This window comes from Gavia stellata, chromosome 4 (genome assembly GCF_030936135.1).
Source record: "Gavia stellata isolate bGavSte3 chromosome 4, bGavSte3.hap2, whole genome shotgun sequence".
In the NCBI taxonomy this organism is placed as follows: domain Eukaryota; kingdom Metazoa; phylum Chordata; class Aves; order Gaviiformes; family Gaviidae; genus Gavia; species Gavia stellata.
Window position 1 is genome coordinate 74,043,599 of NC_082597.1, and position 576,716 is coordinate 74,620,314.

Genomic DNA, 576,716 nt, shown 5'->3' on the forward strand with positions numbered 1-576,716 from the left:
TGCTGGTAGGATTTTCTTTGCAGCTTTAACAGGACGTAGTTGCTTGCTCTTTTCCCACTGCTGTGTGTTGTGAGCTGGAGCGGGGAGAAGGAAGGGAGGTAATGCTTTAATGGGGAGTGATATGCTAATGCTAGGCATGGTATTTTTACTTCTGTAAGGTTCTCTGCCACTTATGAAGTGTAACATAAAAACGATTCAGTAATGATATCTGAATGCTCAAAAATGGGGATGTTAACTTTAGTGTGTCACTGGAATAAAACAAATAAGGAACCTGGGTTTACAGCTTCTTTTAGGAAAAGAATAATCCAAATTTCCAGCCGAAGCTATAGGTAGGTCAGAGAAATTTGTATCTAGAATAGGATTTTTGATTCTTAGAGCTTGAGAGCATCTAGATCTGCACTTACTTAGGCCCATTTTTAGCTAAAACCTGAATTTAACTCAGACCCCACTCATTTGGTATTGAGTTAGCTTGTGGCTGACTAGTCTGTAAATTTGTGTGCTACAGTAGGGCTTGAGGATGAAATTATCACACCATGTAACCTTATCTAAATTAGGTATCTAAATTAAGCGCCAAAGCCACCTGTATAGTCAATAGAGACAGGCAGGCCCAGCCAAATGGGGCTTCCAGAGCAGCCATGCTAGAAACCTCCGTTGACTCTATGAACAGTTAGATGCCTGAAGTTAGGTGGTATGAAGGCCCTCTTGGATGCCCGGTGAGTGAGTTCTGTCTTTAGACTTCTGTTTTCAAAGGACCAAAACAGCATGAGAAACTCTAGGCTTGCACTGGAACCAGGAATTGAAGAATCTGAAGCACAAGGCTTCCTCTGATTTAGAGAAGAAGAAAGATCTTGGATAATGATTTTGAATTTCAGTGTTCCCTATAGCAGAGTTCAACATGCCTTCCTGATCAATTTCAGGATTAAATTCTCATTTTGAGTGAGCATATCTATTAAAATAGTAACTCATTATATATCAGAATTTTCCAGGTTTCCTGGCAAGTCATGCTCAGGATGAAGTCTTTCCAATTGTGTGTATTCAAGGATGTGTTTATATATACGTGGGTATATACAAATACATACGTTTTACACAGTGTGTAGGTGAGAATGTTGTTACAAAGAAAGATTCTTCCAAATTGTTTATTGTAAGCGACAGTAGCAGTCCCTGCATTTAGATTGCCTCAGTGAATTTCAAAAGATCCTGTTGGACCAAAAAGCGTTAATGTTTGCTCTGTCTTTGGCATTCTTTAAAATTTATTAGTGAAAAAAATTCCAGGTTTCAAAAGTACAATTCTGTCATGACATGAGTCTCTGTTCAAACCTGGTGGTGATACAAGCCTATGAAAGTCACTGTGTCATTGTCATTGTCTAGGAAGCCTGTCACAGTGTCACAACATCAGCCAAACAGGGGTGTTACAAGGAGCTGAGCTCTGCTGGTACCAAACCACCTCCGCTCCTGCAGCGCATACCGAACTGGGCACCCTTGGACCTGCCAGAGCAGCTGTAGTAGGATGGGGAATGGGGAGCACGTGCTCTCCCAATCTCCTCCCTGGACATCCAGTTTCCCCTTCCTCACCCTCCCTAGGCTGGCATTGGCTGGAGTTTCCCCAGCAACGTAGCTGGAAAATGGGAAAAAGTGGTGAGGTCTCCTGGCTACAGACCGGACTGTACCTGATTTTATGCAGACTCCAGCTCGTACCCTGAAGCTCAAATGGTGGACTTCTCTGCAGAGGGGCAGAGGCTAAACCTTGCCAGGGAGGTGTGATTTGAAAAGTTTCAGCGGTTGTATGTAATATACTTAGTTTTTATCTTTTTTTTTCTCCCTTTAGAAAAGGAGGAAAGTTCATGCAAAAACAATGTTTAAAGCAAATTGCAAAGCCAAACATTGACAATTACAGCCAAATTCAAGTTGTCCCTCCAATCACGCTTCTGCCCTCTTGTGCGAATGCCCTGTGATACACTTTTGAACTGCAAGAACCTGGGCTAGTTTTCCCTCTTCAGTGCAGAGGATGGACACACAACAGGACAGAATTAATGGGCAAGTTTAATACCAATATTTCCTAACTTTGAAATGCTTGACTTTAACCTTTTTTTTCCAATGTTTTTTGAATGTACCCTCTGTTGTTATTGATTTCAGAATAAACACTTCACTAGATCTGAATAGAAATACTTTTGTCTTGTACAGCTTCTCTGAAGTTACTGGTTTCACTAGGGCTGCATTTGGCCCATTATATCTAATGAATTGTATATTCCAAAATCAATATTAATAATGCTGGGTACTCTTTTTAAATAGACTGTAGACATTCATATAGTCTGTGTAAAGTTCATATGAAATGATACTTGCCTATTCTTTATTCATCCTTTTGGTTAATAAATAATCCTTTAGCTTTTCAGTAGCTGGTTTCTGGGATGCTGTTGGACATCTGTATTTATCATTTAGGAAGCCATCACCAGTAAATCTTTCTGTCTTCAGATTTTTGACAGAAAGCCCAGGGTTTTCAGAATTATTGGCTACTTCTCATTTTGTTTGGGTTTTGTTTTTTTTTTTGTTTTGGGGTTTTTAAATAGATATATATAATATATTCTATTGGTGAGTTGCAGTTTATCAGTTGAGAAGTTGTTTAGCAAAATGTACAGCATCGGTGAGGCACTGAGAAAGAAAATCAGCCATCCACTTGCTGAATCTCTGTATTTGCTGTGAGGCACCATTTCATCTGGGAATATGAGTGACTCACAGAGGTTGGAGGGACTCATAATTTCCATACTACAGCACCATTCGCTAGGATTTTCTGACTTTTGTATTTATCATTAGAGGCAACATTACACAATGTCAAAGAAAAAAAAATCTATCCTTCATAATGTGCTTTCCTGATTGTGAATGGGGCTGGATATCCTCTACTGAAATGTCAGGTTAGATCCTTTGTAAACTCTGAAGCCTGCTCTCAGAATAGAACACTTCTGGAGTGTATTAAATTGGTGTTAATTGAGAAACACATATGCCAATGACATTTTAAGCTACGCTAAATAAAACCAAACCTTTAGCAGGTCCCTATCACAGAGAGATCCTGAGATTTCACTGAACCTGCTGCTGCCGTCATCTTTTTTCCATCTATGCATATGTTGCTTGCAATGATATATGGTAACTCCTGATGCAAATACCACTCATGCTGTTACAGCTTAAAAGGCCCAGAAATAGAATGCAAATACAATGTCTGTTTTTTTCTGCTTCACGTTATAAAAACCTATGACCAACAGCCTAAAGTTTGATTCCTTTTCCCTGCAGTTTTCACACCAGCTGACTTCAAAACATACGTTTAGCACTGCAAGTCATAAAAAATTCATCGTCTCTCTATTTTTTTAGGGGGACCTTAAGACATGCAAGTGTCTTAAGGTTTTCTGGCTCCTGTTGCAGCTGAGCCACAGGTCAGCACCTTGGGAGGGGCCCCATCCTCAGGCTACGCGACGCCCAGTATATTCACTGACTCCACATCCCCGCCATGGCTGGCCCCTGGATCAGGCCCTAAGCGTGTTGGTAAAGTACATGCGCTTTATCTTAAGATAAATAAAGCCATTTGAAAAACGCAAAGCAAAATTGGGGTTGAAGTCCCAATTGCGTCAATATACTCATGGGATGTGGCAATATTTTGTTGCATGTTTGATTTGTTACAGAAAAGAAAGGGCAGCCTGGAAGTTACCTAGGGCTGGGTCTCGGCAGTGCTGGCCACATGGCAGCTCAGCGGAGCGGTGATAAAATCCTGCTTTAATGCAACCACACAAACTCTCCCAAGCTGGCTTTGCAGGACTGCTCTTGTTAGAGCAGCTGTCTTCTGCTCCGCGTTAGGGCAAGAGGTCAAGAGCCATTTATGAAGGGTCTGGTACCATTAAGCTGGCATGATATAGCTATGAGTGAAACTCTCACTGGCAGCTCATTGATTTCCAAGTGACAAAGCCCACTACTGCTTTGCCACTCAGCAACTTTTTGCCTTTGAACTAAAAAAAAACACAGATTTTTTTTCCTCAAATAGCTTTTTTTTTTTTTTTTTGACAAGCAGAAGTACTTTTGAAGGTGCATAGTATTGTCGCTCTGCAGTGCGCTTGAGGACCTCTCCTGGTGGGAAGATGATTTGTGACTATCTCCTGACTGTGTCCTGAAGGTCCTTAGGTTTATTGCTGACTCACTGCCTTTACAAGCATAACTAAATAGTCTATAAAACCCAGACCTGTAGGTGCCTGGCTCCTAAGTTGAGGGGAACAGGGTCTCTTCCCTGGTTGCTGCCCCCAGGTGTAGTTACATGGAGTACCCAGTGCCTGCCTGATGCACAGCTGATGGAGCAGTGAGGGGGATGCGCCTCTCCCGGTGGGTGCATGAATGGCTCAGCTCTTGCAAGGTCCGCCTTATCCGTCTGTGGCCCCCAATAAATCTTGATTTCTTTAGAAGTTCATTGTGCATTCTGGCAATCTTCTTCCCAACTTATGCTTATTTCTGGTGTTTCCGATAAGGCTGCAGGTTGTGGGAAATCTGGAACTGCATCGGTGGGAAAGTGTCATCACCTGGGATACAGTCAACCTGTAGCTGTGCTCCAGGTCCCAGTAACCTGGATATTGGCCTGTGGTGTCTGTCAGGAACAAGGGCTGGGGTTTGTACCTCCAGTTATCTGATAAATGGAAATTAATAAAACCATTTATTTTTTGAAGAAATATCTCCCTTCCAAGCCTTGTCTTGTGGGAGAAGTATTAGACTGAGTATATGGTAGTTTCTAATTCAGAATATGTATTTTTTAGGTCAGTCAGGTTTTCCTCTTCTTGTTTGTTACATACAGTACAACACGTGGGTTTAAAGTGAGTATGTGCCTTCGATGTCCTACAAAGATGGAAGCAACTTTTTTTGCATTTAGCAGATGAGAAAACGCGATTGAGTGCTTTGCTAAGGCCAGACAGGAAGACCGTGGCAGGAGGAGGGACAATGCTCTGACTGCCCACTGAGGACAGAAACAGTGTGGCCAGCAGGAGTAGGGAGGTGATGGTGCCCCTGTACTTGGCACTGGTGAGGCCGCACCTCGAATACTGTGTTCAGTTTTGGGCCACAAGAAAGACATTGAGGTGCTGGAGCGTGTCCAGAGAAGGGCAATGAAGCTGGTGAGGGGTCTCGAGCACGAGTCTTATGAGAAGCAGCTGAGGGAACCGCGATTGAGGGAGTGGTGAAGCACTGGAACAGGCTGCCCAGGGAGGTGGTGGAGTCACCCTCACTGGAGGTGTTCATAAAATGTGTGAACATGGCATTGTGGGACATGGTTTAGTGGGCATGGTGGTGTTGGGTTGATGGTTGGACTTGGTGATCTTACAGGTCTTTTCCAACCTTACTGATTCTGTGATTCTGTGGTTGTCTGTCCCGCCTGTCTTGTCTGTCCTTCCTCCTCATGGCATGGCGTCCCCCCACCATCCATTGGAGCAGCTATGGAATGCCGGAGACTTGCATGCTGTAGTGACTAGCTGGCTGTTTGCTACACAATCTTTCACAGAGTAGCCGCGTGCAGAATTTGATTATAACTCACTTAATTGTCCATTTCCTTGTAATTGTTCTTGCTGCCTCCGCTCCCATTAATGGCGTGCTCAGGTTGGGAGGACCAGGAGGGCTATGCTGTGCTATCCCAGAGGATCCCTCTTTTCTCCTTTTGCGTGTCTCTCAAACACGATAGCTGCCTCACAGCCAGTGTGCAAGAATGGCCTAACACGCTCTTATTAACCCCGGACTGGGGACTCCCTTGGCAATAATGCTGTAGATGCAGTAGATGCTGGTGCAGATTTTAACACAAAATATTACGATCTGTCTGTCTGCTTGCCCATCTATCTGTCTGTCTACCTAATGGACCTACGTGCATGCTGGAGTAGCTTGGGGAAGGTCAGGGGGAGTTCAGGATGACAGAAAAAAAGGTCAATTTTTGTGTGCGTGCATGTGTTGCTCCAGCTAACTGATGAGGCGTCTTGGCAGGGCGTTTTGACTTAAAGAGACGGCCCTGTCCATTCAGAGGACATGAGCACCCTTCTTGTGAAACATGGCCGAGAGTTATTTGCCAGAGGTGACTTTTTTACAGCTTTCCCAATGATAATGTTGCCTTGCAAATATCTCCAGCAATTCTGCTGGGCTCATTGGAGATAAGCGTGGTATGTGCGGCGGGGCCCGAGATTTAGTTTGTGTTTAATTGGGACATCTACATGTTCACAGACATTGTAAAATAGAGACGGAGGGAAGCCTTTTACCAGGGGTGAGAGGGGGTTGAGCGGGCTTGAGCGTCTTGGGGTGGGTACGTGCATGTGGTGGGGTCAGTTAGACGTGCAGCATAACAAAACAGCTTGGAGAGGTGTCATTCAGTGACTTTTTTAGTGCCAGGTACTCTTGTTGGATTTCAAGCAATTTTTTGTAAGTGAGCTGGAGATTAATTCCCCGCCCCAGCCACGAAGTTAAGGATTTGATGGCTGGCGTGGCGCTGGGGTCCTGTGCTTGGGAGCCGCCGGTGGGAAGGGAGCAGCCTGGTTTCCAGCAGCAGCCCCGGCTCACAGAGCGACCATTAGGCAGGCGGAAGCCCCCGGCAGGGTTACGGACCAGACAGTCTATACCAAGGCAGGTCAAAGGGTGAGCTTACTGTTTACTGAATCGGTAAATAGCTAATTATTCAGCCTGGCAACAGGGTAAAACCCCACATGAGATGTAAATCCTTGGCAATTCAACGTTATCTAGCAGGGAACGGATTTGAGATCTGAGGATCCCTTGCAGTAGCAGAGGGGAGCTCTCTGCACTTTAAAACCTTTTAGGGTCATTGTACAATACCGCGGAGCCATTAAGGAGCCCTCACGTGCCAGAAGCAGTTTAACAGGCCCAGTGTTGGGCACTTAATTGTGTCAATAATTATTCACGCATTAGCACCAGCTCCTCCTTAAAGCGTGTACTGTGGTGACTCATTAAGTTATTACTGGTATTCATTATCAGTAAAATTAGCCTTTTTTTCAAAGTATAAAATTTATGTTTTATAGAAAAATATTGCTAGGAGTGTAACAGCTTTGCTCTACTCCCTGCTTGGTGCAGAGGAAAAAAGGGCTATGTGGAGATGAAGCAATATTTTTTTGTCCAAAAAGAAGCCCTCAAAAATAAAAGGCAGACAAATTGGAAAGAGTCTTGTGCTTTTTTTTTTCCCCTCTTTCCTTTTTTTTCCCTCCTTTTTTTTTTTTTTGGTGAGGTTTATGTACTTAAAATTGGGGTAGGGGAGAAGCTACATTCCTGCCCGGCTTTGGCTGTTGGTCATATGTGTGTACGTGCCGTTTTTCTGGTATCGTGAGTGAGAAAGATGCCCAGTGTCTCTTGATTAATAAAGTGTTACTGTATAGGCAGCTGTCTTTATGTTAAAGGCTTTGTGGTGCACTTTCTTTCTTTAAATGCTGATCGTTTACAGTGAGCATGTACAGTATATATGCCTGGAGGGAGAGCAATTGTTATACAACTCTTTAATCCGAACCATGATTAAAACCCCTTTTGTTCCTCCCTCCCTGCATTACTCCAGCCTATCATCTTCTCTGAGAAATCATTTGGCAAGTAGATATGTGTGTATTTTAAGAGAATAACTCCTTTTAAAGAATCAGGTTTGCTTTTGTTCTGCTTTTAGAACTTAGTTTTTTGCATTTCAATATACAGCGCTGTTCAAAAGGCGTAGGAGGGTCATAGCCATTTTTTGCATGAATAAGGTATAATTGAAATATGATGTATGCAGATATCATCACTTCTACAGCAATTATCCAGATTGTTTGTTTAGTGGGAACATACTTTCAAGTAGGGGTTGGTCAGTGGCAATCATGTTGCGTGACACAGCTGAGGGAAATGACAAAGAATATGTAAAGTCTCACACTGTGAAATTTTACGTTGCACCGAGAGCGTCTACTAGGGGGAATCATTAGGAATTTTGAAGGTGAGGGCCACGGTGGTTTCAGAGAGAAATGTAAAGGAGGATGGGGAGGCTGGTGCTTAGATCTTGGGGAGAGGCTGGGGTTTGGCATTCTATTTCATGTGGAGACCAGCAGTTAATGTGATCCTTGTTGAAACTTGAAACAGCTCTATTAGTAGCTTGATTGGGGAGAGGAGAAGAGACCAAGAGTAAACAAAAATGTGCGGTCTGGAGATGGGCTTAATTGTGCACAATACATCTTGCCTCTGTGCGGCTTATTCTAATCACTCCAAATGCCAACACACACGCTCACACGCACACACACGCACACAAATTTGATCTGCTCAAGCAGATAAAACTGCTATGTGTATAATATTGCCAGGCTAGAAGGAAAAAAAAAAAATGGACATCTGTTTAACAATTCTCTATTGTAGACAGGATCATAGAAACACTGTTGCCTGCCTGTCGTGTTCAATCAAAATGAATAAAATGCTGATTTTAAAAAAAAAAAGAAAAAAAAATCAGGCGGAAGAGAGCCTTAAAGTATTTGCTTACACTTTTTTTTGTTTTAATTTTAGCAGCATGATGAGGAGGGGGCATCCCAGGGGCATGAGGGGGTTTCAGGAACAGTGAAGGGAAGATTTTGGTTTGTTTTGTGTTGGTTTTTATCCTCCGTACAGCCGAGAGAGGCGAACAGCAGTCGGAACTAATTGTAGCTCACTCAGGAAAGTCTTCATTAGCACTTGCCACACATGGTTACCAGATGTGCTGAAGAAGGGGTGGGAGGAGGGGGGAAGGGGTATGTGGAGAATGGGCTACATACTTAAACCTAATAATCTGTCTTTTGTTTTCAGGTCTATTGTGTTGGGGGGGGGAAGAATGGGGAGAGGGAGAAACCCTGGCTGCTTTTTGATGCAGCCAGTCCCTATTAGCTGAATGGAATTCCTTGTCTTGCAGCCTTCTCCAAGGAAGGAACAAACTCTCAATCATGGCCAAGTAAAGAGGGAGTTATTTAGCTTTTATTTTTTTTTTTTTTTTTTAAGGCTATCAGTGAACTATTATTCCACTGAACCCAGCTGAAAGTATTTGGATAATCAAACTGGTAAACCACTGTCTTTCTGGCCAGCTCATGAATTTGAGCTGGGGTTTTTTTGTGAGCTTGTGGGCTCCCAGAGTATCGGTGGGGCTGTTGGACTGGCAGTTCAATAGTAACAGCATCTCTTTAGTTCACGTGTACTTTGGCAGTAAGTGTGAGATGCAATCAGTGAAGCCAAGTCCAGCAGGAAGGTAAGAAGAGCTCTGTGGTCCTGTCAGTCACCCCTGAGGTTGTCAGCTTGGTCAGATGTTTAGCCTTCTGCCTGTTCCTAGTAAAAAAAAAATATTAAATACATCTTCCATATCTAGTGGCTGTCACTGCTGCAGACCAAATTGTGGTCCTGCTGCCCACATAGATGATTTTCACAGGAACCAGTGTTAATTTTACTGCAGACGTTACCACAAATGTTGCTAGTGGCTCCTTAGGAAAAAAGAGTCCCCCCCTTCCTCTTCCTTTGAATTGGTCATCTCCAGGGGGATCCTGCAAGGCCGTCCCCCCCATCTCCCCGTGCTTCAGCAGCACTGCAGCTTCTTTCCCCTCTCGGTCCCTGAAATCTTTCCACAAGGTGGACGTTTTTTATACCGGCGTCATCTGTGCTTGGACATCCTCTTTCTGCCCAGACTCCCCTCTTCATTCCAGTGGTAAGAGAACATCATTGTGTCCGGATGACAAGGCTTAGATGACTCTCCAAGCTCTGAATAATCAGGGATGAAGGTTTAATTATGGCACTACACATGATATCCGCAAGATTTGGCACTCTGGTCATGTGAGAGAACAGCACTAGATGAACTTTTACTAATTAAGCACTCTGTTTCCCTTCCTTCTGGAAACTGCAAGGAGGTATAAACGTGGGAAATCACTTATGTTAAAGCGAAATAGAGACATTTTTGGAATCTTAAATAATCTGAGTTAAACCTCAACCTTGTGGCTCCAGCCTTGTTTTATCCAGCTCAGTTTACCAGTCTGTAATCTCATCCTGCTTTGGAGGCTGGAAATGTTCTTGCTCACAATCTCAAAGCGGAGCAGATGTTGCATAAATAGAAAATAGGTTGTGTGCACAGCCTAATCTAAGCACAGAAGTGCACAGAAGAAGGTTTGGATGAATGTAAGCTAATCAGGGCACAGATCTGCTGTACTTTGGGACTTAGGACCAAATTTTTTTCCAGATATATTCTGCCTACCAGATCCCAAATACGCCGTTCACTTTTTCACACTGTGTGGCAACTCCCACTCGTAGCTTTTTTAATTTTTTCACAACAGGGTAATGCCTGTCAGCTCAAGCTGACCAAAGCAAATGGCTGTTAAGAATTAATCTATTCCATTCTTTCTTCTATGTTTGACTGACTTTCTGTCCAATGATCTTGTTATTCCAGATACAAATTAATCGAAGTCCAGGAATTCTTCTTTCAGATTCCCTCAAAGGAAATAATAAAGCCAAATCCCTTAGCTGACTTAGTCGTAGCCACCTTTTCTACGGTAGGATTGAAGAGTCTCTTTTGACTCTGTTGAAATTGGTTGGATCAACTTAACTAGCACAGGCAGAGTCACTGAGTGTATGGCTTCTGTAAAGTGTCTGTATTAGCTGTCAGAAAGACCCAAGGAAAAGTTTAATAAAAAATAACCTATTTACCATCCCAATTTTGCTGTAGCTGCTATTGCATCAATTATTTTCTTTAATAAAATTAAGTGCCATAGTTGTAATTTGTATAATGCTAGCCCACATTATTTACACAAGAATGAACTGTGGGTGTCCCAACATGCAGTATGTAGAGACAATATCTCCACTTACAATAATTCATGATTAGAAAAACTAATACTGCAAACCTGATGTTTTTGTAAAGTTTTTTTTCTTCTGGAGGTGCACATACATTCTGGTTTTTTCTCCCCATGTGTTATCCACAGAATGGGTTTCATATGTAAGTGCTAATGCCTTCATGGTGAAATCACAGCCATACACAGCAGATATCATCTTAGCTGGTTTTTATTGTCACGTATTCCACAGAGATATTAAGTCAAATTTGAAATGGCTGTTGATGGCTCAGGTGCCCGTGCTCTCCACTCAACAGGTTTTCAGTTACTTGGGGCTTCAGCAGAAGTGCTTTCAGAAATGTGACACACTGTAACTTTAAGACATTCTTCATATTATTAACTTCATCTTTAATTATTATAAGTTAATTGTTTAAACACTGTATTAACTTGGAGATGGAAAGCATAAAGATCAGATTTATTTCCTGCTTTTTGTGCATTTCCGCACTGGAGTCAAGGTTTCAGGCACAAGGCAAATATTTTTATGCAGATGCAAAACTAATCAGCCAAACATGAAAATACTCCTATGGGGTTTCCTGGAGGCCTTGCTGGGGATACTGCAATGCAAATAATATATAATGCAAATAATAAATAATATGGCATAAGTATTATAAGATAGTAGGATTCAGTTAGGGACCGAACGTAATGGGTGATACACGTTAGCTGGTACTATCATCCTTTTTATGATGCTCAAAATTGCATGGTTTTGCTGCTTGGATCTCCTATCATGCTTTTTTTATTTCTGTAATGTGCTCCATCAAAATGTACGTTTCCTCACAGATGATGTCATTTAAGCGGAAAAGAATTGTAAATCCTTCTTTGGCCTCCTGTAGTTTTTCCTGGGTAGCCGGCTGAGCTCAAACTACTTCTCTTTCCAGTATGATATATAAGTCATTGATATGATTCTTTCTTTGATATACATATCAACAGTACTCTATGTAATTAGAGAGTATCCAGCACTATTCTAATGCTACACGGTAATTACATATGGCAGTGTTTTTGCTCCCCGTGATTTGCATTTTTTCCAATACAAAACACATGACCGAAACGACAGGCAGGAAAGGTTCGTTGTAATGTTAGGAAAATCGAGAAGAGCAAGTTTACTGGGGAGAGTACAAATAGCTTTTCTCTTTTCCAGGGTAATGACTTGAAGATAGGTATGTAGTGCAGCAACATGAGGTCCGTCTTTTTGTCACCTCAAAATGAGGTTCCAGGGGTGTGCTGTCCGGGAGGAACCCGCGGGCTGCTCAGGGACAGACGCTGGCGCAGGAGATTGCAGCCTGGTTTGTTTGCAGGATCACACCGATGGGAGCAGAGCAGCCTGTTGCTCCCAGCCTGCGCTGACTTCCAATAAGTTTCTGATGCTTACAGTGGATTTGCAGGTGTTGGCTCTAACCTGTACAGTTTCCAGGAAGGTTGGGGACCCAGTTACCTTCTCGTGTCGGGAATGTTGCTACAGCTGAGACCAGAGCAAGGCTAGGCTGAAACTTAGGTGCAAGGGAAGGTGCTGGTAAGGTATAAAGCATCTTGGCATAAATACTGCCCCCCCCCCCCTTTTTTTTCTTTCTCTATCCCTAAATCTGCCGAGAAAGATAGGGGGTCAGATTTATATATTTAGGAGTGTTCCTTACCCTTTTTAATGATTGGGCATTTACAGTTTCACCATCCACGCTGGCAGAAACGTAACTGTGAAATGAGAAGCATTCCTGACTGAATAAGTTTGTTTTTATTTTGTTTTACTTGATTCTGTTTCACTGACGAAACAGATTAGTTTCCCAACACCATGCCTGCTATTTTATCATAAAGCTTACACTTCGTAATGTGTCTTGTAAAGCCCCATTCTGAGATGACATGAATGTGTGAGAGTATCTACCTCCACTTACGTAAAAGTAAATTTTTCCTCCAATGAATTGCAGTGAAAAACTTGAAAATGAGACACGGGGCCACCCTAAAGGAGTAAGAGAAAGATAAAAACAAAAGGATCTCAAATGCATTGGAAGGGATTTGTGTGTGGTTTAGGGTCTTTTTTGTTTGTAAGGATCACTATTTATGGCAAATCTTATGACTTTAAGTACTGGTCTGATGACTTCTGTGTGGTTGGGAGGTGTAGTACCTAAAACATCCTTCAGACTATCAGTCCTCTCCTTGAGTCATTTAGTCTGTCCTGTCCCACAGATGTGTGCCACGTCCTGCATGGTCTTTCCCTTTTCCCATGCTCTTAGGTCCTGGGTCCTGGAAGTGTTGCCTTACTGTGGCTGCGGAGGTCTTGGCTTCCCTATGGTCCCAGTGAAGCCAAGGTGGCTGGGAGAGCAGAGCAATTCTAGTCCTGCCTTCCCCTCTCCCACAGGCTCAGCCTCTGTCGTTTCCCTGTCTGTCGAGCATCTTCATTGAGATTTGGCCCCGGGAACAGTGAGTTGTGCTGAAAAGCCAGCCGTCTTTTGCTTTAAATTATAAGGAGAACAGAAAGCAAATGACATCGAGTATAAAAATAAGTACTTAAGTAAACGTTTTAATCTCACTTGGGGCAGTTTGACAAAATAATGAAAACATACCACATGCATATGTGTCTGCACATAATCATTGCCGTCGTCATTTGCTTTTGTTGTCAGCAAAATTAAGCAGCGGAGCATTTTAGGGAAGGTTGTGCTTGCGATTCAGCGGCAAGCCTCAGCTTGCGGCAGGGGCACCCGGCCTTTGCTAAGGCAGCCTGCGGGGTATGAGCTGAGCCGTGTTGCTCTGCAGAGCCCATTAGTTTTAAGAACAGCCTCTGTGTGTGAGCAAGTACCTGCTTTTACACAACATGAGGATCAAGGTCTCAAATGCTAATTCTTCGGTTTCATCTGAAGGTATGGCTTGCCAAATTTCAGCCTTTTTCTGATCCATGACTGAGCAATGAAGGCAACAGTGCTTTCTAGAGGTAAGGTCATACTGTAATCCAGACCAGAAAAAGAAATTGTGTCCCAACTTCCCAATTTGGCTTTGTATTCATTTCAAAGTCTGTGCAAAAGTTTGAGTCGATTTTTTTTTCAACAGACAGTGCAACTATGGTCTTTTTTCATCAAAAGGAAAGAATCATCAGCAACAATAATTCACATCAGTTATCAATTCTTTGTACCATTAGTGAATTTGAAACAAAATTAAAAATGCTAAAAAAAATAACTATTTGACTATAGAGACAGCAATTTCTAGGTAATTTCTTGACTTCTGTAAGCAAATTTCTTCCAGTTTAGGAAATTCAGGATTATTTTTATTTTGATAAGAATGGAACATCCATTCAACAGACAATAAAAGCTGTTTAAACCTGTTAAATACTATGAAATAGATGTGTACAGCTAATTAAGGTATGTGTTGAATAGTAATTATGTCATCCTGAGGGATTTACAAATAAAGTCTAGTTAAAATTTGATTCAATCTTCTATCATTCACAGAAGGTGCAAATTATTATTCATTTAGCATGCTCTGATTTCAGTTCTAAAGGTAATCCAGAAAAAAGAGAGAGGGATTTCTGTTTTATCAGCATTGTTTAAGAACCAAGATCCTTTAATTATCGCACTGTACCAATAGTCTGCTACCCAACTTACTGAAGCAGTTATTCAGCTTTGAAACTAACAATTTACCCTCCAAGCAAAGAAAGATATAAGAAAAAGTGTTTAGTCAGCAAGCAAATATACCAAATTGTATGTTTTGGCTTTTGTTGGTGCTCATGTTTCTGAGCTGTGCAAACGTGACTCACGCAATACCTTTCAATCAAAGGCGTCAAAGCAAAGGAGCCAGATTTCAGGGAAAAAAAAAAAAAAGTTGGCCAGATTTCAGAAAAAAAAAAGGCAAAGGTGAAATAAGGCTCCATGGGATCCAGTTCTGTCAAGCTTCTGGAACCTCTTTCCAGGCTCTGTCTTTTTAGGTAACATTGGTAGACTCTCAGCCTTACTCCTTTATGTAATTTCTCATCGTAGTAACACAGAATTAGGAAAGATTCTTGATCACCTTGGGAAAGTATTATAGATTCTTTTACAAGGAAGTTATTTTTAATGACCTTAAAAGAAAAGCTTTACTGTGTTTCTGGGTTTATAACAGTAATTGGCAATCCCCATAGTTACCATTAAAGCTGGCCTAAAATGAAAAAAAAAATTGTTTCATGAAATATTTTTATGTCTTGGAATGAAAGCTGTACCTTTCAAGGAAATTGTGAAATTCCTAAGAAGCCAGAAGACTCCAGGAGCTACAGTGGTAGTCGTGGTGTGGTAGAAACAGGTTGTTTCTGTTCTGCCTGATTTGGAGGTCCAGCCTCTCTAGCTGCTGGGACTTCTCTTCTGCATATCTGAACTGTCATGGAAATTTTGTCAAAACCAATATATTTTCTTGATAATTTTTTTTTGTTGCATTTTAATTTTTTTAAGTAGGAAGAGCTTTTCCCACAAAATTTTCTCACTAAACCTATTTCTTCCATTAAAAAAAAAAAAAAAATCAGACAACAGGCATGTTACCAAAGATACAAGACATTACTCCATTTTTTCTATAAACTAAGAACACGTAATCCGTGCGGTTATGTTGGCAGTTATTGTTCGGGCTTCTTGGAAAGTAACTTCTAGTGTGCTTAGACTGGATATATTAGTCGTGTGGTTTTATTGCAGAAGGGTAAATGTTCTCCTGCACTACTTTTTTTACAGTACATGTTTTCCTGTTGATATCGGTGGGACTAATGATGTAAATTAAACTGTTTTATGGGAATAAGGATTGTGTATCCTGCCCTGCTTAATGCCAGCCAGTACTAAGGAGCAGCCACCTCTGAGAGGGAGTGTGGCAGCTGCCCAGCAGCTCTCAGAAATGCTGTGCAATTCTTTAAGTTGAGCTTAAGCAAAGGTGCTAGACTTCTTTGGAAAAATTATCCAGAAGTAAAACCTAATTTCCCATGTTCTGATTTTATCTTTCTAACCAAAGTGGCATTTTGGTAAGGTGAATAGAAGAACCCACATTATCTTTGCTTGGTTGGGTTGGGTGTTTTGGAGAGAGACAAATGGGCTTGACATAACTGGTTTTCTCTGCACATCCCATCATATTTAATCTTTTGACACAGCTGCTTGCTTACAGTACGGTTTGGAGTACTACCCACTGAAAAACTGTAGGCCTAGTTGTTTCTTGGAATTTAGCAGAAAACTACCATATTTATGCATATTTTTTTTTCAGGCAGACTCTTCGACTGCTTTATAGGGGTGGGTAATACTGTAATAGAAGGGGAAAGTGTTCCCAGTTCTTAGCAAGTTAAGAAAATGTTGTTTCTTATCTGTGATTTGAAAAGAGATGAAGGGTCAGTGAGGTAGAGATACATGAAAGCTATTGCGCACTTGGTAAGGAGCTGCAGAGGAGGAATATCTCTCACCAGCAGCTTGTTTGAGTGGAAGGGAAGAGAAAGAGGCAGCTTCTAAGTGAAGGGAGAAGATTGGAAAAAAATGTCAAGTGAAATCAGAGAAATGTGTTGGTTTATTTGCTTAAAGAAACAGGTACAGAGCTTTGAGATGGTTAGTGAAAAGAAGAGAGCAAGTCAAGTTGAGGGCAGCTTTAAATGCTTGTCTGCTGTTGATGCTTTGGGATTTATAAAATTTCATAGGCCCTTTCGGTCTTTGGAGATAGCTGAGAGAAGCAAGGAGAATGGGACAGGCTCTAAGCCACCTTCGATTTTGAGGGATTGCACGGAAATACAGGGCAGTCTGCTGGTCCCCAGGTGCAGCTTAGCTGGGGCTTGCCTTGCCTTCCCACCTGCCTCAGCACAGCTGCATCAGCGGGAGGCACTTCTGCTGGAAGTGGTATGGGGAAGGTTTTAGGTTACGCCTGTCCCCAGCCAAGAGTTAGCTGCTTGGAAGTTGTTTTTCTCAGCAGTATATGCAGGAGCTATGAAGATGGGCAAAGTTTGATTTCAAGATGCAGAACATAATGTGCCAAACTTGGTGGTAGGGGCTGGTTGGGTCTGCAGCCACTTAAGTAAGTTGTTCTCCTCACCATCCTCAGCAGATCTGTAGCTGATTTTTATCTGATATAAGCTACAGGATCTGCTGGCTACCTGGCCTGTGCTGGTGTTGGGGTTGGGAGTGGAGCAGATGCCCTAATACCTACCTGTCTCTGCCCTCTTCTGTAGAAAGCAGAAGAGAGCTGTCTTAGCTGCCTTTGTTGTATTGCAATAGCAGTGCATGTACTGAGCTATTTTTTCTTGACACATCAGTTTTTGTCTTGGGTTTATTTGCACACCATTCTCCGATCAGCGAGAGGTGCATGTCCTGTCTTGAGAGGAGTAATGATGTCTCATGGGCCTGGGGGACCAGGGCACACACATGAAGGTGTGCTAACTATTGGAGAAAATCTCGTATTTGCTCTTGAGTCATGAGAATGCATTGGAAATGTGTGGCCAGTCTTTCCCCTGTTAGACTGAAGGCTACGAACTTAACTAGCTTTAAACATGAAAGTTTAAATTCTTCTATATTCAGCTGATGCAAGAAGTTGAAGTTCCATGTAAAACAGTATTGCAGGATGCTGGTGTGCAGCCTGAGGGGAGTCCATTTGGATTTTATGGAAGTGAGCCCTTTGCCTTAAAGGAATAACATGAATGAATACAAACACTGGACAGTCATTTTTCCAAAAAGGTGCTGCAGAGTGTTTCCCAGTGAAGATTTTTACAATGGAGTCAAGGACTGTAAAGTTGTTGACTGTACTCAAAGGCTGCTCTCATTTATCTATATGCAATGAATTTTTGTTTCATATCATGGAATAATAACTTCAGGTTCAGAATTTATTATAAAGCAGGAGGATTTTTCCAAGAGGGTGGTGTCTCTTTGGGACAAGGAGATGAAGAACTGCTCCACAGCACTTGTAGTAGGAATAATGGAAAAGGACAAGTTTGTCCTCCCACTTTTTCTTTCTGGGATGTGCACACAGGTTGCCGCCTTTTACAGACCCGTAAGTGGGCTAAAGTTTTAAATGTGCAGCTCCAAAAGCTTAGATCTTACTTTTTCACTGAATAGTGGAAGTAGCTACAATAACTGGTAATGCACATAAAATAATTTGTTGCTGAGCTTCTAATAGTAACAGATTTCAAAAATTATGCTTACATTTTGGAGCTGGTGGAATGTTTGAAAGATTTACTTCTGAAAGAATTTGCATTCCATGTAATTTGGATTTAATGACTTGGTGTAGCACAAGCAAAAGGGTTTCTGAGTGTGTGACTCTCCCTTTCCATGGCACAGTAGGTATTTCATCTTAATCTTTGGTTGCATGCTAAGAAATCAATATGTAAAGCAAAAGTGAACAGATACTTAAAAGGAAAGCATCAGAGAAGTTGAATAGTCATTTACTAGGTTAGTATTTAAAGCTGACATATATTTCTGAGTGGGAAAGGCCTTCAGAACGGGGCAATTCATGAACCACTTCTTCCCCTTCAACAGCTAATTCAGAGACAGCAGGTGTGTAAGCAGCCCCTTGGAAAGAGGACCAAGTGTAGTTTGTGACAGAATTGAGTGGAGATGATCCCAAGCTGAAAGTCAAAACAGGATCTTCTTTTAAGTTCACCAAGTGACCTGCAATTTTATTCCAGCGCCTAACACAGGTAAGAGGCTTCTACAGAATCTGCATCTGCATTTACCGAGGTGTTTTAGTATGTGAATCCTAACCCTTATTCATCGGTGCCTTCAGGTTTTGAAACTACTGATGCAGTGCCAGGTACCAGTAACAGGTTTTTGGTAGTTTTATTGGGCTTTAAGGTATCTCTTTTGACAAAAGCAAGTCAGAGGGCCATGGTGCATTTGTCAGCAATCCTACAGTAATGAATGCATACGCAGAATATGTCTGGGACCAGAATTTGAGAGTAAAAGAGGACTGTTTCTTAAATCTTTGTATCTCATTTCCATGTAAATCAGGAGAAATTTGTTTGAGTTAAGCAAGAGGTCTTACATCAAGGTGGGAAGTGTTGTTGGCTCTTGACCCCTTGCTGGAGCTGATTCCTGGAGAAAGTAAATTTGGTCCTGAACTGTGTTGCTGTTACAGGATATATATATATTTATATATATATTAAAAAAAAAAAAAACCTGAAAAATTCCAGCATGCCTTTTGAAATGTTGTTTATAAACACTAGGGATCTGGCCGAGAGAGGGACTACCTGCACCATCCAGGCTGGGCCAGCTGCAGACAGCTGTGTGGCAAACTGACGTTGCTGGGCTGATGGGCAGAGCCCTTCAGGAGGGCAATGAGGGCGGGAATGAACTCCATGTTGCAGATCCCCACCCTGAAGCTTTTTCTTTGCTCCATTTCCGTTTCTATAGGCTTTTATACTTGCTCTTGGGCATGAGGTGCCGGGTCCCTAGGCAGACCTGGGCTTTCCTTCTTTCTTTATATAGGATGAACTGTGCAGTCCATATAAAACACCCTGCCATGTGAGTCATGTTCGGTGGGAGGGAGGGCAAGCTCTGTGTCTGCTCACTGGAGGGACAATGTATTTTAAATCACGAAAACTGAGGGCTGCTTTGCTCCATCATCATTTCATTGGGGGTAAACAGCAAGAAAATATGTGATTCTATTCTCTGTGGCTTAATTTCAGTCAGAGATAGGTTTCAGGGCAGCAATATCCTTCTTCCTCAGCGAACATACGGGCAGGACCTCTGTATTAAGATGTAAGCAGTGCATTGAACGTGTGCAACGCAACCTATTCTGCCCCCCACACACACCCCCGCCCCACCAAGTGCTGTTTGTTGTAAGTGACTGTATGATGCCGAGGCACAGCAGTACGTGGCTTCTGCTGTCAGAGAAGACCCCCCTCAAAATGAGGAGCTGCCTCTGCAGATGCATGCGGCAGCAAGAGCCAGCGTGCTTCCATGGGGCAGCAGCCACAAAAGCTGCTTTCTGACAGATAATGTCCTTATTCCTTAATCATTAGCCCTAATGAAGGGGGTTTGTCATATTTAAAAAAAAAAAAAGGGGGGGGGAAGAAACTAAGAAAGAAAAGAAAAAGAGAAAAGAAACAACCAAGAAAGAGAAAAGATGGGGAATAGTTGGGATTATCTCTGTGCCGTCTCTCAGGTCCAGTGACAACACGACTACAATGGGTAGCTTTCAGGACTGCATATGGTCTTCCTTCCGAGGGAGTTGATTAAGCGACTCCGGATGAAATTGAAATCCTGTGATTTGACCTTTGTCTGGCCTGGGAGGGCTGCAATTCGCATAACAATTTCCTTTTGTTCTTTGTTTGGAGTTATTAATCCAACATGAGCCTCGAATTAATCAGGGGTAGTGCGTTGTTACATTTCTAATTCACAGCTCCACTGCTTGTGTCTTTTTTAATTAAGGCCGAATGATAGCAGGCCTTAGCCCCTGATTGCAACACTTACTAACCACACATTGAGGGATGAAGAGGCTAAATAGGCAGAATGAGATTACTTCAAGGTTTCACTTAATTGTTTTCTTCCTTTAAGTAAAGAGCACTGAATGAACATTGTTAATGCCAGGCTGGGAGTATTTCTCTTATATGTGTGTTATGTGCATGCGTGTACGTGTGTGTGCTGGGGTGGGGGAGGTTATGACGGCTGCACTGAGGACTCAGAGCTCTCATGGCTCAAGGGTTTGTAAAATTGAAGCCTTTGGTTATTGATTTAAACCATTCCTCCCACCTCCCCTGGGGGGCAGGGGCAAGGGTAGAGGAAGGAGGAAAAGAGTTGAAGAACATTAAACTTAAGTTAGCTGCATGGATTTTCTTGTAACCTGCGTGAACCCATTTGTTTATGTAGTTTTTCTTGCTGTTTGCTAGTGGTTCAAAGGTAGAAAATGCAGGAAGATTGAAGGCTATCGGAGATGCTACAGAAATGGGTTGAGAGACACAGCTCTCCGAAGCCTGGAAGTGGTAATAATGATAATAAAATAATGGTGAGCCGGTTGTGTCACACACACCAGATTTTGCTCATACTGAAGGATGTTTGAGTCATGTTTCAAAAGCTGTTTGTAAATTTGTATTGTCGGAGCAGTTCAGGGCCACAAAGGCGCAGGTGCTATTCCAGGAGAACGGTGTAGATGATCTCAGTTAGATTCATGCTGGATGACTCAGCCTGTGCCAGCCACTTGGGACGCTGGAAAAGAAAATGCATTGAGTGTGTTAGCCTTGCAACATTTATTTGCACAAATCGTTCCGTTATCATAAAAAAAAAAAAAAGGATGACAGGATTCATACTGCAGGATCAGGCCCAGTGTTTTGGCCTCCTATGGTGCAGTACATTGGATATGATTGTTATGGAGAAAGGTTAATATTTAAGGTCCCAAACCTTCAGTTGCTGAATATACAGAAATCCCATTGAATTCAATTTGTGTTGTATGCCTGCAATATTAGATAGAGCTGTGTAATTGTGGGAAACTAACTCTTCCTGAGTTATTTCATCCACCCAAGGAGCTGGATGGATCGGGGAAGCGCTTGCTTGGAAGAGTTAATGTTTCTGTGTAAAATGGCAAGCTGGTGTTAATCGTACCAGGCTGCACAGATACAGAGCTGCCGTTCTGACTCTGGCACGGGACATACAGGGCAGCAATGCTGTTCCTGCTTTTCTGAATTCTCCATGCGTGGTGGCTGTTCCACGCAGGATTATCTAAGAATGCAATGATAAAATCTCTAGATAGATTAAGCAAAAGTAGGGTGTAAGCTCCAAAGGAGAAAAATGCTCCAGGTAAAAGCTTATTTCTGTGTTTAGATATCTAAATTGTGAACTGAGTCTGCTTTTTAGATGAGCCTGAAAAGAACAGGCTATATATTCAGCCTTCCACAGAAATGTATATAGTATCTGGAAGCAAAAACAAACTAACACACAAATCTTTAGGTCTGGCCTTCAGTTGCTGCAAAGAAGCACCAGTGACTCCATTTCTTTCCATGCTCAGTCATGTCCACACAGGATTTACACTGAATTGGGTTCACAGGTTCAAAGCCCTTTTTTTTGACTTTCCTGCTGTTTTCTTAGGTGCTGCCTGATCCTGTGTGTCAGGATACTTCTGGTAGATTGCCAGCTCCCGTGCAGGGAGAACTCAATGGAATAAGAAGATGCTCAGCATTTGTTGAACTGCCTTACTGGCAGTTCAAGTACCTTACACATACTTTTGTTTTTCGGAACTGGTTTTTGTGCTCTTGCACTGAGTAACACCTTATTCTGCAAGTACTCCTATTGAATCAAACTTTGCATGGAGAGAATAGTATTAAGTATGAGTCAGCACATCAGAATCTGACCATCGTTCACTTATTGTTGTTTATTTCCATTTAAAGACTGAATGATTCACATTTGTCCACCTTGTTCTCTTTTTCCTAGAAAACTCTGCAGACCAGGGTATGTTTGTTTACAGCAGACGCAATTCCAGAATCGAAGCCTACTTTCAATGCCATTCTGCGTCTTAGATTTGCGTGCTTCTTTTTTTAATTATTGTTTGAAGGTTCACTGTCGTTGATTTAAGGGTGTCACATTACACTTCCAAAGGGCCTCGGGATGAATGGGTACCCCATGTGTTTCTTGCGTGAGTGTTCTGAAAAACATCTTAAAACCCAAAGTCTAGTCAGTTCTGTCTCCTGTTTAAAATCTCATGGTAGTGGTCATTAGAATGGGTATATTTGGGGTACTTCTAAAATCTGCTTCTTTTCCTTATTCTTGTATAGCATAATGTTCATCATTAATGTATTCAGCAGATCTCCTCAGCAAACTTAGAATACCGTTTAAGTGCTTTGAGATCCTCAAATATGAAAGAAGTTGTATAAACAGATGGCAGCAGTATTATAGCGTTTCTTTGGATGGTTAACCCTCATTGTAAACTGTCTTGCAGGACCTTGCTATACGGCTAGAACCAGGTACCCCGTCGGTGGCTTTCAGCAGTTGGTTTGCTCTCTCTATAACACGACATTTCTGATTCCTTTCAATTACTCTGTGAAGGAAGTTAGGCTTCTTGCCATACTCAGGAACAAAAAGACCAGGTCGGGATGCATGATAATGCTTTCCTGTCCTTGCCCAAAGAGGCTGTAGTTGCATTTATTTAAGGGACAATCCATTGATCGGTAGTTCTTGAATATTTGCAGCTGTATTAGTCAACGGTGATGAGTCCACGAATAAATAAGGAATTACTTCTGTTGTTGCTGCTACTGTTATTCCTGACAGTTTTAGACAATCTGTTGCTATTTATGAAACATTTCTGTTGAGATCAAAACTGCCCTGAACTCAAATCTCCTCTCCTCTCCATCCAGCGGGCACGGGGATGTGCACCTCACGTCTGCAATGACAAGTCACCCTTGTGCAGCAAAATGCCAAATTTCAGTGGCAGCGCGTTGGCCGTGCCGCTCCTCCACTGCGTGTGGAGGTGCTGAGACTCCTTCTCCTTGAAATCGGTTGGCAGGTCAGCCCCAGCCCGTTATATTTCTCTGCTCTCCCATTTCGGACATAAGGTAGAGATTACGATTAATGGTCCTTTGAGTCGCTCGGCGCTCCTCCCTCTGTGCTGTCTCCCCGCGATCCCCCTTCCCGTGCCCTCCCTCTCCCCCCGTCAATGGGAGCCTTTGATGTCGCACAAGAGAAGACTGTTGGCTAACAGTCTGGAGGCTGCTTCGTTTGAGCTAACCACCACATGAAAACAAATGCGATCCATCATATTTCATTAACTAGCTGCCCCCTGTTCGGGTGCCCTTTTTTGATGTCAGAGCGCATCCTGACAGAAATCAGAAAGATATGTGTGATTAAGACCAGTAATAATAGTTAGTGCATTGTATTGTAAATTACCTTTCTGGGCCCCGGTACTTTATCAGCCCCACTGGCCTTGGCTTGGGTACATTTTTGACTACTCTGTATATACAGTGTATTAGCGCAATGGAGATCATTATGTGGCCTGTATTTGAGTCATTTTTATTTAAGATGCCAAACAATAAGCTGTTGATTGGGGGAACAAGAGGCGAACAATAATGTTCTGTGTCACATAATACACCACCATTTTCCAGCTTTGCTTTAGAAGGGCCCTCTTTATTGTTTTTGTATAAAAATGGTTCTTAGGAGGAGGAATATTTTGCTGAGGTATGTCATTATTTTGCAAATTTCTATTATCTCATCATGTTGTCTTCATTGTAAATTGCAGCTAATTAGGAACCTAGTTAGAGCCCCAGCTTTGAGGCTGGCTTTTTTGTGAAAAGAGCCCACCGATTACCGCACTACAAGAGAGGAAGGGAGAGAAAAAGGAGATTAATCTGGTTACCTAGGCGACACTCGCTTCCATCTGCGAGGAACAATACATTTTTGTTTCCTTGGCTCAGTTCAGATCTGTTTTGTTTAGGGGAAAAAAAGAGGGAGAGGGAGAGAGAGAGAGAGAGAAGGGGAGAGAGGGAGATGGAGAGGAGGCAACCCCACAACAATGCTGGACTCTGTCTGGCCCCAGCTTACCCGCTTCCATCCCTCTGCAAGTTCGGGGTCTCGGGGGAGTGGGAAGATGAAAGAGATAAGCTCCAAAGTTGTCAAAGGTCATAACCTTGCCACACAAAGCCAGCAGTTTTACTTCTAAATCCCCTTCTCCCGAAAAGCACTTAATGAAATAATATACTGTGCTTCTCAACACCCCGTAGTCTTTATTAAGCAGCAAGGCCCCCGAGATGGTGAATTTAAGGAGTCGGTTAAAACTTCTGACTAAACAGTCGCTGACTGGGAGCGTCTACAGTAGATGTGATGGGGTTTTTCTGAGTGAGAGAGACAACTTTTCTGCCACTGTCTCTTGTTAGCAGTATTGTGGCTTCCCTGACACATGTTTTATAGCTGCCTTCATGCAAAAGGCAGAGGTCTGTGAAGGCAGGGCAGTCAGTTTTGTTTTGGAGTTGGTTGTTTTTTTTAATTTGTTTTCAGTTGCCTTCACAAGGTCATGGTTTAACAGACGACAGCGACCTGTATCTTCCCGGTTATGCATCAAGCTATTAAACCCTTGCATGGCTTTTGCATAGGGTAGACAATGCAGCCACGTTATTTGCTTCTTATTTTGGAGCAGCTTGCCAGAAAAAGGACAGAGGTAATAACCAGAGCTGATAGAGCCTGGCTAAAAGCTCAGAAATGCTTATGAGCTCTTGAACTGAATTGGCTAAACCCACAGCCTTTTGATAAGCATAATGCTTTCTCCAGGTGTTATGTCATCATGTATAATGTTTTGCTATCTGGTAGTGTTATGGATGATGACATAAAGTCACAAAAATATCAAAGTTACCAATTTTAGCTTATCTGAGCTTTCCAAACCTGGACTGTGCTGATAAAATCAGAACAAGTATCAGGTTAACAACCCTAAACCTCCTATTCTGCATTGCTCTGAAGTACTGTTCTTATATTTTCTTCCTCTAAAGAAGCTTCTAAGAGCTGCTTCAGTGACGGCGTGTTGCTCCCTCCGACTGGAAATGACAGTCATCATGGTAAAAAAATCACAAATATTCAGGGGCAAAGAGTGAATGAAGGTACGACAGCTTTTTCGTGTGGGGAGTGTGAGGTGTCTTGGAATTGAAGTAATTTGAATTTCCAGTTCTGCCATGTGCTTTCTGTGGGATCTTGGCCAATTCATTTGGCATTTTTCTGCCTCAGACTTTGACCTATAAAGTAGGCAAAGCTATATTTCTCTACTATGGAGGATAACTTGAGTCTTACTTAATTGAGGACTTAAGAGTTTGAGATGCTTGGATGCAGGGCTCTGTGTAAATGCAGAACATTTAATCCTTACCTATTCTGTTTCAATAAATGCCTGGTTGGGTACACCTGAACCAGTTCTTCTGAGAAGAACTCTCAAGTGAAAATTAAATCAATCATACTTGACTTTGTTAATTGAAGAGACTTGCTGAGTTGTTTTGCAGACATTTGGATGGAGCAGTTGTCACCTCACAGACAATTAGCCCAGTGTTAGCTGTCATTTTGCAAGCTCTGCGGAGAATGTCCTCAGTAATTCTGCAACACGTTAAGATGAGGCGGGGGAGGAAAGATGGTTATATATTATCTATGCAAAAAAGAGAAGGGACAGCACTCTTCAGTACGCAATTGATACTGTTTGAGGGAAAGATTTGGGGAGTAAAGTAACGAGTAGAGACTGTTAGCAGTATAAAGAAAGGAAGAGGAATACCTTACAACTTTGTTTAAATAGCATTTTTGTATTTTAGTAGCAATGTTCATTCTGAAGGAATCATTAAGAATGCTCCAAAATTGTGGGGGGTGGGGTGGGGGTGGAAATCTTCACCCATTATTAAGAGAGAACCAGCATGACTCCACATAACAAGTTAGAGAAAGATGTTACTTTGAACTACATTATAATTTGGAGAGACTCTAGGGTTAGCCTTCCTACTCTTAGAGATGGGTGCGGAGGGGGCATTTAATAACTTTTGTTGGCCTACACTGTTCTTACATCTTGTGGAAAAGGTTGACAGTGACGGAGTGTGGACAGAGGCTGTCACTTGTTAAACAGACATCATAACATGAAAAAAGTCATATTACTCCTACTGAGACATGTTGTGTATGCATTTAGTCACCAAAGAGCATTGTCTCCAGCTAGGAATTATCAAGGAAAGAGAAAAAAAGTAAAGAAAATGCACTGTCAATATAAGTGGCTGCTAAGGAGAAACAAGAGTACGTTTCAGTTTGATACGGTTTCACTTGGGCTCAGAAGATTGGGAACCAAGAATCAAAAAAGAAGCTTTTTAGAAAAAATTTCCAGGGTGGCCAGGCATGAAGAGCTTTGCTGAGTCCTGAAACTACAGAGATGGAAGGATTCTCCTGGAGAATCGTTAAAGTTTCCAAAAAGATCAATGTTTGCTTCAGCCCCAATATAAAAGCTGGAGCATTTATTGGCAATTCTGTGCCACTCTCATCATAACCAGGAATTCTGTTTCTATGTGTGCCCTTCTAATAGGCCCTTAGATCCAGTTTATATTTTTGGAATGGAGGAGATCTGTTATTCCAAGGAAAGGAATTGCAACAGACCCCATCTCCTCTCATGTCCTGGTAGGGTTACTAAGATCTGCAATGCTATATACTTGTCTAGATAGACCTGGTTTGCAGTTGAGACTTCTTAATGCCCCAACCAGCTGATGTTTTGAGATCATGAAGGTGAGATACTCTGCAGTGCAGCCTGCAGTCTCATAAGCTGTGGCACCAGTGGACTGCTGCCCACCTAACACCAGCCTGCAGCATGGGATGGGGACAGATTTCCAGAGAGAAGTGCCAGGACCTTACTCCTGGAGACTCTGATGCTTCTCTGGAAGGTCTTTCTGTCTTTATTGCTAATTGGTGTAAAGTCTGCTTGTGTTTGTCAAATCTGACAAAATAAAACCCAGAGGGGAATATTCCTGCAGCCTCACATCACAACTTCCGCGTTGCATTTTGGAGCAACACAGTATGTCATCTTGAGCTGTTAGTCTGAAAGTTTCTCAAAGGGTTTCTGTTCAGGCCAGTCCCTTATCAGAAACAGTTTAAGAAATTTAGCTCTTAAATTCCACTTCTTTCGAAATCCTTTTTGCTGTGTTGTGTAATGGTTCCCCTGCGTTTCCAGTTCATTACTGTCAGTTCTTTTTGGGAATGTCAGACTGCATAAAAGTTGATATAAACATTCAGCAGAGCTTGAAGCAGCCCCTGAATGAATTCTGTCTTGGCAAACCTATTCCTTTACCAAAACAATTTCTGAATAATCATTGCAAGGACCAAGATCTGTGTTATTTCTGTGTTATTCTGTAGTAAAGAATTGGTAATTATTTTTCATATAGGAGTTTGAGGAGATATGACGAACTCGGAGAGATAAGATACAATAGTTCATGTTTCTTAGTCTAGCATTTCTTTAGAAAATTTTACCTTTTTCAGCTTAATGAGAAACTTCCCTGAGAAAATAGGATGTGTTGCAAATGTGCGACCAGTCTGCCACATAAGCGACCCCACAACTAGCCAGTAGCAGTGGACAGTTTGGCTGTTTAAACCATAGTTAGAGTCAGAATTTAGGTTGGAAAGAACCTCTGAAAGGCATCTGGTCCAACCCTTTACTCAAAGGAGGGTCAACTCAGAAATTAGTTCAGGTTGTTCAGGGTCTTATTCAGTTTCTGGGCACCTGGTCCAATGCTGTACCACCCTCACTGTCAATTTTTTTCTATATATCTAATTGTTATTTCCCTTGTTATTATTGTTCTACTTAACAATATTGGCTGGATCTAAAAACATTTTAGTCGTGTTTCAGGACAATGTTAAATCTCGTATCTGTTTGGTAGAAGGAATTTCCATGGTACAGGATTGAACATTAGTCCGATTATTGGCAAACATGGAGGATGCACGCTGTGGCTGGAGCCCCGGAGATGACAAAATTATTGGTGCATATTGGCTATCAGAGAACGTGGTGCTAATGAGTAACCACCTCTCTGCCTCTCTCTGTCTCTCTCTCACTAATAAAGCTGTCTCATTTCTGTCAAAAGCGAAGAAAGGAGAGGAGGAAAAGAGAGCAAGAAAATCCTTCTTCTGTTACTTAGGTAGCAAATACAGTATAAGAGACCAGTGTGCTACATACACGAGCAGTAGATATTCATTTGGTTTATCCCTTTTCTAGGCCACACCACATCAGTGGCTTGACTGGGTGCAATTGAAAAGGAGTTAAAGGAAACAGTTGCTGATCACTTTTACTTCTTCCTTTATTTTTATCCATGGTTGCCCAGTGCCAAAATGAGAGGGCTTCTTCTTTTTTGTGTCATTTTTATTTTCTCTGTGAACACGGAGCTATGTTTAGATTCTCGTGACTGAATAAATTTCCTACAGATAAGAGCTTTCTTTAAGACAGGCCCTATCATGTGGGCACTCTGTGGGACTGTTTCTCCATTCTACTTCAACCCCTTTCTGCTCTTTCAAAAGTGCAAAAGACCAGTAGAAACAGATTTTGAGGAAATATCCTTGGTTTAAAGGGTTTCTTAGGTTAATACGGAACCAGCAGAATAACTGTGCCTTCCTCTGCAAATGAAATTGTTCTCTATTAGCTCTTGAGAGAAGCTGACAGATACACCCTCTATTTCTTCATGAAACATATGTTAGAGATCTTTGAAGAGGACTTCAATACAGTGCACAGAGATTTTACTGGCTGCTTCGTTAATATGCTTTGGTTCAACAGTCCGTAGAATGAAATAGAAGTGTTGCCAGCAAAGACTGTTCAAAAATCATAAACTAAGTCCCAAAATGCAAACTTGGCGTAATAGTCCTGGTATTATAAACTAATATATCCTGCATCCCATTTTCTTTGCCTTTTTGTTTCTGAACTTCTTCAGTGCATTCAGCTAATGCATTCTGGGCATAAACACTAAATCTCAAATTTTAAAAACTGAAGCCCAACGTTATCTAATGTGATCACTTGATTCGAGGAGTTGCAGCTTTGAGAGAAGCACAGACACTGGAAGATTTGTGAATAATGAAGGGTGAATCTCGGAACACTCAGAAAGTCAGTTCAGTTTGGATCACCTCCTGAAATCTTGAGTGGCTGGCTGTACAGTTCAGGCAGTTAAATGGGTTTTCCTATGAGCTTGCTAGGATTTTGTCTCCTGCTTATTGTTTATACCAACATGCATATACTTCCTGTGATAGATGATGACAGGAGAAAGGGTTCGGCTTCATGGAAGTACTATGAACTTAAAAAAAAAAAAAATTTGTAACAGAAAAATAGCAGTCAATTGAAATTTTTTGCAGTAGATATTTCATGGTACTCTGTTAAGTCGCCTCCCACAGTGATTCTCCTTGAGGAGGTTTACAGAGCCATCTTCTAGTTGCAAATAATTTTCTTCTTCTGTCTTACAATGTTGCACCTGCTGTAATTCATGTACAATGAATAACTGAGTTAGCAGGGGAAAAAAATAGTTTTTCTGTTCATTGCTATCTGTTTGTTTGTTGCATACATACACTTTTGAGAGACTTTATTCTCCTCCTGATCTTGCTAATATTTAGTTGTGAGCTTGGCTGTGTGTAGGTCAATAGTTTGCAGGTCTGGGGTACCAGTTAATGTCATTCTTGCTGAAAACACCCTTCTAAACAACAAAAGGAGAGTGCAAAAGTAACAAAAAAGAATGTAAAACATAGGCATTTAAAGTATATACAACATCTACCAGGCACTCAATTTGAAACATTTTATATATGTATTTATTTTTACTTGAGCCGTTTAAAAATGTCAAGTTGATTGGCTTCCTTCCAGAAGATTGTTTGGTGGTATTTTCTTTACTAGTGCCCCCTGTGGACCTGCATACATTGATTACTCTTTCTTTAAGCTTTCAGTCTGAAACTTTTCGTCACAGTGATGATCAGTAATTAAAAAAAAACAAATGAAGGGAAATGGGGGGATTGATGGTCTTCCACACTTTGAAAAGTGACATTGTAAGTCAGATATAAACAGAAAAAGACAAAGAAATTAAGATTTCTCAAGACTTTTTCTTTCTCATCCGTGCTTGTATATGGTGTTATAAAATTCCCCAAACTAGGCTGATTGCATACACTGGATTGACTGAAGGCTTTGATAATTTAGCATAAAGATCCAGTACACTATGCACAATTCTCCATACTTTCTCAATTCTTTCTGCTATCTCATGTATATTCTGGCCTTTAAGGACAGTCTTTCTATAGATAGTGCTTTGTAGTATGTAAATGTTTCAGCAGCTAGATGAAGTCTTTGGCCAGCAAGTCAATAAAACTTGCTGTGAATCTGCACATTTTCTATTGCATTCAACTTTTATGCTTCCAGAGTGAAGATGATTAAGTTTTAAAAAGTTTGGAGAACTTGACTTTAAACATTGTTGACAGTTTCAGGAATCATTGGGCAGCCTGACATAATGTTATTCATGATGAGAGAGCTGTCAGCACAGATCAGGTACCAGAGAGAAATGTAAGGCGATATTTTTGCTATAGTATGTGGGGATTTAGCTGCGCGACTTCTATTAATAATGGGAGTTTTGCAGTTAAATCCCCAAGCATCATCCCCCCAAAAAATACTGAAAACATGCCCTGTAGTGTAGCTTGAATTAAATTTTATGTTGGCTGTTGTTTGGACATTGAAGATCATCGTGTCTGAGCAGTGGCTCTGGTTCCAGTTTCCTTCAGGTGCTGCTGAAGAGTAGGGAACTGCAATAGTGTATGGGTAGAGACAAACCGCATGACCAATTTGTGATCTCTGTCTCTTTTTGTGTATTTAAGCATCAGCAGATACATCTGTCTTCCAACAAATGTGCCATCTTTGGGCAGATCTAATCTATCAGTATTTATATACATTATGACTGGTCCATCAGGATTCTGTTCTGCGCATCGTAGTTGCATGGCAATGCCTATAGTCACGTTTGTCAGAATTTCTGAGTGAGTTTCTGTTTGGACCTTTCTTTTCCTGGGTTATATTTTTGCTGAGTTTCAAGCATACTGAATAGTACCTTGCTCCAGCTGATGCAAACGACATTAGTAACTGGCCTGGAAAAGTCAACATGAGCAAAGGGATGAGTTCTTCTCTGCTATCATCTTCCCTCTCTTTCCCCCTCAAACTGACCAAGATTATGCAAGGCTTGGGACATGAGGCAAAGGAGAGGGCAGCCTGTATGAGGAGCACCTCAGCTTGTGAAGGCAGCTTGTTCTGTCATTTATGGTTCTGCCCTTGCTTTCAGGGAGGGAGTGGAAGGCTGCTGGGAATGACCAGCAAGCCTCAGTAATGAGGGCAATCCATAGACTAAAATGTCTGAATTTGCTTTTAAATTAGTTTATTTTTACTCCAATGTAGGGTCTATAGAAATGCAGGGACTTTGGGAGCTTTCCTTTCTTGCAACACCATGGAAGAAACAAGGAAAACAAACCAGTTCAAAAATATTTTGGAACTGGCATTGCATATCTGAGTTAATATATTTCTGTGACAGAAACAACCATGCCATAAAACTGTGACTGCGTACCATTAGAAAGCTCACTTGTTTGGCTGCACAACTGACCAGTGAAAAAGCCATAGGTGTTGACTAGAAACCCAACCCAACAAGTTATGTCTTGCAAGGAGGTACAGGTCCTCATTCTCATTGTCTTTAGAAAGTAATTTTTTTTTAGGACAGAGATGATATCTCTGTGTTTGTAAAGTGTGCATTATATTTTGAGTGCTAATGTAATATAAATAGTAATAATGACAACTTCAGGATTTTTTATGGCCACTAAATCTTTGTTGTCTAAATGATTCCATAGCTATTTTTCCTTTTCCTTACATTTTCTTGCTCATTAAATTTTGATGCAACTCTACAGGGGGAAAAAAAAAAGAAGAGGAAACATAATGTATTAATCCATCAAAAGCTATGCTGAAAATGTTTGCGTGCTTTTACTGAAAGGTCTCCCACCTCCATCTTAGTCCACAGCCTCAATCCACTCTTGTTTCTGTTTACCTTTAAAGTATTTTCAGTCATTGTATACTTATAAAATAATTAGCATACTTCAAAAAACACTGGTTTTGTAAAGCCAAGGTTTCTATGGTATGAATTCTTCCCAGCTGTGACAAAACACTCTTGAAATTAACAGTAGCTTGATGAGATCTATATGGGACTTGGTAAACAGGAGCAACCCTTGTGCCGCTGTAGCTGAAGTTACCTTAGCACTTCCCACTGCAACCTGAGTTTTCGTATGATTCTTTCAGCTGTTCGCGCATCCTCTGCAATGATGTTTATTGTACAAAATTTCAGGTTTTGAGCACATGTTGCCTATCAGATTTAACTATAAAACATTTGACTGTTTCTTTTCTAATTGTTCCCCCTTAGAAGCTGATTTTTCTCTTTATATCGTTATGAAGATTTTCCTTTCTTTTAAAGTAATTTGTTAGACTCCCTGTTTATTCCAGATGTCAGTTACCTTTGGTTTTGTATGCATGTCTCTTAAATATTTCATTGAGGCTTGATCTTGCAAGGTCCAGAGTACTTAGATGATTAAATATGAGTAAGTGCTTTGCAGGATCTTCAGCGAGAGTGCTGGGGCAGAAGTGAGCCCTATAGCAGAGCCACAGTGAGCTTTTGACTGAGGACTGGCACTTAGTACTCCTGACAGTCTGGGATCCAGGGATTCACTCACTGTTGGGGTTTTACCTCACTTTACTCCACTATAGAGTGGATATGGGAATGTTTGTGTCCATTTCCACAATTTTCTTTGGTTAATCAACCAATGCTTGAAAAAGTCTTTGAGTTCTTACAGAGAAGGAGACAGTGTGCATATTTGTACTTTGTGTATGTGTGTTTATAAGCATGCAAAATATGTATTTATTCCAATTTGATGTAGTGATAGTCCTAGATTGAAAGTAGTCTCCTGCAGATGTACTGTAAAATGACTAATAAAAACCTTTTTAATGTGTCAAACACTGTAATGTGCAATCCATGTCCCATCCTCTTAGTTGTTACGATGCTAAAACTTGGAATGGCTGCAGAATGCCAGGTAAACATCATCTTTGTCCGTCTACAAGGGTTTAAGGCAGTTATACATGTTTATGCTGATTATGAGCAATTCTAGTCTCTATGGTAAGTGTTTTAATTTAAAAAACCTCTTGTGACAGACTTAAAGTGTTTTAAAAATGGAAATACAAAGGAACTTGGTGCCCTCCAAATGCTTCTCCACAGAATAAGGCTGGGTAACCACTGATTCTTGAAAAATTGAAGTGTGGCTTCCAAGCCTGAACTGTGTCATGAGATCAGCCACAAGTGCATGCTATCACAAGGTCTGAAAGCAATCTAAATCTGGCATTACCAGGTGTCTTCGGGATTATAACACATGCTCAACCCTGTACTGACATGGGGTAGAGCGCTGGGATTCCTGGGGGAACTTTGCCATCTCCTGTCTGTGAGCTTCTCCTCTTTGGCTCGCAAGCGATGTGATATGCGCGCTGAGGATCCTGGCCAGAGAAAGATTTTGTTCCATGGTTCTTGGGGGTGAGGTACCAGCTGCCCCAGCAATAATGCGTGTCACAAGCAGAGTAAATCACTTTGAACTTCCATTTTATTTTCAAGGAGAGCTGGGATTCTGATTCTTTAAAGACTGGAGCAGCACATGTATTTCTTTTGAGTACTTTGTTGTGGACTGTTTAGCTGATCTCAGTTTTCCTGGGTGTATGAGAAAACAACAGGATGATAGAGATATTCTGATTGCATGGAGGCCCTGGGCTACGGTGTTCAGCTTGTTACATTGCTTCTCCTGAACAAACGTGGTTTCACTCCTGTGTGATGAAGAGACTGCCAAGGCAGCCTTAAGTGTTGGAAGACATTCTCAAATTTCATGTACCTGGTTTTAATCCTATTAGTCAGAAGTGTACTAAAATTCCTGACTCTATTTTGGTTAGTGTCCAGGGGAACAAGGAGGGTGATTCTTCCATCTACATCACGCTGGGCTACATGACAAGGTTTGTGTTCTGTAGGTTTTTCTTCCCTCCAGCAGAACTCTGCTTTTGTACATGAATTAATTCTTTGGCTTGGATGGGTTATTTGGGTCTGGGTGATGATGTGATCTTTGAAGGCAATTCTGTGTGGTTAGTCCACTTGTAATTATTGCACTCAGACTGGATGTATAACTTCCTTTGTCGAAGGAGATACAATACTCTCTTCTATTTTCCCCAGTGACCAAATGACCGTCTGAAAAAAACTGATTATATTAATTCCAGATGAACACGAGGGTCTTTCTAATAATTAGAAGTTACAATGCATTAGGCAACAAGGCTTTTCTGCTGTTGATTATCCCCTGTTCAGCTTTTGATTCCTTTCTGCTGCCATCCTGATTACCAAATTTATTCAGATGTTGACTGGAGTTTGTCCAGGTAGACCAAGCACTGAGGTGAGAAGGCTTATATTGTGAAGTGACTTGCTTAGTGTCTCAGTCACTGAGGACTTGGTGATACAGATTCTTTGTACCATATGTATTAATTTCCTTCATGCCCTGCTTTTAGCCCAACTTGTATCCAGCTAATAATTCAATAGACATTAATTGTTATAATCTGGCTAAGAAAAGCGCACACACAAGGCAAGTTTTTAGTATTCAGTTCATATTGGTGTGCATGAAAGATAACCCCCACAGGGGCTCTGTCTACAAGCACTAGGGACTTCTCAGAGGAAAATGTACTGACAGATCTCAGGTCAATACCATAATCATCCCTCACAGAGATTGATTCTGGACATACCGTAGGTAATGGATATATTTTTGTTCTGTTGGGATTTATGTCACTTTGTGGTCCAATTGTTTTAGACATTTTGTCCATCAAAGTAGGAGCATCTACACAGAGCAATAAAATAACAGCTTGTCTCCTTGGATCTAACAAACAAAAAAACAAAAGATGCTTTCTGATCATTCAGGTATTTCCATATCTGTAGCACTTAAAAAAATTAATTGCAGTAGCTTTTATTGGCAAGAGTTGGCTGCTAGGGGCTTTCTTGACTGGGAATGAATGCAGTTACCTGGCGTTGTATGTCTAAATGTGCATCTGGAAAAAGGTAGCAGTTTTACTTGACTCCTTTCTGGCATATCTCCCTCTTCCCTCCGTACCACGTATGGCCTGCAGTGCCTGGCACGTTACTACAGAATGGCTGTAGGAATCTACTAGTGTGACAAAAAAGGCAAACCCTGCCAGGCCCGGTATGAAAGGAAAGGGCTCAGAGAGGTTAGGCCTGCAGCAAAAGATCATCTGGGGTGGCCTCAGTGCCTCTGGAAGTAGTGTAGGGGATCTCTTTGGGAAGAGTCAGTCCTGCCAGGCAGCAGAATGGCAGAGCAAGCGACATGTATTTAGGAGTCTGAGTAAAAGAGGAGGCTGACTGAAAATTTGAGGGCTTTGGATATAAACTCAGTCACTCGCCGCTCAAATTCTTGTCCCATCCTCCGTTGCTATCCACACATCCTGTAGTTTTCTTTAACGTCTTTCTTTCTGCATTTCCATTTTGCCTCCTTCCAGCATCCCCCTCTGCATGTCCATTCTTCCTCTTGCACTGGTTCTTTCAGTCTTCCTTATTTTCTCTAAGGAACATCTTTTTTGTTGTTATTCTTATCTAGCCAGCAGGAAGAGCCGCTTCTAGCGCTGAAAGTTACTCTGGCTCTGGGGTCATTGAATCTGGCCCATCGAGGTATCTAGGAGAAACACTTGGTATGTTGACATACTAAGATGAAGTTGTCATGATGGCTGTTTGGAACACTGTCTGATTTGACAGTATTTACTTTCTCTGCAGTTTCGGTTGAAAAGAAAAACAGTGCATCTAGGGAGTGAAGCTGCAACTTGTAGCCTGGACCTGGTGCTCTTAAGAAAAGCGTTATTTTGTAAACGGATAGTGAAATGGTTAGCCATCATAGAAGACAACATGTTATTGATCTGTGATAATTTTCCGAGGCTATTAAACTTCCAGGCATTATGAAAACAGTCTTCAGTCGTTAAGCCAGAACTTTTTAGGTGAGGGTAATGTATTTTTAATCCTAAATGTTCCCTGTTAATAGCCAGATATCTCCAACTAAAATATATGAATGTAGTATGTTCTATTATATTGTACATGTATATGGAGCCAATAATACTTGTGAAATAGTCCCATTCTTCCTCTGTTTCAAAGAAATAATGTTAATGCTTGTGCAGGCTAATGAATTGAGCTCTAGGGACTGAAATTCTCTGTTCATTCACAGAGCTGCTATACCACAATCAGTAGCAAAGTTCAGCCACAGTGTATTACAGAAATGCGCTGTTTTTATGATGGATTTCTGCTATAGTCAAATAGGTAGTTCTCCATATGATTCAGTCCTTGGCCCATTTAGTTCCTTGGACAAAATCAGGGTTATCAGTCCCAATCCTGAATTTGCTGTATGTTACAAACAAGCAACAGTCCTACTGAAGTCACTACTCAGAATTAGTAACCAATGACTGATATATTGCTTTGGTACATTTCTCTAGTCCAGGAGTATTCTTAGCTGTGCTTTCTCCCAATCCTGTCATTTGTGCTAGGTAGTGTCAAGAAAAGAGCAAAAGCTGTAGCTGAAGGCTGGCTCACTTCTTAATTTCCAGTACAAGTTGTGTTTCTTTTCTCTGTCCTGAAAAAGGATTTGAATCATTTGAACAGGAGGAATATCTGATTAATGTAATATCAATAGAGAATACTAATCCTTAAATGGTGCCAACTGCAAATTCCTACCTCTTTTGATGTGTTTCTTAGGCATAGTTTCATTGCAGCTGGAAAAAAAAAAGGAAAGGGTCAAATTGTGCCCTTACAGGTAAATCCAAAGGCAACATTTACATCTGAATATACAATTAGGTCATAACAGATCGCTTTATCAGGCGATCAGATCTTTTCTGCCTGGCAATCAAAGGGCCGATTCTGACACACTTTTGGTAAGTAGCCAGATTGGTTCCATCTACATGAACAGATTCACAAGAACTTTAATTTGAAGAAACTTCCTCACTCACATTTCATACATGCATGAAAGCCTGTAGCTCCCTTATGAGTACTCAGATCTGAGTATTGAAACAGTGCTCGAGTTCTGGCAGCCCACAGAGTTTCATGTGGATATAAAAAGTAGCCGGGACTGTAGCCCTGAGCAGTAACACCTTACATCATAAAAAAAAAGATGTAAAAAAATTTATCCCCCAAATTCCCACAGTTAGCTTGAACAGCTCTATGAGTGATCCTGATTCCAGCTGCACTTCCAGAGGTTTTCCAGAGCTCTGCTGATTCTTCTGTCAGTCGCTAACTCTCCAGCTGTTGACAGCGTCTTTCTCCTCTAGTACCTATTCAAAGCAGAGCCTAATAATACATTTTAAAAACTTTGTAATTGCTCTTTCGCGCTACTTTGACATCGAAATCCACAGAGGGTGATCAGAAAAATGGGGACTTCTTGTCCTCGTAAACTTCCAGGAGTGCCTGCTACTAGTCTGCTATATGTTGTTCTAAACTTTACTATGTTTTACAATCTGTTCAGCTGTATGGTCTCTTGTGATCTGCAAATATGAAATATTTACATAAAAAAATCTAATGCATATCACAGGAATAGGAAAGGAGAGGCATTTTGAAACTTCTCGGAACTAATTACGTGAAGTGGTTAGGAAACCTCAGAGAGTGTAATAACCACGGAGACTTTCTTCCTGCCTTTTCATTGAGACCAAGTGGATCGGCCAGATTAGTGGAGTGCTGTGCATGTCAAGTAGGTACAAAATATTAGCTATGTAAAAAGTGACCTGCTGTGTAGATGGACTTACACTGTGCTATTAGGATGTACATGAATTTAGCTTGAAAGCTGGGTGGCTTGCCTGTACTCTTTGAGGCCATTGGGACTGCTTTTCATGAGCAACACTGTCATTTTTTTTAATTGAAACGGTCAACTTCTGGAGCATAATATTTATTCAAAATAAGCAAATATTGCTTCAAAGCGAGTGCTCTAAAGAGTAGCAAAAATATACCCCATCCTCAATTTCCTACCTTTTCTTTCCCAGTGCAATCCATTATATAATATTGCACACTTCAGCTGGGTGAGCACATTGGCTAGTATTTCCACCTTTTAATAGTATTAACCATCCCTCTGGTTGAGATCAGCTTCATAAAATGCTTTTGGAATGTGATGCTCTTAATTTGCTACGTTTTATATCTAAACTATTGTGCATTGGCCACTGACCTGCCATCAATCAACTCAAATGCCTCAGTGCCCTTTCCATCCATTTGTGTTTTCTCTGTGTGTGCTGAGAATTAGATTTAAAGCAATGTGCCAGTGATTAAACAATTACTCTGTCCTCTCTCTTACATATCAATAATTTGAAAGAGAAAAAAGCCAGCTATTCTTTTGTGTGTTTGACTGTGGCCTCTAGCTTTGAATCTAGTATATGATGACAAAGTGGTGTCTGCTTAAAAAAAATAATAATTGTAACACATGTGGCCTTTTCAATTCCATTTGGGGACCTCTAACCATCATAAAACAAAGACAGCAATTTAATGTAGGCTTTGATAATGTCATTTTCGGTCACCTTTTAATTAATAAACATGAAAAGCCTGAAATTGGATAGATCTGAACTAACAATGGCAGCAATGTGAACTAATTTTCAAAGACAATTTTAAGGGTATTTGAAGGTGAGCATTACTATTTAGGAAAAGGGCTGGGATGACAAGCTACCAATTAACAGCCACTAAGATGTATTTGGGCTGAGACTGCAGGACACTGATATTATACTGCTCTTCATGTAAGCAACTATTTTATGCTGTGTAAGAACTAAATGGTAGGAGAAGTTTATTACTGTGAACTGAAGGAAAGCACAGGGTAGCTGACTTCCCTACCAAGTTGGAAGAAGGATTGGCTGTGAGCCTGAGACGTGTCTAATGCACGGCTTCTCTTTGTCTCCACAGACCTTACCGAAGGGTACCGCTTCTCCATATGCTCACTGTGGAGGCAAAGGCATAATCCCTGCTACTGTAGCCTGTATCAGTATATACACTAGCCTTTTGGATGCTGTTAAAATAATCATTCTAAGTGGATAAAAGTCCACAGAGACTGCATGTTGTTTATCAGACCCCAGGGCTTCTGTTTTGTTTCCTGGTATTTCTGGACTCTATAGCAGCACTGCTTCTTGAGGAGGCCTGTTCCCAGACTTCCCTTTTCCAGGAGCTCATAAAACAGGGGAGGGAAGACACAAAGAGAGGCAGAATGGCTGTGATACTGGAAATGGCTCTGCTTCCCGACTTCCCATTGCTTTTTCATTTCTCTCGCGCACACATGTGTGATTACACGTGCGATGTGTAACCTGCAGCCAAAGCTTAACTCCTGGTATTTTGACAAATATAAGTTTAGTCCAAATTCCTGCTTTAAGCTAGAATACACAAGTGAGCAGCAATGCGATTAGGAAAAGTAGTAGTACTGTTTCAGTTTACATACTCCTGAAAAAAATGATGTTCAGTAGTGTTAATTGGAACGTCAAGTGCTGATTATGATTATCAGGGGAACTTGCCTCTCAACAATGGCAGTATTGTAACAAGAAGACTTGTTCTTTTCCTGAAGGATCAATCTATTACTGGCAATCAGTGTTTTACCATGTAGCAAAACGATGGCATTTTAAGTTGTGCGCATCTTGCAAAAATGGGCAAAACAGTATTTTTAGGTTATTTTCAAATGCTTCAAAATTCTATACGTTCATAAAATTGAATTCCTCAAATTAGACAACAGAAAATCCATCATAGTCCATCTAATTGGACAGATAGTAACCTAAAGGGTGATCTCTGTATCACAGTGATCCTTTTGATCTGAAATGGGAAGAACTGGTGCCCTTTGTTATTGTGACCTGAAGGGGAACAGTTCCATGCACTGATGTAAGCTATTAGGGAAGCAGATGAAGAGGTCCTGAATACACATCCAGGAAAATACCTGTTGTCAGTCTTCCACATTTCCGAGCCAGATACGTTGAATTTGAATCCATCTGTTGACCACAACTGTGAGGTTTGTACACGGGGAAGGTGTCTGCCTGCCATGTGTCAAGCTGTTCACTGTAAGCGTTATATGCCATCAGTGATTCACCAACCCTAGGTAAAATGTAGAATATGCAAGGGCTTGTTTGTAAAGTAAGCAGCAATATTCTCTGTTGACTGCATTTGCAAGTTGGTTTCAAAGTATAATACCTTTAGAATTCATTATATTAGACTAAATCCCCAATCCTTAAAGAGATTTAAATTCCTAAATTCCATTGATTTTGGTGGAAGTTAACACCTAACAGTATAAGCATAGGTTTCTAAGTGACTACAGTGTTGATATTTATAGTACAGGTTTCATTTGAAACAAAAGGTTGTACTCTGCCTGGGAAGAATGAAAAATAAATACCATTGAGGAAACTCAAAAGGACATGCTCCTGAAAGAGCATCATCAGTTCCCACTAAAATAAGGATGTTCTGTATCCCACAGCCTTGAGCTGAAAATGCATCACAGATATTCAGGAATGGGATTTGGCTCAGCCACTAATGAAATACAGAAGTGAAGACATCATTGAACTGAATGGAAAGGCCATTGAAGTGAAGGAAAGGCATAATGAAGTGAAGGGAAAGGCCGTATCAGTTTGAAGTAGCAGGCACAATTTAAAACCTACAGCTATCTAGATTTTTCCCAGCAGTGTTCCCTCCTGATAGTACCTGCTCTCACACCGGTAAATTTGCAAGACCACATCCCAGAGTAATCCATTTGCAAGCATCTTTTCTGAACTAAAAAAAAGAGCAGTTAATACATATGCAGAAAGGAAAATATTCTTATCTCATTAACAGACTTTCTTTAAGCTTGCTAAGATTAGAATACTTAGTTATTTCAAATTGGTAAAACATGCATTCATTATAAACATGATTATAATGATAACTTTGTAGATAATAATCAATTATTTAAATATGAATTATTTCCCTACATTAGAGTCATGTTTTCAGCTATAATCACCTCGGGTGCTCAATTCCTCCCTCCTTTACAGCACCTCTGGCTGTGCGTGGAGCATTAACCATTTGCTTCCAGACACAGGCTGGGAGAGTGCCAAGGCCAGAAACAAAATTTACTGTGTTGTCCTGGCTAACAACTTAAACATGTCTCTCCTTTAGACTTTCTTAGGTGGGAAAAAGGGAAAAAAATAATCCATGCAAATGGCCACCTTAACCCTCAATTTCTTCCCCTTTCGTTTTTATAAAAAGCTTGCAAAAATGCACTGGGGGCAATGCTCGTGGGCTTAGTAAATCAAATACTGATGCCCTGGCTGTTTGGAAGTACATGCAATCATCCATTTTTAATAAGAATTCTGAGAAGATTAGCACCCTGCAACAAGAGCTTCATTTACACTCTTGCAAGGCTTAGCGGCACAATAAACTCTCCTAGCTTGCATACGCGCCGTAACTCTAGATGACAATTTAACCAAGTTCTTTGCGTCTCCTCATGGTGTGGAGAAAATCCACCTTGAAATATTAGATCTCTTGAGCATGTGCAACATGCTAAACATTTGTAAGATAGACTATTCACAACATTTATGTGCAGTGAGTAGAATTTAATCTCTTTTATTCCTTGCTCCAGGTCTTGTCAGTTGTTTTTCTCATTCTTTAGTAGTCTCTTTAATATGGTTTGCACATATTTAATATATTCCCTCTGAGGTTCTCAACAGACTTTCAAGAGCTAGTTTTGCCTTGCTATGACTCTGCAGCATATCTAGAATGTAATAGCACTATAATATACCTTTTTTTTATAGATACATAAACTGAAACATTGAGAAGTTAAATGATTTGCTGGTGGTTATGTTTGGAGTCAATGACAGAAAGGAAGGAATTCATAAAACTGGACTGTCAACATCCTGTTTTAACCTCCAGACACAGTGGTGCAATCCATCTCACCTAACTTCAGGTGTCTTCAAAGCAGATATTATGCTGAATTTAGTTATCTGTTCTTCCTTTCTGGTCAAAGCAGAGAGATACAGGCACTTCTGAGATGCAACTCACCAAATCCGTTAGTAGTTATTTAGAACGGGTCAAATGAATTCTGTCCCGTGAGACCCTACTTCTCTCTGCTGACTGCGAATGGAGCCTAGCTCAGATATTAATGGCTATGCTGAAGATGTGTAATGCTAGGTGAAACAAATCCCATCTGAGCTTTCTTTCCCATAAAGTTTAATTCTGAGTGCTAAGTGGCTCTTTATCAAGGTTTCAAGAAGAATACTTTGGCAATAAGATTCATTAAATACTTAAAGGGAAAACTTCGCTGCTACCAGATTTAACCCAGGAAGAAAGGGTTTATTATTGTCACAGAGCACTGAGCTGTGTATGGGAAGAGGAGGAAGCTTTGAGCAAATTTTTTTAGCATTATGGGTCAGTGCCTAAGACATTTAGGCACTGGCAGGTTCATCAAAGTGTCATCTGGGATTTTAAAAGGTGGTTAAGCAGTACTTCTCTAAGCAGTTTTGAATACTACTGAGTGATCGTCTAGTTACATTATAAGGCATTTTTGAGAATCTGGCCCTAGGTACTTAAGAAAAAAAATCTATGGATATCATAAGGGACGTTGAGCAAGAGAAATTCATATTTCAGAGGGGGAGTAAAATATACTAGAGAAACTGTACAGCATTTGGGCATGGTGATTTATATGCTTGTAGGGATTAATAACTGCTTTACTTCATAACTGCTTCATAGCACAGCTGTGTCTTTCAATCTGTACCCTCAGCTTTCAAAGTAGCAGTGACAGCCCTGGATGCAACTCCATTACTGCAGAAGGTGAAATGGTACAGTTGAGCCATTCCTAAGCAATAAAACACAAAACAATGGTAGTCTGCAAAGTCTGACAATAGGGTGTATGAAGTTGTTGAAACTGTGGCTGGACTGATAGTTTGTCTTGATATCTAAAAATCTCGATAGGTCTCTGTGAGACCACTGCATAATAATCTTGACCAAATGTATTTCATTGCTGCAATACCGCTCCAGTCTAACTGTTGCCTCTTGTTTCATAACTTGCAAAATGCCTGGGGCAGGAACTATGATTTTTCTTTGTGTTTATGTAGTGACTACCATTCACTGGTGGCTGAGGTTCCTAGGCACTACCATTATAATAGTTCTGTTCTGATAATTGCATAGGCATAGAGACAGATGCTCAAAATTTCATATATTCCTAGATGGCTCACTGACTTGGAGGAATATAGAAGCAAAGAAAAGAGGACAAAAAAAGCAAAGAAGTGAAGAGTGGTTTTGTATAATGTGTCATTTTTTGAACAATGTCAATCCCTAAAAATATGCACTCATGTTTAGAAGGTTTTACACTTGTGCAGAGTATGGAAAGATCCTATGCTGATGTCTGAAAGTGTTTCTAATGGAATTTGGCTTACTTCAACAGAATACAATGATAGGTGTGTTTTATGTTGGGCTGGGAAAAGAAGGTAAGAATTTCATTATGAATATCTTTGTAAATAGACCATTAATCATCATGATGGATATACAGTCAAAAACATGGCATAGCTGGCAAGCACATTCCTTAAGTGAATCTAACCTGAACTTAATAAAGAAATGCCAAACTAACTGCAAAACACTATTCTGCCAAGATTCAGACTCTAGTCAATCATCCTGCCAGGTGACAGTGTGTTTAATGCTAGGACAATATATCACTAACAATCTCAGCTGCTACCAACTCAGCAGAATTAGACTATTTACTGAACAAAAGCCAATGAAGTAGTGCCAGTGGCACACAAGTTAGAGCCATTGCTATTCTTAGAGGAAGATTGTGAACTACAGCCCGCACAGAAAAGGAAGTAGGAAGATGGGAAGTAGCCAGCACTATTCTTAAATGCCCCGAAGAGGACACGGTGGCAGCTCTATCAATTGCATCACGACTCAGTTTGGCTGGAAAGTGTAGAATTGAGGGGAGCATGGTTCCACGCTTGTATCCCTTCACTGTGGCTGACAGCAGTGCTGCTGGTTACGCACACAATTTGTATGCCTTCAAAACGTGACAGCTGATCACTCAAAAGCTGAAAGAGGTGGGAAGACTCTTGTCCCCTTTTACAGTTTTTGAAAGAAAAAGTAGAGATGGTAGTCTTTGTGTCTCAGTTAAGCTCAGATGACTGTCTTTCCAAAAAACATAGAAAATTACTGGTTTTTTTCTCAAGTATTTTTCATTTTAAAATGTGCAGAGTTGCTTGCAGTCATCTATTCTACCCTAACCAGTGTGTTGCATTTATGTGTATTTACTCGCTGACCGAAAATGTTTGTCGAGTCCTGAAAGTGAAAGAGGTATATAAATTTGAAGCAAGTGTAAGGGCGTCTGTAATTATTTTAGGTGAAATTTTCTCTAAAGTATGTGTTTGGGCACTGGAATTGCCCACGTGCCCCTGGAGAGAAACTCAGAGTTACAAATAAACTTACATGACTGAGGAAGTTTGCATTATTTCCCATGACTTTGCAAGCTTCAGGGAGTGTTAAATGCTACTTTCTTTTGGTCCTTTGCCTCTGTGCTAGAATCGGTGCCCAAGTTGGGATATGGCTTTGAATTCTGGACAGATTTTTAGGGTAGAAGTTAGGAGCTGGCCACTCGTGGCATCAGTACCATAGGGCAGATTTATAATGGCACATAGGAAGGCCAGTGCAGGAGGTATCTCGGAGAGGCACTGGTTCCTACCGAGATCCTAATTCCCTGGGAGCCCAGAGCCCCTGCCTCACACAGAGGCAAGATACTGCCAATCAGCTGATTGGCAGCATGTTGCCTCTTTGAGAGGCAGCGTCTGTTGGCTCCTGCAAAGTTCCTGCCAGCATTCTTAAACTCTAATTTGGGAAAGAAAATTACAATCTGGCACATCACCGTTGGAAGGTTGCCGACCCCTGCTCCACTCTGTATGAGCGGCAGCTTCAGAGAACAGTGGTATGAAACTTCCTTTGTTTTGTGCATCAGGAGCAGGCGTCTGAATGTGGCTCCTCCGCAAGGCTGCCTAAACTGTACAGCCCCACTGAAGGCAGTGAAGGCAATGGAGTTGTCCATGTGTTGATAGTGAACAAATTGTCTATTCCTATTGTTGCTGGATGAGCCACTAGGTAACCAGATTGATTTTATGATCCCTTACTGAGTGTTCAGGACTGGTGCTTGAAAAAGACATCTTTTATCTGTCAGCCAGTAAATCTCACATTGAGTTGCAAACATACTGGTGGAGAGCTAGAATTCAGCAAGACCGTTTTTATGAATAGAAACATTTTCAGAATAGACACTCTCCTGAACACACAGTTGTTTTACAGGAATTAAAGAAGTCCTTATGGTGGATGGATAAGCCAACTCAGGATAAAATAAGAACCAGACTATACTTTGAACTGCTGTTTGAACAGAACCTTTTTGAAGAACTTAAAAAGTTCTGAGTTTTGTTGGTCTTTTTGCCTTCTTCCCTGCTTTTTTCTTTTCAAGCTTAATTGGAAGCAAATAGTATATAATATGAGATAAGAGGCTTTTTTGCAGCATTATTGACATGAAATATATCAGATCTGCCACAAAGGTCTTTCTGGTTTATCAACATTACTCAAGATCTTGGACATTTGACCAAAATCCCAATACCACACCAAACAGCATATCAGCTACAATGGCCACCACTGTTAGCCTCATCTCTTCAGAATAGCCATAAATCCAAAAGAACGCAAACTAAGTATGAGAAAACATTGAGTTTTCCTCAAATGAATGTTCATGACACTTCCAGGTTATCCAGTAAGTAGTATTCCATCCCTTGCACCATCTCCGCCTTTTTAGTAACAGATAATTAATGAGAGGACTCCAAAGGAAGCTGCAGAATATAGCCCCACTGAGATCCACCTCTATTGTGAACTTTTGTCTTGGTTTCCACAAATCCTTGCCATCTATTAGAGAAGTTAATAACATACGAGCAGTGAGTCAGAGAAAATAGTCTCTCAATGAGAGAAATCGTGGCTGTTGAGACAACCGTTTCACCAAAGGAAAATTCCAGATCCACTGTCAGTTCTTTTAGCAATTCTGTGCACTTATGCAGTACTCTGTATTTTGAAAGTGCTGTAAAAAAACATTAACTAGCTGATTCTCTTGGAAGCCCCACAAAATAGATACTAACTTTTTTTAGAGTTGGGATACTAGTGCTAGAGTTGACAAGACCTAAAAGAAGCTGGACCAGCACTGGTATTAGAAATTGGGGAATTCCTACCCTACGGTCACCTGTTCAAACTATTAGGCAGCTCATCTTTACCTCAGTTACGTTTTCTGTATCTAGAGATTACATGATATGTATTTTTTGGTGATGCATGTTGAAATCAAAAAAGGGTTAATTTTATAGTTGAAATTGCTCAGAAATTACTAAGTAAGTGTCTTTAGAGTGTTCGTTTGAGAGAGTGTCCTGATGATATAATAGTACTTAGCTCATACCATAGTGCTGCTATCTTATGTTGTCTTGGCTGAGTGTGTTGTTTAACTGTACTGAAAGAACCATGTGATGAGTTCCACATATATCCTAGTTTGGTTTGACAGTAATACTTAACAGAAATTAACCGTTTCCACTCCTTGAACATTTGAACGGCTTTAGGCAGATATTAAAGTTGTAGCAAACGTATTTTTAGGAAACAAAGATACTAATTCTACGGGATTGCTAAATACGAGGTTCAAACTCTTGAGTTTACATGTATTTCCAGCCTGTTTCCTGTCTGGGAGTTTTACTCCAACCACATCCATTTTCTTTACATAGGGAATATCTTGTTCTCTTTAATTGGTGCTCCACTTAGGCTCAGATCTGCAAGTGTTTAAAGTGAACAGTGACGGAGCATAAGTGCCTAAATGAAATCTTCTGATCCCAAGAACGTCTTCTTAGCTTCTGCCTACCCTGGTTGTGCTGAACCTTCCCAGTTGCATGAGATCCTTAACTTAAAATAAAGTGGACTCAGGAGTGCTGCTGTCTGGGTAGAAATGAACAGTGTAGCACCTGTCTTCCTCAGAGATCTCTCCGGATCTACAAATTAAACGTTGCTTTGTGGGGGTTAGTCTCTCCTCTCACCGAAGCAGGGTCAGATGTGCGTTTCCCATGTTTGAGGAGAGTGGCCCAACCACCAAAATTGGAGAATCTGGGATTGGCCGAGATCTGCAATGTTCTTAATGGAATTGTTCAAACCGGCCAGAAAGAATAAAAGACTAATTTGGCTGCAGAAAGAGATTTCTCTCCTAGCTTAATGAATTAGGTAATGAAACAATTTTAATACTTCATCTATGGCCATTTAATGTAAAATGAAGGAAGAGGCCACAGAAGAGAGTCTGGAAGCTGGAGGTCCATCTTCTTGGTTGCGTACCTTACCTGCTGTGCTAGCGGGTTGTCAGCGTGCTACTTAACTTTCCCATAAAAGCAAGTTTTCTGCATCTTGTAGTAGCTTCTAGAGAGACTTACTGCATTTGACTGGTCAGTAGTTGCAGCTTTAATGCTTGGCGGTTGGAGCAAGTCTTTAGGAACGGCAGGGCCCGAGTTTGTAGCCTTCAGGCAGAGGCGTGCTGGCCTCAGCTTCTCCATTTCCCAGGTGAAGTCAGTCATTCTTATTCATTGAGGTGTGCGGGGCACCGAGAGCTGTAGGCACTGCCCTCCCTTCCTTCTCTGTCGGGGTTCAGAAGAACTAGGTGGTTTCTTCTCTCCTCCTGAAAGCAATGGCCTGGGGAGATCCAAAGGTAGAAGATACCGTTGAATTGTGGGTCCCAAGGGGAAGGAGCGGTTCCTCGGTAGCAGTGAATTCAAACACCAGTGGGGATATTGTTTAAATACTGTCCGCACTACTTCCTCATTGACTGCCACAGATCAGTCTTTGTCTAGTGTTTAAGGCACCGAATTGTATATACTACATAGACAGCTTATGCGTGTAACCGGGAGAAGTGTGTTCACGTACGAACAGCGCGCTCCCACTCTCATCTCCGTAGGGAAGATGCTTGTGATGTTGATTTTTATTTGGTTTAGGTGTCGGAGGTTATCAGGTAGGTTTTGTTACTGGCATTCGGTTGTTGGTTGTGTTATGGGTGGGTCACGTAGTAGGGCTTATCGTCAGGGTGCCAACAGGGGCCAGCAGCTCCCTGGGGGCTGGCAGCTATGGGGGCCCCCCCCAAGCTGGCAGCTATGGGGGCTCCCCCCAGGCTGGCCGGGCAGGGCCTGGCAGCCGGGGCGCATCCCACCACCCCAGCCGGGAGCAGGGCACCGGGGCAGCTCCAGCCCCAGGCATGGGGCACCTCCACGGGGCCGGGCTGAGGCCAGGCCCGGATGTGGGCCCGTGCCTGGGCCTGGCTCAGCAGGGCTGTGGGGTGCTGGAGACCGGCCCTGCTGTGGCACCGCTGGGGCAGGGGCTGGTGGTCCCAGGGGGCTGAAGCGGGTCCCCGGGCGTGGGCAGGGTGGGGGGAGTCCCAGGGGGTGGGCAGGGGCAGTCAGGGCTGGCGGTGCCCCCCAGGCCCTGGCACCTATTGCTGGTCAGTAAGTTAGACCTGCTGTGTAGCGGCTCCACCAGATGAAAACGGTTCATTTCTTCCTGCTTTACGTTTTCTGACTAGTCTAACGATAGGTTTGCTTTCACATCCTTTGAGATTAGTCTTTATTTCAGACAATGCTTTCAACACTAAAAGGGTCATAAAAATAGACAGTTCCTGAGAGCTTAGAAAGAAAAACTGCTAGTCTCCCATCCTTCTCCCTCCCCCAAATTATTTGATAATGGAATGGGAAGCTTTCCCATAATCTTTTGCTTGATTTTTGCTAATATGAACCTGTCAAAGATCATGGCATTTCCTTACTGTGTGATGTGGAGCCAGCTGGAACCAAATAATCCACCCACGTTTTCCATCATCTTTGTATTCTGATAGGAGCTTCTGCTTAGCAGAAATGAGAAAATACCTGTTGTTCCTTCCTTGCTGTCATGGTGGCTATGCTGAGGCAGTTTCCTACTTGGCTAAGGTCTGGCTAGGTCTGAATAAATGTGACCAGACCAAAAATAATGGGTTTTCTGCCTGGAACCCACACCCCACTCTTATGGCAGTTCAAGAGGAAAGTAATTTAAGAAATGACACTTTCCTTTCCATTCACTGCCCCAAAGAAATACTTTCAAGGATGAATTAGGAACATTCCTCCTTTGGCCTGCGGATGCAGAGATTTGGGTCTGTAAAAATACCTTCCTTCATCCTCAACCTTACTCCTACAGAAAGGAGAAATACCACTTTTATTTGAGCATGTGGACCTGCTTACCAGAGAACGTGAGTAACTTCTGTTACAATTTGAATTGCACTCTTCCTAACAGAAGTATCTACAAGGGTGGGCAGCCAGTGCAAAATACAGCCCCTCAGTCCTTTGGTTTCGAGGCCTGATGGCTCTGCAGCTGGAGGAAAGACTCTCTCCCACTTTGCTTTCCCGTTTCCAGGCTCTCTTTTGGTCTGTATTGCATCTGTTTTAAGCGCTAATGTTTTGCATGTAACATCTCTCAAAGTCTAATCCATTGCTGTGGACCCACCTAGTGACGGCTTTATAGATTCTTTATATTCATAAAGGCACTTCATGCTTATCTTTTCATGATTTGTGTTAGGTTTGTTTTTTCTGATGTTTGAAATAGATCACAGTACCCAAACTGAATGCTTTCTGTGAATACTTCATTCAGCTCTGTGTATTTAAACACTGAGAAAACAATCGCACTTACATGGTTACCTGTGAATAAAGGCATAAGTACAAGGAGTATGGTCACACTGTTAAGCAGATGACCTCAAATATTATAGGTGTATCTTTAGATCACCAGAAGTAAGAATTGTCCACAGTCTAAATGTGAGGAAACTTTTACTCACTGGTATGGGAATGGAAATAGTGTCAGTTTAGAATGATGCCACAAGACCTGCACGTGCTGCTTACAGGAATCCTCTTCTGTATCGTAACTGACTCGGTGGATGTGGGAAGTCTGAAAGCTTCTCTAGACACACAAACTGTAAAGAATTGAGCAATGTGCTATGGCTTTCAGTGATAATCTGCTGCCTCGTTGCTTTGTGCAGTGATTTATGAGATTTTTGGACAGCCAGAAACAGCTCAGCAACATCTGACTCTTCAGCAACAGATGCTGAATATCTGAAAATCCTAGACAGGTGCTCCTGGTTTATGCGGAGAGTGACTATGTGCAGTCAGGCTAATGCAACAAAGATGCATGGGATTCACTGCCCGCATGATGTGAGATCCAGTTAAGCACATGTAATGGGTCTGTTGCCTTTGTACTGCCCACGTAGGTGGGGGTGAGCCTCTTTTCTGTTATTCTTGGTGTTTGTCAATCTGCGAATCTGAATAGTCCAACGGATTGTTTCTAAGAGGTTTGCTCACTGTACTCCTTCCTATGTAGTATACTCGCTGTGTTACATTACTAATTGAATATTCGCATATGAATAACCATTGTGGTACACAGATGTTGTGTGTGACAACCTTTAAAAATACAGTACTAAGAATTTTTCATTGAATGTCCTGTATTTTAGGGATAGGTCACATTACAGGTCCTGTATGGATATCAGAGAGAGTGGCAGGGAGACTGTGTACATTTACCAATAATGAAAGCAGTCTTTGCAGCTAAAATTCTAATGCAAGGAAATATTTTCTAAGTTTTGTAAGAAATATGTGGTTTTTAAAAGAAAAAAATAGCCTATCAGGTATTGGTTAATGTTGAAACTTTTCCATCCTCATTTCACATCATTTCTTTCCCACCTATGAAAATGGTGCAAGCTTTGCAGAGTAGTCACACAAAACTCTGCAGTCAGATTTGTAAATGCAGGTGATTGGATCATTACTAAAAAATACGGTATTTCTCCTTATAGGGACTAGTCCAACCATGTGCAGAGACTGTAAAAACTCTTACATGTTGGCTGAATCTCGCAAAATCCCTGGCCCGATTGCCTGATGCAGGAAGCTATAGTTCCCTCAGCTTTAGAGAGCTGATGCCTTTTCATACCTCCTTGACAAAGACAGACTCTGATTTTATAGGCTCCCTCAGTAAATCAATGTATGGTGAAAGTTTATCACCCCCTGAGGGCTTATTGAGTCTAGGGGATGGACTTAGTTCCAAGTTGTTTGAAGACTTGGTTTTCACCACCCAGTACACAGTATTAGGAAAGGAAGTGTACTATTAGAATAGGTGTGGCTTAAAACTGGAGGATGTCATGATTATTGCTAGCTAGAAATGCAAGAGAACCCCATCCAAAACAAGCATAGTGCCTTAAGGATGGGTTGGTCTGCTAAAATTACAAAGAGTAAATTCCGATATTTTCTAAAAAGCTGTCCACATCAAGTTTGTAAATAATTTTTCTCTCAGTACTGTAACACAGAATAATAGTTAAGGATTTTTTCCTTAGTATTGTAACACAGAATAATAGGTAAGGAGGATAACAGGTTTGCTGAGAAACCAAATTATTTCCTTGACATATTCTATCAGAGAAAACTGAAAAGGGAAATCTAACCTGTAGCCATTCTTTTCCAATATTAAGGATTAACTACTGTCAAAGAAAAAAGTAGGTGCTAAACTCATCAAATGAAGAGCAACAGAGTACCAAGTAAAGTTAGACATATCAAAATGTGCTACTGGAAATTGATGGTGAGCTCAGATAGGGCTGCTAACTTAATATGTAGTCTTTCCTTTAATATTGGCTTCTAACCTGTAAGGTTGGAGAAAGCAATTTTTCTGCTTCTCTTTAATTGTATAGTAGAATTGATGCTGAGAATTAGTCTAATGAATTTTCTCTCCTTACTTGATAAATTGGTTGAAATAGTAATAAAAAATAAAATTAGGAGACACATAGATGAGTATTGTGATACTATAGCTATCCATCAGCATAGCTTTTGTAAAGATAAATGATGTCTAATGATAATTCCTTGAGCTTGTCAACAAATAATAAAAGACAATAATTAGGGGGTTTTTTTCCCTTTTAAAGAAAGTTTTTGAAAAAGACCTTCACCAAGGGACTATTAGAAAAGTGGTTGTGGGATAGGAGTACTTTCAAAAATTAGATAGTCCTCTGAGGGACAGAAGACAAAACTAAAACTATATTATCGATGTTTGGTGTAGGAAAATGACAACAGGGGTATCCAAAGTCTGAGTGCTGTAGGTGGTGTATCACATACATATATTAATGAATTGAAAATGACTGTGACCAATGGTACAGAAACATTTGTGTCTGAGTTAGAATCATTCAAGTCAAGGCTGGAGAAGACAGTAGAGGACGCCATGCAGGAAGATGGGCAGGTTGGCTACACAAGTGTGGTGTTCACAAATGCAGAGTATTGCAAGTTATGCAGAAAAATGGATGTGACGACGCTCACTGCTCTGTTCTAGCGTAACTCTGACCACTTGGGAGTGGAAGGGAAGACAACCTATGTTTCCTTATAGAATACTTAATCAAAGTAGGTGGAATGATCCAAAGACAAGATCCAGCTGTTGAAAATGGAGTAAGAAATAATGCTGAAAATACTAGAGTGGCATATGTCAGTAGCAAGCCCTTTCCTGTAATACTGAATTCCATGTGAGCTAGGCTACCTGAAGAATGTATATAGCAGAAACAGAAGAAATTCAAAGAGAACCAGTGAAGCAGTGCAAATTTTAACCTTGAATAGACTGAATTCTATATGAGGCTAAGAGACTGTTTAGAGAAAACATAAATAATAAACCCAGAAGTTTATGAAATAAAAGAAAGGATGATTGGTTACTCCTTTTTACTTTTTCAGTTATTACAAGAACAGCAAGTCATTCGGTTAAATGCAAACATGCAAATACAAAATAGGAAACAGTCTTTTATGCAACTTGTAATTCACTTTTGGTCCAGATTCCCAGAGTACTTCCATATGAGAGAAATAAAATAAGAGACTCACATGTTTATCTCTGCGTTATGTGTCCAAATACAAGATTTTGGAGTTAGCCATGAGAAAAGTTGCTCTCACCCTGTCTTTGCAGACCACATCTCTAACAGGTGAGGTTCTGTAACACACCATCAGTCTCTGTCTATCGAACTTGGCCTGTGTAGCCATGAGCTCCAACCAGGGGTGCCTGGACCTGCACTGGTCAGCTACAGTCCTCAGAGGGATGTTGTGCAGTCATGGTGCCTCTTGGTTGGTACTTCGTGCTATCAAACTCAGTAGTGCGCTTGCCTGTTTTTTCTGTCTTATAAAAATCAGTTTATTTTGTATTTTAAGCTGCTTAGGCCAACATTTTATCAAATAATGTATGCCATAGTTAAAGTAGCCAGCGGGAGATGAGGGACAGGAATAAACTTCCCTCTCATTATAAAACACTTGTCCGGTCTGAGCCCCCTTGCTTTGAAACATCTAGGACATAATATAGGGGAGAACTGACTCTTGTTTTGAAGCCGACTGTAGTTTCTGTGTTTGAGGCAGAGTTCTCACTTAAATTCTGTGGTGATTTTTCGAACTTTCATAAGAAAAGTTGCTTTTATTAAATGATGTACAACTTTTTCATCCAATTAAACACAAATCCCTGGTAACGTCATGGACATTTTTTTAGTGGCCTAATGTGTCATGGCCCACAAATCACTCTAAAAACTGTGATCTTTTTAGAGATTGTAGTCATGTCCTGACTGCATACAGCAGATTTTAACTTTGACTACAGTATTGGGACCCCTCTGAGAAATTTATGGCAAGGTGCAAAAAAAAAAAAAAAAAAGCCAGTTTTTAAAAAAAAAGTAGGTGTCTCTGTCTCCTTTTATTTTCCACTCAATTTGCACTTCGGGAGACACCTGCTGCCATTCTATTGCTAGCTCAAAATTCATTAGAAAACAAGTTTCACCTGTGACATTCTCACATGTGAAATCTTTGCCCAGATTTTGAACCACATTGCTCTGAAGAAAGGGCAGTGGCTACATGCAAATACCAGGAGAGATGGTTGACAGGACTGATCATGTGGGGTCAAATGCTAAAAAGGTATGTATGAATGTGATTTCGTTTCTTGAAAAAGTGTCAGAAGACTATCTCTGATATCTGATGTGGTGACATTCACTGTTTCCGCATTTTGACATTTTTCTCCGTATGCCTCAGGCTGTTAACATGCAGAAGTTATCTAATTTATTTTATTTTATTTATTGGACAGTGGTCAGGCACTTTGTAAATTATGGACTGCATTCTCAGTGAATCATAATATTTAGGTTGCTTGTGAGGTTCAGTCCTTGGCATCATGTCACTAATTACTTTTACACAACTCTGAAATAATGACAAAAGGAAAATGCATCAACAAAGAAAGAGAAATTAAACTTTGTAAAACAAAACAAAAGTCACATCAGAAATAGAAAGTGTTATTTAAGGGGAAAAGCGGGTGACCAAATGTGCAGTCTGGATACAGCACAACATTATATGGCAAGAGAAGAGACACTCAGCTTTGGATCTTCTCCAGGCAGAGGAAAATTTATGACATAAATTTTCTTTGATAAACATTCCTGAGAAACTTCTTTGTGTTTCAATCTTAATGAATGTTTGTCTCAATCCAGTGGTTTCTCTTTTTTTTTTTTTTTGTTGACTGTGTTTTTTTATATCTCCTTTCTGATTCTTTTATATTCTGAATATACCTCAATGGCAACTGTTGAAGATCTGTCTTGCTTACAAGCTAATTGGTAGTAGACGGTAGTCAACCCTGCACCTGGATTGCATTAGGGCTTTTGAAGTGTCCCCAGATATTCTGATTTTCCCATACTTATGCTTCAGAATACTGTAGCAGTATTTTCTCAGTTTTTCCCCATACAAGGTGCAGAAGCATTCCCAGGGGCTTTCAGCATTCTACCCTGCCAACGTTTCTAGCCTCTAGCTGTCCCATGTAATGAGAGATGAGAAGCAAGAGTTAAGCCTCTATAGAAATAGCAATAACAACAAGCCATTGGTCTGTTTTATACCATACTTACGTATTTATTTCTCTATAATAGTGGCTGAATTGGAGTCTGTGTGTTGGAAGTAGGAGTTCAGCTTTTTGCTTTGACAGAACCAAACGGCATTAGTTTTGCTTTTGCTCAAAAGTGGAAAATCACTTATAAAACTGCATCAGAGCACCGTTAAAATAAATGAATGGGTATGGTATGCTTTTGTAACTTTATAAATGAAACATAACTCTTCATACTCATTGATTGCTCTTTCAGTGTGCAAGGTGTAAGATAGCGATGTTTTCTACATCCTTACAGAGATGCACTTAACGTCATTAGAATCATTGCTTAATTTACAGTTTGATCTTCCCAGTGACATGTATAACAAGTTAAATATCAGTAAAGTGCATTTAATAAACGCTAATTTGTATTAATCTTATTGTAGACTGTATATGTAATGTAGGGACCTTGTGTGTGGTACAGTAGAAAGGGAACATATTTACAAATCTGTTCTGAATTTAAAAACCGTACATTTCAGCATCTATATCTTTGAAACATTTACTAGATAGCAGTTACATGAATTCTTATGCTTATACAGACTAAAAAGGAATAAAATAGATAAGCAAGTTACAAAATGTAAGAATGTTACCTTTTTTGTGTTCTTTGTCTAATTACAGTTACAGTTGAAACCGTAAACTGGTTCAGATACAGGATATTTCTTACAAAAGATCTAATTCTTCACTGCTCTTCCAGTACAAAGTGAATAGAAAATGGCAATATTATTTGAAAGTATTTTATATTCCCACTTCTTCTCTAATCCAACAGAGTATATAAAATGGAGGGCAACCATGAATTGAGGTATATGTGTTTGTATCATGCCCACAGCAAAAGAGCTCAATCTGGTTAGTTGAGGGTGGCTGTAATCCTATGCTAAAAGTGTAATAAACGATCGTAATGGCACTAAAAGACAACTGCTTCTAGTGAAGAGAAGCAGACAGTAGATGTACTCGTGGGCGTGGAGAATTTTGATTGCAACCACCAGAGCAAACCTCATGACCACAAGAGGAAGGCTGGAATGCCTTCACAAAACACATAGGACTACGTGCTGGGGATTATTCCAAAACACCCTTGCACTTTTAATTGCATGCTTGTTTTACATCAGACAATCAATGGAAGCAAATCTGTTTGTTTTAAACCCAGCGTCCTTGGTGCATAGGTTAGTAAGAGCAGGCTATAGTGGAAAAAGCAGTCAGATCAGAAAAAGAGAGACAAAATGTGGTGACTGTAACCCTGCTCAGTGGATGAGTTAAAAAAAGAGACAGAATTGTTATTGAGGAAGTGACGAGAATGTGGTGATAAAACCTGCAAGAATTATATTGAGAGCCACACAGAAAGTCCCACTGGGTTAAGCAGAAAGATCTCAATTTCAGTGCGCTTGGAATCACACTCAACAATTATTATCTACTTTTACAAATAGATCAAAGCTGTGTTTTTAGGATACTTAGGCTCAGAAGCTGATGTCTGGCTATAAAACTTAGGTTGCCTGTTCAGAAGAGACTCGATTTCTACCAGCCACTCCTCCGCACGCGCACTGGGGGAAAAGGGAGTAATTTCCTTTTGATGGGAGTTGGTTATCTATATGAAATGAATTAGGTTCATTGTCTGGTATATTGTGGCAGGCTTTTACATGTTCCTAACAGTCATTGGAAATGACACCGAGGAGGAACGTTCCTGCTGGCATTGTCATCTGAGAGGCTGAAGATCAGATGGGCACTGACAGTAAACAGGCCTGTCACTCAGAAAGTAATCATCCCGATCAGGATGGAGGCAGAGTAGTGAGACTGCGCGTAAGGTGAGGCTGTGGGCTTTGGTCGGGATGGTACGTTCCATGCAAAATAACTGTGCTGAAAAAAGAACATAGACAAAAAAAGACTTATAGCAACAGGTTCCTATTTTAGTAACATTTTATGTTCAGAACCTTAACGAGAAACTGTAAATTTGAAATCCAGTTAGCTTCTTAAATCATTTCAAGCACGGTTCCTATCCATGGATATGCTCTCTATTTTTGTGACTATTTTTTTAAACTGTCCTGTTTTTATTTAGGTTTTTTTTCAAGCTGCTTCTGTGCAGACCAAAGCTACTAAGACAAACAGTAAAGAGACCCTGTAGCTAACTGACAGTATAGAGAAATAATAAAACAAGCTGTACCCAAAATAAAGGAAATGGGGATGGGGGGGACACAACGCAAAATCAGGAATGTGTCCGCTCTCTAATTTTTCCTGTTTTCACAAGTAGAAGTTACTTTTTGCCAAAATATAGATGTAATTTAATTTTAAATTTGTTTACATATACTATTTTTATTTCTTAAAAAAACATATTATAGTTTACATCTGTATTAATTTTGAGGTTCCTTTACCCTGGCTGATGTGGAGTGGACAGGATCAAAGAGTGCCGACCCCCTTTTAAAAAATTATTAGGAACTTTATTGTAATATTTAGTGACCCTGAGGGATGTTTGAATTCAAATCTTAGATGAAGGTTCAGATTTCTTCTTCAGGGTAGTGTCAGTTCTCTTTTACAGGGAGGGTTGCAGATGGTAGGCCCCTGCTGAAATTGCAAGTAAATAGCTGATAAATGAGGGCTTCCCACTTGCAAATGAGATGGTTTTACTTTTTCTTGAAGAAATTCAGTAAATTGAAAAACTCTAAATAGCACAGAAATTTCAGTCCTCCAGACCGCCTTCTCCTTCTCAGATTTTGCTATACTATATTCAGCACTCAGTTTTGCCAATACTGAACATGCCTGATGTGGCATTTACATTCTTTAAAAAAAACATAGATTAGTGATATTTCTAAGAGTTAACTTCTCCTCTTGACACATGTACTTAATTCCCATTAATGGAAATGGCAGCTAGGCATGCACGCTGAAAGGAAAAATCTGTTCCTAAGCATATGATCCAAACTGCATTGTAGCTAAACATTTCCATACTCTGAAGTAAGCATTCATTATTTGTGAGATATTCTTCATAGTAAATGCATCAGCCCCCCTCTATTCTCCCTCCGCTCTCTCGTAACCTGTTCCAAAACACCCTTTCTTAGAAATGTTACAGATTCGTTCTTAATGCTGCAGTTGTTTTGGATGTGTGCCTGAAAAAGAAAATCCATTTAGGATCTTCAGAGTTTTGCATATTTTCTGTGAGAATTTTCCAGTAAATCATTCTGTGGAACATCTTACGTTTCCTTGGACTTTGTAGGTCTCTATTATTAAAACCTACAGTGGAAACAACAAAACCCGAAAAGCTCTTTTTTTTTTGCCCAGCACTTCCTTTACTTACTGTATTGCAGTATCTGCCAAAGGCACTAGCCTGAAGTCCTATCATTTGATGAGTTTAAAAAAAAAAAAAAATTAATGTTTTGTTTAAGGTTTTCCTTCTGCCGATATGCTTGTATAAAGACCTGTGGATTCTGTCTATGCAATATTCTAGAGTTATGGTATTTCTAACTTGAGCTGGGTGGATAATTGATTTTTTGGTTCACCTCTTGAACTGGAGAACCACAATAGTGACAAAAAAATCAGTTAAGCACAAAAATTCAGATAGGAGTCTGTGATTTGAGTTGTTTCCCCTCACCCAAATGAAAATCAGAGCTTGTTTCTTTAGTTCAACCCAAATTGTCCTCTTTTACCTGGAGTTGTTTGTTTTGGGCACCCCTTAAATGAAGCAAAGCAAGAGAAATGCAGATTCACTGAACTGCTGTGGGAGGGCTGCGGGGAGGTTTCATTTTTCTCATCAGTTGAAGATATTTGAACTTATATCCTGAATTCTCAGTTTAAGAAGAGAATTGAGAGAACTGAACGTGGATATCCCAGGTTGCAAGTGGGTTTTGTAACCGCGACCTGCTCAGTAACAAGGGGCATCAGGGCTTGCTATTACTAGCCAAAACTTTCAGGACAAGATAAAACTCAATATGTTAAAAACTGGACAGTTGCATATTACATTCATTTTCTTCTTTCTCAGTCAGTGGTTATTTAACCCAATTCCTCAGTTTTTCCACTCTCTGATGTGATAGCAGCCTTTGTGATATGTCCTGGCAATTTCTGAAAAGCAAGCCTTAAAGTTAATATGAAATGATTTGTAGAAAGGTTTCAGAGATTCCCTCAAACCATTTAACTTGCTTTTTCTCCCTCTTGCAATTGCGGTTGAACTTACTATGACAACATAATTTTATCAGTAAGTCTATACAATAGACTGTTAATAATCCAACAATAACAATACAATGATACAGTAATACAATACAATATTAATACAATAGTAACTTTTTTCCTCCTTTTTGGACCCAACTCTTGTTCCCCCCCACTCAGCTGGGAGAGGGAGTTCAGTAGTTGCAGAAAACATAAGATGAAGGAAACCAGGAAGAAGGGGTAGGTACCTGAGCACAAAATGTGTTGGGGTAAGAGTCAATGTAAAGTAGGGCAAGGGAAAAGAAGGGTTCATGTCAGAAGCATTCAGGAGAATGATCTCTACTTCCTTCCCTTCCTCCATTTCCTCTCCACTTCTCAGCTCTCCCTTTTGCTCAGTTATCTTTGTTTTCTCCCCTGCACATATTTTTGCTTGTTTTCCCCCTTTTTTATGTTTCTTTGTACTTCTTCCTAGTCTAGCCAATGTCCTCTTCCATAATTCCTGATGTTGATGATGACTGCTCTGGTTTATAATCATACCAGCTGAACGTGAGCAACCAAGGACCCCCATTGTGCTAGGCATAACACCAGCTTGGAGAAGTATGTGATCATTGCCCCGAAAAAGCTCAAACAGGAAATGATACAGGAAGGGGTAAATACATTTGTACAGATGAGGGAAGGACGTGGTAGAAGACGGGCAGCTGTGGAGCTGAGCTGAGTTGAAAAAAGGATATGAGGTTAGACAGCTAAGTGGAGCTAACCTGCGGTCAAAATATGGTAGTCCTGTTCTGCCAAAACCGTTGAAAATTTTTTAAATAAAAGGTGGTTTTAATTTTCCTCCAGCGGGGGCTTCTGAGTGGCCTCTCTCTGCAAACTTCTCCCAAGGCCATGTGTGAGGAAATAGGGGAAGCAAAGCAAGAAGTGGCAGAGAAGGAACAGCATTTACTGATGGGCAATGGTGCATCAAGGGGAAAATGAAAGACCAAGAAAAGGGGCCCTACAAATGTGAATACAGCGATGAAGTATGTTTTAACCAAACAGTAAATGTAAAAATCATGACTTTGTGGGAAAACCAGCTAAAATATACATGTTTCAGCAGCATTAAGGACTGTTGTCGACTGTGAGGCATGTGCAATCTTTGTTTCTCATCCTTTTGCTGGAGTTGGCTAACTGTGTCAACTTGGGCAAGCAACTAAGCCTGCCTGCATCTCAGTTTCCTTATTTGAGGCCAAATTCTTCTACTAAGTAGCCTCCTACTCCACACAGAGATTTGCTGATTTGAATGGAGCCCCTGCAGAGTGAGATACTTTTCAATACAAATAAAGTTTTAGAATCGGCCCTAATTATATTTATTACCTGCAGAGGAGTAATGTGAGACTTAACATGGTTTGAGACCCTCAGATGAAAGAGAAAGTATTTGGAATTGTTCTTTTTAATCATCTGCTGCCTTTTCAATGTCTACTTCACAGCTGTCCTGAAAGGGGTAGCTACTAAATAACAAATGAAAAATCCTTGTACATATTAACTAGGTTTGTCAGACTCCTATGAATGGACCTCTGTGGAAAATATTATTTGCTAGGGGCTACTGAAGGAAGTCAGTTTACCCTGCCCCATAGTGAGGAGCCATTAGATCTACCTCATGCCAGAAGTTGACAGATTGTATGCGACTCCGCTCCGAGCGCGTGGTGGTGTAAGGCAGACTGGAGGCAGCATTCGCAGCTCCTCTTTTATGAACTGCAACGAAGGCGCCTTTGCAAACTTAGCTTCGGCGTTTTGTTTCGTGAATGGTCTGATGCTCTTTGGGGATGATGCGCCTAAGTTGCAAATGGGTTTGTTACTCGTGATTTGAAGGATCATCCCAGACTTCTAGCTGATGATGTCTTTATGCCAACGCTGGACTGACTGGCCCCTGTGTGAGCCTGCGGGTTTATAACATATGCATTTGAGAGGGAAAAGGAGCGAATTAAACAGTGTAGCTGTTGGATATTAATAAAAATAATAAGCTTTTCTATTTAGAATTTTTTTAAGCCACTGGGCATGAAAATGTTGAACATTTTATGGCCGCTCTGTGCGAATATGTGTATATATTTCAAAAAGTAAACTTGCTTTTCTCAGTGTCACTGGGAGGTAGGGATAAGAGGGGAAGAGAGGGGGCAGTGGACGTAATCAAACTGTTGTGGGGTCAAAACCTTGTGGTTTTTAAAGGCCCTTAATGTTGTCCAGCTGCAAATTAAAGGAGGAAAAAAAAAAAAGAAGAGCAAAAGGAATTAGGGCTGGGGAACTGGAAAGAATGGAGTATAGATATGTGGTTGTGTGTGGGTGTGTGTGCATGTGTGTGCTAAAGACCAGGGAGATCAGTTTTTTTTTCTTCTTCCCCCCCCCCGCCCTTACTGCGAGCTCAGTGCCAGGCTGGACTCGGGCCGTGCAGACTATTGAGGCATTGTGCGCTCCGCTTCCAGAGTAGCCCCCGGCTAATCCCCGGGGCTTGGACGGGAATTTCCCCGCGGCGTTCTCTCGGCCGCTGCCCCCCTCTCGCCGCCGGGGCGGGCTGGGGCGGTGCAGCCCTCCCCGCCGGAGCGGGGCGGGTGGCGGGCGGCGGGTGTCCCCGGGCCGGCGGGGCGGGATGCGGGGCTGGCCCGGCGGCGGGGCTGGCCCGGCGGCGGCTGCCCGCGCCTCCGTCCCCGCGTGTCAAAGGTCCGTTACCTGGCTGCCTTCCTCGCCTGCCAGATTTCTATCTAGATAATTGGAAGTGCCGCGGAGGCTGCGCTCCGCCAGCCAGCCCAGGGGCTCTGCAGCCGCCTTTCGTCCACCTTGTTATCAGGGGCTGTCTGGGCGGGGGACATCAGAGAGCTCCACAGCGGAGGGACTCCTCTCGCTCGCCCAGAGCGGGGGGGGGGGGGGGGGAAGGGGGGTGTAAAAACAAGGGAAGCCCCAGCAGACGAACGGAAGGTTTATTTTTGCTGTTGCTGTTGTGCGTGCGTGTGCGCGTCCGCTGTTTTGGCATGTGGCTACCTTTTCCCTTGCACACAACAGGGCTGTTTGATGGAGTTTGGAGCTGAGGAAACTTTGGGTTTGTTGCCAGGACGGTTCGCAGCACTTTGTGGAAAGCAAGAGCTAACAGTGAGACCGACAGAGTGAGTGACAAGTTGTTTACAGGTTTCCTTGAAGGGGCCTCTGCTATATTTCAATCTGTCAAAGTTGCTTTTCTTCCCTCAGAACAATGCCTGATTGTTGTGCGGGGTGGTGTGGTGGGTTTTTTTTTTTTTTCCCCTCCCCAAAGAGAGAGAAAGAGGGAGAGCGGAGAGGGAGGGGGGAGAGAAAGGAATGAAAATTCTTCGGAGTACAAATGCCTTTGGTAACGTTTTTATGTGTCTAATCTTTTCTCCCCTATTTCAACTCCGAGAGAGTTGATAACTGTTTCAATTTAATCAGTCTGCTCTTGTTTTATCTTCTTTCTCCGCTGATCTTCCTCAGCGCAGGGGATTTGCTCCTGGTTTGCCGGTTTAGGTGGATTGTCGGGCGCTTGTTTTTTCTCCCCCCCCCCCCCCCCCCCCGCCCCCCCGGTTTTTAGGACATTGAACGAGGTGACTTTTCCCGTTTCGCGGCGGCGGGCGAGCAGAGTTGAAAGGAAAGGACAGGCACCCTGAGGTTGCCCAGCGCCTCGCAGCCGCGGCGCACCGCGCCGCTGTGGGGGGAGCTGCGCGAGCAGCCTGCTGCGAGGCGCGCTGCCCCTTTAAGAGACTGGTCAAGGAGTCCTAGCTCAGAGCGAGCGAGCCGGGAGGGAGGGAGGGAGAGGGAGGGAGGGAGGGAGGGAGAGGGAGAGAGAGAGAAAATCAATCGGTTTAGAAGGTTTGGACTCACTTGACAGGTTCAGTTGGAGGCGACCATAGGTGGCTGCTGTGACAAAGGGAAATTGTGCTTTTCCAGCATGCTAACTGACCCTGATTTACCTCAGGAGTTTGAAAGGTGAGTCGAGTTGTTGGGGCGGGGGGGGCGCTGCCTTTTGCCTTGGGGGGTGGTCGTCTTCCCCCCCCCCCCTTTTTTTTTTTGTTCTGCTGTGTGGTTTGTTTGTTGTCGTGTTTATTTTTTTTTATTTATATGAGCACGCGTGTTTGCGCGCGTGTGCGCGGATCGGCTGCCCGCGGTGCGGGCTCGCATACAGACACACGGGGACGGGCGCGCAACTCCGGCGCTTGGCGGCAGGCCGGGGCGATGCTCCCCCCGGTTCCCCGCCCCCCCCGAGCGTTACCTTGGCTATTCAAACGGCGTGTCAGTTAGCCGGGCGGGGGGGGGGGGCGGGGCGGGGCCGGGGAGCCCCGTGCCCGCGGCGGGCGCCGCCGAGCCCCGCGCCCCTCGCCCGGCCGCCCCGGCGGTGCGCCCGCGGCGCGCAGCTTTGTTCCGCTGCCTGGGAGGCTGCCGTGCCCTCCTCCTCCAGCCCACCCTCCCCTGCCCGCACCGGCCCGCCGAGGCGCACCGGGCGAGGTGCCTTCCTCGGCGGCACCTCCCCACCCCTGCCCGGGGACTCCCCGGGCGACAGAGGATGCCCGGTGGCGGGCGAGGCGGGGGGTTCCGCTCCCAGCCTCGCCCTCCCGTCAAACTTGGGAAGGCGCTCCGCCGAGCACATGACCTTTTGTTGATCTAGTAGGAGCGATTATTTTTAGGCGAGTTAACATCCCGGCCCTCCGTCAGGAGGAGAACATCCTTCTGCCTGAGGAGAGGAGGGGGAAACAAAAAAAAAAAAAAAAAAAAGAAAAAAAAAAAAAGTGAAACTCCTGCCTCCAAGTTCTGGCCGTCGCCGCTCTCGCGGAGTGTCAAGAGCGGGGTTTGGGTATGACGTAGACGTGCCCGTCTCCCCCTGCCCGGAGCAGGAGCCTTCCCTGCCCGGAATTAAGTTTGTGCTGTCACTGGCGACAGCTTGTGACCTCTGAGAGTTTAGTCCTTATTTCATATGATCTGGCGCTGCTAAGGGGTTTTGAAGCGTTTTCTCAGGCGCCTGTACACACGTCTATTGATGATCCGGCATCCCTTCCCTCCGGCTTCATTTTTAAAGGTTATTAATAGTCCCTTGTGCGGCTGCAGTAAACAAGCCAAACTTTCATTTCTAAGCGGTAAATAAAAGAACGCCAGGATGCGCGTTACTTAGGTTTTTCTCATCTTCGTGAAAGCTACCTCCTGTATAAACATTTGGTTGTATCTGACTATGCAATACAAGCTAGGTGCTAGACCAGCTGGTTAAAAATATGCTAAGTCAAGCTGTTCATCGTTCAAACCTACTGAATTTGATAGTAAAGGCATAGAAAAGAAGGCAAGATAAAAACATTTTAAGTGGGCTGAGGAACACGCATGCAGAGAAAGGACAGGAAAGAACGCTTGAATTAAAAGATCGGAGAAAAATAAAATCGGGAAACGCAGGAAAGAACTATTTTAACGCTTTCAATCCTCGTTCTGCAACTAGAACGCTTCCTTACTAGAAAGTGGAATTGGCATGGTTGTGCTGCTCCAAGGTCGTCTTTAATACAATTAATTTTCCAGACTTTCTTGGAATACTTGGCATTTTTCTTTGGTTTGTTATCATTACAATCATTGAACAAAATCGGTTTTGTTAACGTGCATTGTATTAACTTAGTTCAACTACCTGAGGAAACTGTTACTGTTTCTGGTGTCGAATCTGATCTAGCATCACGATCGTGGATTTGTCCTGTTCATACAATTAATAGATTTAAGTACTTCACGTGCTTCACTGAGATGATACATACAAATTTATAAGCAAGTGATTTAGATTATTCTTTGAACTTTATGATGGACAGAATACTTGTAAACTCTGTGAAGCATAATGAAGTCCTTCTATTCTCCTGTTGGGGTACTTCTTTTTTTAATCTAAAGTCTCTCTGCATTATAAATAGATGTTTATATAAATTTTACATGTAAACAAATAATTTTGGACAAAACATCTTCCTTAGAGATAGAATGAGCTTCTCTACTCTTTTTTATTTTTTCCTTCCCCCTAGGCATACATTTCATTTTCAGAGATCCCAGCTTTGCTCTTGTAAACATTCTAGTTAAATAATCAATACGCTGCTATCCTTTTGCTATGCAGATAATAGCAAGCTGTAGAAATGGGAAGCAATAAAAATGAACCTCGGGACATATAATTTTTTTTTTTTAACAATTTTCCCTCTGCTGTTGAAATTGGTAATACAAGCCAATATCTCTGTTAATCATTACCATTTGTTTACATTGTGTGTGTTTGACTATAGTTACACACACATACACAGAGTAGGTACTGTCCATGTAATATATGTGTTTATCGAAAATGGCCATGAGGACATACTTTCTTTTACACAGAGATGCACAGACCCTCAGACACACACATGCTCACAGAGTTCACGTGTGTATCTATGCACGATGCACAGATGATTGTTTTTTAGACATTTATGGCAGGTTGTTTCCTCAGATTCTCAGTAAACAACAGTTCTTGGAGAACATTTCTGTAGTCGCTGGGGTCCAGCATGTCATATCTGCATGACCCACTTCAGACTTACTATTCTCCATCTCCCGCTATTCCCTTTTAAACTCGAATAGCAAATTACAAGGAGGTAAAGATTTATCAAGCGAAGTTGTTTGCAGTTCAGATCTCGGAGTGTCTGTATGTATCTCAGGAGGTTGTTCTTCTCTTCCTTTCTTTCCCGTGATGTTTCACTGTATCCCGATAAACTGCAAACAGTTCAGAAACTTTCAGTCACCCCAACTGAAGGGATCTGAATCAAGGGGACTTCTCTTGTGTGTCTGTGGCCATTATCAGGGGCATCTGCGATACACACTTGGAATGAAAATGATCCTCAGTGTCAGACGAATAAACAGTCATTAATTCATTCAGCATCACTAGTAAATGGCAGTAGGTTTTGTGAATTAGCATGTATAATTAATTACCATACCAAAAATGTGAGGGTTTTCGTCCTTTCCCGAGAAGTTACTTGCATGTCTTTATTTCAGCGGTTCAGCTGCTTGATTGAGAGGAGCATCAGAATGCATACGCTGAGGGGGATGATGTTTGCAGAAATGTTGTAGGAAGAAAATATAACTGGAATCTGCCCTGTTTGTTACATGGGGAAAGCATAACTTCTGGGATGTACTTTGTGATGTACCTGTGGCACTCTGAATTGGCTTTAAAGGTCTCAAAAAAAGTAACTCTTTCGATGTTTGGGTTTTCTTTTTTCTTTTTTTAAACACAGGTCATTATACTTAAATATAACAAGTATGGCCACAATAGAAAGAAAGTTTACTTCATTTGGGGAAAAGGTAGAGATAATGCGGCCAGAATCATCGCAGACAGCTGTGAAATTTACAGAATGATAAAATCTCAGAAATGCCCAACATAAAGTTTTAATGTCTTAATAAAATCTGATAAATGAAAAATAGATAAAGTGACTGCTTAACAATGTCCCTAGTGTATGGAATGTTCTTAAAGCCAAATTAATTACTGCATATTTACATTTCTCTGTAGACTGAGAAAGAAGCTACGCTAGGCATCCAGACAGAGTGACATCCTTTCTCTCTTTCATTCTTTTCGTTTTTATTTCATTTTTAACATGCCAATTCAAGGTAGAGAGGTATGCAGCATTTGTGGAAGAGAGAAGGATGGGTTAGTGCTTCCATAGGAGAAAAGGAAGAGCTAGAAAAGACAAAAGGTGTGGATGGGAGCATAGGGATGGGGACAGTAGAACAAATTTAACATTTGCAGTCACCAGTTCTGTGCACTTGAAACGTTCTCTGTGCTAGTGACTCGCATGCAGAAAGGAAAGGCTCAAGGATGTAAAGCAAGCCTCTGCTGGGAGGAAAAAAATATACTTAGCTGCTTCGCTGCTGCACTGCACGAGTCATTTCAGACTCCCACTGAATTTATTTTGGGGTTGTACCAACACTGTCAAATGGAGAAATCATTTTCCTAAAAGGAAACTTTGCGTATTCCTAAGTGCTTTTCTTAGCTAAAGTTACCCTAACAGCTTTCTTCTTCTGCTTCATTTGCTGAGAATTTTGGAGAAAGAGTAATACCTTGCTATTAACCGGCTTGCTCAGAATGACGCCCCACTCTCCTAAAATCTACCTGTAGAAGTAAGAGTGATTATTCCTTCATTTAAAAGAAAACAATGAGATGTCTTTAATATTGGGCTCAATAGCTTTTACCTTCCACCGAGAGATGTTTTGAGAAAAGGACTTTATTGCTTATGTTTGTGGGTCTAGGGGTCTGGGGTCTGAAGAATAAATACAGTGCCAATTAAAAGTTTCCGATAGTGGTTTTTCGCAGTGACGAAAATTAACGTGATTTTATTTCTCTGAGATAAGGCTGAAGGAATTAATGCGTTTGCAGACTACTCATTAATGTCCTGCATGCACTAATTTCATTTGTTGTGCTTATGCTTAGCGAGGAAGAAGTTGACTGTTACAGATTATGGATTTTAATGAACATCTCAATAATTTACCAGTTGCTGAAATTGTGAGCTAGACTTGGAAGGCAAAAGCCCAAATGAGAGAGCTGATGAGTGACACACCAGCCCGCACGATTCCACTGTTGTATTCATTGCATTTGAATCAAATCGGGAGTTTGGCATTACTAATTCTGGCTGGCTGGCTCATCATATGCATTCAAGGAGTTAATTAAAACACACACAAACACATACACTCTCCCACCAAGCGTCTTGCGATGTTTATGTGCATAGTGTGTTTGATTGGTACCTTTAGATAGGAGAGGAATTGTTTTTCCTTCTCTTGCTGTCCAGAGACCTTAAATATATAACTAGTTTACGAAATATTTACTACTTCTCGGGGAGCTTTTAACGAGTATTTATGGCTTCATCGTTTAGGAGGCATATAGTATCTGGTTGAGTTACTTAAATGTGAAGCTCCCTGATGGGATAGGCATACGTGTCTGTGTAATGTGATCTATCTGTAGCTGTATAAAATACACTTTTACAATACTTATCCAGGAAAAAGAGTACCTTCTCCCAAGGTAGATTTATAGTTTCTTTGCATGCTTTTCATACTATACGTAAAAAAAAGAAAAAAACAAAAAACCAAAAAGAAAATCTCTTAATGTTGAATAGGATACCTGTGTGTTTGCTTGTTAGATACCTCTGCCTTTGCAACTCTTGTAGACGTCATTTTGACATCCTCTTGGCTTTCTGTATTTTTTTTTTTTATTAATTTTTTGCTCAGGCCTGGTTATAGCATAATTAACTTGTAAGTGGAGGAGGAAAACCACGTTGTCATGTTGTACCTATACACACTGGAAATATTCAATGCCCGTGAATTCTGCTACTGTAGTCAAGAGAAAAGAAGCGCTCACAGCAATTAATCAATAGCTGTAGTACATCTCTGCTGATGGCAAGGAGTTTGTTTAACAAGTAGCATCCTTAGAAGCAAAGCGCTTTTCCCTTTTAAAGGATCTGTGGGTTTATTGGAATATGTGTGAAGTCTCCTGCACTTCCTACAAAAGGTAAAATTATGTTGTAGTTGAGTATGTTAAAAACTGTGCTGCAGACTAGGCAAATCCTCGTCACATCGTTGTATTACCTAAACCAGAACTTACTTCTCGAACTTTGGAAACGTGTTGTGTTTTCCTCTCGAGCTTTCGGCTTCGCGCAGCAGGCGAGGGCGAGCAATTGCGCGCGCTGTACCTGGGGGGGATTTGCCGCGTTTGTACCTTTCCCGTCTCCTCCCGCAGACCCCCTGGCGAAAGCCCGCTGCCGTCAGCGGCCGTAAAGTTTTCACCCACGCCTTTGCTGAGGGTTATGATGCTAGCCTGCGGTCTGCCACGCGTCCCGCCGCTCCCGCGCCCCACCGAGGGGCTGACTTGGTCCCAGTGGCTTGCGCCTGGCCTGGGGCCGGGGCCGGGGCCGGGCTCAGCCTGCGGCCGGCGGCCGCCAGGGGGGCGGCGGGGAGCCCTGCGCGCCGCAGCCTCCGCTCGAGAGACGCCGCTCGTCACCTCCCCGCCGAGCCCAGCCTTTGCCAGCCTGGGAAGCCGGGCGTCTCTAAAAGTTGTTCCTGAGCCCACATGTCCTGGTGACAGTGTGAAGTTCTGCGCGCGGTAGTTGTTGGGAGAGAGCAGATTTAGACAAGGTTTTGGAAGAATTTTGGTGAGCGCTGCTTGCAGGGGCCTTGGTATTTGAAAAGAATGTGCGGAGTGAATGGAAATCGTGAGATGTGCAGTGGTACCTCAGAGAAGCTGTCTGTCTTTTTTTAGGATAGGTGCAAAATTTAGTTACTTCTTTTTTAAACAGAAAAAGAAGGAAAAGAGAAAGACACGGGTTGAGTTCTGGTTGCTAGAATCATCAGATGCTAATACGAAGTTTAGGAGTGTTGGAGGTGCTGCCCATGGTATTGGGGGGGTTGTTTGTTTTGAAAGAAATTTGCAAACGTTTTCCTACCCGTTATTTTTGATCTGGCATGGCACTGCTCTTCAGCTTGTCCTTTTGCCACCTTGTTTAAGAAAATACAAAATTCCAACATGATGATACTATTTTTGACTTGTAGAACTCTGAGAGTTGAAGTGAAAATTAGAAAAAGCTTGGGGCTCATTTTGAAAGTTTGAAATGGCTTTGACCTTGTTTCCCTTAAAAGCATTGTGTGACTAATCAGATAACAATTTTCAATTCTCAAATTATAATTATATTGGCTATTTTTAAAGTTTATTTTTGATATTCCAGATTTCCTTTTTATACTTTTTTTCCGAAAGATCAAGTATGGAAATTCATCTCGGCAACTGCTCTTTGAGATCTATAATAATTTTATTTTATTTTGTTTTACCATGCACTTCTGCTTTTGTGTTTTCTCAAGTTCATATAGACTGTCTTCATTGTGTTTTGTTTTCTTCCTAGGATGTGGGTGTCTGCATGCTATTTGATATAAATGTATCGTAAAATTTTACCTCTGCTAATTTTTCTGTGTGATTGTATTAGAGTCTTATTGCTATGTATTTGTTTCTGTCTTACTAACCTTAACACAATTCTATTACTTCTGTGGGCAAAAATATAAACAGACTGAATAGGAATTTCATTTTCTTGTCTGAATAATCAGGTTTTTTTAGTGCCGAGGAACTCTCTATGTGTGGGTATGTGCTATTTTTGCGTAGTTAAGACCATTGTCTACATCTGATGTTCTTCATGAACCTTTGTAGCTCTAGAGAAAAAAGGCCTAGGAATGTAGTTTATTTAAAGAGAAACCCATGTAGTTTGTCATCCTCTTGGTTTCTTTGGTGCTGAGCTTACCATTTTCTTGATTTTTTTTTTTTTTTTTTTTTTTTTTTTAAAGAATGTGGGAGTGAAAAAATGGCCCATGTTTTATTCATTCATCTCACAGGTTGGGCATGGGCAAAGATAACGTATCTGACAGTGGGCTGGAGTTATTTGCCATTGCCAACTCAATAGATAGCATAAGACTAAGAGTAAGGAAAATGGTTAGTGGTTCTGAACAATTTTTAATTCTGTTATTCCTTTTTTACCATAGTTACATGAAAAGTTTTCACCCAACTTTTTTGGCTAATTAAAACAGTGAGCCTAAAAAAAAAATCTCAAGAGTACGTGTACCTATACGTACAGACGCATTCATGTTTGTTTTCTATATGGTATGTCTGGTTACTGGGTTGCGTTAAGTTGTGCTATCTTCAGTTTGTTGGGGAATCCTAAAGAGGCTGCGCTTTAACATTACGGTCGGAAAGACCAGAGTGCATCTCTGCATACAATTTTTATAATTTTGAGGTATTTTCTGTTTCAAGAGAGAGAATGTTTAATGAAGGGCTTGAAGCATGCAGTGTCCTCTCACCTTTTGGGGCGGCCTGCCTGAGTTAGGGTTGAGGCACGTTGGCAGAGCTTTGTGCCGGGAGGGAGTATGGGCTTGCTGTAGTGCTGCCCAGCTTGTATTTGACTGTAGAGAAGTCTTCTGTTTTCAGAGAAATTCCTTTAGCGGCCTCATTACATTCACTTTGTAAAACGAGTCGGAAGACATTTTCTCCAAAGGTTTAGTCAAGTTTCTATTCATAGGGTTTTCTCCCTAAATTTTGATGCTGTGGCCTCATTGGGGCAGAGGCTTTTTTGGATAGAAATGAGATGTGTGGGAAGGTGATGGTTGGTAAGGGCGGAGGAAAGGATGTTCTTACCCGTTTGGCATGTCTATTAACAAACTGGGTCATTTTGTTGTGTTGTATTTACATGACTTGTTCCTGTGCTGGTGTGAAATGTGAATCACCAAAATATGATGTTTATTTAAAAAAAAAATAGGCTAAATGAAACAAAACTGAAATAGAACTGAAAAGCTAAATGAAATCAAATGAAAACAGAACATCCAACATTATTCTTTTGGTACAGTTTCCTTCTGCAGTTGCTGAGTAAAGCCAAATAGGTTTCTTTTCCATGCCTGCTATAAAAATACCCAGGGTTTTGATTTTGAACATCACAGGGACATAGAAAATACATCTCTCTCTTCAGGTTCAGCCTTTGGTTTGTCTTTTGCTCATGGGTTTTAGTGATTTAAATAGATATTTATTGTCAGTGTGTTGTAAAGAAGGCTATTGATTGTCATCTTTGTTGAAACTGTATGAACATCAAGTTGATTCTGGTTTTGCAACTGAGAGTAGAATTGGCAGAATTTCTCAGTGGAAGGCTCTCATCCTTTGCTTGTGTTTTGTAAGTTCTGCTCGCTTTTGCTGTTCTTGCCTAAACTCTGAAATTAATTGTGTGTAACTCAGGAAACCATATTAGGCCATGGTGTTTGCCTGAAATACCATGCAAAGTATGGGAAAAACACTGTGCCACTCAAGTCTGCCATGCATCTCTCTTATAGATAATCTGCATGTCTATTAGTGTCATTGATTCAGTGTGTTTTTGTAGAGTGCGAGCATCCTGAATCAGGACCCCATTATGCTCGTCACTGTACAAACATAAAAAAGAAGGTTTCTTTCCATTCCACAGAGCAACCTTTGTGCTTAGAGCTTAGAGTAATATCAATGTGTCTTTGTATGGGGAAAATTCAGAAACGGAGAGTAGGTAAGAGATCCCTAGCATGGTTCATGAATGAGATTTCAGTCCTGAAGCCGTGCTTCAGAATTTATGAATTGAGAAATATATGTGCATGTGTATTCTCTCTCTCTGTATATTTTGTACACATATGTATGTAGAAGTTGCTTTACTGTTAGAAGTACTGATAATATTAATAATAGATTCGTACTTCCTATAAAGTCTTTTGATTAGGAATTCAGCACATTTGGAAAGCATTCATATACGTATCATGAAGATTTCTGCGCTCTTTAGATGGAGAAGCAAGATTAGCCTCAACCTATAGATGAGCACACTGAGGGACGGTGTCACAAAATCGTTTGCACGGGTGGGTGTAAAAAGTAGAGGTACTGACTGCTAGTCCTGTTTTTTAACCTCAAGACCCTCCTTTTCCTTCTTGAGATCCTAAGAACTGCAAATTACAGACTTTCTGTCTGTCCAATTATAATTTTTGAAGGTCTCATTCTAGCAAGAGAAACTATAATATTCAAATTATTTAAATATGTAAAATAGGGACTTTGGAGTATAACTAATACTGCAAAGTACAGAAATATTTACAGCCTCAGCTGCATTGGTTAGGGCTGGGAAGGAATACTGTCTGTATTCCTCCAATTATCTGACCGTGCTTCTAAACTAACTCCCTACCTGGAGGCAAGTTAGGAGAACTGGAGTTACGTAGCAGCACCCGCAGTGTTCAAGCAGTAAATTGAGAGACAGTGTGTGCTATTAACAGTCAGGTAAAGGTTTCATCCTGGAGAACAATTAACATCTTCAGCCATATATACAAGAGCTGTCATGTGTTTTATAACCTAAGGACCAGGCACTAGGGGAGTCCAGGAAAAAATTCTTCACATGGAGAGTATTAATGTGAGGAACAGACTCTACCGAAAGCAGCAATGTAGGCAGCCACAGTGAGCGAACCAACTAGCTTAAAAGCAAAAACCACGTTGCAGGACGCAAAATACAGTGTGATTCTTACCCGCATATTTGACATCTGTTTTTTAAATGTGTGACAGAGATCCAAAACAAAGGAAATTATACAGGCTTATTAAAAGGGAGGAATTATTTTCTTGTTCATATTAAAAGTTCTTCTAATCTGTTACAATATTTTTTTCTTGTTTCCAACCGTATGCTCAGTAAGAGTAGAGCTGAATCGCTGGGGTCTGCAGGTAGATTTAGATCTAGTCTCTGTGTTGCATCTCTTACCCATTTCCTCAACAGTGTGTAGTGTAAGTCCTGGATGGATTCGATCTCTGTAGCCTATGAATATTATGACTGAGCTGTTAAGATATTTTCTTTGATAAGCTTTTTAAAAGGGAGACTACTTTCAAGATAATGCATTATAATCAGGCACGTTCCATAGTATTTCAGTAGTAGTTATTCAGCAGTGTGTACACAAAGACCTATTTTGCGATAGGGCTTGTCAAGGCATCATTTAAAAAAGTGCCCATTCATTCTGAGTGTTTAGACTCAGGGGCATCGAAGTTCAGTGTCAGGTCCTAAAAATGTAAGCCTAATTCTGTTCAACTCTATGAAAAAGGCTGACATTTTTCACCTCGGTAAACCAGTACGGCATGAAATGGTGACTCATGAGGATATCACTGAGCAGAAGCCTGATTTTCCTTAATCTGCAGCAAACTTCCATCAGTTGCAATACTGCCAGAATTTCTAAAGAATCGGGAGAGATTTCTGCAGGCTTCTGTAGATCTGTAGATTTCAGAAGTTCTGTGTCGGTGTTAAGACACATTAACTATCTGTTCCTCCTAAACAACTTGTGTCCCTGGCAGATTAGAATGATCAGAATGGTGGTGATAGAAATGTACCTGAATTCTGCCAGGGCTAACATCTGGGCCTCAGTGGACTTGGCACTGTACACAAAATCAATCTTTGTTTTGAAACTGTGTGTTTCCTAAGGTAGTAATTCCTAGTTGTGGCCACCAAGGTCTTAAGCGAGACCGCTGCACAAAAATGCATTCTTCCAAATGTACATTTGTTTGGTAACCTCAGTTGTCAAAAGTGTGACCTCTGTTAATTTGTCACCAGGCAAATTATTGTCACCAGTTTCCAGATTCCATGAGAACCCCAGGCAGACAGCAGAGCCCCATGCTGGTAAGCATTTCTGGTTTTGCTGTTTGTGGTAATAAACAACCTATTTACAAATGAGTTGACTGAGGTGACGTGCCATGGGTTGTCCGGTGTAACGGCAGCAGATTCAACAGTGGACTTGGAGGTTTCATTGCCCTCATCCGGAGCTGATTCCTCCAGACCAGCATAGCCTGTCTTATATTTTCATATTAAATAAACTAAATGCTTATCAAATAAGAAGGGCAGAGCCTTATTACTAAGATGATTTATAGAATTTCCTTCTGGATATTTATTAGAAAGATGAAAACAAGATGAATGAAGTTGCTGCTGTTATAGTTGAGTAGAAGGTGATATGGAAGCCTGTGTTTTTAAAAGCAGCTATAAAAAATTAGAGCGTAATAGAAGTTAGAACATTATTTAAAAAAGAAGATAAATAAAATAGCTTTTTACATACATGTGCAGTCTATTGAAAGGCCATCCAAAGCACTGATACCAATTTAAGAAGATGATCTTTTGCCTTAATTATACATCTGGGAGATATTAGCTGAGCGTTTTGTGGAGAACTGCGAATACCTTAGTTGCCAGTGGTCTAAAATGCTGCTAATGATTGCTTCATTGCCAGTGTTTTGATGGCTAGAACCTAGGCCTGAATATGAATACAAAGAACTCAATCTAAAAAACCCGCGTGTGCACACACACTTTTTATACAAAACAGATTTCAACCATCTGGTTGGCACTTAGCTTTGCAACTAGAGGCTCTGATATGAAAGGGAGCACTGTCCAGGTTATGAATGGTATCACTTTTATTGGTACCTTAGAAAAATCATAGTGTTTTTAGAAAGCTTATGTATCCAATGGTTTTCTTCAGTGGAATAATGAAAACGACTGCCTTAGCCAAGATTTTGTGCCTTTCGTCATTCCTCCGACGGCAGCATCTCCTTGCCCTTGCAAAAGGGATTTTGTAGTGAAGAAAAGTTTCTGTTCTGCACCTCAGCATTTCGAAGTCTATCAGAGGAGTTTAGATGAGTGGCCCTTGGAACTGACACCCCAGATGGTTTATGACACAAAGCGCTGTTTACTTAGGAATACGTTGTATAGCAGAGTCTGTTGCCCAAGCGCTGCAGAGCGTGTCAAATCAGCATGGAAGTTAATGGACCAAAAGTCCTTCTGAATTTAACACTTTCCCATTTGATCTGAATTTACAGCTTTAAATCAGGACCGCAGTTTTCCTTTAGTGGTGCAGTGGTAGAAAGTAAAGTTGGTAGCATAAATTACAAGCATATAATACAATCATTTTGACCCAATTCATCTGTTTAAAGGTTTAGAATGAATGAGGCTGACTAAAATCTTTGGTAAAAGCCTGTTCATGAAATATATAAAAAAATTTGAAAGTTAGGAGAAGATTTGAGTATGTATTAATTTGATACTCTGACCAGTCCATGTTCTACTCATAATAGGTTAAGCAGAAGAAAATGCACTGTAGAAAAAAATCAAAAATCTTGGAGCTTTCTCTCTTTTATTAGCAATTTAGGTATTATTTCTTTGCCTTTGCTAGATTTATCCTAAAAATGTGTAGGACAAAATATCTTTCTTCTTTGCTTTTCTTTTTTGAAAGGGTTTGATAGTATTTTCCCTTAGGTGCACATTTGGAAAAAGATGAAGATGACGAAAATGCAACCTCCTGCATGTAACAAAGCCTCTGTGTTTGGCCATCCATTTAGTGCTATGTCACATTAGTACTGCATTGTTAACACCTTTGGACAGGGCTGAAAGTTCCTTGCTGCTGTGTCTAGAGAGCTGCTTGTGTCAGATCATAATGTTGCTGGATGCTTTTCTCAATAAATGTACTTTTCATTTAAAAGTAGGGATGGATTGTTTGCTTCTGAGATGTCAGGAGGGTGAATAAAAGAACTAATTGTTATTTATGCTCTCATTTTATAAAGACTTCCTTTTCTCTCTGTTATGTGGTCTTGAGAAAGTGCTGCTTTTAACTATTATGTTTTATTAGCCTGAGTCTGTCTTTTGTGGAGAACATCTGAGATGACGAAAGAAAGATGAAGTTTGATCTCTATGGATAAAATGATGATAATACTGGAAACTTAAAAGCTTCTGCATAGTTTTAGATGAATCGTAATGTACGGACAGCAAAAATCTGACTTCTTTAAAAAAATGTGTGTGAAATAAGCCTTAACAGTATTAAGGTTATAGCCCTAACAAGCTAACAGACTTGCAGCCCTCTATTATTCCTGTCCTGTCTCTTCCTTCCGGAGCTCTTCTCCTTTCACCCACAAGCAGTTGGGCATGCTTTTTACATTTTTATGGGGACCACTGTTATTCTCACAGGTAGAGATTAAAACAATCAACTTAAACTTCAGAAAATTCTGAGGCCCTTTAAGTGTTGGTCCTAATGGAAAGCCAGTTCTCCAGCCGCTGTGTCACCATGCCTTCAACCCAACTTCAGTAGCAACCCTACTGAAGTTACTTAACCATCTTATTAGTGAAACGGTTCTTCATGTTGCATACCATAAAATGGGTTTCTTTAGGAGTGGGAAATAGCAGCCTATCTGCTGTTCAGCATTAATGATTGCACAAGAATAAGCTCCAGTATTCAGGGATGGGTGAGAAGAAGTTCTGTAAGAAACAGTATGAGTGGATTCATAATGAAACCTTTGCTATTCAGCCCTCGTGTTCTTGGAAATTTTAGAGGGGAAAGTCTCCTTGACCAATGTCAACAATTTGGTCAGTTTCTTTGCTTCTCCTCCTCTTCCCTTTAGGTAATATAGTCCTATTTATTGTCAGTTTATTTTCTGTAGATTCCTCCAATCTGCTGCGGTTGGAAGGGAGTTCCGGCACGAGTGCATGGCAAGGTAAATTTGAGATGGCAGTTGGTGGTGTGGGAGGGAGGGCTGGGAGAAGGAAGAGGGCAGAGGGTACGATAGTGCAGCTACAGTTTTAAACAACCTGCCAATTGCCCCCCTTTATATTAAAATGGCAGCTTTTAAGCCAGGTCCCTGAACTGTTTAATTTGATTTACACTGTTAAGGCTAAGTTCCCTCATTCTTTTAATAAGGACTGAAGAAATACCTTGCTCTCTCCCCTCTTTTTTTTTTCTTCTTTTTCTATTTTTACTTTTCTTCTTTCTTTTCTTTCCACCACTAAAATTCTAGTTGTGTCTCTTTCTGTTGGTTTTGTCACTCTTTCTATTAAGATTAGACATCCGACTTACTTGAGATGGAGAGAGGATGGTTTGCAGAGGAGGATGCCCTTGGTGGATCTATTGTGGCTCCTCCTGATTCTCAGCCCGTTCAATGTTACCATCAGGTTACAGTTGCATTTGCATTAAAGCTGGGTGTGAATGACCAGTTTCAAAGGTTGGACTTCAACTTTCTTTTTTTGGCCTGTCATTGTCATCATCCAAAATAAAATGGGGTTCACAATGTGCAGGTGCCAAATGGCTATGGAATATCAGCCTGCCAGTTTCTTTGACTGTCTAGCTCCAGTCTATGAGGCAGAGTGAGGTCAGACACATGTCAGGACAGGACTTTGGAAATCCCTTGAAGCATTATGTGCTGCTTGTGCCTTCCAGGAAGCCCTAGGTACAGATTGGAAAGTCTCCAGAATGAAGTTGGCTCCTACATTTCAAAGGCTATATAACATCTGTATTTTCGAAGATTCTGATGTTATATTTAACACTGAAAGCAGGAGGAAAGGATGAACACGTGTGTAGGAAGAGTGCGTGATTTTCGTAAAGAAATAAAAAAATTACGTGTGAAAGAATTGCATGTGAGTCAGCTAGTACAGAAAACTTGTGTGTCCTTTTAGAATTTTGGGGCAATTAAATGTTTTTAATAGTTTGGCTCATGCATCTAATCTATTTGGAAATATACCACTTCCCAGGGGTGTTTGGGGAGAAATTCAGAGCTTGTTTTTCTCTCTCCTTATTTTTATCTGTATGTAACATCAAAGTGAGTGCCTGAAATAAATTGATCTACATTTTTAGACCCATTTATCAGGTAGGGTTCAATAAAGCAATACATGTGCATTATAATTGGGAACTATTGTGCAGGTGACTTGTTTTTAATTTGAGAGGAAAATAACCCTGTTGAATAGGAGGATATATGTAGCACCAAGGGTGGGTCTTGTATTTTGTTTTTACATTTTTAAAAACATTTCAGGAGAGTAATAGCTAAAAGTTGCTTTCCACCAGACACCAAGTGCCTTGTCTCAGTCTGGTTTTCAGCAAATGAGCTTGATGCCCTTATTGGTAGTCTTAGAAAAGAGGACAAGGACCAAGTAAGTCCAGAGAACAGTGTTTGCCCTCACCTTCAAAGCTTTTATTACTGGCTTCTCTGCAGCTCCGGGTAGTAGGAATATCATGGGGAAGTTTGTTCTTCCTCTGTCTCTGCAGTGTCGTTGTGTGAAAAAACAGAGGCTGTGCTTGTCCTTTGGCCTCCTTGCACAAGCCCCACATTCATGTATGATCATAAGGCTCTGTCCAGCTCCTAGTGAAAACAATTCTAAGACTCTCATTGTCTTAACTTGGGTGTTCGATTGGGCCCATTAAATGGGAAGAAAATAAAGTGAAAGCATTGTTAATGATTCCTCTTGGTGCTTTTCCTGGCACAAAGTACTGCAGATAATTGTGTTTAGATGAAATACAGTTGCATCTAAGTATTACATTTATTAGCTTTTTAAAGGAGGAATAACCAAACTGGACATATGGGGTGTTTGAAGTGTGATTGTGTGAGACTAAGATAATTTCAGGAGAATAGCTTAAGTCACAGGATATGTGTGATGCCCTTTGTATACAAGATGTGGGATTGTGGAATTTATTTTGCATGCACTGGTTTTCACTGAGAAAGAGTCCAGAATGCAAATACATAGTCATATTTAGAATATATAAGGAGTGCAGCCTCACTGCTGTAGACTTCAAGACCCATTAATCAGGCCTGATAGTGATGTGATCTCTGGAAATACTTCAGTTAAGTAGGTTTAATCCTTATTAACAGTAAGTTGCTTGAAACCATCTTGAGTAAAGTCTGTGAAGGAATATGGTAGATTGAACACACAAATAAAGGCCAGCCCTGTTAAGCTCTGAATGGCTTTGACTCCTTTGAAGTTCTGTAGGTTTTGGACTTGCTACAAGATCAGGACACTAACAAAAGAATTTTCACCTTATCTTCATATTTTTCTGCTGTAATTGACAGTGTCATTTCCACATTAAAATGGGGTACTAATCATGTTTTTGATGTAATTTAGGTGTTGCCCCAGCCCTCCCCATGACTTGGTTAGAACATGTGTTCTAGGCAGATACTAAACAGCCAGTTTTTCCTAAGCCTTATTCTGGAGTGTTCAGGTTAAATGACGTATGTAATTTCTCCACGTTTTGGAATGTTTCCTCTTGACTTCAGCGTGATTTAGCTGTGGATGACTGTGATCCAGAGCCTTTTAAGAAGAAGGAGATAGGAGAGGACACTGCTTGTTTCACTGCTTTCTTCTCATTCATCAAGAGGGTGGAGGGAAGGAATGAAGTGGCAGAGCTTTTGTTGCTACTGTTTTTTGGGAAATGTGTTCAAAGAACTATTTTGGAAGATGATGGTGAAGTTGTTTCTACTATTTGCACTGCATTGCCAAAACATTGTGCTCTTGTATGAGGTAATAGCTGCGGTTTGTGGCGACATTATGAAAACATTGGTTTGTTATGATGATTGCAGAAAAAATCCCAGATACATGGTAATGTATTTGTAATATTTTATTGAAGTGAAACATGGAAAATACAGCATAGCTTGGAGTCCCCTTGGACTGATTTCATGTTTCAGGAATGAAGAAGCAATTGTGCAAAACTTAAACGGGTGTACATGACATCAATTAAATAATAGATTTGGGCCCATCTTAGTATAGTTTAGTCTTTTTTTTTTTGTTGTTTTTAGTATCACTATTATGTGATACATTTGGTTGGTAGTAGGATGTATTTTACATTGCTAATAATCCAAATAAGAATTTACATTTTCTTTTTGTCCTGTGAAATAGAAGTGATATTAACTAAAAGATAACAAAAGTTAACATTGCTTCTGGAGGCTGATGTAGGCTGAGGAGTGGGAGATACGCAATACCTTACAGTTTATATAGTGTAGTCGGTGGAGGCTGTATAAGTATATGGACAGGTGAGAAGACCACAAACTTTCTTCTCAATATCTCATCTTGAGGGAAGGCACTCAGCATAATAAACAGGGGGAGATTCATACTGTCCCTTTACACACTTCAGCTGGACAGGCTAAGCTCTTGGGTTTTCCAGCTGTGCTGATTGAGAGATTGGAAATTAATTTTTGAACTTTTGATTGCCTCTTTGTTTACACAACCCTTTTTTGTTTCTTCTTTAATTCCATTTTAGTTAATGGGCATTACTAAGTCTGAAAGCTTGGATCACGGCTTTTGTATTTTTTTGAGTTTATTAAGGGAATAGAATTAAAGCAACACATTATGGCCATGACGCTCCAAAGCTCTAGGTGTATAAAACTGCTTGTTTTCCTATTTTGACAATTTTGTATGCCTGCTAGGTATGTGGCTTCTTCAGTTCAAAAACTCTGCTTCATCTGCATTTGGTGTCTTCCATCATATTCAGATAATGAAGCCAGAACCTCTAAATGTTTAGTAGGAGACAGTTCCAAGAGAGCACTGGTGATAAATGTTATCAGATTGTATGAGAAACAGGTTCCCAAAGAGGTGTATTAGAACAGTATGTCACTATACCAGCAAACCAGCACTGTTGTTTGCTTCATCCTCTTTTTTCCTTTGACTGTTTTCATCTCCTTTGTATCACACACTGCAAAAGACTACTGTAATGTATTTATCTTTTAGAGAGTTGAAGCTTCTGCAGTATTTTTGTAATGCCTGTTGTTATGACATGTCTCCTGTAAAGCAGCGCAGGATCTACAGCACAAATGTAATAAATGACCACAGTCAATTACTGTGATGAACAATTGATTTTTGTTTTTTGAAAGTATACCCTTAATAATTATTCATTTGGCTAAACTATGCTATTCTTCTTTCTGAGTTGTGTACAAAAAGATAGAGGCATGATACATGTCATTACTCATATAGCTGTGTCAATAATGATATAAGCTATATAGATGTGACAAATGGACTAGAATAAATAATGGCAAAGAACTGAACTAAAATATTTTGCTGTAGGTAAACACTGGCTCTTTTTGGTGTGTTAAAAAAGCTAGACTGTAAGAAAAATACAATCTCAGAACAATTATATCAAAACCATCTCTAAAGATGTTTTAGTCGAGTCAGTGGGGTACTTTTTCTGGGTGTCTCTTTTTCTGCTTTATGTGATGATTCATCCAAATATGCAGCATTACATTTATTCTGTGCAAGAAAGAGGTATTTAGGGTCATATTCTGTTTGTACAGGAATGTCCTTTTGTAATTCAATAGGTAGTGCCAGGCTAACAAAGCATAACAGTTAGACTCACAAGGTATGGGTTTACAGAAAATCACCACAAATGAATTAAAAAAGATAATAATAGTAACTTATTATCCTGATACTGTAAAGCTCAAAATGGAGTGCCCAGAGTTTCTGTTGGAATTGGTGGCAGCTGGAAATGCTGAGAACTTTGCAGGGTTAGGCATCCTCCTCACACGCTTCAGAAGGTGCTAAAGTCAAAAGGAACTTTTAACTCTTTGCGGTGATACGGCCTCACTATGAAACACTTATCTGCAGAACATCCGCGGCCTTGTGGAAGGGTGAAAAAGGGAATGAAAGAAGGAATGGCAAGGGAGGGAAGGGGGAGAAAACTACTTACATAAGTAAATTTGTATGACAGATATACCTAGCTGCCTTCTGCCCTACTTTTTGCATTGTAAACGGATGGTGGCATGATATTGGGCACTCCGTTCTTGTTCTTGGATTTATTTTTTTTTTAAATTTTCTTAAGTAGTGGTGGTGGGTCATTTGGAATTGCTTCATTTTGTTCTATAACCAGGGTGAACAGGAGGGGTTTATAGGTTGGGGAGGGGGCAGCTGGAAATGTCTAGGAGTGACAAAAAGGAAGAAAAAAAGGGAAACAAAGGTTGTTTTAGTCTTTTCTAAGGTGCATGGCTATACGGGTTTTGGGATTCATCATCCAGTGGAAAAAAGCGAGAGGCGGACCAAGGGAAGTTACCCTGTTTATTTGACTAGGCCTTCCCTGGACTTAGTATGCTATAATCATCTTTATGCTGGTTGTCTTTCAAAGTATAATTAGCCTGGAAGTGAATGTGGGTGGTGGGTGGTATGGAGAAGTATTTCTTCAGAAAAAAATAAATAAGAAAGAAATGGTCTGCTGAAGAAAAAAATCTTGTGTAGCTTTCCAGTTTTTTGGTTTGGACAGTGTATATGTAACTCCAGAAGCCAAAGACGTCCTGAGTCGAAGTCCAGAGAGAGTTCACTAGAAACAGTCTTAATTGGAACATGCCCCAATTTATTACAGTGATGATAACACTTTGTACTTCTATTGTGCCCTCTGTGCTAAGATCTCAAGGTGCTTTACAAATATTAAGGGATTAACTTGCACAATGCCACTGACAAATAGGTATTATTACTGTCCCCTTCTACACGCCTGGGGAATTGAAGTACTGAGGAGTACAACAGCTCAGTTGTGCAGCGCTTTTGCCTGGAGAGATCTTAGGTTAAGTCACCCCACTGCAGCTGGAGGTTTGAATACAGCAAGAGGAAGACTTAGTACCAGCATCCTCCTGAGTGTTTGCCACTCTCCACTTAGCTACATTCAGATTTGTTTTGGTAGGCAAACTTGCAACCTTAGAGGGACAGGAGGCAAAGTTGTAATTAATTCCTCCTCAATTGGCATAGCAATAAGTAATTCTGCTTAATCCATTCCTTGCTGTGAGGATGAAGTAAGGCTAAACATGTGAATTGTGGAGAGGGAGAGGGGGAGTAGGTAGTGAAAGATGGACAGAGACAGACATTTCTTATGCTGTTGTAGGCACATGTTAAGTAATACCTACATAAATAAGCCACCTTTCTTATTTTTCCCTCAATTTGCCTCTTGACTTAAATTAGGTGAAATGCAAAGAAATGGATGATTCCGTTTGGAAAAATTCACTAAATTTTCCCTACCCCTTCTTTTCTTTCATTCAGTCCGTAAGAGTCTCTGGAGTGTGAAATGTGAAGACACCAAATTGGAATTAATTTTGCTTTTTCATTTAACAGATTGTGTTACATTAACACCACACTACTGCCAAGCAGCAAACCTTTCCTTTCCTCAGATGTTAGCCACTAATACAGGCTAAAGACTGCTGAAAGAATGGTTATACTGAAATGCTTTATTTAAGTTTATCCTCCCTTGTGGCTCGAGTGGGCCCTGATTCTGCTACGATGTATTCATATGAGCAGTCTCACTGAGTTCGCTTTTATTGCTTCCTGGCAAGTAAGCTGGATTCTATTTCATATAACATCACCCAAGTTAGAATTTCAAAGCTCACTCAATCCTCAGAGAGACCTTTGCAAGTCTCTCTTCTCCTGTATCTACACAGGCACTAAACACACTGAGGACACAATTGAATTAATCAGGACTACTCACGTACAGAAAATCAACCAAGATTCTATTTAACAGATGACAACTTTGATATCATATTGTTCATTACTAGCCAAGGAATTGTTACTGCTTATGTAACTGGATTATTAAATTGTTTACTGATAAGTCTTGCTTCCAATTTTAAGCATGCATTGAGAGTCTTAGTGTAGTTCTGCTGAAAAGAACTAGCTATAAATGAGATCACAGGATTTATTTTCTTTCCCTAAATTGTGTTTTGTTTGTACTTTTGAGTGCGTTTTTTAGTTTTCAGCCTTACAAGTTTAGCCCAGGATCTGACAGTCAGGCTGAGTTCTCTTATGCTCCTGGATGGTGACCAACATTCTGCAGGTTAAATGCTTCTCCAGAAGATACCTGCCTTTCTGCAAAATGTTTATTTTGTGCCTCTCATGATCAGGATAGATCCTGAAAGTAAGTTACGCAGATCCCAGGGTGGTTAAATCTGATGCTGCAATTAGTACATTATTCTGAGGTATGTGACTAGAATAAAATGCTGTTCAATGGCTTGTGGAGTAGTTGGTTCTGCAGGACTTGGGAAAGTAGAAGTAGTAGTAAAGAGGGCTCAAATTAGGAAATAAAACAAAAAAAAATTACGTACATGACTCAGTGCATCCAGCGCTCAGGACTGTTTAGTGAGGAGGTGTCATTTGACATTACCCCTGTCTTAGAACAGAATTGCACCTTAATAGCTTGGATCCCTTTGTTTTCTTTGCTGAAAAAGGCAGTATTTAAAGCACAAGCTTCCCTCAAAAGCAGTGGCCCATTCATTGGCACCATCTCATTGAAGAAAATACAAGTCTATTCCCTTTGTTTTTAGGAGAATTGTGTTTCATCTCTCTGTAAGAGACTATTCCATTTCAGGCTTCCTGCCCTTTGAACTAGAATTTTCATATATATTATTTAAAAGATCCTGTGCTACAACTGTAAGCCTAAATTATATGAATTTGAGAGAACCTGAGCAAAACTGTCTTTGAGGGATGGTTCTTCTTTCAGCTGTGTTACCGTTGCCTTTTTCCATCTTTACGACTGTAATCCTGTTGCATTTGGAATCATCAAGACTCGGTGTGGAATCGCTGCCGATGGACCTGGGTCATGAACCCCATGAGCAGTCAGTCCTCTTTAATGTGAACAAAACTCTTCTACTCTGTGTGTGTGTATGTTAAAGATGACATGGTTGCACATATGTAGAATTATCCTGCATTTCATCTATTACAAAAATAGAGAAATATATTACAGTGCTGCTGGGACTGCCATTCTCGAATGTAAAAGGCTTCAGCTGCTGCTGTGCTATACCTAAAACCCATGGTGGTGGGCACTTCACCTATTTATTTTTTTTTACCCGTAGACCATTTTTAAAGAAAAATACAATCACGTGCTTTATAATCATACAGCCTTTTCCAAGGATACTACATTTCTGAAAATGTTCATTACCTGCCTGTATCGTCCCTCTAATGTTAATTCTTTATTAAACTATGGTGTGCGTGACAATACACAATTAAATAGTCGTCAGGCTTGCAGTTTATTGCTGTCATGGTTGGGTTTCCTGGTTGGTGAAATAGGTTTTTAGAATAAGATTTGTCAGGTGTATTTGATCCCACTGAAGATGCAAGGCACCTGACATTGAGGGCTGCTCCAGTAAAGTTAACCGGTGACTATCCACTAAGTTCAATGGAGATAAAGTAGGAACTGTGAGAATGTCAGATGTCATACATTGGTCATAGTATTGCCCAAAATTCTGAAAGTGGTGCGTAGTGTATCATGCCCAGCAGTTCTGGAAAATATTGGTCAAAATTTTTATATCAAGGCTCAACTGCATTTTGACAGGCAGTCAAAAAAAAGTCTTGCACAAAAAGGTCCCCCTCTGTTTCTGTGCGACGTGGACCTGAGGGTAGCTAACACTAATCTGCTTTACTTGCAGCTATCTCTTCCTGAGTTCTTTTTCACAAATGATGCATGGAAAGATCTTTTTAGATTTTTACTGTTGGATTGTAAGCATTCACTTCTAGTAGAAGAAAATAAGAGAACTGCAAAAGGGAAAATGAAGTTTCTATACATCAGCTAGAGTTTGGCAGTACAAAACAATGTGTGCTTTATTAAGTGCAGTTGAATGGCTCTAAATTAATTGTCACTGCTACTATATGTGGGAAGGTATAGAATGTAAAATATAACATTAATAATGAATGCTTTCCTGTTGGTGGATAACTAATTTTTAAACTGCCTGCAAAATGGAGTTGCTGGACAGGATTCACTTAGCAAGGCTGCTCCCTGCCATGTAACTTTGCTGGTTTTAATAATGGCTGATTACACAGGTGGCAGTAACAACAATGGTAGATTTTCTGAGAAATGCATTATTTTCACAGTGCCGCTGATGGAAGAAACGCTTACTAGCAGCTGATAATTAATGATCAATTTGGAGATTATCACAAACAATTTACAAAGGTTGACTTTTCCTTTAGAAGTCCCTTTGGATAAACTGGATGGTAAATTACCTGCCTAAGGCTTTTACTTTACTTGTGCTAATAAGATGAAAATGAATGTGTTTGAAGAGCTCTGAACTGAACTTTTCAGACTGTCTGATAATCCATACAACTCTTCTTTAAACATCTTAAGTGAGTGAGCAAATAGAGACTATAATAAAATTGAAAACCATCATATGGGCACATGTTACCACCCGGTCTAAGTAATGGGGCATGACAAATAACAGGCACTGCTGTAGAGTTCATATTTTCATTTTATGGCATACATTAAATATTTGATCATCAGCCAGCAGGTAGAAACAATTGGGCTAAGAGTATCATTTGCAAATAGAAGGGTAAGATTTAGACTGTCATAGTGTGAGCACAGAATGGAGAACTTCTGTATTTTAATCCGTGCTTCAATATTGTCTCTTTATGTTGTGGTGTGCAGACCACTTAAAATCCTCATCTGTATTTCCTCAGTCTGTAAAAAGGAGTTAGTAATCCGTATTTACTTCAGAGGGGATAATAATCCTTCACAGAAGGGATATTTGAAGAGTAATTAGTATTTGTAAGTGCTTTTAAGGATGAAAAGAGTAGTGCAAGCATAGAAAGCGCTCTAGTAAATTGTATAAAGGAAGGAAGAGGAGAGAAGTAGGATGAGGTTTGTAGAGGTATGTAGGTGTTTAGAGACATAGATGGGCTCCCAGTCAGATTTTCAGGAGTGTATAGGTATCTTAATATTGGAAGCATATTTGAAGATCTCTTACAGTAAGACAAACTCCATGGTTTTGGCACTTTAATATCTTTATAAATCTGTCTTGTGCTTTGTATCCATGGGGTCAAAAATTTTTATATCAAGGCTTAACTGCATTTTGACAAGCAGTCTCTTGTACATATGGGTGGGGGGGAGTAGAAGGAAAGGGGGATAGGGGTTCAAAGGCCTGGTATGAGCTGCATTTTCTGATCTTCCCCCTCTCAAGCGAGAATGGAGAATGGGGGTGAGAAGAAACTAGGAGAGAAAGGAAGAAACCTTTGTACACCTGATGAGCTCTTCTACAAGGAAGGTTTTGCAGACTCAAAAATGCCAGCTGAGAATCCCAGTGTACAGTTGTATGCTTGGTCCATGTTGCAAGTAGATTAGTGGAACCAGAAGTATGCTGTTGGTTAAAAATGCTCCCCTAGCATTAGTTCTGTATTTTGAGACTTTATTTTGTGGCTGATGTTTTTAAAGCTTAAAATCTGATACACCTGTGTGAGCCCTTTGAAAGAGAGAAGAACTAAACAGAAGGATCTTTGCTATGTTTGTGAGTGAAGGGACGAATGGCTAGATACCAGTTAATAGTAATACAGAAAGTACCCTTTCTAGGGAGTTGTCTTTTAAGTATGCCTTTGTAATTAGTTATCCAGGGCAGAGGTTGGAAAGGGGGCTGGTTTTAGTTTTCCATCATTATCTTGATAGTGAGTTTGATGAATGCAGTATGCCTCATTTTCATTGTACTGAGGAATTGTCATCAGAGCTGCTGAATCATAGAGGAAACCTGGAAATCGGGGCATGTGGCTCACTGTCCAAATTTGGCCCTGATGTGCTGTGAGAGGGTGGGTTAGAGCTCTGACTTTCACTTGCATGTCAGTACTGGGTAGTTCTGTGGGTAAACAAGAACCAAACTGGCATCTGTAACGGTTCATCTGTGAAATGGGGGTTGCCATTACTATTTCATGATGTAGGTATGTGAGATTCCTTAAAAATAGTTTTTCTGAGTAAAAAGCACTCAGTAATTATAAATTACCATGGCATTACCTGGCAAGGGGTGAGTTTTCTTCTTGTGTGAAGGACAGAGAAAGGGATCCACTGAAACTGGACAGTGTAGTGGAAAGGATTCAGTGACATTCCCCTGCTAAATGCTGTTTTTTGATTTAGGGTTTTTTGGTTGGGTTTTGGTTTGGGTTGTTTGTTTTGTTTTTTTTTTTGCATTATTACTGACCAGAAAAGAAAGATGAATAGGTGTTTACACAAATATAGTCAATAGGTTTAAAAAAAATGATTTTTAGGGTCTATTAGCAGGACGGTATAAAGAAACTTAGTTTTGCAGTTTCAAAATACAGTAGCTGAATAGAGTACACTTGCTTATGTGTCAGTATGCACAAAACCATCAGGTAAATTAACGATGCGCACAAGTAATACAAACAGCAATCACCAATAAAATGTTTTCTTTAAAAAAAGATCATCAGAGCTTACAGAACTTTTTATAAAGGCAGTTAAACATTCTTATCTCTTATGTGGAAATAGCAAAACTGGGAGCCAGAAAGATTCAGTAAATTATGTGGGGACACACGGGAAGTTGCGGTCTTCTGAATTCTTAACGTTGTGTCCTGGTTTCGTAGCGCATACTGAGGCAGAGAGGGTATTCAGCAGCAAACTACCTGGTCATAGTTTCAATGTTTGTGCTTCTTCGGCAGTGATCAATGCCAAAGGATGTTGCTATACTGCAGAATTAAATTTCTGTGATGTATTTCCATCAGTCAACCAATCCTCTCTCCTAGGTGTCATTCAAACAACTGTAGAGCTTGCCAGATGACTACTTACCCAAATCAAAAGCTATTTATTACCTTTTTGAAATTAAAAATGGGACAGTGGGCCTTTCTTGTTGCGTTTTGTATCCAGTTCAGGCTGGTAGCCTTGAAAACATAGCTGATCATCAGCCTGTGATATGGTGGTGTTTTTTAATGTCTGGTACAAATGAATCCATAGTTTTTCTCAATGACCTAGTTTAATGTGACTGTAATGATTCCTAATCAGTTACTTTGGTTGCAGTAGGTAGCCCGTGGTGTGACTGGGCATCCTCTTCCAATAGAGAAGTGTTCTTTCCAGTATCATCTTCAGATACATCAAAAGGCTTTCTGGGAGATCTACTTTCTGTTGCCCGTGCACTATCTTTTTATAGGGATTCATGCTTGAATTGTTCTCAGTGCCAAATCCGTGTAGTTAGAAAAACTAAACAGCAGAGTATGTGCGGGGAGTGCAGATCAAAAAAAGAAATGGGAAGTAAGGAAGTTTGGTTGTTCATTTTTGTTTAACAGGTAAGTTCATTTTCTAAGATGGTCAGCACCTACACCTCTTGCGCCTGAAGGAATCAAAGGTCCTCCCTCTGTTCAGGGCCAGTGGTGCCCTTTGAATGCCTTGTTCTCCATGCAGTGGTTATTTTACTCATGACATACATTTTAGATCTGAACATCTGGATTCAGATTCACTTATAATATAATTAGGTGTATCCCCAGCGGGGAGAAGGTTTTTGATGGAAGAAGTCTTTTCAAGAAAGCTATTATACCACTTGTTATGGCAATAGCAGCTAGGTTTACTTTACTGTAATGTATATTTATTTTTTTCAGAAGACTATAGCTCTCATCTGAAGTTGGACCTCCATGGCAATATGTGCCTTAGACTGCTAAATTGTTTTAATACATCTCAGTAAAAACAGTTCTAGGCAAGAGCATTTTAATGGTGATTTTGTTTAAGTGCATTTGAAGGCAGTGTGTGGACAGTGTGATGTAGGGGAAGAGCCAAATGTTTATTTTAAGATGTGTTTGAATGAATCTGCCTACATAAACTTGCCAGTGTTAAGAAAGAGGGGCTCTGCCCCTTTTAGATCACAAAGGCCTCTCAGTGGGGGATGGTTTTGGTAATGGAAAAAACAAAAAAGGTTCCAGTATGTGGTGGAGGAGGTAAAATAAACAAACAGCAATGGATGATTACTTCTCTCCATCAAGGCTTCTTTATCCTTGCAAGCTCAGTCAGTGGTCAGCATGTTAGACACCCCTCCCTGTTTTATCCGTCCCTTAACTGTGTTCTTTGACAGCATTGGTTTATACAGCTGGGTCTTTGTGGAGCTGGATGGGAATAGCTGTTGAACAACAGACATGAAGGTACACAAAGTACCTATGGAAGGGTGAATGGAAGACGTCCTGTGAGTTTCCTTGGAGGGAAAGATACTGGTTTCAGGGGTTTTCTCCTCCTTTCCACCCCACCTCCCAAAGATTTTTAAAGTGGACGTTTTTTTGTGACGGTGTTTCAGTGCCTGCCACTGCAGCCTTTCTAAAGTGAAATTTGAGACTCCTTATGGTTCTAAAGGTATGTTATCTGTTTAGAATGGTCTCTCATTTTCGTATTTGTGGATTTGTTTTTACTTCGCATACCAATATGCATTTGTTTGTGGAAGGGTATATGTGTGTTATACGACTAATAGCTATATTTTTCTTAGCAAGCAGCTCCAGTGGTATCTAGGGTTAATGTTTGTTAAGCTGGGTAATTATCAGCTGTTTATGATTGTTCTTTCTCCTGAAATTTGACAGGCATTTCTTGAATCAGATAAAGCAAAAAATCGGCTTTTAAACAGTGGTGAGCTGAAGTCAATCCACTTACTTACACGCGCCGTTACAGTGGTGAGGAAGCATGTTAGTATGTGCAAGCAACAGTTTGGAGAAGTGTTCACTAGCCCTTTAAAGTGAACAAAGATGTTCAGAAATAAGAAAATTACAGAAGTGAAAGTGGCTTGTACAATACTACTGCAAGTGAATGGACATGTGCTATGATGGGTGATCACACCACACATTTGTTAACGTAGATTTTTAATTCTTACAATTTTACGAATAAAAACTGGGAAAACAATACAACTGTCAACCTTTCACAAGACAGCTGAAGAAGACTTCACCGTACAATATGCACAGTGAGCGAAGCAGGAGCACTCACATCATGCCATAAACTTTTTCTGTTTTATCCCTCATGCGCATATCTGTTGGAACAGAGATGACATGACTGCGGATAATCTGAAATAGGAGATGGGAGTGCAGAACTGCCTCAACGCTTGGAAAAAAGTTCGTCTTCTCTTTTGGAGTATCTGAATGACTGAGTAAAATTATTTTTATTTAAACAATTTTTCGTTTACTGTATTTGTATTTCAGAGTAATTTTCAGAGGCAGTGATTTTCACTGGTTTCTGAAAGGCAACATCTGGGCTTTGGAACAATCTCTTTTCAGCTTTGAAAATTCTATCTCAAATTGCTTAGACATTATAAATGTTCAAAATTTTTTGTGGTTTTGGGTTGGGTTTTTTTTTTAACATAATAGAAAGGCAATAATGTATTTATTCCCTGTCATTTTATCTTCAAGTTTAGTTTGATTTTTCTTTCTCAGGCTCTCCAGGATTATTTGTTCCTGGGCCAAGAATGCACCTGTCATTTATAAACCCTCCAAAAAGGGGGGAGCACACACATGCATGTGAACAAAAAAAAATAAAAAAATATTCTAGGCAGCTGGAATTAACCTGTTGGAAAGAAAATGTTTACATCCATTAGAGACATTGTGCTGCCTAAGTATATTTTTTCATACACATGCACACACAGAGACACAAAAAATGTTTCACTGTGCCTGTGATTCTTAAAGGTAAACATGGGTTCTCTGAGGTCCCAATTCTGCTCCCGCTAAAGTTATTTTAGAGGCCTAATATTTCAGCGATGCAAGTTCGATCTATGAATGGATATGCATGCCTACTTTACTAGCATGATCAGTTTTACGAGGAAACATATATTATACGTATGGATGTGTGTGCTTATTTGCATTTTTTTATAAAGTGATAGACATGATGCAGGTGTGTATGTGAGTGATGGTTGGAGCAAGAGTTTATATAATAATGGTAGAACGATACTGTATGTTCAGATGTGTAAACATCAGTGGATATATTACATATAATTGCACTTATGAAATAATTTTTATGTTTGTTAGAAGCAAATGTACATGCAATATAAACATATTATTCTGAACTTACCAGTAGGGAAATTCAGAGGGCAGTGGGAAAAAAGATACTTCTTTTTTTTTTTTTTAATTTCCTTGTTTCTGGTTTGTTTGTGATTATACACAAACTCTGATGAGGGAATGTTGTTTATAAAAAAAGATTTAAAAATTCCATTTGTTGAGTCTGAAATTAAAGTAAGGAAAGAGAGGGTAAAGGAGAGGCCACTTGAAGCTCCATAGCTGTTTCTTGGGCACTCCCGTTACTGATTAATGGCGTGATGGAAGTGTGGGAAAAGCTGTGTCATATTTTACCGAGATCTCAGTCAAAAGAATGGCTTCTCGTACTGAAATTTGGGCGTCTTTTGGGAGAGAATTCTTATTATTAATGTTGATTCTACTGAAAGTAATTCATCATTTAATAATGCTTGAAGAAAATTTTATGTCAGCTTGATTAGACAAAGACTACGAATGACCAGGAATAAGCTCCCTAAATTGAAAAAGTTTTAATATTAGCTAACTTTTCAGAATGAGCACATGCTTCCTCAGATTTCTCTGTAATAAGTAAGTCATTCATAATTGTCATAATTTTAAAGCTTTTTCAACTCCTTGCCTTCATTTCACTCAATGTCAATGGAAATTAGGTATGCACGTCTGTGTGTGATGTATGGATTCCTTGTAGCGTGCAGCACAGCTCTCCCACTCAGCGTCTGGAGACTGACTGACTTCTTTTCTGTCATTTTCAAGTATTAGTTTATACAGTGAAATTTCAAGGCCTGAAATCTCTGATTATTTGACTAGATTTCTCTCTGTAGTTCAGCAGGCAGAAAAGAGATGATTACCTAATGTCATAGTGATTGTGATAGTACTTTCAGCAGTGAGCAGTTCCTAAAAGTTTACAGGAAAATAAAACCAAAACTCTGCTATTTCTGCTGTGACACGAGGGCAAATGTAAAATAATAATAAAAAGTGAAAAAGCAAGATGTATGAGGAGCTGAAGAGTGGGGGGAGGTACATTTCTGAAAGGTTGGGGGGTTGGGGGGAAGGAAGCCAGAGTTAATTTGAGGATGTACTGGAAAATAAATGAGCTTGTGGATTTAATTCAAAATCATCCAAGCAGAGTCTTTTGCATGAAAGAAGCTGGTGATCAGGCTCAGTTTACTTGAAACATCAACAGTGACTGCATCCTGCTGTTTCAGAGTTTGTGCTGATAGATGCTCATCATCTTTGACATCGCACCATTATGGTTGTATGTTGCCTGTACCATAACCACATTTTCACTACATGCCTCTTCTGGTTTTGAGAAAAAAAAATCCAGGTTTTGAAATTTGATCTTTTAGAAACATAACTCTTCACTAGAAGTAAAATCTGATCCTCTGGTTTCTGGTTTATAAACATACTATTAGATTTTTGGCTCTTTCAGTTGACATACAGACTAGTGAAAAACAGAAGTTGACAGGTACCAAACAAAAATAGGATATAGGTTCTCATGCTAAAGCTGATTTTGAATGTGTGTCTCTGGGTAAATCACTAAAAGTCCCTGCTTAACGCCTACGAGTTACTGTACAAAACAGAGACAACAATGCAAAGTCCTGTATGAGATCTACAAAAGAACTATTAATATTCTTTGCAGTAATAGAATATAGTATCTTGATAGGATTTCCTTCATCACCTTACAAATTCTGTTTTGATTGAAGATTGGTTTGTTTCAGGCTAAAGTATTTCACTAAACAACTTAGTCATGCACAAAGAATCTTTCCCAGTTACCTGCTTCAAAAGGTCAATGAAAATCTTTGCATAACGCATATTGGGAACATTCAACATGACCTTTTTTTCCCAATGTATTTTTCCTAGACTTGATTTTTACAGTGGTTTTTCATGCATAAATTCCTTGCAAATGCAAGAAAATGGAGATGATAAATTTTTAGTTGAGAGCATAGAGTTTATAGAAAGTTGGTTGGTTTTTTTTTTCATTTTTTCTAATGAAAAGAAAAATATTTTACAAGGTTTTTGTTAACATTTTATTGAAAGACACTTGTAACAGCTTTCTTATTTTGAGGGTTTCAAAACTTGTCAAAATGAAGCCATTTACCACTGGAATTTTGAACAGTACCTTTTCACAAAAAACAGTTTTCACACTATGTGGAATATCAGGTTTATCAGCCAAGCTGCTGATACTTTACTAAACTATACTTTAAAATACAAACTTTAAACTAGATAGAGGATAGCATATTCCCTGCTCATTTTATATTCAGAATCTTCTAAACTGGTGTTAAAGTTACCCCATACAGGGGGGAAATCTGGAAAGCAAAAGGGAGAAAGTGAGTTGGGTGAAATGGAAATTACTGGGTAGCCTTAACCATAGGATTACTTGTGGCAGCTATAATAGTAGACAACTGCACAGAAATATTACACAGGTTATCCCATGTTGATACTGGTTTGTATTAACAAAAGTGACTTGTTCACCAAAACTCTCTTTGAATAACACAACTTATTTGTAGCATATGTGCATTTTAAAAGATGGCTGATTGATATGACCTTAGAAAGTAATAATTAACAGATTATTTCATCTCTGAGTGACAGATGAGAGCACGTTTCATGCACATTTTTTATTGATTAGCAGATTAGAGGTGTTTGCTTCTTTTTTCTTTTCCTTTTTTTTTTAATTGTAAAATTACTTCAGTAAAGTATTCCAAACCAGGCTGTAAATGACTCAAAGATATTGCCAAGTGAAGTCTGTTTTTAGTGGTATGTGTAGAAACAAGTCGGGCTTGCAGTTCCCAGTGGGACAGAGTGTGGGAGTCTGCCACCCTTACTCATATTGAGTAATACCTTATTACACAAGTAATCCTGTCAAAATGAACACAGTTGTTTTGGTTTTTTTCAAGGTACTAGTTATTCAGTGTATATAAATAATGAATGAATTTTGGGCCAAAGTGGAATGGAGACAGTTATTAGTATTAACTAGCACCTTTTGCTTGGACTGTCTGTAGAGAGATAATAGCTTCAAAAAACCTGGGAATATGAACCATTTTATTAGTGCTAAATGTGATCAGAGATGAGGCAGATGTATTGCTGACATTTTGGATAAGCTTGTGTTTGTGCATCTATGCGTGTATGTGTATATGCTTACACATTAGAGATATGTAATATTGCTGCTGTCTGTAATCATAAGGATTTCCTGTGGAAAAGCAGAGTCTGCAGATTTCCAACATGTACTTTAATTAGAGGGAAATATCCCTGCAAATCAGGAAGAGAGTCAGATTGAATCCCGTTGAAGTTACTGGGACTAGTTTAGCGTATAGCATTTGGTTTGAAATCAGGCTGTGTTAGCGAGTAAATTCCTGATGCTGTTGGTAGCTGGAATGACCCTCCACACTGCTGCTGGAGGATCAGATCTGCTCATCTTGTCCTTGTGCATCTCTTCAGAATGCAGCTCTGTGCCTGTCTCCAGCATACGGGGCCAAGCGATTTAAACTCTACCCATGAGAAAGACTTAGTTTATAGCTGCCAGAGAAACTCAAGAGGTGAATATTTTCATGCCGATTCAGAAACTGGCTATGCGACTCCAGTCAGGCGCTGTCACGCCTAGTTATGGTGAGAAAACAACAATGCCTCTCTTGATAAGGGAAAAAAAGAAAGTCTTGCACAGTCAAAATTTTGACATACAATTTAAATCATCTCTCTGCATCCTGTGGACTTGGAGCTGTCAAAAAGGCAAAGCCTGTGTTTGAATGGAAAAGCTTTTTATTTCTTTAAAAAGTGTACCAACTATAATTATCCATAACTATGCAGGCCTGTTTTAATGCTGTTTTATAATTACAGGTCTTAACGCTAGATTATACAAAGTCATTTATAAATAGTCAGAACAGAGGGACTTTGGGAGTTTTTAACCTGTAGATAGCTGTAGGTTGTGGCAGCTGACGGGATTTTGCCTGTGTATGGATGGGGTGAGCTGTGTAATGATTGATGAATCCCTTAATTAACTCCCAACAAGTTAAGATTTATGGCCTCATATCTTTTTCTCCTGACACATCTCTGTTTGTCACTTTTGAAGACATGGATAAGCCATTTCTCCAAAAGCTTTGGTGGGTATCTGAAATGTTTCTGAGGTATTTCACTTACTGTAACAAGATTAGAGTTTTATGACATAAAATTTGTGAAATTTTATGGCATAAGCAATCAAATTGGGATGGATGCTGGTTGTGTGCTAGAGGGCACTATCTCCTTGAATGCTGGATACCATTTCAGATTTATTTTGGGTATACAGTGTATGAAATGAACCAAAACCAATGAACAAATGGAAACATAGTGGGGACATTTAAATGAGGTTCTGTTAAAAATAATAAAAAAATAGAGCTGTGGAAAAATGACTTTTGTGAGGCACTGAACTCAAGGGGAAAAAAAACCCAAACAAAATAATGTTGTTTGGTAGCCTGAAATTATTTGGGTGGAACGAATACTTGTTGATGGCATGAGGAAACAATTCATGTGGATGCAGTGTAGCTCTTACTCTCTCCAGTGGGAAAATCCAGCCATGCTGAAGTCAGTCCAAAACCACTGAGATCAATAGACACAGGGTATCAGTTTAAGCCTACAAAGAATCTGTTGTAAATTGAAGGGGAGTAAAGAAATACGTGGGGAAGCTATTGTAAGATGAATCGCATCAAATATTTGTGGGATAAGAGAGTGAGATTTTACGTCCCAGAAAAAAACATTCTTGCTACCAGGAAAAGCATTTATTTAATGAAAATTTAACAAAAGGCATGTTTTTTACTGAAATTTCTGCATATTAAGAAGCCTTACCAAAAACAGAAAAACGAGTCCCTTTACAAGAAACAGGGTTGTATTTGAATTCATTACCAGAACTAAATCTTCAATTCCAACCTAGCCAGTGATAAAAATCAAGTATGGGATACGTTTCCTAACTCCAGTGTGTCTCTACAGTGGGCTGAGTACTGCCTGTGTCCCGCTGTGTGTGAACTTTGCAGATTTACGTTGTCTATTAGCTGTTTATATTCAGTAGAAATGATTATTGACAGTTCAAAATGCAAGTCTTCTTGCAAGTCTTAAGTTGCAACAGATTTCATCTGCAGAGACACACTTTTAGATTCAGAATCTGCTCCACCGTATTGCGACTTTGCTGAGAGTTATAGCTTGGGGTTTTGTTGGGTTTTTTTAATCCTATCCATAAGTTGATGTTTCAGGAAACTGATGTTTCCTCTCTCATTGTAAACCTTCTTTCAAAGGGGTGTAATTGAAAACCCTTCTGAGTGTAAACTAGTATGAGGAAAAGATCTTGAAGTCATGCAAGTTGTAAACTGTCATGTTATCATTGAGGGTAGATCTAGGATGTTTGCAGTCCTTTGTTAAGATGGGATCATTCCAGTCCTTCATTAGACCTAGATCTGTTTAAAAGAGCTCAGTTTCAGATAACGTTGTTACTCAGAATTGAGCTGTTTCCCTTTCCTTATTGTTTATAATAGGAGCTCTACTTGCATCTCAGATACAGAATCTATTAAGACCTAGTATTAGCTCAGCATGAAAATGAAGATGTATGAAAAGAAGAGAATTCAGGGATACATGGTGCGGGAACATTTCAAATTCAGAAGAGGGACCAATAAACCTGTAGAAATAATGGAAGACCATCTGTGAATGAATTTACTTTGTATCATGTTGTTTTCTGCTCGTGAATGTATCAGAGGTTTGATCCTTTTATGCTATGGGCTTTGATAGTTACTGTCGTTTTGGAAGACATTTCCAAAAGTAGATATTTATTTATTTATTTATTTGAATCTTCCATTTTCTTGTGGAAATTTCCCGTATGTTCATAAGGAGTAAGTAGTTGCTGCAAAACTCTGATGTTTGTGTTTGATGTTAAAGGGGTTGATGAAATTTCTGAAAGGCCAGATTATACCTAACTCATGTTGGCTATGGACAGAGCTACATGACATCAAATTGCAGTCATCTGAGCTGTGTGACCCTTATTTAGGGTTGTGCATCCATGTCTTTGAGTGTTCTAGTCACTTGGAAGACTAACGCAGATTAGATCCTTAACTTCGCTGCCTTAGCCGTTTTAGCAATTTGTTAGCCTTCTAGCATTGTGATGGGCACATGGCTTGTATTTTAAACTGGATCTTTTAAGAGCTTCCTGAGGAAGGAAAAAGTTTCTTCTTCCCTCTCTAGTATCACTGTAGGTTGGCCTACAGTCCAACCCATAGGTTTTCATTTTAGATCAAAAACATAATAATCTATTATTGCTGGTGCACGGAGGTGGTTACCTCTATCGCCTTCCTTGCCTGTTTTTATAAATTCCCCGCAGAAAATGATATCATCCCTGTTGGGAACAGTGACAAGCAGAAGGCGATGATGATCTGCAGCGTGCTAGCTGAACACAGTAGAGGAAACCGTATATTCACTTACAAAGTTAGCAGAAGAGCTTTATTTCAACATGATAGTCAAACTCTTGTTGTGAAGCAATGTGACAGAATCTGGGTTATTCTGGGTTAACAGCAGTAGGAGTTTTTAATGAAATTTGGGTATATAGTATATAATACGAATCATCAGTACAAAGCAAGGCATCCTCTCGCTATATTTTATTGTCCAAGTGAATTGTAGTGGAGACTTTTGTAGATGGTTTACAATATTTTCAGTCGTCTTATCGAATATGAATGTTCTAGAGTATAGAACATTACTGTGGAATAATTGACTAATGATTTTGTGTCCCTCCCTTTTTGTTTACCAAAATTGAGACAACTTAGTCCTGATTTTTCAGAAAGAGAGAGCTTGTAAAAACCTAAGCTTCTATTAGGGCAGCGTTGAAATGAGTAACCAAAATGTTACACTCAGAATCAATAGCAAATGTGTATCTTGGTGTGGTGCAATACAGAATATGAATAATTCACATTAACTTCAGGAGGGAGTTGCATGGTTTCTGCAGAAGAAAAGCTTGGGATCTGTCACGTCAAACATAGCTGTAAAATGCTGAATTCAGTGGGCTAGTAGAAAACTGCCAGTAAGAGTCTATCTAGTGATCTCTGTCTTTATACATATGCTTCACTGCAGACACGTAGGTGGGAAAGCCTAGAAGACAGAATTCAGGTAGGATGTATGAAGTGTTAGTCTGTTGGACTAAGTCAAACATTAATAGAAAATACAGATTGCTTCTCTATGTACAGGCAATAGGTGGTGTTCAGAACAGGCGATGTGCAGCTGAGTATAGGTTCTGGTAGGAATTTTTTTGTCTGAGGGTTTTTTTTGTTCGTTTTTTTTTTTTAAATATAATCAAACTTGGCTCAGGAGGCAAAGCTCAAAATGAGATCATTAGAAACAAAATAAGTCCTAACAAAGGGCTGTTTAAAGTCACTGTTTGTTTTCAGACCCAGTTGACTGCTGCTAAGAACCATTTCGTGCTCAATATGCCAAATCGTATGGACATGCTCCACCTCACAGCAGCCCCACACATGGTTCAAGAGGCTGCTGGGCTTTTGAAATGCAGTCCTTTAACTGTGAAGTGGAAAATCAAAATGGGGTAATTAGAATCATAAATACTAGATTTCTGAGGAGGAACAGTATTACTTCAGCCTGTCTTTTCAACTTCTACATACAATAGTCTTCAGTTTCCTTGTTCATAACTTCCTATTTTCAGTGACATATTTATCTTTTTTTCTTTCTTTTCTTCTTTTGACTGTGCCTATAGGATTTCTTATTTCTCATTCCACTTCTTATTACAGATGCCCCTGCTTAGCACACTGGCCCATTATGCCATCCACGCACATACCCTGATTTTCATGAACAGTGTTGCTGTAATTAATCGCAGAAGTCATCTGCATTTTAATACTTCACTGGACCCCTCTATTTTGAAGACCAAGCTGGAAGTGCTCTGGGTTCAGATTGTCCTGTAAGATTTTCAGTAGTGCCTGGTTTGGACGAAAACTGGATTCTCCAATGACATAAAGATTCTTTCAGCCTTTCTAAAAGTTGAGGATACACATGCGCTATCAAACAATGTTATCAGACAGTCTCAAAAATTTCGGGATGTGGGCCTGAATTTTAAGTCAAGATTTGTGTGGGATATTTTAAAGTGTGTGCTCTATGTATTTTCCTTGTGTATCCTTTTTTATATAGATGTAAATTACATTTACATGTATTTTTTCTTGATCTGGCTATAGGTAGGAAGTATAGGGTATCTTGATAGAAAATCTTCATTCACTTAGCACAACCCTGAATTTGTGTTGTCAAAAAGCTTACGTTATTAATGTCCAAATCTTTAGTTGCTTAACTATCCCAGATCTGTGAACCTGAAAAGATTCTTGCAACATGACTATAACACTCTGTTGTTCACATGGATGAAGTTTTAGAAACGCAGACATTTTGGCTTGCTAGCAAGTTAATTTATTTTACTTTATTTTTTTTATCAGTTATGGTCAAATACATGCAGATGATTATTCCTTAAAAGCTAAGTTGACAATAGCGTGTATTGGGAGACATTCTATCTTCTTACAGTCTCTTGCAAATGCAAAACCAGATGGGTATTTTTTTTAAAGGAATTGCATTTCATTATACAGTCGTCTTAGGTGAATTTTCATGTTTAAGAAGCCAGAATACAAGAGAGTGCTATATTAGTGTATTATTCTCACAACAAACAAGCCACTGTTCTGTTGCTACCTGCTTGGCCATTGTTCCCAATTGTGTATGCTTTGCAGTGGTATTTGGATGGTTTCCTGCTCTCTGCCAGCACAAAAAAGGCATTTCTGTTACAATGGCCCCTAACCACACAATGACGGCATTAAGGATTTATTTGGAGGTTTCATTATTTTCTCCTCTTTTGTTCCTTCCAGGATGTCTTCCAAGCGACCAGCCTCTCCGTATGGGGAAGCAGATGGAGAGGTAGCCATGGTGACAAGCAGACAGAAAGTGGGAGAAGAGGAGAGTGACGGGCTCCCAGCCTTTCACCTTCCCTTGCATGTGAGTTTTCCCAACAAGCCTCACTCTGAGGAATTTCAGCCAGTTTCTCTGCTGACGCAAGAGAACTGTGGCCATAGGACTCCCACTTCTCAGCACAACACAATGGTAGGTTTGCTAATGGTCTATTGTGCTTACATCCATTCTTTGAATTCTGCCTCTACAGTAGTTTGGCATCCAGATCTGTACTTCATGGAGTATACAATGCACAGTTACACGTACAGAACATGCTACAATAATGTGAAAGCTTTGACCTAGCTGGACTCCCTTTACCCTTTGCTACAAATGCTAAATCACTTGCAGTGCAAACTCTGCTTTTCCTCACCTTTGCCTGCTGGCATTTAGGGTGCTAAAATTTTTTAGCTACAGTGATGTGAATTTGAAGTGTATGTGTTCAGCAAACAGTAAATGGTTTTGGAACACTGTAAGTGAGAGTCATGTTTGGCGTGGTGTCTGAAATATCACCCCAATGCCAAGTTTATGCAATAGTAAGGCATGAAAGTCTGTATAAAGGGTAAAAAAAGCAACTTTGGATTTTGCTGGTTTTAAAAACTCATGTGTGATGTGTATTTCGTATGCCACAGATACCTACAAGAAAGTTTGCTCTGCTTATGGAATTAAATCAGCCTACCACATTTTCACTTGTGAATTCCCACCTTTTTGTGCACTTTACAAATGACACAGCGCACTTAATTCATTATGTTTAGCAGCCCACTGGAAGTCCAGAACTGGCTTTATCTAAAAGCAGACAAACAAAAAGAACAAAAAGCAATGCCGTGTTCCCCACTAGTAACCCAGTGTCATTACTGTAACGTGACGTGTTTGGCCCCTCCATGCAGAGCACTGTGATACATTTTTAGAAAGGTTGAAAGGTACAGGGAAAGGCCTTGAAACCCCAGGACTTAGGCACCTCGACAAAGCTGTCTATTGTGAACACACTTACACAACTCTTGCCTGTTTGCAAATTGACTGTAACTTTTCTGTTAGTCCCTCATTTTGACAAGGGCACCAACAATTTCACTTTAAGTGAAGATAATGAATGGACCTGCATATTTGAAGGCTCTTAAGAAGGCATTGCAAAGTAGGTGATAGTGTATTCTCATAAAAGCCTGCAAGAGTTCCACAGTGGTATTTAAGCCCTTACAGCTCATTACACATATGTAACAAGCCCTAAGTAAAAAGCCTTAGGGATTATTATTTCTCATAGGACCAAGTCACTGGATATTCACTGAAGCTGCTCTCCTAGACAAAATAACTCCTTGATCCCAATCCATTTTTCTTCCTTTTTGGTCTAATGCTTAAATTCAAACAGTGGTTTGGAATATTTAATTTTACTTTGTGTTATTGCAACTTTAAATGAAGAAAGAACGTCGTTATCTTTTTCTAGCTTGTTTACTCTGCATCCTTTATCATATGTTTTATGAAGGTATAATTCATTAATACACAGTTCCAGCCAATGAGATGTTACATACCTGGTGTATGAGCTTTGCTGTATTTTGGCCTGTTTTAAGAGAATGTATTGAAGATAAGGGGTTGTTCCTGACAACATTTAAGTCAGTAGGTAAACTTGTGATGACACCAGTAGTATAGAATGAGACCCTAATGAAATAAAAACTCATTGTCTTCCAAGGAGCCCAGCAGGACTATTTTAACTACACCTCACTGAAACACTTAACTGCTCTTTAACTGATCTTAACTAACTTCTTTATTAATTTACAGTTTTTAAGACCAAGAAGTTTAGCTGATCATCTAGTGTGACTTCCTGCTGTGAAGGCTATATTTAATGTGAGGTCAAAACAGTGTGTTCTGTCTCTTTATAATACAAGATACTGAATTATTGCATGTTTTAGACAGTTTTGCTGTAGTAGTGAGGTGCTGTAGGTTTATCTGAAGTATGTTTGGAGGATTGTAGGGACTGGTTTTGTCTTCATACATATTTAAGAAAATTGCCAGTTTGTATGAATGTGACATTTTTGTAATATCTCTGTTTTAGTGAGGAGTGTCTTGTAAAAATCATCATCCAGGTAGATCAGAAAGGATGTAGCCTATGTGTCTTCAGAAACAAGGAAGTGATCAGTGTCAATGAGTAAAATATACATAATCACTCCCTCTGCTGTTGTGTTATGTAGGTATAAGAAGGAAGTAACTGAACCTAGTGCTTGGATAACTTTTAGATGACTTCAGTTTGGGTGATTAGCAGTTAGGAAAGTAATTCCCAAAGGGTATTCACTTTGGTAGCATTACAGAGGTCATTTTTATACTGTTTGAATTGACATTTTGTGCTATTTTATAGTCTCCGGGAAGCAAATCCAGGTGTATGCGCATGTGCACACACCACCACGCCGTGCCGTCCAATACAGTTTTGTTGATAAAGCTCCAGCAGTGTGCTTTGCACTTCTTAATAGCTTGTCAGCTGTACTACTACACCTACTAACGGAGTCTGCAAGTGACTACGGAGTTCTCGTTTTGCAGCCACATGCTGTCCTTAGCAGGCTACACCTTTACACACCTCTGCAATGTAAAATAAGACAGGATCAGACATACAACCAGTCTGAAATCATGTAGTGCATCACTCTGCTACACCCCTCTAAATCATACTGCTTTGTGCATGATTGTTGGCTAAGACTCTTCTCTGAAGGGATTCTTAGATAGATATGGTATAGATCCAGAGAGATCTTTCTGTGTTAGCTTACACGTACAATACCCATTTGGCTTAGGGAACAATCTCAGCAGAAGAAAGCCACAGCCAAGGGATGTGGAAAAGGTATGGAATTACACAGCTTTGTCTCATTAGTAGGCTGCATAGCTAAATTCCTCTTGTCACCACAGTCAGCCGTCCCTGTCTCCTCATATTCTGCCTCTCAGCACTGGGTCATGAAGGGGCAGTTAGGAAACAATTTCAACCTTGAGAATCAATTCCTTGGCCTCATTTTTCTAGCTGCTAATTGACCCTCTGTTTCATAGGCTACTTCCAGCTGTGCTTGCTTTTACAAGTCCTGCCAGCTGGGACGTGCTAGGATCCTTAAGGTAAAGGGCTGATTGCAATAGAGTGATAACTCAACAGTTTCCCAACTTAGACTTTTGAAAATTTACCCTGTCGCACTTTATCAAGTTGCAACAACTGCCAACTTAGAGACACAGCTTGGAATGCTGGGTAATTTCTTATAAAAGGAGGGCAAAATCCCTAGAAAGAAATCTTGAGAACTAACCAAAATTGGCAAAAACCTGCAAAACCCATCTTGCCATCAAAATGAACAGGGTATTTCTGAGGATGCTGGAACTGCAGCCAGAGAAATGTTAGTGCAGCGGGCACAAACTGAAACACAGGAGGCTCCATCTGAACATCAGGAAACACTTTTTACTGTGAGGGTGACTGAGCACAGGAACAGGTTGCCCAGGGAGGTTGTGGAGTGGCTATCCCTGGCGATATTCAAAAGCTGTCCAGACACAGTCCTGGGCAACTGTCTGTAGGTGGCCCTGTTGAGCAGGGGGTTGGACCAGATGACTTCCAGAGGTCCCTCCCAACCTCAGTCATTCTGTTGTTCTGTGAAAGTCAGGGGCAACTCTATCCCAGATTCTCTTCCTCTTGATAGAAGAAACTAGATACTTATTGTAAGTAGGAAAGCTCTTCCACTGATAAGAAAAGAAACAATAATTTATCAGACTTAAACCAAAAGCTCAGAAGAAAACACAAGACAAATCATTTGACCTAGAATATCTCTGAGGGTCCCCTTAGGACATCCATAGCAAGCCATAAGCTTAGCAGGGAAACACTTGAGGATTACTGTATCAGTCAGTACTTCTTTGGAAGAAACCTATTAAGGCTACAGTATTTGGATAGCACAAATAGTTGTTAGCTCATCTAAGTTACAAGGGTTTATTTTATTTGTTTCTATTTGTCTGCCTTACCATGTTGCTTTTGCCACCTCTCAAGACTACTGATCTCACCAGCGGTGTCTGTGTGCTAATTTCTGAACATAAGAGATGTCAAGGCTAAAAACACTGCTTGAAGTATACCACAGGCATGGTATACTGTGGTCAAATTTGACCATTCTTCTTAACAGTAGAATATCAGTCAAATGCTAGACGAGATTAAAAAAAAAAAGTTCTGACCAAAAGATCAAATTGGTAAGGTGTAATTTTGCCACTGTCCAGTTGTTCCAAACTGCGTGACTGGCCTGCTAGCCCACATTTGTCCTGCACTTTCACTGAGATTTAGAATTCATTGTCAGCAGAGCTTTAAATTGATAGGTAATCTTACAGTGCACTGTTAAATAGCTTTATTGCTTCACACTAAAAAATAATGCATTTCTGTGGTAAATGAAGTTACTCCTCTGTAACTTGGGAATAACATTAAGAAATTTTGGTCATATTAAGAATAACAGTACTGCTGGTCAAAGCACTTACTGACACATTGCTTCATGCTTTTTCTCCACTTGTCCAAAAATAAAAGGTGGTTTAATGCTGCATTTGAATGCTCTTATCACATATGTCCTGGCCTGCACTTCACCTGTTGGTCTGGGGTCATCAGCATGTGAATAGTATTGGATCAGAACAACAAGCGGCTCAAGCACTTAGCTACTATTCAGAAGTTGTGAAGAGAATGGAAATCTGAATGCATATAGCTTTTTAAAAAAGTCAAATAGGACTCTAATTACACTGAGCTAAAGAATGCCTATTAAAAAAAAAAAAACACCACAGTGGTTTTAGAGAAATTTTAATTTCCAGTGTACCTTTGTGCATCAAGCTTAGGATAAGTTATTGTGATGGTACAATGCACAGTGTTGTGAACACCAGTGCCGTTATTGTGCCAGCTCGAATAATGAGAATTTCATTGTTTGGGGAGAGCAGTCTCCTACACTCTAGACAAAAGTGTAATTACTTTTGAACGATGTGGAATGTGCTCAGTTTAATAGCACGGAGAATAGATTCACAAAGATTCAGATAAAGCTAGCTTGGAAGCCATATGTGCAGTGTGGCAGTATGAAATTGTTAGCGGGCACCATAATTACAACACACACACACACACACACACAAAATTTCACAGTTTAAACTATAAACTGTTGTTTTTGTAAGAGATAGACAGGCTTATCTGAACAAGACTAGTTCAATTAAAACAAAGCAGAAACGGTGGTAAGTTTGCATTTGTCTTTTTTTGATGTTCTTTCCTTCCTCTCTTAATGGTAAATTGATATTTATAAGATGATGAAATTGCATTGTTACAAACATTGCATTGTAAATGTCATCACAAAAGTATCACATGAAAGCCCTTTCCACAGATATAATTTCAGGCTTGTATCAGAGTGTGATCTTTTCAATCTTTACACTTGCACCATTTCAGAGAATGACTCTGCGGGCTATTAGGGAAGGGAACAAATAAAGAAGAATCAGCCAGGACCCATCAAAAGCTGTAGAAGTTGCCTACTGCATCATTTAGTCCAGACCCTAGAAAACTCTACGCAGTTATTGAGAACCAGTCATGATGTAGCCAGAAAAAACTTTGATGCTTCTGGTATCTGCCTGACAAAATGTCTTCCATTTAAGCTCTTACAACCTGCCTGTCCTCCTTGTCATGATCTGTATTCTCCCAGCTCTCCAGTCCTGTCCCATCTATGTATGTAAGTATTACAGTATTACAATATTTAGCAATTACTTGCAAACTACTTGTTGTGCAGGTTCTATGTAGGGCAGGTAAAAAAAAAAGCTTTCATTCTTCAGGTGAGGCAGGGATCAAAGCCATAGTGCAATTCAGGAGAAGCATGCTAGTTTATGGAAGTTCCCTTGGTTTGTCCTACCACTTTCTTAATACAGTGTGTTTTGCTTACTTGTGGCCATGGAGGACCAGAGTGGATATATCATTCCAGCTGAAGTCAATGGGTGGAAAGACTGGCTGAAGTTTGAGATGACCTGTTGGTGTTTTGATCAGACTCTGAAAGGTCCAAAGGTTGGTTAGGGGGCAATAAGTAAGTAATGAAGTAGGAAAACTTTTTTTTTTTTTCCCCAAGCAGGAATGTTAGAACTACATTTAAAACAATATATTAACAAATCAAGACCAGACTTATCACCTATAAATTGCCTGAAATACAGGGTGCAGATGACTGTAGTTTTTAAAGGCCATGAAGAGAAGTGGAAACAGCAGTTGTTTGTTTTTGCTGAAGATCATCTTACTGTGAAGCAGTCACGTTTTTAATGGATTCATTTGAATGCAGTTAAGCAGAAAATAATCAACAGAAAAGTAAACACCTTTGTTTTATAGAAGTGCTGGGAACTGTATGTAGCCATTGTTTGCAAGTGATTATATGCCTAGGAATCAATTCATTGACTTCATACTGGAAAATATCTTCATTTAAGCTTCTTGCATAAATACTAGTAAAATCTAATTCAAGTGAATAGCTGAAAAATTCCACAGGAAAAAAGATAGGTAAAACCATAAACCCCACGGTCAGTAGGAATATTTGAACCAGATGGTCCCTCTTACAATGAAGAGAAAAGAACTATTAAGTGCACTATGAAAAAAAAAAAAAATACATAAGCCTAAAAGAAAAAAAAATGGTTATCTTTCTAAGCAAAGTAATCTGCCCTAGGACATCCATAGTGGACACAGTTGTTTCATTCTAAATTAATATCTCAATCCAGACTGCCTTCAGTAAGTAGCTCAGTTTAGGATTACAAACATTTACTGAGATCTGCTAGGTAATTTCACTGAGGTTTGTACATTTTTACTGGAAATAGTGCACTGGAGTCAGCTCTGCCAGGTCAACCTAGTGGTACGTGCAGGTTTCATGGCTTTAAAGTGTAGCAGCGTGCCCACAGCAGTACATACACTGCAGCCAGTACCCAGAAGACTGGGACAATGATGCCTTCCAGAGGGAGGTAGGAGATACCACAGATTTGGAACAAAATTTTGAAGTTACGGAATTGAGGAGCACTGATGAAGATGAAGACTAGGGTACGGAGAAAGCCCCAGCAAGACTGCAAGATTAGTTTATAGCAACAATGTAAAGAGACTACATTTAAGCATTCTGACTTCTTGATAGAGCTTTTGCTTTCAGCAGTCAGTTCCTAGCTGTGACATAACCTAGGTAGAATCTATGGTATTTCCATCCTACTGGAACTGAAACAGTAGCTGTGGACTTCATATAGTTTCTCTAGTCCAAGTCTATCACCTGCAGCACTCTGCGAAATTTATTCTGAAACGCTGCCTTTTCGTTGTTGATTGTGAATCTTTATGGTATTGTAGTGAGGCAGAAACTCTGCTACACACCCATTTCTCCATGGTTCTGGAAAGAGAAGGCAGCAGAAATTTAGTTAAGTTTTCATGCTTTCCCTTTCAACCAGTGGGGTTATCTCCTTTGGTGAAGCTTCTGCACTGTTAAGAAGTTTGGGGCCTTGGGCTGGCAGTGTAACTACCATCAGAACAGAGAGCAGCATACCAGACTTCTGTACTCTTATCTGACACGACTCAAGGCAAGGCACGTTGGAATTGAAGTTGATTATGTTTTGCACCCTACGCAGTGCAAACCCCTACTTTTGCACACCACCTTGACTCATTTTTGCTTCAGTAGTTGCCCATTCATTTTAGAATTTCCAGAACATTTTCCCTGTGTGCTTTCTGTCTGCTGCATGCACTTTTCATATCCACCTTACTTCCTCTGAGCAGCTGGTGTGGCTTTCTCCCTTTCTTTTCACTGCAGGTGAGAAAGCCTTTTTCTCTATTTCCAGCTTTATAAAAACAATATTACTCCATCACCTTCTGTCTTCTTGCAGTTGTCCTCTGAAAACCTTTTTCTGCCTTGCCCATTTTCTTCTTCTGCTTGTAGTCATATTTAACTTAGTCATTTTTATTATTTAATCGATTCTAAAGCCTTTTAGTAAATAGCTCATATGAAGACATTGCACAGTAAAAGAAAGTATTGTGCTATTTGCTTGGACAGAATGTCAATAAACTAGAGGATGGTTGTTTTTTGATATGCAGCTCTACTTTCGGTAGCGATATACCAAAACTGAAAGGCATTGTGAAGTATTGGTCATGGTTTCTTGAATTTCAGGGTTGCAAGGAATCTCTGTGATTATCAGCTCTGGCTCCTAGAAGTGTTAGAACCTTCTGCTATACTCAGTACTCACAGTCATGTTTTACAGTCTCTTCTCTCTCTATCAAATGTTTGTGTCCATAGTTAGGATGTTACCTATTCCAGCAACAATTGGAAGTGTTTGTTTCTTTTCTGTCCTTTTAATGGCTGAGTTAAATGCTCCGTCATGTTTTTTGCTTCGTCTCTTTAAGTACGTTTTCTCAGGTTATACAAATTTAAGTTGGATTAGGCTGTGCCAAGGCCAGCTTGCTTTCTCTAATTTTTCTTGCCACTGCTAATGCTTGGTTGGAGTGGTAATGAAAATGTGGCTTCGGGCAGTTGCTAGCATTTCAAGTGTCATGTCATCCAGTCATGGGATTTTTTTTTGTTTCATGGAGCTAACTACTTCCTCTTGTCTGGAGTATATCAGTGAAATATCACCACCTTCTCCACTGTAATAAAGGGGTTTATTAATTTTCTCTGGAGATTCATGACTGGAGGAGGACCTATGGTAAAACAGACTACAGATTTCAATATGTGTTTGCTTAAGTATGGGCATTAACATAGGTGGGTTAACTCCTAAGACATGTGCAGAAACCTCCCTAAGGGGGAAGATTGACATGCTGCAATGTTTCTGAAGCAACCAATGTTCCAAAGTGTTTAAAGAAAATTAAACGGAGGAAACAAACTTTCTTAAGTAAAAAGAGTCCTTTATGTCTGGGCTAGCAAGCTTGCCTGAATAGTTTGGCCAGCCTCATTTCCAAATTGTCTTTAATACTGTTAAGTTCTTTGTTTCTTTTTCCAGTTTAGGTGCAGTTATGTGACCAGATAAGGTGTTTTTGCTCTTTGCAAAGGAGAAGTAGACTCAGTGAATCCTGTAAATTTAGCATCACTAGATAAAACAATGGATGTAACTGAGGGGAGTTTGTGCCCAGTTTAACTAAGGATAATTTCTGCCAGAGCAGTGTAAACAAGACTGTCATTATGCATGGAAATAGTCTGCTTCAGCATCCTTTTCTTATGCTTTTAAAACTAAATCCACCCCAAGGAAAAAAAGGGCTATAAAGATTAACTTTTTGTAGTTTGTACAGGCAATAGGCAAGTTATATAGATTGTCTGAAACATAGACCAATAAAATCTAACATCAGACTGTTATTATCTTTATTTATATTGTACTCGGAGCATGATTTATTTTTATAGAGACAGAAAAAAGAAACATTCCTGCCCCAGAATGCTTAGCTTATGACCCTGTTCCTGCAAAATAATCTGGTTGATTGGAACCTAATGCTGATGGTAGCAAGAGGACGGGAAGGAGAGGTCACTGACTATAACTCCTTCTGCACATAGCTTTTTGTAGGATTGGGGTTTGATGACACAAAATAAGAAACGTTATAGCAAAAGGTAAAATCCTTCTGACATCTCAAGTCTGAATTACTGCGGTAGATTGTATGTGTATCTATACACAAAGTGGTGTCAGAAGTGGAAGCTTGCATTGCTTATTAATATTGCTAGCCAGAAATAATACAAAATATCTGTGCTTCAGACCCTCCTCTATGTTGATTTTCAAATTGAATTTAAAGTGTGTGTTTCATCTCTGAAACTGTAAGTGAAACTTCCCTCTTTCTCATTCTTTTCATTTTAAACTGCTGCAGTTGTAATCAGAAGAGTTCCTCAGGTTTGGATCCATCTGTGTTCCAAGGTAATAGCATTCGCTGAGGTTAGCATCTAGCTGCCTAGATCTGTGGGTCTCCAGAAAACAACCATATACAAATGCAGAGCTTAGTGGATTTAGGAGTCTGTAGGAGAGAGTTAGTTTCTTGTGTAATTTTCAGTTAAATCTATGGGGTTTTTTATGATATATGACAGCAGTCTGAATAGTACATTTCTGTTGATTATAGGTCTGTTGGAACAGACCATTTTGGCTTTCTCTTATATAGGAGGGAAGTTAGCATAAACGTGGTCACTAGCACATAATGCGATGTCATGTCAATCACAGTGTCACTTTTGGGGTGGGGATTCAAGGTTGAGGACCGGTCAGAAGAAATGTTTACAAAGTGCATGTCCGGGAGTAAGCTAGTAACTTTAGGTTTAACTTCATGGTTAATGGAAGTAAATAAGGAGTAGCAGAGTGGGATTCACTTTGTCCTAACATAGCTTCTAAGTAGGTCAGAGAAATTACACCCTAGAAGTGCCTATTTTTCTTCATAGGTTACAACTGGAGCTTAGGGTGATAAGGTCAGCTGTTGATCCCTATAGTTAGAAATCTGTAGTTAGATAACTTCAACTAAAAAAGCTTTGTGTGAGAGGTACTTGCCTGGCCAGAGAATCTGCTTTTTTGTAAGTAAGTATTTGCTATATAGGGCTTAGCTCTGTTGGGAATATAAAGCATTCTGCATTTCAGAGCTCAAAACACTCAACTCACTTGAGTTTGTGTCCTGTATCTGGCTGATGTTGGTGTGAGTCCATGGTATATTCTTCACTTTTATAAATGTAAAATCTGCAAATACCCTTTTTTATTTTATTATTATTCTTAAATTTTTACTGTCTTGACACAGACAGTAATGCACACAGAGTGTAAGGGAGAGCAGACTGATCATTCATGATAGTTACATGTATAAGGCTTATTAAAATTCTTTTTAAATCAATTTGAGAAATTCTATTGGAAAACAGGTTTCAGGATTTTATATCTCTACAAGCAGAATTGAAAATAGAGTGATTCAGTTCTGCAAAGAATACAACTGTGGTAGATGATGTACTTTTCCTGTTTGCTTGTAGCCAGTGTAAACTTAGCTTTTGGGCAGATACCATAGCTTCAGTTTTGAAGCTGTCAACATGAGTATTGGGTAATATATTGACACAGGGCCACAGTGAATTCCCTAGTTTTCCACGTGAATAAACTAATTTGACTGAAATCTTACATTTATACTTAGGACTTGTATCTTTATTTTGCGCTGTAAAATATCACAAACAGTTGTTGGACTCCATACTTGTAATTTCATAAATATTAACAAATATGGCAAGTTTTCAGTTTACTGGATTAAATTAGACTGTATTCCCAGCTTCGCAGTTGTTGATTTATCATTGGCGATTCATTTCTCTTGTCTATGCCTTAATTTATTTGCTAGTACAATGGAAATGATATTTGTTCTTAATCCATGACGGTCTATGGTCTATTAGTGTTTCCAAACTCATGGGGATTGTCGAATACCATACAGTGAGATTGGGGTTCAGTTCACGAAAGTTTAGGCACATAAAACTTAGGTGTCTGGGCTCTCTTCACAGTTTATGGAAAAAGATAACCACCCTCCTAGAACAACCTTTCTAATCTTAACATAAGCATCGAAGACAAGAAAGATGAATTATCTTTGGAAAGTGCTTGTCTATTGACTATGAGGGAGCCTCGATGGCTAGTTTAGACTAGGTGTCTAATTTGAGGCTAAAATTAGGTGAGAGCAATCCCATCCACAGTACACGGTGGAGTTAAAGAAATAACGTGCATTCCTGTATAAATATTCTGTCGTATTTTTGTGGAAGTAACCATGTTCAAGCTCTTTTTTTTTTTTTTTTTTTGGTGTGTGTGTGAATATTCTAGCAGACTTCTTTTTTAACCAGCACTGATGGTATTTAGTGGGGTTTTAAGAATTGGGTATTCCCTAAAAGCAGACCTTTTGTTGTATATCCAGCTAGCAATGTTAAGTTCAAATAATAAATTTTACACTTATATGTACAGTTTGAATTGTGTTGGTTAGCAACATGAATCGGAGAACAGAAGCAATCCAACATGCCTTTAAAAGGCTACTTTGAGAAGAATCTTTCAATATTGAAAAATGCCATTGGTTCCAGTGGTTTTCCCCATTTTAAATTTAGGGAATTACTTCTCGATTACTATTAGAAACTTACATGCTAAATAAAGCATTTTTCATTCTTACTATCAGCTGCAATGAATGTCAAATTTTATTATTAAATTTAATTCATTGAAGAGAACACAGTGTATGTAACCTGTTGTGTCTGAAAGATTTGATTTAGCCTTGCTCGCTCATTTGTATAGCAGTACTGGCAAGTCCAAATGGCAGGCGTAGGCTTAGTAGATAGACCTAGCAATATATTAGTTAAGAAACTGTAGTTAAGTTCCAGTCTTATGCTGTAGAAACCTGTCTGCTGTGTTTGTTTTAATTCTATTTATGTCCTCATCTATGTTCAATCCAGAAAGTGGGTATATATACATGTGCGCAGTTTCACATTTTGGCACTGTATTTGGTATATTGTGTGCTGTGACTTGTATCATGCCTGCAGGCCATAGGCAAACGACACAAATTAAATGTGAAATAGAGAGGAGACATAATTTAAAACTTGCGTGTTCTAAAGATGCAGTATGGCATATGAGAGTTGCAACATATTGCAGAAGAATTCACCCTATTTCCCCAACAAGAAGACCATGTTTTCAGCTGTGCAGGCTGCTGCAGACATAGGCAGCTTGCTTAGCTGTTCGCTTGAGGTAGCTGTCACTGCATTTTATTTGGGGCAGTATCATGACCACTGCTCTGTCTTCTTTTTGTTCCTGTCTGACTACACAGGTCAGTGTTCTCCTCTGCCCTCTTCTGTGATTCTGTAATTATATTTATTTTACATAGACATGCGAGTTCCCTTTTCCCTTTTACATATGTTGTTTTGCTTCATGCTGAGAAAACTCTACAGCCTGACAGGGCGCTTTTTTCCTTTTTTTTTTTTTAAGCACTCCAAATTCTATCCAGCTTTAAACTCTTATGTTTATAACCCTGAATATCTCTAAAATGTCTTTACCTAAAACACTTTATGGTTTTATTACCAGGTTTATGCCAGTAATAATATTCACATCAGCTTTCTTAGGGATAATCTTTAAGCAGAACCTAGCAAGAAAGGCTTTGAAAACTATCATTCCCAGGAACGCAAATCTCGGAACATGAAACATCGGTTTAATCGCCCTCTCTGACAACTTAACACGACAGATTGAAAAATACAAGCCGATATGGAAGTGGGATCAATGGATTATCAAAGTCCTAAACATCTTCTCTTGAGGGGGTGCGGGGGGTGGGGGGGGCGGCTTTGGGGTCCATTGGCATGCATAAGACATGAAGTTTGCATAGCTTACCACAGATCCGATGCTGTCTGACTGGCAGGGAAGTTGAGAGGGAGAGAGAGAGATTTACATGAGGGAACTCAGGGGGCTTTGTCACGGCAATTGTATAAAGTGATATACAGTGCAAATCGACTCGAGCATGTCCCTGGATAGCAGGCGGTTTACAGCCTCTTCGAGCAGAGATTACTGCTTTATCTTGTCATACTAAATTAACGTGGCAGCACACTGTTAAACAGTGGTGACCTCTTCATCTGTGGAAATTGCTGCCTAGAGGAGAGATGGTATTTAAGACACTCTTTCTCTCTCTCTCTTTCTCCCCTCCCCACTTTCTCTCCCTCTCCCTCCCTCCCTCTCTCTCTCTATCTTTTATTTTTTTTCCTGTAGGGCCCTGAGGCATTTTTGGGTTAGGTTGTAACATTAAAGACAGAAAGAAAGAAAGAAGGGGGGAAGGGAGAGGCTTTTAACATCAAGGTGACAACAGCTATGTGTTAATTGGGCCTTTGTTGTTTGATTAATAGCCACTTTGGTGTAGAATATTAAGACAGTTGTTTGGACAACTTTCTAAAAATGACATGTCCTTTCAGTAAAATGGGATTAAGCAATGTTCTCTGGTCTGCACATTTTAACTCCTTATTGTTACCACGTTTAGTCGTAAGCTTACTGTTATTTAGGAGCGAGTGTGCCATCCGGCTCTTCTGGCACCGTCCTCAGCTGGCATGCATTGACATAGCTCTCTCCAGTGGCACTCCAGTGAGCTGCTGTCATGCTGGTATTACTGAGGGTCAAGGTGATGAAGGTAACCACTGAAATGTAGTTGGGCTCTAGTGTTAGACTGTATCAGAGGATTTTTAGAATTAAACAATGATCCTAGAAATACAGCTAAGCAGGAAGAGGACCATAGCCCTTTCATTGGGCTGGCAGTGTGATACAGAAGAACGGGAAAAATAAATCTCAGGTTCCCGTCTTTTTCAGTAAACTGAGGCAATGAAGGAGAGAATGACATCTTTTCCTTAGACCAGGCTTTCTGTTCCTGATTTTTCTGTTTACTGTGCAGTGATTCATTGTGGGTCCAATCCAAAGCTCTTTGAAGTCAATATAAAGACTGCTTTGTCTTCAGTAGGCTTTGGATCAAGGCCCACATGACCTTAGGCAAATTATTGCAAATCAGTGTTATGAAGTGCTTTGAAATTTGCAAGCATACATGTCTAAAGGCCTAATTTTTGCTATAATTTTTTATAAGCAATCGGGAGGCCAGGTGAAGTCAGGTTGGCTAGCCTAGCATTGGAGATAGCCTTACATGCTGAAAATGGTAAGATTATGGCTGCATGTTTGGGTGAAGGAGTCCTTCCCTACCTCTTCCTTTGCTGAATCTTTTAGCCTTTTTTAGCAGGTTCTGTTCCTATGTTGTTGAGGCTATCAGTTGACAAGACAGAACACTTCTACATCAAAAACTCAGCACTGACTCTGGGATGCCATAGGACTTTTGCTAGTTCAGGCATATCAAGAAGGTTATGGAAATTTAGTGATCTGAGATGGAAAAGGACTTCAAGATCATCTAGCTTGGATTTTTCCTTGCTGTAGATAATTGTTCCTTACTGTGAATTTCTTGAGCTGCCACCTACACAGATTCATGCAAAATTCTGTGCATTTTGTATTGTACATTTTGTATGTAACATTTTCAGAGGCAAGCTTTTATTCACTTCTCTGAGATGCCAGCAAAGCTTATTTTTGCAGTAGAATATTTGCCATTTGAGATGCAGTGTATCTGTGAACACCGATGTTATCATTGTTTTCTTTGGATGAATTTTGAAGGCCATTGAGCTAAGCACTTACACCAGAGATACGGAAAGGACTGACTTCCTGATTTATTATTTTTAGAAATCAATGCATTTGATAATTTATGTACAGCTTACAGAGGCCACGTAAGTGGCTCATGAATCGATCAGCAGCCAGCAAAACTGAAAGCTAATGAGCTCATTTCAGTAGCAAGTTGCTCATTAGCAGGTAGGCTCACTGATCTTTCAGGTTTTCCAGTTCAAAGTCACATGGTCTTTCCATGTTCTTGGAAGAAGTAGTTTCCTTGAAAAGAACAAAACAGAAGAAGAAAGCATGGCAAGGTTTTGAACATTTTCTCATTGCTTTGACATATACATTTACAGTAAATGCTTGATATTGCACTAGAGGGGCAGCCACCTAATGGTCTGTAGGGCTCAGTCTGTGCCGTCACTATAGTACCAAAAACTTTCAGCAGCTGAAACTGAATTTACTAGTGAATTTACAAGATGTACGGGAAGAAGGGTATGGAAGCCTCTTCTCTGCTTCTGCATAGAAATCAATACATTCCCAGCACAGCACTTTTCCCAACACAGCATTTTCAGCCCAGGCTTTCTCAGCTCAACAGTCAGATGTGGGATGCTAGAAACTGCATTACTGTGCAGAGCTAGACAGTATGTGCTTCCCCCATTCACAGTCAACACTGTGGCACATCCCGGTTAGATAACACCACACATATGTCCTCCTCTCTCCTAGTAATAATTATTTGATGCCTTGTTTGAAATACTTTGGTGATTTCAGTAGGATTTCTGTAGGGTGTACACAAAAACTAACTCGTTTGGCTCAGGTGTTACCCTTCTTGGTAGAGATACCAAGAGCTGAAGAAACACAGGAATTAACCTCCCCCTAGGAAGTACTCTGAAGGGCAGTACTAAGAAGTATGGTGGATTTTATGTGCTAGGGCTCATAAACCTGCCTGAGAACAGGTTTTTAGCTTTGTGCATTAATAGAGTACATTGGTGTCCAGTGCTACCATTGATTATTTTTTTGCGTTTTAGTAAAGAAGCAAATACATTATTAATCTTTTTTTCAAAGCAAACCCACTGCTTTAATTACCAAACCTTTAATAGAAAATTCTTGAATCCTTATGTTATTTATATATGTAAGTATATATGTAAAAATATGTAGGTATGTATATATACAAACACGCATACTTTAGCTATCTCTTATAGACATGAGAAATATACTGCTCCTAATCAGACTGGAAAAAAAACAGATTCTTGACAGAGTTGCCTGAGGCCCCTGCAAAAGAGGGACTCTTGAAACATATTTTTAAAATAATTTAAAAAAAGACAGATTTTCCAAATCTCAGGAATAGATTTTCAACTGCCTGATTTGGCTTGAAACGAGTTGGCTGAATCAGTTTCTTTTTCTTTTAAGCAAGTCTATAAAGCTTTGATGAATTTGGCTCATTGTTTAGCACTTATCTCATGAGTAAAGCTTGAGAGGTTTGGCTTGAAACTTACCAAATCACATCTTTGGAAAATGGCCCAAGCCTATTGATTTATTTGGGAAAAAAAAAAAAAAAAAAAAAATCCAAAGCGAAACACAACCAAAAAGCCCTGATCCAGCTTAGTGAGTAAGTCCCTTACAGATCTATAGAGCCCCTACTGAATGAGCCCATCTATTTCTCAATGTATGTAAGCCCTGCACTTTATGGAATTGTAGGGCTGAGAGGGATTGCGAGAGGTCATCCAGTCCCAGCTTCAATCCAGGGATCAGCTGTACCAATGTCATTTCTATCAGATAACTGTCTAACTTCCTAAAGTTACTCAGTGCAGGACTTACAACCTACCAGTCTGTCTGTCCCGGGGTATTGCTGTCTTTACCATTAGAAAGTTTTTCCTAATGTGTAACTCAAATCTTTTCTGCTTCAGTTTTAGCTCATTAATTCTTGTCCTAGCCACTGCAGCAAGAGAAATGTAGTTCCTCTTTTCAGCAAATGTTTTTTTATTTGAAGACTGATATCACATCCCCTCTTCTCAAACTTGCCTCTCGGTATGTGGAGTTCTTGTCTCCACCATATTTTTCTAAAAATTTTTTACTGTATTTTGGTTCCCAGAAACTAGTAGTAGTGGAAAGATTTACATTTTAACAGCTATGTCTCCTGCTTAACAACAGATGATTTTCCATTAATGACAATAATGTCTGCAGCAGGTGCATCTGAGATGCTACTGAAAAACTAATTCCAAGTAAAAACAGACTCAGTGTAGCTCAGTCAGGGTTTCATAAATGGCGCTGAGTGGTTTTGTTCAATTAACTTGCAGTTAAATCCTCTCTGTTACTAGTCTGTCTAGTTAGCTGTGGTTAAATTTTCTAATGGAAGGAAGGCTTTGTGTGCCACTGTCTTTTGCTTAGTTCAGTGGCAGAAGACAAGTTTTGGGACTGCTTAGCTTTGCAGAGCTCTGACTGCATAGCTGTGGAATAGCAAAATGGATTATAGTGCCTCTTGCATATCAAAAGAATTGCCAGTGAAGTCTGACTACAGGATCTTTTTTCAGAGGGAGGAGGAGGAAGAAGAAATGTTGAGTCTCAGGTCCTCGAGTGAGTTTCCAAGACAAGGACTTGGCAGGGAGGAAATCTTTTGAATTTAAGACATTTGATCTGGAAGTCAATGGGAAAAAAATAGACATCAGACCTCATGATATCAATTATCTGGCTCACATTTAAAAAGTACTCAGTCCTCTGAACATAATTATTTTCCTAAGTACAAGATAAGTGTGCAACAGATTTAAAATCAAAATCCATTTCCTTTTATGATCTTGAAGGAATCCACTGTTTGTACAAGCTGAAATAAGGTGACTGATATAATGAGGGTTGTGCTTTTCTGTATTTTATAGATTTAATAAATCCGCTGTTAAAAGGAGTTGCCAAGTCAATCTTCCCACTTATTAGAAGCCACTTAGCAGAAATTGACCCTGGTATCAGTCAACAGTTCTCTTTTTACTGTGTTTTGGGCTACTTGATAAGAGAGAAGCCATATTCTTTCTCCCTTGTCTCTCTATTTTTACATTTTGAGATTTTTGTCTTGTGACCACCAGAAAGAAGGTATACGTATGAGCCATCTGGAAATCATAGCTGTTTGTGCTCATGGAACTTGATGCATTTTTACAAAGCAGTGAAATAAGTACTGATCTTAAAGGGAGAGCGAAGACGAGGAAGATAGTTTATTTGCTGTCCCCCACTGCTTTTTTTGGAGCTCTGCTCTGGTAACTACAACTCCAGTGGTGAATACTTAGTGACTTCTTCCCGTCTGTGCATCTGAGAGAGGCTGGAGATCAGTCTAGGGTACAATGGAATAAAGGGGTGTGCTTTACTGCCAAAGGGAAACCAGTATGCGAGACAAGGTGGCAATGATGGGTGAAACTTCCATTTGATCATGAGTGAATCTTCATGTGGTGTGAAGCCCTTTTCTTTCCAGTCTCCCTCCTGACACTTTTTGGTGGAAGTTTTTGAGCAAACTTCCCTCTTCTTCGGAAGTGCAGAGTGCTACCGCAGTTAAAAAGTCAGTAATTGATGGCAGATGACAACTGTTGATGAACAGCTCAACCTCATGCTTCAGTGAGGAATTTGGGTAGAATTTCACAACATAAGGATATTAGAGAAATCTTACAGAATTAGCAAAATTTGAAGACCGCATGGTTATAAACCACCATAGGTCCTGTAATAAAGCAAATAAAGTTTATATGGTGGTAGGAAGATGACAGTCAGCTCACCAAATAGGAATATTTTGAACAGGCGTGGTCCTTGTGCTGAAACTAAAAGTACAACATAGTAGATATGACCAAACGTGTCAGAACTCTTCTGAATTTTCTGCATGTGTTTCTGAAGAAAGTGTTTGAGGATGCCTATAAATGCAGGATATTAGCATATATTATTTCAAAGAAAGAAGATGGAAATTAAAAAGAACAAAAAAGCTCTGAGATTTTGTCAAAACCACTGTGAATTAAGGGACAGTCCTTTAAGATGGATGGCTGTGTTAGAAAACTGACTGGAGGACTTGCCCCAGGAATTGTGGTAGGAAATAACTCTTCATCACTGGCAAAGGATCAGTTTGTTCTGTTACAGTTTCGTTTTTCGCTTCCAGATTTATCAGTTCTCTGTCGGGTACTCTTTTGAACTGTTTTGATAAATAATTGTACTTGTGAAGGTTAATGGAGTGTCAGTCCCTTATTTACTCTCAAGTCAAATGTGGTGCATGCTAGTCAGAAGTGTAGCTCATGCTTCATGACCAACTGACCTTAACGCTTTAAAGTGTGGTTATAGTCAGATAAATGACTGTAAAAATGACATTAAAGGGTCCCATGTTTTCTGTCTTGCTGTGGCTTTAGAGGTCAAATATAGTTGCATAAAAATATTATATTTTTATTAATTGCCTATAATGCTAACTTAACCTGGGGTTTGAAAATAAAGCTGTGTCCTTTATGTCTCGCATCATCCCTAGTAATAAACATTTTGCAAATGGTACTTAGCTGACTATTTTGTTGATGATATGTCTGCAAAGCAGAGTCCGGTTCCTTCTTTTGTAGCTGTATTGACTCTTTAGTGCTAATGGCTGTTAAAAAAATTTAGTCAATAAAGCAAGCAGAGAGACTTGACTCAGAAAATACATGGGGAGCAAATATGTTGAATAAAGATGGCATTTTAAAGCCACTGTTCTGCTTACACAGATACTTTGTTGGAGAGTCACCTGTTGCAGAAGCAGAACACAAATGCTTCCATGCAAACTTCTACTCATCTGTGCCAATCTAAAATGTATGCAGTCCTTGCAGTCAACAGGAACAGCTAGCAATTTCCAGAGATGTTTGTTGCTGTCTATTTTGCAGTTTATTTTCGTGAGTATCTTCACTGGATATTGTAAGAGAGTGTTTCTTTTCATCAGTGCTTAAGCGAAAGAGTAAAACCTAAGTCAAACTACTAGTTCTTTTGAGAATTTTTCACAGCTAATTCTGGTCATATTTTATTAAGTGTACACTGTGCACAAGCTGACCTCTCTGGTACTAAGAGTCATTCTGTTACTTCCAAGGAAGAAAGTTCTACTTTTTGTTTAAGTGAGTAATGGCTGCAATGAAATTTAATGAAATTGCACACAAAGGCTTAAAATAAAATGTGTTCTGGAAGTGAGATTTCCAGAACAGTTTAGTCTTCGGAATAAGTGATCCCATTTTCACTGGAAATAACTTGGGGAAGTAAATGCAATTAGCTGATGGAGGTCTTCTAAAACTCTTGCTAATCATTCAATATTCTGGCCAGCTTCTTTAGAGAATAAATATGTGCTGAAATCAGGAGAATCAGGTTTATAATTAATATCTTAATGGAAAAAGGTTTCCAAAAGGATGATGTTTAGACAATCCTCAGAAATTCTCCACTTAGTCACTGAAAATATAACTGTGCATCCCTGTTTTGTTTTATGGGCCTTCCTAATTCCAGGTTTTCTCCTTTGAAGATGATATTTTGGCTGATTTGGGTAACTGTGATTTATACATCATCTAATCTTTTCACATTACCAACTCTGTGTGTGATAACAGTATCTTGATTTGTGTAGGCTTGAGGTGAATTTGAACCTACAATGTAAAGACTTCCTTATTTTATGAATCTGATTCCTAAATAATCAAGGAAAACTGATGTCATGATGTCACGATAAAGTTGTGTAAAACTGGGCAGCTAGCAGAGTATGTATGTGCGCCTTCCAAATTTTTCTATTTTTCTTTAAGATAAGGCATGGATGGAAGGAAGGAAGTACCTTACATAGAATATGAATGACACAAACATGCTTCCCAATTAATACGTGATACTGTTGAAAGAAATAAAATGGTCATATTATAATTATTGCTAATATTAATAGCCATGAATGTGACTCTGATGTCACTAACTACTCAAGAAAGCAGTCAGCGGTCAGTCTATCGGACATTGCAGCACAGTGTCATTGTAACATCTTCTTTCAGCCCTCTATTTTTAAAAGTTTCTTTGAACCTTAAGTTATGAGACACGGTAATGTTTGAATAACAGAAATGTAATACCAAAATGTGTTGAGAAGAGCTTTATATAAATGTGTAAGTGCAACTTCCAGTACTGTCAAAGATACTGTAAGGAAGATTGGATGCTGTTCTGATGGTCCGGTCTTACCTGTCAGAAACTAGCTTTTGCCTGCTTGTACCTTGTACAGTACAAAGAAGCTCTCAGATTAGTTCCTGTTTATAATACCATTTGCGTGTGATTTTTCACTCTTACTTCACATAATTGAATTTATTCAGGCAATTTATTTTTCAAATATGTGGTTTCCACACACATGTACATCTGAAGATTAAAAAACTTAAGAAATTTTGTGTAACTCTTTTGAGTATGTTTAAATATGTATACTGTAAGTGTAGACACTCATAGAATAGAAGGAAGAAAATAAGAAAACCCTCCAAGATGTACTATAATTCTTTTTAATGTGTGTGGGAAAAAAAAAAATTATATATAAAGACAAAGTGTGACTCTTACAACCAAATACCCTGTCTTTGTGTTCACCCCTGTCTGTGCTCAAGGTCTCTAGGTGCTCAATAGGAGCTTTTTAATTATTTTTTCCTGTTTGATGTTGCTAAGTATAATGAATGTTTTGCAGAGAACTTTTTGTTAGAAGCCTTCTGTACATCAGCTCAGTGCTCATCATAGGCACAGTGATACATGGCTGGATCGCATCCTGAGACTCACTCTTGATAAATTTAAGGTCAGAAAAAGGCAGATTTTGTAAAACCATGCTCTATTAGTCAACCAATACTTCCTCGTCACAAAGTAGGCTTACATTCTTTCCAGCCAAAGTGGAGAAAATTGTGTCTTTCTTATTTGGGTTGGGCAATTCTGTGGGTTTTTCAGCATCACTTCATGATGACTGAAAACTACAGGGAATTCTCAGAAATTCAGTGATTCAAAGAGGAGCCTGGAGAAGAAAGGTTAATTCCAGCAAAAGTTATTCTCTGCTGATGGTGGGTATTTGCCTATGACTGTAGAAGAATAGATGTTCTTTGGGGTTTTTTGTTTGTTTGTGAGCATGACATACAACAGTGCACAAAATTAATTGTTAAGGAAAATATATAGTGGACTTAATCAGCTACAGGAATATGATTTCTTTAAAAAAAGGTATAAGAGAATGAGAATGAACTGCCTTAAAGCTAATAAAGATCATTTGTATTACTGAGAATAATTTAGGTAAGTGATGAGAAAGGGTAGGAAAATTAGCATTTCAGTACAGTTTGCTTACTGTGTAATTCTTAATCAGGACTGTCACAACATCCCTTGATATCATCTTATCACAAAGGTCTCTTCGTAGTAGGTAATGTACGCTACTGACTGCAGTTTAAAGGAACAGAAGAAAGGATAACTAATCTGCAGAGTGAGAACAACTGTGAATCTGTCACAAATTAGAATTTATTGGGTTTTTTGCATCACTCAACCACAGTCTAAACTGGCTCCTGTGTGAGGGGGACTATGTGCATTTTAAATCTTGTTTAAGCTCTGCTTGAATAAGCTTTAAAATGGGACTTAAATGGTAAAATGACATCATGCTGCTCCCCTGAGCAGACCATAATGTTACCATTTGAGGGGTACTAAGACCCAGAAGAATGAACAGAATATTGGTTCTCGGGAACCCTTGGATGCTGGATGTGCTCTGCCATTACCTTGCTTTGGAACCTCAGTTCGTGCTTTTTCCTTGCTTTGGAAAATCAGTTCGTGTCATTTCCTAATTTGCCCTATATGCAATATCACAAAGGGGTTTTGTGGGGATTAATTAATAAATTTTTGAGTAGCTCTAACACATATTACATTTATGTATCAGTGTTACGTGGATTGACTTTTGTCATATTAATTTTTATTAATTATTCTTATATATTTGGCATTCTCTGATCAAACACCATCCTCTGTTTGAAGTGCGTAAGATCCAAATAAGATTAATTCCTACACTGTAAACATCTTCTGTGGAAGTGACTTTCTGTGAATGAATTTATTCTGTGTTGATAAACACAGACTATATATATTTCCTTTTCTTTTATTTCCTGTGCAGTCTTTCCTCCAAAGTTGAGAAAACTACTTTGGTTTATACCAGAATTCCAAATTCTGTTTCACTAAAATTGTGGAACAGTCATTGATAGAAGGAAAATCAAATTATAAAAGACATAAGGAGAAGAGCAGGTAAAATAAATTTTGGAGGGAAAATAAGTCTTGTAATAACTGTTAAACAGAATGAAAACAGTTACTGCTTGGAAAAATCCTATAAAATTTGTTTGTGTAGCCATTACTTAAGAAGTGTAAGAGAGTAAGTAGTAGACAGGAAGTAATTGGTGAAGTCTATAAAAAGCAGGTAAAAGAATATAGAACTTAGATAAAAGCAGATCCCTGAGTCCCACATGCTAGATGAAACGCATTTCAAAAATAAATGAATGAGACAAACATATTTCTGAACCAAAAGAATTAATTTTGAAAAATTCATATTCTAAATGTGGTATCTTATGCTACAGTTAACTCCAGTGGAGGCAATTGGGCTATTTCTCAAGTAGCTATTCCGTTTTAATAAAGTAATGTTTTTTGGCCTTTCTAGAAAATGAGAACTTCCAGAAGATTGCTTTCAGAAAAAGAAATAAAGTGATACTAATCTCTATGGAGGTAAAGATGATTTTGACAGTTATCATCCTGTAAGTCTAGTTGTAATCTTTTGAAAAGCAAGAGAACAAATACCCAGTAAAAGTAAATAAATAGATGTGAAATGAGAAGGCTCATGAACAACATACAACATGTATAAAGCAGGGCATGATTGTTTTAGAAGTGTGGTGGATTTAGCCCCACACCTACCCTTCATGTAGGATATGTGCAAGATTCATGATATTAAATATGTGGGCTAAGATCTTAAAAAGTATAAAGAACAAGTAATTCCAAAAGACTTGATTATTAGAAGTTGCATGGAGTTCAGTCTGTAAGTATGCATGCATTCCGAGGTGCTTCCTTCATAGAGTGTTCCATGCATCTCATTTGAATGTTGCAGGTACAGTAGCCATAAAAAAAGAAAAATATTAATGCATCAAGTTGTTGAGGAGAGGGTAGAATGATGTTGTACAATATGATTTTATTTAACTAGTAGAAGGAGGCAGATATACGGAATCTCAGAAAAAGATGGGTACCTTCTTTGAAAAGCCACAATGGCAGAGGTCGGCAGAGGAATTCCTTCAGTAGAAATGAGGAAAAATTTCCTAGGGCAATATACTCTGCACAGGCGTCTTTCATTATAGTACCTTTTTGTTTACCCTGGCCTGTCAGAGCCTCCTAGTTATGTAGCAACATCTATCTCTTGTGTTACTATGAGGTGGCTGGAAAAAAATGGGGACTGAAAGGAATATGGTTATGATAGTCCTTTGCCTGCTGTAAGCTGTCTAGTTCTTGGTACGGGATTCATAGGACAGTGAGCGCCTGTAGCAACATTTCAGAAATATGGAGAAATAAATACATTGTTATAGAAGTTTGAACAAGTGAATTACAATACACTCATTAAAGTTGCCAGTGGTGCACAAGGGAGAATAGAACCGTAATATCAAAGGAATCAAGGGGAGACTGCATGGCAGGAAATAATCAAATGTAAAATTACAAACTGATACAGCTGGATAAAGTAATCCAAAACACAGATAATCAGTGGGAGTAAGGCACTTGGAAAACAGTAATGCTGAAAAAGATTTAGGTTTGTTAAAACAAATTAGGTATGAGCTTGTCATGCAGCAAGGCACCAAAAAAGGCGGTAACAAGGAGGTAATTGTCCCTCTCCTCATAACTCTGCTAAGATTACATGTGAAATAACGTGTTTAATTCTGGCCACGTTAGAGAAGTCAGCAAATTGGAGGGATTTCAGACACAAGCAACAAATGATTAAAAGAGTTGTAGGCGCTGATCTGTGAGGGAAGACTGAAAGAGGAAAGGCTAAATATGGGCCAGTAATAACAAAGTAAATATATGCTAACTGTCCAAGAAGATGTGGATGGTACAAGCTCTAACATGGAAAAGGAATAGTCCAGAGCGCTGGAAGAAGCAGCTATGTAAGAAGAGTTTTGGTCTGAAAGGAAGCAAATACTAGGCAATGTTTCAGAGCAATGAGGATTTTTTTTTTACTGTGAAGAATATTTGTAGGGGAAATGGGAAACCTCACTGTCTGTTTGAGACATTTTACTAGCCTAAATGAAACAACAAGGGACCACACCGGAGGGCTGAGTGTTCTGTTCTGTTACATACCTGCTTTAGGTACTTGGCAGAATCAGACTGTCTTAGTATGAACGTGAGCACGGGCCCTTATGGGTGCAGGGTATTTTCTTTTCTTTTGTTCCCCAGTTTGGAGGGTTGTTCTCTCCAGACAAGGTATCCTGCAAATTGTCCTCAACACAGAGGACACAGTTTTGACCAAATCGTACATGGCTTGTCTTTACTCTCCTCTCAGCCACGCGGACAAAGGAATGAGGTGAAGTATGTCTGTCTGGTATGATTTTTTGTAGGCTACCAGAGAACAGATGAGGTGATGTTACATCCCCTTCCCATCTGAAAACTGGTGAATCGTAATATGAAAGCTAGGTAGCTGGGAACAGCCTTGGAGCCATTGCTAGCCTATGGCATTCCTTTTTATTGTATCACCAAATTCTCTTCAGACAGTCCTCTGCCATTCTTTCAAGGAGTTAACACAGGCAATGGATTTGTTTCATATTAAGAAAGCTGGTGATGAAACTGGTTTTGACACTCAACATAGGTTTTATTACAGTTATAAAACCAGAGTTGTTGTATGTGGTTAGCAAGCTTTTATTTTTACAAAGATAATCGTTTTATACCGCATGATTTCCAAACTATTGGAAGGATTTAATGTATGCTGAAGACTCTACCAAGCTGTTTTGATAAGTAGTCTTATTTTTTGTTTAGCAAGGTCTTAAGGGTGATCTTTAGTCCCCCAGGGAAGAGATCATAAAAGTCTTAAAAGTGCTTTTGCAGAGTTTTATTTATTATTTTTAAGCATGAAGATTACTAGCATGAAGATAACAAGGCTGTTATAGTACAACATGTTCTTTGTTTTTGCAGGTTATAGCTAACATATTAGGAGTTCTCAGAATGCCAGTTTTGTTTGTTAAGTATTTTGAGAGCAAATAGATGTAATCCTATATTACATTCTTAAAATGAGTTTTGCTGGAAAAAAAAAGCAGTAGGAGAGATCTGGTCTGAGGATGGGTGTCAGGAGTTATGTCACTACCCACATTTACCCAATGGAAAGTATTAGTTACTATTTTACTACATTTAATATCTGTATTCTGCAGAAAGATTTGCAATTTACTTTTATATATGGGAGAACACTTTTTTGCAAGAAATGGGACAAAGAGGTGGGCTAAAAATAAAACCAAAATCTATACCACAAAAGAAAATAATTAAAAAAACCCAAACCCTGTAAGACAGCCAATATAAAAAGGTTCTAAACTTTCCTTTACAACATTTTCTCATATATTTTTACTACAAACAGATCCACAGTTTGCATATAATTCTTTGATGTGTAATAAATCAAGTAGAAATGGTGGGATGAGCAGTGAGAAACACTAAACTTGTGCTGTATGTTTGGGGATGGGCTGGAATGCAGAACAGCCAGAGAAGACATGTTTGTCTTAAAGCAGCAGTTATCAGATTGTGCTCTGTACTGTAGATAGTCTGATAATGATTTGTTGAAGAAGCCCAGAGAGCCAGCCAGTTGCACTCTGCTGGTTCCAACTGTTTATTTTCAGGGACCGATAATGAAATCAGTGGGAATTAAATGAATATATATTACAGTGCATTTTCAAAAATCTCACAAGGCACCTCCTTATATCTTTAGATACTTTAAATTCTTGAAAAACCTGCTCCTATATTCTGTAAATCACAGAGGATAAAGTTAGAAATCAATGCAAAATGGATTATAAGTTATTCCTTTCATGTGAACGCAACTGAACGGTTTCTTACAACTCATCTCCAAACCTTGGAAGTGCTTGAAATTTTCTCTTGCTTGTGCAGTTATGGCAGCAGTCTGAATATCATAGTATTTGGAAAAAAATGAAAGTACATTTCAGTGTTGCTGTCAGATATTGTGGGGTGGCACTTGATATATGAGAGAGTTCCCAATTTCCGTTTTCAGATGATTGGGCTGTAGCGCATCACAGAGTAATGTAAGAGCTGAGTATTTATTGCATCAATAAAAATGAAAATACAACCACTATGAGGCTTTTGTCCAATAATCTCTAGGCTTTTTACATCAATTATATAAAATGCCCTAAGATGCAGGAAATACTTATTATTGTCTCAGTTTTACATAGGGAGGAAAAAGGTAGCAGAAAGCAATGTCTGATGTAGCAGAGTTCATAGAGCAGATGGTCATCTTTTTGAGCTTCAAATCATTTTCAGCCAGGTTCATAAAAGTCAAACACTGGAAATACCTGTTAGTCTTCTCACTGAAACCTCTGGCAGTATATCTTCTGCTTCATCAAAAAGAGGTCACTAATTAGATATAGCACTTGACGTCAAATAATCACAACCTGAAAGACAAGACATAGTAATGATTGCCAAAAAAATAATAATAATAAAAAAATTCCAGTACCAAGCAAAGTACTAACATTTTAGAGGGAGAGCTAGATGCGATCAGGATTCTGCAAGTCTGATAATTGGTAATACTTCCAAAATATGGATCATGGAGTCCCAAATACATCATCTCAGAACAGCCAAAACAGTATTTGACTTGAATGTATTTTGCTTGATTGTAGCGTGATCATAGTAAAAAGAAAAAAATGCGCGTTTCTATTTACTGTGTTTAGTTCACCTAATTCAGGTAAAATTCTTACTTCTCTGTCATGATGACCTCTTCAGCTGACTCTTCAGATCCATTCATCAACTTCTTCACTCTCCATTACATTTCAGTTCCTTGTCATCATTAAAACCACAGTCCTAGGAAAAAAAAAAATCTGTATAAGAATAGATGTCTGTTTGCATGGATCTAGTTGCAGAATCATAGCCTGTGGATGTACATCTTTCTAGGTTTGTTTACGTGACAACCTTTGATGTCGCTTTTATCCCTCCTTGCATTATGTGTTCTTGTCAGTTCTTACTTCCTAACGGTGTATTTATCGTCTTCCACTTTTTTTTTCCTCTCTATGGCCTTTTACAGAGTTTCCCTTTTTCTCATTGTATCCTCCACTGTTTCTTTTAAATCTCCTTGGGATCATTCCTTTCCACCACTGATGAACAACTTTGCTCCATGGAGGAAACCTATAGACAAAAGACCTATTTAAATGTAAGATGGAAGCAAAGAAATTCTAACGTGTAAAAAGAACAGTGTCCACTGGGAAGCCTTATGGAATATGTATTTCATCTTCCTGAAGGTGCCAGGTTGACAGCCACCATAAACCATACAGGTTTATGGTAATATCTGCCCGACAGCCCCTATGACATCGAATGTAGAAGGAGAGAATTTTCCAAATCGCTTAAGTGATTTGAAGATATGATTCCCATTGAAAGCTGATGGCACTTATGCTCCTAAAATAAATTAATTACATTAATTAAGGCAAAGATTGTAAATGGAAGGTTAAGAAAGAATAAAAGATCATTCTTGCTTTGTGAATATTGTATGTCTGTGTTTTGTTTCTTTTAAACCTTAAAAAATATTGGAAATGTCAAGTTTGGTTTTTCTGATAATTGCTGGTGGACCTCCTGTGGGCATTGGGAGTGTTTTTATAGCTTTCAGATTTTCACTTGAAGTAGCTGTGCTGTTGAATCTTAAACATAGATATTAATTTCCTAAAAGTTTATTAGGTAAAATAAATAAAAATAAATAGCAAACAGTACTAAGCTGCTTAAGAATAGTTTGTCTTCAGAAGTGTGAAATACTCTTTTTTCTGATTGTCTCTTATGTCATACTCTTACCAGCCTCCTGGTCACTATGGAGACTATAAAATAGATAGGCCTACATGTCTAATGTAGAAAGCAGAGCAAAAATTTGCTTTCGTGTCTTCTTTACACGTTCTAAAAAAGCAATGTATGGGCCAAATTCCAGCTTTGAAAAAAGAACCTGTTAGGTTGCTTTTAGGATCACAGGCTTCTTAAAATCAGACAATATCAGTGCTTGTTTTAAAGACACAAGTATTTATTCCAGGTGTTTTTGGTTGCAAAGCCAGAAGCTTGGTTCTCATAATATTTTTTTTTTTTTTGCTGCAGATGCAGCCTCCTTGCATACCATATGGTGGTATTTAACAGTTTCAGACTTAATCCTGAGTTTTCTTCTGCTTCGATTATTGGTTGGTTTGGGACAAAATTTTAATGTCAAGGAAACAGAGTTTTCTGTCTGAGTTTAATTGCAGACAGGAATAATGTGCATCTCTAGATGAGGAAGGAAAAGATGAGATCTATTTAGAGCACTAAGAGATACTTTGGAAATCTCACCAAGTACAACCTGTTTCTTTTCATTAAGTGTTTCACTGTCCCTCTGTAGAACTGAAATAGGTCTCGGTTGGACCCTGGAAATGGAGAGAGACAATTTGAAAGATACAGTTGGAATGAATAGGTTCTTTTAAGAGCAAAATGTTTGCACTTTTTATGAGAGCAAGGGTAACATTGTGTAATCTTTAAAAAAGATATTGCTCAGTGAGGATAAGTCCATTGTGCAGTGACATGACTTTTCCTGTCAATCACAAAGGTGACAAGGGGGCTAGATTAAGTAAAGCTTGCCCAAGATTAACAAAGGAAGATTATTGACCTCATCCTGACAGGGCAGAAGCCTGTTTTATCATTAAACCTTGGAAGAGGTATTTCCTCCATAGGTGGAAAGCTGTTTGGCAATACAGAGGCAACTTTCTTGTAAACGAACAAGTCTTCCTGTGGATTCTAGCTTGGAACAGAAGCAGAAGACGTGAAACGTGGGCCAGTCCTTTTTTTTTGTTGCTGTCGGGGGGGCAGGGGAAGAAGGGCCTAGGGTGTTTGATTTAGCGGGATCTGTGTAGGTCCTTGCCTGCCTTTCCGAAGTGGGAAAAGCAAGAAGCAGCAGCATCATCAGGTGTTGGTGAGTACAGTCCCAGCCCAGAGTTGGATGAAATGTTGTGCCAGCACACATTAGCAGAGCAATTCGCAATGCAAATGAACAATAGAGCCCCATCCACGAAGCAGCTGCTAACTGCATAAAACTGTTACCAGGATTAACAGTGCCAGAGGCTGGAATGTAATCAAACTTGAACAGGTGAAATGGGTATGCAGCTGAGAGAGGCTGTTCTCCGGTAAAAGAGTGTCTGTTTTTCCATTGTTTTGGTGACTGAGAGATAGGTCGCGTGTGTAGCTTGATGGACTTCATTTTAAAATGTCAGTAGTAGATACTAGGTTCTTTAATACTACCCTTTACAGTGTTGTTGCTTTTCTCTCAGTTAACTGAAAAAAGTCATGTGAATTTGTCCTTTCAAAAAAGGAACCTGCTAAATCTCACTTGTTGGGAGGAAACTTCCTTCTCAGGGGATTAATTTTAAACTATTGCTGACATACCTTTCTTGCTGTTAAGGATGTCTCTGAGTGTTTTCAGGGGGATAGTTAAACTCTCATATGTAATATCAGAGGATTTTCCTTGCTAGAAGTTTTTTAGCTTTATACAGCCATTGACATGAGTAGGTTTTGTGTGGAAGTATCCTTTCTTTTTCCGTGGTAAAAGTAAAAATCCAGAAAAACTGAAAGTTCTTTTTCACTTTCCCTAGTAATGAAAAGCAAAATAAAACAGAGGGACATAAAGTCAGAGCTAGGGTAACAGTTGAGCATTTTGGGTGGTTGTTCTGAATGGCAGAATAAAAAGATCTCGGACAAGTTGGGAAGACAGATTGTTGAGCTGGTGTGATAGAGGATACATGTAGAACTCTTACCAACAGCAGTAGCTGATGTGTGTGCCCATACTCTGGTATGGAAAGGAGAGGATTCCTCTTAGATTGCGAATCACGCAATGAATGTGTGATTGCTACAGATCTTTTTGAATGAATAATTCACTGGTGTACTGTAATTTAGCCCACTGAGATGTGATTGCAGCTGTTCCCCTACTGTATATGTGTTTTGATTAAGTGGAGTGTATCTTAAACCCCACAAGTGTATAAATAGCCCCTGTATGTGATATGCAAACACTGCATACATGCACACCTAACAAGAGCAGTCTAAGGAAACATTTTGTTTTGGGGATGATTACTGAGATGTGTATTTTAATATATAATTTATCTTTTTAAAAAAATCTGTGTAGAACACTTCCCTTTTCCTTTTTGTCCAGCTATGAAGTCTTCTTAACTGTGGTACTATATAAATGCTTTTAGCCAACATTGTAGTAGCAGGGCATCTCTGTGTTATTAATGAGTTTATCATTCCAAGACCTTTACAATGTAAGAAATTACTTCTTTTGTGCCTATTTTACAGGTAGGAAACTGAAATGCAGAAACAAAAGTGACTTTTTCCATGGTTACACAAAACATTTGAAAGAACTAGGAATTGAGTATCCAGAGTCCTTTCGTGATGCTTTACCCACAAACTACTTTCTTGTCCTCTCCCCCTCACAATTCCTTTTCCCCAGAAAGAAAGGCAGGAAAATTTTAGTAGTTTTGAAAATACTTGTGGGTTCCATGTGAATGCCAAGCAATTTGTGATTTTGACAATCACCTTATATTACTTTACATATCATTCAATCCTTGTGTTCTTACGCTTCTTCTTTTATAACAAACTTCCTTTACACTCAGAATATATTTGTACATATAAAAACACTTGCATGTACCCAAAATGTACATGGAAACAACAATGATGATTCCTGAGGTTTAGGCAGCTGTTGCAAGTATGTCGTGTCTGTGACCAATGTGTGACATACACAGAAACACAACTGAGTGTCTTTGAGGCCCACTTTGGAATAAAACCAAGAAAGCAGTTCTTGGTAAAGTTAGGAACGATACTGTTCCTGTACATAATTGATGGTATAGGTAGATTTAAGAACTGTAACTAAGGATGGTATTTGGCTTATCTCTCTTCAAAGTGTGAATAAGAAAGCAGCTTTCAAGATATTTTCTCTTTTGGCCTTGTCTGTAGGAAAAAAATTGCCACTTGGTAATAATGGGTTTGAATGTTAGAGAAAATCTGAACTGATGCTGAAGTTAATTATTTTGCTCATCTAGATCAGTGTTAAAAAAGAGTTTATTCAGGTCTATATACATGAAAAAAATTACATTTGGCTCCAGCTGATTTTTTAAGTCCACGGTTAGCAACTAGTAGTTTTCCAAGTGCAAAACAAAAACGGAGAGAGTTGCAAGAAAAGAAAAAGCATTTCTGTTGACTAGAGTTGGAAAATTTGTTAGGGCTTGGTCAAAAGCTCATTGACGTCAGTAGAAAGTCTCTCATTAACATCACTGGGTTTGGCTTTTGGGCCATATGATGGCCCAGATTATAATCTCAGTTAAATCCTATTCTGTTAGGGAGTTTATTCCCTAGTGTAACACATCCAAGCTGCTCAAAACTGTTTGCACTAGAAGTTTTCTTAACCTAAGGTAATCTTTTTGCCAAAACGAAGTAGTCGGTGAAAACAAATACATTCTTTACTTCATAACTTCCGTGTTGCTTTATTCAAATTTTATTGAGATAATTTTTAGCAATTCATGTTCTATTTATGAAAAGACACTTTTTTTCCTGAAATATTGGGGTTTATTAAACGAGAGACACCAAAAATTACTCAGGAAAAAAATGATAAAATTGTAGCACAAATCACTGAAAACAGTGTATGTGTCACTTTCATACCCTATAAAATGAAAACAATTTAAAAATTATTACGACTTTTTCAACCAAGTCTGTAACTCAGATCACAAGATGGTCCAGTGACTTTTTAAGAAATAATATTCATTAAACATCTGGAATACAAAAATGTAAGGAAATAGGATAATGAAAAAGAAAAAAAAACTCTGGAGAATCTGATCAAAATAAAAACTGTTCATGTCTGCAGCATTGTATTATGCAGTGTATGTACTCTGCAGCAAGCTTTGTTCGGAGACATTGACCTAAGTTTTGCAAGGTATAGCTGGCATATGTTAGCAGAAAGAAAAAAGGGTTTCAGAGATGTGTACAGAAGGGTAAGGTATAAAAGAGACATAAAAGAGGAAAGGAATATATGCAGAGAACATTGCTTTATGTTGGAGGAGGTGTGGAGGAGAAGGCTCTCACATTAATGAAGGCAAGTTTGAAGATGCTGGAACCAGTTTTGGTTTCCATTAAAATTAATGAGTAGACCTCTGTGGTCTCTCGCATGAGGAGGGTTGTGTGTATGTTCCAGGAAGTCACAGAGTTTTGGCATTGTGCTGCCAGTGAACGTCATTAGGACCACCTTTGTGAAAAATATTGTCTCTACAAGAAATGAACGTATGAGATGGAAGAGGAGAATAGAAGGAGAATTAGAAAACAGTTGTTTCATCCTTTATAGCTGGGAGAACTACTTTAACTGTGAGTTAAAATAAGTCATATGGTGAAGGGCATTTAACATTTGGCTACTATATCATTTCTTACAACAACTAGCCATCAAGGCATTAAGTACTGTATAAAATCAGGAAATTAATGGTCCTTGTAAAAGTTGAAGATTTTTTCGAAAGAAAGCTGTAAAAGAACAAACAATTAAAGGTAATCAATACTATTGTTATTAGGAAACCTATGAGTACAACACTTCTCAATTAGGGAAAAACTCTATTTTATGTTTCTGTCTTGCAAGCTGATCTTTGTTCACTTCAGCCTGCAATCTTGGTTTATGCTTTATGGATAGGCTTTGTTCTGGGTGTTTTTGAAGCATTGCATGCCTTTTTAAAGGTTTCAACAGAAGAACAAACAGCAGTGAACTCAAAGAACAAAGGATTGTTCTTTCTTTCCATCTTTATTTTTTTCAAGAAAAGAAAGAAATGTTTCATCTCGTTTTTCTCCCCTTTCAGGAAGTTGATGGCAATAAAGTGATGTCTTCATTTGCCCCGCACAACTCATCTACCTCACCCTTGAAGGCAGAAGAAGGTGGGCGTCAGAGTGGAGAATCATTGTCCAGCACAGCCCTGGGAACCCCTGAAAGGCGCAAAGGGAGCCTAGCGGATGTTGTAGACACCCTTAAGCAAAGAAAAATGGAAGAGCTCATAAAAAATGAGCCAGAAGGTAAGGCCTGGAAAACTGGCCAAAATTTTCTGTTTCGTTTTCTTTTCTCCAGATTCTTTGGATACATATACTTTTTAACCTTCCCATTTTCTGCTCCGTTTGCTTTTTCTTGCTAGCAAAATCGAAGTAAAGAACTCATAGTCTTTGTCTACATTAGAGATAAATTTCAGCAATATCCCATTATAGCTAACGTTTTTAGCTTTTCCCAAATGAGAGCCTTTGTCTGACATAACGGTCTTTTTGTTACAATTGCAATAGACACAACAACCTCCTCAACATGGGTACAACAAACACTGTAATTTTAACAGCCTGGGGGTCATTTACACCACTGCTCCCCCCCTCCCCCATTTCTAGAGCAAAAAGCAGTGTTATCAGCAATGTCAATTTTTTTGTGAAATTATCTAGTAGACATGTCATTATTTGAGAGGTAGGAAGTTACATTTGGAATTCATGAAAGCTTTTGTCTGGAGGATGTCCTATCATGTCATTCTCTATTTATCGGCAGTACAGGTACTATACAAACAGATACAGTACAGGCTTTCTCTGCATTATGTCTGGCCAGCAAGTTTCAACCTTGGCCTATAGGTATTGTCTCTGGAGAATCAGTTTCTTTCTGAGACTGTATGTCCAGCCAGTGACTATGCCACTTGTGCTCTGTTGGCTGAGACTAACACCGAACATCTCACTTCTGAGAAGCCACAGAACAGCTTTCCTTTAAGTAAGATTTTCAATTCCTGACTCTTTGGAGCAGAGTCAAACCCCTGGCTGGAAGGTGAAGTTCTCACTATGTTCTCCGTAGATAGCCAGCATGCGTATTTACAGCTAGATTTCCAGGGGACTGTGAGCCAGTTGATACTGTGTGAACATACTGAGCCCTATTCCCTAATGCACAACAATAAGACTTCATTTTCATTTACACCCGCCTATCCTGTTGTAGAAATCTGTTTCAAATGTTTAAAAGCATGGCCCTCAGAGCCCACCTCAGTGTCAAAGCATGAATTGACAGCACCTACAAGAAAATTTTAGGGCAGCCTGCATGCTGGAATGAAAACACGGATACAAACACAGCCCCACTGTCATGTATGTGAGCATGACAGGATTGTAAATTAGTCTTCTCTTCTTGACTGCAGCACACAGTAAGGGTCTGCTGGGAAACAAATTCTTTGTCTAAGCATTTTTTGGAATATTATGTATAATCATAGCATTTCGTTTTTCATTTACGTTGTCTTAATGGTCAGTGCCATGACCTACCTTGTGCCTTTGAATGGAAAAGATCTTTCCTGTGTATGGTATGGGGTGGCGGGAAAGGAGACCAGACTTTTATGTAAGAGAGAAGAAAGAACAGGGGGTTCTGGGCAGTGTATAACTACTCTATTGAGTATAAGGTTGTACAAGCTGCACAGATTCCAGTAAAGAAAGGCCACAGATAGACATGAGAATGGTTACAGAGCCTATGCATTATCTTGGCTCTACTAAAATGAAAATATACAGTACAAACAAAAGATCTACAGCTTTCTGAAGAGATTGGGAGAGAGAGGAGGGGAAGCAACTGAATATTGGGCTTTGCAAATGCATGCAACAGAAAATCTTTTCTTCTCTCTAGCCATTGTTCTATTGTCTTTCAAAGGCCATTAAAATGAACAGCAGGTTCTGATGAAAATTTCATTAAGCCCTAGTTAAATCATTATGAGGGTGCCATATTCATGTCTCTGCTTACTCCCCATCCAGGAAAAAATGAATAGGAAAGGGTGGTTTTTTTTCCCTTTCTCCTTAAAAGCAAACTAACAAAAGTTCAGAAGTTAGAAAAGAATGGGAAATGGGACATGAAACAAAAGGAGGCCAGAGAGGTGAGCTGGCTAGGAAGAAAATTAGACTTGCATAAGAGCATTGAAAGGTGGTGAGGGACAAATATATCATTTTGACAAGTCTCTCTCCCCCTTCCCTTCAGCCAACATGATTGTTTTTAGAGTGGCTAATTAAAAAATACGTATTTCTGGGTGCAGATGGCAAGACTGTTGTTAGAGATCCTCTACAAATACGAATTTCTTTCCCTAAAAGAAGTATGTGCTACTGCAAGCACAATGTCTTCTCTGTTTGAACTCCAGCAGAAAATCTACTTACTGTCGTGTCATCTTCATGCAGTGCTAAAGTAAAGTTGTCAGTCATCAGTGGTTGCTAATCAGCTGATTAGCATATTAATCATAGAATAGTACATTGGAAGGGACCTCAAGGATCGTCTCGTCCAACCTTTCTTGCCAAAAGCACGGTCTAGACAAGATGGCCCAGCACCCTGTTCAGCTGAATCTTAAAAGTGTCCAATGTTGGGGATCCCACCGCTTCCCTGGGGAGGTTATTCCAATGGCTGATTGTTCTCATTGTGAAAAATTTTCCTCATGTCCAATCGGAATCTCCCCAGGAGTCACTTGTACCCATTACCCCTCATCTTTTTTATGTGTCTCGTTGTAAAATGGGAGTCTCCATCTTCTTTGTAGCCACCCTTTAAATACTGGAACATGGTGGTAAGGTCTTCCCCAAGCCTTCTTTTCTCAAGGCTGAACAAACCCAGTTTTCTCAGCCTTTCCTCATATGGCAGGCTTCCCAGTCCTTGGATCCAGTCCTTGGATCATCTTTGTGGACCTTCTCTGGACCCTCTCCAGCCTGTCCACATCTTTTTTGCATAGTGGGGACCAAAACTGAACACAGTATCCAGGTGTACAAAAACTGAGTAGAGTGGGATAATGACTTCTTTATCTCTGCTGGTGATGCTGTTGTTGATGAAACACAGCATCCTCTTGGCTTTCTTCGCCACAGCAGCACACTGTTCACTCATATTGAGTTTGTTGTCCACCAGGACCCTGAGGTCCCTTTCCACAGAGCTGCTCCCCAGACAGGGAGATCCCAGCCTGTGCTGCACTCCTGGATTATCTTTTCCCAGGTGCAAGACCTGACACTTGCTCTTGTTGAACTTCCTAAGGTTCTTGTTAGCCCACTCTTCCAGCCTATTCAGGTCAAATGAATTTCCACATGAATAAGAAAAGTTACAAGTGGGAATCTTTGGTAGTACATGTAGGTAACAGTTCAACAATGCATGATCATTGTGTATTTCAGTAATAATTTTTAGTCTTGCTAGTTCATGGAGCTTTGTAGGAAGACCAAGAATCTTGGCTAAGCTTTGCTGCATTATGTCAGCAACAATAATATAATACTTTATTTCTCTTTGGGAAGAAAGGGAAACATTTGCACCAGTAGCTGAGGTTTAATTAAATCAATTTCCTGTGAATCTTTCAAAGACCAGACATGAGCCAGATTCCCATTTCTCTAGGTACTCAAAAGTTTATGTATTATTTAACTTGTACAATGGACTGTGTTTGCTCTGGTTTTATTGTTTGAAATTGTCTTCTGAATTACAGTGGGAAATGTGCTTTTGAAGCATTCTTTCAAATGGTCTGTTTCTTCAAAACTGGAAAAAAGAGAAGGGCTGGGTAGGCAACTTTAGGTCTCGATCCAAACCTCGTATCAGTCAGGGAAAGGACTTCTCTTTTCTTAAATGGGTTTTGAGGACAAATGAGATATTCCAAAATATTGATAACAGGTCTGACTGTTTTTAAGAAACTTTACTGATATTAGGTAAATAGTTTACTTAAATTATGTTTGTTTGAAAGTAAGAGTTATAATTTGTAAATTTTGTCAGTAAAGGACAAGGATTTTTACAGTGTTGTGAAACATACTGCTCAGAGTGCATGAATGCACACGTGTATGTATGCATATATGTAAGCACATACATGTACCCACACATGCGCTGACAAGGGAAGCATCACTGTTCGTATAAATGGTTTCCATGTTGATGTGTTGTATGTATGCCCTTGGTTAATGTCCCCTGTAGGAAGCCATGCTACCTACTCATTCCTAAGAACTTTCCAAAAGCTTGTCACTTGCTTTTCCTCCTTGCATATGTGTATGGTTTTAGTTTTCACAGGGATTTATACTTAGCTTTAAAGCTCCATGCTCTTTTTTTCCCCTAAACTTGCCATTTTACTCTTGCTGTATGAAAGTATGTGATTGACAATGAGTCATGCTGACATAGAGACATAGAGTGTTTCAGTGAATCTAAAACTTGTGGAATTTTACTCATTGCTAATACAGTGCTCATTTTTCTTCTCTTCAATTCTACAGAAAAACCTTATATGCAGCTTTAGCATTAGGCCCCCAAAGGCATAAACCTATTAGTGAAGTCACACAATGTTATTTTACATGAAACATTCTGTCCTTTCTAACTTGAACTTCAGAAGAGGAGTCAGTCCCCTTTTATTCCTGGTATACAATAATGAAGATAATGGAGTGGGTTTGGAGAAGCCTTATATACTGTGACAGACCTCAAGCCCCTGCCCTGAGGGTCGTCTGAAGACCACAGGATTCCTTTTGCAGCTAAAATCATTAGGCGAATGAGATACAGGCATGTTTTTCTTCTGTTTTCTTAAGGCATCAGAGGATGGCAGACACTCTCTGTCTTTCTGTTCTCTTCATTTGTAGAAATGAAATGGAAATCTCTTTGAAGTCACTGAGCTTGACACAAGTTCATGAAAGCAAAGACCAAAGCAGCCACTTAGCTTTTTCTTGCACTATTAATGGGATTGGATTGCTGTATTTTAATTTATGGTCTGTGCTTGTGTAAAATTAAATCTCTGAAATCTGTGTAGCCTTTCCTCTAAACTTATGGCTTGGCTTCTTGGGAAGAAAATAGGCAAACAAGTAAATTCTCTCCTGTTTTTAGAATAGGCCAGAGTACTCACTGGCTCTTTACATCCCCTAATTTTTGGTTAAGAATCAATCTTCTTTATCCATTTTGGCAGTATATGTTTGTAACAGGTTATGTATCTGTCTGTTTATCTTTAAAACTTACGTACTGTATCTTCTGAGGCCAGATTGATGTTATTGTACAGAATTTGTAGGAATTCAGGATAAAAGGGATCATATGGGCATCTACCTGACCACAGAGACTGTGCATATGAGCGTGTGCACCTGTGGGTACACTCATTCATCTGCATGGCTCATTCTTCTATGATAAGGACCTCTGAAACTCAATTTGGTTTGGCCGTTTACATGAATACTTTGAATTTTATATAAATACATGTACCCAGATATACATATATATAAAGTGCATGTAATATATATATTTAGACACAAGAATTATGTATATATAGTGTTTAATATTGTTCCTACTCCAAAATTTCGATCTACTAGTCCTTAGGTCTTCTGAGCAGGAACAATTAATCTCAAGTGTTTAGTAAGCAGGTAATATGTATGTTTGTGGGGTTTTAACAGTCAATGTGAGTACTAGAGCCTTATGTATTATAATATGCTGCAATACTATAAGTAATTACTTTGTCAGAAAGAAAGGGATGAAAAAGGTCTCTCGGGCATGATTTTTGTCTTCTGAACATCCCCCAAAGGCTATTTGTGTTTGATGTTTAAGTTTACATTATAAATCACAACACCTGTTCTTGTGGTAATTTAAATGGCTGTTGTTAAAGCAGTTCTGTAGTCTGTAAAAGTGAACCATATTGAATTTAGGCTCTCCAGTTGAAATAAGATCCCAGAATATCTCCTAATATTATCAAACTTTTAATCAGCATATCTTGTCAAGAAAACAAGAGGTCTCCCTCTTCTTAAGCCATAAATTCCAAAGCAGGCCATTAATGGGCACAAGAAGGGAGTCCTTTGAAATGCCGACTCTTGTTTTTAATTCGCATCTGATGAGATGGGAAGAAATAAAGTGAACAGATTTGGGAAAAGCTTAAGGATACTCTAACTGGTTGAGGTTTGAATTTCTTTTATTTGGTTCTTCACTGTCCCTTTGACAAAGTATGTGTTGAAGAGGCTTTGTAATGCTGTCCTGCTGAAGGACAAACAAGGATACTTTGCAGCTGAGTACTTCTAAGTTTTGTTCATACACTCCTGCTGCTGTGGAAGGATGCTTCAAGTGCATTGTGGTTCCATGTTCATCTATGCAGTCTGTCACCAGAAAATGTGTCTTTTCTTGTAGAGCAAGCCAGTATCAGACTTCCATGTACTTCTTTCAAAGGCCCTGCCATGTGGAATTGTGCATTCATATACTGCTGATAAAAATAAAAAATAATTTTAAAAAAAATTCAAACAATGAAGTTTATGAAATAGGCCTATGTGAAGAGAAGGCACTGTTAAATGCTGTGGTGGCGTAAACCTTTATTAACAAGTGCTTTAACTCTAGAACAGAGGTAGCCTAGTTTGAAGCCCTGCCAGCTCTTACTTGCTCAAAGTGAAATTTATTCGTCACCTTCAGTTTTTAAGTGTTTTCCTTCCTAATAGTTTAGCCTGACAGTCACGGTTTATTTCAGTGGATGTTTTCAAAATTTGCTTAGATTCCCTTCCAAGTCTCTCTTGCTTACATCCTCAAAGGTTTGTAGCTTTTGGATTTTTCTTTTCTCTTTTGATAAAGGCTTCTGAGGTGCTGATACAGCATCTTAAATATAGAAGAAAGCATTATGGTCAAGTGAGATTCAGAAAATGTGTGCTTTTGGAGAGAAGATGCAGCCCCTCTCCCCCTCCCTGTTTTAGAATGAAAGTCTTCTCTGATGGGTGGATCTCCACAACTAAAGTTTCCTTCCAGGGTACATTCACTCCATAATATTGGACAAGCAGCAGGCAAAGCAAAATGCTTGATCTCTCACTTCCCATCTTTTACAGTGCAGTGTATCAGTGGTTCACCAAGACCAAAATAATTATTTGGGCTCCTGACTGCCCCTAATTGCCCGAGTAACCAGAGTCTGCAACAGCCATGAATAATTTCAATAGGTGTTTTCAAAACTTGCTGCCACTCTTACCCCCGGATCATTTTGATGTGCCTGTTGCCCCCAATGTATTCCAGCTAGATGAGTTTGCAGTCTGCCTTCATTTTTTGCTTGCTCTGTCTTTTCTTTTTTTTAAATTTCCCCCTCCCCCAGAAAAACCATTAACTTTCTGAGCGTCATTTCAGTCCTTGGATCATTGCTGGAGAAACCGTCTGACCCAGACTGGTAATATACAAATATACATGAGGGAGTGTGCCAGCTCTTTCTGTATGCTTATGTGCCACAGCTTTTGGGGATGTCATTTATTCAAGAGTGAAGAGCGAGCCACCTGTTTCTCAGGCCTCTTGTCCCTCATATTAGAGGTTCAAGCCCTTGCTGAATAGTAACATCTTAATCTGGGCAACATGCACAACATTTAGCTGAAACCTATTTGTCGAGCTAGTGGGGTTTGTGGGATTTTTTTTTCCCTCTCTCTTACCCCCGAGGCGCTTGTCACGACCGTGCATATTAAAATTAATCAGACCTCCCAGGCTTGTGTGACTGTATGGTTTAACATGAAGAAGTGGATATCAAGCATTTGCCCTAATTAAATAGGCCTGCTTGGTTTTGTTCTAGTGGATACTTGTTTTTTTTTTTAATAAGAGCTGCTTATGGAGGAGGCACGGCCAGCTCTAGAGTTAGTGGAGAGCTCACTTCAAAGTTTTCCCCACCACCTGCGCCCAGGATGCTGAGACCTGAAGGGCTCCCCGTGTTCTTTCTTAACAGCACAATTTGTGGGAAGTAAGTGGGGGGGGGGGGAAGGGGGAAATACGGCCAAATGAGCGTGAGAGCGATCAGGGAAGGAGAGGCGAGGAGCTGGGACGAGCATGTGGATTGGCTTTTTGAAGTTGATTAAGATGACCTATCATCCTGTCTGATTAGCTTTAAATCTCAGTCTGTGCCATGAGCTATTCACAAGGCTGTCTTGTGTCTTCTGTTTACCAGAAGCAAGGGAAAGCCTCTAGTACGGCAAGGAGCAACATTTGCAACAACTCCCACTTGCTTGTTTAGCTAATGAAGTAGCCTTGTAAAAACACTCTTAAGTTTGAAGCTGTTGCTTACTTTTATTAGTTAGGTATCTGTTTAACGTTGATATTTTTAAGGTGGTTTGAATGTTGCCAGTTTTACACAAATGTATACATCTCATGCATTGTAAATAAGCTGTACTGGGAAGATAGAACTCCTTTAATCATCTTTTCTTCCCATACAGTTTCATTGTATTGTGGTTTCTGCATTGCATCAGGAGAAAACATGCTATATGCATGTGATTTCTATACTGTAATGTATAAATTCAAAAAGCACTCAAAAAGAGTAAAGGAGAGTTGGGGGGAACCCTAAAACCTGTTAGATAGTAATTAAGGACTGATACCATTTAGCAATTCAACAAGTTAATTTTAGCCAAAAAATAGTAGAAAATTTGGAACGGTCAACATTTTTCGGCAAAATGTTTCATTGGAAATGATATTTTTTGTTTTTAGATGTTTAAGATGATTAATCTGAAAGAGAAATGAAAACATTTCAATTAGGGTTAAATAAAACATTTTGGGTCAGGTGGAAACAGCTTTTCCCCTGACTTGGTTTGGCAGCTGAAATGAAAAAATTCAAACTAGTCAAATGAAAATGAGTTTCAAAGCCTGGAAAGGTTGCGGGGGTGTTTTTGTATCTAATGACCTGAGGAGGACAAATGAGCAGTTGTTATAAAGACACTTAAATGTATCTGAATGTTATGTGCTGTGGTTTTGAGGGTAAACTGTAATATTTTAGTCAGAAAAGCTTTCAAAATTTGATTTCCTCCAAATGTGAAAATGTCTATGTCTTCTGAAGCCTCAGTCAGAAAAGTTTTGCAGCACCTAGGGCATTTCATTTTGAAACAGATTTTGGGAGTTTATCATACTTCATATGTTAGACATACTTGTCATGTCTTTGCAGCAGAAACCTGTGAGTCTATTCTTAGAGGGCCTAAAAATCTGCAGTCATTACACCCCCAGAATTTGATTTTGCTTTCTATTAAAATTCTTGCAATCCAGTACGCAGTAAAAAAGCAAAGCTTTATTTATCTGTTTCCATAACAGTTCAAATCGTTGAAGTAAAACCCAGCAGGTAGGATGATACTCCATTGATTTAAAAATTTATTGCATGTCTGTGCACTAACTTGTTGCCATCTTTCTCTCTCGAAGTATTATTATTCTTCCTATTTTATTTTTCATTTCAAACCTTGGCACAACCCAAATGTAAAGAACCATATTGACACTGCCAAGCATCTGCCTGGTGCTTGACAGCATCATAGAAACCCTTCCACTGTTTCATCTGGGTTGCTATTAGTTATTTAACAACACAATGCAAACGGTGCGGTGTGGGTGTGTATGAAATGGAAAGAAAGGTTGAGGTGGGGGGAAGGAGCCCTGTACAAGTAAATACGTCTTTCATCATACCTTTTGTTTGGTCTGTTTGCTGGGTGCTATTCAGTAGTGAATAGAAGTTGTTTGATGGTTCTGCAAAAGGGTAAGAAACCTTTATTCTGCTGCGTTTGTCTCAGTCCAGAAAGTTTTCTGCTTTTGTTTTTCTTGCCTCACTTTGTTGTCACCTGTCTGTTGTTGAAGGGTTTTTGTCGTTCCTGTTTAGCTGCTGTGTCGTAAGCTGAGACTTATGAAACGCTCCTTATTGAGCAAGTGATCTTGTACAGGTGAAGTGGACATTTCGAGAGCTTTGAAAGGTTTGCCGTGGCAGTCTTGGGGGCAATAGAGTTCTTTCAACTTGTGTTTTAATTTATTTATTTAGCCAGGGGATGAAAGTAAAAAGTGAACGAAGAGAAAAATCAGTCTCTGCTTTCTGCTGAAGAATGCCCTGTTAGCACTGTTGCGACTTGGTAAGGCTTTCTGAGATGTTTAGCCTTGATTTAATTCGTATTTAAGATCTCTCCTCCCAGCACATTAATATATTGTCAATGTAGAATGCATTGCATGGTGTAATTACTGAAGAGAGCAGTAGTTGGGAAAACAGACGGTAATTGAACACATGGCTGTTTATTACAACAGGACAGTGCTCCTACGCTGGTATTTAGGCCATTAATAGGGAAGAATTGATTTGTTGTTTTAAGATGAATTCAATCACTGTTGCTTAGGCCTTTGTTTGTTCAGGCCGAGTTATGCTTTGTTTGTGTTATGTGCCCAAGAGGTTTACACACCACAGCGTGGCATTAGTCATGCAGAGGGCTTGGGAGCAGAGAGCCATTTAAACGAACAAAGGACATTTTTCTTTTTGGCTCTGTTTATCTTCCTCTCTAGTTTTGTTACCCTCCAATCTATCTCCATCTCTCTCTCCCTCTTTCTCCCCCCTCCTTTCCGCCCAAAACATTTTTGATCAATGCAGAGGTCCTCCTGCTTTCTTCTTTCCCCCTCCTCTTTATTCACCCTCCTGAAGACAAATGGAGCTCTGACTGACAGGTGGCAACATGGGGTTGCGTCGCGGTGTAAATAGGAGTGGTTGCTCCCAAGTTTGTGCAAGGAAGAATTGGGGTAGGGGTCTGGGGGGGGAGGAGCGTTCAACTTGGGGGAAAATGATTAATTTAAAAGCGAACAGAGCAGGAATGAGATGTACCACTGCGTGTCTCAACTCTGGTGTTTTTGAAAGAGGGAACGCGCGCACCTTCTGTGGCTCCTGCTGGCTGGCACTCTGGTGGGGCCCTGTGCAGGCCACATCCCGGGATTTAATGAGCCTTCTGCCCGCTTCTCCTTTTTCCTGATGTGAGTCGGAGGGAGGAAGAGAGAACCAATATGTCTGAAGTTGAATTCCTGGTCTCCCCATTGTGAGCAGTATGGTTTATATTTTAGGCTCATTGTGCTTGAGAGGAATCTCGTCTTGATTTATTTCTGAGTGTGGGAGAGTTAATAGACACTTCAGAATGATGTGGGCCAAATTCTGCTCTCAGGTGTAAGTTCACAACTCCCACAGAATACGCAAGAGCTTTAAGAAGGCAACATTTGACCCAATACAGGATTTGTAAAGAACCCAAGATGAATTGGTTTTTTACCCCTATACAGACAGGCATTATGCCTGTTCCTAGAAAGAGTGTTATTAAGAGGACTGAAAGGTAACAGCAACAACAAAGTCTGTGCAGTCATCAATTGCTAGAAACTTGCATTTCCTAGATGGTGAGATACTTGTATCTAAGTAATGTAGCACATGATGCATTAGCACCCAAACTTGCCTTTTGGAGGTATAGAAGGTACTAGCTTATACAGCACAAGGAAGCAGAGCCACAGATGTGTGACATGGAGAGCCAGATTCTTCCTGTCAGGAAGAAATAGCAATTTAGCATACACGTTCATATGCTGCAACATGCAGGGAAGGATGTGAACCTCAGTTGTTCATCTGAGCCTTTTAGCCATAATTAATTAAATTATTGAATCTCTGAATAAATAATAGAAGCACAGGAGATGACAGCTAGAAGAGGATCTGAAGTCACACAGTGTTTTTATCCATGCCTACAAGCATAGGCAATTGGTTGTGTGGGGGACATGCTACTTGGCAATTACTCACAAATATTTTCTAAATATCTAGGAAGTGTAGTTGCAAAGGCCCAGCCCATATGCCCAAGGGGAAACTTCCTTCCCACCTCAAAACAAAACCTCAGAACAAGTATTGTATTGCTCAGCCAATAAGCAAGAATGATACATACAACCCCGAAGTTAGAACTTGTGTCCAAGTACTTTATCAGAAAGGAAAAGTGTCTCTCCTGACTTGGAAGTGGTTATCCAAGTGTCCTGTTTTTCCAGTACAGTGTGGAATGTTGCATTAGTTTTGTACTGTAGATTAGTCCACACAATCTCAAGGTAAATAGTCTAGAGACAAAGATCACATGGAAGAAGAAAAAAACTCTCAGTTTTGTATGCATCCTTGATCTTTTTTTGCTAAACCTTTTTTTTTTTCTTTTCTGTTTTGCCCACAACACATATCCCATTTCAGTAACTGACCGTCTTATCCCCCCCAGAGTCAGGCACTGGGGGGGGGGGGGAAATGCAAAAAACTCAACAACTAAGCAGAAAAATGGTTTCAACTGTAGTCATTACTGTGTATTCACTCAAATCCTGTAAGATCACTGTCTTGTTGTAAAGTGTAAAGCACATTAATGTATTTTTGCTGGGTTGTCTATACACTAGATTTAAATAAAGCAACGTATTTCCAAATAGTTCCTTTTCCTTGTATGTGAAATTAATATATGAAGATGAAACTAGAGGACAGCAGGCTTTCGCTAATGATTTTCAGCTGCAGCAATTCTGGATTCCACACTGAGCTCATGTACAGCCTTAATCAGCAATGCTGTTTAACTAAATATGGAGACATTTCACTGAAGATTATTTTATTTTAGGTCTTTTTTTATGCATTTCCTCTTGCTGTGTCATCTAATTGATTCACAGCTCCTGTGAAGCTTTGGGGTATGGGACGCACATCCAGGCAAAATGCATTCTTCCTTTATAAGTTTGGCCAAGCCAATCCTATCTGAGTTCAGAGGAATTAAGAAGCTGTCATTGGGAATCATTCTGTAACTAACCATAAAATTATTAGATGAATAATACACATGATGTAGGTGTTTAGGCTATAACCTGTTCTTTCTACTGAAAAAAAAATGCAGTCCTTTTGAGGTGATCATGTTATTACATTACCATTTTTACCCATACTTTGTTGCTAGACTGGTTACTGTAAGGGGGAACACAGTACTCAGTGGGTGTTACACGGTATGCACGACCCAATATTTTAAAGTAACGAGGCCCACAGAAGACAAAAAGACAACAAAATTAGAAGTGCTTTCTTGCATTGTGCCAAACTGCAAAATTTTCCCAATTTTTCTAGGGTAAACTCTTTTTGTTGGTTGTTGGTTTTGTCCTGGCCTTATGCCTTAAATATAGCATGGAACAAACTGCCATTAAAGTGCTAGAGAGAGAGCATTCAGCTGCCACTTCAGGTTCATCCTTGGTTTCTCACATGTCTTTGCTAATGATTGATCTGCTTATATTGGACATTACAAATGTTCACCAGAAGTCAGACTAAATCTACCAACCACCACACTTCTAACTATTTTCAGGAGCAAACAAGATGCAGTGTATGGCCATTTTTTAACTCATCTGCTTCAGCTCTTTTAGTAGACAGGTCCCTGTAGACATAGAGACAGGTGAAAAAGTATCAAGAGGAGAAGAATGAAGATGCCTTCTGCATTTGCATAAACAAGCACCGTTGTGGGAAAATGAAATGGGAAGACAATTTTTGTAGGCTTTTCAGTATAGCTTTTTAAGGGGAGGTTACAAGACGCGCTGTACTATTCTTCAGACCTTCTCTTCTTCCTTAGGATGCACCCTTGCGACCTGATTAATCTTGGGATAGGGAAAATACTAGTGGGGATTTGTTTGTTTGATTGATTTTTTTTTTTTTTTGTGCATAATCTGGTTCCTACTAGAAAAGGACATTGGGATTGTTTAGGCAATCCCAGGTAGCTTTACTCCTAGGCTGAATGTGTTTCATAAAGCTGTCAGTTCTTTAGCTTAATACTGGGTCTTAGTGTATTAATTCAAGGCTTTCAGTGATCTAGGACACAACATGTGCCAGGAGTAGGAACTAAAATTAGAGGCAGACTTTTGGCTGTGAGAGCTGCTTGAGGCTACTTGGGGTGAAAGAGGAGGGAAGAGGCCTGACGTCAGTCACAGCCCAAGGACTGCAAGATGTCCAGAGCATCCCCTCAGATACACATTTTTCTGCAACACACACTGTAGTAAATGACCCTTCCTTTTTTGTCTCATCCCACTTACTGATACAGCACTCGGTGCTTCGTTTCATACACCAGCTCCTTCTTGAAAGCTCTCGTAGTTCACTTGTTACAGCAAAGTCCAGTTCTTGGTATACTGGGTGAGATAGTGATTTTTTTTTTTTCCCCTGCTCTAAAAGAGGAATGAAAACTTGAATAGTAGCTAATCTTTGATAACATGCACCCAAAATAAGTGAAAACATTGTGAAACAAAGTGAAATCATTATGAAGGATTCTAAGTTTCCATTCATAGAAAACAGCTCTTGATGATGTTACCTAATGGTAAAAAAAAGAGTAGGTGAAACAGGGCTGAGCGACAGGAAAATTGCTTCTCCTCCTTCACTTCATTGAATATATTTTATTATGTAAAATTTTATGCTCTTGGCTGTATGCAAGAATCATTTCCCTGTAATTTTTTTTATATATCATAATTCTGTTAAAGACTATGAATGAGGAATAATTAGGCATTATTGTTTGGTTATGTAGATTCTCTTGTGATCCGTTCTTGTTTACTTAATTTAAACTGTCGATACTGTTCTTGCCATGTAGAAATAATGACTGTATTACTTCATGAATATGAGATTACAGGGACCTTGTTTTAAATTGCTGTAACACTTGTTCCTCCTCTGTGATCATTTCAGGCCATCTGAAACATATTCCTTCTTTGCGAAAAGATAAATACTCAGAAACACAAAATTCAGAGACATTTAGTCTTTACTAAAAGATCTTCAGTCTTTACCTTATCCTGGCTTGTCTCTTTCTAATAAAGTCATAAGGCTGTACTTTGGCACTAGTGTGGGATTTGCATAAACATAAGAGGGGGGCCCTGATCTAAATAAGATATGTAGAGGCCATTCTGCAGTATGAGAATTTTGCCTTATATTCAAACGTAGAAAGATTTGTAAGTTTTTATTGTTAGGGAAAAAACCTTCTCCTCTGAAATCTGTACTGTGAATCTAAACTCTGATATTTTGCTCCTATTCATGTACAGCGCTTTCTTTGATGACTGTTGGAGTTCTGATCTCACAGGGAGAGCAGAATATTGGAGTTGAGATTTCTTGAACAGAGCTTGGGGATAATATTGTGTTTAGTTTGTTTCACTAGATGCAAGCTAATCAGAGAATAATTAACAGTCAAAATGCCAAGGTCCTTATTCATGTAAAGGATCTGGTATTGAAGTCCTCAATAAAGTAACACATTGAATTCAATGAGACTTTAAACTGAACAAGTGCTTCAGGATTTGTCCCCAGCTATTTTCTCCCTGTCAGTTTTTAATGAGCATCCCATAAAAGTGTTTAACAATTGTACTGACTTTGATTTTTCAAGGTTTTGGAGAAAATTGCTTTCTCAGGTTGTGAAAAAAATGTTGGAACAAAAAAAAAGCACATTTTTCCCTCGTGATGTCTAAAACATACTGTAAGCAAATTCAAAGACTGTCTCACCTCATGCTTGCAGACAGGCAGTATGTTAAGGATGTTATAAAGAGTATTGTGTAGAAATTGTGAGGAGGAAGAATTACAGCTGATAGAGAAAGGTATTTTAGAGCTCATCTTAAGTTCCTGGGATTGAGATAAAATTTAGATAGAGAGGTAGCTACAGATGCCAGTACTTTGTTTGTTTGTTTTATAAATGAAAGGAAAAAAAATGCCACTGCTAAGATCACCATACAGAGCCTGGTGTTTAAATGCCATGATTTTATGTCAGAAGCAGCAGCTAGGGTATCTGGATTCATCCTTTGCCTTGCTTTCCTTGGTTGTCACTGAGAGCTCCCAGGCTGAGACAGATGGCTGCTGGTTTAGTTGTGTGCGTGGGAGACAGGAACTTCCACATGTGATTTTTTACCATTTGGTAGTAATTAGTTTGTTGTATAAATTAACATTAACTGAACCATTCTTCAGGCATTGTTTGTAATTATCTTCTTTGAGCCTCTGAGTTGTGTAAAGAAATAAAAAGCGGGAAGAAACTGCTTCTTATTTTTTACAGGGAAAGGACTCTATCATTAAGCAGAACAGAGCAGCAATTATCATCGCATGCCCAGTAGACTGAAAACGTCGAAAAAAACCTTAAAAAAGCAAGAACTTTTTTTTCTGTAAATATTAATGGAAATTAAAGATTTAGAAGCGCAGATAGATTTTATAAAAATTGTAATAATGAAGTAAGAATAAAAGCAATGTTGATCATGCCTTCCTGACATCATCATCATTACTGCTACTACCAATACCACTGCTACGACTTCATTTGGTGTGTGTTTGTGAGGAGTAGAGGGTTTCTTTATTTTTTAAAATATATGTTCTCTCAATTTTATTCCTCCCCGCTCCCCCCCCCCCCCCCATCTTTGAGATACTTCCTTATTTTTTTGTGGTAGACAGAAAGGATCTTGTGTCTGCATATCGGGCAGTGAACTATCGTTAGTGCTGGTTTTCTCTGGGGATTTCTGTCAATTCCAGCGACCAGCCAAATTGGAATTCTCAGGAGAACAGCCTCTCGCATGTTCCTTGGCAATTCTGTTTCCAGACTTGGCCAGAGTCCAGACATGCAGAGGTTCGTGGATGTGAAAAATAACAGGGAAAATACCCTCTGGTATGAGTCCAGAATTTTAGTAACGTATTGGGAATCTTTAGGTTCATTTGCTGGAAGAGTTCAGTGTTTCAGTGGGTAAGAAAGTTCTATATTTCATTAGACTGAAGTTTTTCCCTTTCCTACCCAGGAGTAGGTGAGAACTGGTGTTGGTGTCCATCTTCTAGTATAGCTCTCCTACCCTGGATGCAAAGCTGGCAAGTTGGGCAACATGGTGCTGTGCAGTGAATCCTCTCGTGTATGGGCTATATTGCAGTAGTAAAACTCAGGTACAGTCCATCACAAGGCACTCCACAGCTTCATTAAAATTAATTTAGTATCTGAAGTGTACCCTCTAGAGAAGAGTTCAGGTGGCTTGAGTTTTAAAGTGCCTTGGCATTTTCTTGTGACACAAAATGAAGACAATTTTAGACCCAAACTTGAACTTGTCTAGCTAAATGGGTGCTGATTGTGGCTTTACCTAAGTTCGTTCCATACAGGGCCCACACCTGAGAGGTGCATTTGGGTCGTCTTTCTCCTGTCAGAATTGCCATTAATGTTTACATTTGTCCAGATAAATAGCTTTACCTGCACAATAAATGCTAAAAGAGGACTTGAAATTCGAAATGAATAAATATAGTTGCGGTTTAGTTAAGAATTGTTCTGTTTTTCTTGGCACAGTGAATTAGCCTATATGAAGATCCGTGCTGTTTGGGGAAAAGGAAGGTGGGAGGGAGCGTGTGGGAGCTTTAGTGGCTGGAAATGCACAGAGAATACGAGCTGAGTACGCTGAAACCTGCGGAGAAAAGAAAGCCACCGTGGATGGTTTTCTTTCTCTTTTTCTTTCTGGCGAGGGTTAATGCTGTAACTGAGAATATCTGTGATTCTCCGGCTTCTGATATCAATGAATCAAACGTTTTCTGAACCATTCTGTGGAACACTTTTTTCAACTATGAAAACTGAAGGTGCCAACCACTCTTTGATATTGATGTGACAGTGCAGTGGATAGACTTGCAGTTAGCTGAAGTGAGCACGTGAGCTTCTCAGTTCACCTTCGTCCTGCTGAAGGGTTGTGGAACAAGAAGAGATGAACACAGGCTTTTGTTGTATGAAGTATACAGCTGCAGCATCGTCGTACCAACTGTGGGGCTATTTTTTTCATCTCTGGAGGAATACAGGGAGGAAAGATTGGTCCTGTGGCTAAAAGCACAGAGCAGAGAATCAGAAGATAAAATTTCTTCTAGTTTTTGTTTTGTGGGTTTTTTTTCCACACATCTTCCACATGAACTTCATTCTCTGTGTCCAAGTTCTGTGTTTTTAAAGCATGCTTGATAATAGTAACTGTGTACTACTTCACAGTGGTGATACTTAATTATTGCTTGGGAGATGCAGTGGTCCTACTTACAAGAAAGGACTAGACATAGGTCTGAGGAAACAAGCTGGCTGGAAATACGTGGCTGTTACAAGTCAGCCCCATTTGTCTGCCTAACCAGAAATGAGATTGCAGGTTGAGTTTGGAAGCCTTTGGCCTGAATTCAGTAGCTTCAGTAGCCTGAATTCAAGCTTGTAGGCAGAGCTTGCTTTTGCCTTAATGGAAGCTGCAAGTGGAGCAGCTGCAGAGTTGGCCCTGTAGGGTTGTTGTGCAAGGCGAAGTTGGCACTGTAGCTTTGTGCGGTAGTTATACTGCGAGGAAAAGATTTGGTTTCCATGCCTCTTCCTAGATTCTCCTTTCCTGGACCAGACAATTCTCCTTGTTGAATCTCCTGGTGTTCTTACTCGGCGCGAGGGCTGTGCCGGGACATCAGTCTGTGGTCCTCCTGGCTTGCAGTCCTCATGGCACAGGACACAGTGCACACGCGCCAGAGCAGAGGATCATAACCGTAGAGGCAAACATAGAATCATCCCTCTTTGCCTGCCACTTAAAAAATTTCTTGCTGTTGCATGTACTTTCCCTCGCATGCCTTCTAGGATTTATTTATTTATTATATGGACATGTGAGTTACAAGCTTTGGCATGGCAAGAAGGTGAGGAATTTTTTGTTTTGTTTTTAGTTTGGGAAAGAGGCGGGTGGGAGGGAGCATGTGGGAGCTTTAGTGACTTGGAGCTCAAGAGAGTGCATTAATTAACCCAGGAGGATCGCTGGGATATAGGAGTGAGAAACTGCAGCTTTAAAATCTGGTCATCTTTATCCATTGTTGGGTTTGGGTCAGAGACCTTGGATAAGAGAAGGTGGAAGAAGGGTGAGCAGGAGGGTGGGCACAATGGGAACCAGATGTTTCAAGCTGACGGGGGTTGGCCTCTCTGTTATTGTGTGACAAGCCGCCGATCTCCCCCGCACACCCAGCCTTCAAAAGTATGTCATTCTCTTCTGAAGTCCTTCTGTCCTCCGCAGAGGGAGGGGAGAAGAAAGGAAGGGGAGGCACACACGTGCATGCACATACATACATGCATACACACATGCACGCACACATGCTCACACAGACAACCCTGGCTCTGCTTTTTTCCTTTGGCCTACCTTGTCGAATGGCCCTGGAAGACTAAACAGGTGTTATCTACTTTTGATTTCAGTGCATTTAAATTAATCCTGTCAGCTCAGCTGTTAAAACAACTGTCATCTCCAGCTGTTAGTAATTTTCGACTGGGCACTTTTACAGGTTGCCAAGTTCTGAGCCTGCATTGTGAATCTCTCGCTCCCTTTCTCTCAAAGCGCTATAGTAACAATTTCTATTTTTTTTAAAGGGCACTTGCATTGCACTGTTTTTATATCAAACCCTGTTTATTATATATTGAAATAATAATATCACAAAACCCAACATCATCATGCCAGACTTTGGAATAAAGAGCTAAACCATGTGTGGAGTGCAGTGCATATCAATCTTCTGTGGGTTTGTTGCAGCCTCTCTGTGCATTTTAAATTTGAATGAGAGATGAATCAACCTGAGGGTTTGGGAGGGAGGAAGAGGGGGGGCTCTAAATTTTTATTGCCAAAAATAAAGCCTCCTTTTTAGAAGCACTGGTCTCTTTTTTCCCTTTTGCCTCAATGTACGTTTAATTTTCATAACTGGTATTAACAGGAGGGACCTCGTAATGAAAATATTTAAAATACCTTTCAGTTGTTAGAGTAATAACGTACATGTGGTAGCCTTAAGAATTGTAGGGGAAAAAAATCATAAATTGGATTCATGTTATTGATTTCAGTAGACACTCTCTAATGTGACTTACTCCTCTGTGGTCAGGATCTATAGTCCATTACCAGTGCTTCAGAGTCAGATAGCACTTGTGGATTACACAGATCTGAATCCTGACAAGGAAGGCTTTCTGTGCCTTTAAGGTTTCCACTCATTACAGTTGTCTGCCCAGATTTTCAACTGGTATAGAACTGATGCTGCTCCCTTGGCTTATGTTGCAAGCCGTTCTTAAAACACTGGAAAGGATTATTCAGGCATTCTCTTGCACGTTCCCAGGAAAAGGATGTACTTAAAAAGTGGCTGTAGGTAATCTTTTTCTCAGCAGACCACAGATGATTTCAAGTGTCAGGTAGTCAAATAAAAGGGATCCTTTAAAAAAAATCATGCTTTGTATTGTCTGTATCCTACATAAATAAGGGCACTGTTTCTATATCTTGTAGTAAAATAAAGACTTCAAATTTGAAACCTCATTTCTTAAGATTTTCATTATCTTTTAGTTTTTAATTTCTTCAAAATGGGATGTTAAATAGGAGTGTAAATATTCCTATTCAATGTTAAAATAGGAAATACTCCCCAAATAATACCAGTATATTTCTTTTTCTTTCACTGTTTATTCTTATGCTTGGATGAAGAATTTTATTATTTAGGAAAAGAAAAGAAGCCAAAAACTTTAGTAATTATATGAAAGATAAAAAGGAAATGTCACATGCTGAAGTACTATCTAATTCAGCAGGGCAGGTGCTGATCCCATTTCCACCTTTAAAATGTATCTATGCTTTTTGGCGTGTTCAGCCTGTAATACAGAATTGCAGCTATCTGAGCAGCATCCTAAATTCCAGTACAGTTGTGGCTGTTTTTGAAGACCCCTACATTAACGTCTTCCTAGAGAAGTTTTGAATTCTTTATGAAATAACTGTATTCATATGCATCAGTCTTTGAGTGAGCCATCATTATTATCTTTCTTCTCAAACAGTGCTACCATTTAAGTAGGAGATGAAGCAACTTCCTCAGATTTCCCATTCCTTACTAAACAATTGTAGTATTTTTCAGTTAAATGTGAAATGATTACTGAAGGTCCCATTTAGTATTAAAATGTGGAATACTAGTTATGAAGTATGCATCTGTGCACAGGAGGCTGTGGATATGTAGGACCAAACTATATACATACATACACATGACTACTGTTGCTACTAGCTTTAGCTGGAGCTGAGGTTGCTTGTCTTGAATTCTGTTCTGTCTCTGCATGGATGAATACCGGAACTACAGTGGTATACCAGGCACGTTTTAGTGGAGAGTTTAACATAATTTACTTAATGTAAGAATTTAAGCAAAATATATTAATCTAAGATTCTGATTTCACAGAAACTGCTACCGGGCAGGAATTCTGTTAGATCAAAGCAAGTACTTCCTATAAAATACCGCTTTTTTAAAAAACCAATTGAAGTGATTGAAAATTCAAATAAAGAAAAGATACACTATTATGGAAACCTTTTTCTACCCAAAATCCAACCATTTTGTTTTAGGGAGATTAAAGAGTTCAGACTCTGATGCAGTTTCATTTTGTGATTTATAGTGTATGTGATAAGTCATTGTTTAAACCTGCATCAAGCCCTGCTGGAAGATGCATTGTCAAATGTTCCTGCTTACAAGGATTTATCAATATAGGTTTAGTTTCTGTTTTGCAAGATGTTTGAAAAACAACTGAACTTCGAAGCCAGATTTGCTTGTGGTTCCTGAGGATGGACTGACGCTTCTTTACTCCTTCCATCTCCACATCTTGTCCCCACCACCTTTTGCACCAGAACTGATGTTTGACTTATGGCTTCTGCAACAAGCTGTTACCATCTCCGTGGTGCCAAATACTGTTAAAGGTACGGCATTTCTTAAAATCAGACAGTGGTTAACTTAATGCTGCAAAGGCTAATTTACACATATTGTTCTTGTCTTTCCTCTTTTGCAAGTTCCTTTCCTTGCAAACACATAGCTTGAATCTCATTTGTCATGGCACCATTTTAAAAGACAGGTAGTTCCAGTGACATCAGTGAAATTATCTATGTGTAAAATTGAAGTAAGCGAGACTGAATCAGAGCCCAGTGCCATCAACATAAAAATCTGTGTCTACTTTGAGGGTTTTGTGCAACTTGAAAGGTTCCATTAATCTTATCTATATGTAGTAAAACCTTGTCAATTCACACTAATGATTCTGGGAGTTAACAGGTAAGCACATTTTTCAGCTGGCTTCCACTTGGGTGAGGGACTGAACCTAAACTTTTGACCCTACACATCTAAATTTAGGGGTATTCAAAATCTGAATTTTGCAACTCGAGTCAATATTTAAATTTATTTGACTTTGCATTTAGCAGTTTTGGCCAACTGATTTATGTTTGACAATCCAAAGGTGTAAGAGATATCTGCATACGCTATTATCTCTCAGAAGATAGACAGAGCACACATACGAAGGGTGGGGACTGTGGAATGCTCTAGCCTGACTGAGGAGGAGACTGCAGGCACACAGATATTCATGCTGCTGAACTCGTAAAACTTGTCCTCATCCTCGGGGACCAAGGAAGCCCTTTAGTGGCCCAGAACTCAAGGGACTGGTGATACTTATAAGAGCATTCGTCCATCCGTCTGTTTCTTTCTTGTGTGGCTGGAGTAAGTAGAGGAAGATTTACCTGAAGTCTGGTTTTTGAGAGGAGAGGAAAGATTGCTCCATTGGCTTTTTTACCATTGACTGAAAAAAACGTATAACATGAGGAACAACAGGCTCTGATTATTTATTACTCTTTTCTTTCAGTTCTCATCTTTCAGTTCAGTATCTTATTTTCCCTTTCTTCTTACCTTCTTTTCCGATCTTTCTACTTGTATTCTTGAAAGAGCTCATTAACATCCATTAACTAGGTTTGACGAGCATGAACAAGTATCTCCAAGGCAAGCAAGAAGAGCGACAGTAGTAGCAAAAATAATAGTGAAAATTTGATATCAACAGGACATGACTATGTAAAGTGCACTGCAATGTCAATATAGCATAGAATATTGCTAGGCTCTTAATTAAGCAGCGGTTTCTTTTAGATGAGATATTAAATGCAATTCTTGACTGTTCTTTCAGATCTCTAACCCCAATAAATAGTAAGCTATGCTTCTGAAGTTCCTATATTCATAAAATGAAAAGTGCAAATTTAAAATTATCAGTATATTGCCATGACCCGCTGTGTGGTTGTTCTTATTTTGGTGGAAGAAGGACATTCTCAGTTTAGTTCGTTGTCGAGGAAGGACTATAAGCTAAGCTGAAAAAATACTCATTTGCATTCAAAGCTATGATGGTAAATGTGTGGCTTAAATAGATAAAACTTACCCAAGTAAACAAGCAAAACATTCTGTGTCCTGCTAACTATTGCCAACTATCTTTGATAGATATACCTCAAAGTAAGCACATTCAAATAGCTACAGCTGTTTTCAGTGGTACCAACGTGATTTGCTTCCCATAATAAAGTGCTTGTTTTGGTACCTTTGAACAAAATTTTCTTCATCCACTGTTGATGGATGTCCTGGATGATGTTCAGTATTTCCCTCCTCTCCAGGTGGACTGCTGGTCGGTGGTCATGTGTGTAGGTTTTTCTGATTCCGTGTAGGTCATGGAAGATGACATTTTTCAGTGCTTTCAGAAAAACACAGGAGATAAGCACATTTATGTGGCATTGGTAGGCTGTCATGAACAAAGTCAACAGAACTAAAATTAGGACTGTGTATTTCTCTGTGTGTGTGTACAGGTATGCATGTGTTTATGTTCCTGTAAGAAGCTAATGTAAACTGATGCCTGTTTCTGCTTTTCTGTGGAGGACAGGAAAGACAAAGTCCCACATCTACACTATGTTTTTGAAACTTGATACGTTATAAACTCATTGAGGCAGAGACTATGCTTACTTTGTGTTTTCTTTACCAGTGGCTATAATGTTAGTATTATTAAAAAAAAAAAAGTCACCTCACATAATGTGCTCTAGTAAAGGTAATATTTCTTTGTGATTTCCTTCAAAATTTTGCTTTAGAATTTCCAAAATCTTAATGTTTTCAGACCAGTTGATGTGACAAATTAAAAACGGATTTCTACCTTGGATAGTGCCTTTTTAAGTGGATTTTATTTTCAAGTGAAGAAGCCACAAAACATATAATTGTAAGTAACTTTTCTCCAACCCCATTTCTGTCCACCTTTTTCCCCAGTCAAAAACTCTGGACTTACCCTTAGAATATTTTTCAGTAAGCGAAATGCCTGTAAGTACTTCACCTCAAGTTAAAATGATTAGGGCAGACACTTTTGTGCTAAGCTAGAAGAGTAAGTGCAGCTTTTTCCCTGTTGAGCAAAACTACTTTAAAACAAGTTTAATGTATAATTACTGCATTTTTCTGCAGTTTCAGAGTATGGTCATGAGCAAGTTACCATGACGTAAACTAAAGATAAGAATTTGCAACTTGTCAACTACTTCTAGTTATTCCTTGCATGATTTGTCTTTACCTATTGTAAACCGATGTAGCGTTGTCATCTTTCATTGATCATAAGTTAGCATGTATACTGTGGAGTAAGAGTGGGTGTACAAGCAATTACCAATGACTGGCCAGTGTTCTGCAAGGTCGTATTGAAGCCTGTCATACAAGAAGATGTTCAGATGTTTTTAATTTGGACAAGGTCCATGGCTGCTTTAGGGGTATTTCCTTTTGAGGTTGCTGTGTCATACTAATACAAGCTGTTATCCTAGCAAGTCAACCATATGAACCTTTTAGAATTAATGCACTCTTCTTCAATGCACAGTATTCAGTTCATGTTTTTCTTGTTAGAGAACCAGTTGATTAGTTTAGTTCTCTTGTATAAATTATTTCCTTCCATTAGTACTTTTTACAGTTGTCACATCTTTGTTTTTAAATGAGTACGTTGAACATTCTGAGAACATTTTGATGTTCTTAAAACTATAGGGACTGTGGCTAGAACATAATTTTAGGAAGCTTAGTTAATTGCCCAGGTTAGAGATCTCCGCCAGTGCTCTTGAGGAGTGTCAGTGGAAGGAAAACTCATGTGAACAAGAAGGCTCATGTGCAACTGTGGAATACAGGAAATATCAACAGTAAAATGTAGGAATTTGACTTTGATTGTGTTCCCAGAACTGTATAACAGTTTGCAAACTATCTAGCCAAAACCCCCTCACCACTTTTTTGGACTTAGCTAAAAGAAATTTAATGGTAAATAAAAAAAGTTAATTGCAAGCATTTTCTAGACCTAAGTTCCTTCCTGTAGAACTGCCCCTATCCTGTACCTTCTCTCTTTTCCCCACTTCCATTATATTGAATCAAAGTATTGGTAACAGCTTCTGTGGTTCAGGAGAAGCCATTTAACCCCTTCCCTGAAGCATAAAAATCATTACAAGCTGAAGATACTTCATGGAAGATTTCTGACTTACTATTTTTCTTCCATATTTTAAGAAGGATATTTATACTGCTAGGTATCTAACTTAGGTGGGCTAATTCCAGCTCTGTCAACACCTGCCTCACTTCATCAACTCCATAGGAAGCTTAACCCTTAACCACCCAGCTTGAAATACCTTGAAACCAGCTTAGATGCACAAAGGAGTGTAAAGTAAATAGCATAAACACTTCTCCCCATCCAGCCAACCATTATGTATCATAACTGTAATTCTAAACTTTAAATTTGCCCTACGTATGCATGGCAAATACAGATTGTATCAGGCAGACTAGATAATCTTGGCCAAGAGAAAATGAAAGGTCTTGAAGCATTTTCAGAGTCAGTGGAATGCCTTGTGCCATGACATTTCATTGTGATATGATGAGACAATATTATGACGCAGGCAGTTTGACTTTTAAGTTTTGCCTGCAGGGCAAACTCAACGTGGTACAACTTCCCTTCCCACATATCTAACAGTAGTTGCAGGACACAGTCTCCCAAACTCCTTAAAGCCAAAGGCTATGCTGGCAGTGCTCCAGAAACCAGAGCACTGCAGCTAATGCTCATATCTCCAGGCTGCACTGTGAGTGCTAGAGCATCTGACTTCTGGCTTGGATTCCTAGGCTTTCTTCTTTCCTAACCCTACCTTTCCATGGAGATGCGAAGTTAGTATTTGAGGGACATGTTGAGACTGCTTGATAGAACATAATAGTTGAGAATCAAAAAATTTTCTTTCTTTTCAGTATGTGTGTGAACATGAACAATACTGTCTTTTATCTTCTGTGATGGATGATTTCAGCTAATTTGTTGACTATTCATAGGGTTAAAGGAACCACAAAAGATTAAATAGACCTGCCCTTGAGTTACCAGAGGGCATAGGAAGTTGGTTGCATTGACTTTTTGTGGATCCTTTCTTTTTTTAGGAGAACAGTGGGTACTTTAGGAGGGTTTTTTTTGTTTTGGTTTGAGGTTTTTTTGTATTTTTTGTGGAGTCATTGGTGACAAAGAAACGGATGAGCCATAGACTGACTGTATCACATTGAATGACGGCATCATGCTGGCTCATGGCACTAAAAGAAGTAACCATATTAAGTAAAACCTTAACAATCCAGCCTAGTTGGCACACTTGTTGGCAAACGCAGCAGAGAAGGGGAAGGAGAAAATGAGCTAGGGATACTGTGTTGTGTTCTCCCCTTAGTTGCTCTCCTTCAAAGATGCTCACTGCCTGAAATTACATTGGTCTTAGGCTGGTTCTTCTGGGTGAATAAAATGGAGAATTTAATTCTTTAACACTTTCAAGAGTGCAGCAAAACCAGATTTGTTAACTGCGATCTTACTTAGTGATTGTCTAAGCCTACTGAAGTCAATGGAAGTCAGTGAACTTTGGATCAGAAGTGCAGAATATCTCCTGCTGAAATTCCTTTGTGTTGCATTAAGGGCTCCAGTATCATTTAAACCGTTTAAGCTTTTCCCCTTCTTTGGAGGTGTGCTTTTTCCCCTCTTTGGAAGTGTCTTCTCTGTGTCAGGGGTAGAGCCTTCAGCCAGTGCATAGCTCATGGAGTAATTGTATTATACCTGTGTAAAACCTGCTGTGGGGAAGCTCTTGATTGGTGAGGTGGACAGACTTGAGGGGTGATGCTAAGACATAATACTCAATAGTAAAAATAATGCTGTGCATAAATTTTCAAACCTGACCAGTTCCAGCCAGTAGAGTTCTGAGACAATTTCTGGACAACTGCACTTTGGAAAAATACATAAATGCAAATAAAGTGCTAGGCAAGACCTTGAGCAAGAAAGCTTTGAATGGAACGGTAGTGTGTAATTTTAGTTGTAAACAACATGGGCTAATTTTGCTTTGATGGAATTCAGCCAAAATGAGTTGTAGTTAGTGTGCCGTTTGGTACAGATAGCTAGCAGTTTGTTGGTTTGCAAGGTTTCCTTGAATGTGGTTATGCTCAGACTGTATATCGGACAGCTTCAGACTATTAAATTATACTCTTCTTGCTAGCACTCGCTTCTCAGCTTCTAGAATATTTTCCTTTCTGCTTGTGTATTAGTTAAACACCGTCTCAGCAATTCAGATGCCAGAGAACCTTTCTCCAGAATGATTTCAGGAGAAGGAAACTTCAATCCAGTGGTATATCACAAGTAGTTCAATGTTTCATTTTGATTTTCCTTGAGAATTTTTGTTCTGTTTGGTCTCTGTCTGTTTGTGCAGTGCAGAAAGTCCCAATGGTGTATATGTTGAGGCTCATACATTCTTTGCTCAGTATCTGCCAGTAGCGAAACTTCCAGCTCTGGTCCACTTTATCCTGCCTATACTGCAAGCAACGGAGCCCACAGGTTGAATGTCCACCTTCTCCTTTCAAGCAGTTCTGGGAAGGAAAATTGGACAGTGGTGGTTTCCGGTAAGACTGCTCCCTTGTTTGAACACTAAATAATCAGGACAGCTTATAAAGCCCTACGTTCTCCCGGCACTGTTGTGCAGATGCATGCATGTTGTGGGACTGTGTTGACACAGTGCTGCTGCATACAGGCATAGAAAGACTCATGATCAGTTTGCAGCAGAGTAACATTTCCACCTGAAAGCACAAAGAATATAATGTAAATAGCTTGTTTTCACCCTCAGAGAAAAGAAAAAGAAAGAAAGAAAAACCGCCTACAAAAACCACCTAGAACCTCACAGATAAGAAAAAACCCGAAGGTGATGTTGATGAAGTTTTTTGAAAGGGGTTAATGATTTAAAAGGCTATGTCCGGGTTTCAGGCGAGGCTGATGGGCAAAATGAAGCCATTTCAACTTTCAGTGCAACTCAAAACCAGGAGTATCTACTTTACCTTAAAATTGTACTTGGTTTCCCCTGTGATGTAAATGTTTGAATGTTACATTCTAATAGTTCCTTAGTGTTTATTTCAAGCAAAGTGCAACCCTGTGTGCCTTTCACTTACATTAGAAAAATAAACAAAAGTCATGTTGTTGAATGTCTATTTTAAAAAACTTTTTAAAATCAGCACTATTCTAGAAAAGTGGTTCTGTCACTTTACTGATTAGCCAGTAATAGCATATATTCTGGACTACTGCAGTGTTTCAGGTCTACAGTATTCCTTCTCGTGGAAGAGACAACCGTCACCTAAGCCCAGTATTGTCAGTATTTTTATTTAATGCCAGGTGCAGTAACCCTGTGAGGTGCAAACTCAGACGGGGATCCTGCGTGCTAGGTTTTGTATCGGCAAACTGTAAAAGCATTTCTTGCCTCAGAGACCGTAGACTAAAAGTAGTCTGACAGTGAATGTGAGCTGGGGGACAGAACAGAGTGGGGACCTGAATTTGGATCACCTCAGCCTCGCTCCCATATTCTAGCCAACACAGTGCATTTCCAGATACAGATTTAAACCTCGCAGCTTGGGCCCACACCTAATTAAGTTTGAATGCAGCACAGTGAATTAGTGTGTGGGTGTATATTGTCACGTGTGTACCAGGGGCATCGCTCTGTGCTATGCTAATTAACCAAGTTTTTGTGAGAGGTGACAAAAAACAACTCTGGTATTTCTGTCTTTGGTGTAGTTGGAATCTAAGTGAGCAGAGTAAGACAGTAATGCACATTGAATAATTTAATACCAGACTTACTTTTAGTTGTGGATCACATTTTTCTTACAAAATCCCTTTGTCTGTGGTATTTGGTTAATGAAACAAGAGTTGAACTGTGACATTATGGGTGTAAATAGCACATACCAAATCTTAGCTCGTTTACTCCAGTAGTCCTATTTGGAGTCAACAGAAGGGAGTATTCAACAGAAAAAGGAGAATTTGCCCCACTTCCTAATATGATGGACTGGAAAACCTCTTCATATAATTTCTCTGTCTTTTTCATTTTATTTTTTATTTCTGTAAATTAAGATTTAGCTTTTTGAAGAGAGTTTATTTAAATTCCCCAAATCCTTCTTCACAAATATACAACACTTTTAGAAGAGGCACTTCTTAAAATACTAGAATGGTGCTTTTCACACCACTTTTGTAATAACCAGATTTGATCAATGTTTTTGTTTTAAAAACCCCGCTTTTTATGACAGTATTAGCTTAGCATAAAATTCACTTAAACTGGAGGCACTCAGGCCGTGCTTTATAAAGGTGAATTTCGGCAAATATTTTAAATTAAGCACATACTAAATGACTTTCTGAATTAGGGCTACATATATTCAGCAATAAGAAGAGTGGTGGTGGCTATTTCCATATGGTGTAGATAATGCTGAAGAATTAAAACCTGAGCTGTTTAACTTTGAAATAGGCAATATCCCTATTTCAGCTCCTACATTAAATGAAGGACTTCGTTGGATTTATTTTAATTTAATTTTATTTTAATTGAAAACAATAGATTTGCCATGTTCAAATTGGTTATCTCTTACATGTTATCTTTTGCCTCTGGTAATATCTAATAACCGGAGATGAGAAGGAGGTCTTCCAAAGAAGAAAAATGGAGAGGAAAAGAAGATAATGAAATAAATGCTTAATGCACCTACATAGACATATATGCACTGTATTGTGTTAGTGGGAGGAAATCCAACCTGTTCTTCGAGAGGAATCACTTTATGTCTAAGACATATGACCTGATCGCTTTTAGCTTAGCAGACATACCCCCAAATACTATTCTTGGCCATAAAAGTTCCGACATCCTTTGGGTAGCCTCACACCTGCAATGTTTTACTTTGTAATACCTTGTCAGTAGAAATAAGGTTGTAGTGCCCAACAGCCTAGACAATGAAGTGAAAAACTGAAGTTGAAATCCATACGCAAAATTAAAAGCTGCACCCAAGATGCATGCACTCTGTACAAGTTTTGTCATTTGTGTTTATAAAACAGATTAAGGCCTATGTGTCAACTTTAAATTTGCAAACTTCTGGTGGTTTGCGTGTAAACACCAAAGTAACATTAGCATTGTTTTAAACATGATTTTGTTTGCTTTAATATCCTATAAATTTTACTCTGACATTAAATGTGTCTTTGAGTGTGATGAAGCTGGAGGGTAATATCTCACTCAAGTGCGATTTTTGTCATCGTTCAAAACTGTGATAATGCATTTGATGATTCTTATCTGTTCTTCAATGTATGTGGTTATCTTTCTTATTTTCATTCTCATACATATCTATAGCACTGTCTAGATCTGGAAGATTTGATTTGCTGTATATGTTGAAAGAATAGAAAAACTGATCCTCTGTTTTTATTATATTTTTCTGCAATCTTGTAGACCTTGAAATTGAAGCTGGCACATTTGTAAATATGATTTTCGTTCTTGGATCTTTGAAAGTTGATTTCCTCCATAGGTAAATTAAGCTGTGATTCTAACAGTGACTTTGGCAAAATCAACACAGGGGGGTATGGATACAAGGATTCTTCAGAGTTCTGTGTTAATAATGCCACTCTGCTCCTGTACACAAATCTATCATTCAGCTAATCGTATTTAATGGAACTGACAAAGAGCAAGCTTTGCTTGCTAGGAGAAATTCTGACAGAGGATTCAATGTTTGGGTGGTAACTGAATGAATACTCAACCCATTCCTGATATGTGAGTTTAATTGATCACCTGCCCATCTATCTCAAGTTTTTTAGTCCGTTACAAAGTCAGGTAGAATAATTCCACAAAGCCACAAAATAATATTTGCAGTCATAATTTTTCTAAAACACTTCATTGTTCAAAGCAATATGCTCTATTTGCCCTGTTTGAATTTTGAAGTCATGTAAGAGTAGAAAGTTTTTTCCATATACATACACATATACATAGTTAGTGATGCCCTTTAAAGTGTCAGTCTATGAAAAAAACTATAAAATGTTTCTTTTGCAAAAAAACCCCACATTTTTCCTTTTTGTGCACATGGGATAATTATTACTGCAGTGCAACGGTTGGGTGCGTCATATTTATTAAACTCTTCATGTTGGGGTAGAAGTACAGGTTAGCATTATTTATCATGCTTTCCTTAATCTTGGTAGTAAATATTAATAATCTGTTGGAAGTGTGTATGCAAATTTTGGACAGAAGAACAGCATGAACCCTTTTGAAAATGAATAAACTTAGGAGTGAATGGTTAAAAGCTTCTGCATTAGACCATGCATTGATTTTGTTGCTGCTTGTATCCTAACAGCATAGCCACATCTTAGAGTAAAGCCAGAGGTAGTAACATTTTCTATGTGAAAATTTATTTTTGTCCCTCAGGTATTTTCACATGCATGTTGTTAGAGTTGAGCCACGCTATGCAATTGCAGGATGGTCATCAGGCATTTGGTCTCATTAAATTCAAAATTTGAGGTATGTATATCCTGTCAGGTTAGTTCGAGGCTTAAGATAACATTTGAGCCAAGCTCCCTAGTTCTCTGTATTAATCAATTGCTGTTTCTCCCTTTCACTCTACTATGGAGCAAGCCGACTTCCTCTCCAAACATGTCAAGGATAGGACAGGCTCACTCTGACATACTGTTTCTGTTGACAGTTCACATACAGCTGTGTCTAAGTCTGTAAGACCTGAGCCCAGATTTGAGCACTAAAGAAAAGAAAGAAGCAGCCTCAGATACCGTACTATTTACTGGGCATATTTCTGCTTCATTGCAGTGGAATTATGTAAAAACGCTACAGAAAATAGGCACTTTTCATAAAAAGCCAGTGACCACCTTTCTGCCTTCCTCAGTTCACTGCACCTTAATTTTGCTTGTCCTTCATCCTTGTATGCAGAACATTTTACTAGTTGTCCCACCTCCCCCCAACAAATTCCTAGTACCCATTTGTTCCCCCAGTAATGGCTTTGGCCTGACAGCCCTGTATGTTTCTTTTGTAGCTTATACCTTGTGTTTTAGGATTTGGAATGCATCTTCATTTGTTTTGGGAAAGCATCTAACCTTTGCTTTGTGTTACCACAGTTAAGAATACTAGGTAAAAACAAATGCTCAACACTGCTGCCCATACCTTGTTAGACAGCTATGCACTGGATCCAAAGTTCTCCAAACAGGACAGAGACTGGAAACTAACCTTTTACTGGGATAACACGGATAGTAGTAACTGGTAGTGATTTCTATTTTGTATTGGATTTAACTGGAATATTCAGTTCATGAAAGTACATTTTATAGTTTAGTAGACAAATGGCAGTGGAGCGTTTTTTCTGAAATATATTATTACCTAGCTGAGTTTTCTCTTTATTAATAACTTTTGATTGCTACGTTAGCTTTTTTCCAAATGTTCCCTGTGTAAGGGATAATAACGTGTCTGGTGAGCTTAGTTTCAGGAAGTGGTGTTTGTCGGCTAAGGGATGTGTGCACTGAAGCAAATATAGGACAAATTCTGCCTGTGGACTCAACTGTTGGTCGTCTAGGAAGTCAAATTCATCCTTGGAGTAACTTACAAGTTAAGAAATGCTATCCCAAATTCTGCCTGTTTTCAGGAGACGTAGGCAAACATCAGTTTTTATTGGACATGGCAGTGGCCCTAAAACAAGAAAGACTGGCCTTGAATAAAAGCGATCTGGAAATTAGAAGGGTTTTAATCATTAGAACAGTGGGATTCTGAAGCAGCGTGTTGGAGCAAAAAAGCCCCAAAGTATTTTTACAGAAGAGCTCTATAAGCTAATGAAAAGTCTCACATGACATGCTGACTGCAGTATCAGAGGGACAAACCTGATGACGTAGAAGGCCCCTTGCAGTCCTATGCAGTGCTATGTAATATTTGTATGCAGTTATGAAGAGAAAAAAATCAGCAAGCCATAAGGTTTACTGTGTGTTCCTCCAAAGCGCTGTTACAAGTCCCAGGTATTGATAAGAATATCGAATATTAAAATATGTATTACAAATATTACAGTGTGTCACAGCTGTCTGCATTCTTCTAACTTTCTCTGAAGACAATACTGAAAGAGGCCTGTACTTATTTACTGTTCGTTTGACAAAATTTTGCATTCTCATGCAGTATAGCTGTCATTTACAAAACAGCTGAAGGAAGTTAGACCCCAAAATCCAGTGCAAATTTTGCTTAGAAACGTCAGCTTAAACTGTCAGATAGCAAGAAAGTAATACTGCCCTTGTTACTCCTCTGTTTTCATTTTTTCCCTAGCTCGGAGGCTAAGCATTTTAGTGTGGACAGTTGAAGTTTGCAAAGTTAAAAGCAATTGAAAACAGAAGGACCAAAGGGGAATTTTAGGCAGTCCAATCACTATAAATTATTTTCAGCATCTTGTGTAGCATAAATTATGTTTTTCTTTCGTTGGCACTTGCGAAAAAATAACAGCTATTGATTAGGCCTGTCAAGCCCTTGTGGCCTGACAAGATATCTTTACTGTAGTCATGTGGGCACAAGCTAGAAATGATGCTGAGAGAGTGAGATCCTCTACAATCATCTCCTCTGATTGTTATTTTTAGTGGGCTTTTTTTTTAGATGTACTGTATACAGTAGAACCTTATTAAATCCTCACTTAAGATCCTCAGATAATCACCCTCACCAGGCTGCTTCTGAGAGGTTTTCAGCAAACCATTTTTAAACACAGCAATATATTGATTTCTGAGGGGGGCAAGTGGGAGGTTGCTAATCTGGGCACTTGGGTCAAAGCTAGCGTTCGTGTCCCCGATTCCTTATTTTAGTGGGAGTGGGCAGCAAGTGTAGGCGCATCTCTGTCACTGATTAGAACTTGATTGTTAGTTTTTGGTGCTGGCAGTCTGAAAAACTGTGAATGTTGTCTCTTAAATGTAGAACAGATGTAGATTTTTAGTCTGATGAAATGAAATGGGGGGCCAACACTGACAGTGGTATGAAGAATTTCAAAGGTGGCAGTGAGAGGATATAGTGATTTGTTTTCATTTTCAGATCTGAGCCAAGGAATAAATACTGTAATGCTTGCAAAGATCCTGTATTTTGGGGCTAAGTATAAGCACATTAGGTGAGATGGACAAATGTTCAGACTCCATGTTGTCAGGTGATAAAGGTAGGAGGGACAGGGTTTTGAACAATTTGGTTTCCTGAGATTTTTCTTGTCCCTCTTAGTTTAGTATCAAGATGTGGAATGAGAGGGAGCGCTCTTTGCCTTGCTTTTTGACGATCTTTTTACCAGTGTAGTCCATGTTTAGATCTAGCAGCAGCCGCCTTTGATACTTGAGCAGCAAACATTGTTAAATCATCTGTGATCCCTTCCCAAGGTGGACGGTATCGATCTTGGGCGCTCCTCTATTTTCTTTTCTAAATAATCCCAGACAGTTGTGGTCATTTGTTCATTTGGCAAGAGAGGCCATGAATTTCCTCATTGGTACCTATCTAAAATTCCTGGGAAACCATTTGGAGATAGGTAGTGTGTGATTAAAACCACAATATACAGGCAGAGGTCACCAACATATTGGTGGATGGGAGAATTCATTACATTTTTCCTGCTTTTCTTCATTGGAGTTCAAAATATTGTCAGAAACGGTGACTTGCGTCAGAGGGAGTTCGAATTCCAGTGAAAGGACAGCTAGCTCTGGCTGCTGGGACATCTTTGTCTTTGGTCAAGTAGCGTATGGAGTTAAGAGCAAACCCCCCAAAAACAGTTCAGATGAAAGAGTAGTGTCAGACATTACAAAAGGATTTGGGTGTGATGAAGGGTGATTCCAGTTCCCCGCCCTCATTCATGATGGTCTTTTTCTCTCCTTTGCCAAGAAGTTTATGCTTGGGACTGTCTCTGATCCGTCATCTATTCCTTGAGTTTTAGGTGGCTTTAGTAGCTAAAATTTCCTTTGCATGTCTGTGCTTGGCTGGAAGATTGCAGCTTTGCCTTTCTTTATCTGGACCCTACCTCTGTAATCCTTGTCACTGTGATTTGTAGCTGAGATTATTACAACATATTGTGCAGAGGGCTGATATTTAGACACCACAAAGAATATAATGACTCCTGCAGAATGACTTTCTGATTTCTTATGGGTGACATTAGCCAGAGGGGACACACTGGACCTGCTTTTTGACACCTTCATTGGCTTCTCATTCATTTCTGGGTGCAGCCTAACCAGGTGCTAGAGAGTGACAGAAAGCCCTGATTGTTTTGGCACCTAGAATAGAAGACCTTGGCTCTGCCACTGGGCCTTCTTGGGTGACCTTGGGCAAGCCATTTCTTTTTCTGCCTTATTTTCCCCACTTGGGAATAATGATGTCTTTCCAAGTAAAGCTGGAAAATTACACAACTGTTAGGACATAGAAAGTCATCATCAGATTTGACACGGGCAAGCAAACATTGTCAATGTCAGCTGGCCTAATGAAGTTCTCTGCTTTTCCCTACAAATCTTACTTCAGCCATATACCCATAGACTAGGTGCTACAACACTACTGCTATAATGATAATGACCTCTTTTGTAAAGCACTGAGATCTAATGATGAAAAGCACGATACTAAACTGCCTGATCAGTTCTAATTGGGACCCGCAGAGTAACAGCCCTCAAAGTAATTGTCTTGGAACTGCCAGGAGGAAATTTTGTCATGTGCTGGTTTACATCTCCCAGCTTCCCTAAGTCTGAGTTGGCTGATTATTCAAGGTACGGTGCAAGGCCTAATTCTTAAGTTTTCATATCAGGAGAGTGATTGAGTGTATCAGTTTTCTTTATAGGTTTTTAGAGGTGTAGTAAGATACTGAGCTCAAATCCTAGGAGTTAGATAGTGCAACAGTTAAAATACATTTATCACTAACACTCTTGGTTTAATTGCTGTTGGTGTTCCATTTAAGACTTGTATCCTTTCTGTCCTCACAACCACTTCCCTAAAATACTATATCCATAGCTCTCCTGCTGAGATTTTTTGGTATGCCTCCTTTATTCCTCTCCCCTGTTGATTTTCAAACTCTTTCAAGGACTAGATTTAAATCAAAGGGCCTGTCTTTGATTTTAATAAGCTTTTAATAAAATCTGAAAAAAAAAATGTCACCAAGACCCCTACAAGAGCAGTTTTTATGAGGGTTTGCCTCCCTGCTCTAACCCCACAAGACCCCATGTTCTGTGAGTGCTGCTTCCCTACACACCTGGCCATAATTAAGTAGTCTTTGTTTTTCTTTCAGTCTTAGCCTTGTTTTACCAAACACGGTGTAATGTAGTAGTGAAGGGAGCTTATAAAAGAATTAACTTCAGGTAAAGTAAAGCCTGACTGCCTGGTAAACATGCCACCCAGTAAGAGACTTATTTATTTCAAGGCAAGTTTTAAAATATTGACCGTTTTGAAGCCTTAGGTATCTACCTTTACAGTAGGACCATTAATTTTCTTTTCCTTTTTTATTTTCTGTCGTGTTCCCCATCCTGATCTTTTTGTTTGTTTAATGGAAAGTTACAAGTAGATGAGGATTTTCTCAGAGTCCTAGAAATCTGGCCATGTCAAGTTGAACAGCAGATAAATTGGTTAATAAGAACAGATCCCCCAAATTAAAGCACTTCAATGGGGTTTGGATTTAAAAGGAAAACATGAAAGAGAAAATGAAGGGAATGCAATATGGACATCATGTGTGATCTTGCTCTCCTTCCAGGTAGTAGCTAGCACAGCAGTTTTTAACAATCAGCCCTTACGTGTTTGTGTGTTTTCCTTCCCTCCATGTTGTTTCACAGTTATCTGTTAGTAACAGCAGTATTATTACACACAGATTAAAAGACAGGCAGCTTTTAGGCTCCCTGACAGTTGGCCAGAGCAGAGATTAGAGATAAAAGTTAATCCCGTGAGGTAATAGCAAAAAAAGAGTACAAAGACATGAGATGAGCCGATAATGGTTTGTTTAGGTAAGAAGGCTTCCCTTGCCTTGGTGATTGGCTCTTGCTCAGTGGTGCTCTGAGTGATAGCTTCCCAAATCCTTTCTAAGGTTTATAACAGCTAGCAGTGGGCTGGGGAGAGAGCTAGGGGAAAAATATGGCAGCCAGCAGTGGTAAAACATAATGAAATCATTCTAACCATAAATGGAAGGTGCCAGACCATGGGGGAGATGAGAGATGTTTTCTTCCACAGCTGCAGAGCTATTAGTCAGTTAACACTTGGACCGAGGGAGGTTAAAACAGTTTCTAAGTAGGGGTTTAAAATATCAAAGAAACTTATGTTTATGTTTCTTGTAAAGGGAAAATAACTTGAAAATGTAACAACGCAACTATGATTGAGGGTGGTTAAAATGTTAATAGTCTGATAGATTTTAAGTTACATTTCTCTTAAGTTTCACTGTTAAGCCACTGTTCCTGGCTGTTTCATTATAATACCTATTGCATGTTCAGAGAGAAAAGTTTTCAAAGATTTTCTTGTATTTCATATGCTTAGGAATGCTCTTAAATCTGTGTGACATCACAAATGAAATTCAAATAAAACCATCCCTTTATAGTCAAGTTATGAAGGGATATTCAGCAGAAGATTAGGAACATGAAACAAGTGAATCTTTACTTGTGTACAGCCCTATCATTTTGCAGCTAACACAGATAAATATGTGTTTGAAATCGAAGCTATCTACCAACCACTGGCAATTCAGCGCTTTGCTGCAGTCTCAAAATTGAAGAGGTGGAAATTCATGTCTTTGTTTTTTTAAACAAAGATTGATGAAAGCAGTCGCATTCTGATTCTCGAGTATAATAATAATATGATTCTGAAATAACCAATTAGCAAGCTAGAATTACTGGACCTGCCTTAAAACTGGCTATTGCTAACACCAGGCTGAGAAGTGAACTGTAACAGAAATAAAAGCATGCTGTATTAGGGCATCTAACCATCAGAACTGATGGAAGAAAAAATTTGCCCTCACATTTGCTTCTTTGTACTTCTCTTTTGATGAGGGCAGGGAAATAGCACGAATACCAAAAGGCACAATTATAAATAGAACTCCAGAGTGACCATAAGAATGAGTTCCATAAGATACAATTTGTTCTCATCTCTGAATTTCTTTAGTTGCCCTAAGAATCCATTTCAAGGAGTCAGTAAATCAAACTCTGATTCCTTTCTGTCAAGGATTGAATAGCTAGATATTAATTAATATCTCACTTGGAATATTAATGAAAACTATTTGTGTGATCACAATAAGGAGATCTTGGAAGGAAAAGTGAATGAGAAGGTTGGAAACGAACCAGTCAAAATGTCTCCCTAAACTTAGAAGGACGTAAAACTTATTTTTAAGTGTTTCTTTTTTTTTAATATCATAAGAAAGTACTTCAGTCACTCACTAGAGTGTTTGCCACTCTTTTAGGGTCTGTGGACTGTGGGACAGACTGGGCTAGTAACGTTGTAGATGAGTGTTCAGATTCATGAAAACTGAATCGTTCATATTCATCGTTCGAGAGAGCTCCTTTGAGGTTTGAGACAAAAATATTAGTTAGCAATCAGTAAGTATTATACTGTGTCCTCTTTCTGCAGTTATCCATAACTGAAGTGTTTGCAAGAAGCCATCTAACAGTGGAATGAAAACACCGCTCCACAAATCAGTAATATGGTGGTTTTACTTGAAAGGCCCACTATCTTTCAGGAAATACCAGTTTTCTCCAAATACAGAAGCAAAGACTGCTGTAGGTACATTACAGAGCTGTAGACTATCATCTTCTGATGTGTGAGATCCTAACATTGCTAAAGTAACACTGAGATGTCACAGAGGTAGTATATCCTCCTACAGAACAGTGTGTCTGGGAGTGTCTTGTGTGGTGACCAGAGCTCCAGATATTTGCAGGATGGTAATTAGTGAATAAAAATGGGTGATAGGTGGGAATTTTCACTTTCAAGATTTCCTGACAGAGAAAAGAACGTTTTTTATAACAGTATTTTCGAGTTAGGCCTTTCTTTGTTGCAAGCATTTGTCCAAATATGATGCAGTATTGCATCCTTCTCTGTCTGAAAGCCTGTAAACTTGCCAAGGTGTGTCATGTCCTGTTTTGTTGTTTTGGTTTTGGCCATAGAAATTCCAGCCCCATTTTCTCCTTTTTGTGCTTGAATGAGCAGGAAAAAGAAGTCAAGGTTCAGAGAATGTCCTTTTCCAAAGGGGAACAGCTGAGTTGCTCTTCCTAAATAATTCTGAAGCTTCTTGCTTCAGGCTTAGTTAGATTAGTACAAAGTCAGGTTATTAAGTTGTAAGAAGTTGTAAGAAACTGTGGTAACAATATTTAGCCTCAATTTTTTTTCTTTAGAGCAATTAGACAAGCGAAGGAAACAGAAGGAAAAATACCAGCCTCTCCACTTGCCAAAAGAATTGTCCCATTCCTCTCTTCTGTTCAGAGGTAATTCACATTTTTGGATAACAACTTGCCATAGCTTTCATAAACAGTGCTAATATAATTTATTTCTGTTAGAATTTCATGGTGCACATAGCTTGCAGGTAATTGGTTTAGGAGTAAATTGAGGGGAGGGTTTTTCTCCAGTCTCTCTTTTTATCATATGCTGCTACTATGTGTCATTCAGAGTCCAACTCAATCAAGAGTCTATTACCGATAGCTGAACAATGTGGTGCCTACAGATCTTTTATGATGCAAAAGTGGGCAGTTGCATTGTGCGTGTTTCAAAAGGCATGGCATAAAAAAAAAGAACGAAAGAAAGAACTTTACTTACAGGCTTTTAGATAGGAAAGTGATTCATTGGAAATAGGTTTTGGCTATAATTTTCTTGTTTAGAATCCTAAATTGAGTAACAGAGCTTCTTGAAGATTTTCATTTTTTATTGAGAGTCAAAGAAATGATGTGAAGTTGGGGTGTCTCTCCATTTCGTATGTCAGGGCTGCTGTGCTCCTCTAACAGTGCATCTCAATGCTTCACGTATCCCTAACTTTTCCCAAACTAAGCAATGAGGAAATAAGATCATTTAAGCTCTCTGCAGCACAGTTTGGTACCGTGACATGCAACGGTCTGTGTAAGTATCAGGTGTTGGTGTTAGAAGCCTTAGCACTCATCAGAAGGGAAATACAGGTTATCCAAAACCTGTGCGAAGGTTTTTTTAAAAAGCAAACCAAAATGTTTTTTGAAAGTCTTACCCCGATGAATGACTTTCTGTTGACTGAAGGGGTTTATTCCCTTTAGGACTAGTGTACAATTTACATGAATAGTGTATTTCATGTTCTTCTGAAGTGGGGCATATTGGGAAAAATCTTCCATTTTCCATTGTTGCAGTCAGACTTCATATAATGATGATGAGTTGATATAACCCTCAATTTAGATGATATTCAAGTATTTGTGCACTTTTTCTTGACTGTGATAATCTAGAAATACACAAGTAGTTTCCACAAAAATAGTCTTTTTAAAAACATTTTGTCTTGCATGGTCAGACATGCCAGAGAAATAGGTGTGTCTTTGTTATGCTTTAGGAAATTGGTCTGGACCAAAAAGATGAAGTCTCAAGCCCCAGGAAAGTGAGGGAGAATAAAAAATATCCTCAAGTTTTTTACTTGTCAGGATCAAAGTCTTTTATCTGAACTGCCCTATTCCTAACTGTAAAAACCTACAAAGTTAAATGAAAATCAGCTTTTGTGATCAGGAATCAAATTGTAATTTGTAAAATAAATGTATCTTCACTGTGGTACCATGGGGAGATCCTCTGCTGTACTGCTCAGTACTGCTCAACTCAAAAGTTGTACCTTTCTCCCAGTGATACTGTATAGGCAAACAGCAGTGATTCATGTTGCCATTGTACAGCCCTTCACAAAAGTGTGTGCCTGGAGGTGCAGTCTGACCACTGATAAAATACCTTCACTCTGAACCAAACAGCTTTCATATGCTATATAGTATGAAATCAAAAGGTAAATTTTTGTCTTTGGTTTCTTATACCATTTTGTGTTAATAGGGCAGTAGGAAACAAAGATTAAAAAAGTAACAGGAATCCCTTTATCTCAAAAAGTGAACCTGTAGAAGATTTTGAGTAATTTTCTTTTCTTGCTGTTTTCAGAAACAAATTTCTATACAGAGATGATCAATTTGATCCCAGAAGATAGTCTTTTACAAAAAAAACCCAACCCACAACTTTAAGCAAGATCTCCATCAGGCATTCACAGGAAGATGTAGGGGATTTTAGTTCTATTTTTTTCCAGACTTTTCCAGCCTCCTACGCGTCTGGGTTATAGGTGGGGTCAAGTTGGGAAGCGTTAAAAATCAGAGAAGAACAATTTTTGGTATGTTTAACATTTATCCGAAAGTAAGAAAAGCCATTCAAAGAACTTTTTTAGCGAGTGAACTTTCCTGATAGTTTAAGAGACCCAGGTGATTCAGGGAGTCTCAACAATGTCTACTATTTTAAGTAATTATCTGAACTTTCAGAGTTTTAAAGGTTATTCCTGTCACTAGCGGTACAATACGTTCACCGTGACTGGCAACTTTAGGGAGCGTGCAGTTTTTACTCTATTGACTCTTGGCTACCGTTTCGTTCATGCGCTGCTCTGTATTCTTGACAGCAAATTGATTTAACTTGCAGCAGGAAAGAGAGTGTGTGTGCGTGCGTGCGCGTGTGTAAACGCGCAAGCGAGCGTGCAGGAGGGGGAGAGAAAGAAATGCGCCTATATGAAATGTACCGGGGGGAGCAAGGCGAGGATACTGAATGGCAACATTTAGGCATTGACTGTGACATTGTATTAACCTCTTTAATGGATGTATGTAATAAAGTGACATGTAAATGGAGCACAAGGGGAGATATGACACTATATCTGGAAAAGGATAAAACAGTCAGTGAATACTGGGCTATTATAGCAGTTTGCAAACCTTGGATAAACTCAGTCAGCGGTTGTATAATTGGTTATTCAATCCCGACCCTTGTTCACAGCTCAAAGCCAGGAACACTGAGACCTGTTGCCAATTTGAGTGAATGCAGTGACTGTGCTCGGCCGGGGCCTAACACTGGAGCCAGGCCTTTTCCTGTGGGCTGGTTTCCACCATGTCTGGGACTGGCGCGGTGACAGTAGCCCTTTTGTTGTGAAAGGCTGGCTGGTACTCCCCTCCTTTGCAAAATGTCTAACAGCTACACAAATATAAGAAAATAGGAAAAGGGACTTACTGTAGCTTTTCTCTTACTGAGTTAAACGTAGGGGCTTTGAAAAGGAGGCAAAATCCAAGCAATAAGGAAAACTGAAGCATGTTGTGAAAAGTTAGGGCCAGATAAGGAAAGCCCCATGTTCTTCCAATGTATGAGACAAACCGTGGGGAAAACTGGATTCTCTTAAATCGTGTGAGACGCAAACTGTACATCCAGAGCGATGTCCTCCAGCTCCCTTTCAAAATACTCGCCCCTGCATGTGCAGTCGTCTCCCACCCTGTGCCAAGCAGCCTGGGAAGCGTGCTCTGGAGAAATTATTCCGGCGGGCTCGCTGCGGTGGCTGCTTGCGCGAACACAGGAGCTCCTGCGTGGACCCGCTCCGTAAGAAGTTCAAAAATGTTGACGTTGTCGTCATGGGTTTGTTTGAGAACCACTGGTATGGAGGTTGTCTCTCACATTATGGAGGCAGCATTGTATAAGCCAGCTGGAGATGAACAGAGAGAGTGTTACGAGTACCCCGGTTCCCTCCACCCTCATCCCTACACACACAACTTTCCAGTAAAAGCAGGGAGCTATTTATGGAATGTCCTGACTCAGAGGCCAGCTGTTTCTTTTCTAGTAAAATGGTAGTTAGTAATAAATCAGAAGAAGGTTTGATTTTGGTTGATGAAATAATGAATATTCAGTAATATATATAGAAGATGAGCCTAGATGAGCTAATGGTCCCTTCTGGTTTCCAACTTTTTGTGAATGAAACTGCAGTGCTATGAATCCTGAGTTTCTCTTTTCCCTTTTCGCTCCCTTTTCTCCCCACTTTTCTCTAGCTTTCAGTAGTGGCATCTTGCTCCTTTACAAGCGTTATAATTTCTACATGTACCTAGGTTACACAGCATTATTTTTGTCATGTCATCAAACTATGCCACTTCAGAGAGCAGGGAAGTATTGACACAGTAGATGATGCACAATCTTTTTAAGTTACAAAACAAAATCGAGGTAATGGTTAAAAATTACATTCCTCTACATCACAAAGAGATGGGCTTGGGGGCTAATCTCTTTGCCATTCTGATTTACTCTAGTTCAGAGAAAATAATGCAGAGTGCCCTATTTAATGAAAGGCTGCAATTCAATCAAGAGGTTCTGCTGAGGTCATATAATATAAATGGTTACAGCACCTCTTGACTGAGTTACAGCCTTGATAATTCAGTACTTTGTTGTTATTTATGAGGGTAACTTTTCAAAGCAATCTGCATATCTCCCGCTAAAACCTGCTTTGAAAATTTTATACCATGATGTCATTGAAAAAGAATTTTTTTTCTTTTAGTAAGAAAAGAAAAAAAAACACACCAGCAAAATGAGAGGGGAAAGGAATGCATTGTTTTAGAATAGAAAATTAATCACTTGGAAATGGACTGGTTATTGTGAAGCAAATGCAGAAAGAGTATTAAACTTGCGATATATGAGAAAAACTACAGAAACGCCTGCTGAGGCTTTTAATGGAAAATACACCACACCATCTCATTATAAACACAGCTTTGGGAGTGAAGAGTTATAGCAGTGGAGAAAAAGTGGCATTATGGAAATATTTTTTTTTTTTTATAATGATAGTTAATGTAGCTCAGCCTTAATTGAAGTACTGTATGGAGTAGCAGGAACACATTGTAGTAGGGACTCTTGTAATTTGGGTGTTCGGGGTGTTTATACGAAGAAGGACATAGTATTGCATGCTGGTGAAAGTTGAATGGTTTGGTGGTCAGGAGAACTACACTGAGTCCATTGAAGCCTATCCCTGTTGACATTGAAAAATCCACTCAATGTACACCTCATCTTCTTAATCCTCCAAATATTATCTGTGTTTTACATTACAATGCAATGTTGTCTGCAAGGATAATGCCCTGATGTCTCCCTTAGGTCAATGTTTCCAATTTAGTGAATTGTAGGTGTCCGACTGGAGAGTCTACACTCTTCTGTAGAAGAGTGAATGCTTGAGATGCCTCATTAATTTAATGTAGCTAAGAAACTAGTGGGCTTAAAGGATTTTGTAGCAGCCCCACAGAGAACTACCCAAATGTAACTTAAATAGGATGGAGAAAACTTTTTATTCCTTTATTTTCTCTGAGTTAGAAACGTTCAAAGTGGCAATAGCTGCTTTTATATGTTTTAAACTTACAAAAAGTATCTGAAATATATATGGAAACAAGCGTTTCAGCTAAACTCAGATCAAGGCTTTGCAGAAGCCTAGCTTTTGTGCAGAGTGCTCTAGCAATGCACACCTATGGTGCTCCTTTTTTTTCTCTAGCAAGAGGTAAATGGGAGAGGGAAGAGGATAACAAGTACAACACTGCCTATGAAGTAAACTACAAATCACAGCTGAGCTACATTTCTTCAATTCTGAATTCTTGGAAAGCAAAATAATTTTCCTCGATCAATTGTTTTAGAATTGAATATAATTCACAAGATTCTCTGAGAATTGAAGAATTTCTGTTGCCAAATTTAAAACCCACTAATAGGTTCCATCTAGATATAGTAGGAATTTGCAAATTTAGAGGCCAAGTTTCATAAAGATCTGATTTTGGGATGGCTGCATTACATTTCTCCATTTCAATTCTCTGCCTGAGTTACAATGAGAGAAAGATTTTTTTTTTTTTCCCCCAAATAAGAATCTGTTATTTTGGTGAAGAAATATTGTAGTTGATTGAGAAATGTGTATTTCTTCCTTTTCTATGAAAACCAGTCATTTTATATTTTCCTTAATCCCCTAACCATGTAATAAAAAATATCCTGGCTTTTCTATTATATATAAAACAAAAGCTGATGGTGACATTTTTAGCATTGTTCCATTTTCCACTACCTACCCTGCCATCTTTGCAAGGATAGGCATAACGTATTCTATATTATGCCCTAGAGTGTGACCTTTACTTTCTTAATTAGGCTGCCTTTTCTGTATTCCTGGTTCAGCTTGTGTTGAAATAACTGGAAAGATGCTCTCTTTGATGTACCAGAAATTAGATGGGACCCTCCGGCTCCATCGTCTGCTATAATAGGGCTCAAGAAATACATGAGCAAATGGGAGAGTCTCCCAAAGACCTATGATGCTCTGCGAGACACTGGGAAGCTTAGCCTCCATTTTACACCAAGTGTCTATTAAGGGCACTTCCATTTCTTTAGCAAGGGAGTGGGAAGCTGTGTAAATTGGTGGTGTAGTGCTTAATGGCTGTGTTCATACAACCAGAAGGCTCCAAGTTTAGTTCAGTGGTTAGAACATAGGAGAGAAGGGAAGCCAGCACAGAATAATTATTTCTTTCTCTTCTGTTCTTCCCTGTAACCATTGTATTTTACGTGGCATTTGACCATGTCTATTTGTCATTCATGTGGCTTATTTCCCCCTCTGCCCCCCAAGTACATTGGAAAATGCTGTTGAAGAGGGAAAGGGGGACATGGGAGGGCATGATCGTGTGGGTTTTGCCGATTGCAGCTCTTAAGACTTTGCTGAAAGCTGCTGTCGTCAGTGTGGTTATGTGATACAGAAATTTATTCCATTGGCTTTCAAGGTATAGACTGCTTTCATTTACGCCATAGCATCCCCCCAGGATTAAGTCATTTGTTCCTCTGGCATTCTCTTAAAGCCTGGTCACAAAAGAGAACTTTCTGAACAATGGGCCTGTTATCCCATTCAGCTTTTCTGATCTATTAAATTCCCTGTTACACCATTCTGCAATTACTCCACACCCCACCTTCCCAGACCCCCTGTTCTCAAGCAATCTGGGAATTTGCCTTTGTCATTTACCTCACTCCACAGGAGCCCCACATCCCTCTGTTCCCCCACCCCACTTTTGATATTGACTCTGGGTTCTTTTCTGTGCTTGGCGTACTCTCACATATTTGGTATGGCTCTCCTTCGTACCTGCATACTAGAGAAATATTTAATATATGTTTATTCTAAGACTTCTCTATCTTATTCAGAGAGAGGTAGGTTTAAAAGAAAATATTTCAGTCCCAGTTTTATCTCAAGGTTGAAAAAGAAAAGCTTGTGGTTCTTTTTCCAAACATGTCTTACTAGATAGAAAATAAATCTGTGTGTAAACTGCATACTGTTGAGTACTGTGTCTGCAAAGAGAGCTAGGTACCATACATGAGAGGTCAATGTTAGTCACAAAATGAAATCACAAAAGATATAATTCCATATAACAGTTTGATAATGTTATTATTCAGTAACATATTTTAGATTTGTCAATGTTAAAATTGAGGTACAGTTGATAATGGACTTGATTGATTTCTTTTTTCACAGCAGCACCAACAGTTCTCTGACTGAAGTGATTTCAGTGTAAACATTAAAATTTAGCTGAATTTCTTAGGGACTTGGAGATAGCTTGAATCAAAGTTCAGAGTTACCCCACAAAGATAATGACACAAGAAGACAGAGCCAGGAATCCCAGCAAGGATCTGTGCACAGATCTGTTCTTTGGTCCAATGTGCTTTTCATTTAGAGATTTGGTCTTTATTTGCAGGAGCTATCACTCCCAAAAAGCACCCACTTTTACTGTCAGGAGGATCATTTTTAGGTCTTGCAAGATTGCATTCCTGGGTATAGGTCCAGCTCCTCATAAGTATTTGTCTCGCTAATTCTCAGATCATGCGTTGTGATCCCTGTGTCCTGTTCCTTTACTCAGTTATAACCCAGGCAGTGTTTGAGATCATAGTCATAGAGGGAAGTTTGGGTTTGGTTTTTCTTTCAGTAGGTAGATGTGGTCCCATTGAGGGTTTTGAATATGAGGCCAGAGTCTTAGGAGAGATAGGGCAGTGATTAAAACTTCAGATTCATAAAGGCCCATGTTGTTGACCTAGGTGATTTGCTGCTTTCTGTACCAGTCAGAGCTTTTCAGCAGATGCCTTGTTCCTTTTGTAACCATGGAAGGTAGAAATAATCAAGATGAGAACACAGATATGGTACCAGATTTCTGTGTGATAAAAACAAAGTGCAGCTTCTGCTCATTTACGGCATAAGCCAGATGTCTCTTACCACCACACCTAAGAAGCGAAGAATGAATAGGATCCTGAACTGCAGATCTTGCAGAGAAGGTGATCCTTTCCATGTGGTTCTTTCTTCATCTGAACTTCCTCGTCATGCTTCAGTTCACTGAGCTTGTGGGACTATGCAAGCAAATGCTTTGCAGTTGCAAAAAAGAATTGGTTTTGTTTATGAGAAAGACCTCATTTCAGTCATCTCCAAGCACTAGAGGCAGGCCTCCTCAAAGAGGTAGTTTGAGAAATCTGGGAGGATGAGTACGCCTACTCCTCCCTTGTTTTTCGATGGAACAAATTAGCTCCCAGAGCAACAAAGACAAGTTTGTTGGCTGAACCGGGAGAAGACTAACTCTAGGTGGCAGTTGATGAGATTGGTAGCACAGAGGTGAGGGGACTGTTTCTTGTTTTAAAGTAACTTCCCTTCATCAGAGGAAATGTTGACGTTCACCATATTTCTGGGGTCTGTGTTCTCTTTACCAGGGAGAATGTAGTGCCTCTTGATTGTCATCATTGTGTAAAGAACTGTTCGGTGAACGACCTTAATTTTTGGGAAGGTATTCTGTTCCTGCCCTGCATTCACCTTACTGGTCCTTGGTGATTCACGAAGCCATCCTGAATGCAGATGAGCTTTCTTGTGGAACTGGGCAACTATTTGCAGAGGAAGTTGTATCATCCTGAGGTGAATGGAGGAAGTCTAAGTTTTCTAAAGTACTCTGAAAAAGCTCTGCTGCAGGGTATGAGTAAGATTCCTCTCTGCTAAAAAAGAAATAAGATTTTGCCCCTTTAGAGTGCTGGCAATGACTTGAAGGCATAGTTTATGCCTGAAGCTAATTCCTATTGTCTTTTTTGACAGCAGAAGTTCATGTTAGAGCTCTTTACTTCCTCTCTCTCATGTTTGCCCAGGCTGCTGCAGTTACCTGTTGGATGGTTGGGGAATGGGGCAGCTCGGTGTTTGTGACCATTTTCAATAGTCAGGTAGTGGCTGCAGAGTTGTCCTGACTCTCCTACTCCTTCAGTGCATTGTGTAATATAAGTACGCTTTGGATTTTGACAAATGAGTCCCCTTTCTTAGTCTTGTTCTTTCCTTGTTCTCAGTATTGTTTTCTTTGTCTCTCTTTTCTTTTCCCCTCTTTGACTTTTCTGCTTTTACTTTCTGACTTTCCTTTCCCCTTGTCTAGAACTATTATGTTAAAGAGCTATGCATAATAGACTTTCTCTGCTTTCTCTTTGCTTATTTGGGGATTACCTGTCACAACTGTTACATGGTTGAACCACCCCTGTATCTTGATGTTATTCCCTAACTCAGGAAGAAAAATGCTCGATCAAAAGGAAACCCAATGTATTTCCTCTCCCTATTTACGCTGAAAATAACAGAGTCCAAAAAATCCATGAATGGAGACAAGTGAGAACAAACAGAACAAGTTGTCAAGGCAGATGGAATGCTGTACTTCGGTGGAGAAGTCTGTGTGCAAATCTTGGAAGATTATTCTAAGCAAGTCCAAAGATGACATTAGCTTTAATAATTTGTACTTAATTTGACATAATGATTCCATGCAAATATCATTTACATCACAACTAGTAGTCTGATTTACTGTGAAACTACCTGCACTTCAGAAGCTTTGATTTATAGTGTACATCTTTTTTTTAATTATTATTATTGTTCATATCTTTCTGGCATCTGGCAATCGATGATTGAGATTTTGTTTTCACATATGTTGTGCAAGAGGAGTTCAGGATGTGTAGTTGTTTAGCATCAGGCGTATGTGCTTTAATTCTCACTTCCAGTGGTAAAACAGTCTGTCATATTTTTGAAGAGAATAGAAATCTGAGCCTACTATGTGTTTTCTTGGTTGTTTCAGGGGGATATCCTTTTCACTTTTCTATTTTCAGTTTTTAAAATCCTTTTAATGGTTTTATTAACATCCCAAATGAGTATTTTATGGTTCTTTCAATGTTATCATTAGGTTCAAATTATAATAGTACACATTTACTCTAGGAAGTACACAGACAATGTGATGACTGTAGCCCTTTCACTACACAATTATGTCAACTTATAATTTAAATAAATAGGTCCAGATGATCAAAAGATATACATGCTCTTACCTCAATTTGATTGATAACATACGACTCTAAACCAACCAGTTCCATGATATGTCAATATTTTGATGGTTTTTAGCATTATATTTTCAACTTTCAAGTGTATTTGCGCTTCCAGGTGACTGACTTGCTGGTTTACTGATTTTGTTTGGATATGGAATTGCCTGATTTGCCTTCGTATTTACGTGGTTTGCCAGGACAGTGGCAATACAGGGTTTGCATTTGATGGAGCTTGTCTGTTATATACACTTTATTAATTGAGTAACCTCAGCTAGTAAATATATGTGTACAAATGCGTGTATTCATTATTAGGATCAGAAAGCATTTTGGCGTATTTTTCTCTCCGAGTGGTAACACAGGTCTGAGTGCATCGTTTAAATGGGTGCAGTCACTTTCATTTAAGGGAAAATTAACTTTTCTTCCGTCTGCCGTTGTCCTCTGAAGAGGATTATAATACGGTCAGTGAAATGCTAAAAAGGGTAAAGAAAAATTACGTTAACCTCCAAAGAGGGAATGTCTTATTTATTGCCTAACCTTGTAATTATCCTGCAAAAACAAATACTGGGTGGGGGAAAAACCTCTTCTTTCTGTCCAACTTCCACCTCCCCTTACTCTCGCTGTCACTCCTGGCAGTGTAACTAATGGTCATATCTGGATCCAGCCCTCCCCACCTCCGCTCCGCTGACATCATAAATTATCCAGATCTAAATGGACAACATTCATTAGCAGTGCACTTTACAGAAAGAGCCAGCTCAGGAGCTAAGCGCTCGCCCATTTTTATTAAAAGTTAAAAAGCTCCTTGCTGTCACGGAAAGGGGAGGCTGGAGGAGGTACAATGGAGGACAGTGCCGCAGAGCTAATAAATAAAAATAATAACTATTACCATTGGTTGAGTGACCCAGGGAGAAGAGCACTACCAAGCCATTTGTTGTTCCCTTTCACTTGTCAACAGCAGTGGCTTAAAAGCCTTCGCCATTGTTCAGGGCCTAATAGCACCTGTTGGGAAGATAGGAAGACAGCTGTCAAAAAAAAAAAAAGAAAAAAAAAAGAAAAAAAGAGGGTGGGGGAGGAGGGTGGAAACCGATGATTAGTTCAGTAACATGCACTTCGGTGCAGCTGCAGCAGGACATTTCGTGGCTTCCCTTCGGAAGTGAGGCTCTTCCCTCCCCAGCCCGCCAGCTCTGCTCCCCGGCGCTCAGCGGGACGGGCGCCGGCGGAGCTCAGAGCAGGCAGGGGTGCCGGGCGAGGGGAACGGAGCCGTGCGTGCCTGTTTCCGAGATGGTTAACCAAAAAAACCACCCAAACCCCAAACCAGGCCTCAACAGCAGAAGTTGCGGCTTTGTGACAAGAGTGCTTGTTTCACTTTCTTTTTTTTTTTTTTTATTGCTCTCTTGTGTTGGCAAATAGGGCTCCTCTTCACTCTTTGTCAAGGTAAAGGTGACATGTAAGGAAGGCGGAGAGGTAAGGAGCCCCAGGAAGCCACAGCTCCCTTTGCAGCTGATCATCTGGAGGCCAGAGCTGCATACTTTTTGGTGGTGGGAAATAATGCCTGTGGCAAGGGCTGAAAGATAGGCTATGTAGAAAATGTTCTGCTCGGCTTTGTCGCATACAGTCCTTGCTTTTGTCACTTTGAGGAAAGTTATGAGCACTTCAGGACTCTTTTTTTTTTCCGTTTTTAAAAAGTTGCTTTGAGATTTTTCAGGTAAAAATGCTATAGTAACCCTGTGTGAAAGGTTACATTGTTGCTGTTGAATTCAGGATTTGAAAAGCAGAGTGGTTGAGCTTCAGAAGGATTTCCTTGAAATTCTAGCCAAACGCTGTAGTTCTCAATTTATGTTTTACGGTTATTTAGATTATATACTTCTTGGCTTTCTTGGGGTTTTGTTTTAGTTTTTTTTTCGAGAAAGGGTTTAATTACTTAAAAAGAGTAGGGTCAGCACACAAGATCTTTTCTGTCAAAGGATAAACTTTGGGATCTCCCTAGAACATCTTTAATGATGTGTCAATACCCATAAAAAAGTGTATAGTCATCTCGTTGAATGCCTTTTTTTAAGCCCTCTTGCTTATTAAGGATGTGCTGAAGATGTAAAATATTAGCAGACCAAAAACATTGCCCTCTGTTAATACTAACAAGATATTATGGCCCTTTAATTAGAAACTGGCTGTGTTGGTAGCACTAATACAGAAATGTATTTTGGGGGAATATGTATTTCAGTGGAGTATCTCTGTCCAACTGAGACAGAAAAATAAAACTGAAGTGAAGTTTAATGGTATTTAATTCCAGATGTCTCTGTTTTTATGTTGTTACTCTTGAAATAGTCTCTGGAAATATTAAAACATCTTTGTGGTTTCAGAATTTCAGTGAAGCTCAGGCTTGGTATAGTGCCTCCTTCTGTCAACTGACACAGGTTTTTTTGCTGGGTGGACCACTCCTGAGAAAATCAATTCCTTCTTTCATTTAGAGATGCCTGGAATTAAAGAGGCATTAGAAAGTTGAAGAACACAGATTAAGACAAAATTATCTTTTTCATGCATAGGAGATTTTTTTAAATTTTACTGTTATCCTTCTTTTCATAAGGATTCCTACTGGTGTAATTGTAACATCAATGAAAAAGTAAAAGGTTGCTGCTCAGGTGTTTGAAAGTGAGTTACTCTGTTTCATTTATTAATTTATTTTTTGTATGTCAGGAAAGTATGGGGAACATTTTTAAAGTTTAACTTAGTCTTTTAAGTTTGGCAAGGTTAAGTAACTTGCTTCCTTCTTGTCTGTTAATTTAATGAAGGGTGAAAAAGATGGTGGTAGCGGGGACTTGGGATCATTCTAAAGATTGTGTATGCTGAAAAACATGTTCCAGCAACACTTGTGCCAGTGAAGTGCCGCATTTGGCAGAATGTGTCCACGATCGGCTCCTTCGGCCAACTAACTGGCCTGGATCTCCAAAGGCAGTCGGGAGCCTAATTCCTTTCCAGAATGAGATTTATACTCCTGAATGCCTTTGGGAATCCAAAGCACTGAGTCCCAACAAATTTCAGTGACAAAAGATATATTGTCCTGAGCATGGCATCCAGCGCCATTCACAGTGCCTCTGTGTGCCCTTCTCTGGGGGAACACAGTTGCTCTGCTGCGGAAATGGGAAAGGCAGAGATTGAATCAATTCTTGGACTGGCCTACTGTGTATTTGCAAGGAAAAGGGCTTAGATGGAGGGTAACTGAACAGTGACTACAAACTACGCTGTTCCAGTGTTTCTTCAGAATAGTTAAGCTGTAGTGGTTTTAGGGGTATCCTGCAAGTAATGCAGCTCCATCTCCATGCAAATCTGAGGCAACCAGCAGCAGCTCCAGGCTTGATGTGGAAGGCCAGATTCATGGAGGTGTGAGTGGAGCATGCCACTGTCCAGCTGCCCTGGCACACAAATAACGAATGCCACCCCCGTAACAGTGGAACAGGTGGCAATTATCATATACTAGCTTGCAACCCTAGATTATTATTGTTTAGAGGGTAATCAACGTCCTCTTAGTAGCCGTGATAGAGTCTGTTGTCACTAAGGTATGTAAGGCGATGAAGTATGTACTCTACAAGTTAGCGTGCTGGAAATAACAGAGATTGAGCTGGAATGCCCTGTTGTTCTGTGGTGAGAGCGGGGATGCAGGCTTGTTCCCTGACTCAACGCTGTGTTCACGAAAGAAGTTGCTTTGTCAGGTATGCAGGCCTCAAAAGGACTTCATGGACGTTTTACTGACACAGACATTGTCAGTCCAGAAGAGTGTATGGCAGACAGACTTTTAGAAATACCTGATTTTTTCACGTTCTGAAAGCAGACTCTGCCCTGAAGCTGCATACCAATAAAGGAGATGGAAGCTGAGAAAATCTTGACTGTTGCCTGTGTAACCCCAAAGCGAACATAGACTCTGCTGCTGGGAGATTGAAGGACTGGCAGAAGGTATTACATGACAGGCTTGATTTCTTTGCATTGTACGTGTCGTATCTGGAGTGTGACACTGCTCCTGGAGTAGGCGACCATTTGTTGAAACAAGACAGCCTGAAAAGCACACCGTTAACAGTGCAACTGCCAGTGCATTCAGGTGATGGAAACTATAAAAATTTCAGACAATAGCCTGACTGTTCCTGAGGGCGTAGTTGAATGAGATGCTGGTTTTGGCCTCAAACCTAGCTTACGAAGTCCCCGTGCCCTCCCCCTGTCCTGCTTAACCATGTGTTCCTGCCGTGTGCTGTGGTTTGCTGGCTCCTTGCTTATATCCTAAGGGATAATTAGTTCAACAACTGGTACTATAGTGTATCTGAAGACTACTCCAACCTTTTCTTCCTAATAAACATCCTTGTGTTTTTACGTAACTTTCTTGTAACACTGGCAGTACGCATTGGTGAGCAGTTGTAAAAATAACTGCTTGTGTATTTGTAGATAAGAGTAAAATCATTTTTTTAGTGGCATTCATAGGTTACTGATTTAGATTTTAAAATCTTGAATAACTTATTTATTGTGCTATGGAACCTTTTCTGGCTATGTGAATTATTTTTTTAGCACAAGAAGCAGTACTCCTGTGCCAGAAATCACAATGAAAATGTCTTATCATTCATATAGGGTATACTTCATTAATGCAGCATGATGGGTATTGCAGAAGAGATCCAGCAACTTGAAAACAACTGTTGTATTATTAAGCATACACAAAATTATGCAAGTATGTCCAACAAGAATACTATGGTAACCTGATGTCATTGTGCACCACAGGTAACTATGGTCACCTGTGGATACAGAAGTTGATTTTGTCCTCTGAAATAAAATGCTATGGGAGCTAACATGTGGCTGGGGTGGGACTGGAGATCTCAAGAGCAGGAAGGCTGGTTATCCCTGCCAGAGAAGGGAGTTTTTTAGTACGTTTGGAAGCCACCCATAGACATATGTAGCCCAGCTGTTTTCTGCACAGTGGTTGTGATGGAGTGGTGTAGTAAGAGTCATACTATGATGTGCTGGCCAGAGAACCATAGCTTCCTAATATCTCATTGAAACTTGAATATTTCGTTCAGCTCTGTGAGTTTGTGCCCACAGACCAAAAAACATTTTGTGTATAGAAAAAAAATACCAAAGAACCCAACAGCAAGCTACTTTCTGTCCAGTCAGAGAAGCCCCAGGTTGTACTGTACTTAGCACCACATTTTTGCTTATCATACCTAAGCAACTATGTCCTACATTTGAACAATATTTACATTTATAGAGGTGTTTCCCAATGTCTTCTCCAAAAGTTTAAAATGCTTTTAGACTGGTGAAAAATTGCAGTACTTCCTGGAAGGCAAGAGAAAAATGTATGTTGTGTGGTCTTTGATTTCCAAATTTAAATACATTCTGTGTTGTGCCTGCTCATGATTCATAGTGTCTTGCCTAGCTGCAAGTAGTTCCCTAAAAGCATGATTCTGTTGATGGAGAACCATATGTGTATGCAGATGCTGTATGTCTATGTAACCTGCTGATACCAATCATTTCTTCATAATAGTTGCTTTATTTTCTTTGCTATGAAAATTGTTTCTGATTTTGTATAGGTAAGACCTTCGTAATAAAAAACGGGTGCATAAAAAGAGAAATTTCTTGTGTCTGTATATGTGCTTGTCTGCTCTTTTAAAGGAAGAGTGGAAATCTGCCCTTAATCTTGTTCCTGATTTAAACCAGAAAGGGTTTGTTGTGGAGCATGAACGCAGAACAGAGTGCCAGCGGGGTGGCACGACGATAGGTGAGAGTTGTAGAAACAGCAAGTGGAACTGTGGCCAACAGGTGTAACGTATTTATGACCATAGCAGAAGAAAAGGGTGAATAATGGATGGAGGGTATTTGCCAGGTCTTTCATAATATAAAGGAAGGTGCTTGCCAGAAATGGAAGGTATATCAGCCAATGCTAAAGTTTATTCAAGATCACTTGTGCCGACCGAATACTCCTTCCTCTAGGAATGACACGTGTTGGCAGGAAATGTCTGGTGGTCTGGCTGGGTATTGAGCGACTCCTGGCTTCTCTCCACTCTGCTACACTTCATGTCATCATCCTCGCTGAGGCCAAACGTCTTTCTTTTACTTTGTTCTAAGGAGCCTTCCTCTTTCATCCCAGGACAAGAGCTGTTCGCAGTAGTTACGGAGGAGGGAGCACTTTGGGCATCTCCTTGAGAGAGCACCCATGCTCGGACACCCAGACACCATGCAAGTGGGAGGCTCCAGGATTCATACTGTTCCTCTGAGTTGTGGTCAACTTATGTCAGCGTCCTTCCCTTTTGTCGTAGTTGTCTCTTCTTTATAACGTCAGAGCTTTGCTCTCCCCTTTCCTCTTCAAATATGGCTCTCCTGGAAGTGCCTTATGTGGAGAGCCCCCGTCCTGCACCTTGTTACAGCATGATGGAATTACATTCCTTTCTCTGGAAGCAGGCAGCTGCATGAGACCAAAGTTTGCTTTTAGTAAATAATCAGCAGGAGCAGATAGAGGTAATAGGAAGAGATTTGGCAGTGAAGACCATTCTAAGCTTTTGTAAGTGGATTTCCAGGACTGTGACCCTGGAGCGTGGATTGGAAAGAGCTACCGGAGAGGCTAGGCCTGAAGGGAACGCCGTGCTGTGGGACTGCCTTTTTGGAAGGCTGCTGAGGCACGTTCGGGTACACCTGCATCTGTGCTGCCACTGAACTGAGAGTAGGTCACTCCCAAAGGGGAGTTACAATGCCTGAAAAAATACCAACGCAACTTCTGGAAGTAGACTAAATTAAATAGAAGTCTACCAGACTTCTGTGTGTGAAAAGTGGTGCCTCTTACTACGACTTTGTAGCCTCGGCCACTTCCTGGAAACAAAACTTGAAGTCTTTTAAGCAAATAAATTAATGAAGCTATATTTAAACATCAAATACAGAAGTAGAGGGAGAGTGGCATGCTTGTTAACATATAAGAAGTTAGATTCAAAAGCGATTTTATGTTAATTTGCTTAGATGCTTTGCTTTCCGGTACTGTCAGAGCAATTCAGCATATGTATAGGCATGCCTAACACGTATGGATGCACACGGGCATCCGTACATGGAAATCAGAGCAGTTAACGTGGGACTATTACACCACCGAGAAAGTGGTTCAATTCTGTATGCTGAAGGCCCGTGTGAGAACTACTGGCTGCTGGCATCAGTCTCCAGGTCTCATTGTTGCAGATGAGGGACTCAGTCTCGATGGTGCTTGGCACAGGAGTGAGGGAGGGGAGGAGGGAGAGCGGCGGGGCCGGGGGCCACCGAGGAGCCAGTGTGCTGCTGCCACAATGGCTGGCACAGTCGGAGGGCCGTTCACCAGTGGGTATTGCCATACGCAGTGATGCGAAGGAGCATATGCAAGCAACAGAGGCAAGGGTGAAACAAGAAAAACAAAACGTGCTGTAAATATCTCTAGAAAGAGCTCATGACTGATAAATGTGCTGAATAGAGACAGCAGAAATAATTTTTGTGGATTAATTTGTATCTCTGTTAATTAAGTCAGTCTCTTCTTGGCCAACATTTACTTAATGATTCCTGTTATTCTTTCCATTGCTGCGGTCTTTCTCTTTGGTGCCCTACCCGTAATCCTGTTCTGTAACAACACTTTTTTCATAGTGTTTCTGAAACAAAAATGTTTCCTAAACATTAATGAATTACTGTTCACAAACAACCCATGAACAACTTTTTTGTAGTTGTATTCATACTGTGCTGTGGATAGACTTGGAATTGTTTTACTGCGTGCCGTAGGACCTACGCTGCAAATAGGTAATAGGGGGTATTCTTAGCTCAAGTGGGGTGCAGAAGAAGAAATGGGGCTAATCCTGTGTTCCTCTCAAAGGTGGAGTTAGGAGACGTTCTGAATACTCGTGATACTTAGAACGGCAGAGCGCATCGTGTATAGCTTTTTGGAAACGCTAATATAGATTATCATAATACATAGCTGTCCCAATGCATGTCCAAAATCTGTCACAATATAGCTCAGCTTTTGGATGTAGGAACGTTGTTCTGGTGAATCCAAGAGGAGAGTAAGTGTTGGAGTAGGGATCAGGAATAGCAGTTCCTGTGTGCAGGCCACCTTTCCTAATTTCAAGCTGCACATTATATGTGCAAGCATTAAAAGTTTTACTGACTTTCTAATGAATCCAGAGAACGAGTGCTTGGCAAACAAGATGCAATGTTTATTTCTTTTCTTAATTTGAGAGCATCATCTTCCCAATGAAGTCTAAAAAAACCTGAGCAAATGATGACTTTGTTCCTGTATAATTCATGAAAGCTCTACAGTTGTAACCTTTTAAACAGTTATTTTTATTTAAGATGTGTAAATTTCAAATCTTTTTTTAATGGGGTGCATAAATGACATAATAAATGTTTGTTTCCAAGATATGGCGCATAATGTATTTCACAAGCAGTTACTGAAATGTGATAGGTTGAGTATATGAATAGCATATTTTATGTAAGTACAATATGTTAACACGGTACATAATAGAATTAAACGAGCTGTAATTTAATATAGCTCTTTAGCTCTATAAAGCTATAGGGGTGGGGAAGCTATTGTCTTTCAGAATTAAAGTGCTTTTTAAGTATTAGCAGAAGGACAATTACTTGCTGACTCTACATCAAAATTCTGTTGAAGTGCCTTATGTAAAAATTGCAGTTCAAGTCTGGGGAGGTTTGAAACGAAGTTAGTGTGTCAATTAAATACGATTACATGGGTTTTTTCAAAGGAAAAAAATCTATATAATGTTATTTTAAATAGTTAACATACAGTATTTCAACAGGGGAAGCGCTGATTAGATCACCACAATCTATTTTATGCCATCAGGATTGCTGAGGGGCTTATAATTGTGTTAAATTTTCATATTACTCATATTCACACATTAATGAACAGATGCATTGTTACTATTGGGATTTTGCCATTTGGCCTTTCACATCTCTAATCATGATTTCCTACTGCGATCTTTACCATTCTCGCAGAAATTCAGTCATTGATACATGGCCATCCATCGCATTCATTACTCTCCGCTTGTTTGCCGCCGCTCTCCCGGCATCACCGGCGGAGTCAGGTTGCAGGGACGCTCATGGGTAACACGAGTCCTTCGGGTGGGGACTCTGCCGCAAAGTCCATACGGGTTTTAGTGACAAAGCCGACTCCCCCCGTCGAGTAACACCGGGCCCCGTCCCGGCGCCGCTCCCCGAGCGGCTGCCGCGCTGCGGCGGCGCGCTCCCCGCGGCTGAGCAGCCCCGTCCGCGGCGCGGCGCGGCGGGGCGGGGGGGGCAGGCCGGGAGGCAGCCCGACGGGCGGCGGCGGCGGCTCTGCCGCGGCCCGGGCAGCGGGGCCCGCCGCCAGCCGCGGCCGGCGGCTACTGTTGCTTTAACGCGGCAAGTTAGACAGAAGACTTCTGTTTCTTTACGAGCGCACCACGGCGAATATTTTGTCTAGCTGCAGGGGAAAAGCTGTGTGGTGGACTTTGCTGACAATAGACTTAAAAGTAAGAGGGGCTGCTTCTGGTGCCTGGAGGCTCTGGAGCCTATTGTCAGCTCACAATGGATTCCTATTGCCGCATTCCTGCTTTGCAAAGGTTTGTTAGCTTTTAATGACTGACAGCCCTCTACTGCAAATACCGCATTTGCTCTGGCCTGTTTACACGCCACTCGAGAATTTTTTGAAAAGCGCAGGGGAAAAAAAGCAAGCGGCGGCGTTTATTTTGACCTATTCCGATACGTTTGGAAGAACGGTTTCCTTCGCGGGTGCTGACAGGGGACGTACAAACTTGAGCAGTAGCCGTGCCAGTGCCCAGAGCCTGGCGGCATCTCCCTGTGCTCAGCCCCGTCACGGAAACGCTCATTGCCGCGCAGCCTCTCCCGTCTCTTTCCTTCGGATTTGGTCGCAGTTCTAGGGCTGCTGGCACAAAACTTGCGTCCGGGCGATCCTGGGCGGCCGGGGCCGTGCTTAGCGCAAGGAGCGACCCTTCCTGCGACAGCCTGCTGCTCGGAGAGCAGGGAGCAGACCCTTGTACAGGAGAAAACCGGAGTGTTGCAACGGGTGTAAAAACGCTACGGGGGAAAAAAAAAAACCAACCAAACCCTCTCTCTTCTGCCGTAACTGGGATCCGGCCCGTTGCTACGCTGGCAGCGCCCAGCCAGACCGAGGCGTGGGGATGCGCCTGAGCACGGGCGTCTGCCTGCGCCGACCCTGTGCGAGGCAGCGGCGGGGCGGTAAAGCAGGAGGGCATCCGTGCGCCCGGGTCAGTGTCGTTATTCATACGTTACTGTTGTACTGCGCCCGGTTGCTTCAGCGGGAGTTTGGGGCTCCTTCCGTTCCCCGGGCGTGACAGATGCCGCGTGGAGAGAGAAAGGCCGCGCGGACCGCGCCCGCAGCCCGCCCGGGTGCGCGGGGAGAGCCCCCCCGGGAGAGCCGCCCCGGGGCGGTGCGGTGCGGCGCGGCGCGGCTCCCTCCGAGCTGGGAGTTGGGGCTTCAAGCAAGGAGGCAGAATTAGCCAAACAAGATAATGAAGGTTGCTCGTAATGGTTTTTACTGTGGGGAAAATTAACCAGTTGCTAATAATTGTATGGTCTCTAGGCCAGACGGTCCCTTTGATAAGTTAACATGTACTCCCTTTATGCTCCTGGTAGGGGGTAAACAAATGCCTGAACAAATACAAATACACATAAACACAAATGTGGAGAATAGCAGTATATGTCTTAGATCCAGATAATAAGTGTGGGTATTGTTATTTAGATGGCGCATACTGGGACACTTATCTTTTAGTACACTCCATTTTCTAACTGAATGCAGTGCTAATCGTGGGATTGAAAGCTATTGTAATTGTGTACCCATCTAAATGCTGACAGGAATATACAATTACATTGTTTGGAATTGAGTTTAATGTTCTCTGAATTTTATTAGCATTTATATTTACTTATGCATTAAAATTCTACACAAAAAGAGGTCAGAGTACAAGAGTTAGAGACATAAATATCAGACCCATCCACACCCTCACTGCATTTTTCCTGAAAATACTGAAGAAGTATATTTTATTTTATTTTTAAAGGAAGTGATAGAATCAGAAATGAGCAAATAATGGGTTTCCATTCTAAGCAATGCCTTTTCTCTCTCTGGATTTTGCAATCTTTTAAAGCTTTTTTCATACCCAACTTTTTATTATTATTTATAATGTGCGTGTTACTGGAAAATCTTTCCACAGTATGCTTACCACCACACGATGTTTAAACACACATTATAAAGTGGATGTAATTGTAAACACTCAGAGGGATATAATTACATGTAGCAGATTTAGGAGCTAATTCTTTGCTTCTCTCTCTCGCTTTCTCTCTCTCTCTCTTTACTCTGCATTTTATCAACATAATTATTTTTTGACTGCAGACCAACACCCAGAAATTGACAGGCATCCATTATAAGCAGCAACTTGTTCACCAAATTGAAAAACAATGAACTGCAGGTTTATATGTGCCCATTGTCATACAGAATTACCGGGGCTTTGTTCCACAAGAGGAAAAAGCTAATGGTTTTGAAACAGCAGGTGACAAAGCACAGTCTTTTTTTTTTTTTTCGCCCCCTTTTTTTTCCCCTCCCCTCTTATCAGTTTGTTGATGAAGTCATTACGAACTGGGGCCCAGAATAGGGTTGGCCTTATTTTTAGCAGATAGACTTTTAATGAGTTCTATTGTGGAGACAGTCATGTTGATTTGCTTACATTTTTTTTCCCCCCTTCACTCAGAAACTCCCAGTATTGAAAAGCTACTATCAAAGGACTGGAAAGACAAGCTTCTTGCCATGGGATCAGGGAACTTTGGAGAAATAAAAGGTAACGCTCTTTCTGTGCTAAAGCAAATTGAGAATGAATGTACAGATACCACTGGCTTTGTGGAACTTTGTTTGTTTGCTCCTCTCCCCCCCCGGCCCCCCTTGAAACGTCGTAATTTGGGGCTTAAATGAAGTGTATGCTCTCCATCTGTGATAATATAAATAAATGAAATGGTATATTGCCCTAAGTGAATGAACTTAGGTAAAGCTTTTGTTGCATATATCGTTCTGTGTTATAAGAGAATAGAGCCTATTGCTGGATTGGAAAAAAACGTCAATTCACATATTGAACACAGGCTTATGTGGTATGAGAGTATAGCAGAGCTTCTGAAATCTGAGGGTGATCAGAAGTCCTTGTTAATTTTTGGACAGATTTTGATGATGTAGATTTTTTTACACTTTTCTGCGTGTAGGAAAAAAAAATGAGCAAAGTTTGTGTAATGATACCTCTAGGTACTGAAATTAGCCAGTGCAGATTTTAAAAGACAGCGTACAACATCTGTGCACTAAAGCATGTTCTTTTAAAGCTGTACTCCAGAAGGAAAATGACAAAATTTGACCACTCTCCAGCAGCAGTAGCTTCTGCTTTGCCAAGATATTTCCCCATTTTATATATGTGAGGTCATTTTAGGGAACCTGTAGTTGTTTGTTTTCATGTAATTTAATATTTTTATAATTCTTCCTCAGCGATTGTGATGAGGAGCCAACTCAAAATACATGTGTCTCAAAAATTTTAGTTTCCAGAGCAGCCATTATCACTCTGAAAAGAAACAGTGACTCCGCTTCTTCTCCCATTTATATCAGTGTACATCTGGAGTAGCAGAATCAAAGCCAATGTTGTTTTGGAAATATGAAAGTAGAATGAGATTAAAATTAAACCTTTCTTTGATGTTTAGAAACTAGATTTCAATTCTCTCCATTATTTTTTGTTTGTTTGCTTACTAATGTTGTCCCTGATACCAAGATCCTCATTCAGGCAGGCTTGCAAACCTCGTGCCTGGCAGGTTTAAGGACCTTCTGCACAAGAGGTGGGCAGTGTTCAGTAAAGAATATAACATGACGACGTGCTCTGAGAGATTAATGTATTGGTGCATGTGCAAAGATAGTGTTATTTTAATTAGATGCGCCGTCCAGCTTGTCACCGATAAGCCACCGGCACTAGTTTACGCTAGTCCACTGACTTACACAAGTAGGAAAGTATGCCCCTTGCTTCTCCAAGCTTCTCCCTAAGAGACTGTAATTCAAAAATATATATTCATTACATATGTAGAAAAACTTTAGAACAGAATATAGTGCTTCGGCCCCAAATAGGCTGAGATATTATTATTATTATTATTATTATTATTATTATTATTATTATTATTATTATAACAGAGGGCCAAACCCTGGGTTCTTTATTCCCACTGAGCACGTTTTCTCCATGTGCGTAAAGCAACAGGTCATAAAGAGGTAGAGTAGCCACTGGGCTTATCTGTGAGTTCTAGTTTTTAAAAGCGTATTGTTTTAAAATAACATCATCGTCTGCCGTGAACTGATGAATCTTAAAGATGCTTCAGGCCCAAAGTACCCAGGCGGCTTTCATATCTGCTTTTGGGTGTATAGTTCAGCAGTTCGTGAGTGTTGTCTGGAGCCTCTTTAACTCTTGATGTGCTGGAGCCTTTAGAAGGACTCCCAGCGATTCTCCTCTGCCTTTGGACTCGGTAAAGCTGCTCTGAAAAGTGCTGCGCACTGAGACTGCGGTCTCTTCCCAGTCCTTATGATCTTGTTCTGTTGGAGGGCAATCTTTTTTCTCCCTTCTTCTCTTTCCCTTTCACAAGTTAAACTTGAAAGCGGCAGCAGCAGCTATATGCTAGCACGAAAGAAATTCAACAGTCCTTTCAGTCTTGCCCGGGGGGAGGATGGGGAGCAACAGCACAGCCTCAAAGAAGAGTTTTCTTTGCTTTAATTTTTGGGTTTTAGCTTCATATTTTGAACACAAGTTGAGTTATTGTTCTGTAGGTCTGTTCAAAAGCCTCACATCTGAGGCTTTTTAGTGCAACTGTGGTTCTATGGTTAGGGGCATGGTTATTAGGTGTTTGGATCAGGTTTGGCAGTAAGCTGTGAAAACAGGCACTGGTTTATTTTTCCTACTGACTGCCGTGACAGTTGCAATTATTGTCCATTGTTCCTAGGTGGCTAGAAAGGAGGGAGGATACAATAGAGCATTGCCCTCTGGGGGTAAATGAATTTGACTTACAGGTTCTTGGGGGGTCAGGCAGGCTGATTATTTAGTGCCCAGGAATGTGGTTTTCATGGCACCGCCAGCCGTGAGCGGCCAACAAACAATGGCTCAGCTGTACTGCAGCTGTATTTAGTGAGGCAACATGAAAGGTGGGCAAGTGGAGCTGTTTTATACTCACATATGTGTGTACAAACACACGTATATTCCGCTAGAAAATGTTTTTGTCCGTCTATCGGAACGTAGAGTTATTAAGTTTTCCAGTTGTGATTTTTTAATTAACTTCTCTTTATATTCAGCTTGGCAGCTGCATTTTTTTTCCCCTCATTTCTCTATTAGTGATATTTGGAAACCCCACACAAGTAGTGCCTTATTATTAATACACCCTGGAATGTGGACAGCACTAGAAGCTGTACTGCCCAACTGTCTTATGCACTGAATAGTTTTTTCCATTTAACTGTTCAAAATTTCATTGTGTTTTTCATTAGATCTGGGGGAGTTTTAGTACGTCATGTGCTAAAGTCTCAGCACTAGGCTACATATTGTTAATGCCCAAGTCTGCATTACTACTATTGAGTTTTATTTTCTGGGAGGGATTAAAAGAAAGGGAGATGAAGCAGAAGACTTTATTTTCTATTAGTGTTACTTCTTTTAAGTTAGAAAGCAGTAATATTTTATTAAAGATAGAGGAGTTGGTGAATGGCTGGAAGTCACCAGACTCCTTTGTTTTGTATTCAGTTGTTCCTCTTACTCCCTTTGTTACTTTTGGCAGCTACTTTAAGCCTCCCTTTCTTCATCTGCACGCCTGTAAAATGGGGGAACCATCACGGAGTATCTGCACAGGTCTAGCTGCCAACTTCAAGATCACAGTTAGAAGGATCTATATATGTCCAGCTACTAATGGAAAAGGAAATGTAATACTTCATTCCAGGGCTTGACTGAAAGGTACTGCAAGGTGTACTCTTAAAATGGGGCAAAATCTAGAACCTGTCATATCTGTAGGAATTATAACTCAAATGCCTCTGTTTAGAGAGGTAGTGTAGAGCTAAATAAATAATGCAAGTTTGGCACTGGAGATTTCTTAAGAAATTTTGTTTTGAAATCCATGGATTTTTTACTCTGTTCAAAACAAGTCAGTCTATAGTAAAACCCACAAAACATGCCATTAAATTGGAGTATTTTAAAATAAAGCTGTAAAAGTATATATTGAATTGGTTAAAGCCTGTTCAAACTTACTTATATCCTTCATATTCAAGAACAGGGCTCAAAAGGCCTCTGGATTATTCATGGATAATGCAGTTTATTGGATTCAGTGGAGCAGAGAGAACTTCAGGTCTCAAACCGATCATCTACAGGAAGGAGAATAATACCCCCTTCTGCTTTCAGCGTAGCTGCCTGATACCTGTGCATTGCAAGGTGAAAGTGGTTGCTTTCCTCCAAAGCAACGTTACCGACTACAGCAGATGCAGCATGTAGGGTGGACTGTTGATAGGAAAAGGTGTAAGAAGTTCATTTCCGCACTCTTCAATGTCAGTGGCCATTCCTATACTGAGAAAGCTAACATGAAGCTTCTGTTTGAGTGGCGGTGGGCCTCCTCTGAGCAGACTTCAGGGAAGGGTGCTGGCCCCCCAGCTGGCCAGGTGCATCAGGAGGTGCGCAGTCTCGCTAAGGCTGATGTGAGTGAGGCAGCTTTAACCATGATGAGAACTCTTTTTAAAACCTCCCGGGTGTACACAAAGCCTTTCTGCTAATCTTGTCCATCTCTCGCTTATCAAGAGTTGTCAAGAAGTAATAACACATATTTTATATGTTCCCCACTTAATTAATTTTGAATAGGTGTGTGGAACAAAAGGCTGAACTGACGTTCGTTTCTAATCATTTTGAGTTGGTTTTCTGTTGAAGTGAAGGCATTGTTAACAGGGATTGCGCCTGAATCTCTCAAGAAAGACGGGGCAAGCCTGAACCTGGTATTTTTTTGTTGTTTGAAAATCTTTCTCTCTTGTACAGGTTAGTTCCTAAACAGCTCAGGTGAAGTTTTTTCTGCTCTCCCTGTGAGAGGGATCATCATTAGGGTAAAATCAGCTCTTCGTTGTAGCCACTTAAATCTAGGTGACTCCAAAGACTGTACTGGAGTAACCACAGATTTGTGAGTGTAATTGAAAGCAAGATTAGCCTACCAATCCTAATCTTTGATGCATAATAACATAGACGTTTGTTCTGTGCGAGAAACTGGGTTCCAAGTTACGTGAAGTATCAGTGCAGGTATTATATCAAGCTGTGTTTGATGTGTGATAGAGCTGTGTTTGCTGAAGACTCTAATCTTGCTTCTATGTTCAGAAGATGGGGCATGAGAGAGCATGCAGTGAACGGTCTTACGACTGCCAATAATGGATAAAGAGAAATAATCCATTCAGTGATACTATAGCTCATCAGAGCCCATGAATTAAAGACATATGTTATGTAGATTCAATGTATGGATTAAAACGGATAATCTGGTAGGTGACACACAGAATCTTGAGATAAGTGGGCTATGCAGATTCGGTATATGGATTGTGACGGATAATTCCATTTAAGTAATGCTGGACAAGTTGAAGACAAGTAAGCTTCGGGTAGTGCTCAGGTTATGTGCAGTAATCCAGTGAGTGACACTTTGGATCGCATAATCTGTGAACTGAAGACAAGGAAGCTGCGGATTCTGCGTTTAGATGTGGACAAGAGGAAGGAGGGGGAAAGGGAGAGAGATTATTCATGGGGAGTACGCTGGGTTTAAACCTTTGACTAATAAAGCACAGATCCCAAGGAGATGTATGAAAGCTGCACACTTTCTGTGTGAGCTATGTGAATTTTGCATTTGCAAATTAATGGTTGAAAAATGTTTGCAAACTTGTGTCAGATGTGGACATTTTGCATTATTTTTTGTGGATAGTGTTGTATTTGGAGTGGGGAGAGAAGGAGGGTGAGAGAGTCGTAAGTGAAGGAGGTAAGATATACCTGGTTGTTGGCTTTTAACTGTGATAAATTCAATATTTATTGCAGCCTACTTAGTATCTTCTTCTCTCTGTTTATTTTTTGGGGGTGTTTAATAGTGGCAAATTGCTGAAAGTGAGCTTTAGTCCTTTGTTAATATTTCAAAAGTGCTGGGGGGCAGGGGGGGACCTGCCAGTGGCACACAGGGGAACGAACCTAAGTTTTGAGAGGAAATTTGGCAGCTGCTGACATAGTGGAGGTTGATCACAATGCAATATGATACTCTCAGGCTGCAGAGAAGTAGACAGTGCCAATTGAGCCACACCAACGCAGAACTTCTTTCAGGCCAAATGAAAGCCTGAAATGGAGATTGTGACTGGATGGAGCTGCTCTTATTTGACCCTAGAGCAGGAGGTTAGTTGAGGGTAGTATCTGTGGAAGGAGGGTTGGAGGAATATTTTTTAAAACATCTAAAATGCAAAAAATGTGAATTTGTGACAAAGCAGCAAATTAGGGCTGTTCCGGGTTTATATTTTTTTTATGTAAAGATACTTAATTTGATCAGAAAAAATCAGGTTCTATTCAAATCAAATACAACTTTCATTTTTAAGAAGTGGTTATTAATAGAGAACATAGAATAGAATTGAACTAATTAAAGTAGCAAATGCCAATGGCTTTCTTTTGTTTGAACATACGGAGGCCAAACCACTATATTTAAAAGTCATCCGGAGGGTTGGATGACAAAAGGGACCTAAACCAGTTCTTTACCTGAAACATGTGCTTGTAGAAATGAATGTTTCTGAGCTACAATTACCAGTTTGTCAAAACAAAGCAAATATACATACACATACATATTTTTACTGTTCCTCCTGCTGCTGCATAAAATTCCAGCAGCAAATGCTATTTCTCTAGCCTAGTTCTAGCTTGTTGTCTAGACAGTAAAACAATGAATAACCTCCGAGAAACAGTCTCAGTACAAATGTTGTCTATTCCTTTTGTAACCTTGACAATAAGTTACTAACCTGGTTGAATACCAAGCTTTGTTTGCAGTCTACTGTACCAAAACTTTTTCTGACAGCAAATAAAGAATACTCACTGACAACTTCTTTCCAGCGTTGCGAAACAGTAATGTGCTAGTCTGTTATAGAGCAGACGGCTAAGTTTTTGTCCCCACAGAATATTAATTCTTGAGGGTAGTAATGGCAAAAGATGGTAATTGCTCATCATTTGTTTTTATTCATTCTGCAAAGTCTTCCACTGAAACCTAAAACATTAAGACTGTCTGTATGCTGAAATACATAACTTCCTTGTAGCTTGCTGTTCTGAAAAGGACTTTTATTTGTCAAACAGAGAAGATTCATTATATCAATCTGTAGGTACAGACAAATCAGTTTGAATTCTGGGCTTTTTCTTTCCCTGTTTCTTTTTCCGGTGGCTGTGGTTTGCTGAGTAAAAAGCAGTCAGAAAGTTTTCTTTTATTATGCTGACTTCCCATATCAATCAGATGAAGTCATTTAATTTAGCAAGGTAGGTAGTTGTAAGTGATGGCAATCATTGTGTAGCAAAGTTGGCTTAAATGCTTAATGAAAAATGCCAGGTTTTAGATGTTTATGTCCTGGCAGCTCCAAGATTTACTGGCCTGAAAAGCTATGTGCGAGTCCATAATAAAACACTCTCTGAAGTATTGATTAGGGAAGCATCAAGGGAGTTTTCACACGTGCACAAGCACATACCCACATCCACCCACAAATACATACCGGCAAGTACATCATTTAAAGTATATACTCATTGCTTAGTCATAAACATTTGACATTTCTGTTCAAAGACAGAGGAAAGAAGAGTTTAAATTCTGAACTTACCTCAGCCAGTTAGGTCTGTTTATCAGACTACACTTCCTGAAGGCACGTAACATCAGCTCCCCATTGCCTCACATATACAGCTTTGGGTGACGTCAGCAGCACGGCCGTCTGTGCAGCAAGGGGAGAATACTCCTCTTTAAAATTATTATCAGGTTTTAAATAGATACTTTTTTTAAGGGGAGCATGGCAAAGATTAGTTTGCTTTTAAGTAGACGATGACTAGGTGGCCTCTCTATTTTACTTCCCTAATTTCCTTACTGAGCAGAGTAATACTGGGTTTGGATTACTAATGTGACAGAGCGAAGTTAAAACTGGGGTAGGGGAAGAAAAACAGTTGACAATGGGATGAGAATGAAACTCTCCAGAAAAGATACTGGAATAAAACTCTCAAGAAAACATGCTTATTTTATGGACTGCTGATATTTTTATTTATTCTTTGGATATAATAATGTTATTGCTAGTAGGAGTTTAGTTCTTCTGAGAACAGCTTAGTTAAGAGGCTGTTTGAAAAACCTCATTCTTGGCTCTTTTTCATTTTTATATCGAAACTGTTACGTCCCTAGCTTAAAAATCACATTGAAAAAACAAGTCACTGCAGGAAATGCTTGGACATGACACAGTTTTTAGCTGGTGTATGGTTTGTAGTTATGTCCTCATCACGCTGTTTTACATCAGAGCAAAATTACACAGGAGCTGTGTTGTAGCATGGTTCTGTCGCTTCCTTTGTTGGATGGGGTCGATAGTTGCTTCATTTGTAGGGTCCCTTTAGCTAGAACCCTACCTGGTATCAAACCAGGTCAAGAAAAGATTTAATTATTGATAAAACATGTGTCCTTGTTAAAGGCAGTGGGGAAATTCTTGGCCTTACTGACACAGTTCTGCTGGTGACTTTAGCGAGGCCCGCAATAAAAGGGCTTACAGCGCGTAAAGTTAAGCATTGCTTTAGGCAAGTTTCAAAAAACTTCATGCCTCAGTTTTCTCATATATAAATAAGTAATGCATACCACTACTTTTCTACCTGCTCACAATCTTTAAGAAGATCAATTAGCTAATGCTTTGAAATTAAAAAATGCTCTATACTGCATGCTCTGATTATTATTATACGTCTTAACATTATTTGAATACAGAGTACTTAAAAATATTCTTATTTCCATTCATTTTTTTTTTCTCCCTACAAAGCTTTGTAGATACAGGAGGATTTTTTTTTTTTTCTTTTGTAACCATAATTAATGATATGAATGTAATACAATATTATTGTGTCTTCCAGGCTTTGTACTCGCAGGTTGTTTTCTTTGTTTTTTCTTTGAAAGACAGATGCTGACAGTTCAAAAGCTATTTACGTAGTTACTTTGATAGTAAACTAGCTCAGGGGATAAATTTCACTGTCTGTATGGGTGTGCGTGAGTGCGCACGTGAGCACCCCTGAGTGATAACATTCCTAGCAGTTTAATTGAGACATGTCAGAGGGATTGAGGAGAGCCTTGCCACGTCTCTGCCCCTTGCAGAATACGCTGGGTGCTGCGTGGCTGTGAGCAGATCTGTAGGCTGGCTGCAAGCAAACATTCTCATCGCTTGAGCATTTGCAGCAAAAGCTTAGAATGCCTGTTAAAGAAAATATTGGCTTTCCTAATTTCTCATTTACATTCTCGTTCTGTCTAATAAATTATAATAAAGTATTTACTGTTTTGATCGCAAAAGCGGTTTCTCTGCCTTTTTTTTGCTTTGGTTCTGTTTTGGGTGGATATGCCAAGGTTTCTCCTGTTCGTTTTCTCACTTTAAGTGTGTCATTTGGTCATATTGGTGTCTTCATTCTAATGTTTATTAAAATGTTACTGTCACTGCCAGTCTGAGACTGTGAATCAGAACTAAGAATGTGTAATAGTTTATTTCACATTTGAGTAAATTTCTTTTACTACTTAAACACTATTATGGATAGTGTTGATCTGAGATGAAGTTTAGGTTTGGCGATACAGAATGCCACTAATTTGAGTCTTCTTTTATTGCCATCTGCTGTGGGTGTTGCATCCACAACATCTTTTTTTTTTCTTTCCAAATCTCTCTTTGTGGTGATAGAGAATAAGCTGACGCATCTGGAAAGCATCTTTTCCTGGGCCATTCACTGTATCAACCCGTCATGTGTACTTTGGTGCTCTCTTACCTGAGTTGTTTTGATAAGTTGTGAAAAATCCACGTTTTGCTGTTGCAATGATAAGAGTACAGAGCGAACAGTATGAGCACCTACAGCAATCTCCTGAAAGGCAGGTGGTCTGGTGGTTAAAAGCTTTGTTAAACATAAAATGTGCAATATCTATTTTTTGTGGATCTGACGGTAATTAAGAGTAATTTTTGAGGCAGTCATTGATGTAAGCCACTCTCCTTTTACTCCTCACTCAATACCTGTGTGAAGTGGGTCTACCTTGCTGTCAAGTTGTACACTGCAATAATGGGCACTCATTTTTTCTCCCAGCCACGCTGCATGGCTAGAGTAAAAGCACTGCAACCGTAGGGATACTGTGTGTAGAGCGCAGGCCAGCTCCAGAACCATTCCCAACTCTGTACTACTTGGAGCAGCCCTAAGTGAGTTTACTAACGAAGCGACTGAAGGTAGCTGCTGGGGCTGGTGACTTATCTTCCCTGAGGTTTGCACCACCTCCCAAGTTTTAGCAGTGTTAGCAGCCGTGGGGATAGTTCATTAAGTCCCAAGTAGTATGATTTAAGCAACTGCCTTTATGCAGTTGATGTTGCAGTTACTTAAAATACTAACATGTTTTGCCCTGTAAGCTGCAGAATTCTTAAAATGGAAATCCCTTAGCTGCCAAGACACTTCACACGATGATAAAGGTTTAGATCTCATATGGGTTAACAGAGAAAAAATAGCGGCGATAGGACAGAAGTCCGCCGTCCTTGCCTACCCACAATCTACAGCTTCGAGAAAGGGATACAAAAATGGCAACTGGTGCTCTAACTCTGCAGTGCATTTTAATACTCCAGAAAAAATTCCTATCACTGAATGCACTTACGTAGTGACCAAGCTGTTGCCCTCAGCTCACCATTTCATAAATAACGTCAAGTATCATTTGGCCTTCATTTGTTATGCAAACTAAGTAATTTATGAATGGCAACTGTGAAATGGCAGTTTTGTTGGCCATTTCTGTGAAATAAATCATAGAAAAGGTGTGCTAGGTAACAAGGGTGACATAAAAAATACCAAACAAACTAAATGCAAACACTTTACATTCTGATCAAGACAGTCTGATTCAAGTGCTTTTCTTTTTTTTAATTTTCACACTTCTGTAAGGTATCAGTTGTCTGCAAGAACTATCTGTGATTCATCATTAATGGGGCTTACATGGGTATGTGGGTAAGACAAGGGGAAATCTACCCCAAAACTCACCGTCTCCCAGTAGACCCACACATCTGATCTCTCTTGCCTCTGGTTTTGTGCAGGTCACTTGAGAGTATGGCTCTCCGAGTACTTATTTTGCAAGGAATGATACCTTAAAGAATTGAAATTATAATTAAGTATTATTGAAGTTATTGGAAGGACAGGCTAATCACATGAAAATAAAGTGCCTACTAAGCCACGTTTTCCAGAAACTATTTGCCAACAAGAGGGGTTTTTTAAAAGTTGACAATGATAAATTCTCCCTTTCAGTTTATTAGCAAACTGAAATTGCTCAAGAAATATAATGCAAGAAGGCTGCCTTTTGTCAGACTACTTCCACTCCAGTTTATAAACCAAAGGAATTACGCATTGTACTTACTAAGTTAGTACATAAAGCACCCTCTTTGGGCATCTCAAAGTTTCTTTAAAAACTGAGTAATAATGAAGAGACCAAGTTTGGTGGATTTGTCCGCAGCTGCATGGCCGCGATGTGCCTGCAACTGCGGCGTCTGCACTGGCCCTTCATTGCCCTGATCACTTGCTCTGAAGTTCATCCAGGCTTTCCTCTCGTTCCTGCCATTCAAATAAAGCTGTTGTTTTCCCTGTTTTGCTCCTCTCTAGGTAAATCAGATTAAAGAAGAAACTGCGGTAGGTGGATGGCCCCACGGTTGTGCAGTTGTTCCGTGTCGCGGTCAGGGCGGCAGCACGTGGAGCGTTCTGCGCTCTCTCGGGAAGCGCAGCCTGAGCTTTGCAGCACAGGGCTGGGTAGCAACATTTCCTTTTCTGCCGCTGTTGGTAACTAACTCTGTGACCCCTCTGTCTGCCAGTTTACACATGTGGAAACATTTTTCCACCTTTCAAAGGTGTGGTGGGGATTAATTTAACTTTACAAAGTGCTTTTTGATTCCCAACTGAAAACTACTGTAGGAGCTCAAAATACACTGATGAACCAGTATTGGCTGAAGATCTTTGATGTGCGTCAGTGTATTTGTCAAACAGTTTATTTGACAGTGATTTCTTTTTGCTTACCCTAACTTTAGGACTAAGCCAATCCTGTGTATTCTTTCTCTCTCTAGGCCTTTCTCCCTCTCTCTCTTGTGCAGACTGACCAAGTTTGGAATAAAATATCTGCTGAATAAATAATTAAAATACTTAGTTTTCAGATGTGTCAGTGTGCCCAGTGTGTTACACTGCCACTATCAGTACACTGACAGTCTTCATTAGATGAGCATTACAGTAAACGGACGTGCTAGCCACGGACAGGACAAGGAAGGGGCTGCCTTCTAGAATAATTCTTCTATGCCGCTTGGAAAGACTGCACCCTTTTTCCTAGGGAAAAACAAATGGAGGATGGAAGAGTAGCAATAGACGTTTCTGATTAATTGTATGGCCAGGTGGCAAATGCATTACTTGTAGCAGTTCTCTGTCTCCAATGTTTGCAATAAAAATCGTAAGTTAGTTAAAAATGTTTTCTTCAACAGTGTTAGTATTTTAGCACTGGCTTCCATTCTTTCTCACAGCTTTTAACAGAACAGGTTTAAAGTCCTAGGGTTTCTGTTTCAGTGTGTTTCTCAAGTTTCCAGCTTGTGCCACAGGTTTTTTGGAGACTGTATCTGAGAATATTCTGCTGTAGTTCTCTTGTTACATCATGAGAATATTTTCACATAAATCTCTAGCACCTTAATAGAAAGTTAATCGAGTTACATTTCCTTTACATATGTTGATTCTTTGTGTTTTCCCACTTGTATATGGCTGTCTACAAATGTATTTAAGGGCTTGGACTTGGCTAACATAGCAAATGGGATGTTGCTTCGGTGCACAAGGTTGAAATTAAGTGAGTGTAGATTAAACTATCAAGCAAAGAGCCCTAACAGTGACACCTCTAAGGCTGTGATACAACCTTCCAAAGAAAGCAGTAGATGATTCACCATTTCAGGCATTTCAATCCAATCTAGAAAGCTGTAGTAAGTATATTGTAGGGAACATTCCTGCACTGGCAGGGGGCTAGACTAAATGAGCTATTACCAGTAGCTCTTTTCCATGTCTGACTGATAGTTGGCTAGGAACACGTTTAGTATAGTCGCCAGTTTTTCTTCTTTTTTTTTCACTTGGAGAGCACTGGTGACATTGGCAGAAGAATGCTTCCTGTGTTTCAGAAAGGTTTGTGTGGCAGGGGTGTCCCAAAAGCAGGCTGTTCTCAGAGGAGGCATAGACACCGATAGCCTTAATCCTTTCCTAAAGCTTTTTTGAGAAAGGGGTTCATAGGTTCTGACTCATGTGAGAGGGTGTGGTGGTATTGGAGATATCTGTGGATTAGCTGCTACACTTACTTTCTGGTCTTTTAAATTCAAAGTCAAATGATACTGGATATACTAATAGTGCCATTTTTTGATTTAGTCTATGGTTCATAGCTTTTGATTTTTCCTGGAATTTTTTTGTTCCTTCCCTTATAACCACTGTCCTTCTGGGTAGAAGGAGAATTTTTACAGAATGATTATGAGAGCGAGGTAGTCAGTTCCTCTGTCTGTGTCTGCTGAACTCCCCTATAAAAAACATCTAATGACAATACAAATGAGAGAGATGGTGAGTTGTGTTTAACTCAGCTTTTCTGATACGTTTATGCAAGACTTTCTCCTTTAAAAATACTCATCAGTGGCAGCAACAGCGATAGTAGTTATTGTCAGTTTAAAGACTATATAATTTCATGCTACTCAGGGCAGCTGTAGATGATACAGCAGGTAGCGTCCTGACAGCTGTTGTGTTCTGTGCTAGTAACAGTGAGAAAGCTGAGCGTGGGGAGCTAGAGAGGTACCCAGCACCCAGGAGACTTCTCTGCTTCCCCTTGATTATAGAGGGATGTTAATACAAACCTTACAGTTTCTGTAAGCGTCAAAGCATTGATGTGTCTTTGTCATAAGTTTCTGACAAAAATGTAATTGTCTTTCAAAACTGGAAGTGTCGATTTTGATCCCCACGAAATGGAAACAATGTTTAAAATTTGAAACTCTTTCAAAACAGGCAGTATTTTTTCCCCTATTAATCTGATAAAAAGGCAACAGAAAATAGATGAAAGGGCAAGGGAATGTTGAAGGGGACACCAGATCAAAGCCTGTGTATAGAATTATCTTCTATGGCTTATTTTCCTGTAGAGGAACAGGTCTTAATGTGCAGTATATTGCAATATGCTGCTGCTCTTTGGTTCTACTAAAACTTTGCTTACAGTGAAACTGCAGAATAAAAACCTGGCTAGCTCTAAGTTTCCTCTCTTCTCTTTACCTTTTTTTTTTTTTCACCATATGATGCCCAGGGACTCCAGAAAGCCTCGCTGAGAAAGAAAGGCAGCTCATGGGTATGATCAATCAGCTGACCAGTTTGCGAGAACAGCTGCTAGCAGCTCACGATGAACAGAAGAAACTGGCTGCATCACAGATCGAGAAGCAACGCCAACAAATGGAGCTGGCTAAGCAGCAGCAAGAACAGGTGAGTGATTATTATAGTGGCTTTCAGCTTAAATAATTTTCTAGGAGGACTTTCCAGTAGCTTATCTTTTAGGGTTGAGACTTCTCAAGTTTGCTCGCCACCCAGAATTTTTTTCCATTTATTTTCTTAAGTGAAGAAGTTTAAACACAAACATACTGGAAGAATGATTTAATTTGCAATATATAAAATAGTGCTCTTTGTCTTTTAAAGATACACCTTCCAGTTTGGAGGTATTCCCTTCCAATAGTGTTTTTTCTAAAAACAAGTGTAAATAAACATACAGATTCAGCCCTCCTGAATAATCTTCCAATGCTGCTTGAATTGAGTGATGCTGAATAGGTATAAAAGGAACAAAATGCGGCATTTGAATTGTAGTATGACAAATGAAAGGGTTGGTTTTGCCAACTGTGCAAAGAAGTGGGGGAGAAGAATATAAAGTCAGTGAACAAGTGTGACTGTTTTTTTCTTCTGCACTTGAGAGGCTTGATTTTCAGCTCTTGCAAATATGCCCTCCACTGAAAACGCAAACATGCTTTCACACATGAACAGTTCCAACGTGCACACATGGACACATGACATTTTATGCAAGAACACAACTTTTTTTAACACATTTGCACTGGGCAAGTTTTAACATAAAGGAATGTCCATTTTTGTACCTGAACATGAGGAGAGAATACTTAGACATCTGGTTTAAAATTTTGTCAGGAGTCCATCCTGATACCTCTTCTGTGAAAGCGTTTTGGTCTGCCTGACCATTTATTTCAGCTTGTAATGAAATTTGAGTTTATATCATAGAATTGCAGCTATGTGAATTTTATGAAACTCGCAAAATTCTTTGAAATCTGTCATAGTTGTCATACTTCAGTGTTTGTATTGTACCAAGCAAGTCTTAAGATTCTAAACCACTGCTCGCATCTTCAAACACTGTAGCCGTGGTTTTCCCTATTTTTGATTATTTAAAAACCTAATTTTAAATACTGTGTATTTTGGTCTCACACCTGAAATCCCACATAGGGAGAACAGGAGAAGTGACTTTATCTATTAAACTAGAGAATTTGTATCAAACTGTTGTTTACATGGAGAAGGTATATGAAGGTGTGAAGGTGGTATTGGCAGGATTCTTCCACGAGGAGACATTCTGCAGGAGCTATTTCCTTTGCCCTGCTTTTTAAAGTCACTGCTGCTACAGGATGTCTGAATGATCTGAAAGTGGAAAAGAAAATTGAGAGAATGGAAAAAAGCAGTAATAAATCCTGCAGGATTATTATTAGGATAACAAGGATTTCTTTTAATTTAAGAAATTGTGTATAATTCTTTGTTATATAGAAATTAAAATAACCAAACTTTCAAAAAAAATCTATTGATAAAAATTATTTCGGTTGCTTAAAGAGGGGCTCTAGAAAGAAAGCATTTAATCTTTTAGATGTGGAGTTAACTACGAGTGCGTTTCTTATGCTAATAGTTTAATAATAGAAATGAAAGAAAATACCTAAGGGGAAGAATGCACAAAATTTCTCCCAGTAAGTATATATAAGTTCCCATCTGACCCTGAGATCTGTACACATACTGCAGGGGAAGAGCAATACTCCTTGTAATGTCTGTACTGCTGTGTTAACTGTTCATGAGAGCAGAGCTTTTGTGATGACTCAAATGAAAGTTTTTCAAGTTTGCTTTTTAAGTTTGAGGTATATAACGGTTTATCTCCATCTGTCCTCTGAGAGCTCTAATTCAGTTCCATTACTGTCTGGTTTTTCCTTCACTTGTGTAGAAAATGGGTCTACAGTAAGGTTCCCAGTCATTTAGTCAATGGAGACACAGGATGGATGTCCTTATGGAAAACACAGATGACTTTGAGAGGAGACTACAACTACTCCATCAAGTTCTATAAATCAGTTTCCATGTTGAGCTGTGTAGCCTTGCACTGCCCCCTTAGTTCCTTTCAGCCGATATACACATTGAAGAGTCAGTGATTTTCCCAAACCCAGTTCCAGTCTCTTTGTGTCTGCTTCTGCATCAAGGAAATACGCATGCTAATACCTTCCTCCTGGGTGTCAGATTTCCTTTTTTTGGAATTTTTGAATAGGTGGTGCCAAACATAAAAAGAATATTACTGTCCATCCTACTTTTTTGCCTTTCCTGCCTTCTCCTACTATTTTCCAGCTTCTCTGCCAGTATTGTTCTTCCTCCAGCAAACTGGAGCAAATGAGTGCTCACTTTTTGGGGATTTTAGCAGTGCCATTTCAGATAATGAGAGAGGAGAGATTTTTGCATCAGTCCTTCTCTTAATATCCAGCGCAGCATTTTCCCTAAGACTCCCTTTCACACTAGTGTTAGCTATGAATTGCTCCTGAACGTGAGTCCCTTGCTTCAGCGGCAGTCCAGGCTGCCACCCCCCCCCACCTGAAGGTTTCTTAGCTGAATAGAGCAGTTTAAAGAACCAGGCGGGGTGGAAGGTTCCTATGTACCGACTCCAGGAATGGTGATACATATCTCACGTTTCTTCTGTGCAATTTCTCCACAGATTGCAAGACAACAGCAGCAGCTCCTGCAGCAGCAACACAAAATTAACCTTCTTCAGCAACAGATCCAGGTCAGAGACTGCATCTCCACCCGTGCCCCTGTTACCTCTCTTCTCTCCTTTCTGTTTCCCCATGCTTTCCCTCAGCCATTATTGTCATAGTTTCTTTAAGAATCTCTCCAGATGGCTTACATCTTATTTATAGAAACACCTGAAGATGTTACCTGTCATTAAGCAAAAAAGATCAGTTTCTGGAAGGCTTTGTAAGATTAACACTGCTCCTATAGGGATCGGGAAGCAGATGTGAGAGGAGCTGGTCATGTCAGCAAGGGTTTGCAGGACCAAATCCTCTTTCAGCTGTAGATCAGGAGTGGCAAAAACGTTGCCAGAAAGAGTTGCATTGCAAGGGGTCTCCTACAACTCTATTTTTGAGGTTTTGCGGAAGCAGTTCTCTTCAGTGGTTGGTAATCCAGTGTTTCTCCTTCCCTCTGCCCCAGGTGCTGAAAGTCTGTAAATTTTCAATACTTTGAGTGAAGTATTGTCTGAATGAGAAACTGGTCAAAAGGTTGCTTAGATTCAGGAGAAAAACCGTGTAGGTCCTAGGTATCTATCAGTTTACTCCTAGTAGTAGAAGAACGTTGGTAACTCAGTGTAACCAGTAAACTTTATTTAACCTCTTTTTTTCCTTAAAGTATTCCCAGGTTTCTTTTCATGCCATTGACTGTATTTCATTACTTTTCTTCTGTGTGTGTCTATATATGCATGCCCCTGTTTTGGGAGTAACGCATACCAGTTTGCCCATGAAGGTTTTCACAGAATAACAAAGGAGGGCTTTGACATTTTACAGATATCTAGAATCATGGTAAAATCTCTGTCTGTTTAAGTATGCAGTTATGTATAGAGCATCGCAAGTCATTGTGGAAGTGGATGCTATGTGCTGTTTGTTCAGTAAAAGTAGGATTTTCCTTCCAAAGCTTCTCCTTAATGTTTCATAATTAGTTGTCTAAAATTATGGGCCATATCTGTAACTGGTCTAAGAAAACAATTCCAGCAAAATGAGGAGGAGTTGTATGGCTGCACACTAGAAGGAAAACTGGCTGTATCACTTCAGAGGATATTCTGTCAGTATCAGGACTTGTGTAACTATGAAAAACTTCTGGGGATGGTCCACCCCTCTGTTATAAGGCAACTTATATATAACATGTGCTTTGCTGAAAATAATTTTGAGATTGGTAAGGCCTGGCTTGGCCTTGACCTCTGTATTTTTTTTTTTTCTTCTTTAAATTTGTGTGTGGGAGAGATTTTTCTTTATTGCTGTATCTTTAATAAGACTTTAAAAGAAAAACAATAGTAGAACCTCTACAATAGCAAGGAAAGTATTTACATTTTTGGCATTTAGCTATGGCAGTGAGAGAGGAAGTTGTTTTATAAGCAGTGAATAAAAATAAATTGAAGTAACATAATTTGACCTCAACCCTTTTAAGTTTTAAAGCCTTGTAGATAAGAATGAAGTATGTCGTTTTTAGGGTAGTGGAGAACACTGATTATTGATAATGAGATACAGAGCCTTTCATCTCTTGATCCCTGGTCCAAGTTTGACCTAAGTCAGTAGTAAATGGAAGTCAGCTAGCTACCATCTGATACAAGCTGCAAGCCTAAGAAATGATTCGGAGGCCTGTCTCAAGGGATTTCGGATGAAATATTGACCCTGCCAAGGTCAGAATTTCACCTCCAGGGTCTGCTTCACACAAAACCCATCAGATTTGGGGCACCCTCCTTTTGGATGGTCACACGATAAAGGTCAAGAATTGAACAGACAGAGAGACAACACTGTCCTCTCATTCCCACAGAGATGATCTATTTGTAGTGAAATCTTGATTATACTGCCTGCCTCTGGACAGTTCTGCGGTCTGTATGGTCTTGTAGTCTCATGAACCCTAGTTGCAGTCCAATTACTGTGAAGTCACTGATAGGGAAAAACATTTAAAAATAAAAAAACACATTCCTGCTCAGTTGCGTGCTTAGTTGAGTGTTGTCAGAGAGAAGAACCAATTCCTGAAGAAATCTGCCTTTGTATATAAATGGAGACAATGAAGTCACCCTAACATGCCCGTGTTTAAAATGGTCTGTGCGTTTACAGTCAGGTTATGGTAGGTGGAACAGAACTCTGTGACATGAATGTAGCTGTGAGTTCAGCTTTTCTGACCTTGCCCTAATTAATCTAACAGGCTTCTGTCACATTGGCCCAGAGTTTTTAAATAGCATTAGATTTATTGACAGGGAAATATTCCTACAAAGTCTGGATAACTATTTGACTTATGTGCAATTGAATGATTAGGCTGCCGTTATGAACACAATCTATTTATGACAAAGGATTCATTTTACTTGAGCCAATTTTTTTTAAGCTTGTAAGAGTTGCCATAATTCTAGATAAATTATTACACAGAAAAAAGCTATTGAAATATTGTATTGAAAACATAATACCCTAAGGTTAAAAAAAAGCCCAACCTGACTGACCCCATGATTTATGACTCCTTTCTCTAAGTGCGCTAACTTGGAAACAGTTCCCTCTCTCCTTACCCCAGCATACAATCACTGATACACACACAGTACATAAGCAGGGAGAGATTGCAACGTGTCTCTCCTCCTTAGAGGGCTGCAAATGCTGAGTATAACTACAGCTCAATTAAACTAGCCACTTCTGTGATGCTGAAGAAAGATGTGTTAGCTACTTGAGCTTAGAAAAATGTACCTGGCACGTGAGTCTCTAATTGACATTATGTCTTTTTCAAGTCCCTCTCTTCTGAATTAACTGGAAGGAGGTGTCACTAATGCAGAAGGCAAACAGCTTGTCTTTATATGAAGAGTTAAGTAAAAAGATAATGCTAAACTGGAGGAAAGTTGCAGATTAGATTAAATTTAAGAATCTGTATGACCTCAAAATGCTAAAATGTGGTCTAGACAGGATTTTGTGTTTTGGGAAATGTTTATAATTTATTTTTCTGCTTTTCAGGATGTTCTAGACCTAATTTGTGAAGAGGTTTGAGTTTTTCTGAATAATTAACTAAACCTCCCCCCACCTTATTTTATGCCACTTTGGAATGCATCCTCCCATGCACACTGCTTTCAGTTCTGTTTAATCTTCGTGTGCATGTGTATTGAAAAGGTTTTCGCGTTAACAGTTTCTGCCTGCTGAGTATTTGGGGTCTTCTCCCCTGCACACCTCAGTTCTGCTGTTTTACCGGAAATGAAACTGGAATGCATGTCCTGTCAACGCTTGTGCATCAACAGCCCCGAAGATCTCGGATTGTGTTTCAGAACAGCTCTGTAGCTATCTGCAGCTGTAGAACAGGCTGAGGAAAGAGCATGCAGACACCAAGTACGGCTCAGTGAGTTCTTGGACCAAATCTAGTTTTGCCCTTCAGGGTCTCACGGGAACTCTGATGCTGACCTCCTCATCTTCTCTTGTGAGACCACAATCTACTTCTGGAGTCCTTGCTCTAGAACATGCAAAGTTTGGGGCTCTGTAGCTGTCACATCAGGTGGGCAGAGAGTGAAAGAAACTTGAAGGCTAGATGCTCCTTTTTCATGATGCTGAGCTAGTCCCCAGGACAGACCATGAGCGTGCGTGGGGTCTGCCTTGAGGGGTGTCTCTGAGATGCAAAGTTTCGTAGGGTGGTGCAGTTTACACTTGCTCAGAGAAAAAGTCTAGCCCAGGTTGGCGACTGAATAGTTTGCTTTGAAGCTCAGTGATGAATCTCACTTTAATTGAACTATATTTAAAATGAAATACGATTGTTAACATTCATAAAGTAATTCGTATTCAGTAGGGCATTGTTGATAAAATAGGTCAGCTTTGCAGCCTAAATTGTGATAAAGCTGATGCTGCTAATCTCACAGTTTTGTAGAAAGCCTGACAATGTTTTATGTTTTTCCCTCAAGCCCCAGCTCTTGGAGTCATGTGATGACAAAAATGCCAGCTTTCATTTCTTCAAAATGTAAACTTCCAGTTCTCCTATTTCCAGGCAAAATCTGAAACCACGAGCACTACAAGTTCCAAAATTAGAAGGCAAACACAACGGAGGCCAAATGTTGTTTTTTAAACTGTTCTGATTTTTTGTCAAAATTTTTTTTGGAGAGCCCCGCTCAAGATCTTGGAACACTTCAGGTTGCCAATAATGTAAAACTAAGATCTCAAAGCAGCAAGAAGCAACAGCGCTGCTTTATGATGTCTCTAACATTTGGACCACATTTTTGTTTGACTTTTTAGTTTAATACTGCCAGTACTTGGTTACTAATTTGTATTCCTTTCTGGGTGACGTACTTAGCCCAAGAACTGAGTGCTATCTGAAACTCGAGAGTAATTCCTGCCAGACAGCAACCATTTGATGACTCTTTGTTTTTTAATAGAAGGTTTTCTTTTTCCTTCAGAGCTAGAGACTTGTCAGCAGATGTTCTAACAGGATTTCTGTTAGAAAGTTTGGACCTCTGAAGAACAAGAGGATCCTGACTAAATTCTGATGCAAAGCTAGAAAGGTGTGCCTCTAGCCCGCTCCGCCTGCCCGGCGGGATGTGGCTTCTCCCTGGTGCCTGGCCGGACGGCGCAGGCAGCTCCAGAGCCTGGTGGCACCTGGCAGGCATGCCAGGAGGCCCTGCGGCCAGCCGAAAAGCTTAGCGTGGCCTTGATGGCCTCAAGCTTTGCAGACCCTTAACAGCTTGTCTGGCAGGGAGTGTGGGCACCATGGCCCTCCAGACTCCATGCCCCTTTGGGTTGCAGCCTTCCTGGCCTTCCTGAATCCCTCAGCTGCCCTGGGTGTCCTCCCGGCTGCAAATAAGGCTTTCCCTTGTGAGTCTGGATCCAGATTTCTGTCCTCCCCACTCGCTGTCAGCTGGCTGTGTCCCGTTCTCCATGAGTTGTGTTGGTAGATGGAGAGGCCTGGCTGCACTAGTATGTTCCCAAATCAGAATGTTCCCATTCTCATTAAATTCTGAGGTTTAAGGTGTTGTTCCAATTTGGAATGTAATAAAATCTTGAACACTTGGAATTTCCTGCAGGATGGTTAGTCCCTTCTGTAGCCAGATCTATTTTTCAAAATCTAGCTATATTTTTGGGGAGGAAAGAAGGATTTGGTTTCTGAGTTACACAGAAGTTCAGAAAAATATTTCTTAAGCTTAACATGCAAAGTTTTGAAATGACACAGTTGTTATTGTCAAAACTGTCCAAGCACCAAGAGGCTCTGGGTTGATTCCAGCCTTCCAAAACACTGGTAAAGAGACCTGCTTCCAGAGTGCTTTAGATATCATGATTTACCCACACAGTTATCTGTAGTGATAATTGTTGTTGTTGTTGAGATTTGTCGTTGCTTTTGAACTCCTCAGGTGAGCAATAATCTGTTATCCAGAACTGGCTGAATGATGTTCAGGCCTGTTTGTGTTCTTTGTTTGAGAAAACATTGAGATTTTGATTGACGTATTTCAGAGGAAGTTTAGTTGTAAAAAGTACCAGTTTCTCTTTCTTGTTGCGAGAAGACACTGATTGTTTGACTGCACATAAAGAAATGCGAAGATTTGTTCCCTGCCCCAACAAGTTTGCACTCTAAATTGTACTTCCAACACAGCTCATCCTTTCATTTTGTGTCTCCTGCTGGAAAGCAAACTCCAGCAAGCCACTATGTGAGCTAAATACTTGGAGTATTTTGTGCCTGTAATAAGGAGGGTAGAGATCCTTACCCTTAATCCTCGCCCTGTTTGTATCTCCTCAGTGCAACCGTAAGGACTCGCGGAATTTCTTTCCTGATCCCCAGCTTCTTGCATGCCTGTAACCCAGAGTTCTCTAGGAGGCTTTAAAGGGCTGTAGATGATGAATCCTTCACTCGAGATAACGAAAATGAACAACCACTACACAAGTGCTTGGTTACAGATTTAGTAATGTCTGTTGCTTCTGTATTACCATTTTCCCTGGGAATTCTGGTTTTCTAAGAAGTCAGTGACAGCAGAGCGGTGCTTCGTGGTGCTACAACCCCTTTGCAAGCCGCTGCACAGCGGAACAGTATTTGTTCTTCAGTAATTAGAGTCCTCTTTGCATATCAGAGAGAGGTGAGGACAAAAGGTTTCCTTGGTAGACAATAAAGCTGTTGAAGTGAGGGCCTGATCCAACTCCCACTGAACATAGTGAAAAGGCTCTTATTCATATTAGTGGGAGTTTAATGAGACCTTTCTTCAGTAGGAAACTGTGAGAAAGTATCTTCCTTCTCAGTCTGCAAAATGTTTTCAGAACAGGCTCTGTCCACTGAGACGGTTTGTTTTTTGTTTTGTTTTTTGCCAGTGTGGATATGACAAGCTGTGACTGCACAGTCAAACCGAACAGACTCGTAGACTGGGGACATTTTGTCCAAATTCATCATGTGTCAGGAGCAGCTGTTTTCCTGCAAGTTATAAACACGGGCATACTGGATTCAGTGAGCCAGGCCCAAGAAGGAGTCACACTGCAGCCTTTCCCATGACTTTGCAACCTCTTCCTAAACAACTGAGGTTGCCGGCAAAGAGGCTAAACAATTGTTTCTCACAAAAGCTCTGCAGCTGATGTCCTATCAGTTATCAGAATAACTTGCCTGTCCCTTGAGCAGGAAAAAACCCCTGGGAAATCAATTATTCAAAAAAACCACACACAAAAAAAAGAAAAAATACAAGGTTGGGGGAGGAAATAGGGAAAAGGAAGAGTGGAAAGAAAAGTCTAGGCTAGCAGTCAGAATGAGCTAATTGCTTGCTGGCCTCTCAAGTTCAGCAAAGTACGTGTGTGTTTGGCTGAAGGTTATGATGCATGTACTTTAAAGTAACCTATGGGCCTTCACTTCTTTCCATTACAGTGAAAGTTAAGTTACGTAAAAGATTGCAGAGGCATTTATCTATACTTAATCCTGTGCAGAGCAACATTTTGCACCAATGTACCACATTTTTACTTCCAAACATCACCTGTAGAGCAAGCATCTACCGATAATTCGGTCTCAGGCCTTTCCTGCACTCTCATACAATCCAAATTTGCTGACTGGTGTAGTTGCACCAATGCAGACAAGGAGAATCTGCTTGGGATTTGTATAACTTGAATTTATTGAGATTGCAAGGACATGTTTTCATCAGATAAATCAGCTTTTTTCCTGTGCTGAGCTACATGATTGCAACAGCAGTTGCTGATAATGAAGCTTTCTCCAGTGTTACTAGTCCAAATGTTCTAAAATTATGAGATTGTTTTGAACTTCGTGACTTTTTTCTTGCAATTTTAGCATCTTCTCTTAATTTCCTTTTTGTTACTGAGCTTTCAGTGTTCCCATTTTCCAGTTCTCTCACACAATCACAAGGGAGGGCCAGAAACTTATTTTTATTAAAAAAAACAGAACAGAACACTGAAACACCCAAAATAATCCATCAGCTAGGATTGTAAGAAAAATGCTAACAGTCAAATACAGTCATTGCAGCTGCCAACTTTGTAGTCCATGGCCTCATCTTGGTCTCTCTCCCCTCAGCAAGCATTCTCTCGGAGACCTCTCTTCCCAGGGCCCTGTCTTTTTTTTTGTTTTCAGATCCCCTCTCCAATTTCAGCATTTCTCTGAGGCACCCCACAACTTTCACCGCTTCCTTCCACTTCCAGCTCCCGGACGTTGTGGTACTGACCAATCTTCCTTACACAGCTGCCCACCCTTTCCCGCATCAACTCCTCCTTTCTGCCAGCCCTCCCTTTTCTTTTCCCTCCTGGTCATTATTTCCACGGTCGTCTTAATGGTTTTGGTCGGCGTTTTATTGGCTATAGAGCGCGCATATGTCGTTTTGTGAATGTTTGTGTTCAAAATGCGTGGGGTGGTGTCCCTGTGTGCCTGTGAGCTGTGTTCACATTTGTGTACCCGTGCAGGTATTTACACAGCAGGCAGCAGAGGTACAGGCGCGGAAAGTACCACGGTAGTTTGTGTAAGTGGCTTGGGAAGATGAACATGAACTCTTTATGGCTGTGATCCTGTCCGTATGGAGTGTGTGTAGTCATGAGCACTTTTGTTGTGCAGCCAAAAAAGGCTGCTACTGCTGCCTCTGCACTAAGGTAAAGCAGGAGATAACAATAAATTTTTTACTGCTGGCTGGCGGAGGTGTTTAGGATGTGTTTTCTTTATATCTTCATCCGCCCCTAATTGAAGATGCTTTAAAATTGAATGACTAGCAGTCAAAACGTGTTTGCTTCAAGCTGAGAAGAAAAATGCTGGTGTCTCTGCTTCCAAACTGATTGCGCTTTGTACACAACTGACAGCCACAGTCACTTTGAGTGACTGATAAGTGGGAAGCTTTGCCACTTATCAAGGAATGCACGCTGAAAAGAAAGGACTGGAGCCGTTCAGATGCTTTGGCATGTTCAAAATAACATCTCACATCAGTCAGACTCAGAGGCACTAGGAGACATTTCAAAATAAACTTTATATCTATCTATCTATCTAGAGGCAAAGATTCAATTTAACAGACAAATCACTGTGTGGCATCACATTGGCTCTGAAAACGAGAACATCATTATAAGGGTCACCAGTTGCAAAATTACTCAGATAGCTGCATAATTTGAGAGCATTTATTGTAGGGTCTCACTCCCCAGAACAAACCTAAATTTGAAAATTCACAACTGCATGATTTCTCTAAATTGGGGGGTTTCACCCCTCTTGGCCAAGCAATATTTAGTTTATATAGCACGTGACATCCTGAAACATCCCAAAGAGAATGAAACTCTAAGCCAAATTATGATCTCATTTATTTCCTCTTTGGAATTACGGAGTATGTTTGGGATTGTCTGGTGTTAACTAAAATCACAAATCAGTTATTAGGGTTATTTAGGAGTTGCTGTGCTTTTCAGTGATACACAGCATGAATAGAAGAGGGAACTGTTTTTGGTACATGTTTGTTAGTGATACTATTTGGTGATACTTATATTACGAGATTTTGACCTGCAGGAGCTGAGGTGTGAGGGTACGTTTTCTTCTACTGACTCTGTAACGACAGCACTAACAGCCAGTCTGGGGTTTTGCTGGTCCACTGGAGGTGGTAATCTTTGAACCTGCCGTAGCAAGCATCATAGGACTTAACCTCTTAGAGCCATCCCTGCAAACACTGAGTAGAAATACAAGCACACATCATACTCAGAGCTGAGATGGGATGTGGGTCTTCACGTAAAATGGGAGAACAAGGACAGACAAGCAAGTAGTGTGTCATTTCCTAAACTGGAATTTGGACAAGAGATACGTAGTGTTGACCTGTGTCCACTAGTAGTAGTACTTAAACAAAAAATGTTCTCATGACTGCTGCCAGGTTTGCACCTTGTCCTAGTAACATTGGGAGTGTTGATGTATAAGGGCCATTATCTTTTGTTATGATTCTAAGCACTGCATCTGGACATCTAATTCTGCCCAGATTGTTCTGTCTAAAATGGTTGCTTTTCTAACCAAAGCGGCTATATTTGAGAGACAGGTAAAGTTTGGTATTCCAAAGTTGCTACCAGCCCCCATACCTGTGTTATCAAGAGGGAGAAATTTGAGGATCATTTAGTTTCTACTGGCAGTGACTCGCTTGTCTGATTCATCTCTTGCCATGTTAAGTGGTCACGACTTCATTTTGATGGCTCATTCAAAATAGAGTACTTCAAACTCTCTGCTAGAATAATGGCGTAAAATGACTCAGAGGGAAAAGTATGGTTCCACCTACTGAATCAACACCACTGTCTTCACCACCTTGGATTTTCCTCAGACATCTGCCATCCCAAAGCTGATGATGCCTTACCCTGCATAGTTCAGGAGACAAGGTGAGCTCAACATTTGGTGGTAATAGCACGCAAGAGGCCAGAGGAAACGGGTTTTTTTGGTTGCCCACGTTCTATCAGTTATCAGCTACTGAATTGTATTGTATAAATTAAAGTGGAGGGCAATTACTTGTGCTTGGTATTTGTAAGAAGAGTAAATGAAACAGTTTAATCACTTGAAGGATAATGGTTGAAGGAGCAATGTGAGTGAAGCCTGACTCAGAGGTTTGGAGAAAGAGAGGGAAAGGTACAGTTGTCTCATGGAAGTCTCTGCTGAGCAAAGATGAACTAGAGACTTACAGATCTCATGCCAGCTGTTGGTATTTTGCGTATTGTATTTAATACCTATTTAAGTTCAACTTCCACATACGAAAGTTGAACAAAATGTGTATTAGGCAAATAACTGTAAGGAAACATTTCAGATTTTCTTTCAAATTGGTTTCAAATATGCTTTGGAGAGGCTAAGTATATGTCAGAGTTTCTTATATTTAGAAGTTAAATAAAAGAATTGAAGTTCCAAGATAAATGTAATAAAGCTATAAAAACTAAAATGAAGACTTATATGAAAGGTAATAATAATGGGACAAATGTAATTCACAGTACTTGGAGTTTATAAGTATTTGACACAGCGAGGAAACTAATTTAAAATCGTATGTATTACAAAATAGTTTTTATCAGGTTTGACTTCTTTGAAAGACGATAGTGATAGTGTTCAGCAAATTATTCTAAAGTTGAAACTTGGATAGTTTCAACAAAATTGTTCATAGATAGCCATTTAAAATGGATTTGGACAGAAATTATAAACAGATTTTCTATACTTCTGTATGCTGTGAAAATTGTATACAAAGAAAAACATTAGTTAGGTAATGAGGTAAGGCATTTTAAAGTTACAAGTGCCAGAATTAGGTTAAACATGTATCTTTATTTTATTCCCATGTATCTCTGTCATACATATTGAATAAAAAATGGTATCCTGCGGGAGAAGAATTACGTGATAATATAATTGTAGACTGTAGTCACAAGAGGGAAAATTAAAATTATGTTGACAACCTTATTTCTGGCATTGCCTAATGTTTGAGTCCTTGACTTTTCATACAAAGTAGCATTATTTTAACTGTGTTTCTGTGTGATTTTGATGGCCGTAAAAGCACATAATACTGATACACCAACCACCTCTAATGTATTGTCAGCACAGCTTGAACCCTGAAATGTCAGCATGGGAGAAGTGCCAAATGTCACTGGAGTTACAGGAGAAATGCTGTGTTCTCCTGGACTAGCAGGAGAAAACAGTTCTTTGGCTGTGGTGGGTAGGAGCCCATACTATGAAGCCCCTCTCTGTCTGTGTCTTGTTTCCTTACTTCCTGCTTTTTTTTTGTTTTGGTCTCCATCAAAATAGAGAAGACTTTTTTTTCTATTGCTGTCCTCCTTGGAAAGGGAGATAGATTACTTGAGTGCCTTTGTTGAATTTGGGCCGGCTATGTTGAAAATGGAGTTTGACTCTTTCTTTTTGAGACCCTCTATTTGCTCCCCCTTTTCTCCCTCAGTGAGGTTGGGACCAGATCAGCTGTAATCACAAGTTGCCACTGATCAATTCTTTCCCCCTAATTTGCCACGCTCTTTATACTTTAGGAAGAAAACCAAGGCTGAATGTACAAAATTCAAAGCCACAGATCTTTTAGTTAAGGAGTCTCTAGCTTTGAGTATTTGATGGAAGCCTGTTTAAGCGTTTGTCACTTTAAAGCTCTGTGTGGTGAGAATATGTTTTCTTATCTTTCACAGTGCCTGTAGAATCTTGTCTGCCGTTTAAGTAGTACTGAGCTGCAGTGTGTCAGCGAGAGTGGCTTTTTTAAATACTGTGTGTAATGAGTTTTAAGTTCTTGACATCCTTAAGAATCATGTACGTCTAAATTAAGCATCATTTCCAGTTTCTTTACCCTGGAGTCTGAATTTGTAGTCTGGGAACAAGTAAGCATATATTAAACAGCTGACTGATTACATTCTCACCTTATACACAGAAGTAAGGTGCCTTATACACGCATAGGCGCACATTTTCATGCATGCATTTGGAATGCCCAAATTCAGCTATCAGTTACAAACATGATTACTTTTCTGGGCATCGATTTTTAATGTCTCTAAAGGATTTAAGGAGGAAGGAAGAGGGATGTTTTCCATGTGGGGACCACAGGTTATTAATACTTTCCAAACTATAGCTGATCTTAGATGTGAGTTGTTCAAGGCTTTATGAATTCTTCTGCCCTGCTGACAGTTCCTCTTCAGCTGAAATCATGGCAAACAGAGAGAACCCTTAGTTTAGATCAAGATGCTGATGATCACAGTATTTCCCAGTGATGCAGACAGAGTGATGCATGCACCGGGAGATACAAAGTAAGCAGAAATGGACTCACATTATTTGAAATTAGAAAGCTTTAAGGAAGTAAAACTTTCAAGTTTCCTTCTTTTCCCCTTCTGTGATTCTTTGGATGGCTCTATAGCTATAGATACCTCTATAAAGGTTCTTCCACAGAACCCAGTTGTCACAGCAGGAGGTTTCCCTGGGTGGGATAGCTCCCCAGATAAATGATAGATCCAGGAGTTTCTTTGCCATTGTGTAAGGAAGTAAAGTTGTGGAGAGCTGATATATTCTAGTGACTGGAATTAGAATTATGCTCTATTTTTTTGTATTTCTTCTTTACTTGAGAGAAAAGGCAGATGTAAAATGTTATTTTTCAAGAATTTTAGCTTTTTGTGTCATGAGTTTCAGGGTGTTATTTAAGTCTACTTCCCTTGTGTTATTTCTTATTGCACAGTTAAGAATTGTGTCTTTTTGGTACAATTAGAATAAAGAAATTCAAATTGTAATCAATTTACTGACATAGAATTCTGTATTCTATGTTAATAATATTCACACTTCTTATTTAAAAAGAAACGCATCTGGTTTAGGTGTTCTTCACATCCTCTCTGTGTATTGAGGTGGATTTGTTGAAATCACAAGTTTGCTTTCTGCGTCTTTTGTGAGGGTTGTTTGAGCTCAGTATCCTCTTAGCAGAAACTCTTGCAAAGGCCCCGTGGGAGGAAAATTGTCCATTGTGTTCTTTTGAAAGCCGGCTATCTTTTTTCCTGGAGCTGGGCTCAAGCAAGTTTATTCTTCCACTCAGGGATATCTTAGGAGGTTCCTGTCCTTTCTGGTGCCTAGGAAGCAGAGCTCAGATACGTATATTGTGTTTGTTGCCATCATATAATCTGTGCAACTTCCCTGCAAATATAAAGAATTATGCTTTCCCCAGCTGTTCATTTGATAGGATTCTAGCCCTTCATTTAGAGAAAACCGTGCTTCTCGGATTCACATTGTTTGAACCATGGCCTCCCTTCTATACCTATTGTTTGTTTTGTCTTTTTTTGTTGTGCGTAACAGGTGTTTCTTTCAGACAGCCAAGGCAGCAAGGCAAGGGCTTCCTTTATGGCCGATCTCTTGAGACTTTGATTAAACTCTTCTTTGTGATAAAAATGCCACTGCCTTCAAATGAATTGCGCATGTAATCTGTATTTGCACAAATGCCCTCCATCCCTCTGCCCTCATTGCTGAAGTCTGTCTCTCTTTTGGTACGTGTGTTTGCCTTTTCTCATGTCTTTCACCACAGAACTGATTCCTTTTTACCTTCCTGATAGTGCACTCCCCTCAGAGCCTGGGTGCAGCCATGGGCATGGTTTAAGAAGAGCAGACTGTTCCTGCAAAAAGAGCTCCCTTTTGTCCAGTGTTCCCTGTTGCTGCCTCCACAAATACCATCATCAGATGGCTGGGAGAACCTTCCTCAGAGTTTCTCAAGGGGGAATCAAGGGTTAGAAACTAGGCACTTTTTCTGCATCTGCTGGATCAGGTCTCAGTCCAGTGGGTTATAGGTAGCACAGATATATTCCTGCCCATCTTACTTTTTTCTCTCACCCAGTCTCACCTGCTGGTGAGGAGGGCCCACTGCTAATGAGTTGGGTTTCCTGGCTTAGGCATGGGAATACTTCAGGGCGATCTGGTCAGTTGTGGCAAGAGTTTAAGTGTGTCGTAGGCAGAAGGTATGTGTAAATCAGTACCCCATGCTACCAACTTGCGTAACTTACATTTAATATTCTTCCTAGCTTTTGTTTAGAATAGGACTTCCACACTCTCCAATCTGATCCTCTTGACTCTCTAGATGTTAAGACAGCCAGAGAAGCAATGCAAACCAAAGAGAGGCAAGAAAGAGGCTGGTACCATGGTTTTTAGTAGCTCAGTGGGCCCACGCTGTTCAGTTATCCTGATGGAGTATTGCTCACCTATAATGCATTATTTTCATGCCCTTCTCTTTATGCCAGGACATTTATTGGTTAGAAGCCCCGGGGGTGAACAGGTACAAATATGCGTTAGTCAGGAGACAGGTAATGGATGTCCTGGGAGCTGTGCCAAACAATTAAGAATATAGGCGTAATGATTTACAGGGTAAGCAAAACCTCCAGAGAACGCTACATCTGTACAGGCTGCCCTCTGAATCTGCAAAAGTCAAAGAACTTGCCTTATTTCAATCTACCAGAGATAATGCGTATCTAGGGAACGAATATGGATGGACTCTTGCTTTCAGTCAGAGGCGTACCTTCTGCTGATGACTTTCTGTTGCTTTGATCAGTTGATAGAACTTCCCAACTGTCATCTACAGTGCCTCTGAGATCCTCTCTATATAAAGTGTGTTTTTCCTCCTGGTGCAGACCAACCGGCAGTTACAGTGGCAGGGGTATCAGCACAGCCTAGATGTGACACTAGCATTGTATCTATTTTAGTGCCTAACCTTGTGGCAGTGGCAGCATCTGTGGAAAATATGAAGATAACTGTCAGAAAGAGTGTTTGAAGGGCGTTTAATTTAGAAACATTAACCCCCTCCCCATGCTGACATTTGCTTTAGCATGCACTAGTTAACAGTGGAAGATGGGACTTTAATATTGCTATATAATATGGTTTCCTAAATTGGTTCTTCCTCTTAAAATGTGTTGTCTGGTTTTGTTAGTGTTTAGCTACCTAGTGCAATAAACATAGTTCATTACATTATTTGACTCAAAACCCATGAAGTTTTATTTTATTTTTTCTTAACACATAGATGAGAGGGGCCTGAAATTCCCTCTTCCTGTACTAGTGTAAAACATCATAAAATCAGAACATGAGCATTTAGAGACACTTTGTGCTGAAATAAATGACCAAGATGCGGAAGAGTCTAACATGATGTAACAATTTTATCAAGTTCCACACAACTCCTTCTCTGTATTAATTTTCTTTATGTTCAAGGAACCTGAGCCACTGTTTTAATACATAAATATAAAAAAAAAATACACTGTTTTAAAAAAAACGAACTGTTCTGAAAGCAACCATTTCTTACGTTCAGGCATGCAAACTGCACTCACAGGCAGCTCCTGTTAGAGTATGGGGGCATTTTCTAAGAGCGTCACACCCATTTTTCTTTCAGACATCATCTCCCCGTTCCTTCAGGAGGTGCCCTTTTGTAGGAGGTTAAGCCTTCTTTCCACCAAGAGGGGACTTGAGGAGGCTCTCTTGGAAGCCTGTCATTGCTGTTCTTGGATTTTGCAAGACAGCAATGCTTCCTGAGACATGTGTGAAGCTCACCTGCCCAGAAAGACTGCTACTCAACAGTCTGCTTTAAGACGGCTTTGCATGCGAAAGACTGATTTTCTTCGTTTTGGGACTGTCGCTCAATGGAAATGTCAGAAATATGGAAGGATAAATACCGAGTTACATTAAAAAGAGAAAAAAAAGAGCTGTGAAATTATCTCCTGGCTCCATGTTTTCCGAGGTTTTGCATTAGTGGGGACGAAGTCACGGTGTGTTGACACAGTCTAATGTGCAATGACATAATACCTGGAATATGGAGACAGCGAGATGCGCAAAATCAAACTTATCTGAGTTTTCACAGGAAAAGAAGGGATTAAACTTTGCTAGTTAAAATACGGATTTTTTATTTTTTTTAAAATAAAAACTTCTAGTTCGATTGAGATAAACCTACTCAGATCTAATTCTATCCAGTCCCTGGGAAAAGTGGGCCTTAAGATGTTGAGCCTATTTGCCCAATCCCTTTTTTTAGAAATAAAGATTAGGGTAGGAAGTTTGGTCCTTATCTCTAAGGTTCTTACTGCTTCAGAAGGAAACTGAAATACTTACATGAAGGACACTTTCTTGAACTCGTGATTTGTCTTCACTCAGATTATTTCAGAAAGCTTTGGCAATGTAGATTTCCCACAATGCTTGGCTATTTTTGTTTTACATATCTTAGAGGAACTATGATAAATTGTTGTTACTGCCTATTAAACAGTAGAAAGAGATGTCAAAATACTCCGGTGACTTAAAATTCAAATGTTACTGTATGTGCATAGAAACTTTGATCTGGAAGCATCATCCCCCATTTCATAACTGCCAGGTGTGATTCTTCTCTGCCTTTTCATCCCTTGTGGTTGCTTATAGGTCTACAAAATAACATTCAATCACTAAGTTTTACTTGCGTTTCACAGGCTATTTGCACGGATATTAGTATTAGTGTATGATCCAGGTCTTACATAGCACTGTCATCACTGGATCTTGGAATTTTTTTTGCTTTCTTTTTCTTGCTTGCTTTTTTTTTTTTAAAGCATCCTGTTTTTCAGACCAGGGGAATTGAGGACAGAGGGGAAGCAGCTTGCACATTGTTAGGCTGTAGCTCATTGCCAGAACCAGGAACAGAACCCAGATTGTCAGTCGTCTCCCATTGGGCCACAATACAAAATGTGAACTGAACTGCAGAGATATCAGAGATTCAGGCCTTCTACATTTTTATCTTCTGTCTCCATTTTTACTGTTTTTCTATAGCATTTCCCATTTCAGTGATAGAAATCGAATACAGACTGTGATAGTTGTGGGGTGAGAATGAGGCAGGGAAGCATGCAACAAACAATCCCTTTTAGTTTCAGAGTCAGATTTGTGTTGCTGCCATTCCACTAAATCACATCAGTAGAGTTTAATGCAAAAAACCTGATCTGATCCATCAGTAAAATGTGAGTGAATAAATGGTAAAAAGTTTCTGAGGGTCAATTTCTGTGAGAAAACAATTTTCCTTGCATTTTTAACATTTTTAACATTAAATTTTTCTCGATTCATTCGTTGTAACAAAGCCAAGACTTTGTCAGCACATACTTTTCTTTTTCAAGCATCCCTTGATTCCATGAAAACTGCCTAAACAAACCAGAGTGTAAGACACTTACCAGTCATTATGCATGAACCCTCTCCTCACCTTCACCACTGTTAGGTTTTTATTCCATTCTGGCTGTGCTGAGCTGTGCTAAATGTCAGTGGGATGCCTGCCCATGTTTTTTTGTGCTGGACTGATCTGCTCCAACTCGGAGTGGTTCATTCACTGATTTGCTTTCTTTTCAGTTTCTGGATGCTTAACCTGCTTTCATGCCAGTCTCAGGGCTCTGGTTACCTAAGGCCAGCTTGTTGTATTTAACAGGCACAAATGACTGTGCCTCAGGCCTGCTTTTCCCTTCTCTTCTCCTTCTTCTTCTGTTTTTCATTTAATGGCTTGCTAATAATGAAACCACAAAGGCAACAGTAGGGGCGGCGTAAACACATGCTCACCTACGGGACAGTTGCTGATGTTTCAGAATTAAAAAACAAAAGAGGATTATTATGATAATAAAAGCCAAGACAGGTGCTGGGCACTTTGTTTATTCGCTGATTAAAACAGTCACAGTGTGACATCTTTTCATGTAATAAACTAAAGAGGGAGGTGGATTATTGTATTGCCAAGGCTTTGAGTATACCTTAACAGAAAATACTTGAGGACCATCTGATTTTAAGGTCACCGTGTATCACTGCATGGCTGGGAATATACCTGTTTTGCAGGGTGGTGGGCAGGAAGGCAAATATTCAAAATAATTAGTCAGCTGCCAGAGCATTCATTTCCTTCTAATCTGGCGTAGTCCCTTGTTAAGTCCCCAGGAAACAAGAGGGGGGACTGTCAAAATCTGTGCCTCTGCCATTGAATAGGATGTCAAGTAGTGGAGGCAAGACATATGTTGCCCTCCTTGTTTCTCTCATCTTCATACTAAGATGTCCAGCTTCTGTTAGGCTATTGTGAGCTTTCTTAAACCAATATTAAGGTGGTTTAGATTGAGTTTTAAAAATCCGTAATCCTGTTCATCCTCCTCTGAACATGTTGTACTTGTGTTTTTATAAAAATGCTTTCCTAGATTTGGCCTTTCTGTATTTTTAATAAAAGCAATCAGTTACTTCATATCCGGTAGGATTTTGTTTTGTGGAAACAGGTTTTAGCCATAAGTGCCCTCATTTTCTGTCCTTTAGGCTCTTTTACACTTGCATAGAGTTCTTGGCATAGCAGAAACTTTGCTGTGTCGGGAGTTCCGTCTTTGCACTTTTATGTGTGTGTGTCATATGAATTCCCTGCACTGTGCAATTAACAGTTTCTTCTCATGCCTGATGATGCTCTAAATCTGCAAATGCAGTACATAGATACTTTTTTGTCAGGCTGCTTCAGGCTAAACGTTTAGACTGCCACTCTGAGTTAATTAAACACCTATTTGAAGTTAAGCTGTTGAATGGCAAATAAAATAAAATAGTTGTCCAGCCCTGTAGAATGGTTATTGAGGTTGACACAATACTTTCTGCTCTGTCCCTTTCTACTTTTCAGTCTCTCTACCTGTTCCATATGCTGCTTTTCTAGATAGGGACACAATATTTGACAGACAAGAAACTACCTTTAGCAAAGGGCACTAGCTGATGTTTCAGAAAGTCTGTATGCAGAAATAATGCCAATAGTCCTTGTGAAAGTTCAAAATTTTGCAAGTGAAAGAAACATATCCTTCTTTATGAGAACTGCGTAATTTCATCTCTACCGACTACAGCTAAAAATATTAATCAGAAAAGGCAGCCATAGATCCAGGTAAAACTGTTAACTCTGGAATGAAAGAATATAGTGGGCTCTGCCTTTTTTCCCCATTTGTTTCCAGCTTCCACAGTTTTTCTAATCTCCTGCTGCCATGGGAAATAGGTGTTCATAGGGTAGGCAGCTGTCTTTTCACAAGACGGTTATCCCTGTCTTGCTACTTGTGGAAGTATCAGGTTTTCTTAGGTAAAAATACGTTTCAATGAATTTGTGCAGGAAAGTGAGGGATTCGATTTTTTTTTTTTTTAAATGGGGTGATAAACAGGCTAAGGGATAAAAACTTGTTGTATGGATAAAATTTTTCATTTAAACTTTTTTTTTTTAGTGAAAGACTAAGTTTTTACCCATAAGCATCTTAATCATGAAGTCTTAGAAAGCAGGGAATTGTTACAGCACCCATTAAAAGCAGTAATAAAACCCTTTGTTTTTAGGAGGCGTTGTTTTAGGAGAACAAATTTCTGTGGGACAAGTGGTCAAGACAGAAGCCTCTGGGTGTTTGTTAAAGGTTATTGCTTTCTTTAACCTCCTTTGCATGCTCTTTGCCGCCTTCTCAATATGCACATACACACAAACATACTTCTGTGCATTTCTGGAGTTCACTTATGTTACTTTACAACATATGCTGATTTTACTTAGCAGCCTCATATACTATGAGAGGGATGAAAGTGCTCTTGGGCTTCAGAGGAAAAACAGGATGAGAATTAATTTCTTGTTCAGTTGGTGTCAGAAGCAGCTAGACATATGAAAGAAATTGGGATCTTCTTAGACTCCCTGTTTGATTTTAGAGGAGGCTTAGATGTTTACTGAAATTTCCAGCCTTTCGAGATTCACTCGTGAGTGCTTTATTCATAGCTGCCATTAAAAAAATGTCTATGTCACTAACATAATACAGGTTTTTTTCAGCTGGGCTAACGTCTCTATACTAAAGATTTTGTGTGTGTGCATGTGTAAGTCAGCATTGACAATTCAGCAAAACCACTAGGACAGAAGTGGTTTTAATTGTAATAATTTTCAGAGTGTATCAAGTGTGGTTTGCTTAGTTTTTCCTTAGATTGTAGCGTAATAAAACTATAGTTGGTTTTGTTCACATCTTTCTTGGATATGATAGTGCTGCTGAATGCCTTCTTGCAGTGTTTATTTCCGTTGCAGAGGACTGGAAGAGGTGTGAATGGTGTGAAGAAGGCAAAATCAGTGGAGGGATGGAGGGACCAGTGTTTGCAACTTCTTTATCCACTGAATCCTGCAGGGAAAGAGTCTTCTTTTGGTACTACTGCTACTGGTACTATATGATCCAGTTTGGCTGATTATTTGTACTTCTGCAGACAAGATTTCAGCCAGCTCTCCTGAGCAGTTCTCCTTAGAAATGCAGGGGAGCAGGCTTTAAGTTAACGAGTACAAACTTGGATGTGAGTTTTGGATAAGTGTTTGCAGGTACACCTCCAAAGCCAGTAAACCTCAGGAAAATGAATTTCATAGGGTACTGGACAAGAGAACCCTGTTGTCTTGTGTGCCCCCACATGCATACAACTCTGCAAAGGCAAAACTGTTTTTAACTTCCCAGGACATCATTGAGCATAAGCATTATTCTCATTGTACATATGGGAAGGTGAAGTTTGGAGGAGTTAGTCATCTTGTTGAAGTTAAAATACAGAAACCTGATTCTTACAGCTGAGCAAGACAAGACTATGTCTTTCCTCAGACATGACCAACTGGAAAATCTAAATGATCTTTGAAGGAGCTATTTTACTTAAGGAAAGACCGTCATTCTTTTTTGTCAAGCAAGATGATCATACCATGATGAGATGGGATAAGGATTAGAAAGCATAAGGCAGCAAAATATAAGAGAAACCCTTCTCTTCTATTAGTTACATCATTGCTTTTTAATGACATTGTAAAGAATTAATATATCTTCCCTTTCTTCCTTGAAATATGCAGGATGGTTCAAATGTTATTTAATATTATTATAATCCTATCCATGCCCAAAATACTGTTTACAACACATTATATCCTCTATAGAATCTCAGACCTTCTGAACTCTTACTTACTCAGTGAGATTTAAACCACTAGGATTGTGTACTGGATGAGATACCAGTTTAGTCCTGTCCTCACTCTATAATCAAAGTTTATAAGGTACAGAGTTTATCTGGCTGTTGACCTGTGTCCTTTATCAAATTTAGGTGGACTCTATAGGCAGTTAGCTGTCAAGATTCAAAACAGGGCACCAGTCTGGAATACCAGGTGTTTCTCCATGGCCAGTAAGTAAGAAAGGTGATAAATTAGTTGTGATTCAAGTGCCTTAATCTCTAGCTAGAGGGAACATCAATCTTGGACAGAGACAGTAGCCTCAAATGCACTCATTAGCTGTCTTCCCAAAGCTTCTCTGCTTTCTCTATTCTTTATTATTGGTAGCAACATCATCTTCCTCCCTATCAAGCAGATTCAACCATTTTGACTCCTTCTTTCGCTCTCTCCTGTCCCAAATGTTCTTGATTATTTTGGTATGGCATTTCTAAAATCCAGCTTTTTCTTTTTTTCAACCTAAAACTTTCAACCACATCTTTGTCAATCTTACGACTTGATTGCCAAGTCTTCTGTTGTCATTATACTTCCATTGTCTCCCTGCTTCCCTGGCAGGCCATTACCCAAACACTGACCATCATCCCTTCACTTCTGTCAATATTTTTGGACCCAACTCCTTCCCTCAGCCTAGGCATTAGCTCCTGGTTTTCCCTAACATGGAATTAAAGTTCAGTGTTGTTTCTCTAAGGTTCTCCACAGATCTGTCGCTCATATTTTTTCTCGTATAGTTCGTTCTGATCCTGATCTGTTCTGCCAGTGATGCTCACCTCATTGTTTTGTTTCTTTATTTTTCCTATCCTGTCTTACGCTTTATTCCAAAGTGCCCCAAATGTGTAGGGTAACCTTTCCAGAATGGTCCAAGCCTCTGTATTGCCCAAATTATTCCTCAAATTTTAATGCTGCTGTTACCTGCAGGCAATTAGCAAATCCATGAAATCTAGACTGGAGCCAAGCACAGAACCCTAAATAATCTTGGTAGACATTTACTCCTTTCTACCTTATCATGTTTCACACTTGTGGTATCTTGTCTTAAAAAAAGATACAAGAATGTGCAGGACTCTCTTTGTCATGCACAGTCAGATGTTGGACCTCTGGAGTCCTTTGAACTTTCTCACAATATAACTAACAAATGATGATAGTAATAGAAAGATTCACTTAACTTCACTTACTTCCCTCTCTAAATACACCTGTATTCTGAGACTTAGTGTTTTTGTGTGACACAGCCTTGTGTTAAAGAGCCTTGGCTGATATGGGGCATCAGTGTCATCATGATAGTCACCTCCCACCAATTACTTGCTACTTTATTGCACGAATCCCTAAAGTTCTTTCTTCTGGTTAGAGATTATCCAAATGAACTCTGTCTACCTACTGATAGATCAATCTGTCCATGTATCTTCAAGGCTTTTGACATTATTTAGGTTGAGGATTGCTATGAAATATGTACCCAAATTTGGTTTCGCAGCATCAGTTTCTCTCTGCTTCCTACTGTCTGCTCACTAGACTTCAAGTTGCTGTTAATGCCTGGACTCAGGCTGAGAAGCGAAGGAAGCTTCCTTTATCAGAAAAGATGTGAGTAAATTTAAACTTATTTGTCCCATTCCCATTCATTATGGGCCTCATCGAAAGTGCACTTTGAATTGTAGTCTGTATCACGCACAGCATTCATTCCCCTTATGCCACAGAAAGCAAATAGTGGCAAAAGGCAAGCTGTAATAAAACCAAAAGGCACCTGATGTTATCTGTTCCCTCTTGGGAACTCCTGCAGCTTTCAGTATGTTTGTGTGCAGCTGAGTAAAAGAAAGGTAGCGGTGGGATTATTAGTGAAGAGAGCAGCTTAGGAGAGACATGAAAAGGGGACCAGTTCTTATTCTGATTCCCTTTTTTCCCATGCAGTTAAAAAGAGAGAATCGTTTCAACATGCTTCTGTCAAACTTCTTTCACTGGTCTCTTTTTCTCAGCAAAGTTACGAGTGGTTTCATTCATAAGATGATCTTGAAGGTTGTTTCACTGTCACTGGGATACAGTTAAAGTATTTTGTAAAGGGTACCACTCAAGTGTAAAGATGCCTGGTAGGAAAAATAAGGCCCTTGCAGAAAAAGAGCAGCAGCCCATCAGATCTTGGTTTTTCAAACCAGGCAGGTTCCCCCATGGAAAGATTAATTACAGTCAGGTTTGGAAGACAGCCTTGCTGTGTTTTTTTTCTCCTAACATTAGAAAAGATAAAGGGGGTGATTAGTGTGCACAAAGCCTCTGATCAAACCAGCACTGAGGTTTGTGACAGGAGGTTCAAACACTTTATGGATCACTGGTGCTGACAGGTAGATCACACAAGCCTTAAACAGATGTTTAGTGAGAAGATGAATGTGTGAGATCTCAAAGATGCAGGGCTCCTTTGCCTGGCCATAATAGCCTGTGAAGCATTAAAAACCTTCCGGTTTGTTTTTTAAGCTGCCCCACTAAAAAGGGGAAAAGGAAAGTACTAACAAGCTTGCATTAAATTTTGGATTTTTTTTTTTTAAATTGAAATTAAATATGGCCAGGTTCTTAAAGTTGTTAAACTTTTTCTTTAGGAAATGAAGGCTATTCTTTTGGGATGTATGACCACAATTTGCCCTCTCTGTAAAACTGTTGCTGTCAGCCAATGAATGTGCATGCTCTAACGAGGTGCGTATGAGATGCTCAATTGGAATAGAGATATGTTCAAATTAAATTACAAAGGTCTTTGTACCAGAGAGCTTCAGAGACAGGGTGCTTTTTATGGACTATGCGTACTCTGTAGGATACACTACATCAGCACGATGACTTGAAAATACAGTAATTATGTAAGGCTTGTTGAGCAAACTGTATTTACTAGACCTCTTTGAAACATTTTGAGTTGTTGATATGAAGGGAGGAAAATATTGCATCAGTGCCATTTATTATGAAAATTCAGGAGTTCTGGGCATGATTTTTAGTACCTTCTCAAGAGAAATTATCTTTAGCCTTGCACTTTGTAGTCACAGAATCCTCTCATTCGGAGGTGAAAATGTCCTGTGTGGGGAACAAGTGGAGACCCTCCCTATCTAGCAATATATTAAGACCTTGGCAGAATGTCTGATGAATGTCAGACACCTGGAGGGATCTATTCAATTTAGAAATGGGCTCAAGCCAAAAAATTCAGAACCCAGTCTCAGATTTTAACACTCCGGAGTTCAAGGATTTTTTGGATAAAGGGTTTAAGACACTCCATATAAATAATCAAATTACAGAATTTGGTCTGGGCGTGGATTACAAGCACCCCTAAAATCCAAGAGTATTATTTAAGGTTCGATTTAGTTGGTCTGGAAAGTCCTGATCCAGGGTTTGAAGTCTTTGCCATCAACCTTGAAAGCAGTTGGTTCATAAGTGTTTTTTTTTCTTCCCCCCCCCCCCATTTTCTGGTTTTTAGTTCTTTTTAAAGAAATGCAGAAGAAAAGGTGTTTGTAAGCAACTTCCCAAATTATTTTTTGCCATCCACGAGTGTAGGGCTGCCTGTTTGAATGTTTCCAAGAAAGTATTGTTCTTATGTGACAACAGGTCAGAAAGACTCTGCATTAATTACACTAACATATGGTTATTAACAGATTCTAGCTCAGGGAGCAATACTTTACAATGTTATCTTCCACATAGTCAGATGTTAGCCATATTGTCAGTGCTGGCAGCTATTGTTTCACTCATTTACTTCACAGAGCTAATTACTCCCTAATAATAACTTTACCTTGGAGTTTTTCACTTGCTTGTGCCAGCAAACCTGTTCACACTACATATGCTAATTATTGGCACTTATTCATTATGTTAAGATAGCTTTAAGTTCAAGCTGTGCAGCCTGGCTTTCGGTATGGAGCCAGCTGGCTGCAAAGTTCCACCTTTTTTTTTCCCTTTTTTTTTTTTTAACTAAAGTCATTAAAAGTTTTAATATGGGCCTATCTTGTTCTCTTTACAAGACTCAGTCTTTCAGGAATTCAGACGCATAGTTGGTTACTCATAGACAATTGCAAGTTTATAAGGAGTTCCTGGTTTTCTTAAAATATTTCTCAGAGCTTGCAGTGATGTCTTTTCTGTTAAGTGGATTGTAATTTCATTTGTAATTTCAACTACAAGATCATTTACCAAAATGGATATTAATTTTCTCCTTCCCACACCCAGTTCTATTCCTTGCCTATTTCATCACTCCTTATACTTTTCCACTGGGAATCCCAAGGCCTTTTCAGTGCCTGGTGAGGATGCTCGCTGTTGACTTTGTTTCTCTGCGCTTTCAATGTCCAAGGGCCTAAACCTTCAATGAGCTTTGTATGGATGGATTCACTGATTTGTCCTGGGCTCAGCATAAGTACAGCAAATCAGATCATTCAGGTTTGCAGCCTAAACCAGACAAATTTCATGGGATTTGGTCTATTACATCTTTCCAGAATTCTCAGTGATCCTTTTTCACACTCTAGAATAGCACATATTCTCATAAAACCCAGAGAAAGCACATATTCTCATAAAGCCCAGAGAAGTGTGGTGTCTTCTAAAGATAAAATACTGTCCTTGATTTGCATGAAGAATTTTATGAATACCAACTGAACATCTACATGGGAATCAAAGACAATTGATGGCTGATCCTGGTTAACGTTGTATATACAGTATGGGATGTTACAGAACTGGCTGTTTCAGCTGTGACTCTTAAGAGTCCTGTGTCAGATCATCATCTAGTGTAAATCAGCGTAAGTGCTGTTCCACTGTCTGGTGAGCTGGTCTGACATTTTGTGAAGTTCTTAAAGAAATTATTTTTATCTAAGATAAGGTGAACCTGTGTGAAATCCCATTCATTTTTATCAGTAGAAAGAGGAGACCGAAATCTTCCATATGTAAGAATTCAGTCCATATTGAAAAAAAAATCTGTTTCTGCCTCCCCGTGAGCTAAAAGCTTTGAATTCTATAAACTTTTGAGCTACTCTGACATTATAAATAAAAGGTCTATTTTAAGTTGTGGTCTAGCTAACTTCATTAGAAAAAATGCATGCAGAAAACTACCATTTGGGCATCTTATCTTCTTGGTGTGCACATAACATGCATTAGGATTTCTCTCCACGTTAGTTGTAGTATCAAAGAAAACATGGATGAATTAAGTAAGATTATTTCATAATCAGGAAAGACTAAATCTCTCCTCTCCTGTACACATGTGTACTTCCTCCCAGTGTCAGCAGAACTGGTTTTGTATACCTCAGTGCAGAATTTGGCCATAAAATAGGGGAGAAAAACCAGGTCACCTGAAACTGAAAGAAAAGATTTACTTGAAATAAAAATACTGTTTCCTGCAACATCCCGTTTTACAGCCTCAGAGCATTAGATTGGATTCCTTCCTGTGTGTTACTGCAGTTCTGCTTCAGTACGATTCCAGGGATATCAATAAACAGTTTTAATACAATTCTTAATAAAACTGAAGTAAACAGACTTTTAGTTGAGCCATAATAGATGATTGTTACAGACTTTTTTACTTCTGGTATTTCTTGGGCTAAAATACCAGAGTATTGTTTAGTAAAAATACTGTGATTGTGACTGTGTTTTATAATGTCTAGTCCACATTATGCAAAGGTCAGGGCTTGGGAGGGGGGAAGTTTATCCTATCCTGAAGTGATTTGGAGCTATGGAGACAAGTGATACACAAAAGGTGGGAGAGGAAAAACTCCAAATTCTGCTCCTGGCACACAGCTTATGCAGTCAGTGGCTGTATTATACGAGTAAAGCATGTAGAGTAAATCCAGCAGTGGTTCACTGGGTCAGAGGTTGGTTTTCAATTGGAAAGAAACTACAGATGATTTCTAAAAGCTCGTTCTCAGCAGCAACCCTGGCGCTGACTGTTTGGTGTACCGTCTGGTGAAATTCCAGCTCACTTGAAATGAGGGGAGTATGGGGTGTTGCATCTACTAAACAGGTCATACTGAAGTGAAAGAAACTGTTATTAAGTTTAGAGAAGGTTGAACCAAAACCTTCAAACTGTGGTGCAACTTTCCTGGGAGTTGGCCTTTGCTGGTTTTTATGAAAGGTTGAGCCTAAATGCCAGATCTGAATTCATTGTGGAGATTTGGACTGAGACTTGAACTTTGTGGTTTAGCCCTGTATTAAGAGGGCCTGGGATCACTGCTCAGACACCACTCAGTTTCTGCCTCGGTGGCCTTCTGCTTTCTTGATAGACTTGAAACGTTACTAAAATAGCCATACCACCTGGCAGCAAGGAGCTGAACTGGGGCATGGCTGAAGAACCTGTACGGGGAAGCTCTTGTAGCATTACAGGGCTGCGGCTGGGAACCCTGGTTTTAAGATCAATGGAAAGGGTGAGCCTGGAGAGCCTGTGTGGGCAGTTAGATTGATCTTCAAGTTAGTTTTCCAGGATTAGGCATAGTATTTCAGGCCAGGTAAATGAAGATAGAGGAAAGCCAATTATTCCGGCTTTTCCTTCCTAACTGCCTCTTCTGTGAATTAAATTGAAATTTGTATTTCCACACCCTTCCCATAACTAGAAGTTTGACAACTAGTTATTGAATCCACTGGAGGTGAGAGTAAATGGGAATTTCTGGAGGTAATGTTAGTAATCGGTGTTCATCTGACCAGGGAGTGTGAGAAAAAAGAGGAAGGTTCCAGGTTATTTTGTCAGGTGCTTTTATGTCTGATGAAATGGGGACTATCTGCCAGAGGTGATTGGGACAGACCAGAAAAAAAACAACAGCAAGTAAGAAAAGACATCCAGCAAAAATGCTGTGACAAAACTCTTAGGAACTTGTTTATATTTTTAAGGCTGTTTCCTCAAGGAAAACCATGAGAGAACACTTTTTTTTTTTTTTTTTAAATAAAAGCTTAGTTCCCCCTCAGATAATTGGCACTCCTTAAAATCTGCTGGAGCCTGACGGACTATTTTGACTTTCTTAATGCACCTGAGAGTTACTTCCCAAACATGCCTTTCCTTTATGCTAGATCTTGCCAAGATTTTTTGGATAAACCTCATTTGAAGTTTCTAGGACACTGATGTGGCATGAAGGAGCCCTAGCAGAATTTTCAAAATACAATTAGGACCTATTTCTAAATCCCGTATCACAAAAAGATCTTGGCCAAATCACCTGTAATTCAGCTGAAAGTATGTTCTTTGACAGCCGACCACCTGTAAAGACTTTGGAGGATAAATGACCTCTCATGAGATGGGAGAAACTAGTCAAAAAGTATCTAATCTAGGTATTTATCTGTGCTTTGAACCATGTACTTGGAATTCTTGGGTTTACAACAAAAAGCCAATCTTGGTCTTAACTATGGACAGCCTATCTGTATTCTCGTACATAATGCGTGTGGGAGAGCAGTAAATACACCTTGGACTGATGCAGTAGGGAGGGTTTATTGACTTGTTTAGGAGAGGCATGCTGTTTGCCACTTGTGCGTTATGCTTGATATCTTCAACTAAGAGTAATAATACCTTTATGCTACCTTATACTGTAACATATTGTCTGAAAGCAGCATAGTTAAAAAAATCTGTTCAAATACGGTATGGACCATTTTAGAAGAATTATTGGTATACATTTTTGAGTCCCTCTGCCTGTAAAACTGCTTCATACCATAGGTCAAATAAACTTACAAAACTCACCTGAAATAGCTTTTCCATAACTAATGTTATGATTGGAGTCTAATGTCTTGAGTTGTTCCAAGGCTACACGCAGGTGGTGTGGGGCACATTAGGAAACTGTGAATCCTCCACTTCTGTTAATAAAAAACCCTTTCATTTTAGCCCTCATGGGTTACAAAACAGAGAAGCTCAGAAGTCCCTCTGGCCTGGGACTGAGTATGGGTAATATGTCAGCTCAGTAATATTATGTGAAAAGTTGGGAAGGAAAAGGCACGTGTCTGTTGATTGGCTGCAGCAGCAGAGGAAATACACTTCGGAGAGATTTGGGGTTATACGATTCTGTCCCTGTTCAGACAGGAGAGTGTATGCTGTGCAAGTGAAACTGTCAGAGGTGTGTGATAAATACTGTTTGCGTTCTGTTTTAAATTTTCCCTTGGGTATCACCATCTCTTGTATGATGCCTGCCTATATGCTTGCATATGTGTGTGGACTCCTGTGTGTGGGGCATCTGTTTCGTGGGTACTGTGTGTATATATATATATGTGTAAATATCAGTACATGTGCACATACACACACATTTACATTTTAAAATAAATACCAGAAATGAGATTTATAGATAGCTTTCCTCATTTGCTTGTGTGGTGTGTGAGACGTGTGCACACACATCTACTGGAACAATGTGTGTGTTTATAGTTCTGCATGGGTACAGATGATGCGTGTGCGTATACAGACGTAGACAAACATACACTCACATTGTGATGCATTAGATGCACTTAGATCTGTAGGACGTACTATTGATTTTGATTAGAATATCAGCATAGACTTCCTGTAAAAATCATTAACTTAGAGTTATTCTTGCATTTTTCTGAATACATATTTAACGTATTTCTTGTCTGAAGTGAGATGTAATGGAGGCTTATTCCACTGGTTGAGTCTGAGGAAAGTTAAGTCCCTGGAAAAATCAAGGTTTGCAGCTAGACCAGCCCGTGGGTGTGCTCTGCTGGTCCTTCCCTAACACTCAGTCGTTTCAAGCCATGACATTGTCAGATCATTCTCTTGAATATATGCTCTTCCGGGAGAGAGCCAAACCACTGCAGGCCTTGAAAGAGGCTTCTAAGCCAAATGTAGGCTTTGCAGCGCTTCGGACATTGAAATAAAGGTATCGAAACCGTTTGATTAACTGAAGATGCTTCTTCATGATTACTTAATGACATGGTGGGAGTTTGAACCTTGTCATTAATATTATCATTTGTCTAAAAAATAGCTTCTAAGTGCTGCTTGGCACTGAGGTGACTAAGCACCACATTATCGCCTGAGCCGGGGTCTGTCTCGACGCATTGTTAAATTTGTTGCATCAGGACATTCTGTCGTGCAGCCCTAGGGGACCCCGCGAAAGGCATTTGCAGGCAGGAACTTGAAATAAGCACAGCCTCAGCGTAATTGTAGCCAAACGGTTCCACAGAAGGAGTGTCTGTGTGTGGAGTCTGAGCGTCCAGCTGTTCGGAGGAGGATTATGAGGGCTTTAATGGAGAGCACAGATGGAATCAGTACTATTGTCCGGAGTATTCTGGGGCAGAGGCTAAAGTGTGAAGGATGATCAGTGGAGAGCTGATTGGAAAGGGGTAAAAAAAAAGTAAGAAAGAAAGAAGGGGAAAAAAAATCCCCTTGTTCTCTAAAAAGCAAAGGGATTGATGCTGTCCAATGGTGAGGGTGCAGAGGAAATAGTTCCCAAAGCTTGCTTTCATGGTTAGCAGTGATTGTAAAGATGGCACAGGTCATGTGTTGTGTGCAGCTGTTTAGAGGTTCTTACAGAACTGTCAGAGACTTAGCAAGGCCCATTATTCAAGGCACTAAGGCAGTTTTACTGGATATGGACTACTGCAATTGTATAAGCTCTCCATTGTGTAAGTACTAATTTAGAGTGCTACCATAAGCCAGCCATACAATCCATGCTTCCCATGAATGAATGAGTCATCCTGATGAAAAGACTCGGAGCACACAGCTCTGACTTTTAGTCTTAAAGGGACCTGATGTGTTCAGAATGGATCACATTTTAATGAACAGACTTGCTGGCAAAATATTTTGGGTTTGAACTGCTAAAATAATCCTTTTCTTTTTGGAGAAAGGTATCATACCCAAAGACCTGAGGTAGGTTTTCATTTGCCTGACCACATGTTAGACTTGTTAGATTTGTAGTTACTGATTTGTTACGGGATATTAAAGTGTTACTAATATGCTTGTATAAACGTAACAGGTTTCAAGGCTACTCGGTAAGCCAGCAATTTATGTCCTAAATCATCCCTTTAGGTGCCAAGGAGCCCCATGATTGTTTTATTCAAAACCGTTTGGCTGTAGGAATGCAGCTGTTTTTCATTAATGATGTCCATACACAAGCAACGTGTTGTTGTATAGTACTGCTGTCTTTTTATTTCCTTGCCCACGAAGAATATTGGAACAGTATTAGGACCTGTAATGTGGGTGCATTTGGTAAAGTAATTTTCTGTAGAATCCTTACCTGGATGGCTTAAGGTCACATCAAAAAAGACGATTTACTCTCTGGTAACAGGACTTAGATAGCATTTGGGAACATCTAAATTGAGGGACCCAAGAGTGCTTCCCAAGTTCATATGCACATCCTGTCCAGCCATCGTTTAGACAGACCCTCTAAGAGCCTTAGTTTAAATATGAGATCTGAAGCTTTGAGGGCATCTAAGAATACATCGCACCTGCTGATGTGATCTGAGAGTTTTCTGGTTTTCTCCTTCTGTGCGTGCCCTGAAACTGCTCCGGTCTAAACACCTAAACGCTTAGCTCCGTCCTAAGTGTCATCGCAATCCAGAAAGAAGGCAGAGCAGCACTGGCATCACCTGAGAGCCTCAACCACAGGCATGGTGCCTGAAGCACAGTGACGGGATTGTAAAATGTAGCTGCTTCCTTTCTAACATACAGCATAGTATGTTGTATGTCCTTCCCTTATTTTTTTGTGCAGTAGCCTGGTGAAAGCTTAGTGGTTGCCCAACACATGGAAAGAACTAGCCTGTGGCTTCTGTTTCCTTAATGCAATTCACATTGTGTCACCCGCATCTCAGGAGAGACAAGGCCTTTCTCCACATTTGCTGACACTGGGCTTCAAGCAAAGAGAGTCATACTGTTCATGTCATAAATGGAGCAAAAAAAGAAATGTCATAGCTCAGTATCCAGCTGATGATGACATTTGAGCCTGTGTTCTGCTCCATAGATGCCTTGTGGGTTTTTTTTTTTAATTAAAATTATTTTTTTAATTTAGGTTATTTCTGCTGAGTACCATTGGGGTCAATTTGTATTGACTTCAGCAGAGCAAGGACTCAACACAAAGTTCCTACAGGTCAAATTTTGCCCGTAAGAATATAATGATTATTACAAAGTCCCTTTTCTGAGCTGAATACTACTTAAAAGCTAAAGGCATTTAAAAAATCGAATATTACTTTATGTTTTCATCATGTTTACTGCTGGTTTCCTTTTTGGTCTCTCTGACTATCAGACTAAGTTTATTGAGTCAGCTTTGTTTAATTTGTTTAATTTTACTTGTTCAGCAGCATTGCCAGAGTTGTACTTTTCAGATTCACAGCTCTGAATGAAAATATTCCCTGTGACTGGCAAGACAAAACAAAAACAAAAGTGGAAAAGGATTTATTAAAACGTTTATATTTGCTTAGGTAAAATGCTTTCAGAACGGAAGTTAGCTAACTTAAATGTATTCTTACTGAAGTGTCTGAACTTTCGTTCACTTTATTGTGAATCAGGTCTACCACAGAAAGCGTGTTAAGTGTTAGTGCCTAAATTTTAAAAAAAAAAAAAAAAGTTCCCACTCCCAGTAAACATTTGCAAAATAGTTTATCTGGTAAAAATATTGCGGGTTTCAAATAAATCTACACATTTTCAGTCATGCCGGTGAGTGAATGAAGACTACTCAAGGGCTTTTCCCGCTCTCCCTTCAACCAAAACTCAGCGGCATCAAGTGCTGTCATGTCGTGTGCCATGATGAGAGCTATGAGGTTCTTCAGTTCCCACCGTTACACTGGGGCTGAGGCTGTCCCATACTAGCATAAAATAGAATTGCTGATTTGCATTAGTGAACCTTAGTAAACCCCTGATTTTCAGTTGCACCATCCATCCGGTCCCAGAGACTGTGTTCTGGATTACAACTTTGTTCTCCGTCTCAAATGGTGCTTACAGAGATCTCAGGAGTACTTTATGGCCAGCAGTGTTTCAGTGTAATCTGTACTAGGAATAAACCAATTGATCAGAAAATTCCTTCTGTTGCTAAAGAGAAACGGATGGTTGAAGCGCAGAACTTAAAAATGAATCCTGAATGGCCATGGTCTATGCTTAGAATAGAGTAGATGAATAACATCACTGTAGTATTTTCAGAGCTTTCTACGGTGCTCCGTTATAACCCTCTCTCCCAGACACATCGCATCTACCTTTCTCTTTAGTATGCAAATGCACAATTAAAAGCATTCAACAGATAGAGATGAATAAGCTAATACAGTGTGCTGCTAGTAATTTATTTTCATTAACTGGGAGTATGTGGAGGTACCCCAAAGAGCAAAGAGATGCTGGAAAGTTGTAATAGATAAGAATCTACTGAGTGCCTTTATGTAAGACAATAGATCTTGTGAATATTCTGCTTCCTCTCCAGGCAGTGAGCTAGTATGGTTAACCAAAATTGTTGAGTAATTGTTCTGTGGTTGAGAACAAAATGCTGAATTAAACTGTTCCCAGCACAATAATTGTGTGATTACAGCATTTATGTTGCTGGCCAAAAGAACAGTCATTAGGTTTGGAAGACTTACCAAAACCACAGGCACAGAAAAAAAATGCAAATCACATGTAAATTGTCCTCTAATACCTATAGTGGCTTAAAAATTGAACTAGGAGTATGGTATGTGTATATTTAAAGGCAGTCACGCCAGAAAAAATGATTGTACATTCAAGAACTACTTCAGACTAGGAAGAAAATACGCAAAGATTATTCATTTTCATTATGTTGTACTTTTCCCCCTCTTGTGAGATCCTGCACTTCATATATTATGCGTGTATTCTGCTTTGTGAATGCTATTACATTTCTCCCCACTGCATACCAATCAGATATTGTCTGGGAGTTGGAAGGTAGGTAGGACTCCCACACCTAAGTAAATCTTGGGCCAAGCTGATTCAAAGAGCAATATACAGGGGAGGCAGGCAGCAAATGTTTATCTGATTGCTGTAATCCACCAGTAGAATTAAAAACTGATTTATGGTGATAGGTGCTCTTGTGAGGTAGACAATTTTCTTCTCCCTTGCATGGTCCATATCTAGAAGTGCCAAAGAAACAATCACATTTAGTCTTTCCTTTCTTCTTTTTTTTCCTTTTGTTGTTTTTTCTCATACTTCTAGTAATAAAGGAGTAGGAGGAAGACAAGGAAGAACTGAAGGAGACAGCAAAGAAAAAAAAGACAAGATGTTTAGGGCACTCAGAATTTTCGTGCCTGCAATTCAGTGCAGTAACAAGCTGCAGGACTTGGATAGCTGGCTACCTGGCTGTACACAGAAATCAGATGATGAGATGTCTAAACTTTATCATTGTATCTACTGTTAATTGTGCTTTAACTGTATTGCTGTCACCAAATTGTAGGCAGAAAATGAGAGACTGTCTTCAGTCCTATTCAAAAAATGTTCCCAAACAAAACTTGTGAAAAACATTTTTGTATGAGGGTTTTAGTAACAAGGGAGAAAAAGCATCAGGACATGAATGGAAGAGTGGTTAGATACCTATTTAAGTAGTTTTTCTCCTGCAACTTGAATCCATTTCACTTTTAAAATCAAACTTTCAATGGTAAAACTGAACTCTATTGAGGAACAATTCCACTGTCAAAAGGGACAGTCAGAAACAAGTCTGAACAGCTGAAAGATTGAAAAGAGGTCTTTATTGTGCATTTCTCTGGGCAGTACTTAGAGGCCATCCAATACTAGAAATGCATTTTCCACAGAGGTTTCTACTAACATTTGGTCTTAGTTTTCCTGGCCATTTGTCCATCACGTTTAAGTGCAGGGTGTTTTAAGATCATGTAGAAAGCAATAAAACTCAATATAAATTATTATTTAGAATAGAATAGACTAGAATATTGTCTTCAGGAAAGGATTACATTGAGTTGTTGTAGCAACTAGTGCTCTGAAATTTATGTCACTGGAGACCAGACATATACTGAAACATGTATCTGATTTAATAATAATAAAATTGGGAAAAAGAGGGGGCTTTCAAAGGGTTTAATGAGTGGATTTAAGTCTAAGATTTTCTGAGCACACCCAATTCTGCCAAAGTCTACACTGATCGTGCCATGAAGAAGGTTTCTTTCCCTGTACTGTATTAGATTGTATATGGTTTTATTAACTACGTCCCTCAACCTTTCAATTTAAAGAAAGCAAGAGAAGATACAGACTTTTAGTCCGGAATTTGTTTTCTGAGTCCTTTACGTCTATTTTTTCTCTCTCTTTTGTATGATTTTAAGTGGATGACTTTGATAAGACTTTCATGTTTGTTTATACCATTGCACTATTCAGCAGCCAAATGGGTTTTGAATTTCTGCCCACTACATGATATTAAATAACCCCTGTTTCTTGCCCACCGCCTACACATTAAAATTGTTGTGTTTGTTTTAATTAATGATATTCCACTTGTCAAAGAAATACTGAGTGAAAAACACATCTTGAATCCTTAGGGTTTTGTTTGAAAGAATACCCTTTCCTCTCTATATAGTAATATTACCTTAAATCATATTAAGGAAATGGGCACAAAAAAACCCAAACCAAAACAAGCAATAGTTATTATAGGGCAGAATTCTGATGAATCTCCTTGTCTTCTGTGTCAACTAATTTGACTAAGCAAGATTTCTGTGTTAAGGGTTATGAAAGTAAAGTTGTTTCATATTGGTTGATGAGACTTAAATATTTTACTGTAATTATGTATAGAATTGTTACAAACAACATGTTATGGGTGACTCATAATGAGTGGCAGTGGAAGAGTTGAAATAGAAGGCCAGATTGTAGCAATACTGCAGTGCAAGAGCGTTAGAGGGGGAGGTATCACTTCAGGAGCAGATGAAAGCTTTAGGGTGCTATCGCTTCCCATTACTGGTACCTACCATGCCTACCATGGTGGGGATGAAGGAAGACCAGGATGAGAGGTGGGCTTGCCTTGCAAACCTTTTACTTTCCACTGAAGTACCACAGCATACCCACTTCCTTCATATTTCATCCTCTCTTACTTTATGGTCTCTCATTTCATCAAGCAATGTTTGAACAACAGACTGAGTACTACTCTTGATTCACAGCTTTTCTCCAGGAGTGCCTCAGGGTCATTAATAAAATAACGAGTCTCTTAAAGAAGGCAGTCCACTATTAGTGGTTTAGGCCTTAGATATTGATCTGTTCATGAGTTTGGACTTGACCATTGTGTCAAAAATGAGGTCATGGCACTTGCCTTCATCTGTACACCATCTTAGGTACAGTGGTTTCCATATTGGAACTGTTCTCCCTGTTTCAGAGGTTAAAAAATTATTTTTTTGGAACAGTGGACAGGAAAAATATTACTGCAATTTATACATGAAAATGATTAGTTACTGTTATTTGAATACGTTATGGAAAAATCAACAATGGGTAAAGGGGGAGCTGGAGCAGCTGGCCTTAACACAGATGCCTCTGAATAACTTTATATGACAAAAAAATACCAGTCAGCCTTGCTTAAGTATAGTGGCATCAGCCTTGCTCTTGCCACCCATTTCTTGATCTTTTGGGGAAAATGCACTAAATAAATCTTCACTGAGTAGGTTCACACCCCGAAAGCTGCACGCTTCAGTCTACCTGGGAGTAAGAACCACAATTCGAATAAATATGTTTCTTTACCTAAGCTGCATTCTCAACCTGAAAACCATCTTGGGCAGGCTTATAGCCAAGCGTTTTATGGTCCTATTTGCATCCTTTGCAAGAAAACATTCACAACGATACTTTGGTGTCAGGATGAGACCAAAGGCACCTCAAAAGGGCTAAAGAGTTGGGAAGGTGGGGCATTTCTCCTAGGTCACAGAATTTATCTGTCAAAAAGGAGCCAGACTTGCTGCCTGTGATGGTGTGTAATACTACAATTTATTTCCATACCTGAATCTGTTGACTTCCAACATTCACAGAAGTTCTTGAAAAGTCAGTTTTGGATGATTCCTCTTTCTCTTCTCTGCCCGCCCCCCCCCCCCCCCCGCTCTATATGCCACACTAGTGCTGAGCATTGCTTCCCGTTCCTACTTGTTCTTATAGTCTACCCACTCATTAATAACGTTAAGGTTTTCACAGTCAACCGTGCATATGTTTAAAAAAAACCTGTGCTCTTACAGGAAAAGTGCTCTAGATTCTACACACCTCTTTTGACTATTACACCTGTCACTCTGTTTCTAACAGCCCCAAATAGAAACAGCCCCCATATAACACAGAGCCGACACAAACTGTCCTATTTGCTCTTCCCTGCTTTCTCTGCAGCAGTAGTTAATACAGGACCTTCTTTCCAGAGGTCTTTTGACAGCAGTCCATGATACTGTTGCACAAAGACTTTTGATCTGGTGAAATGTGAGCATTGGATATACCAAAGAAGTGACTTTGTAAAGAAAGAGAGCTAGGTTAGCACACACACTAAACCCAGCCACTTCAGTCTCTTTAAACAGGACGTGGAAAACCAGAAGGAAAAAGTATACAGGTGACTTCTGGAAGGGTGATACGAACAATGACAAGGGAAGTATACTTATTTTTGTCTCTGATTCTTTATGGCATGTACAAAAAACCCCCACGGTTCCTTACAATTTGAAAAACGGAACCAATATATAACAGATCAGCTAACTGTAGAAAACAGTACACATGTGCAGCTCAAGGAATTATCCTACATGCTGTCTTTTAAAACGCATCAGGAAATCTCACACCTGTTTTCTTTTCACTGGCAAACGTTTCCCTGAATAGCTTACTGCTAGAGCGATCAGCACTGGTCCAGACCTCATTGGGAAAAGCATTAACCAAGCGTCTGGGAACTGTGCACTCCATCATACGCTGTGAGGTAGCATCAGTCATTAATGTAAGTTCATAGATTTTCCAGTTTGAAGGGAGTGACTTTGCAGATTAATTCTTGCTACATGACAGTTATATTTAGGAGCAAGTTGCCTCTAGCCAGCAAAAACGCAAATCGAGGACTATATACCATATAAATCAGCAGTTTTGAGAGCCTCAGGTTTGTGGCAGGTTTCCATTATAGTCCTGGCTTATTCTTCTAGGAAAGGTACTAACATTTAAACAAGGTGCCTAGGTGCTTGGAAGCTATGGCATGACAAACATAGTATTTGTGTAAATATTAAGTCAGGAGAAATAAGTCAGTTTGGCCCAAACACTGGTCATCATACCTCAAAAGCCAATTTTGTGTCCTCTGCTGACTTCAACCTCTTCATGAAACAAATGGCTCAATCACCCACACAATCTTTTTCTTCTATAAAAAGGAAAGAGCGAATTATTTTGAGTTTTGCTCTTGAGCTTGGATTAGAAAGGGCTCTTTTGAGAGTGTGCTTCAGTCTTCCAGTGTAGCTGTTACCTGAATTACAGTAGCTTGCTCTGAAAGTCCTGGTTTTGCCAGAGAACCCCACACACTGGGGCATTGTATAGTCTGGAGCAGCCATTCCTGCATGCACTGTTAGGCTTTTTACTTCAAACAGCTGCATATTGGAATGAATTCCAGTTTATGTTCTTTTTATTTCAGGTAGCCTCTTCCTTTTCAGCTAGGCTATTTTTTCAAAGGCCTTTGTGGTAGAATTGCCATGTAAGTATATAACTTACATGCTAAGTGGCACAAGCATGAATACTTCTTGTTACACATCATCCCAAATAGGAAAAAGTCATCTTACTGCTTTTCCCTCCTCTGTATGTTTTTTCTATACCAAATCAAATGTAAAAGAAGTGTTCTAAAGTTCTTTATTTTAGTGACATAAATGAATAAGTAATACTGCTTTTTCCTTTGGAAGTATCCAAGAGATGTTCCTTAATGCAAAAGGTCCTTTTGGCTTATGCCCTTCAAAGTGCTGCTGGAGGTGTTTGCCTCTCACCAGCGCATTTTGTTCTGTAGTATGAAGTGGAGGAGGGAAGCCTTTGGAAGCAAGTTATCAACATGGAAACAGCTACTGTCTGTATTATTTGGCAGTTTAAGGCACTTCACTACACTTCAGTTAAAAAGGCTAAGCATGTGTTCATTTAGTAGTTTTTACAGACTTTATGATGAGATGAATTTGAGACGGATGCTGGTAGTGACACCTGGATTCTCTTGCAGGACTGAGCAAAGACAGAATGTTTCAAGCCTGAAAAGCCTTGCTTTTTTAAAATTAAATATGTTTGTGTAATTCTCTGAGATGTGTTTCAGTTTTCTTGAAAGTTTGTTCCTTGTGTTTTCTGTGAGCCAAGTTGCATACATACCAGCTATTACCTGTTAAGGATTGTCTCCATATTCCATCAAACTAATAGTTTTTCCCACACTGTCACTCCAAATAGAGTTCTCCTATGCTAGTGGAGTTGTAATGGGGGGTGGGGGTGTCTCCCTAAATAGACTTTTTTATTCTTCTTAAAAGATTGCCACTATGAGCGGATTCTTTTCTACAGTCAGTATCACTGTTTGCAAACAATTGTGAACAGTGAGGTGCTACTATGGAGTGAACTGAGGTGTTCAGACAGGATGAATTTTGGTAAGTACTGGTATGAATTGTGTAAGCCTCTTATGCAGCAAAGGGAAGAATATAGGGCCTCAATCAGCCACTGCAGAAAAATTTTCAGGTAGAGATTAGGAAGAAAAAACCTTCACAAAATCCTTTGTCGGGATCCCCTATACCAGTGTGTCTGGCAGAGGAGTCAGCTGCTCCTCAGTAATAAAAGCAAAGCGTTAGGTCAGAGCATGGGGCAGAATGGGTATGCTTTCTGTCTCGTCAGTGTCTTCCTCTCTGCGTCTCTGCTTCTTGGCATCCACCTTCTGTTTTGCGTCTTAAGCGCTCACTAAGCACCCCATAAAAAGCCACCTCAAACTCAGTAGGAGTGATCATTGCATTACCCGGATAGGCAAGGTTCCCTGCCGTATAGATTTAGGACACACTTATGTCAATTTAGGGAACTGATGTAGGGAAGAGAATGGGGAGAACAACATTTTCTTTTCTTATTTTAAACGTCACTGTAAGGGGAAATAGCAGATTGTAGTTATATGAGGACATATATTTTTATTTCCTTTAAGATAGACGTGGGGGGGTGTGAGGGAGAGAGAAAGAGATGGCCAACACATATGCTAATTAAAGAATCCGGTCCTTCAGCATAGTGTGCACCACCATGAGCCAAGTGTTTTTGGAGGAAGAGGTACAGATGCAATTAAACATGTCATTTTTGAAGGACAGATTTATGTTATTGCATGTTAAATGTACATTACATTCTTTCATATACAGTAGAAGAGATGCTTAACTTATAAACAAGTCGCAGGCAAGAAGATATTCATACAACAGTTTGAAGTTAAAAGAATCATTGATGCACATCCACAGTTCTAGGAATGTAAAATCTGAACAACTTTGAAGTGGCTGAGAATAACTCAAATGAAAATAAAAAATTAGCCACACTTCTACATGAAAAAGCCATGTAAGAGATCATTTCAGCAGATGCTCATACAGCTCTTGAAGGGCATCTTCTAAACAGCTCAAGAGTAAAATACTGCTCAGAGTTTTGTCAGTTTGTAGACAAAGGAGTGTTGCTTTTAGCAGCCATTTTTATTCACACTAAGTAATTCGTTACTCCGTCACCAGTCTCACTGAAATGAATAGAATTGCTCCTGAAGAACAGGAGGTGGGTAGAAGATCAGTATTCCCCCCTCAGTGGGAAGTATTATATATGGGTGTCGGGAAAGGTATTGAAATATTTACCTTGGAGAGAGGAAAACTTATATAAAAGTTTATACTAATAAACATGTAATGAGCAACTGCGGAAATGAAATTGGTGGAAGTGTATAAAGATAAAATAAATAAAATTAATAGCAGCTGCTATGTTAGGGGCTTAGATTTGTTGAAAGTATGGGTTTACGTTACTTGAGAAATATTATAAGCCTGCTAGATTAAACAAGAGTCATGTGAGGGGGAAAACTGTGAACTTTTTAATTAAAGACTGTGTCAGGATGCAGGAGCATAAAGGACCAAAATAAGGTCAGGCATGCTGTCCTGATTCTGGCATTTCCTAAGCCTTGAATGCCTAACTTTGCAACCTTAATGTTTCCTTAAACTATTTTGTCTTTGTAGCTATTTATATTGTGACCCAAAGAGCACGTGACATTTTACAGAAAACAGAGTAGAGCTGTAGTTGTCAGGTGTTTGCAATCTAAATTTATGTAAGTCACAGCAGGAGCTAGTAACAAACAGTAGGGGTAACTGTTAAAAGCATACTCCTTAGTGCTTAGGTAGCTGTGGTAACCATAGTATGTTCCTAAATGTAGGTAGGAGACCAAAATTTAGGCGGAAATACTACAATTATAATGAAGCTGGGAATGCTGGGAATCTAGCTGTGGCTACGCTGAATGCACGTCTTTGTACGGTTGGATTTGTTATGGTGAAGTCATAAAAGGACATGCACAGATTTGTGAAGATGCTGGCCCAGGCTTCAACAACTTGAATCAGTTCCAAGTTTACTAACAAATTTCTTTTGATAAGTCGTTTAAGGGCAGATTTTTCAAAGGCACTGAAATAAATAAAGATACAGAGAGGCGCTTCCCAAAATTGAAAATCTCTATCGGCAACTCAGTTTCCCACTTGGACAGTAGATATACAATTAGTTGCTTGTCATGTGCTAATACTGTTTTTTTCATTGATGAGTTCTTTAGGGCTAGTCTCTTTTTTGGATTTTCAGTGTATGAAGGGTCCCTGATTTTGGTTTGGGCTCTAGGTGAAATTTGGTTGCAATTTCTTCCGCTCCTAAAATACTTTGCCGTCACAGAAGATGACTTGCTGTCCTCATTATGAATTAGAGAACCTTTACTTTCTTGGCCTGTGTGAACTTGTGTATCTGCTTCCTTAAGGGGAGCATTTCTCATAAAGTGAATGTCAAGTGGTGTGGTTTTACTTCCTTCATTGCATCACGGGCTTCCCTCTTGCCCCAAATTATTTGTCAGAGATATGTGAAAGTATGAATTCCTTAACTAGTGAATTGATTGTATAGAATATTATGGCTCTCATGACATTTGATTAATTTCTTTGTTATTTTGTATATGTCATATGCCTTTTCTGTGCATACCATGCCTCTACAGTTTGTCATGTAGTACAGGAGTACTTCTGGTTAATCTGGTATGTGGTGACGGCATTTGAATTAAAAGAAAGATCAGGGAACTGTGTGATCAGTTGACATCGTGGTAATAGTATGTGTAGTGAAAAAACAGGCCCTTAGAAGATTCTATCGGTATCATCCAGACTAATACCCTAAATTAGATAAGAAGTTACAAGGTGAAATGGTAGCCTGTTAAATCCATTGGGAATTTTGTGACAATTTAAACTACAATCTTTATCTTTAGGTAATTACAACTAGGAAGAAGTTGTAGGAACAACTAAGAAGAGAGAGATTGGCAAGTGGAGAATCTTGACAGCTGTATGCGTTTTTAGATTGTTAAAGATGTATTTCTTTTTATGGACATACGTATGTCCATTAGCAGAACAAATTGAAAGGCCTGAAAAATAGCTCTGATTTGCAGTCCGTTACATTCAAATTAGAAATGTGGTATCAAGAAGTTACCATCGAGAAAACACTGGGAAGTATATAAACTTTATAACAAAAAACATTTGTGAGAGATGTAACTGACGTAGTAATAGCTTTAAAAAAAAAAAAAGGAAAGAGGAAAATACCCTTCATGTATAACTCAGAAGGAGGGCCTGTGTTCTGTGCCACTTGAAACAGTTGTATCCTAGCAATTCTAGGTAATAGTAATAAACATAACAAAAGTTAAGATGTAGTAGTTAAATGAGCCATAAAAATGAAGAGTCCGTAATTTATGTTGTATTGTGTCAGGTAATCGGATTAAAATAAACTAATGTTTGCACTTACGTGTATTTGGGAGAAAATGAAGTGTAGCTGTTTGAGTGGTGCTACATACATTCCATCCTGGAATGAAAATCACATTGTTTTGACTGCGTTATTTCTGTATCCATGCAAACCATCCTCATCACTCTATAGTTCTTACCTCCTTAACGCACCCAGGGTTGTGTCATTTGAAATTAGTGGGTAGAAAGCCCCTTGGAGAGATAAAGAGCAGCAGTGATTTGAAAAAATGAAATGCAGCAGTCAGAGTTAAAAAGAAAGGGCATTTTCCTGGTAAATGTTTTCCTAAATGGGAATTTTTCAGTGTGGTGTTTTGCTCGTGTGTTTGGCAGTCACTTGGAATCAAGTGCAGACTTGTGCTACATTGTGGGCTTGGCAATGACAATTTGTGTGTGTGTGGTGCTTTAGTTATATTAGCCCTGGAGGCAGAGTTAACACTTGCAGTGGGACAAGAGTATTTGCAGTCATCAGAGAACTTTGCAGTCAGCTTCAATAACATCACTCCATTTTTTTCACTTTTTTTTAACATTTTTTTTGGCAGCAAAGCTCTTAGTAGAACCATCTGTCTTTCTATTAGTGTTTTTGAGTCCTGTTTTGAAGCTTCTTTGCTTGGCAAAGTCACTTTCATCCTTGGAAACCATTTAAAAAAAAGTTCTGTGGCTTTTTGCCGAAGAAGAGTACTATGCAAAAATTCCACACGGCTGTTCATTTTTGTTCTAAAAGAATACCGTTACTTTGTCTTTGTCTTAAAAAAAACCCAAAAAAACAAAAAAAACCACAAACCCAAATAAAACAGTCGAAAAATAAACACATGAAGAAAAGGCAGGCATTGGGCAGTTGTAGGGCAACTGAGTGGGGATAGAGAAGAAATCACATTTGATACGTTTTTTTCCTCCAGCAATCCAGTTAAAAGTACATATGTCTTCTAGTTAACAGGATCAGAATGGAAAGGAGAACACTGAAGTAACAAAAAATGGATCAAGTTAGTTCAGTGAGTGGAGCTACATCTGCTCTAGCTTCAGTCCCAACCTTAATCTCCCACTGCAACGATTTCCATCAACAGCGCTCCTGAACTCCATCCTTGCAAATTGTTTCAGACTATAAAGATGCCGTCAGCGTGCGCACAGGTGTTGACAGGTCCTGGCATAAATGAAGAGGTTACCTTCCCAAATTTCATATCACTCTTCTGCCTTCTAACAGTGTTGGGTGAACCAAGACATCTCCTGGATCTTCAGGAGATTAAATTAAAATAAAATGAAGTCAAGATGCTGTAGTCTGAACTGTGGCAACCAAGGAGCTGGCACAGGTTCTCTTTTGCCAGTTCTGCTGTGCAGGCAATAATGAAGGGAGTAACACCTTCTCATGCCTCTGGCCAAAAAGGATTGTCTATCAACACCCTAATTCTCCTTGTTTCTTAAGGCTACAGAGCACAAACTAAATTTTAGTCTTCGATAACATATTTATCTCTGATGCCTCAGCTTTACAGTGCCATTAAAAATCTAGGTGACCTCTTGTAAAAAATGAGTCAAGTCTCCCTTTACTGACTGATCTGTTCAGTACAGTGGGGTTTTTTAATTAAAAATAGCCATTTAACATTTTAATCTAGCAAACTTTTTGTTCCTCATCTGTGTGAAATACAAAGATGATGTCCATTTCTAGCAATTAAAAACTCTGACAGAACTGGGTAAAAGCAATAGTATGAGACGTTTTGCCGTGGCCAACTTCCAGTTTTGATGACTAATTTCTGCATGTCTTAAGTCCCCTGCAGTATCCACTTACAATATAATATTTTCCATTTCCTGACTTGCATGGTTGTGTACAGTTGCTGTGAGAAGTTGAACAGCTAACGCTTCAGACATAGCTGTGTTTTATTTGTGAATAAAGTGTCTCAGAGCTTTTTTCTTACCATCTCAGAGTCTTTATCTTTTCACATGTACAAATAAGTGCATGTATATGGTCAGAAAAATAGTACTGACTGTGCTGTACACTACGTATGCACATATTTGTACTTTGTGTGTGTGTATCTTTGTGTTTGGGCTCAGTCAGGGTGAAAGCTACTGCCTGAGACAGAGATATTGTTACACAATGCAATAAAAGAGAAGAAAAACCCATCCTGCAGTCAAAGTGAGGCATTATGGACTGTGGGGGGAATAATTAATTGGGATATAGGTATGCATTAGTGGAATTCTTTTTATTTATTTTGGATTAATGAAATCCATACTAAGTGTTTTGGTAATTAAGATGAAGCTGAATAGTTGATGCTACTCGAACACCCCATTGCGGAGGAGCATGTTCAAACCTGACCTCTCAGATCAGAAGTAAGAAAAAGCATGTAAGCAGACTTTTTCCCCAGAAAAAATTCCACGTTTGATTTTCCCTCTCCTGTTCAGCAGGTCCAGGGTCAGCTGCCTCCATTAATGATTCCTGTATTCCCTCCAGACCAACGAACCCTAGCAGCAGCCGCACAGCAAGGATTCCTTCTTCCTCCTGGTTTCAGCTACAAAGCGGGATGCAGTAAGTCCTGTAGATTTTTTTAGCTGGAAGTGGCTATAGGGCACAATTTCATGCCAATCTGTATAAAAGTATCACCTCTCTAGTCTAATGGACAAAGCCGTTAACTCGCACAGATGAGTGTAAAATAGAGGATTAGTTGTTACTGTATGAGAAGAGATTGTCAGAGATGAAGTATGTGTTTCAACATAACAGCAAAACATTTCACACAAGTAGATTTGTGCACCTTCTTTCTGACAGATCTTTTTGACAAGTGAACATGCTCATGACCACACATGCATACATACATCTGAAGAGAAGCTATTTGAAAATACCCAATAAATTTCAGCACTGTTGTAAGAAAACATGTTTTTTTCCTGAAGCAGCCTGCTTACTATTTGTGAACTGAGGGCCTATTCTAGTCTTTCTTCACACAGAACTCACATTAATCTCAATGGGGATTCTGCACAAAGATCAAAGATAGCATATGCCTTTCAGTTTGATGGACTAACACAAACTATGAGTATATTTATGAGAGCCTATCACTGAAAAATACAGCATCTGCTTTTTTAATCTTTGAAAGATTTGTATTGTTCTCTTCACTCCCCAGATTTTTTTGGAAATTTTATTTAAGTCTTCTATAGGATTTCATGTTCCTGTCAACAGGATGATAATAAATACAAGTTAAGGAATAATCGAGGAACTTCATTTCCATGAATAGACTTAGCTACAGCATGAATTTCATAGACTTGTTTTCATGCATTTGTGCTTGTATAATTCTTCTGACATCAGTTTCCTACTGAGTTATCTAGGTCTTGCTTGTTCTACCGTTCTCTGTCTCTAGCATGGGTGTTTAGCTTTATTATGTCCATGTCAGTGTATCCATCTGTACCATTGACTAACTCATGAATTCATCAGTTGTTTTGAGTTACTCAGCACTTGCCAGTGCAGCAGTTTCATAAAATTAGAACATAAAAAGATTCCTTTAGTTAAACTGGCTTAGCCCACAGTTTCAGATTTCTTTCAGTTTCTGTAACATTGTAGATACAGTACTTGAATGTGAACTTGAGTTTCTTTGGCCTCTAATCCCTTTTCCTAATATTTTACAGACTGGGACCACTACTGAAAATTACTGTTCAAAACACTTCACGTCCCTCAGCAGCTGCAGTGCCAAGCATAGGCTCATTCAGTTCTTCCAGTGATTTCACACTCAGTCTCTCTCAAATGGGAGAAGTAGTGATTCACGTTACAGAATGTTTAGCTGAAAGCCACACTGAATATGAATGCTACCATAACTGTAGGCCTGGAAAAGGTCAGGAAAGCACCCCATTAGATATATCTGGCAGATTAAATTAGTTCCATGTTAATGAAGTCTGGTTTGGATAGAAAGAGTTGAGGTTGGTTTTTTCCCTTCTTTTTACTGCATGTACATTAACTGTAAGACAGTCCTATAGTTCCTCACATCCATGAAGTACATATGACATTGCATGTTTGTGTAACCTTGAAAATGAAAAAAGAGCAAAGTTGCTGCTGCTCCTGGCAGTAAGGCTTGGAATTAACAGCATGCCAAGGTCTAGGACTGAGCAGAAGCCAGTGGAAAAAGACAGCTCTGTGTTTGGTGATTCCCTGGCATGTTTGACTGAATTTGACTGAGAAGCTGAGGAAAAGTGATAAGTAGTCCAAAGGATTTTTTCTTTTCACTCACAGTTTAGTGTAAACAAAAAAGCATATACGGATTTAGCTACACCTAGAAAGCTTGTGGCAATATAAAACATAGCTGCCTTAAAACTATAACACGTTCACATCAAGTAATGTTTTTGACAGGCCATTAAAACATATTTCTCCCACTTTGCTGCTTGCCCTTCTGTGTGAGTCCTCTTGGCAAAGATGTGGTAGACTGTAAACCAAAGAGCTTTGGATAAAATTTTGTAAAGCACCTTAGGAGACCGCATCTTCATTTGAAGAGTGACAAAGGCACTAGGATCTAAGTCTCAGGGATATTTAGCAAATGTTTATACTGTAAGCTTTAGTACAAAGACCTATGCTAGCTCGAACTGAGCTAAAGTGGATACCCGTATAGCACTGCAACCGAGAACGTACAGCAGATTCATTTGCTCAGCTTCTCAGCACATTAAATGCCTAACTTTCACTGAGTTTGCTTTTGGATGCAAGGCCTTCCTATGAACTTCTGAAGACCCCACTGCCAGCATTTTTACCTGACTGCCACTGTATGTTTTAAATTTGGCTTATGTACCTTATGAAAATGGAAGCTCACTTCAACATCTTCCTGGTCCTTTTGGAAAACCTTACTAGCATTAACAACCTGCACATAGGAACATTAAAAATCTCCATGGGACAATTCAGTTCCAGTCACAAATAACAAAGAACTATGAAAATTTTCATACAATGTTTCTCAGTAAAATGGAGATTTGAAATTTGGGGGGAGAAGGAAGAGGGAATTGTTGTGACAACCAATATTTTCATAACTAACTAATGATGCTGAGCACCTTGATTATGGATATCTGGTTGGGCACACCTTTAAAGGCACATTTATACTGTTATGTGCCCTGCCCCTTTGAAAAGTCAGATCTCCAAAAGACTATCTCAAAATCAGCAGCATGTCATCTAAGGCACTGCAGATCTCTAGTCAGTTGTGCTGTTGGTCACACCTGATGACGGGGTTACTTGCCGCCTCTGTCTGCAGGCCAAGTAGCTAAAGAGAGAACTCTCGCGAGTTGCTCATCGCTGTGGCTCTTAACTTCTGACATACTGGCCAAGCTTCTTGGTTAAGCACTCCCTACCTTGCTTCTGTCCAGGCTGGGACAGCAAGGACTTTCTGTTAAAATTGCTTAAACTGAGCTGGCTCATTTTAATGGAAACATGTTGGGAAGTGATTAAACAAGCAGCTTGGTCACAGTAGTAACCTTTGGCAGGGGGCTGTGATTGGAGATGGTGGTCTCTTCAGCCAGCACAGCTGCAGCTGGAAGAGAATGTGTGATCAAGCCTCGAGGTCAGTGAAAGCAAAAAAATAATGAATACGTAGTCATACTGCTATTTTTCTTTCATTCAGCTTAGATAATGAATCCAAACAAACTTATTCAATGCTTTCTGATTCACCTGTCCATGTTAGAGTAACAGAGGGTCAAATGTATGTCTCCCAGTGGTTTCAGAGAGTAGGTATGGTAGGGTTCCTCAGCCAGTGCTTCCCAATGGACTAATGACTTATCCAGGGAGAGACTATGGAAAGGAAGAGTACTGTTTTCTCTACACATACTTCCTTTTCTGAGGATTTGACTGAAGATAACACAAAAACAGTCATAAAAGTTCGTAGTGGGGGTCCATTTAGATTCCTCTCATGGCAGATACCTAGAGAAGAGTAGGAGAATTGGGCAAGAGTATACCAATACTTTATCTCCTTATACTTTGCCAGGTTCCAGTCGTTGGGGACTCAGGGACCTTCTAACCCAGTGGTGGCATCAGTGTGTGAGAGCTATTCTGTCTGTTACTGAAAACAGAGAGGTTTCTCTGCTTGGGTTCCTACCTGATTCGAAACATTCTAGATGGCTGAAATGATCAAAAGAATACAACAGTATCAGTCTCTAGCATGTGCAGAGAAAATTACTCAGTTATACTTCTCCAAATATTTTGTGAAATTGGGTAAATACAGGGAGGAGGGGGGTAAATATTTTCTCCATGGTTACATGGCAGGTCATGGTCTTTGGCTTCCAATTCAATGTAGTAAATTTCCTTTTTTTCTTTTTCTCCATAGCAGATCATGCTTGGGAGTGGCTTGATTTTTCATTTTGTTTTGTTTTTTAAACAGATGGTTTGCATTACATAAGGGACAATTTACACAAGTTGACACTTCCCCTTTTTTCTCTGTGGCATATTGTGTGGTGGTAAAGTTGGCAGAGAAAAAAGGAGGAACTTCTATTAGGATTACATTTCTATTTGAGAAAAAGATTCATAATCTATGGTTCCAGTTGATTTTTAACCTCCACACCTAGATATAGTCGCATGGTTTGTAAAATATTTGATACTATTATTTACAACCAAAGCATTCATGAGAAAGGTAAGTTGGCAGTATGTGATGGACTGTATTGTCCACGATCAGCAAGGAAAATACTGCTTACCTACTTATTTGCTACATACCTGGTTATCCATTCCCTGTGTGCTATTTGGAATGTAAGTATTTGGGGTTTTTTGCAAACCTCTTTATATGTATTTTATTATATACATAATATGTAATATTTATATAGATGTATAATGCAGATCTCTTTATAAAAAGAGTTGATGTTTCAAAGCGGGGTATTAACTAAGTTAGTGACCTGTGACATGAGTGGATGTTAGGCGTTAACCCGAGTATCCTAATATGTGAACTGGTTTTAGCAGCAGGTGAGCGCCTTCCATTTCAGCTGATGTTGAAACCAAACAGCCCAATTACTGCATTTCCCAAACTGTGGCAAAGCTTCTCCCACATTTAGGCTATGCAGATTGGCTCAGGTCATTTAACCCTTCTCCTTTTATTCTCAGCCAGCATTCTTTAATCCTATCATTCGTTACTACTGCTACTACTAGTTCAGCTCCACTTGTGATACTTGCTAGATAATATACATGACTCCCAGCATTTCAGCAATGGCGAGTGAAATGTCAGCTCTGCTGAGGTCTGAGGAGCTCTTGCTGTTGACTTCACTGAAGTCAGATTTCACACCAGATGATACAGATCTGCTAGGGCCACTCTTAGAAATAATTAGAATTTATTTAGAGCTAATTAATATTTGTGAAGTGCTTTGAAAGTATAAAAACAGTGTAAGTGATAGAAGAGAAGAAGTTTTGCCCTTTAAAAACTGCATAGTTCTGCCTCCGAGGAGGCTGCTCTTTAGTCGTAGGTAGTGTGATCCTTTTATTAATGCACATATGTATAGATTTGTATGTGGAATATTAAGGCATGATTGGCTTCCCTGTATAAGAGATAATAAAGGGAATGAAATAAAGATTTGGGAAAAAGGGCTGCTTCTGGGGAGCTATTTACAGAAAAGGCAGAAGGGGTTAGGCTGAGAACAGTGGTAGATTGGGTATTCTTCAACAGCTGTAAGGAGCAGAATACAGCAGGAGAGAATGCTTCCCCATGCTTCCTCTGTGGTTCTACGTGCGCAGCACTGTTTACAATTAGCTTTCCACTAAAAGACACAGAATAGCCCAAACTTTGTAAAGATGGGCCTTCCCCAATTAATGGTGCTAAGTAAGATTCATTTTGGAAACTGCACTCCATCGCTTCTTTAAGCATTTGATGATTGTGATAAAAAGGAAGTGAAGTGTTGACTAGCCACTTACGGCAGGGTGGTATGTTGTATCAGTTCTGAGATTTTTCAGTATGATTGAAGCTGTTGAATACCAGCTAGTTTCTTCTCTGGAGGATGAAGAACAACATGCTTCATTTTCTAAACTGAGGTGTGCAAGAAATTTAATTATATGGAGATTTTTAGGATTTGTTCTCTTTTCTCAGGAAACAATAGTTACAAAGTCCGTATTTCTGGAAGTGGGATTTACCCCAAATATATTTTCCAGGTTATTCGCAAATTCTCAGGAAAGCTTGTAGGTAGCCTTTTGTTTGCTGATACCTATGTTATTTTTATGGAAATATGCCAAATTTTAGAAACAAGAATTGTTTTTCTTTGCTCGTTCCTCCTCTCTCCTGTGGATAATTTGTTGTAACAAATCATGCTGTGTTCCCAGTCAGATGTCATCAATATGAGGTTTTCTGAAAGCACTGTAATCACTATTTCAACCATATCCAATAAGGGGGGGGAAAATCTGAATATACAGTAGGTACATCGTATGTGTCGTACATATCAGCTTGTTGCTGCTGGAAGTGTTCTAAATAAAATAATGCACACAAAGTTATTGATGAAATATCTAATTACCTTTTAAAATCAGCAAAAATGTGTGAGGTGAACAAGCCAAGCCTAATAAAATTAAAATATGCTGAATTTACTGTTCATCTATATTCTGAACAATAATTCCAATGTCCGATAAAAATGAAACTCTCACTTAATTGGTTCCTCATACAGTACAATAAAATTAATGTTTAGGAGTTAAATACCATAAACTTCCTCAGGGAAATTTGCTGATGTATCTCTGTTTTTTTAGTCCGTCACATGTTGTATTGTTCAATGGAGTATCATGTGGACAGACAGTCTTATAACTTTTCTTGTGCTCAGTGTCCATGTGTCTGGCTTCTAAAGAGACCGAGCACTAATTTCTGATTTAACTGTGTCAGCTGTATCAGCTGACATACAGGTCATTGATAATCACCAAATCACAAGAAAAAAATATTGACATTGCTATGCTTTTATCAGAATGACAAAAATAAGAACCATGTGTTGTGAGGACCACATACTGTAGCTTCTTTATAAAGATGCTAGTCATCTTTCAGGGCTACTGTTTATGCCTTGGAAAAGAATGAGCATATGACTAAACCCTCATGTTACCCGCAGGATAAGAAAAGAGTAATAGCATTGTGGATAGAAACAGCAAGAAGAAGGAATTTTTGGTAACAACTTTGCCGTTTAGCATACATGAGAATGTGTCGCTTCTGTAATGCTGCAAATGCAACGGAAGGCATCAAGATTGCAAAAAATAACAACAACACTAAAGACTATTTCTAACTGAAATAATCCCATAGCCCCTGATCTTCGTGTTGCTTCTCAGAATAATGCTAATAAAAATAAAATAGACAAGCAAAATAATGGGGTCCTGTGAAAGCAGGCTGATAGTTTCAGTTCAGTTTCTAGGCCATAACAGAAGTCTGGTGTTACGGCACTATTATCCACTGTTGGGCAACCAAATAAAAGTCCAGATTTTTAAATTCATGAGCATGTACAAACCTCTGTGGAAATACACTGGCTTTCCTTGGTACTCAGAGCTTTTGAATAACTGTCATTTATTCAACACGTATATTAAAAAAAAGGGTACCATGCAAATCATGGGATTATTCTGGTTGGAAGGGATCTCAGAAGGTCTGTAGTCCAACCTCTTCTTCCAAGCAGGATCATCTAGGAGATAAAACCAGGTTGTTCAGGGCTTTATTCAGTCAGGGCTTGAAAACCTCCAAGGACAGAGACTGCACAACCCTGTTTTGACAGCCTGTTTCAACATCTGTCTGTCCTTATGGCAAAAATCTGATCCTTTCTTGAGTCAGTTTATGTCCATTGGCTCTTGTCCTCCAACCAAACACTGCCGTGAGGAGCCTGGCCCTGTCTTCTTGATCACCTCCTCACAGGAATTGGAAGGCTGCTTTTAGGTCCCTGCAAAGCCATCCTTTCTGTAGACTGAATTGTTTCTCTAAAATACAAAATAGGCTAATCCCTTGTAGGCATCACTCGGTCAATGCTGTCCAGAACTATCCTCAAAGAACATCAGGGAACCAGTTTGGGTTTCTTTTTGGAAGCCACTGGTGGTATCTTCTTCATACTCTTTTTCTTACTTATCTAAATCCCTAATCCTAGAGCCAGAAGTCAGGGAACACTGCTCATGTCTTTCACAGCCTTCCGTTACTCTTACTTCATGTTTGCATCACACCAAAAAAAATTGAAACGAAAATGGTGATGAGGATGAGAATGAATGAGTGGTGAGAAGAGACGCAGTGGCTTACCTGTCAGTTAGCCATCAGCTGTGATTATTCATTATAGATATACTTAAGTGATAAATTGAGTGTAAAATTATTGTGCCTTTTTCTAGAGCTTGTCAAAAATGGGGGGAAGATAATGTAGAATTCCTTTTCATTCAACAGAATCTACTATAAGGAAATGTTTATTCCGGTATTTTTCATGGAATTTAGTTTAGCATTCTGGTTTTGGAAATTATAATCTAAGAATTAGGTTTTGTTTCCTACTCTTTATATTCTTTACACTGTTTTCTTTTTTTTCTTCTCCTTCCATGACCTCCAACTTTTTTCACTTGCTCTCCCTGAAAGACAGGTAGGAGGAAAACAATAAGCTTAAAAAAAATCATAGGAAATAAAACCCCTACTTCTCCTCTTCTGGTATCTTTTTTTTTTTTAAAGAAGAAAATCTCAGAAAAAAAATCAGAGTTCTATTGTTTCATATAATCAGGTTCAACTTAAAAATCCTGTCAAAACATTATAATTTAACATTAGCATGTAACTTGATTTGTGTAGCAAGTAAGACAATTGTGCCTGCTCTGAAGAGCTTGCAGCCTGTCAGGAGACAAGACAAGACACTAGCAGGGATTACACCATGAAGGCGAATAAATGAGATGAGTGACAGAAAAAGGAATACAAAAAACATCTTATGAGTTTAGGTGAATGGTGCAACACACATAATGTTATCTCCTATGCTTTCTTTTCTCTTTAAAAAAAAAGTCTTAATGTTTTTTAACTTACTAAACTCCTTTGGTAAAATTTTGCAAAACATATCAATGATTTAAGAGCCACTGTTGTATTTCCACAAGTACACAATCATTTGATATCCATGAGCTTGGTAGCTAGTCAGTTGAAAATTAAGTTCCTAAACACACAGGGTTGTTATTTTGCATTTTGGGACAGGATGTCCACTTGGCTCTGTACCACAACTTACTTTCACAGAAAAGCGTTTTCAGTGGATAGGGAAAGTTCGTAGAAAGAGTGGTTTAAAAGTGAATGTACTTCATGAAAAATCCTCTTGTAAGCAAGATCTTGGAAGATTATTTTGGGCAAGGATGAAGGTGCGATTTGAAATTGAAAGAAGTTGCAGTGCATAAATTACCAGGAAGGAGGTTCTGGGTATGTTTGTGGAAGATGGACCAAAAGAAGCATAGAGAAATAAAGAACTGGCACAGAATGGAGGGTTCAGCCTTGCCTTCTTTCTTCCCTGAGCCACTGGCGTTCTCCTTTGCTCACAGTGTGCACCAACACCTCTAGTACACCCCATCAGCTCCTCCAGGCTGACATATCCCATTAATGTCTTCTGTATCACCAGTTCTGTATCTCCAGTACATACGTCCTTCTGTGCTCTTTTCATGTAGTCAGTGTTGAATAATTCTGTTCTTCAAAGTGATGTCACCAAGTAGCTGGGAAATAACTGTGTATTAGAGAAGAATATGTCAGCTAATGAAATATTTTTTACCATGTTCTTACAATAAAAATCCCAGCCTTTGACTTGCTCCAGATTTTACCATATAGTGTACTAAAGAAAAGCAACAACAACAAAACAACAACGAAACTTCTTTCTGATGTTTTGTTTATAAGAAAAGTCCACTCATAATGAGAGACAGTTTAGAACATGAAAGGAATGCACAAAAGGTATCTTTTGGTAGCTGAAAGATGCAGGGAGGTACACTCCTGCCTGCATGCTTTCGTAGATTAATGGTGAATTTTGTGAATTGAAATGTGGTATAGCTGTTTGAGAATTTATTGGTGTTTTCAGTGATGCAAACTTGTGAATGCTTGGGAAATATTTATTTCTAATAACTGTATATCTTGCCTCACATTCCTGCAATGTTCCCAGAGCTTGGGAAAAAAAATGTAGCGACTTTTTACGTCTAAAAATAAGATATTTACTGAAGAAGTAGTGAAATAGTCAAGACATGCGTTTTCCAGACTTCAGAATTAACTAAAACGGCTCAGGCAAAACCTTCAGTCTGAGACGGGAATAAATTTAAGGACGGTAGAAAGAGATATCATGTTCTAGAGTAACAGCGAAGAGTGTGCAGGTCCATATTTATCAGAGGAGACTTGAGGCCTTTGTTAGTATTTTGAAGGGCGGCAGCTGCTCCTGCACTAAGTGATGTGAGTACGTAAGTGCTTGGCCTCCTCACTGACACAGGGCCTGGATCCCTCCCAGGGAAGGACACTATCTGAAGAGTTGTCCGTGGGTTTTAATCTTGGCTTTTCCACTAGCCTGTTGTGTGACCCGGGCATGGCACGGCGTTTGGGCATATTCCTTGCTCTTTTGTGGTTTGTCTCCTGTGGACAGTAAGCTCCTCCAGAGGCAGGCAATCTTTTGTTAGACATTTGTACCGCGGCAAACACAGTGGATGCCTAATCCCAATGCTGTCTCTGCTCGTTACTGTACCTTCCTCCAGCTTCCTCACTGCTGCCGTGTCTGTACCGTGGGAGAAGTAATGTGGATGTACTGTGTATGAGTAGCACTTGTGAAAGAATCGCAGCACAGGCAGGATGTACTTTTCTTCATCAAAAGCATTGCTAAACCCCTAAGATAAGAGGGTATTGCCAAAGCATAATGATGCAAAGATTCGTAATAGGTTACAGAAGCCTTTCAGATTTGTTTGTTGGGTTTGTTTCTTAAAAATATTTTGGACCACTGGAAAAATGTAAAACCCTTTAGAGCGTGAACTAACAAAAAACCAACCTGGTAAACAGGAGAGCCTATCTCTGCACAGCTGATGTCTGTTTTTAGGATGAATGTGAGTTTTTTCCTTGGAATTCTGAAAACCTGCATTAGCATGTATTCGTGTAGTAGTTGCTTTCTAGCATGGTCTCCTAAAGAGTCCCAGAGGCATTACCTACACCTCCAAAGCCAGTGATTGTGACTGCACGTGGCCACAGGGTATGCACGTGGCCATGGGGACTTTAGCATCTTCTTCTCTCAGAAGCATCTCCTTGATACATCTACCAAATGAATCACAGAAGATAGGAATTACCACAACAGATGAGGGTATACGAATCTGCCTGGCTGTTTAGGGAGGTGAGAATAGTGGGATTTATGAATTAGCATGAGGTTGTGGGAAGACCGGCTGAGGCTTATACATGTGTGTGGAGAGAAGAGGAATGTGGGACAGTGTGTGGAAGCTAATCTTTTAATATGTACATTTTAATACAAATGATTTGTAACTAACATTTTTAATGGGCTGTAAAATCAGCAGTCTAGTGAGAAACTTTTCTCTAATTCTTTTTTTTGCAGTTGAGAAATTAATAATTTTGTATTACTTCATAGCTGGTTCTTGAACAAAATGTCCTCTTCTAGAGAGGAGTCTTTCAGAATGATACTGGGATTAGCCTTTGAGCTACTAGTGTGGTGTGGAAGCAGCTAAACACCATTGACCCTGAGTCTTTGACCACCGTCTCTTTCTTCTCCGTGTCTTCACATGTTTAATGCCCATCGCTTGGGTCACAGGATAACTCCCAAGAATATTTCAAGTCAGAGAAATGTTTCATTCAATCCATGATATGAAACGGAAAGTGGATGCCTCAGTTAAAGCAAAGGAAAATGAGAAAATGGGAAACAATGGCATCCTCTTGGGAAAAAAAAATCCAAGCAAATCAGGAAATCTGTTGCTCATTGACAATAAATAAATAAATGGAGAAGTGGCCTGGTGCTGGTGCAAAGACATTTGTGAATGGGGATGCCTGGGTGGACCTTTGGATTTGTATTGCTTGGCTGGCCAGCCTTGAAAGACTGTGAGGCTTCAGTCAGTAAAGCATTATTTAAGATGTTCTTAAATATAAGCAGGCATGCTTATTGAAGTTGAATATCTGTAAAGATGCTTTGCCAGCCCAGTTTTTTTCTGGCCCTCTATTTCTAGAAGTTATGGTATTTAATTCTTAACAGGAGATCAAAATGCTTGAATGAAAAGATCTCTGTAAAGAAGGTTGCATTACAAAAGGGAAGAATAAACATTAGCAGTTTTGCTGAACTTGTATACACCAACAAAGCTTATTTCTAACATTTCAAAAACATGAGATAAATTTCTTTCCCTTTGTGTTCTGTTTCCTGTAAGTTAGGCCTGATACCATTATAAACTTTAATTCAATAATAAGTAATAATGATTGTACAGACCGGCCTGTATTGCCTTCTTAATTTATCTTTTTTTTTCCCCAGTTCACTCAAAAAAGCACAGTAAAGGAGGAAAACTTTTAATCTACCTCTCTTAATGAAATGTACAGGAACATTTAGGTAGATTTTCCTGATAAAGTGTTCTGCCTTTTCCGTGGTCTCATTTCAAGTGGCTGTTTTAATGCTACAGAAATCATGCACGCTACCAGCACATAGGGACATACAGAAATGCTCTGGTGATCCTTATTTGAGTGGAAAGTGCTTAAACATTTTATCATTTGGAGAAGCAATATAATGCATGTAACACTTTTTATTATTTTTTACCAGTTTTCTTAATAGTTTTGTTGATGGGCTAGTATGAAGTTTATTTTAGCAAACCAGATATGGAAGGAGTGACTGAAAGTGAGCGCTCCATAACATTAAAACATGCCTGTCTCCATCTTGATTTTTGCTATCTCAGGTGATTTTCCTTTAGAAACACCTGCAACTTTTTCCTGAAATCTTAACTGGGTCCCTTTATCTTATTCAGCACAATGCAGTTCTTACTAAAACTGAAGTTGTTTTCCCTCAGAAGCAAAATTGAATCACAAGTCATGAAGTGGAGTTGGTGCAGCGATTTTGGAGGCTTGTACCTGATTTATTTAACTTCACGTGCTTTTTCCTGTTGTAGGATCAAGCCCCGAAACTAAAGCAAGATTTTTTTTTTCTCACCTAAAAGAAAACACATTAGTCAAGGGAGTGCCATTTCTGATCTGTGTGAGGCTCAGTTTACTAAAAGTGAGCAGAGTTTGGTTAACTTCATATTCTGGACAAGCTTGTAAATTTGTCCCCTTCTAACACTGTGATCTTATCAAGGTTGTACTGTTTTCCTTTTCTTCTCCTCCACCCCCATCTTCTTTCTTTCCTTTTTTTTTTCTTTTTTTTGAAGTGCAGCCTTCTGATCAATGTGCACTTTTTTTTTCCATTTCCCTAAATACATCATGAAAAAGGATGAGGTTTCCGCCTTAATTGCTTGTGCCTTTTATTCACATTCCTCTCTCAGCCAGAATTGTGAAAAGAGTGTTAGTAAAAGGCTGCACAATAGAGCTTTTCATTAGGCCTCAACAAGGCACACAAAAGAAGGCTTTTGGAAAGAGTGAATGCAGGACTTTAATTTGCAGGTGGAGAGTAGATAAAAGGTGCTGACGCCTCTATTATTCTCTTACTTAGGTGACCCTTACCCCGTTCAGCTGATCCCAACTACCATGGCAGCTGCTGCCGCAGCAACACCAGGCTTAGGCCCACTCCAACTGCAGGTAAGTCCGAAAACAATGCAGAAGAGGCAAAGGTTGAGTAAATACCAACAACAGTTTTCTCTTCCATTTGAACACAATGCAATTAACAGGGGTTTTGGTCTGTTCTCCTCAGGTAAGATTTGCATCTGAAGCAAAATCATCGGCGGTCGTATACATTTTCCTTTCAGAGGGAACTTTCTGTTACATTTGTGTGTCTTTACTGTCAATTTAACTGCTTTTAGCTTTGTGCTGTACATTTCTGCAGAGCAGTGTGTTTGCTTGTCTTTCCCGTTGGGTAGTTCTGAGGGAGGCTGTAAAGAGGGAGGCTAGGTGTAAACCGGCAGAAGGAGGGGCATTGGCGGGGAGAAACGCTCTGTCCTGACAAGCACTTTTAAACTGCTTAAAAGTCGCTTAACGTGATTATGTCCTTTTAGGCTGTAAGCTCTTCAGAGCAATGACTGGCCCCTCCTACAGTGTTTTATGGTACCCAGCGCATTTTAGGCACTGCTGTAGTGCAGATAATCAGTAATTATACTAATTTAACATAGGCATTTAGAAAACAGGTGGAAAGATTTTTTCTGAGCTACGTTAAAGAGTTGGCCTGGTAGCCAGATGTATATGATTCAAAACTTCCAATGTCATTCACAATTTTGGAGGTACTAGGGTGTCCATGGGTCTTAATGGTAGCGGTGCAGATGTTCCTCAGGTATTCCTGATCAGCCCCACAACCCTTGTCGAGTCAGTGGAATTAAACAAATGTGATGTCCATCTCCACAGTTTGAGTTTTGTTATCTGCCATGTGTGCTTTGCTGGTAGGATGAAGCCAGGTAAAATTTGGGACTAAAATGAAATCAAGATCCAAATCATCTCTAGTTCTGCAAAATCTGGATTGATGCTTTTCTGTAGAAAAAAAAAAAAAATATCCCATACTCTCCATTGCTAATTCGTCTCCCTGCTCATTATTATTTGCCAAGTCACATGGAACAGCAGAGCTTTATACCTGCTTGGAAAAGCTCAGCATTTATAAACAGTACATGGAAAATGCATTCTCAAACTCAGTTTGGCCAGCATCGGTATGAAGTAGACTCTCTGCAACATCAGATATTTCAGTTTGGCCAGCATACAAGAGCGTGGGACATAGTTCTGGGGAAGATTTTTTTTTATATTTTAACACAGGCAGCGGAAGTTAGCTGAGTTTCACAGAAGTAGCTGCCAGTGTGTAAGCTGACACATTCCATGCACCACAGAGGTTAATACATTCATTCCTATTGTGCCTTTGTATGAAAAGCTACACTGTCTATGTGTTAGTTTCTGATCCTGTGAGGTACAAATACTGTAGGCGGCTTAAGAATCATGGGAGCCATAAAAGTCATCCCTCTGAAATGAATTTTGAGGAGTAACGTCAGTATTGATAAAGTGCTTATAATAGCCAAACACACATGAACACACATATGGAGGATAGAGGGAAAAAAAAAAGGGAAAACAAAAATGGAGCTAGCTAGCAATGAGAAAATAGCGGTCTGAGTCTAATTCTCCTTATTTTTGCGGTCATTCAAGCTAGTCCTAAAATAATGCCTCAGTGCTCCAGGAAGTTGGGAGGATGGTTTACTTTCATTTCAGGACCAGCTTTGGGCTGTATCTCTGCATGCAGTGGGCTGAAGTATTCTGATTAAAATAGGCTTTACCACAATGACAGTTTCCTTATAAAAAGGTGGGCTTTGTGCAAATGTGTCTGACTTCATAAATATCTTGAGATGAGTTTAGGTTGTGGAAAATTTGAAAACCTCAAAGGCCTCTTGTTTCTGTGCAAAGGAGAACATTAAAATGAAAGTATTGACCAAATTCACCTATGTTGTTTTGCTACATGTTATTTAGTCTGGAATTAAGGGAGAGTTTGGCAGCCAGTCAGTGGGAGAGGTTCAAATTACTAACTCTGTAGACTCCTTCAAATCTTTCACACTTGATCTCTACGGGTATGCGTATGCTGGAAAAAATACAAAGTTGTCTTTCTTCAAGTCTTGACAGTGATTTTTAGCTATCAGCGGAACCTGCCTAATCGAAATTGGACATGCCTCTTAATTTCTGGTGCCATTTGAAAGAGTCAGATAAGCTAGATGTGCTTTGAGAAAGGTTTTATGATACAGTACTCAGAATGGACTCTCACCCATGCTAACATGAGCGGAGCTGAATCTAGCATAGCTGCTAGCCTAGAAGGATTGTGCCTTCCAAACTCTGTTCAAATCCAGTTTAGCTCAGTGATGACTGTTTCTTCAGTCATGAGGAAATGTTCATGATGTTTGTCGTGAAGAACTCGTCCAAAACCACCTGCCTTTAAATGGCATGAGTGAATGTGCAGCTATTGCAGCCTCTTTCAATGAGGAACTCTCCTTACTTCAGATATTCCCCTATGTTACATATAACCGTAGTGTTCCCTACAAACCCTCTGTCATCTGGTCTTCAGACAGTAGAAGGTCAGAAAAGTACCATGTTCCTTCTTTTCTTCTTTTTCTATCCGCCCTATCACTCATCTTTCAGGCTTTGTTTACTAAAAGCACTAGTTTTCAGGGGAGATCAAAGAACCTGACACAATGCTCAGTTTGTTGCTCCCAGCAGAATTTGGTACACAACATTACTTTAGTGAAGACAAAGCTGAGGAATTTTTCTTGTTTGTTTGTATAGCGATAAGCATGTCTTTGTTATTTCATTAGAGAATTTTAAGTCAGGGCATGGCTTCAGTAGTGTACTATGAGATCAACAGGAAGTACTTTTTTATCTCGGGTTGTCAGAATTGCATTTTCTTTTGTACATGAAATGCACGCTGTATTTATAGAAGAGCAGCTAACACCTGATTGTTTTCCTGTAGCAAAGATACTTTTTGTCAGTGAAAATGTAATCTCTCATTTTGAAATGCCCTGTTGATTCCCACTGGCGGTTTCGTAATCTGAAGCCCTCCATTTCTCTCCCTGCCTTTGAGTCCCCACTGGGGCATACACATTCTGTCATCAGTTAGCTATACGCAATTGCCTTTGTTTCCAGTATCCACAGAGAGGTCAATAAGAATGGAAACTAAAACTTACATTGTTAGATGTCGCAAAAGGAGTAGATGGATGGAGCCATGCTGGAGAAGCTGCAACTAACACAACGAATGCGTGAACCTGTCCTCTGATAAAGAACTATCTGTCAGCCCTGCATATGCGCTCATGCCCACCTTTAATGACATAAATGCCATTTGAAAAAAGTTTTTAGCTTTCCTCTGTTAATGAGAAGATTTAGTCCCAAACATTGTGTGAAGAAGGATCATTTTAAAATACAGCTTCATTGCAGTAAAATCCCTCTTGGTTAGCACGTGAGTTTCTTATGTTGGTTTTTCCCCCCGTAAATTTCACATGGTCTTGTTCTTCAAGAGTGATGCAGCACGGTGATTCAGTTTCAAATGAAGGAGAACAAAGCTGAACATAGTCTTGCCACTGTGTTTTACTGAATAAGGCTAGTGAATCAAAAGTACTACTATACACCTTACATGAACGTGATGTTTTCCTATATGGTTCAGCAGATGAGGGAATTAAGTTCCTCCATCTTGAAGATCAACGTTCCAAGCTGTAAGCATAGATATCATGTAACAAGTTTTACACGAAGTAAACTGAAGTAATTATTCTAATACCAGGTATCTTGGGCATACCTATTATGAAATAGATGTTTCCAGAAGCCTGAGCAAATTCAGTATAAAATGGTATCTGGTGATTTCTTTTCTGAGAAAAAATAATTCCTGAGTGCTTTCTGAGCATTAGGAAATGAAAGACGTGATCACCTGATCTGAAAATTGAGCGCAGTCTGTACTATTGGGAGTGTAAATGCTTCAGATTTCCCAGATTGTTTGATAACCAAATAGTGACAACGACTGATTAATTGGCAGTAATACAAGTGCTGTATATACCCATAACTATATTGAAAGATAATGCTGGATATATAATGAGAGCTGCCCGGGTAGTGTTACTATATGGACATTTTGTGTCCTGTCAAAACAATATAGCAGTCTGATGTAATACAGAATTCCTGCAAACATCTGCTCTTGGAAAAACACCCCAAAAAGTTTTGAGTGCCCACGTTCAAACTGTCTTCCCTCTTCATCTTAGCATGAAACAGGACATCATGATTATTGGTGGCTGTGTTCAATGTTATGACCAAACCTGTCACCATACGGATCAAGAGAACCTCATGTCAGCGTAAGGGTGTGAAAGCATTTTAGCTGGGTCTCAGTTTTGAAGACCAGCCATTTGAACAATCCTGATTGATTCTCTTTGGCTATTTGTATAAAGATGACGACAGATTTAGACCTCATACGTATCTGGAAAAATAATTCAGCCAAGTTTTTTAGTCTGCACTCTCTTTGTTAAGTACTTGGGTCAATTTTTTTTTCTTACTACAAACCTATCTTTTCAGTGGTGTGGGAAGATGCATACCAAGGACTGAATTTCAATCGAATTTAGCATACATAGTCTGGACCACATTTTTAGAGGAATTTGGGCCACATGTAGGCACTGACGTAAGTGGCTAGATTTTGAGAAAAATTAAACCCATTCAGAGTTTGAGTGCTTCTCAAAGTTGTTCATCTTGCTGTTATTTAGGTGCCTGACTCATTACAAATTTTCCTTTGGAAAACCTTGCTTCTAGATATCGTATGGGTCACCTAATCGTCTGTGGTCTCCGTGATTGTTTTACTTGAAGGAAATAGAAAGGATGAAGCTATTTAACAAGTATACAGTGACTGATCAGAAGATAGACTGTTCCAATGGTCATATGAGTATTACATAAAACATCTGTTGCCTATGAAACAAAAATAAAGCATGAAGACTGCCTGCTCAGTCAGATACCATTTTTTTTCTTACATACCAGCTTCCTTTTGGCCTCTGCACCAGTGCAGGAATGAGCTACATCTCTCCACGTGCCAGTTCAGGTTATTTCTCTGAAGAATCTCCTTAAGTTTCATTTGAAATGTTGCTGTTGATAGAACTTCCCCTCTGTCTTAAAGAGATGGCACTATATTTTCATGCATTAATTGTCAAGCACATTTAATATTTTTTTTGGCGTATCTCTTTCTGATTCCTTACTATAATCTGTAGACATAACCAGTTTTGACCAGATTAAGCAGTTGGCCTCCCAGTGTTACAACACCACAAATCTGTTAGAGAAGACCCTGAAAAAGCTGCATGAACATTGTAGTGATACATCTGAATACTGAAAGCTTGATTCTTTCCTTCTATTGGGGAGCCAACTTGCCAGAGCTGCAAAGACATATGAATTATTTCTGATTGAGAAGGAAAGTCCAATGCCCCATCATTGTCTCTACAGAATGTGGCCAAGAGATGGCAATACATTATTCATTTACTCTGCAATCTACATTCATGACCTCTTTAGGATATTACTATAACCAATTCACTGCCTAAAGGTAAACCATTTCTTAGCAGTGCAAGCTTATTCCTTCCATTTGCTGGGCAGTGTCTACTTCTAAATACCATCTAAGCTGGCTTTTCAACAGTGAGAGTCAGTATCCTTTTCACTGTTTGCTTTTCTACTTTACCTGTTCTCATTAATAGGACTCTGACTTAATTTGTAGGGAATGAATCATTAGTGCACAGTTTAATTACAATATTCTAATACTTATGCAATCCACTTAAGCATAAAAAAGTAAAATTAGTTTTTCACTGTGAGCACACACATCTGGGGGGAAAAAAAGCTAAGTACATGAAAAGCGACAGTTCTCATTAGCATAACCAAAAGATGGCAGTTGTCCATCTGCCATTAGCTCAGTGTATCGCTGCGCTGTTTCTGATGGCCATCACAGATAATGATAATAATAGGACTGATAAAACAACATAATATGTATACATTTTTGTTGGATGCCCTTTTAAATAGTTTTTGAAATTGCTACGTTCATGCAGATTCTATGTTCCCTACTTCTGTCCACCACTTGTTTCTGGCTTTGTAAGTAAATGTGTTGGCCACTAGATAGTCACCACCTGTTCTGCACACGAGTAGCCAAGATGGCCATTTTAAAAGAGATCATTGAAGACCAAGGGCCAGTTCTTCAGCTAGAAAAATGGGGCATAGTACTCTTCATGTAAGTGAAGCTACAACCATCTAAATAGGGTGAAGATCTTTATGTGGATGTGGGGTAAGTTTCTTCAAAAATGTGAACTTCCCAAGGTTTCTTATCTATTATGAAACCTTTTTGGTGATGATTTTAAAATATTCCTTAAACTGTGTAAGTCAGGTGTGGGGTGAGGGGCTATTGATTGCCAAGAGCATTTCTGAGCAATCCCTATGTTTTTAAATGGAAAAGTTCCTCCCATTTAACTCAAAAGCAAGCCTCACAACACCGGGATGCAACTAGTCCTCACTTTCCGGATACCTGCTGAGAGCTAGAGATTGTGATAGATTGTGTAAAAGCATGAACCACAGAACATATCAGCTCAAATAAATCTTGTTCATGGTGGGTAAATGTGCTTTGTAGTTGCTGTCTCAATAGCCCATACTTGCCTTTGATAGAATCTTATACAATGTTACGGGTACACTCAATATATTCTATCAAAACAGATTTGAATGAAAAGCTTGACCACGTCATTTTATTGGAATCCAATCAATTTATGAAAGACAATCCTTATGACAGACTATATATAAATGCTTTGTATTTTATTGAGCACTGTTTGAGTGTCTGAAGATATGCACAGTGGACATTTACAGGCAGTAAATACACATGGTAAAACAATATCATGACTACTCTGTGGGTTGTCAGATTATAACTCCCTCACCAGCCCTCCAGGGGAAAGAATTAGCAGTGGTAGCGTATTCATTTTATCTAGATTAACAGTCCTTTCTGCGTAACTTCCAGATTCCATCTGTATCTATGAAAAATGAAAAAGACTGAAAAATGACCAGCCTATCTTCCTTCCAGTTGTAGCTCAGGCCTGCTGTTTGCTAGCAGACCTCTGTCTGCATGAGTGAGTTTTCTTGTAGGTTAAAGAGACTGAATTCCCTCTTCCCCCTCCCTCCGACCCTGAGCCTGCAGGGCAGACAGACAGAAGCACACATATGATTAATACAGCACAGCTGCAGTAGTGACTCATTTGCATATGTATTAATAGAGGCAAAAACAACAATTCAATTACATACAGAGACATTCTGCATACTAAAGAACATATGCAAATAGCCTGGAAAAAGTGCAGCCAGCGTTTTCTCTGACTTTCCTGAGCCCATATGGGCTAGCAGCAGAGCCTAGCAGTTTTCAAGAAATCCCCTTTAGGAAGAACCTGTTACAGGATGCTTATACAGCTATTACTCCTCCTTCCCCCACCCTCCCCGGGTTCCCAGAAGGCATTTGACATTTGGACAATGGAAATAGCACAAGCAGCGGCTTTTCCATGTTATTTCATATTTGCCAGCCTTCAGCTTCGTATTGTTGTCTCTTTACATATAAGCCCCAGCATGAAGAAACCCAGTCCTTCGCCTCGTCTTCCATATGCACACATTTATTCTATATTTCTTTCTCCTCATCTCTTGTTTCCATTTTCCTTTGTCTTTCTCTCTCTCAAGCTTTCTCTTATCTTCTTGACTTCTGTCAATTAGCAAAAGGTGACCATTTCTGTGCTTTTTGCTTGTAGTGACCTTAAATATCTCATAATAGTATAATTCAGTAATTTTCTGCTAGGGGGCCATTAAATACTTCTAATGGGTCTGAAAGGTGACTCGGAAAAGTTAACCTGTTGTAGATGGGCTTTTATATCATTATATATTGGTCTTCGTCTCTAGTAAGAAGGTTGTGGAGTTCTCAAACCAAAAAGGTTGAAAATCACAGGTATTAAATAGTTCATACTACAGGTGATGGAGATCTTCATAACTGGTATAGAATCTGATTCTAGTAGTAGAAACAGATGTTCTCTAAATCTCAGGGGAATTTAATAGGCAATAGTTCTGAGCATCTTTCAAAAGCAGGTTGAAAGTATTCCAGCATTGGAACTTAGGCTATAGGAAGGCTTACTTAAGCTGTAAATGGTTTCTTTAGCTAAAAGTTATTCCTTATGTTAATTTGTGTTTATAACTAAAAGCACCAAGTATACTGGATGTATGTACTCGGTATACTTCTTCATAGGGGCCATTCACACGCTGTGATATGCAACAAAATATTAGGCCATGATCCATTTCTGGAAAAGAGTGACATTTGACATTGTCCTTTATGGACTGGATAAACAGAGCTCTATTTCAACTTGAAAAGAGACAACAAGTCACTAAAAACTTTTGGAAACCTGACAAATCCATTAAGATGCCCAACTGTCTTGTTTGGGTGGCAACCCTCTGTGTTTCAAGCAGTCTAAATTACTGGCCATTTTTTGAAACGTCTCTGCGGTGTGAGCAGGGGAAAATAGGTCATGCAAGAAAGAGTGCGTAACTGTCTGGCAAGCATACTTGCGAGGTCAGGTTATCCTTAATTTCTTTTCTCTCACAAAAATGTTACACTTCTTTCTTTTTGGGGTTAGCCTGACAGACAGAAGCAGATTACTCCTTGATTATTTATAAGGCATTAATTTTAGATGAATATTGCTGAAGTAACTGACATCGTAAGTAGTTTTAGCAGTCAGCAGAAGAGCCTGTTTGCAGATTGGAATATGACAGTCTTCACTTACATGACGTCCTGTCTAGGACAAAGTCTGAAGTGTATGAAAGAAGAGAAAACTCGAGGAGTGGAGGCATATATATCAGCTAAGACTTTGTTTATTCTTCTGTGTGATAGAACTGGGACTTCGGATGGTTGGAATTATGTTGTCCATGTTATGAGTTCAACCAGCAGCAAGACAAAACCAGTGTCAAAACAGCAGCAATGGCAACACCTGTCTGGCAGAGTCCAAAACCAGGGCAGGGAAAAACATGTAAGAAGTGTCTTACACTGTCCCAAAGTAGGTTCCGTTGAGAAAGAAGAAAATAGCCACCTTTGTACATACACCTTGAGATAACTGAAACAATGCCTCCCTCCCTAAACTGGCAACAAAGCAAACCTGTGAAGTGTTTGTGTTTCACAGAACGCAGTGTTTCGTGGCTTACATTTGTTAGGAATTAATTCTCCCTGGAAAGGGCTGTATGAAAAATCTGGTGACAACACCAAAAAACATTTATTTTTTTTTCCACTTTGTGCCCTTTGCACATTCCAGACACTGGGTTTTGAAATAGTTGGCTTATGCTACTGGTTTTCCTATTATGTTGTTTGCTCTTTTCAGAGAGATGTTGCTGAAAAGAAGATTATATAATCATGCAAATAAGATTGTATAATCCTGAGCAAACGGTCTGGGGAGGGGGGGAATGGGAAACCACACCAAGTGGGGCTTGGCTGGCTGTGGGGGCACTCGCTCAGAAACCATAAACTGGGAGGTTATGGGCCCGCTATAAAACATGAAAGCTGCAGTCAGACTAGTGAATTTTTCCAGATATTTTTGGAATTCATTGTCTTCATGCTGAGCTCTGCCAATAGTGTGTATTTACAGTGCCTCAGCTGAACATCGTGACAGACAAACACACAGGAAAACCGCAAATCACTAACATGCACACGCTTGTGAGCTTGTGGAACAATGCTACAAATAACAAATAACAGCAGTGAGAAAAGCTGACTTACACAAAACTAACTACTTACTGACACTCACTCCTTTAGGTCTACATGTTATGCATCCCAAAAGTTAAGAAAATCTCCCTTGAAGTCTTGCTAGCTTTGTTGTACCTAGGTCATATGACATGGTTTGTTGTTAGATGCAGATCGGTATAATATATGAGCATGTAAGAATTTCAATGTATGTCTTATTTCTTACTAAGGTCTTGTTTATGAGGGTTCTTTTTTCTCCAAAATTTTAGGTAATTTTCAGTTGACAAGGCAGAATGGCATAGAAATAAACAGCATAGTAAACGTGTACATGGGGAGAGTATCACTGGCCAGTGATACAAATTGCATACAAGAACAACAGTGCAAGCCATTAAAAGTTCTTCTGCTCTTATTCTCGTCCTGCCTTTCTTATGTCTGATTCCTTGCCAGGGCTAACTGTTACCAGCCAGGATATTTTAGCATCTTTTATGAATGGAGGCTAATATTAGGCACAGTTTGAAACTGTGAAATACCTAGTTACTGTAGACTATAGATCTAAGCATTAGACAACAAACCACTGAGGTCAGGATGCTTGTTCTGTTTGTTTTCTTGCTAAAGTCGACAACTGAACTTAGCTCGATAGAAGATACCATGGTATCGGGAGATGTAACTTTCAGCCTGTTAAACTTAATTATTCTGTTGTGCCTGGATAGCATAAGCCTGTTCCCGAGGTTAAGTCAGAGTGCAATTATTTCCCCAATACCTAGGCTCAGTTTCCTCAAACTCCTTTTCTCCTTTGAGAGGTTCTTAATGTTCTCCCCTCCAGTGAATTTTGTAAGATCGGTCTGAACAAGGCAATTTGGAGGCAAGAGTACCTGTAGCTCCTAGTGCTCCTCAAGACTAGCTTTTATGTTTGTAACCCACATGAGCTCTGCTGGTCTCTTGAGTTTGAATCTAATTCCTAGACTAGCTTCTAAGCATCCCTTTCACTTTGCAGAACTGAATTATTTGTTTGCCATTTTTACCAACGGCCTGTTTCTGTTCCTGTCCGTTCATTAGATAGCTATGGAGAAAAGTATTGCGGACTACTGGATTTACATTCCTTACCCGCATAGCCGTGGAGACCAGTCACATCACAGATAACTTACCCAACCAGAAACATAAGCAAGTTTGTTAAGTCATCTATCTCAGAGACTGACAAACTCTAGAATTACGGAGAGCAGGGCTGTCAGCAAGCTACCGCTCGAGTTGTCTTTCCCTAATGGACAAGCATATAAATCAAACAAACTAAAAAGCAAAATAAACAGCATGTATACAAGAAAGAAAAACATTTTTAAAAGTCAGTGTGTTTTTAAGATGGGAGAAGCTTTGAAATCAGTATCCTGTGATTATCAATACAACAGGAAAGCAATAAGAAAGTTTCAAATGCTCTCACGTTAGTAGAAACTGCGACTTTTAAAAGCATTTTCCAGCTATATCTGCACCTCTGCGTCTTGCTGTTTAGAATGATTGCTCTCTCTATTTAAAATCTGCACTACAGCAGAATCCTCTAGCCGTGTTGCAAGCTGTAGTTTGGTTTAGCAACCACAGCTGTGCCACATACTGCACCAGCGACGGCTGACAGGGGCAATCTGTTTGTGGCATATTGAGGGAGTCAAATTGTCTTTGGGGACTGCTAGGGAGTGGCTTTTTTCAGCTCCTTCCTATAGGTACAGTATCCATTTCTCCCAAAGGGGCTTGGAATTGCCAGTTCGTGTGGAAGGGAATGAGGTTAAGCCCTCAGAGACGTGGGGTGCCACAGGAGGTGGTACCTGTCCCTCTGCCTGATGCACTCAGGGACCCAAAAAGCCACGTCCCTGTGTTCTTCCCCAGGGGTGCTGTGCAGGGGAAGGCTGCCTTCTCTTCCAGAAGGAACTCCTCTCCACGCTGGAGTGTGAAAATAGCATCTGGCAGCAAAGCCTTTTCTTTTCCTTTTCCTAATTTTTCTTTTCTCTTTCATGGCTCAAAACACTCCAGAAATTCTGAATGTGCATTCTCCATTAATGCACCAAAACACTACAGCTTGTGATAGTGTTATTAACGTTTTTTGGGCCGTTACCATAGAATACAGCAGCATATTTATTTCGTTAAAGGAACCAAATGGATCTAGCTAAATTTGGCAAAAGAACATGGCTGAAGTCCTATTTTATCTCCGATGTTGAATTTACTGTTAAACTCTGAACTTCTGAAAATTGGAAAATTCACGATAGAAGCACTAGTAGGTGTGTTACATTTTGTAGTAGGTTAAACTGTCCTTAAATGTCTCTTACAGTCATTCTGCATCGGTATTTGATTAGTATTCAGTATTTCTTTACAAACTCAGGGCTTATTGATGTTTAGGGTAAGCAGTATATCATATATCTATAGCTTACATTTAACTCACTGTCCTGCTGTGTCACCAACATAGCTGCCTTGGAATACAGCTCCTTTCAGGCCTATCAACCCTCCTCATCCCATTTCCATTATCATGGCAGCCTTGCTTCTTGCTATATGCTGATCTGATATACTGGTGGCAAAAGTAATTCAGGCGGTATATGTATCAATACATGTTTGGGTAAGATTTTTAAAGAGATCTGAAGGGATTTGGGAGCCCAGCAATAATTAATTTCTTACGGTGGCTTTGAAAATAGGATGTGCAACATTCACACTTAATCCTTCCTCCTTTCCACAGCTGTTTTATTTTTCCCATGATCTGTTTTGTGGAAAGGAAACAGTCATCAAAATTGTATCAGAATGCTTGATGGTGAGGTGGTGTTCATTCAGTAACTTGGTTTTCATTGGATACAGTGAAAGACATGAGTACTCAGCATTCCCTACCTCTAGTCCAAGCTGGCCAAGCTCCCATTTGTGTGGTAGCTTGTGTTTCAGTGCATAGTGCTTGCTTTCACTTTAACTGGAAGAAGGAGAGAATGACCATAATTCCCCAGCATTTTGTGTTGTGTACTAGGATGTCATATCCCACATACTCATGCATTGGAATTCCATTATTACACAGGTGTGGGACTCTAACCAAATTGAATGCTGCCCCAAAAGCAGTGTTGAGTTCCCTGAATTTTATCATACCATGTGGGCATGGGTAGATGAACTTGTATACATGACCTGAGCTCAGACAGAAGAAGTCAGAGAGGAAGAGATTCTGAAATGAGCCATGGCCTACCCAATTAAAACTCAAAGTATCATGCTTACATTTAAGTATTTTCTTAAGTCTGATTGGGGTTTTTTTGTTTTGTTTTGGGTTTTTTGCATTGGTTCATTCAGATAACTTAATTTCACTTCACATTAATTGCTGCTCTGAATCAGGTCCTTAATGGATGTAGGATAGGTAGGTGCTTGCACATCAAATGTTTCTTCATATCACACTTGGTGGCATTACAGGTTTGATTTCACTAAAAGGTATTGTTCACCATCAAGTGTAGAAAGAAATGAATACTAAAAAAAATGAAGAAATGTTAGATTTTAAGAAAAAAGCTGATTTGTCACCTTGCTCATTGACTATGAACTGAATAGACTTCTAACCCTTAAAATACTTTCTCCCCCCTTTTCCTTTTTATTGCCTGGAATCTTAAGAGCTTTATCATTTGCAGTCATAAAATGAAAATATACACCAAACCCTCAAAGGGCAAGTATGAAATTAAATTATATTTGGGCAGCTGTAACCTTTTAAAACGATCAGATTCCAGTTAATGTATTTCTTCCTGTTCCGAGTGCTGCCATGGTGTTTGATGGTGGGAAGCAGTCCAAAGGGCATTGGGAGATAATAAATTCACTGGAAATTTCACCCTGAGGCAAGCCTCGATACACCAAGGCTTCCATTTAGCAGGACTGACCTAAAAATCTTGTCACATCCAAAGGTCACTTAGGTTGGGGTTGGTGTGTCCCATCTATCTTTCCCTGGTGTAAAGAATGACAGCTGAGCTCATAAACAGCCATCAGAATATGGAAGACAAGCAGGGAGGAGAGGGAGGAGGGATAATACTGCTGACAACTTCTTAGATTTCCTCTAGGCCAATGAGAATAGATACCATCTTTGGGGTTGCTTGTTGCTGCTACTGCAGAAATGGCAATTCAGTTTAAAGAGGTGACAGTTAACTGGAAGTCTAAAACAAGTGATTCCCCCCATGTCTGCAAGTGCCATGTAATCCTGCTAGTACACATTATACTGTCCCTGAATATTTCATACTTGTTACCAGTCTTGTTAGTCAAAACAATTTACAGTTTATACAATGCTTTACTTTCAAGGAGAGTCAGAAGTCTAAAAAGCTGTCGGTGATGACACTGATAGGTGTCATCTATAAGAACAATGATTCTAAGGGAAGCAATTTGGACAATGACACTAATTATAAACAATACTGGAAGGTAAGATATTTCCAATCTTATGAGAAAATCTGTAATGTACATCCTGTAGGACGTTACTTGTCCTCAGCTCATTAAAACCGGTATAATCCTCCTACACAGTAAATAGAAGCAAAAGGCGTTTCAGGATGACTGTTGTCTTCCAGTCATAGTTCTTTCTTCTGCAATGGGAAGCTCCAGTGGATCCTTCCTATGCTTGCAGTATATTAAATACTGGGGACAGGGCTCAGAGTTGCATAATAGAAGTATATTTGAAGGACAAAGATCTATCTTATCATAATTGGTCTTACTTAATTGGGGATGAGCCATGCAGCATATGTCCGTTGTGTCCTAATGGTGTGAATCTCCTTCTCAAAATTCCCTAAGAGGAGGATGAGAGAGGCTGTCTGCCAGTCACTGCTGGGATGCAGGTGGCAAAGATTCCCTCTTCTACATCCTATCTTGGTTGGAAAAACAGAAATTGTACTTGGTGGACAGTGTCCTTCTGAAATGTGGTAGCACCCCACTGTTGGAAGAAATATACCATGTATGGTATAAGCATTAGTCTGATTCTTTTTGGAACATTAAATTGAAGATAAAATTTAAAAAGAAATCATTATATAAAATCAGTGTACCCTTGGACATATGAGAAAAAAATGAGAATGGAACACCCGTGTTCCAAAATTTGCAAGATATTGAATAAGTTAGCTATCTAACCTCCTCCTGGGAATTTGCTGAGGTCTCTCCATGAATTTTAGTAAATCAGATTCTTCTGAAGAGGATTGTAAATTGTATGTTCCTTTGCTTTTTAAAACTACATGGAGTATAACTGTTATTTTCAGAAGTATTTCACACATTCTTACAAACATACTATATTTGAGGCAAACACAGTAAAGAAGGGCAAGATTGGCCAGCTGTCAGTGTTTGTCTTCATTTTCCCTGGGTTCACACTCTACTTTATGTTAACATATATGTTCTCTACACAAATCCAAAGTAATTTGCAGGCAACTTTGGGGGAGTTACATGCCCTTTCCCACATGTTCTGTGCTGAAAATGTAGCTGTATACCTTACCAGTTTTACAGCTTTGAGGAAGACAAAGTCACTTTCCGTCTTACTTGTGTAACAAGAAAAAAAGAAATGTGTATTTTTCATGAACTTCAGAGAGGACAGATAACATTTCACTAAAAAATTCAGCTGCTAACACAGAATTTTAAATTGACATAGACATGATGAACACAGACTAGCTAGTTCTTTTCCTGGTTTGTACTCAGGATGGTAGGATGAGAATCATCTTTAGCCACAGATGCCTAACATGTAATTCATCTAGCCTAAAGTTCCAGGTTCCATTCTAGTTTTTATAACGGGAGCTGAGAGTGATTAGCTGAGACCTAGTCAGATGGATTCCCCACTTACCCTCGCTTCATGTACTTTTCTACTGTGGTTCAGTTTCCTTTTTCCTTTGCCCAGGCAATTCCAGTTAGTAAGCAAGTAATAGCAGACAATAAAGTCAGAATATTTCTGTGATTGCCAGTGGGACATGGAGCCTTAAGGCCAACTGATTTCATATTTCTCTAGTGGTTGGAATTCGTGAAAAGACACTGAGTTGGAGTCAGCGCAGACAGCTTTTTAACCTCCAAATACATGTAGCTTCCCTGTGTCAGTTGAGTTTTCCATCCTTGGGAAGAGGAGATATCCCGTTGTGCTGGTCAGCCCATTGCTTCCCTACATTTTCATAGCCATATGAATTCCATTTCATGCCAGATTTCTTTGGACAATCAACAGTGGTCCTAAGCCATATGAATTCCATTTCATGCCAGATTTCTTTGGACAATCAACAGTGGTCCTAAAGTATGTCGATGTTGTTAAATTCACGATGGAAAGATAGGTTGTGAGAATAAGGATTGTATTTAATGCCTGCGATACTGGGAAATGCTTTTATGTTACCTTAGATGCTCCTTTTATTGTAGTGAATATGATCACTTTGACCAAAAGCCTGTATTATGCCCTGATATTAACTGAAGAAGTTGAGAGATACTTTACAGTTGCTGACTTTGGCAAAAACAAGATGTGTCCCTGCGTAATGGAGGACTGTACTGTTTCTTGCATTATTCATGCTTCCCACGCTGGAGTCACAAACATTGGGTAATGTTAATACTTGTCATGGAAAAATTTAATTGGCAGAAATGTTTAATATATTAGTGATAGATGGGAGGGCCCACAAGAGACCTTCCCGGTTCTGGATTGAAATGTGACATATAATTAACGATAAAGGAAGGCACTGTATGGAGTGGATTGTTGCTGTACAGCGAGAAGGAGGATCCCTGCTTGACGTTCCCAGTCTTTCCCAAAATGGAGATATATTTACCAGTTGCTAACTGAAGAAGCAATGAGTACTGTTCACCCTCCCACTGTAATGAACAGCCAGTCTTGGAGCAGCATAAAAAGGGTCAATCAAATAGGTCATACATCATATGAGGAGGCAGATGTTAGAACATATTGTAATGGATTGCTGTGCGGTATGTGAAGATGGCTTGTGGAGTACAGGGATGGGGGAAGAGAAGCTATCAGCGATGTTTTCTGTCATGGTCACTGTAAATACCCAAATTTTTGAGGAAAACCTCTGAACACAGGATGTCAAAGTGTTACCATTCCTGCTATGTTAGACTTGTGAGTAGAATGATGGAGGGAGAAAAAGAATAGAAGCATGAGTCCCTCTGTAATTCTCTGTGTAATATGAATATGTCTAGGTATTATCTGTGCTCTGCCAAAGTCAGTGTTAGGCTTGGAACGTGCGAGTATTTTACCTGAAAAAAAATTAGAGAGCTTCAGACTATATTAAACACAGAACTGTTAAAATAGGTTCTATTTTAGCAGTGCCCCTAATTCACACCCACTCAAACACCTCCTCGCTCGTTAACCCCATCATTAGACCCAAGTAACTCAAGTGAAATGAGATGGCATTAGGAATGAGGTAATGAACGAAGATTTCTGGATAATGTTATTACTTCATGATAGCAGCTCTTGTTAGTGTGACTACAGTTAAGAGCTTCTCGGTATTTCCATTACAAACTCTTTGGTACTCCCACCCCTTCTGCTCTACAGCCAGAAGCAATTCAAAATTTGATTTTTACATCAATTTTGGCTCTTGTTTTGGATTGAAAAGAGTTTAGTGTTTTGGTACTGCTTTCTAAAACATAAAAATTGCTGGTTTTTCCCTCCTAATACAAATTTCCAGATGAACAATTTAAAATATGGATTAGCTCCTTTTATAACCCAGCCACATTATTAACAGTTGAAAAATGTCTCCTAAGCATGCACAGTAATTTCAGTATTTAATGTTTTTGGACAAGCAGATCCACCTTTATGTTATTAAAAAAGCCATAATAAAAATTTGTGTGAAGGGGACAATTTTCAGAAAACACCATTTTCACTCAGGAGTATACAGTTTTTATGTCTTTTTTTAAAAAATTTTCTCAGTGCCTCAGATTGTGAAAATCAGCTTTAATAAATAGTCATGGATGGATCAGATGTACTAAAGGATTATAGAGCTTGTTACTAGTTAAGCAGCGTTAATATAGTGCGCATTACTGGTTGTAGAACATGTGGCTATCTAGGAACCTTTAAGAGATGAGTTAGAGGTTACAGCCCTGTTGCCAATGAATGGCATCCTTTTTGCCTGAAAAACAGGAGTTCGGAGATAGGTATTTCTGCATTTACCCCCTCTAGATTTAAAAGCAAAGTGCTGTAGAGTTAAAGGAGAGAGAGAGGACACTTCCATAGGGTAACCCAGGTAAGCTGGAAGAGCCTGGGACTTAACAGCTTTCATCAGGATGGAAGGGTGGCAGTGGAGAAATATGGAAAAGCTTGTGTTTCCCTTGGTCAGTTTGATACTAAGAAGTAGAGCGCTCACACTTGGTATGGGAACATGAAGCTCCAGCAGCTCTTTGTTATCCATATGGATTGGTAAAACCAGAAGTAGCCATCATATTCCTCTTAGCTGAATGTAAAGTTCCAAAGTTCATCATATAAGCTCTTCTTGTGCTTGGGTGATGCATAGCATGTGAGGAACATGAAAGTTAAAGATGTAATTCCCTTTGACCTTCAATCAAGTTATTGTGCCTACAGCTTCTTAAACCTTGAGTACAGCATGTGCCAAAAGAGGCATACTGGTGTGAGTTTCAGGCTAGATTTAAGGCTTTTCATGTGTGGGCTGAAGTCTAACTATGCAGTGTCATTGGACCTTAGTGTTTGGAGTTTCATTGTAATGAGAATCAAAAACTGAATCCTGAGGGAACTGAGATGTTTTCAGAGACTGCTTTTGGGGGAACAAAGTCTCTAAGAATTAAGAATTAAACTTCTGTACATGTCCTAATGGAATATGCAAAGTGTCACTCTTCCCATTACATCAGTATAAGCATGGAAATAATGAGATGAACCAGAAAACAGCTTCTTATGTTATTTCCTGAGAAGTTTGCCAAAGCTTCACAGAGGTTTCAGGCTCTCTGGAGTTTTATGGGCTCCATTGGAGGGGGAGTTTTACAGACCACACCCATTTTTATCGTAAAATCAAAGAGTAAAAAGATTGAACAGCTATTGAGTTGTTTCTACTACTTCATTTTGTTAAAGGGGGACTTTTATATAATGTAGCAAACTCCAAAATAATGAAATTAATTGGGTGCTTTTCTACTCTCTCAGCTCTCCTCAGCAATTTTGTTAACAAATAATGGCTTTCTCCTCCACACACTCTTTTTACCCTGTCATATCCTAACCTCAAGCATCCCAGTTCAACAAACATCCATTTGTTTTTCTAAGCATCTAAGTTATCCACCTTATAGCAATGGGGCTAGTTTGGAGTTAGGTACTTCTGTAAGTTTAAAGTGGGTAGGTCTCACTGTTGAGAACATTAGGAGGAATCTGATCAGAGTGAAACAAATCTGGTTAGAAACCAATCAGATTTGCTCTGATTCAGAGAGGCTCAAAATGTTCTCAATCAAAGTTAACCTGATTTCTATGTGCTTGGTTGGAATTAATTTCCCTACAGGTCTAGTAAGTTTGATTGACCTTCTCTGCAAGCTTTGTCTTTAGTAATACCTAGAACACAAATACTCTGTTTTAGAAGAAGAGGGAAGTCCATGTGGGTTAAAGCCAAAGGAAAAGTACATGCGAGCTGGAGCTTTCAACAGTTCTTGTTGTGTGTTCTGCTTTTACGGAAATGGATTACAGTGTGCTTCTGGGAAGGTGAGCTGGTGGCCTGTATTGGTAGCATGACTTCTCAACGAGATCCCACAGGATGAGGTAGGACTTGTCAGTTTTCTGGAAGACTTTGGTAATGAGCATGTAAGGCAATGAATATGAAGAAAAATTACATTGAAGGTAAATGGATTCCTGTTGAACTCTAATAGGACTTACTTGAAAGTTTTCTGCACAGAAACCCTTAACCTGGAAAGCTAGCATGGCAGGACTGACGTTCTTCTCCCCCAAAATAATAACCTTACTCTGCTTTCTCCACCTCCAAAAAAAAACCCAAAACCTGTTGCAGCTGAATGTTACATCCTATTAGTCCTCCCTGCTAAGGAAAAAGGGAAGGGGAAAAAATTTCTTCAGAACTAAGCTAGGAATCAATTTGTTTTAGTTTAGCTCTTGGAATAAGTATTTTTTCTTCTGCAGCTCAGATGGTCTATCCATCACCAGTCCCTCCCTTTCAATATTCTACTTCTACCTGTACTTCCTCCTGTTCTTTTCAGGGAGGCTTGGCACAAGGGAAGCAGCTCAAATGCAGTCCTTAGTTCCCCTTTAAGGCACAAACGTCACATTCTTTCGTCTCTACCCAAACTGGAATAGAGTAGCTGTGTCTCTCTGCGCCTGTGAAAGCGAGCTCTGTTGAAAGTTGCTTGCGATGGACTAAGAGTTTGTCACTGTCTCCTGTGCCTTTATCCAGACCCTTTGACCACATAATACAGCTCAGTTCAAAGAGCAAATTAAGCTTTTGAATGAGCTGAGTAGATGTCACTGAGCTCCTGTACACGTCAGATAACCGAGGAACAATGTTAATTTATACTTCCAAGGACAACAGATACAATTGCATGGTACTCCAGGTTCAGAAATATTCTTAATGTCAAGAGGGAAGCAGAGTAGAAAAAGCATGTTTCTCACCTCACTGTTTGATATCATAATTAACACATGAAGATATAACCATGGGGGACCTCTAGGAAATATACTGGGAAAAATACCCAAGTGAAATTTTTTCAACTTATTTTATTTCAACTTATTTTTATCTTGTCTCCTCCCACACACTACAATTTGGTAATATGACACTGTTGCTTCTGGTAGGTGATTATCATCCTTCTGCTACCTTTAAGGAGGGACTTCAGTATTTTAGGACTCTCTTCTAATCACAGCTTGTCACCAAAGAGGAGGCTGAGTGCTGTGGTCCACATGTACTGCAAAATACCTATTTCACTACTTTATTACTGAAGAAGAGGGGGGACAAGTCACCAAGGAATCTTACAATCATCAAGACATAAGAACCTGATACCATATCAGCATTCAAGTGAGCAAATGTATGTTCTCAAAATAAGAAATGCAGTTGACCTTAATCTTTCTACCATGAGCTCTGCACTTAACTTCAGGAGAAACAGAGTCTTCAAATTTGAAGTAATTAATTCAGTATCAGTCCTAAAGCAGGCACAGAGTTTTCCTGACTTAATTCCCTGTTGAATACAACAACTTAAAATGCAAACAGAAAATCTATAAATAAGAACAGGAGAAAGAGTTGCTTAAGGAGATGTGTATAAAATAGTGAAATGCCTTAATTATAGCTCAGCAATCTGAAATATATAGAACCTTATTTACAGTAATTCTGCTGGCAGTGTTTGCTTATTAACTACTCTAGTCACTTAATGGATAACAATGAATGATTATATACAGTACCAGTCAAGTAAAGCAATGCAATATGAAATAAGTATTTTGTCAAATGGCCACTCACAGAATTTTGTTCTCTCAAATGGGAAATTACACTTACTGGAGTCAGGTGCTCTGAGCTAGTTGCCAAAAATCTGGATATATCGAAAAATAAGCTCTTGGGAAACATACTTGTGGTAAACAAATAGGCAGTAGTGAGTTTTTTCCTACAAGAGTATAATGTCTGGGCCACTTTTCTAATTTGGAAAAGCTGTACTGGGACAGAAGTCTCCATGTGGAACCTTCATACAAACACTTTATCTTCATTACAGAATAGTCAACTCTGTTCTTCATTACAGAAGTCAGTGATAAAGGGAATGCAGTTTACAAAACAAATGTCTCTTCTTCTTAAGTTACACATCCCTGTTGTTTGTTGGTCTTCTACATTACCACTGCCCATCTTACTGTATACCCCTTAAGGAGTATGCTGTCAAAAGTATGTCCTTACTTTAAATTATTTTATCTTTTTTTCTAACAAAAAGTTATGTTGGCATAAAAATAAATAGTAATAATGGCAGCAAGAACACATTATATTCTGGTGCTGCACAACAAACTAGAGGAATAAATTGTTGCCAGATTATATATTTTTAAATACGTACAATATTAATTACTTTCCTTGAAGGGGACACTGTTCATCTGCAGCATTTCATCCAACAAGCTTTTTCCAGAAGACATTATCAAGTTTCCTCTCCAATATGCATTCCATATAGTCACTCTATTTCAATTACTGTCATATGGTGTGAACATGGTATGTATGAATATGTAGGCCACTTGGGCTGTTTTCCAGTTAAAAACTCTTCATTTGTAAAGAGCAAGCAATCTTAAACACACAGTTTACAATGATATTTTATCACAGAAACTAACAGATCTTATTAGCCTCTGACAGGAAGTGTCTATTGATAAGTTCCTACAGTTACATCCTGCAGAAGGATTGTCTTCTTGTTAAGGCATGGGACACAGGAGCCATGAGGTCTAGGCTCTAATCTGGAGTTTCCTGCAGTCTTCCTGTGTCACCAGGAATGGTCAGTTGATGTCATGGGTGCTGATTCTCACCTTGCTAATATTTGAATAGCATTTATCCATTGCCAGAACTACAGACTGCTTTTCAAGGAAAACTGCATTTCTTAACATTTGTAGACTGTTACAGTTAGTGTCTTTTCCATAGAAGCTGCTATAAATACAAATATAGTTGTACTTTAGCTCAAATGATTGTCCTATCCATCAAAATTACATTAGTTTCTAACAAAACTCAGAGCTACCATAAATTGTACCTACATTTTTTTACTTTATCCACTGTTTTACAAGCAAAGCAAGCATTGTTTTGAATGTAGCGCAGTGATGATAGAAGTCTTTATTACTTCAAATGCAGACTTAAGGCTCATTCAGTTTTTCAGTGACCTGGACTCCAGCCTTGTTTCTGGATGCCAAGGATCCCCAGTTGGTCATAGCATGGAAGTTCCAAATGAGAAAAGAACTAGTGCATTCAGCCTGGCACGGGCAAAGCGATCCTGTTGACTACAGTGAGATTATTCTGCGGGCCTGGAACCCTAGAGATCAGCTACCAGAATCATATTTTATGGAGACTTGCGGTTACTGATTCTAAAAGTGATGTTTTTGTAATGTGAGAGAGATGGTGGTTACAAGGCTGTGCTTGTAACTTGCATGTAAGAAGTGTATAAATGAAGCCTTGTTCTGTTTGTGAATGCTTTACAGTTTTTCTAATGAGGACTTGTTTTTCTTAGTGTTTCTTTCTAAGTCTCAGTTTTTTTAAGGCTAGAGAGACTATTGGATTGTCTTGTCTGACAAAACAAGATGTAGAATATTATTGGGCATAATAAGCTCTTTGCTTAAAGTTCATCTTCCAGAAACACATCTGATCTTGACTGAAACATCCAGAGTCAAAATCCATCATTTCTCTAGGCAGTTCCTCCAAGTATTACCAATGCTCTCTGATTAAAAGCAGCATATTCCTATCTATTCATTTGCCCAGTCTTAACTTCCAAATATTTATTATTGTTCCTTGATTCATTATTTACTTACCTGTCTTTCTCCCTTAGGCTAAATACAGAGCAAAGCTAGGATGGGAGTTTTCAAATGAAGTTAGCTGGTTTCTGTGGCCACGGGTAAGAACAGTGTAGCTTTTCAACATTTTGTGTATCTTCTGTAGTCTCTGTGTGGTCCACAATTTTGGGGCGAATTCATCCAGCTTGCTATTTTTTACCTGGTGAATAGAGGAAACACTAGTTCAGGCAAGGTCCCCTGCTAGAAGGAGTCTCTGTGGGACGTATGCATACCTCAGCACTGGGAGCCAGGGCAATTTCTTTCAGGAAATGGGTGTGATAAAGACATACGGTAGGTAGAACAGTAATAATGATCCAACTCTGTTCAGAACTCTAAAGGGCAAAATAAAATAAAATAAAACCAAAATACTCTTAAGTGCATCTCAGGATCTCGAGCTATGTTGTTCTTATCTGAAATTAGCCCAAAGTGAAAGCTAGCAAACTCAAGCACTGAAGCTGAGTAAAATTCACCTTGCAAAGGGTTCTTTGGGCAAGGTTTTAAAGGAGCTTATTGAATTTGTGTTCACATATTATCTTTGTTTTCTGAAAATCTCCCAGTTGGTGCAAACAAATGGCACTTTAAAGACTTTGCTGAAGTTTTGAATGTACAAATTAGTGTGTCCCTTTGAAATGTTTGACTAACAATCTTTGAGGGAAACTCAGACGCAGAAAAGATGAAAATCTGGCATTTCTACCTTTCAGATATGTAATGAAGAGCTAAATGAAGAATGTTTTTCGTGGAAGATTTAGAAAGCATTGCTACCAATCGTGAATGAGTGCAGCTTTAATTCTAATTTCTATAGTTAACTTTTTATCTGTGTTGCCACTACCTTTAAAAACCTATGTCAAATGTTTGTTTTAAGTGAATTCCTTTTTCTTTCTAATCCCTTGTGTCCTTTTTTTTAAATGAAAAAACCACCTGAACAGATCCTTTTCTGCCATAATGCAACGCTTTGCGTGCCTTATATAAGCATAAAATTTGAGGTAAAGAAAATTAAATTCATGTATTCTGAATGAAGGCATCTCAATTTATACCATTTTTCCCTCAGATTATGCAAAAACCAAAGAACAGGGTCATTCATGTGTATATTTTTAATGATAGGTCTCAGAATGACAAAGGAATTGAAGTGTTGGATCAGTCAACAGTTCAAACATTTAAGCACAGTGGTTTGTAAATTCATCACTGTGGTAACTCCACTGAAAAACTAGTTTATATCCGAAACAAATTTATTGCAGTAACTGATTTGGTTTCCAATACCACCTGTCTCTCTCTCTCTGTGGTTTCTTTTAATAACAGCTCTTAATCTCTACTGTTCACTAATAAAAATATTTTAATAAGAGATAATACTGTAATCCAAATGCCTATAGGTGCTTGAATCAACTATCTCTGCCTATGTAATTGCTAACACTTTGTTCAATCCTTTTTAAAATTGCTATTAAATCTCATTCTCATTTTCTGTATTAATAGAACAAGAATTCATTTTTAGTGTACCCTCAAAGCAGTAATGAGCATTGTTAACATGTAACAACAATGCCCAAGGGGAAAGTTTTCAAAGCCGGTCTAACCTTAAGGCTTTGCTATTGATGTACTGCAGAGTCATCAAGCTAAGAGCTGTTAGAGCTAGTCCATTTGGAGAGTTCAGCTGAATATTTCTGTTTCATATATTGGAAGAATTATAAATGGTTTAGGTGGTGACCTAGGGAGAAGGGGGAATTTTTGTTTAATACCCTAAGAACAGGGGGGCAACATTAAAAAAAATAACTATACCTCCTGCTCATTTTAAAGTGTATCACATTGTGCTTTGGTTCTGATGATTTTGTTTCCATACAGATTTTCGTAAGAGGTTAATGAGAAAACGTTAACAAGCCATGCAATATTGCACATGGGCAGGGGAGCTGAAACATAGTTATTTAGTTATAAACAAACAATAGATGTTGCTTTTTAATTGCTTTTTTAGAAGCCCAATTCTGCCTTCTTGAAGAAGTATTATCTATCTTATTAAATTCAGAATATTATCCTTATTTTATTTATTATGTATAGCAAAAATAAACTTGTCTAAAGCAGTGGTGCTTCACTGATTTCAACTGCATGCCTTGGTCACAATAAACCAGTCAAGACCTTACAGATTGAAAGTCCTGTATGAGTTGTAGTGCAGGAAAATGACCTCCTTGAGTGCTGGAATTTAAGATTGAGCCTTTAGGTTAGCTGAAGGTAGTGGAAGTAGCTTCAGGAGTCTCTTGTTTGGCGTACAAATTAAGAGGCTGAAGAACAGTGTATTACAGCAGTGATAGAGAATAACATCATTTTCATTGCACTTTTTGAGGTCTTGGTTTCATTACTGTGAAAGGTATAAGGGTGAATTTTAGATGATGGTTGAATGTTTCAACAGAGACCGATTAATACACTGTTCCAAAATGTGAAAAACTATTGGGAAAGCAGGGGTAGAAATGCTCTTTTGTTGAAGTTCAGTTTGTCTATGAAAAGAATGCACAAATTGTTGTCATTTAGCCGTCTTGATTCACGGCACTCTTGGTCACACCATTGCCCTTTCCTTGGGTGTAAGCTAAAGGTCATCATGTCCTGAAACAACTAAATATGAACAGACAAGTTCAATGATGTCAAAGCTTAAAAATATTGACAGTCTAAGAAATGTTCTGTGTGTTGTATATTTATGTCAATTTTTTTTAAATTGGCAGGGGGATATAGGAATCTTCCCAGTTAAATAGGATTCAGACCCTTGCAATTTCATAAGCTACGTGTTTTTCACTTTAGAGCTGGGCCTGATGTTGCTTTTCAGTAGAATAGTTGGTTTGTGTTGCAGGAAGGGACTTTTTAACAGGATACTTTAACAAGAGACCTCTTGTAAGATTTTATTTAATGTTTGTTTTTAATTCTCAAAATGAATTAAATAGAGGTGAGATGTTGAATCTGATAACAGGAGGACAGAAGTTTGTACAAAGCATGAATGAAGGCTTTATAGGTTTTCTTCTACTCCTCCTTCCAGATTACTCCACTCTGTACTGTACGCTTCTCTCTCTTGAGGTATATCTGTCCCTGAACTGAGAATAAGGCATGCATTTGAAATTCCATATATTCCATTTATCACCTAAAACTATAGCTTTCTCCTGGGCTGTTGCACAGGGAAATTCATTCCCCATGCTTATTTAGTCATCATCTGCTTTGCATGCATTGTCGAAAAGGTGGTTGATGACAATACTGTAAGGAGGAACCATGGCTTCCAGCACATTTCTCAGTGACTGCTGAGATGGTACAGATTCTTGGACACCGTGTTGTGCATGTATTTCATATACTTTAGTTCTTGTGATTCACTCTTTGGACCTCAACCGAAGGTTGAGAGCTGTGTTTGAGGTAGAGGGTAAGGATTCTGCTTGAAAAGTCTTCCCCAAAGGCTCACAGAAACTTCCGGGAGGCTCAGTCCTCAACAGGCCGGTCCCTGTATGGCCTGTCAATGATCTCCAGTTGGTTCAGGACTGCTAAGTGTCCAAACTGACTATGTTATTTTTACCTTTACTTGTGGACTAGACGTATCTTCTGATATCTAATCTATAGATAAGCAGCAAGCTTGAACCTTTCCTGCTCAATGGCCGTTTGAGTTTCTTTTGTCTTTTTCCCATAGTTGCCTCAATTTGTTTTGTCATTTTTTTTCAATAGGGACCAAAAGAAAAGGAGAAGCTTTCCCTAGATCTGCTCTGTCATCACCAGAGTCCAATTATGTTTGAGCTGTTCCCTAGTCATGTATCCTATTTCTTAAACAACTGTTGCCCTTCTGATATATTAATTCATACATAAAGCTGGCTTGGTTTTCCTTCAACTGCCTGCTACAGTTCTTCTCTGATTCACACAGACCCTTGTTCCTTTCTCCCTGCTGGATTTAGTCTTCTTTTGAAAGAATAAATGGATATGAACTTCAACTGATAAATACATACATTTGAATCTGTGACTGATTTGTGGCTGGATTGTTTTTGATGACTTTTATCTGTAGTTGATTTGCATCTATTTGTCTCAGACTCACTGGGGGTCACACATAGAATAAATGAATAAATAAATTTGAGGAAGAGTCAAGGAGTGAACGGATGAATGAATGGATGATAGGGAAAGAGAGGGAGACTAAACAGAAGGGGATGGATAAATGGTGATTAAGAAGTACAGAAAAATAAGGAACAAGCAGTGATCAAAGTAGAGAAAAGAAATAAAAAGGATTCAAAACTGAAAAGAATAGAAAGTCTGAAAAGAACAGAGTGAAAAAGAAATAAGTAAGAACTTGTTGCCTGATTACACCTAAAAGAGCAGGAATGGGTTACTTTTAATTCTGTGAAAGGGCTGGGACTGCACACCAGTGAAGGGAAGAGTTTGTACAGGGAACCACGGGACAATGTCCAGGCTTGTCCGAGACTCAGAGCAGTAAATGTTGCTCATTTGCTCAAGTTAAGTGTTTGCTACAGAGCTTACGTACTCTTGAACTCACATTAGCAGTATCTCTCTACCTTTTGCACAGCTCCATGTCGTATACTCCTGTAATGAATCCTCATTTTTCTCTTTCAAACTTGCTGGTTTGGGTTAGCATTTCTTTGCGCCCTCCAATCGGACCTGTGTTCTTTTATCAGCATATACAATTAACCGAAAAACAACAGCAAAACAACTAAGCACCCCTAACAAGAGTTCTTAGACTAGTCATATTGAAGCCCCCTGGTTTTTTCACATCCACTTCCATGTTCCTGCATGTTACCCCTTGTCACGCTGCATCTCAGAAGCTCTGTTAGCACCTGCGGTCAGAGAGCACCATCGTTCAGTGTTACACGTTGCACACTACTGCACAGCACAAATAATATATAGCATGAGTCTTTGAAACGGATACTGTGACTGAGGAGGGAAAGCCTTTGTGACTACGTTACCTGCTTTCTCAGGCATCTGACTTCTGTTTGGCTTCACCTCAATTCCTCTCTATTCACAAATCAGCAATGATTGGTGCTTCTCCTGCCCACCACACTTACTTTCTTATTTGGAGGTCAGGGGAGCTTCCAGGCACTGCCAGTTTGCCTGTTTCCTCTCTGCTTTTGACCTCTGTCCATTAAACTCTTACTGTAGGGCTTAACTTTAAACAGATGACTGTGATTGTAAGTATTCACATACTAATAATCAAATATGTGTTTAAAGTGCCTTACTGGTTTAGTTTTGAAGAGAAAAACATTCCCACTCTGTATCTGCTTTGCATCTATCACAGAAAGTGTTCTTAGACTTAATTGGAGCTTCTGGTTGCTAATGGACAGTACATTACCATCGCTATGTATTTGTTTATATTGACTGTAGTGGTTCTCCAGAACCCAACTGAGAGTGGACTCTCACATTAAGTGCTAAACAAAGTTTTGACACTCCCTGTCCCAAACACCTTACAGCCTGTGCAAACAAGGCAAACATAGCAAATAAGATAAAGAAATGTAAAATAGTAGCACAGAGACCATCATATCAAACGTGAATTTCAAAGGGGTCGATGCATATTATCAGTGAAGATGCTGTTATGCCTAAGTCATCTCAGGAAAGGAAAGATTGCCCAGTGGCTCAGGTGAACCGTGAAGATTAGCTTTTGTTCCTTGTTTTGAATCCCTGGACACACAGGGAAGCTGGGACATTTGATGTTTGTCATTCATCCCCTGAGGATTGAGTCACAAAAGTTGAGATGACAATTCTTGTCTTGAAACATACCAGCGTGCTCAATAAAAAATACCCATCAGAAGGAAAATGTATCATCTGCAGTAGGAGAAGTTTTGGGATAATTACTTACTTATTGATGATGTCTTTCCTCTCTCTTTCCCCCCACCCCCATTTTTTTGTTTGTTTGTTTTTACAGCAGTTGTATGCTGCCCAACTTGCTGCGATGCAAGTGTCTCCAGGAGGCAAGATACCTGGCATACCCCAGGGTAACCTTGGTGCTGCTGTATCCCCTACCAGCATCCACACAGACAAGAGCACAAACAGCCCTCCACCCAAAAGCAAGGTACTGTACCAGGCCCTACAGCATTGTGTTTCTGACAATGTGGGTACTTGCATGTGGGGTTTTTTTTGAAGGATGTCCCTGTGCCTCTCAGTTGCAGGCAGCTTTGCTGTCAGGATGGCTTCCTGAAATAGGAGGATATTTGTAGTGCCATTTTTCCAGTGGGAGGACCCCAGCACAGTAATACCAAAGAACCATTCATACACAATGTCAGTACGAGACACCACCTCAGCTGAGATCCTGTGGGTTCCCTTGCAGCGTCCCAGCTATCACACTGCTATTTCTTCCATCTTCAGTAACAGGCAGCAAGCTGAGGTGACCAGCTACTACATCAGCACACAACTGTCGTTTCCTTTCAGAACGCTAAACCAGAGTCAGGTTAGCAGCATGTCAACGAGAGGTGGAAAGCGGTGGGGCATCCCATCTGTGGCCAGATCCTGTCCTGGGGTTCAGTGGGAGTTTGTGGAGGAACACATCTCCAAAGCAGTGTCTGTTGTGTCATAGAACAGGGCTGGAATCTGTCCATCAAACGATGGGCTCTGATGAGTAATCTTGGTCATAGCTGGGCAATTAGGTCCGTACTCATTTAAGAGGAGAAGCTAGCAGCCTGTAGTCACATCTGTATAACACTCTGCCAGTGTGTGACTAGTTATACCTAGGAAAAAGACAAGGAATATGTCTAGTGGAAGATGAGCTCAGTGTATGCCACAGCTGAGCAAAAGTAGTGGATCAAAATTGGATGGTGCATCTTACGTGTTGCAAAACAACTAGGAAGAATGTAGCTAAGGAAGGCAGGGAAAAAGCAGTCCTGTTTAGGGGACAGCAAAAGCTTGAGAAAAATGTGTCCTTTCTTTTTGTTAGTGTCCTCTAGCATGCTGTCCATGTCCTTTGTCGTGTCAGAAAAGATTCCTTGAATTGACAGTAGTGTCTTGTTTTTACCCTAACAGTAAAACAGCACAGATTAAAAATAACCAGACAAATAAATAATACCATTGTCAGATTAGTGAGATACATGTTCAAAGAATAAAATAGATGGTGTGGATCCAGTGGCTGTTGTGTTAATGAACCAAGGTCTGGGTCTAGGTTTTCTTTCTTCTCTCCTCAGTGTAGACTTTCTGACTTCCCGAAGTTTGTCCTTGACTTGACCTCTTCTTTTATATACTGTGGAGCAAGGAATCACAAATCCACGCAGTGCTCGATGATAGGTTTGGGGTTTTTTCCTAAAAAGTCGTGTCTATGGTTAACAAGAGATTTTTGTGCATTTTACAAGGGGTTTTTTGTGTGTGAAATCCGCTACACTTCAAATCCCGGTGTTGTTTTTGGATCTCTTGTGTACAAGCAGAATGTCTGATGAGATCTAAGGGGACACAGTATTTATTTTGTGGCGATTGTGGAATTAGAAGGCCTGCCATATCTACCGGTAACATCAAGCATAACCGTCTTACTGGCAGCTGTCAGGATCGGCTCTGTTCTTCCTTGTGTTTTATTGCTTTTTCATATTTGTAGGTGTTCCAGTGCCTTTGGCTTGCAGTTCTGTAGGACACAAACAAAACTTATTTGCAAACTGCAAAAAAAAAAAAAAAGTGGGCCAAAAGGAAAGGAAAGGGGCTCCAAAAGGCTGTAAAATTGTGCAGCGTGAGCCCTGTGATGCATGCTGTTTTCAATCTGCTGTGTGCCAGTTGGAGGCTCAGAGAGAGAGCGAGAGAAAGAGAAGGGATAATGCTGAGAAATGATAGAGTGGCTGTGACCTCCAAGCTCAGCCTGGAAATCCAAGACATTGATTTCACTTAGCATTCCTGCTGAGAAATCCGGCGGAGTTCAGTTGTAATAAAAGAACAAGGTTCTGTTCTAATGGTAATGGCGTATGACAGACATATCACTTTGTCTGTCCTCAGCACCAGAGAGAGGAGAATTGGAGAAAGGTCACCTGACCTGCCTGGGCTGTTGTGCGAATGCTATACTGAGCTTTGAACTCCAGCCTGGAAGCACAATTATTTATAATACTAAATGATAAAGAAACCTTTATAGAGCCTAAGGTAATTAGAATAAAGCTTATACAATAGTGCAGTGGCCTGGCTCAGAAAACATGCCGGCAAATCCGTGACGGTGGCAGAAACTGAAGCTTATGTGTTGAAACTAAGCACCTTCGTTTGTGTCTGTGTGAACCTTCCTTTGCTTTTTCAGAGCTTGTTTGTTTTCAACAGGTCCAAAAGTTTATTGTGTTTGCTGATTTATTTTTTTTAATTTAATTTTTTTAGCTGTTGTCAGGGAGTATCTGTCTGGGTTTCACAGCCATTTTTAAATATTTTTTGTATAATCCCCAGCAGCAACTTGATTCATGAAGCTAGTACGTGGTGGTCTTTCTCACTGTTAGCGTAGGTCAAACCTCCCTGGATGAACAGTTAATGCCTTAGACAAGCTTTCCGTAGATGCTGTTTGCTGAATCTCTATTTTCAGCCCACAGTTTACCCTGGCGCAGCTTTGGTAATACGCTCAAGTGTTTGGAGACAAGGAGACAGCCTTACCTGAGAGTGTGTCAAGCTACTGGCAAACATCTAGGTCACTTCTGAAAAGCTGTAGTTTTTCCCTCTTGTATAGCGTTAAAGTTAGTTCGCTGCTCTTTGCAAGGATTCTTCAAAGTCAGCCTCAGCAGCAGATGGAACAACTGTTGGCTCTAGAAATGCTGAGAAGCATCAGGGGGAGTTTGCCAAGGATCATCCTTTAAATCTAGTAAGACTTGAACACATCCCTGAAACTCCTCTAAGACCTTGGCAACTCCCGTTCTGGCAAACCTTTTATCAGTGGCCCTCACCAGTGTTTGAACATTGTGCTGGGCAGAATACCCTGGCATCTTCTGTTGTCTCGCTCGCCTTTCAACAGATGTGACCTGGAATAGTCAAATTCACTTCCTAGGTTTCTGTACTGTAACTTTTAGGAAGCCATGAAGTAGAGATGCCATTATGCTGTGCTGCACACATTCTGTCAAGTTTTGGTTAGGAAACTGAGCTGGTGTCATACATTCTTCCAAGAAGAGATCTGTGCCAGAAAAATTGATTTAAGAAACAGAGCTAGTGGAGCCTGTCCAAAAGAAAATGCGTGTGTCTTGCGGAAATGGATTTTAACACAGCTTCTTCTTGAGCAGTTTTAAAAACAGCCGGTATGCTAATCGTACCATTCAAATTTACCAAGGCCTCCTCCACAACCCATTTGAAAGGCAACTATCTTTGAAGTTTGCCAAATTGTGCTGGATTTCCAAAGTCTGTCTTAAGTACATTTTGCCTTCGATCATGTAAATGCTTGCATGCTGCTCTGTTGGGTGTTCAAGGTGGTTCCACGCTCCCAAGTACATAGGGGAGAACAGGCACAGGTGCAGATAAGGACTAGGCAGAGTAACCTACCAGTCCATCTTGTGATTAACTTCAAGCCTCTTGCTTGTACAGGGCCATGCAGGAGATTAAAAAAAAAAAAGCAATGTTATAGAGAATATGTTTATCTGAACAGTGACCTTTACCATGCTAGCACAATTCTCACCTGATAGCTACAGTCTTCACTGACTTCAGATGAGGTGCATTATACTCTTGAATAAGGACAGCAACATCACCCTCACTTGTAAACAGGCAGGGCCCTGTTCATTCCTGCCTTTGTTCCTTGCTTTTTATGTTGCACGTATAAATATAGAATCTAGTGCCTGAGTGATGCAATATCCTAGCCCTTTCCATGTAACCTTTCAAGTACAGTAATTCTGGAGTGAATTTTCAATGTAGCTTGTAAATGTAGCTAAATGATTCCCCGTATTTAATGGAGCACAGTGCATTGTCTGTAGCATCTGCTGAAAAACGGGAGCAATTCTGTCTGAAATGTGACAGGAGAGAATTCCTGGGCACTTTTCTTTTAACCTTGTTATGACCTCAGCCCTAACCCTACTCACAGTTGTGTCTCCATCAATGGCAACAGCACACAGATTGTCCAAATCAATTTTTTTGTTCTTTTCAAATACTTCTGGCAGTGATGTTACTATTTGCTCAGCAGTAGCACCTGGGAGTTGTGACAAGGAAAGGAAATGTGTTTCAGACAAGCCAGAAACAGCACTAAGTAGTTGGATATACACAATCAGATTCTCCTCAAGTGCAATATCCAGACAAATATCAGTGTGAATCCTTAACCAAAGATGGTACTTTATTTTCACATTATCTGATCCTCTGATCACCAAAGTAAACATTGGATTGATGATTTTTCATGTTGCCTATAGTCAGCAACAAAATCACCTTGGAAAGACTTAGAGCTTGCCTCTCTACCACAGCACAGATTGGCCTTAAAATGGCCAGAGACTCTCCAGGGGAATTTCTTCCATTTTTGAGCAATATCTGATGATGATGCTACAGTTGCTGCCATATGCAGCAGCTGTGTCTTGCATCTTGTCCACAGTATGCAAAGGATAGAAAGGGACCAACAGTGTGCCTGCTCTGTTCTCACCCAGGCAAGGTAAGCAACTGAGTCACTGTTGACTTTCTTACCAACTACATCTGATACCAGGGACAAAATAAAGAATAGGAGTCTTTGGAAATGGGCGTTTTAATTCAGACACACCACAGGCTATATCACTAGGAAAAATAAGTAAACTACTATGGGGAGCTGCTTGGGGATTTTCCTGTCCCAGTCAAAACTCATGATGGACTATACTCCGCAGTTTCTTTAGGAAAGCTTTCTTGACTAAGGATAAAAATATGATGGAAAAAAAAAAAAGAAAAACATCTGAAGGGAAGGAGAAAGGAAAAGGCCCTAAAATGGCCTGGTAGTTAGAACACTCACCTAGATGATATTTCTGGTTCTACTTTGGGCAAATTGTTGACTTGAGCTTCCTTTTAGGTGACTACCCTAAGCAGCCCTCTACTCAGGTATATTTGTCTCCCTTTCTCTCATTTCTCTCTTTTGTATGATAGTGCAGAATGTGAAAATTTATCCTGGGGAGATCTCGGGGAAAACATTAAGCTCTATTATGTATATAGCTACATCAGTTTGCTTGCCACGTCAAGCTATGACAATTACAGAAGCCTAGCTGATAAGTAGACATACAGATTCCTCGTACCCTCAGAGCTGCCATTTTTGAACACGTTAAAGGAGAGTATTTAATTTCAGGTCTACAGGTGATAGATGCATTGCTCTTCAAATGCAGAAGGATATTGGTGTTTCCTTCTCATAACACTACTTTTTATTTAGTGATATCAAATATTTTTGGAAACATGAGTTAATTGTTCTGCACAGCACTGTGAAGTAGTTCAGCTATAAAGAGGACAGCTGTGGGATAAAGAAGACTGATCATGGCTGTGTACAGGTGATCAGAGGGTGTGACTGCTTGTGTTAGGTGGGGCCAAACTCTTTTCCCTGAAGAGAAGATGAACCTGTCTGAAACTAACCCATTGCACATGTTAGGCCTCATATACTAATGGCAATTACTGTCCTCTTTATTGGTTGAAGAGCTCAGCAGCTGCTGAGTGCCTATCCAAGCAGCAGGAAATTAAGGCATCCTTATTTTCATTAAAGAGAGTACTGAGGTCTTCTATAGTGAAGAACAAGAGTTCTCATTAAAGTGATGCAAGATGCACCTTCCCTGTTAGAATGTCAAGGCTATGTTTACAGAAGGTTTATCTCCAAGATTTGCAAGGCTCTTTTATTCTTGAGAATTTCTGGGATGGACGCAATTCTTTATATGCCACTAATTTAAAAAATCTTTGTAAATTAATTGATTAAGCTTTTCAGCACCAGAAGAAGAGTTAGCAGTAGAATATTATAAATCAGTAAATTCGAAACATTTTTCAGTGCTTGCATTTCCCAATCCCCTTCTCAGTGCATCAAACAAGTTAGAAATAGCTGTAAGATAATTAAGGAAAGGTTTATACTATGGATGCAGTGATGTATAGGGAGCTGTAAACTGAGACCTTATCTGTGCTACGCTACTTGGTGCTATGCAACTTCTTTAGTATCCCTGTCCATTCTTAATGGTGACCTTCTAGCTAATTATCTCTTTCCCTGAAAGACTTTTTCCTTTGCTGCCCATGCTTTTAATCCCAAATAGCAAAATGTGGAGTTGGTGACAGAATCTTGAGACTGTTTTCCTCTTCCGTGCTCTTCTTCCTATACATGACATCCAGGCATATAAACAATTACTTTTTAAACCATTGGTGGAATACAATGAAGTGATGTGTTTTAATGGAACTTCTTAAGATGTTTTTCTAAAATAGAGAACGGGTTCCAAACAATAAAAACAATGTTAATAGTATGTAAAAAGCAGCAGCAGTAGGGACTTGCACAGTGTTGTTCCTGCCTTCCACCCCTCCCTCCGTTCCAAAAAATAAATACATGGAGGGGCTCCTGGCATGCTTTTTCAGATTAACTCTCCACAGCTCTTGTTTTCTGATATCGTGTCTCTCCGCAAGGAGCCTGTCTCTCAAGCAAAGTTGCCAGCCAGTCAGCCCTTGTAAGGCTCAGTTGGGACTTTTTATAATGAAAACTTAGAAGAAAACATAATAAAAAGAAAAGGGGGGGGGAAGAAACCCTCTGAAATCTGTGATCACAAAACAAAAGTGAGACATACGAATTAAGCAAGACCGCTGCATTTCTGAGAGGTCTTCAAAAATCAGACAGGGAACAACAGAGATGTAAAGCAAAGTAGTAACGACAAACATACAATGTGTGCTTCTTACTAGTTCACTACTGTTCCTTGCTGCTAGTGCCTTCCTCACCTGGTATGAATAAATAAAACACCCACTTTTTCCTAAGTGGGAAAGTTGGGGGTGTGGAAGGGTGGGCAGCAGGTAGTAGTTTTCACTCTTTTTTAATTAAATGATCCATAGCATTGGCTTCATACTGAAGACCCAAGATATTACACCAAGCTCTACTACTTTCAGGAGGCAGCTACTAAAGCCAGGTTCAGTTACAGAATCCCTCAGTGTTCAGGAGTGCTGGAACCTGACATTTTGTTTCTGCTCTGTGTCTTACTCTGTTACTTAGAAATACTTAAGCATTGACTTCTGCAGAAGCTTTATGACAGAACTGCTCATCTAGTGTCACTTGGAACAAAGAGCTTGAATGAGAAACAGCAGCATTTTGCAAGAAGAGACTGGAGGAGTCCCAAACAAGAAAACAGTGTCACAAAGTCAAGGTTTTTTTAATGCCACTAAGATAGCTGTTGAGCTGATATTGCCAGTTGGCCACGCAGTCATAAGAACAGCAGTAAAAGGGCTTTAGGAGAACGTGGAATCCGGAGCTGCATAATGAAACAGAGAAAAATGAGATTTTTCCGGTTGCAGTGGTCATCCTCACGTTTGGGTGGGCTTGTTCTGTGGGGAGAGCTGGAAAATACTGAGGAGAGGTTCTGTCTGCTGTGGAAGGAGAACCAACCATGAGGAGAAATACATGAAGCTCAGCTTGGGGATGTAGCATTCTTCACTGGCTCCTGCAGAGTATCACAGCACTGCAAAGATAAGGACCAATTTTAGCTCTAAGTTACATATAGATGACAAACCAGCCAGTTATGCCAACATCAGATTAATTTCTAGTTTCCTTCATAATATGAAATTCCTATAAAGGAAAGGTCATCCTTTATTCCAGATACTTACTTTTCAGACTCCGAGCCGTTAAACTCTTTAAATCGAGGAATGTGTTTATTCCGGGAGCACAGGCTTGTGCAAAATAATAGTACCGTAGCAATGTACTGATTTCATGGATTAGGAGATGGCTTGAAATGGAGCAGAGGACTCTCATTCTACCAGATCCTTCTAGAAGGGAGCTGGGTACTTCACTTCAGGAATTAAATCTTCCCTTTTGAAGCTTCAGCTTTAAGTGTTTGGGTATTTTGTGGCATGTGTTAATAATCAAAAGTAAAGTGCATAGGCTGCCTTGGCAGGGCTGTCTACTGAACAGCAGTGTAGCCATCTTTTACCAAATGTAGAACTACTTTCCAACACAGAAAGTAAATTTCTGAGGTGATTGAATCAAATTCCAATGTGATCAGTCTAGCAGCTTCCAGAAGCTGCTTGCTTTGTCTGCAGAAGGGTGGTTTGCTTCCACATTACCTGCTAGATTTGAAACTAGGTCCTCTTGACACATTCAGGTAGAATGCAACTCAAACTAAGCATCAAAGAAATATATTTTGCAGTAAGTATTCCTGTATGCATTGCTGAACAATTATAATTTAACAAGGGAGCTCTACGAATTTGTTAATCGGAAACGTTTTAATCTGTAATCCCTGGTAGCTGTGGATAGCTGAAGAAAAGCAACATTTAGGAGCAGAATGGAGAAGAAATCTGTTTTATTTTCATATTCAAAGAGACAGTTTCTTATAGGTTAGTATTAACTTTAGAGTTCTATGAAGTGCTTGGCAAATATTTCACTGAAGTTTCTCAGAATTACATTTGTTGTACAGAATGCAGTTTGAATTGTTTAGTGTAAAATGAAAAGGTGCAAAAGAGGGTTTCAGAGAAATTATGTGGAAATCATTACTTCAGAGTACACACATTTTTCAAAGCAGTGTGGCTTCATCTTGAAATTTTGTAATAGATAGCTTCCTTAAAGTCCCAGCTCCTGGAGTCATGTGAATATGTAAGAATCTCACTTAAACAAAAAACTTCAGGCTGTCATGGCTGAAACTTGTAGATTGGTATAAATGTATCCCAAAGGCTTAGAAAGCAGCTAACAAATAAAATGAATCTATGAGTTCCTATTTCAATCAAGTGGGATTAATTTTCAGTCTCAAATTGTAGAAGACTTCATGTGGGCAATTCTGCTGAGGCATTAATATTTCTCAGCAGAATTAGACTTTTTACCATAGTATCTCCCAGTAAAAGTGCTTCAGTAGTATCCAGAGAGAACATTTGGGAGCATCCAAAGAACGTCAGAGGCAGGCAAACTGATGCAACAAACCATTTTGGTTTTTGATGTAATTTGGCAGGATTTAATATACGGAACTAGTTTAAAATTTTGATCTTGATCATGTGCCTTTATCCACTAATGCTGCCAGACTGTGAATTTAAATGTGTACTTGTAGTACTAATGAATGAGTTTAGTTTCTGTTTGTTTCATTTCAGTTGCTGCATTTTTCCCTGCTGCTTTTGTAGGAAAGATAAGCTAATGCCATGGCTGGTATCTCTGGGAAAAAAAAAGTATTAAGAAAAATGTCTTTGATAAAAGATCGCTCAGTATCTTGACGCGCAGAGTGCATGGAGGGGAAGCCCTTGTCTCTTATGGCAACACCTGATAGAAGGCTTTTCAATTTCCAATCATGATGTTACAGAAAGAATATAACTTTGAGTATTTCATAAGTTATTAGTTTTTCTTAAACTTTTTTGAGTGGATGTGCCAGCACCTGCTAGTAGATTTAAAATAAGGGGCCATTTCTAGGAGCTATGTGTGTATGGAGATGTAGCACGTGGGTTTGTACAGGCTTTCAGCTGACATGCCAGGCAGTGACATGTCACGTCATGCATCAGCCACATCGTGTTACGTGATTTCAAGCTAACAGAACACAACAGGAATTACATAGTGTCAAACACAACTCAACATGACACATCCATGGGAAAATTGGCACAAAAAGCTTCTTAAAGTTGAATTTCAGGGGTACATTTATTTGTCTCCAAAATGCTCCAGAGAAAACTGTGAAGCAGTGTACCGGAAAAGGGAGTAATGTTGTGACAGAAATACTAAAGCAGCTTTAATTCAGTGTACAATTAGGAAGAGAACATATGTACATAACAATTCTGGAGAGTATTTTTGTTGTGTTGGGTTCTTATGAATTTCCTTCTTTCCAAAGGTAGCTCTTTCAGGGCTGCAGTCATTCCAGGTCAGTGATTATTTTTATCTTTAGCCATGCTAAGAGCTGTATAGACTTCAGGTTACAGCTGTAAGTTAATGTATTTTGAATTTAGCTGTTGGTTGCCTCAGTAAATCTTGAGTCCTTCTAGTATAAACTCTGTTGTTTTTTCTGCTTTGCTTGTGGATCAGAATGACCCCCTTTTGTGCCAGTTTCCAGTATTCTTAGTCTTCTCTGAAATTACCTTCTTTCCCTTTCTGGGTACTCCTGTCCTAGTTTCTGATGTCCACTGAAAACAGAGTCCGCAATTAAAACTCTGGGATGAATTAATTAATCTCTGTTTGCTTATTATTTGTCATAAATGTGCGGATAGCCTGTGCTTTCGACTTTCTGTGTAATTTGGGGTTAGGGAAATTCAACACATACATTTGGCTAGGAATTGCATGTCAAGTAGCGTTTCGTTCATGATATCAGAAGTTAAAATGGTGTCCGTGACTGTTTGCCCACTACATTTCATGTCTGGATTTACAGTTCTTAATATCACAGCCTTAGAAATATAAATTTCTCTACACAAAATGAGTCCTCCTAGTGAACTGCAGCTCATAGGCAGACTGATGTGGTGGTGTAATATCCGGGAGATTCACTACTTTACCAAACAACTAAAGTTCACTAGGGCTACTGCGTGAGGAAGACAACAGCCCCATCATTTTGGCTAGCCTAAGTGAGAAAATTGCACAGGTATTCAGAGGCCTGCAGAGCAGAACAAACTGAATAGGTATTTTCTCTTCTGCCTTCATTTTAAAATGAGCAAGATGCTCCCAGAGTGTCAGGAGCGGTGACGCCTGGTTTCATTTGTGAAGTCTTGCAATATTCGGACTCTGGCTGGAGAGGTAGAATACCTGTCTCCAGGGGATCCCCTGGTGCCTGTTAAAGTGTGGGTAAGCACTGGAGTCTTCTCTTGAGGGGAGAGGCTTAGAGCATCCCCCTACCCTACCCCACTGTCCCTCTATGCAAATGATGTGGGACCTTTGAGGACCTCATCAAACCTGATGGAGATCGGCCAGTGCGCTCGAGATGTCTATAGAGATGAAGATTGCCAAATATGCATACATGCACACAGACCTCACATTCCCAACTCGCACACATACACAGACCCAGACTAATTCTGAGGCTAAAAATAATCTCACATTTGGACAACTCTCGGGGGTTTTACTGGTACGACATCTTAAATTTCAAGTGGATGCAGTATGTCTTGCTACTGCTTTTCTTGCACTGTTGTTCCTCAGCCCCCAAACGATTACAGTTCAGTGCTGGGTGGAAGGATTCCCATGATAGTATCATTTGGGACTCACTTTGTAAATTGCTCTGGGCTCAAACAGAGGAAAATAATGCTATATAAATACATGTTATTATTGGTGAAGCGATAAAATTATCTTATGCTTACCAAGTATCGTAGTGTCTTGTCTTGATCGTAATTAACTGGTGACATACACATTGAGTCAGTGCTCTAGGATTTGTGCCCAGAATAAGTCACAAAAACATAGCAGCTTTAGTATGGGAGAAAAGGATGAAGCGGGCTTTTATTTTTCTCCCTTTTTTTCTTCTGGATAAGATATAAAAACTGCCCAGAGCTGGCCCTGTTCAGAAACAGCGATTCAGCCTCCTGGAATTTTTTTTAAGATGTCAGCTTCCCTCTCGTCTACTTCCGTGAAGACAAAGAATGTCTTAACGTCTGTATTGAAGTCATCATTAAAATAAAAGGAGATCTGTAGACATCAGCTATAAATCATCAAGAAATAGCTTGTGGGTAACCTTTGACACAATTGAACCTACTTGAAATGAGCTAGGGCTGGATTCATTGCCTTTAGTGAAGCCAGTAGGTGGACTAAAGGTCTCCTCCCTCTCTCCCTCTCTCTTTCCATCTCTTGCAGTGTTAGCTTCTGGGAGGTGAATGTGTTCTGGCTGAGTGATGGAAATGCATTTGGATGTGTTCTTAAATAGACATTTGTTTTACGTCTGAAAAGAATAGGCCAATCTTAACAGTGTGATGCTGGGGCTATTTGAAAGGTATTTTTAAGGCAGTTGTCTTCTTTCAGCTTTACAAAAACTATTTTAACCAATTGTTTAGGCTTGAGGAACAGCATGGAATATCTATTGTGTATGGATGCATGCATGTTCTCCAGAATTAACAGGAAAATGGTAGATTAAAATCTGCCTAATTTTACATAATAGATTTTTGGCATTCTTGTGATCTGACTTCAAATTCATGCTGAGTTCCTACAGTATAACAGAAATACTAGTTTGCAGTTGTTAATTTTAATTTCTAAGATGCTAGGTTTTAAAAGGAGCTGCAAGTGTTCAGCATCTCATGGGGACAAACTATGAGTCTTACTAATGAATCCAGCAATTAGTGGTTCATTGTGCCTGCCAGCAATTTGGCCCTGATACCGGTCCTGATGGTGATTTCATTTTTGCTGGTGTGAATCAGGAATAGGCTCTGAAGTCTATTCACCAAGGGGGGCTGAATACTTCTTCAACGCTGATCTGCTTGTAATCTGCATTCAGTAGTGAGAGCAGCAAATGAAAAAAAGGAACTACAATATATTTCAATTTTAATTATGATTATTACCGTTGATTCATATGTTCATTAGGATAATTATATCATATCAATATTACTTATTAAACTTAAAGGGTTGTAAATGGTGGTGTCCCCATGCAGTTAGATAAACACATATATGATGTATGCCCACTTTGCATAGAAGAAGCCCTTCTCATAGATTAAAGTGTGTATTTTCTCCAATTTTGTAAGTAGAGAATTGAGACAAAAGAGGTGGCCCTTGACTTTCTGTAGCCATTTGCACTTGTGCAAAACACTAAAATTTATATTTGGTAATATTTTACCATAACTTCGCAAAGATGTCAGTGACCGTGTGCAGAAGAAGATTAGATAATGAGTCACTCATTCAAGTTCACAGAGAAAGTTTGTTGGAAAGTCAGGAACTGAACCCGAGTCTCTTTGGCATGACCTAAGGAATCGGCAATAAGTAAAGGCATGACCGTGGCATGGGAAGACGAACGACCCTTCCCAACAGGTGTACTTTTAAGTAGTTAACCCCACGTGTATTAATTACAAGTGAGGTATAAATATTAAAAAAATTCTTTTTCTATGTGTGCAGTACTCAACGATGGAGCACGTGTTTGCTTTGAACATTCCCTACAGTATGTTAAACTCCCTATAGATTCTGGAACTGCTGGTTAGATTTCATCTTACTGCTAAAAGGAGGTGAAATGAAAAAATACCCAGCAAGACAGAGTTGTAAAATCATTTTGATTTTAGTGATCTGGGATGTTGTTAATAGCACGCAAGCATTAAAGACGGTTGAGTTTTGTATTGATAGTTTCCCTTTGAAAAGCTATTAGTTGGAAAAACAAATTGTCAAGCAGGTCACATCTACAGTTGCAAAACATGTTTTGACATTTTTCTTACAGTTGTATGTATCTATAAATAAAAACAGTGCATGTTATCTTTGCACTACTTACTTGTAGAGCTGCATACACTGCTGCCTCTCTTTGTGAAAAATCTACCTAGACTACATAGGGAGATCCAAAGTCAGAGAAAGCACAGGTGGTTTTTGAAAAGGAATTTCTTAGCCCACTGCCAGTTGTCCAAGCTGTTTGAAATCTCTTTTCTTTCAAGGTCTTTTGACTTGTTTCTTCTAAAGTTTTCAGCAGCTGGGGTTTTTTGGTTTTGTTTTGTCTTTTTTCCCTCCTGAATCTTAGAATCCGTGCAGCATCTTTGCTTTTCCTGCCTGACCACAGCAGGAGGAGGGGTCTGTTGCTAATTTGTTTTGATATGGTACGCTTTGGTCTGTATTCTTTTTGAAATTAATTCCTTTTGCAGGTGTGGGGTTAGAGGTGGTGGTGTGCTCCCAGCGAAGGTGTCATCCACCACAGAGAGGAGGTGGGAGGCTTTGATCAGTGTGGCTTCTGTTTTCTTGTTGTTCATTTAAAATGTACCAGTTTGTAATGCTGTTTGGCTTTGCAGGTCCTTGTTTTATTTCCTTCCCAGTCCTTCCCCGTCCTTTCAGGGTTTGTTGTTTTCATTGCTGTTCGTTCTGCTTAACATTTACTGGGGATTATTCGTTGGAAGGTGGTGACTCCAAGTTCAGTTTAGGCAGCAAACCAAATCCAGCCTAATGTCTATGTCCATTTTTTAAACAGCCTTGTTATGGGTGGTAGAGCACGTTATTAAGGGCATGACACCACATGTTTAGACTTCTGAGTTTCATTGGGACAGAATTATCCAGCAAGGATTTAAAAAAAAAAAATAAATCTAACCAAGACCCAAGCTACAAGGCATCATGTTTCAGGGTACGAGCCGCTCCGGTTTCTACCCAGCACTAGTTCAGGAATACATGCTACAGATCAAATTGACAGCTATCTACTTCTGCTTGCAACTTCTTTTGAAGCAGGTAGACATTTTGGGAGGTTCGGTACAGTATCAAAAGAACCCCAAAACATTGGTAACATTGGTCTGAATAAGAGTGGCAGTTGCTCTGCTCTCCCTTATGCTTCAGCTGTTTACTCACTGCGTGAGACGAGGCAAATAGTTTAGCCACTTTGTGCCTTATTCTTCCTGTTTGTAAAATAAGGCAAAAGCTGTCAGAGTAATTATGAGCTTTAATTAATTCATATTCTTATGGTACACTGGAGAAGTTATTTGTTTCCCTCTTGCACTTTACTACTTGCCATGTATTTCAGTGTGGGCAGTTTGGAAGAAGCATTCTTTCTAGGAAGAATCCTTTCCCCTCCTGTCCTCCACAATTTTGTGATCCTCTCTAATGATTTTTACCTCTTGTGAAGTGGTTTGCATGGTTAAAAGCATGAAAAATCAGTTGTTGTCTTCCCCTGAAGATTTGCAGTATCTGCGTCAATCCCTGCTGACCTGTGCTTAAGTCACTGTTCCTGCTTAGCAGCTGACTTGAGCCTTCTTAGAGAAGCGCTTAATTAATAGCATTATACCAAATAAATCGGTACAGCAGTGATGTGAGAAATACAGCTGAACAATAATTACTAGAATCAAAAAGCTAACAGGACCCAAGTTTGGCACAAAGTATGGACCAGCAGAATCCCAAGTGGCCAGTCTTTCTACGCTAGCTCATGTTATATCTTTACTCAACATGGATCCTTCTAATTTCCGGCCAAACCTGGGAGGATTTGCTCAGAAAAAGCTTCGCTGAACATATTTTTGTAAATGAGGCTATTGAGTTAGGTTTTCACTCACTCAGAGATGCAGAGTGAGAAGGAACGTTTTCATTTTGAGGTGCAAGCAAAGATTAAACTCTCTTTGTTCCTGCAATTTTGTTTCATGCTGTACTGAAAATCCACGTACTGGGTCCTAAGCAGTGTGGTGAGCAACTCTCGCTTCTGCTTGTTTCAGTCTAACAGAAGAGCAAATGCCCAAACAGCAGAATAACGGCAATAGGAGTAAGTCAGTTACTTTTGTATGGATGAAAATGAATGTTTGAAGTTTGGATCTGAGTTGGGATAAGCATCCGTAAGTTGTCAGGTTTCCCTAGAGGTTGATGTGACTGAAAACTCATGTAACAAGCAAAAATAGCCTAGAAATCTCATACCAGACGCTTTCCCCAAACACATAGTGCTGTTTGTCTCTGGAGGTTACCAGGAGACTTCACAAGGATGGTGGGCGTTTTGGCAGACCGAAGCCAGCCAGGAGCTGCAAGTACGGTTTGGAGGATGCTTCTCTGAGGATTTGAGAAATGAAATGAATGAATTTTGGGTAAAGTCATACCAGTCCGCTCATTTTGCTCAGCTGCATGCCCTGGTGAGGCCTGTTGGCCAAACAGCCTGCCTTGAGCTCCACGAGACCCCAAAGGGCCCAGGGCAGCATTTGGCTTTCCTGAAGAGTTTTAAAGAGTTGCTTTTAGGGTTCTGTGTGCAGACTTCTGACCAGTTGCTACACAAAATTAAGGCCTGTGCCCCAGGTCGTTGTTGGATGTAGACTCTGAAGAGGAGTTACGTAGCTCTCTCCACAGACACCGCTTTTAGGCTGCTTTGCAGCTGAAACAGCCCACACTCTTCCATGTCTGAGCTAGCTGGAGGACTAAAATGATCCTAGACTTGTTTGGCATTCGGTCCTCTGTTGTTTCAGCATCTGTATTCTGTGGCTCATAGAATATAGCGCTACTACAGAGTAAGCACTGTGCATCCGATGAAGAGGTTGTAGGGAGGAGGGGAGGACATCCAGCTCCTTGGGCCTTCCGTGTATACAGACAGGTCATTTTGCATGTTCCTCTTTTGTTCTTCCTATCTTCCTAGATCTGTTTGTGAATCCTGCTTACAACTTCGGGAAACAACAGTGCAAAATACAAAGGGAAAACCACCCAGCAGCTCTCTTATTTTACTGTGACAATGCGTGGACTAGACAAAAATCAAAGCTTGGGGTTTTCAGGGCAGCAAATTAGTCTTTGTAACTGCAGACTTCTTTCTGGGCAGCTAGGCTTCCTGTGAAGAAAAATAAAAGAGGAAGATGTTAGGGATCTTTCTGAGAGGACAAAGTCCCCAGAGAATATCCTCACCGAGAGGCCCTAGCATTGTAAAAAAGGACTGAGAAAAAAATCCTGTCATCCCTGGTACTACAAAACGGATTAAGTTGGTGTGTTCATGCACCACTTTTCCTCATGAACAGGAATGAAGACTGTGCAAGAATACTCCCAGTGTATAAATCAACTTTTGGGAGTAATTTATTCCTTGAGTAGTCCCCTGAAAGAAGCAGATGAGAGAACAAAAAGAGTATTTGTCACAAATACAAGGCAGCTCAGTTCCCTCCTTTGTTTTGAGTCCCACGAATAAGAATATTCGGGCACTATCAGTAAAGACTGGAAGTACTAACTTCGGTTGTGTAACACGCACCGAGTCCAGAAAGTATCTACCTTCTGAGAGCAATGCATTCAGGAAAAGATACTCAGCAAAGCAACACCATAAAAAAATCTGCTCTGGGTACAGATAGAAATCCAGGCTGAGATGTTTCTGCAGTTATCTATCGCAGAAGGAAAATCTGTGCACTTTGCAGGATCAGAAAGAAAGAAGACAGTTCTTCCTAATGTTTGCCCTCTGCCTTGTCTTTGGTGCCTTTTCTTTTCCTTTCTGACAAGAGTCTAGTTGTGCCTTCTGCTTTTGGCACTGAAACTTGTGGGCAAGAGTAGGATAAACTGACTTCTCTGAACCTGAAGAATAATTCTGTTGTGTTTGCTATCATATCATAACCAAGATTCCTGTTTATATGTCTCCATCTCTTTTTCTATGTAGTTAGAGAAATTTCCACCTTTGCAGGAAGGGACACATTATTCTTAATCAAAACTTGAGAATGTGGCAGGAGGAGGTACAGCTGCAGATGAGCATTATCTAATTCTCCCATCCTGTCATGTGAGCATCCCTGCTTAATTTAATACAATTATTTCATCAGTGAGGATAATATCAGCAGCATGATTCATTTATACAACATGTTTCACAACTGCCTTTACCTCTTGGCTTCTTATTATCACTACTGATAATTTCACCATGAGGGGCTTCAGAGGAAGGGGAGGGGATGTGAAGGAAGTTGCCAGTATCTTTGCGTGAGTGTGTGGACAACTGTAGGCTTGAGGGACAGTGATGTCAAAGGATTTTCTTTGCGTATATGCAGTTGCACCTCGGTTTCTGATATATTTTGGTTAGACGTTTCTGGATGAGTAAGAGACTGACTGGCTAAGCCACTGACTGGCAGCATTGTTCAGTGGACAACAATAGCATCATTGTCTTCTGCCCCAGACATGCCAGTAAGTGCTCCATATTGCATTTCTGTTGAAATGAAGATCTCCACTAAACAGAACCAGGGTGGGGGAATGAGGCTTTGTTTCTGATGAGGTGGCAGAGGCATTCTTTTAGAAACCCCCTCTCCGGCTTCTTATTTCTAACTCATTTGGTTGTAATTTGTACTGTCAAGGTCATTTAAATAGGCAGCAGGATGTGGCGAATGCATTCCCAGAGGTCATGAAAAGCCTCTTTAGTAAAGCATGCTAGGCTGTGCTTATGCCAGGTCATTTAAGCACATTTGTATTGCCAGTCAGGCGATACACAGAGTAGTTCATGATTTTGTAATAAACGGTGCAACCTGGACCTTCAGTGTGTGCCACAGTGGGATACAGCACTTGGATTTAAATGACATTACAATAATTCAGTAACTGTATTTTAGTAGTATATTAATCTTTAAAATATGTGGAAAGAGAAGAGTATGAAATTCAAATGAATCGTCTGGGTTCTTCCCCACCACCACCCTTTTTTTCTTTCTCTGCGACTGGTTCATTCATCTGGGCTATCAGTCTTTTATTCAGCTCTTGGTGTTGAAAGAGTGCCATTTTTAATAAATGGTTTAGAGAGATTCTCAAAATCAGGTTTTATTCCCTTCTTTTTCCATATCCATTCTCAACAGAGATAAATTAACCTTTTATCTTAGGAGGAAGTAAACAGAGACAGCATGATTGAAAGATTAGAAAAGACACCGTTTCAGCCAGCTATTTGCAACATTGGTGACTGTGAGTCAGAGTTCCTGGGTCTGCCTGAAATGCTGCCGCTACGTTACTGTATGACTGTGACCAAATCCTTTCCTTTTCTCTCTCTTTCATTTTTTTCCTCCCATATTAATAAGCACTTAGTGTTTACCTAGCATTTTACCTTTTCAAAGGACCTTAGAAAAGCAGTGTGATGCACACTCAACTTACCAGCAGTATTTCTGTTTAAATGTTGCTTGTCAGGCACTTACGTTTGGAGATTTCCCGTGTCTGACGCTTAAATACGAAAGCTCAAAGTTATACGAATCCAGGTTGAGTGAAGCTACAAAATACAGCTCTTGAATGTTTTGTTTACCCCCCAAATTCTGGTGTAAATGAAGGGTTCTTCTTTCTTCCCTTGTACGTCTAGAGATCAGCTGGGAAAAAAATCTAGAGCAAATCAAGGATTTAAAGTTCCCTGAGCTCCGAAGTTTTGGTTAATGACAGTCTTCCAATCCTGGGAAGCAAACCACCAGCTCTCCCTAAAATAGCGACTATTCTGACACTGCTGTGATACAGGGGATGGGAATCTCTTTACCAGTGCTTTGCTCTTGCTGTGGGTACTTCATTTTATTAGCCCTCTGTCGTGTGTTTTCGCTTATGCTTTATTCTCTACATTTATTTTTTGTGTGTGTGTTTTTGTTTTGTTAGACAAATGCGCTACTTTAAAGGAAACATTTCATAACCCTTAATCAAGATCACATTTTACTTTCGTCACATCTGTGTTTATATTATTACAAGCCTTTTGGGTCTTAACATCCTCTGGTCTAAGCATTAATCGTTTTGGGTGATATATAAATAAATGTTTGACTTTGTTTAACTCTAAAAAATACTGGCTTGAAAAGAAAACCCTTATCAATGGCATCTTAGAATAACTGCATGTCAAAAAAAAGCAGGGACCAATCAATACTGAGCTTTCTCTAATAAAAACTAAGTGCAGGGAATAGTTCTAGATTCTGTGATCCCACTATATAAAATCAAATCTCCTGTCTGTTGAAAGATAGCTATTTTTTTTTCTTTTTATTATTCTTATTTGCCCTAGCTGTCATGCTGCACTTCCACACAGCCTTGACATAACTGAGAGTGAAGCCTGCCAATCTATAACATGGCAGAATGTTAGCTGGGAGATTTTATAGTTAAAAATAATGGTAGGCCCACACCTAATTCTTCTCATGGTTATGCAGGCGCAAGTCCATAATGGAGACAGTAGAGTTCTTGATTTAAACTGGAGGAGCAGAGAATTTTGAATTTATGTCTGCAGATAGGAAAAAGAGTAAAATGGCTCACTGAGTATAGGAGTGAAGATCCTAAGAGTCATCTTCACACTTAACACAATTGTATATTATTACCTGTCTCCCAGATATTTTTTAGACTCCCATGGAATAAATCAGTGTAGTTCCACTGTGGTAAAGGAAATGACTTAAATCATAATCAATTCCTGATCCAACGTAGGATTTCTAAACTGTGTGACTGAATTTTTAATGTATTTGACTTCCAGTGAGGATTTGAGAATGCTCTTTCAAATAACAGAAGTAAAAAATACATGGAGACCAAACAGTAAAGTAATATCATTTTGTAAATACATATAATAGCTGAAAATTGTTTACTTATCCTCCTTTATGAGAACCAAGCTTCTGTGACCTCCGATTAATTTACCATTAGCCTGAACACACAATGAAAGTGAATGAAGGGGCAATTTGGAATGACATTTATCAGCTCTGGAACTGTCGACTTCTATTATTTCCACAAGGCCTTATACTTCTTGGCTCCAGAGAAGGCTGTGCTGACTTGAATGAAGAAGAGCATTCTTACTACCAAGAATAGTTACAGCGCAGACAGCTTCATTGCTGGATGCCTACGATGGAAAAAAACACCTCCCCCATTTCTAACTTGCATTAAATGAGACCAAAACCTCTGTTCTATAGCGGGCTTGCACAAGACCTTGCCTTCACACCAGGCTAAAAAGAAAGGGAACAGAAGAACTGAGGAAAGGGAGAAGGAATGAGAGAAGGGAAGGAAATAAACTTTATAGGGACAGGATAGCAGAGGGATTGAGTCAAAAGGACGAGACTGAAAAACACCTTTCAGCACGAGGATGCAGGTTGCAATCCAAGCTGACTTTGCAGTGAAAGCCATTCCCATCAGGGACTGGTTGCTGCTCCCTATGAACTGAAGTCCTGCTCTTGGTCAGATTTCCAGTGGCCAGAGAGCACACTGCAGACTTTACTACCACCTCTGAAACTCATCGGCCCCTTTTCTTGACACTTACAACAGAGGTCAAGACTTGAATATACATGGAAACTAACCCCTCTTGGATTGAACCGAAACAAGGCTGTGGGCAGGTTTGCATTGCTTCTGATACTGTCTTCCAAATAGATGACTTTGTTCTTCAGGGATCCTTGTTTGGCACAGCATCGCTGTGTTTTGTTGGTTCGCTGGCTAGTTTGGACTTACACTTTTATGTAACTATCTCAATGCTGATTTTACAACATTACAGTTGCACTGTTGTGGGATTTCATTTTTTTTTAAATTGGAATCAGTGGAACTGCAGAGCGAGTCCCCCTCCATTTGGCTAATGTGTTAATCTATTTTATTCTAATACAGACGGATTTGTGTTTCTGTAAAGTAACAAATACCTTTTTTAAGTGTTAAATGCTGGTTGACCTGGGCTATGTTTTTAACCCTGAGGCTTAAGTGTCCTAGAAGATCAACAGAACTCTGCCTTCTAAGTGCCTAAGCCGCTTCTGAGAATACAGAATATAGGTTTCGAAGTCCATTTTATGCATTGATTTTTCTCCCCTTTATTTTATTCGCAAGTTGCATCTAGGATGGCTTAAATACCACTTTAAGGATGACAGCTTTGTCCACGATGTCCCTGATACCTTTGTTTGCTAAGCTTTAATTAATTTTTAACCATGACTATTACAAAAGTGTAGAAATAGTCAAATACAACAAAAGTGCTTTGCTCAGAGCTTGTTTCTTTAAGGTGATGGAAAAGTTATATGGCAGTGCTTTGCAGAATTGTCCTGTGTTTGGAGACGTACATCTACATCATACCTCCACAAGCGAGAGGCAACTATAAAATTCCTTTTTTACTGCAGCACACCACCCTCTGTGGAAAAGAATCAGTATTATATGATAGTAGTTACAGATACCTTAGTGGTAACAGTAAAACACTCAAACATTATGACTCTAATTCCAGTCAGCTTTGCATTGCTGTAAGTTAGGAATAATGCTATAACAGTGAATGTACTTACAATTTAGGGAGATCAGAATCAGCTTCTTCAGTGTCTAGAGCCAAAACCCAATTGTGTGATGTAACACTTCCTGTAGCTAAAGGATGGCTTTCCTAAGTCACAGTGTCAGAGGAAAGCTAAGCTAATATGTGATGGTTGGATCTAATACCATATCCATTAGTTCTGGTTATTTAAAAGACAGTTAAAATCACTTCTAAAATATCTGGCTTGCTGAAAAGCTTTTTCTCCCTTCCCTGTTTGGGTTTTTTTTCCCCTTATTGTACTTTATTTTGGTCGAACAAAAATTCATGACTTAGAATTTTAATGTGTTTTATAGCACTGTCTGTTACTCTGTGTAATCAAGCCAGGTTTAGGAGTAATTCCAGTTACCCTGCAAAAAATGTCACCCAATTATTCTATTTTTTGCATAATAATAATTACTGAAATATTTAAGTCCAGCTCTTCAGAAGATGAAAAATATATGGGCTTATGCAGAATTATCCAGGTTATTGTTTCAAATCTTGTGGAAAGAAAGGGCAGGTTCTTCCTGCTCCCTTGTTGTGGGGGAAGAAGTATTTATTTCCTATGATATTTTTGTGCTTGGAATTCTAAGCCTGGGAAGTTCAGAGGACAGTACGAATTTAAAAAAAAAAGAAAAACAAAAGACCAACAAAAAAATCCAACTAAAAACCCATTCACTCAAACACGTTTGCTCAGTTTGCGTGGTGGTGGTTGAATTTTAAGTGAAAATGCTCTTCAGTTCTTAATTCATCCATATCAAGTTTAAAATAAAATAAGAATAAAATCTAACTGTAAAAATGCTCTTCATTTTCATCATAGAAGCACATATCTTGTTGATGTGAACAATTTCTTCAGAGACAATTCTTATATACAAAATGCAAATAGAGGATGTTCTCTGATCATGTCATGCTAATTTTCCAGTTCATCAGTCATCTCAGTTCCACACTGAAATGACAAGATGGTATCACATTTGATCTTAATATATATCATACAACCTTTCGGGTTTAGAAGTTCATATGAGCTGGAAACAACTGTCTTTGTTTGGACGGTGTTGTGCCAACAGCAGTTTTTTAATAACATTATTTTCTCTTCTGCTCATCGTAGGATGAAGTGGCCCAGCCTCTGAACCTTTCAGCCAAACCCAAGACATCTGATGGCAAGTCTCCCACATCACCCACCTCTCCTCATATGCCAACTCTGAGAATAAATAGTGGGGCCAGTTCACTAAAATCCTCCGTGCCAGCAACATTAGGTAGTCCTTCGGCCAGAGCTAACACAATAGGTAAGCTCAGTTTCACTTGTCCCTCCTTATAGCGATTAACAGATGTTATTGGAAAGTGGACATTTATCAGCCAGTGCCAGACAGTAGTCTATGAGCTGCCACGGGTTGGTCATAATACTACATTTGTTGATGTCAGTAGAGAAACTCCCACAGGCTTACCATTTCAGGAGGAGTATCTTAACTTCTACAGGCTTGGAAAACAAAGACCTGTGTTATTTCGGGTACTGCTTTATCAATAAAAGTTAATAAATGCTGTTTGTTTAACGGCATACATTAAAAGACAGCGACCTGTCTAATGGCAGGCATTAAAGACCCATGAGAATGTACTATGTCATCTGAAAACGATGGATAAACTTTTAAAAAAATCCCTTTAAGTTAAAAGTCTACATGTGCAAATACATCTTTGCAACATTACAGGTTTAATCCTTAGTCCGCTAAAAAGCTGCATGGAGCATTATTTTACCTTGGTCTAATGAGCAAAACAATCACCAGATTCATTCAAAAAACCAAGTTTGATGATGTATCTTGCAAAAAGTCTTGACTGGCTGTTTTAAACATTGTTCCACAAAACAGTGTTAAATCTTCCTCCTGTCAAAATTACCTCTTTGCCTAAAGACCATCTAAATAATAACAGTCCTAGTGGTGACCCTACAAGACTGATATGTTGAAGGGACTGTTCTTTGTGTGTCTAAGTAAAACGTGTACACACCTCATTCTTTATCCTTCTAACTGAAGCGTTTTATTCCATGAAGTGATTGAATATAACCTGAAATAAGATTTCAGGGTCTAAATCAAGCTCTGTTTAGGGAATTAAGTGAGGTAGATTGTTGTACCTTTGCTACAGTGTGTCCTGTTGCTCCTAAAACATCTCCTGCTGGCTATTTTCAGAGATGGCACAAAGAACAAAAGAAGCCACAAGTCAAACCTATCAGAAGCTGTTTCTATGATATCTCAGTGCTATGTAGTAAAATTTTTTTGTGTCTCTATGCGTCTCTTCCAAGCCCTCTGTAGTCCATATTCTACCTACATAGACACCAGGAAGACCCATAGTTATGTCCAAAGTTCAAAACAGATCTAGCTGCCACTGTATTGCTCTCCCACCGTGCATACATGATTATTGCTAACATTGATGATAGTTACGTATATCAGACAGAGAATATGTTTCTGTGCCTTTTAGAAAAGAAAATAACTTTATTTGGTATGACAAGTTACAATTATATAAATATTTTGTAAATATCACATTGTTAATTGTTAATGCATATATTATTATTAGCCCTACAGTCTTTAACTGTGGGAGGTAATAATGTATTTCATCTTTAATTTGCTTGGCCCTACAGCTATCCATGTTCAATGCATTGAGTTTCAATTTTTTCACATTAATTTTTTTGTCCCTAATAGAGTGAGCATCACATTTAGATGTTAGATGTGGAGTTAAGCATCTGACCTCCATTTCAGTGGCAGGACATCTCTTGTTCTCTCCTTTCCAATCTTCTTTGCCTACACACCTAATATTTTTCATAGGTTTGAGAACCCCACAATTTACTTCTTTTAACAAAATGCAGATTTTGAAACACTGTACCTGTAATGAGTGATAATGTAATTGGATAAAAGCTGTGAGGATGAATGGAGCTTTAAAGGTCACTCTTCTAAGAAGAATTAATGTGTTATACCATTAATAAACCATGGAATACTGTGGAGCAAAAGATAACATACTTAAGTTATTGTTAATGACATAGAGTTCACTGCTGTGTATCTCTCAGCTACTAATATAGAAAGTGACTTTTTGAGGTTGCTGAGCACTGTCTCTGTGCATACTGTATCTATAAGATAAGCAGTCTTTAACTGTGGTGCAGGAGCTGGACAGGCATAGCCTACTTCTAACAAAGGTCTGTCCTTTAATGGAGGACTAGAAGAATGAAAGGCTTGTGAACACTCTACGGTCTTTTCCTGCTAACTGCTAGGTCGGATCCAACCGAAGTTACAGCAAGTAAAACTCATCACCACGTTAAAACCATTTGGCGATCTTAAAAAAGAGCGCATACGATTTCAGGTCACCCTCCAGCAGGAGCTACGCCACAAAAAAAATTTTGATAGCATTTTTAGCAGAGACTAAGGTCCCTAAAAATGGTAGAGAAACTGGATTACTTTTTTACCTTGAGAGTTGGATCCCTCCAGGAAAGGTCACTGGGAAGCATGCAGTCATTTGCCAGACAGTTGCTTCCACCATTTGAACGATTGGAGCTGTCAGTGCAAGGCACAAGTTGTCTGTCCTAGGTGTGCACACCCCACCTCGCTGGGATGCAGCTCAGCTGTCACTTTTCACTGTCACTAACTTCAAATTAAAACCATTCTCTGAAAGCAGTTCTTCAGGCTGCTCAGTTCCCATGGCGTGGAGAAATGCCCATGTATTGTTCAGTTGTTTTTGGAGGACATAAACTTACAGCCTCCTATGATTAAGAGTGCAGCTGCATTCGGGCGTACAGATCTGTAGTCCTTTTCTAGAGCTACCCTTACAGTGTTGAAATTATGCTACAGACTGAGCCGTCACAAATGTCATGGCTTCATGTATGACTTTAAATCCAAGCATTTCTTTTTGGGAACAGGCATATGTCCATGTACTAAAAACAGAAACAACTCCTCTCTGCCCTTTGCCATTATCTTCAATATCTCTATGCTAGTTTGGCAATCCTTGTAACTAAGTGCATTTTATGTAATGCAGTTCCCCTCTCTGTCAATAATTCACCACCTACCCTAAACAACAATAATTTACATTCAACTCGCTTCTATATTAATCATTTCCCTGCACACCAGCATCTTGGCAGCTACTGAAAAACATAAGGAGTGCTTGCTTTTATTCACTGTCATGTGCCAAACTGTCTCAAAGATAGCAGTATTCAGGAAAAGCCAAATAGTCTGAAGAAGGGCATGAATTCCAGTTCCTAGGCGAATTCGGCTCTATTACAGCTTGAAAGTATTATACCTAGCCTAATCAAGAGCACAACCAGCAGTAATACTACTGTTTGTTTGTTTGTTTGCTTCCTTTGTAATTTATTCTGACCACATGCAAGCTTGATCAGTAACAGATGCAAAGTGGGGAAGAAACCAAGCAAGTTGATAAAATGGAGGTAAAAAAAAAAATCAGCTGGTAGCACTGTGCTGGCACAGGTTATATCCTTCCTTATGCTGGGAAGGCTGGAATTACTGGAATTCCATTGGCTGGGAGTTACTGAACTGGGTCATTTGATAAAAGCAATGTGGATCGAGTTATTTCATATAAAACTCTCAGGGTTCCTGGGTATCTAGCCGAAAGCTAACTGTTAGTACAATTAACAACAATCAAACCACACAGAAACTTTTCTGTCTAGTTTTTGTGCGCCAAGGAACACGGGAATACCAGTCCCATTCTGTCTGCAATCGAAAAAAGCAAGAATAAAGACCCAAACCAAACTAAAATCCTGACAGCAGCGCAGCACTGAACTAATCTGACATCAGCTTCTTCCCCTGAAATGTTTTAAGCAGCAAGACAATGTCCTACGTTTTTTGGCAATCAGTGGATCAGATAGAAGAGTCTAGCAATACAACAAGGATGTGTAATCTGACATGATTAGACAAGGCTCTTTAGGAACAGAACATTCATAATTGAGACAAAGAAAGAGTATTAATAACACTTTCCTAACACGGCAGTTAGCCATTTTATATTTCCTTTCTTTAATCTTAGTGTTTTTCAACAAATCATGGGATTTAATAGCGTGTTTTGGCAGATTAGAGGATTTATGGCCCAGATGTTTTTTGTTCTAAAAATGGATTAGGGTGTAAAGTTTGCTGGAATCCATGGAACATGTTGAGGCAAGCCGGTCATTTTGTGTGTGATTAGTGCCTGCCTTCTGTCTCACAGTCCCTCCATCTGTCACAATTCACCAATGGATCTGGTTAGATTTAGCCTCATGTCACAAACAGAAGTCCCTTTTCTGGGCAATTTCATATTACAGATTCATTTTATGCCGGTTTTATGCCCTAGTTAAAAGACAGAAAGAAGTGTGTGTGTGCGCGCGCGTGTGGGGATGTGGGGAGGGGGAGGGAGATTGATAGATATTAGCCTCTCCTTTAATGTTTGAAAAATAGACTGGGGCCTGGAGTCTCCCATCAGTATTCTATCCTACAAATCACATGCAGATCATAATAAGTATAATCTACAGTACGCTAAAGGAAAAAAATGACAAAGTGTCACATTTAAAATTAAATAGTATTAGCTGTGCTGGTGATGCTTGTAACATTTTAAAAGGAAATAATTCAGTGACTAGCAAGGCTAAGCCCTAGGCTGTGAATTTGCAGCAAAACAGTGGACATTTGACCTACTATTAGCAGCATGAATAGGAATGGCAATGTAGGTCCGTGTTTCTTATACATTTCTGAATGACAGGTGGTGGTGGGGAGCATTCCGTGGATGAGGTTTCTCTTCCCAGCCATTATGCATTTCATATCTATAGCAAACCACCGCCACCTGTGGTTTATTTTAATGTATTCACAAGTTTTAAGAAGGGGAAGAATGAAATGGTCTATTTTTAAGAGTTTGGGATTGCTGGCATGATCAAAGCTTCCCCTAACTCTTCGCCGGTTACGTCCTGCTGCATACAGACCACAGGGCTAACCTCTGCAGCACCAGGCAATATTGAAACTACTGGGATCAAATATCAGGACGATGATGTTGGCACTGAGGTTTCTCGTGCTTTCTATCCAGGTGGCTCTATCATAACAATAAAAGAATTGCAAAGCACAGACAGGTTTCTGGGCATTACCTTTTAACTCTTTCTCATTAATAATGATAAACTATTGGTGCATTTCATCAATGAAAGCTAAAGTGTTTTCTTGTAACTTTCTTTTTTTAAGATATCCTTTCTTCTATCACGTCGTCAGGTTATTTAAATGACCACGATGCTGTTACTAAGGCAATCCAGGAGGCCCGGCAGATGAAGGAGCAACTTCGGAGGGAACAACAGGTGCTGGATGGGAAGGTGGCTGTTGTGAATAGCCTGGGTCTCAATAACTGCAGGACAGAGAAGGTGAGTTTCCGAGACTCCCTTTGCAAAGGGTCAGAGATTGCTTGTGGCTCTTCTTACAGATACATAGGTTCTTCTGCCTTTTTTTCCTTCCTTTTTCTTGCTCTATTTTCTTATTCCCCATATTTAAACAGAATAGTTGCTTCTTTCAAAAAAAGTGAAAAGTAAATTGAAAACCACAACCAAAAGCTGACAAGGGAGAGAGACCTGGAGATCCCTCGGGGAGAGGCGGGAGGAGGCAGAGATAGTTAAAGCCCTTTGGAGAGAACTTTGGAGGCCACTAATTCTCTGTTCCAGCCTGTCAATGTGTATTATGAGAAGGTGATCTTGGAAATCTCTGGGTCTAAGTGGAAATCTTGCTTTATGGAAATGCTTACATGTGTTTGTGAGATGAGCTGGATTTGAAAATATTCAAGCTTCTTTAGGAACATAAGCTTTGCTGATACTCGGGCTCAGCTTCTGGGTATTTAGCCTTGTGAGGTTGTCATATATGATATTTTATGACCATTGCAATGTATCACTGTCATGTCACATTAGATGACTTAACAAAATTGTAAAAATGGAGAATTGACAACACAAACTGCACCAAATATTTGCAGTGAAACTTAGAAGCAGCAGAACGTAGGGGCCTTAGATCACCTTCTACTTCCAAACTGGCCTGTGAAGTTGCACCGTAACAGAATATCGACAAACTGAATGTTCTCTAGTAAAATTTGTATGTACTGTAATGGTCGCGTATGTCAAAAAAGTGGTGATTCGCTGCTTTTCTCTGGAAATACCTGATGTCTTTCTGTGCGCTGCTCTGGCTTATGGAGGATAAATAGACCTGCCAGTCCTCGCTGCCACATTTATAGTGAGCTGTTCTTATAATACTGCCACCTAAGACATACATCCAAACTCTTGTGTGCGTCTCAACATCATATGCTTAGCAAGACTTTTTCCTCGATTTATCTCTTCCCTTGCAGTATTTTCTGAGGTGATACAGCCTTTGTCCTGCAGTACAACAAAGATGACCGCTGTTGCATTTGGTGTAAACTGAATTTTATTGAAACCGTTTCTAGTGGCTTTTCACTGTAAGGCCTTGTGTGAATCACTGGGATAGGCAGATAAATAGAATGAATAAAAATGATCAGCTCTTTAGCAGAAACTTGAAAGTCAGTCATCCTAGGAAGCTTGTGAGTCAAACAATATTGTCCAGAATGAGCAGATTGCTAATTTGGATAGCTTTCCATTTTCCCTGGTTTTAGATGGAGTTTGATCAATAAGCTGTGAGAAGCCAGCAGTCTGGGTAATGAATGTTAAATGTACATGTGAGTCTCTCACTACTGTACTTTTTTCATCAGCCTATCCTGGGTGTAAGTGGTGTAGAAATGACTCCAATTTCATGCACTTTCTTGAGAGGAAGGGGAAGGAGAAAGGAGGTCAGTGTAATAGGTATCTGGCAGTACATACAATCTCTTTTAGAAGAATAGGAGTGCTGGTATGGGGAGAGAGAAAGAGAGAGAGGGATGGAGCATATTTACGGCATTTCACATAGAAGAGTACCAGAAGGGAAAAGGGAAAAGCAGAGTGTCAGATATAAGAAGAAGTGATCACAGGCACAAAGGAATTTATATTCAAATATTTAAGCATTCTTGAAAGGATGCTCGGAGCAGAAATTTCTTTTCTCTGCTCCCCATGTAGAAATGACTTTAACACTCAGCCAGATGCTAATGCAAAGTGACTCAAGCTATTCCTCGCAAGCATAGCTAAATTGCCGTTATTTGTTAAGCGCATTGAATTCAGCTGTGGATACAGCAGTTGGTTGCATTCAGAAAGCATCTGTACCCTTTTTTTTCCCTTTTTTTTTTTTTTTTTTTTAATCCTCCGAAGCAGAGACAACTCTACCTATCTCCCCCCTCTCCTCCCTTGTGCTGGCTGGGAATTGTCAAGTGACAACCGACCAAATCCTTTTGGACAGGAAGCCTTCATCCTGAGTTCTATATACTTGCAAAGCAGGCCTTGTGGTTGGATCAGGAAGCCCATTAAAAGCACTTTGATGGTATGGAAATTCATCTTCATGAAGCACCCAGGCCCCTAAGCAGCATGCTGTTTAGCTGTGGTTACAGATCAGTCATTCACATCGGAGGGCAGTAATTGTGCTGACGGCTTGTTCGGCAGTGGAAGTACATAAAATAATCCCAGGCCCTCCACCATGGCATTGCGAGTTAATCTTCTTTAATACAGATCAGCTGTTGTTCTAACACATGACTTTATGTTGGCTCTAGTGACTCTGCACAGCCTTTTGATTAAGTAACAGGAGTGGAACCATCTGCATTCACTTTATTCTGTTACTTTCCTATTGTTGGGATTCTCCTTACCCCTTCTGTTTTCACTTCTCACCCTCAGCCCCGGTTGAAGTTTATTTTCCTCTCTAATTCATGCCTCTTGGTGGGCTCGTGGAGGGCAGAGAGGAGTTCTTTTACAAGGTAGCAGGAAGAAAAAATCGCTTGCTCAATAGAAAATTTTTCTACAGCAATAAATGCCAAAACTTTATTGGGGCACACTAGTTTATTTTATTTTAATTTTTATTTTATTTTATTTTTTGAAGTGGAGACAGACCAAGTTTGAGCTCTCCTAGACTATAATGGCATTTGAGTTGCTGGGGTGACCACTTAAGCCACTAAGCACTAGTTAAGAAGTTGCACTTTTTAACTTGTGGTAGGGTCTCCTGTGCTGTCTCTTGCATTTGACCCAACAGAAGAAAAGACGTAGGCTGTGAAGTTTACATACCTGCTCTCCTTTCCCCGTGTATGCTCTAGGCCATCCACTGACTGGCCAGCTGTGAAGTTCAGATCCAGACGAACACCCCAACTTCTCTAAAGTTTGTGGCTGTTTGATCTAGTGCGTTAAAGTTTTCTCTCTTGTTAAGAGCAGGATTTGAGAGGAAGGCAAGTGCTGCCATTTTGAATTTAATTTTATTCTGCTTTTCCCCGTTTTCAGGGGAAAGAAGAAGAAATAGTTGGGAAGGTGGGTTGTGAGAAGCAGAGTGCTGCAGTGGTACCCCTGAGGGTTTCCCTTCAGAAGCTCCGGGTCCTGCCGGGGGACTTAGAGGCAGCCCCCTGAACTCCTGGGGTGTTCTGTTTTCTCACTGCTTGCTCCCTGACAGGGAGATTTTGAGGTGGGGGATGGAATTAAAAGAGGGTTAGCCTAACGTAGCTATGTGTCTGTGGGCACACTCGTACTTAGAAATGTACATTATGTCTATAATTACGTACAGGAGAAAAATCACTCTCCTTCCTGTAGAGTGATCTCAATCTTTACAGGCAACAAACACCCGTCTGGGGCTATCCCCAATTTTCCTCCCTTCTTTGCTGCTGTGGCTAGCGTAGCTGTAGTGTCTTACGGTTCTCTGAGACCTGTTGAGTTTTTTGTTGTGTGAATTGCTGTCACAGCCTACCAGTGAAGGCAGGTTCTATGCAGTTCTGAACGAGTATATCAGACTCTTGGTAGGGGTTTATCTGCCAGGGGTGGCCAGGCAAGCTCAGGACTGGAAATCACCTTTGTGAGTCTCTGTTAAAGCTCTTGGGGCTTTTCTCCGCACATGAGCCGTTATCTGGCTGTTGTTCCCAGCTGGGTTGATCCCTGTGGACAGCCAGACCTGCCAGCTGTAAGGCAGTAGTCAGACAGGAATTTTGTGGAATTGGAGAGACGCTGTATAAAAGGAGTCATAAATGAGAAAAGATTTTTTAAAATGGCTAGGATGATTTAGGTGAGTCACTTTATGGGCATCCAACTTGGACCATCTTGAGGGATTTGATTTTCAGAGGATTACAGTAAAAACTATGAGCATCATGATGAACATGGATTTTACTAAAACCTATTTTAATTGCAAATGCAATAAAACATATTTTTACATTACTTTTCTTGGAAACATTTCCATGTATAAATGAGAAGTGTGTGTATATGTTTTTCTGGTTTCTTGGAAACCCAGGAGCATAGTTTTATTTGTAATTGTCATCTACAGTTAATTATAGCTTGATATGTACTATACATAAACAATGTTACCTTTTATACATGTAGCTTAGAGCGCAGATTGTCATCTGGTGCAAACACCACAATGGGCAGCATCAGCAAGTGGACTCCAGTCTGTTTGTTCGGCCCCAAAACTGCCTGTTCCTCTGCAAAGGAGATGTACGCAAACACAAAGAGCCAGCATGTGTGTGCTTGCATACAAGCCTACAGTGCACTCTTTCAGAGATACACAGCACAAACATGCACTGAGCTAGCCAGTAATTTTCTGACTATAGACAGACTCTCAAACATTTGTGTATGTACCCTGGTAACTGTAAAAAAGGAGGAAGGGGGCACACAAGCAGGTATTTGAGCACGTGTCTGCGTGCGGTGGTACAAACGCAGGTGCTGGTTTCTGCATGCTGATGCCTGCTGCTAACGGTGCCAGCGGCTAGGACAGTTGTGTAAGTATACGCAGCCACACAGTCATTTCAGACGTGGAGGACGCAGTCACACTCGTAGCATGCTCTGAGATGAGTGCATCTGAATACGTATACCTCCTGTGCTGAAGTGTTTCTTAACCTGTGATACCAGTTCTCCCTGTTACTGCCTGGAGTGTGTCCTTTTAAAAGGCTCTGACAGGCACTTGTCTGCTGGGCTGTAACTAAAGAGCTATTTGTAACAATATTTATTCCAGCATTGTAAGCAGGAGCCTATTTATTACTCATGCCTATGGAACACCGGGTTCAGGATGCCTTTCCTCCCATTCCCACCCACCCCTCCTCCCACCATCCTCCCCATTCCCACCCCCACCTCTCCCTTTTCCCCTTAAGAGAGTGCCAAACATGAAATGACAGTGACCAATGTTGACTTAATGTGGATGTTTAATAATGAAAAAAGTGTGTCAGTTCCAGCGTTAGTTACAAATGGCAGCAAGTATATCGGGTGGCAGCCCTGTAATAATTTTACATCCATCATTCCTTCCTGATGCCTCGCTGGCTGCCTGATGGATGGGGATAGCAGAGTTAACTCTTAAGAAACTGCTGTGATCTGCTGAGCTGAAATGAATTCTGTCCCTGCCTTCCCCTCGGGGAGGAGGGGGAGATTAAGAATCTCAAACCTGCAGATCCTGCTGTCTTTGAGAAATAAAGCACTGGAGCTCACTTTACTAAAGGCATAAGGAGGAGCTGGTTTAACATGTGGGATTTAAATGTCTCTTGCAGTAGAAAATTTTACTTCATAACATTTTTTTCCTTCTCGTAACGGTTAAATTTGAACCAGAAAGTCGAGAAAAAACTGGAGGAGAGAAGAGCAGGGAGGAGGAGAAAAGAGAGGTGTTGGTAAGACAGAGTATGACCCCATGCTTGCTGCAGACACTGGCAGTCCGTGGGTCAGACTAGAGTCAGTAAGTTGTAATGGTTGAAACTGGGAAGAAGAGGACCTGACACAAGCCGGGCTTCCCAAACAGGAGAAACCCACTGGAAATAAGTCCAGAGGTGCAGTACTAACATCATAAACCAAATCACTTTGTAAGAGTTAAAACCTGCCCATTTTCATAATCTCTGTAGTATTTTACTGGAAAAATACTTGAGCATTCCCAGTGACTAGCAGAGGCTATATTACCCACAGATATTACAGACACACACACACTTATCCCTGCAAGTTCAGCAGACTGCTAATATATGTATGTCCTGTAATTTGTAGCCCACTCTATTCCTCACTGGCCTGTAAAACACTAGGAAAGATGATCAGTGTAGTATTTTTGTTCTCTTCTCGCAGTGTGAGCAAAGATCCTTCTGTTTGGAATTGTTATTATACAAGGTGGGGACCAGCCGAGTATCTTGCAGACAATGGACTGTTACAGTCCCACAACACAAAAGTTAACATACTATCCTAACAACTGTATGTCCCCTTCTTATTACCCTTTGCCCTACCCTCTTCCTAATTTTGTCTTACTGCGGTTCTTCGCCAGCAGAAATTCTTGTATGCGGGTTGCAGTCCTCTTTGTTAATGCTATCAACACAGAGCAGACAGTTTTCAAAAAGCACGACAGGAAGGCAAGCAGGTATTATGTCATCACCCATCCATCACCCAGTATGTCAGCCTTTCAGTAAGTCCAATCAGCAGGCTCAACAGGATCATTCATGTTCATGTTCTATTCAACAGGGCTACTGTATCTATTGTCATTTCTTCTGAAACTTTTCTCAAATTTAATTAAAAACGCATGTCAAGTTTGCACACTGCAAAGATCAAAATTGGTTTTCCCCAGCACTGGTAACTAAGCATTAAACACTTTGATTTGCTTCAGCTGAAAGTTTATTCCTTTTTCCTTTTTTTCCCCTCCCACCCCCCTTTTTTTTTGCCATTTGCTTTGTGGCGCCTGTGTATATTTATATTTACAGCCTCTGCATTAATGGCCACATGCCTTATTTTCACAGATGGCCAGTGGAAGACTTCCCCTCCCCCCTATTCTTTTAGTAAAGCCTGCCTTTGGTTTTGCTACTTTTGTCACAGTGCCACTACTCTCAGTTAGCAAGTGCCTACGCATGGGAGGGAAAGATTCTGCAATGATGATTTTTTTTTTATTCCCCCAAGGACTTTAGCTCTTTATTTTAAAATGCCTCTTTTTTTCCCTGATTGACCATCATCTGTTAAATGCCCAGATACGTTTTTCAAAGAAAAATTAAGTGTGTATGCGTGTGTGTCTTTAGTACATCATTATGGCGAGACGCATGGGCAGGGTTGGCTAATAAAAAATGAAACATACAGAGGGAGGGACAAATTCTGCCCATGGATGTGTGCATGAAACTCCCATTGAAGTCAAGGAGAAGAGCAGGCAAAGAGGCAAGGGAAGAACCCTGGATCGTTGCAGGTGCTGATGTCTGAATGGGAATTTAAGTCTTTTTCACTCCAAAGGGCAGAGATTGGAAACATTCGCAGGCTAGTGTGGATCAGGGAGGACTGCAGCTGTTTATACCTTAGTGGAAATTTTATTAAGCCCAATAAAGATGGATCAGCTTCCTCCTGAAAAAAAACCCATACAATTGATTTGGAGTTCTTGTTACGTCTTTTGAGCTTTTTGAGTCTTTGCGTTTGAGTTCTAAGCTGTGCCCTACAGCCAGGAGAGCTAATTACTTCCTGAGATTTATTATTACTTTTACATAATCACGTGCTTCCAATAGCTAGGGCTTTCAGTGCGTTCATGGGCACCAGCGTCAGTGCAATAGAGTGCTCTTCAGTGTAACAGAGGCTGAGTCTGATTATTCTGTGAGTTGTGTCCACTTAGTCTCCTGGGGGATCAGCCTGTCCTGTTCTGCCTGTCCTGGTATGCAGGTGTTCACTTAGCTGTGTGGCAAACAGCCACTAGTATGTTTTGGGGGTGCAGAGCTTTACTTTTAATTGTATTGATGCTGATGCTGGCGAGTAGACAAGCTAAGCCTTACTGCATGACTGGGAAAATGTTGTGGTTTTTTTCCTAGGAGATAGCCCAGCTAGCACGTCAACTTCTTCGTTAGGGCTGGAAGAAATGTAAGCAAAGGTACAGCAGCCTTCATAATTTTAATACCTCCTAGGGAAAACCAGAAAAGAACAGTCGATACATCTGTAATGCTGCTGCGCCGTTGAGGCACCCATTGTTTAATAAACAGTTGCCAGGAAAGCAGAGACTCTGTTCTTGCTTTTTCTTTATGTGCGTATAGACCCTCTTTCCCAGGATATCCTGTGTGGGTTGTGATTTTCATATTGTTTTGGTTTTGGTGAACCACCTCTCTTCCCCAATTAACCCTTTCTTGCCTTGCTGATCAGTTGTAGCAGCTCTTTCTGACTGGCTGTGAAATCCTGCATTAAAATTTACACGGCAGATTTCATCCAGAGATCTCAAAACTCTTCACAATGGTGGGAAAATGTCACGGTCTCCATCCTGCTTAGTTGGGGAAACTAAGGTGCAGCGACTGAACAATTCACGCAAAGTTACAGAGCATGTCAGCCCAGAAAGCAGTCTAGGTGAGAAACTGGGTCATGTAACTCTTAACCTATTTGCAATCAGCGGATTACAGCTGGATCCAGTTGAGGTTGATGCTTATGCCTGCACTGTAAAAACTTTTGTAGGAAGGAAGCAGTTTCTCATCATTCTGCTTTGCTTTTGCTTTCCTTTTAATTTCTTCTTTAAAGTAATGGGCTGGGCCAGCCCTACCTGCATTTTCATTTAAAAATCCTGACTTGCACTACCTCTCAGAGCTCATAGCCAAAGAAAAGGAGGACCTCAGTGTCCTCATTTCCTGTAGAATTGCTACTTCCCATCAGTTTGTTTCTAATTCAGATAATATATTTTACTGAGGAAGTCATTCTTTCTCAAATAAAGAATTAAAAAAAAAAAAAAAAATCTTAGGGACCTGACCGCTGCTCAGTTATTGAGGATTTTCCTCTTTTTATTTCAGTGGACTCTGTCTTGTCTTCAGTGCTTTGAAAGGTACTGACCTGAGAGCCCTTAGAAACCAAAGACCTACATCCACAACATACAGCAAAGAAAATGTCTATACAAATTTCAGCAAATTCCCCCTGTGACTGGAGTTCTGTTCCTGAGAGGTGGGCAGTTAAATGCCTGGGCCTACTTGATCCATCTGATTTTTTCCCTGTCGCACCTCATAGGGCACCTCTCTACTGAGTCCATATAGCACTTCATATAGATTACACATCAGAGGCAATGATTTCCAGGCAGTATTGAACCAATCTGGATTTGAATATATACTGTAAAGCAAAAGATGTGGTTCCTTTACCAAGTGATATAGCCCAGATTAAGACTGAATGTAATAATTCTGAAAGAAGTACCATAAAATCAGGAAAAGCCACAAATAAAGAATGTTATTTTCTTGCTTCTAATGCTGCTTTTAGGTTCTGTGGGTGGATCATTCCATGAAAAAGAGAGATCTCAGATAAGCAAGACTAAAAGAGCTGAGGGGGTGGTGAATGCATTGTTTCTTCATATTCAACTCTGATGCAACAACAACAAAAAAAAATCTCCCAAATGATAAATTGCTGTGACATTATAAATAATCTTTCATCTTCTTTGGTGGTCCACAGAGTTTATATAATTGGAAGGCTAAAACCCTTCTTTGTTGTTTCTTCCCTTTTCATTAGTACAGTAGAAGACTATAAAATTGTGCAGCCAGAAGGGTTTTAACAATTACTGAGTCAACATTTGAAAGTCTCACTCTATTTTATCATTTCATGCATGTGCTTTTTATGAGTTTTACAGCCCTGCAAGCGTTACTTAAGCAAGGTCCATTGTAACGGCGGATCTGTAATTGCTCTTGTTTTTATTTTATTTGGCTTTCCCTAGTAACATGTGCTATCAGCAAGAGTCACAATTCCACACTCACAAAGAAATTATAAGCGTGAGGATATAATTTTTAGATCAGATTCGGGAGTGGTTTCAATTCCTGAAACTACCAGTCTTCCTAAGGAACCTTTGGCAAGTCACTTAATATGTATGTATGTGACTCATTTTCCCATCTGGTAAACAAAGTTAATAATACTTCTTTGTGAAATTTTGTGGCTAAATTCACTGATGAGTGCAAAACACCTGGGCAATGTGATCTGTTACACAGAAAAAACTAAATCTAAATAGAAGATCCCTCAGAAAAGAGCCAGAAATTCTCTTACAGCAGTTATAGGCGTAACTTGATCTGGACTGTAATGTGGTTTGGACTGAGACATAGACAGTGTGCACAGTACCTATTTTGAAGTACCATGGCATTAGTATGCAGGAGTAGAGCCTGGACTGCAAATAATTCATCATGTGCAAACCTCTGGGCACGCCTCTCACTACTGCCAGTGGTTCCTCTAACTTCTTCCAGCTCTCTGTCATCCGTAATGCCTACCTACCTCATGTTTTCCACATTTTGAAAGGCTGTGGATGAAGATTTTATAACACAAGTTATTCTGATGTTTATTCTTGCAAGAGGCAGAGGAATTGCACAGAAAGATTACTTCTACAAAATCTTCACTCATGTCAGATGTAGGATAAGACTCTTCACCTTTTTGGAGAGCTAAGGAAAATAGCATGATGTTGAATGGATAACACCTGGCACCACCAGTGTGTCTGATAATTAAAGATGTTTTTCTGTCATAAACAGAAGTCAACTTTCATTGCGGGATAATAGCCTAGCAGCTAATCTGCCTAGTACTTCAAGATTTGGTGCACACTGACCAAGGTATGTGTCTGAACAGTTGATATTTACTGGGGTTTGCTGAGAGAAGACTTCTGCCTTAGGGCCACAAACCACATTAGATGGTGTCACAGGCCCCGCTCAACAATCTAAGATAAAAATGAGCTTAACAAAACTCAGTCTATTTGAAAATACCACCTTTAGAGTTTAGATGTGGGAATTTTTCCCACAGAGCAGGATGGTAAATAGCTGGACAAACTGCACTTGGAGAGGGAGGGGGGAAATGGGACACTAAAAAGGACAATAACAGGCCACCATCTGTTTCTTTTTACATATTGACACTGAAGGGAGCAAAGGTAGCAGGCACTCTGTCCATCAGTGTATTTGTAATTCTTAGGTGCACGAACTGATGAGCGAGTTTCTCCTTGCAGTCCGTATGTAACCGTGTTTGGCTCTCTCCAGCTACTCTACAAATGCATTTTTTTCGCCTGGCCTTTCAGTTCACTTGGAATAAGAAAAGCAGGAATGTGAAGAGATGTGCCTGAACACTCCTCCTCTGGTGTTCTACACTGGCTGTATCTCTGCGGGCATCTAACTGGAAAGAGGAAAAATACTCCTATCAGGGGAAACGGGAGTAGCGTTAGGGGAGTAGAAAAGTGGAGAGTGGACTGCTTCAGTAAAACTGCTAACCTTGAATTATGCAATCAGAAAAAGAGCTCTTGCCAAAATACAATTCTAACGGAGTTCAGAGTACTGTCAGTGTTTGCCAAATACCCCAGCCAAAAGGATGTCTCAAAGAGGGGGAGGAGGGATCCGTTGCCATATGCCCAGCATTCACAGTATTCTGGAAGAGCTGTGGAGTCCTTCAGGAGTGGAGGCGTGAGCATGGTCTCAGGTGCACCCTGAGCATTGGTACCATCATCCAGCACAAGACAGGAGCAGTGAGGTCAGAGGGGAGTAGGCAAATACATCAGCACGTCTTTATTTCCCAAACCGTCCAAGGTTTTGCTTCACGTTTGTATGGTAGTGGGAGGAGTTCTGGCAAACGTTATCAGGCTGTTCTACATATGTTTTGACTCTTCTTGTTTTATGTTTCTTCTATGAAAGAGACTGCAACCAAGTTCTTGTCATTTTTAGATCAATGTTTTGTTAAACTATGACAGCTATCCATGACAGAGAGCCAAGTAACTTTTGCAGCTGACCACAAAACTGAGTCTGACTTGCAGTGCTTAGTCATTTTTTATATATATTTTTTTCTAGATGACACATTCCATGTGTGTATGTGTTTTTCATTGTTCTTTTAAATATAATTAGAACATTGCTAGGAGCTGTGGTGCAAATCGATCTTCTCCAGCAGATTACTTTCTTTGGTTAATAAAGTTTTAGAAACTTCACGTCGCATTGTGGCTATTGATGAAACCTCTCTGGTTATACTTTGAACAATTGGGCTGTTGTGGGATTGATTGTTCCCTACAGTATTATCTTCTCTGGTTTGCCCATTACAATTTTAGATGATCCAGATAACAGAGCTCTCACTGCCCCTACGGAGAGGCTCTCCTATAATCCAATAGAAATGACCATTACGATAGTTTTTCCCAACCTCTGCCGAAGTTCTTCATAGAGGAAAAAGATGTTTATAAGATGTCTTTCAGCCTTCTGGGGCCTGATCCAAAATTCAGAAATTTAGAAGAAAAGGAATCACTTCATCTTTAGGAAGACATCCCTGTTTCTCCTCCTGCAAGAGCAGAAGCGTTCCTTACCATTTGTTTCTCTGCTTTATGCAGTCTGATTTTTAGCAGGTCTCACAAGCAAGACTTCTCAGTGCTTCCCTGGGTCTGGACCAGCCTTGCCTGTTCTTCCCAGCAGTATTGGTTCTAGGCTGCAATTGATGCCACTCGTGCATTGCTCATAGGATGAATAGCATTTTATACCTTTGGGGTGTGGGGCAAATCTGAAACGAAGGGATTATGACTCTGGTTACTTTCTTGTCGTTTTAAAAACCTGAAAGCATGTACGATTTCATCAGCTGAACTCTCTTCCCCATTTCTTTCCCTGCCCAGCAAGACAATTGGATGTAGAGCTTGATATAATGATAAAATAAGTTTAAGGCATACTCCAACGTAGTGTGCAGGAATGTGCCACTGCCTCCTGAATTGTAGTGCTGTATCACAACTACTTTATTAAAGTGTGCTGTTGAACCCAACACATGCATGTACTCCACCTGTTATCACTGGATGGTACCAGAGCTTGCCACTGTTTACACAGCTAATCCAACACAGCGGAGTGGTGGCAGTTTTAAGAATGTGTAATTTGCTGTTGAATTAAGATAATGATGATAAACAGATCCTCCTTTTGTATAAACTTGAAACCGTTGTGGATCTCTTGTCTGAAGTTCTTAAACAGGTTCTGTGAGAGGAGGCTGGGCTAGCAATGTCAGCAAGTTGCCAGTTTATTTGGGGTCAGGGAAGAAAAGATTTTTTTCCTTTGTTTCTTTGGAGCGTCCATAAATATTTTCTCCATCAACTGAAAGACTCTGTAGGAAAGGTGAAGAGATGCTTCCATCAAACGAAAAGCAGGAGGTCGTCAACTGAATGCTTTCAAGCAAAACAACATGGGAATGCTGCTTAGCCCCTTTCAAATATTTGGTAATTGTAAAAGCATTTCTGTATGTCAGCACTGGGGAAAATCAGCTGCCGTGTGTTTAATGGGAAGAGCGTAGGACAGGAAACGGGAACACTACTTCCACATAGTCAGGCTTTTGCAGCCTGCCAGCGTGTCGCTGATCTCTTTCTGCTTTCCTAATGCTGTTGCAGAGGCTTAGGGAAGAGCAGGCCTTCGACTTATTCTTGCCTGAGTACTTTTTAAACTTAAACATTTCTAAGCATCAACACAGAAAAGTAATGCTGGCTGTTTTGACATCCTCTGTTTCAAGAGCAGCGTTGTGCAGAAGTTCTTTTTAACTACCACCTTATCGTTGCTGACTGAATTATATTGTCATTCTCTGTGTTTAGGTAGCAGGGCGCACGTTGTCACCGTGTTGAAAGGGTGGTCTCCCTGCTCACCCACCTCTCAGCTGTCCGGAGAGCCACCTCCAGGCGCTGGGGCTGAGCAGCGCAGCCTGGGAGCTCCGCACTCATCTGGCATTCCTTCACAGGCCCTCTCCGATCATGCCTGCGCTCTCTCACTTCATCTAACGTGGCCGTACCTCAAAACGCAAACCTTTGCCCAAGATGGATAGTGGCAGAGCATCTGTAGGCTCGTTAAGTCAAACGCTGATAAACGAGTGGTACCCGGTGTGTACCCTGCAGACAGCATGCCGGAGTATTCGCTGACCTTAAGACTCAATCAGATCATGTGGGCAGAGTGTGGTTCTGAATGTAACTGCCTCTGACTTCAACAGCTGCGTTTACTGCATAAAGAAAAAGCTGTTAAGCCTGTGCCCTTTGCGCTCTCAGCTCTGTTTCTCTAAGAGGTTTAGACATGATTCAAGAAAAGTCTGCAACAGAAAAACTCCCCTCCCCCATAATACACCCAACAAGAGATGTTCTTTTGTATTTTAAGTTGGTGGCAGCATTTTTAAATTATTTCTGACAGAAAAACTTTTGAACTCCATCATTATGAAGTTGACGGTAAATAGATTTTTTTTCAGGAAAAACTGTTGACTTGCATTATATAGCTGAGATCCATTTGGAAGAAATACAAAGTGAACTTATTGCTGACTTTCTGTCTGCTGACAGGCTGCTTTGGAAATGAGAGCTGAGTTAAAACCGGTAGATCAAAGAGTTTGGTAAAGCTAAATGCCTGACTAGTTCAGGTGCTTATTCGAAGCTTCTCCAAGCTTCCTGGATCTGCTGTGCCTGGAAGTGTTACAGAAACCCTTTTGCTTGTGATAGGCTGACTTTGCTGCATGAGCTTTTCCTGCAAAAACCGAGAGGATAACTCGTCTTGCACAGTTTCGGTGGTGATGTGTCTGCTTATAGACAGAGCACCAGGAGTGCAGAAGGGATCCACAATGAAAATGAATGTGAGGAGAAGGAAAGTTAACCTCATGTTCCCTAAACTGTGCGAGTGTATGCAGTTGGCAGATTAGCCTCCTTTCTAACTCTCTCAAGAAAATCTTTGTGAAATGACTTACATGAATTTGAACTGTTCTTTGAATTGCAGATGCAGGGACATGACATCGCGGGAAGAGTTTTTCTATTCGTATTGTTCTCTTTTCTGTTTTCTTCTATAATGCAACCCAGTGACATTATTAGGCTGCATAGAATAGTTGTAAAGTCTCTGGTTGCCATGTGAAATCTGAAAGTTTTTTTAGTTTGTTGATCTTTTACAGTCATCAGGAGTGGAATAGAGCAACAAAACAGCAATCTTTCTTTCAGGAAAAAGCTCAAAAGAATTTTTTCGACTGGAGCCACTTTATTATCATTCCGTATCGTGTCATTTTCTTAGCTTTGCAAAAGGCACAGTGCCTAACATTTTGAAATGGTAGTATTGCTTTCCTGAAAGATTTATTTTTAAACGTATGATTGTCAGGAAGATAGAAAGTTTATGAGTAAAATTCGTTGGGAAAACAAAAACAGTTGGAAAATGGAACACCTTTGTATTTGTAAAGTCAAACAACTCAGGGGGAAGCGAGGTGTTTTGAAGAGAACATTGGAATTGATGGCCCTGGCATGTTGTTCTGGCAATGTCTTTAGACACCGCTGCAGCCTGACAGATTAATTGGCAGCACGCACTAGCCTGTTGCAATCCAGGGTTCACAGATAGTTCTGACTAGATGAATGACGGACGGGGTGTTAGTAGGGTTGGGCAAACAGTCTGGACAAGAACACAAGCTGCTGCCCGAGTATCATGCTTAATTCAGGCTGACCCTTTCCCAAGGCCTGAATAAGTTTGAACTACAGGGTGGTTTTTTTCCCTATGGACTGCTTCCTAAAATACTGCCTTTTAAAAAAGAAAAAGGGCAAAGTCACCCATGTCTCCGCACTTTGATTGCAGGCTGGGAATAGAGTAAAACAATAAATACACTGTGAAAGAGCCTGTATCATCTAAACTTCCAGTCCAGCTTTGTGGTCCCGGGGACAGAGAGAGTTGAAGTATTCTTCAGATGTGCAGCCAATTTTATCATGCCTAACTAAACCAGTCTTTTCAACACTATGAAGTTTGCTCATCACTAGCTAATAAGCATGTTTTAAAAAGGACTTGGTAGAGTGTGCAACCATATCTCTTCCAGAAAAAATATTATTATGTATTCTTAAATACCTGGCTTAGTAAACTGTTGTGAATGAATTGTTATCCAGCTTCCCTATCAACCATCTAAATTACCTATGAACTTTCCAGTTACAATATTTAACAATTTTCCTGATCCAAATCCTGTCGTCTTGCCCATACAGGACAAAACAACACTGGAGACCCTGACTCAGCAACTGGCAGTAAAACAGAGTGAAGACGGGAAGTTTAGCCACGCAATGATGGATTTCAACATGAGTGGAGATTCTGACGGTCAGTACAAGTAGCTTATCCTTATTTCCAGGTTTGTGTGTACATGTCAATGGGATCTGGAGGAGAATCCAAGTGCTTTGGAGGCCTGTGAGGAGTAAGAGCGGTTAGCAATTAAGTGGCTATGAAACAAGGCAGGAAAAAATGATTCATCGTGTGGTGTTTTCAGTCTGGAGGTGATTTTTAGCCTTCTTTTCTGTACACTGCACTTCTCAAGACTGAACCAAGAATGTATTTCTGATGGTAAAAGGGAATAAAGGAAGGAAATAGATGTGGGATAAATGAGGTCACACAGTGAGTCCATGAATTACAGACCCGATCATCCATAGGTGATGCACGCTCTGCTTCTGTAGCAACTTTCTGTGTTTGATGAAGCAAGTGTAATGTTTGTTTCTTTCTCTGCTGTTGCTTATGTTGTTATGGAGAGGTAAGCACAAAAACAGGCAGATGTGTAAATGTTCATTTGCTCGTTAGAGAATAGCTTAAGAAGAAACACCTGATGTTGTCATATATCACTCCCCATCACAAAAAAGGTAGAAGATAGGTAACATAACATGACCAGCATTTGGTAAAGAAAGTAAAAAGAAAATCTACATTGGTAAGTGCTGGGTTTACGTTATTAAGTAGTAAAAGAGGGTTTAGAAAAGCTGTTTAATGCTTTGTGTTGAAAAAAAACAATTGAAACTCTTCATCATGTCTATACTATATGATAATCAATAGAATAACTAAAAACTAGACAACGTACAATATACGGTATTTCCTACTGCTTCAGGTAAAAAGAAGACACCGTTAACCTATTGTGAACACGGACTCATTGAATGTGCAGCACCTGACGTAGGTTACTGATGGCATAGGAAGCTGCATAATGAAACACAAGCTTGGAATGTTTTTCTCTTTCTTATTAGGAAGTGCAGGAGTTTCAGAGTCTAGAATTTATCGGGAATCCAGAGGGCGTGGTAGCAATGAGCCCCATATCAAGCGCCCAATGAATGCATTCATGGTGTGGGCTAAAGATGAACGGAGGAAGATCCTTCAAGCCTTCCCTGACATGCACAACTCCAATATCAGCAAGATATTAGGTAAGAATGACAGAGCACTGTTCTTTCAAATTGGAGATGTTGCATTTTTACTGGTAAAGACTGTGTTACAGGACCTAAGCGTCCCTCAGGCTAGTGGGTAAAAGCTTAAGCAGGGAACACGTTTACCTGGGCTGCAGGTCTCATTGGTTTTGCAGACAACTCGAGAGATGTAGCACAATTGTAATGGCAGCATTAACCAGCTGCAGGGCTGGTAAATATGCTGAGTTTAGACTGGTGAGTGGTTTGAAGTTTAGCTTGATTAGAGTGGAATTATGAAAAGTTAGCAGGGGGCGAGTGGAAATGAGAGAAACTGGTGGGAGAGGCAGAATGTATTGGCTGTGGATGGCAGATGTGATGATATTAACCCATGATTAAAAGGGTGGTATGAGATGATTAGATTAGTTATGGGGACAGGATTAGAAGGCTAAATTGGTTATGCTGATGGTAAAATAACCTTATACTGGTTAAAAGGGATTATACTGGTCAGAGGTGTATGATGTGATTAGACTGAGGACAGGGCAGTAATAGTTTTGGTCTGTTTCTAAATTGAGAGTAGACCTGGTTAAACCTGTCTTTAAATAATCAGCTTCAGAAATCTACAAGATCATTCTGAATGGCCCTTTTCATATAGAAAGTACAAAGAGAGCTTGATGTTTTCCCTCTTAACTGATTGTTTTGGATAACAACCTCCGACAGCACGCTGCTAATTCATTCTGCTTAAAACAGGCGCTTGAGCTGGGCTGACATTTTACGCAGTCTCTGGGGATCCTGGTTGACATTTTAAAGGGCTTCTAAGCATTTTATAATACCCTAAAATCTGGTTTTAATAAGCCATTCTGCTGAAATTGTTAACATAAGGAATCACCTTTTACTATTTGGCACTAGATCAGGGAGATATGGGGACATCTTTTTCTGATTAGACATACAGTAGTTGGAGTAAAATGTGCAAATTCATTACAGATCCTGTTGAGGTGACAGACAGTATAGCTGACTCCAAACTCTTTCTGTTTTGCTGCCAGATATGGGGAAAAGCAAGGTCTGAAGCAGTAAGAGAGGATGTTTCTATTTCTTTCCAGCATCACATTTAATTTTTTTATTCCACCTATGCAATGGAGAGGGATGTCCTGACGTCTTCTTTCTTGACAGAAATGCTACAAAGGTCTTCCCTCAATTGCAAAAGGCCAGTCTTTTGAAGTCAGCAGGGAGCTCTCTGTTAACTGGCATAGGGTGAGCAACAGTTCAGCCAGGTATTGGGGTCTCTTTATTAGAAAGCCACAATTTTTCCTTACCATTTTTCTAGCAGCACTGCTACACATCGAGGTCAGAGAGCTCGTTGTCACGGGGAGTAGCTTAGATGGAGTTGTCACCGATCGAGGGTCATTTTTATAGTAAAATGAGAGGAGGTGCCCTTCCCAGCACTAGAATTCTCTAGGGATTATGTTTGACACTGTGGTATTATGTTTTGAGCATAAAAATTAGATGCATGGATTTGTCACTAAATTCATCTGTGCATACGTTTGTCATCCATCTGTTCATTGCAACTTAAACTTGCGGATAATGATTTTTTTTTTAGTAAATTGTTAAAAAACTGCTAAAATGGGTCTGCTGGACCCTATCAATTTAATAATGCATTGTTTAGATATTTTTGTAAATATTTTAATTAATTTCACTGAGAAATCTACATAAAGAGATTAAGAAAAGATGAGTTAGATACTACTTCAGAAATTCTCTTGTGGATGTGGAAGTGTGTGAATACAAACCTATACACATACATTATACAAGTGTTTGTGTATGTGAGGGTGTTTTTGAAACGTAAAACCAGCCATATTCAGATACTCAGATTGAAAAATGTCAGTCTAATGGACTAAAAGTTAGGCAATATTACAAACAGCTGAAAATTCTTGTCTTAAAATCCAGTCTTAAAACTAGGCTTAAAATCAGCGGTAAGCAGAGCTCCTAACCCCATTTTAGGGCATGCGCGCATGTGCCCGAGCACAAGTGCCAGGGCACATATGGGGGCATCTTTTTTCTGTCCTGGACTCAAATAGCTGGCCTCTACAGCCGGCTTCACAGTCGTGGTGTGGGCACAACTCTACCTGCCCTAGCTGACTTTGGGGGTAGGAGCCATGTTTTGTGCTGCAAAGTCTTACAATTTTCTCATTTATTTTCTAAATACTTCAGCCACTGGATCAGGGAGAATTGTGCGAGAACGCTGCTTGTCATTATGTATGCATCCGGGGAGGGGAACGGGTTCTTGTTTTCATAGTCAAGGAGAAAAGCCTTGCATACTTGACCCACTCAAAGCTCTCTAACGCAGATGGTGAGCAGAAAGCTCACTCAAGAGTGTAAATCTTCCCTTAAAAAGCAAGATTTTTCAAGATTCTTCAATCACACCTTGTTTGGGCTTGGGCTTGGCATTATGCATAGGTACCCATGCCTGCCTGCGTGAGTTTGTAGAGATCTAAAACAATGACAGATAAAGCCATTACAAATACATTTTGTCCACAAAGTATTTTTAACCAGGTTTAGTATGTTGATTGATGATACTCATTCGTAGCTTAGCTTGCCTGTGGGTGCAAATTCAAGGGTCAGAGTTATATATTCTTCAAAATTCAAAAAATTCAAATTAAGACCAATTAGAGAGCTGGTTGGACTTTGTATATTACTAAGAAAATAAGTGAAAATGATAAAATGCAAGGAACAAGGGTTTACCATCAGAAAATGTGCCCTTTTTCAAAATTTATTTTGACAGCGTTGTTTGTTTAATTATTTACGATACTTCAAAACATACTAGTAAATAATATTTAGAATATTTTGTAAAAACAGTGAAGTCATAGTAAGAGAGGTATCACTGCAGAAGCAGCTATTAAAAATTTGCTAAGAAGAGAGGTGAGACTGCCAGGATTTTTGTTGTATTGAGTTTGCAGCTTAGGAAGGAAAAACATAACGAATGACTTTTATGTATAAATATTGTATATGTAGCTGTACTTACAAATATTATGCATCAAAATTTCAGTTTTTACGGCCCTGATCTTGCAAAGACTTATGTGTTTGCCTAACTTCACCCACTATTTACAGATCTTTTCACGTGAGGGGGTAGGAATCTGCCTGCCCAGATCTGACTGTAGGATTGCAGCAAGTGAGCTAGCACAGTGAAAGAGGAATTGTGCTGGAATAGAACATTTTCATGGTAATTTTGCAACAACTGATTTGAATTTCTACCTTTCTGTCTGTCTGTCTCAAAATACATCTGAGTTCCTACATTGCAGCTCCTCTCACGGCATGTAAAGCAAATGTCAAGATTTTTTTAAAGTCTGCGAGGTTTTCAGCTTTATTATTCATAAATAAAAATTGATTGATCAGCAGGAAATGGGACTGGGGCTGTTTTTCTAAGCCACTGGGACTACAGCAGGTCTGTGATTAGAGGACTCTAGATTTAGACTAACTTCTATGGTTTTCTTCATATGCTAAAACGTCAGTCTGTCAGTGTCTAGGAGGTAGAATTTGAAAGTAGACCTACATCTGGGCATCTTCCTGTACAGCTCACATGCTTTACCCTGAATTCTAAACAACATTCAATACAGGCCCTATCTGTGTTTCCATCTTACACAGCATTAGTAGGTGTTCAGAGTTTTGGCAGTCTCTATGTGTTTATCACTGTATCATTTAGCCCAAAATCTAGGAGGTACTATGTGTGGAAAGTTGGTGTCACTTTCTCTAGCCTCTCTTTTTGCCAGAAAAAGCTTGGAATAATTCCTCTGCAGGAGACAAAGCTGCTGACCAGGATTCTGGTCGCAGAGGTTTGTTGCCCTGTGTAACACAGAGCCCTGCCATAGATCCCCGCGTGCAGCTACTACCTTGGTATGACATACAAAGTGCTGTCACGCTAGTCACACATCTGTCACACACCATCTAGTCACACTAATACGGTGCTGCACCTAAGCTAATAACAATGTAATTAAACTGTTTCCCATTCCAGAACTAGTGGAGGATCTCTGCATGTTATGTGTTGTAAGCATCGTGAAAAATGATGGTTTTGACTCCAAAGTAATGTTTGCTATGAAAGGGATGTCCCTTGCTCCTCTTCAGAACAAAGACGTCATTACTTACGAATCAGTTCTCTCTAGGTACTGGAGATGTACTAGCCTGTTGGCCCTTCACTCCATAAGTCCAAACTGCAGCTTGGAATAAAGATTCAACGAGCACTGGGGAAAATGGTGTCAATAATCAGAAGGGGCCTTTCTAGAGGGAACCAAACTGTTTTCTTTCCTGGGAAGGAATAACTGCGCTCTCTATATTGCGAGTCTTAGGGGCACAGTGAGCTAAGACCAGCCTGAGTAATAGCATGAGCTAAGTGCAGTATGAGTAACCATAAAAAAAGAAGAACAAGAGGAAGTCAAGTATGACATATGACATTATGAACCCATTAAATTGAGAAACTATTCAAACTTTTTTTCCAATGGGAAAACTGACTATTTTCCAATAAAGTTTTCCTTCTAGGCCACATGTTTCACAGCTTGGACCATTCCTGTTATTTGAAATGTACCTTACACTGAAGCACTTCTCTAGTTCACGGAAAAATAAAATAGGATAACTGATTCAAGAAATTTTACTTTCTGCTCCCATAGTATGTCCTTTAAGAAATATTAGTTTCTAAATATCAGGAGGCATCTGAAAACAATTTTCAAGTCTTCATTATTTCCCTAGCTCAAATATCCACACTAACATAGGCAGAGGGTTAGAAACAAGGCTGCCAGCAATGAAGCCATAGTGCAGCTCCTTGGAGACATGTGCCAGTATCCCAGTGCTCTTCCCTTCATGACACATGCTAAATTCTTTAAGTTGAAGCTGGCAGTGTTCACCAGGACTTGGTCTTGGAGTTAAGACCCCACTGAGACATACAGGATGGTTTATAGGTTTTAGAGGCACTGCTTCAGAGTCTTTGCAGGCTCCTGTACCCAGCAGCATAGCATCTACGATCAGTTCATATTCTGCTTCTCACAAACCTGGAAGCTAGAAAGACACGGTATTCGTCATGAAAGACTAAGCTGTAGATATGTGCATATCCAGAGTTCATGCCTTGATGCATCTGTGGTGGAGCGCGGGGACTAGATCGCAGCACATGGGAGTGGTGCCTCCTCTAGAACAGGAGGTGAAAACAGGCCCATGGCCAAAGGAAGGTGGGGGGCACGTAGCAGAGCAGACTCTGTGTGTCTAAGGGGTCTTTGGCCATTCCACTAAAATACACTGCCTTGTTTTCTAAAACAAATTGTCAGGGATTGCTCATTATGAGGATGATGGTTTTACTTCCCACCTGAAAGACATTATAATGTAGATAAGTTTCAGTAAAATACTGAGTCAGAACTTCCAGTATCCTCTCTCTGTGCCTCTTGGCCATACCCAAGAGGTTCACCAAATACAAACAAGACCTGACCCCTGTCTAGAAGCTCTGACAGATTCTCAGCCCAAAGCAATATGACCGTAGGTATCTTGTTCTGGGTGACCTACTTGTTTCTCTGCCTTTCAGTGTTTGTGGATGAGTAGAATCTCATTTTTCATTTTTTCTTTTTCTTTGTGACAGGATCTCGCTGGAAAGCTATGACAAACCTAGAGAAGCAGCCATACTATGAGGAACAGGCACGACTCAGCAAGCAGCACCTGGAGAAATACCCAGACTACAAATACAAGCCAAGGCCGAAGCGTACCTGCCTTGTAGATGGCAAAAAATTGCGCATTGGCGAGTACAAGGCTATCATGCGCAACAGACGCCAGGAGATGAGGCAGTATTTTAATGTTGGGTATGGGACCTTTAAAAACTACTGCTCATTTCAGCAAAAAAAAATTTCGGGGAGAATTCTTAATTCAGTGTGGTAAATGTTATATTTTATTGGCAAGAACATTATATATTGCTAACAGAATATGAAGCTTATACTTTAAAACAATGTGTTCCAGGAGGAAGTTAGGCAGTTAGGGATTTTTTTGTTGGCTCTGCTGTATACTCATCTTACAGCTTCGGCCAAATGTCTCATTTCCACTCTGATCATGCAAAACTAAAAAAAAAAAGCTTAAGATTTTCCAATGAAACTTAAGTCTTCTAATAAAGCCTTATGAGTATTCCTTTTATTACGGGGCCTCAGAAGGTATATCTAAATGAATCTATAGTAGTGCGTCTTGATCTAAAAGCCAAAAATACAAGTTTGCATTCAGTATGATCGGTGGCAAGTGGTCTGCAAAAGGACTGCTGAACATACTGAACTTGAGCTGGAATATGGACTTGGGTCAGTTAATTCATACCAGGCATGAAGTTGTCTGCATTGGTCATCATGACAGCATTTGTCATAGTAGGGAGTGTCTTCCAGTACAGTAAACTAAATGCTTTGTGTTGACCATAAATTTCAAGAAGACGGGTTTTGATAAACAGCTAATAGATCAGCTTGATACGATTAGATTAAAATCTGCCTAGAAAACTAGCATGTATTTTCCTTCTGCAAAGACTCCTTGGTTTTGGTTACAGCAGATCGAAAGAATCGGAAGTAATCAAATATTCTGCAGTATTTCTGTATTCACTCCAGAAAATTAAAAGCTACAGAGTGGTCTTAAAAAAAGCAAAACCAGCAACAAGAACAACCCTCAGAAATAATGGAATTCGTGTTCTGTTGCGTCTGAATTTGGAGTCATTTTAATATTAACTGAGTTGCACTCCTCTCTAGTTAGTGGCTAGAAGTAGCAATAAGGGAGAGAATATCTGTCCAGCAACCGTTAAGTGTCATCAGACTGTGTTTTAAACAGCTACAGTGTGCATTGTTATAATAAGCCGCTCAGCAGAGAAATTTGAGCTGCTTAACCCTGTGGCGCTGGCAGGTCCAGTGATCCCAGTGGTAAGCACTGAAACAAACACAGGGAAGTCAGCCAACATTCGGCATCAAGAGATTAAAAAAAGAGGAGGGGGCCCTTCTCAAAAAGAATAGGTGGCAACAGAGCCCCCAAAACACTGCTTATCTGGTTAACATGCATGCTTCATCATGGGGAAAAAAATTAACCTTGTAACATTCTGCATATTATTTAGCTTTCCAAACAAGGCTGACATTGAAGTCAAGACATTTCAGGAGATAATTTGCACTGGGGCATTAGAGCACAGAACCTGGGGTGAAATCTTTACAGAAGTTACTGACAAAGCGGCCGATGACTGCAGCGGGGTCACTGTTTGATGCTGGTCGTCGCAGCACTACAGTTGCATTCCTGGTTTTAGTTCCCCATCTGCTGCATCACCCGGTACAGGTCATTTAGGGCTAAACTTCTAAACACCAGTCCAGCTCCTGCCTCGGCACCAAAATAAGGGATTGGATTTACAAGAGCTGTGGCTATGCCAGCTGCTGGGACATGCTGAAAGCCTGTCTGAAGGCATCACAATGGGCAGGACTGGGCATATTTTGCAACTCTTGTACTTAATTCTTCTGTGTCTCAGTGTCCTCATCTTTAATGGTGGTAGGGTAGGCTCACCTCACTGGACTGCTGAGAGCCCTAGTGCATTAGTATCTGAGGACTGCTTTGAGATCCTCTGGAGTGGACATCCTATGGAAGTGGAAAAATACTATTCTTAAATTATTTAATATTTGAAAAGCACTCTGAAAAGCACCATTTAAGTGCAAAGTGTTCCTATTGTTAAATATTAAAAGCAATTTAAGTGTGCTGAATCTTGTTACAGAAATGCTGACTCCAGAAAACAAAGCCTTCCTATTGAATTAAGAATAAAATGCAAATTAGATCCGCTCCCTACTTTAAGAGCTATATCTTCAGCTGACACAACTTCTACTTGTTTCAGAAACGCAGAAATAAGGACTGTGCAGAGGGAGGCCTCGCTCGAATGGCAGGCAGGAAGCATCTGAAAATGCAGCAAGCAATTCCAAACAAATGTAAAGCTGTTTGGCAGAGGAAAGTCTTTCAGGATCACTGTACTGTGCAGGGCTTACTGTACAGCCAGGGCACAGGCAGGCAGGGGAACAGGGAAGGGTTTCATTCTTAATTAAGAATGTTCATCTCAAGAGACTCTGCCCTGTCTCCTGTGGCAAGGCTTTTCAGTGCAGATGGACACACTGCTGATGACATTACAATGTGCAGCATGTACTGAAGAGTATTACTGCAATGGAATTACTTCATGCAGCAAGGAAACAAAAGGAGCATGAATTTTAAACCTCTAGGCTTGTTGGGACCCTGAAGCTTCTCAGGGAAACAAACACTGGTATAACACAGCTAGTGTTCTTGATGCAAAGGGAATTTCTATGGCCTGGAATAATTCTTCTTTCATTACTGCAGACAGGTTTCCAAGGCTTAGATGCCGTATAAAGGCATCCTGTAGAGGATTTTCTCAAATGCTCATGTTGCTTGCTTGCTTTTTATTTATTTTTAAATAATGCATGCTTCCGTTTTAAGTCTGCCTTTTCCCAATTTTATCCACCTTCCTTCAAAGGTTCTGCTTGTCACAAGTGCCGCTCACTGTGGAAGCTATCACCTTCCAGTGGGAGGCCCTTACTGATCATCTTATAAACCCATATTGCCCCCAGAAAGCCCACTGTTCCTCTCCCTTATAATGGCCAGTTCTCTTGAGTGAATGTGGAGTAAACATTGCCTGTTTGAAGAGACCTGCCTTGCTTTCTCCTCATCCACCGGTACTTCCTACAGCACCTCCACATTCCTGTGCAAGCTACCTAGCCCTCACCGCGTCTCTCCTGTTGGCAATGTGTTACTTTTATGTCTAGTCATGCCAGCAGCTTGGATTATTTAGAAGGAAGATTTTCAAAAAACATGTTTTTAAGTTGGACCACAATTGAAAGGGTGTTTCTTTTTGGCTGGCAGCTCATGGGACACCCAGTTTACCCAGTAAAGAAGTTTGCATCACAAGCAGGCAAGCTGAAGCCGTGTAGTTCAGGTACAGCTAGAGATGTTTACAGAGACAGGGTTTTCTTATCAGTGAAGTTGGTTAGGGTTTGATGTTCATTTCAAGATCATGGGTTAGTGAGGCTGGGATATTGATATAAGGGTTGTCTTGCATGGGCCACCCAGGATCTTCCACTGCCTGCCCAAGAGCATATGCTATGGGCTTGCAAAGTGCTGTTGTACTTGCCCTCCCTTTACTGCTTTCAATATTCAAATGTCCTGTTTGCTTTTTCTTCACGGCAGGCAACAAGCACAGATTCCCATTGCCACTGCTGGCGTTGTTTACCCAGGAGCCATTGCCATGGCAGGAATGCCTTCCCCACACCTGCCCTCCGAGCACTCGAGCGTGTCCAGCAGCCCAGAGCCTGGGATGCCCGTCATCCAGAGCACTTACGGCATCAAAGGTGAGGAGCCTCATATCAAGGAAGAGATGCAGACCGATGACGTCAATGGAGAAATCTATGATGAATACGACGAGGAAGAGGATGACCCTGATGCGGACTATGGCAGTGACAGTGAAAATCACATTGCGGGGCAAGCCAACTGATCAGGGTCCAAGTATCTCGTGACCTACAGGACTTCAAGGAGAAAAGAAAAAATAAATAAAGCCCCATCTGGTTTATCCTTGCCAGTGGCCAAGCACATTAACTTTCTCATACACTGACTGTTACTTTAACTGTTAGTCTTAACTAGTTGGGACATCAGCTGACTAATAGACATCAGCCTGCATCAGAAGAAAAAAGGCTCAGAAGAAAGGAAACAAAGACAACGACGACAACAACAACAGAATGATATAAGCTATGGGTAAAATAATGCCAGTAATTCAGCTGCTATACCCAAGCACTGAAGTCTTACCCGTCGACCTTTTATTATTATTATTTTTTTTTCAAATAAACTTTATGGCTGTTTGTTCTACAATGTTCTAGAAATTCTCACTCAGGTACACAGTGCCAACAAGTGGCTTGTGAATGTGTTTTGTTGTTTTGTGCTACAGTTTAAAGAGAAATAATTTTTTTTTTTTTGGTAATGCACCTGACAGGAAAGAAAAAAGATAAAATTCCTTTGACCCCCTCTGTCTCCTCCTCCTCCTCCTCCTCCTCCCTGGCAAATCTGGGTCAGAAGTGTGTGTGTGTGTGCGTGCGTGCCTGTGCAGGTGGCTGGCAAGGAAGGAAGTGGGGAGTCTGTTTCTGTTAACCCCAACAAGCAATTATTTCCTTTCAAGAGAGGACTTCTCTTCATCAGTTGCACACCATACTGAGTCTTTGAGCAAGTGCCAAATTTGTACTAAAGCGCTGGACTAGTCCAATTTGCTTTTTTTTTTGGTTGGTCTCTTCTTGTTTTGTTTTTCTTTTGCTTTTCTTTTGCTTCCTGCTCTGTCTTAAGTTAGGACAGTGTTGTATCTTAGACAATCCCTTGAAGAACCTGATATACCAGCAGCTGGTGAGATTAGACATATATTTTTGGTTTTGGTTTTGCTTTTTAAAGGAAACTGTAGGTGCCGTTCTCAGGTGAAAAAAGAGAGAGAGAGAGAGACATAAGAAATTTAGAGAAAAAATATTTTATGATCTTGGATTTTCTTGTGTGCGTGTTTATGGTACTAATAAGAATAATATTGGACTATTGGGAGCAAAAAGCATGTTCCAGAATGAAGTCCCGCACCCTCCAAATGACTTGGTCTGTAAGGAGCCTTTGCTTTTAATTTACACTTCAAGTGGCAGCATATACAACATAAAAAAGGTTTTTCCAAAATGTGATTTGTTCAGCACAGGACAGGGCAACTGGAAACGTTACCTCCTCGCTGAGCGTAATTAGGTTACCGTGATGTCCAGTTTTAATGAACTTGTCCCTTCAGGGTGGCTGAATACTGATCTCTGACTCAAAAGGCGATTTTTGTTAACTGACTTTTTTTTCTTCTTTGCACTTGCAGAAATCTGTTTTTATCGGTGGGATGTTTGTGTAGGAAAGCAGACTAATATCTATGAAGAGATTTCCATATTCAAAGTGGGCATATAAGAACCCAAACCTTTGCAGTGCCGAGTTTCCCTAGCTGCCGCCTCTCACAAGTGAAAAGTTGTTCTCCTGGGCTAAAATATTTTCATCATTGTTCTAGAGCCTTTAGATAGGTTGCTTGGGCAGTTTTGCCTTCCTTGGGCAAGAGCAGCCAGGTGAGGAAGGTGGATTTACACAAGGGTAATCCTGAGCAGAAGTTAGCCTCTTGTATTTCAAATAAGGTAATGGAATGTTACGCTTTATTTCAGAAAAAAAAATGTAAATACAAGGGAATCAGAGTCTCTTTTCATCTCCTCACTCTGATCTTCCTGTAGAAGGAGAGGACCCGGGTTCGTGTAGCAAGACAGAAGGATTAGATCTAAACCCACTAACCAACCAAAAAGGCTACCTCTAACTTCGAACAGCAGCTATCCAGGAGCTCCTCTCTGGCCTGGGAAGCAAAGTCTTAGGATTGTACTGAGGCAAAAGCCTTCCTCTGAGTCGGTTTTCTAACTGGGGATGCCACCTTTATATTCATGTTGCTCCCTGGTAAGTTCCTACTCCTAGAGAGAGACTCATTGCTATCATTATCACTTTTAACTTGTAAAAATAGCCCTGTGCATCTTACTGCCAGTGAGATCCCAGCCCAAGCATTCACCAGAACCATGGTCTTCAGTACTCGGCAACATTGATTTTGCAAATGGTCCCTTAATCAGGCGAATTTAGCCCTTGGTGCAAGCGGCTATTTACATCCAGGTGCAGGATGAAAGGGGCAGGTAGGAGGAGAGACTGGGAAGGAGGATGCGGGGGGATCTTCCTTTGGCTCTTGAAATCCCACTTGAAGTGTAACTTGACCTCTGCAGACCTTGTGCAAAGCAAACAAGCAAATGCCATTGAAGACTTAGGACAATGCTCCAGTTTGGACGTGTGATAGTTTTACCCTGCAACATCTGTTTTATGTTTCTCCTGTTTTCCCTTTTTTGATTTTCACCTCTGCCTCAAAAAATTCTTTTCTATTTTCTCTCTCTCAGAAGATTTGCTCTGAAGTTATGCTTGGAGTAGCTGATCATATCCTCCGTGTCAGAGAGGGTTCTTTTTGTTTGTATTTTATGACTGTGTTGGGTTTTTTTTCAGTTGAACTGCCTCTTCTTGCTAGTGTTGTAATGGTAATTATAATAATAATAATAATAATGGTCAGCTGTTCCCAGATTAGTAAATTATGTATAATTTATTTTATCCCCCCCCCCTTTTTTTTAACTTTATTTTATTCTGTTCTAATTTGGCAGTGCAGCAAATGAAGCTGTTAGGCTATTTAAAATGGATACCCCTCCCAACCTTACCTTTTTATATATATATAAATATATATATATACATATGAAAACAAATCGCTTCTTCTTCTGCTCACACCATTCCTCTTTCTTTTATTTTAATTTTGGCCCCAGCCATGTCAACTTCTGATGTTTATTATGATGGAGTGAATTAATGGGAGTGTTGTTTTCAATCTTAATTAACTTCTGCTCTCTCATCACTCATTTTAGTTATTTAATTACACCAGTCATCTAGAGCCAATTTTTTTGAAGCACTCTGTTTGGATAAGAAGGAAAAAAAAAAATAGACAATTGTTTTTATATCATTATTATGTACAATGTGAAAACAGATATTTGCTCCTTTTTTTTTAACTTTTAAATTTGTTCCCTGTCTTTGTGAACAAATTACTTCTGACTCTTGTGGGTTTACCTCACATTTGCTGGATGCTTGATTTCCACCTTGTTATAGAGACTCTCTGGTTTAATCGTGTCACTTTGGGCTACCAGAATACTTTGTTTTAGCTCCAGGTAGGTGCCACTGTGGCAGGCGTGATTGGAGCAAGTCTTAGACGCGTGGGGCTGGAAAGCTGGCCTCGTGGAAGTCAACGGGAAGAAGGCCCTTTGACTTCAGCGGGACCAAATTTCAGCCCCAAACTGTGGGCTGTGCTGCAGGAGATGCTCCTGGAGGTAGCCCCGTCTCCGTGGGCAGGGTCGGTCCCGCGCTGGAGGAGCGCCTGTGCCGGGGCGGCAGGACCGAGCTCTGCTCTCGGCAACGGACGGTGCGGCAGAGCCCTTCTCCGGGAGCGCTCTGCTTTGCTCACTGCCTTGGCCTGGACTAGGGCTCAGATGAACGCTGGTTTTGTTACCGTACGCATTTCCGTCTGAGAGACTGCGCTAGAGCCTGGGTTGGGTCAGGCTTTTCGAATGGGTAGCTTTAGCAGACTATCCACATCCTGCATTTGGATGTTGAAACCGATGCAGCAATGTTAAAAAGAAAAAAGGCAAAAAAAAAAAAAAAAAAGGCTCTGGGGTCCCAAACCAGCAAAATACTTAACGCCTGTGCTAATGTTTTGTTGGGTCCAAGGACGAGCGCCCATATATCCTTCGGCAGTAGAAGACCAGATTGGAAAATGAGGCCCTGTTTGTCCCTTTTTAATTTCTTAGAAGAAAAAACAAAACGAAGCAAAACATACGTTTATAAAAAGATCTTCTTGTCTTGTTTCTTTTTTTTTCCTGGGTTCTGTGCCCTGGAGCACGTAGAAAAACCAGGTTAGAAGAGATTAGGATCGTATTAACCTAAAAGCGCATCGAGGCCCTAATGCCGAGGTGGGCTTCGTTCCCCTCTTCCCTGGGAACCGGGCGAGCGAGGATGGTCTGGGGGAGCTGCCGGCAGGGCTGTACAGGCCATCTTCTCCTAAATCGGGGGAGCCGCCTACGCCATGCGTCCCGTGAGCTTGCAAAGGACAACACCAGCAGTGGGGAAAAGGGGAAAAGAAGAAGAAAAACTAAGGCACTTGCTTCTAAGCTCAATTAAATAACACAGAGTATATCCTTTTTCAATTTATTCATGCCTTATATTAGTAAAATAGGATTTTTAAGTGCATTTAACATCTTTATTTAACCGTTCCGCTATATTAATCAGGCCCCCAGAAAAGAACACTAGCTATTATTATAGCATTTAATTAGTTTTGTAACCAAATCCTCTTATTACGAATGCATATGGAAGAAATTCTTTCTTCGAAGACATTATTTCAAAGATTTGGTTACTGCAGTAGACTCTCTCTTTAATTAAATCATTTTTTAGAAAGTAAATTGTCTTTAACCTTTTTACAGCACATTTTCAGAGCTTTTTCTTTTTAATCCAAAGAGATGAGCTGTTATTGTCCCCGAAGAAGCCTCTGACATCACGTTCGTAACATCAAAAATAATTATACTCCGTGGAAACGTAGACCTTACTTAGCAAGAATTCATCTGCTAGAATGAATGGCAACTATGTGGTATCTCGTACGTTTAAGGGCATGATGTATCGGATAGGAAGTATTTTTGTCTGCCCACTTCCAATAGAATCATACCTTCAATTTTGCAAAGAGCTGTGTGTAATTCACTAGATGTGGATTCAAGTGTATCCTCAATTCACAGGGCATGGGCTGGCTGTTTAGCTTGGTTTATATTTACATTTTTTCAACTTTATCTTAACTTGTCAGTTTCCCAGATTGAAGAACATGTCAAGTTCGTTTTTTCTACTGACTGATTTCTCTACTCCCCAGTGTTTTTGTCACTGGTTTGCTGAAACAGTATTTATATAGCTCCATTGGCTCTAAAGCTCTTACTCCTTCTAACGTTTTGGATTTTACAAGTGAAATGAAAATAGAAAAGAAATAGAGACAATCAAATGCCTGGAGCTTAAAACAAAGTATGTGCAACCTACCATCTCACTTGAAATTTAATAAAAGAAATAATTATGTAAATATAACATAGAGTTATAGATTTATATTTTGTTCATAACACATAGTGTAATATAAGTTGTATATTTTCATGTTTTGGTTTTATGTTATCATTCATGCCACAATAAATAAAAAAAAACAGGAGTTGATGTACTCTTTACAAAAAATACAATGTGGGTTGCCACCATCCTGGGTTTCGGTTTTTGGTTTTTGGTTTTTTGTTTCTTTTGCATTCCCCTTTTTCAGTATTACTGCCCTGCAAGGCACCAATAAAACAGCAAATGTGTTCTTTACCTATACTGTGGTCTGTTTCCCACTTATTATAGCGAAGGGTGTGCTAGTCAGTTTTGTCAGGAGAACAAAACACCTGGGCTCAAGCAAAAAACAGGATTTAGATTCGGCTTACCAGTCTGTTCCAAAATTCAAGGTTCTCATCCAACCATGGGAACAAAATTCACTCCATCTTTAAAATATTAGTATTAAACCACAAGTAGGAGTTGGTTCCTGAACAACGTGGGATAGTGCAATTTCCAGTCCAGAGTCAGGGCACCTCATAAACGGGAATGGTTGAATCCAGAGGTTTGGCCCGTGCCCACCTTCCCAGGTTACGTTCACTTTCTACAGGCTTAACTGTTCGGAGACCAAAGCAAATTCAGGGAAATACCCAATTATAAACGCCGGTGACACAAAGCTATGAAAAAAATAGCTCTGCTCATAGTCAAAATGTCCCAACATGCTGCCTAAACAGTTCATGAAGTTTTGACAGCAGCATATGGCACAAAGTGGGATGAAATGAATTTGTACCTGTTTTTGACAGTAAGTTATTCTGATGGGTGCTTACTCTTGAGTGCCTACGGCTTGACAGATGCCATTCTATGGTTCCAGATTTCCAAAAGGGAAAACGCAGTATTTGGGAAAGCAGGAGGTAGCTGGTGGAGGTCCTATGAACCTGCCCGCACTTCTCTTGCTTGCCAGGTTGTCCTCTGTGCTCTTCCTGGGAGCAGGGTGGCACCTTTTCAGGTGTCCCATCAGCAAACCAGAGGTCCATTTTGGCAGCTTCGTGATACAGCCTGTGCCATACAGCACCCGTCCAGTGGAAGTGGAAATGAAGCTGAGCAGAGCCATATAATGCGAGGCTCAGGCCAATAAATGTCAGCATCCTTTAACCCCTTGAAGTCCCTTTATCCACTACTGTCACCGACATGTGATGAAGGGAGCACCCGCCTACCTGAAAGGCCAGAGGAACAGACACCACCACGCTGGGCGGTGTGGCTGTCAAATTACGGTGCAGTTTGTATTCAGTGTGCCTGAAACCTTACCTGCAACTTTGAGCCAAGGCAAACATTTTGCTTCTTTGCCCTCTTAACAAAGATGACCCTATAATAAGGAATACTGCTGCCAAAGCCCCACTATCTTATGCCTTAGCCACCCACCTGAAGCATCGCTGAACACGTAGGTCTTCTCACTGCCCTACACTTGAGATGGAGTGACATAGGATTTCTTCTTTCTTTTTTTTTTATGGCTGGGCTGGTACCAAACAGGGGCAACAATGTTCCTAGAACAGTGGGAAAACATCTCTAGGAGAACATGAGAAAAACTAAGCTGAGGATATAGCGAAATTGTAGTATGACCGGACAAGGCTGAGCTTTGCAAAAATGGGAATGAAGACCAGTTAAACCCTGAAAGTGCAGCTGAAGTAAAAAAAAAGTTTCTAGAGTGCTTAAGTGATATTATGGCCTAGGCTTGGGAGTGGTAACAATTCTTTTCCCAGACAAGTTGTGGGGGGTTTTTTTGTTGTTGTTTTTTGGTGTTTTTTTTTTTTTTTTTTTTCAAAAAATGCTAAAGCATTTCAGCAGTTGCCTCTAGCAGGAAGGAAGAAAATGAGGGTAATTATGACATTAATCTATTTTAAAAAGAAAGACGTGTGACAATTAGCGCATTCCTACCAAGAAAGTAACATACAGAGCTATATGTGTGTGGGAAAGTGAAAAGACCCCCCACAGAAGCCATGAGAGGTTATGGAAAGCGTATGTGCCTCATGAGGAAGCACAGCACTGTCACTTTGGCATCAGCGAGAAAGAGTGCACGGGAGCTTGTCAATAAGCTTTCAGTTAATAAATATTCAGCAATACTGTAGAAAAGCAACGTGGGAGAACTGGCAGTGGCTGTCGGGCCAACCCGTGGAAAGCGCATACTGAAAAGGAACAGAAAGTCTTGTGAAAATATTTATCAAAGTAATCTAGTGCCTGAGGCTGGTGGGCTTGAGATAGTCGGAGTAGCTAATTTCAGTCCCCAGGATGCTTTTGCTCACACCTGTTGGTACTACAGTAGCACTGATGGCCATGCACTGGAACCAGGGGTTGCTTGAAAGCTAATGACGAGGACAGGAAAAAGAAAATCCCCCAGCAGCATCATTGGCCTAATTCAGAAAGGCTGGCGGTGTCGGCAGCTCTGTGATCTTCAGCTACGCCCCAGCTGCAGAACCTTCCCGCTAACGCAGCTACGCAAGGCAGAGGGGAGGCAGCCTCCCTTCCCCGTTCCGGGCTGGGTTCGCCAGGCTGGCAGTTAGCAAACGCTGCGGGGTTTCGGTGAGGGTTCTTCTCCCGTAAGTAAATTTGATCTGAAAGCTTATGCAAAAGAGATCCTACAGATTCCCCAGTATCGTTTGTAACAGTTGCTCTCCAGCCTCTAGTCGCACAAACTTTGCAGGCACTATTACGCTCTTGCTCTTCCAGAGTGGTTCAGCCAGGTCACGGGTTCCCGCTCCCGCGCCCCATGTGCTGTGCACACGCACACGCACCAGCCTACCCATCCTGGCTCACTCTGCACCACGCCTGGCAGGGATACTCAAAAATCCTATCATTAGATGCTGGCCATCTATTTCTGCCACTTCGAGGGATTAGCCGGTGCTTATTGGTTTGGGGTTTGGGGGGGATTTGTTTTGTTTTCCTGCTGGTGGAGCAGCCTTGTCGGAGCACAGCAGCCGCCTGGGGCCAGGGGAGTGGGGAGAGCACCCAGCGCTCAGCCGGAGTCCTCCTCCATCTCAGAGCATATTTGGCTCAGAGCACTGTACGTCCAGGGAACTCAGCTGTTGCCACTGCACCAGCACTGTATGGCTGAAGGGCATGTGACAGCAGTACCAAGGAATGGTCATTCCTGACCCATTAACCTGATCAAAGCAAACTGCTTGGCCTGAGATTACAAATTTATTGACTATGGGTTTGGTTATTTGCACCAATTTACCTTTTTGGATGCTTCTAAAATTGGTGCCAGAGGCAGCACAGAAAGTTACTTTGGCCAAAAATCAGGCTTGCCCCTGCCCCCGTCCCTGTGGAGGCCAAGTCAATTGGGAAGAGGTTAAAGTCACACCAAAATACCCCCCTCCACAAAATCTAAAATACTTCAAGCCAGGAGCCTTTCTGTAGAGCTGGGTCTTAATGGCCCTAGAACGGTACATACGTACTTGAAAATACAATTAAAAGCCCAAATTTAAGGTTAGTTAAAACTCTGCCAGCCCTGTGTGGCAATTCAAGCTGCAGTTTGAATGGCTTTTTGAGATAAGTTAGACTTGGTTAAAGTCCTGACTATATGTTTCATCTTAGTTAACAATGTCAGGAAGGAGGAAGGAGGGCTGGTCTATTACAAATAATGTAAACTGCTGGCATAGGTACAGTTCTAGCCGTATGAAGGACCATTTACAGTGCAAATTACTGCCCACAGAAAATGCCATTGGTAATCTCAGGCAGCTGCGCTGGTGCACCGGCGACGAGGGTGGGTGTCAGCTACACTGATGTTGCTGCACAGTACTGAGTGTGTGTGCATGAAGACAGGGGCTCAAACTAAGCCCTGAAAAGCCCCTCCTATCCCCCTGCAAGAGCATCCCCACACAAGGATTTGTGTCGGTTTAACTTCACGTTATCAGTGCAACTTTCACAGGCAGTGAATGCCTAACCCACCAAGGATAAATCAATGCCTCCCCTTGTATTTAACAGAGATATGACTTAAATACAGTAAGTAAATCAAAGTAATTATTTAAAATTAAAATGATTTAAGAGACTTAGTCTGGGAGAATGGCGTGGTGGTTAGAGAAGCGACTGAGACGAAGGACTTCAGCAGGCTATTCCTGACTCTGTCAGAGACTTGCTCTACAACTTCAGGAAAATTACTCAGCCCATCTCTAAGACTGCTATAATAATACCTACTTCAAAGGGGTGTTATGAGGCTTAATTCATTAATGCCTGCAAAGCACTTTGAGATCTTTGGATTAAAGGCACTACAGCAGTGCAAAGTATTATTAGCTACAGGAAAAAGCTCTCAGGCAAGCATGACATTAAATGTCTGTGGTTTAAAAAAAATAGGAAGAAAAAAAATACCCCAAAGATGGGCAAATGGTGGGTGGTTTGTTGTTTTTTTTTTCCTATGGCCAGGTTTCCATTAGTCAGAGCTGTGCTGTGCTAAACCAAGGCCAGGGGTGGTACAGCTCAAGGCCCAATTTTTTTCTCAGTCCTAGAGCTCCCACATTGCACACATAACTGTTTTAATTTGGGGCTTCTTTTTATCAAAATCCTGACTTCATGGCTCAAAAGCATGTACAACTTTCCTCTAAGCACATACTTACCCACTGAATTAAACAACAAGAAGAAAATAATTCTACCTCGTATTGACTACCTACATTTTTTTAAATTCAGTTTGAGCATTTACTTTCCCATTGAAAAGTCTGTTCCATTTGATTTAAAAGGGGTAAGATTTTCCTCATTGGTAATTATTTTGAATCCAGAGGGATTCAAAACGTACAAATCAGGACCTTTTTTATTACCCCTGGTAAAGCTGATCCACCTACTGTGAGCACAATTGCAAATGGACAAATTGCAATGGATTCTCGCGAATGGACTGAACGGAGGGAATTTTTTAATGGTGCCTTGGTCCCAAGTATTAATTTCTTTCTGTTGTTACGTTTTAAAAGCAAACAGCTAAAGGTAGCATGTTTTTCTGTAGGTCCAGATTTAAATCTTGTCTGATCTTATCATTCACTTGATGCCTGTGGCAGCACCTGTGGACTAACTTGGGGCGCATCGGAGCCCCACAGGGCAGGGGTAAGCAGGGTTTCTGCCATCAAGACCAGGCAGCAAAGGTGAGGATACGAGCAAGGTTCCCAAAACAATCAGCTGAAGAGCAGTCTTAAAGCTGTCGTGTTTACCGTAATCACATTAACCAAATTAATCCAGATTTTAAGTTTTTTATATTCTTTTTATCTTTGAAACTTTTCAGGTGCAACTTTCTGACTTAAACATAACCAACAGCCCCACACACACACCTTTAATGAAAAGACTAACATAACAGCCTAGGCATTTATTTTTGGGTTTTTAAAGCATTTCTGACTTTGGTGAGGAAAACCTTTTAACTTCACTTTGTTTCCAGGTCCCATTGAAAGAGAACACAGGGGAAGTGAAGTATAAGTGATTCTGGCTCCCGGAGATGCTTTGTTTCTCTTCTGATGATAGAATATGAAACTTCATGTAGGTGGTGGGTAGAGCCATCGTAACCTGCTTTCTTCTGACTGAATGAGGGAGGTCAATATATTATCGTATCAAGGAAGAAGAAATTACATAGGCAATTCCCCCACAGACAATAAAGACAATTCTGACAGCACGATCAAAACAACCGTATAACTTCTCTTTTCTTTTCTTACAGACACACCAGTGTTTAAATGACAGCTGAAAGACGATGATGGACTAAACACATTATTCTCTGTTCCATCTACTTCTTAATAATAGAAATATATCTTGAAGACTATATTCAAGTTGATCAAATAATAAGTCAATTTGTCAATAAAATAGATTAGGCAACCTGTCTGCTGAGATGATATCTGTCAAACAACATATTTTGTTAATACAGTCTGGAAGCAAATGCCTTCACAAAAGACAATACAAAAAACCCCACGATGCCACTTTTAAGCTTATTGAAACAGAGCGCTGACTTATTTCAGTTTTAGATGTTTAGACTTTTTTACTTTAAGTTCTAGTTGCTAGTTAATAAACCGCAATTTGGAAAAGACTAGAAACAAGTGTTAATGGCCTGGTGGGCACTGTCTGCTGCTAAGATGTGGATATCTTTCCAAGCCACTTGGCAATGCCCACACCGTGGGCACAAGTCATCATTAGTGGGGGTGGTAGAGGGGTATCTCCATTTCTCTGTGCGCTGTTTTTTTTCTTCACCCGCCCACATTTGTTACCCCTGTTACCCACTACTGGCAAGATATCTACAGCATCGACTGATTTGCCTTGTCACATCATGAGCCCTGTCACTGCGCTCACGGGATTAAGGCATAATGCTTTGACACATTGTGTACGCTGATGCAAATCATCCCTTGGAGATGTTGGGCCATGGCCTGATCTCAGCCGCACGAGGGGAATCTCTCCGTTTACCCCGTGTGACAAAAAAATGGAGGAAGCACTAACACGCACGAATGCACAGAGTGATCAAATACGAGTAATGTGGGACTAAATGGAATAAAGCTGAAGACCCATTGCTGAAAAAGCATGGATTCATAACTCAAATAGAGCTTGAGTTGTCCAATATAAGGTCTAATTGGTGGTTGGAAAAGGCCAGCATGTGGACTAGAAAATATCCATTCTGAACTCTGGAAACTTAGATTAACCAGTCTCGGATATTAGCGGGTTTGCCAGGTGAGGGTCAAGCCAGCTGTTTTAGTTTGTGTGCTTTTCTCCCGTTCCCTCCCTGCGCTAATGCCATGTAATCCTCAGGAAAGCGGCTGGTTCAGAAACTCATATTCTTCTTTCTCGGTTGGGAAGAAACAAGTGATACATGCTAGTAGGTTGGAAATTCAAGTAGAATTGTCTCGGTTTTAATTTATGGTTTTTTTAAACAGAACTTGGGAAGCATTTTGTTGCTGAGCTATCCGACGCAAAATATACAGGCTGAGGAAAACTGAAGCTACTCAAAAGTGTGAACAGGCGCTCTAACATGAGGATCAACCATGGTGGCTGAAAACTAGGCACACAAAAAAAGGAGCTTAAATGCTGACGGAGATTTAAGGACTTTCCCACCCAAGCTTGCCCCTGCAGGCTCAGACTGCTGTTAAGAATTAATGAGCTAATTTGCTATTGCTCTCAATAATGCATCAACACCTAGTGGGACAGAAGAGCTTTCATTCAGAAAAATCTTTCCAAAAAGTAGAAATATGGAAACTATACTCTGGAAGCTATAGATTGTTAAAAAACAATAAATCTCTGTGGCAAAGTTAGTGAATGGATTTAAAGGCTGCACTGAAAAGAGATGGGTATTAGAAAAAAAAGTCCAAAAAGCCCTGTCAAAAAATTATGTCAAAACATTAATTTTTGTGGTGAAATTTCAATAATAGTCAAAGATATTCCCATAAAAGTCCACTGTGGAGTTCATTCAACTTCTTGTAGTGGAAATCCCCATTTACAGAACTGGGCTGTACACTCAGTAGGAACCTGAGCTTCCACATTAATTTCCCAACCCTCTGAGTTTATGTGACCACACAGCGATGTCAAGAATGCTTAATTATCCACCCAGCCCTACAAACCTTGAAGCATGAGATAACCAGCAATCCACTCTCATTCAGAATAGTTTGGCATATCTCCATGTTGTAACTAACCAGTGTTACCCCTAGCAATTGCTCTTTAAAGCAAAAACATGTGCAAAATGTCTTCATTCAGCCTAGTAGTATCATATGTCAATCAGATTCAGGATGCAGAACTGGCCAGCAATATCCTAAAAAAAAAAAAATATCGTCTTTCTTGTTTGAATCACTTTGAATTAACTTGACTCTGTCATGTTACTGGCAAGAATATGCTCTCTTGAGCATCTGATTTTTAATTTTTTTTTCTTTTTATCTCTTTTTTTTTTTTTTTTTGGTCTTTGGATTTGTCTGCAAGTTCCAAGGATCTGGTTTAAGCTTTACAAGACCAACTTAGCCTGGGGCTTTGGCAAGCAATTTAACATTGTCTACAGTGCACTGAAGTTTATTAACACCTTTCAAAACCTCTGCAAGTTTGTAAATCAAGCAGTGGTTCACTCTCCAGAAATAACAAGGGTCTGGTTTTGTTAATGCATACAAACACAAATGACATATATTTATGATGCAAATATGCATGTATGACATATTTATATTAAAGGGACAACAGGTATTTGCTGTATGTCATAATGATGGCATTGAGACTTACCGAGCATAAGTCACAGAAAGACAGCATCTATCAGACTCTAAAAGTCTATCAGAGCCTCAGACTTTTTTTTTGTTTTGACCTTAGCATCCAGGTCCTATGCTTCTCTGTTCTGAAAGGGAATGACACTGCTGACACCTGATGCTAACACATGGCAAATGCCAAATATCTACGGCACAGCATCAGTGTTATTTTCATCTGATTCCCTGAAGAATTACTGTGCTCCCAAAATCACTTCCCCCCCCCCCCTTTTTTTTTTGTCCTAGGTGACTTTATTAGGATTGACAGATGCACAAAGGATAACACCATAATTTTATGGTGTTTCTTCCAGATCAGGAGGAAAAGATACTGCTTTATGCAAAGTCCCCTTAAGATATCCCCCTCCCAGCAGAGCAGGGAGAGCCATGTGTAACCCACAGAGGAAAACGCTGTATTTTACAATAATCAATAAATGGTTCTTTTATTAGTATGCCTTCAGCCTCCGTGATACTTTCATAAACCTCAACATAAAATGGTTGTGTGGACTGCTCACAGACCCTGGACCAAGGTATAACTGGGATGTCACACGGGGTGGCTTATATGTCATCATACTAACTTGTGTCAGGAGTCATCTCCCGTGCAACCACCACATAAATGGGAGAAAAAGTACAACAGTAGCACATGCAGAATAGTACTGCATACACATAGAACAAGCCATTGTAAAATAAAATATCACTGTGCTGTATGCACATTAGGTGCGTATAGTGTCCCTAACCATGCTACTGTGAGGATAGTCCTACAATGGCAGAAGCAAAGCTTCAAAAATTGGACTATCTGTGCAAAGTCGTGTAGGTGTCCTCAGGCATACGCATTATGCTCTAGTCTCCAACTACATTATTATTTGCCTTTTTTTCTACCTGGGGCCTTGGCATAGCCAGGTACACTGACTTCATCGTGGACCCAAAGCCCGTGTTTCCCTTGAAGCTCACTGCTCTGATCGTGTCTCCCAGCCTCCACCATGGCCCACCGTGCGAGCCCTGCTGCAAAGGCAAATATATTAACTCCTTTTGGCATGCGCCGCTACATTATTTGCATTCTTCTCAACTGTTTGCTGTCTTCGTCAGACCTCTGGGAGGTCAGAGGGTAGGACAAGCATCGTTTTGTTGATGAACAGTGATGGCATAGTGAATTTAAGGTCAAATAACTTCACTAATTTCAAGCATTCAAGTGGAAAAGCCCCAAACCTGCCTGTTGGTTAGAGCAGTTGAGGAGGGCCAGCCTGGTTTTTTGGGCCTTCAATTGCTACCCCAAACACCCGGCCTTTCCACCAGGCAGATAAAACCCCAGATTCAGAAAATGGGGACTATGCAACCAGTGGCAAATTGTGAGTCTTTTGTCAAGAATAGCGCAGGGAGGTAGAGAATTCAGACATCTATTTCTTTATTCTTTCGCCCATTGAAAGTCTTTGCTTCTCATACCCCAACATGACCACGCTCTGCAATATGGGAAGCAGAGGTCTCACAGGAAGGCAACTCCTTCACTGTGTGGCTCCTGCTCAGCCGGAGCGGCCCCTGCGCAAGGCAGGGCTACTGCAGTGACAGGGGATGCCATCCTGCCCGCGCTCAACAGAGGCTGTGGATGAAATGTTACACTGAATCTTTATCGATAAAACTGGGCATTTCCTAACTGCAGAAGGCTTGGCCTTGCAAGCTTCATAGTGCTTCTTAACATCGCTACGCATCGGTCGTCTCATACACACCCACAGATATCTATACAGACTCCTCACACTGCCTGAACATTTTCTAAACTGCATTTCACGCCAGTTTTCTTCTTTGGTGTCAAAATGTCTCCCTTATACCTGGAGTTACTAAAAGTGGCAGGCAGTTGCTCTTCCACAGAAAGCTCTCCCGGCCCAGCACAGTGCCATCTGATGTCAGTGTCGACATAAATCCTTCCTTTGACCTCAACTGGCAACAGATCAACCCACGCGCTTTTTGTGGCATCTCTGGGGCTGAGGGAAGATTATTAATTTTTAAAAGGCGAGAGTTATTGAATTTGCTGTACCTGGATGCTGCACAAGTCTTTGTAATCGTTACCAACAGATGATGTCACTGAAACTTATTTTTATGTCATTATCCTCACCCAAGGTAAATATGGAACGCTGTCATGCCATTACGTGATGTAAATATGTCATCATAATTTGTCTTTACACATCATAAATATTTTATTATATGACATTATTACACCTCCAGATATCTTTTTCCATATGAATAGTAATTACTCAAAGTATTTACTGTAATTATGTCACTTGATGAAATTACTGTAATTACATCAAAAAATGATAGCCCATGACTAATGAATTAAAACAGCATGGAAATTCACATAAAAATGACATTAAAAATGTTAAGGATCTGAGGCAAACTCAGAAAAGCAAGGAAATTCATAATTAAGAATTTAATCTCTAATAACGTTGCAGGGTGCCACATTTTTAGATTGTATCACAGAAGAAGGAAAAGAAAGAAGTAAAGAGGTATTACCTGAACAGGAATAAAGTGCAGAAGTGAACTGCTGCAAAGCATAACCTGGCATTTTGTATACATGTGTAGAGCAATATAGGCAAGTGCTGTATCGCAGCATTCAACGTTTTATCAGGAACAAAAGGCAATGGACCAAAGTCAGAGCTGGGGTAAGGTGTTGTCACTCGGGTGGAAGTTTCTGTCTAAGAGCCATCAGGGAACATAATTTTGTGATAGGTGAGAATCAAATCACTGAAGAACCGCAGCGCCAAACTTAGGAGCAGATCCCAGGAACGTGTGCGGGTCTCACGGCAGACGTGAGGGTTTGATACCTAACCTGTGCTCACAGATTTCGTAATGCCACTTACCTCACATCTGCAAGCAAACAATTATTTTCATAAACCTAGCTACCCCAAGCAGCCACGCAAGGCACTGCTCTGGCACGCGTGCTGTGTTCTTGCTGCCACTTGCCTCCCAGGGAGGCACAAGGTCCTCTGTCAGTGGGAAAATTCACAAACAAGTCCTTTGGAGTTGGACCTTCATGACATTTTTTAATCCTGTACTCATTTTCCGCATGAAAAGAAATTATTCTGTGGCCGCTGTAAAAAAAAAAAAAAGGCTAAACACCGGTGGTGCCTGAGAAGCAAAGAGGAATCGCTGATACCATATTTGCTCATTTACTGCCTGTCTCGGGAGCATGTCATGAGCCCATACCTGTGAGAAACTCAAGGTTGTTTATCTCCTCCTTTCACAGCTGCCTCTCTTGTTGGTCCCAGTGAGGTATGGTGCTTCCATGGAATTCACTCCTTCTTGAAGTTGCCCCCAAGCTGCTTTCACACTGAGGTGCCCAAATTATACGGTACACCAGAACAGGAAACCCTACTGAGCTGAAACAGCGCTCCACCAAGCGTAAGGAGAAAGCTGGGGTTTTAGCTGAATGAAGAAAGAGACAGAGAGACAGACGGACAGACTGGGGCGGGTGGGGTGGGGTGGTGGAGAGAGGGAGAGAAAAGGGAGGGAAGGAGGGAAAGAAGGAAAGAAGAAAAGAAGGGAAGAAGGAAAGAAGGAAAGAGAGAAAGAAAAATTCTGTTTCCAGTTAGAATATCCAGTAATAATTTAATATATGGTGCCATTTTAGAAAATGTGCTATTCATATTTATGAAAGGCTTAATAGATGCAGCTGCATCCTTTAACAAATTATTATAAGGCATGGTATGAAATGCATTAGTAAGAAATGCTTAACAGATGATGCTGTGACAAGCTGTTACAACGCGTGTTATAAGACGTCAATATTATTAAATCTATGGGCTTGGTTAGCACATGAATATAAATAATTTTTATGCATGCTACAAATTGCCATGCTTTATTAATAATGAAGTGTTTATAAATGGAACCTTACTGTAAAGCATTATTAAATGCAGCTACTCAGAAGACCTTAGAGTAATACTGTAGTAGCATTATCATGCTGAGCAGCAGACTAGAAAGGCTGCTTTATTATACTGTCTGAGGCGACACGGGTTCAAACACACTGGGCTTTGATTCCCCAAAAGCCATGTGGTAGGGGCCACCAGTGGGCACCGGTTGAAAGCTGCTGTTGTCACATTCTTTGTTACTCTGAAATCACCCTGGCCTCACTTACATGGGATTTACACCAATGTAAGTACTAGTGTCAGTGGGGTAACTCCTGGTTAACCCTGCTGTAAGTGATACACACTGCAGGCCACATTATTTTCCTTCCCAAGTGAAAGCTGGCTGAAAGGTAACCGCATCACAAGGCATTCTTCTGAAAAAAAAAAAAAAAAAAAAGAAAAAAAGGAAGGAAAAAAGTATGTAGATTTGAAATGTACAATTCCCCGTGTCTCAGATTCTGCCCTTCCAACAGATATCTTCCAAACGGTTACCTCTGCTTTAGAAAGAAAAGTCTTTCTACAGAGTTTTTCAGCGAAAAAAATTCATGTTGCTCCAGAAATTACCATGACTCAGTTTGTCTGGCCTGAGCATCCTGTGGGAAAGAATCGTTTGCTTTTATTCTTTTAACTGTTTCATGACCTCATGATTGATGTTGTCTAAATTTCCAGTACCAGATTGAATTGGACCAATATACTTACAGACAGAGCTATGACAGAATATACGACTTGGCCTGCAGAGATTGAAGATAATTAATAAAAAGACATAGTAAGTCTAGAACCACATAGGCAAGAAATGCTTACCATGTGATGGTAAACAAAGTCTTAAATTCTAAGTTATATTTTTTTCCCCAAATTCTTAGCATTTTAATTAATGTTTAAATGGGGCACTCTGTTTTCAACCATCGGCCTATTCTACCTTTTAATGCTAACTTTTTTTAAAAATAATTTTTCACAACTCCCAGGTTGTTTGGATGATCACCTCCTCCAAGCTGTAGCTTACTATTTTTGCCAAGGATTTCTAAAAACAGCGGAGTTCATGTTACTAAACTGGGACGATGGCCTAGGAAGATCCACCTTTCCTCCACCCAGTCAGCAGAGGCTCTTGCCCTGATCCAGCCTGTGACCTTGCGTTAGCAGCCAGCACGCACACGTTCCAACTCAAGCTCTTTGCAGGGGAAAACTTGCACTCACTGGCAACCACCACCGCAGGGAACTGCAGGAGTAGGTGAAAAATGCTGATCTTTTGGATGAGCTTACACAGCGTCACCAGTATCATCATCTGAATGCACTTTGAGAGGGAGACTTCATTCTGGTATAGCAAAGGGACTTACATGCCTCTGTGTGTGCTTGTGCGTCTGCACTCACATACGAGTTTGTGGACACATCCAGGTCTCTCTGTTCACATAAAGTACTTTTATATTCTCTGGTACTGCATCATCTCAGCACTTCAGCACAGGACAGAAGAGCTTCAACTGGGTTTTCCAGAGGGACCTGAAATACAGCGAGAGGGACACCGACGGCCAGATGTGGAGAGGTGCGTAGGTGTCCACAGCTGGTGGTTTCAGTGGAGGCAAAACCACTCAGCTGACCTGGTCTCACATGCCACCTGGGGAAAAAAGGACGTGACCCTGCGTCACTCGAGCCCTGCCGCAGCGGCTGGGAAATCCCTATTCTCTTCCAGCTCCGCTCCATCTAATGCCAGCAACCAGAGCAACCTCTTCACAAGTGATATAGACCACTTCATTTATCACCTCTATTATCACCCATGAATTGAAAAACAAAACAAAAATATTACCTAACTGCATGAAGCTCATAAATGTTGCAGATGGGTTCATTCTAAGTTCTGGGCAAATGTTCAAATAGATTTTTTTTTTTAAACAGATATATACTTATACTGACCAAAGCCTTATTCTTGACTTCCAGTTCTTTTTTTTTTTTCCTCCAGTGTTTCATGGCACACACAGACTAATGTCAAATAAGCATGCTGAAGGACTCATATTATATTTATCTATTAGCCTTGATGTGATTGCAATCTTCTGTATCTACATGCATTACTTTCTGGTCTAGTTTACAGTTCCTCCTGTTATAATTCATCTCATATCGCTTCTTTTCTTTGTTTTCCCATTCTTCATCATTAATTTCTGAGCCAACTTTTTACTTATTCCATGACTTCTGCGCCCGAAACATTATTATTAACCTTGGATGTGGAACTTGGTCAAAAATCCTCTCTGAAGTGTAAACAGCTCTGGCATTTCATTACAAAACTCACCATTGTGTTCCAAAACACTCCTTACTATAAACTTCAAGGTCATTCGCGTCTTCCCCCTGTAACCATTTCAGCTCCAGGTGGAGCCTCCTCCGTCACGCCGGAGCCGGGAAAGGGAGATGTCAAAACCACAGGGGTCAGTGCTTCAGAACTCGCACCCAGCTTTACAGTTTGGCAACGGGGCTTCATTCGAGGAAATCCAGAGCGGGATTTCCACATCGCGCTGCTGAATAGGAACAAAAAAAGGGCAAATGCTGCTTTTGGGTCAGATGGCCCTCCCTTGTCCTTCAAGGCTTTCCAAGAGCCGTATGGGGGGTCCCGCATGGGTGTGAGGGACGGGCAGAGACAGAAAGGAGGCACGAGTCCCACTAAATGCCTGGGTTGGAGCTGACCTGGTCCAAACCCAAAGTCCAAGGCCGAGGGCAGGACACCGCGTGGCAGGGTAAAGCCCTCCCTGGGAGCTTCGCACACTGCTTGCTTGCGGCACGTCGGGAAGCCAACTCCTGCCTGCTTTCTCTCCCCACGCATCAGGTTAAGTCGCAGCGAAAGCAGAACAGTCTCTGGTACTTTTTGAAGCACCCCTTGAGCTTTTCCGTGCATCGGTTGATTGATAGCCTTATTACTTAGCACGTCTTTGTATCTGCAGTAACTGTAGCAATCAGCGAAACAGCAGACAACTGTATTAACTACGACTGGGGAAAAGTGAAAATAACACCTGGCATTTAGCACAGTTCGTCAAAGGATCTCAAAATGCTCAGCAAACTTTAATAAAGACACATGACGCCCAGTGAGTCTGGAAATATTGTGACAGCCGTATTAAACCCAGCCAAACTGATAAATTAAGGCACGCTGCAGCGGCACCGGCGCAGCAGCGAGACTGTCGCGTCGTGGTAGTGCGCTGCCAGGGTATCACCTCCGCACCCCCCTGCCACGGCCTCCTTCTGCCCAGCGCTGCCCTCCGAAATGTCTGGGTGCTGGGCCAGGGCCGGTGCTCAGCTGCTTGCGGTCTTCCTGCATGCCGCAGGCGTTTCCCCGGGAGCACCGGGATAGCCACGCACCTCTAGCTTGCTGGCTCCCCACCCTTCCTTTCTGTGCTGTGGCGGATAGACCAGCAGGACCACCGATGGTCCTGTTCAACCTTTATTTACATGCTCCGCTCAGTCTGCATGTCTATTTTATACGTTTCTCTATTTAGATGATGTGTGAATTCCATGTACACTTTTTTTCCTCAGAGTCATGCAGCGAGTGTTTGTTTGTGCATCTGTATTGTGCTCTACTTTTCCTCATGTTCACAGATTTTTATTAAAATATTTCCATAAAACAGGTTGTTACCAAAAATAAATGAACACATACAAATTAATACATAAAAACAGATGAGTTATATAGAATATTTACAAACAATGGGATGGAATTCAAAACTTCTGATAAACACGGCATATAAATAAGCATATACATACCCCATGTTTACTACCATTTATTTTGAGAGTTCCTTAGTAGATCTGAGGTAGGCTAAGGCTGACAGACAAGCTTTTTCTTCCCATTGCAGATTGTGGGTGCATCAAAAAGATCTCATTTACCAGCCAAATGAAAAAGATCTTATTTTATGCCCAGCTTGTTTCCTCAGCCTGCAGAAATAAACACACGCAGTGTAAAAATTGGATTCAAGAGCAGCACTGACATGACCAGCCCTCGGTCTTCATGTGTGGTAAACAAAGCACAGAGCTTTTAAGTCACCTGGCCAAGGGTAGGCAGCAGGTAAGCGGCAGCACCAAGGGTCCGGTCTGCTGAGTGCTGGGCTTTCAGTTCGTCTGTTGCCTGCCTAAAACATTTGGAAGAGAGACATAAGAATATGAAATAGCCACAGCAGCAGTGGGCTCAGCATTCAGAGAGTGCGTATGCCATCAAGCTACGCAAAAGCAGAAAAATCCAAAAAGTTAGCGACTGTCCCAACTCTTCCACCATGGGCAAGGTGCAAGTTATGTGCTCAGCCGCTCCTTCGGCATTGCTGGGCTTCTCAGGTGTAATGTGTGCAGTGTTATACTGGTGTACAAGCTAACACAACCTTCTACACAAAGTGATACAAGCAAATATTTGCACTTCATATCCTCAAGTCGCAGAGGCAAAACTGTGTAGATCTTAATGATGGTCTCCTGTCTCTGCAGCGCAAGATCACTTTCTGGACCCTTTGACAAACAGAAGGCTTATTAAAAGCTAGGAAAGGCAGGGCTGACTTTTTCTCCGTTTCCGAGAGGAGGCTGTTTTGTCAACGTTTTGCCAGAGTCTAGGAGTGTGAAATTGGCTGTTCATGTGCAGCCTGCACAAGTACTGTAGTTTGAAAGTGAAGGCAATTAATTTTAGTTGTTGACTTAAACTGCTGTTGAGAGGTACTTCATTTCCCGATTCTTCCTCCTATAAATAGATTAAGGGTTACATGAAAGTCAAGTTGTGCTCGTTTGTCCTCCCTCTAGATAGATTTCCCATGACTGCTTATCTATCAGCTCCCCCCCCCCTTAACACAATTTGTTTCTCAAATTAATTTAGCTCACTCGCTGTCATTGGTCCACGGCCAAAAAAAATTGTCCCCTGTTTCTTTTTTTTTTCATTAAAAAAAGAAACAAAATAAACCACTCTGGAATTAGTATTTTCTGCAAGGAAGATTGAGCAATGTGTGTCTTGAACTTATGATTGAGAGAGCTAAAGAAAATGTATCTTTTGGAGAGATAAACATTTGTGTTAGCAGTCTGGAAGGACTGCAGAGTGGCGGCTCTGCACAGGGCAGTTTGGAAGGACTGAGCACTGGAGAGTGGTGGCTCTGCACACAACACTGCAACGGCTCCATGCATGCGTTTCTCATCGATACTCAATGGAAGCTGCATGTGCCCAACAGCTGCAGTATAAATCCCTCTGCTTATTAATCAGCTATTTTTTGGCACATTTCCTCATTATTATATATTCATGTATTGGCTGCAATTTTTTCCTTGCTTTCTGGAATGGCCTGTGAAGACAACCATGATATTGCAAAAGTAAAGGACAATTTTGTTTCCTACCTAAGCTTGTTTGCAAGATATAACATTTCTGATGCTGAGGATATTTAAAGTGTCCAACTTGAACACACACACACACACACACACACACACACACACACTCACACTACAGAAACAAAGTTGATTGATGTGCCTGGAGAAGTTCAGGCTCCATCCCATTGTTTAATGCAAATTAATCAGAGTGCTTGCCCATGGGCTACCTCATCTCTCCACTCCACAACAGTTCCAGTCCCAGGACCCAGACCATAAAACACACACAGTAAATAGCTAGTGCGAGGGTTTGAAGGACTGTCATATTTTCTGATGCAGATAAGGACATCTGGATAAGTATGAATCACCATTCTGAGGGCAGCATTTGTATTTTTCATAGAGTGCATATTTAAAGAATTCCTTGATCTAAAGATTCTGTTATTGTCTTACTGTTGCTCATCTGATCTCTGATCTGGAACTGCAAAATTAATTTACTCTTCACCATATAATATAGAACTGAACAAAATTAGAAAAGGTCTGTGTTTTATCACTGGAGACACCAAATCCTTATCTGCTAACACTGCATTACAGACTTCTTGCCAAAAGGGGAGGAGAAACTGAAATAATTTAAAAATAATAGTGAATATTTGGAGATATTTAGAGATACTTATTTTTCTAATAATGGTATTCTGGGGTGTAGGATTTTGTGCTTATTCAAGGTGCCTGAAGTGTTTTGATAGCTCAAAATATGGACCCATGGCTTTTAATTTGTGAAAGGACTGTTCCATAGAGTTCAGAGCTATCACACAGATGGGCTTCCTGGTCACGGTTTTTTACTTAAAATATTTGTGATGGTAGAATTGGAGGGTTTCATACAGCTGTCCATCAGCTTGGCCAGAACAGTTGTTCCCACTGCATCGCTGGCTATTGAGAGGTCCCAAGTGTGTGAGGCCACCCTGCTACACCACTCCAGCAAGCCGGGTACTTCCGAGAGGTATCAGACTTAGTGGTGCTACCATGTGGCGTGGTAAGCCTGACACCCCGCAGACTCACTCAAATTAATGTGCCTGCGCAGATAACTCAGTGGTACATGAGCAGTAAGCCTGACATCTCCCAGAAATATTTGGGTCATTGTACATAGGGACATCCAACCATTCAGGAAACTCAACAAAAATGTGTTTGTCCCATTTCATGTAGGGTTGCCTTCTGCAGATCTCTGGAGTCGGGAAGCTTGTACGTTTTTCAAGCTCGACAACATTCTGGGACCATAGAAAGTGGTAATAAGAAAGTAGTGCAGTTTGCCTGTGAGCTGAAATAAAATACAAATGTTGGATAAATACTCTTGAAGACAATATGTAAAGGGTGGCATGCCTTTGTGCTATTCCTTTTCTTGAAATATTTAGGTAGAATAATAGGAGAATACTAAGTGGCTGAGAAGTTAATCAATGAAATGTGCATCCAGACATATATTGGTAATACTGTGTTCCAGATGTAAGAGTAAACATTTTGTGGGAAGCCACCCAGTAAAACTATCTATGAACTAAATTGCTGTCATTACAGCAAAGTATGACCATTAGAACAACAGGGTAAAACCCATGCCCATTTTAAGTACTGAGATATGTCAAACATGTCAGGCAGCCACTACACAGCTAAAGATCCAGGTCAAAGCACGGATACAAGTGGATGCTGAGTGTCACAACTGCTCTATGCAGAAAGAAAGTGGAAAGCCTGTTTTTTCAATAAAGACTCTTCAAGATAATAAACAAACAAAACTACCATTTAGCTGTCACGTTGCATCATTTTATATTTCATCCGATGCTCCTGTAATTGTTGCTAGTGATTCCGCACATGAATTGCATAGTGGGGCACTTAAAATTATTAAGGTGATAGGTCAGGTTACATCATTGCCACCATAGGTTTTCAGGAGCTCTCAAACCCTGTTCAGCAGAAGTATGCTTTTAAATTGGACTCACTCTGAATTTCAGAAAAGCCTACTTAACTATTGCTTCCTCAAAAGCCACAGTACAGAAACAGTACTGGGGTGAAAATTCAAGAGGGTTTATAAAATAGATTTAGGTCACCTCCATACTCTTTGGGGTCTTGGTATGCAAACTCTCGCTCTACCCTTTGCTCCTGTGAGTTGGACATTGTTCTATTCCGAGGCAACAATTATTATTTTGCTGCATCTGATTTTAGGAATTTATTTTCAAAGATTTTTGCTTCAGAAAGATGAGAAAACACAAGAGACTTGTTCCTTCTTTCTTTTTAAATTATCCTTGCAGTGATACATTGAGGTTCCCCCCAGAGGTGACATGTTGGAGTCCACCTCTGGCCCTCACGAGCTTCTTTCTTTGCACACAAGCATGCAGTGGCACCCAACTTCCACCTCTTCCTCCTCGCCCATTGCTGCTTCTCCAGGATCTGGCTTTAAAACAACGATGTTAAAAGGTTACTGCCTTCCGATTAAGCTTAGTCTGAACTCATTTCTTGCCCTAGGTTCAATTTGTCCTGGCTGAGCTTCAAGGCAAAGATAATTGTTGCAGTGCTAAACTTTTATCTGATGGGTTGAAGACTATGCTAAGACTGTTTGAGATAATTTTACACCTGGCCTAGCTCTTTATTCCTTCAATTTGCTTCTTTCTGACTGCAGCACTGTAAGTGCAGCTGCAGCTTGCAGTCAAATTTTTGACAGATTTATCTGCTGAGAAATTTTCAAATTGAACCTTATTGTCCTGCTCTCCTTTTCATCAAAGGAAGAATACATCCTCTTACTGGATGTTAGGGAGTCATTGCAAACTGTCAGTATTTCCGTTATTGCCCCAAATCTGAGGACAAGCTGGATAGAGCCATGGGACTTTGCTATGCTCAAAGCACTCAAAGAAGTACATTTCACCTCATTTTGAACTAGCTCTTTTGGGGGAAAATAACATAGGACCTGCAAAAGCACCAAGTCCAGTATGGGGAAGATGTCTATGTATTTATCCAGCCCTTATAGAGAGTTTTTCAGCCTGTGCTGAGCACTTGGTTTCTGGCAGTTATGCTGCTAGCAGTACCCAAGCTGGCAAGATTAAATGATACTTGGGCACAGACCCACATTTTGTGTATATATATATGTATTTTTACGTATGTGTGTATACACAAATACACACATACGATTGTCGTGGTTTAACACCAGCCAGCAACTAAGCACCACACAGCCGCTCGCTCACTCCCCCCGCGGTGGGATGGGGGAGAGAATCAGAAGAGTAAAAACGAGAAAATTCGTGGATTGAGGTAAAGACAGTTTAAAAGGTAAAGAAAAAGCCAGACATGCAAGCAAAACAAAACAAGGAATTCATTCAGTGCTTCCCATGGGCAGGCAGGTGTTCAGCCGTCTCCCGGAAAGCAGGGCTCCATCACGTGTAACAGTTACTTGGGAAGACAAACACCATAACTCCGAACGTCCCCCTGTTCCTTCTTCTTCCCCCAGATTTATATGCTGAGCATGACACCATATGGTCTAGAATATCCCTTTGGTCAGTTGGGGTCAGCTGTCCCAGCTGTGTCCCCTCCCAACTCCTTGTGCACCCCCAGCCTACGCGCTGGTGGGGCAGTGTGAGAAGAAGAAGAAGCCTTGACTCTGTGTAAGCGCTGCTCAGCAGTAACTAAAACATCCCTGTGTATCAACACTGTTTTCAGCACAAATCCAAAACACAGCCCCATACTAGCTTCTATGAAGAAAATTAACTCTACTCCAGCCAAAACCAGCACAATGATATATACATACAGGATATTGTACATCTATATATCCATCTATATACACATTCTATACATTATATACATACATTTGTATCTACATGTATGTGTTTATACAACTGAAAAGGACAAAAGTCAACTTTGCTCTCACCTTTTCACTGTTGTGTCAGGCACAGCTCAGGTTGAGGGGTAGATTTTGCTCCCAGGAGCTACATGAAAGGGTATCTGAAATCTCCCAAACAGGTAGAAAATGCCTCTCTTACATGATGTGCTGAATCCAAATTAACGTAATGCAATAACAAACAAAGCAAATAAACTTCTGCAATATGTCTTTCATATTTTTGGGTCTCCAAAGATTTTTACAGCTTTGGTAAGTCTACTGTATTAGCAAAGTCAAGAATTGTTCTTCCTTTGGGTTGCACAGCAAGTGCTGTAGTGATGTATAATATCAATTAATATAGCATTCATATAGCATAATGCAACACCCATTAGCACAATACAAAGTAATATTATGTGATTTTATTAGCTCATATTAGTAAACACAGATTGCATTAAAAGCTGTTTCAGTTTTATTGTTTAAATGTTTATATATGAAAGAATAGCCCAAACTACAGAAGTCGATGATTTTCTGACACTACAAAAATTAGCTGCCTGCAGATCAGCTTAATTTAAAGGCTTTCTGTCTTCTTTGAAAAGGTTAATAAAACTGTGGCTAAAGAAGACCCTGTGAACCTACTTATTAGGATTTCAAAAGCTTTTTGACAAGTTCTCCTAAGATGAGAGTATGAAATAAAATAATTACGAATCAGATGATAGACAAAGCTCATAAAGAAATTAAAGCTCACTTTAAAGTCTGACAGTTTCACTTTGTTTTAGTCATTATTTTCTGCCACAGCCACATGTGGCTGCATTAAAAAAAAAAAAAAGCTACCACTGTACAATGTTTCTTCTTCTGGGCTTCATGATACTGTATGGAAAAAGTTCATTTAAAAACTTTCTAGTCCATGTTAGGAAAAGGAATAAAAGGGCACCATCTTACCAATGGTAATGCTTTCAGGAAAAAAAACCCTACAAAACAACTTTAATTTTAACTTTAAGTTTAGACTAGTAGTTTAGATTTTGTGTTGTACAAGACACAAATACCAGGCACTGTCGTTAACCACTGTCAGATGGCTGAGTTCGCAAACTCTGCAGAGCAATGGCACTTGATGTCGGCTCAGGATTTGGGATGATAGATTAAATAATGCCTCATACATATGCTGAGATATCTAAAGACACAGAGAGAACTGGAAAGAGAGCCTCAGTAAAAGATGTTACGTGTTTGTTGTCGATATGTTGAATGAACATTTGCCCTCTGGACTATATATATTTCAATAGATAATCGTCTTTTCCAAGCATTTCCATTTTGCCGTCAGTACTGTACATGACAAGTTTTTATTTTGCTACTGATGATGATAATGCCTCAGATTGTGTTGCATTTTATGAGAGCAAACTGTCTGCAGCATAATGAAGACCATTCTGGCTCAGCAAACGATGGACAGGTACAGCTCTCACACAGCAGAGTAATTTATTAAAATATGAAGTAGATACTAATGCTGCTCTTAAAGGCAGGCAAAGCACATTTCGTTGTGTTCACTGTGGGCTTTTTCATTAATTTTATCTGGAAACAATGTAATGGTATACAAACACGCACACACACAATTACTCTCCACATAATCACAGTTTCACTGCAGGGACAATGGCTTTGGTATGGAAATCACCTTGACTAAAGCAGATAAATGGTTTCTATACCTTGGAAAGGCTTCCTTGCTTAGAGAAAATAAAAGGAAATAACACCAGCTTTCTGTTTACCAGATAGAATGAATGCATTATAAAACCCTAGAAGTCTTCTCAAAATAAAATTATTTGAGCTTTTCTTTAACCCATGGATACAGACATCTCTGAACCATGATAATACTTCACATGTATTGTAAGATAACAAAAATGGGGCAAGCTCACAATGCAGCATCGCATCCACTAAATTCACATTACCCACATTGCTTCATTTACACTTGGTATGTCACAAGGGATTCCAGTGATGTCAGAAATACCAGGACATATTGACATGCCACTGCATTAATCATAATCCCCTTCTTACACAAAGTGTTTTGCACACCTATTGCAGAGGGAAACGAGGTCTACATTGCATACATTTGCATGGGCAGGCATGCCTAGACAGCTGGGAGGAGAAATGCTATCCCACAGGCGTACATGCCAGCAGAGACCACAGTTTCACTAGTATTAACTCTGTGCCGGAATTTTTTTCTTTTGTTTAGGTATACCAATGACAGCTGAAATTCGTTAAATAAGAAAAAGCACGGTTATGTGTGTATAAACTCCACCTAAACTAGCAACATTTCGACGGTCACACTAACTATATTGTTGAAGTGCTCCCAAATTAGCAAAATACTTTCGTTCAAGCACCTGGAAATTTATATAGTTAAAAGTAGAAGTTTAAACAATCAGTATTGGTCTAGCTGGATAGAGAGGGGCCCTGTTGCTCAGGGAAGCGCAGGGGAACCAGTAAGACTCTCCACCTGCAGACCCCTCTCTAAATCAGTTTTCATTTGGCTGCTAATTTCCTGTTCCCTATCCGGGGACATGAGAGCAGTGTTCCAGCAGATGCCCTGGCCAGCACCTGTATTTTGGTAATTCAGGCAGTGGCGGAATTACGGCAGCGAGCACCTGAAGCAATATTAGGCAGAGCAGTCTGGCGGTTGGTGAGGCCACACTCTTCATCCAGAGGACGAGGAGTTCCAGTTCCTCATCTGAAACCTACTTCCTTGGCTGACCAAAAAGTAAGAAACCTTTAAATACCTGAGAAAGCACCATTTTGTGATTCTTCAATAAGGAGCGGAAGCCAACTTGTGTTATTCGAGCACTCCAGAGCCTGACTACAACTCTTAATAACTGGTGTAAAATCCCGCAGAATCCTGCTGAGATGTAACATAATGAAATGCCAGACAATGTCACTGTGAGTCTATAGTGGAAAATATAGGCAAAACAATGTCAGTGGATGTCTGTGTAGACAATGTTATGATTTGAGGAAAGGCAAAATGCTGTCAATGGGAGTCTATATGCTGCAGATAGCATTACCACAGTATGTGAATAAAGGCAAAATGATGTCAGGGCAATACACAATATGCTCAAGACAGAATATATTTAGTCTGAATAGAAAATCTGTCATGTAAAATAGCTGCATTGATTCTCATCTTCCACAGTGATGTGTTGTCATTTTTTACACTGACTGTCTTTTTTATTTAGATTTACCCTATAGTCTAATCTGTTTTTTTTCCGCATTAACACTTCCTTTACTTGCCATAAATGAACCCACTACCATTGACTTTTTTACCTTTAGCTTATTTTATTTAAAATAAAAACAAATTTGAACCAAAATCCCCACTAAAAAGCCACCAGCTATATCCACACTAGAATTAGCATGTCCAAGATTTGGATGTCTATCCTCTCACTAAGTTTCACAGATAGAAATTAAATAAAGTTGCCTGTGAAATACACGGATATACGTATGCACACATATGTGCCCAGGCAGAATTCTAATTACCTCTGATCAGGGAAAGTAATGTTATTGAAGGGCAAGTAGATTAAAATTTGTTTCGTAATCGTATGGCATTTCTACCTAAAAAAGCTCAAGTTGTGACCTCACATGATTTACAGTTCTGTAAAATGTGGCCTCATGTCCAAATTAATTTAATTTGTATACATTTCATTATTTTTCTTAAGTTTAAGATTATTAGACTCTGGGTCCAAGTAATTTCTAGTTTTCTCTACAGTCCTCCTAATGCCAATCAAACCTTCATGTCCTAAATGGTTGGGTAATTTCTGTTAGGGCAGTGATGTTTCAGCTGCCAGGGGAAATGAAATGTTTCCTGTGTATTTTGGGCCCAGCCTGCCCTCTTCATTAAATCACAGCTCTCTTCAACTTCCAGCAGCCCCAGTGCTGTAAAGGTTAAATTTCCCCACAAACCCTACTTTGCAGAACAAAGTGTCTCTACTTATTGATGAAAGGCTCAAAAATATAACATGTAATTATCTAAATTATAATCAGTCAAGGAGAACACTGAAGCTCTCTGCCTTCTTCAGCCCAGTTATAGCTGACATTATCGCATTCAGTGTTCTCTTCTCAAGAGCATTTTGACTACCTACAAGTCAACCTACATCTACATTAGCAGGTAATTTGGTGTAATCGGGGCAGATCCAAGCAGCTAAGCCTTGCGTGGTGGGTGTTTTTCCTTTGGAAGAGATTTGGCTGCTCCCCTTGGACAAATGACTCTCCCATGTATGTGGTTCACAGCCTTTCCACTGCCCACTCATTTCTGTGGATCCGTGGGATTTTTACCTCTTCAAAGTCACGATTTTGACACTGACATTTATCATACACATCTGAGAAGGGTCATCTAGGTTAACTGCCTCACCATGGGATCCCACACGGACATTTGGCAGAGCTGTGAACCAAACCAATGTGCAGCACATAGGGGAAAATGGGGAATTTGCTTTGAGCACCGGTGCTACTGCTCTGACTCAACACACAGAAGGAGGTGCAGCCTCCATTTCAAAGATTTTGTTTTCTAAAAAGCTGGTTTCATGCTGATGCCAAACTAAGATTTTGGAATTGTGGAGAAAAACAGTCACAAAGTTCAGACTTACCTCGTGTGTTCAGGTTGGACACCCAGACTTTGAAACTCGGGCACTCTCATGGGGGCATCATTGTAGAGGCACCTCCGGAGCACAAACTCTCTGAAGCAGCAAAAGGGCAAATTTCTGGAGAGCTACAAACTGGGTCCTTCTCCTCCCAACTGAAATGCTGAAGAATTAGAGTTCTGAAAGCTTGGTTGGTATGGGAGCTGAGGTCTACCGAGTCATTAAGGTGCAAAACTGACAGCATCTCAGAAATAACTGGCAGAAGGGGTTGATACAATCTTGGGAACTAGGCCATTGAAGTGGGCTGCTTAAGTGGTGGAAAGAAAAATTATCAAGGAAGAAGGCCAATTTTAGACAGAGCCTTGACTGTATTCCATCTTTCCTACAAAACATTTTTATTTTGATAATCAGCATTCTTTGGAAAAGATAAATTCTGTAGGAATACATCTGGTGCCCCACCTATACCTTTGCAAGAGTGCTCCAGCACATTGAAAAAAAATACAAATTCAGATCCAGTCACAATAGTCCCTAAGTTGTTGTGTAGAGAGTCTTAGCCCAATTTTTTCTTGCTTTTGCTGCTTTGCGTTTCAACCTTTATGTTACGTTAGCATAGTGTTCCCATGCTTAATTTGCCTCTCATCTGGATAATGATAATGAGCTGTTATTGACTAGCATTTCCAGTTCAGTGCAGTGAACGTTGGGTAGTATTCATAAAATGTTATTCTTATGCCAGCTGAAATTGGTAGTGGTTTTGAGGCAAAAGGCCAGATTCATCAAAAGGATAATGGGCAGATATATTTTTTGTTTGGGGTTTTTTTTATTTTAATGACTGAATTGCATTGCTATTCTTTGTTTATCTGTTTTTTAATTCTATCAGATAGCTTTAGGGATAACTACCCAATTTCTGTATTTATAGGAAACTGGCACAAATCGAGAAAACAGAACAATTCCATGTTTATGAAGCATGAATTCTCACAGTAAATGTCAATATATTGTGCATTAACACACAAGAATTCTACAGTAAAGCACATATATATTAAATATGTGTTTCTTCTGCACAGAGCCTCCAGCTTGGCTATTTTGTGTGGCAGTGGTTCACGCCAGAGTCCTCCTGGAGAGTATAAGACCCAGCTGTACCCACGGCTGCTGATCTGTGGGAGGACCTGACTCCCATCCTGCTGCACTTACCCCCTCCTCAGACCCTGCTGACGGAGGGCCCGGGGCAGGGGATAGCCCTGCATTCCTGGATGCTGCCATGGGGCCCTGAGGGACCCTGCTAAGGCAGAAGCGGGGCGCAAGGAGAAGAGGGACGGCGACAAGTGAGGTGTCCACCTCCCTCACCGCTCCCAGAGTATCCAGAAAGGAGGATGCTCAATCCGTTTAAGGAGGTAGGAAGCAGAGCTGGCTTTGCAGGGAAGGCTGATTGGGTTTGAAATACGTCATGTACATGTGTATTTTTAAGGTAACTGTATGGTCCATATGTGGTGTGTTTTCCAGACCATTACAGAAAATAAGAAATGGATGTCATTTTGGCAGTTTGAAAACTACGTTTGTGGTATGTACGTCTTCTGCTAGTGCCCACTTGTATCTCATGCTTAAATTTAGCATGGAAACTCCTCTCCTGGTGAATGCCTTGGAAATATGAGAAAACACAGGTTTTTTTCCACACTAAAATTGATTGGGAAACAGACCATAGGGCATCCTGGGTTAGGGAGCAAGAGGGCTGTGTCCGCTCAGGTGCAACACCAATGGGGAGAGGCATTTGCCTAACCATGGCCAGGTGCAGGACCAGCCTGTCCTTTGGGGGCTGCAGAGGCACAGAGAATGGTCCTGTTAAAAACAAACAAAAAAAGGCAGACACTCAAAAAACCCCACACAAATCATCTGTGGCCTCTCCAGACTCTTCTGCATTCCAGATAAGGAGACAGAAATGATGCCTGGATTGCAGAAATCTCCCAGAGGACATCTACCCAGGCAAAAGCCTGGCACTTTTAGCTCACAGCACAAATGTGGCTTCTACTGTCTTGAAATCTGTTGAAATGTAGGCAGCGTCAGGCAGAAAAAATATTCCACCCCTTAGGTAAAGCAATGGCTGTGCATAAGCCACCTCAGATGAAGAGACACAAGCTATGTCACGTTCTTTTCACCTCCCTGATACGCATGCAACGCTCCACAAAACACGGCAGCTTCCACTGCTCTCCCCTAGATGCTAACCTACTGGTGACAACAAACACGGTGTGACAGATGGAAAGGTCCAGAGGAAGAGTTATGTGAACTTTGGCCCATGTGTGATACGGAGTATTTTTGAAAACATCATCTGAGATAATCCACTGTGAAACAATCTTTTGGATTAACTGCCATGACCTTGGGTCCTCCCGCACAAAGAGATGCTTGTCACAGCTGGAATTAAGATACTGCACCTCTGTGTCATCTTTAGGGAGGAAACAAAATCCGTGCTTGCCAAGAGTACCAGTTTACCTTGGTCAAAGAACAGATAGAAGTTGCAGTATATAATTATATAGCAGCCAGTCTGGTCCTGAAAGTCAGAAATCTTGGAGATGATGGCAAAAATGATTCACTGCATGACTCTGCACAAGCCTTTTAACTTGCTTGTACCTCAGTCTTGTCACCTGTAAAGCATGGTTAATAAATGTTTTACTTCCCATTCCCAGCTTATGGGGATAACGAGCAAAAATTCTCTCTCAGTAACTGCAAAATGCTGTGTGGGTACACAACTTGGTCGTTGGTGGGGAATTAGCTGAACATAAGAGCAGAGAGTCTTTATGAAATGCCTCCTCACAGCTATATCCATCAAAGCTCACTGAAGTTGCAGGCATATGGCAATTCAGAACAAGGGTGGGTGAACATGTTTAACCTAGTTAGAAACTCAGTGGAAGACTGTGGAGTCTAAGGCATTGCTCAGCCTATCCTGAGCTCTCAGACTGCTTAGGAGAAATTCAGGAAAACAAGCATAAGAGACAAGAAAAAAGGCTGGTCAAGAAAAGGTCATATTAAGCACAGCAAGAATAATTTCTTTACAAAGACCCACCCATCTCTAAATGTCTAGCATTTATAAGCGATCCTTGTTCCACAACAGAGATGTACACGTCTGAGCTAATTTGATGATGGAGTTTCAGGGGATTCTTTTAGACCGGTTTTGTAATTAATCCTTGAAAAGAAATACAGGGAAAATATTTATTAGATAAATTCAAAGGTTCATAAAACTTCTGCCTTTGTGAATGAGGCTTACCTTTTCTTAATTCAAAGTGAGATTTTGTGCCTGCCTGTTTACAGAAATGTGAATGTGAGGGGTATATCAATCTACACATCTTCCTAAAACGAGGAGCTGACTTCAGTGCAATAGGAGTCTGACCCATATAGCAGCTTTTTTGTGTTACTTTTCTATAAAAGAAAAGAAATTACTTCAAGATAAAAGGCTTTGACTGTGTTTTAAGAAACATAAATCCTTTATTAAGGATTTGAATAATAATTGTGGGAAACAGTTTAGTTGTTTGGTTAATTATCCTTTTTGCTCTCAGCTCTTAATGTGATGATGTCGGGTTCACTTCTAGGGAAGCGCTAACTGGATATGACTAATAAATTATGTTACAAAGAGAACAGCTTCAGAAATAAAACCTTCTGAGCTATTTTAACCTCCGTCATGTATACACAGTAGGTTTTGGCAACTAATCGGCATCTACTGAGATATAGCTCTTGCTCTGACCAAACATCACTTGCTTGTTTTCTTCTACTGTATATGCAGCACATCCAGGGCCTCATGAAAAACTTTGAAAAACTTTGTAGTTTGGTGAAACTCTGCCACAGTGCCAAGCATCTTCCTCATTTGTTTTCCCAAGTATTTTATTGAAATGAGTATTTTTGTCTCCATGGTGCCGTTTCCCATTTACACAAAAAGGTTCCATCCCACTGTCCTTGCAACACCATTTGCATCCCACCTCCACGTCCCTTTCCACTGCCAGAGCTGGAATTGCACAGGTGAGAACGAGACTTTCATTTCAATCTTTGTGACGTGCTGATACCTCCCCACCTTAATTCTGAGTGAATACGCTGAAGTTATCTGCTGTTTGTGATGATCTGCTTTCCAAACAACAGCCGTGGCAGCTTGTCTTAAACAAGGTTTTTAAACAGTTTATCTTAAACAAGGTAATTATTTTTGTGCATATATTGGAGGTGTGAGCTGCCCCACTAGTGAAACTGTCATTCAGAAGTGCAACTTTTTACCTGATTTACCTTGACAGGGATTAGAGAGATGGGGTCCCGCTCTAACTTGCTGTGGAGGCTTAACAGTGTAATACATTCTTTGTAGTTGAAAAGAAGGCTAAAAGCTATAGACTACAACATGCAAAACCTAGATACCAAGTCTCTGCAGTTTTAATTCAGACCTCTTTCAAGTGTATACTTTCATATTGCCCTTAGATATATGATCAGATTCCAATTTTTCTAAAATCCCTAGTTCATTCACTGAACAGTAGGTACTGAATATTTTCCATGGAGCTACACAGCTAAATACCTCTTAAAATCTTCCCTCTTTTGGCAGGGACAGAGGCAACGTCCAAATCTCCAGGAAGCGTTCAACTACGCAAAGTACAAGCCATTTTTCCATTTTTCCTCTTTCTTAATTCCGATGCCTACTCCTCTTGAGTGGTTGCCTTTCATATGCGGCAAAGAAATGAGCCCTTCTTCACCACGGGCTGCACAGGCCTGTCCTGTGCCCTGCATGAGGCTGGGTCCAGTGGGGAAAAAAATCTGTATGTGATCACGTAATTAAATATAGTATGCTAAGGCTTACACACAAGGCGGGGGTCTAATTAAGGCTACCAAAGCAACCTTAATTCTGGAATTTCCTAACTTTTTCCACTCCAGCCCCTACTGTGTTAGAGAATTTAGCTGCCAAAGTCTCACAATTCTCGATTAAGCATGAGTTTCAGTGAGTTTTTGGGGGTGGGCCACAGGCTGACAGTTTTCTGTGGGTGCAGACAGAGGCAGACCCCAGGCAAAAAGCAAGTGTTCGCTGAATCCTTGAAATCTCTACACCAAAACATGGAGCTGTTAGTGTTTTTGAACAAAATGCCTGTAAGAATTCTTTCAAATGGCTGAACCATGGCATTTTTCCTTAATTGCATTTTCAGAACTGTCTAAACCAGTCTAGCTGAAACTTTCCAGAAAAATTTTGCTTGAGACACCTGGCATGGAAAAATTCAGTCCAAGTAATTTAAAGCTGCAAAATTATAAGCAAGTAAAACCAAAATCTTGTAATGGGAAATGTCAGGCAATTTTAGCTACTGATGACACTACCAGCTCTGTCTGTTACAACGCAAAAAATAAAGAGAGACAAGAATCAAAAAAAGACAGAATTATAAATGATAAAAGGAGAAAGCTTGCTTACTGGAAGAGGTGGGTTTTAAGAGATTTTTGGATGTGAATAAAAGGACGTTTGACAGATGAGGTCATGGAGACTGTGTAATGTGTTAAGAAGCAGCGTGAGTGAAGGCATAAAGCTGGGAGTGAGTAAGGGGAGGAAAAGAGCAAGGTAAGGCTATTGGAGGGTGTTCTGAGAAAGCAGATGGAAGAAGAAATGTACAATAGTACAAAAAGAGATAGTATCAGAGTTCCACTGTTATGATCATTAAGTTAAAATAATACATAGAACATCATATGGCTTCACTTGGGACGCTCAGGTACTTTGGTAGGTAGGTGAGAGTATGCCTCCTTAAGAGACATCCTATTTAAATGTAAGCACTCGTAAAATATCGAGGGGAGGCACAGCCTAAATCTACTTCTCATAAGTCATAGCTGCAGCTCATTTCTAAATAAAATTTTTCCCAAGGTCCTTATTCCTACTAGTACTGCTGACTTCAGTGGAATTCAGCAAGAAGCAGAAAACATCTCAAAGGCAGAATGTGACTTCCAGATAATTTTTTAGATCAGAGTGCCCAATCCTGAATTCCTTGACTTCTTTGGGGACTTTTGAAGATCTATGTACTGCAGAGCCAGTGCCAGCTATCATTCTAAATCTTTCTTCACTTGGCAGTCCAGTCCTTCAACTCTTGAGAAACAGTCTTTAATCACTTGAGAAGTCCTTTTGATTGAGGTCGGTCATGTTTAGTTTCGTGACAAAAGGTCTCAAGAACTAGCCTTTATGCTCCTTTGTTTTGCAAATGTATGGGCTTTAGTCTTAATTGAATATTGAATCTCCTATTAGTTTTTATGGTGCAATATTGGCTCTTAACTCTTCTACCTGCACCCTATCTCAGGGCCCAGGTGCTTAGAACTACACATCACTTATGAAAAGCATTTTTCTCCATTTACATGCTAGGATCATATTTATTTGGGAACTGCTTGGAAATCTGTCATTATGGTGTTTGTGACAGCTTGACAAGGCCTGTTGCCATGGAAAAGCTTTGTGATGTTGTATAAATATATTCCTAGGTCAGAAGTTCTATGTATTTTTTGGACATGGATGCTAAAGGGAAAAAAGAATGACTAAACATTAAAAAAGCAGAATAATAAAAAATAACAACAATAACTAACATTTGATATTATATTTCTGCCCGGTAACCAAACAAACTATTTCTCAAAGCATTTAATTTATGCTGCCACAATCCTGCTAGAAATGAAAGTTCATTTATTTCCAAGGTTCACCCCCATCCTTAAAATATTCTTATTACCAGTCATTTTGCAATATTGATGGTTCCTCTATTAATAGACTAGCAGACAAGGGAGCTATTATTCTGGCCCTCTATCTGTTATTCCATTAGGTAAAGCTGACAGTCTCCGACTGCTCGCAGTTCTATAACCTACCATGTGCTCAAGCCACTAACTAAAACTCATCCTCACATGTTGTTTTTGGTGAAAATTATGACTAGACAGGAAAAGAGACAACAAAAACATGTAGAAAAGTACGAGAGAAAGCTCAATATAGGTTTGCATCCAAAATAGCAATGTTTTTTTTGACTCAGACAGAAATGAGGAAGTGTCAGCACAACGATGTGGAAAGTCATCTGAGACCATCTCTGCAGTTTGTCCCTGCTGATGACTGATGCCCTATGTTTTATTTCCAACTGTACCTTCACACCAACACAGAAACAGTCTTTCCAGCCCTTTTTTGCTGTCTGTAACACAACATCACTTACGCTTTTCGTAAGGGGATTCTTAAGCATGGGCAAGTTCAGGCTATCCTGAGCCCATGCAACCTCTGGGCATGAGCTTGCTTTCTTGGGTGCCAGCAGTAGGCTCCAGAAAAACCAGTTCTCACTGTTTCCGTTCTCCATCTCTCTCCTATATGTTTAAATACAGCTGTTTTGCAAGGATGATAAAATTCTTCTCTCAAACAGCGTTTGAAGTGAAGGAGTGAGGATAGGTTATAACCCTACCTATGGAAAAGGTTGAGGCATAAGTACAAGTTAAGATCCTGACTGGGGATCCTGGGTCTTGCTGAGCTCGGAATCCATGAAGACCTGTGGGCTAGGGCTGTCTTTCAAGGAGGTAAGACACCACTGAAAAGCAGACTGGCTTGGTTTTATCCTTGTGAAAGGCAGTGTCTCCCAAGCCAACCAGCTTGACAGGGCTTGCAGGAACAGGGCTTGCAGGAAAACAGTGCAAGCAGCTGACCACGCATACCTGGCCTCCATGCACGGCAGTGACTCCTGCTGAGTTTCTCCTGTTACCCTAGACACAGCCATTTCCAAAAGAAAGAAGGTACGTGCTGAAGTTCAAGATAAAAATGTGGTGGTGTGGCATGACACTGTGTACCGCTGTACTTCATGCCTGACTCAGGGTCATGGAGTAAACTGGAAAAAGCTTTGACCAGGTTTCCTCACCTGCTGCTCTTGGCTGCTGCCTTCCCTCCAACTGTCCAGCTGCAAAAGCAGCCAGGGGAAGGTGCTGTCCTTTGGAGTGTTACCCAAAACCAGATGTCCCATAACTCACTGGGCTTCCTTAGTCATCTCTCAGGACATAAATGGTTTGCAAAAATAGAATTATAATATTTTAAAAAATCACAAAAAATCACGAATCCTCCAAATTTGCTCCTATCCCTAGACTTTGTTGATTAGCCAGCTCTTTTTCCACCATAGGGTCTCTCTCTGCTCTATTTCTTCCATAAGGGTTTTGGCTTCTCTTTTTCTACTTGCTTAATTATCTCCCATCAAACTATGAGGTACTGTTTTTGAGATCCTTAAACATCAAAATACCATATATTTTTATTTAAAGTTCCCTGCCATTTGATCCTTATTTTTAAGTGCTAACTTAATGGAAGGGAGAAATGTCTGGAAGTAGAGAAATGAGAATTGATCTATAGTTTGAATGCAAGCCACAAATATGCCATGAGAATATAGACACATGCACACAGTGCCATCAAGAAAAATATCCCAACCCTCCCACACTTTTTACACATTACAACATATTAAAAAATATTTCTGGTCATAGTGAAATATGTTAAAATAAAAAAAAACTGTAAAGCTGCCAGTACCTCCAGAATTTTCTACAGACAGAGGCGCAGTTCTTGCTCAGAAAAACTTTCATGACAGTTCATTAACCTAATCATGATTTTTGGAAGTTGTGGTCTACCAAAAGAATGTGAATAAAAGAGAAGGAATTAATTACTAATCTAGCTACCACCTGCTCTGGTGGGAAGAACATCACTTCTATAATAAGAATTAAGAAACCACTGGGCAAACCAAGTCCACCTCAGGTGCCTGTATGCTGTGGGGCACTAAAACATTGTCATTTGACTGCACATTTCACATGCCCAGTGTAGTGCCAGCAGTGCTGGTCACCAATTCAGGAAGGCATCCTTAAGTGCTGTTTTAGACAAGGATGAATGGGAGTCTTGGCTGAATAGCATCAATGACCATGAATATGGGATGTTCCATGCACACATACGAACACGTGTATCAAAAGCTTGAAACAGAAGTGTTATTAAATCTGTCTAAATACTCTGGGAAACTGAGGCATAGGATGACGTGCTCCAGCCAATGCAGGATATCACTAGCGGAGCTGTGACTGTGAGGACATGTCTCACAGTCCTGTGGCCCATCGAGCAAGGCAAGGTTTTTGGTCCTCTTTGGAGAACTGTCATTACATAAAACACTGCTCAGCAAAGACACTGGAAACCTCCCCCAGTAATTTATCTTTCAGCTTGGTATCCGTGAAAGCTTTTAAGGAGAAGACTCTAAATAAGGAAACAAAAAATGTTGCTGTTTCTCACTATAATTGTAAACTGAAAATAAGCACTTATACAACCTAGCCCAAATATTTAGTTAAAGAACAAGTTTATAACTAAGGATATCTTAAAATGTGTTTGAATTATTATATACACTACTTAAACAGTTAAACTGTCAGCTTAGAATTTTGTATATCTACCTCATTAGCCTGCCTCCAGGGCCTGTGGTAGGTGAATCTGCATTTTAAAATTTTGTATTTTTCCATGCTTTATGCATCCTGTAAAATGCCTTGAGAACTTTATGAGGGATGTTGCATTAAAATGTGTTATTATAAATATGATTTAAATATCTGAAACATTACAGAGTGATTATTGTTCAATAAGGCAGCATGCATAAAAGGGTTATCTGCATGCTGTGCTTAGGTTTCGACAATATAATGTAATGAATTGTTCAATATAGTTTGTATGCTATTTGTCTCTGTTTCTTCTCATACTCCAGAGATGCCTGATACGCAGTACTCTAACAAGGCTATCATAAATTGTTGAACAATAAACAGCCCTTGAGATTTTTAGATAGTATGTGGTTAGTATGTAATCCATCTTGAGGAACTTGATTTAGTGCCACAAAGGAACATCCTTGACAATGCTCAACATTGTTTTAAACTGCTGCTAAATCAATTACTGCATTTGGGAAATGGCACGCTTCTTCCGCTCCCTGCTCCATGCTGGTGGCCTGGCTGCTGAAGGAGAGATTTAGGGAGGCACACTATGGAGGCAGAGGGGTTCCCTGGAAATCGCTGAAGTAACCCGGCTTGAAACAGTGATAAGTAAGGCCTCCTAAAATCTGCACGAAACTGCACAACTCAAATACCACTTGGCTGGATTGTCTTAGCTGTGTCTAGCAATAAATGAATTATGAAACCAAAAAAAATGCCTCCTTTCGCATCTGCGCTGTATCATGGAACAACAATATCCACAAGCACTAATAATCTTTGGTGCTTACACCAAGTTTTTTGCCTTCAGAGTATGCCATGTACCTTGATTAATTTTCCCTTGCCACATGCCAGTGAGTCGGAGAAGTGTTACTACCCCCTTTTCGCAGATGAGGTATACCAATTACTCAGGCAGCGCGAGGCTGCAGGGGGTCTCGTGGACCAATGGTGAATGCTCCCTTGAATATAATGATGTTACAAAGAGTAACCCAAAAAGTTAAACAAGACCAAGGCCATTTGTATTTCTGTAATGTTTTCTTCTGCTCCTCTGTTGAGGCAATTGCTGGGGACACCGAAGGCAAAAGGAGAAGAGCACTTCATGTATCTGAGCTGTAACCTTGCCCTTCTGCTTTAGAGACATAAATAAGGATTCCTAGACAGTATTTTCTATATCCCAGGAGACTGCACAGGAGGAATATTGAGATGCAGTTATTACAACAATAATGTTCTGACATGTTTTAGGGGTTATGACAGTGTCAGAAATATCACTCTTTTATTGTGCGAAAATAAGACTAGAGGGAGGGAGAAAGGATCCTGAGATCAAGGTAGAAGGAGGCAAACTGTGCAGGATTCATTACTGAGAGCCACATAATCTAGTTTCTGAAGGATTAATATACTTTCAAGATCTATACATTACAGATATCACATCATCTGCCGGGGTGGAGTTTTGCTCATCTCTCTCTAACTCCTGTCCTTACAGGGTGGCGGAGTGGCAGTCCCCTCTTTTTCTCATAAACAGCCTTATGTCCTGCTGATGCCATACCTCTCACAAAGTGAATATTATCAGGTATTGATCTTTAATCTACAGCATTGCTGGAAATGGCAGCCAGCTGTAGCTGTGAAGAACAACAACTGGCAGACACTTTGGTTAGTGTTGGCACTGGCCCTCTCTTACGAGATCCAAATTCCTGGGAACCAAATGTTCCTGTGATTCTGGCTTTCTGCTGCCAATAAAGCTTATGATACAAAGCTAATTGGCTTGTAACTTTTCTTGGAAATCTGGAAGGGAAATGGATAGGTTGCCTTTATTTATACACTGATATGCCGAGAATCTGCATTAAGATAAGGGGGAAAATATATACAGCAGTAGCCATAAAAAAGCCAATGTTTACCCATCTTCACTATGAAGTGGTTTCAGAGACATATAAGTAGCTTTTATTTCATATAAGCTTAACAAGGCTGTAAGAGTTCTTTTGGCCTCTGTTATCACTGTGAAGAATAACGGCAGGCAGAGTTCATTGCAGAAGGGTATTTGTATAGGCTCCTTCGGGGACTGACTTCATTTGGGATTTGTGTCCGTTGTGCACCAAAACTGCGGCCAGTCATCACCCAGAAAATGAGAGCTAAAACCTGCTGCGAGAAGGATGTTTGTGGGAGCTTCCCTTTGCTCAGTGACTGGTGATTCCTATCTCCATTGACATGTATGTAAAGGATGAGTTTATGACTGAAGAATACCTTACTCATCTTTGCCTGCTTCCCCCTAGACAGTCTACTCCTATCAGTTGACAGCTGACAGTAACAGCAGTAAAATTGACATCTTCCAGGGATTAGAGGAGAGGAATTCTCCCAGCCATAGAAAAGTTGCTTTAGATTTGGCTATCATGTTAGGATTGGCTTTTGCTAAAAAAAATCATAAGGCCCATTTAATTTTGAATGCTTTTTAAAGCATTTTAAGAAGTGTAGTCATGGAAATACAGCTCCCAGTCAAGTGGTAAAAAAAATAAAATCCCTGTGGGATAGAGGGAATTAAGATTAAAATTGGCTTGGAACATTTGTGCTAAAATCCAAACAAGCTACTACTGAAAGTTTGTGGGTGAAAAAGCACTTTTTCCTGTGAAATGGTTCCTCCTGTTATAGGCCAGATTCTGTTCTCACCCATGTAACTGAGAGCGGTGACTGGATCCAGTTCAGCAGACATTTTGTTTTACGGGGCTTCCTGGAATGAGAAGAAAAGTACTTGAATTGTAGAAGAACAGATCTTTTCTTATCTGTCCTCCTGAAACGGTTTCACCAGGCCTGTTGACCAGATTGAGACGATCAGAGGAGTTATAGGTGGAGCAGATCTGGGAGGACATGCCTCAGTGTAAGTCATAGAGGGGAGCAAAAGTAGGTAGGATCCAGCTTCAAATGTTTCCAGCTCCTCCCTCTGTTCACAACATATTACTGTTCTCATGCTATTACTAATTTGCCTCTTTCAAAAGCAACAGGGAGAAACAGGAGCAGTCTTCTACACAACGTGGGACTGAAGGGGTTAAAGTCACACAAGTCTATCATTCTTGATGGGTCTTTTTATTTTCCTCTAGTTCATCTTTCCCTCAAAAGAATACACACATTATTTTTACCTTAGGTGTATCTGCTTCACTTGTTTTACTTTTCAGACAGTTACCTGGCTGTAAGCCAGCACTGCAAAATCAAATCCTGCCATTTATTTTAGGATTTGCTTTTATTATTCTTGCCTGAATTTCATATTTTTTAATTTATTACTTTATGTCATGCCTTCTTTTTTTTTTTCCTTTTCTTTGTTAGCTTTGTTTGCTTCCTGTCACTCACTGTTTGGTAGCTCAACTATCAGAGCAGAATGAAAAAGCTACACGCTAACTCAGGTTAGATCTATTACCGTCACTTTCCTACCACTGAAAAATGCAAGCAGCAACCAGAAAGCAAGCAGATCTGAGGCAGGTCAGCAACTTAGACTGCAGTTCTTTGAGCTATGCCAAGTCACAAGGAATCTTGAATTGCAGATACAAGAGGCGTTGGGCTTTTAAAAAAAATATTCTGTTTATCGAAGATGAAAGCAATACAATAACAATGAGAATAAGCATGAACATGATGAAAAGCAAACAAGAACCAGCCCAAGTCTCAGCCTGAGTGTAATATACACATAGATGCTTTTTATTCCTAAAAAGAGCAAAAAAGTATTTGTAACAGCTGGTCTCAACCCAAAAGTTTGTTTGGATCACTGAATTATGCCCTTATACTGTTTAGGACTATAGATAGTTGTCACTGAAACGATCCTGGAAAAATCCCCATCTACTGCTAAGGATTTTTTTTTCTTCTTGCTGCTAAACATATCTTGTTGTTAAAGATGTACGGGGAAATGAAAAACTGGTGGAGAAACAAAGGCCAAATTTCTAAAAATGGCCACTTAAAATCAGTTTCTTACACATTTAAGAAGCAGCCTTATTTTTCACAAGAGCTGGGCATCTGCCAGCTGCCAGCACGCTCTGGGGGAAAAGCAGGGAGACGTAGACCCTCTGAAAACCTGCCGGGTGCCTACATGCCACCTCGGAGAGCTGTATTCTCACTGCCTCTCGCTGCCTGTGCTGGTCTGAGGATTAATGGTAAATCCAACTTAAAGTTTCCACTTTGAATTTTTTTGCCCCAGCTTTTCCTGTGGTCCAGCAGCCTGCATGAGATCTGTCCCCCTTTGTAACACTGGCCTGTGCCTGACAGATGAGACAGACTCTCAGCTAGAGCACCAGCCCAGGATGAGTGTAGGGTGTTGCATAGTTTCCCTCAGGAAATAGGGCACACTTTTTGGGAGTGTTTCATTGACGGAATATTTCTGCTATCCCCATATTTTCCCTTAATTTCCTTTGATTTCCCGTTATTCTTCCTGTCATTTTAAGGTGCTTTCTTCTCTCTAGTTGTTGGAAATCACTTTGCAAGTGTAGGGCAGATACAGTATCTGCCTTTCAGACCCCCTTCCTAACCATATAATATCCCACTTGCATGGAGGTAATGAAACTTGTGAGTGGTATGACTTTGTTGTTTGGGCCTTTCAAGATCTAATCCCTGTCTCTGGAATAATTTGCCCTTCTTCTGAATGCAAAGAAATCCACTAACCTCAACCATGTGTACTGCAGCTTTCTTTCCATTTTAAGAGAAACAAAAAGGTTTTGGGTGGTTGGAACAAAAGGGTGGGAGGTAAAGAGTAAGGGTATTTTAGCCATCGAATGCTTTTGAAGCCAGCCTGGTGGAAGTTTGCTGTGGCCCAGGAAGAGACGAGCACCCTTCACCGAGACAGTGCAGCTGGAGGGATGCTACAGTCACTCCTCTACCAGACACCACTACCGCCACGGGAGATGGCCCGTCCGGCACTTGGTGCGGCATTTGCTAGCCTGAGAATAGTCCCACGAGGGAAGCCCCTCACAAACAGGTTACTTATTCCCAAGCACCCCCCGCAATGACAGCGCAACGTGCTGTCGTGGCATCCCGGCTGGTCTTCTGGGGATGAGTCGCTGTCTCTCATCCACCCTGGCAAGGAGGCACTTGTAAAATTTACCAACCAGTATATATAGGTGCTGTTCTGCTCCCTGGCTTTCTTTGGGTTACTAACTCATAACTCTTAATCAGGGAAATCTGCCTCTAGACAGTTTTGTAAGCAGACAAAAGCAGAGCACTTCCTGACCTTATGTGCCAGTGTAATGTGCAGAAGTATGTCAAATGCCATTTAATCTTCATAATCCAAGCAGATTATGTTCATAACTTCACCTCTATCTGCTCACAACATTATCTCCTTTCAAAAATGCCACTCTGCTTTTTTTAGACAAGATTTACCCTTTGCAAGATGGATTTATCTTTAGCAGCCAGGTCTCATGTCCTACCTGCACCAGTGCAGACCAATGCGCCGTATGGGGCTCCGCGTTCCTGGTGTACTCTTCTCAAAATGCAATATGGCGATAAGGTTTGCAGTTCTGGACTTGCGTTTCTGAAATCTGTGGTAGCTGAAAGTAGCAGTGTGAAGAAGTAATTAGTCTACTGATCGTTGTTTTTACAAAGTAGACTATTTGCATTATTATTTAGGGAGGTTACAGCCTAGCTCCAGGCCCCAGCTGCTCATTCCTACTGCAGCAAGACGAGGCCACAACAATAGTCTGCAGCTACACAAACAGATGATTTACATTTGGCATAACTGAGAGCGTGAAAACCTTGTCGGGGAGGAAGAGGTCAGGAAACGAGTGACTGCTGGGGAGGGGGGATGCATGCTGCCTGCTGATGTGGGAGGAGGTCCGCGCTTGGCAGAACAGCCACTCTTGCAGGTCCCCACCTCTGGCCACCTGCCCCTGCGCTTCCTCCGGAGCTTCTGCCTCCTCCGCGGGCCCAAAGTCAAATCAGCTGTCTGTGTGGCTCCTTTTAATTGAGGAGGCAAACAACTCCAGCAGAAGGGACAGAAAAGCAGAAGGAGGAGGAAGGATAACAGGGTGGGGAGGGTTTCCCCCTTCAGTGTCCTTGGGTTTTTTCCACATGATTGCTAGCTGTGCTTCAACAACAAAATTAACAGACCCCTTTAAGAACATTTCTGGGGTGAGATCTTGAAAAGTTTTGTCACTGAGTTCAAATGAAGCAGGTCCAAGTTCTGAAAGCTCTCGAATCCCATTCCTTTTGGTCTTCTCATGTACTTAATCCTTGCTGTGAACTGAATGAGGCAATGATCCTACAGAAAATAGTGTATTATCACATAATTGCAGATTGCATTATATGGTGTATTCATTATGGGGGCTAAACTGAGGTTACACAGACAGCCTTAATTCTGGCATCTCCTAACTTTTTAATGTTTGACTTTACGTCCTTTATGATGGCCTTTGCATGAAGTTTGCAGTTGTAACTAATGATTAATTTTGATGTAATTATTACAACTTTACTTTCCATGGGTATCTTATGGAGAATTTCACAGCTGTGTCCTTCATAAACAATGAGGCTAGGAATTTGCTTGTCCACATGTTTAAGTTGCTGAGTTTTCCTCAAGATTTTTTAAAGAAAGAGCTTTGATGACTTTGGACACCCCTGTCACTGCAATTCTTTCACTGTGATTTCAGTAACAAGCTGCATCATTCAAAACAGGAGCTGGGGAATTGATTTTGGTGGATCAAAGTTGGAATATGTCCTTCATGAACTTAAGATAGATAGATATATACATACACATAGAGAGAGAGATATGCTTTTTTACAGATACTTGTATCTGCCTACTGCATCCTTTTATCTCTTTTTACTGTCACTGTTACTTGGTAGTTTCTTGCACCATATCTAGTGTTGAAGTGCTGAGAGCTGAATCAGTTTAAAACCTGCTCTGTTCTTATGAATAATTATCATTTTAACAAAAAGCTCATGTCCCATTTTTAAAGCACAAAAAGGCCAGGGATTTCAAGTTAGGCATGTTCAGAAGTTCTTGGGCTTTGGGTCTATACGTAACTGTGGACATAAAGGTCATCCTACTGACTTCAAGGTTTCTGAAGGGAAGTTATTCTAGATGTAATATTTGTAGGATTGGAACCTTAATTAGAAATCACATCAAGGGATTCTAATTTGAGATCGTACCATATCCTATTCACTTCTTGACCCTGTAGTATAAAAGTGTAATATATGCTGTTAATACTCTACTATGTAGGACAATGAGGTGCATACGTACGATGCATGAAGCAAAGTATCTCAGCTATGTAGCTATTAAATTAAACTTTGGGTTCCTGACTCTATTGTCCCCTACTCTCACAATTATTAAAAGGAAAAAAATCAGAACATTAGGAGAGAGTGTTAATGTCCATGTCATATTAAGTTACAACTGTGCTATTTGTAGTTTATAGTAGGTAATGTTACAGAAGACAATAATCTCACCACCTGCCAGAGAAAGTAGTTACAGGAAGGTAGTATTCAGTAGCTGTTTTTCTTTTCAATGCATTTTTCATTGATGATACATTAGACTGTAAGACAGTTTACTTTGAAAGAAATTCAAAATAAAACACAGAAAGTTCAATTACTTTGGTTTCAGGCACAGCAAAATTTGAAGAAATTCCAAGTAGATATACTTTACAGTAGTTCAAAGGATTGTCTAGCAGAAACGTAAAAGGTCTTGAATTAGACTAAATGTCTTAAAAATCTTAGTTTCTCTATTTGACTAGTTCTACTAGTATTAAACTACCTTTAGAATAATTTTGCCCTGCAGACCATCCCCAGTGACAAAACTTTGGTTTTATCAGCATTTTCGTTATTACTTTTGAGCCAAATTTCCAGTGGTTTTAAAATTCATTCATAGCAGGGTTACTACAGGTTAGAAATTAATGTAGAATGTCCCTTTCCTGCACTCCTTCCGCAAACATTGCTACCATTAAAATTGGTAGTATTGCCATTGAATTGGCCTGGTCAGACCTCCGTATTACTTGGGATTTGAGTCGTAATATAGCAAAATCTCTTATTTCCATCTGAATTTTTATAAGCAAACATAGTCGCTGCTCAAGATAAGTCAGGAATGTACTAAAAGGACCACACAGTCTTTTTATCACTAGGTTGGCTGTTCAAAACTAGCAAACTTTGCAGTGACTAGAAGTAAACCACAAATCTTTGGAGAATTTAAAAATACAGATTTGTATTCCACTGGAAAATGTGAAAGCGGATTTTCACTGTCCTGCTCGATTTCAGCAAATATTTTCGTTGTTTCATCCAGGAGGAATCACCTGGAATACGTTTAGCGGTCTGTGATAGAGACATTGAGGAGCAGTGGGGTGCAGGGTAATGTTAGTGAAGGTACTGCTGGCCTTTGAATGAGCAATGGACGAAACCACATCCAGGCCTTTCTCAACTGGAAGTGCCTGCACCAGACTTTCGAAGCATGGCACAGCCACCTGGCTCCAGGTACTGCCCAAGCCTCCAGTCACCCAAAACTGGCAAAAGGGCTATAAGTCATGGAAGAGTCTTATTGTGAGGGAGTATGTGTTGAAACCAAACCACTTAAGTTTTGACAAAAAGTCCAAGAAGTTTTCCTTTGTCCAAGATACAGGAAAAGAAGAGGACAGGCAGAGGGAATGGAAAAAACCCCAAACCCTTCTTGACAGCAGCTGCCGTGCTACCTATTGGAGTATTATCCAGCGATACAGGACACCAAAGTTCAGGCTCTGAATCCAACCCTCGGATGTGTTGCTAGTAGGAACTATGGCAGCCTCTTGCAAATACAGATGTGTTTTAAATTCGAAGTATCTTCACTTTATTTTGATGCAGGTTGAACACATATTTTGAAACCACTCCATGTTTCGAGAAATTAAACTTTTAATTTAAACTCTTCTGAGACTACTGCTTAGGCATTGTATTCCTCTCCCCTTAGTATTGCTCTGTCTTCAAAAAAGCAACACTGATATTCCTATTTCAGGAAAAAGTAATGTCTTTTAGTTACTCTGTACATGCAATTGTCTTTAAGAAATCTCTGCTAAATAAGCCTATGAACAAAGCTGGGAGTCCTGTTGTTGCCATGTTGCTGTTGCCATGTAAGGTGGCAAATTCTAATAATACTTTTTGAAGGCATCTATATCCATTTAATTTAAATATGATAATCTCCTGTGACTGGTTAGCTTAGTAGTTGCAATTTTGTTCTTAATGACTGTCCAGCAATTATATATGTATTTATAATTCATTTTGCATGGTGAGACTTCACCTATTTATTATTTGGGAACATTTTTAATAAAAATGTGGAAAAAATGTCATGAAGAAAGAGAAGAGTCTTTACCCTTGCTTAAGAATACTAGCTGCATTGTAAGGAGCACACAAGACAGTAGATGGATACTCCTAAAGGCGCTGATCTCGTCCTCATTTAAATCGTCATTAAAACAACTTTGTAGAGCTCTTCTTCAATCTTCTTTAGTATAGCTCTGCTAAGTACACAGCCCAAGCACTTGGGGTCATTCTCACGATTTATGCATGCTTTGGTGTGACATGGACAGGATGGACTTCCATTCCCTAGACTTCAGGACAGCTTTGGATGGTTCAGATTCCCTTTGGTATCAGTTGTCTGGCCAATGCTGAAGAGCTCAACACAAGGGGGTTAGCAGAGAAGAGATTATCTTCAAATTCCTGCCTGAGAGTATGTACACAGTGCCTTTTGTAAAAGAGTGTCTATACATTGAGAAGCTGTCTGGAAACCGCTTAACCCCAGCTGGAACTGAAATGTTGGTAACAACATTCAATGATACTGCTTGTTGGACTTTTAGGGACAGAGAGATAGCATGTGATTTTTTTAATTGCAGAAGGAAACCTGTTTCTCCTGTGCTTGTCCAAGCTTAGAGAAGATTTATTAATAACTATACTCTCTTTGCAGCTGATTTAAGGCTCCCAGCTTTCCCCTATCTCTGAAACAACTAAAAGCATGGAAAAGGTGAGCAGACTTTGTGCACAGTTTTTTGCATACTTGTTTCAGTGTTGTACTGTGTTTTGCTGAGTGAAATGGAACTTGTTTACATCCATGGTCCAACCTGCTCATGTATTAGACAAGATAAAGCTGTCTGTGGAAGTGGGAGTACAAAGAAATTTGTCTTCAGAAATTATTGTGTCTTATTTGTCCTCACCAGTTGAAACATGGAGTACATATGGAGCACAGACCTCATGGGAAACGGAGAAGATTTGTTGCACAGCTTATCTGTGCAATCCTTTTTCCGCCATTCCTTAGCAAAGAATTCAATAGGGCTTGAATACTGACGCCCTACCCAAATATTTCCTCCTGTTGGATGCTGTGCCCGGCTTTATATCCTTAAAATAAATTATTGTGCCGGATCCTCTGCTGTTTCTCTCAGACCTTTTGTGGTATCTCCAAGGATATAATGAAAAGTGCATCCGTTCCATAGCTTTCTGCACTGCCAGGAAGGGCTAACCACTGGACATGCTCTGCAAACGTTGTATTAACCATTCATTTAACAGAAATGCAGACAGGTGGTCTGAGGATCGTTTCAGCAGGGTCCGCATTGTGTTTTTTTCTCTGTACCTAAAGTTGCCATGCTTGTTTTTCATAGTTTTTCCATATTGCTGGTTCTTGGGGAACAGGATCTACATGGGCATGACAGTACTTCTCTGATCTCTAATTCTCTGCTTTGAGCAACGCTCAAGTGTCAAGATGGTTTCCTGTCTGCTCAGAAGATGCGTGCCTCTCCTGAGATCTTAGTAATACCTTTCTTATCACTGATGTCTGAAACATTCAAAATTTCTGTTTGGACAACTGGTCATAACATTTCTATGAAGACAAGTCATTATGAATACAGTCTCCTCTTGAAATCAGTGTATGCTTGCTTCTCTATGTGCCTTCAGTAGCCATCTATAGGCTATCATCTACACTGCTTTGCAAGCTAGCTGACCAGCTGACAAATAGACAAAAACTGTCCAATTAACACTATATGTGCATATCCAACTGTCCTCAAGAACAGCAAGTATACATTCAACATCTGCTCAGTCTCAGTGAATCCTAGGTATCTAAAAATATGCTTGAGTTGAATTGCGATTATAAAGTTGTATTATGTTTCTCCATTGTGGGACTTACTGACTGCCCTTGATTTGATAGCAAATCCCTTTACATCTTTGAATCTGAGTATCTTTATTTATTGTCTCCTCAATGATCCAATATACTGGGTTTTTTTCCCCCAAGGAGTGTTAGGGAACCAGTCTAAACCAAGAATTCTCCACTTTATCATAGAGGTGGATAAATGAATAGCAACTAATCAGAAGGCTCATTTGCACATGGTAGATCAGCAAGCGTATGTAAAAGTCCATGTGTACAAACAACATTTCAAGGTAGTGTCAAAGTGTTCAGAGGTTGTTTTAGTGTGTGAGCAAGGAAGCATTCAAACCAGGCTCTTCAAGCACTGCAATCCTTTGTCCTTCACCTGACACTACTGTCTCTGAAAGCAATGGTAATTGTTCACTGTTGCTCTTCAAAGCATTACCCAGGGGCTTTTCTTGCTGTTACCTAGTGAATAGAGGCTGAGAAGCAGTGATGTTTCTTCTCTGCATACTGTCTCCTCAAGTCTATCAGCATGATCACAAGCCAGTACACCATACGCATGGCAGACAATGTATGGTGACTGTACCAGCTCCTCTTCTGAGGCTTACAGCTTATAGACAAAAAGGGCTGTATCAGCCTCTTTAGTTTGAAATTTGCCAAATCAGAGTCAAATAAGCTCCACATTGCCTCTTAAAGACTGAACAATAAATAGCAGCAAAATGTGCTTTGGTGGATGGATTTCTTTCAGCAGGTGACTGCATAAACTAAATCTTGGCAGTAGAACTTCAATTGAGTGAAGTATTATGGTTGATGGGCTTAAATCTTTCTTCTGCTAATGCTGTGCAGGAAAGACTGTGACTGAAATAGGTATAATTAGTGAACCGTGATTGAATTCTCAGCATCAAGAAGACAACAACTCTTTCACAGTTTCTACTTTGATGTCATCTCTCATCTGTAAAGCTGTTCTACTCAGAACCACTTGAAGGTATTTTTCTTTTGAATTGGCTGCTTTAGACTGTCTTTAGTGCTAGATTATCTGTGTCAGCTTTATCACAAGCTGTCTGGATACAGGATGATTTTTCTTTTCATAGTAAAACATAGCACTCCTCTAAACTCTGCTTCCAGTTTATGATGAAGGTGCTTCTTGGTTGAATCTTCTGTTGCTGGTTTCCAAATACCCAGAATATGGATCAACAATCTTACAATCTTCTGCATCGCTATTTTTGTTTTATTTACACTTCACAGTAACAACTTGGGTGATAATGACTTGCTACAGTCACTGTCTCTCTGCTGACAAGAGCAAAGATCTGTCATCATCTTCTATCTAGTAGCATTTTGCACTTTTGGATCTGCATGTAGTGTATTACCAGCACTTCACAAGTCCTTAGTCTCAAGCACTTGTTATATTTTGGTTTGGTTTTTTTTTTTTTTTCCTGAAAAAGATACTATTCACCTTATATGTTGTTCCTCCACTTGGAGCTTTTCTTGGTGACTTCCTAGGAGTGTCTTCTGAATAAGGGAGCTGCTGTTTTGTACTTTTGATGTAATAATATGCAAAAGATTTTCCTTATAACTATGCTGCAGAATTGCTGATAACGTATGTGGTATTTAACCAGCATGTAAGCTTCTGTTATAACCACACCTTGAATATTGAGGAAAACTATTCCATGATTTTATGCCTTAAAATGATACTAGATTGGCACTTGGGTCTTACTAAGGTTTTGAATTACATATTGTGCATGTGCATGCTTGGAAAGGTGCTGACTGGTACCTTCTTATTTTCCAGTTCTGTCTGCCTTTGCTTCAGAACTATAATGAAAACTGCATGAATTTGTGCATTATGAACAAAAATGCAGCAGCATTATGGAAGTAGAAGCACTAGTAGCAGACATACAGAATGATTGATATTGTGGTATCCAATTTTCATTTCAGCAATCATCCTGGGAAAGCTACTCATGCAGAAAAGTTACCACATATAAAAAAAGTATAACAAACCATACAAATACACATCCCTGACTCAGACTTTGACGCCCCCTTAATGCAAGCCAGCTTGGCTCATGGATAAAATTACTAGATTCCGAGTGGATATATGGATTGGAAGTACATAGTTAATAGGACACACTTCCTGTTTGTATCTGAGAAAAATTGTTCACTAATTTTCCACTGAGCATTTTTTAAAATAAAACTTTCACATCTAATTAGGTATTTTCTTTCTATATATCATCTTTTGTCTTTGGAATATTCCATTGTCCCTGTGAAATGCATGAAGTCTTGTGGATCTAGGAGCTGTATGAATGAGGGAAATAATTAAATGAGGTCACCATGTTGAGGTTTTGTAGCATGACATGGAACTAACACCCACTTCTTGTTTTTTAAGTACTAAAAAAACCTTAACCTAATTAGTTTCTTTAATCTGGCAAGCAAAGATACCTCCTCTTGACTCTATTGCTTTCTTGCAAACGCGACACCTTGAAGATCAGAAATGTTCGGTGAGGGATTGTATTAGGCTAGCTAATTGAAATAAGTCAGGAGAACCTGGAACCAGTCTGTCACTCCGCTGCAAGCTGTGGTTTGCGCTTAAGCCTTCTGGTACTGGTGGAAGAGCAGCCTAGGTGAAAATTTCCAAGCACCTCTGTATCATTTGCTTACATGTAAACCAAAATTTAGTTGTGCACTGGAATTCATTGACAGTGAGTTTGGATAAACTGATTCTTCATCTGTGTCATTTAGTAAAATATAAGCAGCTAAGCATTGAAATGAGGAGGAAAGAACTACATGTGCGAGGCCACAGAAAAGCCTGAAGGCAAATTCGCATGGAGTTTACACATAATACTGTAAAACCAGCATTAGACATTGCAGACCTGTATGTTTTAATTTTACATCTTCACACTTCAGGAGGGATTGCCACCAGTCAGGAGATAAAATGCATGTTTTCCTGCCAGGTGCAGCTCCCTTCACCCTCCTCACTGAGCTCGGGCTGCTCCTGTACCTCTCCCCTTCCCTCGCCTTTTTTACTCCACTTTTTGTCCTTTTCCTTCTGCTACTCCTTTTGACAGACCAATTTTGGGGCAGAGGACTGAGGGAAGATGAAGTGATTGCTCTGCCTGGGGATCCAGCTGTCCTCTCCTCCACGGTGGACCAGCAGCAGGAGAGCAAAGGGATCCATCAAACCAAGGATGTAAGAGGAGTAGGCAGAGTAGGAGGGTTAACCCTGGTGTCCCAGGGAGCTCTGCTGTGAGGTTGGGGATTAGGCAAATCAAATAAAAAAAATGGTAAGGGCTTCTTCCCCTGTGCTGTATGCACTTGTGCGACTGGCATAGCTGGTACCTTGGAAGGATTCTTCACTGTTGTGATAAGCATTTACCAACTCTAGATTTTAGCCATGACTAGAATCTGAATGGCTGAGAATATGGCTTTTTTTTTTTTCCTGGCTTGTGGAACTTAACACTTAATCTAAAATTCCGCTGCAAGCACCCAAGTATAATATGAGTTTCCATTATCACTAAGTATAACTTTTAGCTTTTCCTCTCTTACATGGATGAAATTCATCTCTCCACCAAAAAAACACCAAATCCTAAATTTTTTCATGTTTGGTGCCAAGAAAATACAGATTGCGATTAAAAATCTAGAATGAAGCTTGCAATGCCATCAAAGCACAGAGCTGAGTGCAGCGTCATTATGGCTTGAGACGAGGCTAATGATTCAAACACATTATTAACACAAGCACTTCAAATATACACGTCCACAAAATTCAAAATCTGCAGCTGACCTTTGCCCACATCAAGCCCATCCTTCGAACTGATCTGTATGGGTGTACCATTGTAAAGGTCATGGACAGGCACAGGGACAAAGCCAGTCCCTTAGACCTCCAAAGTCAAAAGGTAGGGTAAGTAACAACACTGAGTTAAAAAAAAAAGAAACAAAAAACAATGAAAACAAATGTTTCCCACCTCCAGGCACCCACCCTCCACCTGTCCCATGCCTGACACTGCAGCGGTAGCTGGGGCAGAAAACTCTCGGTGGAGCCGTGGAGGAAGCAGCGCTGAGGTGCGGCTGCAGACGGACACAAGCTCCCCGGGGACCGCTGCTGTGCAGGCGCCTACCGCACCGCGCACGGGGAGCCACACAGCTACCGCGACATGGAAGGATGGGTATGAAATAACAGATTCCTCCTGCTGCTCTGGTGGCTGTCACATTTCACACCATACCTCTCTCCTTTTCACAGGCACTCTGGCTGGATTAAATGGATTAAGAACTGGTTGATAAATATGAATGGAGTTGCAAGTTGATGTGGAAAAAGGTTTTCACTGTTTCTTTCTCTATGAATGAATCATGAACGGAAATTTCTTCAAGTGCATTAGAAATTAATTCCTAGAGACTCCTTTTTTCTCCTCAGGCTGAAAAACTGAAGAACCAAACTTTGCAAGGAAAAAAAAAAAAGCGTTTTAATTTATCTGAGAATCTCTTGCTTCAAACCCTAGGTGCAATATTCACTATGTAAATTATTCCCATAAACCAACATAACATTACAATCCATTTCAACTAAAAGGTTCTACCTACAGTAGAAATCTTCAGATTTGATAGCATGTCTTTGCTGTGTCAAATGACTACATCTCATCAAGTCTCCCCAGCATTGTGCTGCACACTTTAGGTGGTCTAAATCTGAGAGTAATTGATGCTAAGGAATTTGGCTGCAGATTTTGTGGTGTGGGTTTTTTTTGGTTTTGTTTTTTTTTTTTTTCAATACCAGGCTGCTGTCCCAAAGTTTGGAAATGCTGGTTTATGCTATTCATAAATTGACAGTAGATCTTACCTGTATAGATATGTGTATACACACACATACATATGTACATGTATAAAATTCAGATCTAACTTTAGATTTAAAGCACCTTGCAAATTCATATTTGTTTGGGTCTAACTATATGTATAGGGTGGCTACTCACTGTACATACATTTTGATGTGGAATTTGTCAATTTTCCTTACATGGATAGTAGATGTCAATCCCTAGCTAGAAATAAAAATACCATGGACGTAAGCACAAACTTCTGAAAGTCCCTAGCATGTATGAAGAAACTCACATGGAATGAACAAAATCTTGGGAACTTTTGGTCTGATTTTCTAAGAAAATGGGGCTTATCACATTGTCCCATATGTGAATCTGTTCAGCTGTTTGTCTGTCACTACCCCCACGTCTTTCCCCAATAAGTTTTGAACATGTTACCTACTGTCAGCCTGATCTGTCAAAAGTCTTGAAGACTGTGAGCTAGTGAAAATCAGCAGTGGAGTAAAGGAGCCATTGCTGACTGCCAGATAAAGTGAACACTTCTCTTTTCCATGCCGTGAATGGCACGGCATGGCTAGCGAGACAAAGGGTAGCACACATAAGGGCAAAGCAAGCTTCAGGCTTGATCCAACACTGACTGTCCTTTGAGTGGCAGGGAAAAACAGAGAGGGAGGAGACCTGGAGGTAACTGTGGACATTATGTGTGCCTGGGCACAAGAAAGGAAAATGTGCGTGGAGTATGGGAGAGCAATGAGATCCTTGTGGCACAGAGGCTTGCAGGAGGTCTGGAGGTGTTTGGGTAATAGGGTGCAGTTTCTGAAGATGAGGGGAGACTCCGGGTTTTGGAGGGAGGAATGCAGGTGAGTGGACACAGATCTTCAGAAAACTGGGTTTTGGTATTCCTTGGCTCACAATATTTGTTTCAAAGGTGGCAAGGAAAGAGGCTTCCCTCTTTTTAATACCTCTGAACTCTCTGGCCATAGCAGCTCCAGGCTTCAGTGGCAAAGAAGACTGCTCCAGGATAGTTTTGTCCTGGCTGGAAACCAGCACTTGTGGAATTCTCACAAGAAATCCTCCTGTAAGATTTCCACTTGATACAGCAGACATGAAAAACTGAAACAATTCAGTAATAACTGCAAAGGGTCTGACCAGTACAGATGAGCTGGATTCACCTGCGGGATGGCCTTCCACCCCTCCTCAGAGGAGTGGTGGAGTAAGGTGGTTTCAGCAGCACAGACCACTCACACAGTCAAACACCAACTGTTGGAGGAAGATGAGTGCCAGCATATAACCTGGCACTGGGAGCCTGAGCTTCCACAGCTGTGCTTGCGATGGAGAAAGTCCTGAGCCTGATGGGTACGTGCCTCCTACCAAACCTGCTGGTAATTACCACCTCCCTGCATCAACACAGCTGGAAATGGGGGCAGCTGTGAAGCCTGGAGTAAGGTCAGTTAATATAGGGTATCCGGGCTGAATTACCTAACCAGTTCACTTCTGAGGTTTGCTCAAAACGTTTTCGGCATTAATGTTATACCCAGGATCAAACCACAGTAAGGATCAAAGGCATTAGTGGTGAACACGGCCCTCATGTGGTACAGGCTGATAAAATGAAACTACTGGGCGGTGAATGCATACAGAATTGCATCTTGACAAGGGATGCTGTAGAGATGCCTCTCTTCCATATGCTGCCACACAGGAGGGAATTCAAAGTGTGTGGAGCAAGTAAGCTATCTGAAGATTTGGAGTATGATGCGTCACGCAGATCAGCACTTCAGTGAAGAGGCCAGCGAAGGAAGAGCTAGTCAGGATGTGGATTTGTAACGTATTAGACAGTCTGCAATAAGTCCAGCTTCAACACTCGGGGCTCTCTCACATTACTGCAAGAAAGGAGAGCTCACCAAGGCAATTCAAGCGTAGCAGCTAATGCCATAGGAGAGTAGTAAACCCTTATCCTCGCTTTCTTCCCAGTAACAAGTCTGTGTAGTTATATCCTTAATGTGCTTTAGATAGAGTAAGCCACAATGCAATTAGGATGTCCATATGGAGAGTCAGTGCAGCATAGCTAGTACACTGTAAATTCATATCCTCGCTTACTGAGAATTAATTATCTTGTAGGCAAGCCATGTGTCACTGAAATCCATTTATTACTTTATAGGATATGTGGTCTTCTAGGAATGCTGACCCAAAAGAAATGGGGGACTGAAACTATGATTGGCAAAGTAAATATATTGGCTGGAAATGCAGGTTTATGCCAAGTCAGTTGATTCAAAACAATCTGGCTTGGTTTTCAAACCTGCCCCACCCCCCATACTCTAATTTGGGTCAAACAAAGCCAAACTGAAATGTTTTGGTTGGGTTTCCTATAGGAAAAATATAGACTTTTAAAACGTGAATTGACATTTTCATATGGAAATTTTTTAGTGTATGTTTCTTTTGTAGAAATTGCTTCTTCTGTCAAAATAACATTTCTATAGAAATTTTTCATTTGGTTTCACTTAAAAAACTTACTTGTTCAAACTTGTATCTGCTATACATTCACGGAAGTCAACAAAGTTGAACCAGAATGAATAATACTTTTACATGGCATGCTTTGCGGGAATGACAGCCTTTTTTCTTCCCTGAAACCAGAATATCACTGGAAATAAATCTGTGTTGCCTTTGCACCCTTATAACAAAGACTGTGTTAAGAATCCTTGTGATTTGAAAACTAGGTCAGTTAATTGTCCACAAAATAATAATAAAAAAGGAATGGGGAATAACTGTTGGGAACAAATCCATATTTCAAATTTCAGTGAGACTGCTCTTGATGTAGTCAGGCTTGGTTATAGTTAATAAACCTTTGAGATGGAGATTGGGTTGTGTGTCTCGTATCTTCATTCTTTGTGATTTTGGAAAAACATATGCATGTGTCAGGGCACCTCGTTGTTCCTCTGATGATTTATCATATCTTTGTGGGATGGTTTTGTTTCCCACTATGAAATGCAAATTTAGCTTGCAGTGCTCCTGCTGTCTGTATAAAGGTTAAAAAGATATATAGATATACATTTAATGCTATTCTTGCTACTTTTAGAACTAGCTTTGAATGATGATTCTAGCATAATAAAGATTTTTCACTGGCTACATTTTCTGATTTTAGTTGGTTTTTTTTTTTAATTACCTGTTTTGAAACTATGCAGTTCGAATTATATAAGCACAGCCCAGCTGCTGACAGACCAACTTACAGCGTACGATCGGTGCCAAGAAACTGCGGTTTACTGTCATGAACATTCAGGTGTTGCTCTAAGGTATCTTGAAGGGAAGACTGCAAATACACTACCCTCAGAAAGAATAATATTCCCATATGTATTCAGGGTTGCGGGTACTGTTGACATCAAAAGGTTTATAATCCTTGTGTGAGTAATCAGCTGAACTGTTGAAAGTACCTCAAGCATTCGTTTGGTGCCTCAGCAAAATTCACATGTGATGGGAAAGGTGGCTTTGTTACCCTTTGTGCCTCTCCTACTACTCAAGCTTCACCCATGCAGGTCACTGAAATGAACCACCATCCCCAGAGTCTCTGTAGAGATATGATTGTGCATCTACTTAAGGTTCATCTCAGCTCTTAAGCAGCTGGACATTAAATACACATACAACTTTAACTAAGCTTCTAGGCCTAGCCTTCTTCACTGATGGTGTTTCCCAAATGCCAACCCTTTGCTTCGCTGAGGTGAAGCCCAATTCATAATAAAATCTACAGCTCTCCCTGGTGTTCATTATATTTTCTCATGCAAGAGATGGAACAGATAGTAGAGCTGACATTTGTATTGTCAGTGCTAAGATCTCACTGAGATCAGAGAGACACACCGTAATTTTCATGGTTGTTACAAAAAGTAGAAGTGAAATTTTGAGTATTGAAAACCTAGATTAAAAAAGAGGTTTCTATATATCATACAACCATCCTATGGACCAGCCTGAGTGCAGATTCTTTGTGTATCCACTGGTCATATATGTTCAATTTGTTTCTATTCTTTTCCTTACAGGCTTCATGCCAATGAACAGGGATTTCTTTTTTTGGTTGGTTTCCATTGCTCCAGAGTGGGTTTCACACCAGTCTTGCTCTTTGCCTTCTCGACAGATAAAGGCAAAAACTGCCTACCACTTTCTTTATCTTACAAGATGTCTACTGGTAGCTGGCATTAATTATGAATCTGTTCTTTTAGGTCTTTTTTTTCCTCTGACTCATTTTAACACTTACCAACTTCAAGTTCTGGTTCTCCCAAAACTCTTGAGACTGCAAATAAAATTTCCTTTCTCCCAAACCTCAATCCTTTGCTTTGTAACTTGTTATTAAAATAGTATACAACACAACATAAGCTGTGAGAGAAAGTATGTTTTCTGAGAGTGGCTTGACTCGCTACTATCTGGGTCTGGCATTAAAAGTGAACTTGAATACAAAATCTTGTCCTAGCTTGCTGTTATGCCTATGACAGTCACTTTAGCTAGCGTTTTAAAAATCAGAGGCATAACTAGTATCAAAGGAAATCCAGCCCCAAACCTTACTTTCAGCAGTTCTTAAGACCTGCACCTATCAACTGCATGTTTGGCCCAGCCCTAAGAGAAGGTCTCAGCCCACCTGCACTAGGATGCAACTAGGATGCAATTAGGATTGCATTCAGATGCAATCAAGCAAACTTCTCATCAGAGAAAGAGCAGATAGGATGGAAGACAGCTTTAAAGCTACCTACCCGCTGATCCCAGCAGCTAGAGCCACGTTCCTCTGGTGGGAGTTCAGGCTATGCTGTTTGACTTTGCGCTGGAGCAGAGGGGAGGAGGGGAAATACTCACACAGTCGGGTATTAATCTCAGCTGGGGAGCAGAAAGAGGCAGCCAGGTGCAATATATTGGCCACGAGAGTTCTGGTGCTCTCCTGGGAAGGCCAGGCTACTTCCCGGTAGGTTTCTAAGCAGAGATAGTCCCTTGGGAGCAATCAGAGCAGTTTGGGTGGTCAGAAATTCAGGTTCTCATTTGGACAGAAGCCTGGCCCTAATTAATGGTGTGAACATAGCCCAGGTTAGTTTTCAGCATTGTTCTGTTTGATGCAGGCTTTCAATCCCTGACTTCTTCCTAGACTTGCCATATTGCTAGAAGTCAGGGCTTCCTGAGTGAACATGTTGTGTACTGAGACTGTTTTTAGCTCATGTGCCAAGGTGTGGCAAAGATGTGCTGCAGAATGAAATCTGGATTCCACATGAACTGCAAAAAACCCCCTCATCTTTCAAAATGATCATTTAGCCATTCTTAAAGTTTAAGCTCAAATAAGAAAAATATATCCATTTAATTTGCATGCTGGCAGAATTTTGCCTCCAGTGAAACCAGGTCAGCAGGAACAGCTTAAATGGAGGGGAGTTTGCATGTCTGATGCAAAGAACCATGTTTGTTGCTTTTTCTCATGGCACTGTAAATATTTTTTCAGAGAATAAACTTGTGTATTCATTAGCACCATGGCCCCTTCCACACGGGGTGCTCCTTGGAAAAGTGCCAAGCGAGTAAGACTATTAATTCAGATCAATATGTGACTCTGACGGAGAACGTGAAGCATACCTAACCCAGCTAACTATGCCCCTGATAAATGTCATGAGAGCAGTGTGTCACCCGTGCCTTGCCTTTCTTTATTTCCATTATCCATCAGGACAGGCCATGAGGGAATGCCTGGGAACTGTGTCGTTCTCTGCAATAAGCCACAATGCTAATGAGGCATAACAAATTGAGGAAGTATCATGTATAATCCTGATCCCTCATTGACACTATTACCAGTATAGATTTCAATTCACCATTTGTTACATGCTTAATACAGACAAAGTGGGAGGGTGTAGAAGAATTACTCCTTCAGTCATTGCATTTTTTAAACAGTTGTCATCCTCCAAGACAAAACTCTCTGGTAATATCCTCTGTTTTTGCTACTGCTGTTTCTCAGCAGGATTTGCTGCTTGTTCTTGTAGGGGGTCAGCCAGACTTTGTCTTTCTCACAGTTTCAGTTTCCTACTGGGATTAAGGGTCTAGCATATTTCTGCAACAAATCAACTGAACCCAGGATAAACAAACCTACTGAACAACATGGCTCTGGTACGCGCCTGCTTTTTAGGAGTCAGCTGTAAAGTTCGTTTTTCGTAAGGTGTTCCAGAGGGAAACTGAGGCAAACGAATGATTTTAATGAGTTCTTATCAACATGACGGCATATTTTGTAGTTTGTTGTGGGTTTTTTTAGGATGTGAACTGTTTCTTCATATGTGTTGTTTTTAGTCAAGTGCTCTGTGATTCTTCCCAGAAATGGTATTTTGCACTACTTTGAAGAATCCCAGGGTGCCCTGCAGACAATGAATAATGCTTCACTGCATACTTACGACAGAAAATGATAAAGATTTATCTACAGATTGAAAACCCCAGATATTGGGCCACGCTATTGGTTTTCATGCCTCCCTCTTTTTACCCTAGCAGCTCAGCAACAGGTTCTTCTGGCCTATGAAGAGACTCCCTGCAGGTTGCTCTTCCCTTATAATCTTGCTTGCAGGTCCTACTGACAAGGGACCTCAGGAAGGTGCTCCATCCCCGCACCGTGACCAAAGGGATGGGGGCAAGAACCAGGTTTTCTTATAGGTGCTGAGCGGATGCTCAGCCTGCCTGCCGCGAGGGAGCTGACCTTCCTGGTCAGCATGTCCCCGGGTGTCTCCTCCCCACCATGGGGCCGTTGTCCCCCCCGGGCTTTCCTGGCCCCTCGCTTTTCCTACGGGCTCCTGTTTCCTCCTTTTTGGGGCTCTTCTGCCTCTTATCACCCAGGCAGAGGGAACTAGGGAGGCAGGCTGACGGCTAACCCGAGCAAATGATACCCCTTGATCAGCATTTCTCAAGTCTGGGGGACGCTGGCTGCCAGGAAACCTACTTCTGCCCCGCGAATACTATATAGTAACCAAACCCAAGTGCAACGATGTACACTGCTCTCAGAGAAAGTGGTACTTCATTGACAGGAAAGTAACTTGCAAAACAATGCCCCCATCCAACCGATGCCCCCATCCAAAAGATTAATCTCTGGTTTAGACTTTCATTAAAAGGCATTCACACCAATGCAACACTGATGTTCATCTGGATCAGAGTTTGGCACCTATACACATTTTAATCAACACATTTTAACTGCTGCTTAATCAATAAATAAAGAACCTTTTGAAATGGAGTAGAAATTTTTCCATAGTAGTGAGTGCATTTTAAAAGGGGAATAGGGTGAGACTTTTACAGAGATACGACAAAATAGAAGACTGATAACAGAAATAAGGTATTTGACAATGGAGTATAAAGTTATTATTACCACTTGACTAGGAAGATTTTTATTAGTCACCTCTGATTGCTCCTCATAAATAGTGAGAACATCTAATACCCCTCTACACATGAGTATTGTGATAGTCATAGTAAATGTGCTATGTAAGAGAGAGAACACTTTAATCTCTTTATAAAACCAGACCTGATTAGGAATTGTACTCCAGATGTGCTTGCGTTAAACTGTGTATAACTTTCTGGCTATATATTCGTTGTGCTGAATGCTTGCTGCTTTGGGGTGAAGAATTAGTTCCTGTTCTGTTCAGTATTTTACTTTCTGGACAAATGCACTGGTTTGAGAGAAAAGGTATTAACTTTGGCTCAGATATGACTATTTCCATAGAAATGTACTGCATTTGAAAGGTCTTTGATTTAAGTTCTTGACATGCTTTCAAATGATCAAGTGTCACAAAAAGTGGTAACTTTTGATCTCATTAATGAGCTAACTGAACGATAGTTTAAATGTAGCATAGCATTTTCATGATTTAAATTTTTATCAGACTGTCTTAAATTGAAAGGCTGATTAATTTTAATATGATTTCTGTCATAAATGGGAAAACTGTCCAAATTTTGTAACCAATACATTTTTCACTTGAAACACTCTAAAGTAAAAAGCTACTTAATCAGGTGACTCAAGCCAATATAGGGCAGGTCTACACTATTAACTGCTGTCTCATTCATAGGTCTCCCTTAAATTCACTTCCAAGCGTTTATGGAAAACCAGAGATGTTCAACATAAAATGGCAGCTCTTTGGGTAAATTCACACTGCTTTATTAGTCATAGCTATAAATTACAGCTAATTTGAAGTCCTGTTTGAAAAACTCTGCTATAAAAGCTGTCAGACATTATAATAATAAAAAAAAAAAAACACCCAGGAGAAAAGGCCCTCGTAGACTGATCATGCTGAATTTAACCAAAAACGTCTACTGCTGCACAGGTAGAATGGCAACTGCTCATCTGACCCAAATCTATGACTCGGCTGACAGCTTTGGACAGCTGACTGCAGAGAACTGAAGAATCTGCAGAGTTTTTAGACCTGATTTCTCACTTACAAAAAGACAGGTTTCTAGCATCCTGACTGTATAAAGGTGCCCTCAGGTAAGTATAATTTTGACCCAAGAAGTTTAAAGGATGGAAGTAAAAATGCAAATCTGGCTGCTGGATTTGTAGCACAAATGATTCTTTGGAAGACAATGAAATACTACATATCACATTGTTTTCCACTTGTTTTTATTTACTTATTGGTGATTCTTGCTTCTTTTCTTGCTTCTGCCCCACACCTCCCCTTTTCCTTATTTCAGTGTTTTCTTTTATCCTGAAAAATAACTGTAAAATCACCCTGTTTAGTATGATTCAATAATCATGTACCTACCTGAAATACAAGGACATTTTTTAAATAGAAAAGAATGGTTTGTGTGTTATATTGTGTCCTGCATTCAGATAACAATAGAAAATTAATAACAAAACATGAAAGGAAGGTAATAGATAGCTAATATGTTTTGGTTGGTAAGATTATGAAGTTGATTAGCTTTTTAAAATAATTTTTATTACTGACATCCTGTAGTAATAAATGATCAAATCTATCACACATAATTAACTATCATTTATTATTGTATTCACTGTTTGTAATTCAACAGATAATTTCCTATTCATTATATACAATGTTAGACATTCAGCAAGCCCTAAATCTGCATAGCAGTGTCGGTATGTAAATACAGTTACACCATGAAGATAAACTAAGTAGACTGGAAACCAAAAACCCCTAAGTTTCTTCAATTTGTGGTTGAGTTTATGTTACACTCCCGATTAAGCCACATAAATTGTGTGCCTCGGTTTCCTCATCTGTGTTCTGGTAGTAACAAAGCCTGCCTTTCTGAAGTGTTTTGATAGTCTTGGATGAAAGGCTCTAAGTACAAAGTATTATCTGTTATAGCTGTGGCTTTGCTAAATCTTTGCTAGTTAATAATGCAGTGTCGGTTGCTGAAAATTGAGAAAATTTGCTTGCAAATAACAAAGGATGTCTGCTTCAGCAGCCTTACCTCTCCTCATCTCCTTTTTTGTTATTTTAATGGTAGCTATGAATATGCATCTTTGTTGCATTAGAGCAAGAGGCAGTTATTTGCCCCTTCTGAAAAAGCAGCAGATTATACTTCAAAGATAACTGAAGAGGGCATTTTTTTTCTTCGTTTATGTTTTTCTTTTTAAAAATTAGTTTGGGAAAACTGTGAGATTGAACATAAACTCACAAGGTCTGTGGACATGAAATGCAATGGGGGACCAATGCAAATAAAACCAGAGAAGCCAGAAGTTCTCTCCCATAAACTGGAGCTTCACATTGATGTTCCAGCATTTTAGCTATTTTAAAGATGGGTTTCTACAGGAAAGCCAAAGCAAAAGATAATCCGAATGGTAAATAGTAAAGAGAAGACCAAATCACTAAAGCCTACTCTATGTACAGAGATATGCTAGTTGAAAGCTAGTACAACGTCAAAAATAATTTCTAAGCAGTGCTGTGACACATAGAGAATCACAGAAGAGGGGGTTGGAATGGACCTCCGGAGGTCGTCTGGTCCAACCCCCCTGCTCAAGCAGGGCCACCGAAAGCCAGTTGCCCACAACCATGTCCAGACAGCTTTTGAATATGCCTAAGGATGGAGACTCCATGAGCTCTCTGGAAATATTGTTCCTGTGCTCAGTCACCCACACAGTTAAAAAGAGTTTCCTGATGTTCAGACAGAACCTCCTATGCATCTCAAAATTCACAGGTTTGTTAAATCCAAGCAGTTTCCAACTGAATGTTAACACCTCGTTACTGGATTTTCCCTTTGTCTTAATTTTATTTAAAAGTAAAGATCCTGTGAAAACAGGTATCTGATTTCTTTGCAGCTACTAGCAACTTGCGTACTGATTTGATTACATGATGGGGAAATAGATCACCCATTATTTAACCAGAAATAGTTTCCATATTGCAGCATCTTCATTTAGGTAAAGCTTCCAATAATGATGCAGCTGTCAGCATCCATGTATCTCTCAGACTACCCAGCTGAAATCTTTTTCCTGGTTTGCAAGAGAGAGGGGGGTCCTGCCTACCTGTATCTTTTTTCATGGCTGGGAGAAGAACAAGGATATATTCTTTAAAAAGATTTTTGCAGTTTTGTAGGTGGGTAGGGAGTTAAGCTGGCGCATGACCCTCAGCAGCCACCTGCCATAAATGAGGCAGGTGCTGGGTGACTTAGGACAGCTGGTCACAGCTGGCCATAGCCAGGTTAGTTCTGCATGCAAACCAAGAAAAAACAGCCTTCAAATATTCAGATGTGGCTTCCCCCTTGGTCTGTCAACTCCCCGTTGTGGTTTTCATGATGCCCAGCACTCAAGTACTTAGCACTTCAGAGAAAGAAACCCATAAGGTCACAGCCCAAATGTGCAATACCTGAGGGGAAAAAGTATCGTCTCCAGGCCATGAGGCAATTTTCTTCTACTCTGAAACATGAAGCGTGATTACCCTTGCTCTGCTTCGGTGCTCTAAATTTGGCAGGAGTCCTATAAAAGTGAGGCATCCTTTATCTTTTCTGGAGTCTTAAAAGCAGATTTACAGGACACTGTGTGAAGAGTTAGCTGCACAACTGGCATTAACATTAATGAGAGATTTGAGTGTAACTTCAGTGCAGCAGGTAGAAAAGGTTTCTCTTGTTTCAACTTTTACCTCAAGTACGTTTCTATATTATTGGGCTAAGGAAAGCATCTACTATGAGTCAGTCACAAATATTTGAAGGCAGCACAACATACGTAACTAAGTTAAGGTTGGCAAATAAGTATTTTCAACCTGTTTTATATTCATACTGGGACCAATTCACACCAATACATCAAGGGAAAGGAGTTGAAAGTGGGTGCAGAGACCTTTACAGTCTATGCTTACATTGACAATTCTTCTGCACGTCTCATAGTCTCAAAATAATGTATATCAAAACACTGAAATTTTTCTCTTTTTTGTTGGTACTTTCATAACATGGCTTTTTAAACAGCTGGCCAGCTTCAGCCCAGGCTTTACTTTAAGTCTTGAAAAAAAACAGAGGTTGGCACAAGAATGTGACTTATTTAAAAATGAGAGACTTTCATCTCTTGAAACATTTCAGATGTGCTGAAAAATAGATTGCAATACTAAAAAAAAATCAAGATTTCCAAATATTTAAAATAAATTTGTTTTCTTTGTGCTTAAATTACTCTGCAAAACCTGTTGAGACCTAAAACTCCTTAAAGTATTTTCATTGTAATTTCTTGCTTATATAATTTCAAGAGAAATCCCATCTTCACTTAAAGTGTGTCAACTAAACATTTATTTATATTTTTTAACACAAAGAACTAGAGCAAGTAGCAAGTATAATAAAATACCTGCAAACATTTCAGTCTGTTTTTCTTATTATTTAAATATGAAATTTTCACCAAGAACATGTCAAAATGTCCTATTCAACATCACTGTCCAGCTCCAGCTGTATTTTAAAGAACATCAATGATGCAATACCGAGATTTTGAACTTTCCTTCTCTTCCTTAATCTCCGTTTTCTGAGTTTTCCTGTTCTCACATAGAGATTGCAACATCAGTTGTCCTTTTCACGGTACTGCTTTTGCCTTGGAAGCTACATCTTTTAATTATTTTTTTCCATAGAAAAAAAAATATATATATACACACACACACACCCCCTTAGCTACCACTTTGGGATGGTACCTGCCTTTTCCCGGGACTTCAAAAGCGAAATAAATTTGTGAAGGGGGTCCTGAAAGGGGATGGTCAATAACCACAGCAGAAGGGAATTTGGAAAATCAAGATTTTTGGTGGCTTCAGTTCAGACTTTGATCTTACTATTGGAGTGGTTTTTGCATGTTTTGATTTTGCTTTGCATCCTTAAATGTGCTGGAGGAAGCGTGGCAGGGACAGGCTCCTGAGGTGCAGTACAACAAAGAGTAGGTGCCTAAGAGATCACAGACGTGATAGCTTAAGTAAAGGACTGATGACATTTTGCCAGTTTGATTTTAATACCTGGCACATCTGTGGCATCACCAAACAGCCTATGATTTAGCTAAAACATCATAAAGATATTCAGTGTCATAAAAGTAACATTTTATTTAACCTTCCTGTAACAACTTTAAGAACAGTAATCTGTTAGAGTAGGCTGCATGTCTGGCACATGATAGTGGATGAGAATGAGTAATCAAATCTTAAATATGTATTTGTAGCAATATTGCCTCAAAGTTTTTGCAAATATTGCTAAGAAGTGTGTGATGGGAAGAAATAAAAAGAGCTAGAGCAAGCAAATCAAAATTTCTTTGTCCTTAACTGGGAGTTGAAAGAATAGTTTCCCAGTACATCAACAGGTTTTTTATTTGTTGCTTCATGTCACTGTATGCAGATCCCACGATGGCTTTGCCCCCATCCCCTGCCACAAGCAATAGAGATAAATGATATATCTCCACAAAGAAAAACATTCTGAGCTGGTTCCTGGACTCTTAATTTTCTTCCTTCATGACTCCAATTATGGACCTCGGTCCAGCGTCCGGCATACTTTGTGTCTGAGAACAGCACCCAGGCGAAGGCGCATGGCACAACTTGATGCTTTAAAAGGGCAGGCTGTGGCATCGGGGCTTGGGAGTCTCACTGCCAGCCGTTCCCACCCGAGCTGCCTCGGAAAGGGAAGAGGCATTTCACAAGTCTTGCCAGGCCTCGCTGGGATATGTGCCATGTCCCACTCGCTCGGCTTTAGACCAGCTCATCTGGAGAGGTTCGTGCTAATGGTATGGGGGCAAATGCAAGTGAAAACAAAGCCCCAGCGCCTCAAGTCTAAGGAAAATCTGATTCTGCTATAATTAGCACATAGAAGGTTTAAATAGGCATCTTATTGTATTTTAATTTATTTTTATTTATTTTTCATGATTGATTGGGGTTTTCTATGTCTTTCATGTGTATTTGAGATCTTTATCTGAAAAGTAAGAAGGAGCAAATTATATCTATGCCTCACTTCTGTAAGTACAGAAGCCCTGAGAAAATTAAGAACCTCGGGAGAGGACTTTGTACCCTGCTGAAATCCACACTGCCCTGTGTGATCTCTATGTTACTGGCAGCTTTCCTAAACTTCTTCCTGGGCTCTGTATTACCTGAATATTCTCAGTGCTGTTTACTGCAGTTAATTCAGGCATCCCCTCCCCACCCTCATCCCTACATGTCTCCCAAATCAATGTTTCTCCATGAATCCTCAAGAAGAAACATCCTGGCACCTACATGGGTATACACCAATACACCCTGACCTGGGTATACCTTTCATGGGTGAGAGTCTCTGTGCTGGGCATGCACTGGTCAGCCAGTGCTTGGATATGCTGGCAGCTAGGGTGACTGCTGAAGTTACATTCACCAATTTGCACTCCCTTTATATGTTAGAGGAAGGAAGCCAAAGAATAGCAAAATATGTGTATGAAGTAGCGTTGTGTTTTGGTAGAATTCATGATGAGAACTGTGTGACTTCTGAGGTATTTATTTTTTTTGCCTTAACCACAGTGTTCCTGTTCTTGTTTTTATGTCTTTCCAAATAGAAGGAGACAAAGTCCTCAGTTTGTTACTGACAGATATGCCGATCACACAGACCTTTAATTCTTGCAGCCACTTGGCACACTATATGGGAGCCATGCAGTGAATGCCAAGGATGTACACACAGACACATGTAAGAAACACCTCTATGTGTTTCAAACATCTTTCTGAAAGTTTTGTATCTTTGCTTACCTAGAGCAGAGGCAGTATGCCTCCATCGGTCCAGTTCCGTGCTAATACCACTGCGCACACAACATACACTGCTGCTTAGCACAGCCCACTCCTCCCTGAAGCAGCCATCCATACCCATCTGTCCTTAAAATAATAATCAGTGTGTCATTCAGGCAAGGGCTGACAGTTCAGGAGAGAAGATAACCATCGATTTCCATACCTTTCAGTTTCTCTCACAAGCAACATTTGTTAACCAGGTCATAGCACAGGCATCAGCTGCGCTCCTTCTTCCTTCTCTTGTGCTCACCTTTCCAAGCATATTTTGGCCTGTGTTGTCTTAAAGAAACATGCAATGATCATTTGAAATCCTGCCAGATTCTGTTACTATGCTGAACCTTGGCAATTGCACAAAAAAGTATAGCGGTGTTTACTGTCCTCTTAATGAAGCAGTTGGTCTCACCACATAATCCCATCCCAACTTGTAAGAAAATCAGCAGGTTGGGACTGACAACATGTGCAAGGTGATGGACAGTGAACATAATCACTGGATGTGTCAGGGGAGGGGTTTCCAGGAGAGACAGTGAATTATCATGCCCTCATAGAAGGCATTGGTGAGGCTCCATCAGGAATACAGAACACATCTTTTAGCCATCAAAGTCTGCAAAGATGAACTAAAGTACAAGCAAAGAAAGACTGCCAGGAAGATGAGGGAAATGAAGAGCACATCACATGAACAGAGACTAAGATCTTAATTCTTTTTGCATTGCAAAATAACTCTGTGAGGGTGGTGACTCCTTTCTGCCTACATCTGAGGATAAACACTAGGAGGGAGAAGAGCTCGTTAGGTAAATGATAAAACTGATACAGTAAAAAGTTGCTATAGTCTGGCCTGGATAATTTTGGGCTGAAAATGAGAAAAGATTGTTTACTCTAGGAGCAGTGAGACTCTGGGTGCATTTTTGAAACAGTTCATGGAAAGTGATTGCCTGCTCTTCCAGAGAAGCCAGTTCATTGAGCCTTTGTCCCTTTGCTACTTACATGCTGTATAATAAGGGTGAGAGAACTAAGATGAAAAAATTAAGTAAAGGTAAAAGCATTGCATTTTTTTATGGTAAATGTGCCTCATTCTCCATTCTCATATTCATAAAGCAAAGGCAAAATCACTTCATGATTTTCAAGGGGGAAAGGAGCAATAAGATGACCTGTCTGTACCATGTTTTCATCTAGTTACTCTTGTATGGTGCTCAATAACATGTGTTTGGCTAAAGCATTTTATCTGCTGGTTACCTGGGGTGAATACAGTGGACCAACTCTTGTACCATCTCACACCAAGTGGCTTGCATGAGGTTGTTCTTATCTTGTCCAGTCTTTTTCAGCACTTTGGATTAGGTCTCTAGAGGTCTAAGAATCACCGATTGAACCGCTGTACAAATGTAACCCATTCTTCAAGGTGGTGACTGGATTTCTCAATGACATAAAAACATACATAACCTGAAACATGATGTTTTGCATGTGCTTGAAATAAGAGCCAAGTTGTTTATGGCTGTACAAGGCTGTGACTCTCTGCTGAGGAACTAATAAAGTCCAGTGATGAAGAAAATGTTTTGGTGGTTACAGCAAGGGCTGGTTTCTTTCCCAGGTTCTGCATGGATTCAGTAAGATGTCCTCTAGCATGCAAAGTTACTGTCTAGGTAGGTTCATCTTCATGTCTCTAAAATGGATTTGTGTTTATCAACCTTGCATTCTGTTTCAATACAAAGCCATTTATACTTGCAAAGGAATTTGCACTACAGCAGTGCAATGTAATACTGTGCTTACACAAAAAGGGATAAATGCACTTGTGATAACGGGGAAGAAACCCTATGATGGGCTAGGTTTTTATTTTAATTAGAAAAAATCCAAAAGAACAATAGTGAATCAAGCCACTTTTTAAATTTACTATTAAATTACTAATTTAACTAAGACTAGAATTTGCCCCAGTGTCAGAATCTAGAATATTAATAAATAATGACATAAATAGCAACCACAGAATTAAGCAATTAATGAGTTCTTTTTACCACATGAAAGGCCCTGATACAGACCCTTTAGCTCTTGCTAATGAGAAAACCAGTTAGTTTCTCCCACAGGCAGTCTGTCAGCTTTCTTCAGGCATTTCATGAATTTTGGTCAGAGCGCCCATGATACACAGTAGGTGCACAGGACGGCAGATACTCTCCTCAGTGCAGACGGATGCCTAGAGCCAGGCTGAGGTTGGCCAGCAATCCAAAACTTTGCTTCATGGTTTACCAAACTTAGGTAAAAAGGGCAGTCTCACATTGTGTTTAGAAACATAATTATTTGGTCCTTTAAGTTGTTTTATATGATCTTTTCATTCTTTTCCACATGAATCCACTTTATGAGAACAGATGTGAGTAGAAGAAAGCCAATTATTTGACAATTTAAAAGGTGGGGGGGAGTTAAAACAGTCACTAAACAATAATGAAACTAATGTTGAATGGCATTCAATTAATATTTATAGCGTGCAGCAGTATTAACAGCAGAATTAACTTATTTTTGTACGTCTGACAGCTCTCTGGTTGATTAAGAATTGCATGATGATATTTTGCATATTTCCTATGCAAATACAGTATTATTTACAGAATTATTTTTATCCTTAATTGAAGTTTTGTTTTGAAATCACTGTTTTCTCCTGTACTAAAGCTCTGTAAGTGATCTTATTAAGGATTTGATTTTTTTCTGTCACCTTGTCATGCAAATCTACATTTTATATGCTATATATTGGTAGGGTCCTCTGAGGCATAGCGTAGACCTCAAAAATATAGGAACTCTTGCTCAGAGATTGGTGGGAAGACTTCCCGTAGCTGTAGCCACAATCACAGGAACGGTAGTAACATGACAGTGTTTCTGAGCTCCATCAAGTGTGGAAATCTTGTTTGTATTGTGACATTTCAGAAATACAAAACAAAGGTAGTCCTTGCCACATACAATCACAGTATGGCCCCTTCCACTTTTACAATGCTAATTTAGGGAATAGTTCTGGTGAAACCAGGCGGGACCCCTTGACTACGTGCGAGGAATTATTCAGTTAATACTATTTTGTAACAATACTTTGATCTTTACCAATGCACCTTCTTGTCTATTTTTATCCGACAGTAGCTAACGTTTTCAAAAGCATCTGTCTGATTCCCATTGCTGTTAAAGCTTCCAAGCTATTTAGATGAAAATTTACGTATCTTGTATGCCTAAAAGTGCAAATAACCGTCTAGTCAGTTTTATGGAAAGAAGCAGTCCAGGAAATGCCTAACTTTCACTGAAAATCATGGCAACTGGTGTTTACCCTGGTTTCTATTACACATCTATTGTGTCTTTACACAACGAAGAACACTTCTAAACCTGGGATTAAGCATCTTTGTAAAAGGATGAAGGAAAGAAAAATGAAGTAAGGGCTTGGAACACTCACCTTAGCTCATAATTTACATGGTGTGTTGTGAGCATCCCACAACACAATAGGGTCCCCAGTAAAATACATGCAAAACCAGTACCTTGCCACACCTAATATGATGAACATTTGGCCATACAGCTTGATTCTGTAAGGATGGGGTGGCCAAATACAAACAGCCTTTCTACACCACAGTCTATCAGTACAATTTTGCACATTTCACTGCCTACAGGGAACGATTTTCATCATTTTTTGGTCAGTCTTACTTGACCTACTTCTGGTTTCCATTTTAAAACCATGTAGGAATTTGACTGAGTTATTGGGTTAGGACAAGGGTGGCCAAAACCTGAATGAAATGTGGCTGTAATGGCAAGAACAACTGAGAAAATTAACTTAGTCCATAATTTCAGAGGAGGGGTGGAAGCCTCCGTGGCATGAGTAATTTCAAATTTCCCTGGCAAAGACACTAGACAATAGACATGTTCAATCCTATACTGATTCAGTATGATAATATAACAAACTTTTCTTTCTCCCACACTAGTGATTCTGTGCTAAAGATCTGCACTGGGACATGTTTCTCTGCACTGCTCTAAGAAAGAAGAAAGGATAAAAGTGGAGGGAGACAGAGTGAACAGAGAATGAAGGGTTTTGCTGGTGGTTTTAACTCTTTTCCACTCTCATCATGATTTTTTCACTTACAGTCCTACCCTGCTTTCAACAAGAAGGAAACAACGGATGAATGTGGCAGCGAGAATTTATCTCCTTCTCTAATTCCTTCCTTTCCTCCTTGGATGACATTCAGATGCCAGGCTGTGAAAAAAAGCATCTTCCAGTTGCCAGTTTTTCATGCACTCCAGAGACAGCCAGGATGACAAGTTTTGGATCTACATCTGTATCTTTATGGACTTTTGCCATTCCTTTTCTTCAGAGTCGTTTACATTAGTTTAGATATTGTAGAAACGATACCTATCAAATTATTCAGAACACTCTAGTAAAGAATAATAATCAGGTTTTTCTATAAATCACCAAAAAAAAGCTGTAAAAGGGAAAACAGAAAATGGCTCAGCTTACCCTAGCAGACAAAAGAGCTGAAGTCATGTCCTGCTCTGTCAGAAACTTTGTTTCTGACCTAGGACAGATCATACCCTCTCTCTATCACTGCTCCCAGACTGCGGAATAGGAATACTACGGACATTTTCCTTTTTGACTGCAGTGGGCTGCGTTAAGGGAAACCTTATGAGCCTTACGAGAAGTCATAAACGCTTTCTGCAGAACAGAAAGAACAACATGAGTAAAAAATGTACCTAGGACTGTGAGGCAATTGGAGACTATTGTAATGACAATATATAAGTACCAAATTAAATAACCGGTCTAGGCTGTAACAGACTTAGCTGTAAAGTCTATTAAAACACATCTGAAAATACAATATGCACATTCTTTGCTTGGACTAAGTGTAATGCTACCTTATACTAACAATATGGATGAGGTGGCTTGCTTGTATGTATACCCACATGAAATTGAACAGCTTAAGTGAACAGCTCCCCTGTACCTAACAGCTTAAATTTTCTCAATATATAAATAAATTTAAAAAATTATTTTCTTCTGACAGTTGTGCGTACTCCTCTTCCCTACAGACAAAAAAGTTAAGCTGAGCAATAGTAAAAAATCTGGAGGTCAAATTCTGCTTTCAGCAATACCTGGGACACTTTAGACAGTATTTTCAAAGGAGGCAAGAGACCAGGCTGTCCACAAACACAGCAGGAGAATGTAGCTGGATACAGCACTCACCTTTCTTCTTTTTTCCCAGCATCAACAGACCAGCTACAGCAGGAGTTGTTTCGGGGTACCGTGCGGGCCAGGCAGCAGGCAGTAACACACCTTCCCAGCTCACAACTGGACCCCTGCCCCAGAATGAGGCATGCACGCTGGCCCCCTCGTCCAAAAAAGGGGCCAGGAGAGACCGTCTTAACACAGTGAAGGAGGAGGAAGGATTACCTCTCTTTAGCAGTTGGACTGGGTAAGGGGGAGAAGCCGGGGCAGCTGCCTACAGCCCCTTGCCTGTAGATTTGAGGGACTCACATCTCTACGGGCAGAAAGCGAGCTCTGACTATCAGGCTAAAGGATATCTGGGAATGAGAAAAACTCAGTAGCTCCATCTTGCTGGAGTTGTCATACTGCTCCCTGTAATTGACGATCCATTGGGTCACACAGTAAGAAAGGTAGAGAAGGATTTCACCCTCTGGACAATCAGACAGGAGCTTCTGGATTGCAGCCCCTACTCCAATGACTGTATAAGCATTTTTCCAATAATAATTTATCTAACATTGAAATAAAGTAAAAAACTATTCCTGGGAGCAGGACTTGTTCCTTCCAGTCAAACATCCTAACCTTTAGGCTATATTCTCATATATACTCTTATTCTCTTTGATAGATATATAAAAATATATGTATAGTATAATTCTTATCGAGAGGCATTCTCTGTTTCCAAGTTATTTTTACTTTTATTTTTCCCTCACTAGCTTTAAACTTGCCCACAAATGTGCCCCTGATAATAAGGCAGGACCTCTCCTCAAAGTGGGAACCATGGGCTCAATTCCCTTAAGAATAAGAACAAAAATGTAAATAAGTTTCCCACACCACGACTGAGTGCTCTAGCTCCTGACCCGGGGAAGTGGAAGGAAGAGGGGGGAAGGCATCTCCTTTACTGGGATTTGATGAGAGAGCAGCCTCCAATGCTGTGCCCTGCACCCAGCTTGCCTCTCTGACCACTTGCTGGGAACATCTACCCGCGTACACCTCTGGCTGGTGCTCTGATCCCAATTTGGGAGTGAAATAGATACTAAGCAGGTCAGCCCAGCCCAATGCCAGGAGCCTCTGGGCCTGAGCAAAAGCTGAATTTGGAGATACTAAGGTCAATGGTGAAAAGGGAGGTGCCTCCAGGGCTGTGTCTGAGGTTGGTGGCAGCTAAGTGAGGGCTTAATAAACGTTAAAATCTTACTGAGGAGTTCTAAGTCCCTGGGCAGTTCCTGTGAATAGATGTGTCAATGAGATGCGCCCGTATCCCATGCTGTAGCAAGGCTTGCTGGCTCCTGGAGATGGAATCAGCTGGTGCTTGCCCCTTTCCCTTGTCCCTCACCCAGGTGGCTCGTGGCTACAGAGTTTTGGTGCCCGCAGGGTAAGGTAAGCCCCTCTGCCAGCTCCCCAGCCCAACCCCCTCCTCCAGGGCCTCAGGTACTGGTGACGGGCAGGATTTTACACTGGTGCTGCTGGGGCTGCACCTCATCCTCCTGGCTGGAGACTTGCAGGTCCCTCCTGCCTGCACAGCCCTTTCCCCTGCGCAGGGGGGCTGAGAGGCAGGTGCTGGCTGCTGTCAAAGGTCAGCCCGCTCCTGAGCAATGTCTGCCAGCTGCACCCCCAAAACCTCTGTTTTGGTTTCCTCTGCCAGGGGGGAGACAGGCTGGGCAGGGACCTGCGGAGGTGGCAGGTGATGTGGCCTGTGACTTCCCTGCCCGCCTGCAGAGCAATGCCACCCTGGCACTGTGCTGACGATAACCCTAAACATAAGTGGTTTGCCTACCACTTAAGGAATCCTATTGATTTAGATCCTAAATTTATTCAGGTTGAATACAGTTGTGGTATCTTTAATAGGCGGGAATGGCTTGCATGAGGCATTAACAACCCTAACACTGAGGTTACAGAAGGTGTCATCACACCAGAGCAAAAAACCCCACAGGATTGTTAGTTTTCCTTTCTCCCACAGGGAGAGGCTCATTGCTGGGTGAGAGCGGCGGCTCCGTAGACAGACGCACTTCAGCCCTCAACAGAAAGTCCTGGAATCGTGAAGAGGTTCCCAGCACACTCCCCAGCGACCTGCCACCCAGCCCCGCGGAACTGCATCTCACTAGAGCATCCAGGCTGCAGGCTGTTCCCTTGAACTGACCCAAATTCAAACTTTCGAGGTTCCCCCACCCCGCTGCAGCTTGAGGGCAGCGCAGGCTTCGTCCTTCTTCCGAGAGGAGACGTGGGATGGGACGTGGTGGCCAGGGAGCAATAACAAGTATGAGAGGCACGTTAGCTTCAAGTAATTGAAGAAAGCAGCCAGATCCCTTTTTGGTCATGTTTTGAAAGCAAAATGAAAGGGTCAACCTTCTGATTTAAATTGTTTAAGAAAAAAGAAAAATAATAAGAAAAGCACACTGTGTGTACAAAAAAAAAAAATCTCTAAAATTTGCCTGAGCGTAAGTATGCTAACAAGTGCAGACTTCTCCAAATATGGACTCGATGCGAGTCGGAGGGGCATGAGCCAGGTCTCATGAGTAAACAAAATAAAAATACCAGAGGGAGTGTTTTAATAGCTTCTTTTACTTCCCAGCTCAAATAGATTCCTTGCTTAATTTGTTCGAGTGAAGCCGTGTCGATTAGGTAGCTGTTATCGGTTTGTTTTACCAAATGCGCCGGGGCCTGATCCCAGGCTGTGTTGCGGTGAGCGTACACCAGTGAAACATCCCTGGTGCCAGGAGGGTTACAGCTAACCCGCACACCAGTAGCGGCAAGCCGAAGAACCAGAAGCATTATTTCCAACAGGCTGTTTTGCAAATAAACCTTTTAACCACTGGAAAATCACTGCTCCTCTGACTACTGCGAAAGCACAAGATTTAAAGCTTTGCTGAGACCGTGCAAATCTCGTACGCTGAACTTTCCCAGAAAAGCATATTAATCTGTCAGCTAAAGGAGTTTCGAAAAGAAATGCTGACAGGGTATTGAGCTGAGATTTGGGAAGCCCACGTTCAGCTCCTGGCCTGGCTCTATCACTGGACCGCAGCAGTTTTAGACCTGACTTTTCCCTGCACAGTGCCTTAGTTGCCGCACTTGGACACTGGAGATGATGAAACTGTGTAAAGTAATTAGAGATCTACTTATAGTAGCAAACTTCACCAACAGTTGTAAAACCTAGGAATTGCTGCCTTCTAGAAATATCTCTGCTGTTGGATCACCAGATGCCTGCGTGCAAGTCACCAAACTTTGCTCTTCCTCAGTGTAATTGCATGCCAGCTGGACACAATGAGTTTTAACCACTGTGCAGAGGACTAGTAATAACAAATTACATTTGCAAAGTTCCTCGGAACCATTAATTACTAAACGTGATCATTTGAATCAGCAGAAAGTGTCAGAAAGTTGGCCAGGTGCAGCTAAAATTTGAGGTACAGACTCTCATTCAAATTACTGCCTTTTTTCTTAACTTAAATGAATTTCAGTGACCAAAGCCTGACTGAAAAACTATTACTTGTGAATGGTAACACCACCTACGGTTTTTAAACCTGATACCATTCTTTTACCCTCAGTCTGGCTGAACTAACTTTCATTTTCAGTTGAATGACTCCAGACAGCTATTATTTCTATCTGGCTCTATGCCTACTGTCCAGTTGTACAGAGAGACATTTAGTTAGTAAACTCAGTGCCATTTCTTTGAGGTTTCTGAAGAAGGATATGTAGAAAGGAAGAAAATCGGCCCAGTGCCATGAACTACTACTTAAAACTCATAAATAATATCTTCTGCTGGACCTATAATTTAAGGAGGGAGATTAGCTATAGCAATATGAACGATATTTCTGTCTCCACCCCACTCTTACATCCTTTGCTCCTCAGACACATTTTTGCCAGGTGGACTGGCAGGTTTTTAATGTGAGCAGGACTCTGGCTGAGATCTGGGTTTTACCTCCAGAGCTGGATGAATGTGATCAATTTATCCCTTTCCTGCACTGATTTGTCTGCTGGCAAATCACCAAGCAATTCCCAGCTAAGAAAATGTCGCTGTAAGATGATATATAGGGTAAAATGGAGAGCAGTTCCTTCCTCAATATAGCTGCAGATGATGTAGTCAATGATAGCCATTTTAGGTGAAGAATAAAATTCAGCCATCTAAAAGGCAGGCTTCCATCTTGTTTATACGTGCTGAAAAAACTGTTACACTTGAAACAGTTTATTTGCATGGCCAACGAAAGCTATGTTAGACGTAAAGTTCAGTCTTGTGGAAGGCAGAACTTCATTTTTTAATGCATCCTGAAAGAGCTCTAACACTGAAAACATTTTACTTGTGTATTCATAGTCAAGGGGCTCCTGTGCTATAAAGACAAGGGAAGAAACAGTGTGTGTGAGTAAGCCAAGGGTACCTGGGCTCGCTTCACAAATGGGATTTAGACTCGGCATTAGGCCCTCCAACTTGTAAGTGCCCTCACCACGGGGGGATTCAGCACCTTAATGGCGGTGGTGGGAAGAACCAGGTGCCTGTCAATGAGACTTGCTGAGCAAGCAGCAAATCTAAATCAGCCAGTAGAAATGTGGGCCTTAAGCCTCTGCCATCTCTGTGCATGACTCCACATATTGGGGGAAAAGTATTGATGTATATTCCAGTATTAAATGGGGATTTTGAGGGTCTCAGTTGTGGCCCTCAGATTTTAGGTGCTCATGAAGGCTCCCAGTTGGTCTACATCCCTTGTCTTCAACCTCCTCCTGGCTGAAGTCCTTTGAGAAAAACTCCCAAGTTTGCTCTGGGTACAGATGAATAACTAGATCTGACTTTCTGGAAAGTTGTTTAGCTTAGGACTGCCATCAGGTTATTTTAAGAATGGGCATGAGGCAGGTAAAGTCAGGCAGATAACACTTTCCGTCTTTCTTTTTGGGAGCTCAGAAGCCAATCTTTTCCTTGGTAGGGACTGCTGTTCAATTTTCAAGTGCTTGCTGCTTTGCACATTTCTTTACTACAGAACAAATCTAATCCAGCAAGAACCACTGGATCTGGAGAGGAGACTAGAAGAAAGATGAGGAAATGATTTGACCTTGGACCAGGAAAAGAAAGAGTACTCAGGACATTTCTGGCAGGAATGGCAAGGAAAAGAAGATCCCAAAAATCTGAAACTGCTTTTTGCAGGGATCACAGCTTATGTTTTCTCTCTGTGTTTTCTTTCCCCAATGTCTGGACAAGTGGGCTCCCCCTCACAGTCAGCCTGAAGATATGATCATAGCAAATCCATTGGAAGCAGTGTGCCTTTCCCAGATGTCAGAATCTGCTGAACAAGCACGAAAGAAAGCTAGGATGGAAGAGTCATGAGGACATGAGTCATGAATGTCTTTCAATCCTCATTTCAATTACTTCCTGCCCCTTAACAGGAAAATAGCTACCACAGAGTAAGTGCAGGAACATCCATAGACACAGAGAGTTTGGAACACAACAGATATTATTTAAGAAGTATCTGCTGATTTAAAGAAATTACGTCTTATTTCTTGTATGTTTGCTTATAAAACATCATAAAGGAAAACTCTATGTCAGCTTGCTAACTCAACTCAATGCAATCGGTTCAATTACCTAGATTTACATGGGGTCCCAGTAAATCCTGTACCATGTTCGTTTTTCCAGACCCACCCCACCGGTGCTGACAGGGGAAGAACTGGTTCTTTGCTGTCCGTACTGTGAGGAATTCCTCACAGAGCTGAGGATTAAATGTGGCTGTTTTAAACAGATTGCCTTTTCTTTAAAGTGATGTTAGTTAAACAAAGCTATCGTTTCCTATCACAATATTTATGCTTGCTACCAGCTCTTCTGTCTCCAAGTTACTTGCTAGTACAAGGTGGTGATCGGAAAGGAGGAAAGTCTGTTTTGGGCCTTTTTTATTTATGAAACACTGGAAGAAAGATTAAGTAGCATTAATTCATCTTACAATGTTTTCACAGCAGAAAAAAAGTTGGCAAAAAGTGTATTATACAAGCTCAGTCAGCCAGCTCCCAGGGTTGTACTGCTATTTGCCCTGGGCCAATTATATTTTACATGATCAACACACCCAATAATTAAATAATGAATTGGTTTCTTTTGGAAACTCTATAAAATGTCATGGACCAGAGAATATTTATCTTGCCTCTGTGATTCCCGCTGAAGAAACATCTGGTTCTTTTTTCTTCAATCAACATGAAGCCTGAAGGGGCCCAAATTCAAAAGCAATTATATTTTATGTCATTTATGTGCATTACAGGCTGACAAATTTAGCTTGTTGGAATATGTGATTCCACCCTCCCTATCCAATTTATGTTGATCACATTTTCAGACAGCCATGGAAAGAGCTGTTGCAGCTTGATAAAAGTTGTTGATCTATCAACTCCTATAACTTCATCACCAGAGTTTACAATAACGAGGTACTTGTTCTAACATAAAAGCTGCTGCTAGACTGTGCTTCCCTTCTACAGGGATTATTGTCAGGTAAAAACCCCAGAAAACGCCTCTTTGTATACACCTGGTAGCAGGTCCTTCAAGCGCTTTCAGCCTTCATCTGATTTTGAGAGAGAAGCACGCTTTTTTCCTTTAAAAACAACTTTTACTTTCAAAATGACAGAAGACTTCAATGAAAAAAGACCACAGATGCAAATTCTGGATTGTGTAACTTTCCACTTCTCATAGAAGGTCTATTGCTGCTTCAAACACTGTGTTACAGAGGTGTGGTACCTATAATGTCTGCTTATAAGCAATAAGGTAGGTGTATTTGAGCACATTACCCCCCATATGCTGCTATCCTAGCAGACCTCAAAAGCTAAGCTGGTGAGGAGACCCTGGGGTACCTCTGGTGTCACAGTGAGGGGTGTTGGCGATTTAGTATATGGTAACATTTCTTGTGAGTTTTATTTGAATCAAAATCCCTTGGACTGTGCTAGGGAGCTTAAATAGCACCATGACAATACTCTCAGTAACGCCTGATGTGGGTGGATTAAATGTCAGGCTGCTAGAAATACCGCCTTTGAGAAGAATAGAAAAACAAATGCACTTACATCTTCTATAAGTATTGTCATGTATTCAAAAAAGGCATGTTTAGCCTCCTCCAATTTAGACAGTTGATCTATCTCAAAACTCATAAGATTTAACAAAAAAAAAACCCACCACCAAAACCCAAAACATGTTGCGTGAGCTATTGGGTTTACTCCATCATCACTTCGAGCTTTTCTCCCAACTCATCAGAAACTGACTTAAAAATTTTAACTGCCTTCAAAAATGTGCCAGGATGTGAAACAATGCAGCTGGAGCTCACCACCTTGTAAAAGGGATGTCACGGCTGCTCTGGTGAGAATTGGAAAAACCACCTTGTGAATCACTTTATGAGTCTTATGAGTCAGTTCCAGCATGGGCAATTACATTTGCCAATGTAATACCCATTTTCAGTTTCTGCTGGGTCTTTTTTTCCCTTCTAGTATCTTCTACTGTTTTACTGTTGAGGGGATGAAGTGTTGGGGAAGATGTGGAGGTGGATAGTTGCATTGGGATAAATGCATGTCAGTTTCTCAGCTTTGGGAAGTATTTTAGGATTTCTTGTCTGCCTCTCTCCTCCATGTATATATTCAGATCACTTATGCGATCTGCCGGCAAGCCGGCACCTTGGTCCCCCTCTGGGAGCTGTGGGCGAGACCCAGGCTCGTCCCAGCAGTGGGTTCCTGCCCTGCACCCCCGCTGCAGTGTGCTCACACTTCCCTGGTGAGCTGCCTCACCGCTTGGAAACTGCTTCGCTAGTGAATAACTGGAGATGAGACTTGCCCAAGGATCTTGGCCATCTCCGCCTACTTGCAGCTGCATGGCTATACATCAGCTCACAGCATCATATAGCTAGACCACAGTGCTCCTTGTTTCCAGCTTCTAAACTGTATTAAAAGGCAGCTAAAAATACCTTAAATACTTTCCTAATGTTCCTTTTCCATGTAAACAACTGCTGTGGGAGGAAGTGGCTTGTACATTTTTGTCTGGTAGGGGTGGTTCACACACAGAAAATGTTTAAGAACTCCTATACAAGACCATACTATCTGATGAACTAATCAATTGCCAAATTTATGTTAAAAAGAAGAGAAAAAAAAAAAAAAGCCTTATATAGTTGCTCCAGTTCAGAAAGCTTCTTGAACTGCTTAAGTAACTTTTAGGCCATCCTATAACTGGAAAACTGCTGAACTGTTGTTTTCATAAATATTCCCTCACAGGCATACAAGAAACAGGCTGTGTTGACAAGTAAGAACTTCTGCTTGAGCCAAAACTTTGGCAAAACTTTTCTTCTGGAAGCCAGGGCAGCAACAGTTCTCCAGCCCTGACAGAAGAGGCGAAACATTCACCAGTCCAGTCTACCACTCCTGACATATTTCTAATGTCACAAAAATGTCACAGGTACAGTGTCAGGCAGCCACCAAGGGAGGTAAATGTCCCACAGCTGCCATTGCCAGCTACAGCATCTGCCCCGGCACCTTTGCCCGACAAAGCTGGTACTCCACATCTTGTGGTTAAGCTGCATTCCCAATGGGTGTTGCACTGCTTGTGATTTTCTGCAAAAATTTTTCAAGCACAGTAGCCCATATTTCTGTTGACAGTCTGAAGCAAGAGAGAGCTGCCTGCCAGGCTGGCATATAGATCCTCAAGTGCTGACTGATGCTGTAATGCCTGAGTCAGTACTGAGCCACTGCCCTAGCACAATGTTAAAAGGGATGGATATTCCTTGATTTGAAACAGGCACAAGATTACGAGTACTTCATCCCGTCACCCTCCTCCCAACAATGGTAATTACAAGTCCTGTGGTATTTTTTCACAAGAAAAGGGCTGTTAGCTTAGGCTGTCCTGGCCAAAATTCCACTTCAGGTCATTTCCTTTGCCTTCCCACACTCATTGCCTCTGTAATTTAAATCTTGTATTCATTCTCCTAAGCTATGTAGTGTTACTTTTCTCTGATCTAATTAGATGGTTACTCCATTGCAATGGATAATCAAGAAATCTGTTTTCAGAACTAGGACCAAAGCAGTTTCATCTTCCTTGTGTGTTCAGAGCACTTTGGAGAGTAAAGCAATATAAAAATTGGGCCTGATTTTACTAAGCAATTCTTTAATTTGTCAGTTCATTGCAAATTTCTCAGAAGTTACAATGGATTTGCAATATTATCATTGCAGGAGAGGTATGTGCAGAGGTAAGAGCTCAAGCAGCAATTATCTCTTGAGGGTCTCAGCACCCACTGCTCATACACGATAGCGTATCAACCCCTTTCAAAATTAAGCCCAAAGTATCTCAAGTTGGTCCTCCGAAAGTAGGAATAATTTCTGAAGTTTTTTACTTAAACAAACACAAGTTTCCCCAGTAAGCCACTGTAAGCAGAACATGAATGAGGCAGTTCTTTGTGTAGAGGAATTGCAGTGACAGTAACAAAGGTAGCTTTTCTAGGCAGCTCGTTAATCTAGCATTCATATCTCCTTTTGAATATTTCTTAACTCATGCTTGTGCCACGTATTTCAGCCAGTCCCAGTTAAGATTGAAAGCCTATAAAATAATCACAGCAAATGCTTAAAATAATGCAGGACTCTGTTTTACAGTCAATAACATTTCCTGTAACCATTCTGTATCAGCCAGAATTTTTGCTGATGCTAATTCATAATCTAGGCAAAACACCAGATCCATCATTGAAATCAATGGCCACATGCTTCTTTATTTTAATGAGATGATGTGTCTATTCAAAGTAAATTCAGAGAGGGAGAAAATTTTTCATTTAGGACCTTGACTTTACAGGGTTGTTGAGACTACTCATCTATTCTGCTATATTTTTTAGCTCTTCAGGTAGAGTCATTATTCTGGAAAAAAGTCAGGCCTATTTCAGCACGTTTGCAGGGGAAGCTCTTCCAGAACAGCTCTGTGAGGCAACTTCTCCACATTTGCTGGTAGTAGTTCCAAGTGACTGAAAATCTCAATCATTTGGTGGTTCTTGGGAGCCTGTCGGAAACAAGCAGCTCCCTTGTTCCTGGTCTCACTAGACACTTGTCTGCAGCTCAGCTGGCAGTAAGCAGGCACTGTGCTAGAAGCAGCAATATACTGAACTATTTTTAGCACCTCAGGAGGGATTCCTAGACTAAACCTTTGAACCACAGTGGCAATTTAGGTGGGGAAAGCTTGTCCTACTGATGCCTGTGTTGTACCTGTTCTAAACGGAGGACACCAGCCGTCACAAAACACAAAGCTATTCCCAGCTTGAACTGTGTGATCCATTTTTGTCCCCAAAATTGGTCTCCATTATTGCTGTAAGAGTCTCAGTGTATTTATTCTAACACCTATCAAAAGTCAAAGAAATCAGAAAGATCTATTATCTTGTTCTGCAAACAAAGAACTTAGAGACATAGTAAGGCTCTTAGACAAACCGTGTCTTCCTGATTCGGTTGAGTTTTAATACCATATCTCAAGTGCTCTCAAACACACCAAACCCATAAGTTACTACTGGCTGACTGGTTGTTCACACCACCTATGGCATTTAAGCTCAGTCACACTGCCTGAAACCACTTCTTAAAGCTCTATAAGCTGAATTTTGCCTGTTCCAGGTTAAGAAGTGCTCACAGAAATTAATGAGGGTAGTAATACTGGCAAAGGGAAAAAGCAAACAGGTGAATCATGGCAATTTGTTAAAGCACACAGTTGTTTGCTAAATTAATGTCTGTCCATGGCATAATGGCATACTTTCAACAGGATTTAGCTGCTTAAATCTTGCCTCATTGCCTCTGTGAATGATGAAGTCTCTATCCACAAAATCTCCTGTTGGCTACTAGTCCTCATGCAGTTTAAAGGCACACAGAGTGCCTACATTTTTCCCAGCAACTTTGCTAAGTATTTGAAAGTCTGCTTTAGACTTGCCCAGGACTTCAAGATTTCACAGCAGCCAGTAAACAGACCCACTATGGGATCGAGGGCTGAAGGACACCTCCTCGCCCTGCCCATCGAGATTTGAATTGGGATGTCATTTTGGAGCACTCCTCTTCGATTGAGCCTTCCCACACAGCCCCCAAGGAAGGTCCAGAAGAAAACCCTGTCTTACCTTTCCCCAAACACCCTGTAACTCAGCAGTTAGGGGTACGCACCAAGGCTTTAGTAGGTTCAGATTTAATTCTACCCTCTGTTTGGGAAGATTTGAACCCACTTTTCCCACTGTTAATTCTCTAACCATGGGACCACATTGTGTACACAAAGAGGGCTTTTGCAAACCTCTTTTGAAGCGGTTCCAGTGTGCTTGGACTAATGAAGTATTTATTGGGCCAGAGAGAGTACAAGTGAGAGAATAAGCATGACTCCATTACCTTGTGATTAGAGCATTCCCCAAGCGGGGAGACCTAACTTTTGTCCCTGCTTTAATGGTTATTTAATGTTGTATCATTAGACTATACCATATTACACCAATACACTTTATATGACATATACACACGTGTATGTAAAGAAAACGTAAAATAGTCATCAAAGCAGGGACTGGAAGCCAGATTTCTTCCCCTAACCTCCTCTTCAGAGGGTGCCATAATTACTGGACTATGAACTCATACTTATTCTCTCACTTTCTCTGGCCAATTAATATTTAATTATTCCAGCCCGAGTCAAACATTTTTGATAGGAGAATTTTGGGCCCTGCAGTCTGCTGTAACCTAGTGATTAGAGCTCCGTGGGTTCAGTACCTCCAGGTCAAGGAGGCATCGTGTTTTCACCCCATGGCCCCTCCTCAGCAATACCTGCTAGACAGCCTTGCTCTGTCAGCTGACATCTATGATTCCCATCCTCAAACACCCAACTCTCCTCCCATGGTGTATGGGCAGTACTGCATGGGCCACCTAGGAACCTAATGCAGAACTGTAGATGCAATTGCATTGAATAAGCGTTGGATGCTATGTTACCTGACCTCTTTTCTGCATCCAACTCAAAGTTACCTGCTAAAAAGGTCAGTCTTTCAAGCCAAGCAGAGCCCTAAATTCTGGACCATACTTCCTTCTTTTTCTTGATTCCTCAAGTTAGGCAGATCTGTGTCTAGCGAATAAGCAGATGGGCAAGTTCAGAGGAAAATTGAAGTGATAACGTTGCTAGGAGTTTCAAAATTATTTCATAGTGGTTGTAATATTTTAGGGTTATCTGTAATCATGTAGCTTATGAATCACGGTTGATATTATGAGGTTGTCAGTCTGAAAACTATACCGCCTTTGACCTAGCATGGACATACATACATGGGTAAGCCAGGAAAAACTGCTGTTAGGGAGAGCCCTTTGGACAATGGACTAGTTATTATGCATTTGTGATAGTTACTAAGAGCAGGACAAAGATATCAAGTGGTGACCATGGCTTTAAAATAAATGCCTCTCAGGACAAAGGCCATGCAAGATGGCACATAAAATTTCATAGAATAAAAGCAGACCTTCAAGTCAAGTATACAAAATTAAAGGCAAGGTCCCTCAATCAGCAAATAATGCACTGCCACAGAAAATGAAGGCACCCTAGCAGTGCTAGCTTCAGCTTAAAGAATACCCTGTCATGTTGCAGGACCAGAGGTTGTGAAGCATAAGCATGGATATATTTCTTGTGTTACCAAGAACAGAGTAAGTGATGCACATGACTGTTCTATAAAATCTGCAGGTTCTGTTTCCTTGTACCTACTTTATTCTGGTTAAAGGAGCCTATATCACAAGGTTCATGCCTTTTGGAGATTCTGGGACAGCCAGCATGAAAGTGATTGGGATGGCGGTGTAGGGCACCACAGCAGGCATCCGGGTCAGATGGTGTGGTAACCAGATTGTAGATGCCCATTCTCAGAAGGAAAGCAGTAGAGGATGCACCTGCCAGAGTATCTAGACTAGAGAACCAAAGCCAGAAGAAGGGACTGAATATGGGTCACTCTCTGAAAACTTAAAACTTTTGAAGAGACCTCATGGCCAGACACGTAAACAGGCAGTGTAACTTCCTTTAAAAAAAACAAAACCAAAAACACTGTAAAAACTAGATCATGAACAAACTGCAGCTAGGGCGGTGGCTACGTGTATTTCCCTCACCTTTGATAGCACACACTTTTCTACTTAATTTCTAAGCTGTGAGAGAGCTATGAATCAGCCCTGCTATGAATACAATCTAACAGAGAGGTTTTATTATTGGAGGGAAACATATGTCTTCCTACATCCTTCATTGTTAATGTTAACAACACTCCCTAATGCCAATAAAGATCTATAGATAGACAGATAGATATAGAGACATGTTTTGTAATGAAACATAATTACATAAAACTTCAACAACTCCATTGCAAAAAGATCTCCATCCATTGCTTAACATGGACTACTGCACCTTGATTATTTTTCAAAATGTAAAAAAGATCTTAAAATATCAAACAGCATCTCTGTGCTTAGAGGATAATACTCTCTTTTTCACTTCAGTGAGTGTTGATCTCTAAAACATTTTTCATTAGACATTGGCCAAGTTAGACTTGGTGATTCTGCCCCTAACACCTGTAAATCAAAGGAAAGATGTGCAGGGCTGCACTGCTCCGACATTTCATCTCTTCCCCGACCAACACATTTTCACCTGCTCATTGTGTGAACACTGGTGGCGTGCTGGCAACGCAGCTGGTCGCAAGCTCGGTGCTAATCTGAGCAGGGCACAGATTCTGTGTCCTTTCAGCACTAGTTTGTCTCCTGACTCCGGGTCACTTCTCTGGTCCTGATCCTGCACTTGGGCCACCCTGAAAGAATTTCAGTACTGGACTAACCCTGGATTGTCTTTGGATCTACATCCCCTAATATAGTTTATTTGTAAAAGTATGTGAAACATACATTTTAGTAAATATATTATAAACCAAAATTTAATAAAAACTCTCCTCTCCTTTGGAAATTACTTTAAAATATCATATACTAAGAACTTATTCACTTTCATCTAAAAAAACTATTCATAAACTAAAAATTCTGGAACATAGCACCTATATAAAATAGCTCTTTTTAACTGGGAAAAAACAGCTGTCTGACCTAACCTGAACTCATCACAGTCAGGAGCCTTTCCTTCTTGTGAATGAGCCAAGGATGAATCTTGAGAAAAACTTTACAAATACCTTCCTTACCTCTCAGGCACACATGCATGCACACATATATACATACACATATACCCCATATACCCCCCACTTCAATTTTTTTAAAAACAAATTTCATGCTGATTCAGGCTACAGGACTCATAACCCTAAAACTGTATGCAATAGGAGTTTAACATTCTGCCCCCCGTCCAGCCAATGGATTATTTTTTTATTACAGTATAAACTTACCAGACCCTTGGCCAAAATAATTTTATTTACATTTTGTTTAAAGATTTGCTGTGTTTATCTCATGAGGATATGCTACAGGCTGATACACCCTACTTTTAACAGCCTTCCTATAGACTTCTTTCACCTCACTCATCTTTAAGTCAGGGCAGATATAGTACAACATCTCACAATCCCTCCTCCTACACTGTAGCCATGCATTGCGAGATCTGCTTGTAGGGGCAAACAGCTTATTCATTCCCTGTATATATGAACAGTCTTTAATTTCTTCATGCAGAAAGGAAAAAAAACTTGTCTCAAGTACGGTGGGACTCTAAAGCAGAAACATCTGTCTAGCAGAATTTAAATCAAGAACAAAGCTCATTTATCAGAAGTTCTACCAACACGAGCAGCAAGCATATACCATGCTTCCTGTCAGGATGACCTTTATCTTCAAGTAAGAGAGCAGCAAAACAAGAAAAGAACAAAGAGAAAAAGTTCCTAGAGGAGAACACAGCATGTCCTGCCTCTGCAACACATTACAGGAAAAGCAAGAATAAAAAGCTTTAAAGAAAGACATCACAAAGGCAGATACCAGGGTAAAAGCAGATGAAGCTAAAGGAAGAAAATAGAAACATTTAACCTACCACACCCTCTGAAACACCAATGTTTCCATTTTCAACAGAAATTTTGGGACTTCCAGGAAGTTCTATGCCATTGTTTGTGGTAAACATTAACCTGGTCACAGTTCAGTATCACTAGAGGATTTGTTGTTCTGGCAATTGTTGATATTGTTTAGGAAAACAAACGGGCAACTGATGAAACCAGGTCCTGGGTCCATGTTATCACTGAAACAGAAGACCAGTGTTGAAGAGAGGGAAATAAAGGAAAAGCTAGAGACACAAGAAGCCACAAAAGCATAACAAAATCCCAAACACGCAGGCAAGAAAAGGGGAAGCAGACAGGAGAAAAAGCTAATCTCCAGTTCAGAATTTTCCTTTTTTACCAATTTTTTGGTGGTGGTGGGTGTTTTTACAGGTAGCTTGCTTTCTAGCAGAAAGTGCCCTGTGTTCAGCCTGACATTGAGAGTATTGTTTTAATACTGTTCTTTAAAAAAAGGGAGATGTACTTCAGTAACAAAAAGCTATGTCATTAGCTCAATTAGGAAACACGTTACACCCCTTTTGACAAAAGGCAAGAAGCTGAAACAACAATAAAAGAGAGCCTAGCAAGGCATGCCCTACTGTGGTTAATGCTTCTTTATTTGCCAATGTACACAAGCCTTTGTATACAACGGTGTACACGAGTACCTGATGCACAGAAGCTCTGCTTGCCAAGGCCCCATAATCCTACATCTTGTTCCCCATTTTCAGCGTTAGAATTCAAAATCCAATATGCCCTCACAGAAGCTCTCTGCATCCTGGTTTTGAAGAAGTCACGCCGGAGTTGTCACAAAATACTTCTCTCACACCTGTGTGAACTCATTGAGATTTACCCTGTTTACAGCAGAATCTGATTTCATATACCCCCTGAAGCAATTACCACAAACCTTCTGCAGCTGGGCAAAGCAAGGTTCCCAACTAACCTCATTTCCAGAAGTACCAGCAGCTTGAAATTCCTCTTTGCCACAATCTATTCAACACTTCTGGAAAAAGCAGCTATGTTTTAGGTATCAAATTATGAATTTAGGACACTAACTTCAGGATGCTCTTCTTCTAAGAAACTGGGTCTTGAGCCAGTGAAAGGTTAAATTCTACCTTCAATTATCACACTGCAGCCCCTTGGTCTTGGGGGGCACAAAACTGAACTGCATGTGCAGAGCATCTTCTTAAATGTGCACAATTGGGACATTTCATATTTCCCTCCATTTTGCAGATACAGCACCAGACACAGCCAGTCTCAAAGTTTAGTCAGAACAGGTTCCTATAGAAAACTTGAAAGCAACAGCTTTACATTCAGCTGTAGAAAAAACCAAAAGCACCCATATATTGTGATAGTCTTCGCATTTCACACCTACTCAGGGTCAACACCTGTTTAGCTGTAGAATTTTGAAAAAGGAATGACTTATTTTAATATTGCTGTAAAAGTACTTTTTTCTACATAAATTATTTATTTTAATTTTATTTCATGTTATTCAACATAAGCTATTTCTAGTATATATCTATAATGTATTGTGGGTAGAAAGAGAATCTCTGATGAACACATACTAGTGAATTCTAGAAAGGCAGATAATTTCCTTCACTTAATAATAGTTTTCTTTCCTCTTGGCTGCAGACTCTCATAACTAGCACCATGCCAAACATTCGAAGATTGGATTATGGCCTGTCGTACTTGATTATTTTTGTCAGCATGCTGACCCAGCGTGCCCTTTTCTTGTGTTGTTCCTTCTGTTTCCATTTTTCATGTCATCCAGCTTTTCATCTTGTCAATCAGCTTTTGACTTCCTGATTAAAGTGTCTGTCACAGGAGCAGCCTGGTCTCCAGTCAGTTGTTTAATTTGTTCCTCATGGCATCCAATTGAGTTATTCATCTGGCCCAGCTGTTCCCAAGTGCTTCCAGCGTCACTTTTTCATGTGTTTGGGTTTAACCTCTATATCTATGTACAACAGTGTGAATTGTTCCATTCATTCTGTTGACTGTGGATTGCTTTGCCTCCGTCTAATGCCTTGACATTGCTAGGACGGCTGCTACTGTATTCTGCGGCTTAACCAGCTGAGAGCAAAGCAGTATTTCACCCTGGTGTTATGGTAACAAGCACAACTAAACAGACTAGTTCTCAAGTACTATAGCAGGCCCAATTTTTAACAATTAGGAACGTGTAATGGAAAACTCTGGTCTCAGAGATTTGAATCCACCCAAAAAAATAATGTTGATGACGCTTGGCAGGAGAAGAGAAACGTTACTTTGCCAGGAATTTTTAGCATTCACTTGAAATCAGTTCGCTTCATTATCATGAGGGATGTTTTCTTAGTGCCAAGTCTAGGCCTGGTATAACCCAGCCATAACTCCCAGTGACTTATGTGGGAGTTGCACAAGCTCACAGCAGGGCTAAATTTGGTGATCTGACTGAAGTCGTACAGGCATTCAGTTGGAACAATGGAATTTAAATCAATTCAGTGTCATCACAATAAAATGCTCAAATCTTGTTGTGTTGCTTTAATTGCTGCTTTTCAGAGAGAATTAGGGGAGAAGGATTAGCATTAAATTCTGACACTACTCCATGATTTTTTTCCCTCTGGAATAACAACTGATATGCCTCAGTTTCCCTACTGGATATAACAATACACACATCACATCGGGACAAAGGAATGATTGTTTATTAAATAAGTTAAAGCTGAAAAATTCTGAGTATTGTTATTTAGGATTACCGGAAGCTGATCTAATTGAGTAGAATGCTGGAATAGTGCTGAACTGTGTATCATGGGGGAGGAAGGCATTTTCTGTCAACCAACTTTCATTTTTGACAGAAGTCAAGAAAAGTCCATGTTGTAGGACACATGTTGGTTGTGTAAGCGTTTGGGAAGAATCTTTTTTTCTTCCCAATTGCTCTATTGTTTCATCTTTTTCCCCTCTCTTCTACTGCATCACAAAGTATTGTCATTTGCTAACGGCAGGATGACTTAATGACCTTTCTCATATAAGAAATTCTCTGCTTCAGTGTAAAAGCATGTTGTATTTATGTAAGTTTTATCTGATAAAGGTACAGAATTTGATCCCAGGTCGGGTAGATTTTCAGCAGACTGCAGCTTTTTTTCCTATTGTGCTAACATTTATTTCTCCACAGACACATCAAGACTCGAAGTGCTGATTCCATAACACTGTGAGTTTTTAGTAGAGTTTTATATACCAGAAGAATTTTATTAAAACAATATTAACACAGTCAAGTCCCTGCTGGATGCCTGTCCACATCATAAAAACCACTAGCTTGACTGGCACTCACTGGCACCCATATAGGAACTCTCAGTGGGGAAGCCAAGGGCTGAATGGACCTGGGTCCTGAAGTGCCCTTTCATCCCTACAGGTGGTCCTTCCAGCTCAGAAGTGAGGTACGTTCTTGGAGCAGTACCATACCTGTTCTGGGGCTAAACAAATGACTTCAGCTTTCATCACCTTCATGCTGAAACTTTTCAAGAGTCTTACTTTCTTCTTTTCTTTTTTTTTTTTCCAAATAAAGAATCTAAAGTTTTGTTTGCTTGTTAAGAAAACTGCATTCTTTCCAGTTGTAGTTTTTGCACTTATTTAGAAAACAGAGGTACCCATAAGAGAGGATCAGGAAATATCTCCAGCAGCATTTGGGGTTTGGAGCCATGATACATCTAAGAGATTCCTGCTTTCCTCTCACTTTCTCACTGACTTCGTAGAAGCAACCACAGGACCCTTTTACAGAATGCAATCTGGCTTTAATCACTGCTAAATGGCTTCCATCCTACTGGAGATTTGTTTGGGAAGGACTGTTCCTGAAAGACACTGCTGTGAAATGCATGCTATTTGGAATGAGTTTGTATTTGAAATGCATTCTATTTGGAATGAGTTTGTATTTTCTAACCTCACAATATTTTAGGATGGGTTAAAAAATATGGCAGAACAGAGTGAATATGTGCATTGGGCCTAATAAGTATGTACTTTCCATTAGTATCTGAGTCTCTCCTGGGTGCAAAAATGGAAAAAGAAAGAATTAGCTCCTAAAAATAAATTGCATCCGGTGGCCACATGTAATGCACTTGTTTAAAATAGGCTGTGCAGTTAGTACTGCTGGGCTTGCTTGGAAACTTTACCCTGAGTCCTCCGAATTTGGTTCCCTCTTACATTTTCTATGAGCTTGACTCCTTCTTGGTTAGTCAAGAAAATAATTGCACAATGTCTCAAATCTGCCCTTCCCCCAGCTTCTTGTACCATAAAATAACTCCAGGCGCAATATGTTATACAAGTCTGTGATCATCCCTCTAATTTCTTATAAGAGAGATGACCTCGTTATCAATGAAGATATTTTTAAAGTACTGATCATCTGAGCTAAAACCTCACGGATAGAAATGCAAAATATGTTCTAATGTCTCTTAAAGCTCAACTCCACATTGGTTACAATCAATTCAAATTCTACGTGGTTTTCTTTGCAACCAAAACCAACTACTCTACTTTCAAGATACATGAAATACGAGCTGAAATTTTGGGGTGCAGCCATAATCTTGAGATGTTATCCTACAATGTTTGGGGGTGTACTGACTTTACTAACACCTGAGAATGAAATCTGGCTGCCAGGCATATATTTATTAGGGTAATTTTAAAAACTTGTACAGTATAAAGCCCAAATCAGGGTGAGCTATTCAATTGCATTTCTGGATAATAACCCGAGCTGATTCTCTTTATGCATAGAGAAAGTAGTATGTAGTTTTCAGATTGTGACATCTTTTGGTTTGTGTATTATGCACTGTACTTCTAATCAGTTGGGAAGCCATTTTATTCTCAAAGCTCAGCATGGACTGCAAACAGAGATGTATACTCAATACTCTTCCGGAGAAGTTTTACATTTATTCTCTCTTTCTTTTTTTTTTTTTCTGTTCTCAACCTAAAAGAAATGTCACTTCAAGTGATGCTATATATATTGCACTCTTTATGCACCTAACAGTAGAGTATCTATGCTCTAAGAAGACAGAAGATCTGCATTCACTCGTTCCTTTTACCTTTGATGTCTTCAAGAAGTGACTGAAATATCAATATATTTACTGAACATAGAGGAAAAACTACTTCCCTCAGGGTGAAGTAACTAGGTTTAGGATGGCTTACAAGATACCTCCCCTATGGAAGAGGACGAGCTTCAGGGCACATATAAATATGCATCATATACACATAGTCATCCTCCCAGCCAGAAGAAATACATGTGTTTAACAAGCACATTTCAAATGTAACCTGGTTTAGCTTCTGCTGCACTAATAACTCCTGCAATTAAGTAATGTTGGTAGCCAATTAGCTCCCATTTTTTTCATATTGAAGGAGCAAATATAAGCAGGTATTTAACCCCTTTTTTGCCCTTGGGCCATCAGCATGCCTAACATTGGGAAACCGTAATTGTAATCCTCTCAGATACAGTTTTTCTTCTGTTATATCAGGAGGTGATAAAATGAAACAGCATGATTGAATATTGAAAAGGCTGGATAACTTTATGAGTATTGCTACTACTAATAGCGACCTTATGTTTAAGTGAAATCTTTTGCATGGGAGGATCTAAAACCTTCCCAATATGTATATAAGGATAATTTCACTTATCATTGAACTTTTCTGAGGCAACCCTGGTGTGTAAAAGGAAGACTCTGTGAGATAAACAGCAAGCCTGGCACGTAGTGGAAACACTAGTGCTACTCTATAACCTGTACAGCAGGACCTGCTTTGTGATGGGGAGGTAATATTGCATGATCTTCCCCAGACTGTGAGTCACTATGGTGGTCCTAGAAGTTGTCACCAAAAGGTACTTTATACTCCTTTGTACTCCCTGAGTATAGGCAGAGGCCTAAGTCCACAGTCTTGTCCTCGTATTTCATGTTGTTAATTTTTCTAAACCTATATAGAATGAATATTATCTATATAATATTCATTTACTTCCATCTTCTGTGCATTCAGTTTCAACACATCATCCCATAGCTACCTATTGCAATGCTGGACTAGGTGATATTTTAATGCACTCTCATTTCCATTTAAAATTCTACTGGAAAAGTGTGAAATATCCTTTTTTGTGTGTGTGTGAATAGAGCCTTTAATGCTTAAGTTTAAATGAATGGTGTATTTTTTGGCTACGTGTCAAAGACTGAACAGAACTTGTACTATAGTCTTCTCACAGGAAAAAACAAATAGTTTCACACTGAGGTATTTGGAAACAGGTGTGCCGAACAATTACAAAATGTTACGGCTCTTGAAGGCAGCCCTCCAAGAAACTAAGGTCTAAAAATGTATGGTAACACTATCACATTGATAAAATATCTAGTACTGAATCCCACTGGACAGGAGAAAAACTGACTGGAGTGCAAGGAGAAGATGTGATCACTATTATGTCAGGGCATGAAGCAGCTAGAGTTGTTGCCAACAGGTCTGGAAGGAAAACAATAGAAAAGCTTCACTTGGGATGTGGTTTGGAACAAGACTTCAACAGCATCCGCTCCCACTCTCACGGCCACCACCCTGCCTCAAGCGGCAAAACGCTCTCCTGGCCATACTCAGCAAAGTGCCTGATGGAGCCATCGCTGCTTATTTACCATGCAACTACACAGCGCTACAAAACTGAGCAGCAACTTTTTTTGCTGATACCCCTCTTTCCTAAAGCGCCAGTTCCCCACTTCTGTTTCACCATATATTGATCATATTTTGATCTCTCCTGAAAAAACAATCTTTCCACGCTTCTCTTCTTTGGTTATGATGTAGCTCAAACTCTTCCATAAAACTTATAAAACGAAGATTTCATTTCCACCTCCTGATTTCTGACAAACATCCAGAAACAATAGTAAGCATTTCAATGTTGTTATAAATCCACAAAAAGGAATCCGACATTCGGTCCACCCCCCTGAAGTGTTCTGCTCTTACGAAATTGTGTCTTACAAAAATTGTGCTCTTACAAAAATTATGCAGGCACATCTGCATAGCAAATCTTTACCAGGACCTCTTAACTTATTTTGCACTTTCCCACTTTGAGACCACTATTCTCAGAAATTTGAAGTGGTCTCTTCCATCAAGTCTGATTTATCTGTTACCTCCAGACAAGCTGACCCCGCCTCTTCAACCCCCAAATCCACCAGCTTACGTGTGCAGTGCTTCCACATGGCGTAGAGGGGAATTCCTCCCTGACTCTCTCCACATTCAGGTTATGGCCCTATCATTATTTTAGCATGTGCAGCTTCACATTTTATTACTGGTCACAAAATTATTCCTCTCCGTTTTCAAATCCAGCCGTACTGTTTGACTCCGTGACCTCCCGTGGCAGCGGATCCCAGAGACAATTCTCCGCCTTTGCCAAGACTGTAACAGAATGTTTAATGTCGAAGGATGAAAACACATTATCCCGTCTTTGATGTTTAAAGAGAGGGGAGAGACCTCAAGACCTTTCTGCATATTATACAGTGTAACACATTTGTATGCTCTCTGCAGAGCTGGTATGTCTTATTCAAGGTCAGCTCTCCTCCACACTGGTCCAGCAAACCTCCCTCCCTAAGTTTTCATATTTCAGTTACAAACCGAGTTGCTAAATTGTGAAGTCAAAGCTAAAGCAAATGAGCAGGCAAATGGAAAATAGAAAAAATTTCTAACGCTTTGTACTGCTCTTGTGCTTCTCTGAAAAGATCAATGCAATAGCACCCTGCATTCATGGACCTCAAAGAACCTCTGCAGCAGTGGGCCAATGCCTTCAGCCCCAGTACCAACAGAGCTCCAAAACGCCCATGCACTCACAGGAGATGGGGTAGGAAGTAATTTTACTGGTATTACTGCAGACACAAAGATGCAAGTTTGTTATACATGTCAGGAGAATCAGGCTTACAGAACTTGAGGTGTGGAAAAAAGAACTGATTTGACCCATAGTCACAGAGCTATTTAGCAGCACAGTAAAGAAAACAACATATATGTTCAGGCTTTTCTCTCCTCTCTAGTTCCTGGGCAGAACCACTACTGTTCCCATAATAATTATATTATGTGCTTAACAAATTGTGTGAAATCTAGTGAATGGCAATTTAGCCTAAGGATGCTCTTCAGGCCCCAGACAGCCCTTCTTCTTCTGTAAGGCTTTATCCTCAACAAGCTAAGATTGGATCATCAGCCACTTGAAATGCCTAAGAGGCAGAAAATATAAACACCAAGTCAGACTCCAGGTCTCTTTATGATCCTCTTTGGGCTTATCAAGGGACAGATGTTCCTACCCAAGTTTGGTGAGACTTCCTGATCTTGTTATGGCTTCCAGTGGGGCGAGAGTCTTCCTAATTACTACTTTATATTGTGAATTCTGACCAAATGTTGTCCAAAGAAAAGCATATTTTTCTTGAGATAACTGTTCTTTATTTCTAAACGAAACCAAAAAATAAGACCACTCTCATTCTGTTTTGTCCTAACCAAACCGCTGTAGACATTATTTCCTAAAAAAAAACCCCAATAGAATAAACGTAGGTCTTCATCAAATGACACCTACTGTCTGGCACTTCCCCTGTTTATGAATGCTATTTCATGGTTTGATTTTCAAAAATCTTTTGATTTCAAAAATCAGAGTGTACTGAAATAAGCTTTGCACCTCAAACCTCAGTTAATGAAGTTCAGTGATGGAAACCTCTGTCCTTTACAGAGCAGACTGTTCCCCCCACCTCGATCCTTTTTGCTGCTTTTTCTTCTTTCTCAGGTGGCTGAGGGTGCAAAAATGGCCACCAGACTACTGGTTTTGCTTGGGGAAAGCTTGTGTTAGGGGGTTGTGTGGCTTCCCAGGCAGGTATGAATGCCAGGCTTGGACTAGAGAGGTCACAGGTTCTGTTTCTACCTCTGCTGTTGCAGTTTCCCCCAACTTCACAGAGGTATTATCTCACAGAATATGATAATTTAGCATCTGCCATTCTGTCCAGCCTCATGTTTGGCTGGAAAAGTGCACGCTGGGCTTAGCTTGTCTACTGATTTTGTTGCTAGTATTGGAGGGGTGGATTGAGACAAGGGAAACTCAGCACCAATCTTAATGATAAAACATGCATTGCCACATTATAAATATTGCATTACATATATATACACACACAAATATACACTCACACACACCAACTCTGTTGCATCGGTTCTTTAGTGTTCCTTGTTGTATGTAAATGTAAGTCATTATAATCCCCATACAAAATTAATTACAGTCAGAAATTCCTGCATTTGTATTTTCAGAGGGTTACCAGATATTCTTTTAATTTGGCTCTACCGTCTCATCAAAATAAAAGCTCTTTGCTAACATTTATGAGGCCTCTAAGCTTAATTGCATTCATCTTTATCAAGTCTTGAAACTGGCTGATATATTTAAATGAGCTAAAATAAAAAGGTTTGAGGCAACTGAAGTCTCTTCAATAAACTGAAGAAAAATTTCTGAAAGACTATATAAGCAGTAGTGACCAAAGCTGTAAAGAAGAAAGATTTTAAAACTAATAAGTTGCCAAGTGGATCCTTTTCTTAATTAGTCTTCCTTTCAAAGAATTAGTGAGCAAAAGGCTTAAAGAAGATGAAGTGAAACTTGAATGTTACCCACAGTCTATAAATAAGACTTAAATTAGTCTTTCATTTGGCCCATGATAATTCTATTACATGTCCTGCCATATTCTAATTTCTTTGTCCCACCTCCCTACATTTCTTCACCACCAGGAGATGTGGCTGACTACTGGAGGAGACTTTGAATATTTTTCAGCCTATAAAAACAGCTGAGGGACATTGATACTCTTCTCCACTTCAGGGGTTTTTTTTGCTTTCATTGTTAAACATTGTAAGTATTTGGGGGTTTACACTGGGAAACGGTAGTCAGAGGTAGTGGGTTCAGCTCTTAGCTCTGTTGCAGACATCCTCAGGAGCCTTAGGAGGTAGTGGCAAGGGACCACACTGAGCTGAGGTGGCAATTCCCCCTAGGGTCCAACCCCTCTGAAGAAGGCATCTTCAAGCTGTGGTTTGTGGACCCCTGAGGGTCAGAGGGTCTAAGACAGTCAATGAAGAAGGACAAACATACTGTCAGGTTGTACGAAAAGCAGCACCATTGCTGGAAGGTTGCTGGAGGACTTTGAACAGAGCCGGGTTGCCTGTAGGTCAGTTAAAAGGCACTTGCCTGGGGAGAAAATGTCCACTTGTTGAATAGCCTTCTATGCCTGAAGATAGTTTCAGTTTTTCTGTGACTGAATTCCCAGCCAGTAATGTGATGGAGTAGTGGGAATACTGGTAATGTTTCCCACCCTGTCTTCCCTGTTTATTTTATAAAACCGTAAGCTTATAGGTTCTGTTTCTACAGAGTTTCTTCAGTCTCTGCAGGCAATGTTGCTCTTTTATTTGCTGTTATGAGTGGTATTGAAGCAGTAATCACCAGCGAGCTCCCTCTCCATTCAGGGCTCAGCTCTCCACAGCCTGATCCCTGGGTCTGAGTGGAGACAGCAGCTCTGGCCCACACCATGTGTGGGGACCCCAGTCTCAGGCTGTGACAAGATGCGATGATTTGGCATAAATGCAAAACTTCGAGACCCTCAGAGCTCCTTACTTTATTGTCCCAGACTTTTCTCTCCAGGCAATCCCAGACTGGAGCAGAGCTGGACCTAGAGGGTCAAGATTCGTGGGTCTTTATTAATCCATTCTTTGGAGGCCAGGAACTAACATCATCTTTTTTATCTCAGAGCTTCATATTGCTATTGTCTACCACACAGTGTGGTCAATAGCTATGCCTGTGAAGTTTATTCAGTGCCATAGAAACAGGTGATGTAAAAAATAGCTCTCATTTAGATCTGCAACAAATTCACAGAAGAGCTGAATTTCTCTAATGGCTGAAATAAGAAGATGCAAACTATGGCAGCTCTAGGCAGATTCTTATTTTGACAGAAGCAATGACTCACTGTGACCATGGACAAGTCGTTCAATTTTCTTGTGCTTTAGTCAACAAGACTATAAAATTGTTAAAAGACAAAAAACAAAAAGTCCCCAGATTTTACTGAAAAACAAATTCTTCCTCTGAGCTCAGTTGATGAATAAATGACAAAAACAACAAGATGAAACATGGGTGTAACCCACAGCTTTGCCAAATATACCACAAAAATATGGAGAGGGTACAGAGGAAGAGAAGGCGGGGTGGGGGGGGAAAGGATCAGCAAGAACACTGAAATGCCCCAAAGAACATGAAATTGTATTAACAGAAACAACTTCAACAAAAGAGAGTATAGATGCCCACAGGGTGGTGAGTAGGAGGGTGTATTCCAAAGAAAAATAGCAATCAAATGATCTAATGCTCTTTTCATCACAAGCAGCCTTTAAAACTAGATAGTGATTGTCTCACCCTTTCATGGGGTATAGTATGACAACTATTTAAATGTGCCCAAAACCAACACCAATCACACTTTAGCACAGTTAATGAAGGATGGTTTGTCCAATGCTAACTGTAGGGAGAAACGTGGATGCCTAAAAGGCACCATTGCTTATCAGTGACGGTCTCCTGTTTTAGTCTGCTCAGTGACACCTGCTTTGCCAGGGCCACATGCAGAAACCAGGGGGGCTTAGGTATCGCGAACACTGAGTGAGTCCTGAAGGAACTGCATCATGTAACAGGGAGACCGGGGGCTACTTTACATGCTGTTTGGAGTCCCCTGTGCATGCAAGAGATACACAGTGCTGCATGGGTGCAATAGGTCTGATGCACACCACAAAAACCCCACTGCATGCTGGCATCTGGCTTTCTCAGCCATTATTATAGCTGGGGTCTCAGGCCCTTTGGCCCTGGCTGCTGCACTGTATCCTCGGTTCTTGCCTGGGATAAGAGAATGTGAAAAAAGAGTGACACCTCCTGAGACATCAGCATTATTTCTAGGACCTATTCTGTACTGCCTGGCCATGGCTGGTTTAGTTTTCTACAGGGTGAGGTTGCAGCAAAAAGCGCTGTTGCATCAGACTGCTCCTCGGAAAGAAAGCAGGATGATGCTTCAGCCCTGGCTGCAGTAGCCAAGTGGCTGTAATGGAGTGAGAACATGAAACACAGAGGAAAACAATGAACAGCGGAAAAGTCAAAGTTAGGCCTGCAGCAGAAGAGAGGCTACAAAGGTATCTTCAAAGGGTTTTCTGGGGAAAAAAAAAAAGGAGCAGACAACATACATATTAATGACCCAGAAACAATATTGAAAAACAATCTATTATCCTTGCTCAGATCAAAAGAACATGAAGATTAACACCTCAGACATCAGACCTCTGCAACAGGAGAGTGGGCTTAGCAACAAGTATATTTCCCTCCATCTTCCTTGTTTTTGTGACTAGGAGCAGGCAGAGAGGGAGCAGGTTCATTGTGAGGCGCTGTAGAAGCAGGCCTACAAGCCCAGCAGCTGCACAGTGGAAGTTTAAAAAAAAACCAAAAAAGCATCAAAACTGAGCAAAGACTCAGTAAAATCTGGATGAGCATGGGAAGAAAGTGAAGGCGAAAATTATATGGGCTACAATGCAAAGGCAAGATTTACTGTCTTGCCTTGCTCGAGGGGAGGGCTGGAGCACTCAGGGAAAGATGCCGCATTATTTGCACACTCCTCACTGAACTGCCAAAAGGCTTCCCGGTGGCCGTCAACCTCCTCTCCCCTCCTCCCACCCCAAAGCCCACTTCTGCTACAAGCCCTTGAGGCTCCCCAGCTTTCCAAGAGAAAGAGAATCCTACAGTGCTCGTCCCTGCAAAGGCGTTTTCATCTGAAAATCAGAGATATTCTCTGCTGGGGATTGTATCCACTTGCAATGGGAATGGCTCAATGATCTGACAAGTCTCTTCCATAGTTAATTTCTTTGATAGGCAAAATAGCAACTTCACCAAATTAGATTTTCTCTTAATTTTCCACAGCACATACTGTTATTTAGGGACTCCAGCCTGGTGCATGAAACCACATCTGCATGGTGAGGGCATTTACGATAATGAAATGAAAGCTACCCCAGAAGTGGTTACAAGTGAAGGAAAGGTACCTCTAATGATGACAATGGGGAGAGACACATTCATTCTCTGCCCGAGACTTCATAATAAAAATCCCTCTTTCTACATACCTATCTTCTATTAGCAACTCACATTTGCTAGGGGCATTGAATTTCAGACCAGCTTCTCTCCGATTTTTTTGCACTCATGTTCATACATGCACTGATGATGGAAAAAGGTCAAAATACAAAGTTAGAATCCAGCACATTTTTCATAGCTACTTTGATGCTTCCAAAATTATACAATCCAAAAAGAGAAAACAAAAAAACTTGGTTTTGCCACAAATATGACTGAACAAAATTTCAGCCTTCCTGAGATGAACAGAAGTTTTGCTGTTGATTGCAAAGGATTTTCCCTTGATTTCATATGCAGGATTCATTAGGTAAGAGACAGCTCTGTTGTTTTTACTACAGCCATTTTCCTCATCCTAGCCATTTTAAAAATGATCCAGATTTTTCCCAGCTGTGATAGGAAGAGAGTCACTGAACACAAGGTCAAGCATAGGAAATTCCAGTCAGATTTAAGGAAAAACTTTTTCAAGATGAAAGTGATTAGCCACTGGAACAACTGGCCAGAGAGGCTGTGGGATCTCCATCTTCTGAGATAGTCAAAACTTGGTTGGGCATGCCCCTGAGCAACCTGCTCTAAACAGAAGTGCTTTGAGCAGGACAATGGACTAGACGGACTCTGGAGGTCCCTTCCAATCTAAACTGTTCTGTGAATCTGCATATGGGAAGCAGAGTAACTTACTACATAACTGGACTGTATGGATTGGATCTCTGACCCTGCTGGTCTTCAGACACTACAAAAGACAGTGATAAATACTAAGAATAAAGCCAGAATTCATGAATATTGAATTAGAACTATTTACAGGAAGATGAAGACTTCAGTCCAAAATCCTGTTTTGCACAGTAAAAATGCTGTTGCTAAAAGGCTGATCATTTAAGCAGTCCCTCATGTGTTGTATTGAAGTTTGCATGGGTGGTTTGAAACCCACTCCAATCTTTTCTTTCTACATAACAGTTTGGTTTACCATCAAGGAAGTGGACCAAGTTCTGGGTTGACTTATACCTTCTGCAACTTCAGTAGCAATGAATTTTCACAAACAGGGAGGTAGGACAGGACCTGTTCTAGTGCTCTTCAAACTTGTAAAGCTTCTTCCTCTTCAGACTGAGTGGGAATTTTTGTGTGAACAGACTGATGCCTGACATTTCTATCACTTCTTGGTTAGGCCAGATTTGAAATACCAAAAGCATTTTTCATGGTATTTTTGTATTCCTGTTTCCAATTTTCCTCCTCTCCAAATTTTCTTACCTTCTCTTTCCTTATATTCTCCCTCTGCCTCACTCCTAAGAAAAAGAAGGTAAGAAAGAAAGATGTAGAAACTTGCATTTCTATGTGGGTGGGAGGAATTAGCAAACCAGTTTTCAAATTTCCATTCCTCCTGCAATCAGGACGGTTCTAGTTTTATAAACGTAATCCGCAGATCCCATTTTCCTGTCTTTCCTATAGCAGTAAGTAGGTTTCAGATGCCTACTGAAAGCCACTCAAACCACTGAAGTTTTTATGGGTTAACCCACCATAAATTACTATTTATTCAATTATGATTAATGCCAAGCAAAAATATATAGCAACTGCTTAACTGTGTGATGGAAAATAATGAACAAAATGTTTAAGCAGATGAGTCACAGCAGATCATTGTTTCCTAAAGTCTGAGACATATCCCCTTGCGGGGTATGAAGAGCTAACAATGGGTCACAGAAGACGAATACACTAAAATGGGTGTGTATTTAACAACATGTGGTAATTTAGCAGGAGAAGCAAAATTATTTTTCTCTTATTGCAGCAGGGCTGCTTTCAGAAGTTTGGGAAACAATCTGGTACATCATGGTCTGAGGCAGCATGTTCCTACCAGCCCATAGTACAGGGAGACTGTTTTTGTAAGAGTTTCGGGCAATCTTTGTACGTAATGGAGGCTCCCATGATCACTCAATAATAGGAGAAAAACGTGACCACACTCATCTGACCCAATATACAGTTATTTTCTGAGCTACCTGTGAACAGCTACCAAAAAAAAGAAAAAAAAAAAGGATGTCTGAAAGATAGATAGTAGGGATGAATTCTTAACATACTAAATTGAATGGAAATTCTTCCTGGACTTCAGTGCATCCATCACTCAAGTGGTGAAGCTCACTGAAAAAGTCCAACTGCAATTCCTCTGTCTTTTTGGCTGTGGTTTCACAATGGGCCCATAGGTTAAATGAGTCAGCCGTTACTGCTCATGTGTGAAACTCAACAGCTCTGAAATTCCTCCTTAAAGGCTGCATTCAAACAGGAGCTTAGATCCACTAGGGAAATACTGTTGCTATATTGTTCTTCTGGAAAGCAGCATTACTCTCCAATGCAAGTTGTGTTTCTGTATAAAATATGTTGCATCCTGCTGACATCAGTCAGGAGTCAAAGTTTTCAGCTGTCACTTAGGATGGATTTTCAAGAGCACCCATCCACAAACCAACAAAAAAGTTGGCAGATTTTCAACAGAGCCAAGAAAACAAGGCAAAGTTTTCTCACAAAGAAGGCCACAAGTCTCACAAGAAAACTGTTGGGGCAAAAGAGTTCTGCTGAAAATGTGGCTCCACTTGCGGGCATCAACACTAGACAGTCTGGCACTCTAGTGCATTAAGAATATTGCCTCTTTTGTCTCCCTGATCTGTCAGCCTCCTGCCTCGCTAACAAAGATCATGGTCTTGAACTTTAAGGAACTAAAGTTAACGTTTACTTACACATATCAAGTTCTGTGTCAGATATGTGTAGGCAGTTACACATGACACACACTTCATTCCTCCTACTACCACAGAAAGAGATCCCTCTATTCTTTATTGTTATCCTAACCTGAGTGCAATTTTCAAAGCTCCTAAGCCATTTGCGGTCTAGGAAATGTAAAGGCCAAATTGTGTTGGCCATTTATTTCTAAAGGGAAATGCTCATCAATTCATAGCTGAATTCAGTCTAAAATAACAGTTCTTAAAATATGATATCTTGGCTGTTAGCAGTCTCTGGGGATCTGCCATGTCGTCCATGTTTTGGATTTTTCTTTCCAGGTATGAAATACTTTACTAGAAGTTAATTTTCAATTAAAAAATAGAGACACATAATTTAGGTCAGGGACTGGACTGACATTAAGACAACTTGAGTTTTGTTCTTGGTTGCACAAGTGACCTCCTGAGTGGTCTAGGACAAGCCACGTCCTCTTTGTGTAGCTTATTTTGCTCTGCTTACCTTGCTACATTTTGCCTAGTTGAATAAAAATTTTTCAGTGAATAAATCATGTCTGACCAGCTCAGTTGCTTTCTGTGATAAAATGACTGGATCTGTGGAAAAGTAGAGAGAAGTAGATGCCATTTACCTTGACTTCATCAAGACTTTAAGGACTGTCTCCTACAATATACTTGTACTCAAGTTGAAATCTCACAGTCTGGATGGGTGGACAACTAGTTGAGTAAAAAAACTGGTTGGCTGTTCAGGCTCAGAGGATTATAGTCAATGGGTCATCCTCCACCTGGGTGCCTGCAATGGGGCCTGGACTGTTTAACACATTTATGAATGACCTGGAGGAGGTGATGGGTTGCACTCCTGTCAAGTTTGCAGATGGCACCGATTTGGGGGGACCACTCAATAGACTTGAGGGCAGTGACTGCCATCCAGAGGGACCCAGACAGGCCAGAGAAAGGGGCCAACAGAAACCCCATGGAATTCAGCAGAGCCCTGCCACTAGGAAGGAAGAGCCCCTCAATGACACTGACAAAGTTGCACGAGTTCAGCAGAGGGCCACCATGGTGGTCAGGTGCTGGAGCACCTGCCCTGTAGGGAGAGGCTGAGGGAGCCGGGCTGGTTCAGCCTGGGGCGGAGACAGCTTTAGGGGTCCTAACAACAGCCTGCCTGTACCTATAGGGAGGTGATTGAAAAGACAGAGCCAGGGTCTTCAGTGGTGCATGGTGGGACGATTAGACACAACAGACTTAAGTTGAAGAAAGAGAAATTAAGACTGGGTATAATGAAAAACTTCCTCACAAGAGCAGCACCCACTGGGACTGCCCCAGAGGCTGTGCAGTCTCCATCCTCAGGAGTTTTCAAAATCCAGCTGGATAAAGCTCTGAGCAGCCTGGGCTGAGCTCAGAGTTGACCCTGTTTTGAGCAGGAGGTTGGCCTAGAGACCTCCAGAGGTCACTTCCAAACTGACTTACTCTGTGATTGCATAAGGTCCAGTGAACACCAAATTAGATCCTTACTCAAGGATCACAGTGCACCGCCTGTGCACTCTTGCCCTCCCTAGAGCTCCCATGTTCCTGCCTGTGAGTCCAGGAAAGAAATATTGGTGTACATCCCAGGTTGTGTTGGACTGACAGTGCAGATGCCATGTACTTGCAAACTAAGTCTCATTCAGCTCATTTCATTGCACGTACATTGAATATGTGAGCAGGTCACAAACAGTAGGTACAACAGACCTGAGAACTCACCCTCCCCTAGACAGAGTTGAGAGAGACCCTGATCTGCCACATATGCCTGTGCCCTCGCCATCTCTCTACAGGATATTCAGGGAAGTGGCTATAAATCCTTCTTAAGAGAGCTGTTCCATGTTACTATGAGGCTGACATATTACTAGGTGCTTAAATAATCATTGTGGCAAAGACCGAGAGAGAGCTACGGAGAAAAAGGCTTTTTAGCCTGGTGGTTGAGGCAGCTGCATTCAACATTCTGCTCCATGCAGTCCCCGAGACCAAAGGGAGGAGCCGCACACACAGGGCATGGAGCACAGCTGCTTTCACAAGAGCTGGTAGCCAGGTGAAGCAGGACCACTTGCAGGGTATGGAAGTTCACATCAGGTGTGGAAGGAAACTTACCTTCTGGCTACTGTGTTGTGGGCACAAAGATACCTGGGGAAGAGCCTTTTGCCCCTGCAAAAGCCTGCGCTTTCTGTCCCTGTGCTAAGGTCACATAATGAACTGGGGCATCACTTTTCAAATAATAGTCACGTATATATATAACATCCCCCACACCAGCTGCTAGGTAAAAAGCACTGCCACCTCTGAAAATCTGGCAAATCCCAGCCTTTATTTCCTTTACTTTTCCTCCTCATGCTTCAAAATGAACATTTTTGTTTTGGATGAAAGGGAATGTATGTTTGCATTTTACACTAAATAAATGTTTTCAGATTTCCATTTTGGCAAGAAAAACAAAAAACGAAGTTCCATTTGGTTTGACTCTAACTTATTTTTTCTCCCTCTTTTTTAGGTTCGGCACTCTAGCTGAAAAAAACCAATTATTCTCACAGCCTTAGTCACACGTTTTCCAGGCAGTGCCTGAAATGTTTCCTTTCAACTCTTTGCAAGCATTTTATAGGTTGTCATTTCGCTGCTGCTTCAAGAACAAGAGACTGCAATTCTTCCAAGTGAACAGCTTCGAAGACTTTCCTGACTGATGCAAATGCGTTACACTGTTGACAAATACTAACCATGAGACTTGACTTGGCTATTCCTGTTTGCTGTAACTGGTATTTCCCCTGAAAATTCTCCTCCCACCCATCAAATGGAGCATTCTTTTTTATTAAGTTCGCTTTTAGTAATTTTTTGTACACCTTATCTTTTATCTAGACAGGTAAGAACTAATCGGTTTTCAAGAACCGTAATTTGCCACTTAAATGGCTGTAAATGAGTCCCTGACAAAAGGTCAGGCACTGAACGCATATGGAGGCCAGAACATCTCCTACCATTAAAACTGATTCTTTTAGTCCACTTGGAAACACATGGACAGGGTAACATGGACATTTCAGCTATATCTCTATATATATCTTAATTTCAGCTATTTGCAGCTTCGTTTGAGAAGAAACAGGGAATGCAGTTGATGCCCCAAGCCTGTCAGTGCTTAAGAGGCATTTGGACAATGCCCTTAACATGCTTTAACTTGGTCAGCCCTGAATTGGTCAGGCAGTTGGACTAGATGATCGTTGTAGGTCCCTTCCAACTGAAATAGTCTACTATTCTCTTCTATTTATTTCCATAAGTGTTGCCAATACCTATAGCACACAAACACTGATGTGGTTCCTGCCCCAAGGAATTTGCAATCTAAATTAACACATGAAAAAACGTGTGAAGAGATGCAGTAGATTACAGATGCCAAAGTCTCAAGACGTGCAAAATGCAGTCCTGCCCCTGGTCAAAATCCTGTTCAGGAAAATGTAGGCAAGCATCTATACTTATGGATCCAAGTTCTGAACTTAAAAATATATGAAAATATACACACACATTAATAGGAAGATAATGATAGCAATTTTGTCACTGTAGGTTAGCTGCTAGAATTGGTGCTAACAGGCTTCAGGAGGGAGCAAATATGGTGTATCCTAACTTTGACACTGTCTTCGAAAGTGGTTCTCAACCTCATCAAAATTACTACAAGGAAAAAATAAAACAACAAGCAAATTACTTTTTAGAACTACTAATCCACATGGATTAACAGCTATAGCTCAATTTCAGACAGATGACTGGATTTTCATAACACGTGCACACACACACAAAATAGACACCAGGATATTGGGGCTCAGTTAAATATTTAAATAAGACCAAAATAAAATTAAAATAGTTTTTGTATTTCATATTTGTATTTTTAATTGACTGGAAAATGGAAAGAAGACATTGAAATACTGTGTTAATATCTATGCTATCTCCACTGGCTATGCAAAGATTTGCTTCTGATTTTAAAGTTTCTCAGCTCAAGAAGATGTAGATTTTCTTGGCAACAGCAGCTGTGTAAAATATTCTGAGATAGAATTTTTTATCATAATTAATAATAGATGAAAATTTCTGCGTTTTTGATGTTCTAAACTCTATGCTGTTTGATTTACGATGTCTTTATAGTTGTTTTTCTAGTAATTCTATGTCTCTTTCTGTTGGTATAAGGCTGGTTGTCTCTTTTATTTCCCTAGTGGAGTTGGTACAGTACTCTTTTCTTTCTTTTCTCGCCTTCTTTTTCTGTAAATATATTTCATAAAGTTCCCCTTTCTTCCTTAATGAGACTGATCCCTATGTTCTGTAAGTTTGTTGCTGTGGAATTTTTTTTCTTTTTCTTTAACTCTGCACAGGGCAGTGATAAAACCTTGGTGGAGGCTATTGCAGTGAGGAGTGTGTTCTGTGCATGCTCTTGTAGAGCTGGCTGTATTCTCTGTAACGAATGTCTTAAACTGGATGGTGACTGAAGAGGTATAGTCTGGTTTGGGGGTTGAGTTTTTTGTCTTGCATTGTGATTTTTTCATTTGGTGTTGGGGTTTTAGGGAAGGGTATCTTGCAAAACTTACTGGATAATGCTCCATGATTGGTATTTTATGAGAAGTTGGATAGGGGTGCTTATAGGCTATTATTAGTGCGTCAGCAGTCCCAGCTCTTGTGGCAGTAGAGGACCATATGTCATAGCTGGCATGCTAGTGACAGCCGCAGTTAAAACTGTCAAAGAGTTTCCAGTAGAACCCCTTGTTTTCCATCATTCATAACTTTTTCAACATTACACTTGCAGAGTGCAAATTTTCCAGCAAATGTTTATACGTCAAAGGGAAGTTTTTTGGATAAGCCTGGCCAGTTGTTGACACATGATAATAAGGAAAAAAAAAACCCAAAACCCAAATCAACCAAAATCAAGAGACCTTCCATCATGAAATCAAAAAGATTCTTTTTCAAACCAGCCGTTTGTCAGGCTGCAAACCAGCCTGAAACACGTTGAGGACACCCCACGTGGAAGAAAGCAGCTCCAGGGAGAACTGTTGGATGCTTGACGGGGTTGGGAAGTTCTGACTTACTGCAAATCAGGTGCAGGCAAGCTGTTCCTCAGCCCACTGGGGACAGGCTGGGCAGGGTGGGTATTCATAAATGTATGGAATTTTTATTTATAAATAAACAAACAAAAAAAAATCCAAATCAGCTCCAAACAAAAATAATGAATACTCTCTCTGGCTCTTTGTCAGCATTATTGCAGCATGAAAACTCATAAAATTTCACCAGAGAAGCCACTGCTGCAAGTAAAAGGCAGCAGTAAGAAATCCCGTCTGTTCTCCTGCACTGCCTGCTTCCCTGCTTCAGTGCTCTGCAGGTTTAAAAGGCCACTTGCATCCTTACTCCGTAATACCCTTTAAGTAGCATTTGTGCATCATGACTGTCAATTATCTCATAAACATCTGCAGCAGCATCATTGTTTGGATAGCTGGTTCTCAGTATATATCCTTACAGAAGAATAAGCTTTGCCTCTTATATCATTCAGCTTCTGTGGTTTGGGATTTTTTTTCAGTAAGATCTATATATTTGCCTATAGTGCAACATGCCATATGGGTGTACTCTTGGTAGTGGGGCTTTTTCTATTGACGGCATTTTTATTTGTAACACTGCACTTTCCATAAAAGATTTTGGCAAAGGCAATGGAGAATCATAGTTTAAATATAATAATATTAATTTAACATCCTTTCTTCCCTTTTCTTTTTTCTTTTGGAGTTATAACTTAATAAACAGCCTCTAGTGTACAGACACTAATTTCTTCTTCAATAACCCCAGGAGATAACATTCTGGCATTCCTTAGTAAATTGGGCCTTGTAAAAACTACGCCTGGGTGGTCCATGATTATCTTCCTAGAACCAGGCTGTTCTCAGTCAGCATTGTTTTTTCTTTAATAAAAAAATGCTCACTGAGAAATATGTGTCCTTCAGCTCAATGCAAATTTAAATGATGGTTTAGGAAATAAGAGTTAGACTTACTATACAGTACTCACTTTCATTTTAAACTATCATCATTATTGTCTTATAGAAGCACAAATTTGACAAATCTTAGTACTGCATTAATACCTTGTATTTATGCAACATCCCTCATCCTGCATGTTACTCGGAGCCTGACCAGGCACGGACTCATCCCCAGGTCCAAATACACACTTCCTGAGTGGGTTCCTGCACATATGTTAGCATTTTGCAACAAGTTCTGTGCTAAATAAGAAGGCCAGAAAGATGATGAAATCTATCAAATGCATGTGACAGTCTGAAACATCAGTGACTACGTAGTGGCGCACGCTGCTTAATAACAGCGTTAACTGTATTACAAGCACTATGGTCTGCAGCTACAACTGAATGGGACTAATGCTGGTATGTGACCACACCTTCATAATGAGGACCACACAAAACCTACCTAATTGAGGCAATTAAATACACCAGGCAAGGACTTGGCCTCACCCTTTGTGGCAGGGAAAGTACACGCATGCATCATGCAAAATTACTTTGTCTGAATGTGGTGAGAGAAAATTAATTTTACATCTGACCACAGCCTCTGGTATTACAATAGCCTAATATTTCTAACAGTGATGTGTTTGGCAAAGCATTATTCAAGTAGGCAGGAAAAGACAATTTAAAAATAGGTACTAAGTATTCTCTACTCTCACAGACCTGGTTCACTAATGCCAGAAACTTTCCCGAGTCTTTCTTTTTTAGCTCATCAAAGGTCTGAGGAACAAACTGTGCCTTAATCTTCTTTATGCAGTTATGCTCAGCCTGCTGGAGAACACGAACAGTACCAAGCCATAAAAATGGCCCTGCTTACCAAGGTAGGAAAGACCACAGACGAAGCAGACCATATTTGTGAGCAATCCCAAAGATGCCCCTTAATGCATGGTGTAATAATAACAGCAGCAACCATAATAATAGTAATGAACATCACATTTATAGAAATAAGAGAATAAGTAACAAAAATTATATGTACCCTTACCAAAAAATAGCAAAAATTATTAACTGTAGGAAATCATTGACTACTGCAGTCAAACACAAATTACAGACACCTTGTGAAAGAAAGGAATTGTTTCTTAATAGTTCCAGCAATGGAACACAATAGCGTTTTAACACTGACTCTTAAAGTCTGAATAAGTGATGTACAAGCAGTGTACAGACCCATAGTTGCCCCAGTGGTATTTTAAAACTGGAAAGTGTGTTTAGTACAGGTAAGTGCTTGAGGCACCACAAAGGCTGAGAAGTGTCTCACCAGTCCAAAAAGCTTGAGAGCCACTGGCTTAGGAGAAGAACAAGGAGAAATACCTTACAGTTGAAACTACAGGAACATATGAGGAATAGTATTTCCTATGACAGATTCTGGTCAGGTTGGTAAGATGTCCAAGCACCCCATGATTTTTAATAACCATAAAAATACAGAAGCACATTTTATATTTTACTTGGCAATGTACCTTCTTGGCAGTTGCAGATCCATTGATATCATTTGTTCAGCAAAACATTTGCTTATTACTGATTCAGAAGGCAGGCCAAAGATTCACTTGGCAATTTCTATGTCCATTATCCAACTTCAAGCTTCACTCAAAATCACTCCATTTACAAGCTCAGATGAAATAACCACCTACAACATTATGGCAGATGCCAGAAGAAGTCCAGAGGTGCTTGCTTAGTCATAGAGGTTTTGGACATAATTTTTAATCAGAGTTAATAATATTCAGAGCATAATTCTAAGAGTCCAACAGTTTATGGACAAAAATTGCAGAATTTATCAATAAATGTGAAAGTTCCATTTGTTCTATTACGCCAACTGGGACCATTTTTCTATGAAATAGAATTCTTTTATGTGTCCATTAATGTAAGATTGGAAGGGACCTCTCGAGTCATCAAGGCCAGACAACCATCCAACTATCACAAGCAATCACATCACATCATCTCTTATACAGAGATTGACTGAACCGTGTTTTACAAGCAGTTCCATTTTTATTCCCACTACATCTCTGGAGACGCTGTTCAAAACCTCAATAAATTAATGTTTGAGGACTTTTGTGTTCTAACTTCCTGCAGTTTTTGTGACTGGTTAAATGCATTTCATCTTTTATTTTGATACTGAATTTAGCTATCTCTTCTCCCTCCCTGGCATGTGCCCTCCTGATATGTTCATAGATATTCCTTTGCTAGGTTAAAAAAGCCAGGTAGTTTTTAGTATCCTCTCAAAATATAGGTTCTCTGCTTGTCTCCTGGTGGCCCTTCTCTGAATGTGCCTTTGCTTTGAGCTCCCCTTTCTTGAATGTGGTTGACCTAATCTGTACACAATCTTTCAGGCAAGGTCTCATACGGTGGAGTCACGTTAATATGTCCTTATCTTCTTTGGGTTACTTGGCAAGAGCCCACTTGCTTATTCTCGTTGCTCCCCATATGGCACTGTGAATACAGCCCTGCTCAGCCTCTTGTGGTTGTTTTGCTGCAGTCTGAAGGTACAGGTAGACAGCGTTTCCTGGAGCTTAGGGAGCTATGGGAAGACTTGATTGACTGCCATTCATCTTTGCACATCTTTACAAAGACATCCCAAGAGAGAGCATTAAGAATACTCCCTCTACCTTTGTGGTGGTTTCTCTATAGTTTAAAAACAAGCTGTACAATAACAGATAGGTGATGTTTCATGATGACTCCATTGGTTAAATATTTTGATGCTCTAAGTACAGAAATGGTAGAAAAAGTGCACAACAAAAATATGCAGTCCAAATAGCATCTACAAAGCTCTCCATCCTTCTTCCTTTTAAATACCAAGGAAGAGGAGAATATAGAAGGGAGGAGTATATTCATTCAATCAGTTCAATAATTCTTGTGTTACTTCTGTGGTGCCCTTCATGCAGAATGATCACAAGGAACTTCACTTAAACTAAACTCAAACGCTTACCAAACTACAACAGAAGGAAAGCAAAATAAAACAAATTACTCTAGTCAAGACTAAGGCTTAAAAATGCCAAGGGCCCTATTAACTATAAAAAGCTTACAGTGTCTCTGTGTGTGCACACTTGCAAGCATGAGAGAGAAACGATATACGTACATGAAAAAAAAGGAATTAGCAATCCGTGCTGCTTCAGAGAGATTGTGCACTTCATTCTTGATTCACAAAGAAAATTTGCCTTAAAAGCGACCCACATTCATGAATTCGAGACCTTCTTAGGCTACCACCCAGATTAACACAGGTAACAAGGCTGGCTGGGAACAGCTAAAATCTCTCTCAGCAATTCAATTATGATACGGCGGATGGACATGTGTTTCAGCATGGATTTAGCACGAGGCCTTATACATTGGGATAGAAAAGCATGGCACAGCATTCCTTGTGCTCATAAATACTGGAAACATGCAAGCACAAATTAGCTGGAATTGGCAGGACCAGTATCTGTTACAACATCAGACTAAAAGCCTGCAACTACTGGCAATTTTATGGATCATGCTGCGTTAACATTGTGTTAATGTTTTGCTAGGGAAGTAGGAAAAATAATTGTAAAACTTCCCTGTATGAATGTATACTTGTATCTTAACAGAGAGCTAGGGGAGAAAATCAAGGAAGGAAGCAACATAATCGGCGAAACAAGAAACCTCCTAAAAAACACTGAGGGCACAATCACACATAACCATTTCTCTCCTTGTCTACCCCAGCCATTCGGGGCTGTTCTCCCCATGCTGGAAACTAATAGATAAAGAGGTTAAAAAGGCTCTTGTGGGAAAAGAGAGGTGCTCAGGGAAGGATGAGCTCTGGGGAGAGCAGAGTGGGAGGTGAGGTGACCGCCCCGACTGCAGGAGGGGAGGGAGGCAGCCTGGGGGCTGAGGAGCTCACGCTTGGAGAGATTTGGGAATGTCAGAGGTGAACACACTTGGGTGCGGTAAGGGAGGAAAATATGATACAGTGATACTTCTGTTATGATGCAGTATTTAAGATAGCTGAACTAGGTAAGGCAGAAGACCAACAAGTTGCAGCACAACAACTTTGTGAAGCTGCAGAAAACACACCCACAATTTGCTAGTAAAACTTCGAGATCACTGAGAAGGCTTTTACATGAACGGTACATATCCCAGTCACACATCAAGATCCCACCCAAAAATGGAGAAAGAGTTCATAAGCAATGACAAAACAAAAAGGAAACTTCCCTCAGCAGGAGGGAATTATGTCTAATTTTTAGTTAACATAAATCAGGCATAGTTTTAATGATAGCTAAGAAGGCTTCTGAGGCACAGTAATCCCGGAGCATGTCCCTATGAACATACAGCCCGAACGAGTGTTGCCTGGCTGTTACTGTGAAACAGCAACCCTGCACCGTCAGCCTGTGTGGACACAGCTACTGTGCACCATTGGAACAGAGCTGATTAACGTACATCAAAGCAAATTAAGTATTTCTGCCAGGGGTACTTCTATTATGAAATAAGACTGTGCATCTCTTAATAAAATTTAAAATAATAATTAAAAAAACAAAAACAAAACTAAAAACCTACTATGGAATAGCTTCTCAGCTTTAAAATAGTACCACTGCTTTTTCTTAGTAGGTTGACTCTGTAAAACAGTCCTTACTGAGGTAAGATAACCTGAGGAAAAAATCCCATTTAAATTTAATTTTAAATGGCATCAGAATGAATTCTGAAAAAGATCTCTATGTTGCAGGGTGGTGGTGGGGAAGTAATGTCTCTAAACAGCTTTTTTGCCTGGACAAAAAAAGTATTTTTGTAGACTTTTAGAAAAACTTTACCTATAATATTTCTTGGGTTTGCTAGTTCAAAGAAATTTTAGAATTTAGAGACTTAAAGAACAGGACAAATTTCAAATTTTAAAAAATATTTGTAAGTAATTTTTTTCAGCTATTGAAAGAATGTATCCAGGATTGCCGTTAGCTTAAAATGCTCAACAGTGTCTATGCTAATTTTCAATGTTTCTTGTCACTGAAAAAATTGTATTAAAAAAGAAAAAATCAAAACCAAAGTGTTTAGAGAACAACATTAACCAGATTACATCCCCACAACTAATTAACAGCACAAGTAGTAACTACTTAATAAAGGCAAGCTGGTTACACAGAAATGTAAAATGGCTTAACACGAATTGGTACATTTGGGGATTATTGATGAAAACTAGACTGACTTTCTGAATAATATAGGCCACATAAATTTATCTAGTGATTCTGGAATCAAAATACAGAACATACAAATGAAGTTGAACATATATCTATGTAAATGTATAGATATATTTATAAAGATACCCATCTGAATTTAAAGCCTTCAATTAACTGAAAAGTTACAACACCTCTTGCTTCATCATTTCAGTGCTGACGAAGTAAAATTTACACCTCGTGAAGAACAGGCATAGAAGAGACACAGTTCTTTTAGAAGAACCAAAATTCACATGAAATCATACTTTAATGAATTAAAAGCCCTGGTCATAAATCTGAAGAGTAAATTATCATAGTAACTCACAAAAAAAAAAAAAAAAATTCAAGGCAATGCCTTATTTTTCAATGTATTTGTAAATCAGGAAAGATACTGTGCACAAACCAGTGGTAGAAAATCACTGCTAAAACATCTTGGCTACATCAGATTCTCATAATAGGAGGATGAAACATATTTTGAACACAAGGTTTCTGCTTCCATCGCACCAAATCAAAATTTTTGAAAACATATTGCTTCATAGTTATTAAAAATAAATCATAAAATATACTACTTTCTCATATTACAGATATACACATGATAATAGTTTGTTCTCTGTTGCATCCAAATCTTCAGGCTCAATGACATAATCTTTTAGCAGGGTGTCTACTAGTTCTTAAATGGAAGACACAGTGTACTTTTTTTCAGCTGTAGTTACATTTCACAAGAAGTGCCCAACTATTTTGAACTAAGACATTGTTTGGAAACATATTCCATCCTTTTATAGAAACATGATTGCCAGCTAAAACCACGGGTATAACTATTATACAAGCACATCTTCACAAAGATTTTCCAAATGCAAGTGTCCCCTTCCCCATACTTATAACTGGTTGAAAATCATCAACTCTAAGTTTTCCCAAACTTCATTTATTTGAAAATAAAGGTTACACCCAGGACCAAATCCAACAGTGAAATCAGCCATGTAAACAGGATGGAAAAATCAGTTATTCTCACATATGGAGAGTTATAAACGGTATGTGACATATGGAATCTGTATTTCAGTTAGGTCACAGTTTTGCTCTAACACTTTCTTTTACTCTTTTAACCTACTAGGAAAATGGTTTTCAGTCAAGGAGACGGAGATGAAAAAGAAAACCTATTGACTGTTGAATCTGAAGCCCCCTCAGGGTAGGATGTTTGTACCCAAGAAAGATGTGTTAAATAACAAATATGCAACATGCATGGAGGATAAGTTAGATAAATATGTAATGTGCTTGGATTAAAAAGCAAACAAATAAAGATTAAGAAAAATTAATCCTTGTTTGCTCCATTATGAGAAACTCCAGGTTCTTTAATATTCTGTATATTCATCAGAGTAGGAAAACATGAAAACTAAAATTCTTGTGGGATGGGAAAACTGTTTCCTGCCCATCTCTGACCTCTCAGTGTAAAACTGCTAGGCACTTTGGTTTACAGTATAAATATTTCTGGATATGGTATCCATCTGTTATATATTAGTGAAATGTTTCTGATATTCAGCATTCTTTCAAACAGCACTATTACAATCTCATCGAGAAAAATTAATAGCTAAATAATATTCTGACAGGTTTACAGTGGATGGTATTTCTGGAAAGAGTATTTGCTGTTTAGCATTTCTTAAGCAGAGCTGTTAAAATTTCAACCAAAGAGTTTTCAGAACTTCAGGATGATGTATCATATGTGAGGTGATTACACAGAGTATTAGTCTTAAAATGTTTTTTCAAGGAAATTTTACTATTTTTAACACATAACTAAAGGCTTTAAATGGTATGCTTGAGTTCATCATAGTTATCCGTAAAGATAACTTGGTATCAGTTTTTGAAACGTTCCTTGTCTTGGCCAAATCTTGATTGCAGGTCTTTATTTGCTCAGTAAATTTTATAAGTATAACCTCCTTACAGCAATGGAAGAGATGCTGTCATCCTAAGACGTCAAGGAACACACAAGATCAAAAAAGGAAATGAAAAATCCCAAACTGAAGACCTACAGGAAACGTCTGCTAAACGCAGTAATTTGCTTGCCAGGCTTTCCAATCTCATATGCACAAATGATTGGGAAGCTGTTTCCCCGGATGCGTATATACCTGGAGGAAAACGATACTAAGTAAGGTACAGAAAGCTATCCAGACACTCCTCACCAGCTCCTGGCTCAGGGCTGAGTCAGAAACTCAGATGCTTCAGAGTCTTTCTGTCAGAATAAGGGCCCCAGGGGCTTGCCTCTAGCTTGACGTTTTCTCGGCGGTCCTTATAAAATCTTTAGATCCTTGGCTCCTTGCCATCAGTAGCAGATTTTGGCTCAGCACACTTTTTCCCAAGCAGCCTCTCCCAATACCCCTAGTGATGCCATGGCTGTGGCATTTTGATTCCCCAGGGACATGGGAAAGGAGAGATGGTCCCAGATTCCTTTTTAACTTGTTTATTGTGAGAGAGACTGAGCACTGGCACCGGATGCCCAGGGAGGTTGTGGAGTCTCCATCCTTGGAGATACTCAAAATCTGACTGGACATGGTCCTGGGCAACCAGTTCTAGGTGACCCTGCTTGAGCAGGGGGTTTGGACAAGGTGACCTCTGGAGGTGCCTTCCAACCTCAACCTTTCTGTGATTCTGTGTGATTCTGTGATTCTTTCACACTGCCTTGCACCTTGCCCCCATTTCTCCTTCTGCTTAGCATGTGTGGGAGTTCCTAGTTTTTGACTGATACTGATGGTCGTCTCTGGTGACTTTTCTCAATCTCATTGATGGTAATGGACAATAAACTGAGCATACATGATGCGAAGCCAACATGTCCAACCACATTAACTGCAAAACTACAATAACTATAAAAATATTCCTGTGTGCTGCTCTGCCTCCTCCTCTCTCCTCCAGTTCTTCCTGGGAATTGGGAAAGTGCTACCTGCTGAGCCTTTCTGCTCCAAGAAAGAGGAGGAGAGAGGAGGAGCTGAGGGTGACACTTCCCATTCCAACTCTTTAGCCAACGGTGCTGCTCCCTCTATTCCTGAATGTGTTGGAGCAGAGCAGAACAGCTGCTTGTATCTGCCATAGGGCAGCTGTAGGCACAAGGAAGCAAGCTGGATAGCGTTTGTGCTAGTATGTGGACATCTCAAACCCAGTGGGGAGGGCACAGCAGAAGAAGGTCCTAGACACCTTACTGACACTTCTGCTCTAGGGTCAGGGTAAGGACTGCCAGACAGAGGCCTTAAATGGAGCTGCAGAGAGGACCAAGGAGTGAATAAGAGCAAGATCCCCAGCACCAGCATTGGCCTGTCAAAATATCTCTGTGCCTTTGCTTCCAGGGCTTAGTAGTGTCATAGAAACTGGTCATGTTGAGATGCCTTTTCTGCATTGGTACTGTAAAGAGTCCAGCGGAGCTGCCCATCGCTGCCTCACTGGGTTTCTTCCTGAAGGAGTACCTTTTTTTCCAGTTTCAGGTTCAGCTGAAAATGAAGCTACTGTTAAAAGGTTTCATGAGCAGCTTTGGTTGAGGAGTCACCCCCCGCAAGCAGGCCTGTCTTTATGCAAAACAGCACTCACTTACTTTTCACAAGTTCTTCAGCAAAATGTTGGCAAGGCTGACAAACAAATGGGAAATCTCACATGCAGGATTTATAATTTTAAACTAAAGAGAAACTTTGGTTTAAATGTACATATTTTTAACCTGGAAAGAAAATAAGGAGCCATGGCAAAAAGAAGAGTTCACAGATAAACTGCAGTAAATAAACCTTATGTACAGAGAAGTCTGCCAGGATAAAAAGCACTCTGAGTTTCACCACTAGATCCGGGATCGACATTTACAGCACCACATGGCTGCAGAATGGAGGCAAAATGAACCTCGCACTGTTCTGCAATCAAGGCAACAGACCTATTTCACACAAAGAACTAGCTAATCAACCTAGACTGCAAAACCAATGTGATAGACCCACGTATCAACTGTTGTGAAAAGCTGTCTATGTGCTTCACTGATTAGGTTGGCTGAATACATATGGAACTAATTGGGAAAGAAAATTCCAGCTGCAAACAAAATGTATTGTCTGCCCTACCGTGTATGGCTGAATGTAAGCTGCATCACAAAGCTTAAGAAGCCTTGAAAAATACTGAAAAATACCAAAAAGTATTACAGCTTCCCTCTATACACCCATGTGCCTGACAAAAACCAGCGAAGAGCAACTACCTTCGTCACTAAGGGAAACAGTTTGTTCTTCTGTCAGAAGCACTCTTCGAAAGGGAATTACACCTACCAGACTCTTTTTCATGACTGCTCCATTTCCAGTTTCCCCTTTCTGCCCAAAATACGTATGAAAGGAATCATCAGCCCCCATCCTTAGGGCCGGACAATAAAGTTTGGATGGTGGCATAAAACAGAGCTGCATCTACACAAGTCTGGAGCCATTCTGCTCTAGAAAAGAAAGTGCTGTGAAGAGCTACAAAATAATGTCTTTACTGAAGACATTTATTCCCCCACTTACTGGGGGGTCTGAAGCCACAGGACACATTTGACTCTCTACTAAGCCTGAAGGTCAGGTATCCAGGAACACCTTCAATCAGGTTGAGGAGTGTGAAGGCTTGAGACCAACCCCTGGGAGACTCTTGCATTACCTTTCTCTAGGCTAGGCTACTATCAGTGACTTCAGTGTTGTAACTGAAGCTGAAAATGAAAATACCACAGTACTTTCTCCAGGAAGGAGAAGGAGCTGCCTACCTTGTCCACATGATAAGCTATGCCAAGTCTGTTCTCCCGTCACCTTCAACTGACTCCTGTCATCTTCGGTTGGTTTCTAATGCCTGTTTAATGCTTTGGTCTCAGTCTTCAAAACCATGACTTACATGCATATGAATGAAATTTGACCTCTGAACCAAAGTGCTAGATGCAACCTTCTGCAGCAATGCAGATCACAAAGCACAGAACAATACAAAAAATGTGGACAAAATATATTCTGATAAAGCCCACTTATGAAGCCATTTTCCAGAGAAATCTCAGTGTTATCTAGCACCTGACCATCTTAAGGAACAGTGCAAAACTTCCTCTTGAAAAGTCTTTCCCCTCTAAAGGATGCTTGTTTCATATAAACTGTACTGGGTAACATCATGAGAAAACTGAATTTTTGCAAACTGAGACTGGTTTCTTAGGAAAACAACTTTTTGTGGAGGTACAACAGGCAAGCTTCATAGTCACATTTGTTTAACGATTCCTAAAAATTATTCTCTTCTACCAACTTCCGTATTTGAGCCTCAGTACTTCCTTCCCCTTCCACATCCCTGTTAGCCCTTACTCAAACCTCCTACAACACTCCCAGACTCCCCTCCCATCATAAACAGCTTTGTATCCTTATTCCAGACAACATTTCAATGCTGAGAATTGAAACATACAGAGTCTATTTTTGTTGATTTTGTCTACTAAGTCTACTAAGATTGGTGTCTGCTAAGGTTATCATTAGGATGGCCAAGAACATAAAACATAAAATAGCGTCCTTGGAAGGCCTCCCCATGTCATTGTCATACTTCCAAAATAAGAACTACAGGTAGGAGGAAGAGGTTAAGTCACTGAAGGTATTGTACTGATAAAAATTCAGTAATTTTCCACTTTCAAACCAAAGCATAATCCTGTCCAGATACAAAACAGTTTGCTGTAAAGAAAACACCAGTATTCACCAAGAATCAGCTGTGAAATGGTCTGTGAGATCCTGGCAACAGGAATAGAATAGACGAAAATGTGCAGTCCACACTGGGGCGTCTTTGGCAAGTATCAACAAAAAGCACTTTGTCTCTCCCTATACCTGCAGATATGTGTGATAATTATAATTGGACTTGACCCTACCCCTTGTGTTTGGTAAATGAATGTCAGACCTTCAGACAGGAGGAAGAAGGCAGTTGTCTGAATACTAGAGTGTTTCACAGACCTCCACCATGAGTATTTCTACCTATTGCATTTCTTAGAGCACTTCTCAGTAGGAAATAGTGATGCTAAATTTACATAAAACCAGTGAAAAACCCAGATAATTCTAGGAATTCAGGAAAAAGAAACCTCACAGAAATTTTTAAAGCTCAGGAAGCACCATGTGTAATGGCTCATACATATAGCTGACAAGGTCCGGGTTAATGAAAATACTATTTTAACAGAAAACTGCCTGAAATACTTTTATTCAACCAAAGCAGTCTCACCCACAACACAGAATAGAAACCCAGGGTATTTTAGTGGAAAAATTGTTGAGAAACAACAAGAAAAGAAGAGAGTTGGTGGCAATTACTGTTCAAAGCAGGTATGGCTGAAATGTCTTGGTCAAAAATTAAAATTTTTAGCATCTTTAGAGTTTTTACAATTCTTCCATTTTTTAATGAAAAGATATAATAAAACTCCTTTTTGTTTTCAAATTACATAAATAATAGAAAAATCACATGTTTTCAATTCTTTTTTGTGCAAAACAAGCAAGCAGATGATATAAATGCAGATTCCCTAGCATAAAAAACATTTTTTCCAAAAAATTGTGCTACCTTCTATTTTTAAGATGAGCTTCCATCTTAAAACTGAGATTCCACTTAATAATTTGCCTTCCTGGTCTCAGAGTAATTCACAAAAAATGCCATTGTACTGTGACACTATCTGATTGTGAATGTTCAGTATTCATTTCATTTACAACTCATTTGGCCATTCAGACCTCCTCAGAGTATAGGCAACGGAGTTGCATCAATAACTGATGGAGAAAGGCAGAAGTGGAAATTAAGAAGATGAAAGTAATAATAATCTAAACGTCTGTTTGTTAGTTTATGTAATCAGTCATATCTCTGATGGAATAGGCAGCTTTTCACTACCACATATGTTGCCTACACTTGGGTATACAATGACACACCACCGTCAACTCCCCCTTAATTTTCTTTCGATAAACTTTTTGTATTCTCTGAGAGCTACTTTATAGGATGGCACTAAAAAAAATCCCTGTCTACTTGCACAAGTTACTTCCTACTTTGACCAGTTACAATTTTGATAATTAAATATTAGATTCGCTTATTGAGGTTGTATGTGGGGATAACAGGCATTGGAAGGGTTTTTTTCACAAATGGTTCTGTGCAGAACAAGGCACAGTAGGCGTAGGTGCTGGCATTGCCATTGCATTTCAGTCTTACAAGCTGCAAAAGATCTGTTATTCTTCCAGACTAAAGCTGTCAATCAGGAGGGACTGTGAGAAGTGATGCAGTGGTTAGTGATGTGGACTAAAGTTCACAAGAGACCAACTGATTTGCTCCTGTGACCTAACACAAATTTGAAATTCCTGTCTCCAGAGGTAAAAGGTTAATGGAATAACCTATTTTTTTCATCTAGCTCCCTACTACAGAACACCCTTTTAATTATTGCTATTATTTATTGATTTATAAAGTAACATGTAACATAAGGTACTCAGCAAGGAAATTATGAAGCATATAAAACACAGCTTAAATGATCAAAGAGATGTCTGATCTGAAGAGATGTGTGATGAAAAATATGGAAAAGCAGTCCTCCATCTTGGAGACAAACATCAACTTCACTGTGTCTGGATGCGCAGACACAGAAAACACACACACAACAAAAGTTCCATCTTTAAGTAAAGGAAGAACAGGGATTTTAAAAACCCACACCATTTAAAAATGTGAAGACCATCATATTAAGAGTCCAAATACCAAGCAATAAACATTTGTAATTCTTACCATAAGTCAAATAACTGATCAGTGACCCAAACTTCTTTTAGTGTCCAAAGAAATCACTTTGATAATTTTAACGCGACAATAGTTGAAGCAGGATTTCAAGCCATATTGCCCTGAAGTAATAAACAAAGCACCAAACCCAAAATTGCCCCACATCTGACTGGAGTCAGATGTGATGTTCCAACGCTATGACCCATAGCAGGGCTCCTAAAGAGTGCAAGAGTGTCATGAGAAGCTGTAAGAACTGGAAAATATCAAGGATGTTGATGTGTTCTCAACACATTGCCAGTAGGAAATGGGAATTGGGGCTGTGATGGAGACCTGCTGTTGTGTTCCCCTGCATTCATTCGGCTGCCAGGAGCATGTTAGGTGCCCCCAAGTCCGGTGTGCAAACACTACATGCTACCAGCTTCCACACGTAGTGCTAAGGCTGCATTTGATGCTTTCCTAATGCAGCCTCGAGCCAGTAACTTCAAAGGAGCACATCAAAGCTGTTATTCACAGCGGAGAAGAGAGTGTGAAGCCGGGTGGCATTTTTTTTCTCCCCAGCGAATATGAAACTTTAGGGGGCTTCCCAAAGGACATGTGAGTGATGAAAAAAAAGGAAAACTCTCCTCGTATCCTAGGGAAAGGAGGGTAGAGGCCCCATAGAGGCAGATGGAGGAAGAAATGAAAATTTCTCTCTATTAATACATCTCCTAGATAGCCTGCTATGCTGCAAAGGGAGGGGGGAGGGCAGGAGAAAAAAGAACTAAGTTTCATCTTTGTTTCATTGGTCTTTTTTTTTTTAATCCAAGTCACAAAAGCTTAAGATGATGAAATGAGCATGTGCAGTCTGACTGAGATAGGAGACAGGCAATTACTGAAACTCTGGGCCACAATATCAGCTGCCTGCTGACTTCTGCGATTGAATTAAAACTATCATAAGAATAATGCAAGGACTTGCCCTTGTCCTGCTTGTCTATGTGTTTATTTAATTTTCTGTCCAACTGACTCTCAAATAAATTGGAAACAGCTGCCATTTTTTTGATTCAGTAGCTCCATTACCCCCCAATGACATCATTCTGGGCACGCTCACCAACAATAGGTCATTATGCAGCAATTACTTTATTGATTTATGGAAGTTTTTAAGCTCCACCAGGAATATGCACATTCAAGGAAAAAAAGGGCTTTTCCTTCTGCACTCTTGTAAGTAGTGATTTGCTGCACTAGGCAGGGATAATATTATGGACACAAAATCAGTATTTAGATTACAAAGGGAAAAGGCGGAAACCTTTTTGCTATTGGTTACATCGCCAAAGAAAAAAGAAGATAAGATTTCAGAGAAGGATCCTGCTGTGAACTAATGTTTAGAAACCATGATTTAATGAGGTAATTAAACATATGACGCAAGTAAAACTGCTACGTAATAAGCTGGCAATAAAAGCATGCAACATTTGCTATAAACCACGCTAATGAAAGCTCTGATGCATGGGCTTTTTGAGGTAGTGTAAAACACATTTAAGAATTATTATCAAATGGAAACATTTGCTTTCTTCTGTTCCTATCAGTGTATTAAATCACCCATCATTTATACATTGTACACAATTCTAAGGGAGGAATGCAAAAATCATATAGTACAGATCTGATTCATTATGGTCTTTCAGCCTTTAATCATCTGCTCAGTTGAAGGCGTGGAATTTTGAAGAAGACTGATGCTGCAAATTAAGCATTTAATACTCAGGAAAAAGTATCGCTGTAGTTAATAAAATAGTGGTACGCAATGCAAAAATTTTATAATATTTTGAAATAGAATGGACATTAAGCTATATGGAACATAGATATAGATATCCCTTTCATGAAAAGTTTAGAAGTGGGTAAATACCTGCAAAAACTATGTCTGAACTTGTATTTGAATATTTGAATGAGGCTTATACTTACACCTCTTAACATTTCCGTCTAAAACTTCTGTCATTTGCTTTTCTTTGCACTAATGTTTGGAGTCTAAAAATGGCCCACTGCAAGAATCAGTAGTGTAACTAGGATTTTCAAAAATCTAGAGGAATTGGGTGCCTGAGCATCACAGTATTTAGCAAGAGCTGAGTGCCTTATTTGGATTTTCAAACGTCACCCTTTTTTTTTCTTCCTGTTCCTGACTTTGATGCTTAAAATGTTTCAGTCATCCACTGAGGGTTAATAAGCCGAATCATGTGTTTTAGGTGAATTATCAGAGTTGTGCACAACAGAGGCTTTGATCTTCAAGGTCAAATAGGTGATAGCAGAGGTTCCAAATTCAAAGCATGATATATACAAACCAGCAACAATTCTGCAATGATTCCAGTTGCTTTTGAAAACCTGGCCATACTGGACAACTGAAATGTACAACTTATGAACATTATATAGTCAGATATTCCTTCACATTAACTTTTCTATAACAGTTGCACATAACAGACAGAGTCACAGAAACTAGCCTCAGCTTGTGTATGATTCATAAAGAGGAAAAAATGGTTGGATAGTTTAATTATAATGAAAAAATGATTATTTTTAGAAAATACCTCAGGGAAATGTCTTCAGGTCTGCAATCAACACCATGTGGGTATGTTACTGTGCCTAGCAGACTCTCCTATTATGACTTGCAGAACTGGGGCTTAGCTTTGAGAAAGTATCAGAATAATATTTGTGAATTTTTCTTCATTTTACGGATGCATTTTACAATCAAGTCATTTCATTTGTTCTGATATGTCCAGTGTCCCTTTCCACATCAAATATATGTTAATATTTGAAAAGTTGGGTGTTTTTCAGTGAAATGATCCTGGATGAAAGAAATATCCTAATTTTTAGGAGGTCATGCTTTGAAATGCAAAAAACCCTAAACAGCTCATTAGATCTGCTGGTATCACATTAGAAGGAACTACATAAAATGCAGTAAGATATTATGATTAAAATAATAACATATCTGTATTTGATCATATTTTTGCATTTCACACATTAAAATAAATATGACTGAATGATCAGGATGTTCCAATGGCATAAGCGTAACTAATTTTTTTCTACTTGTGACACACCACCGATTGCACTTTGATTGAAAAACATGAAATGGCATAAGACGTCTTCTCCACAGTCTAATTATTCTTTTAAATTTCTCTAATACAGCTGTTGTATCTTACTTGCATCATCCTGAAGGATATGTAATGAAGCCAGATACAATACCCTTTTAGTAATGTGCCTGTAAAGTACTTGAAATACAGGCCTGGACTCTATGATGTCTACACAGAGGCCATACAGTTATACGACCTGGTTGTGTGCTTATGCCATTTTTACCACATTCAACACAAACGTGAGATCTCTGTGTGGCTCAGGTGTTGCGTTAATAAAGCCACACCAGCAAATTGCATTACTCTGACCTTTTTGGTTTTGTTAACTTTTCCAGACTCATCCAGTTTATAAGAGCAACTTATGAGGAAAGACCCATCAAAATTGACCAGTCAATTGTTACAGTAATTAGCATTTAATTAATTTAAGCAGCACTTTCAATAACGAAGCAATGCAGAGAAGTTAAAAAGCCAAAACAGCTGCAGAGAGAGAGCCTTTCACACAGACAGCAAGGGACCCCAATCTCATTTCTTCCTCCCGTGCATCTCCCGTGGGCAGCGTAGAAGGTTTTCCTGTGTGTGGAAGCTGTGGTTAGACCACAGGTATTGAAATTCAGATTTCTCATTCTGATCACAAAGTTGGTCAGGAGTACAGAAAAACGGTACAGCAGCTCTCACGGTGACGAATGAAACAACAATGAGGAAGGGTACAAATTGAACATCTCTAACAATCCTACCCAGCGGTTCTCCTCTGAATGCCATTTCCAACCCCCCGAGCTCGGTTTTTGGTGACTGCATTAGGTGAGGCTTGGCAGTCCCATGGGCTCTGGGTGTGCAGGGTCACAGCCTCGTGCTGAACCGCAGCGAAGCTGACAACAGATCGATGAAGCTGAAAGGGAAACAGGACAAAGCCACTGTGGACCTGTGGAAACGGAGTGCAGGGGTAGGGCAAAGCTGGGTGCTAAAATTCCCCTTTGGCTACTGGAAATCCTTCAAAGCCAGCAAACTGGCATACTACCAAAACCAATTGCTAGTGCCAGAACACGTTTCTATGGTAAATCAAGTGACAGATTTTGTAGTCATACTGTAAATAATGCACCTCCTCGTCAAGTGGGGTGAAATGTAGTTCTACCGAAATTAATAGCGCTACCTCAATTTACAGTGGCTGAGAATCTGGTTCAGCATGTTAATATCTCCATTGACATCTTCTGGTTTTAAGTTATGACTCCTTGGTTTAAAAATTCCACCTGGAGTTATTAGTAATAAAAAGAAAATGCCTCTGTCTTCCACCATCCCACGGGTATTGAGAACGCTGCAAAGATTACAAAACTACACATTTTGTGCCTTTACAATAAACAGGTTTTCTCATGAAACAGACATTCTTCTTGACAGTAGAGTGACCAAGATGAAACCCTACATTTCAGCCAACTGATGTAATTACACTTCAATCAGTGGTACAATGTTTAGCCTCCATTATACCCCTGTGGCATTTTTCTATCTTGAAACCTTAGGTAAACAGTCCTCTATATCATTATTTATCCCCAAAAGGCACAGTAGGTAAGAGAGGCAACAGTTAAATGAACTGCCTGCTGCTACAAAAGGTAGAGGTAGAATCAAAAGTAATGAATTTCTGGATCTGCTAACAAAATTTCTTTGTGTAACTATATTCACCATTTACAGATATTAAAGATCTGTAGTATCTTTCAATGTACATTGAAAAACGACAGAAAAAAATACCTGCCTTCTGTAATGGTATCCTTGTCTGTCACATTGTTTGTATAGACTTTCCAGGAAAATACATGAAGATACAAAGGTGAACAGCTGGTTAGCTAGACAGTTACAGAGACAGCCAAGGGACGCATTAGCAAAAATAATCACTGGTTATCCTCAACAAATGAAGAATTAAATTTTGCTCTTTGGCCTAGGCAGCCTGGCTTTCAGTCCTATGTTTTTTCTCTCTCTCTTTGTACAATTTCCATTTGCTCTGGATACTTTCATCACCTTTATGAATGGGGTTTTAGCTTCACAGCAGCCTGTGAGGCAAGTCTACTTTCAGAATTAGGGAAGTAAGGCATGGCGTATTTTCAAGGGTAAATCACAGTAGCTGAGTTCCAAGAGAGACTCAATTTTCTTGCGTGCCAAAGCAGCACTCTGTGCGCAAGATCATCTCTTGCAGCTCAAGAGAACCACAGGTTATCATGTATGAGAGGAATGAACTATGCAGTGGCCAGTTGAGCCCCCACAGGTATACCAGTAGCACCTTGCCTTTGTGCTTCCCACTGCCTTTCATATGCATGAGGACACATACAAGAAGACGGTATTGCAGAGGCTGATTGTAAAAGTGAGCCTGAGATCCAAACTGTGGACAGGGAACTCAGTCTGTCCTGTTCTGAACTAGAGCACCATTTGGAAAGACCGTGGTACCCTCACCCACAAGGACGGCGTTGGCTGATGCAGCCATCTCTCCTGAGCCGGGGGTTGGACACCAATCCAAGAAGAGCTGTGTTTTTTCCTGTGAACCACCGGGACCGTCACAGATTCTGCAGCCATCCCTCTGGCTGATATAGCTCAGATGTCACAATAAAAACTGATATATGCAAATTGGCAAAGACTGCTTGCTTTTTACCTTAAACATAGTTTTTCAGCCGAACTTTGCATTCTACAGAGATGCATTTTTGAAAACCAGAACTGAGCATAAAATTCCATTATTTAAGCGGCATATACTAGGTAGGTATGGTCTAAGAAACCTGGCAGTAACTTACTCTGTTTGTGGTTTCTACTTTGTTAGACTCTGTGGAGCCATGAATCTATCTTGTCCTTAAAAAACTGAAAGAGGGGGCCTTTAAAATGAATATAATGTTAAATTTATGTGCCACAGGAGCAGCATATCAAGGCCTCTGTGCTGATTAGACCCAGATGTTGGTAACAATGTTAGTGTTATGGACCAACTGCAGGTGTGGGAATAAATCCCTTTCCCTGGGACCCTCAGCAATCAGACCAGTGGTTTCTTCTGGCTCTCAGCTCACAGTTTTCAATTAGCACTACAATGGTATTGTTGTTCTCCAGCATTAGATCATATGTCATGTAAATGAAGTTGAATATACACTTTAACTCGACAAGGTGATTAAGGCCAAGGATACATATGTTCACTATTATAACACGATCAAGGTTAAAAAATAATAATAAAAAATAGCCCTGACATGCCATAAAGTTTTTATTATTTTGGCTTATCAGTAGATTTTCACATTTTACTTTCATAAAACAGAACATAGTGTAAAGCAAGGCTAGACCAGAATTTGAATAAAAGGCAGACAAAAATATTGTATGTGTAAAATTATATATACATGTGTGTGTGAGTAAAATGCTGAATTTTGGACTTTTATGTTTTATGTGACAGTCTGACATCTGACAACTTGGATCGCTCTGTATTTCCTTTCCTCATTTTCTGTCCACTCTCCTTACCTTTTCCTCTTCCATGTCAATGAATAGTGCATGCACAACTATTTCCAGAGGAGGAGGAACCGGGATATTCCTGAAAAGCCATCCACCTCAGAGCAATGAATCCAGCTCATCAGTGCCAGAGGCTGTTTTCTCTATCTCCTTTGGGTTTCATGATATTTAGAACACCACCATGGCTCACTAAAACATATTAAGGGCTCTATTAAGTAAAGGGGCCATACTCCTCTTCCACACATGCATAATTCCCATTAATGTCAATGGCCATTACCTCTGCAATGAAGAGTGCAGCCACTAATATTTTTCTTATATGTTCACTTTCATCAGGTTCTCTGTGCCAGAGCTGTGGGGCTGCATATTATTTAGTGGTAGCAAAACAAAAATAAAAGGGAAAGCTATGGAAAAGTAAAATAAAAGAATGACATAAACCACCATGGAGACAGGTGCTGATTTATCATTTGGAAGGGAGCAAGATAATTTATCTTTTCTGGCAGTACAAGGGAACTGCAGACACAAACCCATTAGGAATACAGGAACTGTAGGATGTCGCCAGGGTTATCAAGTCTTACCAAAGGTTATCGAGCACCAATCTCTTGCCACTGTAGGCCATCACAGAATAGATATGGGACCTATTCTGAACTCAGAACAAACCACAGAATGATGGGACCCCACTGCCCCCGCAGACCCAATGAACCCCAACACTGACAAGTACATTTCCTCTCTTAGAGAGTGGAGCTCAAGAGCTCATCAGTTTATTACTGATGATCACAAGAAGGACTATCAGGACTATCAGCTTCTCTGTTGCCTGCTTACATTCTGGCAGTGGGCAGCGTAGGTGCCTTTGAGTGTTCCTGGCCCACTGAACATGAAATCAGAAAGAAAACGTCCCTTAAGGAGGTGCATCTTTGTAGAAGAATAAGAAACTGCAAGTCTTGGATGCTATATTCTGCTCTGACAGTTTGTTATTCTGCATATGCCACAACCTCCTCTGTGTCTTGCCTTCCAGTAAAATGGGTGCAATAGCTGATGAACAGGAATTATCTAGATGTACGTTCACCACCTGTGTATATTTCAATCCAGAAGCCAGAGAAAACTGTATAGCACAGGCCATATAAATATTCAATGAATAAAAATGATTCTGTGAACATCTATAAGTAACAAATATTTTCTATACATTGTTTACTCTGCAGTAATTCTAAAACATATGTTGTGTCCATCCGTCTTAGGTATGTCCCCTACTCTTGCCTTAAACTTTTCTTGCAAGCTCCTTGGAACAGAGACTTCTGTTGCGCGTCTGGAGGCTGTGACATGGTAAGAAATGAAGTACTGAGTCTCTAAGTGTTATTGATATATAGCTACATACTACTGCTGCTACTACTCATAGATTCATGTTTTTGCATCCCAACTTTTGTTTCAACAGTTTTGAGAAACATGTATTCTGCCTATGAAGAGTAATAATTCAAGATGACCAGAGAAAAATAAGTCTAGCTCATGTAGGATTTGAGAACTCAACATTTCTTTTCTGCACAGATTTGAAATGAAGACAGAGAAAACTCATACATTTCCCTATGAGGAGGAGTCGCCGGTCCTAGAAAGTCTGGGATTCCTAACTCAGAGGCAGACTGGTAAGGAACACAGAACAGAAGTGGCAAAATTAAAAGAACAAAAATCCCAGAAAGACACCCAAGCCAGAATCTTAGCTAGGCTTCATTAGAATTTACAGTTCACCCCTGGGAAGCCTTTGAATTTCCATGAGTTTCTGTGTACTCCAATGAAAAAAATGTTGCCTGACCTGTTTCAACTATTTCTGGCAATAAAAGTAGAAAGTACTAATCTATAGTGATGAAGCAACCTAGAAACCTGACTTGTACAGTTTTATCCACACTGTATTAACTCAGGACACTGGGAAGTCCCAGAATAGGTGATGTAGGAAAAAAGAAAAACTCCAGCATTAATGATGAATAAACGGGGATAGCCCAGTGACCGCTGGCATGCTCACTCACAGGTGACAGGTCTCAAACCACACACAAACAATGTCCTGTTTGTGGCTCGTACACTGGCCATGCTGTGTGAAAAATCATTCACTCCTGTTAAGAAGTACTGCCTTTGTAATACTGTCAGTGTACATTAGCTTCAGCAGAAATGTAAGCAACATAAGTTAGCAATGATATGTAAGATTTAACTTATAAAAGGGCTTTGGAAGTTTGTAGATTTTGAGGCAGGAAACCATAAACTTATTTTAGGGACTTATTTTGGCTTTATCTTCTCAATGTTCCCTCAAATGGTGTGCTCTGTATGGCTAACAATTCTCCCAAACAACAGTTACTCCACACTGACAAATTTGTTAGATGTATTGGAGTTATTAGTTAAGGTTTCAACAGGTTATTCCCAAGTTACCTGAACAGGAGCCTTTGTGTACAGTTGTAACAGTAAATCATAATAATAAAAGTGCTCATACTGGTATATAAAAATAGTATTATTAATAATATCTAACTCCTATATGAAACTTTTAAAGTTAGTCAAAAGTTTCAGGTGAGAAAATAAAATTGGGGGGGGAGGGAGAAAATTATCATAAAGATACAACTATGTTCATTTAATATGAGCAACATAAAGAAGAACTCATAAAAGGTCTGTCTAGGAAACAAACACATCAATCAAGGAATAGTCAGGCTTACTAGAATCTATGAAGTACTGAGGAATACAAAACACTAAACAGTATTTTCAACCTATGGCACCCTTTCTATCCAGTGATTATAAATGTTCTACAACACTTGCAAGAAGCATCTGTCCTGTTTTAGAGACTGATAGAACGATGTAATGTGCAAGATAAAATTTTCCTCTCACCCACACTCTGAAAACACCTCCAACTGAATAACCCCAAATCCTGCATGCATGTGAACAGTGGGAGGGCACACGTGTAGAGGAGAAAAGAGGGGACAGAGACCTGGTCTCAGTCCAAGGTAGAGAATTCAACTCTCTGCTGTAAGTGCAGAGGATGGGCTTGTTCCAGGAACTGTATCTCAGAGGACGAAAGGATGGTCTCAGTTCTCATGTAGCTGGATACACTCTTTGAACCAGGGAATGATACAGGAATTTCTACAGAAAATTTGTGTCTAGCAAAGATTTTCCAAGCAAGAGGACTCCTCCAGGACTTCATTCTGCCAGCCTTAAAATCAGACTCAGGGTCAGAAAAGGTGGTACAGAAGGTATGTATATCAAGTTCAAATCTATCTCTAGTAGCATGGCCACAGTGAAAGACAGCAAGAAACTGAACTAGAACCCTTAACACCTAATTTCTAGTCTTGTCTTCAACCATTCCACCTTCCTTTCATTTATTCTTTTACTCACTATCCTAGACATCGACCCACCCTTGAAACTTACAAATACAGTGACTGCAAAGGCCAAGTTAAAGGTGTAGTTGAGTCAAGTAGCAGCATGAAACTAGTAAAGGCCAAACTAACAGGAGTTTACTGTAGCAGCCATTGATTCATAGTTGTTAACCACTGTGAATAATATATAGACAAGAAGTGTGCCACTTAAAACTGACTAGGTGTGCCATTTACCCATTGATGGGAGGGAATGAAATCAATGGTGCGGGCTCTGCTCCACAGCAATCACACCACAGACAGAGTATATTTCAACAAGGCACCAATTAAATGGATTCTTCTGTTGTTATAGCTCCATCATGATCTGAGCAGTTTTGGTTCTGAGTAAAAGCAATGGGCCCGTGTAATCACAACACATTAAAAAAATGGCAATCTATAATTTATATCATTTCAGTGCATGTGTCAAAGCAGAAAAGTTAATATGAACTTAATATGTAATAAACTTAGGCCATGATAGTCCTTGGAAAGTTACCTTTCCAAGCTCTGCCTCCTATTAGCAAGGCAAGCAGAGGAGCAAGGCCAGCCCCTTCGTCTTGGGGAGGACAAAAGGCTAGAGAAATTGAGAAGAGACTATTATCCTACTGTTCACTTTCTGTTGACAGGAAGTTAGTGAGTTCAAAGGGAAGTCTGTAGAGACAAAAGGTCATTTCTCTTGTTATAAGAAACTACCCGCTCCTTCCCACTCCTCTGCCAATGGTTTGTAATGAAAAATGTAAGAGTGGTTTAGGCACTTAAGATTTCTTCTAAGTGTAGGGAAAATACCTTTCAAATTAAATACAAGCACTCAGATGCAAGCCACCAGCCAGCAAGCACTGTAAACAATACTTACATAGAGTGGGTTTAATGAGTCATATATCAAAGAACTAGAAATACCCACCTCAAACAGACCCTCATAGTAATCACTAAGCTCAGCGGCTGAGCTGTTTACACTAAAGGCCATTCGTTATGCATGCCCTAGCAGTGAACAATAAGAATATTATGCTGAAAAGTTAAGTAAATCTATCCCACCTTTCACCAATGCCTTTGTGAACAAATGAATCCATGGGGGTGGATGGCATTATTCCACAAAGTATTGTGAAAACAGCCGCCTTTGTTAGACCCACAATACATTACTGATAACCAAGTAGAGGCAGAACATAAAGGAACATATCACTATTGCAGGTGAAGAAAAGAGAAGTGTTCTGCAAACACATGTAGAGGAAAGAATATACTTTTTGTGCTTCTCACTCATGGTTAAAGTATAACTGATTTTCACATTTAAGCAACAGCTCCCTAAATATAGCCTTGACAAACATCTGCCTTTCCTTCACTTTCCTGTCTGTTTTTGGAATGAATTCTGACCAATGCTAAGATGAGGAATTTAAAATTAAACGTAGGATGCTTGAAAAATTGGATCTTTTTTGAAGCTCTATCTTACTTGTACTGGGAGATCTAGCCTGAAGGCCAACAGTGGCTGAGGTTGGAAAGGGAGAGGAGGGAGGTGAAGGAGAGAAGGGTGGTGAAGAAGGGAGAGGATGAGACTAAAGTCCCTGCATGGATGTCTTGTTAGTACAAGAGCATCCCTCGCTGGCCAAGAGGAGGCAATGACCTAGAATAGGTTTTTCCTCTCTTCTGGATGAAATACTGGTCCTGAATCCACCAATAGCAGAAACATATTGAGGTGGAAGAAAATGTGTTATAAAAGCATGGAAGATGTCTGAGCAATTACAAACAATGAAGGATTTCTCTGCCTCATATTCATGCCTCACACTTTGCATGTGTTTATGCCTGCAATAAACAAAGAGAAATACATGAATAGAGTATTTCCATACAGATAACACACACATTTCTAGAGAGACTGAGTGAGCATACAGTTATTTCCATTTAATCCAAATTATGGAGATTTCTTTTTAAATGTTGCATTTAACTTAAATCAATTAATCAGGTAAGGATATAGCATGGTCTAGACTTTGGCAGTTCCCATGGGATGAACATTAAAGCAGTGAAAGCAGCTGTAACAGCAGTTCTTATGTTTTAATGTAACTGCTCTGGAAATGACCTGTATACCCACCCCACACTGTCTATTGCTACTCTAGAGGAGGCATAGGAGTAGGAAACGTAGATAAAAAGGGTCTCACTGTCCAGTCATGCTAGGCACCTTACAAACACATGAAAAAGCAATGTCCCTGGCTAACAGAGTTTATAACCTCATTTAGGACTAGCTGTAACTTACAGTAGACCTCTTGACTGCAGTATCCCTCTCTGTCATTTATATCTATTGGACATATGTGCTGAAAGTGAACATAAAGTAACCACATCTTACTCAAATGTCATACACCCCTTAAGTGAAAGTTAACTAGGCCCTGTGTTTATTACAGTGGAGCTTGCTAGACCTTCTTGGGTTCAGGGTCAGTTGGTGTTTCTTTATGAACCCCTTTATGAAAGTTTTCAGTGCTTTATAGTTCAGCCATTAAATTTTGCTCCAGGCTGAAGCTTCTCACAAAAGGTTTAATTCTAGGAGCACTTTTTTTTGGTAATATATTTTCAAAGAGATCTCTTTGGTCATTTTTGAAACATAAAAAGAGAGGAGAAAAAAAAGTTAATTGGTTTTAGGCTGTCTTTAGGGCTCACCATAATTCAGAAACAACTTAGAGCTGGACATTTTTGGTGTTTGAAGCCTGTCTACTGGGTTTGTACTGGGACGTTTTATTGCATTTCTAATATGCGTGTCTATAAATAAGCAGTCCTACACCTTTTTATGGTTATTACAGTTTGTTTTTCACCCTCATGAGCTGAAATCCTACTCGTCTGACTCATGCAAAGTAATCCATATTGAGTATGATAAGCAGTTCTAGGCCTCTGTTGTTAGCAATTAAATTCTAGAGAACTAAATCTTTACTTCATTTAATTGTGTGGTTTTAGGATGTTCTTTATATTTCACGTTTTCATAGAATTTCAGTAGTGTTGAATGTTGTAGGCCACTTCCATGTTTGTGCTGAAATTAGTTCCTGCCCTGGCCACACTTGTGCTTCTGTTCCAGTTCTAAGAAGATGAGCTTGTCAGCAGGTCTACCTGAAACCAATCCAGCTCAAACTGCCCTGCTACGAATGATTTCTGCATGTTCCTGGCTCCTGGAGTTAGGGAAGGTTAAGGCTTGAATGTTTAATAACATTCCCCTCATATGTGACTAGCACAACAAACCAAGAGGCGAGGCTTGTCCTTGTGAATATTGGTGACTTTCAGAGGAAGGGGACCGGGACTGACATTCCACCTCTGCATGCTGTGGGAGCCTCCCCACATGATTTCTTCCAAAGAGCTATAAATGAAATCAAGACACATTTGCAAAAGTGTCTATGTGAATATCCACACTGAAGAACTTGAGAGTAAAAAATGCTGAGAGCTGTATCAAAAATCTCCACGTGGCTGACTTTTGACTATGGATCTTGAGAGCTGTGAAACCCCAACAGCATGGCCTGCTGCCCCAGTCCTGGCGCAGCTTGCACATCCCTCCCTCACCAGTTCCACCAGGGCCCTAAGCCAGCTTTAGTGCAGAAATCTGTTTCTTTAAAAATGCTTTAGTTTCTTTTTCTCTCATCTGGGAGCCACTCAAGGCCCATCTTAGACCTGGCTTCCCCACCCAGGGCTGATCTCCTCTTAGTGCAAACTGGTGCCCCACTCAAACCCTTATGTCTCCCCATCCCTCCTCACTCTTCCTGCCGCCTCTGCAGCTCCCTCCATCAGCTCCACTTTCCTTTCTCTCTGTCTCACGCCTCCTCCTCCCAAAATCTTCCCACCCCAGCCCCACACTCTCACCTGAAAGAATCAGTGTATCACTATTTTAAATGCTGATAGCGGCAATAACAAGTTGGGGCCAACTGATAAGTGGTAACTGCAGCACGCAGGCTGTGCATGCCTGTAGCTATCCATGATCCGACTGCATTTATCATGCAGCAACTGGTACGTGGCATGCAGAGAGCATGCCCTGTGCACCCAGTGACACAGCAGCATGATGGAAGGAGATGCCCTGCAAGCATGAGTACAAAGCTCTTGTACGTATAGCATCTACCTAAGGGTGACCCTGAGCTCACCCAAGCTAGGAGGGTTACACTTAACGCAGTTAGCATTGCTATGCACATCACGTGATTAACACAACATGACTGATACCAAATTAAAGGAGCAGCAACAAAGTTCCTTGTAATTTATGATAAAAGGAGAAACAGATGTTTATAAAAAGACAAAGGAAGCAAGGAAAAAATAAAGAAATAAACTTTTGCATGCTCTATTTTTGGCAAACCTCAGGGGCAAACCTCAGGTTTGAACAGGGAAAAATATCTGTTGCATATTAAACTAAGATTTATTAGCATTGTTAGGATAGCCAGCATAAATACAAACCTATACTTTACCTGTAAACTTAAACTTTTATTAAACGGTTTTATCCTAGAGCTGAATCTCTCTCTACAACCACCCCTTCGGGCTATGTCTCTATCTAGTAGATTCTTTCTGCATAACAGCTCTAATATATAGCTCTTCCCATCCACTAATCACGGCACATCTTGATTACTGCAACATTCTTTTCTCTGATCTTGACAAAAGCAATCATCCCCATGTCCATTAAGAATATGCCTGGCAAAAATTATTTTCTAGCCTGTTTCTTTTAACCATTTCACTCCCTCTTTTAATTTTATTCTGTTGGCACCCTTTCCTTATTACACCAAATACAAAACTACTTGTTGTTATTTTAAAGGAACCTCATAGCTGATCTCATTCACACTTCCTACCAGCTTTTCTTCATTAATGAGTTGTTTGCTCCTGTCTGGCCTATTAAAATTTCAAACAAATGCTTTCATGGTTTGTTCCATAGGTTGTCTTCAAAACAAAAAGTTTTAATGGTCATAAATAAATATAATTTCAGTGTTCTTCTTCGAACTTCTCCTTAAAACATTCCTTCTCCATGAAATCTGGAAAAACTTGTCAATGGTTAAACACAGTGTGCTGAGACCACCATCTACCATGCTGACCTATATTGTCCCTTGGTTTCCTTGAAATACCCTCAGTTATGTCTGCAGCCATATGTTGTCTCTTGTCTTGGGCTCAGATGCATAATCAAATTGCCACAGCTTAATGAATACCACGTGCTAGCTGAGCCAAAGTAGTAATTTGTGTAGTTTTAAGCCAAAGCACATGCAAGTTAAAATGCACTAACTTAAACCTCAGTGAAATGGGTTTAAAAACACAAGTTCACATTATGACAGCTAAGAGTATGCATGCAGCAAGTCATCGTGGCAACTTGTTAGACCATTGCAGCTTAATCATGTGTCTGGAGCTTTACACATTGAACTGTTTTTGGAGCAAAACCTGTTTTTTTCATACATCCATGTAGCATTTAGAGGTTTTGTCCAGAACAGAGCTTCTAGGATTTACTACACGGAGTGAGTAACTACAAGAAGCAGCACAGCATAAAGACAATGTTGTTATGTGAACAGCCAGATGCACTGTTCCTGAAGTGGACTGATCTGTCTCTGCTCTTATGACAGCTCCCTGCTGTAGCGTGCTTCTCAAGAGCTGATAACTCATTATCGCATTGTTCAGAGGTCAAATGTTTCTCTCTCTACTCAAAGTCATTTTGACCATGTATTTGACTTCCGCTTTTACATCTTGCTCTCTCCTCTCCTGCAGTTTTTTTTCCTTCCCTCTTTTTCTTCAGTACCTAAACCATATCCTCAACATACTTTCTCCTCTTCTTCCTTCCCCCACCTTTTTTTTCTTCTTGCTTGTAGCAGCAGCTCTGGGAAAGACAAACTGAAAAAGTGTCACCCTCTAAAGCTCTTGAGAGTTGGTACTGTCAATGTGAAAAGGTAACACTTCCCTGAAATAAACAAAACTTTTAAAAACTTTTTTGTATTGCAGATCCCATTGTTTGGGACTGAGTTGCAGTCCCAAAGTCACAGAAGATTTTATGGCCAAGATCACGTCAATAAATAAAAGTACATTCTTTCACTTGTGATACTGGAGAGGATGCAGGCACAAGTTGAGGACATGTCTCAACAAGAGCTGCTGAATAATTTGAAAATATTAGAGGATGAGCTTTTTTGTCAATGAAGAGATAATTGTTAGGCTTCCATTCTCCCATTCCACAAGTGCTACTTTCCAGCCCTTCTGCCTGGTGTATCTCTCTCTTCTCTGCCTATTTAAGCCTCAAAACTGCCTGCAGCAGGAATCCTGGGCTGCAGTGATATAAAGCAGTATATCTTTATACATAATCCAAGTGACCAGGGAGAGATGAGAAAGTTAATGATTCATCCCTTAATGAGCTGGAGAAGATATGAACTCGCATACTGGTTTTTAAATAAAAAATTCCCTCCATCAGCAATACAGGCTTGTACAAGCAGCTATGAAATACAATTCTCAGAATTGCTACAGTGTCTTTGGAATACAAGTCCAACTGAAAAGTACTATTAAAACACGTACTCTCCTAAATTGTTTAGCCAGAAAATGCAACCAGAGGTTCTGAATGCCTAAGGAAAAACACACACACACGTTCAATTTCAAACACTCTCAGAGACAAAACAATTAATTCTCTCTGCAATCTAGTGAAGCAAACATTTAACCTTCTGAAAAAACTAGAGGAGCAGGGGAAAGGAAGACAGGGAGAAAGAAAGAGGAAAGGAATCAGCCTGGCACGGTTAAATGATTTGCTCCTGAACAAGATCATCAGCAGATTTAAAGAATGATCCAGCTTCCACTGAGTTTCACAAAATGAGCTTAAAAGCTCCAAGCATCATTCTCTAACACAGGGAGTATGTGATCCTTACGTACCTACATAATAGGTTAATAGTTCTTTGCATAGTACACATGGTTTAGGCCAAGAATGAAATACTATGGGTTTTGTTACTGAGGATCTTTTTCCAACGTTACTGTCTAAAAACAGTAATGAAGCAAACATTGCAAGGAGACAAGATAAATCACGGGCATTCTTGCAAACAGAATAACCAAACACTGATAATGCTGCCACTATGGATATCTATATTAAAAAAAAACCCCAAACACTAAAATGTGACTGGTTTGAAAACAACTTTGCAAACGTGCTTGACTTTTTTCTAGATCGTGGTCACAACTGTTGCTACAATTGTGAACAGAGTCAGGCCAAATTCAGGGCTGATTCATAGGTGACCTTTGACTAATATAATTCATGCAACAAGAAAGAGAGGAGTTACAACTTGAAAAGCATCAATCAGGAAAGCTACAAGTTATAGCAATCCCCTTTACTATTCCCTCTTACCCACTTCAATATGCGCTTTGGCTTTTTGGTCCTCTTAACATTTCTCATAACAGATTGCTGCCATTGGGCTAACCCACTGTTGCCACAGCTGTTTGAGATGTTCTGGCTTATTGAAGAGTCATAGGGAGGGAAATGACACAGGAGACCCACCTGCCTCTGTCGTGGCATGTGGAGGTCTAATAGCATAACCTAGAATATCTAAAATGCCAGTAAATAGCTATGTTTAAGCAAGTGGATTGACACCTTAAAGGCAGCAGCAAAGTATCTACTGACTTCAAAATAGGCAAATTGCATTCTCACTGGATATCTCCAAAATGCCATAAAACAAATTCTGATCTAAGACATAGACCAGTTCTGCCCAGCTGAGGCTATCTGGGCTATTATGGTGACATCATTATATTTTGGAGCTGAATTTGAACCAATGTTACGTTTATCGTGCTGCTCGTCACTGGTACCTAGGCCCATGCTGAAAGTCTACACCTTGGCCAGTCTGTGTAGCACTTTCTGATTGAAACAGTGAGCATGGATAGATCTGGTGATCTCATTTGTGCTCTGTTCAAATAATGAGAGAAGAAAGGGGTCTCGGAAGGGTAGACACTCAGTATAGAATCCATCAGACTCTCATATTGCACAGTCCAACCCACAGTCAGCAGAACACGGGTTGTTTTTACAGGTTCAAGTGTAACATGGCACAGGTTTCTTTCTTTTGCAGCTCCCATATTACAATTCCTGTCCCAAGTAGCAACTGGACACAAAATTAAATTATTCAGGCATTTTGAAGCCTGGGAAATAAATAAGCCTGAGCCCCACACTCCTCAGTTTTAGTAACCTTTGCATTTAGATATTTATTGTGTAGTAACTACCATCCATGTAGTAGGCTGAGAGATGTTCCTAGATCTCAAGGACCCCAGTCTTGAGAAACACTGAGGTCTAGATCCTTCCAGCTTTATCAATATTTCCTTTGAGGAGGGGGAAAAGGTAGCTTTGGCTTTTTCAGTGGTTGATTTCTTTTCTGAGGTGAGGGAAGACTTATTATTTTCCACAGAAGTTCACCTAGGTCTGTTTGTAGTATAAGAGACAACCCCTCTAATTACATGTTTTATATTTTTCTAAGATTCTAAGCCAATTTATTTCTGCAGAAAACTGTATCTTTAAATTGTGAAAATCACTCCATAAATTCTGAGTTAGAACAGTCAAGGTCTGATACCTTATCTGTGCTCTTACTGTGTACAAGGTCACATCATCAGCATGTAGATGTACAGAATATTTCATGAACTATACAGTGTCGACAGGTCATTAATAAAAACTGCAAAAGTAAAAGCCCTCTAATTAGCTCCTGAGGTAACTTCGCATGTAACATTTTCACCTCAGATTCAACACCATTAAACAAAATGACTGGTGTTTGCTCTCTAATGTAGCCAGAGAACCATTCTACTGTAGTTAAACTCAGCCAAATTGAGGGAAACTTAGATAGCAATATGTTGTGATTTATTGGATCAAAGGCCACAGTCAAATCAATATAGATAGTTCCAGCATAAAAAATTATAATGTATGTCTATAACAATATCAAGGTTACCTTGAAAAGAGCAATGTAGCAGGCCAAAACATGACTAAAATAGGGTCAATACATTATCTTTGAAAGGAACGCTCATTAATTTTTGAGCAATTGGGAGAAAACAGAGGAAAAACAAATAGGTTATAATTAGGGCAGTACAACAGGGTTACTATAGCATCATTTCAAATGGTCGGTTATCTCAAATTAGAAAGTAGATATTATAATAAATATCCCACAACAGGTTTGAGAAGAGCTTACAGAAGGTATATAAAGAAACACAGGGTAATGTTCCCAATAGCTAGCACACTGACTAGAAGGTGGGCTGAGAGCAATGAGGCCACTTTTTTTTGTGGACTCAGTTTCTCCACTGCAGTACAGATGACTGGAAGGACATTTTCATGAGCATTTTGTAAGGCGAGGTAGAGCTAAGTGTACAGGTGTTATCAGATACAACAGTGAAGTAGAAGGCAAAATAGGAAGTTAAACCAATTTTTCTTTGATGTGTTTGTTATTTGATCTTGTCTGATGAATAGGTTGTGAAAAAAGATATTTCAGTCTATGTTCTGGGGGCTTTTTGGGGAGCATATTACTTTTTACGGTTTGCAATTCAGTATTTATAGTGGTTGGTCACCCAAAATACATTTGCATTGTTTCTGCTTTCTGGATTACTTGAGAGAAAGAGATTAATGGAAATTTGAGATGGCCAGATAAACTAATCCAAGTGTGAAGAGATTAGCATGCATACCCATGAATTACATTCTGTAACCATCTTGTAACCTTAAAGTCCTTAGTGAAAGGTATACAAGGCCTTTCACATCAGTATCTATACTTGAATGACATGTTGACAATTTAAAACAACTGGAATTTATTTTAAAGCCAATTAAAAACCTGATAACCTACTCTACTCTGGTATAATGGAGACATTAAAACTGAAATTAATTCATTTGTGTCAGTTTATAACAACAGTAAATTTTGACACCTTTCCATCAGGTAACTTGAACAATGTGAGGTTTTATGTTTTTTAAATCTCATAATCCTTCTAAAATGTAACATGAAAGAAGCTTGAGCCCAATATTTTCACATTGCCCTCAGAGGGGCACATTGCCAGTCTTTAAATGAAACTCTCTAAAATCACACACTAACTGCTCTTTCTGTCACCCCTCATATTCAAGATAGGTTATTTCCACAGAGGGATGGTGGTCTTGAACATGGAGCAAGCAAATGGGCAGGGCTGAAGGTATGGGAACCTCAGGTCTCATCAGGGTCTCATACTGATGCCCACCCACGATGAGGCAAAAAAGATGAAGAAACAGGAAGGACAAATTTTCTTCTACGTATGTCAGTGACTTTTCGTGAGAGTGAGGCAAATTTATTAGACTTCTGAAGAGTTTTTCAAAGGGCGCAGTGTCATTGCTTGGTCCTAGACAAAGTACAGTAATAGAGAGTGTATTCCTTGGAATCATTCTGCAGCAGCCCATAGTGGGTTCACTGTAAAACCTAATGGCTCTTTAGCCAACTCTCCTGTGATTTCTTTCTACTAAGGCTTAATAACTTTCTTAACAAGTTTCTTTGTACAACTATACATGAAGCTGGGGTTCTTTTCCAAGTAGTAATTGCCCCAAATATGCTGGAATAGAGCTATTATCACTACCAGTACGGTTGTTACCATAGTTCCTAAGCAGAAGATTGCAATAATATCCCAAGAGACCGCTGGTCCTGAGCACTCAGGCTGTGCCTAGAAGTCAACAGGACTTCTTCCTACTCTACCATGGACCTGCCAGGTGGTGGTCTTTGTCTTATGTTCCCCAGTTTGTAAATGGATAACAAAAATACAAGCCATCTATGTAAAATGCTTTCAGATCTACTGCTGAGAACAGCTATAGTTCACCTATATTTCACCCTTGCATCCATATGATTGGACAAAAATAAAATAAAATTTATATTTATTGCTAATTGTTTAGCCTACATAGGAAACATGGAATAATAGTACTATAAGAGAAACTCCTTACAGTGTTAATCAAAACAGTTGAACATTGTCCAGATGCTATTGAAAAGTTACCTTCCCATTTCTGAATATAAGACATACATAGAAAAAAATACAAATTGATAGAACTTTCCATAGGTGTTATATTTGATGAAGAAAATGCTAAAAACACAGGCAATAAAAAGTAAAATCATGTGCTAGCTGGCAAGCAATTATTTCTACATTATTACAGTATCAAATTGTTAATATAATTATTAACATAATATATATAATTAATATAATAATATAATTAATATAATTATTATGTAAATTATTGTTATATGAATTGTTGATATATAAATTATTGAATAAAGTAATATATTATTATATAAATATATAATAATATAATACAATTAATTTTATATTATATTTAATGTCACATAAGTCCTATGCTGACTGAGCTGTCAGTGTTGTCTGTGACTGTCATAAGAAATACTAACATCTGGGAATAACAGTAGAAATCTAGTGATACCTTTTACTTTACATTGAGAGATTACATGATTGAATAGCTACTACTTGACATGCTGAAGTCTTTTCTTACTAAACTTAATTCAGATAGGGACTAATGTAGAGAGAGGGGCACAAATTTTTGCACAAGCAAATGAGTAAGAATCATACCCTGCAGACAGCTCCTATTCATGTGCTTATCCAAACTGAGGTCCATGCTCCCATGTCTTCATAACTATGGCTACCCTTCCAGACTCAGTATAGCTGTATCTATCCACACAAGGACAAGCTCCAAGCTACCACCCAATGAACACGGTATCACTCATAACCCAACCGGATGGTCAGCCATGGTTTCTGTGTCTGGGTACTGTTAATCTGTACTAAATTTAACTGAGGGAGAAAGGTGTATAAGTTTCAGCCAATCATCAGCCCTATTTCACTTCTTATTTTGCAGACACATTTTGATTTCAGTGGTTCACTAATGAATATGCACCTGTATTTACTCCAAAATTCATAGCTGAATGTTATTTAACAGGCACTTACAGTACTTTCTATTAAAACGAACACAATCTTCTATAAAAATAAACTGTTAACTCAAAAGCTGATGGAAAAGGATGTTAAAACAAATTGTAAGTTGTTAGTGAAGAACTAGAGACATGCACTGGGACTACAGTATCTTCCACTGAACAGCTTTTTTTCCTTCTGGAGCTACTGAGATTCAGGGATCCTCAGCCTGACTGTTTTACATATGGGACATTCTTGCATGCTGTGTTTTCAGTTGTCCTAAATGGACATCTGATTGATTGCCTGGGCCCTCGTTTCTGCTTTAATTGCTAACAGAAGAATAATCTTTAATATGGATAAAATTCTGAGCAAAATTAGAATACAATTAAAAAACACCTGAGAGTGCCCTACTCAACAGCTTGCATTGCTCTTCCCAGCAGAAGAAACATTTGACAACGAATAGAAGATCTCGTGTATGGAGATGATTACAGAAAGTGTCTATGGATTTGAAAGAATTTGAGCAAGAAAAAAGTGTGTGGAGCAGATGCAGACACACTGCCACAATGACATTTAGTCACAGGAGGCAGCAAACCAAATAGTAAGAGGTTAGGTGGAAAGGAGCTAAACCAGTTGCATATCGGCTGGCATTTGTTTCTTTTTTTTTACAGTTTATAGCTGAAGGCAAAGTATTGCAGTTATTGAACACCAGGGTCCAGTTCTCTTTGTCTGGAGGAGCTAAGCCCAAGTAAAGGGCTTATATCAAAAGATATTTGATCCAAAAGAAATACACGAACAAAGAACTACGCTGTAGTATATATAAGAAAATGTTGTGTTGCTTTCTTCACCTAAACCTAAGCCTTCACAGAAATCTGATGATCTTATTTAGTCCATAGATTAAAATTTCAGCAGAAAAGTAATAAAATTACAATAAAGGTTATGTATCAATAAGGTGTCGGTTGTGCATAGGGATGAAGTATTCTAGTCATAATTAAATTTCAAATCTAATTATAATTTGAGGAGTCCTTTTAATTACATTGCAATATTTTGCTTTTGTAGGAAGATGATTGCTATAGCATCTTTTATCTGTAATTTTCTTTTAATTAAAAAATGTAAATAAATCAAAACTACCCACTTAAAATATTTACATCTTAAATGAAAACAAACAAAAAATGCAAGAATTTCTCCATCCAGGTCTTATGTACCAAATCATACCTAGGTCTGCTTCTTTTTTTTTCCTAATGAAGTGGTGAAATTTACATTGTCACTTCTTATTTCTTTCACATAACCAGAAATGGCCAAATTACTTTGGCCAAAGGAGAAAAAAAGAGCTTCCTCAAAGCAAAGACTGTCAGAGAGGAAAGATATCAAACCTTTTTTTCAAAAGATGTTGGGACTGTAGGGCATCCTTTGAAAAGCTGCTGGATGCTTCCCTGCACTGCACTTCTCCAGCCAGTCCCACCAGACTCAACTGTTCAATAGAACAGCAATTTCAGGTGCCTCTGCTTATTAATAGTTACAAGCCTCCTTGAGTTTCTTCGAAGCACTTGGTCAAGGTCACTTTATATCACCTGCCTGTGTGCTAACACTGTGCGTTGGTTTAAGCAGTTCCTTTTTCTCCCTGCCATTAGGCGTCCTGATGTGATGGCTTGATAAGAAAAATCTTTCTTCTTGGTTTTCATTTCTGAAACAGGCAATTGCCTTTTACTCTTTTAAGACTAAGTCTCAGTTTGGCTACACACCTTCTTCAGTTTGAGTTAGTCTTTCCTGAATAGAGGAGACCAGAACTTTACCAGGAGAGTGCAAGGTACTCCAGGTAGATTCCCCAGGGCCTCTGCAGCGGCATAATCCTTCGTTGTTCCTATGGCAAATAACTCCCTTACTACACATTAAGGCCAGATTTGCCTTTTCCATAAACTCCTCGTATGGGTGGCTTGTCATCCACAGTCATTTCCAGGTGACAGCTAGAACACCCTATACGATCATGCATTTTCTAGTGTTCAGCTTTATTCCATCCCCACTATGTAAGATCTCGAGATCTAGTTCTGGTTGTTAGATATTTCTGCCATTCTTTTTTTTTCCATCAACAAGTTTCATTGCAACATTTTATACCAAAATTATTTAATCAAATCAACCCAACACTTATAGAGGAACTCCACTAATAATTTCTCTCGACTTCCACCTCTCCTTTGTGTCTCTGCTGTAGTAAATTCCTTACTCAGTTGTTTTAATCTACTGTAGTAAATTCCTTACTCGGTTGTGTTACTCTACTGTTCTTTTGTCTTCCTTTCTCCAGTTGAAAAAATGATTCAAAAATTTTAATGAAGCATTAACTACTTACTGCAGTACTACATATCAGTCCAGATAGATTGGATGTACCACTTTTCCTTTGCTTGGAATACCAGACATTTTATGAAAGAAAGCTACTAGTTTAGTCTAGCAAAATCTATCTTTTGTAAACTCAAGTTTTATTTTATCTCATTTTCTATTTATCCTGCATCTTCACTGTATTCTACAAACTTTGCTTTAAAGCCTGACTCACAACTGATGCCTGACAACTGGGCTTATAGTTGTCCAGATAACTCTTTTTCCTACTCTTAAATATATATGTATATTGCAAATATGTATGTAAATAGATATGTGTATATACTTGTGTGTATTTACATATACAGTTATTCTCTTTTCACAGAGTACTGTCCTGACTTGGCAGCTGTTTCTGCCACAACACACGAAAAATCAGATACAATTTCTTCAGAGTACTGGAGTGGAAGTTGTCTGGTACCCCAAGACTTGAACAGGTTAAACTCTTTGAGCCTTGTTAACTTCCATGTGATAATCTCCACTTCCACTTCCATACCTCTGTTCCTATTAGCTGACCTACCTTTGCTTTCCATATTAAATATTATTACATTAATGGCAAAAGACAAAATTTATCCTCCTTTTGGGACCTTACACTATTTTTCAACCCTATCCTATCCTACTGTAGAGTAACTCTGTTTTGTCTTTCCTTAGTTTCTTCCTATTTATAAGCCTAGGTAAAAAACCCCAAAACTATTTGTTTTAATATCCTATGCAAAGCATACTATATCTTTACTACTAGTAATTCTTGCTTTATCAGTACAACTCCTGACCTTTAAGACACAGTTTTCATTGCTGTTCACTGCTCCCTTTCATTCCTCTTAGGCTTTGTGCTTACTTCTACTCTACAGGTAGTTTGGGCACATTGTTTTGTCAGATAATGTTTCCCCTTTTGCTGTGATACAAATTCTTAACAGATTTTGAAATGTGGATGAAATTCTAAATTTATTCTGTATTTAAATCCATAGTTTCTCAGCCCAACTAATTTTTAAAACTACATTTATTAGAGTTTGCCTTTTTGAACCTTCACTTATCCTACCATTTAATTTAAATTCTATTGACTCATGGTCACTCTGTGTAAGGGTTATTTTCTACCACCCTTCTCCCCTCAAGTCTAAATTAGTATTGATTCTCAGGTGTTCAGTGAATTTTGTTGAAAGAAACAATCTTTCTCCCATTGTATTCCATCATAACTAGACTTTATCATTATTCCTAGGATTTGATCTCCAAACTAGTAGTTGAGCTGTTAGTCCATAATTGCTAGAATGAAAACAAATATAACCACCACTTTGGAAAGGGTTGGGCACAGAAATTAAATACTGCCTTTAAATTCAAGTGGACTACTTACACATATTCAGCTAGTCATATGTGTGAGTTATTTCTGGATCGTGACAGTCTTGTGGACTGGACCAAACCAATTAATTAAAGTCTTCTTGAATGTGCAAAAATGTGTGATAAAAACGTGTGAGCATTTGATAGTACATTCAGACATGTCCTTGGATCATTCCGAATTAATAAATGCGATCGGATCCTTATCCATAAATTTTCTTCATCGGCGATAGTAATGGAAATCGCCTTTTCACTTCCATGATCTGTAATCTCTGCGCAGTGAAGAAGAGTGCCTGGTGAAGGATATGTATTTGCATTACTTAATCTATACATTTGTCAGCAGGAGAGCAGGGAGGAAGCTTTGGATCTGTTCCTGACCCTGACAACTCTCGTGATATATGGGGCAGGAGGGTTGCAAAGGGGCAGGCAGAGGAGGCAGACATCATAATCCACATTAAATTGTGTATACTCAGAGACCTGAGAGTCACCACTACATACCGGCTGTCATACAGATTTCTTAGGCTGTGGGTATACACCCACTTTATCAATGTCAGTGACACTTAAGACATTAATACTCCCTAGCTGCTTGCTGCCTTTATTCTTCCGGCGGTGACCAACCCCACGGCAGACCCGATGGCAGGGAACCTATGATCAGTTCTCATTTGTTTCAGCACAGAGTTAGACAGATTAGTTTAATCTGCTGATGAAGACAGTTTGAGCTGACCTTGCTGAGTCTGCACTGGGGCTGATCGGGGTGCATTCACACATTGGCTTGTCCAGGCAGGACTGCGAAAGTGAGAGCTCACAGCTGGTAGGCAGCCTCCCAAGCTGCTGGGAAGCCTGTAACATATTCACTACACAGATGTTTGCAAAATAAGTACCTATCCACAGCTTTATTTTCCAGAGGAATCAACCACAAGCTGCAGAGGCTCTGGGGTGGGTATCATCCAGGCCATGCCCCTTCCCTGTAGGTTTAACTCTCAGATGTGGGATACCTTGCACGCAAAATGAGAGAAAGGACAAAAGTATCTGTACATCTTGATGCCCCACCTAATCGCTGGACTTCAACAGATATATGCTCCAGACTCCAGGGAAATGCAAAACATCCATAAGTAGCTGGCTTAGCAGCCAGTGGTCACTGGGGTAAAGCAGCACTCCAGGCTTGACTTTTTCCCTCAGACTCTTTATTTGAAGTTACGAGAGTGTAACTTACATAGGATAATTGCAGTGTTCCACTTAGATAAATGAAGTTATTGGCTCAATGCCTATTAGCATTACCTAACAAAATCTTAATTAGGCTAGAATTGCAAATACTGTTAAAGTTCATGTTAGCACATCAAGTGACTATCGCCAGACAATTTTTTTTAATCAATGTCCCAACTTCCCTGTTAACAGTTTTGGGTTGTTGGCTTTTACCTTTAATTTTAGCACTAACATTTTCTATTTTTCAAGTATGCTTTATGTGTTTAATGCAACATTATAATGTCATTGTGCATTGACGGTCTACATAGAACCTGAAGGTTATTTTAATAAAGTTCTTATCTGGTGCTCTTTTTTGAGGGCAGCTTTTACAACAATATGTGAAAACGATGCAGTATGAAAACACGCAGTGTGTGTTTTGAAGGCATTTCTGAAGCACTTATAAACCACTGGATCACATGAGGACTTTAAAAACTCTTCTTGTCTTGACTCATCCATAAATTAACACTTTTATATTTACAAAGTCATCCACAACCAGAAAAAACTTTAGTAACTGCAATACATGTGTAACAGAATGAAAAGAGATAAATAACTCAAGTATTTAACTTCTACATTTTGTATATATTGACAGCATTTGGCCTTGGAGGGAGAAAAGAATAAGCCAAACCTGGAGCTTCTAGGTCAGATTACTAAGTTTTTCAAAAAGTCCAAATATCTGACTCTGCATTGCTCCCTTTTCTAAAAGCAGCTTGCTGATGGTGGTCAGACCTGAACAGCAACAGCACGAAGTTCTTCCTCAGTGCAGCGCAATAGGAAAAAAATGATCACAATTATTTTTGGACTGGATGCAGCTGAAGCAGTTGCCATCGCTGTCAGACGTACCCACCACCAAAGGTCACCAGCCACTGAGGAGCCAGCAGGATACATGTTTCTCACCCACGGCAGCTCACAGCCCAGTGCGGTAATGGAAAATGCCATAACCTTCCTTTTACCTCTGTGCATGGATGAAGGGGCGAAGATCGGGCCCTTTCTCCTGGCACAAGCATTGTGGAGGCAACCTCCTGTAGAGACAGAGGCATAGCTGGGGAGAGAAGGTGTTTTGCAGCCATGGCCACATCCAGCCAAGCTGCTAGATAAGAGTTCTGGAGCAAAGGCAGCCAGATGGCATATTTAACAATACCACAGTCACTGTCGCACTGAGACGAGTGTATACCGCTGCCATAAACATTTTAATGGTTGGTTTATGGTCCAAATGATTCTTACTGGGATTCTTTAAAAACATGGTGTGTTGGTGTAACTCCCCCTTAAAAAAATCCTCGTAAGATTTCACGTGACTTCAGTAGGAGCAGAATTAGGCCAAAGCCAAAGGGCTCTGAAATGCTGCCCTCTGCACTCACTGAGCAGGGGTGGGTGAGGAGCACTGTTTTATATTTAGCATGAACATTTCAGCGCCAGTTTTCTAACAGTGCCATCTTTATGGAGCTTGCTTTCCTTTTTTTTTTTTTCTTTTTTTTCTGGTTTACTTTGGGTTTTTTTAATGTGACTTTTTTGGACCGAAGAAATAGTTACTGTAGTGCTCTTTTGCAACTTGGCTCTAGCCAGCATCTCTGGGTGATCACAAAAGCTTATGTTATTTTGCAATAATTCCCATCCTGATGCACAGTACGAGCGCAGCCCTCTCGCAGAGGAGCTCAGGAGTTTCCTACACTAATTGTACCCCTGCCAGTTGCCGATTTCCCCGCAGCAGCACAAGCCAGACTTTCTTACAGGCTGTTAATATTTTCCACTCCAGTACTTGGTGCCAAATTCTCCCACGGCTTGCTACAAGTTTCCTGACAAGATACGCTTTTAGCACAACGTACAGGGGATTCACACAGGCAGCCGAGGCTGGGCTCCCACCAACCCGCCGGCCGGCATTGGCGGAGGGCCCGGGCGGCAAGGTGTGGCCCAGCCTCCTTGGCCTTCCCAGCGGACCCCCCGGCCTCAGCGGGCTTGCAGCAGCACGACCAACATCAGAGGGCTGCCCGCTGGGCCCTGCAGTCATGCCGCCGCCCTGCCCGAGGTGCGAGGACGTGAGGTTTCCTGGGGAAAGCAGATGCGGGTGCCACCAACAGCTGAGGGGGAGCCGGGCCACAGCTCCAGGCGAGCAGCGGTGACTAAGCCATGCCAGGCCCGGAGGAGCCCAGGGGACACAGTGACTCAGAGGCACGCCTCTGGCTCCCCGTCTTTCCCCCGCGTCCTGCAGCATGGCATGGGGCCAGCCGCAAACCTCAGCACGCCCCCACGGCTCCCGGAGGGGGGCACACACCGCTGCAGGACGTCTGTGCCCAGAAATCCCTCCCCAGCCTCCTCTGCCCACGTCTGGAGCTGCTGTGGGGCTGGGCAGCCATGGGACACAGGCCAGCCCAGGGGGGACGGCCCTGCCCTCGGGGGCTACTGAAAGGAGAGCTTGGAGCTGCCCCAGCGAAGGGAGCCCTGCGGTTAGAAACTGACCTGGCTGGAGCAAGGAGACAGCAGAAACTGTGTCCATGCTGACCAAGAGAAAGAGGAAGGGACAAGATTTTGCTGGTGCTTGAGAGAAAAATAGGCCTCATGTTGCACCAGTTTTGGGGGGCTCAGAACGATGCCCTCCAAGAACTATATGGCTGGCAATAAAGGAGACAAGTGGTATGAGTCACTTGAATCCACTCATTCTTACTGCCACACAGAGAAAAAAAAAAAAAGCCCAAAATCTGGTTTTGGAAGTTGCGTTATTATTTCCCCAAGGAGGCTGGGCAAAGCGGTGATCTGCCCGGCTGTCAGCATGGGGGAGAAGACGCCCGGTGCAGATGCAGGACCCGGCAGGGACGGCGGAGGGCTGCCTGCCGCCTCTGCCCTGCCCATGAGCATCACCCGGTGAGACACCGCCACGACTGCCCCACTCCACGCGCAGAGCTCAACTGGCTGCTGCCAGCCCCTATCAGCCCTGCGTCCCTGGGGAAGGGTGGTAGAGGCAGGCAGGAATGTCCCCAGGAAGGGCATAAGCTTTGCTGATAATGCTTTGGATGTTGTAAAGCTTCAAGCTCCAAGTCCTGGAGTCGAGGGATGATATGAGGACCTATACTTCTGGTTTCATATATGTTAGATTTTTAGCCCTAAAAAGACCAAAAGGCTACAAGTGTGATCTACAAGTATGTTGAAAGGTACGCACAAAAAAGAGAAATACACAAAAATCCTGAGCTAACTAACACTGTAAACACTAGTGACTTTTAAATTGGCCTTGAAATTTTTAGGTGGGTCAGTTTCTAGTTCTGACTTCCAGCTATTTAATTGCTAGAGTTAGTGATACCACATACCAAAAGAACACCTCAGAAAAAGCTCTGGCATATATTGCCCTCATTCTTCTGCTGGTAAAGAGTGTGTTCATTTTTAATAAAAGTGGTAAGAAAGAACAGCGCATCACGATGAAAGCAGCAGGTTTAGAACACTGCACGTGCACGTTCCTGAGACACTCCCATCTTCCTTTGTCACCTGGCCCCAGGGGTGCTGGTGCACACACACACATCACACCCCTGAAGCAGGGAGTCTTGCCTGTTCTCTTACAGATCCAAGCCAGGACTGTGGGGGTCCACCAGACCAGACCAGACCAGCATTTAAGTGAGGAAAAACGAGCTCCCGGAACCATGGTACACCCCACCTCTCTTACACAGAAGTAACCAAGAGCAAGTACTCAGTAGGTAATGCATACAGCTTGTTGCATATTTCCAAAAAAATGCACATTTCTTTCTGTATCCTGGATGCAGCCTAATCAACACAGAGCTGTTTCCCAGTCTACAGCAGCCTGCTTGGTTCAGTAGTTCCCACAACACCATAAGTGTCAGTTTATCTTTGCTGGCTACAACTCTCACAGTCTCCTGCCCTTTACTCTCCGCTCACAGATCTCTTTCCCAGACAGCTACTATTTTCCATGCAGCAGAAGCAGCCACAAGTCTCTCAAACATATTACGATTTTTCCCAGTACCATTGTCTCTGTGTTTGCTGCTGCTTTGGAAGGGCACAGCTTCTCCCCACTTGCTGATTTCCCTCCGGTCTTCCAGACATCATCTCACATAATTTTGCCATGGCTTTACTGCCCAATCACTTGCCAAACCACTTGTAGCTTTTTTTCTGAGCTGCTCTGCAGAGATTCTGTGCTTTGGTTCTGTACATGCCTCTCAGCATCAACTTTTTTTGCCTTGTACTCTACTAGCCAAAGATTATCCATATAAAGCAATGTAAAACACACCATTAAAAGGCCTCCTTGCCATAGTGTTCCCAGTTATTTTAGCTTTAGGCTTCTGTCCTGGGTTACTATAATATTTTTTTAAGTTCATTTTTCCAAAATCAAGTCCAAAAATATCTGATCTGACAGGCTCTGGTAGAACACTGCAGAAATATCTCCACAAAGCTCAGGAGTATCTGCATGATTTACAGCTTTTGTTCGCTGTTTAGTTCAAAGTTTGGAAATGCTGGGATCTATGCATTTGACCCCAATTGTTTTTTCTAATTTGCTTGATAGCCTTTTTTGGCAGAGACCTGCTGTCTTGTCAGAGCAAAGAACTAGCCTAGTTCTTTAAAGAATTGACAGGTGGTGACACCCCCAGAAATCAGGTTACTCAGCACATAGAAATACTTAAGGAGTAGAACATGGCAGCAATGCTTGGGTCTGGGCAATAACTAATTCAAACCCCAAAAGAAAGAAGATGTACCAGCAGGAAGATGGACCAATGGCTGGAGTTGAGAAGTAGTAAGGTTACCTAGGCTGTGGAATAGAAAATTTTACAAGACCCTGAGCCAAACTGAGTACCAGAAGTGATGCTGATGCATTGGAGCAGTGTGGTGTGAAGCTAATCAACACTGCTGCTGGTAATGTTGTTTTCCAAAATGCTCTTTACCGAGCCGTGTGGGTGCACCACTTTTAGTTCTGCTAAACTGAAACTGTGCACCATGTCCCCAAGCTCTCTAGCTGCTGAGCTCTTCAGACCAAGTTTAGACACTTGATAGATCCATATAGTTAATTAAGGACAATAAATTGTCTCTGCTTATGAAGCAAGACTGAAGAAACTGTTGGGGGAATAGGGGATGGCAAAGGGAATTAATTGAGATGACCCATGGATTTTATTTTCCCAGGAATAAAGTTTGTTTTTATGAAGCAAAATGAGGAAGGTGGCGACACCATGTCATTTCATGAAGGGACTGAAATAGAAGTCAGAGCTCTGGGCAAGTGGCAACATCTTAATCTCTGAGCTATTAGGGTACTGGTCTTAGAAGGGAGGAAGCATCCAATAAGACCTATAATATATTTCAGTATCATGTAACAAAAACTATTAAGCTCCATTAATGAGCAATCTCCAGAGTGAAAATGACCTGGTGTCACGTTATGGCCAAGTATTTTATTGGACTGTAGGATCATTGAGGGACGTATTTAATTTTTTAAATTCTAAGTGTGGACTCTATTTCTTTTGGCCTATGTAGTTTGTGTCTTTGAATAGGTAATATGACATATTTATGTGTGAGATTATCAATTACTGCATGATGAGTGATTAAATTTATATGTTCAAAACTTGATTGACTTTCACTGACTGTTTTCCATTTAAAGAAACCCATGCTTATATGGAAAGTATAAATCATCAGCCCATTCTTAAAAGGCAATGATTGCAGAATAATAATTTATAATAACAACATTAATATCAATTATTCTGCCTGTAAGAACAGTTCCCGCATACACTAAAATATGAATGTGAAAGAGGTAATAACTAACTAAGATTATATGTTCCTTTACTTATGACTGTGTTTGCAAAGACTCAGGCACTAGCATATATGAAAGGGACAAAAACTTTCTATAGTCCCATCTAGCTACACTCTGACAATGCAATTTTACCACTAGCTACACTAAATTCAACAGAGTGGTGGTTCGTTACCAGTTAACTCAGCTGGAATTGGAGCAAGACTGCAGAGGAAGAGAATCCAACAAAGAACTTTGAATGGATGAAATAATGCAACAAAGTCCCAGAGAACAAACTAAACCCCTTGTTTTCCAAGCAGTAGGTAAAACAGATGCGTGAACAGATAATTCACTAGGATATTTTTTGTTCTTGCTGTTAAGATTAAAAAATATTTTGGGTTGACCATACATTTAGCACAGAGATTTCTGAATGTTGGGAGAGCTGCAGGGTTTTCCCCAGGGACAGGTGATGCAAAAGACTCAACACATAAACCAAGACACCTACTGAGAGTTTCTGCTTAAGGCTAGGGGTCAAAGGCACTGTCTTTTCAGTAGGCTTAGTCATTTCTCTGTCTCATCTGTCATTTTCCTCAATTTCAATCCTTATGATTTTGAAGGAAAGCTTGAAAACAAGAGGTACTTATATAAGATTTTGCCACATCCCCATATACAGACAGCCCTAAACAATTGTGCAGATGTCCTTGTGAACGTTACGTGGATCTTAGCTGCAAGACTTGCATGATCTCCACCAATGTTTTCACAGTGGAAGACCTTGGCAGGGAAGAAGATAAAAGTGGAGCAGGCCTGACAAGCAACCCTCTATCAAAAGAGAAGTCTCTCTTTTGACCTGTGAAACCTCAAAAGAGAGGTTTCTCTTTATGACAGATGATTGCAATGTGGACATAAGAGCATGGAGAGGAGAAACACCTCACCTCTGCATACTAGAAACTCTAGGTATCTGTTGGTCCTGCCTCTCTCTTACTACCCACCACTTACCCCAGTGCTGTCACGAGAGGAAAAAAGGTGGGCGAATGATCCCACGCTGCTGGAAACCTGCTCATGCAGGAAAGCTTCCCAAGTAATATAAATGGCCACAGCAGCAGAGGGGGGTGGGCTATGCACCATGGTGTGCCTGAGTACATCCTCTATCTCAAACAGCCTAAATTACTATAAATTACGACAGACAAATCCTGCAGTCATTATTTAGTCCCTCTTCAAGTAAAGCTTCCCTTGACTTGGAGGAAAGTGTTCTGATGTTAATGGAAAGTATCTGAGAGGAGAATATACCCCCTTGGCTTGTTGTGATTGTATCAGACACTAACTTGGCAAATATGTTCCCAAACTTAAACAGGTAGCTTTAGCAATAGAAAAGTACAGCCAAGAACCATGTTGGCTTAAGAAATTAGTATGTTCACATAAAATAAGAACTGACCTAAACTAGATCATGATATTCTCTGAGATGTATAAAAAAAAAAAAAGACAAAAAATTTGGTTTTGTATGTCTCTGCACTTCAACAGTCACTGGAGAGACCACAGTTATAGGTTCTTTGGAAATGCAAATTAGACAACAGTGCCTGATTTTGCCTGGCACAAGGAAGGGAAGCGCTAAAATATTTTGTGATGGGTCTGAGCCAGGAGTCTAGAAGACTAGATTTAAAGCTAGGGATTTAGACTGATCTTTAAAAGAAAAGCTATTGTCACAGATTTTCTATTCCCACTGAATTCAGGACATACTGAAATTTCCTGACAACTGATATTTTCTTGAGATTTTCTACCTCCCAGTTTCCATCGAGTTTGTACAAAAGCACTACCTCATTTCATGGCTAGTTTTGAAAACTTGCATACGATATGTGAGACCAAACCACAAAGTTTGGATAGTGATCTGTACTTTTTGCAAGTTTAGGGGGGTATTAGGATCAAAACTCCTCTACTTCAAATAACTCCCACTAGGTCTGAACTGAAAAATAAAACTAGGGTTGTCTGCAGACACTGAAATGAACTTTGATCCAAGTTATGTCCAACAAAATAATGGGGGGTGTAGTTGGCCTGTTTTCCTCTTCCTCCTGGGACTAGTTCATAGATATACATCTATTCCATCACTGAACATTTGTAAATTAATGTCCATCCATTTTGTAATGCTTTTCTAGCACCGCCCTGTACTTTTATGTCAACATACATATTTCTACTCAAGAGATCATTACTATTATTTTAAAACAGATGGTTTGAACATAATCCACATAAATAGTAGATTGGCACTGCCAGTCATGATGGCATGTGTAGAAAAGAGCTGGCTGATGCGACAATATTTAAAGATTAGCAGTCTGGGACACTACAAATGACAGAGTCTCTTGCCACTGAACCTAATGCTTGTGCTACAGCATTCAAATAAAGGCACAGCAGTCATCATGCCAAGAGATCTGATAAACTCACTGATTAAAAAAAAAAGTTAAGTTTTACTGCAGGTATCTACTGAAAACAGCGGGGGGTGGCATAGACCCCTCTGTAGAAAGGAGGTATGAAACTCACACTCTTTCTTGTCCTTGTGTTGGCATTAACAGATGGAAGGCTCACGACAATCTGTGCCCTGACCACTTCTGTGAACATGCCAGGCATGGCTTTGGCTTTTTCTCTGTGATGCTAGGAAATTACCATTAATATAAAATATATAATTGTTTAAAATTACCTATAATCAGTGTCCAGTAGAACCTGTGAAAACGCTTCATATTTTAGAAGTGCTCTCGGTGTATGTGTGCCCTGCAGCTAACCCAACGCAGCTGTAACTATCTCAAGTTGCAGCTGATCAGGAGGAATGCGACATCACTCCAAGCAGTCAGTTGTGTCCATGGCACTTCATCAAAATACCCACTTAATAGCCCACATCTCTGCTGTGTGGCCAGTTTATTCCCTGTGCTTGGGTTGAGATGCTGACTCATCTCCCACTCCTAAGCTTGTGCATATTAAGGCTGGCATATTAATTCAGGCAGCTCTCTTGGGTCTGCCTTTCTTGCAGGCATGTTAGGTCTTCTTAACCAACCTTGGCCCAAACTTCTATCTACAAGAGCATCTAGGACCTGGTTGCATTTGTCATGAGGTAGCGGATGCATGTCCTGCTTACTGTTTTGACACATGAGTCCTTATTTTGGCTCCAAGGGCAACATTCTCACTGAGGTCAGGGAGGAGAACTGAGACTCATGCGACAGCCCATAAATACTAAGAAACAGTAAAAACAGCAAGGCTGTCAGTGTGGCTTCCATTGCTGGTTAAAGGGAGGGGAAAATGTGCTAGTTCAAACAACAGAGCTAATAAAGGACACATTTTGAATTTCAGTAGCTAGTCGAAAGACTGAAAGCTTCAAGGGCATGACAAACCCTTTGAGGGTTTACACGTGATGCACATTCACAAGTCATGAAGTCTGCCCACAATGCTTGTTTAACCACATGACACTTCAGTAGAACAGCCAGCCGCATGTTCAAAGTGCCACTGCTGCCTTCCTGGCCATGCACTGACATGCCTCAAGGGTACAGAGGAGGTTTATCCAGGACCCAGGAGAAAAAAAAAAGAGAAATTGGTTGAAGACTTAGCTTGCAGACTCCTAAGTCCGTTACAGCATATGTGGAAATGTAAAACAACTTCTTGTGCAAGCTGTAACACACCAACAGAAAAACCACTTAAAACATCTTCAAACTATCAGTCAGAGATGATTTGATAGAACCTCACAAATCCCATAATCTACTGTAAGTAGTAGCTAAGACTTTGGCTTCACCCATATGTCTGCAACTGGGGAAGAAGCAGGAGGATAATTTATCCAAGTCTGGGGTAATGAAGTGTTAACAAAAACCATATGAAGTTATTACTACAACCACAGGCCGCAGAATGTGAAGGAAAGAGGATCTCAGGAGACCTACCTATTTTCAGTCATCTCCTGCTTCATAGTTCATCAAAAGGTGTTCACCGAAACAGGAGGCAAGCAACAGAAATTAAGTGATTCATTAGGCCTAATGAACAATGCTGATCATATCATCTCTAAAATACAGTCAGCCAACATTGATATATACATACTTTAACTCATTCTTCCCAACTTTATTAGGTACATATGTCTACAGCAGACACAAATGAAACATTCTACAACTAGGCTCCAAGCCAAAAACTAATTTATTCTTTAATGTGGTAGTGATTACTTGGTGGTTCCTTGAGCAGAGATGACAGGTCTGAGCTAATGGAGTTGTACTGTAAGTTAATATAAATCATGACAGAGCAATTAATTACAGAAACCACTGCAAATCCCTTTGTTAGTTTTCCCCATCACCAGAAGGATTTAATAATGTTCATTTTGCTAAGTTCCAGTGACATTTACAAGTCTTAAACCATTTTTAATCAAATCAATATCTCTGGCTGCTAAATTTAGTTGTGCTTTGCTAGCAAGTCCTGGAATGCATCGATACTAATGTTTCCTACCTTCTGTTCAAGTAAATTGTACTGAAGCTCCACACTTCCTCTTCATTTGTTTACATTGAGTAATTGGGGTTTTTTTTTAATGAGCAACATAAGAAATAAGTGCATCCAAAGGAGTTAGGAGACAGTGAGCTAGACAGCTATACAAATATCAGTGCTTATGATGCACACCACGTAGTTGAAAAATTTAAGGAAATTTCCCTTAATTGGCTGAAAGCAATCCAAACCAAAGAACTGTGGCTTGTTTGGGAAGCGGGGCACTCAAACAGACCTATGGGTAAGCCCGCATGGCTAATACAAGATACAGGGCACAGTGACCTCTCTCTGTCCCTATGTGTTCTTGGATCTGTCACCTAAGTGTCCAAAACACTTGAATGACACCTGATTTCCATTTATCTCAATGTGAACTGAACACATACCTAAATACTGTTGAGGACTGTGGGTGGTGATCTCACACATTGTTTTGCATGAGAGAGTGTCTCTTTCTCTGTATCTCGCATTTATAGCTATAATCTAGGGATAATCATACTCCCTCTGTTTGTCGCATCCGTTTAGATTTTAAGTCCTTTGAGGCACATATTGTCTGTAATTTTATGTGCATACTATGCCTAACAAAAAGGGAGTTGTGAGGGCAATTGCACTACAAGAAAACTAGCAGAAATACCAATAACAGTCCTGCACGATTATATCTAGGGACCTTTTCCAGATAAGTTATGGTACAGCATTGAATATTTGCAAAGCAGTCTGAAAAGTGTCATGACAAACATCAAGAACAATTAGGTCCAGTCTGTGTTTTCCTAAAATAGTTCTAGTTTTGAAATGGACTTTTCTAAGAGCAGGATTAGAACCAATATCTTTTAGTATGGGTTTTTACATTTACATGTTTTTTAACATTATTGCCATCAACCTCCAGAAAATACAGCTGGCTTCCAAATTTTTCAGCAAAGCAATTCAGCAAAGATATTTAATTTTACTCTGCAAAAACAAAGCACAGAAATTTACCAGCTCTGGATTGTTATTTTGCTCTGTCCTTAACAGCAACAACAACAAAATCTGGAGAGGTTTGACATTCTGTTGCATTTAGATCAGAATCTTTTTCTTCATACCTAATGAACACATTCACAACAATGGCTCTCAGATCTCTGACATCCTCAAGGGACTGCACATAGGTCATGGACTCCGAACACCAGCACATCAGCATGGAATAATAATAATAATAAAAAAAAATAAGTAGTAAAACTTCAAAGTCACTGCTAGCTGCAAGGTTTCCTCTTTAGAAACCTTGTAGCAAGCTCTACCTTATTTATTTCATTTCAAGTACTTATTTAATTAATTTTGGTGAGATTCAGCAATAATGTAGTAATATAGTTCCTTGCTCTATGACCTGTGTGCTATTCCCCATAGACAGGAAAGAACTGCTGTAGCTTTTTTATTTTTCATTTTTCTGCAAGCATAAAAACAAAACAACAAGTTCTAAAGAAAGGAGAGAAAAAAGGAAAATCCAGACTTTAAAAATAGAATTACTCCCACTGAGTTTCAAAGGATGAGCTGAGCCAGAGCTGCTCATCTGCTCTTTCCATTAATGTTGGGTCTTTGTGTAAATAGTATAGATTGGTAACTAGAGTTTCACTTCTTTTGTTCTTCCTCTGGACAATTGCTTTCCATTTTACCTCAGATGACACCAAGTCATTGTGACAGAGGCCCCAACACCTTGCTGTGATTCTGTAATGACTTAAATTCCCCACTTTCCCAGACTGCACTAAGACATCAGGCTTTTATGTCTTGAGCTGCTGCATTAAGTCCTAATGGAAAATTTCTCTCCTAACTTAAGAACTACCTTACCCCCATGAATAAACAATGACAGCATATGGATCAAGAATGACCTCTGATACATCTGTCTTTAATGGAAGAATCACTGTAAAAATTGATTTCCTTTCACCCTCAAGCAACAAGGTCTTCCCTGTACAGAATTAAACACATACAAAGCATAAGATATATTCAAATTCAGTACTGCAAGTGGAGGCATTTCATTTAATATGCAGCTATGCTGGAGGCTCAGACCAATCTGAAATTCAATTTGCATTATAATTCTAAAAATAATAATTCTCTAATGAGAATATTTGAGTGTATGTAAGTGTGCAGACATAAAATTCACTCTAGAAAAAAAAAAGACCAAACACAATTGCTTTTCTATGGGAAGCTTAAAGGAAACTTTAAAAAAAAAAAAAACCACAACAACAAAAAATCCAAAAAAAGAACCACACCACCAAAACTTAAAGGAAATCAAAAGCTGACCTTTTTTGAAATTTGCTTAGTTGACTGTGTGTTTTCTGAAGTAACCACTGAAAGACATCCGAGCAGGGAATGTATTCCCTTTTGTATAAGGACAATATACATGGCACGAGCATGACTTTGCTATTACAAGTATGGAAAAATCATGTTTGGCATGCTGTTGGCTAAACACAATCTAACTTCAGCTAATTACGATCATTGTTACCATGCCCATTTTAATAATGAACAGTACTTGTCCAAATCCACCTAAAACCAGTATGAATCCTGGACTGGATCCAATAACACTACATCCCTCAGTTTTGTCAAGATGCTAGAACTTCTCTGCAGTGTACAGGAGCACCTATTGTCCAAGTTAGTATTGCACTTACAATGGGATAGTTATTAACAGAATCAATATTTGGTTATTGGGTATTGCAAAAAAAAAAAAAAGGCTTTTAGTTTTCTAGTACTGAAAATTGTTATTATTGTTGCTGTTGTTGTTTTTTACCCTTCAGTCAGGAAAAATGTAATTTCTTAGACAAAAAAAACCCCTCTAATCTAAATACTAGAAACTATTCATACCGCGCCTGTCTTTTCTGGATGGAAAATGGACCAAGAAGCAAAAATTATTGCATCTTCTGAATGTAATCAGTAAACAGAAATGAGGTGAAATATTTGAGAAGCTACTTTTTGCTATTAATATGATACTAAGTCCCCTCCTTCCCCTATTACAACCTATCACTTCATTATAAAAAACAATAAAATATTTGCTACTGAATTATTAGAATATTAACTAGGACTAATATGTTTTCTTCTTCACACTTTTCTAGGATCTGGTCCTCAAAATATTGTGGAGTAAAGTGTCAGCCTATACTACAAATTATTTATATCACATCCTGTTTGCCTAATAATGGCTTCAATTTTAATTCAGTGTTATATGCACTTGTAAAGAAAGCACGATATTTAAGCTAAAAGAAGAAAATGAAAGGTGTGCTATTTTAAAAAGATTTAGGAACATATCCAGATTTTAAAGGTGGCTACTCCCTATATCAGCATACCCAGTTCAGCACTGAATTTTTAAGCTAAATATTTAACCTGATAGAATCAACGGGTACATATGTATGTGTTTGTATAGGAGGTAGAGATACTCTTGTTTTATTCTCTGTATGGAGTTTGGTTTTAATTTGAAAGGCATTAATTTGCTTTCAAGATGCTCTAAGGACAGAACATGAGCTTTTGGGCTGCTTTGGGGCTTTTTTTTGCCTCCTGTGAGAATTCTCAAAATCTCATTCTGGGAAGATGCACGGCCAAAGCCTTTCCCCCTCTTCTCACCCTATGCAAAAGCTCCAGTAGAGCAGATGGTTTCACAAAGACATCCTGCCATTTCCACTGTTGTTTTTCTTTCTAAATGGAAGGAATAATCTGTATAGCTCTTCTTCTAATGACAAAAAGCTTAGATTAAAATTCACTGTCACACTGCCACACAGGTATAACATCAAACACAACTGGGCTTCCTGGTCCTTGCTATCACTAACCTCCACAATTATCCACCCTCCCCTGCTTTCTTAGGCTCCTGTCCTGGTCAATAGAACCTCCATGCTCCCTACTAGAGTCATGGCTCATCTTCTGCTCCCTCCAGCAGCACCACTTGCAGAGAAATGGAAAAAAAGAGTTTGCGGTTGCTCAACAACCCTGAATAAGCCATTTTTTCTTGACTGTCTAAGCATGCAGCGTAGAGCACAGCCTTGGTTGCCATTGAGAACTCTGGGCCATTTCGTATTGCTATAAATACTGTAAAGTATGTGTGGAAGCCCTTATCAGTGTAAAAGCCAGAGAGATGAAAGCATTAACATACAGATCAGATATCAACCCAAATAAACCCAGACTGTATTCATGAAGGATTCATATGTCCACATCTGGGGTGAAAACAGCAGCCAACACAGCACGTAGCTGTAAGGAAAAAACAGTATTGCCTGACTTCTTTCTTACTTTTCTAATTCGTGCATTGTATTTACTGCTTTGGACAGACCAATAGCTGACTTGGGCAGCAACATACTAGGAAGTATTTTGAAGGTATTGATCTTTGTTATAGGCTTCACTATTTGATACTTAATTTGCTTGTATACTTTCCAAAAAAGCAAGCTCTCCATTGTCTGTATTTCCAGTAACAGCACACTCTGTATTTGGACTTAACTTCTGTATCAGCAATTTCTAGATATCAGGTCTCCCCACTCCTCTAAGAGAATCTGAGGGTTAGATTTATCAGCTCGATAGCCTTATTTGCTAGATGATGCTTGGACACCATTGGGATGGGAACATCATGACTATTTAAATGCTTTTAAGTTCCCTGTGGCAATATCTGTCATTTACCATGTATTTGTGTAGCACAGAGCACAGTGGGCTGCCAGCGTAAGTGGCCCCCATTCATTTCAGCACTTTTTGGCTCCATTTTTGGAGGTAGTTTATAGCAAGACCAATGACAAAGAACTGTCACAAAGACAGTAAACACTCATAGGAGGAAGGAATGGGAGTATTTTATCTGACCAGATAAATCAGATTCACTGCTTCATGGCTGCGTTTATTTCTTAGCATTGCAATTTGCCATCTCTAAATTACAGTACTTCAACACCTGACGGATAAGTTTTCCTCCAAATAATAATATTGCATACCTGAATAAGTTTCTTGTAATGAGTTTTACATTTTAACCTTACAATGTCTTTTTCCATTCAAATAGTGCTGACCATTGGAGGGAGTTGAAGAATTCACATATCCTAGAAGATGGTTTGATTAGAAGCGGTTGTTAAATTTTAAGATCAGAGTGATTCCTTCTGCTCCTTGCTCATTCTCCTGCATTCTTGCTTTACAGGAAGCTCGTTAATAGATCAGTTTGCCCAGTTTGTCATCTGTTTCATTATGCAAAATACATACGTTTCATTTACCTTTCCCGTGGAAAAATCAGTTATCTTCAGCTAGATAAAATGATTTCTGTGGGTTCCTTTTCAACCCCTGAACAGCTCAAAAATCTCTAAAATCTCAACTGGTGGTAGAATATCAGGGAACCCTGATGTGTGCCAATTGCAATGTAATGATCTTTATGTTCACATTTAAATGGGAAGTGCAATAGCTTAGAAAGCTGGCCACTAGGCAAACCTTACATTGACCTGAAAGGAAAATAAAATAGTTTAAAAGCCCTCTGAACATTATCAAAAGATCTATTTGACATAGAAATTAAAGAAGGAATTCCTGAGATGGAGCTTTAGTTCCCAACTCTTTGGTTTTACAATATCTATGGGAATTAAGTGCAAAAAGTTTTTTTGGTTGCTTGTCTTCTCTCTTGACTTTTCTTATTAAAGTTTGGGCTTTCTCTTCACTAATCAGATTAGAAACTCCTAGGCCTATGGATCTGCTTCAACATTTTTCTAAAATAATGGAGATCGCGTCTGACCAGTCTCTAATAAACATACCAGCACCCTACAGAGTTAGTATATTCTATTTATTGCTATTTCTTGGAGATGCACTGCAGACTCATAAAGATGCATGAAACACTATAAATTTTAAATAATGACAAGTTAGTTCCCCTAACTGATCATAATTTAAGTTCAACAAAGCATTTAAACACATGGTTAATTTTATGCAAGCATCTTTGTCCCCCTGACTTCATAGGAACTAGAAAGGACCACCAGCGTGATGAAGTTCAGTCCTTGCATGTAAGCCTAGTGGCCTGGTGGCTTTGATGATTTTATTACCTGATAAAACATGGGCAGGTACTTAAGAGTTTTGTTGCTTAAAGTCTCGGTCATGTTAACAAGTATATGTGAGACAAACTCTTCATGAATTCAGCATTAATTTCTTGCCTACTTGGAAGACCAAGGTTCAAATGGATATGACAATAACTGAAAGACAGGAGAAGACTGAAGTGAGGAAGGACAGAAAGAAGTCAATATGTTTACATGTTGACTCAATACATCTGTAAGATAATGGGGCTTGGCCACAGTCAGAGAAGTGTGTGAGTTGCTGTCACATGAAGCTCCTGTTAACTACAAACGTACGCATTGATGAGAGCGGTGGAAACAGGGACTGCAGGAGAATCCCTGCTGACAGTCGCTTGCCATGTCACTTCCAGGGAAATTCATAGGAGAATGCAGAATATGACCTGCCCAGACATAACGATAAAATCACATCTTTTGTAAGGAAAGTAAACTCTTATACTGCTACAGAAAAACTATGTAGAGTAAGAAAATATTAAACTGAATTGTACTCTTATCACCAAACCATTAGATTTCTTTCACTTGACTGTGATTTTACTCTCAGCCCTGAAAAATATGTGTTTTATACAATAGTGTATTGCAAAAACCAGCTTCATCATTCCATGATGTTTAAGCTCACCTCAGATCTGCACTGTGCAGGGACACCAGAACAAGTTTTCAATGAATTCCCTTGGGTAGCAAACGGATCAAAGCCCTGCCCAGAAGAATATGCCCCGTTTTTGTACAGGATAACTAGCCATTAACATGTATCAACAGGCTTCTTCATCCAGACTTGTTATACCTCAGGAGTTGTTTCTTTCAGCAACACCTTGACTGCCTCTACACTTGGCCACAAAGACATACTCCATAGCTACATGCAAAAGTAACCCATATGTGACTTCTTCCATTTAGATAGCTTTTTACACAGTCTCAATATTGGAGCACCTCCTGGTTAGATGGAGGGAAGGCAAACAAATCATTTTCTTACTTCTGTTTCTCTCTTCTACCTACAGAAAAGCTTCAAAAGAAAAGTTTGTCTGACAGCTTCCTCACTTTGGTAGGCTGAACTTCTAAACGGAAACTTGTGACTGTCACTGGAGTTATAAAGATAAAAGCGGTATGTACTAAAGAAACAAGAGAAAGAACTTCATTTAATTCCATATGACAATATGCATTGTTTTCCTGAGGTTTGTATGATCCATGAAACTAGTGCAAAGTTCATGTTAGGATTAGAATTCCATAAGGTTTTGGAACAAAGCCAAATATTTCAAGACGCAAGCTCTTCATTTTTTGACAGCAAGAAGATATCATCATGACGTCTGGGACTATGCAGATCATAGAAACTTGTTCAGTAAACTTTAAATATAACCTGAAAGTATAAAGGCATCTTTGACTGAAAAGCTTCAGGTGATGAAGAACCATTACATCCTTACACAAATTGTTGCAATGGCTGACTCTCTACCATGAAAATCTCCCCATTATTTGGTTTAAATTTCCTAGCTACTGGATCTTGCCGTACCTTCTGTTGGGTTATTTTGTTTTGTTTCACTAGATTAAACAGCTATCTCCTAGAAGTCTTTTTCTTTATGCAGATGCTTAGAACTAACAATCACCCTAGCCTTGTCTCAAATAACCTGATAGTTTATGCTTCTGAAGTTTCTAAGAGGCATGCTTTCCAGACCACTTTTTGATTTTTTTCCAATTTTAATGTTCCAGCTCCCACAGTTTTCTTTAAATAATCTCACTAATTCTGAATACAAAGGCAGTTTTACATTCCTACTCCTACATAATAGTTTTGGCACATGCAGCCAAAGATCATTTTGTCCTCTTTACTCAAGTTTCATACGAGGAGCTAATTTTCAATTATTAATTCTAAAGACTTCTTATTGTTGTTCTACTCTGCATACAAACCCTTAAACTGTAAACATGGTTTACATTAGTTTTGAACAAATGAACATATATTTAACAGTGTTAAAAGGTATGTTTGGCAAAATGTGCCCATTATGTCAAGCAATCCAGACCTCAGTGTAACAGGTGACCTGCTTCCATTACAGCCTTTCACTTCACAAACACTTGTATTATTAACAATGTCAGCCAAGAGTTGTTTTATGTTTTCCAGAAAAAAGATACTGACTAACCAGATACGACCTTATATATGTCTTCTTTAGGTGATGTTTGCCATTTATAATTCCTTTTGAGACAATTTTATAGGATTATAATTAATTTAACATGCATGCAATTAATTTAACTCAATATTACTTATTTTAAGTTTTTGCTTTATTTTTTCTGCAGGGCTATGTCAAATACTTATAATAATTTTTATTAGCTCAACACAGCTACATTGTATTAATACACAATGAAATTAAGAAATCATCAGATATGCTTGAGAAAACATTTTCTTGCGTACAATCATTCCAACAGGCAGTAATAAGGCACCCATCATTCTACTCTTTAATGGTAATGTCCACTTCAACTTTTCCACATTTTTTCCAGGATCCCTATCTTAACTAGCCTGCTCAGGTATTCCAATTTTTTTTTTTTTTAATATTGGAATGACGTTACCTTTTTTCCAGTACTCTGACATTTTGCCCATCTTTAAAGATTAATTCAGTGTCCATGATCTTTCTTTAAAACACACCTTGGCCAATTCTTTTAATAGAATGGGCATTAACTTATTCAGTTCTGAAGATTTTGAAACATTTCATTTAAACCACTGCTGTTTAATCTCCTAAATATTAGCTGAAGGTATTTCAGTATTGTGCTAAAATATAATCCTGCTTCTTTCCAATTATAAGATGTATTGATTACATCTTTATGTATATTATTAGAAAATGTTGTCATCTTTATCCAATATTGGACATATATCATTACTAAGATTTGGCTTGTTCTTCATGTGCTTTAGAAATGCTTTCCTGGTTTTGATACCCTCTTGAGCACAGAGGTTTTTTACTGATGTATTTAGTTTTCTCTATTGATTGATTTTATTTCCTAAATGTTGGTTTATGCTTGCTATGATGAGATTCTCCTTTTTTCATTTGCTACATACTGTTGTTTTGGAGGCTTTTTTGATTTTCAGAGGGGGCTTGTAATTGTCTTCACTTCCCTTTTTAGCGGGATTTTTTTCAGCCATAGAAACCTTTCTTGATTGCAGAGTTGGGGTTTTTTGGCATCTAATAAAGCATTCTTAAACAATTCCTAATTATCATGCACATTCTTGTGTTTAAATTTTTCCTCCCACTCAATTTTGCTCATGATTGTTTTCCGCTTTGGGAAATTGGCCTTTTTAAAGCACCAAGAATATAATACTGTTTGCACAAAACAAATAAAATTAGATCATGATTGCTTGCACCTAGGCAACCATCTAGTTCAGCGATCAATTCATCTTTATCTGTCAGAATATGTAATTAGGAATGTCCCAAATTGGCTGCAGTGCCAACACTACTAGTTTTAGAAACTGACCTTTTGGAAGTAGCAGCATGAAACTTCCAACACATATGCCACAAACTAACACAGCAGTTCTTTGTAGGACAGAGAGGTGTTTAAAAAGTTGCCTCAAATGCTTCCTCTCCTTCATCTCGTGGTCTGTAACATAGTTCTTTTTTTCTACATGATCATCAGCAAGACCCTCATTTCTTAGATGTTCACTATCTTGTGCCAAAAGCTAACAATCATTAACAGAACATAATAAAGTGATACCTAAATTGAAACTATAATCAGAAAATATGCCTTCTCTGGTTTTGATTCAGGACATGAGCTAAATCTTTTGGGGACAGATCCTAGCCCAGGGATCCGATCCAGCCCCTCTAAATACAGGGTTCAGTATTCCAGCTTTTATTCATCATTTTGCCTCCAAATATGGGAAGCACTATGGTAAGTTTTCTTTGTCATCTTGAAACACAGACTATCTGAAAACTGAAACGATGTATGTTCTTCAACCGATGTCTGCTCTCAGGGTTTTACAAGACTTTCTAACCCCTTAGAAGGACAGATTTCTGCCTTGCAAGACTGTCATTGTGTGGTTAATATTCAGTATATTTTAATGGAATCAAGTCAAGGCAGAATACAAAACTCCCATTTTCCGTAGAAAAATCTAAAAATGTATACATCCCTAGCTTTCAACTTCTCGGTTTTTCAGAGAAACTTTAAAAATGCATTAGAGAGATTATCTTCTGTAGCATCACCTATTTTACAAAATAGTTCATTTGTATTTTTGTGGGCAAAATCAAAGAACACTAGGCGAAGAAATTTGACTCTTCTTGTAGTTTTAATTCTTGATCTTTTCCTAAGTTTGTGTTGCCAAGGCATTAATAATTAAACCACAGAGATTGCATAAAAACGGAACTCCCAGCTCATGAAAAATGCTGAAAAGCCAAAACCTTCTTTTTTTCTTTTTTCCTTTTTTTTTTTTTCCCCAAAGACAGTTTCAGTTTGGAAATTCCAAAGTGTTGCCAAGGTAGGAACAATCTGAACAGGAATACACTTCTCAGAATTTTTGGCTCCCGCTTGCTCAGCTGGCAGGCTGCTCAGCTCCCTATATTTGGGGAAACGTAGAACCCAGGTAACAACACTTCTGGGGAAACTGGTAGACCGGGAGGAGAGTAAGAGGCAACCCCCTCACCTAGATGGCAGGCACCAGCCAACAGGAGGCTGGGGGGAGCTGCAAGCAAGGCAGCCCACCTGGTAAGCTGTAGAGTCCATTGCAGAATTTGTTATCTGAAAATCTGGAGATAAACTATTGACTGGGCTGTAAGGTTGGTAGAAATCTTGCTATCAAAAATTGTGGCAGGGAGATGTGAATAATACATGCACAAATGTAAACAGCTTGAGCATTGAGGCAGCTCTTGTTTTAAAGTATTGGTATGCAGACAACCTCTTCTCGCAACGACCTCACAAAATGCTGCAACATTTTACATTTGCCTGAGATGTATTTATTTTTTATACATAGGTGTGCACAGATCTTGAGCATACCATGGTCTGTCTTATGTCTGCCACCCTCCCAAATGAATTTTTATCGTAGAAATCATTCAGAGTTCATCACTGGTGGGGAGCCTGTTCATTGAAACTCATTATTGTTCTAATGAATTACATGCGAGAGCTGTAAGTGATTACATTATAATAGTCAGACTCAGCCATTCAATGAAAATTTAATTACAGAGTACAGGGACATGACAAAAAAATCCATGCCTGTGTTCTGGAATGCAGCCTCCTCAGCCACAGCTGGCTGTTGAAAGTCTTCATGCAATTATGCTTTCTCTTAATCACACCCATTTTTTAAGAAACGAAACAGGAACTGAAGTACGCAGCAGTTGTAGCAGCTCCCTTGCCTGCCCCTCAGCTGGCACTTCCCAAGGTCTTTTGTTCACTCTTTGGGTGATCCACATACCCAAAATCTGAGAATATCCAACTCCTGATAAGTAGAAAGGATGGGATCCTGCAAGCCTGATGTAAAGTAATTGACATCATCAGAGTTACACCAACTTACTGCAAACGAGGATCCCCTCTTTATGGTCACAGAAAAGAATTCAAAGCCACCCTACTGGGTACATTTTAAAGCACTGGTACAGAGACTTTGCCTTTGGTCTCCTTTTTTCTTCTGTGAAACACCACATAAATCAATGGATTACTGTAAGCAATTAGTAGGTTGCTCTTTCAGTAGGGTCCATAGTAGGATCCATGCTAACACATATGTCTTGGTGCTAATAACACAGTGCCTGATGGGAATGACTCCCAGACATGAGTCTGGGGCTCTCTGAAGGAGCCCAAACACCTCCTGAAATGGCTTCTCCTCCTTGTCTGCCAAATCCATTTCACAACCAATGAAGAATCTCCCATCTGTACTGTAGTAATTGGACTATAAACCAACATTACCTGAGCATCAACCAAAGCATCCGCTTAGCAGGCAGCTCTGTGCTGAAGAAGTCAACCATCAGTATCACGTTACTGTTGACTGGTAACATGAAGAGGTTGAGGAAGGAGAGGTCTACAATCCTGAAAATAATCCCTGAACCGAGGGTATTGCACTTGTATCCAAGGAACACCAGTTTGTTGCTTATACAACAACAACAGTGGTGGGTGTTGGCCTCTTCTCCCAAGTGACAAGTGATAGGACAAGAGGAAATGGCCTCAAGTTGCGCCAGGGGAGGTTCAGGCTGGATATTAGGAAAAATTTCTTCACTGAGAGGGTGGTGAGACACTGGAATAAGCTGCCCAGGGAAGTAGTGGAGTCACCCTCACTAGAGGTGTTCACGGAATGTGTGGACGAGGCATCGTGGGACGTGGTTTAATGGGCATGGTGGTGTTAGTTGATGGTTGGACTTGATGATCTTACAGGTCTTTTCCAACCTTAGTGATTCTGTGAACAGTAATCTCTCTGCATCAAAACAATCTTTGTTAACAATTGTGAAAATAACCCTTATCTTGTATATAAAATGCTCTGAAGTTGCTTCCTAAATCACAGTCACTGTTTTCCTTCTTGTGCCTCTTTACAATGCCACTGTGAAAGAATAAAAGTTTCTAAGAAGAATTTTTGAATTTTTTCCAACAGTTTTTGACATCCCTTTGGGAAATTTATGGAAGATCTTGCTGGAAGAGTTTAAAGCAATTATTGAATATGTCTTCTTGAATATACACATCATCCTTTTTTTCAGCAATCTTTGTAAGATGAGAACAACTTCACCTTACATTTGAGGTGCTTAAGAGAAAGTCCTGTTTGTCCAGGGGATTGGGGAAATGGGAGAATAGGGGTTAGTAACCATGACAAATGAGTACACTGTTCCCTTCAGTGAATCATCAGAACTTCTTTACTTCCCTTAAAAAAAAAAAATACCCTTCACACAAACTTGAATTGTTGCTAAAGTTATATTGCAGTCTAATAAGATAACATAATTGCTAACACAGACCTCCAAATCACATACTGTGGTTAAAGCTGTGTATGTTCCATGAGCACGCTATGGATTGTATGTCTGATATTAGCTGGTCAGTATTATTAAAATAGAGAGGTTAAAACCTGCCAACATAGCATCCTTGCTGTGTTTTCAGTTTATTCTCTTTTATATATGCACACAAATGCCCTCCCACACAGAGAGTTCACATTAGCTATGTCTGTGGGCACTTCAACGGTTAGAGTATTTGACAACATATATTCACATTAGGAACACTTCCCAGTGGTGTTATCAATGATGTTCAAAATTAAATCACATCTGTTTAATGTTGCACTTGTCATAGTCTGCAAACTATGAAGACAAATTTACTAAATTCAAGTCACTATGGCCTTACCTAAAGAAATGGGCACCCCAGAAAACATCTGTAACCATGAGCGACAATATAGACAGCATCTGGAAATTGGGAAGGTGTTACTGACGTACCTCATCATCAGATCCCCTTGGACAGGGCTTCTATATTTTGCACAAAAGTAGCTGAAAGCTTGTGCCTCATTCTTGTTTCCACTTGGTATATAATTATAAATAGCTTGTTATTTTAAATACCAGAGTTTAAAAAAGGACCTATTTTTACAAATTAGTTTCTGGTACTTACTGGATGTCAGGGGTATATTGCGAAAGTCAAGACCAGCATCATCTAACTCAGCTAAGAGCTGCTTTAAAACAGGCTGAAGGTTTCTAAGGTGGCTGGGCTTCAGCTGCACCTCTGCTGCAATCACTTACAGATGTGAACTGATTTAAGAGGAGGAGAAGAAATATTTTTTTTTCATTTCCAAGTAGAAGTGGAAGTATTCATGAAAAAAGAATCAAAAAAGCCAGTATAATATTTTTGCCTGCAGAGGAAGGTGGCCGGGTCTAGGATACACCTAAATAAAGGGTTAGGGCCTAGTGATGGCTGATGTCAGATGAACTTTTCACAATACCAACACTTTAGGAAACATTACAGATAAGCAAGGAAGAGGAGGAGATATCAGGACTGTTATTTGGAGTTCCCCTTGCACAGAAGATTATGAGACCTTGCTAGGGGGATACTAGCCCTTCTAGGGTTTCTTCCCATGGTGGCTGCTAGGATTCTCATTTCCCTGGTGCCCAGGTCCTGCCACCTCAGACCAGCCAGCATTCTCATCCACTGCCTGGGGCACAGGGACTCCCCCAGAGCCCTTCTTAGCTCCAAATATGTTGCTGAAAAGAAGGAGGAGGGATGCTGGCTGGGGTAGAAAAAGAGTAAAGGCAGTAATAGTGAAGGGAAGTGGGAAGACACACAGGAGTCCATGAATATGAGAGAGAGTTTTGCCAGAGCAGAGCATGACACCAGCACCATGACTATTGTGATCCTACCAGTACCTGATAGCTTTGGCATTATACTCATGAAGCGCTGCAATACTGCCATGGCACTGCTTTAATGCCCATCACATTTACTTCATGAGAAACCTCAGACGATGGCGGGAAGAAATTAAACAACAGTGCTAGATACAGCACATGCAGATGTTAACAAGAAGCCCTGGCGAGACGCTCCTCAGTGAGGTCATGATTTGGTAGGTGTACTGCATTCTGACAGATTCTGACATTTGTATCAGTACAATTAAAAGAGTATCCCAACCCTGCCTACACTGTGTCAGTGTTTATCTAACTTGAGAGAAAGCAAAGGTATGTGAACTGTTAGAATAATATTTTCCACTATCATAAGGGAATCTTAAGTTTGGACAATTTTCATGTAAATAGGATTTTATAAGTTGGTTATGATCCAAAACAGAGTATTTTAGTAAGTGAACCACTTCACTTTATATACTAGAGCAATTAATTATCCTTTTAATGAAATTGATTGTAGCAAGAGGACATTTATCCCCCCAAGGAAAAAAAAAACCTACAAAAATTTAACCAATTAAAGTCAAGGAACTAATAAAATCCAGCAGCAATTAACATGCAAAATGTTTTGGTCTTTTAATATGATTTACTCTAATTCTATTTGAAGAAGGAATACAGAGATAGTAAGCTCTTTGCTATAGCTGGCAAAGAAAGAGAAATAAAAGAAATAAAGGAAGGCATGAATGAAAAAAGGGGTTTTTTAAAAATGTAGATTTGATACACTAGTGATAATTTAACTTGGTTCTAAGTACACTGGGCAATAAATAGCCTCATAAATGTGCTGGGTAAACTCTGAGGATACAGCAAGGAGCCATTTATTGCCTTATAACCCCAACGGCAAACTAAAATTATCTCCTAAATAACAGATTTTCTAGTTGCACTGAATTATTGTGTAACAGAGGGGCAATAACTTCCTTGTATCTCTCCCCTGGTTACCAGTAAAATGAACAGCATGAATTAGTTCTAGGTAGTGTTAGGTGTCACTATTTTTAGCAAATTCAACCTTGAAAACTTTTCCAAGTTAACAAAAGTGAAAACCAGGCTGGATTTGGGATTCATTCATGTGGTTTCCAGGAAAAACATGAAGCAATTGCTACCTTCTGATGAGACTCCATACCGAAATTCATCTGTGCATCCCCTGGCAAAGCTGGCACTTAAGCTATGGGGCCCTGTGACACCACAGGGTAACAAGTGATGCTGACTGGTGACACCCAAGCTTCAGCAGCTTTGTGGGGGTTCACTGCTAGTGCAATTACAGTTCAGCCTGAGAAAAATCAATCTGAAAACCTCATGAGATTTCTACCAATTCATGCTCTGACCTGTCTTTATGTCAGATCTTGGGGGAGCCCTTGAGAGCTGCACTGGGGGACGAGCACAAGGTGCCCCCCACAGACCAAGCACCTCCATAAATTCCCTGGTAGGTTGCACTCAATTGTAGTGATTTAGGTGATTAGCTAAAGAGCACTAAGAGCTAGATGTGGTGGGTTTCATTTTTTGGGGGGGAAAGCTGAAACAAGCCAGAAATAACTGATAACAGAAGAACTCACAGCTTACATACATGGGCATATTAAGTTCAGATGGTCTAAATGTCTCTAACCAAGGTACTCTCCCCCTCCAAACATTACCCAGCGATACTGAAGTATGCACTAATGAAAACAGTGTTCTCATGCACATTTCTGAACTTCAAGCAAAGCCTACTTCAGGTTTTGGAAGAAGATTTATTTTACCTAAGCTATCTCACTCTAAGTTATCTGCATCTGCCAGTATTCTTACAACTCACTAATACTGGCATTAGAACTAGGAGTTAACTGGTCTTACAAAATTCTATATATGGAAAATACCAACAAATAGCATAAAAGGGTAGAACAAAACGTTCTTTGTCAAATGCAAGTTCAAGTTTGCACTCAAAAATACACAAAGATCTATAATAATAATATTTATCTATCACTTATCTAGTATCTTAGACATTTTACAATGAAACAAACAGATAAATTAATTCCCAAGTTACAAGACTAAAACAGTCCAAGTTAGTATAAAACCATAAATAAAATCAAGATAGAACGCCAAGAGCTTTCTGGAATGGAGATGTTTTTTATTTCAAAACAACTAATGCTGTGTTCGTTCGCAGGTCAAAAAGTCATATAGGCAAAAATACTGGCAACAAATCAAGTGCTCTTGAATATGCCAACTGTCCCATTTTTTTCTTAAAGGGATGAATATTCATATAAAACAATTTTTGCATTTTGAGTTCTTCTTGGCAGATAGGGAACTGTAGGGCTATCTGAATAAGGAGGTAAATCAATAAGCAGGTACATTCTTGATGCTGGGAATGAGCACATGGATTGGAGGGAATGCAAATCTAATTGGGTTTCCCAAGCTTCAAGCACTGCTATGTGAACAGTCACCAAATATACTGTTTTTTCACATGGCCTGCATGGATTCTGGAGAGAAAGCAAGGCAAGATAGGCAGCATAGGTCTGGTAGGATAACGGAAAGATGCCTAGCCCGAGGCTTTGGCAAGAAGAAAACCATCTGTGAGCTGAATGTGCTGCTTCTGTTCAAAGGATCAGACTCTTCCCTACATTTTAAATATATGGCAATTATGTCAAGAAAATACACTGACTCCGTGTCACTGGTTTTTTTAGCCAAATAGAAACTAACTTCCAAAGCTCCAAATTATCTTTATTAATTAGTCTAGGAGGCAAGAGTATAATGTAGTCAGAGATTACAAGAAATGTCTAGAAACAAGTTCTTTAGAAGTCTGGAAGTCAAAAACTGCTGTTCATAAAATTGAACTCCACCTTTGCTGGCGCTCTCTTGGCCTATCACAGTTCCTTACACAGCTGAGTTTTAGAGATGCCCTTCAGACCTTTTCTGAAAAAGTAAGCGGTTCTGTGGGTGAGTAGGGACATACAGTCATCTTCTTGGCAGTGCGATTTGCCGAGTAAACCCACTGGATAGACATAAGGCCCTCCAAAAGATAAAACGCCTAATCAAAGAAAAAGTTTAGGCATGACACAAACAATATTATTAATTATGTTGAACATGCTCTGCCAAAAAAACAGTTGAGCAGGGGAGAGAGGCACAGAATGTAAAAGAGAAAAAGAGACAGAAAGAATACTATCCTGGAGATACCCCACCAGCATCTGCCAGAGGGACTCGAGCAACAGCCAGTTTGGATAGTGGCCAGTACCATCTGTGTAATATCTTATACGGTATGAAAACAAGAGCCAAACTGAGGCACTTTACTTCGTTTAATACCAGGAGCTCTCTACTCCACCTCTGATTTTGTGAAATATCCCCCTTCTAAACTTCCTCTGAAAGTCCCAACACAACTAAATAACACTAAGAAATAGAAAGCTTTCTTACCAATAGGAGAACTTTGAAATCAATGAATTAGACAATCATATGATGGTACATTTCAAATTCTGAAGCTACAGAGATAAAAATGCTTAAATCTGAAACACAGCTGTTTCTGCCTCTTATAAAGACTCTAAAATTATGGGTATCCTCTTACTTAGCAAGTACATCCATAAATGGGTGCTATCAATATGGTCAAATCGGATAACAGAAAAAAACTACCAATATATTAGAGGAAAGTGCATCTTTTCGCAATTCTGTTGACCTCAGTGCTCTTTTTTGACTCCTTAAGTTAAATGTAGCAAGTTCTTTTTTTCAGTCAATGAAAAATGTGAAAGGACAAAGAAATTTTGCAGCAGACAGAAAGACTCGTTTGAAAAGAAGATTAATAAATAAGAAAAAAATAATGCATTTACTTTTTGTTAGTGGGAGAATGAAAAATTGAATGAAATCAAGTCCAGTGTGTATTAGCAGTACATTTCTTTCTGAAATACTTGATGAAGCACATATGTTGTCTTATCATAGCTATTAAATTTTGTCTGGTATTTAGCATACCTCTTAACTTCAGGAATTTGACATGAACATCAACCTTCTGGAGATGTACTGACGATTTCAGAAATGTCCTAAAAGACTCAAGACTTTGACTTCGTACTTACATCCATTAAAATAACATATGCTTGCCCAAGAAATTCGTGTTGGAAAGTGTAGAAATTTGTATGCCTCAATTGAAAGCTCTTGTAGGACTTAATCCAACAAGGCAGTCAGAAAATGCTACAATAAAAGGACAAACAGTATGAGTGCTTATCAAGTCATTTGCTCATTCAGTGAAAGCACCTCCACTGGCTTATTTTGCCACAACATACAGACCTAATAGAGAAACCTTGGCAGAAAATAAAGACTGTGAAGTTCTGTGAGGAGATGATACTCTCCTTTTCTCCAAGTTCAGTCCTCCATTTCTTCAGCATCCACCTAAGTCTGCTAGGGATATTGATCCTTCCTAAGATATTTTAAATTCTTCCCTTTCTCCATTTTGGCCTCTTCAGACATGCCTGGCTCCTTCCTGCATCAGAGGTTTGTCCCTAGAGGAACAAATTGTGTTGGGCACGTTTAAAGTGCTTGGTGCTGTTCATGTACTTAGCATGCTGGTGAGTTGTTTCTTCACTGGTATTTACAAAATAAGACTAGCATGGCAGCTCACAATGTGAAATTTGAACAGTTCTTATTACTGAATCACACTAGTCAAATCTGTTGTGAAGTAAATTATTTCCCTTGAAAACAGAGACAACTAAATGAATTTTGGCTTGGACAACAAGGTGCCATGAACACTTTCAATGTCCATCTTGTAATTTTCACCCAGAGAATTTTAATTAACATTTCCTGAATGCAAGCTTCTATGCTAGCTAGAGCCTTTGACTTCCCTTAAAGCCAAGAATTTAAAGTGCATTTCTTCCACATTGGCTAGAGGTGCACATAGATCATTGCCATAAGAGTCTGCCAATTTTTGAATTTATATTGAGCAATTCTGCATTCTCGGTTCAGTAAAAGTGACTTGAATAATCCTACATATGGAAAACGGCTTCTCTGTGCAAGTCAAATAAGAGAATCTGTACAACATCCTCCAGGTAGCAAGTCAGTATTATGCCTAAAAACCATGTATATATGCATCTAACTGTGTATGTTTATGTGTTTATTTATTTATATATATTTCTGTGGCCCTCATTAGCACTCCAGAAACAATGCAAAGTACAGTGAAGTCTATGGAATAATTCCTCTGTGTGCCAGATGCAGACTTCAGGCAAGCTAGTGGAATTGTTCCGTAGATTTGAAATGCATCCACTTGCAAATGATATGTGGAAATCTGAATCACAGTCTCTTAAGAATTAATAATTATACACACTGACAAAAGTCCAAGGATTGTGAATATTATCATACATATCTCTAGTAAGAAGATCATACCTAGATATTCTTACAGGACAAGAATACATGGGAAGAACTTGACACGTAAGTAACTTTTCACTTTTGTCATAATGCAGTTCAGCATATACAGAGGAAAAAATGATGTATTTGTAAAGAAAAGCAAAGTGGTCACTGCCACTTTCTAGTTACGAAAAAGCTGAGCGAGTTAATACATGAACTTCTGCCAACCAATATAAAATTGGTTTTACCATGCCAATTCCGAAATGCAGATTAGACACTCTTATTACTGTTCTTTGCCTGTGACATTTTATCCATTTTTTTAATCTCCTCTTAAAACCTTATCTCAAGATTCAAATCTTGTGCCATTTCCTGTCCTTCTTACAATCCTTTCCCCTAGAATAAGGTTTTAAATCTTTCTTTCTTTCTGTGAAAAATAGCACTTTACCTGACTCCCTCTGACCTTTCAGTGTTCCTAATTTACTTGGATGGACGATTTCCTTCCCTACTCTTCTATCTCTTTAGCAGGCCATGAGAAAGTGCTTGAAACTGCAAGCCCTTAAGGGTTGCCAGCACTTAAAAAGTTAATGTGTTGTTTTCTTCTTAGGGGCTAGGCAGGATGGCTGAGATCACTGTCATCACCATGACACCAAAACTGTGCAGTCCTGATTCCCTGTTAACCATGGTTCCAGGAAAAAAGTCCCCAAAACATTGGATCCAAAAAGCCAAAACACCAAAAAGCCCCATTAAGAAAAAGGTATTCCAATAACCATATTGATTTAGACAGAAAGGAAAACTCAGTATGAATCAAAAGGCATCTAACTGTCATGGCAGTTCTATGATATCATTAAAAGCACAGAAAATGTAGATTGTCAGAAAAATCAAAGATTTGCAACATTTCAATATGAAGAAGTAAATTAAAACGTTATAGACCACTTCTTAAGCACTTTTAATAGACTGTTAGAAATAACCTGAGAAAACCATAATATTTTACTTTCTCTGCATTGAAAAATGATCTCCCCCGACATGATTTTCAACAGGAGAAATTAAATATACAGAACTGGTGCTGTTCTGGGTTACTAGATTACTATGGCAGGTAAATGGTGCAGTAATTCAGAGCCAAACTTTGCCTCTAGATAACAAAATGCAACTCCCAGTGAAGCACATAAGACTTTTTGTGACTATTAGATGACTATACCAGAGAAAAGTAAAACCTATGTTAATGAAGAGAGATGAACATTTTTTCTAAGGAGTTTACTGTGGGCAAGACAAATTCTTAGCAAAGCCCATGGTAGTCCTGTTGTTTTCAGGGAGCATTAGATGGTCCCTGGATCTGAGAAATATATTCAGTCAAAAAACGTCGTGGAAAGGAAACTACTAAGAGGTTTTGTAAACTGTGTATTTGGGTTAGTTAGGTTATATAGATACACTATGAAATAAAGATCTTTGCCTGTCTTAAATAACAAAGCTTATCAGTACTGTCTTTTTAAAATTTCTTTTCTATTATATTTTCAGGTTCTTCCTTTTGGGATGCTCTGTAGATGTTTGCAAGCTGTCAGGGTTGCTGCAGAGGATTGATCAGCGAGGCAAATACAGCAGTGTAACATACACCCCACGGCCATCACCTTCCGCCCTGAAGCTGATTATCCAGGCAAGAGTCCACAGCTTTTTGGTACAAAAAAATAGACACCTTTGACACGATTATTCTGAAACTGCCTTTCCAGAAGAAAAAAAAATTTTTCATAAACAAGATTGCAATTAAAATACTTTGGAATTTTTATATATTGAAATTACAGAATGACTATTTTACTGACATCAGCTTTAAAAGGCAAAACAACACCCAACAAATTATGCTGAAAGTTTAACCACTATAATTATATACCTCAAGGCATTTATAAATACATATAATATCTAAATATTTATCATTAAATTCTACGTTCTAAAAATTTGTTTTATTTCTCTTAAATGCACACTTCCTAGTTTCCTATTAAGTGGATGAATAATATGGTCCAAAACTTTTCAAGTATGTATATCTTTGCTCTATCTGACTGCTGAAACTAAAGCAAAAAAAAAATTTAGCACTCAAGTTTTTCTAGTTGCTAATATCTTAACAATATTTTTTAGCTTTTGTCAGGCCCAATTTAAGGCTTCTAAAAGAAGACTGACTTTCAAAAAAAGGATGTTAGGCATTTTCTGACATTCAGCCATATTTTAAGGGTTTCTAACCAGGAAACAAATTCAGGGATACTGAATCTGTAGTCGCTTTTGCCCTTAACAAATGGGGGTTAGTGAACGTGGCCACGTCCCTGTTGTACAGCCCACTAAGGAGTTCAGGATCCTGCACTGTAGTGTAGGCAGCGTACTCCTTGTTACCATCACGTTTTACTGATCACAGCACTGCAGAAAAGGATCCAATTAAGCCAATAGTACCTCTTTTTTCAGACATCCTCATTTGCCTTTGAAATGAAATTAGGAGTTCATCTGGCATCGTTAATTTTCTATCCTGTGCTGCTGAAAATAAATGTGGCTTAGTGTAGGATTACCCTTCTGAGTCTACTGAAACTCTTGCTAAGAGAAGTATGGAACTTTATCTCAATTCATCTCACCTGACTCTGAAATTAATGACAGTTGGCAGTATGAACATCTCACAGATATCATCCCTTATCATCTCAGCTTTTGGACATCAGGTGAAAAGTGTTAAATAACAAGTCTCTCCATCTAATGAGCCTCATTATCAATGGATCTGAGATGCAGGAGGAACATAAAAAAAAAATTAATGCAGGCACTGCAGTGTCAGTAGATGGACTTTACAGGGTACTAAACCTATATGTGGAGCTAAAAATCTCTCAAGAAATTAAAAGACATGCCTGCTCAGCTCTGAAGCCAACTCACCATACATGATGGACCAACAGTGTATAGCACCACACAAAGAGAAATGGAAAGCTTCATGCTACAACCCTGCCTGCTCAGAGAGAAAGCCCTCTCTGATGGGCACGGTAAGTCTAGCCATGATGGTGGGTGCTGCTGTGAAAGCAGCAGAGCATGTGAGTGGGAGGCAGCAAAGTGGGGCTGATACCGTATATTCAGACTTGAATAGGATTTCCGGGGTGTTCTGCTTTGGCATGTGCAGGGATTAGTTTAATTCCAACTGCCTGCTCACCCAGGCTCTTCTTCACTCAGAGCTCAATCAAAAGCTGTTAATAATAAATTTCTGTGGCCAGTAGTGAAAGGTCTCAGAGTGCACCCTGGTGCTGAGCCTGCAACTGAACGGGAAAGGGAGAAGAGGGAGGAAGGGACATCAACAAAAAATTGCTCAGAGCATTTATTCAGGATGCAAAACGTCTACTGATGCCTCAAGTAACCGGCACCCACGTTTTGTGCTTCCAAAAGCTATGCCTGCACAACAGAGGAAGAACAACCCCCCTGACAGACCCTGGTCCATCCAACCTGGGGCAGGACCCCTTGCGTGCATGATGAGTTACTGTTCCATCCCGGCTCCCTGGTCAGGGGTCACCTTCCCTCCTTTCCTACCCCCCTCCTGATGGCAATCATGGGACAAGGATTTTGGCGCTTGGTGCTGGGGTGAGGGCTGTCCTTGCAGGCTGCTGCTATAGGAGGCAGAGAGCAGCCATGTCTGAGGAGCTCAGCAGTAACCTGCAGTGAGTCCCGTACTCCAGGATGGCCCCTGTTGCTGCCAAGGCTGGATTATACTGATCTAACGCTTCATATGTGCCAGGCATTGCACATCCAAGAATTTCCAGGAGTCCAAGAATTTAAATTCTACTAGAAGCTGGGGAGAACAGAGAGAGGCTTAAACACAGATCCTCTTCCAAATGTAACCCGACAGGCTCACCTGTAACAAAGGAAGTAAAAAGCAGTGGAGGAATATTGATGACAATAGAAACCGTACAGCAGGGGGTATAAGGATGCAATTAAAAAGAAGAATTTTTTATGATGTATTTTCTGATATCTTCAAAATACAAGTTGATCTGTAAGGGTGGTAATTAGAGATCTGACACTGGGAGGATGAGAGATCTGAAAATGCACACGGGACAGACTCCTGAGACTCGAACACTCATCCTAATTAAAATCTATTATTACAAATCAGTATTGCCTTTTTCCTTTCTTCAAAGTTACATTAATTTGATAAAACAAGCAGCAGAATTTCAAATGTTAATCAAAGAGATTACAGTTTCACAGGACAGATCTTTAAAATTCTCCCTCTTGTACTTTCACAGAGAAGACTGTAGCTGAAAAAAACCCTGAAGAAATGTTTTACTATTATTGCTTAACAAGAAATAGGCAGCTAATCAAAAGAAGATGCAGTAAAAACAAAAATACACAAAACCCCACCTCTGCTATCTCAATAAGGTGTCAAAAAAATCCTCTTCATTTCTGTGTAATGAGACAACATAGTTTAAAACACGACAGGGTAGATTGTCAAAGCAGCAAGCTGATCTAACTGTGCAGACCCTATTGACTCTACACTGGCCACAGAGCTTAATCCCTGAGTGAATCTTTGACGACATATCCCTAAAGAAGATTAAAGATGCCCCCTGATCTTGGTGTTAAAGATGTGGACTGCCTTGTGGAAAACCATATGGCAACAAAAATTCATTTTCATAAGATCATAAAAGTTAAAGTAACATCCACTTTCCTTTCACAGAGGATCATTCTCTTCTGTGCACCAGGAGAGAATTTCTCTGTTACGTTTTTAGTTACAGGCCACGGACCAAAACCTGACTTTGCCACTCTGACCAACTTTCTATGCAAGATGTGAAACTAGGTTTTGTACCGAATAATTTTGCAGCTATGGTTAAATACTGTATACAAGATAATTGACGTGCACTGATCTAGCCTATTAGAAAGTACTGCAATCCTGCCAGACCATGCTACTGCGCTTACTTACGCTCATTTGTTCATATATGGTAGATATAGTTTATAACAATGCTTGAACCTAGGGGAGATTTGCTCTTTGAGAGAAGGCAGAGATGGCCCATAGCTGAGCTGTTCTTTGATTTCAGTGCTTTATAAAAGTGATACATAGTAATGATTTCCACAGAAAAACATATGTCAAAAGAAAAAAATGAAACAAATAATGAAAGAGGTGGTCTTCTGGATTTTTCACTACCTGTAGGGGAATATATCTGGTAGCCTTTAAAGATCCTATCATTAGCTTTTCACACACACAGTTCTGCATAATTCTGCTTTCAGATCATTCCAGGGAACTGTGTAAATATTTTCTTCAGCATGAGATTTTTTAGTGAGCTTCATGCTTCTGAATTTTACTTTGAATTTTTATTTTAAAGAATCATGAAGAAAACTGATTTTCCACTTCTGAAGGTTACCTGGTCTCACTTGGAACCGTGTAACCAGAAGCAAAACTATGCCAACCTCTATAGCTCATAAATACTTTCAACCACTTGGGTCGACATTCAGGATTGTATTGATGCATGGTTTCATGTTTTGTTGTCAAAGTATTATGTGGTTTTGTGTAAATAATGTATCAAGGTTGAGACAAGAAAGAGGAGTTCTCAAATCCAAAGAAATTATTTTAGGACAAAATTCTTGGAGGAACCACACCACGTGGCTCAGATAAATACAACATATCAAACTCTCACTCATTTACCAATCTGAAACAATCAGACCCGAAACTATCCTGGCATTTTAAAAACTTTATCTACTTACTCATTTTTTTCAGAGCCTTTAATTATTACAGAATAACAATAATTTTTACTTGCCTTTCTCTGCTAGACCAGAGATACTTACAACAAAGTGCTAGAGGAAAAGTTGTTCTCAAAATATATTTTAGCTAGAAGTAAGAAAATACTGATTGATCACGTCTCTAGAAGGTAACGCTCTCCAGTTATCTCCAGCTCAGTTTTTTCACCCATATTCCAGGTACGTTCATCCCTACTCTCAAAGAAAATTCAACTCTGATCCCCAGATTCTAAGTAAGCAAGCACTATTACACTTTCACAGATTAAAAATAAGCAAATAAAGGGAAGGTGTCAAAATGACAGCAAACAGAACATTTAAATGTCGGCCTGCTACAAAATTGAAATGGTAAAACAAATATTAAAAGCGGCGCAGAAGCTGCAGCTTTCTCTCCTTCACATAAGGGCTGCTAATTTACTACACTGCCCAATCAGGAAACTGTTAAATAGAACTTCAAACTAAAAATAAGTGCTGCCAGAAACACTGAATTTTGGAAATGAAAATGAGTCCAACGTGTAAAGACATTTTCAAACCCTCCCACAGCTCCAAGCAGCTCTGCAGGCCGAGTCCCCAATTCCCCTCCCCATCTGTGTCTGCACCCCATGGTCTCTCCCTCCTCCTGCCCTCCGAGCGGACGTGTCCCCCTCTCCTGCATGGCCACTGCCCTCTTGTCCAATGCAAACCTGGCACAGGAAGCCTTGAAGAGGGAAGGCAGGGGAAGGGGCAGGATATTGAGACCCACAGTCAAGAGAGGGGCGGAAAGCAGAGGGATGTAGACCAGTCTCGGGTGTGCAGGTGGGGTGCCGGGGCTCAGGGGACGTGGTGGGGAACAGGGGGTACCCACAGGGAAAGGAGCTGCCCCATATGGGCACCGAGTGGGACAGCCAGGCCCACAACTCTGCAATTCTGTGGCTTTTGGGAGAAGAAAGGGTAGGAGGTTTCCACCCACGTACTTCTATTTGTTTCCACTCACAGACGTGCTTGTTTCTTCCCCTTCCACATTTGTCACCTCTCTGGGGGTAGGTGGGAGCAGGAAAGGGTGTTAGGCTGACCATTCTGTTTGCTCAGCTGCGTGCCAGGGTATGACACTTTTCAAACCTGAATGCTGTCATTTGTCAGATATTACTTGTTTTCGAAACAAATGGGAAGCTCTTCTACAAGTAAAACTGCGATATCAACACTATGGATTCAATTTTTAAATTAACTGAAAATTGTATTGCATTTATGTGGCAAGGTTCTGGTAGCACTACCAAAACCTTGCCATATAAACCTACAACAAAAGTATAAGCTGCCTGGTTTTTAGAATGGAAAAGTCTGCTTTGAGGTAAGTCTTTTCCCCTCCAAGTAAGTACCGTAACTGCGTTCAGCCTTTGCTGTCTGTACTCCACAGATCATACGTTGCCTGATGCCAGCATCTCTGTGATAAACATGAAGATTTCACATTAAACTAGTGCTGGTAATCAGGGCGGGTATTAGCTCTCAAGGAATTGTTTTTATGGTCATGATTTCATCAGTGTAGGAACTGACAGGCAGCAGACCTGAGGCTAAGGCAACACAGGAAAGAGCTTGCTAGTCTAAAACATCGAGAAAGAGGGATTCAAGTCCAGAAAAACTGCCTGAACTCTGGCATTGCCTCATGAGGGCAATGAGAAAGAGCAACAGCTATTTCTGCATGCACAGATGAGGACAGGCAGCTGTTTTGGGCGTCTCTATTAGTAAATCCTTGCCCCTTTGAATGCAGCCTTCTCTTTTGTTAAGCAGTTACCAGCAAGAGAAACCAAATGGCATTATTTGCTACTGATGGTGTGTGTTTCATCAAAGCCACTGGGGTTATAGTAGGTGCAGCCTTGCAGTGACTCCAATTCAGAGCACCCTGTGCTGCTCCTAGGCTCTGCCGGGAGAGACCTCCCCACCTCCCTGCAGCTTTCGGTCCCTTGGCAGACCTGCATATGAATCAGTTACTTACTGTCCTCTTCAGCACAGAGTTTTGGAGATCCTTAGTTTGCCTCAACCATGAGCGCCAACAGTTTCCATTTACATACATGTGCACACAACACATCCTTTCCATTCAAAGCACGGCTGCCAGGCTCACCTTCTCTGTCCAGAATTCAAACCATGCTATTTCCATCTTTAAACCTCCAAAACAGGAAATCACTTAAACATATGATTAACCTGAAACGTGTGCTTAAGCCCAGCACTTTTGAAATCCATTTCCATTTAAGTTCACAGTAATTCAGCTTGTGCTGGATGGCTTTGCAGAGACAAGGTGTGAAACTTTCCGCAAACAACTCATATTTTACAGTGTTGAGCCCAAGCACCATTTGGGTTTAGGATGAAGTCCCCACTGTATTTTATAAATTTTTAAAATTGCCAATGATTTCAACAGAATGAGTATTTGTGGCTTTAAGTTGCATGCTTCAGAGAGAAAACTTTTTTTCTCCCCCTTCCTAACTAAAGCTTAGGAAATGAACTAAAGATTCTGAAAAGATGAGTAAACTTTTCTTGTAGTCCACAGCCATTACGTCAGAACATGACGGAAGTAAACTATATGATTTTCATCTTAAAAACAGGGGTCAGCTAAAAAAGTAAGCTTTTCCACACAGTAAGTTGGCAGAGTTTGTTTGCCACTACCATTTTTTGGAGAGTAGTAGGAATAGCATTAGGCTGTATATGTTGTACTGGTCAGTAACCCCCTGGCAGCATTGGCGTGCAGAGTTCATTTACTGTTTCACAAACAAAACCTCATCTAAGACCTACTAATCCAATATTCCAGGCTTCGGTTTATAAAAGGAGTAGATTCTCAGTGTTAACGCTGCTTCTTCTTAAAATATTTCCATCTGTGAATCTCTGCTCGTGGAGAATGCCAGTTACTAATACTGTGCTCTGGCAACTACAGCTCAAATTTCTGCAATTCCAGCTTTTCAACATTTTAAAGATTAATTTTAAGCATTAACAGAAAAGAGTTTACAATTAATATGTGGCAGGGGCAAAAAGAGAAGCGAAGCACATCCCTAAAAAGAAAACATTTATAAAACGGTGTATACACCATCACTTGGGCATGCTGAGTCTCAAAAGTAACGCAAAGAGACAGAGTTTGTTTTCCTTTTCTTCTGCAAAACTACAATGAAGTGATAATGACCTCAGGAGTGTATGTGTGTGTTTATTCCATCTTTGGCCCATTTGATGTGGTTTTGGCCTAAGGAAAAGCTAAAGGCTAAATGTATTTTAAGTGGGCTAAAACCAAGATAAACACATGTCCCTGAGGTCATTATTTCCATTAGATGACATCTTGCATAAAATATCAAAAGCATTGTAAAAACAGTGTAAACTTTAAAAAAAATATAATCTTTCGTAGGTCAGCACATCTTTTAGAAAGTGTATACTGTTTCTAAGCAATTGTTTCTTCTATTGTCAAAGTTCCTTCTTTGGGAACAGAGAAACCAAAGTTTATTTGGACTTTGGCTATGCATGACATAGTCTGGGCTTTGTAAATCCTACACATAGCACTGTAAAATGCAAACAATGTATCCAAGCAGTAATCATGCTCATCATGCACATAATAACTGTGTACATAGAAACATCTATCAGTTACACCACAACTTCAAAGATTTGATCTACATAAGAAAGATTGTCAGTGCTTTAGAAACAACGTGAGGACTGGATTATGGGCACACACACAATTTAATAAGGTTTGTGCCTGGTGTGGACAAAATCCATGCTTATAACTGAGACAATCACATTAGCACAGTTTTTTCTTGCTTTTTGGTACATATTTTGAGGAGATTGATGATCAGTGAGCCAAGAAAGCTGTGTGAAAAACACACTTCTTCCTCCACAGGTGAGTCAGAAGAGCAGGGAGCTATTCCCTGGTGTTGGCACCCTGGCTTCCCTGGCAGCCTTGGACTGTGCTGGCAAAGTTTGTCAATAGAGGGTTTGTTGACTCACACACACACGCACCCCTTTTTTTTCTCAACTCCCCCAGATACAAAACTGGCATGCTTTCTACTGCTTGCTCTTGAGCAACTCAATCCTGCTGATACCCTTAGAGTGTTTTAGTGGATTACAGTTTGGAAACTATTTTTCACATAGGTTAGTGATAGAAAGATTCACTTTTGGGGAAAAATAACATTAAAAACCCTGAATAATTCTTTTTCTCCCCTTCTTTTTAAAGCTCTAATTCTGCAGACCCTGTATTTACCCAGAACTTCTTTTTTTCTTGTTTTCTGCATTCTGAAAATTAAAAAGGAACCCAAAATTTTACATTTGTTTTCTCAAAATTGTTTTGCTGAATCCAGGGTTGAATTAAAAGCTACAAGTATTTCACAGTTCCCAGCAACTGAACCAATTTGGGAGGCATTGTGACTTCCAGATGTCAGTTGTGCTGCAGTTAATTTACAACTTCTCTTTCCCAGCCACTCAGAATAGAAAAAAGTGAAAAGCTGAGGCTTTTGTCAATGAGCATGTCAGAAGACAAAAGTATCGCCGAGTCCAAATCCACACCTGGGTTTCATCAATTTTCAGTCTGCTCCCTTCTCCTTAGTCCTGTTAGGCTTTAATGTTGTCCACAATGTTTCTTTTCTGTAATATTATCACTCCACTGTTGGTTTAGGCAAAATGCAGTAATTTTTTAACCTTCCCTGAGTGATATATAGAAAACCTTTCTGCACAGGGGGCAGGAAAGCAATGAGAACAGACAGCTTCTAACAATACCCTCACTTTGTTCTCGAATGCGACTTTCCTAAAATTTGGTTTTGGTAAATTTTGGTTACAATAGACTGGAGGGCAGTAGACCATTTCAGCTAAGACTACTCTTCCTTTTCTTTGGATCATTCATCCTTTCAAAGATAATCTAATACTACTATACCATACTCTTAATAACTTAGCTCTTTTTTACCTGGCATTAGATAAGTGACTTGCATTAAATATGTGGATTAATTTGTGTAATGACTGAAGCGCTATGCTTTTTGTACTTTTATGCAATTAGAGAATATAAAAGCATTGTTATGAGTGAAATAGGAGTAGGGTTCTAGAAGGAATTTGAGGATTCAGATTGGAAGATTATGTGAGGGACTTAGCAATACGACAAACATTGCTTACATGGCCTTAAAACGATTAGAGCAGATTTCAATTTTGTCATTCCAGGAGAAAGTTCTTCCATTATTCTTTGTTACAATCTGCTGAACTCTTATTAGCCTCAGTAAATCAACATTCACACTGAACTGGAATGATTTGCATGTAAATCTGCTATTATTGCTTCATTTATATGAGTACAGTTGGGACCCTGTTCAAAGTAAGCAACAATTACAGCGTCCATTTTCACTGTATGTACAGCTCAGCTTCTTCTTCTACATAGTTACAGACAATGATATGTTATTACTCCGTTACTAAAACACTGGCCCTGGTAAAGAAATTTTAGGGGCCAGATGTGTGAAGTTGCAATGAAGTGGTGAGCTATGGCTCAGCATTTTCCTTCCAAGTCCACCACTTTGGATAACTGGCACCCTCACTGTCACTGTTGCTTATGATGGTCATGATTTCATTTGTGGGCTTGTTGTTTGGACGGGTTTTGGTTCTGCCATAAAATGTTCTTCCTGTCGGTGAATGGAAGGAACCAACAGCTGCCTGCCAGTTGTGCTGGCAGGAATGAGCAGGCATACTAACTGGAAAGTGCTGAGAGAAAAAAAAAGGAGAAAGAATGAAAAAAGAGAAGGAAGAAGTTAATTCAGCAGGGAATGCCATGTGTGGGGTGGAGAGCAAAAAAATGGGGCAGACTGAACAAGGACAATAAAGAGCAAGGGAAATTTGATCTCTTACACCAGAGAAAGTCCATTGACTTCAGCAGAGTTACTGTGACTTCCGTCCAGACTTTTGTTTTCAAAGAAAACAATAAGGAGAGGTTCACAGAAAAAAGGGAAGTGGAAGAAAGTACATAGAGTTTAGAAAGGAAAAGGAAATCCTGAGATAGTATAAAAAAGAACCCAAATGCTAATGACTGGTACAAAATGCTGTTTCCCTCTCTCATGCTCTGCTCCAGCTGTTTCTTCAAACTAACTACATCTAAGCAATAGCCCCTTGTTAATTTGGCTTTTTTTTTTAATTCTCCAACATTGCATAGGCACCTCTGTATATCAAAATACTGCAAACATGAAAACCAATAACTTTCCGCTTCAGGAAGTGGAGGAATTGAGACTCGCGATGCTGTTGTGAGCGTACTTGCTCTATTTAGCACAGGAATGGAAGTAGTGAACCTACCCTCTTAAACTTTTGCTAGCAGTTGCACATTTCTGAGGTGTTTGCATCTGTAGTATTTTGGTTGCTAGGATTCTTGGCCCCCTTCCTCTCACTTCTCCCTCTCCCCCCACTACTTATGAAATGACATTGAAAAGAAGAAGGGCGGAGAGATGGCTTTAGAGTTTCGCTCTTATTTTCCATTCTCTTCTTTCCGTGTATAGTTCTTCTAGAATGGCAACAGCCAGGCACAATTTTTTTAGTTCCTGAAAGAGTCCCATTCTGTGCATTTCCAGTGATATCCACATTTTTGTTTTTATTAGTGTTTCTCTAATACCTCAATTTCTTTTTACGGTCTGATCTCTATAGCATCTTCCTCTGACTTTTTTTTGGAAAAATATACAATTGTGTTTAAACTTCATCCTTTTCTCTCATTTTTTTCTTTTTTTTTTTTTTGAAGGACGGACTAAAATGTGCAGGGAGGAATAAAAACGTCTTTGAATAAAAGGCCAATTACACTTATATAACGTTACATTTCCTGCATTGAATTTGCATAGTGCATCAATAGTTTTCAGAAGACTTCCAAGAAATAACAAAGAAAAGAACAAGAACGGTCTATGCCAAGAACATCCCTAAAGAAAAAAAACAGCCATTCTTTTTGAATACTAAGAAAACAGTGTTTTACTGCTCAGAGCTCACGATATCCTCCCTCATTAGAGAAATATCTGCAAGCTGTAAAGTATCTGTCCTGGCAGAGGATTCACAAATCACAACAATTACCTGCTTCTTTTGGATATTGAATCAGCTAATTACCCACCAAAGTTTGGATTGGACATCTGCTACCTGACTTATTTTATTATCCACCACAGAGTGCTTCTTGGCAAAGGTTTTCAGCTTTTCCTCTCACCCACCTCTCAATAGGAAAATGGGAAATTATTTGGATGCCATCACTAACCATTAAGTAAAACTAGGATACTCTGGCCTAGGGTGCCTGATCCCTGGATGACCGATAGGATTTCCCTGTGCTTCAGGCCAAAATGAGTATTAACACAGGTGGAAGAAAAGTAAATGAAAGGAAGAAAGAGTGGAGGGAGAGGGGGAAAAAAGAGGTGGAGGAATAGTCAATGAGACTTCTAGCGGGCTGAAAAATAAATAACCAGTAGCCCCTAATGTAATATGAATTACAGTTTGGCAAGCACCAGGGATGAATCACAACATCTGGCATCCTAGGTGTTACTGTTTATCTAAACTACCAATAGCATCTGTGTAAGCAAGTCCTGCCAGTACCATTGCCTAGTATCATCTTTGATGTTAGGAAACGAGTGTAAAAATGTTATACAAGGCTCTGTTAAAAACCCACTTTTGAAACTCTGTGCCAGAACTTCCTTCCCAAGGAGAAAATGCACCTGCATGTAGGCAAGGGGCACGCCCACTGAAATCATAGGAATTTCCACCCATTGAGACAAAGGATGAATTTGCCCTGGTAATAAAGATTTCTGATGCTTAAACTAACTAACTATATGTACAGAGCCAGTGACTCACAGCAACACCAAGGTAGGACCCCAGGCATCCTGACTGTGATACACGTACCCTGATATAGACACCCATGATACATACACCAAACAATATTCCCATCTTGCTTTCTGTTTGAGCGTATCAAGTTTAATGCTCCAGCTGTATTCATTCTCTAAATTTAAATCTAATGATTAAAGATAAATTTAAAACACCAATATAAAAAACAGGCTGATTTCTTTACATGAGGACCACGTCCACCATAAAAGCTATTATTCACATTGAGAAGGACGAAAAATGGGACCCGACCTGACTGCATCTCTAGCTTCCAAGATACTAGAAAACATAGAACAATGAAACCTAAATGGGTGATTTGTCCCAGCATAAGAATTAAGACCAGAATGACATTGGTCTAAAGTTATAAAAGATCAAGGCTGACTGACTATATTGCTGGGACTGACATATTCTGCTTTTGCACTTCATCGAAACTTATGCCTACATTAAAGGATGACTCAAAATTGTGCTTTCAGCTCCAGAGTCTCCAGCTGAATTTTTTGTCAGCCCAGTCATTTCCTTATTAACCAGAAAGAAAATGATAGACCCCATTATGAAGTCCTGGAAAGATTTAATTAATTACATGGCCACCCACTAGGCCCAGTAGATATTAAGTATCTGGTCCACTAGGAAATACACAGAGATACTCTGATAACTTTTAAGCATATTCCTACATATTTTGCAATTTACGTTGCAAAACATGTTCTAGAATTATCCTTAACAAAGTAATTGTGAAAGACATCGCCTATTCTTAAAAAGAAGGGGGGTGGGTGGGGATGAACAACCATCCAAGAGAGGATGTGTCGCTCTACTGCATGTTGAAATCCTCTGAAACCACTCTCTCTGCATAGTCAACTCTGCTGCTGCACAGTTGTGGACAAGTCACTATTTTCTCATTGCTTCTCTTTTCCACACAAACTTTCTATAGGAAACGAGTTTACGCATGTGTCACTCCTGGGATCAAGGTCTACCCTGACTTGGGATCTGTATGGTATCACACATAATACAGTGTTACAATGCATAGCACTGCATCAACAGTCTCTGAAAAAATTGCAAAGTACAGACAATCTTAGGTCTGGAAGTGAACTATGGCTATTTAAATGTCAGCATTAACTATTTTCACCTTCAGGAACAATTAGAAAACTGTTGATTCAAGACTTAGTATTGAACACTGCAGCTGGAACATTTGGGTTTTATCAATTCACACAGGCCCAGACAAGTGGCTTTTGGCCTAAAGCAAATGAAAGAGGGTGAGAGGACATGTGCCAGGTGTCCAAAACCCAAATTGTCTCACAAACTGGATGTAATGAATCTAAAGTGTATCCTGCACAGGGGCTTGATTTTTTCTGCTGAAAAGTTTTACAGTGCAGACATACATTATCATAACAAAGTTTTGTGGCATGTTGAAAATGTAGGAAACACATTAAAAAAATTGCATTTCATAATGTAAACTACAAGGATTACTGTACCAATTGTATTATTCATGTACATATTTAATTCAGTAAAAAGGAACTGAACCTGAATTTATTTGTAGCTGCCACAGAATTCCCATTTTATCACAGGATTCCCCAGGGTGCTGCAGGAACAAGAGGGCCTTGATGCAGAATTTAGATCTAGCCTCCACACAGCACACGGAGTACGTGAAGTGCAAACCAAGAGCAGGTAACAAAGTGGATTCTTTCTCCATTTACACTACATTATTGAAGTTAACGACACTGTACACAGTCATACCTGCCTGAATCAAAAACCAAGCCAATGAACATAATTTAAGACCCTTTAATTTTGAAACGTAGCAACCGGTGATAAGCAAATCTATAGGGGCCAGAGATGGCTTTAGGTTTGGAACATAAACTAGAAGTAGAGTTATTTATCCAGAGCTCACTCACTTTACTTGAGCCTCCTCCAGTTCTTTATTAATTTTGCATTTAGCTGAGGTTACTATTGTTGAGAGTCATGAAACACTCTTCCTAAATTAACCACAGCAATGAGCAAAGCACTGTATTTGTCATAAGAGTTTCTCAAGATCTGTGGGAAGGTACCTGCATTCAGATAGAGATTTAAATTAATGAAGAATCATTTGCTTTCCTTTCACCAAGTAAACTGTAAGCATTCAACCCTAGTAATCACCTCATGCTATAAACGCACATTTTTCCAGACCTTTTCCAAGGTCTAGTTAGAGGACAAAAAGCAAAAATGTTCTTCATTCCATGCACAAGTAAAAGACACAATTTCATACCCTTTCCCACTCTTTGCCATCCCCAAACTCAAAGCAGAATTTCCTTGTCCAGCTGGTCAGAAAAGGCACAAGTTCCTCAAGCCCAGCTCCCCCATGCCCCTCCTGTGGAGCCATCTCCCAACTGAGGGGTCGAGCAGCAGCTCCCGACAGCCCCCTGCCACACTCTCACCCCGGGGTGAGGGTTTGCAATGGGACTTTGGAGCCCCCATGACATCAATGCAGCACCACCACCAATGCGGGTGTTGGACTTTACACCACTGCTCCAGCCTTAGGGCCCGTGAGGGTATTTGAGACCTTGCTTAGAAATGTCCTAACAGTCTGCTGTTATCAAGAGCAAAAGTTAGCGAAAAAGAAAAAACGCTACAGCGTTCCATTTTTCTTAACTATATGACTATATAAGTCATTTCTCCCTTAACTTTAGAGGAGTTTTGCATGCTTAAAAGGCAGAAAGACTATCACACAATACATATAGGCATTTACCCAGTCTTAACATTTTAAGGGCAATATAAAATCTGTTATACAGTACCAGAAGAATGTTGCTCACTCAGAAAGACAGAAGGATGGATAAAGACAGACAGACAAAAAAAGTGGGACAGAACAACACTCCTCCTTACTATGGCTGGAAAAAACAATTTATATTGCTCCTTTTTTATCATGGATTTTTTTTTTAAAGTCAGCTAAGTACTAATCTTCTCCGGGATCTGAGGAACTAAGAAATATGACTCACAAACATTTATCCTTTATTAACAAAAGCATGAAAGGGAAGATTAATAAAAATTAGCCCTAACCTAAAGCTGTTCAGCTTTAACTGTCACCTCAGGGGCTGACCACAGTCTCTTTTAATCAAAGAGATGACTGGTTCAGGACTCCAGTCCTGAATCTGGAGGTTGGTTGGTTTTAAAAAATTAATAGGAAAGAATTAAAGATGTGCATTACCAGCTGCGGACAAGGTGGAGCAGGAGAGCTCAGTAAAGCCTTCGGGAGTGAAACGGCTGGTTCCTGCATAACACAGCACTCTGAAGAAAGAGATGGCCAAGGAGGAGGCCTGTGTGTGGTGCAGCTACTCTGCCATGCTAGCGTAGCCACACTGGGTTGCAAAGAGAGGCTGCCTCTCACTCATGGAAGCAGGTTTATTATCTCTGTCTGTTGCACAATGAAGACAGTTTAGGGCTAATCTGGCACTGAATCCCACTCCTCATCTTAGGTGGTGTCAGGCAAATAAGCTTCCAAATACTTCTAGGTGTCTAGACCAAGACAACCGATTCAAGTTCTGCATGCAAACAATCAGCCACCTAATATTTGTACTCTCTTTGCAAACACTGGCAAAGATCTCTACACAATTATTTTTTCAGCTATAAATGAGTATCAAATGCTTAATTCTTTCATAAGAACATTTGAAATCTTCCACAACTGATTTATGTTTTAAATGGTTTGAGTTTTTCAGTGGAAGGAGCTGTAGAGATGTCTATTATGTCCCACGTCTCAGATGTACAGTTTGAGTCACCAACCTTACTTCCTCCCTAAAACTCTAAAACACCTATTCTTCCTCACGTATTTCTAACAACAATGCATTAGGGTCCTTAAGCATATGACCAACAGTGGGTGGAACAGACCCTACGTTCAGCAGTGATGAGAGAGCAAGAAATGCCAGCATCAGTCAAAATGGCATCTCACCACAAACCATGACAGTTTGTCTATACAGAGCACTGATGAGACTGCACCTACAATAACCATTTCAGTTTGGGGTGCCTGACATCAGAAGGAGGTCCCAGAAGAGGAGAGTCTGTATTAGGAGATGACATGAAAGGAAAGAAATGTAGGTGGGAATATGGGCATGTGATAAACAAGGGTGGGAATATTTATGGACTGGAATCTGAAAAGAGTAAACGCATGAGAGGAATGGGAATATTTTAGCAATAGCAAGGGGTGAACTAGCAGCAATATGATAAAAATAAGCAAAGAAAAAGTTTAGCCTGAATAGGAGGAAATACTTCTTAATGGCAAGGTACGTTAGACTGTGGAATAGCTTCCCAAGAGACACCTCAATTGCTTGAGTAATTTAAAACTAGATGAGACAAAGCACTTCAGAATTCATTGGGGGAACAGTCATGCCCTGCCATTATCTAATAGGTGTTTTCCCTCTCTAACTAGTATGATTCGACTGACATTAATTGGCATTAGGGTGTGAATCAAAATAAAATATAACCCCTAAATGTTACCAGACATCACAGTGATCAGTTTTCCTGTTACTGCTTTTCAGCAAAATGGAAGAAAGTAACAATAACTTCAGAGACCTGAGTGTCATGATCAGTTACAGCAAATTTACGTCATGCTAAGAAATATTTCTAGAGTAATTCCATTCTGGTATGTTCCGCTGACAGCTAAAATCCATAGCACCTACAAAAGTGCCTTTCAGTTGAGATGCTCCTGCTGCTCCACAAAGAGTAACTGAATCATAGACTGAAGAATCTGGGGTAGGAGTAAAGAAACCATTTTCCTTAGAGAACTATGTCCTGAAGACAGGGAAGGAAGGTTAAGGTTTTCAAGTACAACAAGAACAAAATCAGCCCTGGAAATGGCTAGTTCTATCAAGGATATTCTAGGATATCAAGGATAGTCTAGCTACTGGTATGTTTAATTTCCACCTCTCCACTGGACATCTAAAGTTTACATGCTGCACTGAACTCCTACCATGTTTTTTAGTCACTTTGCTTACATTTTTTGCTGTACCTTCTACTATAGCTATAATCCAAGAGCTCTTTTTCCTTAGCGTAATCAGTTCTTTATGTTAGCTTAGTTCTGCTTCTGCAAAAGTCAGAAGAATAAAACATCAAACCAACACTAAAGGCATTTAAAAAACTTATCCTTCACACATGAGATTGCTACTAGATATTTTGAAATATTTAATATTTTAAAACCAGTGTCTATCCAGGCTAGTTGGTAAATTTTATTAAAATATTGAAGGTAAAAATAGTTTTAATTTCTAGAATAAAGGGATGGCAGAACATCTTGAAAATCCTAGCAAAACACTGTGACATACTGTAAAGAGAAAACTTTTCCCCCATTTTAGAAATGCAGAAACAGAAGAGAATCTAAGTAAGTTGCCAAAGATCACTCTAGAAGGAAAAGAAACAAAAAAGTCATCCATTCAGATACTTGTTCTAGCAAAGTTGGATGTCCGTATGTCCCTAGCATCCAACCACAAAGCCTTTACTCTGAGTAGGCAGGGGAAGCAGCCAAGCCCCAGTGCAACCACAAAGCCCAGGAAGGAACTCTAGAGCAAACGTTCCCAAAATCAGAGCCTTGTGCTACCAGCTTGTAGAGTGATAGAGTAATAGTGGAAAGGACCAGAGAGGCATTTCTGTTAAAAGGGGATTTATGCCATGAAGTGAAGAAAATCTGCTGACTGTAAAAGCACAATGAGCTTTAGGTCAAGTAATTTTGTGTGAATGTGCCTGGGGAGTGGTCACCTGCATGGACGGCAATAGCTTCCAGCATTGGGCTACAAAGTTTTTATGGAGTTCTCTTTCCTCCCTTCCAAATAATACTATTTTTTAAGCAATGACCCATGTTTGTGAGTTGGGAAAATTAACTCATTGAGCACCAGAAGTTTGATTTTTTTTTTTTTTTGCTGGTTTCAATATAGGGCTTGAGGTAACATATTAGTAAAAATCTCCTTAAATTTAAGCCTGAGTCTTGCTAACGTCAATCAGTTCCTGGTGAAAGGTTTATATATACTCTCAGAACATACCTCTTTATGCTATTACCTTAATTTTGCAGGAGATGCATCACCGTAAAGAGACTAAGCAACTTGTCCAAAGTTGTGCAGAAATCTGTGGCAGAACACGAAACTAAAGCTGAGCTTTCCGCAGCCTGCCAAGTACTCCAGTCCTTGGATCACCATTTATCTCCTCCAAACAGTGCCAAGGAGGAATGTACCTGTCAGCTTTCTGAAAACCTTACAGAATTTGGATAAGCCTTACATCTTAGGCCCAGGAACAGAGTAAAGAGTTTGTATAGGAATTCACCCATGCTGGTGGATGGGAGGATGTAAATGAAGGAAACAAACTCCATTAATTACAGTTCAGTTTTAATTTTTTTCTTCAGTCTTCTCTGTATAAAAATATCTCTCTATTTTTCTATTTTCAGTAGGACCAACAGTTAAAAATACCAAACTGTTGCAAAGAAAGTGACCCTTTTTGCCATAATCCTGTCCAGGACACAAGATGGAACCATGTAAATACTTCAAGACTGCTGATTTTAACAATGATCTTTTCTCTGTTTTTTAGGTAAAGTAAATCATGACTGTTCAACTTAGCACATGGTTGTTTTGGACTCCTACAGGCAAAATATTACCCATTTTTTGCAGTCAAGTTATGCTAACCTCTCTTCCCAATGATAAGAACCCCAGAGAGGAGGATTACCAGAGACAACTTAAACTGCCCTGTAACTTAGAATCAGATTTGGCCCAATTCTAAAAAATATTTCCCAGAATGTTATTATGTATCTGTTCTTTCAGACTTTTTATGTCAATCAGGAGCTGAATGATGCCAGCCCAATGCCATGTCTGGGAGTGGTGGGCAGAACCCACCACCTGAGAAAAGATATCTAACAGAAAGACCAGTGCTCTGAACCACCAGCACCACCAAGATTACAGGAGGATCCATAGGAAGACAGTAAGCATGGCTGTATGTCATTAGAGAACAGAGAGCAATTTGCATTCAAATATGAAGCAGCGTGTATTTCTCTGACACCTCTCATCTCAAATGGCCCATCTTCTCCAGGACACTGGAGTGCTCCATTTCAGTGATCTAGTCTGCTCAGGATTTTTTAATTTTCATTGACTGAGTTTGTCTATCTACAATGGAAGTGTGCAATGTGGTCAAGAGTCTTCTACCAGAAAATGCACTGCCTTTTAGCCAACTAAATTAATTTCATGCCTGCTAGTGAATGCTGCTCAGGCAGTTTTAATGTTCTATGTCTTTTCTGACTTGGAGCAGATCTGAACTAGCAAAAGAAAAAGGTTCATGCAGTTAATAATGAACCACCTGAGCCACTCAGTTCCCCATCTCGATGCAAATTTACATTTTTAGGAGCCATTCCTAATTTATAGTTATTTAAATAAGCTTTGTTGTATGAAGGGCTCTGTCTCAGCCATCCATGCCATACAAGGCACCCCACACTGAAAGTCGACTCTTTGACCTTTTATTCTCAGGCTGGGGAATGAGGCATGCCATGCACTCATACGCTCTGCCCCTGGGCACTACTCTGGGTAAGTTACTTGGACAGCACCTCTTGCCAGCTGATTCACAGAGTAGAATCTGCATAAGCTCTTGAAAAGAAATGCTCATTAATATTCCTAGCCAGAGGCAAGTGTGCTACAACTCAGTGAGAGGAAGGGTCAGGGAAAGGGGAAAAAAAAAGTAAAAAGAAGGGAAAAGAATTGAAGGCCTCATAGAACAAGTCAATACCCCGAGACAAGTGGTCCCTTTGTTGACAGAAGAAGAACAGACCATTCTGCTCTAGGAAGAACTATGTAAATAGACTGACAACAAAGACATATTCTCTATTCTATTTTTATCAATAAGCCAAGAGTGTCAGACAGACTAGGATAGCCTCTTCCCCTAGAATACTTGAACAATTTAATGGAACCAAACAAAAGTACTGGAACTTCCACGGAGCATCGGCTTTGCTTTAGTTGACAAAGCAATTGCAAAAGCTACCCATTCGGCTCAAAACATTCTAGGGGTATGTTTCCTTTCCCCAGTATGCTCTCTTCCTCTATTTGCCAGCTGCTTTTCTCCTCCCCATGCTCCATCCCGGGAACCATGCTTCCCTTCAGCTACGGAAATTTCCATCTCTCTACAGTAAAATGCAGGGATTTTGCTAGTACAGGGAATCGTAAGAAGATTGCGATGGTATGTATGTTTTTACCTGAAAATGGGAATTGCCTGACATTCCCTTCCCCCACTTCTAGAAAAAGGAAAAAAAAGTAGAAAAGGGGTGGTTATGTTATAGTTATTCATTTTCTTTTGATCTAAGTGATATATCACTTTTCCTATTAGGATTTAATTTGCTTTAGCATGAAGAGATCAGCAAGTGAGTTCTGTTTTAATTAGGCAGGTACTAAACAGTTTTATAGTAATTTGAATACTGACAAGCTAGAGTGCTCACTGGTCCATGAACAGAAATGATATTACAGTGTTCAACCTGCTTGAAGAGAAAATGTCCCTTAAATATTTTACATGCAAGGGAAAAATGGAAGAGAAAGATAAGCCAAATGGTGAGATGAAACATGGGCAATATGATACCAAGGCTGACCTGTAACCCACCTGCAAAACTTATTAGCTACCTATCTGTAGCTTCTGCTCCTTAGCAGAAAGCCTGATTTAGCAACAGTTACTGCAGGTAAGGGTGTAAAGTTAGAACACAAAGCCTGGAAAACTGTCTCTCATAAACAAGATTTTGGAGCAAATAGCATAGATACCAGCACCCAAAAAGAATGAGTCATAAATGTGTCATAAAAGACAGCTGCATGCACAGAAAATGAGAAGCACACAAACGCTGAACTTGTGCAGGTAGGCTTGCTGCTCGTTACCACAGTGCAGCCTTTGTGCGCTCCTTCAGAGTGTCCATAGTTATTGCCCTCTCCTGCTCCACACAATTATTCCACTGGAGCTTTCTACCAGTAACCCATTTATGACAGCAGATTCTCGCACCAACTCTTTTGCTTCACACAGCATGTGTACCAGCTTGCCAATGATTAATTCCTTAAAAAGAAGGCTACCTAGGAGCCATTTCTGGATTGCAGGAGACTCATCTCTTCACTCATCTCTCTTTTATTGCTCCTACAGGAGCTACTTCTTTCCTTCTCTGCCCTTCTTCAGTCAAATCATGCTTCCAGGAGCAGTGTTGCTAGCCCAGCAAGCAAAGGCTCTCTTTTATTTAAGGTTTTTCTATTACTGCTTCCCAAAAACTAGAACAAAAAGCAGCGCACTGATATTCTTACTGAGCTAAAAAGAAATATACATACATATATATACATATAGAGACCCACCTTTCCTCTATGGAAAAGCTGGCATCTCCAGCTTCTGAATACATCAACATAAGCCATTGTAAACAGTATTAACTTAGATATGCTAGTCTGCATTGCACCCACCAATAAGGCACTAACCTGATTTGGGGAGAGACTCTCTAAATCATTAAATATGTCCTTTGCAGTACAAGCTATTATCTTTCCTACTATCATTTGCATCAGAAGAGATATTTCCCATGTCAGTCAAGCAATGAGATGGGTAATATTTAAAGATCCAGTATCAGGAAAAAAACAAAGCAAAGCACCAGTGAAAGTACTAATGCAATATAAAAAGTACCAGACTAATGAAAGGTCTCCTCAAAAGATATCTAATAGCCCTGTTCCTCCTTTAGTGGGCAGAAATGGAGACAAACAAGTGGTTCTAATAGTCTAACAGCCTGGTGTGATACCCAGATTCACAAACTCCCCTTTAGCATTTTAAAAGAATGATACAACTGCTATCTTTAGGAGTGAGAGCTGGAATTTCAAAGCTGCCAGACTCTTTTAATTTCTTTGGGTTACGAATGCTTAACTCCTGCAAATTTCTTTGAAAGTCCCATTATAATATTCAAAACTGGGATTTGTTTGAAGACACTACATAGCACTTGTGAGAGGCAGACTGCCTAGTGACTGGAAGAGGACTGCAGCACAGTCACCATTATTCATTTCCATTCATGACTCTTGCCTGAATCACTGTGTGACCATAGGCAATATAACCTTCTTTCCTCAGTTCATACACACGTAAAACAAATAACATTTTTTTCTATTCCCTCAGAACTATATCTTAAAGCTTATTTAGTTACAATATGTAAGGTTGTGTGTTTCTCACATAATCACCTGGAGTTAAGCCAATCACTCAGATGGAGACCTGCATCATTTAATACTGCTCTAAACTGCTCAGCCTGTTTAATAATGATTTCCCACTAATTAAGGACACAGCTTCTGAAAACTTCAGTTTCCAACACTTTGGATTTACCTACTGAAAAACACTAGAAACAAAGTATTGTTTACTCTAGCTACTTTTCTCTCTCTCCCTTATTCCATGATCTTAATAAACTCTTCATGTCCTTCCTTATCATTCTTTTATTTACATGCCTTTTGCTTTGAAGTTAATTTTTTTTTCTTATATAGCACTGATGGTCAGCCCACCAAAACTTCTCCAGCGGACCCCAGCTTTTTGTCCAAAGCACAAATATATTGTATTCAATGAAATCAGAAAAAAAGGAAAGCCACAGAGAAAAGCAGACAAATGCTTCCCTCAGGCTGGTAGCTTCACCCAAATGCAAGTTACAGGGCTACATGCTGGTGCTTCTGCTGTCACGTCCAGAGTTGCTGCAGATCTGTACCGCAAATACGTCTCCTAAAAAGCAGCAGGGTTTCATGCTGGTTGCTGTAATAACAGTCTGACAAGCTTGCATGTTTGTGAGACAGATATTTATTTTCTGGCTTCAGTAATCTGGTGTTGGTCAAATTTTAGAAAACTTATGGCAGTTCAGTTCATCAAATGAAGAGACAACAGTGATAGAATACAGGAAGGGCACTTACAAACATGTGTAATGACATATTTAAATCCCAGTGTAGGTAGACAAGGATTGACTGTTTCACTGAGTTATATGTCAATCATTTTAACTTACAAGTTTCCAATACTAATTTTTCAGCCCTGAGTTCCTCTCCTCCTGATTTTCCCATAAATGTCCCTTCTTTTTCCAGGTTTTCCCCTCCTCCTTTTTAATTTTCTGGCATTACTGTTACATCTCAATACCAACAGCTCTAGGTAAAATCTCATCTTCCCACTTTCTTCCTGTTCTCGTCCCTGGAAAAATCTGGTGCTTCCTTTCTGATACTGCCTCTATGTCCATTCTCACTTACAGCCATTTCCCCTCTCCTATTTTCCTGCCCTTTACAGCGTGGAAAAGATATTGTGATGGCAACCCACTGTTAAAAAAATCCTGATCCTTCAGCTCTCAGCATTTTCATATCCTGCCTACCTCACATGCTATTTAGTTTACCACTTCTGCTGGTTTTTGCTTAGCTTTCTCTCCAGGCTCACCTTTCCCTATGAAACACCCTTGGGGATCTAGAAACCTCCCAGCCTCTCCCATTGCCTTTCCCTGCGAGGACCACTTGTCTTACAGTGGCTGGAACGAAACTGTCAAACAGTAAAGCACAGGTAGATGGACAGTAATGACTACTCATACTTTTTGTTTTACATCACTGATTTTGGTGATTTAGAGCTCTCAGTTCCACTCATCTGCTGTCTAACACTCTCTCTGATTTTATTCTCCTGTGAGTGTCAGTCTGGAATTGGATGGCAAATAAAAACTTCCAGACAACTAAACACTTGCCTTTAAAGGGACTGCAGGAGCTTATTCCCACTGTTTGCAATACATTTAAAGATGATAACCCATCTCCATCCTGCTTTCAAAAGTGAGTTGAAATTCAATGGAGTGTAGGTTCCTAAGTGCCTGAATCACTTTTGAAAACAGAATTTAGGAGAGTTTTTTTAAATATTACCCTCTTTGGATCAGGGATCCACTTTTTTCTATCTTCGCTCATAATCAAAGTGTAGGTCAGACCTGCGACTGCTACTACAGAGCAAATAATATCAACACTGCTCAACATTGTTTTCCACTCTGCAATATTTAAATGTGTAAAACTAAAACACATAGAAATTTCCAAACTGTGCTTTTAGCTACAGACCTGTCAGACCTAAAGGTTTTTTCCTAGAAATTAAAAATTGTTGTTAGTCCCCTGTATATGTGTATCTTACAATTCCCTGCTTCCCTGATTTATCAGTGCTACATGGTGACACCTATTGCTTTACCTATGTGAACTAGGAGGTCCAACTGTGTCATCCTCAAATGAGTCAATCCAAAGGTTTTCTAAAAACTGAAATGCCCAGCAATTAAGCATGACTGAAATCTTATCTCTGGGAAGCTTCCACCTGATGCTGTAGTCCCCAGCCTTTGCCAGGAGCATGGCTATTTCACGCGGAGGCCCCATGCTTCTAGCTGTCCTGAGAGCATAATCACCAAATCAAGCCACGTAGGACAATTGGGATAAACAGATTCAGGGGTTTTTAGGACCTAGTAAAATCGAATGCTTGCACATGTATATATATTTTTTTTTAATAGTCCCATGACTATTGAATTTTTATGTATGGAGTTATTTAGTAGCCACACAGCTCTGCTGCTGGGCTGTAGGAAACCCACCTTCATGTCTTCACTATTTGCAATTAATATAGATACTGAGATTCAGCTGTGCTCAGTGACTGCCCTATCTGTTCTGCAGCCTGTAGGCTGGGGAAATGTGGGAGGGGAAGGAGGGTCTCCCTTGCGTCTTCAAGGATGGTGAAGCACGAGAGCCTAAGAAATGCCTTGCTGAGACCCCCTGTGGTCCTTGCAGCCCAGGATTCAATCTGTGACAGCAGCACGAGCAGGTGTTGTTTAGGAAGAGCATGCCAGCCAGGCCACTTCTGCCACCCACACTCCTTGCACTCCCCCAGCACCCCTCACTGCTGTATTAAAAATGTTAGAAGGAACTTCCCAGACCATTTCCTTCTGCATATGTTTACAGACCTGGTGCCCACACGTTTGTTTAATCCCTTTTTGAATCTGCTAAAACAAAAGGCTGGCACAGTTCCAGCAAGCAGCAGGAGAAGTTTCCTGACAAAAAGCCCCAGAGAGGGAAAAACACCTCATTCTGATCTGAAGCTAAGTACCAAAGTAATTCCGAGGGAAAAGGCATAGGCTTGCCCCATTCCCATATCTTTTCCTGTTGGCTATGTCAGGTGTTCCACACTCATCTTGCTTTTTGGGGTGAGATAGTGATTAGAAGCTAGGTCCTATGCTATCTCTGAAGATTTACAGACTAAGAAAAAAACAAATGAAAGACTGGTACGACACAGCTTTTAGATATAGCTGAAACATGAATGTTAAAAAAAATTGTAATGATAACAATTATTTGTGGGAGAACATTAAGAAAAAGCAAAATGAGTCATGCTTCATCATACACATAACACTAATATTTTGAAGTCAGACAAGTATCTTCTACCTAGCAAAAAGAGGAGTATGAACCTGTGCGTATCTGAAGAACGGATGGACCCAGGAGAGAAAGCATTACTTACATTTCAAATAGCATTAACAGGAAAGGAATTCAGCAGTGGTAGCATGATATGAGATATTCTTAAAAAAAAAAAACTGTAATATCACTTTGTCTCCTGAGTTACAAAAATAATTGACACAGGGCAAAATCTTGGCTGACCTTGGAAAATGCCAACTAAGTTACAGCCACGATGGCACCCATTAAAGTGCCCTTTCCTTTCCTGCCATTCTCCCAGCACCTTTGGTCATCATAATTTTGCTCAGAGCATATTCTTCTTTCTCCGTATCTTTGATTCCTTTTTTATTTAACCCTGATTCTGAATTTCCTGAATATGCTGTGCTCACTTTCAAAGAATCATGGATGAACAGAGCTGGAGGTGACCTCACAGGCTCACCTTGCTCCTTTTCCTGCCCCAAGGCAGGATCCACTCCTGTATCCTGATGTTTGTCTAACTTTTCTGTTAGAGACCAAATGATGGAGTTTCCACAACTTCTCCTGCACGCTCCTTCTGCTTTCATGTAGTTGCATGCAGTTGTCATGTCCCCTCCAGTCCTTGCTTCTTAGAAGAAAATTCATTTACTCTTCCTTCGTAGGTCACATTTCCTGGACCTCTAATCACTATCACTGCTCTCCTGTGGATTTTCTTCTGTCTGTCCACATCTTTCTTGAACTGCACTACCCAAAAGCAGATACAGCCTTAAAGCTGAAGTCTTATTGATGCTAAATAAAGCAGGAAAATTCCATGGGTCATGTAGGCTATACTGCTGTTTATACATCCCAGTATGACGTTTGCCTTTTTCATAACAGCATGACAGTGTTGACTTAACGTTTGGCTTATGCTCTACCATATATCTCAGATCCTTTCCTATAGAACTGCTATCAAAGACTTTTTTCCCCATCCTGTACTTCTACAGCCGGTCAAATGAGCCTGAGCGCGACACCTGTAGCTCTTCTTATCAAATTGTGTTTCATTTCTTTCAAACTATGAATCCATTTTGATGAGGGTTATTTTTCGTTCTAATCCAGTTCTCCAGTGTACTCTCAGTCTCTCCTAGCACCATGTCAATTGGGAATTTAATAAGCATGCTCTCTGTTTTATCACCCAAATTGCATTTGAAATATTGAATAGTCCTGAACCCAGGACAAACTCTTGCAGAACACCTTCAATACACCCTTTTATTTTGACAGCAAACCCCTGATAATTCTCAGCATTCAGTTTTCTAATTGATTTTGTACCCCAACTACAGCAATCTAGGTTTCCCTAGCTGACTTATCAAAATGTCACAAGGGACAGCATCAAAAGCCTAACTAAAGTGAAAATATGACATCTGCTGCTTTTTCTCTATCCACAGGATCTGATACCCTCTCACAAAAGGAAATTAGATTGGTTTGACATGATTTGTTCTTGACAAATCCATTTGGTCACTATTCATCTTGTTAACTTCTCTGTGCTTACACAGCATTTCATTGGCTACTTGTTCCAGAATTTTTCTGGGAGTTGAAGGAAAAACAACAGGACTAAAATACCCTAGTTCCCTTTCTCCTCCCATGCAAATGCTGACACAACATGCACCCTTCTGAGGACTTTGGTGTCTCATCCAGTTCTCAAAGGCAAGCCAGTGACAGCTCTGAGACTACTTCATCCACTCCAGGAAGAAGTTCATCAAGCTCAGCTGACTTTAAAACATTTAGGTATTTTCTGTCATGTTTCAGAAATAAAGGAAACACAGCGAGAGTGTTCTTTACTTTGAATTATTGATCATCAAATCGCAGTTTTTGCATGGAAGTATTTATAAGTCTGACCCAATCTGTGATCCTGAATCAGGCTGCAAGCCTGAACCCAAAGGGTAGCAAGTGCTCACAAGTTCCATCGTAATTAAGCCTGTTTAATTGACCCTGTTACGGCTGCCTTTCTCAGCTCTCTTGTGATTTGATAGATATTTTCCTATTTAATGTCTCTGAAAAACATGTGAGTGGTATTTGTGGTGGTAGGTCAGCTCTCTCTTGACTGTGTGAAGAATCACAGACAACAGCCTAGTGTACTTGCACTGAGTTAATTTTTCACTGCCTCCAAGAAAAAAAAATTAAAAACAAATAAACAAACAACAACTCCTTTTGTTTGCTGTCCTTCGTTTCAAGTATCAGATATATCACAAGACATTTGAAGTCAATAAAAAAAAGGGACAATAAATCCAGACTAATGCCAGCAAACCAGTCATATGCTTCTTGGTTTTACATGGCCCGATCATGTGTTGTCTCCTGCAGCTAGATAGGATGTAGTTTTGTAGGTACTTCAGATCTTTCTGAGATACTCCAACTGTGGTTATCAAAGCTTTTTTGCCCTAAGATTTTTGACCATTTCCAGGACATACATGCTGGCAGTTGTTGTTAGTTCTGCTCACACGGGAAAACCCCAGAGGCATTTTCCTACATTTATTCTACTTTCATTTGGATGAAGGTCAATCAATGGATTAACTTCTGTTCCCTTAAACCCACTGACTTCAGCCAAGCAACGAAAGGCTAATCTCTTCTTGGAGTAGTCTCTTCTTTTCGCCCACTACCATCAATTAACTAAACATTTTGGAAACATTCTTCAAAACTTGCCTCACTAAAACAGAAAGTCAGTACTGTGTACTGTGATGTTGTCCAGCAAACCTGGCTTGCCACCTACGAGCAAAACGGGCACACTTCTTAACAGAGACAGCTCTGTGCCTTTCCAAAGACAAGCACAGGATCCTGCACGGTGTTACCATCATGTGAAATGGTCACTACCCCCTGTCCCTTCAGTGAAATTCGTGAGACTGTTCAAGGTCCTAGTAATCCTCCAAACCAAAAGTAACTGCCAGCCTCGGTAAACCTCAGAAGAAGAAATGCCTACAGACAGCAAATGTGATCCTCCACTACTGAATGGCCTGGGCTGCTTTTCTTCCCATACAAAACACTATTAAAAGCAGCTGTACATAGCTGTGCCTTGAATTAATATAGTGGAAGTATCCCTCTCTGATTTCTAACCAGATCTTGCTGAATCTTCCTGATTAACAAGCCGAAGACGCCTCCAATAAACGTGTCTGCTTTTCTCCCTCTTTTTCAGACAGAGGACAAAATTGAAAACGGTTTCTGCTTGGTAAAATATCCTCACGGATGTTGGGAAGAGAAAGTAATTTTGGAATAACAGCACCAGGGAAGCTGGAAGTGAAACTCCTCATTACTCTAATCCCCAAAGCTCTCTTGGAAATACGATTCTTGATTTTCCTTCTTCCTCTGTCTTTGATTCTTTCAAATATTTGGATGAAGCACTCATTTTGCAGTCAGAAATGACACCCCATTTGCTTTCTGCCTTCCCCTAAATCAGCATAGTTGGTTTTTTTTTTTTAAAAAAAAAACCAAAGCATTCTCGAGTTGCAGTTCTTGACGGGCAGCAGTGCCGCATCTTTCTCTCCCTGCATGTACACACAAGAGCAGCAGCAGCTGCCACTGGTGCACAGACCTCCTCCCCTCAGACTGACAACCTGTCTTAATGTTGAAAAACAGTTCAAGGTAGCACTTGAGACCAAACGTGCCATTTTCCTTGTCAAAATGAAAGCTGTAAATTTTAAGCCTAATGCTTAATGTATCCAGATATTGAACAGAGGGACTTTTATCCTCAGCTTAATGGTCTGTCTAAAATCATCAAAAAAGATTACTTAAAAATTCAAGGTCCTCAGAGGTCCCATAAAAATTGTGTGGAACATTTTTTCAGGTTTTTTGAGGGGGTTAGAGGGTCCTTTCATTATTTTTTTTTCTTCCTTTTTTCCACATGCAATGGAAAAACATGTATAGAAAGATTTTAATCTCTTCTTTTTTTTTCCTGAACTTGAAATACTTACAGACAAATCTGGCTATATTCAGGGGAACCAAAGCTTTGGCTGGAGTAAATCATCCTAGCTCCACTAGTTTGGAAGAAACAAGGATGATTTACACCACCAGCCGATCTTGCCCTAGTCGTTTCCTTTAAAAGCTGCACAGTGAAGTGAGATCTAATACTTCCAAGCACTCCTCAGAGACTCAGATTCTAGAAATCATGTCTCACTCAACCTGTCTGCTTTGTGGGTTTTGTTTATTTTGCTAACGTTGGTTAGATGTCTAAGGATTTGAAGGTTCTGTTTATTTAGTTTTCTGATGTTAAATTGGGAGAATCACCTGTATTTTCTTGCAGGGATTTTAGAAAGGGTCTGCACAAGCCTACCCTCTGTTGCAATCCTGAGTGCAGAAGAATTACTGGCAAAGCATTCAGTGTTAGTGCAAACTTCCCCCCTTTCCCCAAAACAACGAAGCATCTCCCTTTCCCCAGCATTGCAGCACCTTCCAGTGCCCAGAGGTACCAGCCGTGGGCTAGACCTAGGCTTCACAACAGGAAAAGGCAAGCAGCATGTGGTAACAGTGCATTCAAAAAACTTCAGTTTTAATACATATTTACCAAAACCTCCCATACGCTAAAAATTTGCATAAATGTATACTGACAAATCTTTCTCCCTCACTGCTGTAGTTTGGCAGAACTGAAATCCAAATGTGGTTTGAATCTATACAACTAAAAGCTTTTGAAGTGTGTCGGCATCTGTCCATACCTACGAGTCACATTGTGTAGCCTGTATTCAAACATTTGTCTGTTTGTCTGTAGCTTGCAATAAAAAGCATTATTAAAATAACAAGTGTACACGGATTATAGGCTGCATTTTGAAATGTTGGTAAACACAGTGTTTATATGTCAGACCGCAATGCTTCCAGAGAAGCTGTCAGTAGGAGTCAGCTTTACAAAAACTTTCTAATTGTTTCTTTATTTCTGTTCCCACCTTTTTGTAATACTTTCTTTAAAAAAAATAGGTACACATTACTCACATTGTGGCAGCCTCTCGGACAAAATACATTCACATTTAAGGCTGATGTTGTGTATCTGTAAATGGCAGTTCCATGAATAAGTAGAACCCAGAAAATTCCTTATTCAGTTATGCTTTCGCAAAAAGCAAAAATATCAGGCAAGAACTTTGCTTCATCTGGTTTTCCACATATGAACTGAAACCTTGTCATGATTTTAGAAAAGAGACGTGTAAATCTCAAAGTTTAAGGTTATAATTCTTTTCATCAAGCATAGCAGTACGTACATGCAGCTTCAGTGAACAGATAAAACATACTTAGCTCCCTGTGTTCAGCTGCTGTAAACCATTTTTTTTTCCCCAAAGTCTGAGCTATATCGATTTATATAATCTGGGGATCTGTCCCTGCCTCTGCAAAATGGTGCTGCAAACTTTACCAGGCTTACTTGCAAGATTTCTAGCACCTCCACTTTCTATTTTTGGCTGACAGTATCATATAAGCAACCTGATTTTTGTCTTTTAAAACAGTTTTTCAGTTCTTCCATGTCCAAACTGCTTGCACACTTTGCTAGCTGTTTAAATCGCTAAAAAGAATTTGGTCTCACTTCAGATCTAGATAAAGGGCAAAGGTTTGGAAATGTGTTTATTGGTGATTTGTTGGTGGGGTTTTTTTTCCAAAAAGGTAATTTGGCATGGTTGTTGGGTTTAATGATGGACATTACATAAAAAAAAAAGTACATTTTCCACAGCTTTGGCTCTACAGATAATGCTATGAAAAATATACAAACCTGAGTTTAAAATTAATTGCAACTATTATGTCCGTTTTGTAAGCTTTTCAAGAAAATACGAGAGTTTGTAGTTAATGTTTAGAAAGGAAAATAACCTTGTCTTTACAATAACTGTCTGTCTCCAGAGGGTGTGAAATATACCTTTATAGTGCCAGATCTCCTATGCTGGGAAATAAGACAATTCCAGGGAGAAGGCAGATGTGCCACTCAGAAATCCTGCAGCAGCCCCAGCCATGTGTCACTCAAGACGAAGTGTCAGGCAAAGAATGGTGTGGAATTGCTACTGTCTATTACCTGTGCCTGTTCCTCTCAGTTCAGTTGAGCATTTGGAAAAAAAAACTATAATAAATGCATTCAATAATTGTTTGAAGTGATGCTGTGCATTCTGTCATAAATGGTTTATGGATAACCATCAATTCGTTCTGCTCATCACTAACAAGTTCAGTGTACTATTCGGAGCAAAGGATGACTATTTATTTAACAGCTTTTGGCAGGAAAATTTGTTGCGTGCCACAACTTTACAAAGAACATTAAAATCAATGACAATTTATAAACGAAAGACTTGGAATTATGCTTTGGATTCCCATAATTCATCAGAATAAAGCTGTCAGATACCTTTTATTATAAATTAATAGCGTGTTCTCCAGACGCCTGGCAGCGGCAGCTGTTTTGCCAGGTTATTAGTGACATCTAGTGGGTATGGGTACCCATTGCTGCTGGTTCGAGACCGTTTCCCATAGTTGCTCACTGCTCTATTATCTCCCGGTAGTACAGAAAACGTGCAAAGAAAAAATGTATTACATCGTGCAGACATCAACATCATTTAACATTACTTAGGGATTTTCATTACAAAGAAAGAAAGAGCTGTGATCTTGGCTAGTATGCTATAACTAGTGTAATCTAGAAATTTGGACTATAAGAGAGCATTTTTATATACTCCTCTTGCCAGTCATGTTAGACATTTATTGCTCTTACATTACATTTAATAGTGAATTTACTAATTTCCAAAAGGACACTTTTGGTATCTTCATAACCCACAATTGTTTAATCTGAAGATGGATGGTTCTCACATTATATTGGTTTTGGAAATTCACCTTTACATGGTCGAGATCCAGCCTTCTTAGACTCTTTCATATTTAAGTATTCTTTAACCTTTTGCAAGTACCCCCCAAAAAAAACCCCACACATCTTGAATTTCTCCTTTCAGGATCAACTTAAATTACATATAGAGAAGTAAGAGGCATTCTTGGATACTGCAGGTTGGGAGATTTCTGGTTTTTTTTCATATTCTGCAGGGCAGTTACTCTTGCTTTAATGTTAATAAAAATGAAGGAGCTGTCTTTAACACATTTCTGTTTTTCACTTTTTTTCCCCCCCTGTTTCCTGTGACTACAGAATAATACATAGAAGTTGTAAAGAAACTGTATCTGTTTCCAGCAGCTTCGTTGGCTTACAGAGGTCCTGATGATAAAAAGAATACATGAAAAGATAATGTGTGAAAATTTTCTTTCTACTGTATAATGCCATTGGATATAGAGCTGATAATCTTCCAGTCATGAGTGAACAGTAGCAGATGTGTATACAGTAGTAATCTTTACATACTAACACACTTATTTTTCTATATATTCTGATCTTATTATATTCTTAAGAAGAGTCTGTGTTTATTTCTCCACTGAGAAGAATAATCGCTTGTACAGCAATTCTCAGGCTAACTTGTTCATCCACAGCACATGCAGTGATAAGTGGGCACTGGATGGGCAGAGCACTGAGGGGTGATAGCCAAGGGGGTACATGCCCAGGTGCCTACGGAGATCTGATGCAAAGTGCCACATGCAACCTGCTGTCGACAGTGGCTGCCTCCCACCACAGGCATCCTCAAAGTCATCTTTTCTTAATTTCCCTGTAAGCAATTCTAGCTGTTGTAGGGGTGTGCTATAAATGGATTGGGGAGGTTCTCATTTCTATAAGGGTGTGATCCCTGCCAATTAAAAAGCATCTGAAAGTCTGGGCTAGCAACACGCAGCTCCTGCCCACTCACAGTAGTCCTACACTCTGCCTCTCCAGCTGCTTACGCTGTTCCCAGTTTTGTGGGCTCTTAGCACCTCAGAGTCTTAACTCCTCAAACACTCCTTCCAGAGAGGGAAAATATTATTGTCTGTTTGGGCAATGATGTGGGGTTCAGGGAGACAAGCCCCAGGCCAGTCTGGAACTGCATGGTGGAGCTGAACACACATTTCCCTAAACCAGTGCTGCAGTAATGGAACCATTTTCCCTTTCCTCTTGTAAGCTGTTGTTCATAGTTAGCCTCCCAGCCTGCCTTACAGCCCGGCCAGCCTTTGCAGAAATACCTGAAGCTTCACTCAGAGTCAATGGCGTGCCAAGGTATTGGACTAGAGGAACTGCTTCCCTTGCTATAAGTCCATAGCTAGAAAGTCTGATTCAAAAATACCTAGGATAAGTAGTAAACGTCCTGCCTAACTTCAGCCATCTAAACGATAGGCATCTTGTCTGAACTACCTCTCTAGGATTCCTCTGTTGTCAATGGGAAAGGATATGCATCTCTAAAAGCTGATTTATCTCACCTTTCTGAGATAAAACACTGTCTGGAGGTGCTTATCTCTTTCCATTAACTACAGAGGGAATCCAGATGACTAGCTTAGACTGGATGCTAGAAAGCTTCAATTAAGTCGAGTAAATCCCATCCATTGATAGGGACTTGCATGAAAAATAAAGGTAGAAAGAGTGGGGTTTCCCAGTGGCCAGAAATCAGGCAGCTGGCTGACGGTCACTTCACTGTGAGGTCCCATGTTTTCCTTTAACTCCAACATAGCATTTCTACAGCAGACTACAATGACCTTAGAAAAATATGAGTATTTTAATAACCAAAAATACACCACAAAAAACTAAAGCATAATACATATCCCAGTAGAGAAGCCTCTTAGGAGGAACCTACACAAAAATAAGAGCTTTTAAAAGTTTTTATCTCAAAGGACTTTGAAATGTTGCTTGTTCCAGCAATTTTATAACAAATCTTACAGAGGGGTGTTCATCCTAAAGCCCCAGGTCTTTCAGCATGCAACACTGCAAGATTTTTGGGAGGGAATAAGGGGGGCTACTGGGGAAAAAAAACCCCACAACCAAAACCACCACTAAAACACTCCTCCCTCCCACTCCACTTTCAGAAAGTTACAATAGAAAGATGCTAAACCCACTATGAATAGCAATATTTCAGGTTCAAAGAGCAAATGAGGAAAACTCCACGCTCATTATTTTAAAGAATCTCATAACTTGTAATGCAGTCTTCTTACACCAACATGGCTGATTTATGATTTTTCTCATGCAACGTTCAGAAAACAGTTTTATAGGTTCCAGAGGCCCATTACCAGGCAGAGGCATGGATTATAATTTCTGATATGGATTATAATGTCTAATGTATCACTTGTGGTTATATTACTCTTAAAGGGAGTCTATCTGCTCTAACTTCCAAGATTTGTTTACAGCTACTCACACGTTGCTGAAAATCATCCCCAAGAACAGTAACCCACCTCCTTTGCAATGTTTTCATGACTGATTTGTGCAATTATGCCAAGGCTTTAGCCTGTACCTGTCCTAATAACTTTTGGGAAATCTCTCTGCTCACTTCATTGATTCTTCATAGTTCATCACGTCTGTCACTTAAGCACTAACTTCTAACAACTGTATGTAGGCTGCTGCCCAAGCCATCAGGACATCGCCCGGGCCTCCCTGAAGACCCCTACCTCTAGCCTGGCAGGGCTGATGGGGGCCGTTTGTGTTCAGAAAGCTTGTGACACAGTTCTCTGCCTACACTGGCCTTTCCGAGTGAAAGCACAGGCTGGTGTGGGTGCTTGTAGTTTTATGAGAGTCCTAGCCCTAATAATATACAATTAAAATCATAAACAGAAATACTGATAAAGATTAAAATGGGACAGAATAGCGATAACCTGCCATAAAGAGCAAAGTGACTCACGGGATTAGCTTGTGTCCTCAGTGTGCACGTGTGTCTGAGAAGGGCTGTCACAGCACGTTTTAGCAATAGATTTAGCAGATTTGGTGAAAGACATTCCCTGTCTGCCCCTGTTTTAGCCACAGCAAGGCACAGAGCTCTGTCGCACAGTGTGCCATGCAGGGGGCAGTTTCTGCAGGAGGAGAGAGATGGCCTCTTTGCAGCAGTCATCCTTACAAATCAAAGCTCTTCAGAAAGATTCAAGGAGCCAAATTTGGGAGAGATGGGTGAAGTGGAATACACCAGACCCCTTTTGAACTATTTATACCCTCTGACTGATATGCAAGTCAATGCCAGGGTCTCTGCAGTGGCAGAATTGACACAGGAGGGAGCTGGAAGAAAGACTACACTGCAACAGCAACCTACACCTTCAGTGTTTGTTTTCCCCACACACACTCTCCCTTTCTGGCCTATTAGAATAAAACTACTGTGTAGGCTCTTTTTTTTATAATCGCTTTCAGGACCCATGCATCAACTCTAACTGGTCACTCAGGCTTGATAGGTCAGCTGTGTAATAAAGTTAGAAAATTACACAAGGAGAATAACATACAATCAGCTAAAGCACAGCTGCAGAAGTCTGTACTGTATACCTCACTGTGGCTTGTGCTACCTTTGCCTTCTTCATTTTCAACTTGAAATGAACTGCATTGTTTCCAAATCTTAATTTCAGCCTGGGATTCATACTTATCCTAGAAAGCTTTTAATAGCTTATTTTCTCTGGCCTTCTGAATGATGTGGGTAGCCTCACAACTCACCTCTGGTTCACCACAGCTAAAGGCATCTCTGAGTCACATGTGCAAGTCTTACATGGGGCTGAAAGGCATATTTGGTTTGGTGTGGCAAAACACCCAGACAGTAAAGCAAGCAAAAGGAAAGACTTCATTATTCTGGAGAGTGCATTGCTGCAAGTGTTACTGAGGCACAGATGTCAAAATCAGTATGAGTAAGTAAAGGCTTGTGGTTTATGCCATCCATCACTCACAAGCAAGGAAAAAGAGATACAGTCTGTTATGGGCAGGACTATGCAACAATTGTCTTTTGGGAGTTTCTGGAATTGCCACTGAAATACCTGATTCTTGCCCTGCCACGGCAGCACCCTGTAATGAGTGGACTGCTGGTCAGACCCAAGCACAAAGGTTCCTACTTTTCTAAATATGCATCTAAAAGCTTAACAGAGCATGTTCCCAACATCTGCTCTCTTCTAGAAATCAACACAGAAATACTGCAAACCTTCATTTCTTATAAGATTGAGTTTTCTGTACCTCTGGTTCAAGTAGGGCTAGAATTACTGTATCACAAAAAATAGCTTTATAGTAATAGAGGATAAGCTAATGAACTCTTTAAGGGTGCACATATGTACACATAGCATAGCCCCAACTCATTCAGTGGTTAGGTGTCTTATTTTCAAAATGACTTGGGGGAGGGGGTTGGGATGTCCCTTGTTTTTTGAGGCTGGACTAGAGATACCTGAAAATGGCTGTTTGAAATCAAGAGAGTGCTATCACCAACAGCAGTTAATACAAGACGTAAGCAGTGGCAAACTCTGGAAAGCCCATCAATTGTTGAAATTCAGGCAAACTAAACAGAAAAAAAATTATTTAAAGCCACGTTCCTTAAAACCTGGTTTACATCCACTTTTGCTTCCAAGTCCCTGTGTATTAAGCAGGTCACAAAAGCATGCTGGGAAGCTGTTTGAATTCCTCAGATGAGAAGTGCCAAAAGATTTCTCAAAGCTCAGAACTAGAGCTAGTCAGAAAACAGGAAATGTTTTGCATAACGTTTTTGCAAGCCAGAGAGCTGAACATTATCCATTATTAAGACAGACATGAAACAATTTTTTCTTTACCTATAAGACAAGCAAATTTTATGTACAGGACCATACCTTTAGGCTCAAGCCAAGAAAGAAAAGCTTAGTACTGATTACAACTAGTTTCAGCTAAAATAATTTTTTTAGTCCACTCTAGTCCTATCCCTTGGTAATGGATTTTTTCCTGGGTCCCCCAGTAGTCAGAAAGCATGAGCTTCATTCTCTATTGTCACCGAAAGAAAGATGACAGGGCACAAAGCCAGGGCTTGCAAAGCCTCACCCACAGGGTTTTGCTCATTGCTTCTCTGAAGCAGCTCTTCAGTCCTTCTCATTTCCTAATACAATTTTACATTACAAATATGTTACAGAAGCAATAATGACATCACTAACACACGGAGAACTTTGTTACTCTAAATACAGCATATGATGTTCATTCTGTTTCAGCTAGTCCCACTAAGGACAGGGAGAACTTCCAGCCCCAAAGACTGTCTCATCAGCAAGGACAACAACAAGAGGATACCACAAGTACCTTCCCGGAAACAACTGTCTTAATTGACAGCAGCATTATACCTTTTAGTTATTCTGTCAACCACATGGAGAAAAAGGCTTGGTCGTGTAAGCACAAGTAAAAGCAGTGTTTGAGGTGAAGGCAAAAATGAACCAACTTTAGCAAATAAAGCAGGGAAGAGTAAATGAAATGTCTGCAGTTAGCTTTTTATCCTCATAATTTAGAGCCCTCATTGCAGAGCGGGCACGAAAATGTTCTGATGTGCATTCTGAGTTATTTGAAAATATAGGAAAAACAAGTCCAAAATACCTGCTCCCAGGAGCCTCTATGCAGAGAAATATCAGCAAGCCAACCTTAAAAATGGCTTTTGGTTTCGTATTGGAACCCTTCAGCTGAAGACTGAAGGTACAGCAACATACAAAACTGAAAAATTATTCAGAAAACAAAGCTAACAGCTAAAACACATATTAACCACCCCATGGGTTGGATTTAAGTGTACAGGAAGAATTCTGAGTTCTGATTATGTAAATAAGTGTTGAATAAATAAAAAACAGGTCTCCAATTCAAATGATCTAGGCTTAAAATTATTTAAAGGGCACAAGAAAAATGTTTCAATCCTCTAACAATGAAGTTCACTTACAATATACAGTGGTTTTAAATTTAAGGAAAGTACGTCAGAAAGTAAAACCCACAACTGGTGCACACTGTCCCTACATATTGAAATGTTTGTATAAATATGTATATAAATCAGTGCTTATAGAACCCTGGGCAGCTTGTAAGTCTGAAGCCTTTTCTACAAAATGTGAAATCATAATAGAGACCCTAAAACTCTCTAAGATGCAATAGTCCGTCAGCAGCACAACTGGGAAAAACGTGGGTATTCACATGTTCAGAACCTGTGCTTGTCCTCTACATTGTGTTGTTTCTCATAAATGTAAAACGTTTTAAAAAAATAATCACACTTGAGCACAGAATGTGCTTTGAGCATAGTTTGCAAAAAGATGAGGGGGATGGCCTTATCTTGTAAAGTAAAATAGAGGGGAAAAAAAGCAATAGCTAGCACATCTACATTACCATATGGGCTTCAGAGATACTGGTTACAACATGAGAATTCAACCCCATAAACAGAAAAATAATTGTAACAAAAGGAGCTGTACTACTGCAATCAGAAACAAAATATTATTTACCCAAGGGCAAAATCTTTTAATCAGATTGAGGATGCAAATATCAAAATCAAAAGTGATGGAACAGCTTCAGATATAGAAAGAGGTCTTTCTTCATTGTCCCTAGACGACAGATCTGTGTTGCACTCTTACTGGGACAAGCACACTGGATAACTAGGAGATGGCTTAGCTAGTAAATGGGTTTGGGTTTTTTTGACCCACTACATTCAAATGCCCACTACTACTCTTGATCATAACTTTCAAGTAGGTAAAAATGCAGTCTATCCAAGGTGTGATAAATGAGGAAGAATACCTACAGCAAAGAAGTTCAAATTTCCAAATTCTAGGTAGTACTTTAATGACTACAAACTAAGAGAAAATTTAAAGTGTTGAGCAACATATGAGCTACCTATACAGACTTGTAACTGTGGATATATATGTCTCAAAGAAAATATTGTCAGACAAGTACACAGAAAGGACAGAAACTGGTTCTAAAGAAGCCAATGGCAAAACTCCCATTGATTTCACCAGCATCAATATTAGCAGTATAGTTTGTTTTGCAGCTCTCCGTTTCAGGAAGATAAAAAAGAACTTGTTCAATCCTACTGTTCTTTAGGCTTCTTTGCCTGTATTTCATTGCCAGCATTAAGTGCAGATATCCTCCCTGGCCATTGAAGGGCATGCCCCTGAAGACAGGGCTTACACCACCAGCAGTCACCTACCCGCACTCTTCCGCCTCCAATCACACCCTGTTCACCTCCCTTCTTCTGAGCCAGTACTGCCCAGTCCTTCCAGAGCTGCTGCAGCTGACATATAGGAAACTAGGACACATGGTAGACATGCACTTTATGCACAGGCTCCTCCATTCAGCAGAACTGCAATAGTTAGCAGGTCACACTAGGACTGAGAGATGTCCCATATAGAACTCCTGCATATAATCAGAAAACACCACCATTCCCAAAAGGGGTATTTGCTCAAAGACAGACCTGCGAAAAGTTTAAAAAAAAAAACACCACACCACACACTACATATGAAGCCCTCCAACCCCACTCAATAAAAAGATAGGACTTTTTGCAAAAATTACTCATGACTCGTCCCTTCTGTCAGTTACACTTAAAATACCATTCACTGAAGAGCACAAGCTAGAAGCACCAACTTTATTATAACTAAACA

At 40.0% G+C, this 576,716-nt stretch overlaps 1 protein-coding gene across 3 annotated transcripts; it reads left to right on the forward strand.

Annotated features, from left to right (window-relative positions):
* Nucleotides 1–101,096: 101,096 nt before the first annotated feature.
* Nucleotides 101,097–354,362, forward strand: SOX5 (SRY-box transcription factor 5). Of its 3 annotated transcripts, none has more exons than XM_059816031.1 (14): nucleotides 101,097–101,327; nucleotides 135,206–135,416; nucleotides 196,053–196,139; nucleotides 209,875–210,047; nucleotides 212,569–212,637; nucleotides 257,563–257,686; nucleotides 270,667–270,752; nucleotides 299,610–299,756; nucleotides 322,529–322,706; nucleotides 327,621–327,766; nucleotides 343,317–343,425; nucleotides 344,328–344,501; nucleotides 350,083–350,299; nucleotides 353,679–354,362. In XM_059816031.1, exons 1-14 carry the CDS (start codon nucleotides 101,097–101,099, stop codon nucleotides 353,980–353,982), a joined length of 2,256 nt encoding a protein of 751 aa, XP_059672014.1. In that variant the 3' UTR covers nucleotides 353,983–354,362. The 3 variants fall into 3 exon arrangements, with proteins under 3 accessions (XP_059672014.1, XP_059672013.1, XP_059672015.1); XM_059816030.1 differs by having other exon boundaries at nucleotides 257,566–257,686; XM_059816032.1 differs by lacking the exons at nucleotides 322,529–322,706; nucleotides 327,621–327,766 and having other exon boundaries at nucleotides 257,566–257,686.
* The last annotated feature ends 222,354 nt before the right edge of the window (nucleotides 354,363–576,716 follow it).

Excerpts from the sequence above, each read along its gene's own strand:
- SOX5 (XM_059816031.1), top strand. The coding sequence starts at position 101,097 with ATGTCTTCCAAGCGACCAGCCTCTCCGTATGGGGAAGCAGATGGAGAG. Across the intron at positions 101,328-135,205 it reads CTTCTCAGCACAACACAATG|GAAGTTGATGGCAATAAAGT; the intron begins GTAGGTTTGCTA and ends CTCCCCTTTCAG. Across the intron at positions 270,753-299,609 it reads TAGGCCCACTCCAACTGCAG|CAGTTGTATGCTGCCCAACT; the intron begins GTAAGTCCGAAA and ends TTGTTTTTACAG.